The 539,042-nt window shown below is 37.5% G+C and overlaps 36 protein-coding genes and 2 long non-coding RNA genes across 73 annotated transcripts; 21 read left to right on the top strand and 17 right to left on the bottom strand.

Moving 5' to 3' along the window:
* The first annotated feature begins 42,618 nt into the window (after nucleotides 1-42,618).
* Nucleotides 42,619-52,808, top strand: erfl1 (Ets2 repressor factor like 1). Its single transcript, XM_055210091.2, has 5 exons — nucleotides 42,619-42,798; nucleotides 43,360-43,594; nucleotides 45,381-45,567; nucleotides 46,988-47,117; nucleotides 50,263-52,808. Exons 1-5 carry the CDS (start codon nucleotides 42,714-42,716, stop codon nucleotides 51,105-51,107), a joined length of 1,482 nt encoding a protein of 493 aa, XP_055066066.2. The 5' UTR covers nucleotides 42,619-42,713; the 3' UTR covers nucleotides 51,108-52,808.
* A 1,041-nt stretch (nucleotides 52,809-53,849) lies between these two features.
* On the top strand, nucleotides 53,850-110,672 carry arhgef1 (Rho guanine nucleotide exchange factor (GEF) 1). 6 transcript variants are annotated; one of them, XM_055210082.2, is made up of 32 exons: nucleotides 53,850-54,249; nucleotides 67,010-67,074; nucleotides 69,384-69,470; nucleotides 70,598-70,711; nucleotides 73,830-73,928; nucleotides 75,020-75,062; nucleotides 75,210-75,315; nucleotides 76,321-76,461; nucleotides 91,271-91,300; nucleotides 92,654-92,771; nucleotides 92,968-93,013; nucleotides 93,322-93,354; nucleotides 93,850-94,005; nucleotides 95,558-95,681; nucleotides 99,481-99,630; nucleotides 99,917-100,104; nucleotides 100,357-100,503; nucleotides 101,789-101,871; nucleotides 101,965-102,090; nucleotides 102,206-102,320; nucleotides 102,480-102,580; nucleotides 103,721-103,795; nucleotides 104,789-104,864; nucleotides 104,966-105,133; nucleotides 105,262-105,349; nucleotides 105,437-105,547; nucleotides 105,642-105,700; nucleotides 106,766-106,909; nucleotides 106,998-107,117; nucleotides 107,894-108,066; nucleotides 108,324-108,420; nucleotides 109,761-110,672. In XM_055210082.2, the coding sequence occupies exons 2-31, from the start codon at nucleotides 67,048-67,050 to the stop codon at nucleotides 108,393-108,395; spliced, it is 3,120 nt and encodes a 1,039-aa protein (XP_055066057.2). In that variant the 5' UTR covers nucleotides 53,850-54,249; nucleotides 67,010-67,047; the 3' UTR covers nucleotides 108,396-108,420; nucleotides 109,761-110,672. The 6 variants fall into 6 exon arrangements, with proteins under 6 accessions (XP_055066057.2, XP_055066059.2, XP_055066061.2 ...); XM_055210084.2 differs by having other exon boundaries at nucleotides 53,852-54,249; nucleotides 107,897-108,066; XM_055210086.2 differs by lacking the exon at nucleotides 67,010-67,074 and having other exon boundaries at nucleotides 53,852-54,249.
* Nucleotides 80,418-84,523, bottom strand: LOC141367258 (uncharacterized). Its single transcript, XR_012371550.1, has 4 exons — nucleotides 84,180-84,523; nucleotides 83,281-83,497; nucleotides 82,076-82,292; nucleotides 80,418-80,807 (listed from the first exon to the last, which is right to left on the bottom strand). It is a non-coding gene; the product is annotated as an uncharacterized lncRNA (long non-coding RNA).
* Nucleotides 110,673-114,292: 3,620 nt separating the features above from the next.
* On the top strand, nucleotides 114,293-120,513 carry cd79a (CD79a molecule, immunoglobulin-associated alpha). The gene is made up of 5 exons (XM_073872127.1): nucleotides 114,293-114,459; nucleotides 115,617-115,967; nucleotides 117,875-117,993; nucleotides 119,518-119,574; nucleotides 119,787-120,513. The coding sequence occupies exons 1-5, from the start codon at nucleotides 114,420-114,422 to the stop codon at nucleotides 119,901-119,903; spliced, it is 684 nt and encodes a 227-aa protein (XP_073728228.1). The 5' UTR covers nucleotides 114,293-114,419; the 3' UTR covers nucleotides 119,904-120,513.
* A 176-nt stretch (nucleotides 120,514-120,689) lies between these two features.
* lipeb (lipase, hormone-sensitive b) lies at nucleotides 120,690-149,538 on the top strand. Of its 4 annotated transcripts, XM_055210078.2 has the most exons (15): nucleotides 120,712-120,827; nucleotides 123,071-123,112; nucleotides 126,414-126,655; nucleotides 126,930-127,214; nucleotides 128,414-128,504; nucleotides 128,725-128,751; nucleotides 129,453-129,598; nucleotides 130,133-130,318; nucleotides 131,015-131,167; nucleotides 133,479-133,623; nucleotides 135,988-136,215; nucleotides 136,657-136,797; nucleotides 141,132-141,367; nucleotides 143,237-143,497; nucleotides 143,603-149,538. In XM_055210078.2, the coding sequence occupies exons 1-15, from the start codon at nucleotides 120,740-120,742 to the stop codon at nucleotides 144,014-144,016; spliced, it is 2,685 nt and encodes an 894-aa protein (XP_055066053.2). In that variant the 5' UTR covers nucleotides 120,712-120,739; the 3' UTR covers nucleotides 144,017-149,538. The 4 variants fall into 4 exon arrangements, with proteins under 4 accessions (XP_055066055.2, XP_055066056.2, XP_055066053.2 ...); XM_055210080.2 differs by lacking the exon at nucleotides 123,071-123,112 and having other exon boundaries at nucleotides 120,690-120,827; XM_055210079.2 differs by lacking the exon at nucleotides 128,725-128,751.
* A 259-nt stretch (nucleotides 149,539-149,797) lies between these two features.
* On the top strand, nucleotides 149,798-171,525 carry tmem145 (transmembrane protein 145). Its single transcript, XM_073872126.1, has 15 exons — nucleotides 149,798-150,028; nucleotides 156,545-156,619; nucleotides 157,189-157,266; nucleotides 157,964-158,050; nucleotides 160,131-160,232; nucleotides 161,157-161,241; nucleotides 162,507-162,582; nucleotides 162,780-162,844; nucleotides 163,096-163,176; nucleotides 165,494-165,572; nucleotides 165,731-165,824; nucleotides 166,641-166,813; nucleotides 168,316-168,436; nucleotides 168,521-168,706; nucleotides 168,789-171,525. The coding sequence occupies exons 1-15, from the start codon at nucleotides 149,933-149,935 to the stop codon at nucleotides 169,020-169,022; spliced, it is 1,632 nt and encodes a 543-aa protein (XP_073728227.1). The 5' UTR covers nucleotides 149,798-149,932; the 3' UTR covers nucleotides 169,023-171,525.
* Nucleotides 171,526-172,268: 743 nt separating this feature from the next.
* mrpl17 (mitochondrial ribosomal protein L17) lies at nucleotides 172,269-173,758 on the bottom strand. Its single transcript, XM_055210777.2, has 3 exons — nucleotides 173,358-173,758; nucleotides 172,695-172,763; nucleotides 172,269-172,598 (listed from the first exon to the last, which is right to left on the bottom strand). The coding sequence occupies exons 1-3, from the start codon at nucleotides 173,529-173,531 to the stop codon at nucleotides 172,338-172,340; spliced, it is 504 nt and encodes a 167-aa protein (XP_055066752.1). The 5' UTR covers nucleotides 173,532-173,758; the 3' UTR covers nucleotides 172,269-172,337.
* A 2,081-nt stretch (nucleotides 173,759-175,839) lies between these two features.
* On the bottom strand, nucleotides 175,840-185,024 carry LOC129449200 (uncharacterized). Its single transcript, XM_073872729.1, has 14 exons — nucleotides 184,872-185,024; nucleotides 184,620-184,770; nucleotides 184,274-184,524; nucleotides 184,024-184,160; nucleotides 183,824-183,925; nucleotides 183,695-183,736; nucleotides 181,524-181,613; nucleotides 181,205-181,473; nucleotides 177,126-177,199; nucleotides 176,865-177,015; nucleotides 176,522-176,772; nucleotides 176,275-176,411; nucleotides 176,064-176,165; nucleotides 175,840-175,976 (listed from the first exon to the last, which is right to left on the bottom strand). The coding sequence occupies exons 1-14, from the start codon at nucleotides 184,909-184,911 to the stop codon at nucleotides 175,929-175,931; spliced, it is 1,845 nt and encodes a 614-aa protein (XP_073728830.1). The 5' UTR covers nucleotides 184,912-185,024; the 3' UTR covers nucleotides 175,840-175,928.
* Nucleotides 185,025-187,456: 2,432 nt separating this feature from the next.
* Nucleotides 187,457-188,882, bottom strand: LOC129448043 (trypsin-2). The gene is made up of 6 exons (XM_055210077.2): nucleotides 188,734-188,882; nucleotides 188,482-188,632; nucleotides 188,139-188,389; nucleotides 187,889-188,025; nucleotides 187,689-187,790; nucleotides 187,457-187,601 (listed from the first exon to the last, which is right to left on the bottom strand). Exons 1-6 carry the CDS (start codon nucleotides 188,771-188,773, stop codon nucleotides 187,554-187,556), a joined length of 729 nt encoding a protein of 242 aa, XP_055066052.2. The 5' UTR covers nucleotides 188,774-188,882; the 3' UTR covers nucleotides 187,457-187,553.
* A 2,435-nt stretch (nucleotides 188,883-191,317) lies between these two features.
* LOC129449011 (trypsin-1) lies at nucleotides 191,318-192,737 on the bottom strand. Its single transcript, XM_055211753.2, has 6 exons — nucleotides 192,588-192,737; nucleotides 192,335-192,485; nucleotides 192,004-192,254; nucleotides 191,754-191,890; nucleotides 191,553-191,654; nucleotides 191,318-191,465 (listed from the first exon to the last, which is right to left on the bottom strand). The coding sequence occupies exons 1-6, from the start codon at nucleotides 192,625-192,627 to the stop codon at nucleotides 191,418-191,420; spliced, it is 729 nt and encodes a 242-aa protein (XP_055067728.1). The 5' UTR covers nucleotides 192,628-192,737; the 3' UTR covers nucleotides 191,318-191,417.
* Nucleotides 192,738-213,800: 21,063 nt separating this feature from the next.
* On the top strand, nucleotides 213,801-224,585 carry LOC141367383 (uncharacterized). The gene is made up of 4 exons (XM_073872728.1): nucleotides 213,801-213,862; nucleotides 214,002-215,463; nucleotides 222,775-222,848; nucleotides 223,121-224,585. The coding sequence occupies exons 1-4, from the start codon at nucleotides 213,801-213,803 to the stop codon at nucleotides 224,583-224,585; spliced, it is 3,063 nt and encodes a 1,020-aa protein (XP_073728829.1).
* Nucleotides 224,586-246,905: 22,320 nt separating this feature from the next.
* Nucleotides 246,906-256,176, top strand: LOC129448042 (uncharacterized). The gene is made up of 3 exons (XM_073872727.1): nucleotides 246,906-248,289; nucleotides 252,641-254,501; nucleotides 255,393-256,176. Exons 1-2 carry the CDS (start codon nucleotides 246,915-246,917, stop codon nucleotides 253,810-253,812), a joined length of 2,547 nt encoding a protein of 848 aa, XP_073728828.1. The 5' UTR covers nucleotides 246,906-246,914; the 3' UTR covers nucleotides 253,813-254,501; nucleotides 255,393-256,176.
* A 1,144-nt stretch (nucleotides 256,177-257,320) lies between these two features.
* On the top strand, nucleotides 257,321-264,478 carry LOC129448037 (uncharacterized). Of its 4 annotated transcripts, none has more exons than XM_073872125.1 (6): nucleotides 257,321-257,781; nucleotides 259,795-259,865; nucleotides 260,020-260,048; nucleotides 260,480-260,531; nucleotides 260,985-262,167; nucleotides 262,681-264,478. In XM_073872125.1, the coding sequence occupies exons 5-6, from the start codon at nucleotides 260,993-260,995 to the stop codon at nucleotides 263,858-263,860; spliced, it is 2,355 nt and encodes a 784-aa protein (XP_073728226.1). In that variant the 5' UTR covers nucleotides 257,321-257,781; nucleotides 259,795-259,865; nucleotides 260,020-260,048; nucleotides 260,480-260,531; nucleotides 260,985-260,992; the 3' UTR covers nucleotides 263,861-264,478. The 4 variants fall into 4 exon arrangements, with proteins under 4 accessions (XP_073728226.1, XP_073728225.1, XP_055066042.2 ...); XM_073872124.1 differs by having other exon boundaries at nucleotides 259,713-259,865; XM_055210067.2 differs by lacking the exon at nucleotides 260,020-260,048.
* A 375-nt stretch (nucleotides 264,479-264,853) lies between these two features.
* On the bottom strand, nucleotides 264,854-268,286 carry irgq1 (immunity-related GTPase family, q1). The gene is made up of 3 exons (XM_055210074.2): nucleotides 268,188-268,286; nucleotides 266,926-267,660; nucleotides 264,854-266,845 (listed from the first exon to the last, which is right to left on the bottom strand). The coding sequence occupies exons 1-3, from the start codon at nucleotides 268,193-268,195 to the stop codon at nucleotides 266,161-266,163; spliced, it is 1,428 nt and encodes a 475-aa protein (XP_055066049.2). The 5' UTR covers nucleotides 268,196-268,286; the 3' UTR covers nucleotides 264,854-266,160.
* Nucleotides 268,287-269,134: 848 nt separating this feature from the next.
* Nucleotides 269,135-285,671, bottom strand: cblc (Cbl proto-oncogene C, E3 ubiquitin protein ligase). 4 transcript variants are annotated; one of them, XM_055210071.2, is made up of 13 exons: nucleotides 285,380-285,671; nucleotides 284,245-284,827; nucleotides 279,925-280,071; nucleotides 279,670-279,826; nucleotides 279,414-279,535; nucleotides 278,030-278,167; nucleotides 277,862-277,949; nucleotides 277,490-277,621; nucleotides 275,647-275,826; nucleotides 271,541-271,690; nucleotides 269,971-270,032; nucleotides 269,774-269,829; nucleotides 269,135-269,529 (listed from the first exon to the last, which is right to left on the bottom strand). In XM_055210071.2, exons 2-13 carry the CDS (start codon nucleotides 284,628-284,630, stop codon nucleotides 269,390-269,392), a joined length of 1,758 nt encoding a protein of 585 aa, XP_055066046.1. In that variant the 5' UTR covers nucleotides 284,631-284,827; nucleotides 285,380-285,671; the 3' UTR covers nucleotides 269,135-269,389. The 4 variants fall into 4 exon arrangements, with proteins under 4 accessions (XP_055066046.1, XP_055066045.1, XP_055066048.1 ...); XM_055210070.2 differs by having other exon boundaries at nucleotides 285,389-285,671; XM_055210073.2 differs by having other exon boundaries at nucleotides 285,396-285,671.
* A 4,657-nt stretch (nucleotides 285,672-290,328) lies between these two features.
* Nucleotides 290,329-320,796, top strand: ddx61 (DEAD (Asp-Glu-Ala-Asp) box helicase 61). 4 transcript variants are annotated; one of them, XM_073872121.1, is made up of 14 exons: nucleotides 314,163-314,334; nucleotides 315,030-316,005; nucleotides 316,093-316,157; nucleotides 316,275-316,378; nucleotides 316,488-316,617; nucleotides 316,724-316,876; nucleotides 317,464-317,552; nucleotides 317,634-317,756; nucleotides 318,226-318,354; nucleotides 318,553-318,669; nucleotides 318,759-318,822; nucleotides 318,898-318,999; nucleotides 319,093-319,302; nucleotides 319,398-320,796. In XM_073872121.1, the coding sequence occupies exons 2-13, from the start codon at nucleotides 315,830-315,832 to the stop codon at nucleotides 319,290-319,292; spliced, it is 1,452 nt and encodes a 483-aa protein (XP_073728222.1). In that variant the 5' UTR covers nucleotides 314,163-314,334; nucleotides 315,030-315,829; the 3' UTR covers nucleotides 319,293-319,302; nucleotides 319,398-320,796. The 4 variants fall into 4 exon arrangements, 2 of the variants coding, with proteins under 2 accessions (XP_073728222.1, XP_073728223.1); XM_073872122.1 differs by lacking the exon at nucleotides 314,163-314,334 and adding an exon at nucleotides 314,435-314,551; XR_012371546.1 differs by lacking the exons at nucleotides 316,093-316,157; nucleotides 316,275-316,378; nucleotides 316,488-316,617; ... (7 more) ...; nucleotides 319,093-319,302; nucleotides 319,398-320,796 and adding exons at nucleotides 290,329-292,626; nucleotides 294,704-294,851; nucleotides 304,663-304,771; ... (3 more) ...; nucleotides 310,703-310,870; nucleotides 311,509-311,575 and having other exon boundaries at nucleotides 311,658-314,287; nucleotides 315,030-315,428.
* A 1,314-nt stretch (nucleotides 320,797-322,110) lies between these two features.
* Nucleotides 322,111-328,524, top strand: tomm40 (translocase of outer mitochondrial membrane 40 homolog (yeast)). The gene is made up of 10 exons (XM_055210059.2): nucleotides 322,111-322,269; nucleotides 323,260-323,483; nucleotides 323,589-323,656; nucleotides 323,775-323,867; nucleotides 323,954-324,055; nucleotides 324,647-324,752; nucleotides 324,863-324,985; nucleotides 325,121-325,197; nucleotides 327,078-327,180; nucleotides 327,278-328,524. The coding sequence occupies exons 2-10, from the start codon at nucleotides 323,261-323,263 to the stop codon at nucleotides 327,415-327,417; spliced, it is 1,035 nt and encodes a 344-aa protein (XP_055066034.2). The 5' UTR covers nucleotides 322,111-322,269; nucleotide 323,260; the 3' UTR covers nucleotides 327,418-328,524.
* A 917-nt stretch (nucleotides 328,525-329,441) lies between these two features.
* Nucleotides 329,442-331,491, bottom strand: nsmce2 (NSE2 (MMS21) homolog, SMC5-SMC6 complex SUMO ligase). 2 transcript variants are annotated; one of them, XR_012371543.1, is made up of 8 exons: nucleotides 331,332-331,491; nucleotides 331,119-331,235; nucleotides 330,906-331,018; nucleotides 330,618-330,771; nucleotides 330,374-330,468; nucleotides 330,119-330,225; nucleotides 329,608-329,790; nucleotides 329,442-329,535 (listed from the first exon to the last, which is right to left on the bottom strand). XR_012371543.1 is itself a non-coding variant. In XM_055210061.2 (7 exons), the coding sequence occupies exons 2-7, from the start codon at nucleotides 331,231-331,233 to the stop codon at nucleotides 329,679-329,681; spliced, it is 696 nt and encodes a 231-aa protein (XP_055066036.2). In that variant the 5' UTR covers nucleotides 331,234-331,235; nucleotides 331,332-331,491; the 3' UTR covers nucleotides 329,442-329,678. The 2 variants fall into 2 exon arrangements, 1 of the variants encoding a protein (XP_055066036.2); XM_055210061.2 differs by having other exon boundaries at nucleotides 329,442-329,790.
* Nucleotides 331,492-331,816: 325 nt separating this feature from the next.
* On the top strand, nucleotides 331,817-339,881 carry derl1 (derlin 1). Its single transcript, XM_073872120.1, has 8 exons — nucleotides 331,817-332,159; nucleotides 336,270-336,381; nucleotides 336,482-336,546; nucleotides 336,827-336,853; nucleotides 338,453-338,548; nucleotides 338,651-338,703; nucleotides 338,815-338,927; nucleotides 339,101-339,881. The coding sequence occupies exons 1-8, from the start codon at nucleotides 332,007-332,009 to the stop codon at nucleotides 339,241-339,243; spliced, it is 762 nt and encodes a 253-aa protein (XP_073728221.1). The 5' UTR covers nucleotides 331,817-332,006; the 3' UTR covers nucleotides 339,244-339,881.
* Nucleotides 339,882-342,834: 2,953 nt separating this feature from the next.
* Nucleotides 342,835-356,091, bottom strand: zhx2a (zinc fingers and homeoboxes 2a). 4 transcript variants are annotated; one of them, XM_055210055.2, is made up of 3 exons: nucleotides 355,711-356,091; nucleotides 350,284-350,383; nucleotides 342,835-345,414 (listed from the first exon to the last, which is right to left on the bottom strand). In XM_055210055.2, exon 3 carries the CDS (start codon nucleotides 345,260-345,262, stop codon nucleotides 342,845-342,847), a length of 2,418 nt encoding a protein of 805 aa, XP_055066030.2. In that variant the 5' UTR covers nucleotides 345,263-345,414; nucleotides 350,284-350,383; nucleotides 355,711-356,091; the 3' UTR covers nucleotides 342,835-342,844. The 4 variants fall into 4 exon arrangements, with proteins under 4 accessions (XP_055066030.2, XP_055066031.2, XP_055066032.2 ...); XM_055210056.2 differs by having other exon boundaries at nucleotides 342,835-345,410; XM_055210057.2 differs by lacking the exon at nucleotides 355,711-356,091 and adding an exon at nucleotides 355,593-355,616.
* Nucleotides 356,092-357,196: 1,105 nt separating this feature from the next.
* LOC129448028 (protein lifeguard 1) lies at nucleotides 357,197-360,587 on the top strand. The gene is made up of 10 exons (XM_055210054.2): nucleotides 357,197-357,344; nucleotides 358,453-358,682; nucleotides 358,821-358,899; nucleotides 359,124-359,177; nucleotides 359,297-359,387; nucleotides 359,479-359,516; nucleotides 359,625-359,712; nucleotides 359,819-359,908; nucleotides 360,002-360,049; nucleotides 360,229-360,587. Exons 2-10 carry the CDS (start codon nucleotides 358,472-358,474, stop codon nucleotides 360,376-360,378), a joined length of 849 nt encoding a protein of 282 aa, XP_055066029.2. The 5' UTR covers nucleotides 357,197-357,344; nucleotides 358,453-358,471; the 3' UTR covers nucleotides 360,379-360,587.
* Nucleotides 360,588-361,042: 455 nt separating this feature from the next.
* Nucleotides 361,043-364,312, top strand: fam8a1b (family with sequence similarity 8 member A1b). The gene is made up of 5 exons (XM_055211389.2): nucleotides 361,043-361,557; nucleotides 361,926-362,046; nucleotides 362,156-362,279; nucleotides 362,355-362,494; nucleotides 362,612-364,312. Exons 1-5 carry the CDS (start codon nucleotides 361,074-361,076, stop codon nucleotides 362,754-362,756), a joined length of 1,014 nt encoding a protein of 337 aa, XP_055067364.1. The 5' UTR covers nucleotides 361,043-361,073; the 3' UTR covers nucleotides 362,757-364,312.
* Nucleotides 364,313-370,398: 6,086 nt separating this feature from the next.
* On the top strand, nucleotides 370,399-383,571 carry atxn1b (ataxin 1b). Of its 4 annotated transcripts, none has more exons than XM_055210041.2 (3): nucleotides 370,399-370,549; nucleotides 375,963-378,030; nucleotides 378,181-383,571. In XM_055210041.2, exons 2-3 carry the CDS (start codon nucleotides 376,150-376,152, stop codon nucleotides 378,769-378,771), a joined length of 2,472 nt encoding a protein of 823 aa, XP_055066016.2. In that variant the 5' UTR covers nucleotides 370,399-370,549; nucleotides 375,963-376,149; the 3' UTR covers nucleotides 378,772-383,571. The 4 variants fall into 4 exon arrangements, with proteins under 4 accessions (XP_055066016.2, XP_073728220.1, XP_055066017.2 ...); XM_073872119.1 differs by lacking the exon at nucleotides 370,399-370,549 and adding an exon at nucleotides 372,174-372,328; XM_055210042.2 differs by lacking the exon at nucleotides 370,399-370,549 and adding an exon at nucleotides 372,453-373,159.
* Nucleotides 383,572-385,353: 1,782 nt separating this feature from the next.
* mylipb (myosin regulatory light chain interacting protein b) lies at nucleotides 385,354-392,554 on the bottom strand. The gene is made up of 7 exons (XM_055210043.2): nucleotides 392,293-392,554; nucleotides 391,671-391,861; nucleotides 389,051-389,236; nucleotides 388,750-388,947; nucleotides 388,505-388,669; nucleotides 387,853-388,264; nucleotides 385,354-386,878 (listed from the first exon to the last, which is right to left on the bottom strand). The coding sequence occupies exons 1-7, from the start codon at nucleotides 392,377-392,379 to the stop codon at nucleotides 386,744-386,746; spliced, it is 1,374 nt and encodes a 457-aa protein (XP_055066018.2). The 5' UTR covers nucleotides 392,380-392,554; the 3' UTR covers nucleotides 385,354-386,743.
* Nucleotides 392,555-393,259: 705 nt separating this feature from the next.
* On the top strand, nucleotides 393,260-408,568 carry dtnbp1a (dystrobrevin binding protein 1a). 5 transcript variants are annotated; one of them, XM_073872116.1, is made up of 10 exons: nucleotides 393,260-393,723; nucleotides 394,335-394,388; nucleotides 394,489-394,539; nucleotides 394,716-394,776; nucleotides 394,873-395,005; nucleotides 396,982-397,122; nucleotides 398,070-398,084; nucleotides 405,591-405,746; nucleotides 406,915-407,049; nucleotides 407,864-408,568. In XM_073872116.1, the coding sequence occupies exons 1-10, from the start codon at nucleotides 393,668-393,670 to the stop codon at nucleotides 408,157-408,159; spliced, it is 1,098 nt and encodes a 365-aa protein (XP_073728217.1). In that variant the 5' UTR covers nucleotides 393,260-393,667; the 3' UTR covers nucleotides 408,160-408,568. The 5 variants fall into 5 exon arrangements, with proteins under 5 accessions (XP_073728217.1, XP_073728216.1, XP_073728214.1 ...); XM_073872115.1 differs by having other exon boundaries at nucleotides 393,263-393,723; nucleotides 394,492-394,539; nucleotides 406,906-407,049; XM_073872113.1 differs by having other exon boundaries at nucleotides 393,263-393,723; nucleotides 406,906-407,049.
* A 2,133-nt stretch (nucleotides 408,569-410,701) lies between these two features.
* Nucleotides 410,702-456,387, bottom strand: jarid2a (jumonji and AT-rich interaction domain containing 2a). The gene is made up of 18 exons (XM_055210052.2): nucleotides 455,818-456,387; nucleotides 444,110-444,233; nucleotides 441,660-441,810; nucleotides 441,108-441,277; nucleotides 435,077-435,253; nucleotides 429,020-429,189; nucleotides 426,468-427,470; nucleotides 421,869-422,347; nucleotides 421,620-421,712; nucleotides 421,408-421,526; nucleotides 417,977-418,047; nucleotides 417,750-417,864; nucleotides 417,550-417,655; nucleotides 417,250-417,432; nucleotides 416,971-417,095; nucleotides 415,342-415,516; nucleotides 412,655-412,762; nucleotides 410,702-412,477 (listed from the first exon to the last, which is right to left on the bottom strand). Exons 1-18 carry the CDS (start codon nucleotides 455,860-455,862, stop codon nucleotides 412,337-412,339), a joined length of 3,555 nt encoding a protein of 1,184 aa, XP_055066027.2. The 5' UTR covers nucleotides 455,863-456,387; the 3' UTR covers nucleotides 410,702-412,336.
* A 3,081-nt stretch (nucleotides 456,388-459,468) lies between these two features.
* LOC141367255 (uncharacterized) lies at nucleotides 459,469-461,911 on the bottom strand. The gene is made up of 3 exons (XR_012371541.1): nucleotides 461,775-461,911; nucleotides 460,440-460,532; nucleotides 459,469-460,300 (listed from the first exon to the last, which is right to left on the bottom strand). It is a non-coding gene; the product is annotated as an uncharacterized lncRNA (long non-coding RNA).
* Nucleotides 461,568-464,446, top strand: LOC129449199 (glyoxylate/hydroxypyruvate reductase B-like). The gene is made up of 5 exons (XM_073872118.1): nucleotides 461,568-461,942; nucleotides 462,043-462,214; nucleotides 462,431-462,609; nucleotides 463,219-463,315; nucleotides 463,715-464,446. The coding sequence occupies exons 1-5, from the start codon at nucleotides 461,570-461,572 to the stop codon at nucleotides 463,866-463,868; spliced, it is 975 nt and encodes a 324-aa protein (XP_073728219.1). The 5' UTR covers nucleotides 461,568-461,569; the 3' UTR covers nucleotides 463,869-464,446.
* Nucleotides 464,447-464,933: 487 nt separating this feature from the next.
* Nucleotides 464,934-468,287, top strand: LOC129448025 (glyoxylate/hydroxypyruvate reductase B). The gene is made up of 6 exons (XM_055210050.2): nucleotides 464,934-465,182; nucleotides 465,298-465,673; nucleotides 465,772-465,943; nucleotides 466,172-466,350; nucleotides 466,546-466,642; nucleotides 467,873-468,287. The coding sequence occupies exons 2-6, from the start codon at nucleotides 465,301-465,303 to the stop codon at nucleotides 468,024-468,026; spliced, it is 975 nt and encodes a 324-aa protein (XP_055066025.2). The 5' UTR covers nucleotides 464,934-465,182; nucleotides 465,298-465,300; the 3' UTR covers nucleotides 468,027-468,287.
* A 319-nt stretch (nucleotides 468,288-468,606) lies between these two features.
* On the top strand, nucleotides 468,607-472,605 carry pard6ga (par-6 family cell polarity regulator gamma a). Its single transcript, XM_055210044.2, has 3 exons — nucleotides 468,607-468,747; nucleotides 469,089-469,311; nucleotides 470,151-472,605. The coding sequence occupies exons 1-3, from the start codon at nucleotides 468,682-468,684 to the stop codon at nucleotides 471,131-471,133; spliced, it is 1,272 nt and encodes a 423-aa protein (XP_055066019.2). The 5' UTR covers nucleotides 468,607-468,681; the 3' UTR covers nucleotides 471,134-472,605.
* A 455-nt stretch (nucleotides 472,606-473,060) lies between these two features.
* On the top strand, nucleotides 473,061-479,677 carry adnp2a (ADNP homeobox 2a). Of its 2 annotated transcripts, none has more exons than XM_055210806.2 (4): nucleotides 473,061-473,332; nucleotides 473,603-473,720; nucleotides 475,238-475,330; nucleotides 476,373-479,677. In XM_055210806.2, the coding sequence occupies exons 2-4, from the start codon at nucleotides 473,613-473,615 to the stop codon at nucleotides 479,025-479,027; spliced, it is 2,856 nt and encodes a 951-aa protein (XP_055066781.2). In that variant the 5' UTR covers nucleotides 473,061-473,332; nucleotides 473,603-473,612; the 3' UTR covers nucleotides 479,028-479,677. The 2 variants fall into 2 exon arrangements, with proteins under 2 accessions (XP_055066781.2, XP_055066782.2); XM_055210807.2 differs by lacking the exon at nucleotides 473,061-473,332 and adding an exon at nucleotides 473,349-473,474.
* Nucleotides 479,678-481,717: 2,040 nt separating this feature from the next.
* Nucleotides 481,718-484,260, top strand: rbfa (ribosome binding factor A). Its single transcript, XM_055210035.2, has 7 exons — nucleotides 481,718-482,157; nucleotides 482,247-482,277; nucleotides 482,588-482,758; nucleotides 482,851-482,963; nucleotides 483,477-483,561; nucleotides 483,659-483,735; nucleotides 483,824-484,260. Exons 1-7 carry the CDS (start codon nucleotides 482,003-482,005, stop codon nucleotides 484,197-484,199), a joined length of 1,008 nt encoding a protein of 335 aa, XP_055066010.2. The 5' UTR covers nucleotides 481,718-482,002; the 3' UTR covers nucleotides 484,200-484,260.
* Nucleotides 484,261-485,555: 1,295 nt separating this feature from the next.
* On the bottom strand, nucleotides 485,556-496,017 carry zfat (zinc finger and AT hook domain containing). Of its 2 annotated transcripts, none has more exons than XM_055210034.2 (16): nucleotides 495,864-496,017; nucleotides 492,946-493,107; nucleotides 492,109-492,372; nucleotides 491,763-491,939; nucleotides 491,537-491,687; nucleotides 489,401-490,722; nucleotides 489,083-489,315; nucleotides 488,918-489,002; nucleotides 488,691-488,840; nucleotides 487,768-487,941; nucleotides 487,223-487,311; nucleotides 486,984-487,122; nucleotides 486,751-486,875; nucleotides 486,541-486,661; nucleotides 486,309-486,457; nucleotides 485,556-486,159 (listed from the first exon to the last, which is right to left on the bottom strand). In XM_055210034.2, the coding sequence occupies exons 1-16, from the start codon at nucleotides 495,871-495,873 to the stop codon at nucleotides 485,929-485,931; spliced, it is 3,582 nt and encodes a 1,193-aa protein (XP_055066009.2). In that variant the 5' UTR covers nucleotides 495,874-496,017; the 3' UTR covers nucleotides 485,556-485,928. The 2 variants fall into 2 exon arrangements, with proteins under 2 accessions (XP_055066009.2, XP_055066008.2); XM_055210033.2 differs by lacking the exon at nucleotides 495,864-496,017 and adding an exon at nucleotides 494,092-494,704.
* Nucleotides 496,018-496,273: 256 nt separating this feature from the next.
* dync1i1b (dynein cytoplasmic 1 intermediate chain 1b) lies at nucleotides 496,274-505,579 on the bottom strand. Of its 5 annotated transcripts, none has more exons than XM_055210027.2 (17): nucleotides 505,368-505,579; nucleotides 504,592-504,716; nucleotides 504,379-504,493; nucleotides 503,418-503,559; nucleotides 502,891-502,950; nucleotides 502,591-502,706; nucleotides 502,348-502,434; nucleotides 502,091-502,253; nucleotides 501,856-501,955; nucleotides 500,580-500,705; nucleotides 500,082-500,228; nucleotides 499,824-499,937; nucleotides 499,600-499,733; nucleotides 497,846-497,990; nucleotides 497,561-497,701; nucleotides 497,190-497,315; nucleotides 496,274-497,045 (listed from the first exon to the last, which is right to left on the bottom strand). In XM_055210027.2, the coding sequence occupies exons 2-17, from the start codon at nucleotides 504,697-504,699 to the stop codon at nucleotides 496,935-496,937; spliced, it is 1,935 nt and encodes a 644-aa protein (XP_055066002.1). In that variant the 5' UTR covers nucleotides 504,700-504,716; nucleotides 505,368-505,579; the 3' UTR covers nucleotides 496,274-496,934. The 5 variants fall into 5 exon arrangements, with proteins under 5 accessions (XP_055066002.1, XP_055066005.1, XP_055066004.1 ...); XM_055210030.2 differs by having other exon boundaries at nucleotides 503,418-503,475; nucleotides 505,368-505,576; XM_055210029.2 differs by having other exon boundaries at nucleotides 503,418-503,508; nucleotides 505,368-505,575.
* Nucleotides 505,580-506,081: 502 nt separating this feature from the next.
* Nucleotides 506,082-521,042, bottom strand: tbc1d31 (TBC1 domain family, member 31). The gene is made up of 22 exons (XM_055210026.2): nucleotides 520,881-521,042; nucleotides 520,610-520,756; nucleotides 520,392-520,507; nucleotides 520,121-520,299; nucleotides 519,887-520,035; nucleotides 519,649-519,808; nucleotides 518,579-518,779; nucleotides 518,336-518,494; nucleotides 518,172-518,251; nucleotides 517,947-518,093; nucleotides 512,932-513,065; nucleotides 512,728-512,861; nucleotides 512,443-512,622; nucleotides 512,112-512,344; nucleotides 509,831-509,983; nucleotides 509,604-509,739; nucleotides 509,144-509,236; nucleotides 508,910-509,050; nucleotides 508,536-508,730; nucleotides 508,265-508,418; nucleotides 508,019-508,120; nucleotides 506,082-506,615 (listed from the first exon to the last, which is right to left on the bottom strand). Exons 1-22 carry the CDS (start codon nucleotides 520,952-520,954, stop codon nucleotides 506,470-506,472), a joined length of 3,213 nt encoding a protein of 1,070 aa, XP_055066001.2. The 5' UTR covers nucleotides 520,955-521,042; the 3' UTR covers nucleotides 506,082-506,469.
* Nucleotides 521,043-521,630: 588 nt separating this feature from the next.
* On the bottom strand, nucleotides 521,631-527,002 carry LOC129449026 (uncharacterized). 2 transcript variants are annotated; one of them, XM_055211775.2, is made up of 5 exons: nucleotides 526,848-527,002; nucleotides 526,258-526,521; nucleotides 526,099-526,149; nucleotides 523,810-523,947; nucleotides 521,631-523,557 (listed from the first exon to the last, which is right to left on the bottom strand). In XM_055211775.2, exons 1-5 carry the CDS (start codon nucleotides 526,876-526,878, stop codon nucleotides 523,361-523,363), a joined length of 681 nt encoding a protein of 226 aa, XP_055067750.2. In that variant the 5' UTR covers nucleotides 526,879-527,002; the 3' UTR covers nucleotides 521,631-523,360. The 2 variants fall into 2 exon arrangements, with proteins under 2 accessions (XP_055067750.2, XP_073728213.1); XM_073872112.1 differs by having other exon boundaries at nucleotides 521,631-523,554.
* Nucleotides 527,003-527,593: 591 nt separating this feature from the next.
* prelid3a (PRELI domain containing 3A) lies at nucleotides 527,594-530,739 on the top strand. The gene is made up of 7 exons (XM_055210742.2): nucleotides 527,594-527,865; nucleotides 528,659-528,827; nucleotides 528,927-529,016; nucleotides 529,129-529,199; nucleotides 529,424-529,526; nucleotides 529,888-529,994; nucleotides 530,102-530,739. The coding sequence occupies exons 1-6, from the start codon at nucleotides 527,834-527,836 to the stop codon at nucleotides 529,957-529,959; spliced, it is 537 nt and encodes a 178-aa protein (XP_055066717.1). The 5' UTR covers nucleotides 527,594-527,833; the 3' UTR covers nucleotides 529,960-529,994; nucleotides 530,102-530,739.
* A 1,459-nt stretch (nucleotides 530,740-532,198) lies between these two features.
* Nucleotides 532,199-538,837, bottom strand: fbxo32 (F-box protein 32). The gene is made up of 9 exons (XM_055210741.2): nucleotides 538,613-538,837; nucleotides 537,807-537,916; nucleotides 537,522-537,571; nucleotides 537,344-537,436; nucleotides 535,615-535,708; nucleotides 534,833-535,017; nucleotides 533,222-533,404; nucleotides 532,972-533,115; nucleotides 532,199-532,848 (listed from the first exon to the last, which is right to left on the bottom strand). Exons 1-9 carry the CDS (start codon nucleotides 538,732-538,734, stop codon nucleotides 532,759-532,761), a joined length of 1,071 nt encoding a protein of 356 aa, XP_055066716.1. The 5' UTR covers nucleotides 538,735-538,837; the 3' UTR covers nucleotides 532,199-532,758.
* Nucleotides 538,838-539,042: the final 205 nt, after the last annotated feature.

Genomic DNA, 539,042 nt, shown 5'->3' with positions numbered 1-539,042 from the left:
ATCAGGCGACATTACTGCCATGAGGTTTGGATTAGGGCTTCTTTTTAGTAATTCCATGGTATGGTAAAGTTTATTTTAAAAACTGTATATTTAGTAGCTAACTTAATATTTATTTTTAAGACTAGTACTCGGTTGTAAAAAAAAACATTAATGACTGTTCCTTGCTCCCCCTGCCATGCATTTTTATTGGTAGCCTATCTTCATTTCTTTTTCTCCATTTCCAAAATGGTCCACCTGATCGCGCTAAGCGAGGGCGGGGTGCCGTAATAGCGCTAATACCCAGTAACACGGGCCAGATATTATAATCTAAGCGCTGTCACAACGCGTTAGCTGCCGCAGACTGACGTGTCAATGCTACTTGAACGCAGGTGATATGGCGGTGCAGGAAGCGCGGCCCGGTAATCGTCTAACACAGACACGTTTATTTTGAGTCTCTCTCTCTTTCACCCTCTTTCTCTCTCTCTCCCACACACACACTGTAGGCCTGGTGCGCGCGAAGGGCTAACGACCCGTGCGCGCTCCTGTGGTCACGGTGCGGTGCGCGCTTCGTTGGTGATTTATGCGCGTGTGTAATTGAGTGTTAATAAAAGGTTGTCCGTAGCGCGTGTAATTGTGTGTTCAAGACTTTCTGTGTGCGCGCGTGGATGTAATCGGCTGTTATTGATGTTGCTCGAGTTTATGTGAGCAAGAGTAACTTCAGACAGGACGCACGCGCTTACAAGTAGTTTTCTGCAGGTATCGTTCACGTCCCACGTGTCTTAAGCTTCAGTAATTGCCTTTAACAGACCATTGTGTGTACACTAGAGGGCATTCTGTGCGTAGCATGAGGGCCTTGCAGAAGACTCTGTGAATTGTTTGCCAAATGGTTGTACCTTTAGCATCAGAGCATATGTTGAAACTTTGACTGGCTGTGGGTGAAATAAAAACTAGACTGCTGGTCAATATTAAATTTTTAAGGGGCTTTGTAGAGTATGAATGTGTGGAATATGAACACTCCGATTAAGGAGGATGCTAGAAAGGGTTCTTTGCAGCAATGCATTTTTTTTTTTTTTTTTTTTTTGATAGCTATGGGAACCCTTTTCAACTTCAAATTCAAGAGGTTCTTTTGAGAAACAAAACTAGTTATTTTATGGCATTGTTGTGAAGATCCCTTTCTTGCACTTTTTACTAAGTGTATAGGAATGTGTGCATACGTGTTTAAAGTATTTTATAGGCACAGAGAAACAGCATCTGATTGACTAAATCATTTTATCCAGTCTAATAAAATGAAGCGTTTTAAATTGAGGGCCTAGATATTTTTGTCCATCTACGAGTGGATAGGCATATTAAAGACTCCGAACACTTAAAGTGCATAAGGATGCACAAGTGAAGGATAGTTACGTGTGTGTGTTAAAGAGTGTGTATGGTTTGGGCCCTGTTTAATTGATGTGGGCTGAGCATCGATCCCCCCCGCCTAGCCTAATGAAGGCCTGATTGGTTTGTGAGGGCTGGCTGGTTCTGCTCAGCTGCCTGGGCCGCTCGTACTAATCCACAGCACAGCGCATTAACACACACTCAATCCACCATCACTCTCTTCTGCTCCCACCCCATCTTATTTTCTTAAATTCTTTTCGCTCTCTCACCTCTCTTTTTCACTTCACTCTTTTTACCTTTTTACATTGAAGGTGCAAACGTGTTTTTCTCTCCTTAAAAAGTTTTATACCTAAAAAATTGAACAGCATGTTTGACAAACACGTTTAGAGTGATTCTAACATAAGATAAAGACGCCAGTAATATTAGTTGGGGAGAAATGGTGGACCGTGGATGTGACTCTCTCATGTTGGCTACCACATTGACAACACTACTCAGTTTATTTATGTGATTTGGACAATTTCAGTTTCAACATAGATTATTATTCCGTCACAAATGTGCATATGAATAGGTTCAGACATTGTTTGTGTGATTCTGCATGCACATTCACTCTTAAAAATAAAGGTTCTTAAAATGTTTTGTTGCCCTTTCTATTGTACAAAAGGTTATTATTCTAAACACTATAAAATGTAAGAATGTAGTGATTCTTTTAAGAAATTTTGTCCAAAATTATGTTTGGGGGAACCAAAAATAGGTGTTCAGTATAGTTGCTTGCTGTGATGACCCTTTATACCACCTTTAGTTTTTTAAGTTACTTTATGTTGGTTGTTCAATAGCCACTGTCGCACCTCCCAATCATTTTTAAACCAAAATTGACTTAAATCAGATATTTTACTGATGATACAACCTAAGTTTACACAGATGTGAAAAAACTATAAACACCTAAATTATAAGGTACAGATATACATTTGGTTCCAATATTTATGTACCTTTCAGGTAGTAATATGTGTGTAAGGAAATTGTATTAGTTTAGTTGCCAATTATTTATCGATTCTCATAAAAAGCTTTTTTTATAAATAAGAATTATGGTTCAAGATTCATGGCAGTTGTTTTGTTTGGAGTTTACTTCCCGACCACTATAGCATTATTTTTATCTATGAACTTAAACAGTGACACTATAGGGGCACACCACAATTTTTTGCTTAGGTTTGCATATGTGGTGTGTTCTCAAAGACAGCTTTCCTAAAATAATATCCTATTATATATTTCTAAAATAGGAAATAACCCAATATCGCTTTATAGTATCGCAATGTTACGCATCACATTGCACCGCAACCACTGTACTGTGTGTGACATGTGTGTATCAAATTGTGAAATTCTTTCGATACATAACCCTAGTAATATGCTCTCTTTCCGTATAAAGTTGTACATTTTGAAAAGGGTTTTGCCTCAGTGACGGATTTTGTATAATAATAGTAGTTTATGCTGTAACAACATGTAATGTTTTAGATAAAAATGCCCTCCAACGGCTATGTAATCTGCAATATCTATGATTTAGTGCCATATTATTTTATTTGTATTACATTGTACTATTTCTTTATGGGAAATTGAGTTCCTCCTCACTGTTGATATCATAATTTGTTATCACACATAATGCTTTTTGTCAGGTACACATCTGTTCTCATAAATCTCATAGTGGATTCACACTGTTAAAGAAGCTGACAGCCCAGTAACAGAAGATGGTGGCAGATCTTGGGATTGGTAGCCGTGATATGGGTTCCACATCGAAGCGACTCACAAAATTTGTCAAAGCAATCTCCCTGGTGCTTTCCTCTCCAGAGGTGTCTCAGTTTTGCCACTTCACTGGTCAGTAAATTTTGATTCTCCAGCATTTCAGCGAGTTTTTGCTTTTATTCAGCCTTTCATTTGTATTGGTTCTATTTATTTTTGACATTGTCTTTTATCAACTGTCACTTGTAGATATTGGGGCACATATTTGATCTCAACATATTTGACGGTTTACATTGGATAGTATGGCCCGGTACGGTACCATGTGGCTGGGCTCACATGAGTAACGGGTGTTTTTTGGGCGTAACGTGCAATAAACCAATGAGAGTCTTATCTCTCATCCCCTCTAAAGGCCAGTTGCGCTGGCGCTATGTCTAATTCCTATTCAGATGACGGACTTTGTAAACTGAAAAACTAAGCAGAGGAAGAAGATCCCCAGTTTAAGATTAATGTTAAATAATTGTGTTGTTTCTCACTTGTATTGTAATCTCATAAAATAATTTGCAAATATGCAAGAAAAGGTTTGTACTCTAAAAATACAAACAAGAGATAAAGAATTTACAAACGTGCGGAGCCGACGCGTTTCAGCACTCTGAGAGCGGCATGGGTTTTTTAAAAGCATAAGGCTACTTAAAATTGTTCCTTATCTTGCCATATCTACAGGTACAGAGTCATCATATACAAAAATCCGTGGGAAAGCATTTAAAAAACATTTAAAAATAGATGCATTTGTTTAAAGAAAAGCATTTATTTACTTACCAGGCTACAGGTGAAGCAGCTCTTTATGCCTTCTAATGTCTCATAATCTGTCCTCATTTATGTCCAAGAGACTCAATAATAATCTTTTACATTTTAATCCTTTAATTTTTCATATTTAAAAGTGTTTTGTGCTGCTGCGCATCTATGTGTGATAATCAAACCCACATTGTCGTTCCATTTATAGGCGCATATTTCTAACACACTCATTAAATAACAAAAACACTATTGCGCCATAGACTTTAGACCAGGTTTTTGTTGGTCAATGGCGTAGTCTATTTTAGTTGCTTTAAAATAACAACGCGCCAACAATGCACCTGAACACACCTCGTTTTCAGACCAGAACGCCCATACAACGTGGCACTAAACGTGAAAATGATAATTGCGCTGGGTTGGAACTAGCAAAAGACTTTGCGTGGCGCCAGGTGTATGATAGGGCCCTTAGTGCTCTTCCGCTATACAATATAGTTCCCTTTTATTCGCTTAAAAATTTGCCATGTTTTATTTTGTGCCACCATACTTACTCGTGTAACTACTCAAGTAACAAAATCTTTAAATAGGAAAAACATGAAAGTGTTTGGTGGCTTTAAAATTCATCCCTGTTTGGAACCTTAGGAATGAATGGGGCTAGATTAAATGCTAACACATTCACGACACGCCGTACAAAGATTAAATGCACACATTGAAAAAAGATAGGGATGTATTATTTCATCTAAGTTGACGTAAGAACATAGTAAACTATTGAAAAACATTGGTGTTTTCCTTTAAGCATGATCACAATGACCCTTACAGGTTTAAAAGTTACATTCATACTTTTTGGTCGTCTCTGAATACACACTTTTGCACTAAATGTTACTAGCTTTGGTAATGTATTGACTTTCCCAACATTTATCAGTTTAATTGTTTTTCATTTAACCAAGAAAAGCAATTATAAAGAGTTTTATTATTTTTAATAGTAAACTGCCAAGGAGCAGTTTAAGTATTTTGCATTCAATAAAATGAGAGGGGAAGTAAAACAATAACAACTAAAATAAAAACATACATTCACATGCAGGACATATAGTGCCAGTGATATATAGTACACAGATTGGTGTTTATCTGTGGGCGAGAAGAAAATGTAAACAGATCAGGGCTGATTAAATATGTAGATTTAATTGTATTATGAATGCATGTAATAATTTTAACTAATGTAGTTATATGTGAGATGCTCACACTGTCTGTGATTTTAGAAGAGCATGTGATTATCTAATGCATTTGATTTTGTTGAACGTAATGGGAAACAAACCTTTATAAGTGAAAATAGAGATATATTCAGCATCCTGAAATGACAGATATCCTATAAAGTTAATTACACTTAAAGACACATGCATTAGCCGGAGATGTTAATGTGGACATTTAATGCAGGCCTGTGATATAATCTGTGGTCACATTTATATGTTTTTATGCATTATGTAAAAATGTTTTGTCCAGCTTTTTGATAAATATGCTAATTTGTGCTAAGTTGTAGGAAGCATAAGAACAGGATGATTTAATCTTTTTTTTAATATTTGCCTTTGCGTACAGCTCCAGTTAACACATTTTGGTTTTGTTTAAGTAATGTGTTATGACATGTGTTACTCTTAAAATTGCTGGGTTGTTTCAACGTACAGTACAAACCCAATCGTTGTGTTAAATTAACCTAAAAAATCTCCAATATATCCCATCCATGGGTTGAAAAAAGAATTGCATTTTCAACCCAACATTTGGTCAAAAGGGACAAACCCAGTTGTTGGGTTAAATGAACCCAGAAAATGTTTATATATGACCCAACAATAGGTTACCAGGTTGGGTTCATCTCTTTTTGACCCAACGCTGGGTTGAAAATAACCCCAAAAATGTTATAGTATAGTTTCATTTAAATCCCAACATTTGGCCTTGTCTGTATTTTACCTAACCATGCATTAAAACAACCCAGCATTTCTTTTTGACCGCTCATGTCAGGCACTCATTAACTGAACCATCAGTTTAGACTGTTATCAGTCAGAATGACTGACTGAGCATGTGAACTAGCAACTGTGTATACGTGTGCTCACTGTGACAGTTTACTACAAAGACATGCCACCCACATATCTCTCTGCCTTGTATCAGTGCGTATCACATGGCATATCAGCCAGACTGTGCAATGGCCACTTTTGTTATCTATCACTCTCTCATTCAGTTAATAGACTCACAGAAACACCCTAAAGGCTGAACCTGGATCTGTTGGCAACTTGAGTTGTGATATTTAAGATTAGGAATAGGCCACAATGGCAGCTTTAAGGTCATCAGATGTGGAAAACTGCACAGACTGTGATGTGGGTGCTTATTTTAATGGCCTTTATTGTATTTCTGGTTACCTTAAAGGGATCCACATTTTGACAAAAATTAAAATACCAAACCTAATAATCAGAAAATCAGACTTGTGTCAGTCACTAATCATTGACACAGTAAAGATAAATAGTTGTTATTACACCGTGGCGGCTGGTGACCGCTCTTCTGAAGGGCACAAATTCAAAATATGTGTTTGGAGTGTCATGTGTGTTGCTCGCGTTTTCTAAATATGTGTTTGTTGCGTCATGTGCAATGCTTTGAACTGGTTCACAGAACGAAAACCAGAAACTTTTGATGTTTTGCAAGGAACAGAAAGAAACCAGAAACTTTCAAAAAAATATATGTCCTGGAACAGAATTGTTTATTTAAAATAATTGTAACCGGTTAATACCGTTTTTTTTTTGTTCTTTGACAAGATTTCTGTGCAATACTCTGTGAAGTTTACTTCCGGTCGTCGTTGACTCATCAGAGAAATGAGAAGCTTGCCACCAGCAAGTAGCCTAACTCAAGCCCAAGTCTCTAATGCTCAATCATAAGAGGTAAATGAAGAGTTTCTTTGCAAAACGAGTTAAATCCGTTTTTTTAATTTTTCAGAAATCTTGTTTTTTGGTTGTGCATTCCAATTAATATCAATTCAACTGCAGTTGGTTTGTTTTAATTTAAACCTTCATGACTTAAAAATACAGCTAAGTAGCACCATAAAACAAAATAATAACATAATAATAAACATGTTTTGACAAAAATGTTAAAAAACGGATTTATCTTGTTTTGCAACGAAACTCTTCAAATATTGTAGGCTACCAAGTATTTCAAGATGTTTGTTTATTACTAATTAGTGGTGTAATGGATCACAGTTGATCCGTGATCCGTACAGATTATGACCAACAGTTCGGCTCGCATGCAGTTCGTGGATTAATACGCAAATTTAAATAGGGTGAAAGTTGATCATTTGCACGTGTTTCAAAGGCTTGCAAATGTTCACACTTAAGGGATTTTAAACCATTGAATTGCTAAAAGGCGCTAAAGTGAGCAATTTTCTGTACGCACAGACGCACATGCGGTTAAATTTGTGCAGTCCAACTCCAATCAAACGTGATTAACCCTATATCCTTCAAAGATCAGAACTCTTAATGTATAAACTTGAGAGAGAGTTGCGCTACTGTGTCTCATGTAGTCCATTAAAATACATTTGACGAATAAAGCACTGAAAAACAACGTCATTTTCACTTTATGTGGAGCGACAGTTTATGCTGCATCTTCTTCCCAAAGCGCCGTTTGGAATTCGTCCCCCGTCTGTGTGTGTGTGCGCGCGTGTTTAAGTGCACTCAACAAATGTAGGCATGTCAGAATTACAGTTATGCCGCTTACATAACGTAGCCTTTTTTAATGACAAGATAGAGACTTAAGGAAATTATGTAGACTATTAGTTTAAGTTTAAAGAACAAGTTCGGTATTTTACACTTAAAGCCCTGTTTTCAGATTGTTTATGATGAAATAGAACGGTTTTGACTGAAATTTCGACATATGCGGCTGCCCCGAGAATTTTCAGGTTTTTGTTGTTTCACCTTCCACCTCTACAATGTGCTACAGGTGAACTGGAACAATCCTTCCTAAAATGCATTAAACTTTCGACTGGTCGGGGGTGTTCACTGATATGCTCACACAGAGATCGCTGCAAAATACGCATTCCAACAGGTTTTATCGTAGTTTTTGCCAACTCCATTGACTTGTATTAGATGTGCTGTGAGGTACGGTATTACTCCGCGCCGGGAACTTTGTTTGTATTCTTGCAATTGGCAAAGGCGGATTAGTGCCACCACCTGGGCTGGAGTTTCTATTTTTCAAGCTCTCAACGGAAGAATATACGGGTGTGAGGCGTTTGGAAAAATAAGTCCACAAGTGTACAACGAATGCTAAAACACCTGTTGGAAAGCATCTTTTGCAGCGATTTTTGTGTGAGCGTGTCGGTGAGCACCCCTGACCACTCGGTGGGTTTCACGTCTTTGTAAACGAAAGTTTAATGCATTTTAGGAAGGATTGTTCCTGTGCACCTATAGACACATTGTAGAGGTGGGAGGTGAAACAACAAATACCTGAAAATTCTCGGGGCAGTCGCATATGTCGAAATTTCAGTCAAAACCGTTCTATTTCATCATAAACAATCTGAAAACAGGGCTTTAAGTGTAAAATGACGAACTTGGCCTTTAATGGATCAGCCTACTTATGCCTACTTGTATGTCCCACAGCTGACATGAAATGTTTTTAACCGGTGCGGGAACTTTATTTTTTTTTTCTAACGGGTTCAGGAAGGTCAATTTTAGGGTTGAACAGAAAACCGGAAACGTTACAATACTGTTTCTGTTCGGAACAAACCAATTAGGAAAAAATTCTGGTTCAAAGCCCTGGTCATGTGAACCATATGCATCACATGTTTTGTCAAAATAAGTGCCTGTTGCACACAAAAAAGCCGCTCACGTTCACAAAATACACGCACGACACTCCCTTAACAGTAAACTCTGATTACGCATGAGATTATGCGAATACCTGGCAAAAGCGAGTGTCTCTTGTATCATAAACCCTTTAGACGCATCTGCAGCAGGCACTTATTTTGACAAAACACGTGATGTGCATAGGTTCGCTCGACGCGCCAAACACACATTTTTAAATGACGAACCACACACATGACAGGCTACATACATGTTGTGACGAACTTCGCATTGTGTGCCCTCGAAAAAAGCAGTCACCAGCCGCCACTGCTGTTACATTCAGTTTTCCCTCAGCACCTGTTATGTTGTGCTGGTTTACTTTTTAGTCTTTGGAACTTTAACCTTTAATTTTTAAACTTGTTTGCTTTTTGTTGATGCCTACACTCTTAAAAATAAAGCTTTCTAAAACCGTCTGTATGGCTCCTGGCGGTACGGTTCCATAGTGAATCTTCAACATCCACAAAACTGTTGCACAAAAGGTTGTTTGTAGTGTAAAGTATTCTACAGACTATGAAAATCCAAGAAAGATTCAAATAAACTTGGGGTTTTAAGTGCATTAAGTTCATAAATTGTAAAGCTAAACCAGATATGTGCCCACTTGGACTCTCTGTCTTTATCATATCAATATTCTTAGGGAAAGTATTAAAAGAAGCCCTGGTGTTATGTTTAAACGGAGGTGAATGTCATCAAAGCTGTCAGTCATTCAGCAATCAGGTTTGTCATTTTAGCCAGTACTAGTCTCCACAAACCTCTTTTGTACACACACAAACACGCAGACAGATATGCGCTCGCACACACACACATTGCTAAGTGGTGTGTGTTTACAGCTTGTTCATTTCCACTCTGCAACTGTTGGCTAAGGGAGTAGGGGCAAGAGAGGGAGAGAAAAAGAGGGTGATCGGAAGAGAGAGGGAGGGCTGGTGGGCAGTGTTTTTGTCCTGAAGAGAAATAGCCCTCTAGCTTGTAATTGGAGGCAGAGAAAGAGAGAAAGGAGAGGGAGGGAGCGACAGCAGAAATTGCTTGGCTCGGGCTGTGTGGGATGATAGTGTTTTTGACAGGTAAATAAGGCTGTGATTGTCGACAGTTACACTGCACCTTGCTGACCCCCACACACACTGGCCTCCTCCATCTATATTTCACTCTGACACGCATGCTGACTGCCCCTCTCTTCTCTTCCTTCTCTCTGTCCTTTCTGTCTTTTAATCCCTCAATCGCTCTTTCTATCTCTTCCTTTTCTTTCGTCTTTTGTTTGGTGTATCTTACCCTAGGATACATCACACAAATGCTTTCAGCTTGCGTTTAAAAATGTTGTTTTTCAGACAAATCCGCTTTTACACTCAAGTCTACGTTGACATCATTCTATATTTCATAGATCTGTAATTTGCACTACACAAAATCACCAGGGTTAGGTGTCCTACTGAGTTAGAGCAACATTTTTAAGTGTTAATAACTACCTTTCACTTGCTGTTTACCAGGTGCACTTTCTCAAATTGTCTCTTTAACACCTCATGCAAAACTTGAGCTAAAACTTTTTAATATAGCAATATTCAGGTACTGTAGCTATAGCTTCCTGTAACCTTTTGCCTATGTTTGTTTAAACTGTAAATAACAGAAAACTACAATTTATTTTAAAAACATTAAACTAGTGCTATCCGCTTGTTAAGTCTGACATCATGCAGCGTGTCCGGGTCCGACAGATCTCGAAAGCCATAGGGAAATAATTAAAAATCATGCTACTATACACCACCAAATGCAAAACTACCAGAAACACCAGATCCTAATTTTTATCTTCGTAACAAAAACCGAGATGACCAGACGTGGACTCATGGACACACCGTGAGCCTGGAGACTGCTGTGTACACTGTGAGTTTATAAAATTTTGGCTTAAATGTGTAATATGAATAAATAGTGGTCATAAATGGTGATGGTTGATGACAATATTTTTATATAACTATCCCTTTAAAGGTGCAGTGTGTAAATTTTAGCATCATCTAGTGGTCAGGTTGCAAATTGCAACCAACGGCTCAGTCCACTGCTCACCCCTCGCTTTTAAAACGCATAAATAGGCTACAGTAGCCGCCAACGGAAAAACATGTCATCGTCGGAGACAACTTAGTAAAAAAGTTTGTCCGTTAAGGGCTTCTGCAGAAACATGGCGGCACAAAATACGCACAACCGGCGCAACGTCATGGAATGTCTCTGAACAGGTTCACGCCCACTTTTGGGGGAAAACAAACTAGACTCCCCATTGACTTCCATACAAAATAGCGGAACAAAGGAACGTTCACACATCCGGCAGGCGTAAATAACTTAAGAAATCACTCAGATTAAACATGTAGTTATCTGTCCACCATGCCTGCCATAGAGCGCGAAAGATACATTAACACATTTATATTTGGTCAATATAAAAAGATGTCCCTTTCTTTCTCGCAGCGTCAAATTTGTGTAATAACGCCCCATTGGCCAGAGGTGTCTTACCCGAACATTTACTCGTACTTCATCGAGTCAACAAGGAACCAGTGAATGATTTTACTTCGTATTTGAAAGTTACTTCGTATTTATATATTATGTCTTTATATTTAGAGTACTGAGTGCACTTTTTCGTCCATCCTTACAACTAACTGGCTTTGTGATTTTCCAGCAATCACTGGATGGCGTTACAAATTTGACGCTGGGAGAATGAAAGCGACGTGTTTTTTTATTGACCAAATTAAATGTGTTAATGTATCTTTCGCGCTCTATGGCAGGCAGGGTGGACAGATAATTACTCGACATATTTAATTTGTATGATTTTGAAGTTATTTACACCTGCCGGCTGTGTACGAACGTTGCTTTGTTCCGCTATTTTGAATGGAAGTCAATGAGAATGTCAATGGTGACGAAATTTACAGTCAAGTTCCCAGATGTGCCGGTAGTCCGTATGGCCACTTCCACGTAAGGGGACCCTCTGTGTATGTAGATAAAAACGTCTCATTCTAAGTTAATAAAAACATAATGGTTCAGTATAAAAAGGTCTTCCCCTGATAATATAATTTTGTATATTACTTTGCATTCCTGTCAAGAGATCCTTCTAAACATTACACACTGCACCTTTAATATTAATAAACCAAAGACGAACCTTTGACTGAAAAGATGCTTTTTCAATGGCATCGCTGCAAAAATCCTTTCTAGCACCCCAGAGAGGATGGTTCACCCAAAAATTTAAATTCTGTCATCATTAAGTTAGTGAGCCCCCATTCACTTTCATAGTAGGAAAAAGAATACTATGGAAGTGAATGGGACTCAACGGTTTGATTACGAACATTTCTCAAAATATCTTCCTTCATGTTAATCAGAACAAAGAGATTATACAGGTTTGTAACAACATGAAAGTGAGTAAATGATGACAGAATTTTATTTTTGGGTGAACCATCCCTTTAAAGCAATCCGAAATTACAGGCCAATATGTAAAAAAGCAGATGGATGGATGGATGGATGGATGGATGGATGGATGGATGGATGGATGGATGGATGGATGGATGGATGGATGGATAGATAGATAGATAGATAGATAGATAGATAGATAGATAGATAGATAGATAGATAGATAGATAGATAGATAGATAGATAGATAGATAGAACGTTTTCTCTTCTTTAGCACCCCTGTATCTCTTCTATCCCTTTCCCCTCTTCTATCTCTTCCCATCCTCTTTTATCAAGTCAACAACCGTCTCTCCCCCTCCCGCTCTGTTCTGCCCTTGCCTCCCTCCCTCTCTCTCTACCTCTCTCACTTCAATCTCAAGTGTTTTCAATTTTATTCTAGAGTGGAATTAACTACCCCCGATGTCAAATTGCCGACGAAATCGATAATAATATCTTTACAAAAGAGGATATTCCAGTCTCTCGCGTCGGCTTTTGAAAAATGGAAAATTTAGCCGAGATTGATTCATTAGTTGACACGTTATAGGACGGTATAAGTATTGATCGCGGCCTGTCATGTCCCATCTCGGCTAATCGAAGCTGAGGCGCTCTGTCGATGGGCGCATTTTTCATAATTCCAACGCCGGGGAGAGAGAGACCAGCCGACGGAGGCGACTGCAAGGCACTGAGAAAAAGAGAGAGTGTGTGGGGCGAAGGGGGGCAAAAAGAAAGATAGACGGAGCAGATATGGATGTGGGGAAATGGGTAGGGGGCAAAAAGGGGAAGATAGAAGAGAGTGGAAAAGGTATGGGGTAAAAGAAAAGGTTTTATTCAACGTTTACGGAAATAGCCCCACAGCTGACAGGGTAAATGGCTTTAGGGCGAAAAGGGTGTTTTAATAGTGCAGGTATTGGGGCGTAAATAATTAATTCATGAAGTAATTAAACACAAACGATGAGAAAACGAGATAAGGTGGAGGTGGGCGCGACTGAAAAGATAGTGATGAGACTGACGCAGAGAAAAAGACCAAGCTTGGGCACCACTCGGGGAAAAAATGGGGTTTAATAGCTTGGAGGTGTGAAAATGGTTGAAATCGAGTTCGGCAACGAAGTTGTCAGGCGGAAAAACACGTATAAGGAAAGTGAAAAGGCGATGACGTTGATTGAAAAACTTTTGATAGTTGCGCGTTCGACTGAAAAGTTGTTTTAAGGGCACCGTCTTGCTCACACGAACTATCACAGATAGACCACTTCACCGTCGACGCCGATCAATGTAAGGCATTTGCTCCGAGATGACTTTATTCGGTTATAAGTAGGCCTACAGCGTATTTCTCTAAACTTAAAGATGTAATGGATACCTAATGCTTATCTGTTTTGGAGAACAAACTAGTCAAGTCCTCATCACGTTGAAAGAGCTGCTTAAAATGCGTTTGATTTATAGACTAAACAGATATTAGGCCTTGGACTGCACATCTTTGTAATGTTGTCACGACGCTTAAGTCATAGGTTTCGATGCTTATACCACCAGACAGAGAGGGGAAACCTTTCAATTGATCATGCATGTCCACTCTATCCTATTACAGTCCTCCATTATTCAATTAAGCCTGTGATCTGTGGCCAAACTCTGGACTGGAGCAGATGTTGGATGCGGAATGAACTCCTTCATCAAATGCAAGTATTTAGATTTAGTGTCGTTAACACTTCACATTAACAGATTTGTCATATGTGGATATTATAACAGATTATATTTGTTGTTATGGGGAAAACATTTCAGAATGATTGATGGATGAATATGAATATTAAAGAAGAAACATGAGTTGATGTGTTGGGCAGATTAAAAGGACGGATTGCATTGAAAAGAGAGAAGAGAGGGATGGAGAAAGAAGAGAGCGTTTATGTGTGCGTGGAGATGGAGAAATAGAGGAGGGGTGAGCGGGGTCTTGGTACTTGGCAGTCTCTGAGTATCTCAGGTTCTCTCCGGCCGAGGAAAGCGGTCGATATTTAATTGTTATTGCTAGCATGGAACGTACGGAAGCGGTGCCTGTACGAAAATTTCTCATTTATTTGGTATTCTTGTTTTCTCTCTCTTCTTTCTCTCCCTCACCCCATTGTAGAGAACTGGTGATGTGTGTGTGTGAAGTGGATATTTAGACACTTGTGCTACAAGAAAATGGGTCCAAGGGGTAAAAACTATGTTTTTAAAAAATCCTCTTTCACCTACCAAGTTTAGTTGTCTTGCTTAAACGCAGTGCAGTCCGTTCCACCCAAGCAACACGTAGCCTACTTTGACTTGAGTTCACCCATCTACCCAGTCCTCCTTCACCCTAACCTCCACCTACCCCCACCTGTCCAAAATGAAAAATCCGTCATTTTCCATCAAACGTCCAGCCAAATATTATCTATACTCTATTCCAACAGATCGAATCTTATTTGGGCGACGGGACTCGCCATATGTTTTCAAATTTCATTCCTCCGTGAACTTTATTTTCTCCGACTTTGGACAAAATTATAACCCGATCGATCTGCTATCTGCCCACTGTCTACATATATTTTCTGAGGCGGTCTCCAGTTTTGCACTCAGTCGCCGGTCAATTTTCTGACTCGTCAGCACCAGACCAGGTGCAGAGTAGCGAGCACTCCCGATCACAACAGAAAGCAGTTTGCATTAGGGAATATACCACAGACTCTTTACCTCTTTCATCCCCCTTTGACCTATCTTGGTCCTCACTGACATGTCCCATGTCCCCCCTCTCTCCTCCTCTGTTCATCGGTGCGCTTCACTCGCTCCTCGTACACTAGCTAGCGCTCTTCTCGCACGTTGAGCAGCGCTCTTTGCAGTCGGACTCGCGAGGGACTACGGAGACCCACGGGGTGGGCGTTTTCTTTTTAAACCGATCCTAAAGGAAACTCGTCTCTTTTACTATTTCACTTTAGGTTTGTTTATAGTTAAAGTTTTGTCATCTCTCTTCGTGCCTTTACTTTCAGTATCACAATATTTTGGTTTATTGTGAACCATAGTTCGGAGAGATCAACTTAATGCACAGTTTCATTTTTAGCGGTTTCCAGTCGCTTTTACGGTTTGCAGATATTGCTATCCACGGGACCCAGGAAACCCAAGTGTTAAGTCGATGTGAATGCGCGGCGGCAGGTGAGTAAAGCACTCTACTTTTGACTATGTGTCTGAGTCCAAACACTGCATCATAACAACGATCATTTAGGGAAATATAACTTTGAACTTTTATTTTGGGTACCTTGGAGAAACGGGAGCGCATGGCAGGATGCTATCACATTGGGTGTTTGTGAATTTGCCCCGTTGCAGACTGCGTTTACTTTTCATGACAATGATTAGAAAAACGTGTCACATTACACAGCGCGGTGTGTTATAGCTGCGGGCTGCTTAACGGCGCTATGGGAAAGGGTGAGAAAGGAAGGGGAATTGAAAGGTGATGCGCGGTACACCTGTACACTCCCAATTGCTTTAATGGGCTGATGATGATACAACTTGCTTAGGTCGGTGTCCTTTGTTGTAAAGTTTAATGTTTGGGTTAGACTCGTATGTTCAAACATTACTTATTCTTATTTAGGCTACCTCACTGTAAAATAACCAGGAGACCTAGTCGATCAATGGGCTGTGTATTAAGCAGAAATATGTATTTCTGCAGTAACTTTTGTGCCTTAAGTTGGTGGTTACTTAGACAATTCAACTCTTAAAGACAAATAATACACTTTGCCTCAAACTTTTATCCAAAACCACTTCCACACACTCTTTCTGTCTTACTTGGATCACTGGGTCAGGTAGTAAGGCCTTCATTTAAGTTTTTTTGTAATGTGAAAGGTTTTGTTTTCTGTGAAATCTGGTGCACAATAATATAACATAACTACAAAGTGCATGATACTGTGTGATCTGAATGGCAACGCAACAAATAGTATCTTACGGAATGTTGCTGCATACGTAACTGGCATGATAGGAAATGTAGTTTGACATGTCTCACAGAGTTCTTCTCAGACGCACAAGCTTGTCTGCTAAGCTTATAAGCTAAAATTTATTGAGGGTATAACAGGCTCATTACTGTTCCAGTGAATATAAAACCTTCATAAACGCTTTACTTTAATATGACCTTATCCTCCATTCATTTTAGTGATGACAGCAGACTGGACCTACAGTCAATGACTACATCATTCCTCATTCTCTTTATGGCTCTGAGAGACATTTATGGGCTTCCAGAGGGTTTAAGTAAGCGTTAACAAAAAGCAGGATACTGATTTTATTCAGCTGGGTGCTGTAAGTATGACCTGTGCAGTGGCATTAAAATGGTTTGGTGCTGAGGATTGTTAAGTTGAATTTTACACCTGATCAGTTCATACAAATTGGTAATAATGCTAAAGTTGCTTAAGGAAGGACTGATTTAATGTGAGTAGGATTCAATGTGAAATTCTGCTTATATTTCAGTAGGACTTAATATGCTAATTAGATTCCACCAACTTTTTAAAAGGGATTTAATGGGTTAATTTGACATAGGTTCATTGCATTATGTACAACAAGATGTACATACACTTGTTATGCTGCCTTAGCCAAGGGGACAATAGACGCAATGCATTTTATACTGTACAAACTCTATATTCTATTCCCCTAACCTACCCCAGTCCCTAACCCCAACTGTCACAAAAATCTGTGGCAATCTTTAATCTTTGAAAAAGATTAAAGTTCAGCCGTTCAGTTTACAGACTTACATATATTAACATAGTTAAAATAATCGCTTGTGCTGATGCAGTTTAGAGAGTGTTGTGCACTGACTTTACCAACTAACCTTCATTTCTTAAAATTCCAACCGATATTACAACAATTTCCTTACTCTACTCCAACTCACTGCCATTTTCCCACTTAACCCCATATTTCATTGCTAATTTAACCCAAGTTAGCCACACACGGCTCTATCCACTCGAGGAGCATGCCTAATTACCCTCAATTAAATCCCTTATCAAATGAGAAAATGACTTTGATATGACGTAGAGCGACATGGAGGTGTGAGGTAAACATACTCTTGTGGGCTGTTGGATTGAAAGGTTAAGCTGTGTTGAGTGCATATTGAAGGAATTGTAACGGTTTAAAAGGGATATGTGGTCTTGCTTCAGGCCTATGTATTATAGCAAATATCACAAAATGCAATGCTTGAAAGAGTGTTGCTTTGACATTTAGGAAGTGTGAAATTGATTGTGATCCTATGATTTGGTGTAGATTTGATTATACCAGTGCAAACTTTCTTCCATTCAAGTTTAGGAGTGTCAAATTGAAAAGCAGAGAGTACAATCATTTTGGGGCCAAATTTGAGTTCAGTTGCTTGCACAGATCTCACTTTTAACAATTAAGGTTGTTGTTATACTAGTACTATAGCATCCATTGAAAAGAACTATTAGGATTACCACCACACCAATACTTTCACACTGCTTATAAATGTCCAGTTTGCATTATACTCTGTTGCTGGAGAGAGAAACAGACCAGAAAAGGCGATGCAGTTAGAGATAATTGTAAACAGTGGTAGTAATAACACCAGGTCCAACAGTGATAACAATTAGATTTGATTTCATTTGAGGATGCCTCCACAGCTGCTACCCCTGCCCCCCCCCAAACAAGTCCTCCAACCCCACAAACAGACCATGCGTCTGAACCCCACTGCCTAACAACAGCCCCACCCCCAACCCATGGGGCCCGTCTGCCCCTCAGATTAAAGTGGGTGTGTTAATTCGGTGGTGTAGCGATCGAAGAGCTCTGGCAACAATGGGAAATGGGCTATTGATCAGACCTGCTCAGATTAAGACTGGGGACTGGAGCTCTTTTTTGCTCTCTTTTCCTTTCCTTTTCTCTCCATTTTCCAATCTCTCGCTTCTGTCTCTGTAGTTCTCTTACAGCTTGTCTGTTCTTTCTTTCCTGCGCTTTATTTCTTTTTTTCTATTAGTTGTTTCTTCTTCTTCCTTGTTTCTTTCACTGTATCTATTTGTGTCTGTAGATGTGTATGGATGTACAGAGGCCTTTAGCTTTCTTTGCCTCTCCTCTCTCGTTCTCCTCCCATCGCTGTTTGATGTTCTTACAATTTGTTGTATGCAAATCTCACAATTATTGAGATTAATTATTATTTTACAAAAATAACATTTAGTCATTCAGCAGAGGTTTTTATCCAAAGCGACTTACAAATGAATCTGAATTGACAGATTTTCTTTTGCGATTATGCGAAGGGACCTGAATTTTGCATGGTTTTACAAAAACAGTACCATGTCCTTTTCCAGTATTTGAATTGTGAATTGGATCTACATTGAAAAGTAATAAACCATACAGTAGGGAAGTGGACAGTAAATCCATAGTGTGGAAAGTGAGCTTTAAAAATCTTGCTCTACCTATAGGAATAACCTCAATCACTGATAATGGGATAGGTCAGTCTTCCCCCTCCCACCTAATAAATGCACCATTGGTTTTCACCTCAGTCACTGACATTAGAACAAACCACACATCTTGCATTCATAATGCAATCAGAAGGGCAGTGATGCACAGAACATTTATGGTATATTAGTGTATGTACGTATAGATAGAGATAGAAACTGTAGTTTTACGCATTGTAAAACATTTAAGACGTGCAAAAACTATAATGTTACATTTTTGCAGGCCGTACATGATGTATCACTAAGGAATAATTGAACTTATTGTCTAAAAGGCGTCTAGATTTTTAGCTTTGAGAGCTGAATCACGAAAATGGACTTGTGAGTGTGACCCTTGTAATCTGTGTGTTCACTAGGGGGCGATATAGAGTTGTTTGAGGGTATTTGTGTATATGCCTGTATCTGTATCGTATCGTTTGAGACTGGGGAAGCTTTTGTAAACTTTTAGTAGCCACTCCACCTTTCTCATATACCATTCTGTTTACGCACCCACCCTCTCGGTTTCTTTATCGTCTCATTATATGCCTCTTTCCACACACCAGTGAGTTCCACAGGTTTACCTAATGGATTATTAAGTAGTGGATTAAGGATCAATTAACCAATTTAAATTTGTTATATGTGGTCAATGGCTAGAAAAAGACTCTCTGATGTTTTCTGTTCAAAATTCAGAAGTAATTGCTATAACTCTAGCTTGTTTCAAGGAATTTAATGCTCAATAGTTTGACAAGAATATTTGCACTTGGGTTGTGATAACAGAAATCCTTCACAAAAATTCGTTTTTCATCTCATACACCTGTAGGCGGAGGTGCTGAAGTGAAATAAACGTATAGGTCCCCGATCCAGCTTCACTCTGTAGACACTGCATAACTTGGATAAATAGCTAAATGGGCAATGGCAGGAAAATCACAGGAGAGGCAATTGTGTATGCAAGCATGTTAGGAGAGATGCTAGGACTTTTCTGTCGAAAAGAATGAGAGGGAGAGAAAGAGGGAGGGAGGGAGGACAACACACACACATACACACGCACTTCATATACGAGACAGAGGAGCGGAAACGGGTCGAATCCTACTTCAAATTCTCTTTCCTCTCGGCTTGTCGACCGGGGAAAACAAACCGACCCGAGGCACAGCGAATGGGGATTTACTAATTAACTACTTACCGAGAGATGCACACCTCCTCAGCGCCCTCCCTCCCTCTCATTCAGTACCCTCGGTCGCGGTTATTAGTGTAGAGGTGCTTCCACGGTTCCCGGCTCCGCGCGCCCCCGGATCACACACCAAGAGAACGAAAGCGCACGCGGGTTACATAGTTTCTGATTTGGACGTTTGGAAAAACTGAGGTATGTCATTCGCATCATGTTATTAATAATTACCGCTGTATGGATTTTTCACAAAGGGGCATTTTTTTAGAACTTGTTAAATTACATTTCGCAGCTTTTAAAACCTGCACAATTTTCTTCTTGTCATTTATCAAGACTTTAAACCTGCAAATAAAGACTTTCTTAGTTTATTTATGGTGTTTTTAGCAAACAGACTTGACTTTTTAAAACCCGAAGTACTTTTATTTGTAGTTAATAGTAGGTATGACAAATTCTTTAACTGTGCAATTTTGGGAAGTCCGCGCGCGATCATCTTGTGCCGTGCGCTCCGTGCCACGTCGGATTAGCCGTTAAGTGTCTCTATTTGTTAACGCTGTTCGTTGAGCCCTCACCTACACGCCACACTATCAATCAGTCAATTAAACAGTCACTCTCACGGCAACTAGAGACGTTTAATGTGGACTAAGCGCCCGGGTGTGTGTGTATCCCTTCGATCTGCCAAATGACCAAGCTCAATTTACTCTCACGAGTGCATGTAACGCGTGCTGCTCCGTTCATTCATCCTTGTCATGTTGATGGATGTTCAGATGCAAGGGCGAGGGCAAAGTTTACTTGATTTCCTTATTTTAATGAACTTTTTTTTATTGCCGAATTTTTCTGAATATGTGGGATATTTGTTAGAATAGATCAATGACTGTTAAATATCACAACAGTGGACAGAATGGTTGGTGACCTGTTAGGCTTATAACGTTTTGTATCTTTAGGTTTTTGCTGTGCAGAAAAAATACTATGCGACTACAAAAATAAATTTTGCGACTTGGGTTTATGAACTTGAAATTACATCTCACCCATGCGCAATTATTCAGCACAGTGTTTTTTAAAGGAAAAGTTGGGAGAGTCTTTGGAGATGCCTTAACATTTTCCCGTTTCAGAGATTCCATGGCTACATTTACATTTGATTAATAATTCGGTTAGTTTGTTTGTAAAAAGTTGCATCAATAATGACAACCACGGCCAATCTTTGATACATATCCATGTTAGTATTGTGTGTCTCATCAACTACTCATCGAGTGTTTATACATCTGTAAATATATATTTGGCTTTAATAATTTTAGATGTAGTTGCCTCTCAGTTGTTTAAAAAATCAAAAGTTTGGATTGTTAAATCATTCACTAAAAACATACAAGAGAATCTCGAATTCTTACTTAAGTGTTGTTTGGAATTTGTTTTTGTTGTTTTGAAGTTTAATCGGCGTATTTTAAAAGTTTGTTAGGGATTATCAGAAGTTTAAGATACTGAACTAGACCCTGGACGTGTTTCAGATAATAATCCAGAGCCACGAATTTGGAAATTACTTTAGAGTGACATTTTATAATAAGAAAAATAAAACAATGTTTGTAAAATTTATTTGTTTATTTCTAAGCGCATTTAAATAATTTAGGGTTACATAGAAAGCATCATAGCCTATATCAATTTAGTTGCCCTTATTATCGACTGAACAATAATTTAAATACATATTTTGCACGTTTATTACAATCAAGCTTTGATTGTTAATTATTTTTATTACGTTTTAACAAATGTATGGTCGTTTGGGGATTTTGTTCTGTTTGTTAAATTTAAAGTTTGCTTAAGTCTCCATCTGCCTGTTGATGCGGGTTTAACAATTTCTAGATAAAAATGAAATAAGTTTCATTTGCTAAAGTTTTAACTTTATTTTTCGTGAAATATTTAAATAAACACAGCAACAATAATTGTACAATAATTATAGCAGTAATTTGTAATTATTAATGTTTATGATGTGAATGGAAAAGTGAAGTATTAAACAGATTAAGAAATTGTCATGTCGATTTTTACTTTTGTAAAAGTTTCATCAGAATTTTAAGACAATATTCATTTCTTAATTATTTGACACATTAAAGCTATTGCATCTTCCAAGTTCACTGCATTCTTTACGTGTTTTCACATTATTTGATTTCAATCAAAGTAATTAACCGCAGGATGTCAGTCCAAGAATTTGGACAATATCCAGAACATCCATTAATTCAATCACATGCCCACCTGAGCCGTTCCTCTGTGACTCCCTCCTGAGTCTATCTCTCTGTCAATATTTGTTGGAAATATTTCCGACATTAAATGGCATTTGGGGAAATCTCTCCTCTTCACATCACTCAGTTCTTTCCCCTCCTTCTACCCCAACAATGCTCACCTGTCCAGTTATGTTTGAAGTCTCTGGTCAAGATGTCCCTTTACCTGAAAGTAGTAAGATTATAGCTGATAATTATTTTTTGCAAGTAGTAATGTGATATAGTTATTACAATTTAATAACAATAATAATAATATAACGACAACAACGTGGGGCTAATGCCTTGTAATAACGTTTTCAAAATAAATATAAACAATAATTTTGTGGTAAATATTTAAGACGTTTGATAATATTTATATTGATGGCTGTGTACTATTATTCACTTAATTTCATTTATATCGTGAAATTCTGACGCTTCGGTCTGTTCTAGTTCGCAGAATAAACTCAATCCATTTTGTTAGATTTATCTATTTAATATTATAAAATAAAATAATATAAGAAATGCATAATCAATACAAATCAGAAGAGTTTCAATTTAGAAATAACACAATTTACTTTTACTGATTCTCTATTTAGGACTTTCGATTAGGCTAAATAAAAAAAAGTAGTAATGCTAAATATGAATGCTGCTTTTATGAACAAATTAACTACTCGCCAAATTAATTAGGTTTAATACGCATATTTTTATTGAAATCTTTCCGGGAAAATTATTATTTTAAAATTTGATCTTATATTTGATCTTATAGACTTGTTTAATAAATTGAATGCGCGTACTATAAAAGACAATATTCAATATTGCTTAATTGACAGAATGGTATAATGAGTATTTGTGAACCATAGGCTATATGCTACATTGTATTTGTGAATTTAACAGCGTATTCTCTTACACAAAGATTTACTTCCCACATTATCGGAAATGTAATTTGCAATACTTTTTTATATTTTGTTTTTTAAATTTTCTTCCTGAACAGAAAAAGTAGAAAACGTATTTTACCCTGACTTCAAATGTAAAAAAGTTGCTTCTTTCGTTTAGGATGACAAAGTTCATGTGTATTTAGTTGAAAGTAATCATGAAACGATTTTAACATTTCACCTCTCTGGAAAAAATAATTTGAACTCTTTGTCGTAAAGACATAAAAGTATTAGTGCTATAAGGTAAATCTACACTTGCAAAATTCTTTTGTTCATGTAATTGCAGTTATCCACGTGAACGAAATGTTTGTTTAAGAATAATAGCAAAAGAAGGGGAAATAAGTATCATCTCTTTTACTTTGCTTGTTTTCCGTAACAGCGCATCAACAACACTGCGCAGAGGGGCACAACTTTTGCTCTCCGAATTGGATCAGATAAAGCCCAGAGATCTCGGTCCATCTTACGGCCAGCAGCCACGGTGCCGGCTCCGGCCCTTGGTTTCCGTCTGAGACGAGGCCATTCGGGATCGCCGGTAAGTGAAACTCGAGAGACACACAAGGTAGCATATATACTGAATATTAGGCAACACTCGCGTCATTTGCATTTCTAGTTCTGCCTCGTGTGTTGCGCCGTAGCCAATAGTACTGAAGCGAGTAACACGTCGACTTCTTTTCCCTCGCAACATGTTGCCAAGCATAAGGCTTTGATAAGCATCCGTAGTTCTTGACATCTGTTATTCCATGTGTAAGCAATGCAATATACCGTCACCTGTTACAAACTATTTTTGAAATAGTTTCTAATTAGTAGCAAAGAAGTGATTATAAGTAATTCTACTATGAAAAATATTTGTAACAAATTTAAATATAGCTGGACTTGCTTTCCTGTATTTTACCCAATAGTTAAGCATGATGTGCAACCATTGGGATATAACATTTGCGAGCTTTCCAAGCAAGTCATAAACAAATCTTTACTGTCTTTTTTCTTTTTTTCTAAAAAAATTTGATAAAAAAACATTTGGATAGATAAAAAACATAATAATTCTAAAAGTGCAAATAAAATAATGATGAATGCTTTTTGAAGTGTGTAATAAACACACTTATTATCCCTTTATGCTTTACATAACTTTGTTAGGCACAGGAGACTCTTACTCTTTTCACTTTGCACTCTGTCCTCTTTCTTTCTCTCTCTTCCCCTATCTCTTCCACCTCCCGGTGAACACATGGTAACTACAAACTTGTACACAATAATAACACCAATACATATCCATCTATCTCTCTATCTGGCTTGTTGGCGCTGTGGAGAGTGCCTGGGAGCCTGAGAGCAAGGAAAGGTCAGTCAATCGATTGCGCCCAATTTGACAAATCCAAGCAAGTCTTATCATCCACAGCATTTAGGGGCGATAGAGGGCCTCTGAGATAACTGCTTAATCCTGACTGGAACAGCAAGGGGAGAGGAGGAGATAGAAACGTCCGCACCTGAGACAGTTTGGAGTACAAGAAAGTTTGCAGAAAGGTTTAGACAACAGGTTATAGGTTACAAAAAAGTGTACATGGTTACACATAATATTATATCATATTCTCTCATACAAACGACTGTAGACATGTGGCAAACATACACTCTTTACACTTGTTAGCTAAGAGTGGTGCTTAGTCAAGTACACATGCTCTGCGCGTCTCAATACCAGCTCAATGTAATTCGATTGAGATTAGTTGCACTGGCATGACAGGAGATCCCTAGTATTGCCAAAACACTTAGGAGGCAATGACAGTCTCCCATCGACATGTGCTAATACAAGACTCCACGACTGATCATGCATCACGACTACAGCATCCACACACATGCAGTTGGAAGGGTTTGGGTGTGTGTGAACAATGAATAACTAAGCTTATATCTCGAACAGACTGAACTAGATATATAAAGTAGATACACATGGGAAAAAAAGATGCTGTAAGAATACACTCTAAAAACTATTTCTACAAATTATAACTCAACCCGGTGTCGCCCCTATTGTCTTTAATCTTTCTCATGCTCATAACTGATACATCAGTTACCAGCATGAGAAAGATAAACGACAATAGGGGCGACACACCGGGTTGAGTTATAATGTGTAGAAATAGAAATAGTCAGACAGACTACTAAAGGTGATGGGCAGAGAGAAAGACAGACAAGGAGAGTGATGCTGACTGAGTAAGAGTGTGAGAGAGAGAGAAAGAACGAAGAGTAAGTGGTTTGAGACGATGGATGAGTCGTGAGACAGGAAAAAAAGAAAGCACAGTCAAGACAGAGAGCTGCTTTACAAGAGCGGAGATTAAGGCAACATGTCCCTGGTCAGTCATTAATCCGGTTTAAAGGCAATTAAGTTAAGACTCTTTGAGAGAGAGAGAAAGATGAAAAAAGAAAGAGTAAAATCTGCAGAAAATGTACTTTAAAACGAACGGCACCTTTTGTTATTTACTGGGTCAGTACACACAATTTATATAGTTTAGTTTATTTTTTATTTAGCTGTTTGTCCTGCAACATAGATTTGCAATTGGGACTGTTTATTTGGATGTGTTTCAAAAATGTCTCCAGCACACCCTGAGAGTGATTTCGCTAGTAAAAAATACTGGGTAATGCGCAGCGTTGGGTCAAAAAGGGACAAACCTAACCCCTTGGGTTGTAGTTTAATGTATGTTGGACTGTTTCAACCCAAAATGCAGGGTTGTAACCCATTTTTTGTAACCCACGTCTGATTTTACCCATTTTTGACCCAATTTAGAGTGTAAAAGGTAGACAATGTGTGATATTTGAACCAAAATATGTAAACAAACAGAAAATCAATGAAATAGATGATTAGTATGGTGCAAACGTAATTATTGCTTCAGTTCCTCTTTCTAGCACTGCCTTGTTCCACATTTGTATTGTGCATTATGGTCATCGATGTTCTAGATTGGTATCACGGGCTACAGGTCAGCGTAGGGCTTCACCACATGTGTAATGTTTCTGCGTCTACGGGGAGATTGTGGTACAGATAGCACTGCCACTTGACAGATACACAGCAGAACATAAATCACACCTGGAAGCGCTTGCATACACACAGGGACAGTTTTATCATCAGACAGTTATATTCTCAGAAGTAATTAACAACTATGCAAGCAAGGAAAGGTCAAGTTAGAGAGATGTTGAATGAGGTGAGTGCTGAAACGCTCATGGGAAATTCATGATTTCTCATTAATAAATTTACCAGTCATTCTATGGCAACAGGATTATTAAAGGGATAGGTCAGAAAAACGACAAATCTAAAAATCATTTACTCTCATGTTGTTCCAAATCTGTTTTCCTTTATTTTTTCCAATAAACACAAAGGGCTGACAGGTTCAAGTTTATTCACATTCTTTTATACAATGAAAGCAGAATAGTGATCATGTTTTTTAAGCATTCTGCCTAGCATCTTTTTCTTTGCTTTACGGAAGGTAGTCATATGGGTTAATAGCAACAAGAAGGTAAGAATTAAAATTTTTGAGTAAACTATCCCTATTCTTTAACTACTTTAACTTTTCCAAAATTAATTATTATGACTTAATATAAAATATTCCTTTAATATTTAATGGTCTGTCATGGACCCAGTACTACATATGAGATACTGTTTGAAAGCTTAGAATCTCTACTTTCTTTAAGAAAGTTATTTACACTTAATTTACACCATCACCCCAACTATCATTTAATATTCACATATTTCATATTTTTCAAGTATTACAAACATAGGGCAAGTCTTATATAAAATGAAAGCTCTCACTCTCAGGAATAAGGCTATCGTTATTTTTGTTCTATTGTCATCACATATCCAACAATCGTCGAATGAGTAAATCGTCTTTTGTAAACGTATGTGAAACTTGAGTGTGAACTGCCTCAGATAGCACAGATAGCCACAAATGCTACACCATCTTTTATCTTAGGTCTTACTCTAAAAAATGAGTACATTCACAGCATTTTCTTTGGTTGTGTGCATGAATAATCCCTTGCTATTTATTATATGTGCAAAACAAAAGAAAGTTATTTTATATGAAAAATGTATTTTCACACCCTTCAGTAAAATAAGAATAACTTTTGAATTCGACATGCTAAAGAGATCATTCTTTTTTTGGGTGTTTACTCTCTGATGCTGGTAACAACCAGAACTGTGCAGTCTGCTAGAGCACACAGAACCAGAGTTATTCACTTTCAAAGACAGTGTTTACAACACAAAAAAATAATATTTGGTGTTTCATCATATGAAAAACAACATAAATAACAATATTTGTCAAAAACATCAGCTTTTTATGTAACTTCAAAGGGTTTTCTGTAAAATGATATAAAGATATTGCATTTATTCCACTGTATGTGGCTATGGGGACACATCAAATATTTTTAGGCGGAAATTGAATACAAAAAGGGTATTATTCCTCCCTTGAGTGTGAATAGAATAACGTTTGCATAGATTATGATAGAGCATAAAAAAGCTGATATTTGCTGGAATCAAACAAAACTGTCTGCAGGTTGCTGGAGCACCAAGGGCCAGAGTTATACACTTTTAAATACAGACTTTAGAAAAAAAAAACATCAAAAATCGCCTAATTATTTTTGTGTTTATTAGAGGACTGATAACACATGCAGCCATGTTTAGCACTTTCAACAGTGTTTTATGTTATTTCAAAGGGTTTCTTGTAAAATGATACCAAACTTTATGTACACCTCTGCATGTGGGTATGGGAAGCCTTTGAAAGGCCAAATCCAGGCGGAAATCTCCAAAATAGCCTCAGAGTGGTTAGTGCCAATCAGATGATTAAATAGGCTAAATAAGAAAACTGGCAGAAGGTCAGTGTTTTTCAATCCTCCTACAGAAAAGGGGAGACAGAAATCTTATGTTCCAAATGAAGTCCGCCCCATTCTCCACTTTATCCAAAGTGTGATACATTACAAAAGTGTTGACATAGATTTTGTGAAGTGTTTCTCATTGTTGACCAGGATGAAGTGCTATTGACTGGCTCTTCCTCCTGAGGGATCACTGTGCAGCCCTGAGGCCAAACCCACAGTGGCATTTAATACACTACACTAGTGACCATGATGGTGCACCACATGCTATGTGTCTGGCACTTGTTTATTCAGTCACCTACTGTACATATCCTCACTAATATTTAAATACTTGCGTATACACAGACAGCCACCAAGGAAAAAATGAATAAGAGAAAAAAACAAAGATTGAAAAAATATAGTGTGGCCAAAAAGAGAAGCTAAAGAAATACAGTGAACTAGAGTTTTTAAAAGTGTTAAGATATAAATAGGAGCAAAGAAGGAGAAGTCCTCTCCAACATGAGAGAGATGCCACAAGGACAGCCTCTGGGTAGAATCTCATTTGCAAAAAGGGAGGAAGCACAGAAGAAGTTGTTCACTAGGGAGGTGGAAAAGACAAGGGAAAGACAGAGATACACAGATGGGAAGGGGAAGAAGGGGGGGGGGGGTAAAATTTCCATCAGGTTTTCAATTGGGGCGGATCAATAGTGTATTAGAGCTCACCTTGACCCCACGTCTCCCCCCTCTGCTTACAGGCCAAGTCACTTGCACACACAGCAGGGGGCTGCAGAGGGACAGTGAGTGTATTACTGCATCTCTCACAGCAAGTGAAGTGGCAGAAAATGGCAAAATACAAAAGGAGAGAGTTATTGAACGAACACGTTAGAACATATGCGCAAGGTGTATGAGTGGACTAGCAGGCAGAGTAGTTTGTGCACATGATAATTTTTGGAGCCTACTTTCTGGAGGTATCTGAAATCATAGTTCCTTGGTTAAAAGCTTGCTTCACCTTCTTTTGAATGCCTTCATGAGCACATACACATACTGTACGCTTACTGCTGTCTCTGTGTGCAGAAAGACAGTGAACTTCAATCCTCTTCAGAGGCAGAGGTAGGGGCACTGGGCACAAAAGGATGGGGGAGAGGTTGAATGAAAAAAATTGATCTGGGAATTTAGCATTTAGACACAGTTTACAAAGCGATATGGAGGGGAGGCAAAAGAGCACAGGGGACCACAGAGGCCAGACACTTAACTTTACAATTGGTCAGCTTCACCCAGCCGACTCAGCTGTAACTCCCATATGGAAATATGTGCTGGTATCCAAATAGGCCGCTAGAAATTATTAAACAATTTAAAGTTTGTTATTCTAGAAAAGAATGGTTAAAAATATGAATTGTGTTTTTTTGACTACATTATCTTTATAAACTATTTTGTTATTAGTTTGACAATTTGGAGGAGTTCATAGATTTTTTCCATAAACGTGATCCATTACATTACATTTAAAGACATAGGCTACTTATGTCAGTTGTTAAATAAACCCATATTCGGAGAATAAGCGCATTTATTTTGACATTACAACTTGCAGGATGTACATTATCAGGATTATTATTATTGACACAAGTAAACATTAAAAAATATTTAATTTAGCTCCTTTGTAACAAATTTAGTCATGTCCTGACAAAAAATGTGATGCAACAACAAGCATAGAAGTAGTCCCGTTCAAGATGACTCGCAATACCCGGATCAGTTTTAGCGGTTGTTATCGGGAATAGCAAGCCTTGGCATGTCGCAACTAACCAGTTTAAGTAAAGTAGCTATTCCAGAAAGAAACGTAATAAAAAGACATTATTAAGATGTCATCCCTTGTATCATTTTTGGAGGCTGCTGTGCCGCTTAGAGTTTTCTCCAGGCGTTTCCTCAACTATTGTTGGCTTCACTGTTTCGCTCAGTCGCACTTGCACACACAGCGACTAACATCAAAATAGAGGCGCACACGCAGTGTCCCTACTGCTGAAGGGAAAAAAGAAAAAGAAAAAAGGGAGAGAAAAAGAAATCGATCGCCGGGGATAGCGGTGCGCGTCGGAGGATCGTATCTTGTCAAAATAATATATTACCCTCATCCCCGGCTGATCGATGCGGTGGATTAGGGACGGAGGGCTCCCTCACTCCCTCCCCTCCTCTTTCTCTCTCTGCCCGCCATTCCTTGCCGTTTAATATTTACCTCCGTGAAGGAACGGGCGCGACGGCGCTCACTCTTAATTGATTCCGACACTTGGGGCTCTGTGCTCGGGCTGCGGGAAAAGGCGGGAGAGGTGGATGGAATGTAGAAAGTAAAAGAAGGAAGTGAGGAAGAAACGAAGGTGAATAAAATGAGGCGTAAATTTACGAGTTTGAATGTTAAATATTGATTCTTCCGAAAACTGTGTACAGGGAGGACGCAAATTTAATCAAAGGAATTTCTATAGGCTATCATTTTCATTATGTAAGCTATTCGTGGTTCCTCCTTATATTTTAGAATCTTAATGTCAATTTTTTATACATTTCTAATGTATGACTGTGGTGTCAAGCAAAATCAAGAGAATGGAACTTAAAAGTTTAATGTGTTAACATAACGCACTCTTATGTACGTACATAATGTATAAATGAAAATGTAACCAATAGGAATAAACAGAGAAATGACCAGTCAGCGCAGGAAAGGGATAAATAAGGATAAATAGCCAAAAGTAGCATGCATGGCAAGAAACGGAGGGCAACCAATAAAGAAAGCAAAAATGGTTGGGAGGGAAGAGGACAAAATTGTAAGGTGACAGAGCAATATAAAGAAGGACAGAGAACAGAAATGATGGTGGGAGAAGGATAAAAAGAGAGAGGTACCATATTTTCAGTTGAAGGAACTCGGCTGTCATCTTGTTCCGCCAGCACAGAGCGTAGCTATAAAATACAAGAGCCAGGCAGGCCACACTGAATGACTTATGTGTATATCTAGGCTTTGTCAATATTTCTTTCTTGCTCCCCATTCTCTCTTTTTCTCACACATACTTACACAGTTGGCTTTTTATCCCAAACTTTAGAGGACATGAAGAGTGTAGTAGTATGCGCATTGTAATTACAGTAAGGAAATTAGTGGTAAGCAATGTAAATTATACATTTTGACAGGCTTTATGATGCTCAAGTCATTATGTATTTAACAAACATTGTAGTTATGGTGAATCCAGGTAAATAAATTCATGTATTCCTTGGAAACTGAACCAATGCCATGCTCTACAGCTACATGAAGCAAGGATTTGCTTTGCGCCATCTGTCTCACACAACATTATTAATATCAACATGCATCTGCAGCTTATAGAGTTCATTCACACCTAAACAACGTCACTGGTCAAGGTCTAAGTGCATTCACCTAAAGTCCGGCCACACAAAAACGCCATATTAAACTGAACTCCAACTGATGCTACCATCATAAACTCAAGCCAATGGCCTCTCCCCTTGTGCTTTTATTAGTTTTGAAAACAGACGCACGCCATTCTGAAGTATTCCGAAACAAAGCAGATCGCAAACAAAAATGCCATCTTATACATCCATCTACCTGACTAGTTGAGTTTCTTTTTCTCTTTGTCTTTAATTTGCCTTCCATCTCTGTTTAAGCTTACACACATCTATTCCCTTTATCCATTCATCCCCTGCTGCCCCCCTTCTACATTCATTTCTCTCTGTATTTCCTCATCTCTGTTCTGTATTTACCAGCGCTGCGGGTCTGCCTGTGGCAGCTCAGGGAGAGGTAACAGAAGTGTCAGGTGTCATTATTCATCTAATTCGGTAATCCGTCATCGCACACTCACTGTGTATATGACGTATTATACATGGACACAGCGGGTGTAGTAGGCGCTGAGGTGGAGATTCGATTTGACACGCACAGAGGTGGGCTGGCTGGTGGGGGAGATACAAGAGTGGGAATAATGTCCTGAGATTGACTGAAGACAAAAGGTACCAATAGTTATGTGTTTGTGGGCAGCAACCAGTTTAACGATTTTTGAGAACAATTTCTTTTATTTTATAGTAGAACTTTTACAAAATGTTTTAATAAACATATAATATAAGTGCTTAGTGCTGCATCACCAACGCGCATTTCTTTAAACCCACTTGATCAAGGCTATTTCTGATACTTAAATGAAATAGTTTAGATTCTTGTTTAATTGTTATTTCATTGATAATCCCAACAAAGGGATTGAAAATAAACTTTAATTGAAAACACCATTAAGTAAATTGAACTTTTCACCATTTCATTGTGTTTAAGCTTACCCAAACAAAAGTGCACATGTTTTATACTTCACAAGCATTTTGTCACTAGAACTGTGTGGTGTTGTAATCACACCTACTGTACAATCTTGCTTTATTGCCATTTTGCCTTAGCCACAACAGTTGTTACTTTAGTTTCTTAATATGTATTGATCCTCAGATTACATGGGGTAAAAACATATGCCGCAGTGAATTTCCCTTAGCCTACAATCTTGCTAAATTTTTAAGGAGCATTGCAGTCTTCAGTATAGCTGCTGATGAACTTGGCTCTGTGTTTGGACTGGCACATATAGCTCAAATCAGAGGATAAAATCATGTCGTGTAACATAGAAGTCAGTCTACTGCAGTGATATTGAAATTTAGTAAAGATTGATTGTGTCTAAAGAATAAGTCATGTTGGATACATTTTTAGGGGCTTGTTTAAGAGTTATGTGCAGTTGGTGATTCTTTTTCCCAAATTTGTACGTTTTTTGTACAATTTGCCTCCACCCCTGGGTCGTTGGGTTTAGGGCGGGGTTATGGGTATTAAAATTGTTGTTATGAATTCATACGAATTAGCCAACTCTTAAAACACGTGTGAATTCCAGTGAGATCAGATTGTTCAGTTTCTTTAGGAACACAAGAATCACTGGTCCCCTTCATTTTAAGATCTGCAGATTTGTCATTTTCAAATCTTCAAAATACCCTAAAAGTTGTTGAGAGTTTTTTCTAAATGCAAGTGCCAGTAACATAACAGTTTTGATCTAAAACATTTAAACATTTGAAGTCTATACAGGTCATGCAAATTGATATCAAACAAATACCTTATCTTAAGCTGTTATGAAATTCTTTCATTGCTCTTTTAAAAGCCTGAAATGATTTGTATCCCCTGCTGTGTAATTGCTGGACTCATTTCATGCTGATTTTTGACTGAACATGGGGAACTGTTTTCCTGCTTTTAAAATATTCTTATACATGCTCCATTTTCAAAAATACCTGATCATTGACGTGCTGAATAATTTAATGCAACGAATATCCTTGAAAGGTATTAAAAGGAAAATAATATGTGAAAAAATCCTCGTTATAACACGACAACAATTCATATGGCACAATTATATTAATATGAATAAAAAATTATACACGCCAATATCTATAATAATAATAATAATAATAATAATAATAATAATAATAATAATTATTATTATTATTATTATTATTATTATTATTATACTTTTTATATAATTATTAATTAATACTACTACTACTAATAATAATAATAATAATAATAATAATAAACAATTGCTAATGACATGCAAAGAACTTAATATAAGAAAAAAAGAAAACGGATCTCTGAGGAGAGCAATAATAATGCATTTCCTGCATCAGCTTTTCAAAATTTTACAACAACAAACCTTATTTAAAGATTATTATTTATTTTTAACAAACGAAATCCTTGAAGTCATAGCCTATAAACCGAGAAAGCACGGGCGATAGATTAAAAGAAGGGAGTAAAGTAAGACTTTAGCATCACTCTGTAAAGCAGCTGAAAGATTGATAGTGTGCGCTGAGTTTGGGGCAGAGCAGTCACTGTTTTAGCCCTCTGAGTAATCCTACACTTTATCACCATCATAATGACAGAAAACGCCAACGAGAGAGAAGGGCAAAAGGAGAGCAGGGTTAAGTAGGTGTGGATTCGCCCGAGTTATTAGCATATGCTTGAGGACAGGACGCAGAAAAGAGAGCAAGAAAGAGAGTGTGAAAGGGAGAGAAATAATTTCTTTGACTATCCGTTATGGAAAAAGCTAAGGACTGAAAAAGAAAAAGGAATGAGGGAAAGAGCAGGTTGAACATGTGCGCTCAGAAGACAGGTGCATACGGCGGATGATGAAAGCTTGATTAAAGTAAATGAGCTACTTGAGCCCCCGGACTAACCTCTGTGACGCACACTGTCAAGAAGGGCAGAGACGGATGAGGTAGAGGTGGAGCTGAGGAGGAGGAGGAAAGTGCATTGAGTAGAGTTGTGTAAAGGGATGTTCGGAGACGGAGTGACGGTACCGACACAAAAGTGTACTAAAAACTGCAGAGAAAACAAGGGATTTACTTCCTTTCACGTAGCCCAGAAATAGTTATAGAAATAGTTAATAAATGTACGCAGTTAAGCACCTACGCTATACAGAAGTCAAGCATTGCTAGGATTCTCAAAATATTGGCGTTTTCTGAAGCACTATGCAGAATATTGCACATACCTTCTGCGTGTTTCTCAACCTCCTCGTTATCTTGCACGTAAATTAACAAATTAATTTATCACGTGCCCAAGGAAAACTTATTAAATTATGTTAATGCATTTCCAGGAGTATTTCGAGAATTTTAAAAAATCGTCGTTATCAGTTTAAGAAATTATAGATGACCACGTATAACTTTTTATAAGCTTGCTTATAGCATAACTGACGGAATTTTTGGTGATTTGTATTTTATTAATTAATTTCACATGGAGAGATGTGACCCTGTGGTTACACAAGTTATCGCCTCCACATCTACTTCGTTTAATGATTTTAAATGGCAGTTTAATTTACACACTGCAGTTTAAAACCATATTATATCTATAAATAGGACCTAACTGTATACAGATGTTCAGTAGAGCGCTGTTGCCCGTCATTGATTTTGCTCTGTTTGCATCCAACAAAACGAAAAGGCACAACAATCGGTAACTGCAGAGCCCCTTAAACTGATCACATATAATGAGTTAACTCACTAAAATCACTTATTCTGTATGTAGTGTAGTTGTCCGTATTCTAAAAACTCCCTTTCTTTTCATTTTTTTCTATTTATTTAATTTGACAATAAGATGTATACCCGTCAAGTTTTCACATTGCAGCATTTCGCACTGTTTTCGCAATGTTTCCTTGCATGGAACAAATTCCTGGTTTGGCGTTATTTTGGTAAGCTTATAACTCCAGTAATGGTGCACTTCTCCGTTCTGTAGAACGAAAATTCAGTTTTTACAGTAAAAGTAAAAATATTAATGTAAAGGCAAGCAATTATTTGTCTTTGCTTATTGTGCCTTTCTTATTATTTCAGTTAATCACGGGCCCTTTTTATTTATATATTTATTTTTTCTTGCCACCCCTCTTCCTTTTTTCATCTCTTTCTCTCCAACGATTATCCTGCCGTCTAATTAGAAATCGATACTGTGAAGCCGGCGGGTATTTGCGATGTGTTTGTGAATGTTGAAAACAATTCCCCGGACAGAGAATACAACAGGAAGAAAGTAAGCGCGCGCGCACACACCACCTCTGCCGAACAGAGACACACTCACTGCTCAAAGCTATTCGTTTTTTTAAACCGCAGAGAAAGCTCATGCTAAAGAGGCAAATCTTTCATTTTCTTCGTAACTGTACATGCTCAAGGGTCTCAGGCATATTCATTTGGGATTTTAGGAAGTGTAAATAAACAGTACATGGCTTTATAATGCGCTTTAATAAATAGCTTGATAAAATAAAAGCCATAAATAGGCCTGTCCTGCATCACGCAGAGTGTCATGGGCGAGGGGAGGTCACTGAAAAATTCTAAATTATTAATAATGGCATTTATTTAAAAACTCGCTATATCTTTGGCAAAATGTTCATTCAACGTGAGTTAGAGTCATATTAGCCATACTTAAAATAATTGCGTCCTGTTTTCCTGTTCCAAAACACTTTCAAGTTTAACAGAGAAAAGTAACAGCTTAGTTTTTAAAAACGGGAATAAGTGTTGTTTTTAGTGTTTGTTTAAACACGTAAACACTATTATATAAGCAAATTACAATAATAAATATAATGGTTTGTTTTATAACCGTGACATGAAGCGTCTTCCCTTCTGAATGAGATCTGATCTGAAGTCTATACAGTATGGTAGACGGAGGCGACGGTTTAGCACTATTATTGCGCTACCAATCGAAGTTAAACGAATTAGCAGCTCGCGTCGACGATGTGCAGAAAAGAAACCGAGAAAAGAATAGGACTGCGCACATTTATTAGTTTAGCTCGCACCGAATTCGTTTTTCACCGAGGTTTTCTCTTTATTTGCTCTCACCGTAATGTGTTTGTGTCTGTCCTTGCTTGTGATTGCTATGTCTCTGCTACAAAATTGTTCTCTTTCTCCGTGGGGAGATGTCGATTTAGATACTCTACACCACTCTTCTCAAGAGCTGTTTGTTTAAAAGGCGAGCCAGCCATCTACTATTACATTATATTTCATCAACCGACGGGGAAGCCTCATTTCTCCATGTTTCTCTAATTTCTACGTTAGCTTAAATCCGTCCGCGCGCCTTTCCACTTGAGCCTCTCATTAAACGTCGCTCTCTCCATGCTTTGCCATACTCACTCTCTCTCCCTTATTTATACGCGCTTTGCTCTCCCTTTGCCCATGGCTATATGATCGCAAAAATGTGTTTACAAAACTCGCTCTCGCGCAGATCAAACCGCTCCATGGAATCAAAGAGTTTGAAACAGAGACAGAGGGAAAGAGAGGCTGGAGATCAGGGAATATGAGCAGGGGCCTATTCGTGTGTAATCTTCAAATTCTCTCTCTCTCTCTCTCTCTCTCTCTCTCTCTCTCTCTCTCTCTCTCTCTCTCTCTCTCTCTCTCTCTCTCTCTCTCTCGATGAATGTGAGATGATCAGCAAGAGATTGAGGAGTAGGGGTTGTGAGGGCATCCAGTTTAAATTTCCTTTGGCACAAATAAAATTGAAATTGAATACTTAAACAGTTGAAATATTCATTGACTTTTATCTGCCACAATTTTAGCTATTCTAACTGGTAAATTACCATAGTGCCTTTCTAAAGCATCCAGATATCAAACATTTTAAAGATTTGTGGGCACATCTTGAATCAGGCAGCTCTTTACTGCAACACTGGGGTATACATTAACATAGTTTAACCTAAGTCAAAACTGTGCAACTCACCTCCTAGTGTAGAGACTACAGAATGCAGGCGAGAGTGTCAAGTGCATCACAGATGGCACAGTGGAGATGAGGAAGTCCCAAAATGCCATTTCTCTGGAGTGTAGACTGTCTCTGAAAAGGCAAATAACGTATATCGCATTAATTTGCTCATGCAGAACAACACAAAGGTCAAGTTATAGATTGTAGGCAATATTTGTATACAAATAAAAACAGGCAGTTATTAGAAGGAAGCAGTAAGAAAGACAGGGTGAGACGACAGAGGAAATGTGTGAGAGGAAGAATGAAGGGGTAACGATCGAGGGATGGGGGGCAGACAGGCAGGCATGTGGAGCGATTATAGCAGGTTTATGTATGAGCTATTGATTGAGTCGGTGGTGACTTCTTGAGTGGTTAATTCGGGAAGTGAGAGCGATAGAGAGAGTAACTCGCTGACCAGAGGGAGGAGGGATAAAGAGAGAGGGGGATAGAAAGTAGATAGAAATGAGGAGCAATGGCTTTTAAGATCGACGGCTGTATATTCTGTCCTGTAAAACAGTGGCCTACATGTAGGCCTAGTTTATATTTTAAAAGATACTGATATGAAGGACACACATGCCATATAGCCTTAAGTAGGATTCATTTACACCCCAAAACTCTGAGTTTCTTTTTATAGACTGTTTTGATAAAAAACTGCTCTGATGGTGAACTTCACATTTAAATTGCTGTGATCACAAGACCTTGAGCGATCTGCTCCCCTCTTAGCCTACTTCAGGAACACTGTTCTCACTTTTCTCTATCACTCTGCTTCTGTCTCTTTCTCGGCATTTAACATTAAGCAAAACCAAAAGGCTTCCCCACTCCATTTTAACATTATTTTGGAATTTTTCTATTTACTAGCAATACAGCATACATGTCTGTTTATTTTGGTACTCTTAGAAGTAAAAATCAGAAGGAAAAAGACAAATTATATGTAGCCATTTAAAAAAAACCTAGATTTTATCCTGCTGTCGAAGAAGTTCACAACAATCTTTACGTAGGCCCAGAAGGTACACTCTTACAGTAACCTACCGAATTTATATAAAATAAAGCCTATATAAAAGAGAAAATAACAATCATATTCGAAATATATTTTAAGAATTTTGTTTGACAAATGTCGAATTGACTAGCAAATAATATCCTTCACGAATGATCGCAAAGTGGGGTGAAGTCACCTCGCAGGACGACAGCACGTGTTAACGAAGACCGAGCGCTGCGCGAGTGTTTTTGCGAAGTTTAAGGTCCGCGCGCTCTGGCGCATTTTCCTTTTTCTCTTCCCTTCTCTCTTCACCCTCGCTCAGGTTTTGATCTCTCAGCCGCGAGATCAAAGGCACTCTCTGGCTATTAGTCAGCGAGAGCCATTGATCCCACATCGATCCACGCGAGACGCAGCCGCCCCGTGAACACCGTACGAGGCTCCCCAAAGCTCTCCCGCTCGTCGGGAGGGAGAGCGAGCGAGAGGAGAGAGAAAGAGCTTTAAGGGGGGCGATGTGTGTGTATTTTTCACTGGCGCGGGCAGAACCGAGCTCGAGCTTTTTCTTTGCCGCGGGACATGAAACAATGAGGCTCGAGCCGGTTTTAATAAAGCGCGCTTTCCCTCCTTTCAACTCGGGCGCGAGGCGGACGAGCCGGCAACGGAGAGCGATCGATAATTAATGACGATGCATAATTTAACCCTATCGATTGATACTTTTTTTTCGTCTTTTTTTCCGTTCTTTTTCTTGTATCTTAAGTCCGATGTTCTATAAGAAACTGATACCATATTGCATACCCGCTCCTATCATCTCTGTTAAAAGTTGAACAAGTTCTGTTCCACCTTTTTACCAAGTTTCAAGCTCTCTTATTCGTCTGTCGAACTCCGATACTCCGCTTCAACTCTCTCTACCTTATTATCTCAATTATGGGGTTTCGTGTCTAAACCAGCTAGTGTCTGCTGGTTTGAAAGATGGCACATCCCTGGCAGAATACCCAACTGTGGTTGCCTTTTGAACCATTTTGAAGAACCATACAGGGGTGATATAGCACCACTAGCATATATGGTTCTACATAGGTGCTATATGGGACCTAAAATGGTTCCTCTATAATTACGAGCCAGCGAACCACTTTTAGTGCTATTTAGCACAGATTGTTTTTAGAGTGTACAAGAACCTTCAACATCAACAGAACCTTTCTTTAGCACAAAAGTTCTTTGAAGAGGAACAAGATTATAAAGAAAAGACTCTTTTAAGAGCCCAAAACGTTTCTTCTATGGCATCACTACAAAGAACTCTTTTAGAATCTTAATAGATGTGCTGCATATATAACAGGATATATCACATGATATTCTGAAATTTAAATAAATATTTGTATATTTCTCTGCTATATAATTTGTTAGTAGGCCTAACATGGAATTTCTATTATCCAAGTATACCATTTAGTTTATATATAATCCCATTTTTTTAATCTTTTCTTTTAAATGTTCTCAATTTGTCCGACTGAGTACCATCCTGAGTTCACCATCTTGGCTGTCTATACCCCTGCCTTTCTCTGCTCTCACTCTCCTTCTTTTAACAAACACACCAGCCAGTTCCTCTGTTCTTTGACCCTGAGGCTGTGCAGACTGTCAGAGCAGAGTCGAGAGAAACCGAGAGATTGGGAAAAAGTAAAAGAAGGAAAGAGGAAGGAACAGTAGGGGAGAAAGAGAGAGAGAGGGTGTTCAGTAAGTCCCCTTTCAATGGCAGCTCAAACCAGAAAGATGACACAAACTGGGAGGGTTTGTTTCATGTCCAAGGAGAAGAGATTGAGAGGGACTGAAACTCATCCCATTCCCCCAGTGTCTCACACAGAGAACCCTGCTGTCCATCTATCTTTTTCTCAAACTAGAAATAACATCTGCCATCTGTTAATATGATTCTCTTTCTGGTCCTCTTTTACCTCACTCTTGATTAACTTCTGAAGGTCCTCACCTTTTTTATCTGGTGGTTCAAACACACATTTTTTCCCCAAAACATTTAAGAGTAATCAATAGCTTTTTACAATATGTAATGAATCACAGGGGTAAACATGTTAAATCTCTAGGCCTTCACCATAAGAAATACACAATTTTTTTAAATGCAGTAATGCTTGCAATAATATAGATTTATTTTTCACTGTTTTGTAAGGAGATGGGAATTTATTGGGAACATATTTATAAAATTATTTTACAAACACCAAAAAAGTATTATTTTATTTTAAACCATACCAGACCATAATGCCTTTAAATATACACTCACCTAAAGGATTATTAGGAACACCTGTTAAATTTCTCATTAATGCAATGGTATAATGGTGTAGGGGATATTTTCTTGGCACACTTTAGGCGCCTAAGTGCCAATTGGGCATTGTTTAAATGCCACAGCCTACCTGAGCATTGTTTCTGACCATGTCTATCCCTTAATGACCACCATGTACCCATCCTCAGATGGCTACTTCCAGCAGGATAATGCACCATGTCACAAAGCTCGAATCATTTCAAATTGGTTTCTTGAACATGACAATGAGTTCACTGTACTAAAATGGCCCCCACAGTCACCAGATCTCAACCCAATAGAGCATCTTTGGGATGTGGTGGAACGGGAGCTTAGTGCCCTGGATGTGCATCCCACAAATCTCCATCAACTGCAAGATGCTATCCTATCAATATGAGCCAACATTTCTAAAGAATGCTTTCAGCACCTTGTTGAATCAATGCCATGTAGAATTAAGGCAGTTCTGAAGAAAGGGGGTCAAACACAGTATTAGTATGGTGTTCCTAATAATCCTTTAGGTGAGTGTATAAGTTTGCTGTTTTTCTCTATGAACATAACTTGTTTAAAAAAAAATCCCTTTTTTGTGTATGTAGAGCACATGTATGTCCACTCTGCTTTGATGAAATGTACCTGTTACAGAAAACTTGAACTTTTCTTAAGAGTGCTTGGGCTATGTGACACACCCATCCATCTTTTTATCTGAGTTTTTTGTATGTGTGGGGATTTTGCACACCCTGAATCAGTGTCTTCATATCTAGGAGATTGTAAGATGATGTATTCCCTTGGCTGCTAGTTATAATGTTTCTGGGGGTGATGGGGAGAACTTGAAAGCCCTGTGCTGCCCAAATCAAAACTAACAAGGAAATGATGGGGGCTCCTTTATCTCCTCACTGGCCTGGAGGGGAAAAGCAGGGCAAAAGAAGGAGAACGAGAGAAGGGGAGGGGGGCGTCCAGACTTCCTCTTTGATTTGTAAAAAATGCATTACCTCCGAAATCAAACGAAAAATTACTGAGCAGCAGCAAAACATACAGGGGAGAGAAAAAGAGGGAGCGAGTGAAGACGAGTGCACGGGCAGGTAGGAAGGCCAGGTTTCCTTTGAATGGATAGACTGGCAGTGAGTATAGATTTCACAAAAAGGCAGATGATGATAGCGGACTTAATTCTTACTGATCTTTCATTTATACAGATGCATTTTTGCTGTGCTGTATACGAAATTGATAAACTCGTAGCACTTGTAGCACAAACGCAGAATTATACTGTAAAAATAAGTATAAATTTATGTTTACATGCAGCGGTGACATTTACACAATTAGTTTTATAAAAAGCAACCTACATTACATTCAAACTTTCCTTTTTCCCAAAATGCTTTTTGGGAGTCACATCAGACACATGTTTTGAGCTATCGAACCTCAATTTTGCCTTATTTACAAGGGTGTAAATGATCTGAACAGAATTGATATTCACTAGCTTTCGTGATAAGGAAAGGTACTCCAAAAAAGAAATAACAAAAGATGAATGCTTAAAAAAGAGTGAAATATGTAGTTGGTGCTGGAGGTGGCGAGTGGGGGAGAAGTGGACGGTCCAAAGAGTAAAAGTAACAAAGGGAATGTGTGTGCGTGCGTGTGTGTTTGTAAGAGAGAAGTGCCTGGAGTTAGTAATAATAATTTATACAAACACACCTCAATAATTCACGTTCCATTTCAATGCTGGAGGGAAGATCCAAAATTCACAGAGCATAATTAAATAGAGTGAGATAGGAGAGGGGAGAGGGAGAGGCCAGCATTAAAGACACCCTTGTACCGGCTGCTTTTTCTTCCACCCGAGCTTTGTAAAACAACCTTTATGAAATTGTGATGGCTGAAGAGAGATTGAATTTCTCTAGCCATGTATACTGAATTGCTGCATGGAGAGATGGATCTTTACTGAGGCTCCCAGTTGTTTTGATAGCAGATGCAATCTTCAATGATTTTTGATATCCTGCTTTGAAGTTATTTGTGTCAACATAACATCTGAAACAACCAACCAAGACTGTCTTCATTTAAAGTGTATATTTCACATATTTCTCCGTAGTTTAATGTTATCAAATTAATTAATTGTCTAAAACGTAATCCGATAATAATGAGACATGTCGTTACGCTTAACATTTGTTCTGGTTTTAAAACGTAAAGAACTATACATAAAAGGCCGTATGGATTAATGTGTGGATGTTCTGCTCGAGACAGGGTCTTTTTATCGTTGCTCTTTGTGAAAAAATGCTCAGTGATCTTCTGCATGGCTGAAGGGGCGGCCTTCGGCAATCATATTTAAAGAAACCCTTCAAATAAAAAAGGCATTGATTGATTTCAGAGGCCACTGGAATGACATGCCCTCATGGTTTACAACAGAGTACTCTGACACACTGGTGTGTTGTGGTCCGCAAGCACATGACACAAATTTGTTGAGCCAAAGTATAATGCTCTTGTCTTTAGCCTTGCTGTGCTTGTTTTCTGTGGTCTGATATCAAACGGTTCTCACTCGCTTTTTCTGTCCATCTGTGTGAATGCAGGTGTACAGTGGAGGTATGGACTGTAACTGTGTTAGTGACCTGCTGCTCACGCCACCTGTTCCAGCCCTCTGGACACCAGGTGAGACACTCGGAGAGCCGAGTCATGTATGTTGTACCTTAAGAGGTTCATTCAATTCAATGTTAATGACTATGCTACATAATACACAATTACACACACTCTAAAAATGGTTGGGTTATTTTTGACCCATAATGGGTAAATATTGGACAGAACACACCACTTGGTTAAAATTGACCCAATGCTGGGTTGTTTTAACCCAACGGCTGGGTTATTATTACCCAATGGTTGCATAACAACAACCCAACATTGGGTCATTTTTAACTCAGTGGTGCGTTCTGTCCAATATTTACCCATTATGAATAAAACAGCCTTTTTAGAGTGCAATAACCAATTGATTAATGATAAAAACATAATTTTATGGGTACATATACATCCTATGCCAGTTTCAAAGACCCTACTGCCATATTCACCCTTGCTGTTTTTGTATAAGTAACCGTAGCAGTAGACTACTGTTATTTAGTTATTTACTCATCAGTTATTTAGACAGGAATGCTCTTAGCAAGTAACTAAACCAACAGGGCTTATCCGAATCCCTTCGCTTACTTGCCTCTCTTTCCTCAGGCATCGCTTTCCCTGACTGGGCCTATAAGCCGGAGTCAAGCCCAGGCTCCAGGCAGATCCAGCTGTGGCATTTTATCCTGGACCTGCTGCAGAAGGAGGAATACCAGGGGGTGATTGCCTGGCAGGGAGACTATGGTGAATTTGTGATCAAAGACCCAGACGAGGTGGCAAGACTGTGGGGCATTCGGAAGTGCAAACCTCACATGAACTATGACAAGCTCAGTCGAGCACTGAGGTACAGTATGCACGGCGTGTGTGCATTACATATTCAGATGCAGTTTTTTGTGTGAATGCTTAATTGTTGCATTTATTGTTCTTTGAAGTCATACAATATGTTTATTTTAGATGAAGTGCTTTGCTGAGTACAGTGCGATTGTCTGCTTCTTGTGGGGTTGTGTAGGTGCGTTTATCTAGTCCTGCATGGAGAAACATCATTTTTTGGTGGTTCTGTAGTTTAAATGGTAGAGCACTTTTTCAGCAATGCAAAGGTCATGAATTCGATCTAAGTGAATACACCATGCTACCATTAGATGTGTTGTTTTTGCAATTGTATAATGATCATCTATAATTATTTCTCAGTCTCTTTATTAGAATACAACCAGAAAATACAGGAAATGTGCATGTAGTATTAAAAACAGTATAAAAGCATAAGCCGAAGTTTTAAGTATTTAGGGTAAACTTGCCTTCCACTTGAGCAATGGCAGGAAACTGCAGGATCTCTTAAACCTAAATAAAATTAAATCCTCATTTCTCATTCTAACAAATGACTTCAGTCTCCTCAAAAAAGCTCAAGATGTCTTTCATGCCAAGAGAGGTCACACTAAATACTGACCGATGCCTGCGACATTTAGTTCTGAAAATTGTTTTGTTTTTAATTTTGTGTACATATTTCCTGTATTTTCTGTTTGTATCTTAATAAAAAAGTGAAAAATAAATATGGATGGACATTAAAACTTTGCTAAAACAACAAAGCTGCTGGTGGTGGCCTAAGACTTTTGCCCAGTACTGAATATAAAATGATGCCTCCCTTCCAAAAAACAAAACTAAACATCAATATGGTCCACTTTGTAAAATCTTTGAACATCTAAATGGTTTTTGGATGGTCTCTTAAAAGAGGTTCATATAAAGAATACTTGTGAAATTACATCCAAAATTGATACTTACTTTACTTAACTATCAAATCTTCTTTTCAAACCTTAAATGCATAACATAAAATTTTCAAGTTTGCACTTTGGTCCCTTGTTAAAGTAGTATTTGCAAAGACTCACTACTTTGACTTTTCCTATTCATGCAAATAACTTTTATGCTTTTCCATTTCTCATCGCTTTTCCTTTATCGCTCTGGTCCTCCCCCCACCCAGACTTTAATAGATGCTGTCGCTGGCCACTAATTGTTATGAATAGGCACAGGCCATAATTAGCCTCGTTTATTAGCCTTGCTTAATTGCTCAATTAAGGGGCACAATTGCCACATAAAGTAAAAGCGTACAAATTATCGTGCATCATGGTTACTCGTGTAAGCTGCTGGACTGGGTAGGGTGAAGTCAAGCATAAAGTGTGCCGAGATTAAAGAGCCTCCATCTTGTGCACAGGTTAACATCCCCGAAGCTCTGATGCTCATGATGAGCGCAAATGTGTGATGGTCAATGAAAATGACTTAAAAGAGTCTGGATAGATAATCTATCATTCACGTCCAACTGGGTGGGTTCACACCGTAAGAGACACGAAGCCGTGTGTTGTTGAGGGAAATCTAAGCGGTCGGGATTGCTCATCATTGTGTGTAACAGGAAGCTGACATTCCTGAATGAAGCCCATGACCCTGGAATTTGTTTTTAGTGCAGCCTTTACCCCCATTAATTCATGTCACAAGTGATTCATCCGATTAGGATTTTAAAAGATCACGAACATTCTGCATTCAAGACATCAAAGTTTGTAGGATAAACATTTGCAGTTTATTGTAAATCCTCACTTCTTCCTCCTGTTTATTTATTATTCATTTCTTTGTTATTTTCTTCACTGCAGGTATTACTACAATAAACGTATTTTGCACAAAACTAAAGGCAAGCGCTTCACCTACAAATTCAACTTCAGTAAGGTTGTTTTGGTGAATTACCCGCTGTTGGACATGGCCAGTTCTCCGTTCCTGCTGGCCCAGAACCACTTCAATGGAGGGGCCGCCACACCAGACTGCAGCCCTGTCACTCCTGAGGTATACAATACAAGCGTATATCTATACAAGCTTAATAAAATTTGCCTGATAAAACAGAAAAATGAACACAGACAAAAGGATGAAGGGCGAAAATAACTGCTCTATTGCCAGTGTTTAATGATTGATATCGTTTTGATCCGTACTGTGTAAAGCTCTCTGCGTTACCTTTGATGTGAGGGAAGCTATTGATCGTGAAGAGTCAATCAGTATGTTGGTATGTTTCTACATAGACTGCGGATGAAATGTATTTATTTGATTTAATTTTCAATACTTTATTACTGTCTGTAATTGCTCGGTTATTGTTGCCATTATTTGCCTTCAATCAATCCTAAACCTTTACTAAAAATGTTATCTGTTGAATAGCAGAGGTAAAGCATAGATGTATATAAATGTTCTTCTGTAATAGGTGACCTTACTTTATCAATAGAAGTTTAGATCTTTACACCACAATAGTTGAATAGATATTGACAGATTATTTTAGAATAAAAGTCACACTCTTTAAAAGTATAAGTTGTAGTAAATTTAAATTTTTTAGTGGGCTAATCTGTTCCTCACCTTTTCTCAATTTGACCATGAATACAACCAGAGAAATATCTACATGGGTCCTTCTTTGAGAAAGTTATCTGCTCCACGTCCTGACTAGAGGTGACTGAAGGAGACAGATATAAATAAAAAGAGGGGAAAGAAAAAACGAAAGGTGAAGAAGAAAGTAGACAATGTCACAGAGGGCATTAAGGGCCTTAAAACAAAGAAAGACATTATCCCCTTTCTCATCTCGCTCCTGGATGGGGTATTCATCACTGCCATTGATTGAAATGAAAGAAATGTTAGAAATGAAAGGGAAAGTGGCAGTGTCAGATCACTTTCAAGTAATTAAAGCAGTTTTTCTAAGCAATTGAGATTACGTAGCTTGGAAGTACAGTCCTGCCTTTCTCATTCTCACTTGAGAAGAGTGACAGAAATTATTGATCACCTTCCAGGTTTCCTTTATTGAGTTGTATCCCTGACCATGCTTTACTAATCTGCTCCCAAAGTCAAATCTCTTTGTGGCTTGTATATTATGAAGTCTTTTGAATAATATATCTTTATTATTTAATCTTATTCATAATGCCGTTTTTTATACCTGGTGTGAACTCTTGGTTGGTTCAATTCAGACAGATCATTAATTTAATGATTTAACCTAATTATCCTAATGATAGTAAATAAACATTGCAATTACAATTATCACTGTCATGATTATGTTAATTTTATTTATAATGCAAAACTGATTTTATTGGTGGTAGTATTAATATAATTTATTTTTAATATGCCATGTAATTTAAATCATTTAAATTAATTTACCAATCAAATCTTTCTTGTTCCCCCTTTCACTTTTTCACTGTCTACTTCTCTCTACTTTATTAACTATCCTCTTTCTTAGGCCCTTCAGTCTTTATTCCCTCGTTTGCCTGAATCGGGTCGAGGGCCCTCTTTGTTTGAGCGTGGTGCAGGGGCCCCGGGGCCTGATGGGGACAAGCTGAGATTAGACACTTTTCCTTTTCTTGGCTCAGGTGAGACATTTAACAAATATTATGTCTTAGCATCGTAACATAATTAATGGATAATATTAAAAAAAATTCTTCTTTATTTTCTCCTGCACCCCCTCTGCATGTATTTACAATGTGTGTCTATATACAGTATGCATACACTTCTTTGTCGTTCTGAATGTGCAGAATGTACATCGAAACATCAGTGTATCAGAATGTATGAGGGCCTGTGCGCATGTCTATATGACTCACCACCTCACGAGACCCCCTCCTAACTTTGTTTGTCCTGAGGTCCTGTTTCGCCCCCCTCGTCTCCAACCCCTTTCTACTTCCCATGTGTACGCCCTGTCCTAATCCTTTCCCAAGCAGGAAGGCCCTAATTGAGGGTGCAGGCTTCAGTTTGTGGCCTGTGGGCGCCCATTACTGTGTTTTCATAAGCAAGTGAGGCCTGCCTGACTGATTCAATATTCATGTGTCTGCCAGCTACTCCTGGCCCTACATACACACACACACATACACACTCTAGCACTGTCAAATTAGCCCTGCATAGCAAATAACACAGAGAGAGGGTGAGAAGATGAAAAGAGAGGGAGAGAAAGGAATGAAGAGAGTGAGAAGAGGATTAGAGAGAAATGAAAAACCGGAATGGTATCTGGATAAACAAAGTGATTAAAAGTGCTATATTGGATAAGTCTCCTTTGATTTTTACATTTAATATTTTATGATTATTTAGTATGTAAACTTCTGTATTATTATTTACTGTTTATTTTTGTAACTTACATACTTTTTATATGCTTATACTATCCACCTTATTTTCAAATGCAGAATTAATTTATAGGACATATTTCCCTTTTTTTTATATGAGACTTCTGTTTTTAAAATGATAGTGCATTTTCTTAAAAGAAAAATCCAGATAATTTACTCACCACCATGTTATCCAAAATGTCTTTCTTTGTTCAGTCGAGAAGAAATTATGTTTTTTGAGGAAAACATTGCAGGATTTTTCTCATTTTAATGGACTTTAATGGACACTCAACACGTAACAGTTTTTTTTTTTTAGGAGTTTCAAAGGACTACGATCCCAAACGAGGCATAAGGGTCTTATCTAGTGAAACGATTGTCATTTTTGACAATAAAAATAAAAATATGCACTTTTAAACCACAACTTTTCGTCTAGGTCCGGTCCAGCGCGACCTAACGTAAATACGTAGTGACGTAGGGAGGTCACGTTTTACATATATAAAACGCACATTTGCGGACCATTGTAAACAACAAACCGACACAAAGACATTAATTAGTATCATTCCACATACAACAACGTCGGAACGGTCCTCTTTCTCAACACTTGCAAACACTGGGGCAGAGTTTCGCGTTCATCCTCTGTGACCTCTTGACGTCATGACGTATTGCGTGAGGTCACGCTGACGCTTTTAGGACCGGAGGAAGACGAGAAATTGTGGTTTAAAAGTGTATATTTGTTATTTTTTTGTCAAAAATGACAATCGTTTCGCTACATAAGACCCTTATGCCTCGTTTGGGATCGTTTATAGTCCTTTGAAACTCCATTGAAAAAAACTGTTACGTGTTAAGTGTTGGTGTCCATTAAAGTCCATTAAAATGAGAAAAATCCTGCAATGATTTCCTCAAAAAACATAATTTCTTCTGGACTGAACAAAGAAAGACATCAACATTTTGGATCACATGGTGGTGAGTAAATTATCTGGATTTTTCTTTTAAGAAAATGGACTATTCCTTTAATAGCTGGCCGGTAGAAAACAATGTCATGGGAGCACACACAAAACATGTTTAAAAACCATTATGGTAAATATTTACTAAACCCGGCATGTAAAACACAGTGGAAAGATGAAATAAAAAAGTGGCTTGATATATCATATAAAGATATATTAAATTATTTTGTATTGTTACCTAGAATTGACGGGTCTTTAGTGTGTAACTATAAAAGCACAAAGACATACCTGCACAGTGGGAAAGTCAGTCGAGTGTTTTTACATGAAATATACGCCCGAAAATGTTAAAAACACCAATCTGTTTAAAATGTCTCAACTGTCCCCATGTTGAAAGTTTTTAATGGCAATTTTTAATTGACTGTTAAAATGTTTGAGTTTCTGTGGTAACATTTAAAGCTCATCACGTGAATGTGGCGCACTTCCTCTTGACAGTCAGCAGCAGTATCTATCTCATTCAACACATTATAATTATTTGAAAACGAGTGCAAATAATAATGAAGATATTATTAACCAATTACATTTATTTAGTTTTGTTTTAGTTTTTATACAAAATATACATCGCTTTTAGGGAGACATGATCAGGTAATTAGGAAATTATGTGCTTTTTATTTTAAAACATAACGCAAAGCAAAAACATTAAGAACTATTATAAAAAAACATTATAAGCAGTTAATGTCATATATATTCTGTTCTGTAATCTGTTTAAAAAAAACATTTTTGTAAAAATATAATAGCAGAAAAAATAGACCAGCAAAGTCAGCATATTTTTATTAGCGTAAAATTAGTTGTTTTTATACAATTATTGTATTGTTCACTGGCAGTTTCCATGAAAGGTTTTACTGGATGGATGTGTTTGAATACAGATCATGGGTGCATGTGATCCATATCCACATTCAGCTTTAATGTATAAATAAGGTGGATAGAAAAATAGCTACATTTCAATTCATAGCCAATAAGTTTTTAATGATTAGCTCTTAACGATAGTGACCTTTGTTTTATTGATAACATTGTGACCATTAATAATCACATAGATTAAAATACAGTTCCTTTTTGCATTTTAGCTTCCCTTAATTCATTTTAATTCTAAAAATGTAATTCAGTGTTGCTTCACTAAACTCCTCCCTCTCACTTTATCGTGCATAAATCTGCCCTTTCAATTTTCATTAAATATAGTAGACCATCTGGGAATAGAAAAATACAAATTCTAATTTTGAATACTGTTTAGAACAAACATTACACGGATGAAGCATATGATTTTTTTGTTGGAAAAATTCACTAAACACACTTTTCTTTTCAAATGTTTTCCAAAACTAAAACATTAATGCATCGGCATTCACTGTTCTTTAGTCAATCATGTCCTCTAAAAGAACCCTAACATCTGATCTTAACCATTAACACTGGTTTGTCAATTTCTCCCACAGGGGCTCCATGTTACTCCAAACCTCCATCCCTGTTGGGTCCTTATCCACGGAATCCCTCTTTCGACTACCCCTGGGGCTTCAACCCTTACCTCCCTGGGGCCTTTTCTCTGAACAACTGTCCCAAATTGCCCCCGGGCTCCCTTTACTCCTCGCACTTCTACCCCAACCCACTGCAGTCCAGCCTGTCTCAGCTACCACACCCCTTCTCTTCACTCTTACCCCCTGGAGACACAACCGGGGCAGAACGCGCACAGACCGGAGGAACAAATGGCTCAGCAGGTGGTCAGCCTCCCAGACTTTGCATCCCACCATACCCGGGGAGCCTGCCAGTTGGCCGGACAGAGCTGGGAAATGGGGGTACAGGTGTGGGTGACCGGGAAAGAGGAGAGACCAACCTTGGCATCCCCGTAGCAGGTGGAGGTCTTGGCTTGGGCTTGGGTTTAGGCCTTGGCCTGGGTTTGGGAGGAGTTGGAGGCGGAGGAGGAGGTCGTCAGAGCCCTTCTGAGCGGAGAAAGAGTGTAAAGCAGGATCCAGAGTCTGACTCGGAGCTGGAAATCACAGACCTGAGCGACTGCAGCTCCGAGAATGAAAACGAGCCGGACTTCGCTTTGGGGAAGGAGTCGGGGCTAGGTGCTCGCTCACACCTCCTAGAGGCCAAATCTGGGCGCCTAGGTGGAGGCTTGCCCCCTCTGTCTTCTCTTCCTCCACCTGTGTCTCCGCATCCCCTTAAAAGCCTGGTGCCCCTAACTCCTCCACCTTCATCCCTTCCTCCACCACTCTCTCCCTCACTCAGTATGGTTGATCGGCACAGGGAAACAGAGACACTTAAACTTGCTCACAGTTAATATGGTCTGTTGTGTGACTTTTGATGTCTTGAATGTTCTCTCTTTCTCTTTTTCTCTCTGCGTATTCCTGCATTTGTGAAATAGGCTGTATATTCCCATTTTATTTTCTTTCTCAGTTCTGGGGACTCCACTTAAGTGGTCGCTCACACATTTCAAATATTGGAGTTTTTTATTTTATTTCTGTGAACACCGTAGTGTCAAATGATCAGAATTAATGCTCTCAATGCAACCTTAGTCATTCTGAGACTATTGTTCAGAGTGATGGTGCAGCACAAAAAGCAGCATTTTCAGATTATGTTTATCTAAAATATTTCTCATTCTTTGTTAATATATAAAGAGGGGTGATTATACTATTTTTATTCTAAGACAGCACAGTAAAGGAATATGCATATCTTTTATCACAAACTTTAAAATTGCACTGCATTTTTTTCTTGCCCTGAGGAGATAGGCAGTAAGTTCTGCTTGGTGTACTTCACAGACCCTTTCAAAAGTTGTTAATGCTAAGCTCTGCAATACAGTATTCAGTTGAAGAGTGTAACACACGCTTTGATTTGAAGCTGATGTAGGTGTGTTGCAATAAAGCACTTAATTGTGTTTCCAGTGGATTCAGATAAATATATGGTCAAATATTGCCATCTTGTGGTTATATATAGATATCTAAGCGCTCCATAGTTTCTGGAAAGAAACTTTTTCATTTAAGAAAACTATTTATTTATTTATTTTTATTTATTTATTTGTGTTAACGTTTATGTACCATCCATGGTAAATGTCTTTTTTTTTAAATGTCAAAAACTTTATAAGAATGAGAGACATACTCGTACTGCTCATGTCAGTGAATATTTAAAGTTTGTATCTATTTCATTGTATATATTTTATTAATGTGTACATTATGTTCAATTACTGTTGCTATATGGGATAGCTGTATTGGTGTCATTTTACTCTGTACCTAAATTAAGAGTGATTTATAAGACAAGGACATTGATAAGTAGCCTAAATATGTGTAGTGATCCAAAGTTGACAGAGAATGAGCACTGATTTTAGTACATTGCTCATAAAGATAGAGTTTAGACAGGGAGGTGTGCAAATGTTTATCTGCTTTCTCTTAACCCTGCCCCATGATTTTTTTTCTTCTCAGAAACTCCCTAAAAGATGATCTTACTGGATTTTTTTTTCAATAATTCATTGACATAATATAATCACATGCAAATAATAATGAGCAAAACTGTACTTTCTTACACGTAAATGTTTATTATGTTTAACAGGGAAGGATAAATATCCTATTTGAATGTAAAGACAATAAATAGGAGCCAAATGACACGTGTGGTTGGTTTTGAAATAATTTAGAGAGCTAGTCCAGAACAGGTTTGTTACTGAGGCATGTGTTTAAAAAAGAGATTTTACTAACCAGTGCCAACAATATTCTTCTGGGTCATAAGTAAGTTCTTATCTGATTTGAGATAAGATGAGTTGTTATATAATGGCTGGTCTGCTCTGTGGTCCCTGACTTGCCCGTACTAAAGGAGATTGCAGCTGTACATAGACTTTGTGTATTTGTGTGTAGGCTACACACGCAAAAGAAAAAAAACCTTACAGTAAAGTTTTCTTTGTTTTATTGTGAAATTAAAAACAGAAAGGATGACTGGAACAAAAAATTAAAGAGTAATATCTTCAAGAGCAATAAACATTATTCTGGAGATTCAATTGTAAGAGTTTGGGTTTTTCTCTGTAGATATATCTACTTTACAACTATGATTGTGGATAAAATACACCTGACTTGACAACAGAGAGGTCAAAATAATTAAACAACTATAAACAAAAGAATAAATGTTTAATATTTGCTAATTTTTGAACTAGAGAATTGGAAATGCACGACTCTTTTTTTAAGATGATGAAAACTATAAGAAGCCTGCTTTATTTCTTGCACACAACAATAATCTACAAGACAGCACATGCATTAGGCAGTGGTTCTCAAAGGGGTCTGGGCATTCGGGGGGGGGGGATTGGGGGGCAGTATTGTGTCAGGGGGGCCCCAGTTTCATTTATCATATAAATTCTGTGTAATTAAACCTCAGAATTATAAGACTACTGACCAACAGCACTACATTTCATCACTTAAAATGTTTTGTTTAATTTAAATTTTACGTTTTTAAATGCTTTGTCATAAAATTTTCTTTGGAGGGCCACACATAAGGGGGGCCGCATGCTAACAAAAATTGAGAACCACTGCATAAGGAATAATTTACGACGTGCCGTTGAATTTTAAGAAAATAACGTCGTGCCGTTACACCGCGGGTGTGCATTATTAAAAAAAATAATAATAAACGGACCGTAAATTATTCCTCTTATACCACGGTTACAAAAAACATCGTTCTGGTTGCTATTTTTAAGACCTCTGACAGCTTAGGTGCGGTATGCAGAAAAACAATCAACACACATGGAGCATTTCTTAGCCAATCAGAATAAAGCATTCAACAGGCTCGTGGTATAAGTGCATTTTATTTTGTATTATGTATACGTTCCAACTAAAATTCAAAAGGATCAATATATTATAATAAATTGTGCATTATGTGCAGTGACCGAGCACGTGTACACAAACCCCAAGATCTACCGATGAACTGACGGAAATAATTTAATGTAACACTGCGCGGAACTACACGGTCATGCTGTGCATGAAAATTTTAAGACATCTTTCGGCCTCTGGTGGTCGCATTCGCAAGTCATACAGGAAAGAGGCAGTAGACTCCGAAAAGTTACGTTTAATTAACTCATAACGCATACAGTTGTAGTAAAGAGCACACGGACATCATGAAACCTCTTTACGTGACCATCTGCATATTATTAAAAATACAGTCCTATTTGTAAATATGATGTCTATCACGGCGCCCTTCACTTCCGCGTACAATGTTTAGGTGTGTTCGGCTTATGCGATGCTGCGCAGAGCAATCGACAATGACATCAAAGTTCCGCGAGAGCACTTTTTTAATCGCTCTTTGAGTCGCCCTCGCGGTACGTCAATGTCATAGGTCGATCGATCTGCGCAGTGCTGCATGAAGTCATACACATCTTTTTCCAGCGACCTACGACAACTTTAGAACAGGAAGCCTGCACGAGCGCTTGTCACTTCTTTTCATCTTAGAAGAAGGTAAGTTTTAAGCTTAAACGCGTCGATTACATGGTTAAGACGCTGCGGATTTAGGATTTTGTATTGTTTTTTGCAAGTATGCAATGATGTGATTTGCCATCGGAGGGAATTCGCACGCTTCATTAGCATGGTTCGCGAGTTTGTCTGCGCTCAGCGCGAGGAATGTTGTGTTTGGCTACAATATAACCTTTGTTAGTATTTCTGTTATTTTATGTGCCTCTATTTCTTAGTCTTAGTAAACCCATACAGTAACATTTCGCTTCTTAGCGTATTTCATATGCCCGGAATGAGCCAATAAATTCACCACCGCTATTTGACAGATAACACGTTTAGATGAAACGTCTCGAGGAGCTACACAGGCTATATGCAAGCGCAATGTAAACAATTATCATTTGCTTTCTTGTTGATTTTAGCCTTTTGATCATCAGCGAAACCTCATTACCTGACTGACTGAATTTCATTACTTCATACATGTATCATAAAGTGATTATATTGTAGTTTTTCATTGACCTGGAAGACAAAAACCGCTGGGCTTTTATTATAAATAATTATAATTTATTGATATGTTCGAGCAGATGTTAGCCGTAGTGTTTGTTAATACATGAAGTACAGTTTGAATTGCAGGTTCAGTTGTGTGTTTTTGCAATAGTTATGTAAGCGAATGTCAAGGTAAATTGATGCAAGTCATTGTTTACATTTTATGTTTGGCTTCAATGTAATTTGTTGTGTAGAAACCACTGTAGGCCATTACATTTTTTGGACGAGGAGCACTTAAGAAACATCGTTAGTCTTGATGTAGTTCTTAGCTACGACCATCTGACAGGTAGAGTGAACTGGGATTAGATTAGTTTAACCTTCATGGAGTGAGCCTTGTTTATATTTATTGGGTACATTTGAAGAGAAATTACACTCATCAGTTAACCTGCCTGTCCCTTTTCTCATCCCAATGTTGTTGTAAATAAGACGGATATCCCGACTGCTTGTTTTCTCGACACTGTTGCATTTTGGCAGATCCTGACCATTGTACTCCGCATTGAAAAAACTGTGGCGTTTGCTTGCAGCCTGTAGCAATGGAAAGCATTTTTAGAGCCACTTTCTAATCCTTTAAAATGTCATTACTGTTCAGATGAACTTGTTATGTGGTAACTCTGACACACAGAGTTCACAAATAACAGCATTGTTCTACTTGGAGCGATTTTGCGGTGTTGCGATACTGGGGAGCATAATAGAAAAACAGGAAGACGATACAAAGTCACCGAGAACAGGTTTATGTCAACAATGAAGTGCTTCAGGCCATAATGGCCTTAAGTGGTAATGCTCTTTACAAAGAGATTCATAATTACAGTACTTTGCTGGAAAAGCTGGAATGATTTGCCTGTCGCGTAAGGCAGTTAGATAAGTTGTGTAGCTGAGCTGTGCGGTCCACGACTGTTTGTATTAAGGATGCAAAGCACAAAAAGATTTGGATCATCTGGGTCTTTTACTCCGAGATGTCCTAGATGTTATCCAGCCAGTCGCTTAAGATGTTTAGGTTAATGTAAGTCATTGTCAAGTGTTTAGGGCTTTGCTCCCAAATTTGGCACTGGGTTGGATAATAGCTGAAGCAATGGGTGCCTTACCACTTCCTCTTCCGTTCGAAACGTTCGTCTTTCTCTCTCTCTCTCTCTCTCTCTGACTTTCACACACACAGGCAAGTACAATCTTGTCCGGACTAAAGCTAGTGACTCCTTTAAAGGAATGTGGACTATTTTATTTTGTGTCACTCCTCTACCTTCGTTATCTCTTTTTTCACATTAAGTGTCATGTACTGTGTTGTTCCAGACTAATGACTGTCAGCGTTGCCAACTATTTTCAAAGAAAGTAGCTAAAGATGCCTATTTGAAGTTTTGCTAAATGTCATTAGAAGACGTCTGTGTTTTATACGTCACGCTTGTGTTGGCAACACAGCTCTTCAAAAAGTCGCTTTATATTAAAAGATTTACTTAAAGGGTCTGAAGTCGCTAAATCTAGCGACAAATTTGCTATAGGCAGCACTGAGGACTGTGTTTTCTCCTTTATAACAGGAGAAAATAAGGTGTGATGCATATGGTAAATTATTTTATTCTAAAAAAAAAAGTGGTACACAAAAAAACTCTGAAAGGTTATGTGAAATGCAACTTAAAATACTCACTGCATGTGTTATACCGATGTATGTAGCTATGGCAGCCTATTAGGGGTTGTTGCAAATAACTATTGTAATGATGCTAGGCCTGTATATTAGCCACAAGTCACCTAAATTTAAGGACAGTACATACAACAGCAGAGTGACTCTTGTGTTATGTGTCTCCATACAAAGTGACAAAGCTTTCACTGTGTTGGGATACATGTATACGTGTAATGTGATGTTTTTGGCAACTTTGCTAAAGCAACAGAAACTGTTGGTTTTCCTAGACCCATTAAAAATAACTCTTATATCTTGTCATGAGTAATACATTTGGTGTATGGGTTGGAGGTTGGTTTTAGGAAGTGGTCAGTCAGTGGGTTCTGTGTGAATTGTGGTTGGTATTATGAAGCGAGTTGGGTTTGGTCACTTTGCACTCTTACAGATGCAGCCAGGTGTGCCTTCAAAAACAAAAATGGTTGTCAAGGAAAATATGGAGGAAATGCTAAAAGTGAAGCATTATACATTTTTTTTAAAGAAATTTTCTTAGTTGGTCTAAGCCTAAATGTCCTATGTGGAACACATTTAGGGGAAATTTAGAATGTGTCAGTCACTGAGATTGTGCCTATTTTAGTATTAAAATTTTTACTTTATTTACATCACAATTATTTAAACTCATAGATGACTTTTGTTTATTTAAAAGTGAAAAAATTACAGAATTTTAAATTTTTGGTAAGCTATTCCTTTAGGGAAGCGCATGAAAGGGGTAAAGCATCATGTGGCGAAAAAGACTGAGGGACAAAGAGGACATAGTAAACGTAGGGCTGCGCCATTTATCAAAAAACTAATCGATATTACAATTACGAGTGGAACAATTGCATAATCACCAAGAGACTCAATTACAGCTGTACATTTGTGGTCATTTTTGTACATTTGTGGTACATTTTTTACTTCCAACATAACTCCCATAATTATTGGGTATTTACATTATATTATTTAGTTTAGAATTTACCATGCAACTGCTTCACAGAAGGTTATAAAACATTTCTAAACTTCAATGTAAAATCTATTAATTGTCAATAATAATTGCAATTACAATATCAGGTAAAAAAATCAACAATTATGATTTTTGTCATAATCGTGCACCCCTACATAAACGTATTGAAAGTAAAAAAGGACAAAGATTGAGCAAAGTGACTACCGGGAACAGATGTGTTTAAAGAGTGTGTTAATGAGCTGCCAGTGAATGATAGTGGAGTTATGATAGTATAAACAGTGAGAGAGGGCGGATACATAACCTGCCAGTCATACATCTAAAAAAGTCCTACATCAACATGATGAGTTAAAATAATTTACAGTTGAAATAAACTATTTATTGCCAAATTCACGGAGTTGCATTAAAAACAAGGCTTGCATGATAGCTTAGTCTTCTATTATAAAGGCATTACTGTAAACACATTACACATTCAGCTCTAAAATGAACACAGGGATATTTCCAAATTATTTTCCATTATATTTGCATTAAATAATTTATAGGGAGAGTTTATCAACAAATGAAAATTGTGCTATCATTAACTCATGTTGTATTAAGCCTGTTTAACTTTAAAGGGGCTATGGCACAAGACTTTTTTAAGATGTCAAATAAATCTTTGATGTCACCAGAGCTGAAAATACCATATAAATAATTTATTATAGCATGTTAAAATTGCCACTTTGTAGGTGTGTGCAAAAATTTGTAGTTTTGTGTGTCCTTTAAAATGCAAATGAGCTGATGAAATTCAAACACTGATCACAATGATGGTGGTTTGTTGAAATTAAGGCTCAATTGTGCTTTTCTCTGCACTAAAAGGTAGTGCTGTGGTTGGATAGTGCAGATTAAGGGCTGGTATTATTATAATAAGAGCTCCTTATGACATCATAAGAAGAGCCACATATCAACTACCTATTTTTTTTCATGTGCTTACCAAAACTAAGTTACTGGGTTGATCTTTTTCACATTTTTTAGGTTGATAGAAGCACACAATCATAGCACTTAAACATGGAAAAAGTCAGATTTTCATGCCATGGCCCCTTTAAAAAAAGCTAGTAGGGTTGAATGTTAGTGCCTGACAGCCTCGGTCCCCATTGATTCTCAGTGCTGTAGAGACAGCAGTATCATCAGTCTTTATAAAATATTCAAAAAGAGTCACACAGTAAGTAAATGATGGCAGATTTTTAATATCTGTGCCTCAATAATCTTAAATCAGTTGTACCCAGAATATTTTTTTAAATAAATAAATATGTTGTCAATCATTCACCGTTACACACGTTAGAGCTACTTACAATCTAGGCAAAATGAATAGTTAACATAGGTCGAATTATTATTTATTACCATTGCCCTATGTATGATGTATGGGCATATGGCAGAGAATGATTTGCTGTTCCAGAATCCCTCTTTAGATGTCTGCCGGTGAGATGTGATGTAGGCAGGAACCGCTGAGGAGAAGCGAGTTGCAGTCAGGTTGAGTCAGATCGCCCAGGGTGGAGTGATGAACTGACAGAATGATGGATGCCGTGACAGGACCGCAGAGGGAAAAGCGGGCGAGGATGGCGGAGGGCAGGAAAATGATTTGATGCGGTGATGCTGTCTGTTTTCAGATCAGAAGTTGAGCTGTGGAATGTGGAGTGATCACCTGTCGAGTAGACTTGTTTTCATCAGATTCCTCTGGTTTAAATTATGTTGTCTAGCATTTTTTATGTTAGCACATTTTCAGCGGGTACAGATACAGTTTATATTTTAGCATTGCGATTCGGTGACACGGTGATCTGATACCTGAAAACAGTACAATGTTTTTTTATTATGTTTTGTGTTGTTGGCTTAGTAAAAAGGGTGGGTTTATTCTTGGCTGTGGATCACAGTGTTGATGCTTCGTGGCGTTCCCTGTTCTTCAACTCTTAAATGCGACATGATGTAAAGTTACTGACAAACTGTGTTACATTCAAAGATGTCCAATGTGAGAACATGAATGGACACGTGTACACTAAATACCCAGTGTATATACTAAAACACACAGACGCATATTCAGACACTAACTCACAGTCGGCGTGCCAGTGGTGAAGCAGGTTTGTTGGGCAGTTGTACAGGCCAGGTTTGTGTGCAGTCAAAGGGCTCTGTGTTTGAAGCAGCCTGATTACTCTCCATACTCACATTTGGAAACAGTTAGAGGGAGATTGCAGGCTGCCACGGCTTTTCCTACCAATCTGTGCGGCTTTCTTTCCCAGGTCGGACTGTAGTCACAGACAGTGGTTGCTTTTATTTGTATCCACTGGATGGGAGTTAACCCCCTTTAACTGTGTCCTTACTTACCAGTAATGCTGATCAGCCTTAGTGCGGCACCATTCTTCAGTATAAAGCATTTTGCTTATGCACAACATACTTATAGTGTTGATAACACTGTGACCCCTTAACAGTCAGTTGGTATGATATTGGTGATTGATGTTTGCAAGATGTTTGCAGATTTTCTTGGCATAACATTATTAGTTCAATCCAACCCGCCTACTAGGCTTGTGTAATGTTCCAGCATGAATGCATAACACAACAAAATTCACATGGAAAGAAAACGAGATGAAGATGGAAAGAGGTAGGACTGAGGTAGCGATGCAGTCGGAAAATTCACAGGCTTGCCAGCCTCGTCCAACAACGTTTTTTGCTTTCCATCTTTTATGGAAACATATTTGCTTGATTTCATCATTATTCGATTCAGGAGCGTCTAATACTTAAGATGCCTGAATATTAAAAATGGCCTAATAATGTATTTTTAATGGATATTCCTAAAATATGCCCAGTTTTTAAACAGTGTACTGTGAAGAACATGAAGGAATTGATTTTTTGAGTAAACTTTTGAAAGTGAGGTAAGTTGTTGTGTAAGTTGGTAAGTGTTCAGAGCGCATTGCTGCAGGATATTCGGGCAGCGTTTATATCTGGCAGGAAGTTCGAGGTATATAAAACGGCATATAAAAGCGTTTAGCAAAATAAATAAAAACTGTTGAAAATTTGTTTCTTCCTTACTACAATAAGCTTTATTTCCTAATCTTATTTATGCAGTGCGTAATAATAGTGCGCTTGAATAATTTGGCTTTTTTCTCTTTTAAATTAATTCAAAGCTGTACTGAAATAATAAAGCAATTTTAAGCATATCGCAATAGGGCTTATCCGCAAAGACCGGAAGTAGCTATCCTGCCCCTAGCCGCACGTAGATTTGAGTTGAGGGTAGCAGTAGCCTATGGCTTTATCTCGTCGGTATCAAGAGAAGATAAGCTTGATTGGTGTGTGGACCCATATCAAAAAGACCCAATAGCCTTAAGTAGGGATGGGCAATATAAACGATATGCAATATAAACGATATAAAATTGGCATACGATAGAGATTTTAAATCTATTGCACTATCGCGATAATGCGTGTTGATGACTCAATCTACCTGCGAACTTTAGAGCCACGAGCTGCAGCCGAATAAACATGGATGAAAGCATCAGCGAAACAGAGGAGCTCATGAAAAAGACTGATGCAACATCTATTATTTGGATTTAAGGCGTCCAACAAGAAGCAGGAAAATATACTCTGTAGAGCAAGGGGTGTCCAATACGGCAATGCTGGTAGATCGCACATAAGTTAACTGCTGCTCCAATTGGCATTATGGTCTAGTAATTGTCAAACATGCAGTATAGTCCTCTCACAATCATTTAAAGTGTTTAGTGTTATAAAAATAATTTACTGTTTTTTTAGCAGATAGATCTTGTCGGCTTTATCATTTTAAAAGTAGATCACCACACAAAAAAGTCTGGACACCCCTGCTGTAGAGTGTGTCTGGCAAAAGTTCCAGCTAAGAGAGGTAACAAGACTAATCTGGCCATAACGGTTTACTTTTACTTTTCTAAGGGTCTATATAACCTGTTCTGAAATGAGTCTATTAAAATTATTATATCGCAATACATATCGCTATCGCAAGAGGCTGCAATGTATAACGCAATATGGATTTTAGGCCATATCGCCCATCCCTAGCCTTAAGTAAAGATCCGTCCTTATTGCCAGCCGTAACTTATCCAGATATTTGTAACTATATTGTTCTTACAGTATCCGCATACATCATACAAGCACTAAAGCGTCGTTTACATTATAACGATAACGATAACTATATTAGCCTCCACATCACCAAACGATACATTTATGCTAATTCGCTCATGGCACTTGCGCAAATCACTTGCCTTTAATATCGCTTGAAATAAAAACTTTTGCACGTTGCGTTTCACGTAACTCTAAACAGTCATTCTAATAGTTTGTGTAATCTCTTATCTTTTGGCATAACAGTTAGTTAATGTAAGAGAATAAAAAGCATTATGTAGTCAATTTTCACAGCAACTGCAGGTAATGTAATGTTATAGACCTCAACAATGAGCTTCATTGTTATTTTAAGTGCTCGTGCATTTGAAGTTCAAATAGATTTGATTGGCTATCAATGGTTCTTCCTTCATCAGGTGGGAAAAATCGCTCGGAAAGTGATCCCAACGATGTCGTTCATTGTATCTGTATCGTTATAGTTTTGGTGTGAGCTCCGCTGTTCTCTTTAATATAAAATGATTTTCAAAACTATATTTTTTATAGTTATTGTTATAGTGTGAACGGCCCTTAATTCCCTACCTAGTATCAATGACAGACCTATTATGTTCATATAGTTATTAATACTAATTTAATAACTGTCTCAATTTATGGCAGCTTATTTGAAAGAGCAGTTTTAGCAACTGCTTACAGCTAACCATATGTGATCAAATGATGGGGACAGACTTTGCTGTTGGGAGTCTCTCCTTCGCTGGTTCAACTCCTCTGTCTCCTTCCTTTCATGTTTTCTGACAGTCAGTATCGCATAAAAACTAATTCCGGGGTTCTTATTGCTACTGTTAGAACAGCCGTGTATTACACCACACACCATCGCGCTGTTTAAAAAAATTACATCGATAATGCCATGGATAATACCGACTCTGCCTCGCTTGTCAATTGACAGACTGACAGTTGTCGTGGTTTTTATGTCAACAACATGGCCGCCTCGAACATTGATGACATAGATCGAATAACTCCTATAAAGGGACAAGTGATAAAAACATAACATACTGGCTTTCATGTTATCTTGAGTTTTGTCTTAATCAGTTTGCAATTTTGAGTTTTTGTCAAACACTGTATCAATTACTTTTAGTATTGATGTGTGGCCCTGCCCACCATGAAAACTCACTGTTCTAATTGGCTGTGTTTTTTATCATTTCTTGCATCAGATCTGTGTTTATTATTAAGAAACCAATCCCATGTCGCTGGAAACATACGTTTCTCTTTCTTACTGTGGGTTCTCATCAGACACGTTTGAGGCGTCAAATTTGCGTCTACTAGGGCTGTGACGATTAATCGCGTGTCCCATTAAAAAGACCTGTCTAAAATCGATTCTGAATCGCAAGGCTCCGATTCTGTGTTTCATGCACAGTTCGTGCATGTAGTACAGTGTTTGGTCAGTAGGAAGTCCTTATTAATCTAAAATCATTACGAGTCGTGTATAAAGTGCATTTAAAAAGCAAAACTCATTAAACAAAATCATTAAAATATTCTTTATTATAATGAAAATACCTGAAACAATCTGAAGAACAGCGATATAAATATCCCTTAGACATTTCCTGGAATACCGTTTCTAGTGGGCACTTCTTCTGTGGCACAACTAGAGTTTCTGCACAAGAGCGCCCCCTGGCTTTTGGATCTGGCGTCATTTCACCCTAATTCATTCAAATTCATTCATTGAGAAAACGCGCATTTGCACGATTAATCGTCGCAGCCCTAGCGTCTACCGCACGTAGTAGTTCAGATTTTTCAACTCGCGCGTTTCCCGTGGCAACGCGCCATTCGCGCGAACTAGATGCGCGAATGAGGCGAAATTGCGTCTACCGCAACGCGCTAAACGCCTAATTTGCACCGCGAGACGCGCATCAACGCGTCTTTACATTGACTAAACATTGAAATCACTCGCCCCTGATGCCTCTACCGCGGCTGGTGTGAACGCAGCATTAGGATAGTTTCTGGACTCTTGTCCATTTGAGTTGAGAAGTGGGTGTACTTGGGGCTGGGCAGTATATTGAGTTTTGGTATTATATTGGTATTTTTTTCACAGTGGAATACGGGATGAGACAGTTTTGTCTGTATCATTGTGGTCCTCTTTGCAAAAGAAGCTTTTCCAGAAATGTTCACTGTGGTCAGACGTAAGTTTTCCAACCAGCTCGCATGATGGGCAGCTGTATTTTCAAACAGGGAGGAAAAACTTGTCTTTAAATTTATTTTCATCATACGCTGTTTTAATAAAGGTGATTTTTCACATCTCACTTTTGACTTGCATGTGATCATTTAGTTACTTTGTAGAAAATAATTGAGATATCTATCGCATTCATAAAAAAACCGTGAACACTTGCATTTTTCAGAGAATGCCTACGCTCTTAAAAAGGATGTTTTTTTAATTGTGCTATGCTTTTTGACACATTATATGTCATTTTAACACATTATTTGTCTTTTGTGTTAAATTTGTGTTAAAATGAATAAAAGTGACAATACAAGTTGTGTTAAAAGTAACACAGAGATGTGTCAATTTTTGGAAAACACAGTGCGTTGTTTTCACACTTTCATCTTTAAAGAGTAATTTCAAACTACATAGTAGGCAAAAAAAATTTGCCAAAACATGGACACTTTTATGAGGCTGTGTGAACTGAGACAAAAAATAAAAGTGTCATAAAGCTGTGAGCGTGGCTGATCTTTTCGGGTGTTCGTAGTGATATATGTACCAAGACATGTATTTGGACAAAGTCACAATGAACCTGTACAGGAGCACAAAAACATAGCCGAGAGAGACAAAACCAATGTCTGTGACACTTGTTCAAGTGAACAGGTTTGTCTGCCACTTTTATAGGGTACCGAATGTGTGCTGAGAAGATGAGAATTAAAGCTTAGGGAGGAGAAAGTGTCATTTAAGATTAACACTTCTCAGCATCTCTCTTCTTTTCTGTGTTCACATGGTCAGCAAGGTCACAGGCCTGTGTGCCACCCTTCCTCTGCGGTTCGGCAGCTGCTTCAAAGCAGAAGATCTCAAATCTCCTGCAGTATTGAAATACCACATGATCCAGAGAGAAATGGAGAGAGAGAGATAGTCATTTCATAGTCTATGAAGAGATAGCGTTAGACCTCATTAACCCTGACTGTAACACCCCGGTGCAGCAATGTTCTCATTCTCAGTCAGCTCCAGCTTTTCAGACATCGTGGACCAGCACTGTCGCTATCTCTCTCTTTATTGAAGAAAGCCATTGTTTAACACTCGCTGATTGATCTTGACAGCTGTTGAGATGATTTATTGAAAGCTGTGGGTGTATTAAAATGTCTTTTAGGTCGTCATTTATCAAAATGGCATTTTAGCATGTAATTCTCATAAAAGCCTGTTTTCATCCTTTGAATCATACTGAAACTTCATGAATTTTGCTTATGTTGAGAACAGGGTTGCAGGGTTTCCCGGAGAAAATTTGTTAGATAAGGTGATAGGGTTGTGCGGGTGAGCGGGGCCGGGGGCATGGCAATCAAAGTACGCATCATGATGAAAATATTTTTATTTAAAACACTCAAAATAAAACTCAATTTTGAAGAAACTATGACGGGAAATGAACACATACTAGATTATTAATGAATTAAATGTTTTATCAACTGGCTAGTTATCCTCCAGCCAGTGATGGACCATGTCATTTTGGCCATGTGGCGCGCGTGCCCACTGGCGGTGTGAAGCGCGTCCACCTATTCTCCGAGATGCACTTGACAGCCTTTTGCGCAGAAACATGTTTTTTTTGGACGACCTAGTTAAGGTGGTAGGGTTTCCCAGCTTAGGTGGGCCGCCTGAACTGAAAAGTGCTGCGGGAAAACCTGGGTTGCTGCTGCGCCATTTCTGTGCCTAATCTTCACCATTTCTTTCCTTTTTTTGACTTTTTGTCTTGTGTGTCATTTTGAGTATTTGCACACTGCTGTCACAATCTTCTGTGTGATGCACCACTGCCCATGGTCACGCTTTAATGTGTCTCTAACATCGGAGATCACACGCATCAACTTTATTAACAATTGAGCTTAGTGCAGAATTACAGTAAAACTAGTGAAGTTTACTAAACATGAACAACACAAATCGCCGTCCAAATCAGATTTTTCTTAAAGGAGTAGAAGCATTACCGTAAAACCTGAAAAACAAACTATAATGGCAAGTAGGGTTGTGCCGATAGAGAATACTATATAGAAGATATATGGCTGATAGTGGGCCTTGGCATGTTTGCCCATTATAGTTTTAAATTATTATAATAATAATAATAATATTATTATAATCATCATTATAGTTTCACATTAAGATTCACACACTTGTGACATCAATGCACATGCTTCTCCTCGCATGAGAGAGCATGTGAGCTTCTCTTTGCACAAGAGAGCTTGTAATGTGATTTGTATGTTTTCCAACTCAGATTCATTTTCTTAATAATTAATAAAAGTTATTTGTTCTTTTTATTATTTTGTGTTATGAAATCATTACATTTTTTAATAAACTACATTTTGATTTTCATTATTTTGTCATAAAAGACAGAAAAACATAATCGCTTGATGTACTGCACTTTCTCCATAAATCTTCACATTTAACTTTTTTATGTGTCATACACATTAAGTATGTCCCTTCTTTTAACCTTTGTTTTGTGCATTGTTACTCTGAACATGACTTTTACAGTCAGGTTAACAAAAAATGTCTCTGATCATTTCCTGAGGAAATGACACCCATTTCCTCTCCCTCTCTGGGTCTCTCTCTCTTTCTCTCCTCCCTCTTTATGCTTGCCTGCCCTGCACTATAGACGTTGTTCTTTGGAGAGCTTTGAAGATCTGGGCCGATGAAAGCCGCCGATAAACCCCAAACACAAACACGGCTCCATTAACAGTTATTTTAGGCCTGTGCTATCACACTTGCTCCAGTGCAGAGGACAAGGCCATTGTCTCAACGGCTCTATAGGGTAGTCTGGTATGCAAAGATATTTCTGCTATCTGCTTTGTTGTCCCCAAGTGAGCATACTTTTTCTGCAGAGGTCATTGTGTTTTGTTTCAGTCCTTTGCCTAATTCCAATATCGATTCCTATTGAAACAGCTCACCAGACCAAAAGAAGCCTTTGTTTGATTTTAGGGAATGTAGGAATTAAAACTAAGTGGTCAACGAACAAACATTTTCCAATTCTCTCCAGCAGCGAAGATCTGGTGTCCATGATTCCAAATACTGAAGATAATAAAGAGGAGGACATAGCAAATAAACCAAACAATGAATCTTTTGATTGCTGAGAACTAAAGCCCTGTTATCCATTCAGACCCGTCCTCATTGATAGAGCGTATCTGGGTCTAGTTGTTCCACATCAGTCTATCTGTTATTGATTTATTGGGCGGTTCTGAACTCTCTATATTGGTATCTGCTGGCCCCTGGCAGTTGTTTGCTTGTGCTCCATTTGTTTGTATTTCTTTGTTTGGTTATGAACTTTGTTCCAGCCATTCATGATTTCGTGTCTTTGCAGGAGCTCGGTTAACCAGCGTTGGCCCGACATACGAAAGCATGGATTATGAAGACGCCCATAACGGGGTAAAGGCATCCGAGGCTGCTTGTGTTGTTTGTTTCCATTCCACGTTGAAGTGGGCTGCATCCGATTTGCAAACAGGGATGGAGTAATCACAGTTTCCAAGATATCCGAACCAACTTTGTTTCGCGTTAAATTAACTGACTTTATTTTATCAATACTATGTAATATCGTTTTCAACATTAAGTACATAATATTGTGATTGTGTCACCTTCTGGTTCATACTTCATCCATGATTTTGTAAGATTACAAACTTCCTATTACACACAGCACAGGTTGTTGGAAGGTGGTTTTAAAAGTCCCAGGTAAACACACAATGTGGGTCCCAGGTGGAGAAAGTTTCCTTAACCCCTATTTTAAACAAGATTAGGATCTAGTTAAAAACTAAATGCTTGTTTTTAACAGTCCCCAGTCTGTGTGTTTTTGTGTGTTTGAACCATAGACTGTAAAAAAAAGATGGACGTAGTGTCCGTGACGTCACCCATAGGTTTCTGAAGATAGTTTTTGAAGTAGATAGTAGTAGCGGGTGCCTGCCGTCGCCATTTTGGTTGTGAGTGACTGCGCATCACACGCGAATATCTAAAAATAGGTGAAGGGGCGGGATGTGGGTATGACTGAGGTGGTTGGTTGCTGAAACCACGCCCGCCTAGCTTGACTCTAGTGACAGCAGTGGCTGTTCAACCATCACTCAAGTGGCCACGCCCTTAATTATACAGACCTTTAAGATTTAAAGGAACAGTATGTAGGATTGTGGCCAAAAGTGGTATTGCAATCACAAAACTTGTGGCTAAACCTGGTACTGCAATCACACAACTGGTGGTCAATACACAAAATGACAACATAAACATCAGTTGAGGGCTGCAACTCCACTTTTTAAATGACAATATCCTGGCCAGACCACTGTTGTGAGTAATATAAGTATTTGAAATGAAAATGATTTCTTAATGTCTAGTGACATAAAAGAGCCATTTTATTATTAATTGATATAAATTTCTTACATACTGTTCCTTTAAGATAATTTAAACGCCCCCCTCACAGTTGTCATGAAGGGCAAAATTAGCTATACAGACAAAACAAATTTTTTGTCCAGGCTGTAAGCACATTATTTTCTGCTTTAAAGATGGGCATTTTAACATGGGGGTCTATCTGAATTAATTCCCTTTTGGAGCCAGCATCTAGCGGCCAGTCGTTTGCAGTTTAAGTCACTTCCATATTGACTTCATCAGAGAGATCGCAAGGTTGCCCCTCAGGTTTTAAACTTAATATATATATATATATATGAAAGCCCCTCTCAATGCCTCAGACAGAAACTCAACCCCAGCAATAAGCACTTACCATATATAGCCACATGCATTCATTCTAATGCTTACATCTATCCAACCAACCACAGTTATAAGTAGTGACTAGTTATGGCTACGTAATGGTGTCTTGTTTAGCACAGCCTAACTTTAGCTTTCCTTTAGCTTTTCTCATTTATATTTACACAAATTATCAAAACTCCCAACAGTCTAATTAATGGCACATCACTTAACGTGTTAAATGCTGAGTAAAAGCATGTATATTTAATCTGAGTTTAAGGCATTTGTGCACACTGACCATTAGTTTGGTTGGGGTTTGTCACAATTGCTTGCTTGCTTGTACTGGAGAATTCAGTGTTTGTCTTTAGAATTGCTTTAGTTTGACTTGTACAGAGATTTTGAGTTAATATTGTTGCACAACGCTGATGGAGAAAACTTGTTCTCAGCAGCTCTATAACAGTAGAACACTGTTACATTCATAGCCATTGGCTGAATTCATTGGTCAGCGCAATGGAATATTATAAAACAGATGGTTGTGGTCCTTGACGCTGATTGGTCAATCGTTGTGGTTTATTCATGATAAAGCACAGCTGTGATTTCTCAACTGAGGTACTTTTGGTATCACTGCTCAGTTGTTCTGTTACCATTTACATGATGTGAAGAGAAAGAGGGTATTGAATAATTTTACTTAGTATTAATAAACATTTGTGTCCTTAATAGTTGTATTAAATGGAAACTTTGGAAAATGATGGAAATGGTTGATGATGCTTTATTTCTACTGTATTTTGGGATATTGTAGCATTTAATATTTGGGTTTTGTTTGTACAGTCATCTTTCATAGTGTGAGTGACCATTTTTTTTTGGTGGATGGCTACATTACCAAAATTTTGCCCTCTAGAGCGTTTTCTCAATCTGAGATAAGTAACTAATGCAGAAAAAGTCCTCATCTTGCACCTGTTAATACATACGACAGTTTAGTTTAGTGTTTTTCCTCTGTTTTCTCTTCCTCCCTCCAGCGTGGGCTGTGCGGTGCTCAGAGTTCTAATAAAGCCATGAGTATAATTGGAGCAGAGGATGAAGACTTTGAGAATGATGAGCAGCCTGTGAGTGACATGATCCACATCTTAACATTTTCAAGTTTGTTTATTTAAAACATTCAGACAAACATTTACAGTTCTAAAAGATCAGATCAGATTTTTGTCCTATATGGGTGATTCTCACGAAATCCAGACTTAAAAGGGGTCCAGCATCAGAATTTTTAAAAAGTCCTTGAAGCCATTTTTTGTTGCACATATAAGATTAAGGTCTGAACTTACTATAACCATTATTTTTTTAGAGGATTTTTTAAAATATTTCCTATATAAATATTTTTTTTTTAGATTATCATTATCAAAAATTATCATTACCGCAACATGATATTACATTAAATATATGCATCGGTAATGAGAACTAAAAAGTTGTTTAGGTACTATGACAAACAAAATTTCAACTTTTATCTGCAGAGAAAAAATAAAAACGGCTTATCTGGTAGCCATCTTGAGTGTCCCTTCCAACTATTTTTTTATTTGAAAATGTTAGTTCATTGAGGGCTTAAACAATGATTGAAAATTGTTGCGGAGGATGAGAAAATTGTTCTTGGACACATTTATATTTCTTATTATTGTCTCTACATTTACCAATGATTTAAATACCACATGTTTCTTTACTGTAAATCTTTATAGTATAACATGCACTGAAGCTTTTAATTTTTTAGATTTTTTTTATTAAAAATATTTCCATGTCAAAGAAAGAACCCAAATCCAGTCATGGACACGTTGCGGTAATGAAAATTTTCCCCTTAAATGTGGAAAAAACAACAAAATTGGTTTGTGTGATGTCATTTGAAATCATGTGCAAAATAGTGCGCGAAGAGATGTTTGTAACTGTGTGCTTCTTATTTTGATACTCTTACTTTGCATTTACTTTTTTTATCAAAATGTTTCATGACACCTCATAAGTCTAATTTCGCGAGAATCACCTACACCCAAACAACGAGACAGAAGCTTCCAGTTCATAGAAAATACAAACAACAATACACTTTTGTTGTTTCTGTTTTGTTGAGTATTAATAATAATAAATTGGTACTTAAAGCAATACACATTTACATGTACAGGCTATATAGAGTTATGTTCATGCCATGAGGTGGAGTATGTAAAATAAATATAAACACTTCAATTCCTTTTTTTTTCAGATGGTGGATGATCACTGCAGTCACTTTACCAGTATTGAACTGTTAAAGAACAGACCCACCCACTTGCTGGTCTTCCTTCACCATGTCATGTTGCAGTTCGACTGTGCTCCAGTAGTAAGAACCATGTGTTTCTGTTTATTTTAGTCAGCGTGCATGCTAGCTTTTACTTTTGTATGTGAGAATCTGTGAGTTTCTTATATTGCCTCTTGTTCAGCTACCCATGTCTGTTTTCCACACAGTTAATGTGGGGTGTATGTCAAATCTGTGCTTACCTGCATTCAGACAAAGCTTTTTTCCTATGATAACGCATGAGTTTCTCTCCTTTTATTTGGCATGCAGCCAATGTGATCTGCCCCAGGTACCGTCTCCCAAAACCAAGTCCTTTCTCTCTTTCCTCATTTGTGCTGCTGTGTACATGATCTTAATTCATGCAGACATTCATTGTATCCTTCATTGTCATTTTGTGCAAATTGTCCAGTCAAAAATGGATGGCGTCAAGCATATTGTAAAATGGATGTAGAAAATAGCCATAAATGGTAGTTTATACAACATGTGTGCTGTATTTCAAGACAAGTTATCCAAATGTGTGTTGGCTTACCGCGATGGACTCACACAAAGCTTTGACTTCAGGGGTCTTAGAAAATAGTAAACAACATTCCCTATATGGACAGAAGTTTTGGACGCCCACTTATAATGAACAGATTTGAACTCAACCTGTACTTTAAAGGGGACATATCATAAAAATCTGACTTTTGCTATAAGTGCTATAATTGGGTCCCCAGTGCTTGTATCAACCTAGAAATTGTGAAAAAGTTCAACCCAGTAACTTAGTTTTGGTAGATCATTCTCTGCAAGTATGTGAAAAAATAGGCTATTGAAATTTGGCTCCCCTTGTGATGTCAGAAGATAAAGTCCTTTCTGAAACGGTTGGGAAATTTTTTTCTTAGTATTGAATGGTATAACATTAATATTTGTTTTGATAGGAATAACTGGAATAGATAAACATGTTTTCAGCATCCATGGCTATATTTACGGTTGAGAACTGGTTAATCACCAGGTTTAAAAATTAGTTTTTGGACCGAACACCATATACTGTCGTACCCAGAGTAAACCCATGCTGATACAGGGAGAGCATGTACAAAATCCACACAGAAAGTTCTCCTGACCAAGCCAGGGCTAGAACTGGCGACCTTGATCTGTTTGGGTGACCACTGTGTTGCCCCAAACATCTTTATTAGAAGGGGTGTCCCAGTCCTTCTGTCTATAGGGTATGAAGGGCTCTGATGCAAAACCCTCATCTAAATGCATTTGACATTTTTTTTATAAATTAGTATTTTTTTTCTTGTGTTTAGGTTCAATTAGTTCACTTTAAAGCAACACCAAAGAGTTTTTAATAGTTTTTAATTGACGCGCGTCTGAAGGTCTCGTTGCGCGAATTGGCGTTTAGTGCGGCGTTGTACACGCGATTCCGCCTCATTCGCACGTCTAGTTCGCGGGAATGGCGTGAATTGAGCGTTGCCACGGTTGAAAAATGTGAACTTTGGCGGAAAAACGCACACGTTAACCAATCAGGAGTTTGTGACGTGATTACAGAAAGCCAGCGGAGTCGCAGAAGCCCCTCCCATGACGTGAATTTCCACGTGAATCTCTCGAGGACTAGAGTTTCACGCGCGAATAAAGCTAGTAAACTCGAAATGTTCAAGCGGCAAACTAGACGCGGCAGACGTGAATTTGACGCCTCAAACTTGGCTGGTGTGAACCCACGGTAAGTACGTGTACCAAAATACAAAAATCGACACTTCTAAAAAAAGTCCTCAGTCACTCTTCACTGTTCTTTTTTAATTAAAAGGCTTAAAAATGTGTACCTGTATAAATATATTTTGTATTCCTCATTTAACCGGGTAAAAAAACTCTTGCACGTGCGCCGTCGTTCATGCACTTAGAGGGATTTGCAGAAAAATTGTTATGGCGTTTAACGGATTGTGTCATCAAAATGCTATTTCAGGTGCCGTTTAGCGGTTTTTGCACCTGAGCTCTTCATATAGACCAGAGGTGGGCATTCCTGGCCCTGAAGGGCCACTGTCCTACAAAAGCTGTGTCCCAATTCAGGGGCTGCGACCTTCTAAGCATGCGACCTTAAATATGAGCACTCGGTCTTTCAAGGTGGCAGCCTCAGAAGTCCGCAAAGAGAACTGAAATGAGACGGTCTAACCTTCGGACGACCCATAATTGGCGTCACCTGCTGCCCCTGTCAGCAGGACATAGCGGAAACGTTTCTGACTTATTAAAATAAATATGAAATCAGAAAAATATTAATTTAGTTTAGAAAATATGACACGTTGATGTAGATTAAACTATTCAACAGTATATTAGATTAAATTAATCAACCTTAGAAATATATGCATCATAAAAATAATAATATTAACACAAAACATAACTTATAATACTAAAACAGTGACAAACTTTTTTGGATAAATACACACTTTTATTTAATGAAGGTTTTAATTGTTTATTTTAGAATATCCAGCCGCCGTTGCAGGCGCGCAATTAATCTTGGGATATCCTCGGCTGTTAAGGATCCATTCGTTCTATCCTTAACAGCGCGGAGAAATGAGGACGCATTTTGAGGCTTCATTCTAAGCATCCTTCGAATTGGGACGGCCTTACCAGCCTGAAGTCGCGCTGCTGTGTCGCAATCGGTCTTAAAATACGTCCTTAGAAGGTCGCAGCCCCTGAATTGAGACCCTAATCAAACACACCTGAAAAGGCTGCATGATGACTTGGAAATTACTTTCAGGTGTGTTTGATTAGGTTTGAAGCTGAACTTTGCAGGACAGTGGCCCCCCAGGACCGGGAATGCCCACCCCTGATATAGACTATTCAAATGCAGTTTGGACACTTGAAAGTTTCATAGCGTACAAAACTTGCTATGACTGATGATAAGATTTTCAAGTGAACCGTTCCTTTAATATTTCCTTGAGTAAGACAAGTTGTGCTTGGTTTCTCATCCAACAAACAGAATTGGTATGTTTGTCTCTTGCCACCTCAGTGGTCAGCATGTGTTCTGCTACTTTTTACATTTTTTAACATTCGAGTTCCCTTTCCATCAAGTCAGTCATCATACCCAACACAACACATCACTATCCAAGTATCACAACACGCCCAGTTCTCTGTTCTCTATGTCTGAATCCTTTTTGCTCTTCTTTAATCTCCCTCTGTTCCTCTCTCTCAGCTGTGCTACCTTTATGCTGACCTCTTCAAGAACTTCAATGCCAAAGACACCAAGAAACACTTTGGAGAATTCTGGAACACTTTTCTGGAGAAAGGAGCGGTATGTGAACAAGAAGAGTTTTGGACACTTAGCTGTCAGATTTGTTTATCACTGTACAAGTCTTGCTCTTTGTTCTGTCTCACCTCTCAGTCAAAGCCTCTTCATTGTGTAGTTTTTGTGTTAGGCCCCTAAAGGAATGTTTTTTGATGCAGTATTTTATTCATCATCTGGGTGATCTGCTGTCCATCAGTCATTATTTTCAACAACCGTGATACGTGCAACTGTATAGCTCAGTGGTATTCCATTGCATTACTAGTGCAAAAGATGATGGGTTCAAATCAAGGGAACACACTTGCACACTTCAGATAAAAACGTCTGCCACATGCATTAAATGTAAATGTGATGGTGTACTGACTGAGTGAAAAAGCTATATAATGATTATATATGAATGTATAAATGGTTCTTATGCATTACTCGGACAATTGTTTTGACATTGTTAACACATCCAATATGATCATCAGACGTGGACAGTATGTTACCCATGTGGAGAGGTCTACTTTTGCTCAATTTTTCCTAGACTGTGTCACTATTAAGTGTTTGTTTGTCTTTTTCGCTCAGTCTCTATTTATGTTCCCTTTACTTACATGTGACATTTCAGTCTCTGTGTTATTTAACTCTTCTTTTATACATTGTATTTTTCTGTCCTGCAGCTGATAGTTTGTCTGACCTTGACTTCCTGTTTGGGTCATGGGAATAACCTCACTGATGAATCACTTCTTTTTTTCCTCTGTTGTATTTAATGTTTAGTCTTGCTCTTTTTCCTCTTTTTTTATGAGTTGTTATTATGACTGTGACCTGTTTGTGTGATATGAGTTTGAAACTGAAGGGAGTGTACTGTGTAGAAGCTTAATCGTGTTGCTTATTTGTGCTGTTGTGACATCTGGTGGAGATCTTCTGTATTACATGGTACAAATATATTCTCTTAGAATTGTTATATATGTTATCCAAAAAAGGTAAACTTCTCACCTTTATGTATCTGGAATATTCTTCAGACTATATGATTCATTAAAATCATTCTGTGGTCTTTTACATAAAACTACAGATTTTAAAATATACTATGCTGTTTATATAAAAACTCATTTCTTTTACAGATTCTCAGAGTAAACGTGCCAAACCACATAGCCACTGATTTGGGTAAGGCTTTTCCATCACCCTCTCGGTTCTTTGGGTTAAGTTCCTCTCTTGCAGCAAATTCAGTGTGAAATGCATTTCTCTGCTTGTAGTGATGGTGTTGTATTATCTGCCTTACTTAGCTCTTACTCTCTCGCTGTGCTCCTTCAGATCGCACACGGCCAGACACGATCAGTGAAGAGCAACAGAAATATTATGTTTATGAAGTTCAGATGCATCAGGCTCCAGAGGTACTGCGACAGCTGGAGGACTTCAGGTGAGAGTCAGCAAACAACCAGAGTAGCAAAAGTTATCATTAACTACGTCTCATAACTTGTTACATTACAGTACATTTCTTACTATACTGTACAGTATACTGTACTGTACTGTAGCTTTGTGTTGTAACAGTCAAATTTATATTATAGATTATGTGAAAATTTTGGTGAATCCAAAACCCTCTCATGAGAACAGGACTGTGGACTTATGAACCATATGACGACCTCCAAAGATTGTCGCATTAGAGGAGTCTAAGTTTGTTTACTTATAAGCTGTAACTTAAAGTTAACTGCTTTTAAAGAGCCCCTATGGTCCGATTCACGATTTTACATTTTCTTTGGTGTGTGTGTATTAGTACATGTTAAAGATATGCGAAAGGTACAAACCCCAAAAGTAAACGACGAGGCGAGTTATTGTCTCCAACTAAAATCTCTTTTCTTGGACTACAACAAACACACGGATTGTAGGCAACAGTTTACTTCCTGGGATTGGTGATGTAGTAAAGGCCGACATTATCATAATTCCTCCTGCTTGGACTCACAGCCTGTAAGTTAACTCCTGTCAGCATTGCATTGTGACCGAATCCTTCAAACATGGTAAGGAGCGTCACATTTCCGGCTGACGTCAGAGGTATTCAGGCCAATCACAACGTACAGATTAGCTGGCCAATCAGGGACACAGCGCTTTTCAAATCGATGAGTTTTGTTTAAAATCAGCACGTTTTAGGAAGAGAGGGAAATCTGAGCTACAAAATGTACGGTATGTGGAAAATAATGTGTTTTTTAACCATAAACCATGCGAGCACATTGTATTATACCAAATACGCAAAATAAGGTTGTTTTAGCAATGAAATAGGTGCACTTTAAAACACCCTTGTGCTGATTTAGTATAGATTTAGCACCTTTAATGTCGTTAAAAGCATGAAAATATTTTGGGGTAGTAACGGCTTAATGTTAAAACTCAAAAATGAGACTCTCCACTATAATTCCTGTCTTTCCTTTATTAGGCAAAAGAGGATGATGGGAATGACTCCTAATGAGCGCGAGTTAACTGATGTGGAGTCCCATCGCCCCACTGACCGTATCCCTATGGAGATGAAGGAAAAGGCAGTTGCCGAAAGCCTGTTGGAAAGGATGGTTGAGGCAAAGTAAGCATTGCTATTATTATTTTTTTAAGCACTGAAATATTTGTTTTGAACCTCTGCATGTAAGTTACAAAAAGTTACTTACATTGATGACAGGACCTTAACCGTTTCTTTTGGAGCCAGATTTTATAGAGACTGATCTATTTTGTTTCAGGGCAGTAAACAATTACCCAGACCATATCTGTCATCATACAATCCTATTATACTGCGTTTGAATTTTAATTCATGTCATTTTTAATAATATTTGACTGAAATCATTTAAAGCTATATTTTAAGCGGCCAAATGAAATCCAACCAAGGACAAAATGCACTTTTCCTCAATTTCACAAGCTGTCAGTTATGTTGCAGTTGTGTCACATGGTATTTATTGCTGTTGTCTGGACAAGTACAATCACATGATCTGTCGAGCACAGCATCACAATAAAGATACCAGAACTGGGATGTCTATTTTCACTATAAGTGAATTATACATCATTTTTCTCAACACATGGGCAGAACTTTACCTTTGATTCCCTACCCAGTGCCTAGCCTATAATCGAACCCTGTACCAACTCTGACCATCTGCTATGTGTTTTCCTGCTGGGACAATCACCGTCTGCACAGTAGGGAAGAGGACATTTTGATCCAAACACTTTTCTGTCTCGATTCACTTAGACAGAACACAGCTATTGTCAAATCTGCATTCACGGCAGATCAGAACCCCGGAGCCTCTGTCGATATTCACTCACTGGCTGCTAAGTGATAGCTATTGAATGTGTCATACTGCACAGTATCTTCGTGCCGCTGTGAAGTTTGACCCCTTGGAGTGAGTGCTATAATAGTCCTATCAGAATTCAGTCCACTCACTGTTGTGCATCATGTGCAGTTAGACTCTGAGGAGTTGCTGAAGTGTTCATTGAAGTTTCATTTTTGGTTCCTAATAGGTTCTTTGTGACGTTGTGTTTAGGGCCTTCCTGCACTCAGACCTAATGCAGGATTTACATTAATATACATAAGTGAAAACCCTTAAAGGGACAGTCTCCTATTACGCTGCAGAAATTAACTTTCTTATTCAGTATTTTTGTCTCTTTTTTTCAGTACAAATATCTCAAAATTTAAAAATTACGATGCATTTTCTTGATGAGCAAAATGACCCAAGAAAATAAGTGTAAGTTTTTAGGCAAAAAACATAAAATTTTAACTGAATTTGTAAACATTTAATTCAAGAAAAACTTTCTTAGCTTATTTTCTTAGTTTTTTTAAGTAAGAAAGTAATTTTTGCAGTTTATATAGAATTGTATATTCTATATAAATATATTCTATATAATAGGCTATAATATAATATAAGTATATATTATAATATAATAAGATAATATAATGTAATATAAATATAAATATATAGAAGTACATAATAGGGCTGTCACAATTATGAAATTTGGCTGACGGTTAATTGCCTAATAAATTGTGACGATTATACAGACAAATTGTCTGTTTTGTAGCTTTTGTAAGATTAAAATTGAAGGAACTTATTCCTTGGTCACAACTTGGCACAACCCCCTGTGCTGATCAAAGACTATTGTCACAGCTGTTTATCCAATACAGTGGGGGTTAAAGATGGTCTTCTGATTGGTCAGTTTGAATGTATTATGTTGGGTTTGGTCAAGTACAGTGGGGGTTAAAGGTGATCTTCTGATTGGTCAATTTGAATGTATCAAGTTAGGCTTAGTCACATGGTCAAGAGATAGAGGATAAAAGTCAATGTTTTTAGGAGCTCTGGGCCTTTGCATTTTAGCTTTTGCCTTTGCATTGGCCTTTTCCCCTTTCCTTTCTTTCTTCACCTAAGTTCTGGGGTTCGGGCCATCAGGCCTAGATTTCAGTTCTCAAGTGTGAATCTCTTTCTTCTAAACTTTCTTTCTCTGTTCTCTATCTTATCAGGTAATATCTCACATACATTGGAAACAGTCAATTGTTTGTATTATTTACCATTTCATGCATTCATAGTGTAACCACTTCAACTGTAACTTTAAGTCAGTACTGTAATTAAACCTTTTCATTTACAAATCTGTTGTTTAGTTTTGATTTAGTGGTAATACTTAACACTCCATATTACAATACAATATATTCATACTCTAGCAACGCTCTCAGACATATTGTGTCCGAAACCGGGGAACAATTGCAGTTTTGTTCTCCTTCCGAAACCTGAGATCCCTTACACTTTGGCATTTAATTCTCAAACTTTTTTGTTTGTTTATGAAATAATTTTATTATTTCATATTTTTTATTAAATATTATGCAAGGTTTACCTGGCAGTAAATAGAAATACACATTACACATATTTAAAAGTAATTATTTAATGAATATATATTTAAAAAACTGAAAATTCTTTATAAGAAATAAACACAATAATGTTTCTGAAAAATAACTGAAAATTAAGATTAGCATCCTTCATTTCCCTAAATTTGGAATTGCTGTTTTGGAAATGTATGTTTTTCCTGACAGTTCATACTGCTTGTCATAGTTTTGCAGCATTTCTTTAAATGCTGTTTTTTCTACTGTATTAAATGGCTTTGCAATTTATCGCATTATCTGACCCCGTCTCGTTTATACAGGCGCAGCAGCTCCCCCTTGTGTTTTTTAGAGAGATGTGCAATCATTGCGGTGATCTGAAATCATAGCGATGAGGTCAAACAATCGTGATGAGACGACTATCATTGTGACAGCCCTAATTCATAATCACTCTCAAAATCTGTATGACTTTATTATGGCGCTTTTCTATTGCATAGTACCCCACGGTTTGGTTTGGTTTGGGTCGGGTCAGCTTACTTTTTGGAGCTTTTCTATTAGGTGCAGTACGTGGTACCCAATACTTTTTTTCGTACCACCTCGGTTGGGGTTCCAAGCGACCCGAGCTGACATCAAACGTGACGCGAAAACACTAGATTACTGATTGGTCTGAAAGAAACGTCACTAACAGCGTCATCGCTAGCTTTACCTGTGCTAGGCTAGCTTGTATGGAAGGCCATTGGGGCAAAAACGTGTTAAAAATACGCGTTAACACGCACTACGTGTTAACGCGTAAATCACGTGTTAACACGCACTACGTGTTAACGCGTAAATCACGTGTTAACACGTAAATCACGTGTTAACGCGTACCTACACGGTTTTCTTTACCACCACCTACTGGTGTGGAGCTTTGAAAACACAGAAAGAAAGAAGGCTTGGATATCACAGGATGTAATCTAAAATATATTTTGAGCATTTTATAAAAGCATTAGTAGGCTACAACTACATATTTTTAAACAGTTAACTATAATCATTCAACCCTTGAAATTCATGACCACTTTCACACATTTCTCCAAACTATATTTTTAAATACACTTTAACTTATCATGTTTCTAAAGCCTAACTGGTAACTGACAAATGAAAACAGGACATTATGTTTTCACAGGTCAACCCATATGCATTATATTTGTTTGTTAGTCCCTTTGATAACCACCTTAAGTCTTATGAAGCTGCTATTGGTTTAGATAGCTTTATAGTAAATATAGTAGTTTTGCTTTATCCTTCAAAGTATAATTGATCAATTATAATTTTTTTATCATCATTAGACACACACAGGAAAAACAATAAATAACACTGGTGAGGATCATATACGTCCTCCAGATGCTGTGTTGTCTGTGCAAAATGTGTCGCGGTTGTAAAAAGAGGAATACTGTGTGAATGAGTCATTTTTCTTAGGATGTTTTTATCTTTGCTGGAGATGGAGCAAGCAGTACTGTAGACTCCAAATACTCATCCTTTTCAATATTGTAATGAAAACAGAGATGTATACCATAGTTTAATGTTGCATGTGCAAATAAACAGTTGTTTTGATATGATGCTCTCTATTTTCCTTGGCTTTTTTCATAAGGGTTAAAGTGCCTGACACACTACTAGTAGAATACATTAGGAATGAAAAAAGATACATGATGCTTTTAAAATAATATAATATTTAACTTTTATTTATGCCATAAAACAGTAATTACTACATTTAAGACTCAAATTCCACAGGAAGAAATATCTTTGCTTTTACATAGCATTTCTTCATTTAATAATTGATTAGTTCGTAAATTGTTGAGGAGACAGGAGCTTTGCAGTATCCAGATGTGATAAGGAACATGGCCCTTCCATTGTATGGCACATCGCATGGAGTATGAACTACACTATCTTATGTGATTTTGTTAAATGGTTTATGAAGCCTTTAATGGACAGTGGTCCCCTGCTTCAAAAACAGCAGACCTCCAACATCAAGCTTAGCAGAGCCGGGGTTGTTGGTGAGAATCATTTTGTTTGGCTGAAGAAAGATGGTGATGACCTCAGAAGTGCAATGCCTGCAACACATAAATGGTAAAGTTTATTGTGCTGCCCTGGGAAATGGATGACCTAGGAATGTTAGTATATGTAGGCCTAATGCACATCACAGCCTGTAAACTGTTGTAAGATTAAAATTGAAGGAACTTATTCCTTGGTCACAACTTGGCACAACCCCCTGTGCTGATCAAAGACCAATACAGCGGGGGTTAAAGATGGTCTTCTGATTGGTCAGTTTGAATGTATTATGTTGGGTTTGGTCAAGTACAGTGGGGGTTAAAGGTGATCTTCTGATTGGTCAATTTGAATGTATCAAGTTAGGTTTAGTCACATGGTCAAGAGATAGAGGATAAAGGTCAATGTTTTTATGAGCTCTGGGCCTTTGCATTTTAGCTTTTGCCTTTGCATTGGCCTTTTCCCCTTTCCTTTCTTTCTTCACCTAAGTTCTGGGGTTCAGGCCTTTAGGCCTAGATTTCAGTTCTCAAGTGTGTATCTCTTTCTTCTAAACTTTCTTTCTCCATTCTCTATCTTATCAGGTAATATCTCACATACATTGGAAACAGTCAATTGTTTGTATTATTTACCATTTCATGCATTTATAGTGTAACCATTTCAATTGTAACTTTAAGTCAGTACTGTAATTAAACCTTTTCAGTTACAAATCTGTTGTTTAGTTTTGATTTAAGGTTAATACTTAAACGCTCCATATTGCAATACAATATATTCGTACTCTAGCAACGCTCTCAGACATATTGTGTCCGAAACCGGGGAACGATTGCAGTTTTGTTCTCCTTCCGAAACCTGAGATCCCTTACACTGTTAAGTCTTATAACTTCATACAATCAGAATGTACTGTAGTAAAAACATACATGACAAAGAAAAGAGTACTTTATTACATGTACTCTAGTAAGAATTAGGCAAATTATAATAGAATATAAACTCCAAAAGGATTAATTTTTTTGCTCAGTTATAAATGAATCTTATTTAATATTTGATTATTAATAAAACCCATAAACAACAAACACTGGCAACAAAGGCATATCATTGTTTCCAACCAAAAACATTGTAATAGGTAGTTTTGACATAGGAAACAGAAATACAGACTCTCTAAAAAACGCTAGGCCCATCATAAAGACAACTGTGTAACTAGAAATCAATATTAAAAGGTATAAAGTTGAGACCTTACTTACATCACTTGGTCAAAAAAAAGTCACAGACTCAACTGTAGGCACAAAACAGTTTATTGAATGGGCAATGAAAATCTCAATTCCAGAATGCAGAGACTCACCAATCAGCAGGGTGGCACTAAATTGAGTCACTGCTGAGAATGGCACCTTGCAGAAAGAGTCAGAGTGCAAGGCATCAGTCAGGAAATGTTATCAGGGAGAGCAGCGAGGCAGGCAGACGGGATGAAGAGAGCCAAAGAAGAGCCAACCGATGTGAAGCTAGGCATAGAGAGGGAAGATGAGGCTGGGAGAACGGGGCAGATGGCATCAGGGCACAATCTGGAGAGAACAGAGAAGAGTCAGAAAGAAAAAGCACTGACAGCGCATCTCATAATTAATAAGATGATGACTAGACGGAGGGGAGGATATAGCCTGGGATACACTGCATGATTTTTGGCGGTCCCAAACGAAAGATTACCATCGTGAAACATTTGTGGCAATTTCTGTGATCGTGGCTCTTCGGTGGTCCTATGTCGACCAGCATACCAGTATTTGTTTAACACTAGCACATGCTGGTGACATTGCACTTAACTGGAGTCACAGTCGTCACAACATATGAGTCAATAGGTGTCATCATTGTACAGTCTATGCTTGTCGTACCCAAGTTTAAATGATCCATGTCGCACAGTGTGATAAGGTAATGATATTATAGGAGAGCAAAAATCTTGCAGTGTATCCTGGGCTTAAGACAATGACTGGTACGTGCATGGCCACCTGTCAAAACAAACCAATGACAAAACACACAGCGTACAAAACACATAAACAGAAACAACCGATCAGAACAAAGCGGTGACACACTTTTAGCTATAGTATTCAATCAGATACTGGTTGCCCAAATTCATTGATTGTTTCTATCTAATTTAACAGGTTTTGGAATGTTTGGTGTGATGGTTGCTGTATCGGTCAGGTTAACAAGTGAAAACTCTTCTGTAATCAAGTGCTATTTGGGGCTGAATATTTCATTTAGTATGAAAAGTAAAAGTTACACTCTGATTTTGACCTAAAATGCTTAAAAATGTCTAAATTAAGTGCAGGTGCAAAGTCATAGGTATATTCATTTGTGACAGTTCTACTGTTTGCACTTGAAATAAACACAGACATGATGTGTAGATAATAAAAATCTTTAACAAAAATATAATCTGAAAAAGGATAAAGATGTTTTAACAATTTAAAACAAAACTGTTTACTAATAATAAAACAGACAATAGCAGAAAGAATAAGCATGCATGTTTAAGTTAAGAAGAATAATGAGCTTTTTAAAAAGTACCTGTATGTCCAGTTGTGCGGTCTGGAGTACATTGCTTTGCATGTAGTCCTATAAGGATCGCTTGGTCTTCTTGAATATATTAAGTCCTATAACTGCTTCAAGTACGCATTCTCTCATCAGGCACACTCTTACAGCCTCAGGGTGGGTCACAATGTTCATAATTTGGTCATCTAAATAAGCTTCGGTCAATCTTGTGAATAAACACTGGGTGAATAATCTGTGAAAGACAAGCATATAGAAAACCATAAAAAGTTGCTTGCATTAGTAATAACTAGAATCAGATTTGTTTTTATGATTTTTGAAACAATGGTTATTCAAATGTAAAATCATAGTATTAATGTAAAATCAACAAGGAAATTATTTAGACCAACTTACTCTATTAATGCTACACAGTAGGCCTACAAAGGAATATAGTTTCCCTCATATTTGGACAGATCTGTGTTATTAACTCTCTTGCCAGTTTGTCATGAGTCATAACTTTATGTTCATATTTTTAAATGAATAACAAACACAACGCATTCATTTAAACAGCACTAAAATTTTACCTCACAATATTGTCTCCATCTGGGAAAGCCTGACACTGTTTTCCACTAACTTATGTGATTGCAGTTATAAAGACTTTTGCCCAAGGCAAATTTATATAACAAAACTGTTTTCTGTTGTTGTTACTGCTGCTGCTTTTGCGTTTGTATTCCTCAATAGTACTTTTTGGCTCTTCCGTGTGGTTACGTTACCCTTACGTCAGCAAATTTGGCTTATGATGGCTATGAGGTAAGCTTACGGCAAACTCGACGTAATGCTTGGATCACTATATCATTAATTATTCACACAATGACAGTGCCTGTTGTAACGAATTCGCTGCAATATAATTATTCATAAGCTTGTGAGCGAGCACTTACCTAATGCTTACGATGAGCTGACGTTACAATCTTCATCTTCTTCTTTTGGTTTAATGGCGGGTTACGAACCAACTTTAAAGGTGCATACCGCCACCTGCTGTGATGGAGTGTGAAAATAATGATCTGCCTCTTCTATATCCTGTTATATAACACACTTTTCTTAATAAATCTCAAACTGCATTTGACTTCCTGGTTTTGGATCTTCATTTAATAAGTTGGCTATAGTAAAATCATTGCATGCTATTGCTTGTAAATCTTCCTTTAAAATACGACTCAAAATGATAGTGGCGAAGAAGTCATCTGCCATCTTGTGCTCATTAGTGGTAACGACATGCAATGCACAAATGACTAAAACGAGTTTTTTTTCTGTTTTTTTTTATTATTACCATTATGTCAGTAACAATTAACATTTGTATTATACATACAAATAGTATTATACAATAACATAGTATTATAAAGTAATAAGAACAAACATTCTTTTATGAGGGATTTACAGTTATAAAAAATAATAATGAAATAAATAAACAAATAATAATAAAATAAATAAAGAAAATAATTAAAGAAAAAACATACATAGACATAAAATAATTGTTATATTTTTACTCAAGTAGGGGGTAGGAAAGTTCATCTAAATATCATATCTCAAATTACATGTGAATTCAAAACCTTATTTAATATCTGGTATGATTTAACTGCTTTTTTGTTATTCTTTAATTTACAAAGAGATTCAGTTAAACCTTTTAATTCTGAGCAAAATGCAATAAAATTAGGTTTTGAGGCTGTAACTTTACACTTATGAATATGACCTTTTCCAAGCAAGCACAGGATATTAATAGTATTGTTTAAAGGAACAGAACCAGTATTACATGACAAAAACAGGACCAATTCTTCAGTGAAGTCAATAAGATTATTAAAGGATGTAAAAATCAATCTTGAAATTTCATTCCAAAATGGTGTTGTAAAGGGACATTTAACAAACAAATGAATCACTGATTCATTTTCAGTACCACAAAAAGGTGAATATCCATAAATTTAGATAAAAATAACTTGCAGGGGTAAAAAATATGAAGGATTTTAAAGTGGATTTCTTTGAATTTATTTGGTATCACAAACTTATTATGAATAGACCATATGTTAGATAAAGATACAGAAGGATATAACCGTTTCCATGAAGACACTGCTTTAGGAGAAATACTACTTATAGAGAGTAATGTTCTTCTGATATGAATATTATTGCATTTTTATCTAACAAGTCAATACCATCTATCATTATTCGAGGAATGTCTTCCCTTAAAGGAGAGTATTGTAAGGATGATCTGATAAGCTGTAGAAGTTTAGGGGAAATACCCTTAATTATTCTTAGAAAATCTCTTTGAGTAATATTAATACTGTTTTCTTGACTAAATTTTTCATAACTAATTAGAGTCCCGTCAGTGTTTAAAAATTAATGACAATGCATTAATGATCTTATCATTTTAATAATATATTAATAAATCTATGTCCAAAGTTAAGAATATGAACGCAAAACACTAAATGACAAACAAAGTGGTGTTTTCCCGGACAGGGGTTTTCTTAAACCAAGATTAAGCCTAATTAGGAAAGAATAAACAAACATACCTTACTAAAAACATTACTTGTGGGCATTTTAAGGCAAAACAAAGAGCACTGATGTATTTTAAGATATGTCAATGCATTTTTTTTTTTAGTTTGTACAGCTCTTACATTTATTTTAGTCTAGGACTAGTCTAATCCCTGTCCGGGAAACCGCCCCTAAATTGCTCCCAATACTGTGTTCTCTACTGTACATTGATTGTACTGATTATAATCCAAAGGTCAGACTCAGACGGGCCAAGTAATCCCCACGTCATCCATTATAAAGGGAATTTTATTGTGCAGTGTAGCCAATTTCTATACAATTTAGTCCAAGTTTGAAAAACCTTTTGTTTCCATGTCACTCAGAAAGTTAGTGTGATGTCTTAAATTAGTAAGCAAGCAAAAACCATTCAAACGTTTTAGCCTATAAAATGAATTACCTATAAAAATGCAATTAAGAATTTTAATGTAGTTTATTAATCAACATTAATTATCATGATTATCGAGGGCATAATCAAAAATAAATATTTTGTTTTATTCTTGCAGCCCCCTGTAGTGAGTAGCCTATCTGTCTCATATCTGCTTGGAGTTAAAAGGTGCTAAAGGTGAAAACAAGAAAGCACTTTTTTTTAATTCCAATCAAAGCTATAGACATGTGTTTTATTGCCATTCTTCTTTTTTTCCAGTCATCACATATGCATTTATTCATTTAGCATATACATTCATCCAAAGTGTCTTATAGATCAGAAAATACACAGAAAAAAAGCAAAAGTTTATTACATTTGCATAATTGTTCTAGTATCTGCTGCAGAGTAGTTCTAGTTACTATGACAAAGAAACAGTCTGAGCGTGACTAATCCATTGGAAGCCTCAGATTGATCTATGACACATACTTTCTGATATGGAAACTTTGTCTGAGGCAACGCGTGCCAAAAAGTAAAAAAAAAAGCTTAAAAGGTTTGTAGTAGAGAGCCTCCTTCAGACAAAATAAGATTATTAATTAAACTCAAAAAGCATGTTTTAAAGCCTAACTGCTACAATGACATTGATGTTCTCCCATTAGGCCATACATATAGAGTTCCATCTGTTGTTCATATGCTAAATTGGTTGTAATTATATAGTGTGGTATTGCTATACTGTATTATTAAGGATATGTGTATGACACTAGTGAAAAACAAATTTTATAAGGCATTTATAAACTAGTTGAACTAGCTTTAAGTGCAATCAGATCATGATGGCAGGTAGTCCAAAGACTTCATACGTAGAACATCATAATGTGTGTGTGTGTTCAAAAATGATGCAGATGTACCATCTGCTTGAGCATACATTCCATTTACGTTCATAATCTTGCTATTAACCAATTGTTATTAACATAAACTTAATTAGATTACCTGTGGTTAAGTAGTGTTTAAAGAATTTTTTCTTGCAATATTAATCATCCTCTACTGTTTATAAGAATTGTGTAACACTACTGTGTCATCATTTAACACCTCTATTTTTAAGAATATAATTCTTTCCATAGGCAGGTACTAAAAGAACAAGACATTAGACACAAAGTAAATAGAAATTGGGACTATTGCAGAGATGTATAGTAACGAAGTAGAACTACTTCACTACTGTACTTAAGTACTATAAGACAGTATCTGTACTCTACTGAAGTATTATTTTTTTCTCCTACTTCCACTTTTACTTCAGTACATTTTTTCTTTGATTTTAATACTTTTACTCCAATAAATTTTTTATGTGCTGCATAGTTACTCGTTACTCTCAAATGTTACAAATCATGGTCACATGGTGGTTTGAACCAATATTGGAGATAGTGAAGGGCGACCCCTCCCTCTCACTCACAAATATGAGTGGGGTTGTGGACAAATGTGAAGCGAAGAGAGAACCAAAGTGCGCGAGAAAGACAGAGAGAGAGAGAGAGAGAGAGAGAATGTGCAAGAAAGGTCAGGTGTGCGCGAAAGAAGGAAACCTAAATTCAATGAAACACCTTGTACCTTTACCTATTACCATTTTATCGACTAATATTTCATTAATTCTGAATTCTCTATCTCCATATCAGTTAAATTAATCTGAATTATCTGAACATTCATGTCCTTGTACTCCTGCTACAGCCAAAGGAATTGTGAGTGTCATTTAGCTTAAACATTTGAAATAATATAAACAATATTATAACTTTTGACTGTTTTCTTTAATAACTACATTACACAATACTTGTACTTTTACTTTCAGTACTTGAGTAGTATATTTTAAAATAAACTACTTGCAATACTTAAGTACAAAACATGTTTAATACTTTAGTACTTCCACTTAAGTGCTGTGCTCAAAGACTACTTCAACTTCTACTCAAGTCACTTTTTGGATAGAGCACTTGTACTTTTACTCAAGTCTGGGTCCCTAGTACTTTATACATCTATTGGCTAATTCACAAAGCTAACAAAATTATTTATAACAAAATTAAATGATACTATAATTATTATATATAGTCCAAGCTGTAAACTATTTATCATCATTATTCACTGTTAATTACTTTTAAAAATATATATTTAGGATAAAATACTTCAATTTACAATCCTATCTATCTGTCCGTTCTGTGTATTTAGGTCAGATTCGCCACACCACTAGATGGTGGTAAAACTCCATGTCCATGATTTCTAACGCGTTAACACGTGATTTACGTGTTAACACGCACTTACGCGTTAACACGTAGTGCGTGTTAACACGTGATTTACGCGTTAACACGTAGTGCGTGTTAACACGTATTTTTAACACGTTTTTGCCCCAATGGCCTTCCATACGCTTGCGCTGTCTCGAGCAAACATGTTGTCGTCTGTGCTCTGCTATAAGTTCCCAAACTCCCTTTTAGCGACGAAAAACATCCACATGTTGAGAATCAGGGACACCATAACAGTTTTTTCCAGACTTGCAGTTTGTGGCGGAACATTCGCGACGAGCACGTCAGCATTATGTGCTTAAATGCAACTTCAGTGAGACTCAGCGGAGCGCCGTCGGCTGACGCCGCGGGTGTTTGAAACTGTCATGTGATACAGAGTTAGTGATAAACGCGATGTGCAAACATCTATTTGTGGTGGCCAATTTTAATTTTGTGGCGGACTGAGAAATAAATAAATGTTTGGGAATGTACAACAACGCTCTCCTTTCACTTGTATGATGTCACAGCTGTGGGCAGCGCAAATATAATGACACGCCTAAAATCCCTCCCACTACGAAGTGATACTAAACTCGATGGAAAAGCTAACAACGCCAAAGTGAGGTGAGCTGACCCGACCCAAACCAAACCAAACCGTGGGGCACCACGCAACGGAAAAGCGCCTTTAGATTATGAGACTGAAGTCTAAAGACTAATGATATTAGACCATCAAACTTTAATTTTAATCTTTGACATGACCTTACTCCGTCAAAATAAAAGATATCAAGGTTATACATACAAAATTTTCTTAACATTATGTAAGATAATTTTATGTAGAAAACAAAAAAAGACTTCAGCTGGGTTTTCACAGCCAGTGTCACATAAGGTGTTGTTGAATGGCCATTTATGCAAACTTCTTTCTCCTATAAAACTGCATTAAAGGGTGAACATGGGTCTCTGAACATTAATATTACACCCCACTGGAAGTGAGGGACCCCATGCAGGAAGTGAGACTGCTGAGCCTTTTGTCCTCACTTAACACACACTGACAATCTGGATTCAACTCATTATATCTGCACAATGAGAAACAGCAAGGACACCGGCTCTCACGAGTGTACAGTTAAAGAACCATGCGTGTCTGCTATCTGAATAACTAATACTGTATGATGGCCAGACATAACCATCTGCTGAAATGGTTTATCTGCCAGTTCAATTTCGTTCATTAAAATTAAAACCATTTTTGAAGTACATGAGAAGGTATTGTGTTTAAATTATTTTGCAGACTTTTTATATCATCACGTTCAATTTATGCATGCTCATAAATGAGTAAAATGCAGTTTTTCTTTAGTGCAGCACTACATTCGGCTGTGCCACATATGCCAATTTTAAAGAAAGAAATTGAGAGTAACCGAGAGGAAGTGAAAGAGAGGATGGAGTCAGAAGTGCCACGCTGGCAGGAGGTTTCTGCTCTCTGGCTCTTTGCCAAAGAGAGTAAACTGGTGAATGAGGTACTATAGAGGTCAGAGAAAGAAAAAGAGAACCGGTTTACAATTTATCACACATTCAGTCATTGATAAAGTGATGCTATAAAGAGATAATACATTTAAGTATATAAATAAGTGTCTCACTTATTTAGTGTCTGTTTCAACATGCTTACGTAATGTGTCTTCAGACACTTGACATCTTGGCACATCTTTATGTGTGGTTGTCTCAATAAGCCTATTTAGTGTTCATACTGTATGCATTTAGATAATCATCCTCTGTTTTCCTAGACGCTATCCTTTTACTCTCACAGTTTGTTCCTCCATTCATTCTCCTCCCTCAGTATAACTGTGATGACCTCACTTACAGGCTTTCTCATTGGCTGCAGTCTCAATCTCTTAGGACGGATTGAGGTTTGTAAATGGCCAGACTCTGGGGATTCCTTATCACACTCCTCCCCTTTGTATTTTCATAGGAAAACACAGGCATCGGATTTCCATGATCTTGCATGCTTGTTGCATCAGACAAAAACACAGTTAAATAGCGAGTTCCAGTGCCGGTATTCATTGTTTGTTTTCTAGACATCGCCGTAGGACAGCCGTAGTGCCTTGAGAGTGCCAAGAAGAATCTTTGGTGTAGTTTAGGAATCTAATCTTGCAGGAGATTGCTTCACTTAACTGAATTTTTCTAAATTGCATCATTTAGTGCTGATTTGAGTTCAGTTTTTGATGCACCACAATATTTTTTAGATTTTTTTTGTTTTTTATTTTGTTTGCAAGTGACAGAATATGTTCATTAGTTTGAATTCTGAACAACATAATACTGCAGTTAGTGTGATTTTGAATCAGGAAAAACTCGAACACTTCAGATTTCACCGTCCTAAAACAGACTTAAAAATTGGGCGAGACCGAGAGAGAAAAAATGTTACTTACACTCTAAAAAAACAAACGGTTCTATATAGCACCAAAACTGCCGCCCCCAATCGCAACGACAGAAGAACCATTCAGTGCCATACAGCACCGGTGAAGAACCAGTGAAGCACCAGTGAGGAACCAGTGAAGCACCAGCGAAGCACCAGTGCAGAACCACAAAGGGGCCATATAGCACCACATATGGTTCTACATAGCACTATATGGTTCTACACAGGTGCTTCACCGGTGCCCCACTGGTTCCCCACCGGTGCCATATGGCACCAAAAATGGTTCCTCCATCGTTACGATCCAAAGCAACCGCCTTGGTGCCACACAGAACCTTCTTTTTCTTAGAGTGTAACTTTAAGCGGTGAGTTATTAAAACCAGCATTGGATTGCATGTTTTTTGGATGTTTTTCCCTAATTATTGCGTGTTAATATCTTTTTTGCAGCCCCTCAATTGTTGCAGACAAAGACAAAAGGTAAGCTGTGATTTGCATGTCTTTTCTCAGTTTTTTTTGTTTGTGGAAATGACAATATCGTTTTGTTAGATATACTAGCCTAGATTCACTTTCCTGCAGATTTGAAGATTTCAAGTTTTTTTTTTTGTTTAAAGGTCGATTTCATAAAAATGTGTAATGTTTAAGAAGATAGGTCATTTTGAATTTATTTATGAAAAGAAAGCAATGCTTTTTTAAAGAAACAAAAGTCTGAGCTTAGATGTGTTCATGTTGGGTGGTGGCTGGTGGGTGGATATGTGCAGCTGTTGCAGTTGTCCAATTTGTCATGCACAGCTGTGCCACATAATCCATGTGTGTAATTACAGACCATGCACATAGAGACAGAGCGCGGCGCGTCATAACCTGAAAACCACGGCCACCGGGGGGGAAGCAATCCAACCGTCTCCATTGACTTTGTATTGCGAGAGGCCGCCTCCTTGTCATTTCTGGCTTATAACAAAGACTGAGTGGTGCCTAGAAGCTGCTGTGTGACGATATGTGCAGCTAACAAGCCAAAGAACCCAGAAATAAGTTTTTATAAGCTGTCGAGCCGTAAAACCCAGCCTTTAAGTAGAATAAAGTGGATCGCCGACTACGTTTCCCCCTATTGGATGCAGTTTTACTAATAGGAGTACTATGAAAAGTTGCCTGTTTCCATTTCTGTGTCTTTAAACGCTCGTTTTTTAAAGTCGACAGCTTATAAAAACGTATTTGTACACCTTGTCAAACACCAGCTTTTAGGTATTATTCTGTTTTTAAGTTTAATCTGTAAATAAGTTTTTATAAGCTGTCGACCCCAAAAAACGAGCGTTTAAAGACACAAAAATGGATACAGGCAAATTTTCATAGTACTTCTATTAGTAGAACTGCGTCCATTATTGGGAAACGTAGTCGGCGATCCACTTCATTCTCCTTAAAGGCTGGGTTTTACGGCTCGACAGCTTATAAAAACTTATTTCTGAGTTATTTGGCTTGTTAGCTGTACATATTGTCACACAGAAGCTTTTAGGCATTATTCAGTTTTTTGTTATAAGCCAGAAATGACAAGGAGTCGGCTTTTCGCAATACAAAGTCAATGGAGACGGTTGGATTGCTTTCCCCCCCGGTGGGCGTGGTTTTCAAATTTGCATAACTGCGCTCTGTCTCTATATGCACAAGCTCCTCCCCCAGTCCTCCAAACCTCCCCTTTCTTTTGACTCCTCCCCCTTGCTCTTCTTTTTTACTCTCCCTAAAGATCCCCCATTTATTCTTCATGTCATAGTTTATTAGTTTAGCATAAAGTGAAATGATTCTGGTCACATTAAGCAACTTATCGGTTTCTGTTGTCTTTATCAGTCACTCCATCTTTGGAGCAGTGGCCTTCTATATGAAGCACCTTGGAGTCAAGACTAGAGCACTTGACAACAAGAAAACGAGATCTGGATGGCGGCCTTCTGTACCCAATGTGTTGAAGGTTAGTTAACATACCGCATCATACAGTGTACCATGCAGAAATTTCTTATTCAGATTGTCAGTAAATGTTTTTGCAGGCACAATCGTGTATTGGTTGTGTCTAAATAGCATCATAAATAGCATGAAGATCATTGTCTTGCATCAGTTTTTCTACTGTGTGATGTGTAATCTTTTCTTGTTCTGTTTGTCTCCAATAGCCATGGGGAGGTGGAAAACCCAGCAAACCTCCCAAACCCCCTATACGTACGTACTCTATAAAATCCTTTTATGCTCTTCCTCAGACCACACACCCTGCAAAATCACGCAATCACTGACCAATCCTGCAGTATTATTTCACGTCGCATATCAATTTACAATCAACCATTTACACTAATTAGACATAACGCACAATGTGTCTGGCATCAGCAAAACTCTACAGAAAAACTCAGAGGCAGTTTAATAGTTTTGTTCATTTATAATCATTGTATATTGTTCAGTCAGCAAGAACTGCTGTGGAAAGGTAATGGAGAATTAAAAGGGACATGTTTGTGCTATGTTTTTTCCTCTTGCAGCTGATGGTAAGCGATCTAAATTGGACTTAGAAGGTATTATGTCTGTCCTCTTTGTGTAGAAACCTCTTTTCTTAGATGGTACATTCCCTTACTAATTTAACCTAATTGCATGTTTGCATGTTCCACTTCAAACAAAGGGGTTTGTTTGTGTTTTTTGTTTTTCTGTCCATGTGGTTTGGATGTTTTCTTCTTTGCTGAATAAACTATAATGCTTGGTTACAAATCTGCACATAATCACTGGTGTAATTTAATGGTTGCAAAGCAGAAATCATTAAAAGAAATAGGGCCTTGGACTGGTTATGTTTGTGCTTGGTGTTTGATTCCCTTTTACTCAGGACTTGTTGGACCCTTGAAACTCCCACTGAATATCTTAACACCTTTCTGAATGAAACTTTTAGCAACCCTCTTATTACATCCTACTGTTGCAACCACATAATCATCTGTCCTTCCTTTATAATCAATGCAGGTGCTCACAGTCTATGATTGATGTGTTTATCTCTTTCTTTCTCTTTTGCTCTCTCTCTCTAGTTAAGTCCAAACAGATCCCACCTCCACGTATGCCAGAAAATGCAGGAACCAACAATGCCGGCCGAAAGCCCAGTACATTCCCCGTCCCAGAGAGCAACGAATCGCCCCCCATCATTGTTAGTGTGACTCCCAGCCCTGACTCCCAAAATGAGATCGGTGAGGATTATGAAACACAGCATCTCCTACATGTTGTACATGAGAAACCGGTGGGAAAATGATTTTAAAAGAATCTTTGACTTTATCCAGTAACTATCACGACTGTATATATGCCGGATTAAAGAGGAGAAGTTTGAGCTCTAACCGTGGGTTTACACCAGCCGCGTTTGAGGCGTCAAAATCGCGTATAACGCGTCTAGTTTGCCGCTTGAACTTTTTGAATGCATTCACACGTCTAGAGCGAAGTAGACGCATGGAAAACGCGAAATCTACTTCTTGTGGGAGGGGCAAGTGCTATGCGGTTGTCTGTTTGCAGATGGCTGATGTTGATCGTGCATTCATCGAGAGAGTTACCGGTTTGTTTTTGGTAACCTTACTATAGGGGGAAAATTGTTTAACATCTTATGGAACGGCTGAAATTCCACAAGGGGACGTATTTGTTCCTCAGACGTTGCACAATAAACGTGACATCCGAATATATTCATTATAAATCGTGAATGAAAAGTGAGATTCGAACGAATGTCCGTTAGTGAACTAATTGTATACACTATTTATATCGTAATTCAGTCAGAAACGTCAAGATTGTGAGATGAACAAATCGTTTTGGATTAAAAAGGCTTGGATATTCCATTTCCTTGGACTTTTGGGGATTTATGAACAATTTGTTTTGGACAATTTCACCGAAGCGGATAAAGGGAAGATTTTGAAGGTAAGTAAATATTCTAAATCGGGACAACCACATTACAGTTTTATGACTGCTATATCAGGTTAAAAAACGGCGGGAATGCCGCGGGTCGATAAACGTCACGTGACCCTATAGTGAAATGTGTATTTACAACGTAATAGGTTGCCCAATGTCCTCACTGACACTTTTCCAAGTGAGGTCCTTTTTATTCCTGTCTCTATAGAAATAAGAACTTGTGTCGTATAGCTCCGGGTGACTGCTCACGGACAATATCAAGCGTTCCTCCATGTTGAATGAGTGACTTCGGGCGGGGCTGCCGCCACAGCAGCAAGCAGGCTCCTGATTGGTTAACGTGGCGCAAATATCCACAAAAGTTCAAATTTTTCAACTCGGGCGTCAGCCGGAAATTTGCGTCAAACCCAAAATGCACAAAAAGCACCGCGTATCGCTCTAGATGCTCAATTTGCGGCATTCACGCGAACGAGGCGGAATCGCCTCTACTGTGCTAAACGCCTCATTTGCATCGCTACACCTCCAGATGCGCATCAATGCGTCTTCACATTGACTTAACATTGTAATCACTCGCGCTTGACGCATCTACCGCGGCTGGTGTGAACCCAGCATAACGGTACATTCACACGTAAGCGTTAACACTTCTCATTTACTTTTAATGGGTGACGTCATGTGTTGCCGAATTTAATTGTGGGTCCGCCAACGGCGTCACTGCCTTTGCTCGCAGCAGAAGTGGAACATTTCTCAACTTTTCCGTTTTTTAGGTTTTAATAAATGTTTCAAATGGTTGCAGTTAATTCTGAGTGAGTTTCTCCTTTTTCAGTGGTGAAAGATTTTGTGTCTTTACTCCTGTAGGTGAACCCAAACCAGTGTCAGATGGGGGAGATGTGTCTCCTGTCAGCCCTGGTGCAGGTCTCGCCATCAATGAACCTCCCTCTTTGGTCGACAGTCTTGAGGAGGACAATAAGGACAGTGTCAAGTAAGCGTTGGAAAAGTCAATGAGAGAGTATAAAAATAATACTTGGTTCTCTGTTTCAAAACTTAGTGAGGTGCCTCGCTTTATTGAGAAGGTAATGCGTAAATCATTGTGAATAATATAGGTTTTATGAGATATACTGGAGGATGCTGTCTTAGAGGACACCTGCCTATGTGAGCAGTAGGGAGAGAGGCAGCTCACTACATTCTGAAACAGAGTTTGTGTTATAAAATGAACGAGAGAGAGAAAAAGAGCTGACAGCCAATTAAAAAACAAATACAAAACCTAAAATTAAGGAACTTAAATTTCAGGTTAGCATATTCTTTAAATTGTGAAAATATATTTGTGTTATAACTCGGGGAGCGTGGTAAAACTCCCTTGCTGCTTTGACTCAGGGGAGTGTGGTATGCCCCTCTGAGTGCCATCCCGCCTGTGTGCTGCTGCTCCTGCTGCTGCCCGCAAAATTCGCTAGCCTCCTTGTGGACAACAAAGACCTACTCGAGGACACTCCTTTACTGCACATACATGTCTCCTTCCCTCTCCCATCCTAAACTTTTCCCACTTTTCTTCTTTTGTGCATTTTCCTCCATACTTTTCTTTATTATACCTGTATGTCTGTTTATTCTTTGTCCCACCTTATGTTGTGCGAGTTGCTTATAGTTATTTTTTTGGTTAGCCTTTAATTTTCTCGTCCTGCAGCTATCTGTTGCAGTTAGTCAGTGCTGTGTCCCGCAATGTCATGCCAAGGCCTAAAGCTATCAAAATGAACAGTGTATGACGGTTGTATGAAGGAAATGTTTCTGTGTCTGTGTATGTCTGGTTATTTTGTAAGTAGGTAGTCATTAGCAGATATAATTTATCCAAAAGCTGATGGTTTGATCCTGGTGGGGATCGAATCAGCAAATTTTGTGGCACTAACCTTAAGGTTTTAGCCACACCTCACCACCTGATAGCTTACATCTAGGGTTGCAAAACTGAATGAGTCATTGTTATGGTTTGTTTTCTTTATTTTCTGTATGTAAACAGCAAACGGCTAATTCAGTTTTATATTGCTTGTTTCTATGTGGCCTATTCTATGTAAGAAATATGACATGCAGTTGCCCACCACCAAGTTAGTTTTAATGTAAATTCTATAAAGTAAATAATTGCAATAAATATCAAGGGAAATTTACTATTATGATTTTTGGTGCATCCATTCTAGGTTTCATAGAAACAGTTGCTTTTACACATTTTATGTTGAATCAACTTTAAAAATGACTTGATGGCACCTTACTTGAAGGGGTGTTCATAGGACTGACATGGCACCTTCATAGTCATTACATGACACGTGTCATGAACATGAAGTTGATTTTATGCACGTTTAAGAAAATTGTCATTAAGTGTCAATTGTTCAATTGTCATTTTTAATGCAAAGATGACATTGTTTGGGTTGTGTTTGTTGTGACAACTTGACATAAACCAATACAGCATAACTTGTCATAAATCTGTCATAAACATGACATAGCAGAATAATTATCAAACTTATGAAACTACCTAGCTTTATTTGTTAACATTAGATTTAACGGTCATTTAAATGTCATTAAGTGTTAATACTGTCAAATAATTTTAAATACCTTAACAAAATGCAACAGACACGTCAAAATATTATACTTAACTTTATGTATGTGCACAATACTTAAAAAACTGACAACTAACAGAACTTGTTCTCACACACAGGGTTTTGAAATTTTCTGACATAAGAAAAACTTACAAAACATTTTAATCAATTTAATTTAATGTAATTAACTTTGCAGCGATATGGACCCAATGCTTTTCATTTAAATTTAAGGTGAATAGGTCTCCAAATGCAATCAAATATAATTTTCTCAAGTTTAATTATTATTATTATTATTGAAGTATTGATTTTATTTATTAAACACATAGAGAAAACTTAAAAAAAAAACATTATGAACTGAATAATATTCATGATGCTGTTATAAAACTATTATTACTATTATATTATCACTTAATGACATTTTAATGACAAATTATATTTGTACCACTGCATTTGAGGTCAAGAAAAATATTCATGATGTTTGTAAAACTATATGACAGAGTATTAACACTTAAAGACATTTTAATGACAAATTCAATTTTTTATCACTGGTAAAAAGTGGTCAGTTATGTTGTCTTGGTAGTGTCAAGTTGACATGACATATTATGATGTATTGGTTAATGTCAAGTCATAACAAAGACATCTCAAGCAATGTCATCTTTGCATTAAAAATGACATAATTGAACGAATAACAATTATGAAAGTCATAAACATAAATAAAATATGTGTCATTTCATGATTGTGGATGTGTCATGTCAGTAATATGAACACCCTTCAAGTAAAGTGTTACCAATTATTTAAATTGGTATGCCTTAAATCTGAAGTTTTTTCAACTTAAATTTTCTCACTTTAGGTGAAAATTTAGGATGATTTATTTTTCAAAATTACTTCAATTGGTAACACCTAAAATATTTAAACATTTCCAACTAAAATTTTTTAATTAAAGTTTTTTTTAGGCGTTACTAATTGAAGTATTTTTTTTTTTTTGAAAAAGTTGAACCAACTTTTACTTTTTACAGTGCATTGTTGCTTACATAACTGTCCTTCATGTTGGAAGCATTGTTTGCTGCTGTCGTCCGGCGTATTGCTGTAGCCTTGTATGCTTTTTGTTGCGCTTTGTTGTTGGTCTTACGTTTAGGAATCTTGATATTTAGGGTAGTGTAGAGTTTAGCTGGTTCGTAGATTGGTTGAGTTTTGGTTAGGAATGTGCATCCGGTTTGTTCTCAGGTCTGATGTAACTGTGCGTTGTCCTGTGTTTTTACAGAAGGAAGACAAGGTGGGTCTCGTGATTGTCACTGGGATTTTCTGCCAGACTCAACTTGCTACTAATTCACACATGTATCTTACATTTCACTACACTTAATAATGATACTTAATATAAAATTTAGTTTGGAGGCTTTTCAACCCTCAAATATAAATATCCTATATATATATATTTACCCTTGCATGAAAAATTCCCCCCATTCCAGTAAGGGTTCATGGAATCAGTTTTGGTTACTGAATTTTCCTAAGTTATGCAAACTATGCATTATATATTTACATTACTTTCTTTGTCTGCACAAATTTGCCATGCAAGGTGCAAAAACATTTATGTACATACAAAACACAGTTTAGATTTACATACAGGAGATTCACACAGACACTCTCATCCTCACTGCATGGCTAAGTATGATATTTGGTTTCTCTGTGGTCTTTGGGTTTTCTGTAAGTTGGTTATAGGGATTGGGAAAGCAAGTAGCTGCTTTTTTGTGCGCTTTGCACGAATGGAGCTCGGTGCCAGTAAAGTCAAGGACATCTATAACTGTGGTGTTCAAATGATTGTGTAAAGATCTTATTTTAGTAGTTCAGATATTAGAAAGAGCTTTAGAGGTTTGGTGACGTAAAGTCCTACTCAGATTGAGAACTAGTGCTTAAAGATGTTATGTAGTGGCTTTAATGACATTGTCTTCACATTTTACATGTCTTTCTTACTTCATGATGATTTATTCTGTCTAACTTTTCTACCGTCTTTCTGTCTCCTCCCACTGTTTTTTCCAACCCATGCTCTGTAAACCACCTTTGCTATTTCAATACCTCATATCTCCTTTCTTCATCCTTGCCTTTCTCCTCATATTTACTCATTGTCTCCCTCACCCCTCCTCTCTACTTACCTATTGTATCTTCTTAACCCTCCCGACCTCTCCCCTACCATCTCTCTTGGGTGTTCAGGAACGTACGCCGCAGTGAGAGCCTTTGCGTGGAGCGCCGTCACTCTCGCCGTGGTGGCTCCACCCGAGCCAAGCAGTCTCGCTCCCGTAGCGACGTGGACCTGCAGTCAACTGCCACATCCCACCCCCCCTCACCCTCCTCACAGCTCTCGTAAGACAACAACTAACCATCACGCACCTATTGCACATTCAGAAACTCATATTAATCCATCTACAGGAGACAGCAGCACAACGGCTATGAGACTCAAGGAACCATGATTTGCTCTGTTGGAAATGCAGTTGGCTGACAGGAAGGAGCTGTCAGTCATCTAACTAAAGTGTTCTGGATACTGAATAATTAACTGTTGTTAACAGCTGCAAATTGCCACAATCAGCATTACATTTACAAAGCTACGTTTGGTTCTCTCTTAACTTGAACATTGTTATTTTTTTCTTAGTGTGGACAGTGGATTGCCATCTGAAATATCCCTTTCTGACTCCACGTTTGGCCCCACTCAGCAGGAAGAGTTAGAGCCACGCCTTCAGGAGCTGGACCAGGATCCACCCAACTGGAGGGAACTTGCTGACAGTGAAATTTTGAGCAAACTGAGCAAGAAGGAGACCAAAAGACAGGAAATCATTAATGGTAAACAAAGCCAAAATAAAGGAGTAAAGGATTTTGGCTTTCTTATTAATAACCTTACAAATAAGTGCAGGCATGGTATAATACTATGGTAACAGACTGTGGTACAATGTAATCTCATAATACCTTTCCAAATATTTTTTTCTGTTAGTAAGGGCTGATGACACGTCTTGGCACTTGTTTTTTCCTTGCTGTCCTATGTGGCAGCTACAGTGGTGGAAGCTGTAAACATGTGTTTGTCTTTGTGTCTTTCAGAGTTGTTTGGGACAGAGCACGCTCATGTTCGTATGTTGAGCGTATTGCAGACCGTGTTTTATCGTCCACTGGAAAGGGAAGAGATCATGCAGACAGCAGAAGTGGATGCCATCTTCCCTAACCTTGATGAGATCTTCGATATGCACTGTACATTAACATCACTTCACACATGCATTGACGTACAGTACTGTGCAAGTGCTTAGGCTTAGATTAGCTGGTTTTATGGTATGGTATAGTGAAAGTGACCTTAAGATCAATGTCTGGTAACCATTTTAACTGCATTTAACCACACAAGCAGTTATCAGTTTGTTTATTAGAATAAGACCACAAAATATAAAGGAAGTTTGTATGCAGTAATAAGAAACCATACAATTATACGCTAAAGTATTTAATGAGACTTCCTCTTATACTTAAAGAGACACTTTTTTTGAAAATATGCTTATTTTCCAGCTCACCTAAAGTTAAATATTTGATTTTTATGCACAATGATATTACTCTCTGCCAGAAAATAGTCCCCTTGGGAACTTTTATTAGCAGGGGACTATTTTCAGGTGCTGCTTAATATCATTTGCGCCTCCTGCAGCCATGTTACAGCAGCAATGTCATTGATTATTACGCCAGAATGAGAGTATAGTTCCTAGCCAAATCTGCCTAGAAAATCACAACTTTTAATTTTCCGTTGGTCGTAACTACAGAAGAGTCAAGTTTTAAATAGGAAAAATATTGAAACTCTTTGGTTATTTTTTAGCGCAATGCTAATGGTCTAATCAGATTTAAAGGGACACAAGGCAGCATTTTTATGTTAATAAATCATCTTCGTAAGTCGGTATATGGTTAAATGATTCATTACATGACGAATGAAGACGCTCTCGCCCGCCCCTACCATCTGTAGGAAGAATACCCCACTTGCAAGTTCGCTGTATCCGACCCGGTGTCCTTCAGTCTCGTAAAGTCTCAGATATAGAAAGCATTTACTCCCAGACACTAGGGGGAGCTAGTAGAGAAATAATACTCAGACTTGCCTTGTGTCCCTTTAATGGATTATGCTAAGCTATGCTAAAAGTAGTACCGCCAGACCCGAAGATCAGCTGAATGGATTCCAAAACGGTAAAAATCAAATGTTTAAAGGAACAGTATGTAGGATTGTGGCCAAAACTGGTATTGCAATCACAAAACTTATGGATTTTTACATTTTGTTTACATATTTCCTGTATTTTCTGTTTGCATCTTGATAAAGAGATTGAAAAATGCATATGGTCATGAAGACTTGGCTAAAAAGGTAGTGGTGGCCTAAGACCTTTGCACAATACTGTATTTAAAGATGTTTTGCATGAAAGCTGTCTATCAGAGGTTGTCCATTAATGTTTTGTGAATGTAAATCCTTGACTAACCATGAAAACATTTAATATAGCCAGAAATAATTCTTTTTAAGATGCCTTCTTTGAAAACCTGAAAACATTGCGTGAGGAAGACGGTTACATTGTCAAAAACCTTAGCAAACCACTTCTGAATCGGGTAAGTGGCTACAGTAAACACTACTTTCTGTCATTAAGAAGTATGAACTTGACTGTTGCAGTTATGTGATTTAAGATGTCTTGGTCTCTATAGTTCAGTGGCTCAGAAGGAGAGTGGTTTCAAAAGCTCACGGCACGTTTTTGTAGTCATCAATCATGGGCTCTGGATCAGATAAAGAGCAGACAGAAGAAAGATGCCCGTTTTAATGCGTTCATACTGGTACGTTAACATTTAATACACTGCTAGTACTTTTTAGTAGTCCCAATTCTGTTGTTACAGTTAATATGTAACCTAAATCTGTTCTCTGGTGTCTCTGCAATCTTTTGTGTTTTAGGAAGCAGAGAGTAAACCGCAGTGTAGGAGACTACAGCTGAAGGATATCATCCCCATTGAGATGCAAAGACTAACTAAGTATCCTCTACTGCTGGAAAACATTGCCAAGAACACAGGTGTGTGCTTCAAATCTGCCTCACAACGATGACAGATTATGCAAACAATGCAATACACGTTGCTGAACAAGTGCTATATATTATATATATAATATAATTGTAAGTTTATGAAAACACATTGATGCCTTTGGATGTTTAACTGGTGTCGGTTTTTCACAGAGGATGAAGAAGAAAAATCAAACATTACCCAAGCTGCAGAGTGTTGTCGCAGGATCCTCAACCACGTCAATGAAGAAGTTAAACTCATGGAGAACATGCTGGTAGGAAAGGAAAAGAGCTTCTTACAGTACCCACTTTCTGTGAATGTGGGGGTCTAATGCTTGCTGGTGTGATGATGTTATGCAGATGGTATTGTATATAACGATAAAATGCTTCATTGATTATAATGCCGGCATTTATTAGGACACTCAGTGGGGATCTGGTGTAGAAACAGTAGTGTTTTTAAATGCATGCTAAACATATGGCTCATTAATATTGATTTTTAATTAGAATTTGATAAATTGATTATGGTTTTGAGTGTTTTACTGTAGTTTTACACCTTGAGCGCAGCTGTTCGTGCACTAATGTAGGGATGCACCGATACTGGTATTGGGTATCGGCCTCGATACCACATTTTCTAAAGTACTCGTTAAAAGTCCCCCGATATCGGGGATCGATACCACGGTCTGAGAAATGTCTATGTTTGAGTGCCGTGTAAGGGGTTAATGCCTCTTGTTTTGTCCAAAGAGGCAGAGTTTACAACAAACTTGAAAACTAGTCCCTTGTTTTTTGTTAAATTATATGACTAAAGCTGTTACCTGTAAATTTAAATAATGTTTTTTATTAAGTACTCGGTATCAGTATTGGCAAGTACTGAAATGCAAGTACTCGTATTCCAAAAAAGTGGGATCGGTGCATCCCTACACTAATGCTCAACATTAATTCGTGTAAAGATGCACCGATATATAGGCCAATAATCGGTGTCAATCGATAAAAGCAATTTTCACACTATTGGACGATATAGTGTCAATCATTATATGAATGAATAACATTCAGAAAAATTTCATCTTCAGTATTTAGTAAATGCAAGTTAATATAAACACCAAACTATCGGTATAGGCCAATATGAGTCTGAATGATCGGCTATCGGTGTTGGTGGAAATATAATATCGGTGCATCTCTAGTAATGAATAATCTGGCAAAGTCTCTTTCATAAATTCCTTTTTAAGGTGTTTACTTCAGTAAAAATAGGCTGCATGGTTATGTAATACATGAAACAAATCCAAATCTTAATTCGGATTTTGCACCATAAACTACTTTACACTATCACAAATCCCCTTATACTGCCTATAATGACTCATACCATGACTATAGGATTTAAGTAGTATCTCATGCGTTTTTCTTGTAAATGTACATCCTAGATTTTGAAGGAGTATCAGCGCAGACTGGACACCTCGGGTCTGAAGCCAAGCAATGATCTCTACACTGAGTACAAGGTGAGATACATCTTGATGCAATATTAGTGCACACTACATGGGTGATTCTCACGAAAACTTGGTTTTAAAAATGTCAAGCATGAAAATGTAAAAATTGCTTAAATTTACTTTTTTTTCATACCAGACATTGAAAAACAAAGTCTGGAGTAAATGGGAACATTAATTTAAAAACTTTTACTTATTATTTAACACTTTTTGTAACATATTTTGAAAAATTAGTCCTAAAAAATCTCTTTACCGCAACAGTCAGAAAACATCAACACTGACATATTTTCAAAATGACATGACAAACCTGAAAGAAGATAATTTGGAGATTCTGCACATGCATTTAAAATCAAAGTATTATGCTTCTATTAATTAAATTAACATTTAATAAGCATCTGTTGCGGTAATGATAATCAAAATGTCGCGTAAGCATTCTGACAAGACAATATTTCAAATTAACTGTAAAAAAATGATCTTACCTGGTAGCCATCTTAAAGTAACTGGCCCATGTGCTTGGTCACTCAAAATCAAACTTTATTAAAATTCTGTATCCGTGCTTAAACTGTTCTCAAAAAGTGTTGCGGAGGATAAGAACATCAGGCATGGACACACCATTTTCCTAATTTTTCTTCATTATTATTATACATGAATATTCAGTAAATATTTTTTCTGTCATCTAAAGTAGTCTAGCAAAACATCCATTTATTTTTTTTCTTAATATTTTTGTGTTAATTTGATTAAATTACAACATAACGCATGTTCAAACACAGCGGTAATGAGAATTTCAGCAGAAAATGAGATAAAATTTACAATTATAAATTCTTATGTTGAAATCACACATTGTGCAAGGTAGAACACAGTATTGTGTTAATTTTGATGCTTTTTAATGTTACTATATTACACATTTTAAAGCTAAAATCATTAGTGCCGGGGTGTTTCAATGGTTTCGTGAGAATCACCCACCTATTCACATACTCTGAGACTGATATGATTTTCACTCCTCTTCAGAACATTGATCTGTCCACCAGGAAGATGCTTTTTGAAGGACCTTTGACATGGAGGCTGACCAAGGAGAAAGCAATCGGTAATCCTGGTTTTCATGCATGTTCGCTGTCAGTGCATAAGCAGCTGTGTCACAAATCAATAGACGGCTCTTTATCTCATTGTAATTGTGTGTGTTCGTAGATGTTCACTGTGTACTGCTGTCGGACCTGATGGTGTTGCTCCAGAAACAGGATGATAAGATGGTTTTAAAGTGTCAGAGCAAAAGCAACATCGCAGTTCAGGAGGGCAAACAGATGTTGAGTCCGATCATCAAGCTGCAGTCGGTTTTTCTCAGAGATGTGGCCACTGGTCAGTAAAAGTTTGGCGGTGTTAGTGGCGTCAGAAGCACCAGTACTTTGATACCAACCAAATGTTATGTAAATACAGTTTATATGTTGCCTCTTTTGACATTCATTTCTTTCGTTTCTGACTGTCAGACCCAAAGGCTCTCTACGTAATTTTCACCTGGGACAGCGGAGCACAAATCTACGAGCTTGTGGCTCAATCCATTGGGGATAGGAAAAAGTGAGTGTGTTTGAAATTGAGCTTTTGACATGCTTTTGGTTAAAACTCAAAGTTAATTTGATTTGCCTCTTTCATTGTTTGCTTCAGTTGGACAGAGGTGATTAAGTCTACAGTTGATGAGCTGAAGAAGAGAGGAGGGAATAAACTGGACAGAAACAGAGCTGGCAGTGTGCCCAGCAGCGCCATTGGATACGGCCCGTGAGTGTGTTTTTACAGATAGCAAAGCTCTATAGGTCCTGTAAGAGAATGTGTGACTTTTATGGTTCATTCATTACTCTGTTTTTGTTTTTAGCTTATTCCCTCCCCCTCAAAGCCCCACTGAGAACGGTGCAGATTTAAAAAGTCGCAGCGGTGAGAATTTTTCTTAATTTTTTTTCATGTTTATTGGTGGTGGGACAGATTTTTGGATTTACTCTTTGCACTATCAATACTAGTGTCACTATTCAGAGCTATTCACTAAAGCAGAATGTACTTTAGCATTATTTCAGCGCTTACTGAACTGTTTTTATTTTACCTAAATCCAAGCATGTTATAAGCTAAAGAAATATTTCCACACAAGGAAGATCAGTTAGTAAAATATTAAAGGGACACTCCACTTTTTTTGAAAATATGCTAATTTTCCAGCTCCCCTAGAGTTAAACATTTGATTTTTATTGTTTTGGAATCCATTCGGCTGATCTCCGGGTACCACTTTTGGCATGGCTTGGCATAATCCATTGAATCTGATTAGACCATTGGCATTGCGCTAAAAAATGACCAAGGAGTTTCGATATTTTTCCTATTTGGAACTTGACTCTTCTGTAGTTACATTGTGTACTAAGACCGACGGAAAATTAAAAGTTGCGATTTTCTAGGCAGATATGGCTAGGAACTATACTCTTATTCCGGCGTAATAATCAAGAACTTTGCTGCCGTAACATGGCTGCAGCAGGTGTAGATATATTACGCACTGCCCAAAAATAGTCCCCTTGGTAACTTTTAATAGCCATGTTACAGCAGCAAAGTCTTTGATTGTTACGCCAGTTTGACAGTATAGTTCCCAGCCATAACTGCCTGGAAAATCGCAACTTTTGGTTTTCCGTCGGTCTTAGTACACAAGGTAATTACAGAAGAGTAAATTTTTAAGTAGAAAAATATAGAAACTCTTTGGTTCTTTTTGAGTGTGATGGTAATGGTCTAGTCAGATTCAGTTAGTTGTGCTAAGCTATGCTAAAAGTGGTAGTGCCAGACCCGAGGATCAGCTTAATGGATTCCAAAACGGTAAAAATCAAATGTTTAACTCTAGGGGAGCTGGAAAATTAGTGGAGTGTCCCTTTAAAATACAATTCTTTTAATAGCATTACAGACTTTACATCATACACATGATCCCTGTTGATTCCCCCCAATGTTTATTGTGCTTTTCTGTTTTCACTGTAGCCCGATACAAATACCCTGTTACTTATGAGAAGACTAGCAATTCTGAACCTTCACTCATAGACTTCCTAGCTACCAATGGCTTCGACCTGCTCAGCCACAGCCAGACCTCCCAAGAAAAAATAGCTGGCGGGGCTTTGGACGAAGGTCAGCATTTATGACGTTTTATGCCATTCGAACAGATTATAAGAAGCACATAAATATACACAACATCTTGTATTTGCTTCTCCCACAGTCATGTCTTTAAAAAGACTACTGGTCAGCAGCATCAGCCTATCAGATGACTCACAGACTGTTGGAGAGAATGGAGGGGCAGAGCCCGAAAGCCATGAGGCAGATGGCTGTCAATCAACAGGTAATGCACATAGTATTATATGTTGCTTTATTTTTTTTTTTACTCTTTCCCCGCCATTGACGAGTTATCTCGTCAATCCACAATACCGCTATTATCCACCAGGTTTTATTCCGCAACTTATAAAACTTGGAAGTATCGCCCTAGGGCAAACAGCTGTATGTCTGTCTAAGTTTTGAGGATCGCTCTGCATCTGATCTCTAACAAAAGTCCTTTACAAAAATGGAATTATCTCAGCTTTTCGCTCAAAATTTTTAGTTTTTTAAAGGAACAGTATGTAGGATTGTGGCCAAAACTGGTACTGCAATCACAAAACTTGTGGCTAAAACTGGTACTGCAATCACACAACTGGTGGCCAATACAAAACATGACAACATAAACATCAGTTGAGGGCTGCAACTCCACATTTTAAATGACAATATCCTGGCCGGACACTGTTGTCAGTGATATAATTATTTGAAATTAATATGATTTCTTAATGTCTAGTGACATATCAGGGCCATTTTATGATTAATTGATATAAATTTCTTACATTCTGTTCCTTTAAGAAACCTACCCATATTTAAGAGGTGATAAAAAGAGAACTGATGAAGGTAGGGCGAAAGGTTTTTTTTTGAAAGCAGAGGGTCTGTTTTTTCATTTAATATATTGTATGTTTATATATTTAAAGAAGAGCATAATCAAATAAAAATATTCAAGGTAGCTATATAAACAGAAGGGCCAATGAATCTGATGCTGATCATACATAGCAAGACCTTTCATCAATTTTTCTCTTCAAGTAGAGGAATCCAGTATGGATATCAAAACTGAAGGAGAGGAGGGTGGAGGAGATGGAAGCTGTAAAGGAGAAGAAGAAAGAGGGATCAGCACTCCTCTGGTGCTTTCTCATGAGCGCATGGAGGACGTGCAGAGGAGACTGCACGTTCTCGAGGAACAGATAAAGAAACTTCAGGTGAGGAGATGTCTATGATACTGCATAAATGGAGGTGACTATAATAAACAAAATAATCAATTTGAAAGAGGGGCTAAAAAGACCAAAATAGGATCTATAGAACGACAATACAAGGTGGAAAAATGATCTGTGGTAGAAAGCAGTCATGCTGTTTTTAAAAGTGGATGAGTAAAATTAAAGAGTTTGACTTGTGTGAGTAAAATGAGCTGAGAGGGGAGTCCTTACTAATATTGACACTCTTCGTTGTGTGTTTCTAGACAATTGAGGAGGAGCATCATAAATTACATGAAGTCCTTGCCAAGTATTCACTTCAGGGGGGCCATTACTGAGAAACAACACAACCTGCTGTTACAGGTGAAACCACATTTAATAAACATTAACATGTTTCTATTTTTATTTTATTGTAATGTTGTCTTTATTGTCATGTAATACCAAGTACATGTCATAATATTTTGCTTTTATTGCAAAATGAAGCAACATGGATATAACAATGATTTGTATGTGCATTTACATAATCGTCCACCAGATTGTATTTTACTCCATCTATTAAACAATTTGCATGGCTGTTGAAATGACGGTTCATCTCACTGAAAATAAGCTTTTCCTTAAAGGCCATTTCAGAACAAATACATCACCATTGAGATTTAAATTAAGAGTTTGGTTTAAAAACCCAATAAATCCATTTTGACTAATTTCGGTAAAAAAGTGTTTTCTATACGAAGAAAGTGACAAGATGAATACCACTATTTTCTGATACAAACTTTTACATAGCATCTTTATGTTATAAAAACATAAAAAATTCAAATGCATAATTTGATTTTCAAAGATTTATTATAAAAACAATTTTTTCCACAAAATGCAATAAATCCATGATGACAAGTTTTTTTTCCAAAATGCTATAAATCTATTGAATCAATATATAAATGTGCATTCATCTTTGCCATTTTATATTCATTTAGTTGACTAGTGCTATACACTTATTAAAAAAACAATAAATAAACATTAATGGCATTAATCAAAACACTTACTTTGTCATATTAAAAACACTGTCATTGCTGTGGTTATGGGACGTCGTCGCCGAACTTTTTTTCACAGCGATCAGCTATAAAATGTTTTGGTCCTGCTCGATTTTCGTTGGCTTAGAGTAAAATAATGGCAAGTTTTCATAAGATCCCCTGGGGTCAATGTGTTAGCATGACAGAAGCTTGATGCTGTCGGGAGAACAAGCAACAACCGGCATTTTTCCATCTCCCGAGTGCCTCTTACGTACACCACCACAGGTTTATCAATGCCATCAAAGTATTATTTTGTTTTTGTTTGTTTGTTGATCACGAAGTACAAGATGAGGAAAACAAGGATTCCGTGTATATTGCACGCCACCATTGTTGTTTACAATGCGTGGAATGGTGCGCTGTGATTTGTGAAGAGGATTTATTGCATTCTGCAGAAAAGCGGGAGTGGCGTTTATTGAGCTTTGGGGAAAACAGATGACAGAATAACATGGCGGATATTGGATTTTGTGTGAAATTAAGAATTTACTTTTAAATACTGACCTGATACAATACTGATTTTGACAGTAACTCGTTTTTTTGGTGTTTAACGCATTTTGGAACCAAACTCTTCAAATAATATACATGGTATACTTCATTGTATGTGTACTGTATGTTTAATCTGTTTCCATTTTTTGTCCTTAGATCACTGTGTGCTGGACTTTAGTCTTTTGGAGGTTTTGACAATTGACTCATTCTGCCTGAATGTTTCCGCTGTTTTCCCGTCTCAGCTGTCCTTTCAGAAGATTAACAGCAAGCCTCAGGCAGTTGCCGCGTCAATGAGAAATAAAATGGCCCGGGTATTGTGAAATTACAGTGATCCTTGAGCATGAATGCTTGTGTGTGACTCTGTTAAGAGGAATGAGAGTGACAGTCTAGCCAAATGATGCCAAAGAAATGTGCAACATCTAGAGAGAGATCGAAGTAAAAAAAGCTAAACTAAGTTAAACCTGTCAAAGCATGTCAAAAGTAGTTTAGTGCCAAGAGACTGTTTTTAATTAAATATAGTTGCATCTCAATGAATTCAAAGTCTAATGCTGAGACAGTAGTTATTGAGGCAGGTTTTATATCAGGTTATTCAAACAAATATTAGGGTTTTTCCTTCATTGTTGAATTTAACAGTGAGCAGATATGCTGATTACTTTTTTGCCTATATATATATACATATATATTTAAACAAATTTCAAGATACTGTTTGCACATCCAAACATATATTTCCATGCTAAATCTATTTTAAATAACAGATTTTAAAATGGATATGTATACAGTAGACTTCCTAGCAGAGTACTAGTCTGTTGTACAATAATGTGTATTGGCCAAACTGTAGTAAAAAGGAGAGTAAAGACATGCAGTTTTGTTTTAGCCTTTTTATTCATTAAATAGGATTATGTGTCTTCTTACCAGAACTTCTGTTAACTCTCAATAAACAAAAGAAAAGAAAATGTCAAGTAGGACAGTTTGATACATGAATGAAGGAATTGATAGATGTTTTAGGTGAGGGGTGCTGTCTTGAAGGGATGGTTCACCCAAAAATGAAAATTCCGTTTATTACTCAATCTTAGTTGTTACAAACCTGTATAGATGTATTTGTTCTGAGGAACACAAAGAAAGATGTTTAGATATATGTTTGTAACCAAACCGTTCATGAGCCCCATTCACTTCATAGTATTCTTTTTTTCTACTATGGACGTGAATGTCCACAAGTGGTGGTTGCAAACATTTCTCAGAATGTCTTCCTTTGTGTTCATCAGAACAAAAAAATGTATACAGCATGAGATTTAAGTAAAGATGACAGAATTTTCATTTTTGGGTGAACTATCCCTTTAAAACACACCTGACCTTCCGGAGTGAAACTGATATGGCTGTCGCAAGGTTTGATGTTCAGAGATCTAGTTAGACTTCGACATTGAGGATGTGTGGAAATCTTGTATGTAGCACTTCAAATGTAATGCATGCATACAGGCAAGCTCAATGGATGTCCACACGTTTATGTTTAAGCATATGAAGGCATGCACAATGACTCAAATGCGGGTCTTTATTGTATTGGAAGTAAAGCAGATGTATTCTGGTAGTTAGACACAGATCCTATACCTGTAATAATTTTTTATGTATATCTATGCAAATCATGATGTATGTGTCGAATCCATCAATTTGAGGATTGTTGAAGAAAAATTGGGGATCATTTGTTTGGCGTTGTGCTACATTTATCAGTTTGGTGTTTCTGTAATTATGTGTGTCTTAGTTTTGTTTTTTATAAGTAGTTTTATCAGCTTACGCAGGACCAAAGAGTTAAATATATATCATTAGGTAGAGAAACCTCACATTTGCTTGGTAAAACTTGATAGTAAGTCAACTGTAAAGCAGAAAGACTACCTGGGCTGAAAGTGGTGGGAGTTCGATCCATTCGCCTATCCTTCTCCAATCTCTTGAGTGCTTAACCTTACTGCTGGATCAACCCACAAAATAATGAATTGGATTTGCTTGTAAATGTGTTGGTTTATATTCCTATTTAGGCTTGAATGAATTAAATGTTGTCTCAGAACTGAACTGCTGTATCTATTATAGATGAGATGCTGGTCCTCATTACCTGACCATGTTCTTTAGCTTAAAGGACTACATTGTTTTCTCTTCTGCACTCTTTGCCTTGTTAGGTAACCAATCCACAGAACACCAGGTAATTTCAGGGGTTCAAAATTATAACGCATCTCAAGAGTTTGGAGGCAGAAACAGTGAGTTTCTTACCAGTACTGTAATTATCATCTTATGTAACATGCATTCATAATGTTATTCAACCCACTGCCTAGTTATGCAACGTTTAGCTGATTTGTTATTGTAGTGTGATTTTGTATGGATAGATGCAATTTGTCTTGAATTTTGTTTTCAGTGGTCTTAAATTCTTTCTTTTAGCAACTGTTTACAAGTCATCAAAAGAGTTAGCAATGTTGGTCCTGGTAGCTGCAATTCAGACCTTATGTTTTTTTTATATTTTATTCTCTTTTAGAAGTATCTGAAATAATAAAGGTGGCACAAGATGTTCACATCCCACCCAACTGTTTATCTAATCGCACAATTTCTTATTTTTTGTTGTTGTTGCATTTTCTTAAATTTCATGTGTTTGCTTTCTGTGCTGTTTTATTTAACCTGTAATTACATTATGTACTATACATTGCCTATTATAAAAGATGGTGTGAGAGAAAACAACTGACCACTTTTGTCGCTATATGGCAATTGTTGCTCTTCGTTTGTAATAAAGGTTTTGGGTGAGGTGTCGCTCTCACTCCTTTTGATGTGTATCTATATAATTGCATATACATAGTGATATAGCTGTATGTTTAAATCCGTTTTTGTGCACATTTTTTCCAAAGGGCTCTTTTACACCTGCTGTCCCCTTTCTTCCTTCAGAAGTCTTCAGTGGGAAATGCTAAATCTGACATTTGCTTTTGGCAAATCTGATATTTTGTAACCGCCCCCCCCCCCACGTGCAATGAATCTTCCTGCCTACCAAATTATAGTTGCTGTCATAGTACCCACTCTCACATCAGTTTGGTAACATGGTGAAAGATTTGTTGAAATCCATTGACAGAGACATCATGTCTGGCTTTTATAATACTGTGTATAGAGGTTTATTCAATACAGGCATTTTAATGCTGTCTGTTTATATAAACAATTATGCAAGAAGTATTCTGTGTATTTGGGCTTTGATTTTATATGTAAGATACTTAAGAAAAATATAGGTACGTTTTTATTATGTTTTTTTTTTTTTTAATAAATTACGAAAAATGGTTTGAACTTTTGTTGTGTTTATTTGTAGTGGCAGTGGTTTACCAGACAACAAGCATATCGGATATATATACAGTATTGTGCAAAAGTCTTAGGCCACCACCAGACTTGTTGTTTTAGAAGTTTTAATGTCTATCCATATTTATTTTTCAATCTATTTTATTAAGATACAAACGGAAAATACAGGATATATGTACAAAAAAATAATTTTCAGGACTAAATGTCTTCTTTAGGCATTGTCGGTGTTTAGTGTGACCTCTCTTGGCACTAAACACATCTTGAGCGTTTTTGAGCAGAATGGAGTAAAAAAACTCATTTGTTTAAAATTAGAAATTAGGATTTAATTTTAAGGGAAGTTTACCCTAAAAACTTGACACATCAGTTTACATTTTTATACAGCTTATAATATACACACTTCCTGTATTTTCTGGATGTTTTCTATTAAAGAGACTGAGAAACAATTATATATGATCACTAACACTGTAAAAACAACAAATCTAATTGTGGCATGGTGGCCTAAGACAGTGGTTCTCAAACTGGGGGCCATGGCCCCCTGGGGATCCCTGAGATGGTGCCAAGGGGGCCCTGGTTTAATAACATTTTATAAAATTAATTCATTTATCATAAATTCTGTGTAATTAAATGTCAGAAAAATAATTTAAATGTTAAGTTTTGGAATGTTTTATGTCATAAATTTTCTTTGGGGGGGCCTCGAAGTGATGAACCGTATACAAGGGGGTCCGCACGCTGAAAAAGTTTGAGAACCACTGGCCTAAGAATTTTGCACAGTACTGTGTGTATATATACACTATACGGTATATATTTTCATATTTATATATATTTTAAGTAAAAGATTTTTGTTGAGAAACCTTATAATTTAGGGGTTACCGATTAAAATAATTTTTAAAAAGATTACCAAAAAAATGTAACTTAAGTTGATAAAACTTACATTTTTTAAGGATTTCCAATAGAAATGTAAGTATACAGTAATAGCTTTTACAAGTGTATTTACACACATACAAAATTTCTGTGCTGATACTGATATTCAAGTAATGACATCTACCCATCCCAAAAGATACCAATAGTTTTGCTTTATAATCCTTGTTTCAAATTACTATATCATGAAATCCTAAAAGTGCAGAGAATGCAAATGGCAATTCTGTTTTCATTGTCACCAAATTCAAAGTAATAACTCAGGATGTGTTTGTCCAGCCCTATTAATTGCTAAGATATAAATTGCCCTGTTTATTGTCTGTTTTTAGACAATCGGCCGATGTCTAATCTAATGGTCAAAATTTCTTCCATCTGCCAATAGGCTAAAACACATTTATAAAATTTTTATTTGCCTGTAATTGTATTATATATATATATAAAAAGGGGAACAATGGGTGGGTGTGCAGATAATACAGGAAAGGAAGCAGTCACTCAGATGATACATTTGCAGAAGAGTCTACGTTGTTGCCGTTGTTGTTTAGCAGTAGTAAGTTTTGTTTAAACTTTCTAACTTTCTCTGGTTTATAAGAAATGAAGTTCGAATTGGTCCTGTTCTTGTATTTTTGGGCAGGTAAGTACTTTAAGTATTAAAAAACTGTTTCACAAATACTAACATACAAATTTGTGCAGAATTCATATAGATTTGTTTTTCTTTAAGCAGTCATGTTATTTGTAAATACTGTTAAATGTTTTTTAAAGATATTAAGTGTTTCTTTATAATATTAAATGTTTTTATACTAAATTGTTTTATCTAACAACAAAAGAACAAAGTCTCCATCTGCCCATCTGTATGTTCTGCTTCAATGAAGCTCATCTCCTACCCTCACTGCATTCAGTATGAAGATTTTTCTCTAGCTTTAAAATGCCTGTATGGGCATAATTTTTATTTAGAGTGATATAGTTTAATTTAGCTTAAAATAACAGTTTTAATAGTAGTGGTAAGCGGGGCACAATCTAACGCGGGGTTAACTGTAACACGGTTACTTGACATATTTATACATGGCCGAAATTTTTGCTTTTGGTCTTTTTCTCTTACTGTCATAATATGATCTGTTTTCTCGATTTCTGAGTTGGGTGCGTAAGTCACCAAATCCAACCTTATATTATTTTAATCACTGTCTTGTTACCTAAAACATAACTCCAGCTTAAAACAAGTCAGTAACTGATTGCTGGGATTGAAAACATTTTTACACAGCAGGGTTAGTTGTAACACAGTGTTACAATAAAGCCTCAGGTATACAATTGATAGATGTGTGGTTATCTATTATAGTCAGATCTATAAACAATATCCACCTTTAGTAAATAAACATAATTTTATTGAATTATTTGTGTTTAAACAAAACTTTCTAGCATGTGTTACAACAAACCCTCTGTTTGTTACAATGAACCCCACCTATGGGGTAAGTTGTAATGTTTGCACTCCTGTCATTTTCGGTGTAATTGTAAGATAACGGTAGGTTCTACAAACAAACTTTGAGTGTTCATTTGTAGCAGGGATGTGTGTTGATTGTGTAAAAATTAGTAAGCTTAAATATTTTGTTGAATATTTTTGTTGAAAGTCAAAAAGCTTTAGTTTGTGATCCGCTCTCCCCTACAGTTATATGTGTCACCTATAAGTGAATATACTGAAGTAATGGTACAGCTTAACTAATATTCTAGATTTAAACTGAAACTCATACTTTGTTCCGCTGCTACTACCCACTCTGGTATATCATTTTTTTGCATAAGCTGTTGCCAATGGTAATCAGGCGAAGATCCAACTGGAGGCGGACCAGCCATTTCAACGTGTGCCTGTGTCACAACAAGCCTCAATCGAATGCTGCTACCGTTGTGAAGAGAAACTTCATTTCACCTGGATCATGAATGTTCACACCATCAACCGAACCACATCATTACAAATTGTAAATTCGTCAGACAAAGTGACGTTTAAGCCAATACGTGAAGCAAATGGAGTCAAATGCCATGAGTTGGTTCTCCAGAATGTCCAAATCGAAGATACTGGCCTTTACCAGTGTTTCCTTAATCTTACCACTCCTCGCATTGCCATTTTTACACATGGCACCTTCCTTCAAGTCTACAGTGAGTGAGATCACATTTACCTCCAAGCAAATTATATTTCTTGCCATTGGGGTAGAAACATTTTCAGCACTGTCAGAATAAATGGTCAAAAAATGATCCCTAGCTATCACTAAGGCAGTACCCTTTAAAAAGGTAATATGTAGCATTTAGGTACAGATATACATATACATTTGCTACCAGTATGTACCTTTAAGGTACTAATATGCACTTATATGAGGTGCAAATGTGTACATTTTGAAAGGGTACCACCCCAGTAATAGCTACACTGTAAAAAAATTCTGTAGAAATTACAGTATTACTGGGTATTACTGGCAACTAGCTGCCAGTAACTTACTGTAGATTTTACATTTTTGTTATTTACTGGCAACAGTTTGTTCAAAGTTAAATGAACATAAAACATTTTCAGTCTTTATCTTCTACAGCAGTGCTTCCCAATTCTGGTCCTCGAGGCCCCCTTGACAGAAAGTTTTAGATGTCTATTTATTTAAAACACCTGATTCAACTTATCAGCCTACTTCAAAAATGGTAAACATGTCTCCCTAACAAGCTGATAAGTTAAATCAGGTGTGTTAAATAAGGAAACGTCTAAAACTTTCTGGGAGGGGGGCCTCGAGGACCAGGATTGGGAAGCACTGTTCTACAGTAAGTTACTGGCAAACAGCTGCATAATTACAGCACATTTTTTACAGTGTATGGACCATTTTTCTGACAGTAAGACCAAACTTTTAGATTAATAGTCAAAACTATGCAATTATGCAAGTATGCTGTGTCTAAAATCCAAAGTCCAAAATGTTATATTTTAGCATTAAAGTAGCCATTTCTGCATAAACTTTGCAAAATGTACTAATTTTCTTAACCAACTTCTTACGGTCTCAACCTGGGATGAATTTTGAGCCAGTTTTTATGGAGCTCTTATTAGCTGCCTTTATTGCCCGGTGCACTTTTTTGGAATGAGAGATATTAATATTTTGGCACAGTTTTCATTTTTCATAACATAACTAATTTCAAACATTCAGACATAGGTATCACTGTAAAAAAATTCTGTAGAAATTACAACGTTGTTGCAGCTGGTTTACGGTAATTTACCGTAGATTTACATTTATGTTATTTAATGGCAAGAGTTTGTTCAAAGTTAAATAAATTTTAAATATTTACAAGTCTTTATCTTTACAGAATTAATAACAGCCTCATGCAAAGCATTCTGGGAACCAGAAATCATCATCAACCTTTTTCTGTTTTTTGCTTCAGATTTTGTTTCCCAGAATGTTTTGATGCTGTTATTTTAGTTTTACTCCGTAAAGACAAAGACTTGTAAATGTTTAATGTTCATTTAACTTTGAACAAAATGTTTCCAGAAAAAAACATAAATTTAAATGTACGGTAAGTTACCGGCAAGCAACCCAGCTGCAATTTCTATGGAATTTTTTTTAAAGTGTACTATTTACATCAAAAGGCTTTTGCGATCACAAAAAATATATGTGACATTTCAATATAAGCTCTTGTGCTGTAGGCTCGCTGTCTAACATTATACAGCAGTCTATATCACTACAAAAGCCATAAATGTACAACAATGGTCCCACTCAAGCTCACTGAAAGCCATATTGTAAAACCCTCACAATTAAATTACTTGCCTACGTTAGGCGAACAGAAATATCCTCATTGACATTAACCCATTCCTGAATGCTTGTGTTTGTTTTATTTAACTCTCTTTAAATTCACAAGAAACTTGTACTGTCAATTGAAGTACAGCTTGATCTCTTTAAGCTTCTGTTTATTCTGTCTGCATCTTTTTAAAACTGTTCCATGATTGATTTGATTTGCTTCCAATGAATGTCTTTATCATCCATGAAAGACATCAATGTGATAAGACATACAGCAGTCTACTCTATTCTCTTCTTCTCCATTAGAGCCTCTGCAAAAGACCTTGGACCTCAGCGAGAGTGTGAAGAACAGCATCATTACAGCAGAGGGGGTTTTACTGCTACTGTGTGTGTTGATCCCTGGCACCATGCTCCTTTGTAAGTCAGACACACCTCTATGTCATTGATCATGAACTTAAAGGTTTTTATAAAATGCTTAAGGGAAACTTGAAGAAACTTGTATAGGTTTGGAACAACATAAAGGTGAGTAAAAAACTCTGCACCATTAGGCATCATGATGTTAGTGAATTCAGTTGTGTATAGTTTATTTTTAGGAACCCAATAATAATGGATTAAAAATAGTAATTAGACTTAGTCATCTTAGGGGTGGTTTCCCAGACACGGTTCAGCTAAGTTCAGTGAGGACATTTAAAGTCGCCATGAAATGCAAGTAGCAATTGCCTTTTTTTCACGTGGTGACATATATCTGAGTGAAACTGGGCTGCGTTCAGCCCAGACAAAACGTTGCAGAACGTTTATTAAACAGAAATGGTGTTGAACATCCTGTTGTGATGACGCAAGAGTTGCAACTATGGTAGCTGAGAGGCCATTCTTTGTGTTCTTTTTAAATGTTTCTGGAGCCTGATAAAATTATTATAAATACGCGTTTAATACTGTAAAATACGCTTGATGCTAAAGTCACTGCCCTTGCCATCCAGAATGAAAGACAACATTCCAACTGGAAACCATTGTGCGAGCTGTCTCTTTAGTACCACGTCTTTTATTTACATGTTGCTGATTGGACTGCCGTTCTGACACACCCACCAAACAAAAGAAAACGTATCTCAAACCCTGTTGCACATCGGTGCACACAGTTTCCAGGAAACATGTCGTTCAACCCGGAAACTGTAGCAAAATGTTGCTCACACCGTTTTGAACTTGAACGTGCCTCTGGCTTCTGAAATGAAATAAGGCAGGGCTGGATTTGAATTTGTCCATCGAGATCTGATTGGATCATTTGAAGTTGGGTCGTGTTGCTAATTGCTAATCGCAGCGATCTTCTCCCATACCATATTACCGGAAGTAAAGAGAGATGGTTTTGAGGAAAGGAGGAGATTTGCATTTTTGATTAAAGATTATGAGGGCACATGATTTTTTTTCAAATATTGAAGCTCACAGATAAGTCATCTGTAAAAAAAAACACAATATTACAAAACAAATTACAGTTTATCATTTTCATGGTGTCTTTAAATAGTTTTAACAAACATACCTTACAAAAAAAAATGCTGGTGTGCATAAAAAACCTGTTTTGTTGATGACGTCTTTAAATGAAGGCAGCTCAAACATGCATTTTAGTCTGGGGTAAGCACTGTCCAAGAATCCACCACTTAGGGGCGGTTTCCCGGACCAGGATTAGCTTAATCCAGGACTAGGCCTTAGTTTAATTAGGAAATACAACTAGTTTTAACAAACATGCCTTACTAAAAACATTACCTGTGTGCATTTTGAGGTAAAACAAAGGGCACTGATGTATTTTAAGATATGTAAGTGCAAGTTGTTTTCAGTTTGGAGAGATCTTTAAAGTGTTTAAATCTAGGACTAGTCTAATCCCTGTCCGGGAAACCGCCCCATAGAGTTTAATGCAATGTTCTGGCTTCATTTAATACTATACAACTTTATTTCTCCAGTCAAAGAGGTTGAAAGAACTGGACAGGAAGAAAGGAAGGGAGGAAGAAAATATCTATGAGGTATGTCCATTGCATGTTCTATTTAGAATTACTTTATTGTATTGTTCACATGAATGAGATCTTCTCATATTATGTTATGTTATAATATGATGCTAGGAATGCTTAGCTCATGATTCCCATGTAATCCCACATACTGCTAAAGTAATATATTAAAATGTAAATCGCTTTGAATTACAATGTCTGCCAAAACTGTAAATGTTATCCATTAACAGGGTCTTAACTTGGATGACTGCAATTCCACTTACCATCAAATCCAACGCTCCCATGTGCAAGGCCCATATCAAGATGTGGCCAACTGTGGAGATGACATTCAGCTGGAGAAGCCCTAACTGAGATGGAGAGAAAGGGGAACATGATAATATTAAATATGATCTAATACACAGAGAGAAGGGGATAAAGATTAGATGGAAGTCCTATAGAGGGTCATTAGATCATTGTGGTTGAATATATTTAAAGTGGGACACTGATACTTTGTCATAAGTGTTTTTAATACTATACAATTAGCTTCATCAGTGTCATCTCACACTAGTGCAGGATAATAATGCTGATTTGTAGTAGGCTAATGTACTGTAGTACGCATAAAGATGAATAAGTTTGATTTTTAAACAGGCACATTTTTATTTGATAATTGTTATAAGACACACATGTGTAAATTATAAAATAAGTTTTTTTGTTACTAATTATGGGTGTTGTATTTTGATGTCACAATTGAATTGTCCTCCTTAAACTAATTGTTCAAAATATATTAACAAGATGGCTTTTTGCAGACGTTCTATGCAATTGCAATGATTTACATACAACTGTAACACTTATGTTTTTCTATTTTCTATTTTATTTTATTTTTAGTTATTGCTATGATTATTGTTTTGCCTTTTACGTGACACAATGCGTCACTTGACAAAATAAAATGATCGAATTGAATCTGAAAATTCATTAAAATTACGCATTTAAATTAATATCTGTATATTATAATTAAAAATATTAATATATTATAATATATTAAATTGTATCTGAAAAATATTATAAAAATATATGACATAAAAATACATATTTTTTAAAATCCTGCATATTCACTGAGGCGTCATTGGCTATAGTGGGCGTGGCCATTTGAAAGGTACGTTCAGACATAAGAGAAAAGGGGAGGTGATCGTTTTGTTTGAGGAAGATGGCGTCGGCAAAGAAGACAGGGAGCGGTGTTCTTGAAAAAGCAGTTAATAGAAGGCGTTCATCAAAACACAAAGAAGGTCCAATAGGTATATTTTCCCTTCATGTTTGTTTCTGGGGCGAGTTGTCGCTTTTAAAGGACTGTCGCGCTGTTTGCTCGATACCTCATGAAGAACTGTCACACAGAAGATTAAAGCGCGAGCGCCTTTAATATACAGTAAAGCGGTTACATTTGTATCACCCCGTTTAGCGGATTTTGTTATTCATTTGAAACGCATAATGTTACGTTTAAAATATTTACAAGGAAATTTCAAGGTGAGCACTGCCACCGGCTTTATTTGAGCCAAAGGGTTTATAATAAATATTTTAACTGTTATGTTGCATTTTGGCTTCGTACAGTATCTGCATGCTTGTTACATTATTACCTGTGGCGAGACATATGCAGAAATTATAGTGTTAAAACTAGTCAGTGATGACACTATGCTATACTAACTTTATGACTTTTAGGGTACATGACTCGTGACTGTTGTACTATGGCATACTAGACATGGTGTTGATATAGGTACAATCGTTTAGTATGTTGCTCCTAATAAAGTGAGTGCCAAGTACTGTGAAAACAAATCTTAAGGGCTGTCACAGGAAGAAAAATAATCTATAATAGTTTAAAGTTCATATGCTTTTAGGACTAACTGTTATGTTTACGTTCATGTAATTGGCAGATACATTTATTCAAACCGATTTATTCAAGCCATAGTATGTGTGTTCCCAGGGGATCGAACGCATAACCTTTGGACTGTTAACACAATGCTCTCTGAGCAACAGGATCACATCACTGTTTTTGTTCTTTGTGTTGGCTCAGAATGGCTTTAGGATTTCACCATAGACTGCCTTGTACAAATCGGAGGATAAACCTCAGAAAAAACTGCTTTATTCCGCTGTTGGCAAGTGTTGAGTTGAAAACACAGTTGTGTTTTCTTATGCAGTTGAAAGTGAAATGCTTTAGTTAGAGATTTTTAGTCCTCCTGTACATATATTTATTGATTGTATCACACTAATGTCACAGACGGGTTTGTGCCTTAATGAAAAATTCAGAATAATATTCGTAATTTTGACTTTATATAAAACAGATATAACATTGGTGTATGTGTATTTTATATGATATATGCTTATATCTCATTGCATATATATATAAGTTTTGGCCAGGTATCATCATTTAGACCAGTGGTTCTCAAACTTTTTTAGCGTGCGGCCCCCCTTGTGTATGGCGCATTCCTTCGCGGCCCCCCAAGGAAATTTATGACAAGAATCTGTTTTAAAACTCAACTTTAGATTAAACAAAACAAATTTAATGATGTGAAGTAGTGCTGTTGGTAAGTAGTCTAATTTTATTTTAGGTTTAATTGCACAGAATTCATGGTAAATTAATTTATTTTATAAAATGTCATAAAACTGGGGCCCCCCTGGCACCATCTCGCGGCCCGCATTGAGTTTGAGAACCACCCCACTTCTCTTTCTAAAATAATTGTTGTTTAGGACATGATCTTCTAGATAAGAGCTCTAATAATACAAGAATTTATGTATGAACTTTAATTATATTTTTAAGCATGCACTTTTCATTTTATTAATGTGTCATGATAAAAGGTAATTTGCCTAAAAATCTATAGCCATAAAAATGAATGATTCATCTCCTTTGCTTATGTGTAGTATCGACAAAACAACAAAATAAATGTAGTAAATGTCATCAGCTGTGTTTGCCTGGACAGTGGGGCCAGTACTGAATCGTCCAGTTAGGGTGAATGTCACTGGCCACCCCTGTCTGGACCGGCAATAAAAGGAAAGGTTATTTATATAGGACAATTAAGAGTTTACTGTCAGAGAGGAGGACAGAGGTAAAGGCTGGTTGGCCTTATGACACCGTTAGCACAAACAAACGAAAGCTCTCACGACAGCAGCTGTGTGTCTAACGCATGTTGAAGTGAGCAATTTGTTTTCATTGTTCAGTGGGTAAAGAGTCCTCCCACCAGAACAGAGGTAAGAGAGAAAAATAACAAAGCTGTCCTCTCCAGGGAATCTAAGGAATGAGAATATAGGAAAGGGTTCATAGAAAGGAACAATAGAACAGATAAGAGAATGACTTTAGCCAAGAGGAATGAAAGAAAGTGACAGACTCTCACATCGTGATCCAGAGATGAAAGGGTGGGCATGAGTGGGACACAGACACAGTGAGTGTCCAATCAGAACACCCCATCTTACTGTCTTCCCCTTTTTTTTACCTTCCCCTTCCCATGTTTCAACTTCACTGGCTCAATGGCTGTGCTGGTACTGTATTGAGAGGACAAGACGAGCAAGGACTCCAGCATGAGTTCAGATGAGGGTAACGTTCAAAGTCAGGGATCAGTCCCTGTTTGTGTGTTTTGTGTGTATGTGCTCTGTTATGCATGCTGAGATGTTTTTAGTTGGTACATTTTCACACGTCAAGCTCTGCTTAACCCCCCGTGTACTTTAAAAGTGTGTTATTGCTCCTCTGCTATGGGTTGTACTGTGTGCTTTAACAAACTGACATGTTTTATTCATGTGTTTTTAAGCAGCTGTCGCTTACCTGGTTGTGCTGGATACGTTTAAAGCACAGAAACTGATACACTTTGTGTCATATGTTGGCCATTATTAATGTGATAGTATTCAATCAACAATGTTTTTACTTTCAAATGTAGATGGCATAAGGAAGGCCTTATTTGTTTTGTGATATTGTTTATTTTATTATTTGATGCATCGGTTCTCTTAGTCCGTGTGTGTTGGCTCAGCATCGATTGATGAATGTCAAACTCTGCAACTCTTCATCCTCTGTTCAGTACCTTAAATAGTTTAAACTAGTAGCAAAGCTGCTCAAAACAAATTCAGTGAATGTATATGAGGCAACTCCATAGACTTAAATTAAGTGGATTTAAGAATTACTTTCTGTGTGGATGCATATAACTCTAAAACCTAGAGATTCCCATAAGTAATTGGGTAAAGCCCACATACCCGTTTATTTCATTACCAAACTGTCGGACACTTTTCTTAGTCGTCATGATCCTTGAATTCATGACTGGCGCGTTTGTGTGTTTTCAGTGAGGATTAGGTTCTCTTGTTGCACATGACTGTTTCCCTAATGAAAGATTTAGATAATCCACAGATAAAGATAAGTGGACTGAACCTAAACCAAGTGGAAAGAATTTTCTTAAACTGATTGCTGATTGATTCATGCTATTCAGTAAGGGTGCCCTTATTGATCGGGCGCCTATCATTATCGGACGATAACCTTTAAAGGATAAGTTTCATCTACGCTCTCAGAGGCCTTACATGAGGGGCCGATCAGATGATGCAAAAATTCTCGAGAATCGCTGCTAAGCTAGATGTGTTCAACGTCATGCAGCACCGCACAGACCAAAATGTGTATGAGAGCAAAGTTAAGCATGAGTGATGAATGATTTTGTCATTCTCCTGTCTGTCTGCGCAACGCTGCCTGAAGTCGAACCAGTCTACTGACTTGACTACATTCACCGGTCTGCAGGTCAGTTCTACAATGTGCCCCATTTGTGCCAAGGAAATGCCATGATGCGAAAAGCACCCCAACATTTCACAACTTGATCAAATATTTGAAGGTTATTCATGTAAAGAAATATGAGCAATTTTCAATTTTATTGGCAAGCAGGGTCGGAAAGATCTGCACAATGTTTTTAACAAAATATTTAGTTTTAACCTTGCTTGCTGTATTGAGTGCTCATTTTAGATTTATAACATCTCTTTGCTTCCTCATTTGTATAATTTATGCATTAAAATTACAATTATTTTATTATTTCATTAAAAAAACATTTAAAATTACATTTATATTTGTATATAATATAAATTATACACAAATTTACAAATGTATATACACATGTAAACATTTCTTAAATATATACATGCATGTATGTGCATTTATCTATACAAAGTTATTATACACAATTCACACATATTTATATGATGTAAACAAAAACCTTTATTCTACTATAGATTAATCGCAATTAATTGTTATGCATCCCTAAATTGTTGTGCAGATTTATTTTTGGTAGTGCTAGTTGCATTTCTTGACAATGAGATGTGAATTTGCAGTGGTTTGGTTTGTTAGGCCTAATAGGCCTGCACTGAGAAGTGACAGAAGCTGTATTTGTTAATGGTTTAAGTTTTTTCTGTACGAGAGTGAGTGGCATTTTGTTTGCGAATAAATAAACAGTTGTCAAATAATGATAATTTTATTTTTTAATCTTCAATAATTAATAATACTTTGTTTTTAAAACTGAAAAAAGGAGAGTTCGGAAAGTCTGAGAAGAAGCAAATGAGAGCAAGGGGTTGGATGATAGGAGGGGTTATTTAGGGTAAAAGGCAGAAAGTATAAGTCATGGCTGCTCTAAAACCATATGTACAGCAGATGGGAGACTGTCTGGGGAATTCAGCTTGAAATAACAGGAAATGTAATGCAACAAGTAGTTGATCGGTAGGTGTCACACATACTTTGTATGGGCTTGGATATGTGTATTTGCCCAATTCAAATGTGGACAGTTTGGCCCTTTTCAGTCTGTTATTCATTTTAAGTTAAACTTGGCTATTTGAGCAATGTGGACATAATTGAGAAGTTTTAATTTTATGCAAAAAGTGCAGAAAGTGCAGCTGGAGGATGCAGTGACTGCTGATGCGTTTCCTCTTGTGCATTTACATTTATATTACTTATCTGTAGTTCTATTTTGAATGTCAAGCCGGATCAGCTAAATGTGCATGAGCGTGTGTGTGTGTGTGTCAGTACAGTAAATAAATGTGTGCTGGCTAACTTGTCACTGGCTACTCTGTAATATGTCTTGTGAAGTTGGCTTGCAGCGCCTGTGCACAACTGGTCTACAGCTTACTGCACGTCCTGTTTATTTTCCTGTACAGAAAAGTAGCAGTGGCAGGTTTAGCTTTCAGCTTCCTCGGGACAAAAATATACTGTAACGGTGTCCTCCTAGACATTTGTAGTTGTATGCGTCAATGTGATAGGAACTGTCTGTGATGTCAGAGGATGATTTATCTCTCATTGACTTGGTAATTGAGTATATCACATTTGTCTTTTTTTAAGAAAAGGTTTTGTACTAGTTAAGATATAACTATAGTCCACACGAGACTATAGGCTTACTTTAGAGCATCTGTCCTGAGCTTAATCCTTTTGTGTGCTTCAAGCAATAGAGAAAACATATATAATATTGTTATCATTTACCCTAATGTAGTTAATCTGTGTGACACAAAATATGAGCTTGTAAAGAATATCCCTTTTAAATTCAAAAGTAATGAAAGTAAATGCGGTCCAGGACTATCAAGCTCCAAAATGACAAAAAAGCATCATATAAGTTGTTGTAAAAAAGTCATATGACAGTCACAAGATACTAGTAGCACTTTTTATAGAGCTTTTAATCATGTTAGAGCTTGACTGCCACAGTCCATATTCACTTTTTAGTTGGAAAAGGAGTAGCAAAGATATTTATTTTTGTGTTCCAAGCAAGAAAGTCATACAGGTTTGTAACCACATAAGGTAGAGTAAACATAATCAGAATCTTATCCCTCTGAAGATGTTATCAGTGTATGTGCCATTCTCAAGTAATTAATCTGTCGTTATCTGATCTCCTTAGTAATGGACACCAAGGCAGTGTTTAGTACCCTCTATGATGTGTGTGAAGAGAATGCCACCTTCTTCTCCGGGGCCACCAAGGGCCAAGCCGGAGATGCCACTCAGCGCCTGGTGGATTCCATGAGGACCATTCAGGAACATGCACGTGGCCTGGAGCCTGTCATCATTGGATTCGCTGGCATCTACCACCATTTTGACTTTGACCCTCATATTCCTGCCAATGGATATCGTTCTCTTGTTAAGGTGAATGTCTGAATGTGTGTTGTTTTTTAATTTAATGAATTAGCTCAAGAGTGAGAGAAGCCTTTCACATATTTGTAATTTATATTTTTCCCTGCTAAAAGACACTTTTTAAACTGAAAATTGTTTTATTTTGATTAAGCTTTAATCTTATATTTAGATTGAGACTTTAGCCTGAATTTCACTGACATGTCACTTAAAATCAGTGCCTAGCCCATTTTTGAATACACTGCTGCATCATCCTGGTCCTGCACCTCTTTGTCCTCTTCCTTCTCAGGTGGTGCGCTGTTGTATCCTGCACATTATCCACAAAGGCCGGTATATCAGTTCCAACAGACGAAGCATCTTCTTCCGTGCGAGCCACAATGCAGCGGAGATGGAGGCGTACTGCAGCGCTCTCTGTCAGCTAAGGGCGCTTCTCTATCTAGCTCAGAGACTGCTGCATGACAACAGCCATGGCAATCTCTTTTTCCAGGAGGAAAGTGGCCTCAGTCAGAGCTTCCTTAGAGAGTACGCCTCTATGCACAAGGGGTGCTTCTACGGCCGCTGTGTCGGATTTCAGGTGTGCCTGGATCATAGATTACATAGAGATTTGATTGGGAATGTAATTAACAATTTTCACAGTATACAGTTGAAATTTGAATCGTATCTTACACTGTTGCCACGTTGCAGTTGTCATGTGCAAACTAAAGGGTGTACTGTATAGGGCAGTGTTTCCCAACCCTCTTCCTGGAGGCACACCAACCTTTTGCTGGGTACACACCAAAAGATTTTTTACATTTTATACGATTTTTAAAAGTATGATAGACCACAAACATGAGGATAAAAAAATCCTAGATTTAACCGTTTTGCTCCTATAGTGTGTGGTGTGTCAAATACAGCACACAACACACGAACAGATTTTCAACCAGAGTCTCTCAATTGTGAACACAGGAAATCTCGCAAAATCTCGCGAGGCTTCAGAATAAGCATGGCGAACAATATGCAGGAAGAAATTTCAATGATAGTGTTTGGAATGATTTTCACAGAAAATTCAAAGAAAAAATGAAAAAATAGTTTGAGTGAAGTTGTGGAGACAGCGGGAACATGGTCTGTACAAGATCACTTTGCATCAGCTTCACTTTGTACTGCGCCATGACTGCTGCCGTCTTCCATCATCTCGCTTTCTGATTGGATATTGTTTAGTTTCACATGATAATCTCAAGAGCGTGCACGCGTTTGTCTTTGGGGTTTCCCCCACATCAGGATTTCTGATCATAAATATTAAACATGTAATAACCTCTTTGGCTCCGATGTTCTTCTGATCAGGTTCGGACACTCTTAATACACCTCACACCAAGGGAAAATCTGATAAATTAATCTGTAGAACCATCAAGATAATCGGGACATAGCTAGGATTGTCAGAAGGGGGGGAAATCGCACCAAAATCAGCCCAATTATCTTTTGGTGTGTACCCAGCATTACCCATTTTCCATCTTCCTATTCAAACCCACCTGAATCCACTCATAAGCTCATCACTATATACTCCAAGATGATCACTATATACTCCAATATGGGAACTAATGGGGTCAGATGTAGAAGGGATCCAAAATGTTCACTGTCCTGAAATAGGTTTGGGAAATGCTGGTATAAAGCATGCATATGTGAATTAAGTCTTGCATTCTTACAGTCTTACATACAACATTAAGCTGGCATTAAAAATCTTGCCAGTTTTTGTAAATCTGTAATTAATTTTTACTACTTTTCTCTTCTCTCTGATAGTTTACTCCTGCCATTCGTCCATCCCTTCAGTCAATTACTATAGGCCTGGTTGCTTTTGGAGAGAACTACAAGAAGCACCAGTCTGGAATAGGTCAGTTAAAACTATTTTTTGAAATTGAAATTTCATTTGGTTGACACTCTCGGAGCCATATTCACTAGATTTGGGACAAACTACAAGGATCCAACCTAAATGCTTGCATTGACAATTTAAAAAAAAGTGCTCCACAGAGTATTTGTTTAATTAAAGGTCAAATACACTGACCCTCAGAGGCAATCTAATATTGTCTCTTGTACTCAATGCTGCACCCTAGTGGAGGCAGGAGATATTGCACCATATGGTAAGTAGCTCTTACGGAGGACTGTGTGGATGAGATAAACTTGTGTCCTTCCCAAACCTGAACTGAGTTTTGCTGGTAGATTAACTATTGCTGCTTTATAAAGATCAATTTTGTGTAGCTTCAGTGTAAGAATAAAAAAATCAAGACTGAATGCTAATGCAGTTTATGTTTACCACCCTGTCGGATTCTTTTAAGGTTTGTCTATGCATGTAGCTGTTTTTTGAGCTTTTAGTTAATAAGTAATAAACTTTTGTTTCTGACTTTTGATTCTGTATTTTCTGATTCTGTATTCCAAAATGTGCAAAAGCTTTTGTGGCCCAAACTTAACTTCCAGTAGACTTCTGCAAATAATCAATAACAACAGTCATTTTAGAGTAGGTTATGTCTAATAACAAGCAAATTAAATATCCTTAATTCAAATCATAGCTAAAGCATATCAACTACTACACAAACTAATCTATACAATGCTAGCTATAGATCCTTGAATTCATGCCTGGCTGCCAAACCTCTCTTTGCACAGCGGTGACCCATGTTTACCATTTCCCCTCGTCTTTAGAAAACCGAAAATATTTATTTCAGAGGTCAGTTTAGCCACAAGCCAGATTGATTAACAAACACAGACCAGAAGTTAAAAACCGTGACAATATGCATGCATCTGATTTACATACTAATGGCTGTCTATTTGTCTGTCTTTCTCTAAGGGGTAGCAGCCAGTTCGTTCTTCACCTCTGGGAAATATGCTATTGACCCTGAACTCAGAGGTCAGGAGTATGAACGCATCACTCAGAACCTGGACGTTCATTTTTGGAAGACATTCTGGAACATTACAGAGACGGAAGTTCTGTCGGTCAGTTTTATTATCTGTCTCGCTTTGCACTCATAGAAAGACAGCAGAAATATGACACACAATATCCTTGAGCTGACATCTACACTTTGCCCCAGTGGGTTTTGATTTGCTTTTAAAACAGGAGGTGTTTTCCAACCACTCTGTTTATATATATATATACAACCACCACCACCAAGTATGCCTTTAACACCAGACCACTTCCTTTTAAGTCAAATTACACCAGACGTCATTTAGCATATTAAATATTACTGATATCAAGGTTATCACAGTATCTTCTTTACATTATGTAGGATGATTTCATGTATAAATCACAAAAATTGAGTTTTCACAAGCAGGGTCACATTAATATTCCATCTTACTGCTAGATCTGGCCAGATCACACCTCAGCATTTTACTGACAATGTGAAGGCAATAACCTGCCAGCTCTCATATGGAGTTCGCAGACCGTCTTTTAGTAAAGTTCAATTTGCATAGTAATGAAAGCTGAAATTCATCTGCGCTTTATCTCCTCTTCTTTTCTTTCTCCCTCTCAAGAGTCTGGTGTGTATGACGGCCACACAGGTGAAGGTGAATCGAGCTCTTTCTGTCCCTCCTGTGCCCTTCGATCTGCCGTTGGCATCGAATCCCACCCGCACAGTGACTGTGTCTCCTCCCACATCTCACATTGGCTTGGGGCCTGTGCAGATGAGATTGATCTCTCATGAGCTGAGAGAAGGACAGGTACTAACAACAACTTAATTCGCCTTAAAATCATAATAGTCTAACCTGTTCTGCTCACAAACTCAAGTGATGCTTATCATCTGAATTGTAATTAGATTTGTTTTTCTTGACACTTAGTTTTCTTCCCTGCCTGTTTTTATCTCACCTGTAAATAAATAAATACGCTCAGATAGGGAGGAATGAATAACCATGCCACAGGTCGTAAATGAGGTGTAGTTAGCGCTCGAGCTCGCGATAAGTGCCATGTCTCCTTTTATCCTTTACCTAAAGCTCTTTAATTCCTTATATACCTCTCGGTCTCGGGAGAGGGCTTGAATTAGGTGCGATGTAGATGACTAAGATGCAGTAGTCTTTTAAAAAGCTTACATGCCTTTAGTTCACATACTTTGAACTCCTATTGATCAAGCAGCGGCACAAACATGTTTTATTTAAAAGCCACGCTGGATGTGAGATTTAATTACTTGACTCTCTTGTCTAAAAGAGGGTTTGGCTTTTGTGTGGGGTGAGAATGAGTAATCTGCTTGTAAGTTTGCACTGAGAAGTTAACAAAGAACTTGAAATGAAGCATTGTTCAGCAGCTTGTCACAATTAAATAATCTTCACGGTTCTGCAGGCGCACCGCTGTGTCTGTCATTTGTTGTAATTCATGTGCTGTTTATAATCAATTTCATTTCATGTTGGTATTTGTCTCTTTAGGACAGTGAGAAATTACTAGCAATGTGTCGCTCAGAGGGAGGTCCCATCTCAATTTCCTTGAGCCTGAAGACTAAGCGCAGTCCTCCTTCACCCTGGCTGTTGGTGCACTTCCACGGAGGAGGTTTTGTGGCACAAACTTCCAAATCACACGAGGTATCTCCTCCTTACACCTTCATTATCTGACAAGCTGGGCTTTTTGAGCAACCATCCAGACATTCATCCAGAGCATCGTAGCAGTCCCAAAGCAGGGGACTTGTGGTTTTTCCTTCAAGGGTTATAAATAGCATCTGTTCTCTTGCATATGAGAATAGATTCTTTGCATGTGCAATAAGATAATGGTCAGTTGTGTTTAAATGTGCCTCTAAGTCTCGGTTAACACCAGACTCATGCGAAATGTACCTTTTGTGACACACGCGCCAGTGGGAGCTTGCATTCTTGACACAATGCATTAGCTGCTTGAACGCACCACACTTGACAATGGCAGTGGAAAAAAATATAACTGGCAGTAAGAGGAACATGTTGTGATGCGTGTCAGCACACATCATGCCTTTAAACTACAAAACTGAGAGAGAGAGACAGACTCTTTAGTATAGAAACTATTTTTTCTTAGAAAAATTCAATCCCTTAGTGTTTATTCGTTTTACAAAAGATTTAGGTTTGTGAGCTGGAGAAGCAGTTTAGAAAATGTAGATCTTTAGTCAGAAGGTTTGACTTGATAGTCCACTCTGAATTTGTGTTTGGTCCAGTGTGGGTTTTTTAGCGCATCTAGAGGTGAGATTGCGAATTGCAACCAATAGCTAAAGTCCAATTTATAGTTGTACATAAGGTCTATGCCGTAGGTTATCCGTAGCCTCTGTGTAGCCTGACGTGCACTTTGACACATTTTTAACAGCGTGTCAGTTCTACGCGGACCGCAAGCACTGTGATTGGTCCACTAGAACCCCTCTGGTTAGGTTAAATAACTGTGTCAAAGGTATTTCCGTTTGCGACGGTGAGAACAAAGATGGGCCAAGTTGAGGAGTGAGCTGCTGTTTCTTGTTCATTTATGGGTAAACCAAGCTGCTTCTTCATTGACGGTCGCGCCAGAGTCCTGCAATGGGTCAGGTATCCGTGAATACTCGCATAAAAGTGTCTAAAACTGGTGGATTGTGACATGCCTAAAATTCACGGGGCGGGGATGCGGGCGGATAACTAACTCCGTGCCGGCAGGTAGTAGCGCAAATGAAAGTATGTGCAATATTTGTATGTCTACATTACCATTACACGTGCAACTTGAGATGTACGAGATAAAAAATAAACTCTTTCCCCGCCAGCGTTTTTAAAAAAAAGTTGCCAGCCAGCGTTTTTCATGATTTTCACAAAAGTTTAATGCCTTCCAGAAAATGTTCTTCTTCAAATTGATATACATACAATATACCAAATGAAAGAACAGACCCTCTGCTTTCAAACAAAAAAAACTGTTTCATCCTACCTTCAGTAGTTCTTTTGTAATCAGCTTTTTGAGCAAAAAGCAGAGATAATTCCATTTTTGTGACGGACTTTTCATAGAGATCCCATTCAGAGCGAACTTTATAACACGGACATAGGGCAATACTTCCGGGTTTAAAATGTTGCGGAAGGGCGCCACCTAGTGGATAATAGCGGTATTGCGGAAAGAAGGAAATAATCGTCATTGGCGGGGAAGCGTTTTCTCTTGATTGACGAGATATCTCGTCAATGGCGGGGAAAGAGTTAATTGGAATGATTTTAGGGTGTGTGATTTATGCGTGTGCGGGTCAGGTAACGGGCCAAATATTAACGAGTCTGGGTGGGTGCAGATTTCATTTTGATATTATCACGGGTGAAGGGTCGGATCTGGTGTTGAACTTTGCGGGTACGGGCGGGAGCAGATCTCCAAAAATGGACCCGTGCAGGACTCTGGGTCGCGCTGCTACTGTGGTAACATGCATGGATACTGCCTACCAGCGGTTTGCATGTGTGTTTGCATGTTACACGGACGATGACGCAAAAGTATAAATGAAGACCGACGTGTAACCTACGCCGTTGTGGCTATGCCCGTTGGACCTAAACAACTATAATGAGCCCTTAAGTCCACAGCTCACCCCTCAATTTCAAAACACATAGAGAAGCTATGGTAGCCGCCACAGAACAAACATGTCGTCTGAGATAACGTGGTAATTAAACACGCTCTGTAGAAACATGACAGTGACTTCCATGTAAGAGACCTGCGGAATGTGTAGATAAAACTTCTCATTCAAATGTAATACAAAATGTCGGGTCATCGTATAAGGTCTTTATACACTGCTGATAATATAATTATGTATATTATATTGCATTTCTGTCAAGAGATCTTTTTAAAAGTTACACATTGCACCTTTAAATAACGTTTGTGCTTGCCTGCATGGTAGCTGTCATCATGTCTGACTGTTATCATCATGTTTGTTTACTTCTGTTTTTTTTCCAGCCCTATCTGAGGGGCTGGTCTCAAGACCTGAATGCACCCATCCTCTCAGTGGACTACTCGCTGGCTCCTGAGGCTCCATTTCCCCGGGCTTTGGAGGAATGCTTTTATGCCTACTGCTGGGCCATCAAGAACCACAATCTACTGGGTAAGAGGAGTAACCTCTGCTTATATTTGCTTAAAACATGCAGCAAGAGTCAGTCATTGTTATCTCTATGTATCTGTAGTCTTTCCTCCTTAATGAACCGTTAGGAAGACTAATCCATATTATTGAAAGGATACTGCTGATAAATGCCATTTCATCCATCTCCCAGACTGCTTTTAATTAAAGCTGTCAATCAATTTAAAAAAGTAATTAAACAAATTGCATTTTATGTCTATTAATAAATCAAATTCATCACCATTCACTGCATAATATAAATAAATCTTAAATGAGGATAAAGATATTGTACCGAGCCCCTAAGGTGACATTGGAGTAAAAAAAATCTATGATAAAATCTACGATAGTTTCACGTGCACACGCGAAACTTAACTTTATTTAATTTTTGCTCTATGTTCCCTTAGGGGCTCCGTAATATTATATTGTTGTTGCAGATGAAACACTAAATAGACAGAAAGGGTCTTTCAGTGGAATTCAGTATGTTTAAATTATATTTAATTCCAATCAAAAAGCCAATTTCTGGTCATTTTGTAATCCAGTTTGTCTGGTTCATTCTGTCCTTTACACACAATTATTCTATCTGCACTTTTTTGTTGTTTTATCTCTGTTTTTTGACAATACGTAATATATATCAATATTTTTGACTTTGCTTAAAGTAATTCATAAAGGTGATTTTGTTTTGCCACAATATAAAAGGTTGAAAAAATGTTTAGTGCAATACCACGGTAAAAAAAAAAATATGCAGAGTGCATTCTTTTTAGAGACATCTATTCCTCTGTCTTTATCCCTAAAGACTGTAATGCTGCATTCACACCAAACGCGAATAGAGCGTCTGGCACAAATTATTTTTATGTTAAGTCAATGTAAAGATGTGTTTACACGCATCTGGAGGTCTCGCGGCGCGAATGAGGTGTTTAGCGCAGCCCGTCCAGTTTGGGCGAATGACGCAAATCTGCGTCTGATGCCCGAGTTGAAAAAATTTGAACTTTGGCGTCAATTTGTGCCGCATTAACCAATCAGTAGACTGCTTGCTGCTGTGGCGGCAGGCCAGCCCGGAATCACTCCTTGCTCCTCCCACAAGAAGCGGATTTTGCCTCGGACACGTGTCAATTTCGCTTCAAATGCTTGCTTTTTACGCGCATCTATTTCGCTATAGACGCGCAAATGCATTCAAGATGTTCAAGCGACAAACTAGATGTGGTAGATTTGGTGTGAACCCAGCATAAAAAAAGCGTAATGCCTGTAGGATTGTAGGAAAAGCCATCTTCGTAGCATGTTACTCGCGGATAACCAAAAATGGTGGAGGCTGGTGCCTGGTTGCTGCCTGAGACCACGCCTGCCTACCTCAACAGTAGTGACCGCAGTGTCATGTTACCTGTCACTTAAGTGGCCACGTCCTTAATTTACAGAAATTTAAGGCTTCATATAATTTAAACGGATAAGTTCACATTCACTCCCTCATAGTTGTCACGAAGGACAAAATAAGCAACCTAGACCAAACACTTTTTGTACCATAATACATTTCTGCAGTAAAGTTGGGCATTATAACATTGGTGGTGGGGGGGGGTCTATGAGATTGACTTTCTTGTGGTGTTGTTGAATTTCAGTTTAAGTCACTTCTGTGTTGGCTTCACAATAGAGACCGAAAAGTTGCCACACCTGTGATGCTTGCTGTCTGCATTTTAATAATGAGTTTTTGAGCTACACGTGAGATGTAAATGGGAAGTAAAATTGCCCTTATAAGCTTGAATTGCTTACAATTTGCGTACATGTCAGGTGACATGAATTGTTAGTTGACATTAATATTTTTGATCACATTCTTTTTATAATTAGTCATCCCAGATGATTCGCAGAGCTACTCTTTATATTATTAATTTAAATTTCAATAAGTAATTGAATTAGTCCATGGGAAAACTGATTAAGGTACAAGACAATAGAAATCAACCAACTTCATGATCAGTCAAACTGCTGTGCCGTGCTTATTTCGAGATCCCACAGGGAACAAAGGTGTTATGAAGCTTATTGAAACTCAGATCACACTCAAGTCTGACTACAGCAGCGTAAACATATTCATCATTCAATGTTCTCTCACCTCTGCTATCTATCTCAGCATCACACCGTGGATCACATGCTGCTAATAACTCTCTTTGGGTGTCACTGGTGTGAAAAGCAAGGCAGGCAGAGTGTATGAGTGACCTCATTTACAGTCAAGAATATAGAGTTTATTCATCTTCCTGACTCTCTTGTTTCGCTAAATCATTTTTATTTGATCGGTTTATCACTCCTACTTAATTTCCTAATCCGAGTATGTTTCTTCCTAAACCCCTGCTGTTATTCTCTGCCTTTCTTCAGGTTGGACTGGCGAGCGTGTGTGTTTGGCTGGTGACAGCGCAGGGGGAAACCTGTCTCTGACCGTGTCAATGAGGGCCGCTTCTCATGGCGTGCGTATGCCAGATGGTATCGTGGCCGCATACCCTGCCACCCTCCTCACCGCGTATGCCTCGCCCTCCCGTCTTCTCACCCTCATGGACCCTCTGCTGCCCCTCAGTGTGCTCTCACGTTGCCTCAGCGCATATGCAGGTACAGTCTTAAATGGAATTTATGACAAACGGTGTTGTGAGTTGGAACGTCAGGGCTGATGCATAATTTATTGCTGGTAAAAGTTTCGCAGTCCGTTTAGCGAGGGTAGCCACTTTAATGAAGATGAATGATTTTAACAAGTTAAGTTAAGTGAAGCCACGCACATGAGAAATAGATTAATAGGTTTGTATGTCATCGTAAATTATTCGATTAGTACTGTTTTCTATCATAGCTAGGACAAAGTCAAATCAGCGGCCCATGGTACATTCCCAGTGAACTGTATCGGTATTGTTGTAGTTCACTGGCAAATATAAGTACTTAGTACTCAAAGAACAGCGGAGGATGTGTGTTCTCTGTTGTGATTTCAACCAAATGATACAATATTATTACTTTTTCATATACACTGAACATAATCATTATTTGTCTCTGCTGTGTATCTAGGTACAGAGCCACAGGTGGAAAAGCAGGTGGAGACTTTGAGCACTTTGAGTATGGTGCGCAGAGACACTGCCCTGCTTCTCAGAGACTTCAAACAGGGGGCCACCAACTGGATCCATTCCTTGTTAGATAGAGGAAGTGCAGGTATACAAGTGAAACAGTGCTTTCCGTGTTTTCGAACTCTGTGCATTGAGCGTGCCTTCAACAGCATTTATCAAAATGTCTTTTTAATGATCATAATGCCTACCCTCTGATGATGTCTTTGTAATTGTACAGCTGGCTAATTATTTGATCTGTTTTAATTAGGTTTAAATTAACGCACACGAATCCCTCGTAGCACTCTGCTTTGCTTGATATAATTGGCTTCATGGTGATAATTGCCATTTGTTCAGAGCTATATGTGGTAGTTTCCGAACTCACTCTCGGTCTTGTGGTGCGTGACCTACAGATGGTGTTTGGAAAAATTGGATGTCTGAGCATGTGCAGACTGAACTTGCCTAAACATCACCGAAATTAAGCTGCCGTTAACTCTGTCTTTGTTGTCTAAGTTTAATGCATCATTCGTTGAAGGCTAATCTATGCGTACTATACTTTTTTGAAAAGTTGCCCGCCACCATTTTTGTGTTTTTTTACAAAATTTCACAAAATGCATTTCAGGAAAAATTTCTTCTAAAAACAAATATAGATACAAATATATCAAAGAAAAGAACAGACCCTCTGCTTTCAAACAAACAATAAACAAACAAACAAACAAACAAAACGGGGAAAAAAAACGTTTCATACTTAAATATGGGAATTTTCTTCAAAAATATTTTTTTTAGCAAAAAGCTAAAATAATTGCTGAGAGCTGAAAGAATTTTGTTAGAGATCAGATTCAAATTAGTAAATAATTTTTTGCTTCCATTTTTCATAAATTGGGTAAGTGCGGCAATTAGTGAATAGTCGCAGTATTACAAATTAACATAAAACCTCGTCAGAAACACGTTTTTTAATGCAAATGTTTTCTCTTAACTCTTTCACCACCAGCATTTTTTTAAAAAGTTGCCAGCCAGCGCCAGCGTTTTTCATGATTTTCACAAAAGTTTAATGCCTTGCAGAAAATGTTCTTCTTCAAATATATAAACATACAATGTACCAAATGAAAGAACAGACCCTCTGCTTTCAAACAAAAAAAAACGTTTCATCCTACCTTCCGTAGTTCTTTTGTAATCAGCTTTTGAATATGAGTAGGCTTCTGCAAAAACACCACATTTTGAGCAAAAAGCAGAGATAATTCCATTTTTGTGACGGACTTTTCATAGAGATCCCATTCAGAGCGATCTTTAAAACAGACACGGACATGCAGCAGCTTGTCATAGGGCAATACTTCCGGTTTTAAAAAGTTGCGGAAGTTGCCACCTAGTGGATAATAGCGGTATTGCGGAAAGACGGAAATACTCGTCATTGGCGGGGAATCGTTTTCTCTTGATTGACGAGATATCTCGTCAATGGCGGGGAAAGAGTTAAACTTAATCGCACAAGTTCAAGTTGTTAACGCATCCAAACTAAGCTCCAATTGGATCGGAAAAGTATTCTTCAACAGATGGTCGGCACCCCACACATCCCCTTCGCGGCTCTTCATAGGGAATGCATGACTTCTGATTTATCGGCCATCGTTTGTTGTTTACAGTGGAAGTGAAACTTTAAGCATTTGGCAGACGCTATTATTTAAACCGACTTTACAGTGCATTTCAGTTATGCGTTTCTTTTGTATTAGTTTTTTCTGTCTCGGCTCAGTGGAATTTATTTACAATATTCCAGTATTGGTGTTTTAAATTCGCCTCAATGCTTTGATCAGCTCCTGCAGAACTATTTCTTCATTACAAAGGTGATGGTCATCATTAAATGAATATTGTAGGAAAGTCAAAATGAAAAATTCTTATATTGTATTCAAACTGCATTACAGGCTCATAATAGCCATCTCCATCAAAGTTGTCCTTAATAATGGCTTCAAATGCTGTGTTGTGCCAAATGGTTGTTGTTGTTTTTAAGTCAGTGGTTTAAATGGGCTACTATCAACCCAAGATCTCATATCATTTGAGTTCATTAGCTCACACAGAGAGAAAAAGAGATGGGTTGTGCAGGATGTCAATGCAGTGTGGCTAAAAGGCATCATTAGTGTGGTGTGACACACAACATAAACTATTCTAATTGCTTTATGATAGCCCTGAATTCATTATTCACTATACTAACACCGTTTTTGTAGCTGAAAATCGGTTTTCACAAGATTATGGCTGTGGGTGGTAAAGCTACTTTGGGGCTATTGTGTCTGTTTGTGTTGTATGAGTGTGTATTAATTTGTGGCAGTTTAAGTGGCCCTAATATTTTCCTGAGTGTCCTCAGTCTTTATAATGCCACACATACTTCACATCAGCTAGTCACATGCTTTACCTCTCCCTGGCAACTGTTCCCTCGCCAACAGCTTCCACCAATGTCTGTGTGAGGGTCCCCACCCCATTTTAAAAGTCATATCCTTTGATTATTTATTTTTTCTTTCAAGTTATGACTTTTATCGTATTTGTTTTAGGAATTGCTTCTGTGCTCTTCCAGCGATATGAGATTATATGAGGAATTTCTTTTTTCTTCATGAAAAACTTTAGTTTATGGTTCTCGTTTCACCACTATTACTTTTTTTCTGCTGCTAATTTCTAATAAAAGCTATTTTAACAAAACTATAAAACGTGAATTTGTCCTTAAAAAAAATAAAGAGCCACACCGATCCAAAATCGAAAATGACCTGTATTGCAGTGTGCAATGTAGCTCTCCATTAATGTAAACGATGTGCAAAGTAGTTTAACCAAAAAGTGCACGATTAATAAAGTTATTGGCTTCTAATGTAGGGAGTCGACTCTGAATCGTTGAAACGAGTCGTCATATGGATTGAATCTCCTGCCTGACTTTATCCACGTAATAAGAACACTTTGCATAATAATCTCCACCTTATATGAAGACATATGAAGAATCTGTGGTTAAAATTACTTTTTCAAGGAGGGATATGCTTAGGGATTAGACAGTATGAAAATTTCATATCATGATTATAGTGACCAAAGTTATCACAATTATCAATATTATCATGGTTTTGTTAAAATGAAATGTTCAAAAAGAACTGATACACATGCTGAAAACCATTTTAAAAAAGTTTTATTTTTGAAAATCACTATTTATTATTTAATGTCTCTGAAATTATTTCTGTGGTAAAAAAAATTAATCTGTCTAATAAGTTTACTGTGAATGAATACAATACATTAACCCTTAAATGCCGCCTTGTGCAAAAAACTATGTTGCATGTGCGCGCCTGCGTCAAACTGATTCTGGCTGGACAGGATTTACCGCGAGTTTTTAAAATCACGGTAATCAAACCCGGTTTTAATGATAATTACATTTTAAACGATAATACTAACTGCAAGGACATTTTATCGTGGTTAACCGTGAAACCGGTAATCGTCCCATCCCTAGATAATCTAAACATTTGGCTGTGAAGAATCACGGAGGGATTTACCAAACGTTTGGCTGTGAAGAATCAGTGGTTAAAATTACTTTTTCATGGAGGGATTTACTAGACCTTTGGCTGTAAAGAATTAGTGGTTAAAATAATTTTTTCACAGAGGGATTTACTATACGTTTGGCAATGAAAGATGGTTCAGTAGCCACTTTATTTAGAACAACATGCGTCTCCTAACCACAACCTGTAAGTATGACTATAGCTACATAATTAAAATGTTAGTTTCTATCATCGTTTTTATTGCTTTTATTGCTCGTTTTATTGATTATTGATGAATGATGTGTATTGATGTCGATAATGTCTTCTCAATAAATCATGTTAGCACTAGGTCAATACATGTTGCACTATTGTTGGTCTGTGCCACTGATCAGTGGTCTGTGCTGTGACTCTGTTAGTTGACCAATCAGAGCAGAGTAGGCTACTTAAAGGTGGGGTTTAGGCAGACTGAGTCGTTGAACAGCTTCACACGAATCGTTTGGGGATCTCTGAGAAATGGGGTAATTTTAAATATATATTTTGAGAAAATTACAGTGTTTTTTGACCTTGCATGCATTTAAACCTGTTGTCCGGGACTTATAAACAGTGATAAGACACTTAAAATTGGCATCTTACTGGCTCTTTAAAAAACAGCCAAAACCTTTCTACGGTGGCTGATTTAGCTCTTTTCCCAGTCTGCCCAGTTAAAAAGTTCCCATTTAAAACCATCAAACCGACCAGCCATCTTCTTGGCCAGTCTTTAAGACTCACTAACCACTTTAAGCTGCTTTTATCAGCAGGGACATCAGTCAATATCTGTAAATGAGGTATTAAGGCAAATTGACTTGACTTGACCTGACGTGACTTGAATTCAAGACACCCACATCACCAATTGAGTGACATCCAGACCATCTCTCTTCACTCTTTCACTGTTGCCCTTTACTTTGTCACCTCTTTCTAGATTCAGTTAGACAGAGCGTATCAGAGGCATCTCTGACCTCTGCGCATGCAGATCCTCCGGTGCCTGCTGAATCGAAGTACTCTCTGGAGAAAGTCTCTATAAAGAGTCAAACATGCCAAGACTTGGGCATCCACATGAACAGCAACCCCAGTGATGAAAAAAATGCCAATCATCTTTCCGCCAACACGGCCAACCACAGCTCCATCCTTGACATCACCCTGACACCTGAGAGCAAGGTATGAACTCTTTGTGTTGCTTAAATGCTTAAATCTAATTTCTGTTTTTATTGCATCCCCAAAGCTTCTGCGGTCTCGAAGGTCTCTCGCTGTAACAGTGAGTCATATTAATCATTAGGCTGATTTGCATTCTGAAAGGATGCCAATATCTGCTACACCACATCCATCGGCTGCTGTGTTTGCTTTTTTCTAAAAGCATTGTGAGTGTGTGTCAAACATACGCTAATTTTTGCACCGATTAATTTGCTATCCAAGCGAAAATTACCCAGACTGCAACAATTAAACGAGTCCGGCATAATATTCAGGGTTCCCACGGGTCCTTGAAATCTTTGAATGTTGTGCATCTGGGGGGAAAAATTCAAGGCCTTGGAAGTTTTTGAAAATATATACATAGATACAGGTCATTAAGAGTGCTTGAATCTATTTCATGCAAGAAGTTTTCTGAAAAAAAATCCATATTATCCATAATAATTCTAGACTTTTTAAGCACACATGCTAAACTGTTTGGTTTAAATGCTTATATCTTCTGTATGCGAATGTTGATTCATACCAAAATGCTTTTTTGCGTAGTTGTGTTTGACACATAAAACATCTCAGGTTATGTAACTGTTGTTCCCTGAGAAGGGAACGAGACGCTGCGTATCTTTTGCCATACTTCCTGCGTCCCTGTAACGCTGTCTTTGGCAATGTTTTGAATAGCGATATACTTCCTGGCTCCCGCGTCACCTGGCTTTGTCGTTAAGCCTCACCATTAGTTGAATTTGATATACACATTGACGCACTTACCCCTGGAGGCGTCCCCAAAGTGTCACCGCAGTGAGTTGCTTCGAAAGGGAACTGTAATAATGTATCTTAAAAGGTAACACGATGTAACCTTGCACTCACTTGAAATGTGTCCCCACATTAAGTCCTTGAATGTGAGGGTACTGGACCTGGAAAGTCCTTGAAAGGTCCTCGAATTTGAAGTTAACTAAGGTGTGGGAACCCTGAATATTTACAGTAGGTAATAGACAGCCCTATTGTTAGTGAGAATCTTGCACATATGTTCCTAAATAGTATAATATTTCCCTTGTGGCAAACATTGAGTAGAGTTTGATATGTTAAAATTGGACATGTACGGATGGTTGCCCAGACATTGTTTATCCTAGTCAGCATGTTTGAGCTGCCTTAATTTAAGAACATCTTGCACTTACACTTCCTAACATATATTGTGCCATTGTTTTGTCCTGGTGTTTTGCACACCAGTATTGTTTTTTGGAAGATAAGTTTGTAGAAACGAATTAAATGTCCTAATATAAGTCCTGGATTAATCTAAACCCCGTCTGGAAAACTGCCCCGTAGAGTTGAGGTTGTGAGCATAAGCATCCGTCTAATGCACAGAGTGAATTGGCCTTGTAACACAGCTTCATTTTATTAGCTCAAAGTAAATTGTTATTCTCTTTTTGTGAGTACCAAGCGTTAATTCTGGCTTTGAAGCACTGAGAACATGCAGAAAGTTTTGCAGCAATGATCTCACTCTGCGGACTGGATTTGGCATGCAATTGTGCAACCGTGTTTGAAAATCCCCTAGAGAATCCCATGATACGACGACATCAGACGTGTGAATAATTGCATAATACGAAGTGTTAATTTTTACTGCCTGACTCAAATGAGTCATCTCATCCATTCCGTTTCCATCAAAATGGAAATTAGAGATATGGCCAGTGTACCATAATGCTCATTAAGGGAGTAATATTATGGAGAGAGAAAAGAAATTGGATTTAGAACTGCTAAGGTAATGGAGATGCGTCACTGTGTTCATCTGTCGTGGATATAACCTCTACCCATTTGCGTTTTATTAAGTCCCATTTATCTTCACATCTCTTTTAGCCAGGGGACGTGAGTTTCTTCCTCTGTAAAGAAGTGGATCCTGTCGTGTCAGAGTCCTTTTCGTCAGTGGCCATTCCGCCTCCTGGTGGCGAGGAGGACTCTGAGAACCCCCGGGAGTTTCCAGTGGACTTTGAGCCTCTGCGCTCAGAGCAGTTGGCAGAAATGACGGTACAAAATTCGCCTATCGTCAGGAACCCCTACATGTCACCCCTTCTGGCTCCAGACAGCATGCTAAAGGGTCTCCCTCCTGTACACATAGTGGTAAGAGTGAGCAAAGACTCATTGATATGTTTAAGAAGATTGGTGTTAGCTTGTTGTGTTTAATGGTTGCTGTTCTCATCATCATATCTCCTCCTTTTTAATCAGGCCTGTCATCTTGACCCCATGCTGGACGACTCTGTGATGTTTGCCAAACGACTGCGAAATATCGGCCAGCCGGTGACCCTGTGTGTCGTGGATGACCTTCCGCATGGCTTTCTCAGTCTGTCACAGCTTTCAAGAGAGACTCGGGAGGCTACTAACATATGCATGGAGCGGATCAAGGATGTTTTTACCATGAAAGACCCTCCTCCGGAGATGCGTAAGCACCGCAAACTAGAACGGACCGATCAGATGGGTTCTATAAACAAGAGAGACCACGTTCAGCTTTCGCAAGCGGCTGCACAGGAGGGTGAAGAGGAGGGGTTAGTTGTAGGGGGAGGAGCTTTTGGTGTATGTGGGGAGGAGCTTGCTGGGTTTTCCCCTCCTACTAAACCTAAAGCCGAAAAGATTACAGGGTAGAATTTGGGCTTGCAGTCTTTTTATACAGGAGCCAAAGTAAGGTCACATTATTTAATAATGGCAATCAGGGCTGAATAAAGCTGAATTAAGGAATGAGTCATGGCACCAGCTATTAAATTCTTAATTATAAGACACCATTAAGTTTAATAGAGGAAAAAAGAGAAAATTAGAAGTTTAATTACACAATCATGATCGCACCCAGATGCACTGTTTGTATACCTATTTTACCACTTTGCCTTTTGTGTTTTACAGCACCAGCATAGGGCTCGATAATATGGCCTAAATTTCTAATACTATATAATATTTTTGTCTAAATTTCAGGCATTGCGGTATAAATCGTAATAATCAGTCCTTCCAGAAAAACTTTTTTATAAATCGCAATAATCAGACCTTCCAGAAAAAAAGTTTTTTGTGATTGTTGCAGCAAAAATCCTTGAACTTGCGGCACGTTTTCTTAAAGGTGCAGTGTGTATCTTTTAAAAGGATCTCTTGACAGAAATGCAATGTAATATACATAAATATATTATCTGTGGTGTATAAAGACCTTACATTACCTTACAATGAGACGTTTTATCTATATACAACGAGGGTCCCCTTACATGCAAGTCGCCATTTTGTACCGCCATGTTTCTACAGAAGCCCTTAGCAGACAAACTTTGTTAACCATATGCCTCCTTGTGCCTACAGTTGCGTCTCTATTCATTTCAAAAGCGAATGGTGAGCCGTGGACTGAGCCGTTGGTGGCAATTCGCAACCTCACCACTAGATGCTGCTAAAATTTACACACTGCACCTTTAAAGCGTAACTAAACCCCTGTTCAGAGCCTGACTCCACCCACTGGCAATATTTGAAAAATGCGAGAAAAGTGGGCAGATCCCAACAGAGATATAGGGGATGAACTAAGCTCGTACCAAGTGTGTGGTGAGATCGTAACGAGGGTGTGGTGAGCTTGAACCTGCTTACGTCATGAGTTACTTTTTGGACCCAACATCCAATAGGAAAATTCAACTGCAGTGGCCACCGTTCAACCTGAAGAGGGCAGCACTCAGACGTTTTTACACCAGATATTGTAGTATTGAAACACTTTATATCCAAATGTCAAAAACTTACTAAAATCAATGAACAGCACTAATAAAGCATCATTCTTACAGATCAGTAACTAAAAAAAGTTGGTTTAGGGTTTAGTTACTCTTTAAAAAATGCGATGGAATATTCTGGATATTTATGCAATTTTATGCGATGAAATTGTGGGAACTTTCAAAAACTGCAGAAGCTTTTGCAGCTTTTCAATGATGTTCACGTCACATAATCAGGTCACTTCATAACGTTACCATGGCAACAGGGGACATGGCTGCGCTTGTGTGAAGTAAATGCAACATTTTTCAACTTTCTGCTTAGATATGTGATTTTTGCTACGAAAATGCAGGGTTATGAAATCAGGCAAGCCCTGCATATTTTGCGCACGGAAATCTGCAATTTATGCTGCGAAAGTGCGGTGTATTTGAAAAAATGCAACTTTGGCTGATTATGCGTTGAATCATGCGATCCCATAATCTTGTTTTTCTGGAGGGACTGAACAATGGTATGAATGTTAAAATGAATGTTCTCACTCTCTATATGGTGTCACCATTGGAAGCTGTGACTTAAAGGTGCAGTGTGTAAATTTTAGCGGCATCTAGTGGTAAGGTTGTGAATTGCAACCAAACGCTTAAAAAAACGCTTAAAACGCTTAAAAAAAGTTTTTCCGTTAGGGGCTTCTGTGGAAACATGGCGGCACAGAATGGCGACTTCCACGTTGGGGGACCCTCTGTGTGTGTAGATGAGAGCGTCTCATTCTCAGGTAATAAAAACATAACAGTTCATTTAAAAAAAAGGTCTTTATACTCCCCTGAACATATAGTTTTGTATATTATTTTGCATTTCTGTCAAGAGATCCTTCTAAATATTACACACTGCACCTTTAATGCGAACTAACCCCGCACCTCCTTCTCGTACTTCTGAGTGACAGCTCTTCTTTGGGCAAACACTCCAAAGTCCCATGCAGGCAAATAAATCCATCGCATGGTGACATTGATATGATCCGAGGTACAGATAAGCGATTTACATCCTGTAAGGCATTCCATTTTCCATGCCGTCCCGGAGAGTGCGGCTCATGGTTGCTTAGCTATGAAAGACGCCATGGGAGCGCGCTTTGGAAGGAAGAAGCCCCTTGACCCCCTCTTTAACACACCTTTTTAGACGTGACATGTGAATGGCCACTGGATGCTGTAATGTATATCGAAATAACGCAAAATTTGTTTAGAAACCATATCGCTGCAATTGGAAAAATATACAGCTAAATATATTGATATTGAATTATTGTCCAGCCCTACACCAGCACAAAACCAAATTTAGTTTTGTTTGTGCAACAAGGGATGTTGTCACACATCATAGCGAAGACTATCATGATATATTCATCAAATCTAAGAGCTGAGATTCAGCATTAGGTCTAATTATACCTGTCTACTAATATTTATGCTCAGAATGCTCATTGCTGCTAAGCATCCTGGGGCTAACTGACAACAACATTTAATAATGTTTGAATTTTTTTATGTAGTCGCTTATAAATTATTTATCACGCAGAAGTGTATTGTTGTTATCGTGTATGTTAATCACCCTTTATTAATCTACCTGCCTCATGGCTCTTAAAGGGCATCCTGTGAGAGTAGTGTTTAAGCTTCCCAATGCTGCTTCGTCCTCATAGAGCTCAATGGTTATTTGATGCAATCAATACATTGCTAGTGATCAAATTTCACAGAGATTCTGTGGAAGGAAAGTTACACCAACCACAGCGTTATAGTTACCTGTGGTGTCTAGTCTTGTGAGGTTTAGTCTATTTCACTACTGTAATGTATTTAACATTTTTATAACAACTAAAAAGTTGTCATGCATAAACATGCACAAATATTGTCTGTAACTGTTTTGTTTGTTACTTTACCATGTTTTTGAAGCAAAAACAACTGTGTGAAAACTTAAATATGTTCACTCCAAGTATGTTTAGCTTATGTAAGGAGAAACGTGGGCTTATACCTGACTACTTTTCCGCTTGATCTTTCCCTGACATGTCAACACAAGCTTCCATTATTTTCCTCTCTGGATTTCTCCATCTCCCTCGTTCCCTTACTCACTTTGTTTCCTTCTGTTCACATTCATGTCATCTGTCCCTGTTCATGCTGACCCATTTCAAGCACACTTCAGTTCTCACCCACCCCGTCCTAGAGGTATTTTAAGCAGACTCCCTCAACACCCAGCAACCTTGAACCAGTGAATTCGTTCAGCCTGCACATGTGTGATGGCCGACAGCATTAATAGTGTCTTTATTTGAATTAGGTCGTGGCCTTTTCTTTTTGGCACTTAAATTGACTGTACTGGTGCAAAATCTATGAAGCCCCCCAAATTTTTAATTTCATTAATGTTGTATGGAATCATTTCTGCTTTGCAGGCAGAACTTCTAATTTGATTTGGCCGATTTAACAAATAGATTAAACATCATCACTCACAGCAGTGTGTTTACACTGTATACTGCTGTGTACATTTTGTATTTATAGTATTACCTTGTTCTTGAAATGACATATGATAAGGTCTGATTTGAGTATTTGAGGCTGATGTGTCTTTTTTCCAAGAAAGTGGTTTGGCTTTATCTATGTGTCTGTGATTTGGGTTAAGCCTGGCTGAAGAAAAGCTTTAAATATAGAGAGAAAACAACAATATTCTTCTGCTGATTGCAGCGTATGAGAGTGAGTTTATAATAGAGCAGAAGTAAAACTAATTTGCTTGCTCTGTTCAGCGTGTCAAAGCTGCTACTTTCTGTATTTGCTGGTGACAGCCTTGAAATAGCAACTCTTCAGTTTTACTAATGCGCCCGGTCTCTTGTGTCGTTTTTTTTTTGTCAGGTGCTGTCTGTTTTTTAGTCTAGTTGGTTTTTATGGGGTGTATTCTAGTCCCAATGCATGTTAGAGTTGGTTTATTTTAAAAACATCTTGCACTGAAATATCTTACCAAATGGCAGTGTCATCATTTTGTCCTGGAATGCCCACCAGTATTGTTATTATGTAAGATTTGTTTGTGAAAACTATAATGTATAATGCCCTAGTCCTGGATTATTTCAAACCCTGTCTGGGAAACGGCCCCTAAATGTTCACTTATGTGTTACTGTCTCTGAAATGCATGTTTGTTGTGTAGTTTAGAAACCTGTTTGTGTTACTTTATGCTGTTATTATGTCTGCTGTGCATGGAAATGCATATCAGTGCCATTGTGCCTGTAGGTGTAAAGGAAATAGAGGAATGGTAAAATGCTGAGTCCTAAAGTTGTCACCTCTGTAAGCAAGTTTTGATTGGTCATCATGACCTTGAAAGCACCGTTGAGCTTTTTCATCTCGGTGACTGTGTTAAACAGAACAAATATTGTAGGTTTTTCTCATTGCCCAATGTGGGGTCACCTTGTTTTCCACTCAAGTCTCTCCCTTTCTCCAGCATTTCTTTTTTTGTGACTCGTAAGCAGCCGCCACAGGAGCTGGATTACTCATTCATCTCAAGGGTGTTGTATTAAACTAAGAACAGTGTGGTGTTTCTGTATCTCCATCGGTCATGCGTTGTGGAGCAAGGGTTCGATTCCCAGGGAACACATCTCAATGCACTGTACTGTATGGTGCTTTGGAGTAAAGCATCTGCAAAAACACTGTGTTAATTTAGCTTTCTGTTGAAACAGCAATCTATACCCACCTACCCGCATTGGCACAGCAGCCAAAGAGTACACTGTACTGTGTTGTCCTCCTCAGAGGCACATGTAAAACTACTAAACCAACTAGTCAATTTGTCACTGACTTTCGAGTTAATAATAAAGTCATAATCGATGATGTTAGGAACCAGCATCATTGTACTGTCTCATTTTAAGTGGTTATGAAATCGGTCATTTTTAAGTCTGGTAATCGGCCTTAAGTGCAGACTATAATAACCACTGCAGTATAATTTGCAAGGGCGCTGATGTCTGTTCTCCTGCCCTCATTTTCACTGCAAACTTCACTGATCTGAGTAATACAAACCTTGATTGGCACAGCACTATTTTTATCCATATGGTTGTAGTATAGCCTACCTCATGCAATCATTCTCATGTTTAATCAAAAGTTTGTTTTTGTGCTGGAGGACTATTTCAAAAGATATGCACTTTATATTTTAGTGTATTCATCAGCGTGTGGGATGCTAGTATGTGCATTCAAAGACTAAGACTTGGCTTTTTTACTATGACTGATTATATACCACAAGTGCAAACCATGTGTTTTGTTATGTATTATATACTAGTATAAACAACATTTATTGTACAGAGACCATATTTTACTTTAAACTTTTTACTTTTGAATATTTTTGCTTTTAAACCTTTAAAGCCTGGATGTGGAAATGTTGCAATTGAAAAAAATAAAAGTATTTTTCTGCAGTAGATGTATCTCTGTGTTAACTTGTATACATAAATAAATATTTTCTCTGTTCTTTGTTTGTCGTATATTTGTTTGTAAAGGGATGGGATTGAATGCATGTAAAGAAACTTAAAAACGTCAAAAATGACCAAAAAGAACAATTTAATCTACAAAAAGGTATTGGCGTTAAAGCATAAATACAAAATCAATAAAACTGTGATGCCTGTAAGGGATAGCTATTTGAGTAACGTGTCGCAATAAAATGTCGGCAGCGCGCATTTCACGCTTTCCTGTCAGAGTGTGTGTGATACTAGGCGCGCTCCCGACGAGAATACTGGGGATGCATGCATTCGAAAAAAGAACGAGGACGCGCATCTGGCAGCCACGCACACACACAGGCAGATCTCTCCGTATAGTTCGCTGCTGACACAATACTGACGGGAGACGAAGCAGCGCACAGGTAAAAATGGAGAAAGTATTAGGGCTCGCCGTGGTATCCAGTATTTTATGCGTCGGCTCGGTTTTTGGAAAATACGTCAGAGGTATCGTGAATACAAAAGAGGTGAGTATAATATTTTCATTTATATTTATATCAGCTTTGTTTGGCCAGGGTTTGCTGCGCATCTCTTGATGGATATTATTAATGGGCTGTTGTGTGTGCGTGCGGGTGTGTTAACGCATTTGCTCTCATCTGGAAGCTTGATGCTTTAATATCGTTTGTCAAGATCATTACACCCGGCTAATGTGAGCTTAATTCATCCTTAAAGCGACCAAACAATGTGTTTAGTACAATTTAAACAGTGCCAACTTGAACCTACAGTACGTTCGCTATTACTATGTCGTTACAGGTGTGCATCGACCCAATCTTTGATATTGAATGCAAAGCATTTTTGTATATAAGGTTTGCATGCATTGCACGGTGATGCTGGTGTCTAAACAGATTAGAGGCTGATTTGAGGGTGTTATATGTGTGGATGTGAGTCTAATTGAATCTTCACGTCACATATTATGTAGTTTGATTTTAATTTTTTTTAATGCGCCTTGGGAATTATTTTATTGCATTGTGCGGCGAGCTTTCTTAAATGGCTTATTTTAAACACCGGGTTATTGTTTGATCAACTCGTGATGATGCATGAAGTAAATATTGGCCTGAAGCTAAAAGCGAGATTGAGGTGATGTGAAAAGTTGGTAGATGTTTCATCATTTTATTAAACAAAGACGATGCGAGAAGCAAGAGAAATTCAAGAAATATGTTTCAATATTTCCTGTCAATAGAAAGATCCTCCTCATTCATATATTTGACAGGGATGTTATCCCAAAAATGTAACTGCCTCAATTACTTTTCCTCATGCCCTGAATGCTGTCTGTGTATAACAACAACAACAACAACAAAGGAATGTCCAGGCTGACCTTTACCATACAATGGAAGTGGATGGTGACCAGGAGCTCTCAAGCTTCAAAGGGACAAAAAAGAATCAAGTGGTTAGACAACAGCTTCTCGTACACAATATTTCGTGTATATTTTGAACCCATATAATAGCTTTGTTTATCAGAAATTGTTATTCACATTAAATTTTACATTGGTTACCGCACACACACACACACGCACACACACACACACCACACACACCACACACATGGTATGCTGGAGAAAGTCAGACAGGTTTTTTGGCAACAGTAAAAAAAATATTTATTTTAAGCTCACATAACACACGCCGTTTCTGCTTATCTAATGTAAATCTTTAGTGGTGTAGAGTAGTAATACATCCTTCATAGATCCAAAGAGTCTTCAGTTATATCAGATTTATAAAAGACAGATCAGCTGTACTGATTCTTTCTGAATAAGCCAGAGCTCCTGGAGGTGTACTGCGGATCATGAGCAGGTTTGATGAATCATTTGATGCAATTTTACTTACCGTCTGTGACTTCTTATCCGATTGGGACCGCCCCACGTCACACTTCCAACTGCTTTTTTGACACTTAGGGGGCGTGCACAGTGCACACCAAAGCTTTTACGGCATATGTTTTCAATTGTTTCCAATGAAAAACGCCAGCAGGTAGGGTTTTTTTCTACACTGAAAGTCCGTGCTCTGCGTTTTTTCCGTGTTCAGCGCTCACACGGCCATCCAATCACAGTGGAGGGGCGGGACAAATGTCACAACAACCAACCAGCGCATCGTACAGCGACTGATAAACAAAGCAGAAGTATAACAGCACAGCTTAAACCCCCCCCCCCCCTCTTTAAATCGTCTTAAAGGGCACCTATGATCCGATTCATGTTTTTGCAATTCCTTTGGTGTGTAAGTGTTAGGCTTGTTGCGATAGTCGGTGAAACGGTGATTACAGGTGCTTCAGCCTCTCACCGGTTAGATCACTTGCTCTACCATCTTTCACCGTCGTTTTGATATTTTCTTGTAATTAAATCATTTAGTTTCGTTAAAGAGTGCAAACACTTACAACTGAATGTGTCTGCTGCCTGAATTCAGCGGAGAGTATCGGCTGCGGGTGTCAGATTTCATTTATTCCTGTCAGACTGCGGCGAGCAGACGATGGCAGAAGCCGCATGCTTACTCGTTTTTGTTATAATATACATATATGATGTTTAATATAAAGGAGATCGTTTTGTTGTTGTGTTTTTCATTAAGAAAAATAATAAACACATCATTCCAGCAGCGCTTTATGGAGGAACAGCCGGTTGCTCTGCTTGGCGGGTTTCTGTCACAAGTACCTGCGCACATTGACTCAAGCACTTAAACCAGCTGTTGCACTCGCATTTTTACGCAAATTCATACGCGATTTAACGCAGCGTACGCAAGCGCTGGATTTAAACAACAGTTGCATAGAATTCAAAACTGAAAGTAAAATGCGCACGTCTGTATGTGCATTTATAAGCCACTCCCACCCGGTGAAACCGGTATCACCGAGTTTGTCACGCGCTGATTAACCGGTGGGAAAATTCTGTCACCGCAACAACCCTAGTAAGTGTGTATTAGCATAGATATGTATAAAGGCTAGATGTCTCGCCCGCGCTGCTGGCCAATTGAGTGGAACGTCCGCATTTTGGTCGCCATCTTACCACAGGATGCTCGCTCACTCGTAGGATTGAGTTTTAATGGTACAGGTTCTTTTAAATGACCATAACTTGCTTAATTTTTTACAGATTTTCAAACGGTTTGTACCTATGTCACTGCATGCTTATACTAAAAAAATTGAAAAAAATCATGAAACATTTTAAAGCATCCAAAATTATAGCCACATTAATAACGTTTGTAAGAAACCAAACTGTTTGAAAATTGGTAGAAAATTGAGCAAGTTATGGTAATTTAAAAGTACCTGCACCATTAAACTCAATATAGTACGAGTGAGCGAGCTGTCTGGGGTGGGATGGCCGCCAGGTGATGACGTTAGAGACTCCGGCGTAAGACATCTAGCCTTTATACATATCTATGTGTATTAGTACATTAACGATATGCAAGGTAAGCGTATCCAAAGTAAACAATGACGTGAGTTATCTTCTCCAAAGTAAATCTCTTTTCTTGGACTACAACAAACACACGGATTGTAGGCTACAGTTTACTTCCTGGGATTGGTGATGTAGAGAAGACCAACATTATCATAATTCCTCCCACTTTGGACTCACAACCTGTAAGTTAACTCCTGTTAGCATTGCATTGTGCGCAAATCTTTTAAACATGGTAAGGAGCGTCACATTTCTGGCTGATGTCAGAGGTATTCAGGCCAATCACAACATACAGATTAGCTGGCCAATCAGGCGCTTTTCAAATCTATGCGTTTCAGGAGGGTGAAATCTAAAAATGTACAGTATGTGGAAATAATGTGTTTTTTACCATAAACCACGCAAACACATTATATTATACCAAATACACAAAATAACATTTTTAGCAATGAAATAGGTGCTCTGTAATATTGTAGGTGAAAGGTGTCAATGCTATGTAATTCACGTGAGCATTTAAATGGGTTATTTATATGTTTCTTTCTGAAATGGAGTCTTGCCCTTTGTTTGTGTCGAGAATCTGTTTTTGCCTCAGACAGCAGTTTCCCCAAAAGCTGATCCTGTCCTGTTTTGGGGCTCTGTGTGAGATGGTTAAACAGTCCATTAATCTCACTTCTGTTTATTTCCTTACAAGGTCGTTCTGTCACACTGCCATGCACACACTTATATATGCATACAAAGTTTTACCAAGAAAAAACCCATTAATCTAATCTTAGTGCATATAATGATCACACTATACGGTCTGAATATGTCTGCCTTATACAAATAAGCATGTTAAGAGAAAGCCTCAAATGTGTTGTATCTATAAAGTAAGGTGGTTTTATGTTTTGAGACTGTTTAAGGTTTGGTTACCTGAACACTCCATGGCCAGTCAAACAGATATTTCCTTTCCAGTTTTCATTATTGGTCCAGTGTTGCTATTTTGGGCAGGTTGAGATAATCAAACAAACAATATTTTACCACTGCAAGTCTGCAACATTTACACTTTTCAGAGAAATCAACCAACAAATGTTTTATTACACTGCAGGTGTCTATTTTAAGGAAAAAATTGCACGAGCATTTCACCCTTATTGCTCCTGTGGATGTATATATATGAGTCACCCAGAACAGTTTAATTCCAGCACAGCGCCTTTCTTTAAACAGAGTCATTCTGTAAAGTGAAGTTCAGGAACAGACCACATCTATCATGGCTAGAAGGTTGTGCAGTTACCCAGTCTATGCGTAACTAACACTGCCAATGGCATAAGACTCTTTCCTGGGGCGCTCAGGTACACATAAATGGATGTGTGCGAGTGCATTTGAGTGTATTTATGTGTTACTCCATTGTGCAACTTATGTAATGAATCATTTAAAGGCCCAACGGACCTGAAGTGACATGACTAGTTGATTGGTAATTAATTCTTAATGAGGCTTAGCGAGCAAATGCAGATCCAGAAAGACGGAGAAAGGTGAGACCACCACTGATTCGCTGAAGTGACCGGATATACAGCGCGTGGGTATTGTGGTTGATTAATATAGTGTCTGTATGCTCTGTATCTTTGCCTCTTTCTGATTGGTTCAATGACTTTGTATTACAATGCCTTATCTTTTGGGGATGAGGCAGGTGGCAGGTATAAATAGGGATGCTCCTTACGGCCCATTCCACATACATACTATTGCACAGACAATTAAACAAGTAAACAACGTCCAAGTAAACAAATATGCAAATCTTCTCTTAAAAACCAAGTGCAAAGACAACAACAAGGGATTACAAGGTGGGAGGGGAAAAATGATAAGACACAAACTCAAGAGTAGATCATTATGGGGATGCACCCACACATGCAAAATACCTTATGGCAGATGGGAATGCGAACAAGGAACGCACACACAAAGAATGTTGTGGATTATAAAAACATATTAAAGTATAAAGGGCAGTATAGTCCGTGGTATAAGGATGAGTTAAGCGATGTTCAAACCTCTTCTGGTTTCTATAGCAGCTGCAAAGTGCACTAAGGGTCACCATGACAATAGTAAGAAATGAAGATTTTGGGTGGGTGTTTGTTTAACTGGCTGACCGGCCATAGGTAGTGTGTGTGGGTTTGTGTGTGTCCATTCTTATTGAGACAAGGTGGTCTTTCAGATGCTTGGTCACATGGCTCCTCTTAATGGTTGGTTGGGCTCAGTTCTGGGTCAGAGAGTCTTAGGGTTGGTGTCCTATATTGTCAAGGAGACTGGTTGTTATAGAAACCAGCAACAGTGCAGAGGAAGTTAATATGGACATTGGGCAAAGAGCTGGAGCCCACTTCGTGCCTTCTTATGCTTCACTGACTGTGTGTGAGTGTCAGTGTATGTTTGAAAAAGGGGAAAGAATGAGTGTGTGAGATGAGACCCAACCAAACCTATAAATGCAAAACCTTATTAACCCCTTGAACTGTGCAATGTAAAGGCATTCAAATGGCTATCAGTGCATTAAACTACACTTACATTGAATTTACAGTATGAATTTAGGTGAGTGGTGTGATATACTGTAAAGGTTTCTGATTTTATCTGTGCAAGAAATGAGCCATGCACCATTGCTGTACAGTATACCATTTTGTCCTTGATCATGTTTCAGGGGCCATTGTTCTTGTAATAAGTGTTTGGGTGCTTTGGGTAAAATTGTCTCCTAAACCAGGTCATTGTGAACATTGGTTTGTTAAACTAATTTATTATTTTTGCTGCCTACAGCATATGATTTGGGGTAGGGTTACAGTTGTCCGCAATGTACGCAACAAAGTGGATACAGGCTTTTATATGAAGAACTCAGATGCAGAAGCCGCTAATCGCCACCTCTGTTAAAAATGAGATAAAGATATTAACCTTATGCTCTATTATGCGTTCATCAAGTACTTTTGCTTCAAATCTGCTTAATCCCGGCCTCAGGCCATTGGCAGATTTCATTAAAGGGACACTCCACTTTTTTTGAAAATATGCACATTTTCCAGCTCCCCTAGAGTTAAACATTTGATTTTTACCGTTTTGGAATCCATTCAGCTGATCTCCGGGTCTGGCGCTAGCACTTTTAACATAGCTTAGCATAATCCATTGAATCTGATTAGACCATTAGCATCGCACTAAAAATAACCAAAGAGTTGCAATATTTTTTCTATTTAAAACTTGACTCTTCTATAGTTACATCATGTACTAAGACTGATGGAAAATAAAAAATTGTGATTTTCTAGGCCGTTATGGCTAGGAACTATACTCTCTTTTGGCATAATAATCAAGGACTTTGCTGCCGTAACATGGCTGCAGCTGGTGCAATGATATTACTGCGTAATTGTGCCTTGACCCGGAGATGGTTGAATGGATTCCAAAATGGTAAAAAACAAATGTTAAACTCTAGGGGAGCTGGAAAATTAGCATATTTTCAAAAAAAGTAGAGTGTCTCTTTAAGAGCCTGATAAAAAAGCTAATTTACAAGAAAACATGCCGAAAAAAATCATAATGCACTTAGAGTGTTCTGCATCTGAGCTTCTCATATCTTGTGACTGATTAATATTCATTCACTGTACTTTTTGTGTGTTGCATCTCTCCTCTCCATAGGACTGGGTGTTTTTAACAAGGTTTTGCTTCCTAACTGATTTCGGCCGATTGGACTTTAGGTTCCGATACCCCAAGGTAAGATTACAATATCAGTGACTGCATTACTGATATTAACACCCTGATTGCACACATTGACATAAAACACTTTTGTTTTGTTTTTATAAAACACTGTAAATTGTGTAACGCAATGGTGCTGAATCGTGCTCAGTCCTCATTCACTATTCTTTAGGGTTATCTTGCCCAAGTATAATATGCCTAAACCAGCTTATCACGTGTACATGTGTGCATTTGGCAGATACTTTTATCCACAGCTGTGCATTTTATCAGTATGTGTTTTCTTTGCTAATGCAATGCTCTACCAGTTGAGCAACAAAATCACTGTAGAGTTCACTTAAATGTTACAGGCAGGGGTGTTAGCGCCTGATTGGAACCAAAAGGTGAATCTACAGGAGCAGGATTGAGCATTGAGCACCCCTTGTGCAATATAAAGCAATAGAAATTGATTTGTTGTCAGACTTATAACTTTTTTCAGCCATTTAGTACAGTTAATCTCTCTCTCTCTCTCTTTCTCTCTCACTCTCTCGCTCTCTTTTTCTCACTATCTTTCTCTCTTTCTATCTATCTATCTATTATTTCTCTGAAAGTCTCGCTGCTGTCAGAACATATTGCTCTACTTTGATGAAAGCTCTCAGTGGCCAGCTGTGTACAAGAGTACAGACAAGGTGAGATATAGACTGACAAGTTTTATGCCTATGTGTGAAAATACTGAGTGTTCTGACACTGCGTGTGTGTGTGTGTGTGTGCGCGTACATGCGTGTGCTTGTGTGTTTGTATGTGTGTAAGCGAGTGAATGAGCCAGCGAACACACAGGGAGACCAAGTGCTTGAACAGCACATTACTGAGAGCATCAAAAGTGTAAACTATATTTAAGGAGATTAAAGGAGATATGTCAGGACTCAGCAGTGCTTTATGGATTTATTTCAAAATATATGGTGTCAGTGGATGTTTGTGTTTAAATACAGCACAGTTCTCTCTCCATGTGGCTAGATTTGAATGGTGGGGATTTATGAAAATCTGCTAGTGCTTAGTACTTTTAAGGCCGGAGTGTTGACTGTTTTTGTAGGCACAGCCACGGTCGAACTGCGAATCGTCGACTTGAAAAGTATAGTTTATTTGACTTGTACGTGTACACAGACGTTAGACGCATTGCGTATTGCGACAAAGTGCAATGTATCTCCTGGGCTACATACAACATTCCCTGTAGTGTATGCATGCACACTTCTAATGATGAAAATTGCGCCATGCGCACTCGCATACACTTAAAAAATTGACAATACTTCTGCCTTTAGTTGTATAAGTATTTGCTGTAGGGGGTTTTGAGATTAATATTTATTGATGTCTTGTTTATTTGTTTTCCAGGACTGTTATCAAAAAGAATCAGTATTGAGGCCCGAAAATAACCAGGTCATCAACCTGACCACTAGCTACACCTGGTCTGGCTGTGTGGTAAGACACTGTGGTCATGCCTCAAATACCATATACACCCAATTGCTCAAACACGCACATGCACAATATTTACAGTACCGTGCAAAAGTCTTAGGCCACCACCACCGGACTTGTTGTTTTGGAAATTTAATGTCCATCCATTTTTATTTTTAAAATCTATTTTATTAAGAAACAAACTGAAAATATGTACAAAAAATATTAAATTTTCAGGACTAAATCTTCTTTAGGCATTGTCTGTGTTTAGTGTAACCTCTCTTGGCACTGAACACATCTTGAGCGTTTTTGAGCAGAATGAAGTTAAAAGACTTATTTAGGATTAGGATTTAATTTTATTTAGGTTTAAGAGATCCTGCAGTTTCCTGCTATTGGTAAAGTGAAAGGGGAGTTTACCCTAAAAACTTGACACATCAGTTTACATTTTTATGCAGTTTTTAATACTATATACACATTTCCTGTATTTTCTGAATGTATTCTATTAAAAAGACTGAGAAACAATTATAAATGATCACTATAACATTGCAAAAACAACAAATCTGATTCTGGCATGGTGGCCGAATACTTTTGCACAGTACTGTATATTTGAGGCGCTCGGATGCAAAAGCCTCTAAACGCCACCTCTGTCATAAATTAAATCATGATAGTAACCGAATGCTCTCAGCACATATTACACGTTCATCAAATACTTTCGCTTTAAATCTGGTCCCGGCCTCAGGCAATTCAGAAATACCACACTCCTACAACGAATGTGTTAAAACAATACATTAGTATGCGTTAGTATACACTAAATGCGTTGTCCCAGAATCCACCCATCTCTTTGTTATTATTGAAACAACACATTTTGTGTTACTTTTAACACAACTTGTATTATATATTAACACAAATCAACACAAAATGACACATAATATGTTCAAATTACACATAATGTCTTAAAAACTTAACGCACAAAGATGTGTAAAAAATTAACACATCCTTTCTAAGGGTGCAGTTTGTTGGCAGAATCCATTAAAGGAATATTAAATTTTTTAAAAAGAAAAATCCAGATAATTTACTCACCACCATGTCATCCAAAATGTTGATGTCTTTCTTTGTTCGGTCCAGAAGAAGTTATGTTTTTTTTTTGGGGAGAACATTGCAGGATTTTTCTCATTTTAATGGACTTTAATAGACACCAACAATTAACACTTAACACGTAACAGTTTTTTTCAACGGAGTTTCAAGGACTACAAAGGATCCCAAACGAGGCACAAGGGTCATTTTTGGTAAGAAAAATAACAGATATGCACTTCCAAACCACAACTTCTCGTCTAGATCCGGTCCTAACGTAAATGCGTAGTGACGTAGGGAGGTTACGTGTTACATATAAAACGCACATTTGCGGACCATTGTAAACAATAAACTGACACAAAGACATTAATTAGTATCAGTTGACATACAACAACGTAGGAACGGTCCTCTTTCAACACATTGGTAAACACTGGGGCGGAGTTTCGCGTTCGTCTTCTGTGACCTCTTGACGTCATGATGTATTGCGTGGGGTCACGCTGGCGCATCACGACCGGATCTAGATGAGAAGTTGTGCTTTAAAAGTGTATATTTGTTATTTTTATTGTCAAAAATGACAATCGTTTTGCTAGATAAGACCCTTATGCCTCGTTTAGGATTGTTTATAGTCCTTTGAAACTCTGTTGAAAAAAACCGTTACGTGTTGAGTTAAGTGTTAATTGTTGGTGTCTATTAAAGTCCATTAAAATGAGAAAAATCCTGCAATGTTTTCCTCAAAAAAACATAATTTCTTCTCGACTGAACAAAGAAAGACATCAACATTTTGGATGACATGGTGGTGAGTAAATTATCTGGATTTTTCTTTTAAGAAAATGGAATATTCCTTTAAGAGTCTGATAAAAAAATGCTCATTTACAAGAAAACATATCAGATGCACTTAGAGGGGTTTGCATCTGAGCTCTTTAATTGTTTACTATACATGCCTAATAAAAATAAAACTGAAATAATACAAAATACATTAATAATGTGTGCGTTTTCTGTTTGTTTGATCAATGCTATTTTGTGATGATCTTGTAAGGTTGAAAGAGAGGGTAATGAAGACATGCTGAGTTGTGTAGGAGGTCGAAGTTTTCGTTCTGTAAGAGAAAGATGGTGGTACATTGCACTCAGCAAGTGCGGGGTAAGTGCTAACACAATAAACTCTAGCAGCGACAATAAACTCTTCATAATGACCGCATATGCTTCATGGATTGTTTTCTGTTGAAAGTGCTGTAATGGTGTTGTTAGGTGCTATTCTTCGAAGACAGGATGATGAAGAACCAATAACTGATTAAGTAGATAGATGTGAATATCACAATGTAATGTTGGTCGTGCAGATTATCTGTCAATTTCTAAATTATACCACACAGGTATTGATATTCCTGCAGGTTGCATCTTTTTTTATGATTGATTTGTTTGATTACTACTGCAAGCAGCATGAAAAATATGTGCTTTAGATTAGAAGTTTGTACATAATTTAAATGCACTATATAGCCACTTCAATAGGGCTGACTATAAAGGGTTGTTTTTGAACAAAGGCAGGCTGATGGATACAATACTAAATCCTGTTGGACTGAAGTGAAACCTCGTCTCCTTGCATTGAGCTTCTCTCAATTTCTCTTCTGTCTCCCTTATACTTCCTTTCTCTTACATCTGTGAACCTTCAAGCGTGTGTTACAGTCTTTGATTACTCACTTCTGTCATTCAGTTCGTATCTAACATCCTTTCCCTGTACCTCTCCGACTCCGTATCCCTGTCCTGCTCTCTTTCGCCTCTCCATCTCTGGCCACATTGATTTTGTGATAGGGCATGCTTCATGGTCTTCACCCTTTTGATGGAGAGGGAATGGGTTTTTTCTGCCAAGTGAAATCAAAGTGTTTCTCTTTTATTAAGCCGGCCAAAATCCTCTCAACAGCTAGAAACTCTGCTGCTTTGATGTCGTTTACAGCGTAAGATCTATTTGTGCACTCGGTGTTTGTACGGCTCTCTTCTCGCTCTGCGTTTTGCACCGCCTGCTTTTGTCTCATCTAAACTCTGGCGTTTTCTCCTTTGCCATGTTACACAGGGAGATGGACTGCAGTTGGAATATGAAATGACATTAACCAATGGACAGTCGTTTTGGACACAGCATTTCTCTGCGGATGAGTTTGGTGAGAAAAAAATGATGAGGCAGATTTTTTTTTTTTGCCAAATTTACATTTATATAAAATAATATCTTTTCATAACCTTCATCACCGCCAGCACTTAGCTTTATGGATGTATCAAACCGTACAAAACCATAGTAATGCCATTGTAGATTCATTCAGAAATAATTTGACGTGACGTGTCTGTATGGTTCAATTAAATGTAAAAGGGTTAAAAATTCAAAATAAATTTGCAGATTACTTGCATACATTCTCTTTTTTGAGGACCAAGTCTAAAATTTTATTTTATTTTATTTAATTTTGAAATAAATTTGGGGGGTAATTGCAAAAATGGCCATGTGGTGTAACCAGTCTGTGTCAATAGGTGTAAATAGTATTTTTTAAAATGAAAATATAAATATATTCATAAAAATGTGGAATAAAATTAAATCATCTAGTTTAGTGTAATATGATTTTTTTACATTCATTTTTACATAATTTGTCAAAGATTATTTAGAAAACAGAGCTGTTTTCAGCATATATTACAAAAATGCATTAAAATATACATTTAGAAATAACTAATAAAATGATATTTAAAAATTATTTTTTTATGATTACGCTTACATGCCATCAAGGTAGAAAAAATATTTAATATTTTTCATTCTTTACGGCAATTGGCGGTTACACCATTTGACATTTTCAGGTCCATGGTGCAAATGTATTTTTTATTGCATAAAATCAACATAAATACACTATGTGCACCTGATGCATGCTTTTAAAACAAATTTTTAAAAAGATTTTTGGAAAAAGATTAAAAAGATTTCTCATCTTGCCAAACCGTTTTTGTCACTGACCCATATAAATCCGAAAAGGTACACATTTCTGTATAAATTACAGTATTTTTGAGTATTACTGGCAACTAGATGACAGTAACTTACAGTAGAATTTACATTTATGTTATTTATTGGCAACAGTTTGTTCAAAGTTAAATGAACATGAAACATGTTCAGTCTTTATCTTTTACAGTAAGTTACTGGTAACCAGCTGCACAATCACAGCAATTTTTTTACAGTGATCTAATAACATGTCTTATGCATGTAATGTGACTGATCATGTGATCTTATCATGGGTGCCCCCATGAAGTAGTGGACAGTAGATGCTTTTATTCAAAGTAAATTACATTTTTTTTTTTTTTGAGGATCCTGGGAACTTATCAGTTGTGTAGATTACCCTACAGTATGTTGCTGTAATCCATATTTAACCCTCTCATTTCTTTCTTTTATCCGTTTCAGGCATCCTGGAGACCGACATCACATTCCTGGTCATATTTGCTGCTGTGTTTACACTGTCTTGTTACTTTGCTTATAAGTTTCATGTCATACAGTTATAAAAAGTGCATCATTTGCATGGCTTATTATTCAGAGCTAAATTTAAAGTATATATTTATAGCTCTCCACATAAAAAACATGATGGTGTCTCTTTGTTTTTAGTTTCTCAGCATTTAGTAATTCATCTCACCTGATTCTCTCTTGCTCTCTCTCTCTCTCCTTAATTCTTAAAGATAATTTAAAGGGAAGACAGCTGCTCCATACAACCTATAAGATGTTTATGACTGCGGCTGGAGTCGAGGGTGAGAAAGCGCGATGCACACACCTGCTCAGCAGACCCACATATGCTTTATAACACCGCGTTCGCAACTTTGGATGCATAACAATGTCTCTTGTGTCAAACCTTCTCTCTTTCTTCTTTATTTCTTTCTTATCTCCTCCTCACATTCCGCTCCGGTCTCTGCCCTCTTGTTGCTGTTTCCACTGTGACTTATATCTTTACTCTCTCTTATCTCTGTCATCCATGCTTTCCTTTCTGATTTCTTGTTCTCAGTGTTGAGCCTGCTCTTCTTTTGCATTTACTGGGGCCTTTATGCCAGAGACGGTGTTGGGAATGGCAGTCTGAAGATATTAGGTGAGAAAAGCAAGCACTGCAGAAAGTACAGTGAGTACTGCAAAATAAACCCTGACAGAGTAATGGGAATCCTAGCATAAATCTGAAGGGTCTTTTATTATCATGTATGGGTATATATTTTTTTTCTGATAATATAAATGACTAAAAGTAAATAATTCATATATAGATACATAGTAAATAAATGAATGCATTGACCAGATATTATTCATTTAAATGTTTAGATTTCTCTTATTGGTAGAGAGTGGCGGCCGGTGACTTCTTTTTTCGAGGGCGCACAATGCAAAGTTCATCACAACATGTATGTAGCCCGTCATGTGTGTGGTTCCTTATTTCAAAATGTGTGTTCGGCGCGTCAGGTGAATCTGTGTGCATGTCTTGTCAAAATAAGTGCCTGCTGCAGACGCGTCCAAAGGGTCCACGACAAAAGAGACGCCCGCGTTTGCCAGATACTCGCATAATCTCATACGTAATCAGAATTTACTGTTAAATGAGTGTCTTGCGTATTTTGTGAACCTAAGCATCTCTTTTATCATAAATAATTTTGACACGTGATGCACATGGTTCACATGACGCAGTAAACACATATTTTGAAACCACGAGCAACAAACATGACACTTCGGCTCGTGCCTGCTCATCTGAGGGGCGCAAATTCAAAATATGTGTTTGTTGCGTCATGTGAACCATGTGCATCACGTGCTTTGTCAAAATAAGTGCTTGCTGCACACGCGTCAAAACCGTTTATGATAAAAGAGACGCTCACGTTCACAAAATACACGCAAGACACTCCCTTAACAGTAAACTCGCATGAGATTATGTAAGTATCTGGCAGACGCGAGCGTCTCTTTTATCATAAACCCTTTAGACGCGTCTGCAGCAGGCACTTATTTTGACAAGACACGTGATGCACATAGGTTCACTCGACGCGCCGAATATTTTGAACTGACGAACCACACACATGACGGGCTACATACATGTTGTGACGAACTTCGCATCGAGCGCCCTCGAAAAAATAAGTCACCGACCGCCACTGTCCATAACATTGTTTCTTCACTGTAAAAATGATGTGTTAATTTTTTACACATTGTGTGTGTCATGCCATTTAACGCGTTATTTCATGTTAAAATAAATGAAAGGGACAACACAAGTTGTGTTAAAAACAGTGATGGGAGTAACGTGTTACAAAGTAATTCCGTTACTGTAATTCAACTACTTTTAGCGGTAATGAGCATGTAACAAAGTTTTTTTTTTTAAATCAAGTAACGCAGTTTCAATTACTGAAATGTAAATGAGTTTGCCACTTGCGTTATTCTATTTTGTGAAAAATGAACACTTGCAGCCAAGACATTTCTGATCTAACGTGGCAGGACCGTAGTGGGCGGCACAATGACAACACATTAAATGTGTTGTCCCTAAACTAACACACCTTCTGTGTTATTATTAACTGCGTTACTTGATTTAAAAAAAATACTTCGTAACATGCTCGTTACCGCTAAAAGTAGTGAAATTACAGTAACGGAATAACTTTGTAACACGTTACTCCCATCACTGTTTTTAACGCGTTAAATGGCATGACACACACAATGTGTAAAAAATTAACACATCATTTTTTACAGTGTTTCTCTTGAATGCGCATCCCAAACTTAAAATAAAGTCAATATTAAATGTTCTTTGAAGAGACATAATTTCTCTATCATTGCTTCTGGTTTGTGCATTTTAATTTACAGAATTCCTACAAAATTATCTCCCAATATTTTGTATAATTTTAAAAAATAATGTTTCTCTCATTTAAAATAGAAATCACGTAAATATACTGATATGTTTATAATTATTCCACTATCAGGGGTTTAGGAAAATGTAAGCAGGTGGTTTAATATATTGATAATAAATACATTCTCCGAAAAGTTATATTTTAAGTTTTGACTACAAATGTAACATCTATAATGCTGGAATTGCTCATTTATATATTTTAGGGCCTTCTATACATATATTTAAATTTATTGTTAAAAAACCCATAGATGTCTATTTCTCATATAAGCAACTAATTTGGCTTCAGAAGAATCAGCATATAGTGCACAGAGTCACATTGACATTTATTTATATCTTAAATGTGCTTCTGCGCCCGCTTTGCATCTAAAAAGCCTCATTAGCCTCAATCATTGTAATTGCATTGGAGAAAATAACTAGTAAAATTCTGCAAAGCCTGTTTTTTGTGCCTCTGCTTACATGTGTGTGACCTGATTTCAGAGCTAACTATTTCCTATTGTAACCTACTTACGGTCACCTCTCTAACTCCCATCGGGACTTTGCCTTTCACCAGGGAAATTACTCTTCTCTGTGAGCTTCCTGATATTTCTGCTCATGCTGATTCTCTTGGGAAAGGGATTCACAGTCACCAGGTAGGAAGCCTCTTGTCCCATAATATGGCTAATTTACAAGGCGGACTTAATCATGTTAATGCGACCCAGCTGTCAAAACAACGAATCTGACACATACTGTGACATACTGAAGAAAAGCACACAGGCTCATTGCGATGCGTGTACTGTTTGTCACTCAGGGCAAGAATAAGCCACAGTGGATCTGTAAAACTATCCATTTACATGACAGTGTACACCATCACCTACATCATTCTCTTTATTTACGAAGCAGAGGTAAGATTTCATGCCCTTTCCTTTATGGTTTCACAACTGGATTTTAATTAACAATGCTTTCTTATAGTAGTCTACTATACTGTTCATACTATGTACAATATTGCTGCATCCCATGACCAAAAGTACACAATCATTGATTATGGATCAATTAATTTGTATTTGATATACTCAATATAATCTGTAGTGACCAACTACAGTACATATGCTAAGATATGTTGAGTATCTAAATATTGCTTGAGTTTAGCATTTATGAATTTTATTAAAAGCAACTTACATATAAGAATCAAATCTATGGTGTTAGTTCAGAATACTAATACTTTATGTACTTGTGCTTTACAGCCAAATATGTGACCCTGTCTGTAAAACCCACAAAAAATCTGAATTTTGTATAGATAACGAAAAAAAAAAATTATCCTTATAACAGTCTTATAATCTTTGCGCACTCTGTCAACTGCAATGCTGCACCCTACTGCTACTCTATACATAATGCAAGCCTATGAGATGGAGTTACTCGGTTTGAGCATGTCGTTCTGCTGTAATTTAACCCGGCAGATAGACGGAAAGATAAAGAGACAAATACAGAGAATGACTCAGTTGTAGCGATAAAGATGTGCGGTATTACAAAAGAGCTCCTATTGAATCTTGTGTCAATGTCACCTTTTGCTCTAATACAGCTTAGATTTTTAGATTTGAGAAACCCACCGCCAGATTCCACTTATGCAGTCTAACAAATCTTTGTGGTGGTTGGATATGAAACCATCAATCTGATGGGTTGCCAAGTGCAGGTGATTTCACTCTTCTCTGCTGTGTTTGTAGTTCTTTGATCCAGGCGAGGTGCTTTACGCTTATGACAGCCCTGCAGGGTACGGTCTAATGGGTCTGCAGCTTCTCGCATACGTATGGTTTTGCTATGCTGTGCTGGTGTCCCTCAAACACTACCCTGAAAAACAACCTTTCTACATCCCATTCTTCACTGCGTACACTCTGTGGTGAGTTCAGTAAATGTCATTTGCATTGTATTTACATTTATGCATTTGGCAGATGCCAAAGTGACTTTGAGTGCATTCGGGGTTTACAGATTATCGGTGCATGCATTCCCTCAGGATCAAAGCAGCTTGGCATCCTCTCAGCTTATTTTACTTGTTTTAGGCTTGTCTGTTAATTAAAAACATATAGTGATGTCATATATTCATTGTTATAATTGGATTTTAATTCTCTATCCTTTTAAGGAAAAATGTAATATGTGTAAGCTTTATTATTCACTTCAGCAAATCAACACAGTGGATGACACTCAAAAATGAATAAATGCGCAGATACACTCACCTAAAGGATTATTAGGAACACCTGTTAAATTTTTTATTAATGCAATTATCTAATCAACCCATCACATGGCAGTTGCTTCAATGCATTTAGGGGTGTGGTCCTGGTCAAAACGATCTCCTGAACTCCAAACTGAATGTCAGAATGGAAAAGAAAGGTGATTTAAGCAATTTTGAGCGTGGCATGGTTGTTGGTGCCAGATGGGCCAGTCTGAGTATTTTCTGCTCAGTAACTGGGATTTTCACACACAACCATTTCTAGGGTTTAGAAGAATGGTGTGAAAGGGAAAAACATCCAGTATGCGGCAGTCCTGTGGGCGAAAATGCCTTGTTGATGCTAGAGGTCAGAAGAGAATGGGCTGACTGATTCAAGCTGATAGAAGAGCAACTTTGACTGAAATAACCACTCGTTACAGCCAAGGTATGCAGCAAAGCATTTGTGAAGCCACAACACGCACAACCTTGAGGCAGATGGGCTACAACAGCAGAAGACCCCACCAGGTACCGCTCATCTCCACTACAAATAGGAAAAAGAGGCTACAATTTGCATGAGCTCACCAAAATTGGACAGTTGAAGACTGAAATCATTTCAAATTGGTTTCTTGAACATGACAATGAGTTCACTGAATTAAAATGGACCCCACAGTCACCAGATCTCAACCCAATAGAGCATCTTTGGGATGTGGTGGAACGGGAGCTTCATGCCCTGGATGTGCATCCCACAAATCTCCATCAACTGCAAGATGCTATCCTATCAATATGGGCCAACATTTCTAAAGAATGCTTTCAGCACCTTGTTGAATCAATGCCACGTAGAATTAAGGCAGTTCTGAAGGCGAAAAGGGGTCAAACACAGTATTAGTATGGTGTTCCTAATAATCCTTTAGGTGAGTGTGTATTTGAAGAAAATTTTATCTTAAATAGTCTCTTTTGCACATATTCTGTAGTTTTTGTATTTTTTTATAGCTGTATGTTTTTTATTTAATTTTGAGGTCATGATAAATGCATTGATCTTACTGATGGGCATTTGGGGACATCAATTATTCATCTACGGCTACGCTGTTTATCTTCACATCGTGTGAGCTGTAGCTCTCTTCAGCTTTTGTACAGGTCTCAAGACAGATTACAAAGCTATTGTTTATGTTTTCATCGTTTCAATTTTCCCACACAAGGTTTTTCGCTGTACCTGTCATGGCTCTGATTGCCAACTTTGGCATCTCTCGCTGGGCCAGGGAAAAGATTGTGAATGGCATCCAACTTGGCATTCATCTCTATGCTCATGTTGTCTTTCTGGTATGTTTTTTTGTTTGTTTGTTTATTTTAACGTAGATGATTTAATAATATCAACATAGCGTGTAACTAACCGTGTCACTCCAGGCCATTACACGTCCATCAGCAGCCAATAAGAACTTCCCTTACCACGTACGGACGTCTCAGATAGGCATCCTTCTGTCCAGTCCTAAAGCCATGGGGGCAGAGAGCTTCCCGCACCATGCCTATGGGAACAGCTCCTTCCTGGGAGATTCTCAGCCAAACTTTACAGAGCTCTTTTCCATTCATTCAGTGAGTATTGAAATGTTGTAAAAGACTGAACTTGTCAAAAGAACTTACATATGAATGCATTAACTCATGTTTCTCTATTAAGGACCCTGTTAAGACGATAGATGAGTCGGTGACACGGAAAGGACAGGAAGTGCCAAGAAACAGTGAGCAAAAGATAATCACAACAACAGCAGACCTGTCGACCACATTTACCCCTCTTCCTCCTCCCATACCGCCACGTAGCTCCGCCCACTCCCCCCCTCCACCTCGGTTAACGTCCCACTTCACTGAGTATTTTAGTATGCAAGGGGCAACAAGGATGGGATTCAATGCCTAGAGGAGGCTGTAAAGGAATGGGAAAGTAGAGAAGGGACACAACTTATAGGTGGAAAAGAATTTAATATTTCAATAGATTATGTTAAGGCAAGCGTGAAAATGTGAAGCCATTTTCAAAAAGTTACCAAAACATCTGTACCTTTGAATTTGTAAAGAGAAACGTGAGCTGCTTAAATGAATAGACAGAGAGATAGAGAGGGCCGGAACCCGCTCACTCACCGCCTAAAAAATAAGAAGCAATAAATATTTCAGCGAGAGTCCAGAGAGTCATTGGAGAGACAGAGATATAGGCAGTGCAATAGAGTGACAGTAGACAATGGTGAATCTAGAGTATAGTTATTTAAAGCTTAATGTGAATAGGATAGCGATGTGTACAGTAACAGTACAGTACAATGAACATATTTTTAACGCTTTGTTCATTTCAAGTGGTGCCGTTAATGTGTTAATTTACGTTACATTTTACTAAAACAAAAAACAAGTCCTTACCTAATAGTGACACATTTTTTGTTTTTTACGAATTTATTTACATATTTTGTCTGTGAAGTTCAAATACCTTATGATGATTTCTATTTTATTCACATTGAATATAGTAAGATACTTTGCAAACATATTAAACTACAAGTTAACTGTGGACAACTAGGCAGTATTTGTATACCATGCATGTGTGTGCTTTATCTACAGCATCTTCTGATATATTTCATGTAATTTCAGAAATGGCATTCTCAACGGTGTTTGTCTTATGCAGTATTAGCCATAAGTAAGCAATTTGTTGGTTGATACAAGCGTGTAAACACTGTAGCCCTTTCACAAATCACATACAGCATCCACTGAGATTCGGTTCATTCGAATTAGGTACATTCTCTAAGAAGTACATGAATTTACATGCAGCACTTATATGGGTGTCAAGACATCGAAAACAAACATGTAAACTTGACTGATCTATTCACTGTATGAGTGTACCGAGTTTAGATTTAAAGCAACACTAAAGAGTTATGGATCTATGCTACCCCTACAGGTTAGAAGCGGAATTGTCCATTACCACTATCGTAAATAATTTAGCCTACTGCAGCAAAGCTGGCTCTGATTGGATTGTAGGTCTGTCGTAAAGCAAGGTTTTGTAGTTTTCACTCGAATTACAGAACCGTGACCCGACGGTTGGAAATTTAGTCCCTGTCCCAAATGGCGCACTTCATGTGGACTTTCGGTCTCGTGGCCTTAAATTGCACGTGCTCGCTTAGTCTACGAGTCCGTAGGGTGTCCCATCTGTCATTTTTACGCTTTGAAGTCTGCTCATCAGCGCCCCCTTGATGCGGTCTCCGGCGAAGGCCGCACTGCAGCAGGCTTTGCGCACTTTACCAACCCAGAAGTCCTTCCGAAAGAGCAATCAGACCAATCGGACGACGAAAGGGAGGAGTTCACACTTACGGGCAACTCCTCCTCCCAGACTCGGCATGACGCTTGAGTCTGTCCCAAAATACGACTCAGGTGCACCCACGTGGACTCGCATCAAGGGTCCCTAAAGTCTGCACTCTACCACAAGGACCACAAGTCCGGAGTGTGCCATTTGAGACAGGGCCTTCTTTAGTGCGGTTTTGGCCAATAGAGGGCTGCAAAGCGAATGTGAAAGTGCCGTTCACCCTGTTTCGAGTGGATGAACGACTAATGTTGGAAACATTATTTTAAGGTAAAAAAACTCTTTAGTGTTGCTTTAATTTCTGCTACATTTGTTACACATTTTAACACAAATAACAGTTAAATATTTACCCCGAGTTATTTTCAGTGGACGTTGAGTAATGACTTTTATTCTATCAGTGAGTAGAAATAAATGTCACGTAGATTAATTTAGTCCACATGGGGTTGTTGTAAGGTACTCAAGTGTCCTATGACAATATAACCACTCTTACAGATACATTTTGTATTAACTGCATGGAGCACTTTACTGTTTGTACTTATGTCATGACCATTAGTGACCCTTGCAAATGCGGCCATAATGCAGTACAGTGTATTACTCACTGTTTGTTATGTACATATAAAATGTGTCAATTGTTTTATCTGTCAAATCCCAGTTACCATTATTGTATTTATTTTCAATATGCATTTCAGTATATACTACAGAGAGTACATCTGGAATTAACCTGCTTAAATACAACACTATGTACATAATGGCAGATTTAAATTTGTTTAAAAGGTAGAACCATACTTGAAGATTCATTAAATATTATTTTAAACCATTGCCCTTTTATACATGCTGAACTGGAAGCCACCAGAAAAGCAAAGAGGCTTTGGCATGATTTTTTGTATCCATTGAGTGAGTGTGCACACAAAGCAGAGAGAGAGAGCACACCTTTTGAATGTATAGCACAGCACATGGAAAGCACAGAGAGAGCAAGTTAAGCACATTTCTGTTGCACTGTTCATACTGAATGAAATGCATTTCATGAAGTGTCAAATGCCTTGGCAGTACATACTCTTTTGCCAAATTAAAATGTTCTGTTTTACTATAATTGCATATTTGTCTGTTTTGTTTTCCTATAAAATAAGAAACAAATGAAGCAAACTGTAACCTTAAATATATGTGGTGTACATAACCAGCTGTTATCTGCGACTTCATTTGTTTTTGAGCACAAATCAAAAATGCACTATGTCTCAACCCATTCATTTATGACCCGGACAGCAGCAGACTCAGAAACGTAAGCTGCCAAATTGAAGCAGATCCACCCCCGGAGTCTTCTGCTGTCTGGAGATGATCTGGAGCTGTGACTTGAAAGACATTAAATGAAAAAAAATCTCAAAATACAATGAAATGTTTGCAATTTCAAACTATTTTCGAGGGCGCTCGATGTGAAATTCGTCACAACATTTAGTCTAAAGGGTTTATATAAAAGAGACACTCACATAATCTCATGCATATTCAGAGTTTACTGTTAAGTGAGTGTCTTGCGTGTATTTTGTGAACGTGAGCGTCTCTTTTACCATAAATGGTTTTGACACGTGTGCAGCAGGCACTTATTTTGACAAAACACGTGATGCACATGGTTTACATGACGTAACAAACACATATTTTGAAAAAGCAAGCAACACACATGACACTCCGAACACTTATTTTGAATTAGCGCCTCCTTGGATGAGCGGTCACGAGCCGCCACTGCAAATAGAGGTTTTCCTAGAAACTCATAATTCAGGGGGACAGGAAAGTTCCCCTAATTGTAGAATTACATACAAAAAAACACAAACATATCAACTGAGATTATAATCATAATAATGAAAGTTATTAGTTTATTACTAGAATACAATGTACAAATACGGTGCTTAAAGATTATAAGTTATTTTTCTGAGGAAACATTTGACTTTTTTCTTCTCTGTATCCTTTCAGAAGTTGGTTTAGTAAGTTCAGTTCACTGACGCGTTTAACGGGGAACAAGGGAGGAAATGGGTGGCCCTTATACTCCAGGACAGCCATATGCGCTCGATCCAGATTCTCTCTGTTAGGAATGCGGGCCATGCGTGTGTAACCACTCACTTGATTTTCAAATCTTGGTGCAAGGACTTTGAAGAGTTTTGGGATCAGATCTTTTTCCTAAATGAAGCAGACAAGATATACGAAACATTAATGTAATTTTTCTTTATGAATGTTCAAGGTCTTTAAAGTGTAAAATATGTTTAAGAAACCTACCGTAAGCCAGAAATCAGCCATTTTCATTGACTTTTCATTAGTATCTCCCTTTTTTGCGTAATCAATCAACTAAAAAAAAAGTTAAAATACATATTAGACAGCAAATTAGACAAAGCTATTTCATTTACACAAAATAGAAGTTTAAACAACTTATTACAGTGTATTGCTTCCTTAAGCATTACTTTTAAGCAGTAAATGTGTGTAGGTTTTTTTTTTGCAACAGTTTATTTTTAAATCAACAGTTTGATCTTGTGTGATCTTATCTGTGAAATCCAGGCTAAAGTCTCACAATCTAATTGTTTTTTATTCTAATCGTTGATTTCAGGTTGATTTCAGGTTGATTTTAATCTTTGACATGACCGTGATGACTCAGTCAAAGATATCAAAGTTATATTTTCAAAGAATGTTCTTTACATTATGTAAGTTAGGATGATATTACACAGAAAACAGTAAATCACAAAAAATAACTATAACGCAAACTTGCTTTAACGTACTGGCTTGCATATCTGCATTCCAGTTTCGTCGGGGAGGTAACTTACGTTACTAAACATAATTTACAAATTTTACAAACATCATCTCACACTTAAGTGCGTATGTAACGTTATACTAATAAGCAGAACTGTAGCAGTTCAACAGTTTGAATCCATCACCCTGAACACTTGCCTTTTCAGCGTAAAATCGAACCTCATCGGCTCGGACTTTAGTTGTCTCTATTCGCTCGTGTCTAACCAGACCGGTGAGGATATTCCGCAGCATGTTAATTCTGGACTCGGGTCCGAGACCCATCCGACGGGCCACTCGTCCATGGGAAATAAATGTTCGCAAGGTGAGTCGCATTATGAGAAGTAAAGGACACCATACACAATAGGTAAAACACCTCTGTTAAACAACGTTACATATAGTGCAAAATCAATACAATACTGAGAACACCGACCACATCAAATGTAAGATACAACCGCGTTTACTTTAACATAAATATCCTATATACAAGCAAAAACAGTGCGACTTTGCGTTAGACTAGCGTGTGTGACAGTTGGTTCAACGGGCTAAAGAGTCCGGGCTGAAAACAACAATAATAAAAGAGGTTCCGCAAGCACGATTTCTGCTATATTTATGTTTGTCATTTTTTATTATGAGGTTTAAATTGTTATATTAAAATGGCCATAATATAGATATTTCTCCCGTTTCTGTACACGTTTGATAATGTGTTCTTTTAAATGCTTTTATGCAATGTATACGTTTTACCATCATTTGTGTTTCCTACGGATCCTTCCTCAGATGCTCCACCAACTGAGCTACAAGAAAAAAATCTGCAACTTTATATATTCATTCAAAATTAATTATAAATCTATTCCCTCAAAGGCAAAATGTTCGGGATTGACAGATTCGTCTATTTTATTTCATTGTTGCTTTCTTATACTCTGCTTGTCACAGTAATGTCTTGTGTTCCCCTGTCCCGTGCTCTTATTTTGAAGTTCGGTCTTTGCCTTCCATGTCTGTAGTTCTTTGTAGTTCAATTGTGTCATAACAAATGGCCAAAAAAGGTCCTACACAATGCCATAGAACAGTGGTTTTCGGGTGCTGCGAGATGGTGCCAGGGGGCCCCACTTTTCCGACATTTTATGAAATACATTAATTTATCATGAATTCTGTGTAATTAAACCTAAAAAAACAAGGCTACTAACCAAAAGCACTACTTTTTTGTATAATTTAATGTTTTTTTTTTTTTATTAAAATGTTGAGTTTTAGAACATTTGTTTCACAAAAGGTTCTATAGACCAGGGGTTCCCAAACTTTCAATTTCACGACTCACGACCCACTCAAGTGTTTAATCTATCCCAGGACACACCAGCATATTTTGAAATTGAAAAATGGGAAATTCTTTTTTTAAAAAGAGTTTTCTTTTTTATTTTCTTTGTTATTTTATGAATGAAATGTACACTGTTAAAAATTGCAACTTTTTATCAAATCAACATCTATATGTTACTTTAACTTAAAAAAATAAGTTAAACAATTTCAACTTGATTTTATGTCAACTTTGTTTAAGCAAAAACTTAAAATGGTAGCTTAAATTGACTTGCAAAACCAAGTTGTTTTAACTTTATGCTGGATATTTTTTACAGTGTAAGTTTGAATGTTGAAAGGAGGACCGCTGTATTATCCCTGAAAATTTAGCTAAGAAATGTGTAACCCTTAACATGAATTTGTACTGCAGCATTTGACTATACATTTGAGATCGCTGTATCTGATGACCCTTGTATGTTCCTATCTCTATGTATGTTGATATGTGTTTTAAATATGTGTATATGTTTTTTGTTATGTTTTGTCTTTGGTAAGTTTAATTGAAAAATATTATGCTATTACATATCAAAATCATTGTCATTGCTATGGTCTAAACTGTTTTTGTGTCATTCACTACAACAGCAAAGCAACTTTGTGCGACCCACATTATTCTACTGTGCGACCCACAGTTTCAAAACCTCTGCTTTACACCATAAAAAGGTAAAAAAGAAATGTTGAATGTTTTGGGGGGGAACCAAAAATAGTTTTTCTGTAGAATTGCTGTGAAGAACATTTAGTAGCACCTTTATTTTTGAGAGTGCACTGTAAATAATTACAGTATCACTTCCATTTGAAGACACTTGATAGTCCAACTCATAGATATGTATAAAGGCTAGATGTGTTACGGCAGAGTCTCTAACGTCATCACCTGGCGGCCATCTTGCCACAGGCACCTCACTCACTGGTAGCATTGAGTTTTAATGGTGCAGGTACTTTTAAATGACCATAACGTGCTCAATTTTCTACCAATTTTCTTACAAACGTTATTAACATGGCTATAATTCTGGATGCTTTAACGTTTCATGATTTTTTTTTTGTTTAAGTATGCAGTGTCATAGATACATCTTTGACATTTATAACAAACCAAACCGTTTGAAAACTCAATGCTACGAGTGAGCGAGCAAGACATCTAGTCTTTATACATATCTATTGGGTCCAACCCAACCATTATTTACAGTTTTGTTTAGGTTGCTTGTTAAAAGCATTACTGAACAATTACATTTACATGTAGGCTAACTGCTTTCATGAATGACTTAATACAGTATCAATATACTGGTTGTTTATAAACAAGTAAACTTGAAGGTTGTTTTTAAATCTTTTATTTTCACACAGGTTTTTATCTCCAAAACAAAGATTTTTGATGGATTGCAGAATTGGAGGTTATCATCCACTTTAGTATGAATTCATGGTGTTTTCAAGCCACTGGCTGAAAACGCAGACCTTGGAGAAAAGAGAATATGATCATTTAACATTTTTGCCAGTCATATAATTAAAACATTGCTTTAATTGAACGAATCACTGTATTACCTTGGCGTAGACACCAGGATGATTCTTCTCAGCACATCCATAACCCCAGGACACAACACCATGAAGCTGGCCATTGCACACCACAGGGCCACCAGAGTCACCCTGAGAAGAAGAAAAATGAAATTATTATTAGCCAGTAATCTGAGGTAAAACATTTAATGTAGTGTAATTTCTTGTCTGTGTTAATGTTTTAGAAGGTCCAATATTTTACCTGGCAAGAGTCCTTTCCTCCCTCCAGGTATCCAGCACAGAACATGGTGCTTGTGATCATGCCGGGGTAGGAGTTGTTACAGTCACTGTCAGACAAGACTGGGATTTCCAGACACTGGAGCTTGTTTTTATCAGCAGCTATAATAAAATGAATGAAACAACATCAGCATTAAAATGCTATGACAGTGAAACATCTTGGTCATTTATAAAAAAATCTCATACAAGGTAATCACCAAGCCTGTACTTACTGGAGCTCATGGTGTTTCCCCAGCCAGAGACTAAGCACTTGGTGCCAGCAGGGGCGCAGGATGAAGGCAGGGCCACAGGCTGCACGTATGAATTGAGATTAGCAGGGGTGCTAAGCTTGATCAGCATAATGTCACTATCAAGCATCCAGGAGTCATACTGGGGATGGCGGATGACACGTTCGGAGGAGATGAACTGCTCAGTATTCTCGTTGATGCCAATGTGGTGCTCACCAAGACGGACCTCAATACGTCTAAAGAGAAGGTCAAATATGGTTTATGATTAAAGGAATTATTGGTCTTAGACAATGAACGTGAACTGAAGTTGTCTGTTAAGGGCACTTACGACTGGTAGCAGTGAGCAGCAGACACAACCCAATCCTTAGTGACCAGAGAGCCACCGCAGAAGTGGTAGCCAACGTTCAGAGACACCTGCCAGGGCTGGGAATGAGGCTGGCACTCATATCCACCAACGATCTTGTCATCATCCAGAGCAACTGCAAAAATGAGTGAATATCATTATAATGTATGGTTAAAATCACACAAGAAAGAGTAATTACCGTTAAATTTGATGGAAAAGTCTATGTCAGTTGCAGTATCTACTCACAAGCGGCTCCAAGGAGCACAAGGAAAACCAAAGACCTCATGATTGCTGACTGATCCTGTTCGATGATGGTCTCCCTTAACACTCGCAGTATTTATAGGATAAAAAGACCATCAACCTGTACGTCCACGCCCAACAGGTTTGCCATTGACCAATCAAAGGGTTGCAGAAAGTATTGCACTCTTTAGTGGACTTTTACTTAAAAAATGTACTCTTGTGAATATATATTTTTTTATTTTGTTTCTGAATTTAGTTATTACCATATATATATTTTGTTTTGTATATTTTAGGTAAATCATTTTATGTGACAAACTACCAAATGTGTTAGATATTTTTATCACACAGTATTACACAGTTCTATCTGACATTTTTGTCAAAATTTAGCTTTTCAAATATTCTTATTCTGTGACAATTTATGAGAAATTGTGTGTTTTTTTAAAGTTGTGAACATTTTGAGACTTTATTTGTAAAACCAAAAGCTTTGTTCTGCAAAGTTGAATGGAATGCAAAGACTTAAAACCTTAATATCTCAAAAGTGCTCAGAATACAGCTTATAATTACAATTTGGCAAATAATAATATATGAAAAACACATAACAGTGAAAGCCGCCTGCATTACAAAATTATTAACATTCAGATTTGATATTTTCATTAAATAAAAATATGTGTAGGTAAATATAATATATTATGTATTCCTAATAAGGATTACTGAATGTATATATGACAAGTATGGGTCACATATGTATTTTCTGCTGATAGTGTTTAATTTTGGGTTCAGCAAGTGTGTTGAACAGTCATGTTTTAGGCTTGATAACCTTGACAGCAGGTTTTTATTAAACAGATTTTCAGCAGCTGTCTGTCTTCTCACTCAGTTGTTTCATTTGAAGCTTTCACTAAGTGTTTCTAAATACTCACATGGCATGTATCTGAAAAATATTTAATAAAAATGCTTATTAGATTAAAATAAGAGTACTATAAAGAACTAAAGTATATTATAACTAAATCTAAAACCCAAAACATGATGTCACACAAGTTAAAATAGTTTAATCCAACAAATATTATTAATTCCTTTCTTTATTTGCAAGTTGTTTTGCAAATTTATTTACTGATAACCTATTGCAACATATCTGCTAAAATCATATGCAAGTATTATTATTTGTGCAACATTGTGATCTATTGCTGATTCTTTTTTATTACAATATAATTTAAATGAGCATTTAATTTGATTATAATAATAATAGTAATAATAATACTTAATTAATAAATAATAATATTTATAATAATATAATAAATAAAGAGAAAAAAATAAATGAATTGCATCTTTGTAAATGTCAAACTTGTTCACAAATGCATTTACAGGTTATTATAAGACTTTAAGAGATTTTAACACAATATACAATTATATATATTGTGTTATATATATATTGTGTTGCATAACTGATAATTAAAACCAACAGAACATATAGAACTGAGACAGAATTATGACAGTGTAAAACTTTAACATTACAATATCAAAGTTAGCCCACATTCAGACGACATTAACAAGTTCAATGGGGACTAAACCACATGTGCATGGGTTCCCATGATATCTATATCAGAGGTTTGCGAAACACGCTTCATGTAATTTTAGATCTGTGACCTTGCGCTGTTATCTGTAAAGTCAAAACTGAGCTGGATATAAATGACAATGAATTATTTTTTACTTAGTAGACAAAAAACATTTATTAGATAGATGAAGATGAGTCTCTTTATACTTTATTTACTGTAAAATGAATTCTAACATGCATTGCATAACTGATAATTAAATTACCTATGCTTGGCCAGTGGCATAGAAAATATATGTGTGGCATATACAGGCATAGCCCCACCTGCTTTACTGAATAGACCCACCAAGTTATTATCCAAACACTTAATGGTAAGACCTTACATGCATTAGCTAACCTTAACTACTGTACCAAAAAACAATATTGTTTTTTAATATTAATTTATCTTTGCTTAGTTAACAATACAGTTGTTCATGTTATAGACCATTTAAAAAAATGTAAACAACACTGGTCCAGAAGCACTTCCTGTTTCAGTTTTTTCAACACTAGATAAATGTTGGGATAAAATAAAACCAACAGAACATATAGAACTGAATTAAAAAGTTGTTTACATCTTTTGAAAAGGTCTATAGTTCATTGTGCATTATGTTAACAGTTAAAACGTTACATTTTAAAAATGTTTTGGTAAATGCTAAAATTAACATGAATAAAACTTGTGAATTAACAAACACAACTCCTTTTGTAGAGTCTAGCAATTTTATTTAGTAAAGTATTGTTGTATCACCGATTTCAATATAGTTACACACATGAATATAACATCTTAAATCGTAAATAAAAATGTGACGGGCAGTGACGAGAATGAGGAACAGCTGAAGGGAGCGCTAACAGTCTAACAAGCGAGTAAATGAGATCAAAAGAAACCAATATCATGACAGTACCCCCCTCAGAGTGCGCCAGGAGGGCTGGTGAGAGCGATAAAAGTCATCAATGAGCGAGCGGTCCAGGACATCCCAGGCAGGAATCCAGCATCTCTCCTCCAGACCATACCCTTCCCAGTCAACCAGAAACTATCGGCTGCAACCTCGGGGACGGACATCAAGGAGTCTACGTACAAGATAGACAGGGGAACCCTCAATGCGGATAGGGAAAGATACAGGAAGAGGGGGGCGAATGACGGGCTTAAGACAGGAGACATGAAACACCAGATGGATAAATGCAGAAATCGGAGGCAGAAAATAGAGGTGGTTGGTACCCTAGACAGCACTGAAAAGGCGACAACCCGGTAGCAGAAGAGGGGGCGGAATTATAAGCCTATTCTGCCCACGGGAGTTGCTCTGACCAAGAAGTGCGGTTGCGAAAAGCAAGACTGCGTAAAATGTGCCCTATAGTCTGATTAGCCGAGCGGCTTTAGAAAAGGGATCGATTACTGTGAGAATTACCGTTCTACCTCCGGACGGAGGGAGTCCTGTAATGAAATCAAGAGCTATCTGAGCCCACGGTCGTGACGAAATAGGTAAGGGTCTGAGGAAACCAGCGGGGGGCCGGTTACTAGTTTTAGTCTGAGCGCAAACAGAGCAAGACGCGACGAAGCGGCGGACGTCGTGTTCTCAAGTGGGCCACCATAATCTCTGAGAGACAGAGGCAATTGTACCCCTGACTCCCGAATGAGCAAACAATTTGGAGGAAGGCCCCCACTGAAGAACGGCGTGGCGAGCGGAGGGTGGGACAAAAAGTAAGCCCCTAGGGCAGAGACGCGGCGTGACAGAATGTGAATGAGCACGATTAACAAGACGATAGCTGCACCCACCACCATCTGCGGAGAAATAATTCCCTCTTCGGTGGGAACAGAATCTGGGGGAGCAAACTGGTGAGAGAGAGCATCAAGCTTTACATTCTTAGAACCGGGGCGATATAGGAAATGGTGAAATCAAAGCGCGCAAAGAAAAGAGACCAACGGGCCTGATGAGTGTTGAGTCTCTTAGCCGAACAAATGTACTCGAGATTAAGGTGGTCAGTCCAGACAACAAATGGTACCGACGATCCCTCAAGCCAGTGTCGCCATTCCCCTAGCGCAAGACAAATGTCCAGAAGCTCGTAATCCCCCACATCGTATTTGCGCTCGGCCGGTGATAGACGGTGGGAGAAAATGAGAATGGGGGCAGAAGAGAAGAGGGATTTAAGGCGGTCAAAAGGCGGTCTCTGAGAACGTCATTGACCAGGGCTTGAAACACAGAGGGGGCGTTGACTAGGCCAAAGGGAAGGACCCGGTATTCAAAATGACCGAGGGGGGTATAAAAAGCTTCCAATCTTCCATTCGTCCCCCTCCTTGATGCGTACTAGGTGATAGGCGTTACGGAGGGATCAAAGAGGAAGCGCTCACCCGTATCCCTATCTCTGGCTTTTAACGGATAGGAAGAGGCGAAGTGATCATCCGAGCCGCAGTAAAGGCAAAGCCGGTTGATAATGCGGTGATGACGTTCGGCAGCAGATGCAGTTGCATGGGCTCCAAATCAGGAACTGCGGCGGAAGAGGGGCTGACCACAGGAGGAGAAGAGAGTGACGTCTCCGCGGACGAGTTCTCTGACGCTGCTCGAAGCGCTTCTCCACACGAAGCGCCAGATCGATGAGAGGATCGAGGTGGGAGGGAACTACATTACGAACATTACGAGCCAGTACCTCATCCTTGACGTCGGCATTGAGACCCTCGACGAACCACGCTACAAGTGCAGGCTCATTCCAACCACAGGAGGTTGATAAAGTGCGAAACTCCACAGAAAAGTCCACAACCGAGGGTCTCCCTGGCGGAGGCTAAATAACATGCGAGAGGCCTCAGGACCATGAACGGATCGGTCAAAGACCCGCAACATCTCCTCCTTAAACAGGGCATACTGGACCAGACAATCGGCGTCGGAATTCCACACGGCCGTTCCCCACTCTCGAGCCCGTCCCTTGAGAAGAGAGATGATGTAGGCAATCCGGGATCAGACCGGCAGACGGGACGGTCTGAGTATTTCACAATCTGCTCAGTTACTGGGATTTTAACACATAACCATTTCTAGGGTTTACAAAGAATGGTGTGACAAGGGAAAAACATCCGGTATGCGGCAGTCCTGTGGGCGAAAATGCCTTGTTGATGCTAGAGGTCAGAGGAGAATGAGCTGACTGATTCAAGCTGATAGAAGAGCAACTTTGACTGAAATTACCACTCGTTTCAACCGAGGTATGCAGCAAAGCATTTGTGAAGCCACAACACGCACAACCTTGAGGCAGATGGGCTACAACAGCAGAAGACCCCACCGGGTACCACTCATCTCCACTACAAATAGGAAAAAGAGGCTACACTTTGCACGAGATCACCAAAATTGGACAGTTGAAGACTGGAAAAATGTTGCCTGGTCTGATGAGTCTCGATTTCTGTTGAGACATTCAGATGGTAGAGGCAGAATTTGGCCTAAACAGAATGAGAACATGGATCCATCATGCGTTGTTACTACTGTGCAGGCTGGTTGTGGTGGTGTAGTGGTGTGGGGGATGTTTTCTTGGCAAACTTTAGGCCCCTTAGTGCCAATTGCACATTATTTAACTGCTATGGCCTACCTGAGCATTGTTTCTGACCATGTCCATCCCTTTATGACCACCATGTACCCATACTCTGATGGCTACTTCCAGCAGGATAATGCTATTATGTTTCTTGAACATGACAATGAGTTCACTGTACTAAAATGCCCCCCCCCCCCCCAGTCACCAGATCTCAACCCAATAGAGCATCTTTGGGATGTGGTGGAACGGGAGCTTCGTGCCCTGAATGTGCATCCCACAAATCTCCATCAATTGCAAGATGCTATCCTATCAATATGGGCCAACATTTCTAAAGAATGCTTTCAGCACCTTGTTGAATCAATGCCATGTAGAATTAAGGCAGTTCTGAAGGCGAAATGGGGTCAAACACAGTATTAGTATGGTGTTCTAAATAATCCTTTTTTGGGATATATAACCTCCAACTACAGGCATTAACTACAGACTGATGCTGAGTGAATCCTTTATAGTACCTCCTCAACTCTGTCAGGTGTTATATTGCTAGCTGTATGAAAATGAAATCCATTATAATTTAATTAAGAAGCTGTTTTTCTCTTCATACATCAGTTAATCTGTCCCTGCCCTTTTATTATGTTGACTTTTAGTTTTTTTTACTTTCCATTTTGGTCCTGTTTCCCAGTTTTTAAATGTTTCAACCTGTGTCTTGTAAGTTTTATTAAGTGCATTTAAACCCTCCTGTTTGTTGTCAGATAATGTCCATTCTTAAAATCCCCTTTTATGGTGAGTTCATATCAGCTTGGTTTAAAAATATATTTTTGTAATGACATGTGCATATAAGTTTAGACATAGGAAACCCAGATGTTGCATTTGAGTAGCAGGACAAATCCCTGGACAAATAGATTCACCTGCAGTTAATTCCTAGTAGAAATTGTCTTCAAGATATTTTGGATTTGTGAAGTCTATCTATTTTATTTTTACCTTAAAAAATAAGTTGCATTTAAACAACAGACTCATGTTATATATGCGACACTGTATAATGCAGCACAAAGCATTTCTATAGTTTTAACAACTGATAGATCAACAGGACATGTTTGAAACTAGTTTGTTCAGATGTCTTGGGTAGAGCAATATATGCTGCAGGTGTCAGTAAGTCACTTTATAATTTTAAGTGTAGCTTTCAAGTTAAACATTTTTCCAGACATTTCAGCATAATACCAATTCAATGTTCCTACAATTAGTAGTATTACTTTATTCAGTTTTATATAGGCCAATACCTTTAAGTCTAAGGTGCAAAAAGTAATTTACCCAAAAGCTACGAAAATGTGATGCTATTGCCATTTAAAAGACGACACTGTTGGTGTTTGAAATCAACATACTGTACAAAACTACTTTGAGAGGAAATGCTTTTATTGTATCTCCAATAAAACAATTATTGATGGAATGCAGGATTGGAGGCTGACTTTAAAGGTGTGTTTTTGGATCCCCTTTAGTATGAGTTCATGGTGTCTTCAAGCCACTCATTGAAAATGCAAACCTTGGAGAAAGAATAATTTAATCATTTAACATGTTTGCCATTCATATGATTAAAACATTGTTTTAATTGAATGAATCGCTATATTACCTTAGTGTAGACACCAGGATGATTCTTCTCAGCACATCCATAACCCCAGGACACAACACCATGAAGCTGGCCATTGCACACCACAGGTCCACCAGAGTCACCCTGAGAGGAAGAAAAATGAAGTTGATATTATTAGCAAATAATCTGAGGTGGAGTGATTTCTTGTCTGTGGTAATGTTTTAGAAGGTCCATTCTTTTACCTGGCAAGAGTCCTTTCCTCCCTCCAGGTATCCAGCACAGAACATGGATTTTGTGATCATGCCGGGGTAGGAGTTGTTACAGTCACTGTCAGACAAGACTGGGACTTCCACACACTGAAGTTTGTTGGAATCAGCAGCTATAATAAAATTAATGAAACAACAGCAGAATTAAAATGCTATGACAGTAAAACATTTTGGTCATTTAAAAACATCTCATATACTGTAAAGTTATCACCAAGCCTGTACTCAGTAGAGCTCATGGTGTTTCCCCAGCCAGAGACTAAACACTTGGTGCCAGCGGCGGCGCAGGCTGAGGGCAGAGCCACAGGCTGCACGTATGAATTGAGATCAGCTGATGAGCTAAGCTTGATCAACATGATGTCATTATCAATGTTCCATGAGTTATACTGGGGGTGGCGGATGACACGTTCGGAGTAGATGAACTGCTCAGTATTCTCGTTTTTGCCAATGTGGTGCTCACCAAGACGGACCTCGATGCGTCTAAAAAAGAGAAAGTAAAATATGGTTTATGATTAAAGGAATTATTGGTCTTAGACAATGAACGTGAACTGAAGTCATCTCTTAAGGGCACTTACGACTGGTAGCAGTGAGCAGCAGACACAACCCAATTCTTAGTGACCAGAGAGCCACCACAGAAGTGGTAGCCAACGTTCAGAGACACCTGCCAGGGCTGAGAATGAGGCTGGCACTCATATCCACCAACGATCTTGTCATCATCCAGAGCAACTGCAAAAATGAATGAATATCATTATAATGTATGGTTAAAATCACACAAGAGAGGAATTACAGTAAAATTCAATGTAATAATGCTTCTAGTCTCTACTCACAAGCGGCTCCAAGGAGCACAAGGAAAACCAAAGACCTCATGACTGCTGACTGAACCTGTTCGATAATGGTCTCCCTTAACACTTGCAGTATTTATAGGACAAAAAAGACCCTCGGCCTGTACGTCCACGCCCAACAGGTTTGCCATTGACCAATCAACCATCAGTTTGTTATTCTGTATCCTTGAACAGGTGAGATAATAAATCTTGTTTATTTGATTATGTGTCTGGATACTCTTTAGTATATGCCTTTTTGTATGTTTTAAGATTAGAAGTCAGCAACCTTTATCAGGCCAAGGACTCCTTGATGGATAGAAGGAAAAAATTACATTTTATTAAACTGAGCTTTTTAAACCTGGTCTACAATAATATCCATAGATGAACATACAAATGGGTTTAGATACTCTAAGATGATTACATTATAATCATTTTCGGCAAAGTCATGCTGTTAACATACTACAAAACATTTAATTTATTTTTTAAGAGATTTATATGGGAGAATTCTTTGCTCTTTGCATTGCATTTATGTTTGATGACAGATTTATTTTCTTCAAAGAAGTATTAAAAACTAATTTGAGGACACCCTTGTTAAAGACACTTGCTTATCATAGCGATGTACAAATTAAAATGTTGAATATTTAAAGAAAGTTTGGTACTGTGTATTCCAAGTATTGCATGTATATGTGTATTTTGCCTATACACAATCTGCTCAGTTACTGGGATTTTCACGCACAACCATTTCTAGGGTTTACAAAGAATGGTGTGAAAAGGGAAAAACATCCGGTATGCGGCAGTCCTTTGGGCAAAAATCCTTGTTGATGCTAGAGGTCAGAGGAGAATGGGCTGAATTATTCAATCTGATAGAAAAGCAAATTTAACTGAAATAACCACTTGTTACAACCGAGGTATGCAGCAAAGCATTTGTGAAGCCACAACACGCACAACCTTGAGGCGGATGGGCTACAATAGCAGAAGACCCCACGGGGTACCACTCATCTCCACTATAAATAGGAAAAAGAGGCTACAATTTGCACAAGCTCACCAAAATTGGACAGTTGAAACTGGAAAAATGTTGCCTGGTCTGATGAGTCTCGATTTCTGCTAAGGCTGGTGGTGGTGGTGTAATGGTGTGGGGGATGTTTTCTTGGCACACTTTAGGTCCCTTAGTGCCAATTGGGCATTGTTTAAATGCCATGGCCTAGCTGAGCATTGTTTCTGACCATGTCCATCCCTTTATGACCCCCATGTACCCATCCTCTGATGGCTACTTCCAGCAGGATAATGAAACAAAGCTCGAATAATTTCAAATTGGTTTCTTGAACATGACAATGAGTTCACTGTACTAAAATGGCCCCCACAGTCACCAGATCTCAACTTAATAGAGCATCTTTGGGATGTGGTGGAACGGGAGCTTCGTGCCCTGAATGTGCATCCCACAAATCTCCATCAACTGCAAGATGCAATCCTATCAATATGGGCCAACATTTCTAAAGAATGCTTTCAGCACCTTGTTGAATCAATGCCATGTAGAATTAAGGCAGTTCTGAAGGCGAAAGGGTGTCAAACACAGTATTAGTATGGTGTTCTAAATAATCCTTTTTTGGGATATATAACCTCCAACTACAGGCATTAACTACAGACTGATGCTGAGTGAATCCTTTATAGTACCTCCTCAACTCTGTCAGGAGTTATATTGCTAGCTGTATGAAAATGAAATCCATTATAATTTAATTAAGAAGCTGTTTTCTCTTCATACATCCGTTAATCTGTCCCTGCCCTTTTATTATGTTGACTTTTAGTTTTTTTACTTTCCATTTTGGTCCTGTTTCCCAGTTTTTAAATGTTTCAACCTGTGTCTTGTAAGTTTTATTAAGTGCAGTTAAACCCTCCAGTTTGTTGTCAGATAATGTCCATTCTTAAAATCCCCCTTTATAGTGAGTTCATATCAGCTTGGTTTAAAAATATATTTTTGTAATGACATGTGCATATAAGTTTAGACATAGGAAACCCAGATGTTGCATTTGAGTTGCAAGCAAATCCCTGGACAAATAGATTCACCTGCAGTTAATTCCTAGTAGAAATTGTCTTCAAGATATTTTGGATTTGTGAAGTCTATCTATTTTATTTTTACCTTAAAAAATAAGTTGCATTTAAACAACAGACACACATATATATATGCATCAAAGCATTTATATAGTTTTAACAACTGATAGATCAACAGGACAATGTTAGATCTTACTTGTGTTTCCTTTAAAAAGTGATACTGAAGTCTGTAACATATTTTTGTTTTTTTATGTTTGAAACTAGTTTGTTCAGATGTCTTGGGTAGAGCAATATATGCTGCAGGTGTCAGTAAGTCACTTTATAATTTTAAGTGTAAGTTAAAAAAAATTCCAGACATTTCAGCATAATACAAATCCAATGTTCCTACAATTAGTAGTATTACTTTATTCAGTTTTATATAGGCCAATACCTTTAAGTCTAAGGTGCAAAAAGTCATTTACCCAAAAGCTACAAAAATGTGATGCTATTGCCATTTAAAAGATGACACTGTTGGTGTTTGAAATCAACATACTGTACAAAACTACTTTTAGAGGAAATGCTTTTATTGTATCTCCAATAAAACAATTATTGATGGAATGCAGGATTGGAGGCTGACTTTAAAGGTGTGTTTTTGGATCCCCTTTAGTATGAGTTCATGGTGTCTTCAAGCCACTCATTGAAAATGCAAACCTGGGAGAAAGAATAATTTAATAATTTAACATGTTTGCCATTCATATGATTAAAACATTGCTTTAATTGAATGAATCACTGTATTACCTTGGTGTAGACACCAGGATGATTTTTCTCAGCACATCCATAACCCCAGGACACAACACCATGAAGCTGGCCATTGCACACCACAGGTCCACCAGAGTCACCCTGAGAGGAAGAAAAATTAAGTTGATATTATTAGCAAATAATCTGAGGTGGAGTGATTTCTTGTCTGTGGTAATGTTTTAGAAGGTCCATTCTTTTACCTGGCAAGAGTCCTTTCCTCCCTCCAGGTATCCAGCACAGAACATGGATTTTGTGATCATGCCGGGGTAGGAGTTGTTACAGTCACTGTCAGACAAGACTGGGACTTCCACACACTGAAGTTTGTTGGAATCAGCAGCTATAATAAAATTAATGAAACAACAGCAGAATTAAAATGCTATGACAGTAAAACATTTTGGTCATTTAAAAACATCTCATATACTGTAAAGTTATCACCAAGCCTGTACTCACTAGAGCTCATGGTGTTTCCCCAGCCGGAGACTAAACACTTGGTGCCAGCGGCGGCGCAGGCTGAGGGCAGAGCCACAGGCTGCACGTATGAATTGAGATCAGCTGATGAGCTAAGCTTGATCAACATGATGTCATTATCAATGTTCCATGAGTTATACTGGGGGTGGCGGATGACACGTTCGGAGTAGATGAACTGCTCAGTATTCTCGTTTTTGCCAATGTGGTGCTCACCAAGACGGACCTCGATGCGTCTAAAAGAGAAAGTCAAATATGGTTTATGATAAAGGATTTATTGGTCTTAGACAATGAACGTGAACTGAAGTCATCTGTTAAGGGCACTTACGACTGGTAGCAGTGAGCAGCAGACACAACCCAATTCTTAGTGACCAGAGAGCCACCACAGAAGTGGTAGCCAACGTTCAGAGACACCTGCCAGGGCTGAGAATGAGGCTGGCACTCATATCCACCAACGATCTTGTCATCGTCCAGAGCAACTGCAAAAATGAATGAATATCATTATAATGTATGGTTAAAATCACACAAGAGAGGAATTACAGTAAAATTCAATGTAATAATGCTTCTAGTCTCTACTCACAAGCGGCTCCAAGGAGCACAAGGAAAACCAAAGACCTCATGACTGCTGACTGAACCTGTTCGATGATGGTCTCCCTTAACACTCACAGTATTTATAGGACAAAAAAGACCCTCGGCCTGTACGTCCACGCCCAACAGGTTTGCCATTGACCAATCAACTATCAGTTTGTTATTCTGTATCCTTGAACAGGTGAGATAATAAATCTTGTTTATTTGATTATGTGTCCGGATACTCTTTAGTATATGCCTTTTTGTATGTTTTAAGATTAGAAGTCAGCAACCTTTATCAGGCCAAGGACTCCTTGATGGATAGAAGGAAAATATTACATTTTATTAAACTGAGCTTTTTAAACCTGGTCTATAATAACATCCATAGATGAACATACAAATGGGTTTAGAAACTCTAAGATGATTACATTATAATCATTTTCGGCAAAGTCATGCTGTTAACATACTACAAAACATTTAATTTATTTCTTAAGAGATTAATATGGGAGAATTTTTTGCTCTTTGCATTGCATTTATGTTTGATGACGGATTTATTTTCTTCAAAGAACTATTAAAAACTAATTTGAGGACACCCTTGTTAAAGACACTTGCTTATCATAGCGATGTACAAATTAAATTTTTGAAAATTTAAAGAAAGTTTGGTACTGTGTATTCTAAGTATTGCATGTATATGTGTATTTTGCCTATACACAATCTGCTCAGTTACTGGGATTTTCACGCACAACCATTTCTAGGGTTTACAAAGAATGGTGTGAAAAGGGAAAGACATCCAGTATGCGGCAGTCCTGTGGTCGAAAATGCCTTGTTGATGCTAGAGGTCAGAGGAGAATGGGCCGACTGATTCAAGCTGATAGAAGAGCAACTTTGACTGAGATTACCACTCGTTACAACCGAGGTATGCAGCAAAGCATTTGTGAAGCCACAACACGCACAACCTTGAGGCGGATGGGCTACAATAGCAGAAGACCCCACCGAGTACCACTCATCTCCACTATAAATAGGAAAAAGAGGCTACAATTTGCACAAGCTCACCAAAATTGGACAGTTGAAGACTGGAAAAATGTTGCCTGGTCTGATGAGTCTCGATTTCTGCTAAGGCTGGTGGTAGTTGTGTAATGGTGTGGGGGATGTTTTCTTGGCACACTTTAGGTCCCTTAGTGCCAATTGGGCATTGTTTAAATGCCATGGCCTACCTGAGCATTGTTTCTGACCATGTCCATCCCTTTATGACCCCCATGTACCCATCCTCTGATGGCTACTTCCAGCAGGATAATGAAACAAAGCTCGAATAATTTCAAATTGGTTTCTTGAACATGACAATGAGTTCACTGTACTAAAATGGCCCCCACAGTCACCAGATCTCAACTTAATAGAGCATCTTTGGGATGTGGTGGAACGGGAGCTTCGTGCCGTGGATGTGCATCCCACAAATCTCCATCAATTGCAAGATGCTATCCTATCAATATGGGCCAACATTTCTAAAGAATGCTTTCAGCACCTTGTTGAATCAATGACACGTAGAATTAAGGCAGTTCTGAAGGCGAAAAGGGGTTAAACACAGTATTAGTATGGTGTTCCTAATAATACTTTTATGGGATATATAACCTCCAACTACAGGCATTAACTACAGACTGATGCTGAATGAATCCTTCATAGTACCTCCTCAACTCAGTCAGGTGTTATATTGCTAGCTGTATGAAAATGAAATCCATTATAATTTAATTAAGAAGCTCTTCATACATCCGTTAATCTGTCCCTGCCCTTTTATTATGTAGACTTTTAGTTTTTTACTTTCCATTTTGGTCCTGTTTCCCAGTTTTTAAATGTTTCAACCTGTGTCTTGTAAGTTTTATTAAGTGCAGTTAAACCCTCCAGTTTGTTGTCAGATAATGTCCATTCTTAAAATCCCCTTTTATGGTGAGTTCATATCAGCTTGGTTTAAAAATATTTTTTTTTAATGACATGTGCATATAAGTTTAGACATAGGAAACCCAGATGTTGCATTTGAGTAGCAGGACAAATCCCTAGACAAATAGATTCACCTGCAGTTAATTCCTAGTAGGAATTGTCTTCAAGATATTTTGGATTTGTATGGTCTATCTATTTTATTTTTACCTTAAAAAATAAGTTGCATTTAAACAACAGACTATATATTTATATGCAACAAAGCATTTATATAGTTTTAACAACTGATAGATCAACAGGACAATGTTAGATCTTACTTGTGTTTCTTTTAAAAAGTGATACTGAAGTCTGTAACATATTTTGTTTTTTTATGTTTGAAACTAGTTTGTTCAGATGTCTTGGGTAGAGCAATATATGCTGCAGGTGTCAGTAAGTCACTTTATAATTGTGTAAGTGTAGCTTTCAAGTTAAAATTTTTTCCAGACATTTCAGCATAATACAAATCCAATGTTCCTACAATTAGTAGTATTACTTTATTCAGTTTTATATAGGCCAATACCTTTAAGTCTATGGTGCAAAAAGCCATTTACCCAAAAGCTACGAAAATGTGATGCTATTGCCATTTAAAAGAAAACACTGTTGGTGTTTGAAATCAACATACTGTACAAAACTACTTTTAGAGGAAATGCTTTTATTGTATCTCCAATAAAACAATTATTGATGGAATGCAGGATTGGAGGCTGACTTTAAAGGTGTGTTTTTCGATCCCCTTTAGTATGAGTTCATGGTGTCTTCAAGCCACTCATTGAAAATGCAAACCTGGGAGAAAGAATAATTTAATCATTTAACATGTTTGCCATTCATATGATTAAAACATTGTTTTAATTGAATGAATCGCTATATTACCTTGGTGTAGACACCAGGATGATTCTTCTCAGCACATCCATAACCCCAGGACACAACACCATGAAGCTGGCCATTGCACACCACAGGTCCACCAGAGTCACCCTGAAAGGAAGAAAAAATGAAGTTGTTATTATTAGCAAATAATCTGAGGTGGAGTGATTTCTTGTCTGTGGTAATGTTTTAGAAGGTCCATTCTTTTACCTGGCAAGAGTCCTTTCCTCCCTCCAGGTATCCAGCACAGAACATGGATTTTGTGATCATGCCGGGGTAGGAGTTGTTACAGTCACTGTCAGACAAGACTGGGACTTCCACACACTGAAGTTTGTTGGAATCAGCAGCTATAATAAAATGAATGAAACAACATCAGAATTAAAATGCTATGACAGTAAATCATCTTGGTCATTTAAAAACATCTCATATACTGTAAAGTTATCACCAAGCCTGTACTCACTAGAGCTCATGGTGTTTCCCCAGCCAGAGACTAAACACTTGGTGCCAGCGGCGGCGCAGGCTGAGGGCAGAGCCACAGGCTGCACGTATGAATTGAGATCAGCTGATGAGCTAAGCTTGATCAACATGATGTCATTATCAATGTTCCATGAGTTATACTGGGGGTGGCGGATGACACGTTCGGAGTAGATGAACTGCTCAGTATTCTCGTTTTTGCCAATGTGGTGCTCACCAAGACGGACCTCGATGCGTCTAACAGAGAAAGTCAAATAAGGTTTATGATAAAGGATTTATTGGTCTTAGAACTGAAGTCATCTCTTAAGGGCACTTACGACTTGTAGCAGTGAGCAGCAGACACAACCCAATCCTTAGTGACCAGAGAGCCACCGCAGAAGTGGTAGCCAGCGTTCAGAGACACCTGCCAGGGCTGGGAATGGGCCTCGCACTCATATCCACCAACGATCTTGTCATCGTCCAGAGCAACTGCAAAAATGAATGAATATCATTATAATGTATGGTTAAAATCACATAAGAAAGAGTAATTACAGTAAAATTTGATGTAAAAATTTTCTAGTCTCTACTCACAAGCGGCTCCAAGGAGCACAAGGAAAACCAAAGACCTCATGACTGCTGACTGCTGACTGAACCTGTTCGATGATGGTCTCCCTTAACACTCGCAGTATTTATAGGACAAAAAAGACCCTCGGCTTGTACGTCCATGCCCAACAGGTTTGCCATTGACCAATCAACCATCAGTTTGTTATTCTGTATCCTTGAACAGGTGAGATAATAAATCTTGATTATTTGATTATGTGTCCGGATACTCTTTAGTATATGCTTTTTTGTATGTTTTAAGATTAGAAGTCAGCAACCTTTATCAGGCCAAGGACTCCTTGATGGATAGAAGGAAAAAATTACATTTTATTAAACTGAGCTTTTTAAACCTGGTCTATAATAACATCCATAGATGAACATACAAATTGGTTTAGATACTCTAAGATGATGATATTATAATCATTTTCAGCAAAGTCATATGCTGTTAACATACTACAAAACATTTAATTTATTTTTTATGAGATTTATATGTGAGAATTTTATGCCTTCGCATTGCATTGCATTTATGTTTGATGACTGATTTATTTTCTTAAAAAAGTATTAAACACTAATTTGAGGACACCCTTGTTAAAGACACTTGCTTAGATCATAACATGTACAAAAAAATGAATTTTTAAAGAAAGTTTGGTACTGTGTATTCCAAGTATTGCATGTATATGTGTATTATTTGCTGATAGTGTTTTATTTTGGGGCTAACCAGCAAAGTCCAACAGCTGTGTTGTTTAGGCTTCATAACCTTGAAAGTAGGTTTTTCCTTTAAACAGATTTTCAGCAGCTGTCTGTCTTCTCACTCAGCTTTTCCATCTGTAGCTGTCCCTAACCAGTTCTTAGTACTCACATGAAATCTTCCTGGAAAATATTTTTATTGAAACTGCTGATTATTATACTAGTCAATATTTGAAATGGATCAAAAAAGTTTATCAAAGTTGTCCTAAGACAAGAATGGGTATTAGAGATTGGTTTTATGTAAACTTTTTTTTTAATAGTTTTGATCCACTTCGAATGTTGACTAGTGTAGATTAAAATATACAATAGTATTTCTAATAGACTCCCTGTAAAAAACCTTGAATGATCAGTAGTCACTCTTTTTAATGTTTATGTTATTTTAGACTTTATAATTTACTTTAGAGTTATTTTGTTGATTTGTTTTATGTTGATGAACAAGGTCATTTATTGATAAATGTTTGCAACATATTTGCCAAAATTAAGTATTTGTGCTCCATGAAACTATTTTGCATCTGTTGAGTGCTCAATGCAATTATGTATTTAAGTTACATTACAAGTTGCAGAAATATTTCTAGAGTTTAAGCACTGGCTGCCGAATTATTAAACTTAGAAAAAATTATTAATATGAATTTTAAACTTGTTCAAACATGTCTGGTAATAAAATGTAAAGTAAACTAAATGTGCCTAGGTTCCCATGATAACAGTACCATTGAAAAGTTACACTTAATCTTTATTTATATTTTTTACATATGAGAGTAAAAATAAACCCATCAGAACTAATAAGAAATTATGTTGTGACTAAAAACATCTTAAAATGCTATATTTTATTTTCCTTTTCAGCAAAGTTATAGTCTTGGCATGCTATTATTTGTCAAACATGATACTGATGAAAAAAATTAAAAAAGGAAAAAAATTTGGCACAATTATATTTTGTCTACAGAAGTCATTTAAAAAAACATATACAATCAGATTAACACATTTTGTAAGATTATGAGAAACATCTCTGACCTTGCACTGTTCAAAATTCTCTGCTGAGTCAAAAAAACTGGATCCTAATTACCATGTGATTATCGAATACATTTTACGCCTAGAGGAAAACATTTATTATAAGGCCACTTTTTTTCTTTTAAAAATGCACATGCATCAAAAACCCTTATCAAAAATGTATCTCAGAAATATTATACTGGAGAAAATTGGTGAGTGTAAGATATTTTTAAATCATAAATAACTTATGTAGTCCTTTAATTTTCTTTCTTTATGACTAAGTTAAATTTACATATCCTCATATTGTTACTCACACACAAAATTAGTTAAAGTTAGTAATAACTTTACTTTTGTCTGTGTAAAGCATAACATCTGGCCCTGAGGACTACGTTTATATGTTGTTTTCACAGTATAAATATATATTAAATAACTGCTCAAGATCTTTCAAATGAGGAGGCTTTAAGGGAAACATTATTACAGTATATTACATTGCATTTAAGCATTTAGACGATTTCTTATCCAAAGCAAAAGTGAGGAGTACAACAACAAAGAAATATATTTCATTATGCAAAGTCATATTTTAGTATCAGCATATTGATCAAATCAAAGTGATGTTTAAACTTATTGTAAATGTTTTACTGCCCCCCACCACTGAGGGACTGTATATATGGAGAAGAAAACTGCGTTTTTACATTTTTATAAATTCAGTCAATAATTTGTTGAGAATAAAACAACAGTGTACAACAGTGTACATTTAGATAGCTAGGCATTATTAACTATTATCTCATGCCTGCCTGCCAGGTGGCAGTACTGCAATTTTAATGTTCAATGAATGGGTTAAAATACTGCTTATTACCCAGCTTGCTTTTGTCAAGAGACAAATTCTGCACGGAGTCCCATTATTATTCAAGTTAAACTAATTCAGGATCCCATGTAATCTAAAATAATTAGAAATCCATAAATTGTTTTGTGTATTATGCAAGCTGTTTAAATATTTTAATCCTTATCCATATCCAATAATCCATTTTGGAATATTTTTACGCTTTTATTATTCTGTGGATGTTGTCTTATTAAGTAAGTATAATATTAATATACTTTAATCTCCTCAATCATTCAGAATATTGTGAAATCCTTTAAAAGATCACCATCAACTCAAGCATACATTTTCTTTAGGACAATAGGATTGCACTTTATTTATTTTGTGTTGCGATTTCTGGGACTAGGTGGTTCAGATATTAGTGAAACTCATACTGTGGTTTCGCCGAAGGCAAAACCTGATTCTGGGAACAGCACAGATTCTTCCTCTTATGGAATTTCACTTTTTAAAGGTACTTTTCAAAAAGTGAGTTCATATTGGTACCTCAGAGGTACATACTGGTCCCAGAGAGTGCATATTAGTACCTCAAAGGTATATATTGGTACCAGATGTATACATGTTTGTGCCTACATGCTTCATATTATAGTTTTTTTAAGGGTACTGCCTCAGTTGGGACAATTTTCAATTTTTTTAAACTAATTTTGTTAGACAAGCAAACTTCATATAAACTATTTACTGTAGCAAACTTGTGTAGTAATGTTAATCTTTTTAGTTAAGTTTATTGACAATAGAAAAGTTTTGAATCTAAGTGTCACTAACAGACCCTGTGATTCAAAACATGTAAAGTGGTTTTGATGATGTGAATAATTCTGTGGTCATTCATGGAAGTGCATGCATATATTTCATGTTTCTTTTTATGATGCATAACATAATACCTTGCGACCATACAAGCATGCTACCCGGTCACGTAGTCAACTGCCATAAAAACAAATTCTGAACATTCTGCCTTCTCTAAAACATTGGCTGTAACAACGTGATCTCTGGTATTCCTCTTTCTGCATATGGTTTAGTCATTGTGTTGGTTGAGTTTTGTTGAGAAAGGAGCAAGAAAAGCCCAATGCAGAAAGATTTGCAGTCTTGATGGCTTCAGAAATCAAAATACTGTGTGTAAAATCTGTGGAAGCATAGACAGTGTGATTATAAAAGCGCTAAATATCTGTTTACAGTGAAGTCTTTGTGCACTACAGCATGTATATCTGTTACAGTACTACAGATGGGGTTTTTTATAAGCTCATTTGTATCCATAATAATTATGTACCAATCATTTAATATTTTTTCTCCAAAATTAAGTAGGCTCCATATTTATGTCTTTTAAAAAAGTGTCAACCCATTTTTTTATTTTTTGGGCCTTCAGTTGCTTTGTGTGTTTTATGAGTGTTAGGCAACTGCGGAGGACCACAAGAGTCATGCAAAATGTAATAAAGAACTTCAATATTTTATAACTACCTGGACAATAAAAATAGCAATTAATAGATTTATTTAAAAATTCATTAATTAATCTATTAATAAATAGACAAAGTTACAAAAAATCATTATGTAACATTTTATTAGGCAATAAAAAGTGAGATTATAAAACAATGTAGAAATGAAATATTAATCGATTAATAAATAGTTCAAATTAATTTAACAATTTACAAAAACAACATAAAACACTCAATAAGTTCATCATTTTAAATTGCATTTAAATTGGGCATTTAAAAGGGCATTTCCATTAAAACATTTCTGTTTTCATTTTCCAGATGGTTCTCTTTATTCTTTTCGCTATTCGATTTGCTTTTCATTTTAGCCACTCTATTTAGCTTTTCCGTGACTGTTTGGGTCCTCATCCGAGATCTATAAATCTGCGCATGACGTACAATCAGAGCCAATCAGCAGGCTTGTTACATCCACCTGGCCATAGCTACTTTGCATTTCTCATTTGACCTTTTGCAAGGACCCAAAGAGTCACGGAAAAGGCTAAAACGAAAAGCAAATCGAACAGCGAAAAGAACAAGGAGAACCATCGGGAAATGAAAACAGAAATGTTAAACGGAAATGCCCTTTTAAATGCCCAATTCAAACCTCCATTTGCAGCTCAATTCACAAATCCAGCTATTCATTTCTCCCCCCAAACCGCTTTTTGAAATACATTTTGAAATTCCGTTATTTAATTAAGAATTTATAAATGCAATTTAAAATGTTAAAAGTGTTTTATGTTGTTTTTGTAAATTGTTATATTACTTTGAACTATTTAATAATGGATTAATATTTCATTTTTATAATCTCACTTTTTATTTCCTAATAAGATGTTACATAATGATTTTTTTTGTAACTGTCTATATATAGATTAATTAATGAATTTTTAAACAAATCTATTAATTGCTATTTTTATTGTCTAGGAAGTTATTAAATATTGAAGTTCTTTATTACATTTTGCATGACTCTTGTAGTCCTCCATAATAGCGATATTTACATTGAGGAATTCAGCAGATGCTTTTTTCCAAAGCGACTTACAAAAGTGAGCAATATAAATATGTATAAAAATGTTATTTCACTTCAACTATACAGTTAATTGCTTGTACATGATATACCCGATTATATATGTTGAACACGATTATTGTAAGCCTTACTTTCTGGTATTTATATTAAGGTGATATTATGAGAAAAAGCTGACAGAGAACATCCAGGGCTGCGTTTCCCGATAACGTTCTCCCTTAGCGCGCTACGAAGACTCTTAAGTTAAACCTTAACTACAGGTTTACCTTTTCTAGGCGCGTTTCCCGAACTGTACCTTAGCGGGTTTCTTAAGGTATTCTTTCTTACGTACGACGTTACCAGGTGCTGTCCATGGCGATGGTGCTGAATAGGTTGATATCGATTGCTCGACAATCAATTGTTCACTTTATGTAATAGGTACTTCGCTGCGTTATGAGAGAGCGGTGTTATTTATTAAAGAAACATTTCAGAAATAGAAAAAGTTACATTTATTAGGAATATCTGGTAAAAATATTTCAAATTGCAAACAACTAAATATAAACCTTGTATATTTTATTTTCAACCCAGTCTCACGGCATTTCGTGATTTGGTCACGAAATTTAATCTATTTATTCGTGGCAGGAACACGTTTATTTCGTTATTTTCGTAATTCCAGCACGTTTTTTAAACTAATGTATTTCAATTGGAAGGATCTTTCGTGCATATAGCACGATTTTTTCTGCCAGTCGGGCTGCAGTAGGGAAGCTAAACATTTACTCACAAGATCTTATCAAGACTGCAATATATAAGAATAAATAGGAATCGGCAACAATTAACGATCTATACCAGCGCAAGTCAATATTTATCTGGTCATTTTCAACTGGTTTTTAATGTTAAAAGTCCCTCGCAGTCAACAGCTGTTTCCGGTGAGTTCTCAACTGCAGGATCAATAGCATTCAGCAGTGAGTTTAACAACGCTCAAATGTGGGTAAAATAACATTCAGAGAGGAGTTTTATTAAAACAGCGTTCAACTGCATGTAAGACAACCTTTTAGAGGTGAGTTTAACAACGCTCCACGGCGCGTGAGATTAAGTATTTTAAGCGTTTTCTGATCATGTATTGCTTATTAGACGTGATGCATGCTGGGTGTTAAATAATTTTTATCAAATGATCGTTGATGTTAATAAATATAGATCTAAATATACATTTTACTTGTGTTCGATTAATTAATAAGTTGTTTAATTATTAATTTGTTTATTTAAAGTCCTGTAATAACAGTGACGTCATCGAATGAGACGAAGGTCCATGGCTGTTTCAACTCGGAAGTTGAGATGAAGGTAATTCTTACATTTACAAAGCAAAAAAAATTTAATCGTAACAATAAGTTGTGTTTGGAACATTATAATGTATACGGTAGCAATCTTAGGATGGTAAATAATAGAAGTCATTAAAAATAACTTCGTTGCACCACATATGCAGTAGGCTAATAGCAAAATAGCTATAATTCATTCTGTCGCAAATAAGGTAACGAATCATGCAAGATTCAGGGAAATGCAAGATTTCAGTAGTGATATGTTACCTATATTACACTAGCTCGCAACTATAAAGCCAATTTTAGCCAACATGATCAGACGAAGAACAGTGTTGCCAGATTGGTTTGGTTTCCAGCCCAGTAATTATTTAAAATCCACACAAAATTATACAATAAACGGTCAGATATGATCTATAATTAAACAATACAACTTAATTCATAAAAGCACCTATTGTGGCTCATCATGTTTTAATATGAAATAATTAAAGCCAATTTTAGCCAACACGATCAGTATACATTATACAAGTTTAACTGTTTAAAATCAATGTCACATAGATTTGAGCTTAATTTTCAATTTTCCCACACAGATGAAAAGAATACTGATGTAAAATGTATGTGCACACACACGCACACACTTACATTTTACGTCTGTGTCTGTCTTGTTAAACTGTACTTGTCAGTCTTTCTGTAGTGCTCTCTGTCTTGAGTGTTTCTATATGTTTGTGTTTCTGCTCATCACCATGTCCATCCATTCAGAACTCCAAGAACATCTCTTGATCTTGGATAAGTTGGTTGATGGTCAAGAACTAAAGGATGAGCTCCAAAGTCTTGATGACTTTCTTGGTGAACTGCAAGAAAGGCAGCAGCACCAATAAAGACACCTGAGCCGAGGGTGCATTGGAGAAAAAGAGACATTGATGGAAATATTGTCTATGCAAGGCCAAGGTCAAGCAGGAATCAACAAAAGAAAGATAAGCATTGTTTATATTTTAAATATATATTTTTATAAATATATTCATATATTATATGTTATTTACATGTGAAACATAAACACACTGAATGTTATATTGCACACTGTAAACACAATCAAAGCTTCAAAACACAGTAAAAACAAGACATTTAAACAAAGAGCTTGCACCATTTCAGACTGGTAACTAGACTGTGCCGCTAGCCTTGGGACAAGTTGGAATTTTGTATGTATGTATACTTTATTGTATATTACAGATAAATGTTGCTTTGTGATGTTTTAATCCTCTAAAGCTGATCACATTCGGAACACTGATCCTCCCAATGCTCCTGACATTCATTGTGAGGTGGCCTTTGCTCCAGAGACTGTTGGTGTGTACTTCAATGTGTTTAAATTACAGAATATGACAGTGGGTTATAAGGTAAACACGTTTCTTTTCTTAAATTTGATAGAATGCTGGACCTTTTACACTCAAAGCCATTCCATGAAAAACAATTAAATGCTGTAAATATATGAACATAAAGGAAAATATAAAAGTATTGTTTTTGTATACTCTATACTATTTTAACAGAGTGTATTCACTGAACGATTTCTCAAGTAATGACGCATCACCTCCTGGAACCCCAAGAGATCCTCTTCAGGCTTCCTCAAACTGGAGCACACACAAATTCTCTTTTCAGAGAGGTGGAGGGCAGAGAGACCCTGTCTGCTGAACACGGCTGTGGCACAAGAAAATGTCAGAGTGTGGGAGAAGCCCAAGCTGTTATCCAGTGTTGTGACTGACGACCTCGTCCCTTCTTCTGTGCTGAATGTGACGTCATCATGTCCTCCATAGCAGAGATGCCATGACTGCTGGATTCTTCCAGCCATTGCCTCCAACAACTGTTGTGGTGGATAAGGCTCTTTCCCATTGTGGTAAGTTTTGTGTATGTACATATTGTTGTATATACAACATATATCATTTTCAGAATAGTTAAACTACAGTAAAATGCTACTATTTCAATTGTACCTTTTTGTCTCATTGTTTGGTGTTGAATTTATGTGGATACTCCGTTTCACTCAGCATTTTAAGCATATCTCATGTACTTTTTCAGCAATGTGCTACACCACCATTACAATCTTATATTACTCAGTCAAAAAAAAATGATCTTAATTGTCCTCCACTGATGTTTTTCAATGCGGCTTGTACCTGTGAAAATGTCTGACAAAATCTGTGGTTGTTCACCAGAGTCATTAAGGGTCTGTCCAGGAAAGAGTTGCTGTGGTCACAATTAATGGTAAGAATCTGAAGAACTTTGTTTTGTTCTGTTATAGTAGAATCTTAAAAATCTTTTTATAATTGATTTCAACATTTTAGTAATGTATGAAGAGTAGAAAGTAATGTATAAATGGTAAAAAATACCTAAACAGAAATGGCTACTGGCCGGCAACCCTTCATTTTGCCACAACTTATGCAATAGATATCTTGTTTTCATTTGAAGAAATGAAGATGGCGGCACCAGGACTGTCCTTTCAAGCATTTTTAAGAATGCTGGATCAGCGAACTGTCTGCTTTGGTTGTGTGAGTATTTATCCTACAGTATTGATAATATATTAAAATTGTAGGTTGAAATGCTGCTTGGTGCTAATGTATTTATTGCACATTATTAGCTGTTGATTTCCTTATTTTTAATAGACTGGCAAGATCTCAGCAGACAGTTTTCAGAAACGTTTTTTGGCTTTGCGATTCAAGGTGGACAATATATTCAAGTAAGAGACTTCATTTGCATGCACCGCAGATATGCTTGTTGTTTCAGTAGATGGAAACCACAAGTAATATAGTTTAAAGAATGCTGTTAGGTACTCCAAACTTTGTAACAGTGTTTGTATTAAGAAGTAAATAGTAACACTTTACAATTATGTTGTATTAGTAAACATTAGTAAATGCATTAACTAACATAAACAAACAATTAACAGTATCGTTTTTCATCATGTATTAATTGTTAATAAAATTATTGTTAATGTTAGTTTATGTCAGTACAGTTATTAATGTTTGTTCATGGTGCATTAATTCATGTTAACAGTTACCTTTAATTTTATAAATGTATTGTAAATGCAGATATTAACATGAACAAAGATTAATAAATGCTGTAGAAGGATTGTTCATTGTTAGTTCATGTTAGCTAATGCATTAACTAATTGTTAACAAATACAATCTTACTGTATATAGTTACCTTACTTAGCTTTTTAATGTGCATCAAGTAAACCTAGACAATAAGTTATCATAAATTGTTTTGCCCCTTTTTTTTTAGATCTGAGGAACCGGACATCTTTGAAGGCATCTTCATAGCTAAGGATGAGGATATTACCAAACTTGTAAAATTGTAGATGATAATTACACTATAGGACTACAATATCCTCTTATTGAATAGTTTGTGTAGGAAAGTCTTATTTTCACCATTTTCCATATTGTAGGTCAGTGGAAGAGGTGTTTGTGGAGGGGAGTGGTCAGCAGCCAGAGAGACCTCCCAAAAACTGCAAGCAAGATAGACGAGGAGGGATTGGAGTTGTGGTATGTTGGCACGGAGTGCTGCTCTGTGCTTTAAATATGTACAGGGTGGAGATTTTTGCCCATCCCCTATACCTGCAAGAAAAGATTGCCAGAAGACATATGGCTTTTTTATGGATGTAACCTGCAAATATTGGCCCTTCCTTCAAAGAGTTGCAAAAAACTGTTCAGAGCTCCAGCACTTTTTGAAAGGAACACACAGACTTTTGGGGATTTTAGCTTATTCACTGTATCCCCCAGAGTTAGATAAGTCCATACATACCCTTTTCATTTCTGTGCATGCTGTAACTCTGTCTGACGCACCCACCGCTAGCTTAGCTTAGCACAAAGACTGGAAGGAAATGGCTCCAGCTAGCATACTGCTCCCAATAAGTGACAAAATATTGCCAACGTTTTCCTATTTATATGTTGTGATATGTATAGTTACAGCGTGTACAAATAACAAGGTCATATGAGACACAGCGTTCTTTTAACCATATTCATACTGGGAACTATATTCTCAGAAGACGAAGCACTGCTACTTGGGCAAAGTGATTAGCTCAATCTGACTTTACATTCACACAGGGCGTAAGCGTTAACGCTTCCCATTCACTTTTAATGGGTGACGATGCTCGCTGTAGAAGTTGAACATTTCTCAACTTTTCAAGCGGCAAAGTGTGCGTCAGCCAATCAGATTGTCTTATGCAAATATCCTAGGCAGAGCCAGCCAATTAAGTTTATGGTAGACCGGAGCATGTGTTGCGGCCACGGTGATTGTCTTGGCCACTTTCAAACAAGCTTTTCGTCAAGTGTTAACGCTTCTGTCTCGTGTGAATGTATGGTGAGCGAACTCGCTGCTCCTCACCATGGGGCTTCTCAGGTGCTGCAAGCAATCACACCCCCCAAGTTCCTTTAACATGAAGCCATTCCTTTAACATGAAGTATTTCATGCCAAAGCCCATGATTTTAAATGTGAGGTAAGAAATCGTTGCTATGCAATAGAAAACTAATTGAACATCGGCAAACATCTGGATCTTTTTATTTATTTTAACCAGGTGAAATGGAGTATGGCATATCAGGATGGTTGTGGATTAACACTAGGAGAGGAGGTGGAACAGTGCAATGCCTTCCTCTCTAGGATTCCAGTGACCACAAAACACATTTCAAAAGCAGGTAAAACAACTGCACTAGCAGGTGTAATACTCCACTAGTTATATAATAAATAGCGGGAATATGTTGACATCATATTTTCTGTTTGCAGGACGCGCAGACATGCTGACTCTCATGGCCATGCACTGACATCAGCAAACGTTTAACAATTTAGCCATCTCAAATACTCGCCGATATCAGAAGGTAATGACGTCAGTAGAGTTTGTTTTAGATGTTTTAAATTGTGTGTTAGCAGTGTTTGAAGCTGTGCATTAAACATTTGTTTTTTGTTTCTTGCTATCTGTGATTGTCTAATTGATGACAAACAATGACTCTTCTGACCAGCAAACATTTTGTTGTCTTATAGGGGCAGCCCTAATAAATATACTGTACACAACAATGATGTCTGTTTATTAAGTTTCTGATTAAAGTTATTGTGTTCCTCTTTTAAGATTCGCCAAGCAAGAGACTGTTACCTACAAGTTTTGTCGGGAGCCGAGAACATCAACTTCTTGTATAGAAGTTGATGAGTACGACAGTGACTTTGACATTTCTGGTGATGGTCTGTAATCCACAAGACTGTGATACCTTCCATTATTCTGGACAAAGATTTCTAACTGTCAATATAAAGCAATTAATAAAATCTACTTTTCATAACCTTATGTAGCCTCTTTATTCACATAATAGACATGTACTGTATACATGTACAATATGCTTCTACAACTAGTCAGTGGTGGAAATTAAGTGCAACAATTAAAGTGAGCGGGGCACAAACAAACATGGGATTGATTGTAACACAGTTACATATTTTTATACAGGGCCAGACAATCTGTGCTTCTGGTCTTTTTCTAACAGAACATGAATTTGTTTAATATATTGAACAAAGAGTGTTTTGGAGGCATGGAAGTAAGTGTTTTATGGTTTTTCAATTTCTGAGTTGGGTGTGTAAGTCACCAAATCCAACCTTATATTATTTGAATCACTAAAACATTTTAGCAACTCCTAGTAACTGATAGCTGGGATTGAAAACATTTTTACACAGCGGGGTTAGTTGTAACAAAGTCAGGTATACAATGATAATTAAATGAAAACAATGTAAATACTATTAATCAAAGTGATAACTGTTAATACAATATCAGGGGAAATAACTCACAATTATAATTTTTGTCTTAATTGTGCGGCCCTTTTAAAAAAAATCTATTTGCATTGATGCATAATACAATTATGGTTAGATGAAGGATCATGGATGGATAGATATCCACACATTCATCTATTATAGGCATATATATAAACAACATCCACCTTTAGTATATAGACAGAATTGTATTTTATTATTTGTTTAAACTATTTTTAGCAGGTGTTACATCAAACCCTCTGTTTGATAAAATAAACACCACCTATGGGGTAACAAGAGATGTGTGTGTTAAATGTGCAAAGAAATGATTAATCTAACTTTTAATATCTTTTAAATGATAAAGCCAAAAGTGCTTGGATGTCCCCAACTCTCAACCACTGTATTACATTAGAGATTTTAGGTATTTCTTCTCATCCGACTTTCTATTAATATTCCACTGCCATTAAGATTGGGAAAAACTTCACATGCGAAAGCTTATAAAATATTGATATAAACAAAATGCCTCGGAAGAAACTATTTGATTGGGAGAAATAAAGGAATTGACTAATTTGCTGATAATTTAAGTCATCTGCATGCAAAGTCATGTTCAAACATTTATTTTTTTTATAAATAAATATTTATAAAAGAGTTTTCAACTGTTCACAGCTTTTATCAAGGTATATATTTTTGGGTTGTGTGTTTGGGTTGAACTGTAGTGTGCTGTATAAAAATTTCATCCTGAAAATCATTATGATATGGACTCATTATTTTCAAAATTAGAATTAAATTTGCTTTCTGTGTTATTTATTAAATGTATCTTTGTCACATGATGTTACAACAATTCCTATGTTAATGACATTATCAGCAAAAGTTAACACAATCAAGATATGAATTTGGAAAATGTGGGAAATAAAAATATTGTTCAGATAAAAATGTTACTCAGCACAGATTGTTATCCATGATGAAGAGGGTAGATCTGTGTAGGTTTTACTGTCCTCCCTCTCCCAATTTATGCAAATTTCAAATGGCTGTAAAGCAAAGTCTGATTAGTTTATTAAAGAGAAAAGTTGTTAGGACAACTTTTTTTGATATGTTTACTAAATAATGTTGAACAGAGATTCCTGACATGCACGGAAAGCTGTTAAAAAAGCATTTTAAAAAGTAATCACAATAAAATACCAAATTTCATTCTAACTCTTAAATATGCCATAGGGGTTTGTATGATGAACACATTTACATGCCATTTTGTTCATTAAAGATTGTATTTATTTAGTTTCATTACTAAACGTGTTTAAACTACATTGCCCATAAGCCATTGTCATTCTATCGATGGGACGGGGAAACATGGCGCTGTTAATTGTAGTTCATAGAAGGGTGTAGTACACTATAGGGTTAGGGTTGGGATCTCGATAAACGGGTAATCTCTTTTAACATAGCAATACCTAACAACAACTGACAGTATAACTAACGTCATAACCACAGCAAAACAAAGTTTGCAAAACGGATCACTTATTAATTTTGAATTATAGTTAGTCCAATCACAGCGTGTACTGCTAACGCCAATGAAACGTCACACATGTCTATATATGGTAATCACGTGCACGTCCTTCCTGGATGTAATGATCAGCACGGCTGTAAATCACTGTAGGTACGATTATGAATGTGTATATTTATTATACACGCACAAACACACACAACAAAAAGTTTTCTCAGTAATCTAAGCAAATAATTGGTTTCATTGATATAAACCTGAAGGTAAATAATATGATATAATTGTTGCAGATCTATATACTGTATATGAAATAAATAATACAATATTTCAAAATGTTTCACGTTTGTTTAGAAAATAAAATTAAGTTATTGTAGCATGCAGGCTGATATAAAAAAGATGCTTTTTGTATAGCCAAATATAAAATATGTTTGAATATGACTAAATTTTATTATTTTACTCTGAATAAATGTAAGTAAATAACAAATTTTTAATAACAATTATAAATGTTAAAGTTACTCTTATCTAATATTGTAATTGGACATTTCAATCAGGACTACAAAATTTAAGGGGGATTTAAATAGCTTTTTAAAATAGTTTTTGTGGTACTTATTCCTGGCTGGCATATCATAGTTCAAGTAGACTTACCTGTACTAAAACTGCACTCCAAAACTCTTTAAATATAAAGCCTTTGGGAATTTCATTATGACAAACAGCACTAACTCTCTACCTTATGATCTTGCATGGGACACCTCTTGTCTGCTGTGTAGTTCATGACAAATACAGAGTTTTTAAAATACAAAATTCAAAACATAAAAACAAAAAACACTAAAAGAGACTGGGTACTGTGCAAAAACTTTAATAAAGAACAGCAAGCAAAGACAATCAAAAAGAATTGAAAGGTGCTTGATAATAAAAAGGTGTAGGCCGTCATGCTGAAAGCTGGTTGGGATGTGGGACTTGTGTTGGAATTCGCTGGCAGTCTCCCATGTGTCATCCCAGGTTTTGCCACTGTAATATCAAAGTGCAGATAATGTCATAAGAACACATAGTACAAATGTGAGGTACTTGTACTTAACTGGCAGATTTTTCTCCACATTTTCTGGTGTCTGTTGTTAAAGTAGTAGTTACTTTTAATTAAAATATCCATACAGTTCTTTTATATTGAAAGCCATCACTGCTGAAAAAAAAAACAGCATAGACAAGCATCATTTCCATGCTGGTCTATGCTGGTGGTCACCAGCAAACCAGCACCAAAACAAAACATATGTGGGTCTTGCTGGGATGCACCTCCAAATGTAGTGATGACTCCAAAAATGTGGTTGATAACTGAATTATTAAGTTGTCATTAGTGAGTTAAGGATATTATCCTATTTGTTAAGGTAACTAAGCTATTTTATATAAGTGGAGTAAGTTAAACAATTACTGCATGTTTTCATGTGTTCCAGATCTGGCAGTTCGGGATAGTGTCTGCATTTTGATCCTATTAATCACTCCTACTATTGTAATGCATTGGGTGGATGTCCTGCTAGGTTAATAAATAACAAAATGTATGATCAGAATAAATTGTAGTCAGCTGAGGCTTGGACCTGAAAAATGTTATTCCTTACGTCACAAGTTAACAAGCGAAGTACATTTTCATGAATGGAAACTGAAATTTAAAGCAACAAACAAAAATCTCTGATATTCCATGACTGACTTTCAATGTCTGTAAAAGACCTATAAAATTTCATAATATTCCAGAAATTCCATGAACCGTGAGAACCCTGAGTGTATCCACTTCAATCACAAATTCCAAGATGTTAAAAGAATATTCTAAATAGATATAAGGTAGATCAATCTCTCATTTATCTACAAAATTCTGGAATAGTCTTTCAAGCATTCCACATTCCACACTAATCTGCTTTGCAATGGAATAAACGTAACAAGATAATAAAACATAACTTACCACACAGAGCACGGTCACCAGTGAACTTCCAATTCAGCTTTCCCCTACACACACACACACACACACACACACACACACACACACACACACACACACACACACACACACACACACACACACAGAGATTATTTTAACTCTTTAAGCAATTACTGGACATTATCTTTGAAAGGTCAGAATCAGTCACTGAGACAAGCAGCACTCAGCTTAATAAATAATATTTTACCTTATTTATCAATTCCCCAGTTATTTTATCGACAACCTGAAATGATGAAGAGAAAAAGTACATTTTAATAAGACATGAATGCCATGCTTTGTAACAATCACATGAGTCCCTATTTATGTCAAGTGATATACAGTTCTTTCCAGTAGTGTCAAATGAATTTGTGCTTGTTTTTGTCAATCAACCAAAATGTATTGGGTTGGTATTCCCAAAGACCTCTTAGCTTAAGTCAGGAATTTATATTGACCACAGCCCTTGGACAATGGCCTCTAAAACACTGTGAACTGGCTAACAATTACCTGGTTAGGTAAATGAATTCAATATACATGAAGATAGATTTGACTAGGAGCAAATTGTGGAGTAAGATGTAATAGGAAAAAAGTTACCCTTTATTCCAGCCCAGGGTTCCCAAAATCTTACCCTGGAGGGCCGGAGCACTACAGAGTTTAGGTCCAGCCCTAATAAATTTTACCCACCTGTGATTTTCTAGTGATCATGAAGACCTTGATCAGGTCTGTTTGATCAGGGTTGGAGCTAAACTCTGCAGTGCTCCGGCCCTCCAGGGTTAGATTTGGGGCACCCTGCTTTATGGTATAGTTTGAAGCCATGGTATAGTTTGAAAAGGCAAAGACGTGATAGTGAGCATGTCAGAGGAGGTGGGAAAGAAAGTGGAGGAAAATAGTTGTAAAAGTAATAGGAGCAAGAGAGATTGGAGAGAGTCTAGAGGACAGAGTAACAAGATTTAATGCAAATACAGCCTCAGACTCCTTGTTGAGATTCTCCGGCCGTTCCATGACGATGCTCTCTGGCAGCTCCACGGCGAGGCTCTCGGGCAGGTCCTTTTTATCACGTGTCCCAGTAAATACAATTGACTTGTATCCGACAGCCTCAAGTTTCCGCACCTGAAATGAAAAAGTAAATGAGCTGTAACCATAAAAGATTCTTTTATAAAACATATGACTTTTGAACTGTAACCTTATTTTCGAAGTTGTTTTTGAACAATTGTTGTGTTTATTGTTCACTAGCACTATGAAAGGTTTTACTGGATGGATGTGTGGATAAAGATCATGAGTGCACGTGTGCCACATACATACACAACATATTATGTTTTGTAGAGATTTACTGTGTTTGTATCAGCTATTATGGCAACCCCTAACTGTAAAAATTATACCGGTCTTCCTGAATTTCATAATAAACATTAAAAAGACAGTCAAAACAGCACACTCGTGTCCCTTGCAATACGATACCATAAAGATGGTGGCACAAACATTTACATCAAAAATAAGGTGGATACAATCAATGGTTAATTCCAGACTCATTCTCCCATTGACATTATAACTTTCTTAATACTTGACAGCGAACACAACTTATTGATACTCTTCAACACAATTTAGCTAAATATGGATTCTTCCATGTATGAAATAAGCCTATGTTTGTAAAAGCCAGACCATATTGGTTAGGGATGCACCGATACCAATACTGGTATCGGCCTCAATACCACATTTTCTAAAGTACTCGTTAAAAGTCCCCCCATACCATGGATCGATACCACGGTCTGAGAAATGTCTATGTTTGAGCAGCGTGTAAGGGGTTAATGCCTCTTGTGTTGCCCAAAGAGGCAGAGTTTACAACAAACTGTAAAACTAGTCCCTTGTTTTTTTGTTAAAGTATATGACTAAAGCTGTTACCTGTAAATTTAAATCATGTTTTTTTTTATTATTATTATTAAGTACTTGGTATCGGTATCAGCAAGTACTAAAATGCAAATACTCGTACTCATATTCCTAAAAAGTGGTATCGGTGCATCCCTAGTGCTAGTCTTATATTATGTGAAAAACATGCGCACTTCATTTGAAATATGAACACTTTCACTTACTGCAATACAGGCAGAATTAATTATACGCCCAGCATTTCTGCTTTTAAGGACAGATTTCCCCCACTGGCTATCCAGTGACCTGACTTTTTTTGGTGGACAAGCTTGCAAAGCAGACATGGAAAGTTTTCCTGCTTACCAGATATGGGCCTTGTCATGACTAAATATGCACAAATACAAACAGATAGACAAAGATGACCAGACAAAACAAATACAAAGGTAAACATACTAAAAGGACCTGATGAGAGAGAAAAAAACTTTTTAGATTAATACATATTACATTTTCACCAGTATTCTTCATCAGTCTGGTAAAACGGGAAGTTTTGCACCCATTTGGTTGGTTTTGGGTTGTAGGCTACTATGTGCAATAAAAAGGGTTTGGGCAGGTGGAATTTTTAAATTATTAGGGAGAGGACAGAAATGGAAAATAATTTTACAGTTGCAATGTAAATTGTAGGCTCCTATGTAATCTCTGAAAGAGCAATTAAATTATTCATAATTTCATATTAAAACATGATTCCCAATTGGTGCTGTTATGAATTAAGTTGTATTGTTTAATTATAGATCATATCTGACCGTTTATTGTATAATTTTGTGTGGATTTTAAATAATTACTGGGCTGGAAAACAAACCAATCTGGCAACACTGTTCTTCGTCTGATCATGTTGACTAAAATTGGCTTAATAGTTGCGAGCTAGTGTAATATAGGTAACATATCACTACTGAAATCTTGCATTTCCCTGAATCTTGCATGATTAGTTACCTTATTTGCGACAGAATGAATTATAGCTATTTTGCTATTAGCCTACTGCATATGTGGTGCAACGAAGTTATTTTTAATGACTTCTATTATTTACCATCCTAAGATTGCTACCGTATACATTATAATGTTCCAAACACAACTTATTGTTACGATTAAAATTTTTTTGCTCTGTAAATGTAAGAATTACCTTCATCTCAACTTCCGAGTTGAAACAGCCATGGACCTTCGTCTCATTCGATGACGTCACTGTTATTACAGGACTTTAAATAAACAAATTAATAATTAAACAACTTATTAATTAATCGAACACAAGTAAAATGTATATTTAGATCTATATTTATTAACATCAACGATCATTTGATAAAAATTATTTAACACCCAGCATGCATCACGTCTAATAAGCAATACATGATCAGAAAACGCTTAAAATACTTAATCTCACGCGCCGTGGAGCGTTGTTAAACTCACCTCTAAAAGGTTGTCTTACATGCAGTTGAACGCTGTTTTAATAAAACTCCTCTCTGAATGTTATTTTACCCACATTTGAGCGTTGTTAAACTCACTGCTGAATGCTATTGATCCTGCAGTTGAGAACTCGGAACCGGAAACAGCTGTTGACTGCGAGGGACTTTTAACATTAAAAACCAGTTGAAAATGACCAGATAAATATTGACTTGCGCTGGTATAGATCGTTAATTGTTGCCGATTCCTATTTATTCTTATATATTGCAGTCTTGATAAGATCTTGTGAATAAATGTTTAGCTTCCCTACTGCAGCCCGACTGGCAGAAAAAATCGTGCTATATGCACGAAAGATCCTTCCAATTGAAATACATTAGTTTAAAAAACGTGCTGGAATTACGAAAATAACGAAATAAACGTGTTCCTGCCACGAATAAATAGATTAAATTTCGTGACCAAATCACGAAATGCCGTGAGACTGGGTTGTTTATTTTATATCAAACCCATGCAAAACTCGCAACTTCATGTCCAAAAGTATAATGCATAAACTGCTTCAATGCATCCATTATTCCTTCACTTTAAAGGATAATTTATATTAGGGGTTCCCAATAAATGCGTTGCACAGGGAAATAAGGTGGGTCGTGCAAGTCACGTGGCTTGGCATTACACTTAAAATATAGAAAAACAAATTGTTGTTCATTAGTTCACGCGTTTATGTGTTTGGACACTGCGCAAGCAGCGCGTTTACAATGCGGATAACGCTTAATGCAACCCTTAATGGACGCATTTCTGGAGCCGCGCCTGTCTGTTAACCTTAAATATAACATAAAATATATATTATATGATATATAAATATATAGTATGATTGTTTTAGGTTTAAGCTTTGATTAGTTTTAATGTGGAAAATTTGTTGACCTTATACAAGCAATTATCAAGTGGAGCATTTTCTTTTGAATGTTTATAAAGAATATGGCATGCAGTTGCCTCAAAGTTATAAAACATTAAAAAAACTTCGATGCAAAGTCGAATTAACATCAATAATAATATTTAGGAAAATCAACAATTATGATTTCGTGATGAATGTGCTCCCGTGTGGCATGCAATTTTTTTAACTTGATTTGTTTTATTTGCAGCTAAAATAGCCGGTAAACTAAAGATTTAACGGATATGAAATGCACAAATAAAATAGTAAGATTCGCTGTGTAGCTGCCTGCCATAGTTTCACCAACTCCTTCACCCAAAATCTTTTTTTAATAGTTTCTTTAGCCTGTAATAATAGTTCACAGCTGATGTTCCCATGGAAAAAAATATGACAAATCTAACAACCATCAGTGTAATAATGTCTAATTATGTGAATACTTTATTCTTTAAATAAAAAAAATTGCATAATTTAACACGGAGTCTACTTCAACTTTTTTTTAAACAGATATTTAGTTATATAGACTGCAATCTACACAAGCTTTTATCACAGTCATGGCCCCTAGCGGAGTTAAGTGGGATAAGGTATAGCTAAAAGTGCTCCAGACCAACCTTCCGAACGAACGAATTATTGAAGTGATACGTAACTAAGAACGTTTCGGGAAACACGTATTAACGATAAGGTACAGCTTAAGGTACAACTTAAGAACGACGTAGAGCTAAGAAGGTTTCGGGGAACGCAGCCCAGCTCTTTTGTTAATATGTGGGCTATAGAAACATGCAGAAATATTGATACACAATGTGCACAAAACATTTGAAAAAGTTAAAGGAAAGTTGATGAAATGTCTAAAAGTAGGCACTGGGTCATCATGCTTTTAAAAAATGTCACTGTCAGGAGTAAGTACTGTACTTGATGTAGGACACACCCTGTTGTCTATTTAAATCTTAAAGCGCTACTTCAGGCAGTTCATGTAGACTTTTACACAGTTTTGTTATGACTAATTCAAAGGTAAGATCAGTTTGCCTTGCTTGAAATTTTAATGAGTTGACAGTATTATGATTTAATAAATGTATTTGACATAAGTAAATGTAAAACCATCATTATATGTGTGATATTTATGCAAGAATCATCTAATCCTTTTAAATTTTTTGCAAGAATTAAAAATTAAAAAAGCTTTTGATATCGGGTGGAGGATTTCTCAAAAGTATTTTGTGAGGTATTTTCAAAGATGAACAGGTCTAGAAAAACACTTCACTGTAATGCATGCTTTGAAGAAGTTTACTATTTTCTTCCAAAGCAAACATATAGAAACAGCAAAGCAAAAAATGTGAAGTAGCTGGATTTCAAACAAAGCGTTGTGTTTATTTAATGTGTGTGTGTGTCTAGCAGCTCCACTCCATGTTGCAGTGGACTGCACTGAAGCTCCCAGAAGCTGAGCAGAGAATTCTGGACTTGCAGCGGTGAGTTAAATGTTTGTTTTCCCAATTTGACATCTTTACAATCATTTAGAACATTCTTAGGTAGATTAAATTAGTAATTACTGTTTATTACCATTACAATTAAATGTAGTTGTTTTTATTGATAATTTTTTTTTTATAGAACTACCGTGACGGATTCTGACATTTTTTATGAGAACTCTCTGTCTACCCAATCAGAACAATCCTCAAATTCATCAAAGACACTGAGTGAAACAAACAAAGCCGAAAACAGAAGAGCCACGCGCAGCAGGTTTTCAATAATCAGTCCAAGAACAATGCCTAAGAAATTAGAAAAAATAGAGAACAGTACAGTGCAACCTGAGAGTTTATATGAAAGTATAGAAAATTATGATAAGACGCCAGAGGGAGAGGACAAAGCCAAAAATCATTATGTTGGATCTCGAGAGCTTTTGGATAAATGGTCTGAGAACTTAGATGATTCGGACACCATTGATCCTGAAATACAGGATTTGGTTAATTCTCCACCCGCAGAAATGTCAAACAAATTTAAAAATAAACTTAAGGAGTTGGAAAATGTTACGCTTAACATCGCCGTAACTGGGATGACTGGAGCAGGCAAGTCATCTTTTGTCAATTCCCTGAGAGGCCTTCGAAACGATGATTCCAGAGCGGCTCCCACGGGAGTAACTGAGACCACCTTGGAACCAACCATGTACCCACATCCCAGTATGCCTAATGTTAATATATGGGACCTGCCTGGAATTGGTAGTCCAAAATTTAAAGCAAAGAAGTACCTGAAAGATGTTAAGTTCATCACCTATGATTTCTTTCTTATAGTGACCTCTGAAAGATTCAAGGAAAATGATATAGAGCTAGCCAAAGCCATCCAGAAAAATAAGAAGCTATTTTATTTCATTCGCACTAAAATTGACAATGACCTGCAGGCTGAGGGACACAAAAGAGGCTTTATTGAGCAGAGGGTGCTCGACAAAATTCGAGAAGATTGTGAAAAGAACCTGCGGAAAGTCGGAAAACCCAAAGTTTTTTTAATATCCACATTTCATTTGGATAAATTTGACTTTCCGAGGTTGGTTGACACTCTCGAGGAGGAACTTCCTGAAAATAAAAGATTCGCTCTCATTCAGTCTCTGCCAGTTTACTCTATAGAAGCATTGATTAAAAAGAAAACTTATTTCAAGAAAATGATTTGGCTCAATGCCTTTGCAGCAGGTGTCGGGGCAATTCCTCCCATTCCAGGATTGTCTGTGATCTGTGATTATGGCATTATGAAGAACTTCTTCAAACAAGTATTTACAGGATTTAGCTTATCAGATGATGCACTGGAGTCACTTTCAGAAAGGGTCACCAAACCAGTGAACCTTCTTAAAGCAGCCAAGACGTCACGTTTCAAAGATGGAGTCAGTAAGGCTGTTGTGATGGACATGTTGTCTAAACCAGTCATTGCTGTGGCAAAGACACTTGGGACAGTAATGGCTCTTCTGCCAGGGGGAGCGTTACCAGCAGCGGGCACTGCTGTCGCCAGTGTGCACTACCTGCTGAATTTGGGACTAAATGAAATGGCAGAGGACACCAAAAAAATTCTTATTGCAGCAAAACTTGCTGTGCCAGACTAACATGAAGAAAGAAATTATACTTAAGTTCTGATGTTGAAGTAATTGCGATTGTAAATGGTTAACATAATATATGTGAAATAAATAATGGTACTTGTATTAATATGAAATAATATAGAATTATAATAAAACAAATAATGTTATATGTCATGTTTGCTTTGTTGTAGGCTGCTTTAGAGTAAATAACTGCTACATAAATACATGTAAATAGATAAACATAATAAATTATCAATAATAAATTATACATTTTAAATTTTATTAAAAAAGCAGTTTTAGTTTGGACCATCAGATTATGTAACAGTATATTTTTTTAATGTACAATTTTCTTTTAATTAATATTTGTTTGTAACTGTACTGTTTATGTTTGTGCTAGAAATAAAATATTTTGTAAAGGACTTCTCCTGAGGTTAAATTATAAACTTTATAGGATTTATCAACTAAATAAAATACATATTTATTTAAAATAAATAGTATATTTCGTAGATAAGACTCTGGTCAGTTCAAAGACACAAAAATGTATACTAATTTTAATAGTATCTGACTTTCTTTCAAGCCAAATAAAATCTTTACACGAGCTACACTAAAGAAAATGCTGTGCCTGTTTTCTAATGAGGAACAAAATAAAGACAATAACATTATAACTTCTGTATCATACACGGCTCTATAATGAGCCGAGAGACGTAAAGTACTTAAAGTACTGCCATGTAAACCATCATACCATATATAATATAATGAAGAAAATTGACCAAACTTTGTGTTAGCCAAGCACTCTCAAAAAGCTGAAATTTTGAAATTATTTTCTTTATTTATATTGTGTCGGCCCGAGGCATAAGCAAACTAATAAATGAATAATTCAAGACAAGAAATTTCTGATTTGCCACAACTGCTGCTGTGTCTACTAGCATTTTAGTCATGTGCAATTACGCATAGACACCTCATGTGCATTGACAATTCGTGCCAGCGCGCAAGTGCACGTCACTGTAATAAATGATAAGCCATGACACAAAAAAGGATGTATCCTTCTGGTGCCGAAAAGAGAAAGAAGAAAAGGACAGAGGAGGGAAAAAAGAGCAAATCAAATTCTGCTTAGGGCACCCAAGAGGCTTAGGCCAGCACTGATTGTGACCGCAGAGATGTTTACAGTGTGCTTGTTTTACCTAAATGATACCCAAATCCCAAAAGATACCTACCATGATATCCATACATCATCCAAAACAAGAAAATACAAAGATCATTCACAATTATATAACCTGGTATCTGTTATATAACAAACAATATTTTTTTAAATATACAAACATATAACATACAAAATGCGGATGCATTTTGTATGTTATATGTTTGAATATTAGTCTCAAAGAAAGTGGAATGCATTTACTAATTAAACTTTATGGTGCCAGTAAAAAGCCTCCACATTTCCTGCTTAACAGCGTTCTTATGAAAGAATTCATGTTTGAAATAACTACATATTTTTTAGTTTGTGTTTACTGCTTGAATATTTACAGTCTAAAATTAGGACACACCTTTAATACTTTATTATTACTTCCTTATTTTAAAATAGGCTAAACTGAAATTGCTGGGTTGTCTCAAACATGGTCAAAAATATGTTTAAATTTACCTGCTTTGACCTTCCCAAATTTAATGTGTAGGGTTTAGATTATAGTTTTTTACGATGGCTTACACACAAAATCTTTTCATGTCACACGATTTTTGAAACCTCTCACTCAAAGTGCAAAACTACATGCCAAATCTTCAAAGCCATAAGCTATTTCTCAGCCTTTGACTCAATTTTTAATTGCGTAAAACACTTTTTTCAAAAAATGTATATATAAAATGTATATAAAATCTAAGTGGAAAGTTTATATATATATATAGTAGGGGAGAGCGGGGTAAGTTGTCACACGGGTAAGTTGTCACACTGTTAATAACTCCAACACTAGAGGCTCTATCTCAAAAATCAAATAGCCACTTTATGTGACTTCTTCTTCTATAGTGAACTTCCTGTTCACATGTGGTCAAGATCACTGTAATCTGAGGTTAGCACAATTTTCTTATTTTTCTGCTTAAAAAGTAAAAAAAAATCACTTTACATTTTATGCAATACAACTTTGTTAGGTGTGAATGTTTAAAATGATTATTTTGCACAAAATAGAGGAGACCGTAAAGTGTCTTTTGATACTTTAGCTAAAGTGATATGATGAGCTAAACTTGAGATTTAGACAACATTAGCACACAAGTAAGTATGGGGCAAGTTGTCTCAATGACTTTGGGGCAAGTCGTCACATCTGACAACTTGCCCCTGTACAAACAAACACATCGAACATGCTCAGAAAACATGATATAGAAAAGAATAAGCCTCAATCTAGCAAAAAGCTGTTTCAAAAGAAAGGGAAGCAGAAATCTGGACCTATGAAAAACAAGGCAGCTAAAAGAAGAAAAATCATGCAAGAGTCATCATCAGATGATGAAGAGTGCTTCTGCCTCGTCTGTGTAGAGCCATTTTCAAAGAGTCGTCCAAAGGAGACCTGGGTAAAATGTGTAAAATGCAACAATTGGGCCCATGATGCTTGCACCTCAGGCCAGGCAATTTATGTGTGTCAGAATTGTGATTCTGGAGATGAGTCCTATTAGTCATACAGGGCATCTGTTTTGTTCAGAGGTTAAACATGTTAAGTTAAGCAAGTTATCTGCAGCGTTCCATTCAGTTATCTGGTTTTATGTGAAAGCCATAGAACATTTGAACCAAAGTTCAAAGTAAAGTGGTCTTGCCACTTAATTGAAATGTGCATTATTTGGATTGAAATAATTGTTTTTCCAGATTCTCCAGGCACGGATGTTTATATTTCCAGTTTGGTTTGAGTTTAAAAATTAAAATCAATATTCACAATTAAGTAGTTGTGTTCTTATTTTTAGATAATCTAGTGTGACAACTTACCCGCCCTAGTGTGACAACATACCCTCAGATGGGGCAAATTGTCACAAGTGCACAGTCACTATTCAACAGTCTACAACTCTGTAATGAGATAAGATATAAAGATGTTATGAATACAACATATGTGCCCAAGACTTCCTTCTTTCATTTGGTATGAGATTTATACCATTTTGATGTATGGTGCTCAGTAAATGTTAGACAGTGTGAAAAGTGTGACAACATACCCCGCTCTCCCCTACTGTGTAAATATGAAGGAATTTTCCGTATTTATGTTTTACAGGCGTTTATCTGTTTTTTTAATAAAATGTTGCATTATGGGTGCAACAACTCCTGCTCCAATCTTTCACTTTTGCCTCTCTATCACCATCTCTGTTTGAAACCTAAAATTACAACTTGCTTGCAGAGTTCTTTTCTAACATGGATGATGTTTAACTTCTAAACAAATGCTGCCAGAACAAGATACAAGTGTTCAACTATTCCAGCATCCACACATGTGATTTAGTAGACAAATCTTATTTCTGACGTGACGTGTAAGTCAAATGGATATTTACCACAACATTTATCACATTAAATCTAAAGTTTGTGTTTGTTTTGGACTCATTTGAAGTCGCCACTGTGGTGATTGGTGTTCCCTTTGGTTGGGCTTTTGTCCCTTGACCTTCACAGAACTGACTCTGCTCTTTTAGCGTTGCAACAATGTTTTTGCTTGTAGCAGTTACATCTTGTTTGTTGCTTGAAGAAGGAGAATTGTCTATGATGTCATCTAAGCTTGGTTGTTTTTGTGTTGTGCTGCCTAGCATTTAAATGTGAAATGATAAAATAAGAATAAAGAACTGAAATGTATAAGAGTGACACTCTATGCTGAACTAATAAGACACTGTATTGAATTGAAACTGAGATTGCTGCAAATGTGTCAGCTGTGGTTTTTGCTTCAGAGACATCAACATTTTGGATACAAATCTCAACAATGGTGAGAGCAAATGGCAAGAAAGAGTTTTCCACAATCCTGGTACCCAGCATGCATTGCGGCATGAAGCTTTGTTGTTGATTGTCACCATTGTTGCATTTCATAGGCGGATTGAAGTGTCCCTAAAGGCTACGGACAATGTTCTGTAAATCTACAGAGAGTGTTCTATAAATCTACAGAATGTTCAGTTTTTGAATAAACGGAAATGTCTGTAAACATAACGGAAAAGGTGCCGGTAATTTTCTGCCAGGACATTATCCGTTTTTTTACGGATTATTTTTTTAGATTGTATAATATATAGTATTTATATAAAACTTAGATTTTATATATATGAAATAATTGGAATTTATATTTATATGAAATTGCAATCAGCAGTGTTTGAAAGGCACAAGGCTGAAATCAATTGTGTTTTGAATGTGTGGTTCACAGTTTTGACAGCAGTGTGTTAGCATTTGAACAATGTGCTGTAAATCCACAGTGTTGTGCAGGTTGTGGTTAAAGTCATGGGATAAGTGTGTAAAGTTTTGAAAACTGTCTTTAACCAATGAAAAATGAACTAGAGTTTGGTCCATACAGTTTGGAACTAGAGTTTTGCACATGTGACTCAGTTGTGTCCACTGTCGTTTAGCAATCGAAAAAAACTGTAACAATATGCAAAAGGTACATACCCCAGAGTAAACAATGACGCGAGTTATCGTCTCCAACATAACTCTCTAGTTAAGGTTTTATTAAATAAAACATTTCATTTACGATTAAATTAATTACTTTGAATAATAATGCATTTCATTTTAGGCAAATGGTGACGACACTGAATATGCTGAAATATAAGTTTTAAGTTATTTTGGAGTGTTTTAGTCACAACATAACTTATGGTCTCTCTCTTTTCAGTGAAGATTTAGAAAGCTTAAAAATCTTCTTATAATTATTTATTGTAAATCACAGTATTTCAAAATGTGGCTTACAATCACTAGACTGATCTGGGCCACAATCATTAGACTGATCTGGGCCACATAACTCCCACCCACAACTGGCCCAAATGATGTCTGCCATCATGGATCCAGTGCCATCGTTGCCACACCTGGCCTATACTTGGCTGACATGTTGCATGCCAGTGCCGCCAGATTCAGCTTCACTCATGGTCAAAATGACACATTTTGTTTGCAAAAGACTTGCAACAAAAGCAAAAATTGTCTCCAAACAACACAACTTGCATACAAGCTCTTTCAGTCAATCATTACACAGTGTACAACAAAATAAAAAATACTCAGTGCGCCATTGCCTGTCCATGTAGCCTACTGCCAGTGCCATTTGTTGTCTATATTGGCTGTGTCAAATTTGTCTTTTTGCAAATAATTGGATCCAGAATAAGAAATGCTTTGGTACATTTTTTATTGATTCCATTCCATATCTTAAAAACTGAAATAATGTAAATATTACAGAGAATACATGTAAACCAAAATACAGTAAAATGTATTGGATTATAAGACATAGCAACTATTGATACTTATTCAGTCTCTTCACTCTTGATGATGGGGCCACATGGCCTCATCCACATCACATTCAATATCCTCTCTTGTAATGCACCTATAGGTAAAAATCTTCACCTTGACATTCCTCTGCACCTATTTCTTGGGCAGCAGCAGTCATTGCAAGGCATTTGCTCATAGGGATGGTGATCATAAACCTTCCAGCTCCAAGCACTGAAGAACTGAAATGTACCGTACCCCAAACCACTTATTGACAAGGACTTATTGCCTTAAACCTCCTTCATCCATGCTGGCAAAGAACAACACACATGTGGCACCTTTTTTATAAGGTCTGCAGACTGATTGTTATTTGAAGATTTGTGTGAAGGAGTGTCAAACAGGTGCTTCAGTGATCTAGGTAGTTTCTAATAGTTAAGAATAGATGGTTTCTGTTTGGTTACCATAGCTAAAACAATGGAGTTTGAACTGCTTGAATGACATCTGTGTTTACTGTTTTACATTCAATACATCTATTTACATTGGCTGTAACAACGTGATCTCTGGTATTCCTCTTTCTGCATATGGTTTAGTCATTGTGTTGGTTGAGTTTTGTTGAGAAAGGAGCAAGAAAAGCCCAATGCAATAAGATTTGCAGTCTTGATGACTTCAGAAATCACATGTGTGTAAAATCTATATTTTATGTCTATTCTATGTCTTTTAATAAATAGTGTCAAACCATTTTTTATTGTTTTGACCTTCAGTTGTTTTGTGTGTATTATGAGTGCTAGGCAACTGCGATATTTACATTTACATTTAAGCATTCAGCAGATGCTTTTTTCCAAAGCGACTTACAAAAGCGAGCAATATAAATATGTATAAAAATGTTATGTCACAATGTCACTACCATATAGTTAATTGCTTGTATCTATACATGTTATATCACAAACCTAACTTTCTGGTATTCATTAAGGTATATGATGAGAGAAGAAGCTGGCAGTGAACAGCCAGCTCTTGTGTTAACATGTGGGGTATAGAAACAAGCAGAGATATTGATTCACAGTGTGCACACTTGAAAAAGTTAATGAAAAGTTGGAAAGTTAATGGAAAGTCTAAAATTAGGCATTGGGTCATCATGCTTAAAAAATGCTACTGTCAGAAGTAGGTATTGATATGGGACACACCCTGTTGTCTATTTAAATCTTAAAGTGCTCCTTAGGCAGTTCATACAACACTTGGTTTTGTAATGACCGTTTCTTGAACTGTTACTCAAAGGTAAGATTAGTTTGTGGTGCTTAGCATTTTAATGAGTTTACACTTTTATGACTTGATCAATGCGTTTGACATAAAAATATGTAAAGCCTTTTGTGTGTGATATTTATGCAAGAATCATTGAATGCAAGAAACATCTTATACTTTCTTTTACAATAATTAAAAATGTAAAAAGCATTTTGTATGAATCCGGGAGGAGGATTAAAAAGTATTTGTAAGGTATAATGAAAGATGAACAGGTCTACTACTACAAAAAACACTTTAATGCATGCTTTGGAGAAGTTGATTATATTTTTCCAAAGCAAATACATAAAGTGTGTGTGTGTGTGTGTGTGTGTGTGTGTGTGTGTGTGCGTGCGTGCGTGTGTGTGTTTCTGGTAATTATCACGTTGTGGGTACCAATTGTCCCCACAAAGATAGGAATTCCAGTATTTTTGTGACCTTGTGGGGACATTTTGAGGTCCCCATGAGAAAACAAGCTTATAAATCAAACAGAATGATGTTTCTTGAAAATGTGAAGTAGTAGACAGTTTTCTGTGATGGTTGGGGTTATGGTTTGGGTTAGGGGAAGGGAATAGAATATACAGTTACAGTATTAATTTAAAACCATTACGTCTATAGAATGTCCCCACAAAACTTGGAAACCAGAATATGTGTGTGTTTGTGTTTAGCAGCTCCAATCCATGTTGCAGTGGACTGTACTGAAGCTTCCAGAAGCTGAGCAGAAAATTCAAGACTTGCAGCAGTGAGTTAAATGTTTGTTTTTCCCACTGACTTTATTTTAGGTTTTATGCTTTTACATATTTTGCAGTGTACATTACAAAGAAACAACTTCAATTAATATATACTAAAATATGAAAGTACTTAAATATTGATTATTGTGTTGTATTTTTTCAGAAAATATAAAAAAAACATACAATATAATATTCTTATATGAGGTAGATTACTGTCCTTAAGCTTTTAAAATCACTGTTTAAACAATAATATTTAGTTGTTTTTATTTATCTTTTTTTATAGAACTACTATGACAGATTCTGACATTTTTTATGAGAACTCTACCCAATCAGAACAATCCTCAAATTCATCAAAGACACTGGGTGACACTGACGTAGATGAAGGCAGAGGACCACCACGCACCAGATGTTCAATAAACAATCCAAGAACAATGCTGAAGAAATTAGAAAAAAATGAAAACACTGTGCAATCAGAGAGTTTGTATGAAAGTACAGAAAATTACAATAAGACGTTAGAGGGAGAGGTCAAAGCCGAAAATTCTTACATTGTATCTCGAGAGCTTTTTGATGTGTGGTCTAAAAGCTCAGAAGATTCGGACATTATTGATTTTGAAATAAAGGACGTGCTTAAATCTTCACCTGCAGAAATCTCAAGCAAATTTCAAAATAAACTTAAGGAGTTGGAAAATGTTACTCTTAACATCGCCGTAACTGGGATGACTGGCGCTGGCAAGTCATCTTTTGTCAATTCTCTGAGAGGCCTTCAAAGCGATGATTCCAAAGCGGCTGCCACGGGAGCAGTGGAGACCACCTTAAAACCAACCATGTACCCACATCCTACTATGCCTAATGTAAAAATCTGGGACCTGCCTGGAATTGGTAGTCAGAAATTTAAAGCAAAAAAGTACCTGAAAGATGTTAAGTTCAGCACATATGATTTTTTTCTTATAGTGACCTCTGAAAGATTCAAGGAAAATGATATAAAGCTAGCCAAAGCAATCCAGAGATATAAGAAGCTGTTTTTTTTCATTCGCACTAAAATTGACAATGACCTGCGGGCTGAAAAACACAAAAGAGGCTTTATTGAGCAGAGGGTGCTCGAACAAATTCGAGAAGATTGTGAAAAGAACCTGCAGAAAGTTGGAAATCCCAAAGTATTTTTAATATCCTCGTTTCAACTGGAAAAATTCGACTTTCAGAGGTTGGTCGACACTCTTGAGGTGGAACTTCCTGAAAATAAAAGATTTGCTCTCATTCAGTCTCTGCCAGTTTACTCTATAGAAGCATTGATTAAAAAGAAAACTTATTTCAGGAAAATGATTTGGCTCAATGCCTTTGCAGCAGGTGTCGGGGCAATTCCTCCCATTCCAGGATTGTCTGTGATCTGTGATTATGGCATTATGAAGAACTTCTTCAAACAAGTATTTACAGGATTTAGCTTATCAGATGATGCACTGGAGTCACTTTCAGAAAGGGTCAACAAACCAGTGAAACTTCTTAAAGCAGCCAAGACGTCACGTTTCAAAGATGGAGTCAGTGAGGCTATTTTGATGGACATGATGTCTAAACCAGTTATTGCTGTGGCAAAGACACTTGGGACAGTAATGGCTCTTCTGCCAGGGGGAGCGTTACCAGCAGCGGGCATTGATGTTGCCAGTGTGCACTACCTGCTGAATTTGGGACTAAATGAAATGGCAGAGGACACCAAAAATGTTCTTATTAAAGCACAACTTGCTGTGACAGACTAATATGAAAAATTATATTAAAGTTCTGATGTTGTAGTAATTGCAGTTGTAAATGGCTTACATAATATTTGTAAAATAAATCATGTTTTTTGCACTAATATATATGGAATTGTATATAATTATAATAAAACAAATAATGGTATATGTTATGTTGTGGTGATGGCACAGTGGATAAGACACCCGGCTTGGTGTGAGAGACCCGGGTTCGAATCCACTGTGACACTTAACCCCTAGTTGCTCCAGAGGCATGCGACCTCTGACATGTATAGCAATTGTAAGTCGCTTGGATAAAAGCATCAGCTAAATGAATAAGTATGTTTGCTTAGTGGTAATTTTTACACATATTTTTGTGTCAAGCTTTTAACACAAAAGTAACACAAAATGTGTTGCTTCAATAATAACACAGAAATGGGTGGATTCTGGGACAACGCATTAAGTCTGTTGTCCCAGAATCAACAACATGTTATTTTTAACACATCCATTCAAAGAGTGTACATAAATACATGTAAATAGATAAACATAATACATTATCAATAATAAATGACATTTCAAATTGTTTTAAAAAAGTAATTTAGCAGTTTTAGATTGGATCATTGGATTATATATAATAGTATATTTTTTCGGTAACACTTTACAATAAGGTTCATTAGTTAATATTAGTTAATGTATTAACTAACATGAACAAACCATGAGCAATACATTTGTTACAGTATTTATTAATCTTTGTTAACGTTAGTTAATATAAATAAAGCTTTATTTGCTTGTTCATGTTAGTTCACAGTGCATTAACTAACATTAACAAAATTTTAATAAAAGTATTAGTAATTGTTGAAATTAACATTAACAAAGATGAATAAATGCTGTATAAGTGCAGTTCTTTATTAGTTCATGTTAATTAATGTAGTTAACTAATGTTAACTAATGAACCTTATTGTAAAGTGTTACCATTTTTTCAATGTACAATTTTCTTTTAATTAATATTTGTTTGTAACTGTACTGTTTATGTTTCTGCTAGGAATAAAATATTTTATAAAGGACTTGTCATGAGGTTAAATTACAAAGTTTGTAGGATTTATCAAATACTAAAACTATAAAATACATATTTATTTTTAAAATTACTAGTCCAGGGGTGCGTTCTCCGATAACGTTGTCTCTTAGCGCGCTAGGAAGACTCTTAAGTTAAACCTTAACTACAGGCAGAGCACTCCTAAATGACAACGTTAATGCAATATGGAAACCAATGGATTTAGGATGTGTGAATGCACATCCCTCAGTAAGTAGCCTAACCATCAGGAATCAAGTATTGCTCTTATGCATACTATAAACAGTTAGGTATGGCAAGCCATTTAGCTTTAATACATTCACATGATATGGATTTTTGATATCAAGAATTCAGTTTTCACTACTTAAAATATCAATATTAAGAGTGTGATTTATAGTAGTAAGCATCAGTGTTGGGCAAGTTACTTCCAAAGTGTTATACATTATATATCACAAATTATTGTCATTTGAAAGTAATTAGTTACATTACAATATAACTGTCTCTAAACTGTAATGAGTTACACTACTTTTGCATTACTTTTGAGTTACTTTCATCAAAATAACAGAAGTATGACTAGGCATTACAAAATGTTAAAATGTAGTTTATTGCTGCTTATAAATCTAGAAGTTATGTTATGTTGGCCCTCAAGCTTTAATAGGCAGAGTGAAGACTTATGGCAAAATACAGTAAAAATCACTGTCAGAATCATAAACATAGACTAATGATCTGGTAAAAGTCTGGTAAATTATGGTACACATACCAAACACAATAGAGCTAGAGCCCACTATAATGCAACCTATAGCCTAATAACATGGCAAGCCACGCAACCTCTTTTCATTTCTACACTCCAAAAAAACAAACGGTGCTACACAGCACCAAAACAATTGCTCCGGATCACAACGATAGAAGAACCACCCAGTGCCACACAGCACCGGCGAAGAACCAGCGAAGCACCAGCGAAGCACCAGTGAAGCACCAGCGAAGCACCAGCGCAGAACCATACAGGGGCCATATAGCACCACATATGGTTCTACATAGCACTATATGGCTCCACACAGGTGCTTCACTGGTGCTTCACTGGTGCTTCACTGGTTCTTCACCGGTGCTATATGGCACTAAAAATGGTTCTTCTATCGTTACGATCCAAAGCAACTGTTTTGGTGCTATATAGCACCGTTTGTTTTTTAGAGTGTATTCTTAAGTGATCACTTTTAATTCAGATTCACAGCCAACCCAGTCTCACGGCATTTCGTGATTTGGTCACGAAATTTAATCTATTTATTCGTGGCAGGAACACGTTTATTTCGTTATTTTCGTAATTCCAGCACGTTTTTTAAACTAATGTATTTCAATTGGAAGGATCTTTCGTGCATATAGCACGATTTTTTCTGCCAGTCGGGCTGCAGTAGGGAAGCTAAACATTTACTCACAAGATCTTATCAAGACTGCAATATATAAGAATAAATAGGAATCGGCAACAATTAACGATCTATACCAGCGCAAGTCAATATTTATCTGGTCATTTTCAACTGGTTTTTAATGTTAAAAGTCCCTCGCAGTCAACAGCTGTTTCCGGTGAGTTCTCAACTGCAGGATCAATAGCATTCAGCAGTGAGTTTAACAACGCTCAAATGTGGGTAAAATAACATTCAGAGAGGAGTTTTATTAAAACAGCGTTCAACTGCATGTAAGACAACCTTTTAGAGGTGAGTTTAACAACGCTCCACGGCGCGTGAGATTAAGTATTTTAAGCGTTTTCTGATCATGTATTGCTTATTAGACGTGATGCATGCTGGGTGTTAAATAATTTTTATCAAATGATCGTTGATGTTAATAAATATAGATCTAAATATACATTTTACTTGTGTTCGATTAATTAATAAGTTGTTTAATTATTAATTTGTTTATTTAAAGTCCTGTAATAACAGTGACGTCATCGAATGAGACGAAGGTCCATGGCTGTTTCAACTCGGAAGTTGAGATGAAGGTAATTCTTACATTTACAAAGCAAAAAAAATTTAATCGTAACAATAAGTTGTGTTTGGAACATTATAATGTATACGGTAGCAATCTTAGGATGGTAAATAATAGAAGTCATTAAAAATAACTTCGTTGCACCACATATGCAGTAGGCTAATAGCAAAATAGCTATAATTCATTCTGTCGCAAATAAGGTAACGAATCATGCAAGATTCAGGGAAATGCAAGATTTCAGTAGTGATATGTTACCTATATTACACTAGCTCGCAACTATAAAGCCAATTTTAGCCAACATGATCAGACGAAGAACAGTGTTGCCAGATTGGTTTGGTTTCCAGCCCAGTAATTATTTAAAATCCACACAAAATTATACAATAAACGGTCAGATATGATCTATAATTAAACAATACAACTTAATTCATAAAAGCACCTATTGTGGCTCATCATGTTTTAATATGAAATAATTAAAGCCAATTTTAGCCAACACGATCAGTATACATTATACAAGTTTAACTGTTTAAAATCAATGTCACATAGATTTGAGCTTAATTTTCAATTTTCCCACACAGATGAAAAGAATACTGATGTAAAATGTATGTGCACACACACGCACACACTTACATTTTACGTCTGTGTCTGTCTTGTTAAACTGTACTTGTCAGTCTTTCTGTAGTGCTCTCTGTCTTGAGTGTTTCTATATGTTTGTGTTTCTGCTCATCACCATGTCCATCCATTCAGAACTCCAAGAACATCTCTTGATCTTGGATAAGTTGGTTGATGGTCAAGAACTAAAGGATGAGCTCCAAAGTCTTGATGACTTTCTTGGTGAACTGCAAGAAAGGCAGCAGCACCAATAAAGACACCTGAGCCGAGGGTGCATTGGAGAAAAAGAGACATTGATGGAAATATTGTCTATGCAAGGCCAAGGTCAAGCAGGAATCAACAAAAGAAAGGTAAGCATTGTTTATATTTTAAATATATATTTTTATATATATATTCATATATTATATGTTATTTACATGTGAAACATAAACACACTGAATGTTATATTGCACACTGTAAACACAATCAAAGCTTCAAAACACAGTAAAAACAAGACATTTAAACAAAGAGCTTGCACCATTTCAGACTGGTAACTAGACTGTGCCGCTAGCCTTGGGACAAGTTGGAATTTTGTATGTATGTATACTTTATTGTATATTACAGATAAATGTTGCTTTGTGATGTTTTAATCCTCTAAAGCTGATCACATTCGGAACACTGATCCTCCCAATGCTCCTGACACTCATTGTGAGGTGGCCTTTGCTCCAGAGACTGTTGGTGTGTACTTCAATGTGTTTAAATTACAGAATATGACAGTGGGTTATAAGGTAAATACGTTTCTTTTCTTAAATTTGATAGAATGCTGGACCTTTTACACTCAAAGCCATTCCATGAAAAACAATTAAATGCTGTAAATATATGAACATAAAGGAAAATATAAAAGTATTGTTTTTGTATACTCTATACTATTTTAACAGAGTGTATTCACTGAACGATTTCTCAAGTAATGACGCATCACCTCCTGGAACCCCAAGAGATCCTCTTCAGGCTTCCTCAAACTGGAGCACACACAAATTCTCTTTTCAGAGAGGTGGAGGACAGAGAGACCCTGTCTGCTGAACACGGCTGTGGCACAAGAAAATGTCAGAGTGTGGGAGAAGCCCAAGCTGTTATCCAGTGTTGTGACTGACGACCTCGTCCCTTCTTCTGTGCTGAATGTGACGTCATCATGTCCTCCATAGCAGAGATGCCATGACTGCTGGATTCTTCCAGCCATTGCCTCCAACAACTGTTGTGGTGGATAAGGCTCTTTCCCATTGTGGTAAGTTTTGTGTATGTACATATTGTTGTATATACAACATATATCATTTTCAGAATAGTTAAACTACAGTAAAATGCTACTATTTCAATTGTACCTTTTTGTCTCATTGTTTGGTGTTGAATTTATGTGGATACTCCGTTTCACTCAGCATTTTAAGCATATCTCATGTACTTTTTCAGCAATGTGCTACACCACCATTACAATCTTATATTACTCAGTCAAAAAAAAATGATCTTAATTGTCCTCCACTGATGTTTTTCAATGCGGCTTGTACCTGTGAAAATGTCTGACAAAATCTGTGGTTGTTCACCAGAGTCATTAAGGGTCTGTCCAGGAAAGAGTTGCTGTGGTCACAATTAATGGTAAGAATCTGAAGAACTTTGTTTTGTTCTGTTATAGTAGAATCTTAAAAATCTTTTTATAATTGATTTCAACATTTTAGTAATGTATGAAGAGTAGAAAGTAATGTATAAATGGTAAAAAATACCTAAACAGAAATGGCTACTGGCCGGCAACCCTTCATTTTGCCACAACTTATGCAATAGATATCTTGTTTTCATTTGAAGAAATGAAGATGGCGGCACCAGGACTGTCCTTTCAAGCATTTTTAAGAATGCTGGATCAGCGAACTGTCTGCTTTGGTTGTGTGAGTATTTATCCTACAGTATTGATAATATATTAAAATTGTAGGTTGAAATGCTGCTTGGTGCTAATGTATTTATTGCACATTATTAGCTGTTGATTTCCTTATTTTTAATAGACTGGCAAGATCTCAGCAGACAGTTTTCAGAAACGTTTTTTGGCTTTGCGATTCAAGGTGGACAATATATTCAAGTAAGAGACTTCATTTGCATGCACCGCAGATATGCTTGTTGTTTCAGTAGATGGAAACCACAAGTAATATAGTTTAAAGAATGCTGTTAGGTACTCCAAACTTTGTAACAGTGTTTGTATTAAGAAGTAAATAGTAACACTTTACAATTATGTTGTATTAGTAAACATTAGTAAATGCATTAACTAACATAAACAAACAATTAACAGTATCGTTTTTCATCATGTATTAATTGTTAATAAAATTATTGTTAATGTTAGTTTATGTCAGTACAGTTATTAATGTTTGTTCATGGTGCATTAATTCATGTTAACAGTTACCTTTAATTTTATAAATGTATTGTAAATGCAGATATTAACATGAACAAAGATTAATAAATGCTGTAGAAGGATTGTTCATTGTTAGTTCATGTTAGCTAATGCATTAACTAATTGTTAACAAATACAATCTTACTGTATATAGTTACCTTACTTAGCTTTTTAATGTGCATCAAGTAAACCTAGACAATAAGTTATCATAAATTGTTTTGCCCCTTTTTTTTTAGATCTGAGGAACCGGACATCTTTGAAGGCATCTTCATAGCTAAGGATGAGGATATTACCAAACTTGTAAAATTGTAGATGATAATTACACTATAGGACTACAATATCCTCTTATTGAATAGTTTGTGTAGGAAAGTCTTATTTTCACCATTTTCCATATTGTAGGTCAGTGGAAGAGGTGTTTGTGGAGGGGAGTGGTCAGCAGCCAGAGAGACCTCCCAAAAACTGCAAGCAAGATAGACGAGGAGGGATTGGAGTTGTGGTATGTTGGCACGGAGTGCTGCTCTGTGCTTTAAATATGTACAGGGTGGAGATTTTTGCCCATCCCCTATACCTGCAAGAAAAGATTGCCAGAAGACATATGACTTTTTTATGGATGTAACCTGCAAATATTGGCCCTACCTTCAAAGAGTTGCAAAAAACTGTTCAGAGCTCCAGCACTTTTTGAAAGGAACACACAGACTTTTGGGGATTTTAGCTTATTCACTGTATCCCCCAGAGTTAGATAAGTCCATACATACCCTTTTCATTTCTGTGCATGCTGTAACTCTGTCTGACGCACCCACCGCTAGCTTAGCTTAGCACAAAGACTGGAAGGAAATGGCTCCAGCTAGCATACTGCTCCCAATAAGTGACAAAATATTGCCAACGTTTTCCTATTTATATGTTGTGATATGTATAGTTACAGCGTGTACAAATAACAAGGTCATATGAGACACAGCGTTCTTTTAACCATATTCATACTGGGAACTATATTCTCAGAAGACGAAGCACTGCTACTTGGGCAAAGTGATTAGCTCAATCTGACTTTACATTCACACAGGGCGTAAGCGTTAACGCTTCCCATTCACTTTTAATGGGTGACGATGCTCGCTGTAGAAGTTGAACATTTCTCAACTTTTCAAGCGGCAAAGTGTGCGTCAGCCAATCAGATTGTCTTATGCAAATATCCTAGGCAGAGCCAGCCAATTAAGTTTATGGTAGACCGGAGCATGTGTTGCGGCCACGGTGATTGTCTTGGCCACTTTCAAACAAGCTTTTCGTCAAGTGTTAACGCTTCTGTCTCGTGTGAATGTATGGTGAGCGAACTCGCTGCTCCTCACCATGGGGCTTCTCAGGTGCTGCAAGCAATCACACCCCCCAAGTTCCTTTAACATGAAGCCATTCCTTTAACATGAAGTATTTCATGCCAAAGCCCATGATTTTAAATGTGAGGTAAGAAATCGTTGCTATGCAATAGAAAACTAATTGAACATCGGCAAACATCTGGATCTTTTTATTTATTTTAACCAGGTGAAATGGAGTATGGCATATCAGGATGGTTGTGGATTAACACTAGGAGAGGAGGTGGAACAGTGCAATGCCTTCCTCTCTAGGATTCCAGTGACCACAAAACACATTTCAAAAGCAGGTAAAACAACTGCACTAGCAGGTGTAATACTCCACTAGTTATATAATAAATAGCGGGAATATGTTGACATCATATTTTCTGTTTGCAGGACGCGCAGACATGCTGACTCTCATGGCCATGCACTGACATCAGCAAACGTTTAACAATTTAGCCATCTCAAATACTCGCCGATATCAGAAGGTAATGACGTCAGTAGAGTTTGTTTTAGATGTTTTAAATTGTGTGTTAGCAGTGTTTGAAGCTGTGCATTAAACATTTGTTTTTTGTTTCTTGCTATCTGTGATTGTCTAATTGATGACAAACAATGACTCTTCTGACCAGCAAACATTTTGTTGTCTTATAGGGGCAGCCCTAATAAATATACTGTACACAACAATGATGTCTGTTTATTAAGTTTCTGATTAAAGTTATTGTGTTCCTCTTTTAAGATTCGCCAAGCAAGAGACTGTTACCTACAAGTTTTGTCGGGAGCCGAGAACATCAACTTCTTGTATAGAAGTTGATGAGTACGACAGTGACTTTGACATTTCTGGTGATGGTCTGTAATCCACAAGACTGTGATACCTTCCATTATTCTGGACAAAGATTTCTAACTGTCAATATAAAGCAATTAATAAAATCTACTTTTCATAACCTTATGTAGCCTCTTTATTCACATAATAGACATGTACTGTATACATGTACAATATGCTTCTACAACTAGTCAGTGGTGGAAATTAAGTGCAACAATTAAAGTGAGCGGGGCACAAACAAACATGGGATTGATTGTAACACAGTTACATATTTTTATACAGGGCCAGACAATCTGTGCTTCTGGTCTTTTTCTAACAGAACATGAATTTGTTTAATATATTGAACAAAGAGTGTTTTGGAGGCATGGAAGTAAGTGTTTTATGGTTTTTCAATTTCTGAGTTGGGTGTGTAAGTCACCAAATCCAACCTTATATTATTTGAATCACTAAAACATTTTAGCAACTCCTAGTAACTGATAGCTGGGATTGAAAACATTTTTACACAGCGGGGTTAGTTGTAACAAAGTCAGGTATACAATGATAATTAAATGAAAACAATGTAAATACTATTAATCAAAGTGATAACTGTTAATACAATATCAGGGGAAATAACTCACAATTATAATTTTTGTCTTAATTGTGCGGCCCTTTTAAAAAAAATCTATTTGCATTGATGCATAATACAATTATGGTTAGATGAAGGATCATGGATGGATAGATATCCACACATTCATCTATTATAGGCATATATATAAACAACATCCACCTTTAGTATATAGACAGAATTGTATTTTATTATTTGTTTAAACTATTTTTAGCAGGTGTTACATCAAACCCTCTGTTTGATAAAATAAACACCACCTATGGGGTAACAAGAGATGTGTGTGTTAAATGTGCAAAGAAATGATTAATCTAACTTTTAATATCTTTTAAATGATAAAGCCAAAAGTGCTTGGATGTCCCCAACTCTCAACCACTGTATTACATTAGAGATTTTAGGTATTTCTTCTCATCCGACTTTCTATTAATATTCCACTGCCATTAAGATTGGGAAAAACTTCACATGCGAAAGCTTATAAAATATTGATATAAACAAAATGCCTCGGAAGAAACTATTTGATTGGGAGAAATAAAGGAATTGACTAATTTGCTGATAATTTAAGTCATCTGCATGCAAAGTCATGTTCAAACATTTATTTTTTTTATAAATAAATATTTATAAAAGAGTTTTCAACTGTTCACAGCTTTTATCAAGGTATATATTTTTGGGTTGTGTGTTTGGGTTGAACTGTAGTGTGCTGTATAAAAATTTCATCCTGAAAATCATTATGATATGGACTCATTATTTTCAAAATTAGAATTAAATTTGCTTTCTGTGTTATTTATTAAATGTATCTTTGTCACATGATGTTACAACAATTCCTATGTTAATGACATTATCAGCAAAAGTTAACACAATCAAGATATGAATTTGGAAAATGTGGGAAATAAAAATATTGTTCAGATAAAAATGTTACTCAGCACAGATTGTTATCCATGATGAAGAGGGTAGATCTGTGTAGGTTTTACTGTCCTCCCTCTCCCAATTTATGCAAATTTCAAATGGCTGTAAAGCAAAGTCTGATTAGTTTATTAAAGAGAAAAGTTGTTAGGACAACTTTTTTTGATATGTTTACTAAATAATGTTGAACAGAGATTCCTGACATGCACGGAAAGCTGTTAAAAAAGCATTTTAAAAAGTAATCACAATAAAATACCAAATTTCATTCTAACTCTTAAATATGCCATAGGGGTTTGTATGATGAACACATTTACATGCCATTTTGTTCATTAAAGATTGTATTTATTTAGTTTCATTACTAAACGTGTTTAAACTACATTGCCCATAAGCCATTGTCATTCTATCCAATGGAACGTCTAGTGCGATTTCCCCCAAAAGTGGGCGTGAACCTGTTCAGAGACATTCTATGACGTTGCGCCGGTTGTGCGTATGGGACGGGGAAACATGGCGCTGTTAATTGTAGTTCATAGAAGGGTGTAGTACACTATAGGGTTAGGGTTGGGATCTCGATAAACGGGTAATCTCTTTTAACATAGCAATACCTAACAACAACTGACAGTATAACTAACGTCATAACCACAGCAAAACAAAGTTTGCAAAACGGATCACTTATTAATTTTGAATTATAGTTAGTCCAATCACAGCGTGTACTGCTAACGCCAATGAAACGTCACACATGTCTATATATGGTAATCACGTGCACGTCCTTCCTGGATGTAATGATCAGCACGGCTGTAAATCACTGTAGGTACGATTATGAATGTGTATATTTATTATACACGCACAAACACACACAACAAAAAGTTTTCTCAGTAATCTAAGCAAATAATTGGTTTCATTGATATAAACCTGAAGGTAAATAATATGATATAATTGTTGCAGATCTATATACTGTATATGAAATAAATAATACAATATTTCAAAATGTTTCACGTTTGTTTAGAAAATAAAATTAAGTTATTGTAGCATGCAGGCTGATATAAAAAAGATGCTTTTTGTATAGCCAAATATAAAATATGTTTGAATATGACTAAATTTTATTATTTTACTCTGAATAAATGTAAGTAAATAACAAATTTTTAATAACAATTATAAATGTTAAAGTTACTCTTATCTAATATTGTAATTGGACATTTCAATCAGGACTACAAAATTTAAGGGGGATTTAAATAGCTTTTTAAAATAGTTTTTGTGGTACTTATTCCTGGCTGGCATATCATAGTTCAAGTAGACTTACCTTTACTAAAACTGCACTCCAAAACTCTTTAAATATAAAGCCTTTGGGAATTTCATTATGACAAACAGCACTAACTCTCTACCTTATGATCTTGCATGGGACACCTCTTGTCTGCTGTGTAGTTCATGACAAATACAGAGTTTTTAAAATACAAAATTCAAAACATAAAAACAAAAAACACTAAAAGAGACTGGGTACTGTGCAAAAACTTTAATAAAGAACAGCAAGCAAAGACAATCAAAAAGAATTGAAAGGTGCTTGATAATAAAAAGGTGTAGGCCGTCATGCTGAAAGCTGGTTGGGATGTGGGACTTGTGCTGGAATTCGCTGGCAGTCTCCCATGTGTCATCCCAGGTTTTGCCACTGTAATATCAAAGTGCAGATAATGTCATAAGAACACATAGTACAAATGTGAGGTACTTGTACTTAACTGGCAGATTTTTCTCCACATTTTCTGGTGTCTGTTGTTAAAGTAGTAGTTACTTTTAATTAAAATATCCATACAGTTCTTTTATATTGAAAGCCATCACTGCTGAAAAAAAAAACAGCATAGACAAGCATCATTTCCATGCTGGTCTTTGCTGGTGGTCACCAGCAAACCAGCACCAAAACAAAACATATGTGGGTCTTGCTGGGATGCACCTCCAAATGTAGTGATGACTCCAAAAATGTGGTTGATAACTGAATTATTAAGTTGTCATTAGTGAGTTAAGGATATTATCCTATTTGTTAAGGTAACTAAGCTATTTTATATAAGTGGAGTAAGTTAAACAATTACTGCATGTTTTCATGTGTTCCAGATCTGGCAGTTCGGGATAGTGTCTGCATTTTGATCCTATTAATCACTCCTACTATTGTAATGCATTGGGTGGATGTCCTGCTAGGTTAATAAATAACAAAATGTATGATCAGAATAAATTGTAGTCAGCTGAGGCTTGGACCTGAAAAATGTTATTCCTTACGTCACAAGTTAATAAGCGAAGTACATTTTCATGAATGGAAACTGAAATTTAAAGCAACAAACAAAAATCTCTGATATTCCATGACTGACTTTCAATGTCTGTAAAAGACCTATAATATTCCATAATATTCCAGAAATTCCATGAACCGTGAGAACCCTGAGTGTATCCACTTCAATCACAAATTCCAAGATGTTAAAAGAATATTCTAAATAGATATAAGGTAGATCAATCTCTCATTTATCTACAAAATTCTGGAATAGTCTTTCAAGCATTCCACATTCCACACTAATCTGCTTTGCAATGGAATAAACGTAACAAGATAATAAAACATAACTTACCACACAGAGCACGGTCACCAGTGAACTTCCAATTCAGCTTTCCCCTACACACACACACACACACACACACACACACACACACACACACACACACACACACACACACACACACACACACAGAGATTATTTTAACTCTTTAAGCAATTACTGGACATTATCTTTGAAAGGTCAGAATCAGTCACTGAGACAAGCAGCACTCAGCTTAATAAATAATATTTTACCTTATTTATCAATTCCCCAGTTATTTTATCGACAACCTGAAATGATGAAGAGAAAAAGTACATTTTAATAAGACATGAATGCCATGCTTTGTAACAATCACATGAGTCCCTATTTATGTCAAGTGATATACAGTTCTTTCCAGTAGTGTCAAATGAATTTGTGCTTGTTTTTGTCAATCAACCAAAATGTATTGGGTTGGTATTCCCAAAGACCTCTTAGCTTAAGTCAGGAATTTATATTGACCACAGCCCTTGGACAATGGCCTCTAAAACACTGTGAACTGGCTAACAATTACCTGGTTAGGTAAATGAATTCAATATACATGAAGATAGATTTGACTAGGAGCAAATTGTGGAGTAAGATGTAATAGGAAAAAAGTTACCCTTTATTCCAGCCCAGGGTTCCCAAAATCTTACCCTGGAGGGCCGGAGCACTACAGAGTTTAGGTCCAGCCCTAATAAATTTTACCCACCTGTGATTTTCTAGTGATCATGAAGACCTTGATCAGGTCTGTTTGATCAGGGTTGGAGCTAAACTCTGCAGTGCTCCGGCCCTCCAGGGTTAGATTTGGGGCACCCTGCTTTATGGTATAGTTTGAAGCCATGGTATAGTTTGAAAAGGCAAAGACGTGATAGTGAGCATGTCAGAGGAGGTGGGAAAGAAAGTGGAGGAAAATAGTTGTAAAAGTAATAGGAGCAAGAGAGGTTGGAGAGAGTCTAGAGGACAGAGGAACAAGATTTAATGCAAATACAGCCTCAGACTCCTTGTTGAGATTCTCCGGCCGTTCCATGACGATGCTCTCTGGCAGCTCCACGGCGAGGCTCTCGGGCAGGTCCTTTTTATCACGTGTCCCAGTAAATACAATTGACTTGTATCCGACAGCCTCAAGTTTCCGCACCTGAAATGAAAAAGTAAATGAGCTGTAACCATAAAAGATTCTTTTATAAAACATATGACTTTTGAACTGTAACCTTATTTTCGAAGTTGTTTTTGAACAATTGTTGTGTTTATTGTTCACTAGCACTATGAAAGGTTTTACTGGATGGATGTGTGGATAAAGATCATGAGTGCACGTGTGCCACATACATACACAACATATTATGTTTTGTAGAGATTTACTGTGTTTGTATCAGCTATTATGGCAACCCCTAACTGTAAAAATTATACCGGTCTTCCTGAATTTCATAATAAACATTAAAAAGACAGTCAAAACAGCACACTCGTGTCCCTTGCAATACGATACCATAAAGATGGTGGCACAAACATTTACATCAAAAATAAGGTGGATACAATCAATGGTTAATTCCAGGCTCATTCTCCCATTGACATTATAACTTTCTTAATACTTGACAGCGAACACAACTTATTGATACTCTTCAACACAATTTAGCTAAATATGGATTCTTCCATGTATGAAATAAGCCTATGTTTGTAAAAGCCAGACCATATTGGTTAGGGATGCACCGATACCAATACTGGTATCGGCCTCAATACCACATTTTCTAAAGTACTCGTTAAAAGTCCCCCCATACCATGGATCGATACCACGGTCTGAGAAATGTCTATGTTTGAGCAGCGTGTAAGGGGTTAATGCCTCTTGTGTTGCCCAAAGAGGCAGAGTTTACAACAAACTGTAAAACTAGTCCCTTGTTTTTTTGTTAAAGTATATGACTAAAGCTGTTACCTGTAAATTTAAATCATGTTTTTTTTTATTATTATTATTAAGTACTTGGTATCGGTATCAGCAAGTACTAAAATGCAAATACTCGTACTCATATTCCTAAAAAGTGGTATCGGTGCATCCCTAGTGCTAGTCTTATATTATGTGAAAAACATGCGCACTTCATTTGAAATATGAACACTTTCACTTACTGCAATACAGGCAGAATTAATTATACGCCCAGCATTTCTGCTTTTAAGGACAGATTTCCCCCACTGGCTATCCAGTGACCTGACTTTTTTTGGTGGACAAGCTTGCAAAGCAGACATGGAAAGTTTTCCTGCTTACCAGATATGGGCCTTGTCATGACTAAATATGCACAAATACAAACAGATAGACAAAGATGACCAGACAAAACAAATACAAAGGTAAACATACTAAAAGGACCTGATGAGAGAGAAAAAAACTTTTTAGATTAATACATATTACATTTTCACCAGTATTCTTCATCAGTCTGGTAAAACGGGAAGTTTTGCACCCATTTGGTTGGTTTTGGGTTGTAGGCTACTATGTGCAATAAAAAGGGTTTGGGCAGGTGGAATTTTTAAATTATTAGGGAGAGGACAGAAATGGAAAATAATTTTACAGTTGCAATGTAAATTGTAGGCTCCTATGTAATCTCTGAAAGAGCAATTAAATTATTCATAATTTCATATTAAAACATGATTCCCAATTGGTGCTGTTATGAATTAAGTTGTATTGTTTAATTATAGATCATATCTGACCGTTTATTGTATAATTTTGTGTGGATTTTAAATAATTACTGGGCTGGAAAACAAACCAATCTGGCAACACTGTTCTTCGTCTGATCATGTTGACTAAAATTGGCTTAATAGTTGCGAGCTAGTGTAATATAGGTAACATATCACTACTGAAATCTTGCATTTCCCTGAATCTTGCATGATTAGTTACCTTATTTGCGACAGAATGAATTATAGCTATTTTGCTATTAGCCTACTGCATATGTGGTGCAACGAAGTTATTTTTAATGACTTCTATTATTTACCATCCTAAGATTGCTACCGTATACATTATAATGTTCCAAACACAACTTATTGTTACGATTAAAATTTTTTTGCTCTGTAAATGTAAGAATTACCTTCATCTCAACTTCCGAGTTGAAACAGCCATGGACCTTCGTCTCATTCGATGACGTCACTGTTATTACAGGACTTTAAATAAACAAATTAATAATTAAACAACTTATTAATTAATCGAACACAAGTAAAATGTATATTTAGATCTATATTTATTAACATCAACGATCATTTGATAAAAATATTTAACACCCAGCATGCATCACGTCTAATAAGCAATACATGATCAGAAAACGCTTAAAATACTTAATCTCACGCGCCGTGGAGCGTTGTTAAACTCACCTCTAAAAGGTTGTCTTACATGCAGTTGAACGCTGTTTTAATAAAACTCCTCTCTGAATGTTATTTTACCCACATTTGAGCGTTGTTAAACTCACTGCTGAATGCTATTGATCCTGCAGTTGAGAACTCACCGGAAACAGCTGTTGACTGCGAGGGACTTTTAACATTAAAAACCAGTTGAAAATGACCAGATAAATATTGACTTGCGCTGGTATAGATCGTTAATTGTTGCCGATTCCTATTTATTCTTATATATTGCAGTCTTGATAAGATCTTGTGAATAAATGTTTAGCTTCCCTACTGCAGCCCGACTGGCAGAAAAAATCGTGCTATATGCACGAAAGATCCTTCCAATTGAAATACATTAGTTTAAAAAACGTGCTGGAATTACGAAAATAACGAAATAAACGTGTTCCTGCCACGAATAAATAGATTAAATTTCGTGACCAAATCACGAAATGCCGTGAGACTGGGTTGTCACAGCACAAACCTGTCATGGACTGGGTTGACACAACTTATGAAAAAGTGCTATTGGAGGATTAGCCCTCAAGGAATACAGCTCAATTCAGTACAATATAAGGATTACATATAGACTAACATATAAAACACAGACAAACAGAGGAACACTGCTTTTTCCCAAACAATGCATATAGGCTACCATACAAAGGCTGGTAAAAACTTTAAACAGTTATGTTTAAATGTACTAAATTATATTTAGATAACCATGTTTAAGTCTACATTAATGTTACGTTGTAGTTTAGGTTACTGTTTGTAATAAAACTGTAGATAGCATAGGAATAGCCATCTATTATGTATATGGACTGTAACCATAGCAATGTTAGCTTACCTTGTCATTGCTGGTGTTGATATGGATTTTACTGACAAGCTTTCTAAAAGTCTTTTTACTTCTGGGGTTCAAGCAGCATGTGAGACTTTCTGTTGCTTTTACTTAGTGCTCTCATTCGCAGAATTATTTTTTACCCTGCGTGCGTGTGCGGCAGTACTGGACCTGATTGCGGCCTTTTTAGTCAATGCTTATACAGCCGCGGACTTCCCAGAACCGGCTCTTTAAGATACGCGTGTATATTTGACGCACAGTGCATCCAAAACGCAGTTTAAATACAAAATTAAAGAAAAATGAACATGCTGCATACAGCACCGGAAACAGACATACCATTTTACCCACAGCTTTTTCCTGTGTGGATGCTGGTCGCGCGGCATTGGTCAAAAATAAAAAATTTTAATAACACAGTCTAATTTTGAAATGCATTGTTGTAACGTGCGTTACTAAGACTGTAACAAGTACAATATTACCAAAATTTTATTAGTAATGCGTTATATTAATGCGTTACAGCAAAAACTAATATATTACTGTAATATATTATATTTTGTAATGCGTTACTCCCAACACTGGTAACCATATTTTGTATGTAGTGAGAGCAGTGGGGTGTCAAGTGTGAATGTGTGTCAAAGCTCACGGGTCATGGCTTACAGCCCGTGTCAGGTACCATGGCTCACGGGTCAGGTAGGAGGGCCCCTTAGCAGAATTTTGCTTAGGGCCCCAGGGAGGTCAGGATCGGCTCTGACTACAGGTATACCTTTCCTACGTGTGTTCTCCGAACTATACCTTAGGATGTTCCTTAAGGTAAACCTTCTTAAGTTCGACCTTAGTGGGTGCTGTCCATGGTGGAGGTGCTGAATAGGTTGATATCGATTGCTCGACAATCAATTATTCACTTCATGTAATAGGTTTCGCTGCGTTATGAGATAGCGGTGTTCTTTATTAAATAAACATTTTAGAAATAGTTCAAGTTCAATTTATTAGGAATATCTGGTAAAAAATATTTCAAATTGCAAACAACTAAATTCAACCTTCTATGTTTTATATCAAACCCGTGCAAAACCCGCAACTTTATTTCCAAACGTATCATGTTTAAACTGCTCCAATTCATCCGCTATGCCTTGAAAGGATCATTTATATTAGGGGTTCCCAATAAGTGCGTTGCACAGGGGAATAAAGTGGGTTGTGCAAGTACTTGGCTGTGCATTACACTTAAAGTATATAAAAACAAACTGCTGTTGTTCATTAGTTCACGCGTTTATTGTGCTTGGACACTGTATGCACAAGCAGCGCATTAACAATGCGGATAAAGCTTAATGGACGCATTTCTGGAGCATGTCTGTCTAAATATAACATATCAAATATTATATAATAGCCTATAAATATATAGTATGATTGCTTTAGATTTTAGCTTTGATTAGTTTTAATGTGGAAATTTTGTTGACCTTAGACTATACAAGCAGTAATCAAGTGCACAGTTTATTTTGAATATTTATAAAGAATATGGCATGCAGTTGCCTCAAAGTTATAAAACATTAAAAAAAAACTTCAAATTAACATTAATAATCATAATTATTTTTTGTAATTTTACCCGATTTATTTCACCAACTCCATCACCCAAAATATATTTTTTAAATAGTTTCTTAATCCCGTAGCATTTAATAGTTCGCAGTTGATGTCCCTTTGGAAAACATAATTAAAAATCTAACAACCATCAATGTAATGATGTCTAATTATGTAAAATGTTTTATTCTTTATTCCTATTTATTCCTATTTTTTTTTTACAAATATTTAGTTATATAGACTGCAATGTAAGCTTCTATGAAAGTGATGGCCCCTAGTGGAGTCATGTGGGATAAGGTATAGCTAAGAGTGCTCCAGACCAACCTTCCGAACGAACGACTTACAGAAGTGATACGTAACTAAGAACGTTTCGGAAAACACGTATTAGCGATAAGGTACAGCTTAAGGTACAATTTAAGAACGACGTAGTTTCGGAGAACGCAGCCCAGTATTATAAATATATAATATTAGGGCATTATAACTACTGTATCATACACTGCGCTATACTGAGCCGAGAGATGTAAAGTACGTAAAGTAGGCTACTGCCATGTTATCTTGCGAGATGGTATGATAAACCGTCATACCATATATAATATAATGAAGAAAAATTAACCAAACTTTGTGTTGCACTCTAAAAAAGGTAGCATTTGGAACATCAAATACTTTATTTTTAGGAAAAAACATAGTTTTAAAATACAATTATTTTCTTTATTTATATTGTAACCCCAGAGATGTTTAAGGAAATAAAGGTGTGCTTGTTTTACCTAAATAATTACCATGACATCCAAACATCATCCAAAACAAAGATCATTCACATTTATATAACCATGAAATAACTTGGTACCTGTTATACAACAACAAACAATAATTTATTTTAAAACACTGCAGATGCATTTTGTATGTTATATGTTTGAATATTAGTCTCAAAGAAAGTGGAATGCATTTATAATTAAACTTTATGGTGCCAGTAATCAGCCTCCACATCTTCCTGCTTAACAGCATTCTTATGAAAGAATTCATGTTTGAAATAACTACATATTTTTGGTTTGCATTTACTGCTAGAATATTTACAGTCTAAAATTAGGACACACCTTTAATACTTTATTATTAATTCCTTATTTTAAAATAGGCTACACTGAAAATGCTGGGTTGTCTGTCAAAAATATGGACAAAGTCAATTTGTTTCAATTAACCTGCTTTAACCTTCCCAAATTTAATGTGTAGCATTATTAATTCAGGACAAGGCCTTAGATATATTAGTGTCCCCTGTATGTTTTAATAATTTAATATTTAGTTTACATGGTATTCACACCAGAATGATGCTGAAAGTGAGAGAAATTATATTTTCATATGGTGCATATAAACTAAATGTTATATGTGAGTATCATAAAAATATTATACTGGCAAGGCACGTTTATTCAGTGGATTATACCTTTTTCATACACGTGGTAATGCTTTACACAAAAATTATTTATAAAGAGATAAACAGAGCATAATGAAAAACTTTTTTTTAATTAATTTAAATAATTTAAATTGAAATAATGTAACCCTTAAACATCCAATGTGCACCACAAGATACTGTAAATAGGCCTATGCTTTTGTGTCTTGTTTTGGGCATAGAAAATATTTTTTCACCAAATCCTTCATGCTCGGTCTGATTGGAGTATGTGGGTCACATGATTTGCTTGCCTGACCTAAATCCAACATGGTGGTGCACAACAGTCAATTTTTGTGGTAATTAAATATATATTAATCTTACTTTTATTCTGTAAAAAAATAATAATATGGACACGGTTAATATTAATTGTGAACATTGTCTTAAGGTGCTGAAGAAAAAAAATAAGACATGTTGTTCTGGACATATGTGTCTTGCACAGGTATATTTGTAGCAAAAGCAGTGTCAAAATGGCAACTTAACCTAGTCTGGGAAACCACCCCAGAGAGTGAGACTGACAGTTTTGCTGTAAAGGAAGGTACTTTTCCTCATGTCAAACATGCATTCCTCTGAAATGCAGTAGATGAGAGGCATCTGCATTAAAACAAATACAGCTTTAGGGGTAGTTGAGGCAGTATACAAAATAAAAAAAATTGCTAAATAATTCAAATGAAGACATTCAGAACTGCTTGTTCTTAGATAAAAATTTACATTTATTGTAATTTGTAAACATGTTGTTACACTCTTTAAAATGTATGAAAAATACATGTTTTAGAACAAGAGGGGAAGTGTGCATTTGCTGCATATTATTTTGCAAATAAAAAGATATTGATGACTTTGTCCTTTTTATATCATAATAAGGCAACGTATCATGGGAGATACAACGTATAAAATCCTGAATATATCAAATATATATATTTTTTACATTTCATTAAATAGCCTTTTACTTATGTCCAGATGATATAAAAATGATTAAATGATTTTTGCTCATCATTTTCCACTCTTGCCTGTTTAAGGGTTAAATAACAATAGAAATAAAGTTGTTTTTTTAATTGTGTATATTACAAAAAAATATAAAGCTGACGGAAATAAATGTGCAGATAGTGTGAATCAGCACAGTGTTCAGTCAGTAAATGCAAAACATACATGTTTATAAAAGTGATCCTTTTCTGAAATATACTTTCAGCTATTGGTGGCTTCATTGCTAAATTCTGACTCACCATGGTATTTTAATACACAGTTTTACATTCACTCTTCAGATGATCCGAAGAACCTTGCACAAAACCACACCCTGTACCTACACCCACTTCTTCTTAAACATACTGTAAAGTGCTTTCATGCAAAGCAAGTCAATGTAAGTCATGAAAAGATCAATTTCCAAATCATCTGTTCACAGATAAGGTGAGTTTATATTGTAAGGAGTACAAAAGAGAAGTTTTTGTTTTGTTTGAAAATTTCAGTAAAACAGATATTATTAGTCAATTTAAAAATGTTTTATTTTGTGTAAACAACAGGTGGATGTTTATGTGTTTAGGTTACATAATGCTATTTGTAATTAATGTTTTATATACATTGTAAAAAATATAAGTCATTTCAACTTACTATTAGTTATCATGACTAGAGAAGAGTTGTTGTCAGATAAGTTGTTATAACTTATAAAATTGACATCTCATCTTTAGATAAATAATAGTAAGTTAAGTTAACATGACATGTAAATCTGAGTTGCTTCAAAAAAAATACTATATATATATATATATATATATATATATATATATATATATATATATATATATATATATATATATATATATATATATATATATTAATGGCTGGGTTATTTTTGATGGGTTTACAATGGGTAAATATTGGACATAACACACAGCTGGGTTAAAATTGACCCAATGCCGGGGTTTTTTAACCCAACTGTTGGGTTATTATAATCCATGGTTGCATAACAACAACCCCACATTGGGTTATTTTTAACCCAGCATGTGTTCTGTCCAATATTTACCCCTTAAAAATAACCCAGCCAATTTTAGAGTGTATAAATACATTTTTTCACAAATTGACAGACATTTCGCCATAAATTTAGCACTTTGATTTGGCTATTTTTATGGTTACAGCAACCCCTAGCGTAAGAAGCTATTTTTTTCTAAGCACTGACCGAACATCATAAAAGAAAAGGTCTACTATAATAGTTTTAATTAATCATAATTATTAGCCATTTAACAATTCCATTTATTGATCATATCCTCTTACTTTACTTTGTGTCTCTTAATGTAGGCCTATTTAAAGGTTGCTTCAGTAGCATGTAGCATGTCAGATGAAGTCTGTTTTTTTGGAACCTTCCTCAACATCTACTTAAAGGCTGGTGAGATAGCAGTAGCAGATGGACTCACTGAATCATTTCATATTATATTAATATTGTACTGAGAGAGCAACAAAGAAACACAGAATTATTTGAGCCGGTGAGAATCATTCAATCAACACTTTATAAAGCTATGGAAAGAGAAAAACCCAAACAAGCCAATTGTTCTGCACGGGTCATACAATCAAACTTTGGTAATGCGAAGGAAAAGAACAGACAACGAGATGGAAAAAATTATAAAAAAGAAAAGGAAGAAGAGAGAGTGATAAAACATGACAAACCTATAGATGAATCAGAAGAAGCAGACACATATGATGTTACCATATTGCAGAAAGAAAAATGCATGCATAAGCAAAATAACCAAACTGAATCCGGAAATCTGTGTGGAGTGACCACAGTAGCTCACACAGCTCAAAAACATGAGAAAAATATTAATACAAACAAACAAAGAGAACAAAGCATAAATATTTCACATCAGATGAGAAATGAAGAGACTTTGGGTATGTGTAAACCAAAGAGTAACATGCTGATAGAACCTGTAAAAGCAAAAGACACTGAATGTTTGAAGAAGGACATTTTAAAAACGCAACATGATGCTAGATTGGAAAATATGAAATCGAGTGAGCCTAACCCCACTGAGGCCCGACAATTTAATGATACATTGAAGACTATGGAGGACAAGGAGAATATGGAGACAGACCAGCCAAGCAATTCTGAGAAGAAAAATATCAACACAAAGCCTGAAGAACATGAATATGAGGATGTGTATGAAGATCCTGATCTCCTCACTAACTATAGTTCAACTGGATACGTTCATAAAACAGAACCAATTTTGAGGGAGCAATTCAAACGTCTAGACAATGTCACACTTCATATTGCTGTCACAGGATCAACTGGAGCAGGAAAATCCAGCTTTATCAATGCAATAAGAGGTCTTAAATCTGACGACAAAAACGCAGCTCCAACGGGTGTGACCGAAACCACAATGATACCTACTAAGTATGCACATCCAACAATGCCAAATGTAACATTCTGGGACCTGCCAGGAACCGGAAGTCCCAAATTCAAAGCCAAGAAATATCTAAAAGAGGTTAGATTGGAAACGTACGACTTCTTTATCATTATCTCCTCTGAGAGATTTAAAGAAAACGACATCATGCTGGCTAAAGCAATTAAGGAGAGGAAGAAGATTTTTTACTTCCTTCGCTCAAAAATCGACAATGACATCCAAGCGGAATCGCAAAGAAAAGACTTTGATGAGCAAAAGTTGCTTTCACTAATTCGCCAGGACTGCCAGAGAAACCTTAGTGACATAGGTGACCCATATGTTTTTCTTATCTCCTCCTTCGATTTACACAAGTATGACTTTCAGGCCCTGACAGATACATTAGTGAATCAGTTAACTGATCATAAGAGAGATGCTCTGGTTTTGTCCCTGCCAGTTTACTCTTCCAAGATTCTGGAGGAGAAAATTAACACATTTATGAAGCAGACTCGGTCAGCAGCTGTTGCTTCTGGTTCCATTGCAGTAGCCCCAGTGCCCGGCCTTTCATTAGCATGTGATGCTGCCATTTTGCTGGGTTTCTTCACCAAGTGCTACTACGCATTTGGTCTGGATGATGATTCAGTAAAAAAGCTGTCAGAGAGGGTTAACAATCCATGTCTGAAATTTATTAGAATGTCCCCACTGGTGCACGCCATTAGAAAAAAAAAACTAAGCAGCGATGTGCTATCAACATTAACCAGTAAGGAAGCAGCCATCAAATTTGCATGGAGCATGGTGCCTGGTGTAGGCAGTAAAAAAGCAGTTGAAATGTCTTATTCTACAACATTAGGTCTTCTACAAGCAGGACTTCAAGAACTAGCTGACAAAGCCAGACAAATGTTGAAAGCTGCATGTGTGGCTGATGTCTATTGACATAAACAACACCCAAAATAGTTTAAAACATCCCATATTGGTAACAGTTGCCATAAAATTTTAACTGTAATTTAGTTGATTTGAAGTTAACCCTCTTTTTGGCTCTTTTGTAGTTATAATATATATACATGTATATATACATGTATGTATGTATGTATATGTATATATGAAGAGTTTGGTTCCAAAACGCAATAAATCCATTTTGACAAATTTTGGTAAAAACGTATTTTCTATACCAAGAAAGTGACAAGATGAAAACAACTATTTTCTGTTACAAACTTTCACACAGCATCTTTAGGTTATAAAAACATAAAAAAATCAAATCCATAAGTTGATTTTCAAAGATTTATTATAAAAACTGATAATTTTTTCCACAAAATGCAATAAATCCATGACAAGTTTTTATTCAAAATGCTATAAATCTATTGAATCAATAGCCTATATAAATGTGCATTCATCTTTGCCATGTTATATTCATTTAGTTGACTGGTTGTACACACTAATTAAAAATATAAACATTAATGTCATTAATCAAAACACTTACTTTGTCATATTAAGATCACTGTCATTGCGGTTACTTGACGTCCTCGCTTAACGTCTTTCACAGAGATCAGCTGTAAAATGTTTTGGTCCTGCTCGATTTTCGTTGACTTTGAGTAAAATTATGGAAAGTTTTTCATAAGATCCTCTGGGGTCAATGTGTTAGCATGAGAAGCTTGCTGTCGGGAGAACAAGCACCCGTCTCCCGAGTGCCTCTCAGGGAAAATATTAGATGCTGATGGCTTACGTTTCTTTCCCATCACAGAAAACCATCACAGGTTTAGCGATGCAATTAAAGTATTATTTTGTTTTGTTTGTTGATCACGAAGTACAAAGTAGATGAGGAAAACTAGGACTCCGTGGACTCAGCGCGTCCGCCATTGTTTGTTTACATTGCGTGACTGGTGGGCTGTAATATCAGAAATGGATTTATTGCGTTCTGTAAAAAAGGAGCAGTGGCGTTTATCGCATTTTGGGAAAAAAGATGACAGAATAACACGGCGGATATTGGATTTTGCGTAAAATTAAGAATGTATATGTATGTATATGTATATGTATATATATATGTGTGTGTGTGTGTGTGTGTGTGTGTGTGTGTGTGTGTGTGTGTGTGTGTGTGTGTGTGTGTGTGTGTGTGTCTATATATATGTATATATATATGCCTAAATTTGCTTAATAATGAATTAGCATAATGCAAAACGCCTATAGATGCTCATACTGTTGGAATCAACTACATTTAATTGTTTTACTTCTATTAGAATGCTTCATGTTTTTTAAACGTTGACTATCAATGTACCCTTTTAAGCATGAACAACTCCTACTTAATGCATTATCAAGTGCTAACTGTAAAAATAACCTAAATTCTAATAAATGTTTAACACGTTTTTTTTTTAGTACAAATGTATTTAGTTAGAAGCTGAAAACAGTCTGTTACAATAGCTACATTTTCACTGCTGTTCTTCAAATCTGATACAAATGCATATTGTTGTTGACACAATGATTGCATGAACTTTTTTACTGATGCCTTGTTGAGAGAAACAAAATATATACATAAAAATGTTGTTAGATAAACATGACATTGTGTTTTCTTTCCTAATAAAACACTAAAATCAAGAAAAATGGTACATTTAGAGTCATGATTATGTTTTGTCTATAAGAAATACTTTGTTTTTTAATTGTTCACTGGGTTGGAATGCTCTGTTTTCTACAGTTCTTGTTACACTCTCATTATTATTACATTTATACATCTGAAAGACGCTTTAATCTAAAGCGCATTTATTATAGTATGTGTGTTCCCTGCCCCTAATCCATACTTTCAAAAAAAAAGTACAAAAGTTCAAAAGCTCTACTAACTGATCTATAGGAGCTACATGTTTCCTTGATGCTGTTACTTTTAATAATATTTAGAAAATCCATGATACAAAACAGTAATTGTGTATTTGCTTCTCTTTACCGCTAAGTGGCGCTATAACCACATATTAAATTTACCATCCTACCATGGCTGTTTCGTTTTCGTTTCTGCATTAATGGGTATCTGGCAGGCAGTAAACGTCACTTGTCATCGTGTTAAATCCTGGAAACCTTTTTAATGTTGTTCAGGCCTGCGGAGAACAAGAAGTTAGAAATACTTTCAGGATTGCTGTACAAGTACAATCGACTGCATGGTTTAAAAAGTTGAAGGTAAATTTTAAACTTTAAAACCTACGACTAGCCAATATATCACAATATACACTAATCTTTTTCGTATCGTATTTATGTATCGTATTCAGAAAGGATACTCAAAAAAATAATGAAACTGTATTTTTAAAAAAAACTTTATATGCTTACTTTTTTACTAAAATTTAATTTGAAGTCATATGTAGTACTGAAGCGAAATGAAAATCAGGCGGAAGCAGGTAGGGGCATGGCGGAGCCAGGCTAGTTCTTTTACCCAATGACGAAGTATGTAGATTTTTAAAAATGTGTTGTCCTGTCTAATGAAAGTGCAAAGAATAGAAAATAGTTGACTGAGTTTGTTATGGCAAAAAGTTTTCTGTAAAGGTGAAATCTGTATTTTTTTTCTAAAACAAATAATTAAAGAATTATCTGTTCAACATTTGAAAATCAGATATGCAATATTGAAAGTGGCAAAGGTAAACATACAATGACAATACACCAATGCCAAGTTCCCTGGAAAGAGGTTTGGTTAGTTTCTGTGGGTTTAAATGAGCAGTCCGATAGTGGCAATGTTTTCCACTCAGGCTTTGCCATGCTGCTGGGGGGAAAGGAGTCAGGTTTCATTCAACAGCCTTGAACACAAAGTGCTGTGAAATGCTGATCTTCTGGAGCACCGAGAGGATCCAAGCAATCTGGCACACGCAGAGGCTGTCCTGGAGCTGGTGCAGAAGGTCCTTAACAATCTGAAACATGCAGGTGAAGGTCCCTTGAAGATTTGCTCTTCTGAGCTTCACCTTGTTGCAGATGTGGGTCATTGCCTTTCTGGACGAGAAGTTTGGAACATGGTGTGATCCGCTTAGTCTCTGGACACACAGGCCAGAAACTCTGAACTTGGTTTGTTCTATTCCAATCTCTAGCACGCAGGCTGGAGACTCAGAACGATGATCTGGGGGTGTTGCTGTGACAGTCTTTGGGGGAGACTCAGAACTTGGGTGCTCTGTTTCAGTCTCTTATGTCAGGGATCGAATCTCATAAAAAAGAATGTCTAAAAAAGGGTACCTTTATCAATTTCAGATTGGGAAGAGTTTGCATATTTGCGCTTTACTGTTGCAGGACTGTGATTGGCTGTTGATGTCAGAAGGAGCCCACAGAGTGTGGCCCACCTTTCTTTACTGTGAGGAACTAATTTGCATAGCATAAAGTACAGAGTTTAACTTTGTCTTTAGAATTTCATCTATGCATTTTTTACTTACCAAACCACTTCCAAAATACCCATGGTATTGTCCTGAATGTAAAAAGGATAAACATGACACCAAAATGTTACTATATTTTGCAGGCATTCATTCATGTAATAACTGTGATTATAATTAAGAATGCTTGTGTATCTAAGTGAGTATGGAGTCAATAGGTGATGGTTTTGTGTTCACTTTGTGGGTGAAAGAATTTAAAGATTTGTCCTTTGGCTAGCCAATACTTCTGCATAGACATGCTGTTTTCTTAAGAAATGTTTATGATCACCCTGGCCACGGATGAGAGTGAAGTGGGTTTGGATGGAAGATAAGGAAAAAGGCTGTGGACAAACCAAAACGTCCTCTTCTTCTCTGTTTTGGTACTAAGGTCAGCCATAAAAGATATGGCAGTTGTCTTAACAGCCTTATCTGATCGAAATGGCATGTGATTGTGTTAACCCACCAAAATCCTGTCCTGTAGCGGTTGGGGAGGGGCCCAGAATGCTTTGTTATAAGCTATATTGACATATATGATATAATACTAGTTATATATTAAAACACAACATATGGTTCTGGACACAACTAAAAGCAGATCAGTTTCGTCATTTTAATGAGTCACTGAGCAGAGTTTGCAGCAGAGTTGAATATATTTAGTGATTTATGTACTATTTCTACAAAAGGCTTTTATTGACCAACACTCCATATAAGTGTATTTAAAAAATAATAATTATATGAAAATGTGATTTATTTATTTTTGTGATAAATGTTTGTAGGGCAGTTTAACTATACCCCCAATATTTAAATATATATCATCAACATATATCATCAATTGCTATACTATACCACATTTTATCATTTAAAACATGCAATGATTTACACCGTCTAAGCTTTTGTTTGTCTTTACAGTGAAGAATATAATGGCCGATTTTTCTGGTTCCATGGATCTCCCTAAAGCTTTGCAGACCATAGGAGAACAAGACCCAAGTGCAGCTGCTACAAAGGCTAAAGAACAACTTGATGCTCTTGACAATTTGGTTTTAAACATTGCCGTGACTGGAGAAACAGGAACGGGCAAGTCTGCTTTCATTAATGCTTTTCGAGGTCTGGGTGATGATGATGATATGTCTGCACCTACTGGAATCACTGAAACTACAAATGATGTTACCATGTACACCCATCCCACGAAGCCAAATGTGAAACTCTATGACTTGCCGGGGATTGGTGTGCCAAACCTCAAGGCAGACCAATATCTCAATGAAGTCAAATTTGAGATTTATGACTTATTTATTATCATTTCGTCCACAAGGTTTAAGGAAAATGATGTCTTTTTGGCCAAGGAGATTAAAAAAAAGCAGAAGCACTTTTATTTTGTCCGAAGCAAGATTGACAATGACATTTACTCTGCGTCACACAGCAGGAACTTCAATGAGGATCAGGTGCTTTGCACAATCAGAGAAAACTGCTGCAAAAACTTAAAGGATGTTGGAAACTCACGGGTGTTCTTAATATCTTCTTATGACCTGGAAAAATATGACTTCCAAAAGCTAGTAGATACCATAGAGTCAGAGCTTTCAGAACATAAGAGATTTGCTCTTGTTCAGTGTGTGCCGGTGTGTTCACTCGCTATGCTAGAGAAGAAGAAAAAAATGATGGAGAAGTATGTTATGGTTGCAGCATTGGCCTCGGGCCTGGGAGGCCTTATCCATCCTTCACTGTATATGACTTTTGGCAATAAAGGACTTGCAGCTTTCCTCAGCAGTTGCCATTACGCATTTGGGTTGGATGAGGAATCACTCATGAAGCTTTCAGAGAAAGTAAACAAACCTGTCTCTCTGTTAAAATCAAAAATAAAGTCTCCCTTTGTTTTAGCACTGAAAGACAGATTGAGTGTTACGCCTCATCTTTCAATGACAAATCCAGTTACTAGCTTAGATGACTTGCTTGATCCTAGATTTATTTTAAAAAGGAGTCAAAATGCTTATATGGCATTTAACAAAACATATGCTGTCCTAAATGATGCTCTAAATGAAATGATAGAAGATATGACGGAAGTTCTCAGAGTGGCAGGTTTGGAATAGTTAAAGCAAACTGGTTCGACAAACAGATGGACTACATGTCAGAAAGTACTAATAAAAAAATATTCTACTCCAGGTCACAACAAACACTGAATAAAATGTAAAAAATGGTTTTAAACAGAAAGTTATAGTGTTATACACTATTCATATACTAATATAATGTTAGTATTGTGCTTCATATCTTACCTGTTTGTTACATGTAATGTAATAAATAATGTATATTAATAAAATGTGATAATATCTGCATCTCTGTACTGTTTAAAGGTATTTGGGAATTAATTTATGTTGCTGGTTTGTGCAAGAATTTTCTAATTTTATAGTTCAATTATTTAATGGTAAAGTTGTAAAATTGTCCCTGTAATTTTTGAAAGAAGTGGCTTTTAGCTGCTTTTGCATCTGAACCCTTCAAATTGTCATTGTGATTGCTATGATACATTTGCCATGCAACTGAATGTTTACAATAAACTGACGTTCATTAGACTGTTAACCTCGTTTTGTTTAAACCACCAATGGCTTTCTTTGGTCTTTAGTACCAAAACACAGAAGTATTGTTTTGGGTTTTCCGGGAGTGGATTGTGACAGCCTTTCCAGGCTTTAAAATCTGTTGAATCATTTCATGAGGGCATTATTCTGAGAGCAATAGAGAAACATGATGGAGTTGCTGAAAGTCATTGAATCAAATCTTATTAAAGGTAGGGTAACACATTTTGAAAAATGCTAACGGTAGCCGCCTAGCAATGAAATCCCGATCCCACCCTCAAGTCAAACCGCCATCCAAAGTCACGCCTCTTCCAAAACACATGAACACGCACAGATCAGACGGTCACATCTCATGTCTCATTCAGCAGTGAGACAGCTTTGCAGTACAAAGTGAATAACACTGCCAAAATAACCAAACAACTGGTTTACATCAGAATTAGTTAAAGCACACGTTCGGTTGTGTAGACGTAGTAACTATATCGTTACGCTAATCCGTAAACGAACACAGATTTCATAAGCGGCACAATGTTTCATCGGGGTAGAATATCTGAATCCATCTCAATACAAACATATCGCGTACCTACCTTACCAAAATAAACAGTGCAACGACTCTTTCAGACCCTTTGCGTCCTGCAGCTGTTTGCATCTCGTGGTAAAGCAGTAAAGTTACCGATGTTCATTTGGGTTTTTGCTCTTGCTGATCCAGGCAGTTTTTGCTGTTGTTGTTATAAAAAATGCCTTTAGTTTTGTGCCTCCTGTGTAGGTTGTCAATTTAGCAGAAAAGTTTGCTGTTCTCACTTTTTACAGGCAGGAGGTGAGCGCACGTGAGCGCGCCGATGACGTATGGTGTCTGCGTGGACTCGTTGCGCGGTGGGCATTCAAATTATGCTTACGTATGAGGGACAAAAATGGAAACGTCCGTTCGGACCGAAATCTATGATTTGTTGAACATTTTTTGGTCCTACGCCTTTCACAGATGACATAAATTTCTACAAATACATTTAAACAACTTAACACAGTGATTGCTATCAGGATGTAAGGAGACTTTTAACCAGCATAACAAAAAATGTTTCAGGATCAAATCTGTTACCCTACCTTTAAAGCTATGGAAAAGAGTCAGATTGGAATTCTTCATATTTGATCCAGCCATGGGATGATGGGGGCAGAATAGCTCATTAGGTAGCACTGTTGCCTCACACAAAGAAGGTCTCCGGCCAGGATGAGCCAGGAGGTCTTTCGGTATGGGGCCTGCCGCTTCCCCCAGGTACTCTGGTTTCCAATTAGATGCAAGTGTATGAGAAAATTAACTGGTTCTCACCATGAATATAGCCAGATGCTGCAACCTAGCATTTCATAGAGTGTACTTTTCAGTGGGTTGAAAACCTCTGCATAAACAAACAACTGTGTTTTTAACCTATACTGGGTAAATATTGGACAGACCAACACATGTTGGGTAAAAATGACCCAATTTTAACCCAGTGCTGTGTTCTGTCCAATAATTTACCCAGTGTAGGAGCCATCTGGTCTTATGTTTTATTGTTTGTTTTTAATTGGGACAATAGATGTCGCTCTAACCTAACCGGGATCACGTAATAGGAACGCTCATGTGGTTACCAGGTGTTGCTTGACGGAAGGGGAGCACAAATAGCTTTTGACCGCTTTTGATGTATTACTGAAAGTGTGTTACATTGGGTAACCTCGTCACCTATTGTATGTTTGGACATTATTAAACGGATGTATGTGTACTTTTATGGATTATTGCAACAATATAATGAGAATAAACAGTGAACTTCTCTTCGTATGTATGGACAACAAATGCGCGTCCACAAAGTGCCCAGTCTAGCAATCCCCACGGGGCTGTAAGTAAATATTTAGCCCCCTACACCCAGCATGGGTTAAAAACAACCCAGCCATTTTTAGAGTGTTCCAGAAGACTATGTACAGTATTTGTGTCTCTTGTTCACACAGAGGGTTTTCCATGTATCTGACTAGGTCCTCTTTCCGGCAACGATCCCAGAAGACATACGGGACGTGTTTGTGTTCCCACAGACGCTTGTCTAGCAATTTTACGGGTATTTTCTGGGACCAAAGGTCAGTGTGAATGGGGTTTAACTCAAGATTATTAGTTTTTTACAAAAACTGCAACGAAACGTTAAATTCTTTATTTATTCAATTGCTTTGAATACAGTTTTGCAGATTCCCCACACTACTTTATTACCTCACTCTTGGCTGGTACAGTACCAAAGACAGGGAAGTACTCTGGATTTAGGCCCAATTCTAAACCAAATCCCTCCCTCCAACAGCACTCAAAAAATGCATTCATTATCTCTGATTACATATGTTAATGCAAATTCGTAAATTATGAATGCAAAACAGTGTAAACTGTTTTTGGTTGCAGTTAATTTTATTAATTTACATTTACATTTCAATTTGCTGTTAAAGATTAAAATTGTGTGAATGTATAAAACTGGTGACTGTTTTGGGTGTCCCTGTAGTCTGCTTACCCTCACCTGATGCCTTGCTCTCTCTTAGCCACCTTTTGAATGAAATAAGTTTATATATTCATCTGGATAAAAAAATAAGGTTAAAGAGTATAAATCCTTGCAAACAGAACAGCCTAACACATTTTAACAAGCTATTCTAGGTGTGAACCGTTCGAATTCATGCGGTACCACACTGAACCGTCAGGCGGATGACGGCAAGGTATCGCGGGAGTTATTCGAAAAATCAGTCAGCCGAAGAGGTCTCGTGGTGTTTTGACGCCATCCGCTTGATGCCTGCAGCCGGAAGTCGCATTTCAAGACTGTCTTATTTCAGAATATTAACAATTATAAAGGTGACTATTATTCTTAGTTAATCGTAAATTGTTGTATTGCTTATGACTTGCGAATGTAATGCTCATTTAACTTAAATAAACCAGGCTTGATGACGTATGCAGCCAGCATATGCGACCTTCGCAGACTGCAGTCTTCAGTTTGAGAAGCCTTCTTGTTCTTGTGTCTCCAGCGGAAGTGACCGTGATTTGTTAGTTCACAAACTCCATCTCCCACAGGCCACAGCTCCTGAAAGCTTTCAAACTACAATAAAATATTTGCATACCCGCATACAGTTTATGCATACTATTTATGGAAGTAGACCATGTCTGGAATTAAATTTTATCACGTCGTTGCTGCCGTAATTATTTATGGCGCTTTAAACACGCACTTTTATTACTATGTCAACTAAACGCGCATTCTGTCGGTTTCGGTTTCATTTTTCCGGAAGAATATTGAATCCACAAGTTACTTAACTAGCAAAATGTAGGAACTGCCTGCCGCTTTCCTCCAATGAAACAGACGCAATCCTGAAAACCATAGATTTCTACTCTTGTCCAAAGTCAGTAAAACCAAGGAAGTCGCAGAGAAAACTGAGGAAGTCGCAGCAGAGATCAAGAAGGCTTTGCATCTGGATTCCTTTACAAGCGCAATTACTGTATTATTTATAAAGCTCAAGGTAAGTTCAAAATTTAAAAACTATGACTATCGTATGAAATAGCATTTTATCAAAAACTCATTCACACGTGCTCACTTACACACCTGCTTATGTTTACTTTGTACCAATTTTGTATATTAATGCCATGTTATTGTTTATGTTTCATGTTAATTTTTGTATGTCAGACTACTGCTAACGTTACATAAGTCTGTTTGTGTTTGATCTATTCCACCCAGGCTTTAGATCATTCTGATGATCATATATGTGCATGGAAAAATACTGTAATAAATCAAAATATTAAGAACATTTAAAGTATATTCCACATTCCTCTATTTAATTTGATCTTTTACAAAATGTCCTAATGACAAAGTATAAAATTCTTTGCATTCTAGTGTAGGGCTGTGCAATTAATCGTTTTTCGATTTCAATTTCGATTTTTGCACATTTCGATTGCAAAAACAAGATAATCGAGGGAGATCGATTAGTGTGCCGCATTTCTGTTATTTCGTTTTGAGTCATTAATACGACGCGTCATAAGCAGCTGCGCCTCGCACACAAAGTAGAAATCCTCATGTATTTGTTCAGTTTTATGCTTTTCAAGCGAGCGGAAACTATCCCTCACGTTTAAAATATCAGCTGGATCGTGGCGCCGCTTTCCGTGCAGAGAGCTGCGCGCTCAGTCATCTGTTTAAAGTCAGGTCACTATAATCCTGTTTATGTTTGTAAAGTTATATGCATTTCAAGCGATCGTGTTTAAAATGTGAATCACGTTCTGCTGGCACTTAAACTACTGCTTTGACACGTGTAGCCTTCTGCAGCAACACTAAACAATGCATTGAATGTATGCAGGGCTTGACATTAACAACACCCGCCAAATGCGGGTATATTTCGGCTGCGACCGTTTGTGGAGACGCGCGCGCGTTCAGCGGAGCGTTGCGGACCAAAGCGCCACCTCCCAGAGAGCGCGCGAGAGGTGATGGATTTGCGAATGCACAAGAGGACGCAGTCTGAGCGCATACACACTTCGGGAAAGATATAACAATTGCATGGAAGTGATTGGAGAGATATATATTGCGTGCACATTCTCAGGGCAAGAGCGGAGAGAAATTCAGCGCATTCCTGAATGAACACGAAATCAAATGAAACCCGCCAGCTGAGAGGTTCGCGCATCATTTTAATGTAAGCTACTTTGGGCAACAATAATGCCCTCTCGACAGTTGCCATTAAAAGTCTTAAATCACTTTTAACAGAAAACATGATCAAGCATATAAAATACAATCTGCATAAACAAGTTGAAAGTAAAATTCATGTACATTTCTTGACTGCTGTTGTTAATAAATATTTAAAGTGGTTGTCGAGGGGCTTTGTGTATATCTTTTCAGTTAATCTTCTACACCCCTGCTCCAATTTTAATATATTCATTCAATGTAAATCTATTTATGCCTTACTAGACTGTTTTTATGCACCTAAATATATGATATGATGTATACTGATATACCTGGTATACCAGCTAATGTTGTCCTAATTTGGGTGGTCAGACTGCATTTGAAATTCAATCTGCATCTAATTTAGCTAAACCAAGTAAATTTGCTCAAATTAAAGTCATTTTAGGATGCCAAAGTCAAGTTTAATCATATAAAATTTATTTTACCAGCAACAAAATTGTGGCCTGTGAAAATGCTGAGTGGCTAGTAACTTTGGAAAACAACTAGCCACTTTGGCTGGTGAGCAAAAACGTTAATGTCAAGCCCATGTTTAAATGCATGTTTTTACAGTCATTTAAGTAATCGTGTTAAATAATCGAGATTAAGATTTTTATCAAAACAATCGGGATTATGATTTTTCCCATAATCGAGCAGCCCTATTCTAGTGTAAATACATTTTTATCTGGAAGAACCATCTTCCAGATAAAAAATGTATGTGCCTGTTAAATCCTTAAATCACTTATCTAGCGGGATTTAGCTGCCTGCTATCTGCCAGTGAAACAACACACACCCTGATAAATCTTGGAAACCATTTTACATTTGTCCAAAGTCACAGAGATCAAGAAGGCTTTGTATCTGGATTACTGTAGTGCAGTCGACTGTGATTCAAAAAAGCTCAAGGTAAATTTTAAACTTTAAGAACTTTGTCTAGATAATATATCAGTATAGCATTTTGTCAAAAACTTGTTTCACATGTGGGCTAAGCAAACCTTCGTGTTCTTTATATTTAAATTTGCTGTTACAACTTTGTATGTTCATTTTTTTAATGTTTCAGATGGATTTCTCTTTTTTCAGATAGCTTTAGTGAGTCTTTATTTTACATTATGACATTATCTGAATCATTTTAATACTTGTTTGTTAAATGTGAAAACAAACATAAATTAAAATATTAAATACGATTATCGAATATTGAATTTACACATTTCTTTATGACACCAACGTGTACAGTCATGTTTAAGTCAGGTAGTTAAAAAGTATACGATCAAGTAAGTGATAAGTCTGTTTGTGTTTTAAAGATCTACTCCACCCAGGCTTTAGATCATTCTGCTTACCAAATTGCATGTATTATTCATGTATATTTCTCTATTTAATTTGATCTCATATAAAATTTGACAAAGTATAAAGGATTGTTTTAAAAAATTGTGTCCCCTTCTGCTTTATGCAGCTGCTGTATATTGACACTAATTGCACATGTTGTTTGTTTTATGAATTGTGGTTCTGTTTTCTCCTGACAGGGCAGAAGAGAACACAGGAAAACAAGAAGTTAAAAGGTTTTCACAAAAAAAGGTCAGCATAAATGATTATATTACAGCTTAGGCGTTTACCAATACATATACTGTCCTAAATTAAGCTTTAAACGAAATGATATGACAGAAGTTATGACAGAAGTTCTCAGAGTCGCAGATTTGCATTAAATTTGCATTAAATCTGTATTTGAAAGTGGATGACAATTCTGTCCAATAATGTGATAGATTGTTAAGTTTCAAAGTTGCTAGAAATGGCGTCTATGTTTGAAATGCTTCAATATCTTTTACTATAGACACTTGACTGTGTTTGCCAAAAACTAAACCATAGTATTGCAGACATTTTCAAGTAGAGCCGAATTTGCTGCCTACCAGCTGCAGTATTAATCGAAGCAGCAAATTCATGATAGCTGCTATTACTGATTTTACTGTTTTATTTGTAAAAATAGAGATTTCAGTACATGAAAATGTTAAAGTACTTCTGTAACTTTTGCAGCTTAAAACATGGAAACTCAAGACTCTGATGTTACCGAGGCAGTAAAAGCATCGGGAGAGTCAACACTGGAAAAAGCTAAAGCAAAAGCTTTGGAAGAATTCGACCAGATGTTTAATGTTTCACTAAACATTGCCATAACAGGAAATACAGGATCTGGCAAATCTTCCTTTGTAAATGCACTTAGAGGTCTATGCGATGATGATGAGGGTTCAGCCCCTACTGGAGTTACAGAAACTACAATGGAGGCCACCATGTATGAGCAACCTGGAATGCCAAATGTGAAAATCTGGGATCTGCCTGGAATAGGAAGCCCAAACTTTAAAGCAAATAAATATCTTATAGATGTCAAATTTGACACTTATGATTTCTTCATTATCCTCAGCTCAGAGAGGTTCCATCAGAACGACATCATGCTAGCCAAAGAAATAAAGAAGAAGAAGAAAAACTTCTACTTTGTTCGTTCCAAGATTGACAATGACATCTCTGCAGAGCAAATAAAGAAAGGATTCGATGAGCACAAGGTTCTTTCCAAAATAAGGGAAGACTGTAAGAACAATCTTAAAGAAATAGGAAACCCCAACGTTTTCTTGATATCATCTTTTGAATTGGAGAAATATGATTTTGAAAAGCTCAGAAACACACTAGAAAAAGAGCTACCGAAACATAAGAGATCTGCTCTCCTACAAGCCTGGCCAGTATGCTCTGCTGAATCTCTTGAAGAGAAGATCAAGTTTTTTAAAGGGCTGATCTGGGCTGCATCTCTTGCCTCTGCAGGAATAGCAGTGGTCCCTGTGCCCGGCCTATCAGTGACATGTGATACAGCCATTGTGTTATCGTTCCTTGTGAGGTGCTACTACGCGTTTGGCTTGGACGATCGTTCACTCATCAGACTTTCAGAAAAAGTGAAAGTTTCACTGATAAATTATTTGGGCAAATCAAAGATTGTTGCTGCAATCCGAGAGAAAACACTGACCAGGATACAAGTCTCCTCGGCGTTAGCAGCGATGGCTACCACTGAATATGTACTGAGTCTTTTTCCAGGTGTGGGCAGTGTTGCAGCTGCAGGATTGTCTTTTGCTACCACAATGTATGTTTTGAGAGAGGGATTAAATGAACTGGCAAATACTGCTCGTGAAATCAGAAAAGTAGCTGGACTGGATGCAGTTTGCGATAACTTTTACAGGTAGTTGGCCTGAGCTTGTGTTTCTTTTCGCTGTAAGCATTTCTCTGTCTTGGGATAAATGGTATAGGGTGTTGTTTGTTCAATTGTTTACTGGCATTTGTGTGGAAGGAAAAAGAATGTCTCAGCTGGAGTTAGAAGAGACTACCAAAAATTATTGTGGGCTACTAGATTTAGACTTTTACTCCATTAGTGATTATCCTGTCTACCACATCTTTCTTATAATTTTACAATAATTTTACAATTGCTTTTTTTACCATTGTTGGTTTTCATTCATCTGTTCATTTTCTTGGCTGAAATCTGCAACTTTTTGACAATTCTACATAAAGTATTTGTTGTAACATAATAATTTGTCACACACTTTATGAAAATAAAAATGTGATTTTTTTTACTTCTATTGTCTTTTTGTGATTAATGTTTATGTATGCAGTTTACAAGAACCAATTACTATACCACATAATATAATTTGAACCATGCATTGATTTGTAACTTCAAAAGTTTTGTCTGTCTTTACAGTGAAAAATCAGACATAATGGCCGATTGTTCTGCCTACATGGATTTCTCTAAAGCGTTGCAGACAGTAGGAGAACAAGACCCAAGTGCAGCTGCTACAAAGGCTAAAGAACAACTTGATGCTTTTGAAAATGTGGTTCTGAACATTGCTGTGACTGGAGAAACAGGAACGGGCAAGTCTGCTTTCATTAATGCTTTTCGAGGTCTGGGTGATGATGAAGATATGTCTGCGCCTACTGGAATCACCGAAACCACAAATGATGTTACCATGTACACCCATCCCACAAAGCCAAATGTGAAACTCTATGACTTGCCGGGGATTGGTGTGCCAAACCTCAAGGCAGACCAATATCTGAAAAAAGTCAAATTTGAGGTTTATGACTTATTTATTATCATTTCGTCCACAAGGTTTAAGGAAAATGATGTCTTTTTGGCCAAGGAGATTAAAAAAAAGCAGAAGCACTTTTATTTTGTCCGAAGCAAGATTGACAATGACATTCACTCTGCGTCACACAGCAGGAACTTCAATGAGGATCATGTGCTTTGCACAATCAGAGAAAACTGCTGCAAAAACTTAAAGGATGTTGGAAACCCACAGGTGTTCTTAATAGCTTCTTATGACCTGGAAAAATATGACTTCCAAAAGCTGGTAGATACCATAGAGTCAGAGCTTTCAGAACATAAGCAATTTGCTCTTGTACAGTGTGTGCCGGTGTGTTCACTCGCCATGCTAGAGAAGAAGAAAAAAATGATGGAGAATATTGTTATTCTTGCATCTTTGGCCTCAGGCATTGGTGGGTATTTGTCTATGCCTTTACTGTCTGTGGTTGTTGACAAGGCAGTTCTTGCTGCCTTTTTTATGAGTTGCCGTTATGCATTTGGGATGAGTGACCAATCACTTGAGAAGCTTTCAGAAAAAGTGAACAAACCTGTCTCACTGTTGAAATCTCCAATAAAGTCTCCTTTTGGGTTGGCACTGGTAGACAGATTGAGTGTTATGCCTCATGTCTCTATGTCAAAACCAGTTACAAGCTTAGATGACTTGCTTGATGCAAAATTTATTGTGAAAAGGAGTCAAAATGCTGCTCTGGCATTTAACAATACATATAGTGGTCTAAATAAAGCTCTAAATGAAATGATGGAAGATATGACGGAAGTTCTCAAAGTGGCAGGTTTGGATTAATGAAAGCAAACTGGCAGAACAAAGGGATGCACCAAGTTATTTCCTTGGTCCGGGTCTAAGTTACTGAAAGTACTCTCCAAAATGTAATTTTTATTGTTTTACATTGCATATAAATAATGCGTATTGAAACAAATATGTGTAACACTGTACTGTTTAAGAGGATTTGGTAATGCTTATTTAAGTTGAACTGTAGTACTAATATTATACAGTAACTGTAAGTTGCATTGTTTACTTTTTCAAAATGCACAAAAAGGGTTCAGGCCGCTATGTTTCACATTAACGACTGGATTTTAAAATCTACTTGACTTTTTCTGTATTCTGTAAATGTGTGTGTTTGTTTATGGTGTATAATATCAACAAATGTATTTGGATTGTCAGTGTGATTGCTACGAGTAGTGCTACTCTACTTGTGGATTTTTACAGGAAATGTAATGCGGACTAGAGTTTTGTATGGGTATGTGAATAATTATAAAAAAAACATATTAGAGAAAAAAATTATATTTTGTTGTGTTGTATTAATGGTGAGTTACAGAACAGAATATTTCTGGAAAATGGCTCAACATATCATTGTAAACTTTAACATATTGTGCATTACTTATTAAATTATTGTGCAACACACTCCAGCACTTTGTTGACTAGTTTTTAAAAGGCTTTATTTCCCATTTACAATGTACAAAGCAGCAGAGGTTCTGTAAAAGGTCATTAACAAAGGCATGAAGGTGTGTGTCAGCAGTATAGTCACATTCTTATCACTGATTCATGATATGGAGAATGTATTTGTATATTGTTGCCTATGACAGCATGACGCATGTTAGTCACCAACTGCTAACTTGCACGTTCACATATGCAGTTCCACACTACCATACGACTGTTATTTACATACTAAATCTGATTCTTCTGTTAACAAAATTTATATTCACAAATAAATTATTTCTGGAAAAATGGTTTCTGGTTTCATCTCCTTTAAAAAAAGAAATGAACTCTTCAAAGGAAAAGGCTCTGAAAATCTGTACTTTATTTAATATTTTATTGCATATTTCCATTCTAGCATATTTTTTGTCTTTGTTATAATATTGTTACTGTTAAGTTTTTGATTGATGATTGTTGTCAATTCAATAAAAATGCAGTTCCACAAAATAACTTCGGTTCAATTTCTGGTGCTTTAAAATAACAGTAGATACCATTTTAAGAAAGAATGTGGAAAATATTTGTAGTCCAACCAGAAAAAAATTTACAAATTTATTACACACATTATTCACAGTTTGCTAATGTTTAGACCCTTTTACTGTTTGTACACAATGATGGCATGACAACGTATGCGCGCGCAGTTTGGCAACAGAAGTATGGCAAGAATCAGAAGTGAAGCAACACAGACAAGAGAAAGTTATTTTAAAAAGTTAATTTTATCAACTTTTTTAACACAGCAGCTACCAGATCCATGTACTATAGTCGAGTGGTGGAAAGACACTAGCAGATGGCCAAATATAAAGTGGCCAGATACATATAAACGTATATTAGTATATTATATTAGTGCAACCAAATGCAACAACCAGACATTTTGAGGCGGGAAACCATTTTGATAAACTTTCTGAGTTGCTAACACATTAAAACCATGGGGAACAACACCACTTTTGTTGCAAAATTTGCGTGCAGGCTATTTGATCACATGGGCTGTAAAAGGGTCTATAAGCATAGCTTTTGCAATGATTTAGCAAGGTTAGCAAAACTAGAACAAGAATTACAACTGCTAGTTGGATGCTCAAATCTTAAATATGGAAAATGCAACCAGTGACATTATACAGTATAATTAACTATCTAACTTTTTTGTTTAAAAATAGTACAATGTAAATATGAGATATGAGGTAATGTACCTGATCAGTGCTACTGTAACTCTGTCATAAATACTGTCCTCTACCTGTACCCTATTTCACTTTGTGATATCCTTATCACTAATATAGTTGTTATTTACATTTCACATAATTGCTTCATTGTGGAGCAACTCTGTCAATGTTGAACTTGTTTATCCATCTAAGGGAAAGGGTTTGTGCCTGCACAGACCAAAAGCTTTTGAACAGATCAACCACACACTTTTACCTCGGATTGAACATATAACAGAAAGGAAAGGTCTTGTGGAAAAATATGCAAACATTTCATCTTGTAGTAATAAAAATACAACGGTGGCAAAGAGTGATCAATTTTATAAAGTGCTCTAAGAATTATTCAAGGCAGTTCGTGTGGCAATCCTCTTCGGTCTAAAAAGAAATCGAATCCGCTTCATCACTTAAGGATGTTTCTTATTTTCATTGTCTCAGTACTTTTGCTACATAATGTGCAAAAGCAATATTTCTGGTCGTGTTGAGTTCCATGGTCAGTGCACTCTCCAAAACAGCAAAGTCCAATTTACTTTTGTCTAGGCTGTTGATGAGAAAAATTTGAAGTTCAGGTATTCTTGCCCTCTGAAGTTCTCTGATATATTTTGCCCGGAGTTCATCGAGTATTTCGGTGTTATCACAGCCAAAATCACCTTGAGCCTGTAGATAACAATCTACTTTGGTCTGGACCAAGAAGAAATGCCTCTTTAAGTCAATGATAGCATTGGCTAGTTGTATATGCCGTGCGCTCTCCAAGTCAGATACGATGATGATGCAGAAGTCATAACCGCGCAGAACTTGTTTCATCTCATACATAGAGTAATCCATGATTCCTTCTATGCCAGACATGCCCCAGAAGCGGACACCAGGGTATCCAGAACTCATGGCTGCACCATACACCTCCTTCTTCAGCCCAGTTAAGGCATTTACCAGAGAAGATGCTCCAGACCCCGCCTCACCCAAAACTGCCACATCAGTGCGAAAGTGATTCAGGGCCTCCAGTATAGCTTTGACTTTCACAGCTCCAAAACCTGTCTCTTTGTGCATATTGTGTAACTTTGTGATGTCCTCAGCTGGTATTTTTTCAGTCTTTCGGACCTCCTGTGTAGCATACCTGAAGTAGTAAAAAAATTGAGTCATAATTAGATTTTAGATTGAAGATAAACATGCATTAATACACCATTATATACTTACCTTGCTGTTAACCATCCTCCATGAAGAATCTTTTCTAGAAAATTCGAAAATAGCTCTGCCCTAACCTGAGGAAGCTCATTCCTAAAAGTATCTAGGAGCTTCGGCATCTCATAATTAAGCGGTTCATGGGCTGAAATTAAGAACACGGGATTGTCCACATTCTTCTCTTTCAGATATTTTTCACCGTCTTCTTTCATTTGATTCAATGCACTTTCTTCAGAGAAGCCACGTTTCCTTCTCTGGGACCGCATTTCATTATCAATTTTTGATCTGATTGCATAAAATGGCTTCTTTTGTTCAATAATGGCATCAATCAAGATCATGTTGTTTTCTCTGACTCGCTCAGACATCACCACCATGAACATGTCATATAAGTGAAGGTTCATTGTCTTTGTGTAACTCTTTGATGTAAATGTAGGAGTGCCCATGCCTGGAAGATCCCACATTCTGACATGTGGTAAGTTGGGAAGCAGATACAGAGTTGCTTGCATTGTGGTTTCTACAACTCCAGTTGGAGCCGCGCTATCATCATCAGGACGCACTCCTTGAAATGCATTGATGAGCGACGATTTTCCTGCTCCAGACTCTCCGGTCACAGCGATATCTATCTTATAGCGGTCATACACTTCCAAAAGATTGATAAGCTTTTTGGGAATTTCTCCAGGGCTTTCAGAGGCAAACGTATCCTTGATTTTGTCAATAAGATCTTCTGGAAGTTTTTCTGTCGAGTAAGGGCTAAAGGAAGCACACAGATATCCTGTCAATATTACATGCTGTAACATTTTAAATTAATAACAATCTTTGTTTTAATCACTGTGATTCGTTTCAGTTGCTTGTTGTTTAAAGCTTAAAGTTAAAAAAATTAAATGTGGTAAATACAGTAAATGCATCAATATTGTTGTGGTTGTAGTCCAGATCATGACGTCACCATAGTGTAGCGATCATAAGAGGGCAGATCTAAATCAAACAAATTTGATGGAAAATATCGATGTTTAAAGTCTAAATTCCATGTAAGTGTGCATCATTTAAGTTATATTTTAAAATATTTTAATGGTCATATGTTTTGATAAAATCTTTTGTAAATATAACAAGTGCACCCATGAGACGATCGCTAGAAAGCGGATACTGTCATTTGTGACATTTACAGGCTATAATTAAGTCTGTGTGCTCAGATAAGCGCTTCTGAATTCAGAAACTTCAGCGGTGTGTCGATAACACTTACAAATGTGTGCTATACGTTAAATATATACAATTTTACTCACCCATCCATTGTGATACCTTCTGATCCGTTTCAGTTGCAAATTCACGAAAGTGAAAGAAAGCGAGTTGCCAAAAAAAAAAAAACACTATTGACGCAGGCGCAGAAAAGGAGGAGGGGCGATAAATTACTTATTGGTTATTGTATTATAGACTCACATTGTTAAAAAGTGAATTAATAATACTTTTATATTATTTTATATTTTCCTATGTGATAAGTTTGTGGTGATTATTTTTGTTTCAAAGATGAGTAGTTTGCTGATGTTTCAAAAGACACAAATTCCCCAGTGTACAATTATACCACCCAAGTATAAAGGAGAAACAATTTATTAAAATGTATATGCAAATTTCTTAGGCACATTATATGCTTATACTACGTACAGAAAAGGCAAAAAATCAGATCTTTAATCTTTAACCTGTCAGTAGTAAAACAATATAGATTTCCATTTTTACCTTACCAAGTTTGGCTATGATTTTGTAACTCCGACTTTAGCACATCAGGGCTAAAGTAGGTTATTCTCAACAGGGCATGAAGTTGTATGACTTGAAATTCAGGTTTAAACTTAGCAACAGTATGTGTGTGGTGGTACTTACAGAGATTCACATTCTTTTCATTATATGAACGGTAGCCCATGTATCTAAACTGTTTCATAAAGTGTTTTGAAGTGGGAAACAGTGTTTAAGGCAGTTTTGGTTACTTCTTACAAAGATTTTAATAAAGTTTGAATATATTAGTCTTGAAATCATGATATATTCTTATACACTAATATGATTTCCCACAAAAAAGCAAAATAATAGGTCATTTTTATTAATAGATTGGATGTAGAACTGGCTACAGATGAGCAGGCTTGTTAACACTGCATATGTTGCTTTTAACTGTATTCTCTGGCATCAATTTTATCTTGACCTGTCCAAGCTATTTTTATAACCCTAAATAAGAACAATAAAAAACTACACAAATCATAATTTTAATGACCTGTCTTAAAAGCTATAGAAAAATACTTTTCATTGTGCAGTCTTTCAAACAAAACAAACAAAAACAAGGTGATTTTCTCTAAAGATTTAGTAGATATGAGGTAGAATTAAAGTGTGTTAAAAATGTAAAATGTACTCTTCCAACAAAATCTTGTTACAATATATTTTATATAAAGTTTCTGATATACACAATCACATTTTTTGCCATTATATTTTACACTCCTGTCTGATGTCAGGAAAAATCTCTCTCTGGCTGTGTTGCTGAAAGAGATAATGAATCCACCCCACTATTATCCTCTTCTTTTTTCTCCTTTCTTTTCGGTTTCATCCTCCTTTTAACATTTTCTGAAGGACCTTCCCAGGATACCCTATCTGAGAGAAAAAGGGAATGATTTGAGTAATGAGCCTTCTTCACTATAGTGAATACACAGCTTTGTCTTCGTGTAATTCAAACGCTTGCCGCTAGATGGCAGTACAACAAAGTCTAACGTGTTTAGCGTTTCGAACTGTCTCAGGATAGAGAAATGTCAACATAATGTCACTGGAATATTAATTCAGTAATAATTCGCATATGGATTGGCACTCCATAGTTTAGGACGACAGTTTTGATACTTACTGTGTGTTATCGACGGTAAAGACGAAGGACAGGTTTGTTCAGACAACTCCTCACTTCTGAAGGTAAGGTGGCAAAAAAGGAACATGCTTAAGTTAACGTTAGTCAGTTATTGTCAAACATTGAACTATATGCGGGTGAAAACAGTGTGAATTGCCACCGTACTGGTAAAAAGCTTATTATATCACATTATAATTTACCTGTCTGTGGAGGAGGTAGATTGATTTGGCGGGTTTTCTGCCCTGAAACCATGTGTGGTTTTCTGGGAAGCAAACAAAACGATGTTATCAGAACACAGCTAGACACTGCAGACAAGCAAAATCAAAGTGTCTTTAATCTGTAAACGGTTAGCCATTGAGGACCATGTTCTAAACAAAAGGGCTGGGTTATTATAAACCCTGGGTTACAGAATCCTGGGTTATCTGTTTAACGTTTCACACTATTCAGACTTAACCCGGGGGTTAAAAGATAACCCCCCTGGGTATTCATAAGCTGAGGTTTCACACTGTATTCTTAAACCCTAGGTTAACGCTTTAATTGCATATTTGTGGTGTCAACATTAATGATTGTATAAAAGCCCTTACGAAAATTAACTATGGTTTTATTGTGGTAAAAGTGTAGTAACCAGTTTTTTCTGGTGTATTGATTACTATGAGCAAAACCATGGTTTTTCTACACTAACCATGGTTTAACTATGGTTTTTGAAAACCATGGTTGTCAAAACCAAGGGTATTTTGTGGTTACCATGGTTTTACTACAGAACCATGTTTTGTTTTGTTTTGTTTAAACTGTAGTAAAACCATGGTTAATTTTCATAAGGGAGCAATGTCAAACTGACTGAATTAAAATAGAGCGCTACCTTTTTTAATAACAGCTTGTATCACGTTTCTGAATCACAGACAAAACAGGTCGCAATGTAAATCTCTCTTGGCTTTTTTAGGTCTCCTGGCTGGGACATCATTTTTACTCCAATTCAATTGTTTTCATTGCACGGATTATGATATGAGATACGTTCTCTTTCGTTTCTGATTTTAGTTTCTTAGTAGCTGTCCGTTGCTAAGTAGGGCTGGGTATCGATTCAGATGTTCCAGATCGATTCGATTTCGATTCGCAAGCTATCACATCGATTCAATTTCGATTCTCGATTCAATTTTCGGTTCTGGTTCTCGGGTCTGTTTTTATCTATGAATATACAAATACTATATTAATAAAAAAGAACAGTGAACAGCAGTTTACAAGTGGGTAATTAATAAAAAGAAATTAAAAGCCACAACACTATCGTCGTCGTCTTGCTTGCGAAATCTAAAATGCTTCCATACCTCTGACTTTTTATGTGAGGGTGGCATCAACATCGATGAAGCACCTGAAACCGCCATTTTAAGCACTAAATTAATGAATGACAGGCTCGCCTTTCGCTCCTTGGTAACATCGCGCAAGGCAAAAAAGAGGGTGACATCTAGTGAAGAAGCCTAGGTATTAGATTAACGTTAATCTTACGTTCAATGTTTGTGGAAATAAATACGAAAAAATTTATTCTGCTCTTTAAGAATCGATTTAAAAAAAAAAATTAATCAAAAAATCGACACAACATTCTATACCCCTTGCTTTCACACTGCATACGTTTGGCACCACAATGCAGGGTTAACCCTGCAACCCTACTTTAACCCTGGGTTAATTTCGGGAAAAACCCTGCTTCTAAATTACAAGTGTGAAACGCTCCTTAACCTAGGGTTAGTTTGTATTGTAATTATTATATAGCCACAGACCCACCGAACTAGACTGAGCCATGACCAGAGCGCCTGACTCTAAGGATTTGGAGCGTGGTTTGGGAGAATTACAGGATGAAAGGATGTTGTGTTTTGGAGGAAGGGGAGGAGGTGAAAGGCTGGAGCTGGGAACCTGGTACTCGTCCTGTGACATCTGTAAAAGTGACAGAGAAAAAAAATGAGATTGCATAGAACAAAGCATGTTAGTCTTTGGTCATGATGATGTCATATTTCATTTGAAAAAGAGTTCAGTAGGGTTCAGAACAGTAAGTATGGTCTGTTCAATCAATTGTACTGTTCATGACCATTTAACCAGTCCTGCTCTAATTGGCGTTCAGTCTGGAAAGGAAGTCAAGCACTTTAAAGCTAGATACACAAACCAAGCTGATTCTCGGCCATTGGGCAGGTTTCAAGCGTCATCTTGCTCAGTTTTTCGCACCGTTCCACACGTCCTTTAAATTAATGCTGCATCTGAAATGGCCTACATCACACTATATAGTATGTGAACAGCAGTAGACGAGTAGTATGTCCAAATTCATAGTATTTGAAAAACACTTGCCGAAAGTACCCAGTTGACCTACACAGATGTGTTAAAAACAACACATTAGTGTTGATTCTGGGACAACACGCTAAATGCGTTGTCTCAGAAACCACCCATCTCTGTGTTATTATTAAAACAACACATTTTGTGTTACTTTTAACACAATTGTGCTTTATTTGAACACAAAATGACACATAATGGTAAAAAAAATAACACAAAAAGATGTGTAAAAAATTAACACATCCTTTCTAACTGTGGGTTTAGACCAGATGCGAGTTCAACGTTTTGCGCGAGTAGATTACATACAAAGTCAATGCAAAGACACGAGATCAGATGCGTCCTCGCGTGGGGTGATGCGAATGACGTGATAGCCTCAAACGTGTCTTCGCCCATGTTGAAAATAACTCGAGCTAAAAATTCGCATGACACAAAGTTAAATCCTGCGAGTAATCTAGAGCGGGCAACGCGATGCGATTGCACGCTTCGCGTTTGGTGTAAATCCACAGTAAGAGTGTACTACTTCCGGCAAGATATTAAAGTGTGCATTCGATGAGCCCTCGGGAGAGAAGACACCCAATGAAGAAGATCCGTCGTCATATAAAAAATGTCAATAAAAGGTAAATAAAGGTAAATAAAGAAAAAAGTTAACGGCTCACTTGTTGTTAAGACAATGTATGCCACGTGATATATCAACATGGCGGAGGTAATATTTCAGAATTTCATTCACACTGCGCATATTCATACTATATAAAGCATAGTGGTCGATGATTAGCTAATTTACCTAATTCAGTACGTACTTCCACAGTATGCAGTTTCGGACGCAGGGTAACGGTGCATTCACACGGGGCGAAAGCGTTAACGCTTCTTATTTATGGTGTTTTCACATATAGTTAATTTTAAAAGAACCAAACCCAGTTCACTTACAGTAAAGTGAACCAGAAAAGGAACCAGCTGAATGTGACCTCAGTCCTTTTGGTGTTCACAATATAGTGGACTCAAAAGAGGACCCAGTTCTTTTTTTGATCCTCTTCAGAACTGAAGTGATCTCAGACCCTTTCTTGTTCACATCACAACTTCATAAGAACTCAGACCCCAGCTTTCTGTGCAGCAGTTTATTTTGATACAATGTCCAAACAACACTTTTGGGTCCTTTTAGGGGGGTCTGAGATCACTTGGTTTGTTCACATATACACCCTGAACTGCTCCGAGAGCGTTTGGAGGGCTCAAACATACTAGGTATGAAAACACCCTTACTTTTAATGGATGATGATGTCATGCGTTGCCGAACTGAATTCTGGATCTGTCAACATTGCATCACTGCCGCTGAAAATTTCTAAACTTTTCAAGCACCAACACGTGCGTCAGCCAATCAGATTGCTTTATGCAAATAACCTAGTGCGAGATGGCAAGTAACGTTTATGCAAGATCGCAGCATGTGTTGCGGCCACTGTGATTGGCTGTTGGCCATGCTTCAAACAAGCCTTCCGTCAAGCATTAATGCTTTCGCCCCGTGTGAATCTACCGTAAGTCTCCGGCACCTTTTATTGGCTGATTCAGCATGGTGCTTGTCTGGGAGTTAGGTCATTCTGATTGGCTATTTGGCATAGCCAACCAGTGCACAAGAAGAGAAACTTAAGTGACGAAGCAAGCGTCTCTTATTCCATTATGTAAATATTTTAAAACAATATGGCTCATAAGACATTACAGATATATCACAAGTTTATTTGTGGTGTTGATTGAGATTTGCGTGAAACTGGTAAGCGATTAGTGCTTTGTTTGGGCGATTTCCAAACAAAAGTGAGCATTTCTATACCCTACTTTCTTAAGGGGGCAGAGCCTCTAAAGTCAGCTCTTTAAAGGGTGTAGGGGATTTATGATCCCATGTATGGGATCACTAAGGCTAGTTGTATGGCTGGATGGAAAAGTGCACTCAGTGCTCTAAATATAAAGACATAATATATAAATATGAAGTAACTTTCAAATACGAAGTAAAATCACTGGTAAATTCACTGGCTTCCCCATTGACTCGATGAGGTACGAGTAAATGTCCGGGTAAGACACCTATGGCCAATGGGGAGCGTTGTGAGAATGAAAGAGACATGTTTTATATTGACCAAATTAAATGTGTTAATGTATCTTTGGCTTTATGGCAGGCAGGGTTGACAGATGTTTAATCTGAGCGATTTCTTAAGTTATTTACGCCTGCCGGGTGTGTACGAACATTGCTTTGTTCCGCTAATTTGTATGGAAACAATGGGAAGTCTAGTTTGTTTTCCCCCAAAAGTGGGCGTGAACCTGTTCAGAGACATTCTATGACGTTGCGCCAGTTGTGCGCATTGTAAGAACTTGTTAACTAAGATCAGGTTATCACAAACGGAACTTACTTAAAGTTGCCCTGGCATGTATACTTCCATAACAAACTTCTGGAAGGGCGCTTCCCAAAGCGATTCAGGTATTCACTTTCATTTAGACACCCTAACGAATGGTGTCCCCTATATGAAGGGCACTTCAAGGGTGCATAAATGGTCTTTGGAAAATGCCCTTTATGTTTTTATCCCAGCAGTCACTAGCCTTTCCGGATTCACTTTTAATTACCAACTACTGTTACCTGCTGGTATACGGAAAGTTATCTCATCACACGCAGGCACAAAACGGACATGCTACTTGACCCCCATCCGTTTGGTGTGTCAGGGCAACTTTGGACCCAGACGCAGCCAGCACGCAGGCAATGTGAGCCGATCTCTCAGTCTGCGATACTTTATTGGCATTGGTTAGTGAACATTTACTTTGTGTAGTAAATTCCGCTCCATTGCGAAGTCGATTTAATACTTATCAAGGAACCAACCGGCTTTACTGACAAGATGCGCGTGACAATCACATACGATTAATCGTGCAGCCCTTTTCAGCACAGCTTTTACACACTTGCTGGTATTCGTTACACATGCAAGCCTTGTTTTGAAATGTGAAGTTACCTCACACAGAAAATCAAGCATAAGTTGTGTGTGTGGTTTGATATTTTCAATGAATTTCACATGTTTTTAAATGTGACTTACTGTTTTTGGGGCCACTCTCTTACATATAAACTAGGGATGCACGATATATCGGCCGACATATCGTTATCGGCCAATAACTGCTTATTTTTAATATTATCGGTTAACGGTCTGATAGCAAAATTAGGCAAATAAATGGAAGCCGATAAATGATGGATTATTTTGGTTTGTTGAACCACTTCACTTGATTATTGGTGGCCATGTGGAGTTTTGATTGGTGCTTTCTGTGACATAGCACGAAGATGACACGTGTTGCGGGCTTAAGAAGAGTATGCTAGTCTAGCGCAAAGACAAGATGTCCGCGGTCTGGGAGTTTTTCATTGTGAAAATAATATGAATGTTTATCGGCCTATATATATAAAGAGTTAGCGGTTATCGGTATCGGCCAAAATTTCCATATCGGTGCATCCGTAATATAAACGTACATAAACAAACAAAGTGTCACTTTAGAGCTTCGGAGTTTGTATACATTTATAAAACCAAAGTTTAATAAAGATTTAATAAGTCAACAGTATTCACCTTTTTCATAGCAGCCAGTTTTTTCATCACTAGCCCTACGTCCTCATGATCATCATCTTCTTCCTCTTCCTCACTTTGCTCCGCCTTCCCGTCTGTCGCTGGTGTGTAGGGCTCAATAAATATAGACTTTGTACCTCTGATGTCACAGCGGCAGTAAGGGCATGTGTGTCCATCAGACTTCTGTTAGTGAGAGTGAGTGACACAAATTTTAACATGCCTGTAATTATGCAACAAGGTAGCTGTGCTATATTCTTAATATAGTCATATATGGTGCATGTATAATTATTATTTTAAAACACCATAAAATCATTCAAAACTTTCCTTAGAGAAATGTTTCCTGTAAACTTTAACACAATTTTGGTAAGCAGCAAAACCGTGGGTGTGGTGCAGTAATATTAATAGCAGCTCAGTGATGAGATCGCCATATTAACCAATAAGCATCAAGGACCAGGACTAGACATTTTTATACATTCACAGAATAGCAATGCAAAAAGAAACCGTAAACTGTAATACTTTCACACCACAAAGCTTATCTCTTATCAAACCAGCATTGCTTTTTGTCTGTTCATGCGTTAAACAAGACATACATTCATTTACCACTTCAGCTGTCGAAATGGACCATGTCCTCATTTTGTACCTGTTATCGTTACATGCAATCAAGTGTGACTGTGAGCTTGAGTGAAGTGGAAAAACTGTCACACACATTTGATCAGACACAGGAAGCCTGAGCCATAATGTGAGGTCATGCAGCTTTGAACTGTGGCAAACACTTAATTTCACACAATGCTGGGTCACGGCTATATGAATGACTGGGGAAAGTTTGATTACCATATTATGTTCAAGTTTTTTTGCTTTTACATTTAGATTCTAAGAAATTTCAAATATGTTGTTCAAATATTATTTTCACACGAAAGGCAAAACATAAATAATCATGTAATTTGTACAGTGTATTTTCCGGCAGGTTTTTGGGTGTAACCTCATCATCATTTCACCATAAAACACCAAAGTGACCAAAGAGAGAGATCTGCTGGTTTACGCATAATATGAAATTAAGGCCTGGGTGATATATCAATTATTAAATATTTTAAAGATAATGGTGGGAATAATAAAAGTGAATAATGACTATTAATTGAACATTTAGTTTTTATGTGCCAAAGACTGCACCAAAAGACAGCTTCACTCCCTCTCAAGCGCAAAACATAACTTAAACATATAATATAACACCAAGCGACAAGTGTGGAAAAAGACATAGGAGTAGATTATGATTTAGACTTCAAAAAGGATGCATAATCTGTAATATGGGGATATTCATTTTCAGGAAACAGATTTTGAGCAAAAAAAAAAAACATCATTTGCAAGCTGCGCAAGTAGACAGAGGGTGGTAATGCAGCTTTTAGCACTTCAAGCAGCTGTTGCATGCGCTAATTTTAAAGGAAGTAGTGTTTTCTGTGTTCACTAAACTTGTTCAAACCACGCTTTTTAAATTGTGGCAAAATAGCATCAACTTTTAAAATTATATTAGAGAAAAATGAAAAGATAATGAAATATAACATTTTAGGTACACTCTCAGAAAAGAAGGTAAAAACTTGTCACTGGGGCGGTACCTTTTAAAAAGGTCCTTATATGTACCATTTCGGTACAGATGTACCTTTGAGGAACCAGTATGTACCTGCAAGGTACCAATGTGTACCTTTTGAGGTACCATTATGCACCTTTTAGGTACAAAAATGTACTTTTTAAAAAAAGATACCACCCTAGTGACAATTTTTGTAACTTCTTGTACCTTTTTCCAGAGGGTGTATTTCGCCCAGTCCTTATGACTAATAATAAGAATGTACTATACCAGCCATCCGGTCAGGCAAGGCTGGCAAAGCAGATGTCCACATGGTTGAATGCATATGTCTTTGTCCCGTTCTGTACAGATTTTGCATAGCTGAAAGGTGCTGCCAATCTCACAGTATAACTCATACTGTTCCTGCAGAGAGAACAAATACATGAATGAGGGAAAATCTAATTGCATTACAGGGCAAAAAAAATAAAATAATAATGTTTGCCTTCAAAAAATGTGCATGTAAACCAGAAATAAAATGATCACAGCCTCCATAAAGTTAAAAGCTCCGCAAAGGAAGTCAGGTCTTGTATAACCATAAAGCACTTTGTTTTCTCATAACAATCAGAAACCTAAATGTTCTTGTTTTTGATGATAAATTCTTACCTCTGTAACTTTGACTCGACCCTTTTGAACTGGACTGCACAGGCTGGTAAGGTCAGGGTTCACATCACGCCCATCAGGGTATAAGTAGCTAGAAATAGTATTTTTACATTTTTATAACAGATTGCATTTTATATTTCTTTTAAAAATAATATTAGATTGTGAACATACCAGCCTTCCCTAAAACCTTTTATAAGTGCCTGGAACAGAGGTGTGTTCTGAGGAATGGTTTGAACAATGTTGCCATCATGGGTCACATGACCTATCGCCCACTGACCCATTTGTGTGCAACTGAGACGAAAAATGTAGCTGTGGACACACATAAAAAGCCAATAAGACAGGGGTTCTCAAACGCTTTCAATTCAAACCCCCCCATTGTCCACTATAAAATGTAAAGGTCATCCCACTCATATTTCTACCCAATAAAATAAACTAAGAAATATCTAGATTTTTTATTGCTTTAGGTTAGTTAAATGTTTGTTTTGTCTTAAACTGATTAATTTTAGGTCATCTTGAGGCCCCCTTGGACCTATATTGTAAAAAACTGTAAATGTTGCGCTTTTCAATTTCATATTACCCCCCAGTTTTGTGTGGGTCGGGTCAGTTTACTTTTGGGGGCTTTTCCACTGGGTGCAGTACGTGATGCGAAAACACTGTAGATCACTGATTGGTCTGAGATAATCATCACTACCAGCTTCATCGCTATAATGTAAAGGATAAGCTTTATCTTCATGCTAGATTGCTCTGTCTCGAGCAAACATGTTGTCATCTGTGCTCTGCTATAAGTTTCCAAACTCCCTTTTAGCTATGAAAAACATCCACAGGTTGAGAATCAGGAACACCATACCAGTTTTTTTCCAGACTTGCAGTTTGTGGCAGCACATTCGCAACGCAAATCCGCATATATGCTTAAATGCAACTTAAATGAGGCTCAGCAGAGCACGTCCACTGTGACGCCACCAGTGTTTACAGAAACTGTCATATGAGACAGAGGTAGTGATAAACGTGTAGTGATAATCTCTTTGTGGTGGTCTGAGAAATAACGTTAAATAAATGTATGGGAATGTATAGCATTCCAACAAAGCTCTCACTTGTATGATGTCACAGCAGTAGGCAGCCTAAATATAACGACACACGTATAATCCCTCCCACTCTGAAGTGTTACTAAACTCGATGGAAAATCTAACCAAGCCAAAGTGAGGTGAGCTGACCCGACCTGACCCAAACCAAAGCGTGGGGTACTATGCAATGGAAAGCGTCTTATTGGTAAAGCTAATCTTTTACATTATAGCTATGATGCTGGTAGTGACGATTCCCTCAGACCAATCAGTGATCTACTACAGTTTTCGCGTCACGTTTTGGTATCAGCTCGGGTTGGAATGCCAACTGAAGTGGTACTAAAAAAAGTACCGGGTACTACGTGCTGCACCCGGTGGAGGGCCCCCAGGGGTGGGCTGAACCAAACCATGGGGTACTATGCAATGGAAAGGCACCATTATTTAGTCTTAATCACAATATTTTCTTTGGCACAATCATCCCTTGCTGGCTGTCTTACCTGCCAGGACGATGTCTGTAGTGCTCTAGTCGAGCCCTGACTTGATCATAGGTGAGAAATGCCATGTATCCAGGGTGAGTTACCGCTAGCTGATTCCAGTTCTTTAGCAAAGTTGGCCAGGGCTATATGAAGGATATAAACACTGGAGATTAACTTACTTTATGTGAAGTGATCACAACAAAACCGGGAACATAGAAGTGACAAAGAAATAAGACGTTTGTTTATAGTTAATAACAATGTATCAGATCATTTCTACCTGGAAAAGCCTGGTGAAAATATCAAACTCAAAGATGGATATGTGATCGTTACAAGTGAGATCAAGTGTGGACTTCAAAGCCATAGCCTCCATTCCCTCTTCAAAGTAGTGAACCTTCTTTAGCTCCAGTTTAAAAATGTTCCACTGCACTATACACCTAAGAAACCGAGAGAGATGATTACGCAGAAGATTAAAGTTTCGTTTTTCAATGCACATTTTGTAAACATTTCCATAATACAGTCATTTCTGACATACTTATGTCCAAAGGCGTTCATCCAGAAATCTTTGGCCTCTGTCTTTGTAAGTCTAAAGTTATCACCCTGAAAACGCCCCCCAGGAAACAATGATCTCAGCTCAGTCAACATGTGGCTGAAGAGGAGTGACAGCTTAGTAAGATTTCTCCTGAAACAAAAATTACATTTATGTGAGGTTTTTGTAGTAGATTTAACCAAAAAATGTCAGAATTTGTATCACAAATAATAAACGGGTGAAAATTTTATAGTTAAACACAACTGTCTTTGTGGATATACCATAATGAAAATGTATCATTTGGGCCATTGTAAGTGCACGTGAGATTTGTGATGCTTATTTGTTAAATTGTGCATTTTCTGCACGATTATTTGAAGATATGTGATGCGTACGTATTATTACATGCACAATCATACATCAATAAACAAAGGATTGACATCAGCACAATGCGTGATAACTACTATAGGCAGGAAGTAGCACTTTGTAGCATCCTGTCCTGGGTCTTTGTGGCGTAGTTGACAGAATTTTCCATTGCTATCTGACCGAAAGGGTTGCCGTGGTAACAAAAGCATCCTCAACACAATAGCACAAATCTGTTGTCTGCTGTAATGCCCTTTGTGCTAACAAAGACATCTGCAAATTTTCTATATTAAACTGACTTTTGTAATATAATGATGACTTGCATAGCAATGCAAACTCTATAAAGAAAAATGTAATTGCGCTGTTCTGTAGTATCAGTTTAAATTAGACCATGCCCATTAAGAGTTTAAACAAGATATGCAATGTTTAGCATAAAGTATATGCATAACGTTTCTGAGTTATCTTTGGGTAGTTTTTTTTTTTGCAGCAGAGTTTTTCACTTTATACTTTTCTTCTACTTTGTGTCTCAGTGAAGGCCTCTAGTAGCTTCGCCACAAAGACTTCATTTTGTCTTTTACTTTTATCTGTGTAGCCGATGGAAAGTACACTGCTTCTGTGGCCTGAAGTTTCCTTTAGTCACGTTTTTAATTTTCCAACCCACAAATACACTGTCCATTGACCTGAGTCAAGCTAAATTTACCCACATGTACTGTATTAGGCAGGTTTGTGTGATTTATTTATTTCTCTTTAATAATCTGCATATCCTGATTTGTGTTTTTTTCTTTATTTTAAAAAAATACAGTGTTTAAAAAAATGACAACTTTTAGGAATTTGGTGTGAATTACTAGCTTTATGATCCATAGAAGAACCATTTCTGGCTAAATGGTACCATAAAGAACCTTTCTGGTTCTTTGTATTGAAAAAAAGTTCTTTATATAACCATTCCTTTCCTACTTTTTTTTTACAGTCTAAAGAATGTTTGCCTGAATGTTCTTTGTGGAACCAAAAATGATCTGTGACATGTGAAGAACGTGTAGAATGTAGGCACACTTTTTTATTAAGTATAAATGCACACATACTGCTTCCTGTTATCTGTTTCCCAAACTAAATATCCAATTGTGAAGTGATAATTTGTTGTGGCAGTTTTGCTTGGTTTATTAAAAAGCATTAGGTATTAGTTCAGGATTTTAACACGAGTGGCCTTGCATGCAAAACAAAGACTACCACTTGCATATCTTCACATTTACTAAAAGCTGTTGTTTTGTCTTTGGTGATGTCTCATCTAGGGCGGCGTTCACGCCAATCTTGAAGTGAAGAGAAGACCGTTTAAAGCACTTTAAACAAGTATTTAATGTTACTCTATTAACTAAAGGAATAAATGACCAAACAGTTTATGTGGAATCTATCTACAAAGATTTTATTCTTGAATTAGGTATTGATGCATAGACATCCGTTTTTTTCTCTCTCTAACATGCATAAATAAAAAAGGTTTAATTGTGTAATCAGGAGCTAGAATCAAACTTCTCATGAAACATAAAATTAAGATGCTGGGTTGCATTGCTAGAGGGAAATTTCCTCCATTTCCATGATAATGGCACACTATAAACACTGGTCATTAGTAGGCACGGCAGACCAGGAGACTTGGTCACGCTTTACAATGAGGACTAAAGAGAAACTTCTATCTTTGGTTTATAACATTCGAAATATTTTGTTGATGAGGCGGCCTTTCTTCTCATGCAAATCGATGCAAATTTTGCAGACAGTTGCAAATTTTCTTCATTGTATAAGTTTAAGGAAACACATTCATGCATATTTTTAATCTTTTGGCACGCACTGTGTTGCAAGCCATCTTCGCGCCACAAATATATTTTTTAAGTTTGCATATGGTGGTGTGTTTTCCTAAAATGATATTCTATTATATTGCTAAAATAGGAAATATCCCAATATACCGCACCGCTTTATTGTAACGTATCGAAAAATATTGCACCGCAACCTTTGTATCGGGATATGTATCGCATCCTGAAATTCTTGTCGATACACGACCCTACTTCTGATCACGTGGACAGAGATAGATTAGATAGGAAATAGAAAAATGAGGAATGATAGGCATTTTTGATTAAAGGCTTTTTAACATTTATCAGGAGTGTCTCGTTTTTCTATTTAGGCTCTTTTTTGAAGAGCACCCTGGATTGTTTATACATTACTTATATATATTTTTCTGAGCCAGAGAAGCATTCCTTTTTCTTTTTTCTATAGATTAGATAGATTTTGCATAGTCATTTGAACTGATGAGCTATTTAAACTCCTGATTAAATTCAATCTTTTAATACTTTAATAATAATAAAACTTTAATACTAGTTTCAATCTCTGCTTCTTCTGTCTGTTTAAAACGAGAATGATCTTAAGAACCAAAGAGTCTTGCTCTTTCTTTGAGTTCTGAAAAGAAAATAGTGAAGTCCAGCACTAAAGTTATAACACGTCTACTGAAAAAATGATCAGCCATCAATATGACAAAAAGTGTTTTGGGTAAGATGTAATCATTCTACACACACAAAAAAATGCTGGGTTATTTCAACTTAGTATTGGTTCAGAAAGGGACGAACCTAACCCATTGGGTAAAATTAACCCAAAAAATTATATTCGACCCAGCAATAGGGTTAAACTCAAGCATTTTGAGTTGAAACAACTTAGATAAAACTTAGAGCTTAAAACAACTATAGTCACAAGTTCTGTGTCGTTACCAAAGAGTTCAATGGTAACAACGAACATAGTGACTGACCATAGTTAGCTAACGATGCTTTTGGAAACAAACCCCAACATAGGTTAAATTACAACCTATGGCTTGGGTTCGGCTTTTTTCTGACCTATATTTACCCAGCTATTGGGCTAAAAATAACCTGATTTGGTTTGCTTTAAACCCAGTGTTTTATAGAGTGCAGGGCTAAACGCAAATAATTTTTTATACTGGCCCAGGCGGGCTAGTGGTTCAGGTTTTCACTTGCCCTGCCAAAATGTTCACTGGCCCCAATAAAAAAATATATGTCACATATTAAAAAAAAATAATTCAGAAGTCAAATATTATTGTATACAACAGACCAACGAAAAAAAGGCTTCCAACTTTTCTGCTTTATTTGTAAACTGACAGCAAATTGCGCAAAATATTGCATTGTTTCTTTCGTCGTGTTTTACCCAAGTAAATGTCTGCTTCCAAGATGTTAAATAATATACATTAATGAAAATATATTTTAGTGACTGAGGTAAAGCACTGGCCGATCGGGCAAGTGACAATACTTTTTACTGTTCTGAACGTCCCTCACACTTGCCCCGGACCACCGGGCAGTCCTTTATGTTGAGCCCTGGAGTGTAGGAAACATGTTAAGTGTTGTTTTGACCGTATTTAATGGGCCATTTTAGATTTATTGTTTACATCAGTAACTGCAAATGGTTGACCATAGCTGACTTGTAAAATATACATTTCAATTTAATTTTGGAGCCTAACATTAAATTTGAGCAAATTTTATGTATATTTTTTATTATTTAACAATCCAATTGTAATAATCCCCAGAATCCACTGTTTTTCTAAATCTAGTGAGTATTTCTCCCCTTTATTTGAATGGCAAAATATCTTTAGCTAATGAACTACCGCAAATGTAATATCTACCTGACATTTTAATCCAACAATGATATGGCTAAATTATAACCTACCCAGCCATGTTTTACTAACCAGTTTGCATGCAGTATAATGATCTGCGTTACAGTTCATTGACAAATTACATGACTTCCGTGCTAACTAAACTAACAGAAGTCATTGGATTTTTAATCTTTCATCTTTGACAGTTTTCAGCACTTTAATTATCATCCAATCCATTGTTAATCAATCAATGTTGATCAACGGTGAGATTTTTATATTTAGGAATCTTTTATAAAGAGACACATATTTGTAACAACTTTGTGCACAAGACTTACCTGTAGCTTGAAGTTTCTTCATACATCTTCTCCCTGCCATTCTTGAAAAGCAGCACGGCTCTCTCCGCCTTGTCCAGCAAGTGTCTAATATGGATCCGTAGATATTCTCCCTCATCCCCTCGTGGCACGGCCATCATGGGTCCCCTGTAGTGCGCCCATAACTCTGTTAGGTGGCTTGCGGTCTCTGACACTAGCTCAGGGAGGTATGGCGGGCTATTTTTAAGACCCAATCTCGGGTCAGTGCACAATTTATGGAGCTTCTCCAATCTCTTAAGAACTTTATCCAGCAGTTTGCGGTCGCCGCTTGTGGGGGACTGGGATGCAGAATTGGAAGAGTCAGGAATTAAGATACGGCCTGTGGTCCCTGAACTTCTAGCTGTTGCCATTATTGATGTTCGACACAAAAAGCGTAGTCAGTGCATAGACCAGCCTCATGTATCCAGTGAGCCACACGTGGAGCCAGTCTGGCTCAAATGTGTCTGAATCGTCTTTAAGTCAAGTTTAGATGGCGTTGATGTTACTCATTTCCTTCACACAGCTACAGAAGTGTAGGTCATGCGGATGTTCATGATAAACCAGATTTCTGTTTTTATCAGAAATGACACAGAAGGATGAAAGCACTTTAGAGCTATTATTTATAAAAAAGCGAGATACAATCATGAGTGGTTACTCTTTGTCTCCATTACTCTGCGAAAAGAGGTCAGTTTTAGGTAGCGTAATTAATCTGAAACCACTACTTTAACTTGTTATCTCTAATGATCTAGATTAAAAAAAGTATGCCCATAATTGTGAACATTTCGAAATTAATCATCTTACCCCCAAAATGCTGTTGAATAATGAAATAAAAAAAAAAATCTTGTGCAGTCCATGTTAAGTTCCACAAGTCAGATCAGGTGCTATGAAGCGATGATACACTTTTGTCACCATTGCCAGTCAAAAAACAAATTTTTCACCGGCAAAGCAAGAAAAGAAAACCATACCATCCTATTCTTGTAACACGGTACACTTTACAAAAACTACACCGTTTGGCTCCAGAACCAAAATAAAGATCTAGTGTTCTTTAAAAACGTTATTTTTACACACATACGATATGAAGGGTACAAGCAGTAACATGAGTCTGAATGTTTGAAAATACTTGAAATACCAGTCACCCGGTCCCACGATCTCTCCACCCATTCTGACACTTAGTGGTCTTTCTCAGGCATTATCTCTCCCATCCGCACGGCTTCTGTCAGTCTGTTTAATTATATCTCGGTTGTAAATGTTGAAGAGCCACTCATACTAAGTTGGTTAAGGGCAGGAACTCAGCTGCAGACATTCTCTCTCTTTTTCTTAGATGAGTTTCCGGGTAGGTAACAGTCAGACAAACAGGTTTGTTTTCTTTGTGTTTGGCAAGTAGAGACTGAGTGAGTTGGGACGCTGCTCGAGTTGTGGGGTATTGGACAGACCATGTGTGTACAACTTCCTGATTACGTAACAGAAGACTAAAGAAAGCAAAAGACGGGGAGGAAGAGTTTCTGAAGTGTAGTAGTCCTCGCCTTCTATGTGGCAAGAAAAGTATGTAAACCCCTAGGAATAAACTGGTTTTCTAGTGATTTGCCATAAAATCATATTTGATATAATAATTTTAGTTTCTTGTGTCTTTTTTGAAAACACCAATTAAACATTCACAGTGCTGGAGGAAAATGTGAGTGAATCCATTGAATTTAATTGTCAGAAGCTGGCAAACTGGAGTCCAATTACAAAAATGAGTTTAAATGTGTGGTTTAATGCAACTTTGATTGATTAAAAGACACTCAAACATTTTAAGAATGCTGTCCTTAAGAAGCATCAGCTCTCATGAACCATACCTCTTTAAAGATATCTGATCAAGTGTTGTTGCACTTCATAAGGCTGAAAAGGGATACAAAACAATCTAAAACATTTTAGACATCCTTCAGAGGAAAGTTTTTTTCAAATTTTCTATAAATGAAGACTTTGGTTCCAAAACGAGATAACTCCGTTTTTATTTATCTTTTCTCAAAACATGTTTATTATTATGTTATCATGTTTTTATTGTGCTACTTAGCTGTATTTCTTTAGTTATGAAGGCTTAAATCAAAACAAACCAACTGCAGTTTGATTGATATTAATTGGAATGCACAATCAAAAAATTAGATTAGACTATAACCTGCACCGGAATATAAGCCGCATCATTCAAAAATGTGTCATTAAGACAAAATAACATAATATAAGTCACAGTGGACTATACGTACAAACATCTATTCAGCCTGCTGTTCTGTCTGCTATTGTTTAGTTGAATAACTTGCCTCTCCAGATGAAATGTGTGTTTTTTGGCGCAGATTTTGTGAAATAATTTTATAAATAAATGCCACTTATAGTCCACTGCGACTTATATATGTTATATGATATATATATGTGCGACTTATACTCCGGTGCGACTTATGGTCCGGAAAATACGGTAAACAACAGCAGACAGAACAGTAGGCTGAATAGATGTCTGTACGTTAAAGTAATATTATCAGTTATTTAAACGATAAACCATTGCATACAGAACTAACCTGGAAGGTTGAATAGGCTAAATTATCCGAACAAGCCAACTAGCGTGAAGTTCACATACTCGTCATTCCACATTACTGTATCCATTGAATTACATAAATACAGAAGCAGCATGTGGTGGAATCTCGCGGCTGTTGACGGTAATGTTGTCTCTTGCCTCGTAAATGTCAAAATTAATTCAAACTGACTTACAAGGCGCACCTGACTATAAGACGCAGCACCAGCCAAGTTATTAAAAAAATGCGGCTTATAGACCGAAAAATACGGTATCTCATTTCGGAACCAAGCTCTTCAAATACCTTTCCTAGAAGTAGGCGCACAGCCAAGATGACTCCCAAGGCACAACGCAGAATACTCAATGAAGTAAAGAAGAACCCATGAGTAACAGCTAAAGGCTTGAAGACACACACATCTGGCACACATCTCTGTTCATGAGTCACTGCGTTTATGGCAAAACATCACGGAGGAAGCCGCTGCTCTTCCGAAATACATTGCTGTGAGCCAAAAGTTTGCAAAAGAGCACCTTGGCTACTGGGAAAATATTTTATGGACTGATGAAACAAAAGTTGAATTGTTCTGGAAAAGTACTATGGCACAAAAAGGGCACAGCTTACCAACATCAAAGCATCATCCCAACAGTGACGTATGGTGGAGGGAACATCATGATTTGGGCATGCTTTGCTGCTTCAGGGCCTGGACCACTTACCATCATCGAGGGGAAAATTAATTCCCAAGTTTAATAAAATGTCCTACAGGATAATGCCAGGGTGGCTTTCCGCCAGTTGAAGCTCAGTGGAAGTTGGTTGATGCAGCAGGACTACGACATTAAGCATCAAATCCACCACAGACTGGCTTAAGAAAAAGAAAATGTGCCATTTCATTTTCCTCCAGCACTTTGTTAATGTTTAACTTGTGTTTTGAAAAAACCCCACAAGAAACTAGAATTATTTGTGTGTTGTCAGCTTATGCACATTGTGTTTGTCTATTGTTGTGACCTAGATGAGGATCTGGGGGTGTATTACAGAAACTTTATATCTTAGGTCTTAACTCACCAAATCTTATCTCATCTCTCGTTAGGAAATCTTATATTGCATAATCATATCCGTCTATCAACTCTTAGGCCTATTACCAAGCAACCAGCAATGCATGAGCTGCTGCTAAAGTAAACAAAAGAATTGCCCTTTTATTTCAATGGGGCAGAAAAATAAATTTGATTAAATTCATTGTAATCATAGTCTGTATTTTTTATTGTTGTTTTAGCATCAATGCACTGCACATCATCTGTGAGTTACCATTAAATTTAAGCATTAGCAAATGTGACTTACAAAAATGAGAAAACAGATTCATGTTTGTACTGAATTTATTATATGATTTTTTAAATAGTGAGCACTCTAAAAATGGCTGGGTTATTTTTGACCCATAATGGGTAAATATTGGACATTGACCCAATGCTGGGTTTTTTTAACCCAGCATGGGGTAAATTTTAACCCAGCATGTGTTCTGTCCAATATTTACCAATTATGGGTCAAAAATAACCCTGCCATTTTTAGAGTGAGGGATGACAGGGATTGAAAAATTGCTCCACTAGTAAGAAACATTATGATTGTGTGAATAATGGGAGTAATGTAGTGCAGGTAAAAATAGTCAAAGGGTAATCCAAAAACAAACATTGCTGTTTATCATCCTGCACTTTGTTAAAAATGCAATGTCATTCTCCCACAGGTCCATTATAATGATTGTTTCAGCTGGCTTTCATTAAAGTTTTAAGTTAGGACACCTGTGAGGTAACCCTAAAGTTAAGATTGTTTTTAGGATTGAATGCTTCTGTAATACCACTTTCCTATTTGCAATTAAGATAATTAAGATAATTAAGATACCATGATTCCCAAACAGTTAAGATAAGATTTTAAAGTTAAAAGTTTTCTGTAATACGCACCCTGATCATCATGTGTATTTAAATATATGTTATTAATGTTATATTTATATAATCAATGCCTTTAAAATAGTTAAGAGTAGGGAAAACTTTTAAAAAAGCATCACAAATGCTAAATACATTTAGATTATGTAGATTAGGTTATGGTCGATATATCAAATATCCATGGAAACATATATCAAAATGGCAAGTTCACATATAAAGGCACATCAATAATGTGTCACAGATAATAATAAATAATCTCATTGTTTCTTGCGTGTCTCGTGACAAATCTAACATGGTGGCATTTATATGTAAAATTAAGCACGAAAGTCATATACATCTTGAATAGCATGAGTGTTTGTAAATTATAGGAGAAGTTTCATATTTAAGTGAACTATTTCTGCCTTCGACAAAACTATGTTATTTGGCTTTACTTTTAATTGATAGTAAGCACTTTGTATCCCTCTAATGGTCAAACATTGATATAGCATTTGCTTTTGCAATGACCAATGGATATAATAAACAACATATTTTATGCTGCGTAAATAAAACAAATATAGGCTAACTTTACAAGTTAATATATTCGTAGATATTCCATTTTATTTATCCATTTTATCTTGTTTCTTTTGTGAATGTTTGTTTGCGATTAAGAATCTATATTGAACAATCACTGCTTTAAAGCAGCTCCTGTTTGTGCAGTCATGCAATACTATGACACACTTTTTATCATACCAATGAAGAGATGCTCTACTGGCAACCAAATTTAAAGTTGTGAGTCAGTGTGATTTGATCTGATTTTAATGTTAAAACTTTTTTATTACCAGTAGAGGGCGCTGCTTAATAATCTTTTAATGTCAGTCATTTAAAACATCGTCTCAGACAAGAAAAATAAATCTGCCTTTGAATTGAATGAAAGACCCTTCAGTGACTGAATCTGTAACTTTGATGATTTTGAGGTATCTACTACCATTTAATACTCACATGTCCATCTGGTATAATAGAAATAGATTCAATTATAGATTATACAGTTGCTTTGTTACTGAAAGTTGTATAAATAAGTAAATTAAAATTAACTTTATTGCATGGCATTGTTTATATTAGACATACACTACTATGCAAAAGTCTTAGGCCACCACCAGACTTGTTGTTTTAGAAGTTTTAATGTCCATACATATTTATTTTTCAATCTATTTTATTAAGAAAATACAGGAAATATGTACCAAAAAAAAATTATTGACTAAATGTCATCTTTAGGTATCGTCAGTGTTGAGTGTGATCTCTCTTGGCACTAAACACATCTTGAGCGTTTTTGAGCAGAATGAAGTTAAAAGACTAATTTCTTTTAAATTAGAAATTAAGATTTAATTTTATTTAGATTTAAGATATCCTGCTGCTATTGCTCAAGTGAAAGGGGAGTTTACTCTAAAACTTGACAAATCAGTTTACATTTTTATACAGTTTTTAATACTACATACACATTTCCTGTATTTTCTGGATGTATTATCTCTTAAAGAGACTGAGAAACAATTATAAATGATCACTATAACATTGCAAAAACAACTAATCTAATTCTGGCATGGTGACCTAAGACTTTTGCACAGTACTATATTCAATAGCAATAGGCCTAATTTAATTATGTAATCATTACAACCTTAAAACAATTTAGTCATTTTATCACATGACCTTTATACTGTATGTACAGTACAGTGTGTTGTCAAATGTTTTTATCACTAAAACTCTAAATGTCAAATTCTTATTTGTTTTTTTTTACCGTGAAATATCAAATGTATTTTATGCAACCAAAACTGTCGTTTTGTGGTTATATTAAGCGGTTTATCTGCAGTTAGTGGTATCTTGTAGATCCTCAGTTGGCCCATGGGAATAGGGTGTGCAGAAAATTTGTATTGTATTGAGTTTCATTAACTGACCCACCAAAGACTCTTAAAGTTTTAGGGACTTTATACAACTATTTTTTTCCGTTTGCATCATATACATCATATGATAAAGGAAAGTCCCAAACTGGCCCAGGTAATTCAAGCCTCAGGAGGAACTGAGGCTATGGGGTGTAGGTAGAGAGGGGTATGAAGGAGTGTCCAATACAGTTACATAATCTGGTAATATCTCACATTTTGCATTATCTGTGAGGTTTCTCGACATTACATAAGAACGTTTTCATAAACCTGAATCTGAAGCCAAACCTGAGAATAACTGATACTGATATCAATCTAAACTTATGGGATCTGATCAAAGTAGATATAGGGGTGTTTCCAGACAAGGTGCTGAGATAGCATTTGAAAGTCTTTTTTGTTGTCAATGAAATGACTCACAAATGTAACCAACCTACCGCAAGAACAGTGCCTCTCTTATCAGTTGCTAATAACCTGCAAACATGACCCTTTGTGAATTTGCTAAAATACTGAGGGTAAAGACTTGCAGGTTTCCCGACAACTACTAAGGGAGATCCCCAGTGGAGATCCAGCCGGTTTCCTACCGGGCAACAGGTTGAAAAAGATAAGAATGCAACTAAAAAAGAAAGCAAAACTAGACACCTGTTGTTCGACGTGTTATTATTCGCGTCGCCCCCTGATAAATTCGCCGCGATATAAAAAACAGAATGTTAACGTGAGTGCGGTGACACGCGACACAAAAATCATCGTACAAGCGAAACGAAACCGCATTTTTTTTTGTCCCAGCTCTTCAAATCTCTTGCAAAAAATGTATTATTGGTAGCCTATTTAAAGTGCTCATAAATTTGAGTCGCCCTTAAAGCACATAGGGTGCCTCGTAACTGCATAATCCTGAAGCAATGCTATCACAGTCGTGTCGCAAATGGGAGGTAACTGAAAGGCTTTCGAGTTAGTTCAACGGGGAAACCCCATCTATTACACTACTTCCTAATTTGACTGAATGACAGACAGAGACGCTGTAAAATTAGTTCAGATGAATCGGGTCGTAGAGACAGCACGCAGTAGCCTACAGTCCCGTCGTGAAGGACAACAATGTGTCATATTGGCATATTGACATTGCACTAAAACTTAACTACTCGCATCATTAACATAATCAGGACAGCCAAGTGCATGCGTGCAACATTTTATTCTGCGTTTTAAGAAATTATTTTCCTTGAAGGCTTTGAGCATAAAGCGTTGATATATAAGCGGATAACCTAACTATGATCTTAAGTGCTTCAGTAAGCTGTGCTAAAACATCCTGAACAAAGCATATGTAAGTATTGCCAAATTGAGGCAAATTGGAATGGTTGCAATTTTAGGAGCCAAATAAGTGTTTTAAAAGACGTCAAAATGTTGACAAAGGGATTTATCTAGAAAAAGGACCTATAGACCTGAGGACAATGACCATGAGCGGCAGTAATCACACAGTTCCGTCTGCTCCGCTGGACCTGACCAACAAATCTAGAGAGCGTGGGAGCTGCAGTCAGGGACCAACAGGCGACCAAAGTCCCCCAACACATAGCTCAGACAGGCACAAGTGCAGCACTGGACAAACAGTTCATGCCCTCGCACCACGGGACAGTTGCAATGGCTCTTCTTCGACTCCAACAGACGATGCTAATGGCATGGGAAACAGAACGACTGATGATCTCGGACAAACTCGACCTGTCACCCCCAACACGAAGTGCAATCTGACGGACACTGCAGGAATATCGAAGGATTCCTCGTTCTCCAAACTTCCGATCAGGAAGCGTCCTTTTCCTCTTGATCATGACCAAAGCGGTCCAAGGAATTTTCGTGACGAACAGCACAACGAACCTAAAAGGAGACATAGCCCCAGTCCAAAAACGTACCCTGACCGGACTCACTTAAACACAGATGTACAAAGGACAGTGAATGAAGCTCGTGATCATCAGAGACACAAGGACTCCCAGTTCATGCCACCCGTGACCACATACTGTAAGTTTACGACAAGTTTTTCTTAATTGTCATTCACGTTATGTTTCAGAGCAAACGTAATTGAATTACTGATTGAAAAGGGCGATTTATAGTCGTGCGTAGGTTCTACGCCGTAGCTACGGCGTAGGCTATCCGTAGCCTGTGCGTAGCTCTGCGTAGCCTGACGCGCACCTCACAAAAAATTTAACAGCGCGTCAGATCTATGCGGACCGCAAGCGCTGTGATTGGTCCACCAGAACCCCTCCCGTCAGGTAAAAAAACTGCGTCATAGGTATTTCCGTTTGTGACGGTGAAAACAAAGATGAGCCAAGTTGAGGAGTGATTTAACTCAAACTGCATCAAAAGTCGCTGTTTATTTACTTCCATCATTGCTGGTCTTCTCAAATTATACACAACAAGTTGCTGTTTCTTCTTCGTTTGTGGGTTAACTTGCTAAGCTTCTTCTTCTTTCACGTTTGTGTTGCTACTGTGGTTACACGCGTGGATACTGCCTACCAGCGGCCACGCGTGTGCTTGCACGTCCACGCGGACGACGACGCAAAAGTATAAATGAAAACCGATGCGGAACCTACGCCGTCGCTGCTACGCCGTAGGACCAACGCACGACTATAACGAGCCCTTAAGTGTGTGTCCACGCGCGTGCAAGAGTGCGCGTCTGCAATTTGATAGCGCAGTCGAAACATACATAAAAGAAATGTTTAGATTGAGTGCACTGTAAATCGATTTGTATTAAAGCACCTGCCAAATGCGCTAATGTTATGTAAAGTATGCAAATTTAGAGTTTCTCAAACTTCATAGGGGAAAATTTTGTGTATATATATTGGTCATATGGTATATATGATGGATATAGGCTATTTAGTATTGGTAATACAGAAATTAAAATAATGTAAATATATATAAGGTAAAGTTGATTGTTTCTGTTAACATTTATTACATTATTATGTACACTGCCATTAAATTAAGATGTGTACATTTTTCAAAATATTGTAACTGCATGTTATATACATATGATATGACATGATATCAATGTGTATGACAGAAGCTACATAGTTGATTACTCTATTATAATGAATGTTCTGCAGGGCCAAGTTCACTATGGAGTGGTTTCCCAAACAGAGATTATCTTAAACCAGGACTGGGCCTTAGTTTAATTAGGAAATATAACTAGTTTTAACAAACATGCCTTACTAAAAACATTACTTGTGTGCATTTTGAGGCAAAACAAAGGGTACTGATGTATTTTAAGATATTATGTCAGTGCAAGTTTTGTCAGTTTGGACAGCCCTTACATTTTTTTTGTCTAGGATTAGTCTAATCCCTGTCCGGGAAACCGCCCCTAAATGTTTTTAATAAAATAATAAATATTAACCTCGGCCCACATTTTGGTTAGGACTGTTGCTTACCAAAGCCATTAAACCGTGATTATATTTAAAAGAACTGTGAAACTAGTGAATGGGGTTTTTTTGAGGGGGGGGGGGGGTTATATCCCTACTGAAAAATCCAGCTAAAAACCTGGTTTAAGCTGGTCTCCCAGCTTTGTTTTAGCTGGTATTGCTAGTGTAGCAAGCTGGTCTAGTTGTGTTTTGGTCACCTTTTGAGCTGGTCTAGCTGGACTTCGCTATTCAGACTGGAAGACCAGCTGACTAGGCATGGGTCAGTTACCGGTTTCAAGGTATACCAAGGTTTTTAACAGTCAAGGTTTCAAAACCACTAATATGTTCTGTGATACCGTCTCCAAGGTAAGCATATTATAATTTAAAGGCTTTACCTGGCATTTGAAAATAACACATTTTAGTGATGCAATGGCAATAACGCAACATAATGAATCCGTGGTATTTTTGCTAAAGGTTATCATACCGCCAGAATTTTACACCGGCCCATGCCTACAGCTGACCCACCAGCTTTGCCAGTGTGGGAGGACCAGCTTAAACCAGCTACTGCCACCTAAAACCAGCTACCAGCTCTTGGCTGGATTTTTCAGTAGGGATGCAATGTTTAATTTATAATCTGCTTTATTGCTGAAGGTTTGTGATGATTGTTGTGGTTTACGAGTGCTAATATTCATTTTCTTCTGAAGTGATTGCAGGGTGTCCATATTACCAATGGCCTCAGCAGTACACCAGTCCACGAAAACCCATTGCCATACAGACTCCTCTGCTGGAAAGTGCAGATCGACCACTAGCTGATATTGCTGCGGCAACACATCAAGATGAGGATGGTGACACGTGAGTCATTTACCAGTTTTTGAGTCATTTCATACATATTGTCATTCAAGAGTTGATTATATGGTGAAGCATGTGGTGTCGCAATGGCAGCACGGTCCATGTGATTGTTTTTGACTAAATACACGAGATCAGATACATAAAAGTTGAGTTTTTGTAAGAATGCCAGGATCGTGGGAACAGGGAACACAAACAGATATATCTGATATATCTGCTTTGAATTACCTACTGCCATATACAGACATGTAAATGATTTACTGATAAACTGCACGAGAGTTCATTAATAGTATCAGTCACGTGTGTTTCGACCTGGCATCATCTAGGTTAATATGTACTTTTTGTTTGATTTTTGGGAATTCCAGATTATCCTAGAAATATCATTTTGACTCTTGCTTAGTCAGAAGTATTTTTATAGACCCTGTGTATTTTCAACAAAATCAAGTTTTTTTGGTTTGTTGTGGTCCTAACTGAAACACATGCCACAAGTTATTTTTTACACATTATATTTCTTGCTGTCGTTTCACTTCCTGTTCACTGAGCCCACCAAGATGAATAAATATCATCTTATCTGGTGATACACAGTGTCTCTCAGTGACACAGTGGGAAATCATTTTTGTGAGCATGTCAGCATGTTCTGCTGCTTCATCTTTAAGAGTAATTGTGGAATTGTGGGTATGAGTAAGAGTACGTGAGTAAGAAGTACTTACCTTTCATGCATGGCTGGTTGCTGGTTTTTGGTTATGGTAGTATGAGTGTGGCAGATCATAGAGCTGCCAGAGATGAGGACATTCTTGCCTGCTCATCTAACACAGCACAGATACAGTGTTGCTGTAATATCTGAACCTTTACTCGGTATAAAAATTACTTGTCATATAAGTGAAACTTTTCTAAAAATGACACCTGCCTTTATGTAATACTAATATCAATATTTAGTCAGCAGTAGCAAAACATTGCTTTAGCATTTAATGTTTAGTAACCACCAGACAAGACAGATTCTGTCCAGGGGAATTGTGATAATACATAGACTGTTTCCCTGAACTGACGTGGAGGTAATAATTGGGTAGCACTTTATTTTACAGTACGTGTTCTTATAGGGACAGTTTCATGGACAGACTTTAGATATTAATCCAGGACCAACCCTTAGTTATATTAGAACGTTAAAGCCCCCTATCCTAGTTGACTGCATGTCTATATCCGGTTGTTAAGTCTGACGTCATGCGCCCCTTCTGGGTCCAAACGCTCACAGATGTCAAAAAATCTCGGCTATAATACACTCGTATCATAATGAAAAGCTTCCAAAAAGACACGAGAAATACGTAACGAGTTCTGATTGTGTACTTGGTTTAGTGTGTTGTGATTCGACAGCAGCTTAGCTAAGCTGTCAACTGGCATATTCCTGCGGGCGGTGGTTAGTCAAAAACTCATATCAGGGAAGTAAAGGACTGCAGCCAAACTGTCCGTTCTCTGTAGCCCTTGAAAAGCGAATTTTTTAAAGAGCCCCAATGGTCTGATTTTACACTTCCTTTGGTGTGTAGGTGTGTATTAGTACATGTTAACGATATGCAAAAGGTACAAACCCCAAAGTAAACGATGACGCGAGTTATCGTCTCCAATGTAAATCTCTTTTCTTGGACAATAACAAAACAAACACACGGATTGTAGGCAACAATTTACTTCCTGGGATTGGTGATGTAGACAAGACCGACATTATCATAATTCTTTGGACTTAGCCTGTAAATTAACTTCTGTTAGCAACCGAATCTTTCAAACATGGTAAAGAGCATCACATTTACGTCTGACATCAGAGTGAAATCTGGAGCTACAAAAATTTACAGTATGTGGAAAATAATGTGTTTTTTTACCATATATCACGCAAACACATTGTTCATCACGAAAGATGAATTAGATTGACAACGATGTGCAAAACGGCCGTAAATCATTTCAAACTTGAGTCCCTTTTGAGTATTTGGTGGCAGTCACAGGTATGGATCACAGCAACTAATGTGTGGTTTCTTCATTTTTACATTTTGACTTTCATTATTTGCAATGTTTCTAATTGCATTTTTAGTGATTTTGCAACTGTTTACTGTCTTTTCCAAAGAAGTGGATTTTTTAAAAAGTGGAAGTTTATGCCACAAAAGCTTGCATGCACTTAGAGGGTTTTGCAGCTAAAGGCAAATTTGACATTTGTGAAAATAAGGCATTTCAATTAATGACTAATAACTTTTTCATTGCCATTAAAGTGAAATTACTGAACCTAAACATGATAAAAAATGCTCATATACAAGAAGACATGTCAGGCGCACTTAGAGGGTTTAGCATCTTTATTTGTAAATAATACATTTTTTGCAATTGATTTCACATAACCACTCAGGTAAACATTACATGCAAACACGCACATAGACACCTTTCTTTCTTTTTTTCTATCTATCTGTCTCTCTCACAAACATCCACCACTCTCCTCCCCCCTCTGGCTTTTACGTCAATGGGCGTCTCGTGCTCTCACCTTGTTTTCTTCTTAGCGCTTCATAGACCCTCACTTTCGGGAAAGCCTGGTATCAGTGCGAGCCTGTTGTGTGACTGCGGTTTTCTCAGGTGTCTTTTTCTCTCTCTCTCTCACTCTCTTTGATCTTTTTTCACTGCCTTGTGTGTTTAAAATGAATGGGCTCAAAAACCCAAACATCCGCTTCTCACTTCCTCCTTTACCGCTTTTTCTCTTTTGCTTACCAGTCTCCCCCTTTCTCAATGTGCTGAATGCTTACACTGTATATTTATGAGACATTTCTGCAGTTACTGTAATTTCCTAGTTCAGACTTTATCCCCTTTCCTTGTTTTTAACCATATAGCACATACTGTACATGCTTTAAAAAAAGCAAACATAGGCAATTTCTTTTACTATTAAAACTATTTAACATTTTAGCTAGGTATGCCAATTAAACTCACTCCACTTCTGAACTGATTATTTTACAGATTTTACATAAGGTGCCAACCCAACACACGGCTCACCTCAAAAATATCTCAAACTTTCTAAATGTGTGTCAAAATGGAATTTAGCATTGTTTTTCCTGCTGTCTACTACTGTATTGAGTTGCAGTTGACTTCTTGAGAATTGCAAGATAACCAAGATAAATTTATTTAAAGGTGCCGTAGAGTGTAAAACTGTATTTACCTAGGCATAGATGAGTGATACGAGCTGTGTACATGGTAATGACATATCGTGAGCCTCAAACACGATTGTTTCCTCATTCTTATGTAAATCTCGCGCACGCCAAAGACAGCTGGAAAACAGGCCAATCTCAACATAACACCGTCTGTGACGTAACAGTCGAGATGTACGCCCCAACATTAAATTACACATTAAATTAATTACAAAGTTGTTACAAAAACAAAGTTATGACTTCTGAGTTAGCGCTATATGCTAGTTAATGCTATGCTAACGTTTATGCTGAAGTTCTACTTCTCTATTGAGGTTACAGTTACGTTTCCAGGTCCATACTGAAAAAAACACAAACTTACCACTCAGAAATGTCCATTAACAATCTCCAAACAACTGATTTTTCCTCAATTTACGTATCTTCGTCTGATACAGGCTCAAACATAAGGTCTGTTTACACACAGCTATTCTAAAGACCTGCTCTGATAAACAGCTAGGGCTGTCACGATTCAGAAATTTTTAATAAATTGTGCCGATTATGACGATTAAAGGCGGAGTGCACAATGTTTGAAAGCCAATGTTGATATTTGAAATCACCTAAACAAACACGGCCCTACCCCAATAGAATCTGGACCTTCTTTTAAAAGACCCACCCCACACATACGCAACCCGGCAAGGATGTCGGTTAGTGGACACGCTCCTTACTGCTGATTGGCTATAAGTGTGTTTTGTTAGTCAGCCCGTGTCCTTTTACAAAGCGTTTTTCAAACATTGTGCACTCCGCCTTTAATTGTCTATTTTTTTGTGACATTTAATTGTCATACATTTTTTGTTTATTCATGAAATATTTTTTACACGTTGTTGTGATTATTTAAATTAAATCTTTAGCTAGGTTTACCTGGCAGTAAATATCACTGCACACAACACATAATTAAAAGTAATTATTTAAAGAATATATCTTTCAAAAACTGAAAATTCTAAGTTTTGCAGCATTTCTTTATATGCTGTTTTGTCCACTGTATTTACTGGCTTTGCAATATATCAGTTAAGGAGCGCCATCTAATACGTTCTCGTTTATACAAGCGCTGCAGCTCCCCCTTGTGTTTTTTAAAGAGAAGCGCAATCATTGTGGTGATGTGAAATCATCGCGATGAGGTCAAACAATTGCGATGAGACGATTATTTATTCATTGTGACAGCCCTACAAACAGCCAATCAGAGTCGAGCTTTACATTATTATTCATGACCATTTCACGTAAGGTTATAATAAACCATTTCATTCTAAGGGCAAATCCTAGGGTTGTAAATTTATATTTAAAACTGTCTCTGGATAATTTTTGCACTTAATAAAGCCACATACCTTCTACGTATATTTCAAAGAACAATTTAAAGGGGACATATTATGAAAATCAGACTTTTTCTATGTTTAAGTGCTAATGTTGGTTCCCAGTGCTTCTATCAATCTAGAAAATGTGAAAAGGAACAACCCAGTAACTTAGTTTGGGTAAACCATTATCTACAAGCATGTGAAAAAATAGGTAATTGAAATTTGGCCCCCCTTGTGACATCAGAAAGGGATAATACCACCCCTTAATTTGAGATCAGCTCATTTGCATTTTAAAGGACACACCCAAAACGGCACATTTTTGCTCACACCTACAAAGTGGCAATTTTAACATGCTATAATAAATTATATGTATAGTATTTTGAGCTAGAACTCTACCTGCGTACCCTGGGGCCACCAAAGATTTATTTGACATCTTAAAGTCTTGTGAAATGTCCCCTTTAACATATTATTTCAATGCATTCTTTGGCACCTTTAAATGGATCATAATATAGCATCATTGAGTGCAGAATGCAGATGCAACTTCTATATATTGTAAAGGCTTTTCTCAGTTATGAGACTTAAAGGGGTCCCTATACAGAGATTACGTTCACTCTTATCTTAACCTTGTTTTGAAAGGTCTCTGCTATATTTTGCTTGAATGTTTGTCTGCGTCAGGCTCCTCGTCGTGTTTGTTTGCTGCGGCAGCAGGCTTGTGCTAGAGGGGATGTTAGAGGTTTGCTTTTTTGGGCTACACAGGATGCCACACATGCGCCACTGCCCTACCAAGAGCCCTTCATCTCATTCTGAAGAGTTACAGGTTCCTGCGTCAGTCTCAGCTAAGGCCTTATCTGGGGCTGCGGTCTAACTAACACTCTGTCACTTCCAGGAACCCAGAGAGTTTCATCTTTAGAAAAGAAAGAGAGAGTGAATGAGAAACCTTATTCTAACCTGCAGGGACAGTAAAGTCGATGACAGATAAGAAAACTGAGTTTTCATTCGATTTGATTGGATTACATCCAATCAAACGTTCTCTTATTAGCCCTGTGGGTTTTGTTTATCTAAAGCGTAGAAATATATAATTTCGACTTTACGTGTCAATGTGTTATCGACTATATCTGAAGCGTTTACTTGAGTTCCAGACCCTGATAATTGTTACTCAATGTGACAGATTTTTAATCTTGTTGACGCAAGTTCACACATTGATGTGTTCACAGAGTTTGATTAGCATCTACAATAACAGGACCACAGAGCAGACAGACTAGCTCTGTATAAATACACAACCCTTTAACTTTGATAAAGAATGAGTAAATGACGCATGGTCATGCATACAGTACAGATTTCCTGGAGTACTTTGAGCATTGAGTTCATTTACAGGAATGGAGGAGAATAAGGACTGAATTATGCTACTAATAATCTCTTCTGCTTTTTAAACCCTGAAGCAAGGAACAGAGAAACTGTGACTTGGCAATTCATTTTCTTCTTGCGGGTCAAAGCATGAGTCAGGTCGGCTTGTTTTTGATTTGACGAAATTGGTATTCTCTTCCTCTTTTGTTTTGGTTTTTCATGGAGGACTTTACGTCTTTATGTAGATTATTAAAGGTCAAATTTTTAAAAGTGCGTTATGACTTTTGTCTAAAGTATGTAAAGTGTTTGATTAAACCAACTGAAAAACATACAGCCAATCTTGCACAGACTGTACTTTAAATAGATCTCTCAACATATTTTCATGGATGGTTAGTTTATCTTCAGCTTGGTCATAGGCTTATGGAAACTGAACGGGATGGACAAAACTGTTTGAATGGCACTTTTGTCATTCTCATTGTTAAATATGCATTAAGTTCAATTTTAGACCTCTCGCAATATGCAATTGCAACAGCCCACACACTATAAGACGGTATTTATTTACTATTATAAATCTTAACCATTTGCTGTCCCACTCACTGTGTACATCCCACAATAACTCATAAACAATGAGCAACGTCCAATATGACTTCCCATCAGATCATATTTACATTATTTAGCACATTCCCTAAATCTGTGATAGTCCCTATAAGGCAAAATGACATTTAACACTGATGACAGCATTGATAGCAGATGGTGATCTTCTGCATTTCTCTGTGCTCATAGATGTTTAGATACTTCAAAACAGCACTACATTATGTAAAAGTTATGTAAGGGGATGGAGAATGTTGGACAATTCAAACAGGTTATGTAAGGCTATGGCTTTCTTGTTCATGAATATACTGTTATGTGCTTCAAGCCTTTGCATGTTTCTTCTCTGTAGAATTTTCTCAGACTTTCATGGGAAGTTCTGAAAGAGGACTCTTAAAAACACAGAAAGCCCCTAATGCAACAGTAAATATAATGATAATTAGTATTCAAAACAGAAAGAACGATGCCATTGTCCCTGAAGGCAGGAAGTGACCTCAAACCAAAGTAGCTGTTACTGGAAGTAGATATAGAAAAAACATCACTTAAAAAATTTTGTGACGAGTTCTCACTCTTGCGCTCTTTTCTTCCTGTTCCCAAACTTTAGCTTCGAAGCTCTCACCTCATGTAAAGTGAGGTGTTCTGTGAAATGATAGGGAGATAAGCATTTCCCTGTACTTACAGCAATTGGTTAGAGGTTGCAATTAGAGCCACTGTGTTCAAGATGAGTCATACACATAGTTGTTTTGCAAACCTTTAGTCACTCAATCAGGTGATGGGACAACCAGTGAACTTTTTCACCCCTGGGTAGATCTGTACGTGCCATTTAAGGGAATTAGAATCACCTTTAGTGCCAGGTCTCGTAGTTTTTGCAATGACTGTTCAATAAAAGACTAAAATGACCGTGTTGATGTATGAACATTGTTATTTTATTTTGTGTTTTAGTTTTGAGTTAGCTTTTACTTTATATTTTTAGCGATGAGCTTTGTCAGTTTATAAGTTTTTAATTACTTCAAGTTTTTCAAGATTATAACCCGTCCTTAAATTGTTTTCTTAAGGTATTTATATAACATCCAACAGTTTATTTGCCTAATATAGCCCTTTCACACAAAGATTACGGAAAATACACGGAAAATGCATCCGGGATTTTTTCGGTTTGATTTTTGGTTGATTCACACTGCCAATGATTTTCCGGAATCTGTGTGTGCATTCACACACATATCGCAAAGATCCCATGACGTATTTTTTTCCCCAGCGTCTAAAGTTTGCCAATTATCCGTGATTTCTCTCTCGAGAAACCACACGCATGCATTTTAGTTTAAGAAAAGATCATAAGGAGCGCGTGAAGTAGGGTTGCACGAGAAATCGCATGTGATTGTCATGCGCATCTCGTCCGTAAAGCCAATTCCTTGATTAGTAGTAAATTGCCATCACCTGCTTTCAGATGGAGCAGCATTTACTACACAAAGTCGTAGTTCACTGACAATCAGGGCAATTTCACATTAATTGGGGTGGCAGTGGCTCAGTGGTTCATGTAGGTTGTCTCCAAACCAGAAGGTTGGTGGTTCAATCCCCGGCTCCACCTGACCAAGTGTTGAGGTGTCCTTGAGCAAGACACCTAACCCCAGCTGCTCCCGACGAGCTGGATGTCGCCTTGCATGGCTGACACCGCCGTCGGTGTATGAATTAGTGAATGGGTGAATGTGAGGCAACTTGTAAAGCACTTTGGATGGCCATAGATCTGTTAAAAGCACTGTATAAATGCAGTCCATTTACCATTAATTATTACTGACGTTTCGCGTGTGATATGTATACGATACGGCCCAGCTTGCCAAGGAACTATGGCTTTGTGTAGTAAATGCTGCTCCATTTGAAAGGAGGTGATGATTTATTTGATTCCAATTAACAGATTTATTTAATAGTTTTAAGTAGTTTTAGTTAACAATTATAACCCTGCCTTAAACCATTTTTTTAAGGTATTTATATAACATTCAATAGTTTAATTTCCTAATATAGCCCTTTCACACAAAGATTACGGAAAATACACGGAAAAAAGCATCCGGGATTTTTCGGGATTGTGTAATTTTTGGTTGATTCACACTTCCAATGATTTTCCAAAATCTTTGTGTGCATTCACACACATACCGTAAAAATCGTCTAAGCGTCTAAAGTTTGATAATTATCCGTGATTTCTCTCTCAAGAAACCACACTCGTGCATTTTTTTTTATGACAAAATCATAAGGAGCCCGTGAACAAGAAAGCGCATTTGATTGTCATGCGCATCTTGTCCGTAAAGCCGTGATTGCCAGGCGATTTACTTGCCGACTTTACGGACAAGATCTGCATGACTATAGCATGCGACATATCGTGTAGCCCTAGCATGAAGCACTGTTCTCTCATGCTGGTGAAGGATCTCAAGTTCAACGCGAATAGTGACGAGCTCCCTGATCTCTGCTTCAGTCCAGTTTGCCGACATTTCTCAACGTAAATGTTGATCTGCGTTTAAATCCCTGTGCCAAAGAGCTGAACCATAACTTGTGATTGTGATGACACCCGCATCCTCACTACGACACGCCCCTTACGGCATTGTTTATGCATCTTGTTCACGCAAAATGCTTTCCGTGTATGTTACTAGGTCCTCTTTGCAGGAGCGATCAAAAGACACAGAAGCCTTTTTGCCAATTTTACAAAAATTATCTGGGATCAAAATGTGTTGTGTGAATGGGGTTCTAGATTGGGACAGGATAGTGGAGAGTTGACAGGAAAGCTTTGGGTGGAGATACTGGAACAGGATAGGAAAAGGACAGGATAGGAGATGGGAATTGAACTCGGGTCGCTATGAAGACACTGACGCTATATGCTGGCGCACTATCCATGGCGACGAATTAAATTTTTTGACTGTAACTTCCGGTAGACTTCTGCTAAGAATCAATAAGAGTTCATCTAGAGTAGATTACTTCTGGTAACAAGCAAAATAAATAACAAATTACATTAATTTAAATCATCGCTAAACTATTACACAGAACTAGCATTACTGTGTAAAATTATACAATGTTAGCTACAGATCCTTGAATTCTTGCATGGCTGCCAAACCGTTCTTCACATCCATGTTCGCGTCTCCCCTTGTGTTTAGAAAACCGAAACATTTTTATACATTTTATAAGATATTTGTTCCAAAGGTCAGTTTTAGCCAAACTGATAAACCCAGACTGGAAGTTAACTTTGGGCCAAGAGCTCAATCACGGCACCACACATGCATCCGATAAAATCTACAGTCTACTGAATTGTTTGAAAAAAGCAAGGATTTTTTGTTTGGTGGGCTTTGTATATACTATATTTAGTATGTAGCAGTTATTTATAAAGCATTGTGTTTAAGTGCTGTGTCTGTGTGCATGTATTTACAGGCCTCTTCACATTGCTGTGGTTAAGGAGAATGGTGCACTGGTCACATGGCTTATTGAAATATTTCGAAGGGCCCACAAAGACCTGGACATTTTCAATAACCTACGACAGGTGAGCGTATACAAACACAAACCTAAACAAATTTTCAATAGAAGTGCCTGTTTTCACAAGAAGTGCCACTTCACTAGCATATGCACTTGAACTCCTTTAGAAGTGACTGGTCAGCCCACATGCTCACCATGACACACGCAGCCTCCGTCATTCGCCTGGCCTGCTCTCGTGTGTCAGAGGCATTATGAATGCACAGACCCGCCAGACTGTTCCCAGGCTTTCACGTCCTGTTCTTCTCCATTTGTGGTTGCGTTAACACACACTTCCACCATTCTCACCCGTCCGCATTATCAGTTACCGCCAATGCGTGTCTAACTTAACCTCAAAAATCACCTCAAATTCATGTTTAGGTTTCAGTCGGCGAACAGGCAGTTTTCACACACACTTGCATGCGCACATGCTCGCATGCAAAAGGCAGTTACCAGAAGCTGTGCGTATGTCTTTCAGCTGTGGCCTGAAACTTTTTTGCTGTCAGATTGTTGAGGTTAACTCTTGTGTTATATCCTGTGTTCAATTGTTATTTCCCCAGAAATGTGAACTACAAATTAGCATGTCTTTGAAACTTGGATAGTAACATTAAATCTGCAGCATTCGTTGAGGTGTTTGCTTCTCTTTAAAGGCATTTCAACGAGCATGCTAAATAAGGGCAGCTGCGTGGTGCAGTACTGTAGAAAGTGTTACTACAGTTATCATTATTAATACGTCACTCAAACTGATACGTGCCAAAAAACTTGTATCACTGACTCTGCATCTACGCTCGATACTTTTCATGTCCACAAGAAGAACATCTTGCCCACCCACTTGTCTTTACTACGACCAGCACTGGCATTGACATTTGGATATGCAGATGAGAAGCAATGCACTATTATATATGATGTGTGTGTGTGCGTGCGTGTGCATGTGCGTGTGTGTATGCAAATCAGATTAATATAATAGGTGTCAGCCAAATCTGTGAACACGACCAAAACAACTAAAGTGTGCATGACCTGAAGCATGTGTAATGTTTGTAAGTGATTATGTACTGTATAAATATGTGTGCAAGGAGATGTAAAGCAGCCGCTGTATGTGTATAAACCTTGTATCCTCGTTCCGAGAAGTCACATGACACACTCACACTCAGGGTTGTTTCTCAACATACCTTGTGTTGAGGTTTACAGGGTATTAAAAGGGACTTTCCCTCTCTCTCTCTCTCTCTCTCTCTCTCTCTCTCTCTCTCTCTCTCTCTCTCTCTCTCTCTCTCTCTCTCTCTCTCTCTCTCTCTCACTCTCTCGCTCTCATTCTGCCTATCTGCAGCTCCCATAGACAAGTAGCACTTTTGACAGTAAGACCCTTCTGTAATGCACTTAACTGTGCCATTAACATTTAGTTGGGTCAAACCACCTGTGCACTGTTAATTTTTCCTGTCTTTTCTGGTCCACAACATTTGATGCAGGCCAATAAATGATTTCACTTCACTAACATGCATTCTTGGCTCTGTTTCATGAGTTTCTCATTCTGGGCTTGTACAGTATTAGGCCAACATTCCCTTTTTTATTTTTTTCTGTGTTTACACTCTGGAATGTGATTCTAAGGTCACACTGCAGGGGAGAGGAAAGGGATTTTCCCTTTCTGATCCATGTCTTTCCTTCATCACTCCTTTGTCACTCCCTCGACTCATTTCCGATTCCTCCTCTGCCCCCCTTCTTGCTCCCTCTCTGTTGCTCCTTCTCCTTTTCGAGCACTTATGGTTTCGATTTAAAACTTTTATTGGAAGGTTATTCTGGGTTCATTTAATTTTAGCAATAGAAAAGCTCTATTTCAATAACACTTTAAAATGTAATATCCTCTCTTGCGCAATTTCCTATTTTAAGTGTTTCTTACAAATGACGCTTGTTTCATCCATTATTGTTCCTGATTCCTCGCGGCTTCGATTTTTATATGATTGACATGAGCACAGAGAAAAACCCGAAAAGTTTTATTTATGTGGTAACATGTCTTCTAGCATGTACACATCAGCAAGTGTGTGATGGTCGGTGAGTCAGACAGGATTCAGGGAAATAAAAGCGATGTTTTCATAGGAAGGGAGGGCCACGGGCATTGTGACACCAGAGGAATTTCTGTCTTCCGTCTCTGTGTACTTTTTCATCTATGCCTTACTGGAAAATCATCTTTCCTGTGCCAAATCACACCCGCAGTCCCATTTGCCAGACTAGAGCCGACTTTACCTGCTATCAACTGATGATAATCTGTAGTTTGTATTATTATTAACCAAAGTCCTCGTTCTGTTTCTCTCTCAGTATTTTAAAGTGCAGTTAAACAGCACACACTTTAAATTTTTCTCTGTTTATTTATCAAGATTGTAGAGCTTGCATTTATTAAAAAAACAATATTTACTTCCTATATAAGCTAAAAATGTATTTTCCAGTATTTTGTATCTGCTGTACTGATGTATATCCGTGCAGCAGTGGATTTTTTTACATTTTATTTTTAACTTGTCAATTACGGTTCAATTTAAACAAAGTTTTTTGTTTGTTTGTCATGCAAAACTTAAAAGCAAGCCTTTGCCTCAAGTGAAGGAAGCCAAATAAAAAAGTTTTATGCTTCATTGGACATCTATCACATGTTAGAAAAATTCCAGGCATTCACTTTTGCATGCATGCTATGATGAAGCGGACTCATAAACAACCGCTGGGCGTGTGTGTGGCAAAAACTACCCAGTCTCCTGAAGATGCGTATAAATAGCACGAAGTGTAAAACTCGTGCAATACATACGCCAACTTCCACTTTGGGTGCATATGATACGCCAGTCCTTCCCATTCACTTAAACGGTGCATCTTTTTTTGTCATTTTATTTATTGGTTTCTCAATTTTTTCTGTTTTTTTTTAAACCATTTTCGCTTGGGTTTAGGGTTCGATTTTAGATTTGCTTAATGAGGTTATTTAATATACAGGTTTCTCCATGTTTTTGTCCATATTTAAGTCATGGTCGCTTGGAGTTGGGGTAAGAGTTTGGGTTTGGGTTAGGATGTCATTTTTATATAACAAAAAGTTGTTCTAACCCTAAACCCAAGCGAAAATGGTAAAAAATAGCAAAAACAATTGAGAAACCAATAAATAAAACGACAAAAAAGATGCACTGTTTAAGTGAATGGGAAGGACTGGCGTCGTCATGTGCACGCCAAAGTGAAATTTGGCGTATGTATTGCACGAGTTTTACAGTTCGTGCGATTTATACGCATCTGCCAAAAATCACTTTTTTTTTGCACACTTTATTGTTGGTGCATTATTGTTTGTGTGGTAAATAAGTTGCTTCGTGGTTGTTTATAGCCACAACAGTATAACCTTGTTATCTTTAGAACTGCACAATTGACCTTTAACCTGTTAGACGAGTTCCAGGTTAGCAGATGCAGTTACAGGAATCAGCACCAGGATATGACTCAACCTATCAGACCAAATAAACCTGTACATCTTATCAGACATCATATTGATAGATTATCCTGATACGCTTCAGAAATATTGCCACGTAATTGAAAGCGTGGGAATTTCTTAATGTAGTTGGCGCTTGCATCTATTGTGGATCCTCATCATTGACTAAATCAATCAACGTATTGTTTGTTTGTTTGTTTTCACGCAGACACCATTGCACTTGGCTGTAATCACCCATCAGCCAAGTCTGGTCAAAACTCTCTTAGATGCAGGTGCCGACGCTGGAGCTTTGGACCGTCACGGACAAACAGCACTGCATCTGTGTTGTGAGCATGGAGAGGCTGAATGCCTGGCTGTAATCCTCAGACACTACGCACACAACCCTTCACCCCATCTGGAGGTCAGGAATTATGAGGGTGAGTGGTGGGACCCATCGAGATGGGTATATAGTCGTGATAAATATAAACAGAAAACGTATTTTTGTATACACACCTTGTGCAAGATACAACATAATAAATACATTTTTTTTATAGAAATTACAGTATTACTGGCAGCTGGTTGCCAGTAACTTACTCTAGATTTTACATTTATGTTATTTGCTGGAAACAGTTTTTTCAAAGTCTTTATCTTCTACAGTAAGTTACTGGCAACCAGCCACATAATTACAGCAAATTTTTTACCGTGCCATATTAAATACCAAGTTACATTTCACACAGAATAGGCATTGTGGGTATGGGTTTTGTTCCACTAGGGGGCAGGAAATAGTACAGGAGTCACAAGTTATAGATATTCCTGAATGTAAGGGATAGTTTATCCAAAAATGAAAATTCTGTTTACAGGGTTCCCACGGGTCCTTGAAATCCTTGAAAATTTATGAATCTGGGGGAAAAAATTCAAGGCCATGGGAAGTTTTTGAAAATATATATACATACAGGTCATTCAAAGTTCTTGAATCTATTTTATGCAAGAAGTTTTCTGGAAAAAAATCCATATTATTCCCTGTGTAGTGTAGGATAAAAATAATTCTAGACTTTTTAAGCACATGTGCTAAACTGTTTGCTTTAAATGCTTAATATCTTCTGTATGCGAATGTTGATTCATACCAAGAAAATTGTGTTTGACACATGAAAACGTCTCGGGTTACGTATGTAACTGTTGTTCCCTGAGAAGGGAACGAGATGCTGCGTCTTCCTTGCCATACTTCCTGTATCCCTGTAATATTTCGGAGAGCGATATACTTCCTGGCTCCCGCGTCACCCTGTCTTTGTCATTAAGCCTCACCATTGGTTGAATTTGATACACATTCAGACGCACTTACCCCTGAAGGCGTCCCCAAAGTGTCACCGCAGTGACGCAGCGCGAGTTCCCTCGAAAGGGAACTGTAACAATGTATCTTTAAAAGAAACGCGATGTAACCTTGCTTTCACTTGAAATGTGTCCTCACATTTAGTCCTTGAATTTAAGGGTATTAGACCTGGAAAGTCCTTGAAAGGTCCTTACATTTGAAGTTAGCTAAGGTGTGGGAACGCTGTGTTTATTTATTCCAGTAAACGCAAAAAAGGATATTTTGATAAATGGTGCTAAGCACATCGTTCACGACACCCATTGACTTCCATAATATTTATTTATCCTGCTATGAAAGTCATTCAATGGGTATCCTCAACTGTGTGCTTACCTTTTAAATCAGTGTAGCACCCAACCATTTTTGGAGTGTAGTTGGTATTAAGTTTATTCATGGGTATGAAATGTAAGATGAGGCGTTTCCTGTTCACTGCACACGAGAGAAATACGTCCTTTTAATGTCACCTTTCAGAAAGCCCCTAGAAACACAGAGTGGAGGATGTGTTGTGTATTTATTTTTGTAACATTTGAGTGTGATTCAATGAAACTTGTTTAAGCCTGTTCAGTGGATCATTCTGAAATCATTCATTATTTTTGTCTAATTTCAGGTCTGACTCCCCTTCACCTGGCAGTGCAGAACAGAGATATAAAGGTGACAAGAATCTTATTAGACAGTGGAGCTGAGATCAATGCTGGGGTCAGTGAATTTCTCATCATTTCTCAAGGGTTACTCATTTGATTTGATGTTTTCCCCATCCGTGCATGTATTGTTCACATGCTTTCTGTCTATATTATCATCTTAGTAGATTATTAAAGACGTATTTTTTGTGTGTTTAACAGGATAACAAGAGCGGCCGCAGTCCACTGATGCATGCTGTCGAAAATGACTGTATTGACATGGTCAAGTTACTGATCGAGGTTTGTGCATGATGTATATATTTTCAGTTGCATGCGGTCTGCATACTCATACTCTGAGTCAGCTACTCTGCAAAGCCAGTTTTCAGTTGAAGTCACCTTTGTGCTGATTAACACTTATGCGAAAATGTGTTCTTTTTTATTATTATGTACGTCACTATTAGTAGGCACAGGAGACATGCAGCTATGTTTATTGCTGTGCATCTCTCTTAAAAAAGTAGTTCATTTACTTTTAATGTTCACAGTCTTTCTGTGTGATGTGTCTTTCAGAGTAGGTGTGATGTGAATGCACAGTCTTATAGTGGGAACACAGCCTTACACAGCGCCTGTGGCAGGGGTCGAATAGAGATTGTGAGAGTGTTGCTGAAGAATGGAGCTGACAGTAGTCTAAAAAACAACCATAATGATACTGCCATCATGGTAGCAAAAAACAAAAAGGTAAGGAAGATGGTTTGTTTGATAAGAGTTGTGCATTAAAAGGAAATATTTTTACAAAAAGTGTCTAAAATGGTGATGTTTATATTTTCATTTATATGTGAAGTGATGTTTATCAGCTTCATTGCCTGGTGAAAGTTATAGAAATTAAACTCATCATCAAATTATTTTTATTAAAGGGATAGTTCACCCAAAAAACATGCATAAATTTCTTTGTTTGATGAACACAAGGGAAGATATTTTAAGAAATGTTTGTAACCAAACCATTTGTGGACCCCATTTACTTTCATAGTATTCTTTTATCCTACTATGGAAGTGAATGGCGTCCATAAACGGTTTTGTTACAAACATTTCTCAAAATATATTCCTTTGTGTTCCTCAGAACAACGAAATTTATACAGATTTGTAACAACACAAGAGTCAGTAAATGATGACACAATTTTCGTTTTTGGGTGAACTATCCCTTTAAAACAGTCAATAGGTTCAATAGAGCATGTATAAAGTATAAACAGTGCCAACAAGTGGCAGCTCTAAAATGTTCATAGACCAGTCTTATTTCAAATTAAACATGTATCTTAATAAGCAGTCAAAACTTAACCACAACTTTAAAAAGTCAAGTAATTTTATGCTTATATTTTAAGGTGTCTGATGTGCTGCGTGGGAAAGGCACCCGTAACTACACCGTGAAAGGGCTATCAAGCAGTACCGGTAAGAGTTGAACTCACAAGACTTATCACTTACTAATATTATTTTTATAATATTAAAATAATTATTTTATTTTATTTTTTAGGCTCTCTGTCTCCGGGCAGCTCAAATCATTCTCCACGGGTAACTCCCACCCATCAGAGCAGCACATCACTTTCCCCTGGTGCTCCAGTTTCACATTTGCCCAGGAGTCAGTCAGTAGAGAGCATTTCAGAACGTCACTCGCCAGTCAATGGCAATGAAAGAATACCAAGGACTTTGCATAACATAGCGGACAACAGAGTAAATCTCGGAATGACGCCTTATCAATTCCGGTGTTTTTCACCACCTGGGTATGATCAAATGAACCCGTCACACATCCAGAGGACGTTAATCGCGAGTCCTCCATTTTACTATGCATCTGGTATTCAAAAGTCACCATTTTACACCGACGCACCGTTTATCCTCCTTCCTGCTATTTCTGTGCCGGTCACATATGGCTCTCCTTCTTTACAGTGTACTGTTAGCCAATCACGACCGTCCAGTCAAAGCAGTGACCAATCAGACATGTCCACTATGAGTATAAACAGTGAAGAAAGAGGTGTTAGTTGATAATTGCTAAACATTTAACCACTTTGGCATAGCCAACCTGAATTGTTGTAAATGGTTGAACACAATGACTGAATTATATAAATAATTTTGTTGATTGAGGCATTTTTCTGAACTGTGGTATATCTAATGAGATACTGTATGATGTGGCTTGCTGTGTAATTTAATTGATTTTAGCGTTTTTGTTAACTGCATAGTGTATTGCAAAGAGCTATAATATTTATACTTTTATAGCAAGTCAGCAGAATCAAATTTTTTATGTTCTATAGTTTAACCTCACAACATTGTGTGAAATTATGTCTATTTTTATTGATGGCATATGTGGAGAAACAGGAAAGCTTTCCATTAGAGTTTGGTCCGATTCTGTGTTTAAAAATCTAAATTGCTTGATTTTCTTTTTTGATTATAATAATGATTTATTATCGTTTTAATGTTTTGAGTTTGACAAACACACTGCATTTCATACAAAGAAGTGTATTTTTATAATGCACACATGACACACAATATTAATTAGCCTACCTTTGTACCACGGGTCTGTTGAGTGCTGTGTTCTGATTGGTTGAGAGATGTTCCATGGGCATGCATTGTTTTTCGATGGCTGCACACCTAGCTTTTTAGGCGTCTTGGAAATGGGCACCAGAGCAATGTTTGTGGTGGCCGTGGTAGGAAGTGGTTGACGACGGGCCATTGAATTGTAAGAAAATAATGCGAACCCAATGTGGTAATGCGGCACGACACAAAGCGGAGCGCTGTTGCACCGCGGGTGTGCATTGTTTTCAAATAATTCAGGGGACCGGAGTCAATTATTCCTCTTATACCACGGTTGCCACGGGCATTGCTCTGGTGCCTATTTTTGGGACATTTGACAGGTTAGGTGTGCGGTTATCAGAGATGAGTGCATGCCCACGGAACATTTCTCGGCCAGTCAGAGTACAGCATTCAACAGACCGGTGTTATAAAAGTGGAATGATTTACTCCGGTCCTTTGAATTATTTGAAAATAAGGCACACCCACGGTGTAACGGCACTCCGCTTCGTGTCATGCCGCATTACCACCTTGGGTGTGCATTATTTTCTTATAATTCAACGGCCCGTTGTCATTTATTCCTTAAAGGGGCCATGGCACAAGACTTTTTTAAGACGCCAAATAAATCTTTGGTGTCCTCAGAGCCATATAAATAATTTATTATAGCATAGTAAAATTGCCACTTTGTAGGTGGCAGTGCTGTGGTTGTATAGTGCAGATTAAGGGCTGGTATTATTATAATGAGAGCTCCTTATGACATCATAAGGAGAGCCAAATTTCAACGACCTATTTTTTGATGTGCTTGTAGAGAATGGTTTACCAAAACTAAGTTACTGGGTTGATCTTTTTCACATTTTCTAGGTTGATAGAAGCACTGGGGACCCAATCGTAGCACTTAAACATGGAAAAAGTCAGATTTTCATGCCATGGCCCCTTTAAAATATTTAGTAAGAAAAAGTTTACAAAAATTAAAGCACACAGAATCCCTCTAAAATTGTGACTGTACACCAGTTTAATGTTTGTGGACCAAATTTTGAATGGCAGTCCCTGTCTGATAGAGTTCTGTGACAGATTTTGATATAATAACAAGCAAGCATAGTGATAAAACTGACTTATTGAAACGTGTGTTATGTAAAGTCATTGTAGAAGAAGAAGGGTAAGAGACGGGTATAAACCATTTCCAAACCAAAATCTTGTGGCAGTTAAACCTTATTATTACAAATAATACCTACAGGTCCTTTAATATAATTTTTTCTTTGTACTTTTGGTGACGTGGCTTGAAGTGATGTGAATGTATGATTGTTTTTTTCCATATGAATATGTCGCTATAAATGCAGCAGTGTATAGTAACCTAATTTACTAAGTTAAAAAATAAATATTTTTTTAAATAAGCGTGTCAATATTTGTGTATTGAAATGTGGGGGAAGGTTTTTTTAACATAGGTACATCCCCTCAAATTCAAACTCTGACATTTGATTGGTCGGTTGAGATTCATGCGTTTACGTCCTCTGAGATCGAGCTAGCGTACGGCCATGTTAAATCTTTAGTCGGAAGAGACAAAGCCAACAGCAAAAAAAGAATTTCTCAAGAAACGATTGAAGAGTTAAGTGTATTATATCCACAAAGAATCAAACACTTCAAATTAGAAGGTAACATGCTCGGCCATAAGCTTAATTTGAATTAGACAGTTATTTTTCCTACGCTGTACGGTCTTGTTAACGTCTAGCTAGGCTAACATGTCCTAACAATGTAACCACTGGCAGGTTGAGTTAGCATGCTGTTTAATAGTATCAGAAATGTGTTTAATCGATCTCTCAGAATCCATTAAACTAAGATTTAAGGCTTCTGAATAGTGTATTAAGACGTGTGAGTCTATTTTTAAGTTTAAAACAAGTTTTTAACTAACTATTGTGTTGAAACTGAGAAAAGTTTAACGATAAACCACTATTGTGGTGCCTCGTTAGCACGGTTAGCTTAGCGCCGCAAGCACACACATTTAGCAACAAATCTGATTGTTAAAACCGTTAGATACTTAGTGAAGGTCATCACAGTCGACCAGAAATAAATCAGTTTTTCATTCGAATCTAAATAATAAGATTGATGATGACAGATTAGCCTTGTTTATAGTATGAATTACGTGTGTTTGTATACTTTAACAAGTGACAGAAACTGTTAGCTAAACGTGGGTCATGTTAGCTAACGTTAGTTGTGTTGTTGTCTTAATGTTGTGCACTCTTTAGTTTTTGTATTTTTAATTAACTTACAGTAATTTCTGTTGTTTTGTAAAACAGAGGAACTTACTTTTTTTTGTAAAACGTACATTTATTGCTTTTATGTTTGGCAGGTGGTACTTCCCAGAGTCCAGTATTTCCTCAACTGAAGTGTTCAGGAACTTTGAAGTGAAGCGAAGAAAAGCAAGACATTGTGAAGCCAAGAGGAGTCATCTATGGACTGTCAGTCTAGTTTTGGACAGTTCATCCTACATTGACTTTTGGACTGTAATTTCTCAGCGTCCTTGTGCCTCAGGATTTGTCAGATGCTTAAATTGGTGCAAGTGACATTCGTCAAACATTGAAATTCCTCATACAGACGTGAATACCAGAATTTTAGAAGCACATTAAGAACCATTACCTGAGCCTTGTGCTTTTGAATGTAAAGACTTTTGCAAATTTTGGATACCAAAAGGAATACAAGAGGGTACTACGGAACTTATGCAATCTGATAAGTAAAAAAAAAGGAAAAACATAAAAAAGTGAAGTGAATACTTTGTAAAAAAAAAACTAAAAAAAATTCAGGGATAGTATAAGCGTTTTTGAACAGCATTATTCGATTTTTTTGATCACTTGCAATTTGAAATCCTTGTGCAAGACTTGAATTTGCACATACCTGTTTGCTAGTTATTTTGTACTTTGGCTCTAGGCTTTTGAAATATTTATTGATATAAATATAATTTTCTCCGATTTTAGGAGAGTCTTCTTATTCTAAACATTTTTATACGCCAGGCCCTCTTCTTTTTAAGAGGTCTGTACGTACCAGATATAGAAACTGTTTACAAAAGCGTGCATTGAGCAAAACAGTTTAAGAAAAGCTAAGTAGCAGCAGAAAAGATTTCATTGAGACTATATTGAGGAATAGATCGAATCAATGGCTACAGCAAGAACAGAGATCCCTGCTCCACTCATGGCAATGACCAAACAAAATGGACAGTCTAAGGCCATGTCCCTCCAATCAGGATCACATACTTCCTCAACACAATCAGGAAAAACACCTGTTGTGCCCCAGAAAGGAAGCAGTATACCCCAAAGCAGTGGTGGGATCAGGTAGGTTCTGTCATCTCGACCACATTCAATTCGGCTTGTGATAACTGGACGATTTTGTCTATACATTTCATGGATAATTGTGTTTAGGTTTGGAGATGACTGGAAGAAGTGCCTGCAGCTTCCACCGAAAGACACGAGAGTGAGAACCACAGTAAGTTTAAAACCGGTGTAAAGTTTACAGTTTTTGTATGATGTTGTAACATATCATAATGCAATACAATCCTTTTTATATCTCCCAGTTGAAAATTTAACTTCCTCTTCTCTAACAGATGTAACTGCAACCAAGGGGAATGAGTTTGAAGATTACTGCCTTAAACGGGAACTGCTAATGGGTATTTTTGAGATGGGCTGGGAGAAGCCATCCCCTATCCAGGTAGTACACATTTCCACCTTTCTCCCAATGTAGATCTCCATTTGCCATTTGTGGCTTCATGGTTTGTGTCTTGAGTATTGTCCCTTGACTGTATTGCCTGTTATTTTAGGAGGAGAGCATTCCCATTGCCTTGTCAGGTAGGGACATTCTCGCCCGAGCTAAAAATGGCACAGGGAAAAGCGGAGCCTACCTCATCCCCCTCTTGGAGAGGATTGATCTGAAGAAGGACTACGTTCAAGGTTCATTTCACAAATTCTAAAGTGCTTTGTGTTGTTTTTCTGTTTGATAAATCCATCACTGATCGAACATGCTGTTGTAGTCAATTCTTTATTTGTTGTTTTTTAGCCATGGTGTTGGTGCCAACTCGTGAGCTGGCACTGCAGATGAGCCAGATATGTATCAACATGAGCAAGCACCTTGGTGGCGTCAAGGTTATGGCTACAACAGGTGGCACTAACCTGAGGGATGACATCATGCGTCTTGATGAGATTGTTCATGGAATTTCCTTGTGTGTGTGTTTGTCCCAGGCTTGTAGTTTTTGGGTGTCAGAATTTAGGCTTGCTCTGCATTCAAAAATATAATGTCACAAATGTTTAAAACTGTGTGACCATCATTTTAAACATGTTTATTACTGTAAACACGTTTTCCCAAAATGAAGAACAAGTTAAACTTGTCTGTTGTAATCAACAGGAGGCCATACATTCCTTTAACAGAGCTGTAGTCTTCAACTCAACTGAGTATTTATTAATAACTTACTAATAAAACCATATTGCATTTGCATTGTGGGAATAATCTTCTATGTACTACATAGAAGTACACTGCCCACCTACTTCAAAGTACCCGTTGAGCAATTTGTAAAGTTGTTTCCTTGTTCCACCTCTTTCTGTCTAGCTTGCAAAATTTTCTTATGTTTGCGACAAATTTTATGAGCTAATCTAACGGCCGTTACATTAAGATTGGTGTTTCTTAACTTTCTCTAGACTTCAGTAAAATTATTTTACATATGGGATGGGAGTTATTAATTGTGATAATGCTATTGTTTTATATTGCCAACCATTTGAATTGTTTCTCCTCTTCAGTTCATGTTATAATAGCTACCCCAGGCAGGATCCTTGACCTGATAAAGAAAGGTGTTGCCAAAGTTGACAGAGCTCAGATGATTGTGATGGATGAGGTAAAACTAAATGAGGCACATAAAGCATCCCCTCCAAATTACTTATCAATAATTTTTTTAAATCGTACTACTTCTTCACAGGCTGACAAGTTGCTTTCCCAAGACTTTGTGGTGCTCATTGAGGACATCATCAGCTTCCTTCCCAAAAACCGTCAAGTTCTTCTCTATTCTGCCACTTTTCCTATTAGTGTGCAGAAGTTCATGGTGAGAATTTGTAATTTGTCTTTAATTTGGGAATGAATGCCGACACATATCGTGGTATTTTCTAACAAGTGAAATAAATGTTTACATGCAAGTCAACGCCTTGTGTGAGATGTCAGTCACCTTTATTAAAAGTGTATGAGGAAAATAAAATCTGACCTTGTTAAAGGTCTCAGTGTACTTGAGGGTGGCTCATTTCAGGCAATTCCGTTGTAGGTGGTATTTTCTCTCTTCCCATATCCCACTGGTTAAAAATAAAGATATATTATCAAAACTCTATATGCCGCCCAGCACTAAATACAGAAGATTTCTTATGCTTGCCTACATGTTTTTAAATGAATGAAATTCAAACGGTAACTTTTTAAAGTAAATGTCTTTGACTGATTTAATCCTGGATACAGTGAGAAAATCCTGCATGTTTTGTGTATACGTCTGATTTGGCTATGTTACTATTTATGCTTTTCTTTCCTAGAGCAAGCATCTTCAAAAGCCATATGAAATCAATCTTATGGATGAGCTGACACTGAAAGGCATCACTCAATACTATGCCTATGTTACAGAAAGACAAAAAGTACACTGTCTCAACACCCTTTTCTCCAGGGTATGAAACACTCCTAAATCATATTTTCCCTACGTTTATTAGTTGTTTTTTTATGGGAGGGCGTGATTTTTATATTTTTGTTATTTTCAGGATTATCTGGAATGCTTTAAATCATAATTTTGTGTTGTGTAGTATACAGGAATAAATAAATAATTTATTTTCTCCTATTTAATATTAATATTTCTCTTTCTTTCCTAGCTCCAAATCAACCAATCAATCATCTTCTGTAACTCCACCCAAAGGGTGGAACTCCTTGCCAAGAAGATTACACAGCTTGGTTATTCCTGCTTTTACATCCATGCCAAGATGATGCAGGTCAGCTTCAAAGTGCCTTTTAATAATGCGTGGTAGTTTCAGGTAGTTGTTTGTCTTTTCTTATATTGGTATTTATCAAAATATCACAGGAATACAGAAACCGGGTGTTCCATGACTTCAGAAACGGGCTGTGTAGGAACCTGGTCTGCACAGGTATGTTTACAGCACATTTTATGTTTAAATTATTTTTATGATCATTTCTGAAACTTTTATGTGTTTCCACCTCAGATCTTTTCACAAGAGGAATTGACATCCAGGCTGTCAATGTAGTTATCAACTTTGACTTCCCCAAAAATGCGGAAACGTACTTGCACCGCATTGGCAGATCAGGTAAAGCAAAGCAATGCTAATCTTTGAGGGGTTTGCATTATAATGGTGCTTTGCATTCTTTATGACATTATATGTTTCATTCAATGTATTCAGGCAGGTATGGTCACCTGGGTCTGGCCATTAACCTGATCACCTCCGAAGATCGTTTCAACCTGAAGGGCATTGAGGACCAGCTGATGACTGACATTAAGCCCATTCCCAGCAGCATTGACAAGAGCCTGTATGTGGCAGAATTCCACTCCCTTAACCCTGACGAGGAGGAGGCTGCCCAAAAAGCAGCAGAGCTGATTTAACCCCTGACTGGTAAGAAGGCAAGATTATACGTGATTGATTTAACATCCATGTCTAATCCTTACCTCAATTGTGACTAAATTGTATTTGAAATCTTTTCCTTTCAGGAGAATAAGTGGACCGATGCTTGGCATTCTGCACATTTTCTACTGAAGACAGGCGCAAAGATGTTTTGTTCGTTTGTTTTGTTTTTTTAGTTTTAATTGTCATCAGCTAAATGATCCAGTGGTCTAGGACTGTCATGGTTAAATATGATCAACTGCTGGAAGTTAAGGGGCCAGTATAAAGTCATTTAGGTCATGCCAGGATTTTTACCCTTAGCACAATAAGCCACTGTTCTTTGAACCTAGACCATTCAGTGTCCACAACTGCTGTTAATTTAGCTGATCAGAAGAAATTTAATTTTTCAGAAGAGGAGAGGGTGCCAACAAAATTAATGCCATGGCAAGACCCAGTGCTTGTTGTGACAACAGTTAATGTCCTAATGTGAAAGGTCTTTTTGCGCATTATTAATAAATGAATTCTTACTCTTGAGGAAAGTTCTCATTTATTATAAATGCCTTAGTTCATCAGGAAAAAGGAAAACCCAGGAAAGAGGTAAAAAGTGTCGAATGATCTTCTGTTGGTTGTTTACAGCCTTGTTGTACATATAATTTCTGGAGAAGGTGAAACCTGGTTCTTTGCCAGCGGACATTATTTCAAGTTTAACTGTTTTCATTGGCTTGCTGTTGACCCTCAGCACCATGTCGTCTTTCTTTTAAAAACTCTGCAGCACTCAAACATCAAGACCTTTCATTATCTATGTTGCGCCACTCTCACAACTGTCTCTGTCCCCGTAAGTGCCTTAATCTATTATATACTTCCTCTGGATAGGAGGGATGTTCCAGGTATGTGGTGCAAAAGGCTGTGTCAGGGGAAAAATTGTTACATGATAGATTTTAATTCCTGTAATACCTCAAACCCATACGTCACTTCTCGATTTGGTTTATTGGTAGTAAACATTTTCTATATTGGGTGAGCAATAGAATTGCTTGTTAAAACTCCATGCACTCAGATGATTTTTAATTGAAGTATGATTTTCAGTAGTTTGGACTTTAAGTTTGAAAAAAAAAGTTAGGTATCTTTTTTCCTGCTGAAACACACGTGAATAGCAGTATGGGGTTTGGCATATTTCATAAAACAAGGTTATGCGATTTGATTGAATTTAGTCTTTTCCTCTGTCTAATGCACAAAGCGAGTGATGTCTTTTACAACATATCAGCACACATGCTATGATGAAATGGCAGCTGTAATAAAGTTGGTATCTCTCAATGTAAACTTGTGTCCCATGTCCACTGTTGTATGTGTTGAATTGTGCTCTCTTTGCCATGTGTTGTATAAAGTAGAAGCTGATTGTTTTACTGTGAGGATTAATGGGAGATTGGCCAAAGCTTTTGCTCCAAATGTTAATGCCAGCCTATCCTGTCCCTTCTCTTATAAGCAAAATAAAGTCCAGCATATTCTCCATGTGTGTGTGGTTTTTGTTTTCTGTACTTTATACTTAATTATACTAGAATAAATGTGAATACATTAGAATAATTGATGGAGAAATGCATGCTTCTGAACATCTGATTTATATTGATTTTTTTAGAAAGTCTGTGTTCTCTTGTGGTTTGATTCCTGGTACAACAACAGGCCAGTTCATTGTAAATTATGCTTGAAAAAAAATCAAAGCATATTTAAATCAAGGCCAAATTTCATAAATGGCCAGTTACAATAGCACTAATGGTGCTGAGTGGGAGGGCATTTCCATACATCAACTTTTTTAGCACTTCAGCTTCTTTGGAAAAGCAGTTCCTCAGAAAAAATATTTTAGGACATGCCTCGGGTCATGGAACAATCTGAAACCCTTTAAAAGAGATTTTTGTGGTCTGGTTTTAATAAAGCTCTTGTTAGCCTGAAAATGCTGTTTGGTTTTGAATTAAATGTCACTCAACATCAGCAGCATCACATGGTTCCCTTTAAGCAGGGGAAAGCTGGCAGCAAAACCACAACAACAAAAAACAGGCTTGACTTTGTGACATTTTACTTTTATCAGTGGGAGAAAGTAATGCTTAAAGGTGCAGTGTGTAAATTTTAGCGGCATCCAGTGGTGAGGTTGTGAATTACAACCAACGGCTCAGTCTACTGCTCACCCCTCGCTTTTGAAAAGCATAGAGAAGCTACAGTAGCCACCACCAGAAAAACATGTCATTGACTGAGACAACCTAGTAAAAAAAAGTTTGTCCGTTAAGGGCTTCTGTAGAAACATGGCGGCACAAAATGGCGACTTTCACATAAGGGGACCCCTCCGTGTATGTAGATAAAAAGTCTCATTCTATGATATTAAAAACAACGGTTCATTATAAAAGGCCTTTATACACCCCTGATAATATAGTTTTGTATATTATTTTGCATTTCTGTCAAAAGATCCTTCTAAAAATTACACATTGCACCTTTAACATACGGACTTTATTACTTAAAAAGAGAAGAACATTGTGCATACTTTAAAAGGGATTGTGTGTCACTAAACTAAAAATAAATGTTATAAAGCTGTTGATAATCCAAATAAATAACTGTTTTAAAAACGACTGAATGCTCACTCACTGCATATTTTAAATAATTGTAAGCAACAATATAACAATTTCTTTGTTTTTAATACAGGATGCTGAATTTATAATAAAAAAGTTAGTTTGTTTTTAACGCATGCTACCAGGCAGTCATACCCTTGAAGCGTAACTTTGAAGAATTCACGTCATACACCATCGTATTTCCTTTTTCTGATGACCTCAGTCAGAAGGACGGCATACTCAGTAGCCAATCATCACACAGCTCTGGTGCCCTGTATCCAATCATATTCTAAAAACGCCGGAATGGGCGGGCCAAAACCACGATTACGTATGTTGTCCCGTACAGCCTACCGGTGCCTCTCAGCCGTATAACTGGACTGCATTGCTAAGCGTAAGTATAACACGAGGCCTGCAAATAGTTACATACATTGTATTCATGCATTTATTATGAATTACTGCCGCATATATTAATGCATATAGTTGAGTAGCCATACAGTGCTGTTGCCCGTCTCACTAAGATATTTGCACCTTGTTCATGCCTTATAATCATGTTAGCTAGTTGCTAGCATCAACCTTAGCCTACCTGCTATTTAGCCAGTGAGGCATGAATGAAGCTCCACATGCTAGTGGGCTGCTCCTGTCTAGTGTGTATCTATTTAGTTGTTGCTAAGCTTAGACCAGTGTGTATCGTAACTAGAGAGTCGCAGCTAAACTGCTTGTCAACTAAACGGGCTAAAGGTTTAAAATGCTTTTGGCAGTTTGAAGCAGAAATCCGCAGTGTCGATGTGTGTAGTGTTCAGTCAGTGAAGTGTTTGGTCTATTGAATCAGTGGGTATTTTGGTCACAGCATGGGCATTGTTGGCAGGGTAGTGTGGCATCTTTCACCAATCTGTTTTTATTCTTTGAATTGTTCTGTCACTGCCAGATTATTTAATAAGACATCATGATATGAGGGATTTTTTGTGCTGTGCAAATGCACATTAAGTTTATATTTAGTAGAAGTTCAATTACTGTTAAACAGGATGAATGCATTAGTCATATGACTTGCTTAATTAAAACTCTTTTTAAACAGAACCGGTGCCCTATAATAAAATCTTCCTAAATACACCCCCTTTACTGGACATTCTCAACCTTGGTATAAATTAGTCATGTGATGGCAGACTGTAAATAGGGCATTTTACAATAGCACTGGTAACTAAAAACCATAGACACTGTGTGACTGTGCATCCATGCTTCTATGTCAAGTAATTAAAGATGCATCTTTGTTCAGGTAGTAACCAGGACATCAAAAAATACTGAATCCATCCTTTATTCCTAAATTGTTGGTATTGGACTTCAATCACTTTTCTCATTTTTATTGCACTGTTGAATTTTTCTTCAGCATGGGCAGTGTGTTGGCTGCCAGCTCCCCAAACCCACCCCCAACCACAGGGGGTGGCAGTGCCCCAGGGGGGGCAGGTCTAGTGACGGTACCTCCAGGTTTCACCATGCCCCCGGTATCTTCAGTCCCACCCTCCTCAGGCACACAGGGACAGGCTGGGGCAGACACGGAGGGCTCTCTCGCCAACCCTGGCACATTTGAGGAGTGTCATCGCAAATGCAAAGGTTAGAATAAGACTTGTATTCTTTCCTTGAATCAGTTTTATTATTTTATGATCAAGAGCTGCAACTCAACATTGACTATGTATAATATTTGTGTCTGCTTTTCAGAGGTCTTCCCTGTACAAATGGAAGGGGTACGGTTGGTTGTCAACAAGGGCTTGAGTAATCACTTCCAGGTTAGCATGCATGTCAGCTTCCACTTGATGGGAGTATAAAGTTTTATTTTAGTAATGACTTTGATGTATGCTTTGGGGTCAAAGGCCAGGAAAATATGTTCTCTCATATCTTTTTCAGGTTAGTCACACAGTTACTCTAAGCACCTTGGGTGACTCCGGATACAGATTTGGAACCACATATGTGGGTAGCAAGCAAACCGGTCCTGGAGAGGTGAGGCGCTCTGTCGCTTTTTTGCAGTATTGTTGCAGAAATATAAGGTCAGCAAGTGACAAATGTTTTTGTTTGGTCTCTTTCAGTCATTTCCTGTCTTGGTAGGTGACATTGACAACACTGGCAGTGTCAATGCACAGATCATCCATCAGCTTACCGGTCGTATACGCTCTAAAGTGGCCATGCAGGTATGTACCAAGAATCAGGTTAAGTGACTTAAATCATAATGGAAAAATATGAAATGACAACATTGATTTTTAATCCTTGAAAATAAATAATTTATTAAATTAAAGGCGGGGTGCATGATCTCTGAAAGCCAATGTTGACATTTGAAATCACCTAAACCAGGGGTGTCCAAAGTCGGTCCTGGAGGGCCTGTGTCCTGCAGCTAAAACTTCCCTCAACACACCTGCCTCAAACTAGTCTGCATAGTAATAACTTAAATAGCTGGATCAGGTGTGTTTTATTAGGGTTGGAATAAAACTCTGCAGAGACACCGGCCCTCCAGGAGCAGGAGTGGACACCCCTGACCTAAACAAACACGCCCCTACCCCACTTGAATCTGCACCTTCTTTTGATAGACCCGTTACACACATATGCAACCCAGGCAGCGATGTCGGTTAGTAGACACGCCCCTTACTGCTGATTGGCTACAAGTGTGTTAGTACTCGGCCCGACTCTCTTTTCCAAAGTGTTTTTCAAAAATCATGCACCCCGCCTTTAATAAAGGACACCCACAAATTGTATGAAATTGTACACAATGTTTTACCTGATTATAGACACAGCAGCAAAAGTTTGTAAACTGGCAGTGTGATGCAGAATATCGTGGTGATGACTTCACCGCTTCCGTTACCCTCGGCAACCCAGACATTCTCGTTGGATCGGGTATTATTCTTTGCAATTGCCATTTTAAAAGGGCTGACCAAGCATTTGTTTTGAAATTAAGGTGTTATATGCACAAAAGAAGTTGACTGTGATCATGTTTTATCTGTTAGGTATAATAGTAGCGCATTACCTCCAGTCTTTGTCGTCGTCTTTGGTATTGGGGGGTGAGCTGGTGTATCACAGGAGACCAGGAGAGGAGGGCACGGTCACGTCGTTAGTTGGCAGATACACAGGTACAAATTTTTTTTTTTTTACAGCTATATGGAATTACTCGTGTATCACACCACATTGTATACCTTATTAAAAGTGTGGCAGAAATTATTAATTATTTAATGTGTAATTATTTAGTGTTACCTTATCATCCTCAGGTAGTAATTATGTTGCCACGTTGACTGTTGGAGGAGCTGGAGCACACGCATCATACTACCACAAAGCCAATGACCAGGTAATTCATACATGCCTGTTTAACTTAAGAACATTATGTAAAACTTTTGTTTATGAAATGTTTTTAACTCTTTCCCCGCCAGCATTTTTTAAAAAGTTGCCAGCGCCAGCATTTTTTCATGATTCTCATAAAACTTTAATGCCTTCCAGAAAATGTTCTTCTTTAAATATATAAACATACAATACATCAAATAAAATATCAGACCATCTGCTTAAAAAAAACTTTAATCCTAGCTTGATTAGTTCTCTTCTTTTCACCTCTCAAATATGGGTAGGTTTCTTCAAAAACACCAAATTTTGAGCAAAAAGCAGAGATAATTCAATTTTTGTGAAGGACCTTTGATAAAGATCCCATTCAGAGCAATCCTGAAAACATACACAGAGTTCCTCCTCTTACACATGAGGCATTACTTCCGGAAAAGTGCATCCTGGTGGATAATAGCGGAATTGTTGAAAGACGGAAGTACTCGTCATGGAAAGTGTTAAAATATGAGAAGCTCAGATGCATAAGTCTCTGAATGCCACATCCATCAAAAATTAGATAATGATAAGCAAATACAAATACTTAGGCTTTATGTCTGCGACCTCAGGCTTTTCAAAAATATCACTTTGTTGGTAGAACCCAAGCATGCCGCACAAGCTCTGAAAAGTGAAGCGAAAACGTTTCAATGGGCCCCCAGTGACTGGTCCCAGTATAGGTCATAAACCCCGCCTCCCCATGTTATTCAATGGGACTTGAGACCAACTAAACAATTTTATTACACTTCAATTATCTTTTTTCCGAAGCTGGTTTCTGTCATTTACTGTAGATTTTATAACGCTGATGTTAATTCAAGTTTTTGTTTTTATAATAAGTTGGTTTTTAGTTAGTTATTTAATGCTATAAAAACATTGGTGTCACGTCATGATTGACAGCTTTCTTGCTCACTACTGCGCAGGACTGGTCCCGAAATCGCTACTGCGCAGACTCAAGACCCAAGATGTCAGCGCCGTATCGGGACACTGACGGCTTCACTTTTCACCAATGAAAGAGAGCGAACGGGCGTCGTCCATCTTTTTTTATAGTCTATGGTAGAACCCCTTAAAGTCTCCCTATAGTCAAGAATTTAATCATTTAAAATGGATCTTTGAGCATCATAATAGTGCATATAAAATTTTTATCTGTCACAGTAATTTCTTCATGGTTTAAAACTGCTTGAATGTAACGCTACACCCTTGCCTCATTTAGTATACGCAGATCTATGAATATGCAGATTAGTCCCCGCCTCTATTCAATCACACATCTCGGACCATAGATATGAATATGCAAATTAGTCCCCACCTCCACTGTTTCACACCACCTCAGACCATAGATATATATGCAAATAGATGCTACATTTGGCAGTTTCAGACACTTAACTGCTAAGTTCGGTTTCACACAATGCATATGTGAATTGTGCGTTTGCTGCACTAATTTTTAGGCGCTGATGTTAACAGGTTACAGCACCCACCCTGTACGTGTGAGCAGCACAAAAGCAAAGCTGAGGCAGTTGTGCTGCAATCTTTTCAGGATCGATCTATCTGGCATGCATACATAATAACTAAAACTACTGATCCACACATTCAACTGTGTTAGTATGATTGGTTAAAAGTTTGTGACTATGGAAACAACTGCAGTAATGAGACTTGGCAATGGTGTTAAATTATGAATTTTCCTTGTCCTAAAACACATTTAAAAACCTCTCATAGACATATAAACAACAACAAAAACTAATTTTAAGAACCTTGCTTTTAAAAGTCTGCTAATTTACAAGAAAACATGTCAGACGCACTTAGAGGGTTTCGGATCTGAGCTCTTCATCTGTCTTTCAAGCTCTCATGAATTTAAACGTCTTTTTACAGCTGCAAGTCGGGGTGGAGTTTGAGGCTAGCACACGGATGCAAGACACAAGTGTGTCATTCGGTTATCAGTTGGATGTACCTAAAGCAAATCTGCTCTTTAGAGGTACAACATTATTACTCTATATACAAAATTACATGCAAATGTAAAAATTCATACAATATTTCTCATCCTCTCTGTCCTCTTCATTCACCTTCCTCAGGTTCTTTAGATAGCAACTGGGTGGTAGGGGCAACGCTGGAAAAAAAGCTGCTTCCCCTTCCTCTATCGTTAGCTCTTGGCGCCTTCCTTAACCACCGCAAGAACAAGTTTCAATGTGGTTTTGGCGTCACCATCGGATAGAGCAGAAACGGCTGCGATAAAGAATCTCAACAGATACAACCCTCCACCATGCTTGGACTGGTGCAAAGAGACACGAGGACAGAAACCAACACTGAAATAGACTCACAGACTCCCAATATTACTGCGGTTAACCTTCACAAGGATGGACCAGGACAAAGAGCTCTGAGGACTATATAGGTCCAAAAGAGTTCTCATCAGTTTAAATGTTTATAGTAACCAGGCTTACCAGACAGATTTAAACAGATGGTCATATAAGGTTTGTTTTTAAATGCACATCATGTGAAAGAAATATAGGTGTTACATTAAGGTGTTTTGGAAGGAAGTACATATCTGTTTCATAATATGATGTGTTCAAATACAGTCTGTAATTGTGGAGATGCCTTTGCTGTTTTTTATACCTTGTGTTGACAAAATTATTTCTCTTTTATTAAGAGTAAAATAAATGTCTCAATTTGTTTTGCCACTGCTATAAACATGAATCACAGCACACGTTCTGTCTATATAAATGTATTTGAGTGGGATGAGTGCTCAAATGTGTTCATATTTAGCATGTAAAATTATTTTAGTAATTTTAACAATTCATCCCCCATTGGCTAAAATATGACAACTGGGAAGCTCTGTGTTTGGACGATTGGTTATTTAAGTGAAGTTTACACCCGTGTCCCTTTGTCTTATTTTAACTAGTCGCACTGAACTGAGAGATTTCACAGAGGTCCTTGTCCTGTAAATGTCTGTTAAGGTCTTAGGACCAAATTTGGAATGTTGGTTTCATACCGACGAGTGTACCAATCAGACTGTCCGTTATATGTGTCTCAAAAAATCAACTGCATCACTGAATTTTACATGTGGAAGAATTTCCAAAGTTTGTATTATTTTAATTAGCTGTTGTACACAAAGGTTTTAGGGCAGTCAATGGGTTGGTGCAAATACTGTAATAAACCTGTAAAATTTCAGGCAGCTTTATTGCCCAGTGAAGTTTTTCCATGTCTTATACTGTCTTCGTGTCTTTGTGACATGGAGAGGTACTGTAAGGCAGGCTTTTGGCCTGATTATAATGGATTATTTTACAGTGCAATTATGCTGAATAAACATTTGGTTGAAAAGTAAGTTTTGCAATGAAGCAGATTTGTTTCATCTTTGAAAAAGTGTATTTTCCCCCTGACAAAATGATAAATCCAAACAGAATATCTTGTCAATTAAATAGAAAAAGATAGACATATTGACCTAGATCAATCCAAATAAAGACGGGAGCAGGATTTGGAGATAACGCTAGATGATGACATGTGGGGTCACCACAACTTTGAAATCCAGATATAGATTAATCTAGTTTAATTTCTTACACCAGCTGTATTATACTCCATCCAGATTGCATACATTTAAAATAGCATTTCACCCCTTTGCTTTAGATGTGGTACACAAGAAGGAACATTTTTGCATTCTACCTGGCTGTGCCCTAAAGTGAATGTATTTTGGGTACAAGTATGTGATATTATATCACAAATCCTTGGAAGTGATTTTCCATTGGATCCAGAGATATGTTTATTAGGTAATTTTGCTAACTCCAATATCCAAAATAATCAAGCTATTAAGCTTACTGAAATCTTGTTGATAATAGCAAAAAAATTATTGTTTTGAAATGGAAAGCAAATTTTGATGTCCCAATTGGTTTGTGGTTGTCGGAAATTTGCAACTGTGTCCATTAAAAAAGATTACATATACCTTGAGGGGGAGAAGTGAATTATTTTATAAAACTTGGAATTCATTTTTGAATTATATAAAAACAGTACCATCGGATTTGATTTGTTAAAATTGAATTCCTAATTGTTTCAACTGTATCTCTATTTTTTTTTCCTTTTTATATATTTTGTTATTTTATTATTTACTTTAGTTTTATATTTTATGCGCGTCTATGTGTAATGTTGTGTTCTGTGTGATGTTTGTTTTAATTGTTATATTGAAAAAAAGTAAAATAAAATCTTTAAAAAAAAATAAATAGACATATTAAAAAAAAAACTTAACAAGCATACTGCAAAATAATGTTTTACTTCTAACATCAACCAAAATAATGTAATTTGTATGAACGTACAACACAACCAAAATAATGTAATTTGTATGAACGTACAACACAACCAAAATAATGTAATTTGTATGAATGTACAACACAACTAAAATAATGTAATTTGTATGAAGGTATAACACAACCAAAATAATGTAATTTGTATGAACGTATAACACAAACTGCTTCAAAACATTTGACAAATTTATGTTTTTCCACCCTGTCTCTTCTGGTTCTGGATCTTTCTCTTCATTACAAGGTCCAACTCAAGGTCTGACTCCTGAACATCTGCGTTTCCACAGCCAACCTTAGGACAGCTGTGACGAATGACAAAAACATAATGGAAAAAGTGTTACACAATTGCAGCATGTTTGGCCTTTAGAGGAAATAATAGACATTTAAAGTAACTTAAGAGAGGCTTAAGTGTTTAACATTAAAATAAAAGTGTAAGCTTCTTAATGCATGCGTGAAAGGCAGAACTTTATACCTCAGAAAAATAAAGCTACCAACCAACAGCACTACATTGTACTATTTAATGTTTTGTTTAATTCCAAATCTTAGTTTGAGATTGTTTTATTTCATAAATTTTCTTTGAGGAGAGGGGCGCGAAAGGATGCACCCTACACAAGGGGGCGGTCAACATACCGACATCTCTTTTTATTTCTGTGCCTGGCCTTAATCATTTCAAGTATAGCGTCTTTGTCATAGTAATGCTGGCATTTCTTGTTTTTCACTGGATTGACCATCACATCCTGTTAGAGAAAGGAATGTTTTAAAAAAATAAGACAAATGTGAATCATTTAGGATATCTATACCATCCATATTCAGATGATGATGCAACATCAATAACACTAAAAAAATGTACTTATTTAAAACATTTAACTCAAACATGATGTATACCTGGGTGAGAGAGCAGGTGAAGTTTGGTTGACTCTGTGTTACAGCAATGTCATCATCCAGCTCCTCCTCTGTGTTCTCGGTAGTTGTTTGACTAGCTACAAATAAACACAAACACATATATACATTAAAGAATCTCTTCACATATTGTACTTGGGAAAATGGCAATAGTTCTAATATTTTGATCTCAATATGGTCTTCTGAAATTTATTTAAAAGACCACTTTTAAGAAGTGTAGATGTCCCACCTTGGATTGCGTATTTCTTGATACTGTCTTTGAAGGCTTTCACCTTGCTGTGCCTTTGCAGGTCTCTATCCGAAACTTCAGCCATAAGCTCAGTGAACCGATCCTTTACAGATGCTCTTAGATTAAACATTGCATCTGGAGGTGCGTGTCTGGCCTGCAAAATGTAAGACAAAGCCAGTGTCAGTCAGGAAGTAACTTGATATAAACAGTTATAATTTGGCAACAAGAACTTGACAAGTAGTGTGGACTACTAGACTGCAAAGACATATTCTGTTTGAATTGGCAAACCTGAGCAGTAATGTCCTCCACTGATCCCACAAAACAATTTATTTCTTTGTCTAGTTTTGAACATTGCAGCATCATCTCCTCCAAATTCCTCAGAGCCGGGTTGTCAGCCGTTCCTTAAAAAATCAGAGGATGATATAGTTTGAAAAGTGAATATAAAATGATGTGTTCCTGAAGCTCACCTGGTACAGCATGTCAAGAGCAATTGTTTCTCACCTTCAGCTTCTACTATTCCAAGCGCAACGTCTGATACCATGTCCATACACGCGTCAATATCATTTTTGCACAACTTTAGAGACGACAACGTGGGCTGCACTGAACTTAGAGACATTTCTTGCTCGAAAAAACAACAGAAATCAGCATACATGTACATTCATAATTAACTTTCTTCTAGTTTGAACTAAAGCGACTTGAAATTGTTTAACTTACCTGGTATTTATTCACAATATAGCTAATGACAATATCTATGTTAGTTGACGTTTAAGTTCCTTTTTATAAAACTGATGTGAACCTACATTTCACCAAAAGAAGCGCCACTAAACGCCGTTTCCGGTTTCGAAGAGCTTTAGATGAGATGTTAATAGACGCTGTGCAGTTAGATCGGTCTATGACATTGAAGTTACGCGAGGGCGATACTTAAGCTGTGATTTACAATTGCTCTCGCGGTACTGTGATGTCATCTTTGATCGGTCTGCTTGGCGCTTTGCAGAAATTCGAACACACCTCCAAATTACAACATACGATGCTTTTAAGTAAATTAAAACTATAGAAAAAATGATTACAATTACAAGTATAACCGTCAATAAATGTAATATTATTTAATACAATATTTTGTATTTTTTTTTAAATAATCCTCATATTTCTTTGCATGACTGTTAATTTGACAGTCAAATTTAACTGAAATCCAGGACGCGTCTGTACGCAGCCACGTCATGTAAACGAAACGGGGAAGGAGTACGCGCATCAGGGTAACCAAAATAGAAGACTGGACCAGCATTTCTGCATAGTGATCAATTTTTCGTTTGCTGCACCTGCAATTTCACCAGAACCAGCACCGGCGGAGAACAGACAGATAATTTCCCGGGTGTCAAATCATATGGCAAGATGTCAGATATCGGGGACTGGTTTAAAAACATCCCTTTTGTCACTCGTTACTGGTTTGCGGGCTCAATAGCCCTGCCGCTAATAGGAAGGCTGGGATTAATCAGTCCTATGTATCTTGTGTTATGGCCGGAGGCTTTCTTTTATAAATTTCAGGTACGTTCACACTGACATTTCGCAACACAGAAACTTCGTAAAACAACAGCGGTGATGACTAAGGCCTTGTAGGCCTCATACATGAGAAACGTTACTCCAGTGCGACACATGATGGACTACATTTAGTAGAGCTGTGTTGTTGCTTTTGGCATTTGGTAGTGGTAGTAGTAGTGGTGGTGGTGGTTTGCTGAGTCCAGAGATTTGTTGTGTTAAATATCTATCATAATGTAAACCTAAACATGATCACTGCTTATGATTTCGCGTAGTGCTAAAGAAATCTGAACGTTAGTACAGTACACATGTTATGTACTTACAATCGTTTTTCACCTTAACGTCACTACTCAATAGGAAGGATGCTATAGTAGTAAAATATTATCTTTTAGCTTGGACAATCTGCTACTTAAATAATTTTCTCCCCACACTTCTCTCATTTTGAATAATGGCAATAAAACAAAGAATTGGTTTAACAGAGACATAAATCCTCTTTTAAATATGTTTGAAATTATTAATTCTTAATCTTATGAACAATTTATGCAAATCTACAGGTTCCCTTTACAATTTAAGGGTCTTCATTCGGTTATTAAAGCTATTCCTTTAACCTTTGCTCAGCTGGTTAAATGTCATATTTGTTATAACTCTACAATAAGGTCCAAACCAAAATTAGCATTGAACTGTATTAGGTTCATTGATAAAAATGACTTCTATTATTGATAATATCAACTGGAGGAATGCTTGGTTAATACCCTTTAAATATTGTATTACCAATAACACAAAAGCAGTATACTTTAAAATTGGACATACTATCTACCCTGTTAAATCATTCATTTCAAAATGCTCTGATATTCATGATTTATGTTCTTTTTGCAAAAGTGAGACAGAGATGCTGACTCATTTGTGTTTTGATTGCAAAATTGTCCAAAATTTTTGTTTTTTAATTTGTTAAAGTCAAATATTCTTTAACATTAAAGGATGTTATTATGTATTATGAAAACAATGTTAACAAAGATCTTGAATACATTGTTAATTTACAAATATTGCTGCCAAAATATTATATACATAAGCAAAAAAAAATTAATCCCCAATGTTTATGTTGTTTATTGTGGAACTCGACAGCTTTATATTGTCTCTGAAATGTTAAATAACAAAAAAATCATTGATGTGCTTAAAACACTACAATAGAATTTGGATCCCCAAATTAATGGAATATTTGTCAATAAAAAATGACCCACCACACCTAATAATTTTTTTTAAAAACGAGTAAAATATTATACTGTTGCTAGTTATCAAACCTGCCATTTAAATTAAAACTAATTTACCCACAAATAAAAGGGTGATATTAAATGCATACATTTTTTATGCATCCAATCGGTTTTTGACCTTTTATAGTTAATTACGCATCTGGGGTTACTTCTGGCTACTTCCAATTTTGCTAAGTACTTTAGCATAGGGCTGTCACAATTATTAAATAATTGTCTCCTCACGATTGTTTGACCTCATCGCAATGATTTCAGATCACCGCAATGATTGCACATCTCTCTAAAAAACACAAGGGGGAGCTGCAGCGCCTGTATAAACGAGATCGTATCTAATGCCGCGTGTTGACTGATAGTGTAATGCGATGCATTCCAAGCCATTTAATACAGTGGAAAAACAGCATTTAAAGAAATGCTGCAAAACTTTGTTAAGCAGTATGAATTGCCAGGTAAAACACACATTGCCTAAACAGCAGTTCCAAATTTTGGGAAGTGAAAGATGCTTCTCTATAGGATCTGTAAGGAATAGATTTTTTTGCAGCCACTACAGACACGTGGTCCAAAACTAATATGACCTTAGTAGGATTGGCTATAGTCAGTTTATTTTGATTGCATTTTTATTTTCAGTTATTTTTCAGACACTTCATTGTGTTTATTTCTTATGAAGAATTTTCAGTTTTTAAAAGATATATTTATTAAATAATTATTTTATAAATATGTGTTATGTGTAATATTTACTGCCAGGTAAACCTTTCAAAAGATTGAATTTAAATAATTACAACAATTTGTGAAAATGATTTCATGAACAAACAAAAAAATCTATGACAATTAAACGTCAAAGACCTAAAACATGCAATTAATCCTCACAATTATTTAATCTTCACAATTTATTAGACAATTAACCGTCAGTCACATTTCATAATTATGACAAGTTTAAGAAGTATGCTAAAGTAAGCTATGATATTTAATATCTAGTTTGTGCACTTAATTAGAGACATTTATGTTTTACAAAATATCAACTTCCATCTATTTTCCTGCATAGCTTCCTAATTTTGTTAAAATTTGAAAACCGTCATTCATTAAAGGGTTATTTCACTTTAAAATGAAAATTCTGTTATCATTTACTCATCCTCGTCTTGTTCTAAACCTGTATGAATTTTTTTTTTTTTTTTTTTTGATGAACACAAAAGAAGATATTTTGAGAAATTATGGTAAACACACAGCAGCAAGCGACCATAGACCTCCACAGTAGGAATAAAAAATGCTAGAATTTAATGGGTACCGTCAACTGTGTGCTTACCATCATTTATCAAAATATTTTCTTCATCATTTATCACAATACTTCCAAAACATTTTTTTTCCCCACTATGGAAGTCAATGGTCACCTACTGCTGTGTGTTTACTATAATTTCTCAAAATATCTTCTTTTGTGTTCATCAGAAAAAGAAATTCATACAGGTTTGGAACGACACGATGATGAGTGAGTGGTGAAAGAATTTTCATTTTGGAGTGAACTATCCCTTTAAATTGACACCAGATTGTTTTCTGTTCTTTCCATTTCCACAAGGTGGCGCAAATCTACCTTTCTGGGCTTAAAATTGCAAAAAAAAAACTTGATGAATGTTATTTGTATCAAACACCAACTTCAGTATCCATTATTTCCAGGTAGCTAAATAGTAGCGTATACAGTAACAAAACTATATAAACAGTAAACTATATATTAATAACAAAAATATAAGAAATATAATCACATTTTCTTTCAGAACTTCTGCTAGAAATAGAAAAGAAAGCTGGAAACACCCCATTTACCAAAATCCAAATATCTCCCAGTCATTTTTAGACCTAACTGTTGTGTATTTTTTATAAATTACTTTTAAGATTGATTTATTTATTACATGTGTTTAAGAGTGATTTTGCGTGGAATACAAAGAGAGAGAGAGTATTGTAAAGTCTGTGTTGATATGTTGCTCTGTCCACTTTTATGTAAGGATGCATTAGTCTTCTATAGGTTTTGTTTTGATTATAGTGTAGTCAGTAAATACTATGCTTCCACTATATCTAATAGGTGAAAAAGCCTGGAGTAATGCCAGACAAAAACAAAGCATCTCAGGCCATGGCACCGTTCTCTTGTGAAGGAACCATTTAACTCTTGAGAGGCAGCCAAATAAACCTCTCCCTTATCCTCTCACACTGGCTTACCAATCCTGCTGTGCTTTTAACCCACTTTCCTCTGTGCTGCAGTCCACAGAGGTCACCTCTCCACACAAGTGAGCTGGCGTGATTTATGCTGCAATGCGCGAGGGGGCCGCTGGACTGGCGGGCTACCGCAGAGCTGCTTCAGACGCCAAAATCAAAGCGTCTCTGCTCAGCGGATTCACGGTCCCTTAGACCAAAAACCCTGCTAGCTCAGAGTTTCTGTGTGTGCCAGAGGGAGGAAAGCAATAACTAGAAGGGAGGGGGGGATACACGGAGGGGGCGAGGAGAACAGAGAAGAGACATTCAGAGCCCATAGTGAGCGATAAGGTGTGCAGAGCAAATTAAACACTGGAGAGAGTGTCAGATTTATGCGGGAGGGCATGCGTGTCGGTTACTGACCCAGTTTCTTACCCAATAGATCTGGATGAGAGACCAGATGAGGGTCTGAGTTTTTCTGTCAGAGGGCAATGTTTGCTCAACTGCTGCAGTCGTGCGGGCACAATGTTCTGGTGATGAAAATCGAATCTGCCAACTACATTCATAGAGTTTACCTGCAGATATTGAACTCTATAGGAATGAATGTAGATCTTCAGAAGCAGGATTGAGCACTAGTTTATCAGCATCTGTATTAATATATGATTTTTTTGCACTCTCTCGACAGATATGGAGACCGATAACCGCAACATTGTATTTCCCAGTCGGCCCAGGAACAGGATTTCTTTACCTGGTTAATTTGTATTTCCTTTACCAGTACTCCACTAGGCTCGAAACAGGTAGGTCACGTGCCATAAGAATAACTGAATCTGAAACATGCTGAACGCATGGTGTGAATTCAAATCCCATGCTAACCATCATCTATTTCCTCTTTCATAGGAGTGTTTGATGGAAGACCAGCAGATTACATTTTCATGCTTCTGTTTAACTGGATTTGCATTGTTGTATCCTTTCTGCACTGTAAGATTAAATGTGTCATTCAGTGCAATGCAAACAAGTGATTATTTAGTGCCATCAAATTATATTTGTGCATCACATCCTCGCAATAACTGCAAATGAGTTCAGTTATTAAATGTGACATGCTGAAATCAGCAGTTTAGTGTATTGCATTAAGTGATTTTAATATTCACTGGCAAGTACTCCATGTTTATTTCCATTCGACATAACCATTCACTAAATTGAGATGTGTGTACATGTATCATTCCTTTACATTCGTGAATTCAGATAACGGGTTTAATGATGGATATGCAGGTTAGTCATTTTATCTGTTTCTTTCCTTTATTATAATTGTATGAGACTTTAGCCTATTTCAGAGACAAAGTCACATTTGTCTAGTCTTATTACTTTATAAAGTCTGACACAACCTTATTTATATAACCTTATCAACAGTGGCGGCAGGTGTCTTCTTTTTTCGAGGGTGCTCGATGCAAAGTTCACAACATGTATGTAGCCTGTAATGTGTGTGGTTCATAATTTCAAAATATGTGTTCTGCGCGTCGAGTGATCCTGTGTGCGGCACGTGTCTTGTTAAAATAAGTGCCTGCTGCAGACGCGTTTAAAAGATTTATGATGAAAGAGGCGCGCGTGTTTGCCAGATACTCGCATAATCTCATGTGTAATCAGAGTTTACTGTTAAAGGTGCAGTGTGTAAATTTTAGCGGCATCTAGTGGTGAGGTTGCAAATTGCAATCAACAGCTCAGTCCACTGCTAACCCCTCACTTTTGAAACACATAGAGAAGCTACGGTAGCTGCCACCGGAAAAACATGCCATTGTCGGAGAAAACTTTGTCCGTTAAGGGCTTCTGTATAAACATGGCGGCACAAAATGGCGACTTCCACATAATGGACTCTCAGTGTATGTAGATAAAAAAGTCTCATTCTAAGGTAATAAAAACATAATGGTTCATTATAAAAAGGTCTTTATACACACCGAATGATATAGTTTTGTATATTATTTTGCATTTCTGTTAAGAGAGCCTTCCAAAAAAATTACACACTGCCCCTTTAAGTGAGTGTCTTGCGTGTATTCTGTGAACGTGAGCGTCTCTTTTATCATAATTATCACATTGATGTGTGTGTAGCAGGCACTTATTTTGACAAAACACGTGATGCACATGGTTCGCATGAAGCAACAAACACATATTGTGAAAACACAAGCAACACACATGACACTTCAAACTAGGGCTGCACGATTTGGGTAAATTTTCCCATTGCGGTTATTGGTACTAAAATTGCGATGTGCGATTATACTAAATGGTATCATGAGTCAACTTGATGGGTCTTAAGGAAAATCCACACACAGTTTAGCTAAAATGTGTATTTGTAAAACTAGAAATGTTTTCGTATTGCCACGTGATGTAGCAACTGCTCAGTGTCAGTAATCCTAAATCCGAAATACTGCCATACAACAGACATAGTTTTTTTTTAGCTACCAGATCACTGTCAACCTTCTCTGCATCCATCTTCGCTCTGGTATAAGTGACGACGCACACCACACACGTTGCCACACGTGCACTGCCTTTTTTGTTTGTTTTTCTTTCTTTTTTAAACAGCAAGGAAAATCATCAAACTGTTATCAGAAAGTTTGTGTTGACAAGTCCACACATTTATTTATTTAATATAATTGCAACATTTTGCTGTCATATAATCGCACAGGCTGACATCGCGATTGCTATGCGATTAATTGTGCAGCACTACTCCAAACACATATTTTGAATTAGCGCCCCTCGGATGAGCAGTCACAAGCCGCCACTGCTTATCAACATATTCAATTTTTTATATTTTGATCATTAAAATCCTATAACAATTTCATTTTTTGTTGATAAATATGCCTTTGTTTGTATTTGCAGCTCCTGATGATCCCTTTGATAATGTCTGTTCTGTACGTCTGGGCTCAGCTAAATCGAGACACGATTGTGTCTTTCTGGTTTGGCACTAGATTCAAGGTGTAATATTAATGCCCTATATTTACTGTAAAATATGAGTCATTTGTGTTTTAAAACCCACAAAAACTAAACCTGGAACCTGTAATGTTCCCACTCACACAGGCTTGTTATCTCCCTTGGGTTATTCTTGGATTCAACTACATCATCGGTGGCTCGTAAGAATATTTTTCCCTCACACAGTTTTGTGGTCAATCACTGTAATTTCTTAACTCAATGATGTGTAACAATGATTTGTCTCGGTATGACTTGTGCTCTTTCTTTGTCAGTATTGTCAACGAGCTGATCGGGAACTTAGTGGGCCACCTTTACTACTTTTTGATGTTCAAATACCCCATGGATCTGGGTGGCAGGTCATTTCTTTCCACCCCTCAGTTCCTGTGAGTTCAGTTTTCACAGCTGTTCACTGCTTTCTGTATTCAGTTAAGCAATACTCATGTGCATGAAATGTCAGCTTATTAACACACATATATGTGGATGAATGAAAGCTATATGATTCAGATTCATGATTTAGAAATTTGCATTGTGTTTGCTTCATTGTCGTATTCTTCCTGTACAATTGGTTTCCCAGTCGACGAGGTGGAGTTTCTGGATTTGGTGTCCCCCCAAGCAGGAGACCTGCGCCTCAGGAACAGGCTGGAGGTGGTGGTGGTGGACGGCATAACTGGGGTCAAGGGTTTCGTCTGGGGGACGACTGACCCTTTTATCTCGCGCCTGTGGATAAACACTGAAACTTCTAACATCAATGCTGCAAAATATGGATTTTATATGTTTTGGAAATGATTTGTATTTGTTGTTTTTCTTCTGACTTAAAAGGAGAAGAAGAATGTGAGAGAGATTTTTTTCCCCAGCGTTATGTCTTGTTTTTTGTTTTACTCGTGATGTAATGTCACTCTTTAATTTCAGTGTGTGCAGAAACTAGGAAATTCAGAGGACTGGCGTTGATTGTCTTTCCCACAATACAACAGCGTATCAGTATATGTAGGCTTCATATTACTTGCTCACAGTTGAAATCTTATCCATTTCATTTCTCTGTTTACATTCAATGTAAAATGTCTGCATATTTGTTTCAGAACAGTCATGGCCATTTTTTTTAATAATCTTAATTTTCGCTTTAATTCATTGTTTAAATCTTTTTTCCTGAACAGTACACATGCTTTACATTTGTGAATGAACTGAATTATCAATCAGATACTTGCAGATGAAAATGCTGTGCATGTTTCAGTCTGTTTTATATACATATTTAGTTGCAGGCCTTGCGAAAAGGCTATCAGTCAGTCTGGTTACAGAATAACTGGCTTGCACTTTTCACACATTAAACTATAAATAAAAATGACATTGTAATAATATGTATATAAATACACACTAGACATTTACTCAATCTGGCATTGATTAGCAAACTGAATCGAAGTTAATTTTATAATGAATAGTTTATACCTTAGTGTTAAATAGTATCAATAGTGCACTATGGTATTTGGTTGAATGTATACTTTAATGTATGACACAATGTGTTATAGTGATATCCCACAACACACGGCTTTGGTAAATAGGAAGAAAACCATTTGAATCCAGTTTCCTTGATATGTTAATAACATGGTATGATCATGGCAAAATTCCCTTTCAAAAAGTACTACTGTACTAAATATATTTAGTTTACAGTTCTACTGCTTCATTTTCAAGTGCTCTTTAAATGACTGATGAATACACTGTAAAGACCAACAGTGCTCACTATTTTGAGTACATTTGACTATGTATTAAAGGGATTGTTTATCCAAAAATAAAAATTCTGCCATTTACTCACATTCAGGTCTTATAAACCTGTATACATTTCATAGTTCTGCTGAACGCAAAGATATTTTGAGCAATGTTTGTAATCCAACAGTTATTGAGCACCATTGGGTTCCATATTGACGAATTAGTCAATTTTCTTAAAAAGACAAAAAAAACAAATCCAGATCATTTACTCACCACCATGTCATCCAAAATGTTGATGTCTTTCTTTGTTCAGTCGAGAAGAAATTATGTTTTTTGAGGAAAACATTCCAGGATTTTTCTCATTTTAATGGACTTTGATTGACCCCAATACGTAGCAGTTTTAATGTAGTTTAATTTTGCGGTTTCGGGGGACTCTGGACGATCTCAGGCGGGGCATGGGGGTCTTATCTAGCGAAATGATTGTCATTTTCGTCAAGAAAAATGAGGGATGTGCACTTTACACCACGGCTTCTCGTTTTTCTCCGGTCGTGTGACGCGCCAGCGCGACCTTCCGTATTACGTCATCACGTCAAGAGGTCACGGATGACATATCGAAATTACCCCAGTGTGTACAAGTGTGGAGAAAGAGGACCGTTCCGACTTTGTATGTCGAATGATACCAATTAATGTCTTTGTGTCAGTTTATTGTTTAAAATGGTCCCCAAATGTGCGTTTCATATATGTAACACGTGACCTTTCCATGTCATTGCGCAATTGCGTGAGGTCGCGCTGGCGCGTCACAGGAACGGAGATGGACGAGAGGTTGTGGTTTAAAGGTGCATATTTTTTATTTTACTTGCCATTTTGCTGGATGGGACCCTTGTGCCTCGTTTGGGATCGTTTGGAGTCCTTTGAAGCTGCGTCTAAACTGCTATTTTGAACTGCATTAGAGCTGTTGAGTGTTGGGGTCCAATAAAGTCCATTAAAATCAAAAAACATAATTTCCTCACTGAACGGGGACAGACATCAACATTTTGGATGACATGGTGGTGAGTAAATATCTGGATTTTTTTTTGAAGAAAATGACTAATACTTTAATGTTTTTTTATTATTATGGAAGTAAGTGGCACTCCGGCTAGATTACATTTCTCTTGCCTTCAGCAAAATATAAAAATGCATACAGGTTTTGTATAACATAAGGTCTGAATTGTAATTTTTGGGCAAACTCAATCCTTTTAGGGATTAGATTCAATATACAGGCACCTCAAGGTTACTGAAATCCTGCAGTACTTTTGCTGAACCGCAACTTATTCCAAGAACATTATGAGGTCTTAATGAAAATATGCTCCGTGTGATGATGTTTTGCTTTGGCATTGGGCGATGTTGGCATTTCTGTAAACATCAAGTCACAATACAGGCTTTCAATCAGTTGTGTTTTATTGAGTTACAGCAGACTGGTTCTTATAAAGAGCAAGCAGGATTCTTGGTAGCAGTACAGTTTTCCTGATACATGTCTGAACGTGACACTAATGCAGCTGCAGGAAAAGAAATACACAGAAGCTAGTCGAAGCGGTTCACAGCCGAGTAGTGGAAATGGAACTACGCCTTGGATACCAGAAAAGCCAACATGAGAAAGATAATTTTGCTGTTACTGTAATATTGCCAAAAATTAGCCTATAACAACAAATAAACGTGCTGTGCATCACTGTATTGTATTAGTTTCAGTATTGATTATGTCCACCATGTGGCGCTGTCCCCTTGGCGAGAAAGTAGAATGTGAGACTGCAGACAATGTGTTCACAGTCCAAACAAGTCCATAATATCACCTCGTTTTTGGAATGAGATGGATTTTATAGAAGCACCACTTTTACGTGTCCACTCGAAAACATTAAGTGCCATCACATTGTGTTCTCTTACATTTTTAACTATGCCAGCTTTACCAGGCAGCAGGTGGATTGGTTTTGTCTCTTCTCACAAAAATGATTAAACATTCCATTATAAGGGTTAGGGGAAATGTCTTGGGACTCCTATTATAAATGTAACAAAAGTCTTATCTTCAAAAAATTTTACAAATCTGTCAAAGTACAGAAAAAAATATTTACAAGGGCCCTTTAAAAAAATCAAACACTGAATAACAGCAGTCAAACTTTGGCACTCCATGGTCACTCTCCGGACAGTGTTTCATTGAAGCTCCCAGTCCACTTTTTCCACTGATAGCGTCAGAGATCATTGGTTCCATGTGCAACAACATTCCTTAAACATTAGGCCCATCTAGTTCAGTCATAGCAGCCTGTTTTCTTCTGCAACAGAACAAGCAACAAATACCACTTGACTCATACATTATGGATGGAGGTCTGAAAGAAAAATTAAAAATCGACATGCTGTCCCCCCTTCTAACACACACACAAAACGTGGGTTCTGCCCTCTTTCACTGCCAAGTTGTTTTCTAAAAGGCTAAATTACAGACTGCCGACATCCCGGGTGTCTTACTGCCACAGCTGCTACGTTATTATAAGAGGCAACTCTCTCTCTCACTCTTTTATTTAAAATATCACCCAGTAATGTTCAAGTAAGAAAGCAAAAAAATACTATACCTTTATCACTTCATCCCGTCACTCTGTGCTCAGCAGACAAGACTTCAAGGTCTCGTGCTACCTTCTGTCCATCAAAGTCCTTGCTGTCAGTGTCAGGTGCCAAGGAACCCCACCTCCTACTGTCTACACTTGCTTGTCCATGTTGGTCCTTGTTCTTGCTGATGTCCGGCACGTTGTGGCCCAGCTTGCTGGTGAACCATTCAACTATGTCCTGGTTGGTTAGTTTTGACTGCTCTGCTAGCTTCTCAACACCCTCCCCCTTTTGTAGCTTCGCCTCCTGAAAATGCCTTTGCAGAACACTCTGGGCTTGTTCTGAGATCACCGTGCTATTCTGCCCATTCTGTCTTTTGTTGCTAAGGTTTTGAAATTGCTCCATCCAATCCAAGGTTCCGTTCTTTAGAGCAGATCTGTTGTCCTTGAACCAGCGAACGATTTCTGTACGAGCTAGCCCTGTTTGGATTTCTAGTTGGATGTACTCCTCTGGTGAGGGCCACTGGGTTTGTGCAAACATATCTTTAAGAAGGCCGAGAGACTTGCCGTCAATTGCCTCTGGACACAGGGGTGACGTGAGAATGGGAAGAGGCGAGTCCCTGACTCGGTTGTCCTGTTCATGGGCTCCGTTCAGGGTGCCCCTTTGAAGATGATGCTCGAGTCTTTTTGATCCCATCGAGTTGAGCAGAGCTTGCTCCAGGTTGTCGCGTAGTGCACGTCGATCCGTAAACCAGCAATCTATTTCGGTTTTGGAGAGCCTGGTGTCAGCCACAAGGTGGTCAATCTCAGCCTGTGTTGGAAAGCTAGTCCTTTGGAAACTTTCTTCTAACTTTTTCATTTGCTCGGAAGATTTGCCTTTTACTCTCTCTAGAAGTGGAAACTGTGTGGCGACAGGCTTGTGAGGTTGGTTCTCCCTCGACGAGATGTCTGTTTTAATCTGTTGCACTGCCTTAAGGTTTCCATGACGCTGATCACTGAACCATTTTTTGATCTCTCCCCAGGAGAGGCCAGTCATCTCAATGAGACGATACACTTCTTCATCATCAGGAAACTGGCACCGAGCATAGCTGCCGGTCAGTTCTCTGATCTGATCGGGGGTTTTCTCGCAATCCGAAGAAAGGCTTGGTGTTGGAGACACAGACTTGGGAGTGCTCTGAACGGACTGGATTATTGAAGGCCTCTTGACCTCCGAGGCAACCATTGGTGCTGTGTGGGGTCTCTTGACACCCTGTGCTATTTGATTTGTAACTGTTAGTGCAAGAGAAGTAGCAGTTGCAGTGGAGCCATTGGCAACGGGTGCCAAAACTAGGCTGGATTGTCCAAGAACATGGCAAGGGACAGTCTGGATAAGGGACTGTGAAACTTTAGTCGACTGAGTTAAGTGAGCAGGCAAGACAGTGAACGCCTGTTGAACAGGCTGAATTGTCCCATTGAACATTTTCTTTCGTGCTTCCTCAACTTCCTCTGGAGACCAGCTGATCCCTTGTTTTAGCCTTTGGGTAGTGAACCACACTTTAATTTGTTCTTCTGGATGTTTAGAGGCTGCAGTGAGCCATGAAAGCTCAGCTTGGGTAGGGTAGGGAAACTTGTTGAAGGAGGTGATGAGGGTCAGGTTGCCATCCAATGATGGGTTGTATTTTGAAGTGTTCAGGGGGACTGCAATTTTTGGTACAAAATTATAGTTAGGTGGTCGTTGCAGGGATGGCATGATATGAGAAAGGCCGTCTTTAAGAGTTGCATCTGGGATTATCACGGTCCCGTTCACATTCACTGCGGTAATTTGCTTTTTAGGTAGCTCTGGAGTGAGTCTGTCCAACTGACCCTCTCCTGGCAACCGAATACTGTCTGCTTTTGGCTTGCCCATTTTAACCGTTGTGGATTTGCTTAGAGGAAAAGAACTCAAGTCCTCTCCTTGCTGAAGGCTGGTGGCATCGTAGATGATTGCACAGTTTGAACCTTCGATTGTCTGTTCCAGAATGGTCTGATTGTTGAGTTTAATCCTCTTAAACTTGAAGTTGCTCTCCCCAGGATGGCATTTCTCATTATGTTCGGTCAAAGAATCAAACTTTTTTGTGTTGAAGTTGCACACCGCACACAAGTACAGTGGGTTAAGTATAACATTTGGATGATTGGAATCAACATGCTCTTTGAACTCGTTGAGATTTTGTGTGGAAAACGGACAGTATTTGCACTCGTAGCCACCCTGGATTTTCTTTTGAGGTTGAGTTTTCGCCTCTGGTTTCTCCAGCTCTGTTGTGTCCTGCATAGAGTTCACAGAACTCTTCCTGTCTGTCCATTCCTCAGTAGAAGACACATGACATGATCCATTCTCCTCTGTACTGTCCACACAGGAGTCCATGTCATCTGCATCGTCTGCTGCAACCAAGTCATCTGGTCGGATCATGCAGGGCGTTGACGACTTTCTTCGACTAGCCATGGTCAGGAAGTAGGACGGTGCAGTGCAGGGGGGCTTTGTTAATGGGCAATGCGCAGGTCTTAAACGGGTGGATCAGTAAATGATGATTTTGCTGACTGTGAATGTCAGCTCCAATGGAAGGCTTCATGAGACTTCATCCCAGACCACACTGTCTAACCAAAGACAAAAACAAAGCATCACTGAGTAATAATACCTTAATTAGATACTGATGAAAGTAATATGAACAGTAATGTCAAGATAATATGAAATTAATGGGATGCCTAGACACATGTGAAAATGCAGACTACTCCAAAACAGCTGAACTGTAAGTGTATCCTCTGTGATGGATTTTCATTTTTCAATGTTATAAAGTGCTTGTCAACACAGGTTTCATAAAACCGTACTCATTGCAGAGTAAGTTCACACAACACAACTTGATTTAGTATCAGAAACATCACAGCCGACTACAGAACTTTATTAAAAAGCATCCAATTGCTATGCTGTAGTTATGGCTACTGCATGAAAGCATTCAGATGGCTTTGTGCTGTGTATTAAAAGCACTTTTACATGCTTTAATTAGAGGCATCAGCTATATGGTGGACAGTCTAGATGGGAGGGGCAAAAACATCATGTGCCAGGCCCAACTAGTCCAGTCCAATAATAGCCTTCCTCGGGCTTGTGGTGCCCTCGGCAGATCTCAGTACATTGGAGACTGATTAAATATGGATGGGACCCTGAGCATCTCATATCACAGCCTCAACTCAATGTGATAGCACAAGTCTAATGTAGCCCTGGGTATTTTCGTTCTATGTGCTGTGAAATAAAGTTTATATGCAGTAGATTTGAAAGTGTTTCTAGCAGTAGCTGCCTATATTTTTATACAGTATTGTTCAAAGGTTTTTAAATATTTTTATGATCATGATCTTGAAAATATTTTATTTTAAAGGTATATGTTAAAATGTATAAAATTACTTATGTAGACAAAACATAATTTTCGCAAAATACATTTTTTATTAGAAAACTAAAATTCCATTTTTAAGATATTTTTAAAAATGATGACTTGGACCAAATGTGACCCTGGCTGTGAAATCCACGCTGAAGTGTCATAAATCTAAATAATATTTGGAGCGTCAAATTCTCAGATTTTGCATTAATTTCAATCATTAACATGGCTTTACTCAGTCAATATTAAAGTTATCAAGGTTATTCTTTCACAGATTGTTCTTTACATCATGTAGGATGATTTTATTTTGAAAACAGTAAATCCCCAAAATGACTTAAAGGATTAGTCCATTTTCTTTTTACAAAAAAATCCAGATAATTTACTCACCAAAATGTTGATGTCTTTCTTTGTTCAGTCGAGCAGAAATTATGTTTTTTAGGCAAAACATTCCATGATTTTTTTCTCATTTTAATGGACTTTAATGGACACCAACACGTAACAGTTTTAATGCAGTTTAAAATTGGAGTTTCAAAGGACTCTAAATGATCCCAAATGAGGCATAAGGGTCTTATCTAGCGAAATGATTGTCATTTTTGGCAAGAAAAATAAAAAATATGCACTTTTAAACCACAACCTCTCGTCTTCCTCCGGTCCTCCTCACATAATTGCGTAATGCCATGAAAAGGTCACGTGTTATATATATGAAACGCACATTTGGGGACCATTTTAAACAATAAACTGACACAAAGACATTAATTAGTATCATTCCACATACAACAACGTCGGAACGGTCCTCTTTCTCCACACTTGTAAACACTGGGACGTAGTTTTGCATACGTCATCCGTGACCTCTTGACGTGATGATGTATTACATGAGGTCGCACTGGCGTGTCACACGACCGGAGAAAGACAAGAAGTTGTGGTTTAAAAGTGCATATTTTTATTTTTCTTGCCAAAAATGACAAATCGTTTCGCTAGATAAGACCCTTATGCCTCATTTGGGATAGTTTAGAGTCCTTTGAATCTGCAATTTTAAACTGCATTAAAGCTGTTAAGTGTTGGGGTCCATTAAAGTCCATTAAAATTAGAAAAATTCTGGAATGTTTTCCTCAAAAAACACAATTTCCTTTCGACTGAACAAAGAAAGACATCAACAATTTGGATGACATGGTGGATTTTTTTTAAGAAAATGGACTAATCCTTTAAGCTTGGTTTTCACAGACAGGGTCACAAATAATTAAGAAAAGAAGCCAATAAAAGCCCACAATAGATGAAAATGCCTATTATACTATTTTAAGCACTTCCCAAGGTGAGAAGCTGCTTGATAAAATACCAAGTGTATCTTTTTACGAATTCCAGGCAAAGGTTTCAAATTTTGATTTATTTTGGATGATTTTAGTTACAACAATAGTAATTTAATAGTTGTAATAAGTTCACAAAATTTTAAAATGTGGAAAAATATAAAGAAAGAAAGAATGAATAAGTGATCTCCTATTAAGCATTTGAAAAAACATGCAGCTAAGATATTAGCAGCTTTACAATTATTAGGAAGGTTGCTTCAACACATCATCGCACTTAAAAAACTCATAAAAAACCATTAAGGAAAGGGGAAAAATCATGAAAGGAATGCGCTTACATGCACACTCTGAATAGTGAGTGTTTGCCAAAGGCTTACGGCTATTAAATGAAAAACAATGAGACACAAGTTGTAAGCACATACATAAAATCTAAAGCCATTCAAAAAGACATTCTTGGCCTCAGGTTCCAATAGCTGTACTGACAGAAAGTAAAAAATGACTGTGGTGTACTATTGGCTAAGGCTCTGTTTAAAGCAAATGTCAAAACAAACAGAAAGAGAACAAAAAACCTGTCAGTAAATAAATAAATGTGAAAGTCCAAATGGCAACTAAAAAGAAACAACTATAAAAGCGACAAAAAACCAAATAACACCCGGTAAGTAAAATAGTTTCTGTACAATTACTACTGAATGAGCCATTTAAACAAATATAAATTTGCAAATAAACATAAGCGAGTGACACACATGTATATCAATTTCTAATATATAATAAAAACAGTGTGACAGAGAACAGCAAAACAGATATCGCCTGGCCCATCTGCTTTCGCATGCATTGACATGCATTTTTCCAGTAGAGGATGTTACTGCGGAGCTGCTGTGAAGGGGTGGAGACAGAGCTCAGTTAATTCTGTGGAGCACAGTGGGTGGGGGGCTGAATTTGGGATCGGGCGGAATTAATTTAAATCTCATCAAATGGCGCTCTAGAAGCCTCCAGCACAGCACAAAATCTACACGGAGTGCTTTTTTTCATAAGCATACTTTCACCAATTTATGGACTAAAAATGTGACCATCACTGACTCTATTTGTATCAGAATAGGGTGCAGCATCTCTACATGAAGAGTGATACCTGATACTCAAAAATGTATTCATCAATATCTTCCTGGCAAAAGGTTACAGCAACAGAGAACCAGATGTCGCTGTTAGAAAAATAGTTTCGGTGTAAATGAAGAGCCAAAAGAGGAGTCGAGGCTCATAGTGATTTGGGGTACTCGGGAACAGGCCTCGAAAAATCTGGACTCATGCGTTGCCATGGAAACGGCCTAGCAGCAGGTGGGAGGGATTTTCTCCACAGAGATCCAGATGAGGAACGTTCCGCATTCCTATTTTTGGCAGAGCCCGTTCTTTAGGGGTGAAACCCACACCGAGAGATGGATGCGAATAATATTTTATTCTTCCCCATCTACTGACAAAAGACTCTTGGTGTACTGTACGCACTAGCACATTTTTCATCAGCCACAATGAACAAAAAACTGTGCATGTTGTTGATACGGCACACGAGGAAACAAATGTAAATACACAAGGACACTTTCTATCAGCTAAAAGGCCAAAAAAAGTATAAATCATGACGAAACGTTTGAATCTACAGAGGAATCATCTCGCCACTGTTAAGCACGAAAAACATGCCCTGTAACACATTTTGACTCAGTAACTCAAGAGAGAGGACATCACGTGTCTGTCGGTGAAGGCCTAGCTGCTCAGCTGTGTACATTATCTTCAAAAGAAACCAAATCCCTGTTGCCAGCCGCAAACTTCTATGGCTGCTGTCCCAGAGAGTTATGAAATACTGAAAAAGGTCACACTGGGATCTAAAGCAATGCTTTTCTGAACCTCAGAAGTACTTTGTGTAATAAAGTACTAAGCTGGTAACACCAGTTTGTTGACATGCTTTAGTGGTTATCATTTGAACAGAATAAAGCTTTAACATTTATGCATTTAGGGCCAGTTCAAAACCTAATGACCACTTTAGTCTTCTTTATTTCATAAGTTTAGCCTCAAATATTCCAATACAATAAAAAACAAATCTTCAGCTGCTTCAAGTCAGTCTCTGGCACATTTAACACTTTTTAACAAATCAGAGTCATACAACTGGGCAGCGATCACTGCTGACATCCATCTGCAAGTTTGAGTCACGGCACACAAGAGGGCTGAATCATAGAGATCACACTAAGATCTAAAGCTCAACCCGACCTTTTGAGGAAAACTAGGGAGGTAGAAATTGAATATGGATAAACTAAGTTTGTTTGTTTTATACCCTTTCTATCTGGTCTAATGCATTGCAATCTGATGGGAATTAAATCAGCATTGTTTCGTCATGCAATGATTTCATAACTGACGTGAAGTAAACAACAGCCTGTCTATATTTAGCTAATATAGCAGAAACTGAAACATTAGTTTGTAACTGTGCTGCCTGAGACAAAATAAAGTGTGGAAATTCCTTAACTCGGCTCAGGCTGGGACGAAGTTTGGAAAAAATATGACTTTTCCTATTTTTGCATTCATAGGTGCAAGAACATCGGTCTCCATGTCTGGAATCATCTTCACAATGAAACCTTTTTTTTTAAACACAATCTGATTTCACATTAAATTATTGGTTATTTAGGATCACAATAAGACAACACAAGCATACTATGCTTGCTGAGAGGGTTGGTCTGGCTCTGATGTACAAACAAAGCTGTTTTTTTATCTAAGTCATGCTCAGTTTGGACTCCATACCATTGTTTTGCTATCACAAATAAACGTACCTGTCAGAGATGGTCTCCTTCTCGGGCATACAATGTCTGTGACGTCCAGGTCCTGTGTGGAAAGTATTCCTATTCTCATTCACTGGTTGTTTTTCTTCACCTAGGAAAAAAAGTTGGATTATTATCTTGGAAGTTTATCTAAATGTTTCAATCATTTCTGATGAGGGCTCAAAGGCACCATTTCAAAGATAATACGTTTCCTCTCCAAACTAGAAACAGACACTCCTCATGGCAGAGAATACTGACTTAAAGGAATAGTCTACTCATTTTCAATATTAAAATATGTTATTACCTTAACTAAGAATTGTTGATACATCCCTCTATCATCTGTGTGCGTGCACGTAAGCGCTGGAGCGCGCTGCGACGCTTCAATAGCATTTAGCTTAGCCCCATTCATTCAATGGTACCATTTAGAGATGGGGTTGGAAGTGACCAAACACATCGGCGTTTTTCCTATTTAAGACGAGTGGTTGTACGGGCAAGTTTGGTGGTACAAAATAAAACGTAGCGCTTTTCTAAGCGGATTTAAAAGAGGAACTATATTTTATGGCGTAATAGCACTTTTGGGAGTACTTCGACTCGCCTGAAAAGTCCGCCCCCCTTCTCCCTCTCATAATGGGAGAGGGAGGGTGTTACTGCGCCGAGTCGAAGTACTCCCATAAATGCCACCACGCCATACAATACAGTTCCTCTTTTAACCAAAATAATTTAACAGCGTTATGTTTTGCAATAAACCTCCTTCTTGGCATTGTACGCATTTGTGAGGCTGCCCCACAGCGCGCTGTCTTGCAGTGTTGCCAGGTCCTCGTCTTTTTTTTGTACTCACATACCGTTTTGGCGCTTAACCACTTATGGTTTTTGGCTCATGAAGCGATCAAGTTTTTGGTGTTATTAAAGTGTGAAGATTCCGGTCCCAATATTTAAGGTTAAGCATTTGGATTTATTTTGGTTTATTATTTGACTTCTATTGTTCGCTGTTTTTTTGTGCAAGATATGGCAACACTAGTTAGCAAACACTTGTCACATTTTCTGCACCGTGCATACAGAAGACTTTTTCCCCTTCTAGGACTCTATTTTTTTAGAAGAAAGACCTGTCATGTCCATGAGGCACGTTTAAACACTTTATTAATTACTTGTTGTTCTGTTCGGTTATGTACACACTATGCAGAGTTTCTGTAAATGCGGTTGTCACTACCTGCATTTTGCGGGAGTTAGTTTGGTTGTAGAATGTGGTTGTAAGTCCCGTATATAACTAAACTGTGTGTGTACAGAACAGGATTAAGCACTAAAAGGTGAAATGACAACCAAATTAATATTTCTGGGTAGGGGACCACACATTCCTCAAAATAAACTATCTTCCATTAGGTTCATCATAAAAAATTTTATACAGGTTTGTAACAACATGAGAGTGAGAAAATATGACAGAAGTTCCATTTTTGGGTGAACTATCCCTTTAATAGGTTATTCAAAAATACGGCTTTGTTCGATGTTTGAACAAAGTCCTCTAATGCTGCGTTCAGACCAGCCGCGGTAGAGCGTCAAGCACGAGTGATTTCAATGTTAAGTCAATGTGAAGACGTGTTGACGTGCGTTTAGCGCGAATTGAGCATTGCGCGGGAGTTGAAGCATTTTCAAAGCGGGAGTTGAAAAATTTTAACTTTGGCGAAAAAACGCACCGCGTTAACTAATCAGGAGCTTGCTCTAGTAGTGACGTAATTACAGAAACTGAGCAGAGTCGCAGAAGCCCCTCCCATGACGCGAATTTCCGTGTGAATCTCTCGATGACTAGAATTTCACGCGCGAATGAAGCAAGCGAGTAAACTCAAAATGTTCAAGCTGCAAACTAGACGCGGTACACGCAAATTTGACGCCTCAAACGCGGCTGGTGTGAACCCACGGTAAGTGCATGAATGATGGATTGGATGAACGACAGCACGCAAAATGACCGGTGGATCCTATTAAAACTTGGGTCCCTTGTGATACTCAAAGCTGAATACAACCCGAATGTGGAGGTGACATGGATCACAGCACTCCCTAATGTGTAGTTCAGGTTCTTAATTTTCACATTCTGACTTTCATCATTTGCATTGTTTCAAGTTGCATCTTTAGTGATTCTGCAACGGTTTACGGTCTTGTCCAAAGTGATGGCCCATGTACACATAGAGGGATTTGCAGCGAAATAGTCCAATTTGTTTTCATTGCCATTAAAGTAAAATGACTGAACCTAAACATAAAATCCTGTAAAAGATGCTAATTTTACAAGAAAACATGTCAGACGCACTTAGAGGGTTTTGCATCTGAACTAGCCTAAGCTAATAACTCTATAGCTTGAAAAACAAATCAACCCAAAAACCCAGAAAAAAAACATCATTATCACTATAAATAAATCAACAAGTATATTGTTCATTGTTCAATAATTAGGTTTTACTATTTTAAGTCAGTAAACAATTTATATTAAATTATAGAGGCGACTTAAACAGGACAACAAAGGAACTGCAACACGTAATTTTATCATCCTGTTTAACATTTGTGGTACTTTTGCTCTGCCTCTTAGGAACAGGTGCACCTAACAGGCAACCGCTCTTCAACATTTATCCCATGTTACATAAATACTACTATGAAAAAGTGACAAATCAGAGCCGTGTGAAGGAAATGCTTGTGCGAGGCTGATACTTAAAGAGCTATTTGGTCTCTCATTCATAGACATAATCTAGAATAAAAATAATATGCAAGTTCATCAGGCTGTTAATCTATGCTTGCTAGCTCACCAGTACTATACACGAAAATGCACAATTAACCAAGAGAGACATTGTGATCACTGTAAAAAAATATGATTAACTGTGCAGCTTTACTTAATCTTTCTGAATCATCAGCATTATTATCATTTGTGCATAATCATCATTATACTTCTCAATATTATGATCTGTGCAGTTACATGCAGTCTCCCTGTGCATAGAGCTGGGCCGCGACTGAAAGAAAGTAGGGCAGAATATTGGCAACAGTGAGCCAGTTCAACACAGTGACGGCAAATGTTGCACATTTTCCCCTTCTATAAAAACAACCTTTTTAACCGGTGTTCTTTTTCTTTTTGGGACATCTGTAACTCAGAAGAAGTGCGGATTAATTGACAAGAATCTACACCACCATGACCCATCTGCATAAGAGCCCAGCTGTTTATATCACCACTATTCAGCCAGGACAACATGCTTCAACAGATATTATCAAGATAATAATTAGATATAGCATGTGTAATGAATATAACCTAGAACAGTGATGTAACACGACTTGTTGCGCGCACATTACACGGTAAACACTGCAGAGAGGAGCTCAGGGCAGTTTGCCACACTAACCAAAACTTAGTAGTAGCGCACATCTTTTCCAGAACATGAACACAGAGGGATGACTAACAAATAACCGGGCTCCGATGCGAGGCCAGGCTCCCTGACAAAGAAGCTCTGCTTTCAGAGTCATGACCACCACCAGCGAGAGAGAAAACACAGCTTTCATGGTAGCCCAGCCCACGGCTGTGACATAAGCGACTGTCGGCTTAGTCACCAACAGCCCGAGCTATGAGGCACAGGCAGCAACAACCACCTCCTCAAAGACGTCAGCTCCTCATGAACGCAGGCAGCCATTTTGAATCCAGCCAGTCACCTGGCACAAACCACATTTTGTGCCAAAGCTAGTCAGGCATAGTTGTGGTCTTGAGTTTTACTTCTGACATTGTGTCACTACTTCGTATCAGTTACCTCCGTCTTGACTACTCCATGCAGAAAACCATTGTAACAACTAACAAGACAAGTCTGCCTATCCTGATACACATTTTTAAGGTGAACGTTAAGGATCGTCAATTATATGTTTGCCAGGCTGAGCATGAATAGTTTTTTCAAAATGGCATTAGTCCCAAATCAACTCAAAACTGTATCCAAATGCCAGTGTGGTTTGGTTCAAATTCAGTGAGGACGACACTTGTTAAACACTTAAAAAAAGCATGATTTTGTATTTAAATCTAACTAAACCTTTCTACATATCAGTTAAGCCAAATATCTGCTATGTTTAATAAACACTATAATGTATTGTTGTTCTGCTTGGTCACTGGGTAAACAAACTTGTTTAAGATTGGAGATATATATATAAGCGTTTTGGACAGGCACAATCAAATGTGCTTTCCTGTCCTTTGACCATATGCTATGATTTAACAAACAAAACCTCTTATTATGCAGGCTGAACATGACATGCTAGGAGCATTGGGTGAAAATACAAATGGACCATATTAAACTGTACAGATAAATGCATATTATCTAAGTATGCTGATATGAGAAGATGAAAAAAATCTAAAAGAATAATGTTTTGGATTTGACTTAAATCAAACTCAAGAAATCCTTCTGTTTCTGTGAAACTGCTCTGCAATATCCAATCAAAGCTCACAGGGGAAATATTCCCAAACGGAGTTGCCAGTAACCTGTTCATAGGAAATCTGATCTAAAATCAGTTCTGCACATACTTAGAGACAGCATTTGGTGTTTAAAGAATGAATGTGAATGACGGATAACAAACATAAAGTGTATGCTGTTAGTTTTGCACATCTGAATCACCTGAGATGTCCTAGAAAAAAATCACTACTGTTAAGACTGAGTGGTTTATGCTACTATACGATTTTAACAACTCAAATGCAATTCTTATGTTATGTTAAATAAGTAATTTTAATAATTTACATTACATTACATTCAGGAAGAGGTCTAGAGGTAAATGCTGCAGTGATTCTCTCATAGTGTGGATGCGACAATTTTGGTAACTATAACACAGATGTGAACACAGTGCTGCAATGTGGCTCGCGTCTGATGCGTGTGCATGCAGTATGGTCGTGGAAGGCGTCACCACTGCCTACATCATACGACACCAACCCGAAATCAAAGTAGTTGCGTGCCATGCTCACTTCATACAACTGCATGCATTAATATATCGTGGTTAGAATTGCAATAACGATTGTTGTATACATTGAAAGGGAGGGTTTCACTGAGACGAAACAGAGTCCAATAAAATTACTTGGACCGACGTAACGCCATGTCGACATTGGTAGCCATATTTTGCTGGTTATTTCGACATCAGAGAAGTAGACATGTTCTCGCGCCTATTCCCCCTTAACTTTACCAATTCCGAAAAACTTTCCCCAAGCCAAACAAAATCACGGCATTGGTAACAATAAACCCGAGGTTATCGGGTCAGGTTATTGCGGTTATTCAAGTGATTCGCTTTGCACAATACGCTTAAGACAAACAAAGTTCAGCGAAAACAATAACTGAACTCACAATCACTTTATAGCACGTTCCAGTCAACAACTTAGCGTATATCCAAACAACGTCTGTAACTTGGAGGCTTGTTTGCTCATTATCTAACCGAGGCCGTTTTTAATTCAGCCATTCTTACCTGCCAACCACCAACGGAAAACCTTGTGATGTGAGGGTATTGACAGCTAAGGTCCAAATTTGCTTACTTTTCCACGTGTGAAGCGCGCGATCGTAAAGATTCAACCGAATCCTAAAGACAACAGCCGAAAAAAAATCGCGTTCACAGGGGGATCTACGCCAAAACCCACATGATCAACTACGTCAGCAGACGTATTTGCATACGATACAAGACGCCGGTCCATCCTGACTGTGGAAATAAAATCCTAAAAGTAAAAGTTTCTTAATGGCCGAGGCTGAGCTATAGCTTTGAGTGCAAGTGCGGCAGTTCACTTCACCCCTGTGCTTCCCTCTTTGAGATAAAAGCACTGTTGTTTTGACGTCCCCTGCGTTAGTTTGGATCATAGGTCATTGAATATTAAGCACTGTATGGAAGACCAGTGGCTGAACGGATCTTTAGTTCTTTCTCTCTTTTTACTCCCCTCCCATCCTCGCCTCTGTCCCCCATCTCCCTCCCTCTTCTCATCCCCTCCCACATTTGCCTGTATCTTTGGTTGAGCATCAAAACAGGGCAACTTGTAAAACGAGACATTAATGTATGTGGAAAGGTAAGGTAAACGTATATACTGTTAAAAGTATTTAACAGTCATATCGAGAAACAAATCAGGTTCTATAATGGCTGTATGTTAAAACACACAATAAAATGTAATGCTGTGCACGCAAAAAAAAAACTTTAAATGCCAGCAACAGAGAAACAGGTAACATTTCATGGCACAAGTTTCTTTCATTTCTTTTGTAAATTCTCAAATGCTTGTTTCTCTTTGCGCATGCAGCAATGGGGTATGAATACTGCTGCAGAAGCTAATGAATTATTCATTAATCAGCACTGATCCACCAGCGTTTGGATATATTTACATACAAATAAGAATCTAATGAATTATTAATATACATTAACTTGATCTTGACCTTTTTTCTTTTTTTGTCGTTCAGTTTAACTTAAATGCAGATGTTTTATTCATCACTAAAGTATCACCTGTACATTTGCTTGTTGCTATTGCGTTTAGCGCCATCTACAGGATATATTATGTAATGTGCTAAAATAATTATTTGTGGCTGTTTCCTGCTTACAGAATGTGATAATGTAATGGGTAAAATCAACAGGTTGATGTAGTTACTCAAATTTGCCATAGAACACATTACAAAACATAACAAAATAATAAATAAAACATTTCCATTAAATGATACATAATTTATTTGTTTTTAATTAATTACACCATTTGTTTATTAATTACGACACAAGCTGCTACTGTAATAAAACACATATTCATTCAATTTTAGTGTAATTTAGTTAACTTTGTGATTTTTGTTAAAGTCATACACTTTACATAACAAATAAACAACATAGAAATAGTTGCACAGATACAACAGGATTGATCAGTAAAAGTAGGCCTCCTATAAATAATATCATTAAAGATTATATTTCATTGTGTAATATGAAACACACTGATACACACACAGAGTCGAACCTGACCTTCATGAATGTGTATTGATTTGGTGGGCTAGGCAAAGTCCTGTATCCCTGGAGACAAACTGATTGAGAGTAGACTTTGCCCTGCACAGATCATAATAGGAAGCAAATTGGTGCCAGGCTAAAAGGTAAGTGCCAGATCTAATCTAAATTAAATTCAACGATATTATCACTTTACAAATTACATTATAAAGGAAAATTAGATCTCGATCAACTGTTATTACATTTGTGAAAAAGATTGTGAGTCTAATAACATTTGTTTGTTAATTACGTGTATAACAGCAGCATCAGTATTGTTAAAAGATCTGTGTGGTTGACGATGACTGTCGATTTAACAGACACAGATAGATGATTATCAGTTTCTAGATTTGTTTTGTTAGTTTTTTCACAAACATTTTTATTTATTAAATATTTTCACTTTTTTAGTATAAACTGTTCAATTTTTCATTATAACTAAATAAACAAAAAATGAATAGGAAATAATAATAAATATAAATCTTACAGAGTTAAATACAAGGAAAGCACCTTATCAAGGAAAAAACATACAGTGATATCCCACTTGTCTATAAACTCTCAATGTCCATCAGTTCCACAAAAGCATCGCCATCTAGATTATCCAGGAAATCGTAGGACATTTTTCAAATTGACCAAAATATATGGATTTTATTTAAAAAAAAAAAGTAATCTTTAAAGCAAAACATGAGGTCATCCGCTTTGTCCAATGAGAAACAGTAGGACTTTCTTCTTTTTTTCCAATAACATACAATTACACGTTTAGCTTCCAGTAAACAAAAAATTGGGGCAGATATGTACACAATCTATGATCCAAGGGATATCTTTACCAATGATTTGACTTGTAATATTTAATATTTTAACCCAGAAACAATTAACTCTAGTACATTCCCACATACAATAAAATAAAGTTCCCTTCTCCTTGTTTACATTTGTAGCAAATATCAAGAATATTCGGGTTGAAGTGATGAAGTTTAACTGGAGTGATATATTGTCTGCTTGACCATTTATACTGCAACAGTCTCAAGTGGGTGTTCGCTGTCTGAGTTTGGGCTTTTAAGCATGCCGTTTGCACTCTTCCACTGTTATATCAGACCGCCATGCTTGAGTCTGTCATTAAATGATTCTTTGGATTTGGCCACAAGTTGTTTATATAACAAAGAAACCTGACCTCTACCTGTTTTGTTAGTTCTTATCTAATATTTTCATATTTTGCTTTATTAGGTTTGTTGATAGAGACAATATGAGCAGTGTGCAGCCTCCCCCATCATACAACCCCTATTATGCCCCGCAACATCCAAATGAAATGCAGGGAAAAGTTGGGGAGGCACCTGTTGGAATGATGCCCCCAGCTGATGAACAAATCGATATGGGATTTCCAGACAGCAGTCCCCCAGAGTATAACACAGGCTTTGAAGATGTGAACTGCTTTTCAGATGCCTCCATAAGACGAGGTCAGTTGTGATTTCTTGAAGCTTTACTTTAATCACTTTATGTCATTAGTAAAAAATATATCTTTTTTTTAATAATAAAAGTGTTTTACTGTAATAGATGTTTTTTTTTGTTGTGATTTTTGTATGTGCTGCACACAGGTTTCATAAGAAAAGTGTACCTGACGCTTACGGTTCAGTTACTACTAACAGTTGGAATTATTTGTGCTTTTCTCTATTGGTGAGTAGGCCGGCGGTGTTTAACCTGCCACACCTGCTTTAAATCATTTTACACAAATTATATAATAATGTGTACTGAGTTATATTGACTTTATTGCTTTTAGCACCTGTTTTATTGATAAGAACTTCTTTTATGTAACATATCATAAATTTAGTGAAAAACATAGTACTGGTTGGTAAAGAGGAAATGTATAAATTTATGTCCTTATTTATTTACTTTTGTAGGGTGACACTCAAAGACTGGGTGAGAAGCGCATCATGGTTTCCCTACACTATGATGTGAGCATTTAGTTATTCTTCTTAATGTCTTCTGCATGCTTAAAAGATGAAGTGTGCAGTTCATGCGCAACTAATACAAAGTGGTATAACCTTTTTCATCTTTGCTTAAAATTTACAAGGTGTGCAACATTTGTTCTAATCATTGTGCTCGCCTGTTGTGGTGAAATACGCCGAAAGGTTCCCTTAAACTTCATCTTTCTAGGGCTGTTTGTAAGTAAAAGCAAAGTGCAACTATAGTGTTAAAATGTTTTGAGCCACTGTGACAATTGTGTAATTGCTAAGTATTTCTGTACTAATATAGACGATTGCTGAAGGTTTGCTCCTTGGATCAGTAACAGTGTAAGTGAAATGCATCATTCTAACAGATTGACATATACATTGATTAATAGTCATTACAGCCTATTGGTGATATAAAAATGTAAATAAACTTTATTTATTACTATGCAGGTTCTATTCAGCAGAAGCAGTGCTTTGGGCAGCTGGTGCAACTGCCTTAGTGTCCCTTGCAATGAGTTTGTTTGCATTCCAGTCTAAAGTAAGTACTTCCAGTGATCTGAACATATGTATGAATAAACATAATTGATGACTGCAAAATGTAAACTGTATTAGTAATAATTTATTGAGGCCTTGCTTGTTTACAGTGGGACTTCACGCTTGCTTCTGGAAGTATGTGGGCAATATGCTGGACACTGTTATCTTTTGGATTACTTTGTGCCATTTTGAGATCGCAGGTAAGACATGTAGTTAACATATACTTCCTCCACTTATCAAAACTGTTCACTTGTTTTGTTTATATACATGTATGTTTCCTTTTTGTTCCAAAGTACCTGTACATCGTTTATGCATCGCTGGGAACATTGGTCTTTTCTGTGGTAGGTGCACTTTTAAAAAACAGAAATTATTTGTTACATCATGCTTTGTGTAAATGTAAATAGCCTATGCATAATTTAGGATGAGTTCATGTGGATCATGAGTCTACGACATTATTGCTAAATAGCACTCATCTACTACATCCGTAACCCCACTGTCTTCTTTCATTCTCTATTTGCAGTACTTGGTGATGGACACTCAGTTAATCCTAGGTGGAAAGCACAAATACAGCATCAACCCAGAAGAATACATTTATGCTGCGCTCAACTTGTACCTTGACATTGTTACAATTTTCTTATTGTTACTTCAACTCATTGGATATTGCCGTTGATGTGATTTATAAGAGGATTTCATGATGCCCGACTTATTCAAGCACTTGTCTTATGTAGGTCCATGTGGTCATTGTTTACTCCATTGTGACTGTAATATATTGCGCTAAATCCTCATACTACTGTATTTTTTGTAAGTTAAATTTATTAAAGGGTACTGTTATTCACTTTCTGTCATTTTGAATAAATTAAGGACGCTGAAAACCAAAAATGCAATAGACTTATGATGATTTTCACCTAAAACTCTACAAGCTGATGTTCATAGAAATTAATGTACTTATTTTATTTGGCTAGATGCATTGTATATAGGATGCATTGTTAACAACAACTGCCAATTGTTTTCTATAAGGGGTTTTCTCTAGTCAATATAAACAAGCCTTTTAACATTTTACATATTTCTTTTTGTATCAAATGCAAATCACAGGTACAGTCCACATAGACAGAAAATTATCAATAGAGCTGGAGTCCACTAGGGGACCTTAACAAACTTCTCAAGGGGCCTCAAGTTGCATTAAAATGAGCTAAACATTCAATAAAATCCAGATGTATTTTACTAAAGCAGAAATCCTATCCTTCCAGCTAAGATTTCAAAATTGCTTAGAAGAAATATACCTTGTGATCTTACATCAACCAACTTTTATTATGCACTATAAAATATCGCCGGAAGTTGATTACGTCGTCGCATTACAAAAGTGTCATGGCGGAGTTAGACGAAAACACTCGCGATAAGGATAAATCGCTGGTGGAAACGAGCAGGACAGCAAACGGCGAAATAATGAAAACGCAGATTCACAAGCCCCGTTCTCAGGGTAAACAAGACGCAACTACCGCTGTCAGCACGACTGAATACTGTGAGAAATTACAGGAATGGATGTGGCAGTATTACTACAGCTATATGAACTGGCAAAGCTGGATAGCCATGTCTTCGTTTTCCTTCCCACCGTGTTTTCCGACACAAGGATCAAATGAAACCCCTGGAACAACGACATGGGCTGCTGACATGCCCAACGGAGACCTTCGTAACTGGTTAAGCAACCCGTTTGGCTTTCCTGTACCATCCTTTCCTGCTGCAGCCGCGGGTAACGGAGCAGGTCAGGCTGGGCACGCGAGCAGCTATCGAGCAACAGCTCCTGCGCCGTTGCCACAACAACGACAAGCAAACGGGAATGCTCAGCAGCCAGGTAATGATAAAAAATCTTTTAAAAAATGTATTTATTGTTGTTAAGCGCAATATGATAGCGATCGTTACAAAGCAGGGAATCTGGTGGCGTTTTCGGCTGTATGCGGCGCTGCGCAGATCGTTCGGCGTATGACACAAAAAACTGCGAGAGCGAGTAGAATGCGCAACTCTCGCGGTGCTTAGATGTCATATGCAGGAATGTCTGCGCAGCGCCTAAAGATTTCACAGTTGACGCTTCAACATGCACCACGTGATCGAGCTTTAAACTTCAGTATGCTTGTCCACTACAAATGATTTATTATTATCTTAGTGATCTGCATCATGTCAATGTTTTGGAAAAGTAGTTAATATCTGTAATATATTGTTTAGGTAGAGAATATTCTATACCATCACCTCTTCAACGGTTCTTGGCGGAAATGGTGGATTTCTTTATTCTTTTCTTTATTAAAGCAACTATAATCCTCAGTATTGTCCACTTGAGTGGAATGAAGTGAGTTTATGTTTTATATGTATTCATTTTATTTCCTAACATATTTCATGTCAGCAAAAATGGGACTGAGATGATTTAACCCCCTTGTCTTTTCGAAATCCCTTTTTAGAGATATCTCAAAGTTTGCAATGCACTTCATTGTAGAGGAAATAGATGAGGACACATCTATGGAGGAACTACAGAAGATGATGCTCGTGGCTTTGGTGTACAGGATATTAGTTTGCTTTTATGAGGTTTGTACATGCGCAAAAATTAACATTAACGCTCAATGTGATCAGACTTGTATAACGATTCTTGATTGATTTCAGATCATATGTATATGGGGAGCCGGTGGGGCCACACCAGGGAAGTTCCTAGTTGGCTTACGAGTGGTGACATGTGACAGCTCTGTCCTTGTACAACCAAACCGAGTTCTTGTGGTACCGGCAACAAACGTCACACTTTCTGCGTTAGTAACGTTATTAAATATGTATAAATTCTATGTAGTTCCTAATTCTCACTACATGTTTAAGGATTATATGTAGAATAATACTGAAAGAAATGACTATCATTCTTCTTCTTTTAGGTCAACCGTCAGAGCTTTAAACAAGAACTTCTCCATCGCATTCTTCTTTCCAGCATTCATCACGCTGCTTTTCTTTCAACATAACAGGACTGTATATGACATAGTGGCCGGCACTATTGTGGTCAAAAGAAACCGGCTTAGATGACTTTGTTAGCAACCTAACATTGTAACGCAAGCATCTAGAGAAAGGAGAAAGAACCAGCTAAAGTGACATGTACTGAACTGAACAAATGCTCTTAGCTTTTGGGATAGCTGTCACTTTAAACAGCTGAACATGGTACATCCAGTACTTCTCGCTTCACTTCTTCTGGACACACTCTTTTAAGCATGAATTGCTTTCTAAGAAGTATTTTTAATGATCTCTGTTTAAACATCTTTGAATATTCTCTGCGTGCCAAAGTAAGTTAATTTATAAATGAGCTGCTTCACAACACTTGAACTTTCTCTGGTACATCACGCGTCCATACCCCCACCTCCTTGTGTGGACGGTTTACGGAAACTATTACTTGGGACATTATGTGTGTAACTTCTTGAATCTGAGATGATGTTCTTTGTGAAGAACATATTTATCCACATGCAGTTTTAGTTATAGGCCTGGTCTACTGCATTTGTATTTCAAATTAATGTTTTGTACTTAATTATTAATCTGTTTCATGGCCTTTAGAAGCTAGAAGTGCATTTTTAGTGCTGTAATTTTCACTGCATGCCTTCTTCAGCTCTCTACACAGAGATGCAGAGATGTTCAGGTCTAAAGTTGCCTCATTCATTTTAGAGGTCTTCTGGTATATTCTTTCATTGGATTGTTTAGAAATGGCCAAACTGGAAGAACTCAAATATTTCCTAGAAGGTAGGTCAGTTTATTTATATTTAAGTTCTTCTTACAATCTTCTTACATTGTTTCGAAGCAGCTTTTCAAACTAAAGTTGCAGGACTGGAGTCTAAATTTTATGAGATTCTCATGTGCAGTTAAATTTTAAGTAACCTTCAGAAAGGCTTCTATGTTGTTCCTGTTATCAATTATTTATGCGGTTACAAGTTAATGAGTAACGATATATTTACTAATATATCTGTATAAAGATGGACAAAATAATTAAAGCACATAAGGAGATTCAGCTTATAAACCAGTTACATAATTTCATTTCCAAGTAACATTGAATGTGAGCTATCATATTTAATAATTTTAGGTGTATAAATATCATAAAATCTGCAAAAGTATTTAAATGGACATGCTGAACAATCTCACAAATAATCGTTATGCATTTGGTTAATCTATGTTAGCAAGCTGGAGCATTAAATACTTCACCACAATTTTCACTTTTTATACAAATGGCTATAGTGTTTTGCTATGTGATGACAGGACAGGTCCACAAAATGAATGCAGCGTTTACAGAGCAGAGTGCAGTTTTTGGAGTAAATATGTAGGCAAAAAGAAAAGTTCTGCCATACCATTGAAGTTTTGAAGAATGGTATTCATAGCCAGTGTCATGATCAATTCACACGAGTCACCAGTAGATGGAGTAAGAGCTCTGCATGCTTGTACTTTCTGAGGAGTATGAAAAACTAAGAATAGCTCAGGTGTAACCCTATTCACTGTCAACACTTGTGTGCATTGATGAAATTCAAAAATGAGACAAAGGCCTTGTGAAATATAATATCCAAAAACATAGATGACAAAATATCCTTAATAAATGGTAATGTTGATGAATTTGTTGTTTCAAATATGAATATTTAGTAATTATCCATTATATCATATTGCTTGGCTTATCCTTGCTATCTCCATTTCATTATATAGCTTAATAAGCTGACAGCCTTTTTGTAAGTGATGATGAAAGGTTGACTGTGTTTGGCCTTAAAGGGGACATATCATGAAAATCCACCATTTTCCCTGTTTAAGTGCTATAATTTGATCCCTGGTGCTTGTATAAACCTAGAAAATGTGAAAAAGAACAACCCAGTAACCAAGTTTTGATAAACCATTCTCTGCAAGCATGTGAAAAATAGGGAATTGAGATTTGGCTGGCTCCCCTTGTGATGTCAGAAGGGGATAATACCGCCCCTTAATCTGCACTGTCCAACCACAGCACCCCATTTAGTGCAAAGATCATCTCATTTGCATATAAAAGGCCACCCCAAACGGTACATTTTTGCTCACACCTACAAAGTGGCAATTTTAACCCACTTTTTAACGTATGATCTATATGGTATTTTGAGCTAAAACTTCACATATGTACTCTGGGACAGCAAAGATTTATTTGACTTCTTTAAACGTCTTGTGAAATGTCCCCTTTAAAGCTGATGGATGGATTTCTCTCCACACAGATCCTTTTGCTCTGTCCCTCACTTTGACCTGTCTTAACTCTTCCCACTATCAGCCCTTTGCCACTGATGTTTCATTGCAGTTATCAGCGAGCAGTGCCCAGCCATGCTCGACGTGACTTTGTTTATCTTACAAGTCAGACCGAGCGTGCTGTGTTACGTCACGTCAGTGCGAGTGGAAACACCGGGCGGCCTTCTCTCCTCATATTATTGTCGTGGTATTTGCATATATTATTTTCTTAATATGCCCGATCCAAAGAAAATCATTACATTTTTATGGAATAAATGTCTGGCCTTCATCAGGCATACATCCTCATCTGTTTGTGCCTAAATTGTCAGCGAATGAATATATGATGTCTGGTGCTAAGGTATGTAAGCAAATGTATATGTTTTTTTTTTTTTTAGTCGATTTAGTTGAGTGGTCATAAGGGAAAGAGAAAAGACACCGTCAGCCTCCTTGGCATGTCTTCAGGGGCATTTAAACTGTAACCTTATTGGCTGACTGGGCAGCACTCGCTCATTAATTGGTCATGTGTCTTACTTTCTGTAGTAATGATGTCATCAGCAGCCAGTCAGAGGCCATGGTGACTGTGATTGGTGTTATCTGATTGGCTGTTCAGTTAAAATAAGGGGTTAGGTTCTTATCAGCCACGACTGATGTTCACTTTACAAAACGACTCTCATACTGATTATCAATATAGACAACAGCAATAAAACCTTCATCCTTTGTATGTTTTTCAGTGATATGTTTTGTTACACTGAGCAACGTGGGTAATTGTATCTTCTGGTGCTGATCTTGTGTTTTGTGAGGAAATTTCTCATTGATTGTGACTAAAACAGGCACATGTATCATGTTTAAACCTCTAAACAAATTCAGTATTTTATTGCCATACAAAATATTTAATTTTCTATTCATAAGTTTTAATTTTATTTAGAATTTCATATATAATGCTTCTTTTTTCAAAACTATAAAAGCAATCACTGCTACAAGATTTCACCATGTATATAATCTTAACCCCTTCTCCTGATTTCCTTTGTATTAATTTTGCTCTTCTATGTCATTTATTGTTATCATGACAGAGTTTATTCCACAGTTTTCTCTGGAGAAAAGACTTCAGGGACTAGATTTTCAAGCTCCGAAACCAGATGCATTGTAAGAGCAATAAATGTACATTTTATATATATATATATATATATATATATATATATATATATGAAGCACTACCTAATATGTGCCAACAGCATTCGGTTAATATAATTATCTTATTTTTGATGAAGGTGGCCGTTTAGAGGCTTTAGCATTAGAGATCCTCATATAATATACATATACTGAAAAATATACAACAAGGTTAAGATGGCAGAATAAGTCTTGAGATTTTCTTTCCTTTAGTAAAAAGCCTCGCTCAATTTTCAGGCCCAGTCATGCTTAGAATTTAGTGAACACTGTTATCACAGTTCAAAAGTGCTGAGCAACCTTATCAATGTCCCAGTGTCTGTCTGTAAGCCGATTAATGTTTAACACCTGCTTGTATATGTTACTAACGCCTCTCTGGCAGACATTTTAATTAGTGATCCAGCTGCAAGAGAATTAAAACTATAATGTCCATCATAAGAGAAAGGTGAAGGGATGGAAATGGATAGAGGTTCGATGAAAGTGATTTGTAAAGTAGTATGCAGCTTAATAAGCCTATTTTCCATGTTTATAACCTGCTAGTATGTGATGATTAGGTGTAGACCAGTAATTCATTATTAATAAGAAGATTTTGAGTGGGGGCTCCATTCAGTAGCATCTGTCGGTTTATCAGAGGACTTACAGTGTGCCTGAGCTACAGTATTGTAAAAGATAGGATGCATGATGATAGTAGATAGAGATTCAGTGCTCAATTTAATAGAATATATTGTATCTTACTATTTTTGTAAACTGAACAAATTCCCATCAAGGCCTTTTACTGAATGACATTTCTTATTTACATTTAATCATTTAGCAGACGCTTTTGTCCAGAGACTTACAAATGAGGTAACAGTAGAAGCAAAGAAAGGGGTCAGTTTAACTAACAACTCTCTTTTGACATTTGCATATGGTTTGCACACTGTTAAAAAGTTTTTAAAATGTACCCCAATTGATCCCTTTCTTTCTTTATTATTCACGCCACTCAGCTGACCCCTTTAAAAAGTCCAAATATCCTAGTGAAAAATCCAGCTAAGACCACCATAAGCTGGTGAGCTGGTTTTAGCTGGTCTCCCAGCTTGGTTTTAGCTAGTGTAGCAAACTGGTCTAGCTGTGTTTTGTTCACTTTTTAAGCTGGTCAGGCTGGAAGACCAGCTGACTCACCAGATTCAGATTGACCAGCTTTGCCAGGCTTGGATGAACAGCTTTGCCAGGCTGGGAGGACCAGCTTCCCTGCTGAAAAAAACAGCATCAAACCAGCATGGACCATCATGGGAATTATGCTGGTCTATGCTGGTTTGATGCTGGTTTAGCTGGTAAACCAGCATTAGCACCAGCATACCAGCACCAAAACACAACATATGCTGGTGTTGCTGGTATGACCAGCATGGGATGCTGGTGCTAATGCTGGTTTGGTGCTGGTTTAGCTGGTGCTAATGCGGTTTGGTGCTGGTTTAGCTGGTGCTAATGCTGGTTTAGCTGGTGCTGATGCTGGTTTGGTGCTGGTTTAGCTGGTCTTCACTAACAAACCAGCACCAAAACACAACATATGCTGGTCTTGCTGGTATGCTGTTTTTAGCAGGGTTTGCCAGGCTGGGAGGACCAGCTTAGACTAGCTACTGCCACCTTAAACCAGCTACCATCTTATGCTGGTCTTAGCTGGATTTTTCACTAGGGTATATACAATTGGGTATAGATACATATAGATTTGGTACCAATATGTACCTCTGAGATACTACTATGAACTCTTTGGGTGCAAAGCTATACTTTTTGAAAGGGTACAGCCCCAGTGGCAGATGGTGGTAAATATTTTGACATTTTTTTCTGACAGTGGAAAAGAAATTCTCAAGAATTCCCAATGGCCAAGCTATTGACTTGAGGCACGGCACAGTGACAGTGATTAGAGATGGATGGCCTGGGAATGGTTTCGCTTTTATAATTGCTGTTTGTGTGTTTCTCTATGTTTGGCTTTCTGTTAGGCTGCCAAACCACTATTGAGGCTAAAGTGCCCCTCCCTTGTGCCAGTATTAAGTCTTGCTTGTTGCTGCTTGAGTTTCTGATAAAGAGAGTGTTATTGCATTCCTCACAGGAAGCCTCAAATCTCTAGTGACCGGTCTGGGTTTTCAGTTTTATTAAGCTTCGACACTTTTGTCCATTGCTCTTGATCGCCATCCCCGCCGACCCCTTGGCAACAGTTAAAGAAAACAAATGTAACGTTCTTCACGTCTGCGCTTGTAAAGCGCTTGAGTTGCTTCTTCAGCCGCTCTCGTCCTCACTTCTTGAGTTGTGCTCTTGGCTAAAGTGTGTAGGCCTGAGCTATTTTTGGTTTATTGCTTGAAATACTGGTTCTCAAAGACATGGAAAAACAATTTCCTTTCAGAGAGAGAGATTTGGCTGTCTATTTCTGTGGTCAGCCCTGTAGGGGAAGCTAATAGAGTACATATGCACACACATACACTCCAGCAAACGTTATGGTGTTGGGTATGAGTTAGAGCAGGGGTGGGCATTCCTGGTCCTGGAGGGGCACTGTCCTGCAAAGTTTAGCTCCAACCCTGTGTTTGATTAGGGTGGAAGCTAAACTTTGCAGAACAGTGGACCTCCAGGACCAGGAATGCCCACCCATGAGCTAGAGGGACACAGTGTGGCCTATGGTTGCCAAATCTTGGTTAATCCAAATCCTTTCTTTGGTGTCTCTTTATTTACTTGATAGATGTTTCACTTGCAAGGCGAATACTCCCAAAAGTATGCTCCATATTATACAATCAAACAGAAGACAAAGAAAGTTAATGGACATATTGCCTATTAAGCCCAAGATACACTGCACGATTATTAGCTGTCCCAGATGAAAGAAAGATTGCCATTGTGAAACAATCGTCGCAATTTCTGTGATTGTGGGTCTTCATTGGTGGTCCTATGTCATACAGTGAGAGAGGTTCCAAGATGGCCGTTTTCCCAGTCTTGCATCCAAAGATAGCCTACGATAGTTTTCTGACAATGTCAGAAATTTAGCATGATCACTGCACAGTGTGTTTGCTGCTACGACCTGCGTACTGGTATATATTTATCACGAGCACATGCTGGTTACGTTGCGCTAACGTGTGACGCAGCCGCCGAAACTTCCGTGTCATCATTGTACAGTCTACCTGAGTTTAACCAATCCACGTTGCACATTTTGATAAGGTATTGATCTTATAGGAGTGCAACAATCCTGCAGTGCATTTCGGGGTTTACCATATGCTACTTTTCCACACGTACATAAAAAGATATTTTTAGATCGTGCTTGTAAATCTTACATACATTTTATTGTTTTCAAACAAGTTCTAAGAACTACATCTTTCATTGGTCAGACAAACAAATGAAGAGTTGGTTCCAGAACGAGATAACTCTGTTTCTTAAATTTCGTTTTGATTTAATATCAATCAGACTGCAGTTGGTTTGTTTTGATTTAAGCCTTCATAATAAAAAATACAGCCAAGTAGCACAATAAAACACAATAAACATGTTTTGAGAAAATTTTTTAAAAACTGAGTTAACTTGTTTCAAATAGTCCCACCTCTGGCTAAGCCAGCTGCAGTTCCATTTGGTGCTGCTGTAGTTTGAAAGAACTTTAACAATGTATAAATGATCAAAATAATTTTTGTTTACATGCATGCAAAGTCACACACGCACATAACACAAAACTCCCAATAGCCTTGAGACATATGTAGATTCTGTCCTTGTTACCTCGGCAACCCGGGCTCTTACGCAATCTTCCCACATGCTCGAGTGAATGTAGAACTTAAATCAAGGGGCTTTCCGATTCAATGTGCGTACAGTATCACGCTCGAAAGGGCACTGGCCTGGACACTTTCCATGAGTAAAGACACTTTCAATCAAGGCAAGTCAAGTCCAAAATCATGGCTAATTTTCCAACCAATGGGCAAACATCTGGTAAATATTAAGGAGTAAAGTTCAACCAGTTCTTCTGAACTGATGACACTGTGAGGTATTCCAAACCACTGCACTGCAATCACCTGTTTGTGATTCCTGTTGTCTTATTCCCCCCAGAAACAAAACTACAATGGCGTGATGTTTTTCAGGAACAGGGTATAAAAGCGACTATTTTGAAAGTGAACTTTCTTTCATGCATGATATGCAAATATGCATCACAATCTTCAACCCCATCTTTTCATACCTAATATATGTTTGTGTCCACTGCACTGTTTACATCTCGGCACATGGCATGGCCTCCTGTCCTCTTTAGACATGTTTGGACATGTTTTGGACATGTCTCACTATCTCTGTGAAGCTTGAGGAAAGCTTACAGTATCACCAGTGTGAAGAGGGAACAGGTGCTGTGTGTTTACTACAGCTCACTAAAGTCATTATAGATTTGTGCTATATTTGTCACCCCGGTGTTTTGGAAATGTGATTTGGAGAGTGCGAGAAGAAAGTGGACCTGATGATCGATCTTCGTGAGTCTATTTTCATTGTCAATAGATGATTATTGCAGAGTAATTTAAGTCTTTGTGGGTATACAATGGTGACGCTGAATTGATTTTGTGACTTTGTAGAAGATACAACTGTTTTTACTTTGTAGTATGGTGCTTCCCGGTCTAATCCGAGTTTTTTATGAAAGCTGAGAGTAAAACATAAGCTACAAGAAAAAACAGAAAAGCTAAGACTAGCAGGCAGCCAATATAGAACTTAACACAGTTCTTTCATCTCATCTCTCTAGTGGCTGATTAATGCAATACCTCAATACACAGTTACATAGCAACCCACCCAAAATCTTCCGCTATCATGAGGAATGAAAATATCAAAGAGTGTCTCTCTGCAGGGCTTTGTATGGTTTAGATATTAAGCCATTCAGAGTGAAAGCTGTACAGGTAACCATCCCAGCTGAAATTGTCAGACACAGGCATGAAAATCAGTTGGTACTGCATTGTATTAGCTGTGCTTAAGGTTGTGGGTTTGAGTCCAGGGAACACATACTGATAAAGAGGGGGTTTTCCAGACAGAGTGTATCCTAGTCCCAGACTAAAATGCATGTTTGAGCTGCCTTAATTTTAAAACATCTGACGTATCTTAAGAAGCAACTATGGTCCGATTCACAATTTTACATTTCCTTTGGTGTGTATTAGTACATGCTAATGATATGCAAAAGGTAAAAACCCCAAAGGAAACAATCACGCAAGTTATCGTCTCCAACGTAAATCTCTTTTCTTGGACTACAACAAACACACGGATTGTAGGCAACAGTTTACTTCCTGGGATTGGTGATGTAGACAAGACTGACATTTCAGCATCAGCCTGTAAGTTATCTCCTGTTAGCATTGCATTGTGAGCGAATCTTTCAAACATGGTAAGGGGCGTCACATTTCCGGCTGACATCAGAGATTTTTCATGCCAATCACAACGTACAGATTAACTGGCCAATCAGGGACACAGCGCTTTTCAAATCGATGAGTTTTATACAAAATCAAGCATTTGAGGAAGAGAGTAAAATCTGGAGCTACAAAAATGTGGAAAATAATGTGTTATTTTTAACCATAAACCATGTGAACACATTGTATTATAACACATACACAAAATGACGCTTTAAGCAATGAAATAGGTGCACTTTAACATATATCAGTGCCATTGTTTTTGTCTCACAAGTTGTTTTTTTATGTAAGGGATGATTGCAAAAACAACCTAAATGTTCTAATATAACTTAGGCCTGGACTAATCTAAACCATGTCCAGGAAACCGCCCCAAAATTTTTAGCTGGAATACACATATATGCATAAATATAAATGTATAAATGATTCTAAATCCCAGATATTACCACCACCAATAAATAAGAATTCAGAAACTATTTTATACTCATAGCGTATCATTCAGTTAAAAATATATGAGTCGTCTTTGCTTTAGTTACCTTATAGCATTTAAATCTGCTGAGCTTTCTAAAATTTAGATTTTCCCTTTCATATACTCTATGGTGGTTTGCTATCGGTCTGTGGCTTGGCAAACACACTGAATTCAGTGCAGGGATCTGCTCAGAGAGAATAAACCATGCCAGGCTAATATTAGAGGTTACACATGCTGATGGAGTTTTCATCTTCCCAGCATTTCTCCTTGTTGACAGCGTGTGTTTTGAACACGGTGCTTTTAGATCTCCCCAAGGCTGTGCACGCCGATAACATTTAGTATGCTCGTGTTAAAATGAGTGCAAGTGTGATTTGTCTGTTTATATGCCTGTGTCCCTGAGGGTGAGTAACAACTGCTTTGCATGCGTAATCTAGCATGTATTTACCGTTTGTGTTTATGTGGTTTTAAAAATCTGAATGCATCTATGATTTTTATAAAACGGAACATGCAGAGGGTCTTACATGCCCGTAGTTTTGGGGAATGGGAGATAGTAGAGGAGGTTATTTGAGGGAAGGCTTGTAGAGACCTATGCAAATGTGCTTACTCTTGCATCGCACATAATGGTGGTGAGGCAGACATGGCAGTCCTTGACGGAGAGAAAATTCACAGCACTCATATGTGGTATACGAGTGTGTTGTGGTAAATGTGAGGCGGTGCTTGTATTGTGCTACGTGTTTCTTAGTCGCTTGCTCACAATTTTTCTTCTCCCCCCTTTCTCTCTCTCCTTCTCTATTTCTCTCTCTCTCTCTCCGTGTGTGTGTAGTCTGGGCACCCTGCCAAGTGGAGTGTGTTTTTTGAATGAATACCTGATGAGGCTGCTGAGGCTGTGACTGGGGGGGAGGAGCCGTGTTCTCCACAGCACTGTGTGTATGTGTGTGTGTATGAAGAGCAGAAGAGGGTGGGAGAGAGAGAAAGAGAGAGAGAGAGAGCTGGCAGTCTGTTTGCCTTGCATAACATACGCTGTAGCTCTCACACATAGGGCTAGTGAAACAGCGCAGACAAGGGGACTTCCTTTACCCTCCGAGCCCTTAGAGCGATTGTCGAAGGAAGTGGAGGAGAGTCGAGATCAAGGGGGAATAGTGGACATGGAAGAAAGCACAAATGAAAGGACTGCATGTGTGACCTGATAGCAGAGCTAAACCTGGACAAAGGACAGCTTGCCAGTGGATAGAGTGAGTTACACTTATAGTGCAGAGAGAGGGAGAGAGAGTTGTTAAAGAAAGGTAAGGCTGATTTTAAAGATAATTTTTTTGTGCAATTTTTTGCTTATAAATACTGTAATATTCTCTTATATTGCTTAAAAAATATAAACGCCAGGGGGGAAGGAAATGTTTAGTGAATGTTATTTTGCAATTATTATATCTGTTGCTGATGCCAATCATTATGTTTTGCAGAAATCGTTGCACGCCACATCCAGTGATGTGCAAATGTGATTTCTGTATATTATATGTGTCTCTATGTGCTCTTTTGCTTATAGGAAGAGAGAGTGAGACAGCAGAGAAACAGGCTTTAGTCATTGTAAAGGCAGCAACAGCTCTGTTTGGATTCATGTCTAGCTTAGGACTCCCTAGACTGCCTCTTAAAGGGACAGGCACCCATATTAAAGGTCGTCAAGTGCGGCGAAGAACTGCTCGCAGGCACTACAGCGACAAATAAATATTATTGTTTTTTAAGCTGTCAATACCAGCGTTTAATTTTAGAGCGGCTATGTTTGTATCCGTGTACGTAATCGTCAATTTCCTCTGCTTCAGTCATTTCTGAGATGACATCATTGAAAAGGTGTCACAGCACCCTTAACAGCCACTATCGTATTCCTGGAGATATTACTTAGATATGCTCTATATGGAATTAACTTTGATTTACATATTTATTAACATTACTTAATTTGTACATTTGCAAAACATGCTTATGAAGTCATCGTTTTGTGTCAGCTAGTAGCGAGACATCTTGTTTTTATTGTGGGTGGGTGTTTATTGGCGTGAATATGTTGTATATTGATGCCATATAAACTGCAGCAGGCCTGCAGAGTATTAGTTTTACTGTAAAAAGAGCTAGAAGGGTACTGCAGGTTGTTAATCTTTCAGGCTCTTTGGCTACTCACGCTATGAGTGAGTGTATACGTGTTGGGGGGGGGGGGGGGTGTCTTGCAATAGAAAATCCATCTGTGGCTGACATGGACTATAGCTCTATGACACTGGATAGGTCACTAACAGAAATAAAGCAGTGCTATTGTATATTGGCTTGCAGGAGTACTTTTGTATTGCTTGTGTATTTGACCAGGCAAATATAGCACCTATAAGATATTCTCAAAATCTGCTTTATGTTATGTAAATTTTACATTTCCTATTTTACCCACTACTATTCTGACTCTGCAAGCGCTTCTATTTCCTAATAGCAAGCTGTAGCGCACATTAAAAACCCAAATACCAATGCACATAATACATTCAGGGGGTTTATAATCTCTCTATGGAGAATTCGGCTTGCTATCTCATTAAAGCAATTGTACGATTGCAGGAATGAGGATATTTGTAAACAATATTGCCTATCGCAGTTGTCAATGTTTATGTTTATCATCCAGTTTCAAAACATCATATTGCATCGCAACATTGCACCTTGCATTGCATTTTTTCATGGATCCTTTTGAATACATTAAATTATATAGACGAATGCAACAATGTGAATGTACAGCATGCTGTGTGTTGAGTGCTTTCCAGCACTGTGATCTATGCACTGTGTTTCTATTGTTCTCTTATATGTGAGCACTCTGCACCAAATCACATATGCATAAGTGCGTGTCAGTCCAAGGGATATGCTGATGGTGTACGCGTGTGTATTGTGCTCTGTGTACAATAGACTGAAGCGTTTAATGGATGTGTGTGGGGTTATAAGCTGTAGCAGAGGAAAGTAGGACAGTGATTGGTGCAGATCTACTGTGGTGAAGAGATCTCTCCCTCCCTCCCTTCCTCTCTCTCATGCTCTTCTCTCTTTTCTTCTCCACTATTCTACTCTAACTAAATAACCACGCTTGCTTGCAGGCAGAGCTCAATGTGGGTCAGGAGAGCCAGTGTTTTCTATCTTTCTCTCTCTGTCTGTCTCTCTCTTTCTCTTTTTTCATTGTCCTTTTTGTGTCCCTACAGTCTCACTAACTGTATTTATGTGCAAACAAGCTTGATGCATGTGGAGGTTTTAGGATTCACAATGTGATGTAGACTTGATCATTGTGCATGAGTAACCTCACCTGTTCCAACACATGTATCCCATGAATCAAAAGGTGTTAGCATGAGCTTCACAAAAATGCTCACGTTAGAGTTAAAACGGAAAGCATATTTTATTTTGGAGATGCAACAGATGTTTCTTCAAGTTAATGCATGAATTATGGTTTACAGTACATTCCCTATACATTGAGAAAGGCAGTTCTGCTTTTTTCAATCAGAGGGGTCACTTATTGGTCGGGTTATCGTGGGCAAGTTGGCCCCTGCTGGTGGATATTGTAATTACACCATTCTGTTGTCGAAAAGCATTTTACTCCAGTGATGGACATTAGCCATTTATTCTGATGAAATAAAAATGCAATGCAGATATTTTATTGGCAGCTGTTTTGCCAGAGACGGATATTTCAGAGGCCATTTAAAAACATAAAACTGACTGAAAATGACTTTCCTTTCCAACTGCAAAAAAAATGGTCCCAAGCTGTCACTTGGACAGTACCCTTTTAAAGGTACTAATATGTACCATTTAGGTACTGATATACATTTGGTACCAATATATCTTTCTGGTACTAATATGCAGTCTTTAGGTGCAAAAGTGTACGTTTTCAAAGGGTAATGTCCAAGGGACAGTGTCAATTTTTTGGAAATGCATACAAAGCATAGGCTATTTCATTATGTTTCCTTATCTGGCACTGATGTATGTTGATATAAGAATATAATTTGTTGTCTAAAATTAATTTCTTGTGTTTCTGTGTGTCCCATGAAGGTTAAAACCAATAACAGAGAAAGATGATTCCACATGAAGCTCATGAACACCTTTATGAGAAAAGACATGACAACGGCCAGGACTACAGTAAAAAAAGAATTGTAGGACAATGAAAACCTCGACAACTGACTTCTAAAACATCCTGAGTAAGACTTGTAGGTAAAAATACGGAAAACGCTCCAAGACCATGAAGTCGAACCAGGAACGCAGTAATGAGTGCCTTCCGCCAAAGAAGCGGGAGATCTTAGCTCTAGAAGAGAAGCAGGTGCTGGTGTCAGCTGCTGTTAGTGAAAGCCAGAGCGGAGAGAATTTGGCTTGGCTAGCTAGTGTTGCTACCATGGCTAGCATGGCCCACATCCCCAACAATGCAGGCAGAAACAGTGCCGAGCTTGACAGTTCTCCACCGTCAAATAAGGCTCTCACTGTGGTGACAGAATATTCCCCACCGACGACTACATCTGCTGGGTTTTCATTCTCTTCCAATAGTTCCACATACAGAGGAGTCTTCTCTGGGCCTACGGTGCTAACAGCTAATCCTACTGTTCTCTCCACTAGCCTTCCTCAAACCATAGGCTCGGTTCAGTATACACACCTTTCCCCCAACCTCCAGCTTATAGGCCCCTATACAAGTTACATTTCTTCTCAGATTGTGCCATCAACAACCAGTCCAACACAGCCACGGAGGACACCACAAGAGGTCTTGGCCACTACAGCTGTCATCTCCCAAGCTTCCAGCATCGATTCCCATAGTCAACATGTGATTTCTGCAGTACCAAATGTTTCTCACAGTCAATGCATCCAGGTAGAGAGTGCCCCCTTGGGTTTGACAGTTTCTTCCCCTACTGCTCAGTTGCCCCTTCAAATTCATCCACACTCGGCTGTTCAACTCGCCCCTCATGGCTTGGCTCTCACCCCCTCCCAAGTGGTGCTGCACTACACTGATGGCTTTATTGCAAAACATCCAGACTCCAGAGATATGCCTAACGGTGCCCTAGGAGAAGTTACAGTGGTCAAAAACAGTACTTCTGTGGTAAGGGGAATCTCCAGCCAAGCAGAAGGTGACCAGAGCCACAAACAAAATCACAACCTGGGCCTCCAGACCCAAGCTCAGGTTCTGCTCCCGGCAGACTACAGCTCTCATGACCGAACAGGCCTGCAAACATCGCTGATGTTGGTATCCAGTGGCCACCTTGCAAATAGTAACGCAGAGCTCCAAAGTATCTTGGGTAAAGACCATTCATCTTTGCATCTTAATGAGAGAGGAGGCATCTGCCTAGGTAAGCCAATGTCCAGAGTGTGCACCCTTGTCTCCTCAGATAACCAGGTGCCTCCAGCCTCCACAATCTCCCCCCACACACTACTGCAGGCTCCTCACAACACTCCTCAACAGGAGCTCCCCACTAACCTTTACTCTGCCACACAGCTGCCAATAATTGGCTACATCACCGGTGCTGCTAGTGGACCCCAGCAAGCTGGTTACCAGAGCAACCTTCCACAGCACGTGGTGATCTCAGGCAGCCCCTCCCTGCTCATTCCAGTGAGTGCCACCAACATCAATCCATCCACTGCTGAGCCAGAGGTTACCCGCTGTTCTTTCACCCCCAGGATAACCAATGCATCAACAGCTCTGCATCAGTCCTTCATTAATGCAGCCCCACCTGCAGCTGCAGCTTCAGTCCTACCCAATGGTAAAGACATCACAGGGTCCGATGCAGGTCATGCCCCTTGTGTCATTCAAAGTCCGGCCCAAATACAGCTGCCTGTTCTTACAACAAGTGTAGTGGAATCTCCAGCTCCTGTAACACCTCCAGCATCCACAAGCCCCCACAGCTCATCACCAACATCACCATCAGCAGGCCTACCACCTTTTTTCATGAAGGGCTCTATTATCCAATTGGCAGATGGTGAGCTGAAGCGTGTGGAGGATCTGCGGACAGAGGACTTCGTACAGAGTGCCGAAGTGAGCGGAGAACTGAAAATAGACTCCAGCACTGTGGAACGTATAGAGTGCAGCCGAAGTCCTAATGCTGTCATCATACAGTTCTCAGTGGGTGAAAATAAGGCACAGGTGAGTCAATATCTTTAGAATAAAGATGTTTTTTGAGGTGCAATATTCCTGTAGTTAAAATTGTGGAGCACAGCACAAGCAATGCTAAGGTAATAGGTTTGATTCCACTGGAAATGTATCAAATATTTTTCTTGTTATTTTCTATTTTAGGTATGTGTAGAAGTTTTGGTGGAATATCCTTTCTTTGTGTTTGGTCAAGGTTGGTCGTCCTGCTGCCCTGACCGCACCACCCAGTTGCTAGCGCTATCTTGTGCCAAACTCTCTGTGGGTGATGTTTGTATCTCCCTCACCCTTAAAAGCTTGAAAAACAGCATTCAAAAGAAAGATTACTTTTCGGACTCTGTGGTGAGAAACAACAGTCCTCATCTGAAAGCAGCCAAAAGCAATGGGCCCACTGATGACAGACCAAACCAGATGGATAATCATAAAAGGGGATTTAAAATTACTTCAAGGGAGGAGGGCAGTTTTGTAGACACACTGGCTGAGACCTCCAATACCAGAAATGTTTTGACCCACTCAAACAATGGTGGCATAAGCCCTATGGCGAACCACCAGGACCAGTCAGAAAAAACATACACAACTGGTGCTGAAAGAGCAGTTAGCCGCAAGAGGAGATGGTCTGCTCCAGAGAAAGGGGAAATTATAAGGTCAAAGGAGGACACTCCGGTTTTACCCAAGTTTTCCTATCTCCCACACCAGCTGAAGGTCAGCATTGAGGGCCGCTCCAGCACAGGTTCCTGAGGGGCCCCATAGAGCAGTGGTGGGAAGTCCTCGTGCAAATGGGTCACTTTTCCAACCAAGAATTACATTTACTAGCCTTACTCTACCAATTCAGACTCCAAGAGATGACAAACTTGATTTACTGAATAAAATATGTTTTTGCTTGGTGTCCAAGAAGATGCTTTGCTTCAACTACACAGAAACTCGAAACAAAACATTCCCCATCACTGCCATGGACCCACAGTCAAAGTGGGACTAGGAACTCGGATTTACATTTTACTACTTTGTTGCTTTCCTGTGACATTCATATCCAGGTTACTGTAATGTCAGTTTATTTTACACAAGTATGTGTGTGTGATTGTGGGTTGTGTGTCATATTAATTCTCAAACCTTTTATTACTTAGCTGTACCATTTTAGGGTTGTACATTGAAAGGTTTTTACCAGTTCAGTTTTCTTCAGCCTGCTGTTTTGTGTTTAATTTAGTCTTCTGTTACGTGTACAGAATTCATTCATAATCAGGGCCTTTACCGGATGAGGACTGTTACAAGGATTGATGGCAAAAGGTTAACAGTGAGATAAGTGATTTTTGTATGATTACGAGTGCATTTTGGTGAGCTGTGAGTATGAAGCCACGTTCCAATCATTACTGCTCCCAATAAGCCCTTGCTTACACAATGTTGTCTGTGAGCGATAAACCCTGCTTCAGTAAGACTTTTAAATCAGAACTAGTTTAAGTATACCATCAATATTCAACAATGAATGTAAATTGATTTCAGTTTGTTTTAATTCAGTTGTTGATAGTCTTCTACATATGCAATACTGAGCTTTCACATACCTCATATGTGCATTTAACAGATAACCCAATCAGATGGCCTGATCAAATCTGTGATTTCTGTGGTTTTGAGTGAGAAAGCAAAATATAGAGAAATCTCCGCATAGTCAAACTATGGCCATGTGTAGAGAAGTTTCCACTCAAGTCAGAATATTAGCACTTTAAAGAAAGGTTAAGGGAAGTTGAATGAATGGATGGAAACATTCCCACCTCTGTTTTGTTACTACAGCAACAGACAGTTATGAGTGCTGTTAGTCACTTTGTGCATTACTACCAATTTTAGGTGCGAAGCACTGCTCATTTAGTATTTTTTAATAACAATGTCCTTTCACCATTTTAAGTATTTTGGGCCTTATCTAGTCCAGCTGCAATAATTACATTTCTCTTTAAGACACAATGGGGCGGTTTCCCGGACAGGGATTAGACTAGTCCTAGACTAAAATAAATCTAAGAGCTGTCCAAACTGAAAACAACTTGCACTGACATATCTTAAAATACATCAGTACCCTTTGTTTTGCCTCAAAATCACAGACTGTAAAAAAAGATGGACGTAATGTCCGTGACGTCACCCATAGGTTTCTAAAGATCGTTTTGAAGCTTAAAGTAGGCGTTGCCTGCCGTCACCATCTTGGCCGCGCGTCACCGCGCATCACTCGCGGATATCCGAAAATGGGTAAAGAGGCGGGACGTGGGGGAAGCTTAGGTGACTGTAACTGTAACTTAAAGGAACAGTATGTAAGAAATTTATATAAATTAATTATAAAATGGCCCTGATATATCACTAGACATTAAGAAATCATTTTCATTTCAAATACTTATATCACTGACAACAGTGGTCTGGCCAGGATATTGTCATTTAAAAAGTGGAGTTGCAGCCCTCAACTGATGTTTATGTTGTCATTTTGTGTATTGGCCACCAGTTGTGTGATTGCAGTACCAGTTTTGGCCACAATCCTACATACTGTTCCTTTAAGTGGCCACGCATTATGCAGAACTTTTGATGCTTAATATAATTTAAACGGATGAGTTACAAAAAAATTCCCCCCTCCTCACAGTTGTCATGAATGACATCCACTTAGACTGAAATGGTAAACATTTGACTAACCTGTACAATGATGAAAGAAAGACAAACACAAAACGTAATTGGCTGGCTCTGCCTAGGTTATTTGCATAAGGCGATCTGATTGGCTGAAGCACGCGTTGCCGCTTGAAAATTTGAGAAATGTTCAACTTCTGCCACGAGCAGCGGCGCTGACGGATCCACAATTCAGTTCGGCAACGCATGACGTCACCCATTGTGTGAATGCATTGTGACGCTTACGTCCCGTGTGAATGCACCGTTATGGCGTGCAACACGGCAGACTTGTAACCATACACCACACTCACATAGCGCCCTCTAGCGGTCTGGAAGTACCATCACTCCCTTCACTGTGTTTTTACATACAAGAAATATGTTAAATACAACAATCTGTGAAGAACAATCAATTGGGACGTCACACAAAATTAGCTATAGACCAAAACATTTTTTTGTACCAGGCTGTAAACATATTATTTTCTACTGTAAAGTTGGCCATTTTAACATGGAGGTCTATGGGAATGACTCCCTTTTGGAGCCTGCCTCTAGTGGCCAGTCGATGAATTACAGTTTAAATCACTTCCGTATTGGCTTCATCAGACAGATCGGAAGGTTGCCCCGTGCTCAAAATGCACACAGGTAATGTTTTAGTAAGGCATGTTTGTTAAAACTAGTTATATTTCGTAATTAAACTAAGACCTAGTCCTGGCTTAAACTAATCTCTGTCTGGGAAACCACCCCAATATGATCACCATATATAAACAAAATATTTTTGGTAGCATCCCTTTGTAACAAAACGTTCCTGTATAAGAAACTGAATGAATCTATTGGGGTTCACATAAATTATATAGATCAAAAATCAGATTTAAATTTAACAATGAGTATATTTAATTTGCTAGAGTCAAAGGAAGTTTAAGGGCAACAACGTATAGTTTTCACAGTTATAACTTATGTTGAAACACTGTATCCTGTGTCATGGTATGTAAACCTGTTGATGGCCGTTTTTTGACTTCTCTCAGTGTAGACAATATATTTACTTCAATGTCAAAATACATATTTCTAAAACATTTTTGTGGATGAAACAAACAGCACAATTAGATCTACAATTTGAACAAAATATAGTTCAATCCCTTGCAGCCTAATTATGTTTAAAGGTAAAAATACAAATTTTTAGGTTATTTTAAATGGTGAATATAATTGCTATCTTTCACAAATAAAATCAGAAGCCTTATGGAAATGTTTTCAGATGCTATCAAAAGATACGGACAACTTCACTGATTGTTTAAAACATGTGTTGTTACGAATTCATAAATAATATTTTGCCATTTGCACAAGTAGAAATATTAAAGTAGAAGTATATGTAAAGAGTCTTATCCTTCCTATTCCCAGCTCTGTATTCTGATAAGTTTAGACATCAGTATGAGTTGTCAACAGATGACATTGTGTTGACTGATGTTAGAAACTAAGGCGTCGTTGTGTCTCAAATGTAACATTTAAATGGAATCACAATAGACCTCATATTGTTGAAATAATGCTTGATTGCACATTCAGTCCTTTTTGGATAGATTTATGCACTTTTGAAGAGAGAGGACAATGAAAGAGAGACATTACAAGGAAAGTTGATCAGTAGCCATGCATAGCACTATGTCAATGCAGTCTATTGTAACAGTGATACTGGTAAGGCAGTAGAAGGCTCAACTCTATGATACAATAGACTAGAAACCATTATGAAATGTCTATGTGTCTGAATTGTTCTTTACTTCATATGTATAATTGTTCTCTCTCTCTCTTTTCCTTTGTAGCTATGTAAGTACTCAGTGTGAGAAGAACTTCATTCAGTATAGTCAGGTTCAACACTGGTAGTCTTTTATCCAGTGTGTGCTTTTTAGTTTCGACCTGACAATGGTGATTTTATTATATCAAATATTCTTAAAAAGGCGACACTGAATAAATAGCGAATTAAAACGTTAGTCAAACTGCATTCTCAGGTTGAGAAACCGGCCCGATGACTGTTTTCGTTCCTGTTTAATGTTTTGCAAATACATTCAGAGTTACAAATGAAACCAAGCTGGTCCCAGTCCCGTGATTCATGGGAACTAACTGGTTGACTATTGCTCCCTCTACAGCCCATCACTGTACATGCACCCGATATATAAAAAAGCATGACAAGTTGTGAATGTAGCTTGCTTTGAAGACGTGTTGATATGGAAAATGCAACATTCTGTTGTATGTACAATGCTGGGCATCAACGATATGGCTTTTTTATGATATATCCAAAGACAGTCAGAACTTTGCTGTATGCATATGCCTCAATGATGTATAGCCAGGAATAGTTTTAGCAATAGCACAAGGCCTCATTATGGGTTGGGAGACCAAACTTGACGTCTAGAGATCAACCTATACAGAACACATGCAGTCACGGATCTCACTGGTTTTTGTTTTGAATATTGTTGTAAAGGGAGATCTGGTGTGGATCTTTTACCTCCCGTTAAACCTCAATCGCTGGAGTGACACCTTAAAAAATAGCACATAACTGATTTCTCGTTTATATATTCAGTGTAAATTACTATATTTGTGTGATTCGTTGTATCTGTGATATTTTTCTCACTCTTTGAAAAGCTCCTTTTCTACAAACTGACAAAGCAATGAAGACAAAAGGCAACCTCAACTTTTCTAACTGTGGCGTGTTTGTGTGAACAGAGCAGACAGAAATGCTCAGTGAAGTCAGTGACCTTTTTTTTTTTTTGGTGGTGCTTGCAAGTTTTTGTAGTTAGAGTTGTTTTGATTTTTTTTTAAACGGAAAGGAAAGTCAGACTTGACTTTTGGCAAATATGTCCAGTTTGATGACTTCTTGTATAGTAAAAATATATTGTATCTGTATAATCTCTCAAATAAAAAACTGCGTCAATTTTAGTTGCCTCCTTTATTTGATGCACAATGAGTTCATTTGGAGCGATACACCTGTAATTCGAAAAAAGGCATTTATTCATATTTTTTTTGAGAAACAGATAAGGTTGTGCTTGGACTCTGACATTCTGATTAGACAACACATAGCAACCATTTATGCATGCACACAAAGGCAAAGATGCCTTAAGATTGACAGTGACTCTTAAAAAATATTGTCCCATGTCATAGAACTGTTGAGCAAAAAGATAAGAAATCTCCTGAGACACTAACCTACTGGCAGACGTATCATATGCATTACGTAAAACCCCAGCCACCCCTCTATGACATAACCACTGAACAAACAATCTCTAAATCAATGTGCTGCCTGAGGTGTTAAACTAAAGCTTTAGATGAAAATGCATGAGAACAAGAGTAATGACCTTTAGGCTGTACATTTTGTACATTGTTCCAGTATCCCACACTCTCACAAAAGTTATACTTTTTTTGTCACTGGGATGATACCTTTTAAAAAAGTCCTAATATAGGAACAATTTAGGTACAGATATGTACCTTTGTGGTACCATGCACCTGTAAGTACCAGTGTGTACCTAGAGGTACATATACTCACCTAAAGGATTATTAGGAACACCTGTTCAATTTCTCATTAATGCAATGCTGTAATGGTGTGGGGGATGTTTTCTTGGCACACTTTAGGCCCTTTAGTGCCAATTGGGCATCGTTTAAATGCCACAGCCTACCTGAGCATTGTTTCTGACCATGTCCATCCCTTTATGACCACCATGTACCTATCCTCTGATGGCTACTTCCAGCAGGATAATGCACCATGTCACAAAGATCGAATAATTTCAAATTGGTTTCTTGAACATGACAATGAGTTCACTGTACTAAAATGCCCCCCCCCAGTCACCAGATTGTGCCTTAATGTGCATCCCACAAATCTCCATTAACTGCATTAAGATGCTATCCTATCAATATGGGCCAACATTTCTAAAGAATGCTTTCAGCACCTGAATTAAGGCAGTTCTGAAGGCGAAACCGGGTCAAACACAGTATTAGTATGGTCTTCCTAATAATCCTTTAGGTGAGTGTATGTACCACTCCATGTACCTTTATGTAACCATTCATGCTTAACAGACCCACTACTGGCATTGAGGAATATTAAAATATATGCATGTATTATTTATAAATGTATATAATTAAAAATGCATCTAAATGTATGTATTTGAGGTGTATGATATAAGTTGTTTATTTTGTACATTTAAGCAGCATATTAATAAAAATTGGATCTGTAATAAGCAATTCACTGTTAGGTGTGTGCTGTATGTAGGTACTGTGTTTTTACAGTACTTTTTCTACCCTGTCCAAAGTCTTGATACATTTTATTTGTGTATAACCTTTGCCACTAACACGTCAGACACTGTACATGCCTGTACAGTAAGCATATCAGTGCGATTACATCAGTACAATACGTGCAAAAACTTGTCTCTATATTGCATTCAATAGGAGTGAACTGTACAGCCCAGTAATATACTGTGTATAGTGTGGACTTGGTACATGTTAGGTAACAACAACTTTATAGCTATCTGTGTCATACTAATAATGCCTTCATATTATTTATGATTTTTTCTTTAAACAGTTGAATGCCATTTTAAATATAAAAATGGACCATGACAAAGAGGGTGTGTATGACTTTGTATGAATTAGGGTGTTAATAAAAAGAATGGAATGGTGTGTGTGACAGTAGATTTTAAACAATGACACAAGACATTACAACCCCAGGACAAGACATTCCTGGTCTTTAAAAGATTTTTATTTCATACCAAAACTGATGAAATACATGACAGTAATAAAAAACATCATTTAAAAAGTATTTTGTGATAGAAATGGTTCCATACAGAGCTTATAACATCCACTGAACATTTCAATTAAATCCCGATGGATGGTGGTCCATTCTTGCATAATCAATGCCTGGAGTTTGTCAGAATTTGTGGGTTTTTGTGTGTCCCACCTCTTGAGGATTGGCCAGTTCTTAATGAGATTAGGGTCTGGAGAGTTTCCTGGCCATGGACCCAAAATTTCAATGTTCTGTCCCCAGAGCCGCTTAGTTCTCACTTTTGCCTTATGGTTATGCTTGAAAATGCATTGAACCTTTTTGGGCACCCTGAAGCGGTATCCGATAAATAGTTGGTTTAGGTGCAATCTTACTAGCAGCAATATCCTTGCCTGTGAATCCCTTTTTGTGCAATGATGACTGCACGTGTTTCCTTACAGGTAACCACAATAAACTGAGGATATTTTAATGTACAACCCTTATTTGAAAGCTACCAGTCTGTTATTCTAGCTTTATTTACATGACTTCGTCAACACACTCACCTGTTTTAACAAGAGAACCACTGACTTGATCTCAGATGTCACAGCAAATTGTAAGGGGGGTTCATATTCATGGCAAAGAGGGACTTTGCAATTGATTGCAATTCATCTGATCACTCTTTATAACATTTTGGAGTATATGCAAATTACCATCTACTAAGACAGCAGACTTTGTGAAAAATTAACATTTGTGTAATTCTCAAACGTTTTGATCACGGCTGTAAACACTCACAGACAAATGTAAAACAATTCTCTTTTTGCTGAAAGATACGGTTGTTGTGGAGTGTTTGCAATGCATTTGTATTTACATTTATATTTAGTTGCAGAATGTACCACATAATCAACTTATAAATGTCTGAAAATATAAATTAAATATGAAATAAATCCTTGATTTGAAAAATACTCAAATTCTGGTTCACAGTATAAATAAAAGTAGTACATTTATAGGTATTTGCCGTATTTGAACACTATATACTCCCTGACTGTTTTTGCAAACATCTGTTTCATTTATTTCCTCATGAATAAATGTTTGTTAATGCATTTTTATGCCTTTCTGCACATTGTATAAAATACCACAATGCTTAGCAGTTCAATAAGAAGAATGCACAAACCAAAATATTTTTAGATGCTGTCATACATTTTTTCAGTTGTTTGGAGAATGTTGCAGTACTGACAGTTGAGTCATTATTCTCAAGGTACTGAGAGCCAGATTCACTCACTATTTCTAAAGTCTTTGTCCAACAGTGTATCGGTCCATGTGCAGTGTGCATAGTTTTTTTCTTACATTTGGCAGGTCTTTGACTTATAGCTAATCCTCTGTGGCAGAAGTCCCTCTGGATACAGCGCAGGTAGTTTTTCCCTCTGCCAGGGTAAGTAGACTGGCACAGGTGGGTAAATAGACGTGCTGAACATGGTCCACCCCTGAGCGGCACACTGGGCAATACTAACAAAAAAAAAAACAAAGTTAAACATTCCATATATTAACCTACATACATATCTGATATTACATTATATTATGTCTTGCATAGTCACACTATTCAATGTGCTATTTTAACTATTAAGTATAGCTGACTATATATTCACGTATATACACTCACCTAAAGGATTATTAGGAACACCATACTAATACTGTGTTTGACCCCGGTTCACCTTCAGAACTGCCTTAATTCTACGTAGCATTGATTCAACAAGGTGCTGAAATTGCAATTGACGGAGATTTGTTGGATGAACATTTAGGGCACAAAGCTCCCGTTCCACCACATCCCAAAGAGGCTCTATTGAGTTGAGATCTGTTGACAGTAGGGGCCATTTTAGTACAGTGAACTCATTGTCATGTCCAAGAAACCAATTTGAAATGATTCGAGCTTTGTGACATGGTGCATTATCCTGCTTGTAGTAGCCATTAGAGGATGGGTACATGGTGGTCATAAAGGGATGGACATGGTCGGAAACAATGCTCTGGTAGGCTGTGGCATTTAAAAGATGCCCAATTGGCACTAAGGGGCCTAAAGTGTGCCAAAACAACATCCCCCACACCATTACACCATTGCATTAATGCGAAATTGAACAGGTGTTCCTAATAATCCTTTAGGTGAGTGTATTCTGATCATTTATGTCAGAATATATATCTGTGTACGGAAACTTTGGGACTATGAAAATCTTTAGCAATTATTGTTGAGAACACATCAAGGAATATTTCAGGAAGGTTACTATGGGGTAACCCCTGCAAAATCTTTCATTTTATAATTAAAGAGACAAAGTATCCTCAATCTCAGTATCTTGATCTCAATCCAGTTCCTTTTGCAGTGATGTTATGAATTGTGTTTAACATGGAGGCAATATTTTGTTTACAATATCTAGTATTTTTATATATGGTTCTAAGCAGCACTGATCTTGTAATAGTTACACAATAATCACCTGGAGTTGGCCGGCACAGTTGTAACAGCAGAACATATGTCCACAAGGACAAAATGCAGCACTGATTTCCTGTTCACAGCACAGAGCGCAGGTCAGGGCATCTCGTAGCCTTTGGAGTTTCTCCTTCAGTACAAGAGTTTCTATGCAGCCGACACACGTCCTCTCTTCTGTCTCAGCCTGCGGTGAGGGACATGGAGCGCAAATGTCTCTCGGACCCCCACATCCAGTCACAGCCATCCTTGCATTGAACAGGGCACGCTGGGCACGGTCGTACACTTCCTTGGATGTGCGCTGGATATCGAAGATGTACCTTTTACCAAGATCAATGCTTTCGTTGAGGAAGAGGGAAGCCAGGTGACCCTTGAAGTCACGACTATATTGCATCTTCACTGTGCTCATTACCGTATCACACCTGAGGAAAATTGTATTCAATAAAAAATTTGAAAGACATATTCATTAAACTTTGTAAAACATGCTATACATGGGAGGACATTCTTACAGAACAAGCTACAAACAATGTTTGTGCATATATGCTTTTTCAGAAATTTTGGGAATGGATGATCTACAAATTATGGTTTTGGGTTAAAAACTAGAGCATATTCTGGGTAAAAATCCTCTACCAGGTAAGACTAATAAATCCAGTAAAACACACCTGTAAAATGCGTGGATCTCTGTGATAGCACGGTATAATCCATTGGCAGCATTAGGACTGATGAATTTAAATAGGAGTACCACACTGTCCCCATTGTCTTTTGTTATGGTGACATATACGTTCCTTCCTGACTGAGTGGCCATTTGTATGACCGGATATATGATTCTAAAAGAACAAAGAGAGCATGTTATGCATTGAGGCTTTAAAACGTATTTCTGAATGAGCCACTTGTAAAATGTCTGTACCTTTCAACAGGAATAAAATCTGTTTTGCAGACAAACAGGCCTTCTGGCCCAACACCAATGACAAGCTCCTTTCCTTCAGAGTCACGGGCGGAGTGCCACTCCACTCCATAGTAGCTGAGGGAGGAAACCATCTGCAGGGCTTGATATTCTGCTGAAGGCTGACTAACACCCTCCAATTCTTTATGCCTCATATAAATGCTATGAAAAACAATGGCAGCTGTTAGTTCACAAAACAAACAAAATTAAGAGGCTTGTTATTCTGAAAGAGCATTAACTGTATACAAATTCCCAGTTTTCTTACTTGTTAATGGTGTCATGGCTTGGGTCTTGACCATAAATCTGGGAGTAGCAGTACTTGGCTGTGTTATGGTTGTAATCTCCAAACTCTGCCTGAGCTAATAACGCACAGAGCACTATTGCCTGCTCTCTGTCCAACCGCAAACTTCCTTTAAAAAGTTCCTCCTTCACATGCAACAGAAACAAATGTCTGCAAGAAAACAAAAGATACAAGGCTTGTTATAAACATTGCATCAATCCAACCGCTCCAGGCAGAGCATTGAATTTTTTTACCATCAAAATATTTTAGCACACATAACACAATTCCTGCATCACAATTCGCCGACTTATACCATGCCCTAAAAGTACTGCTGCTTCTGTTATACCTCGGTATACCTTGAAACCAGTAACCGGCCCATTCCTATTATGGGAAAGTATAGACATTTGAGTGCATTGAAACAGATTTGACACACTAAATCTAATTTCGTCCACTATTTAGTAATCATAGTATGCAAATTGGGAGGGATGCAGGAAGTATTTTAACATTGTTAACAATGTTCACATTATAAAACAATGCAATCTTATATTATTCAAATCAATGCAATGTAACATTTTTTCCATAACATGTTTTAAAGCAACACTAAAGAGTTTTTGCTCTTTGCTCCCCCTACAGGTTGGAAGCGGAATTACCGCAGCCAAGCTGGCTCGGATTAGATTGTAGGTCTGCCGTAAAGCAAGTTTTTGTAGTTTTCACTCGAAATACAGGGCCGCGACCCGACGGTTGGAAACTTCTTTAGTAGGGCTCCAAAGCGAATGTGAAAGTGCCGTTCACCCTGTTTCGAGTAGATGAACTACTGAAACTTTTTTGAAAAAGTTTTTTGAAGGTAAAAAAACTCTTTGGTGTTGCTTTAAAGGACAAATTGACAATTAATGGAATGTAGCAAATTAATAAGCAAAAAGTGAAAAAATAAGCCAAAAATTTGAAATGTCAAAACTTTTACAAAGCAAACTCAACTCGACCCAATAAGAGCTAACTATCCCAGACAGCAGATGACTGCGGATCCAGAGTCGTTTCGGCCCAGAGTCGATCATATCATATGATCAAATCAACTCCACAATTGCTGAAAACAGGGATGACACAAATCAAAAGTAATTTTTTATTTGACCCTGGGGCTGATGAAAGGATTGTTCCAAAACTGTTCTCATTCATCATAAAAATTATATTATTATTTAAGTAAGGAATAATTGATGACGGGCCATTGAATTATAAAAAATAATGCACACCCAAGGAGACACAAACGGAGTGCCGTTACACCGCGGGTGTGCATTATTTTCAAATAATTCAAAGGACCGGGAGTCAATTATTCCGCTTATACCACCACGGTTACCACAGACATTGCTCTGGTGCCTATTTTTAAGACATTTGAAAAGTTAGGTGTGCGGTTATCGAAAGATAATGTATACTAATGGAACATTTCTCAACCAATCAGAATACAGCATTTAACAGACCCGTGCTATAAAACAAATTTATTGTGATGCAACCTGAAGCTCGTTGTCTAAAATCACATTGTATATATGCAGAGCCCCAGTTTCGTCTCACGTGTCTCATGTACAGTCACCATATCTACAGAATTTTCAAAAATAAGTTGGCTTGAAGCCAGGTTTACTTTAGGGTACTAAACTCGATGAACTTTAGTAACAGAAGCACACTTTTGACATCTGGCACACATTTCTATACCTCAACATAAATCACTTGTACAAGGCATACTAAATTCATACATTATAAAACAATATGGATCAAACCTATTTATAAAAGACAAACAAATCACAAAGAACTTTCAACAATTTGTCTATTTAATGAAAACCAGGAAGTATTTTAACATTGTTAACAATGTCTCAGCCTTCACAATCATCTTTTATTTGCACAATTTAAAGATAATTCATTTTAAAGGAATAACAAAGGCTGAATAACAAGGGTCTGGATCTTGTTTCATTATTGTATAATATTATGTAACAGGCAGAATCACATTACAATGTGTTTTCAACTTACAAACAGCCAAGCATAATGACACCTCCCACCCCCACCCTACAAACCAACAGCACTCATCTGACGTGACCGAACAGTTCCACAAGTCAACTAGACTGGAACACACTCGAACAAACGGGTTACTTTTATGTGATTTGAGAAACTCAATTACACAGATCCTGACATGCAAATACACTCATGTACCACATGTGAACATTTACACATTCCAAAAATTGCCTTTTTTTACCTCATGACATGACAATACAAGAAACACTCCTTATCTGAAAGTACGCCAGTTTCAAGAACCAACATGTAGCACATGTAGTTAACTCACTGCCACTAAAGCAAAAGAGAGACATTATATGAAAGATGCATGGAGATGTGGGTTAAAGGTGAAAACACAAAACAACCCAGCAGCTACTTCCTGTTTGCACAGGAATACAGTATGAGAAAAACAAAGCAGAGCAATTATTCATGTGCCTCATGTTTTCAGAGTAAGCAAAAATAAAGAAGAACTAAGCAGACACTGGGCATGTTGTTCCCATTATCATACTAATAGGGCAACTTGTATTGGGAATAATACAATGTATTTTTACTCAATTTTTGTATATTGATTTACCTTGTTTGCTCTTGCAGAATTAGATGGGGCTCAACAAAGAACTTGACTCGCAACCTCAGTTTGCAGGGAGACAGGGTGTCTACTTGTTGAGATATCCGGTTTCTAAGATTTAACCACAAAATTTCTCCCTTTGTACCCGTGAACTGGAGTCCAAAATAATCCACCTCTATGATTCCCATCTTCTGACAAACCTTTAAAATATAAACAAACTAATTATTTAGAAAATTAACAAAAACAATTTCATCTGAGTTACCTGAATAATATTTGGCCAATTTAGAAAGATGAGATGTAACCTATATAAGAGGGACGTTGAAAGTCAAGTGGCAATGTGGTAAAGCACATAACCATCTTTCATACTAAACCGGTGGTATACAGTATGGAAATGCAGAGGAAAAACTAAAAAAGTTTGGTCATTTAACTTTAACACATTTGGGTGCAGCTTTTCTAAAAACGTGTTCTTCTTGCAGATACAGTTATAAAGGCAAAAATGCACATGTTCTTTAAAAAAATATATATATAAGTTTTGTTCTATAAAATTAAACTGATACTGTATGTGTACTGTACTGTAATGTTTTATTGTAATACTTTCAAAACCATAAACTGCTGAATTCATGTTGCTCACCTTATTGAGAATTTCTTCTCCGTTCGCTTTTGCATCCACGTTCACTTCCAGGACAACAGAGTCCGGACGAGTAATGTGGCATAACATGATAAATGCAGTTTTTGTTTCATAAAGTGTCCAAGATAGCGGAGAGAAGGACCTGTAGCTCTCTGTAAAACTTCGCTAACTTGATCCCCATTGGAAAAAGCAGCTGGAGGAGGTTTTGAAGCCCTGTGGTTCTACAGGATCCGCCTCGTCGTTACAGTGATTCGATTTGACTCATGAACGGCTCGCGGTTTTGAACCGGTTCATATTAGTGTTTCATTCAAAATGATTCGCACGCTGCAGATCATTTGGCTGCGCAGGCCGACCAGGGTATGACATCAGGTACCGCGAAAGCGACTTGAGAGCAGTCTACTCTACGTATGCTTTCGAATCGCTCTCGCGGTACTTTGACGTCATACGCCGCAATAAGTCACACACACATCTGTTTTATTCGTTCAATTTTACGATGAATCTTATGATTTTATTTGGAATATTTAATATTCATAAAAGTAAAATAAATAATTCAAAACCCTGTTTGAAGGTTTTTATGATTGATTTTCATGTATATATTGAATCTCTCCAATATATTGATAGCAAAAATGTAGAGATACATTTAATACGCCAAAAATTGAACTGGTATATGCTGTCTCTCCTTTTTTATTTACATTTTATTTAATTTTTATTTGTCTATATTTATAATTTATTTATTTTATTTAAAACTTCTTTGTGTAATGTAAATCCATTAAATATGTTATCTTTTTGGATGTATTGTTAAAAATGTAAATGTTGTATGTTATGTTCAATATCTAATAAACATATCTGCTTTATTCGTAAAAATCTGTTATATTCGTGTCATTAGTAATTGAGCAATGACTCAAAGAATCAATTAATTGGATTTTGAACCGTTCATTAAAACGAATCATTTGAACGGGCTTGCTTGCTTTGCGAAGTGCGAACAGCAGAACAGACCACCAATAGAATCACTTATTTGCTATTTTGTTAGTGGGTGTGTTTAATTTAAGTTGTACAGGAAGGACTCGCAATAATCTGAGTGATCACGAGGATCGAAGATGATTCACAAATTTTAACAAAAGGCACAGTGAAGGTGATAATAAGATGGTGACCCAGATATATTGTCGAGGTAAAACAGTAGCTGGATAAAAACAAGTACCCCGGCGGAGCAAAACCCATCACCTGACTGACTGACAGCTTACAACGGGACAGTAGGACATTGTCCTCGTAATAATGACTAAAAACTCCGCGAGAGACTATAAACACAGAGAGATATAACCAGTAGTGGCTAAATGTTATCCGTAAAGGCTGTGCTGAGGAATTAAAGGAGGTCAAGGACATGTTTGAGAATTTTAGAGAGAAGTTGCAAACGGTGCAGCAGGATTTCACATCAGGGTATGTATTGATTGTCTGGTTGCTTTCACATTCACCATGATGTTAATAAGGGGTTGGGATTGCAAAATATTATGACATTTAAATCCCGAACTCGTCGAGAATTGCACAATATTGACACAACGTCTTCACAAATTTGTCCAAGAGTTGGGAAGTGAATGTTAGCTAATTAGCTGGCCAATGATCTCACTTAAAACAACGTGTTCATGTCATTTTGATGGTAACGTTATATGTTATTTACAAAACACAGAACGTTGTGTATTAACATAAAAAATGGCTATTTAATATTCTTCCTTGTATTTGCGAGTAGGGGCACATCCGGGGTATAGTGCTGTGGAGTTAGCGCAGTGCTAACAACTGCATTCTGTATCATAATAACTTGCAGCTGACTGTCATGTGAAACCGCGCCTGTGAATCAAAGTGTATTTAACGAGTAACGTTACTAGCTTTATAGCATTTATGGGCATCTATCTAACAAGCCACTCTGCATGTTCAGCGTCAAATCACGGGACCTCTAAATCTTAACCATAAAGAAACCCAACACATTAATCAAACATAGCTAGTTTGGCTATATTGTTTGGATTATGGCACTCATATTTCAAAAACCTTTTCAGAATTAAAACCCTGAGTGACAAATCCAAGGAGGCTAAAGTAAAGAAAAAACAAAGGTAAGGTATAAATATGTTTATTAAAAAAAGTTAATTAAAAAAATCATTGTAATAATAATGAAAAGAAAACAATTTAAGGTTACGTGGCATGTTTCCTCAGAAGAGATGAACACCTTCCCCAGTATTCTGCTGGAGTGGAGCTACTCAGTCGGTATGTTGCTTTGATGCATAAACTAATCTGACTTAATGTTACATCAAATAGCACAAAAGCGTAGATGTAAATGCACCCATTCTTCTACAACTAATAGAAATATATTTTAGTAAACATATATATGAGTGATAAATGGTTTATAACTTGATTCTAAATTGTGTGATGTTGTACACCAGGTATGAAGACACCTGGGTCACTCTTCATAAAGGAGCTAAAGAATGCGCTAAAACCGGGGAGGTAGGTTTACTTCAAATAAATAAATAAATAAATAATTTAGTTATATGGTACAGGTATCATGATTACTTACTTTTATGGCTGTGTGGCTCTTGTCAGACTGTGGATGGGGAGATAGTGATGCTGTGTGCGCACTGGGAGAGGAGACAAGCAGCTGTGCTGGAGCTGCAGGAACAACTACAGCAGATTCCTGCTTTCCTGTCCGACCTGGAGACTATCACCTCACGTGTTGGTAAGACTTTTACAGTCATCATACCTATGAATTATAATTAATCTAAACATGTTTAGATATTTATTATTTCAGCAGTGAAAAAGATATTACACAAATGTTAGAAATCAAATTATTCTTCAGGCCTTGTTTATAGACAAAAACAAGCTAATTTCATTCAGAATTTTTGTAATATGCAGATTTCCCTGCCATTTGTTTTGGGACTGTGTTAAGCCATAATAGAAAACCTTGCATTTTGATTGCATTTTCAATTTCAAAGTGATCAATACAATTGTATTAAAAAATAGGATGTTCTCCAAAGCGACATACAAATAAAGGAGTATTCAACATTTTCTCTGAAGCTGGGAGTGAACAAAGTATAGTTTAATAATAGTAATATCTGTAATACCTCAGTGTTGCTATTCTGTTTCCTGCTTCCTCTATAAATACTCAGCATGGCTTACGGGAAGAGCGTGTACTGTCAGAGACAGACAGATGTGACATTAGGTGTGACACCAAATTTGATATGAAATGGCATTCTATAAAAATGTCTTATCCAAGATGTAAATACAGGTATAAAGTAGAATTTATATCAGCTATCTTTATGATGAATTTCAATTATGAATAGCAAAATGTACATTTCATGTTGCCTAATTGTAGCTTTATTGTAACATTAGGGAGATTAAATCACCTTGACTGCCTTTGCAAAGCATCTGTCTTCATGTTCTGTATTATTAAGATACATGGCAATGTTGAGAGTGACTCCTGTGGTGCTCCATCTGCTGATGTTAGTTGCCGTTGTCCATGTTGGAGCGTTGTATTAAGATCTTTAGGAATTCGTATTTAGACTTAAATAATGTGTGTTACTGTATGTAGACCTAACCAGGTATGGTCTGGGTAATTGCTTGTTTGCTAAAAGCTGTTTTGGTTGTAGGAATCATTTTCAGTCGTTAGATAAAATTATCTATAATGTCATTTTTATCTAGAAGGTTTTTTGTCTTTAAATTAAAGTTACTTATACATATGTTTGTCATCTTAGAGTAAGGTTATATACCATTAAATAATCAACTGCTAAGTAGGGTGTTGCTTTTCCAGTTAGAAACTATAAAGAACAGCAATATAAATGATATCAGGGAATGGTTATGCGTCAGTATTTGGGAGTTTTATTGAGCAATATTGTTCTTTAGAGGGAATGTTATTAGTATGAAATTCAGATGACTAAATTAAGGCTGGCTAAATTAAGATTACATTAACAAAGTCAATACCATGCAAAAATGTAACTTTTTTGTTTAGATTGTATGCTCTTCTGCATGTTCAATTAAATGATTGTGATGTGTAGTGTTAAACATAATGCATCTCTTTACAGATTTGATAGATTTTTATGTAATCTGAAGTGTTAAAAGATTGTTATGCCAAAAAATACCAAAAGGAGACCATCTGTTTTCTAATGTATGCAGAGATTAAACAAGGCATTTTACATTCTTTAATTTAGGTTACAAAACTTAAATAAATAAGAGAGAACTATACATTCTCATGAATTAATATAATAGGCACTTTTTAGTGTTGCCACTTGGTAATGTTATATAGCTACAGTATGTCAGGTCCTGCATCTGTGATACTAAACAAATAGTTTGTAGCATGTAGCATGTTTTACCACTTTTACTAAGATATCTGAACTTTCATAATTGAACTTTCCATAATTGAAAAGCTGTACCATCATTTATTTTGTGAAGCACTGTTGATTTCACTGGCTAGTTACAAATGAATTTACATTTATGCATTTGGCAGATGCTTTTGTGCAAAGCGACTTACAGTGCATTACAAGGTATACATTTGAGCAGTATGTGTGTTCCCTGGGTTTAAACCCATCACGTTTTGCAATGCTAATGCTATACAGGAGCATTCAGTTTGCTAGTATAGGCACATTCATAGGATGCTTGGGCACCTTCTATAAAGGTATTTTGTAAACCTCTTAAGTCATGTTTTCTTCACTTGCACAGCTCACCTGGAGGCTGACTTTGAGGAGATGGAGGCTCGTCTGACCTACCTGGAGGATTTGTGTGGTCAGTGTGACCATCAGCGCTACAAGCACTTCCAGATCCTACAGCTGGAAAACTATAAGATGAAGAAAAGGAAAGAACAAAAATCTTCTCTTATTTTAGGTCGCCCTATATCCCAGAAACTTTTCATTTGGGAGTTCTGTAGGAAAGATAGTATTGGATTTAGCTTGTACTTGTTTTTGGGGCATTAAAGGTGTGGTTATCATCAGAGATCAGATGACAATTGCATTTTCACATATAAACATCAGCAGCACATGCACTGTGCACTGGAGAGAGCCTGATAAAATTATCATGAAATGCAATCACTATACATGTAAAATCAAAGAGTTCATATATAAAGGGTCTGTCCTTTTATTTCCATGTATTCTACATTGAAGAGCATATTTGTAGTACAGTACCTGGCAGCTAGACAAAAACTGTTCATATGTTGTTGCCTATTTGCTATACATTTCGACATTTATTTATTTATAAGTCATTTTGACAGGATGCTGACAATAGTAAGCCGACATACAGCAACCAAATTTAATAAGGCTCTGTGATATAAGCTATGTAGCACCTGCACTTTAAATTGCTTATTATTATAAAGAAACTACACAGTGTACACACATTATGCAGGTTTACATAATGACAGTGAATAGCTACACACATAAAAAATCACCTTAATGGAAATTGCATGAAAAGCATAACCAACATGGGCAAATGTGGAGCATGTATGTATGTTGTGAAACTATATTGTCATCAGGGATGCTTTTGAGGCTAAAATGCTTTTATGGTTTGAGCCTGTAGATAAAGCATACATCTCTGATCTTTGCCCGGTGAACTGGAAAGCAGCTGGGCTCAGTTCTGCATGTGGGTATTCATTAGTACAAACACACTGATGCAAAAGTTGTCGGGGCCAATGAAAGCAGCAGGTTCTATCTTGGGAGTCTGTGCCCATTTTATACGGAGCAGACTTAATGTGACATCTGGTAATTTCTTGTTCGCATACTGTAATTTGACTCCAATTTATTTCTTTTTCAGGAAAGAACTTGAGGCTTTCAAAGGTAAGAATAATCAACTTCTTTTCATTCGCAGAGAGCATAGCCGCACAACTCCATAGCAAATGCACTAGTTGAAAATACACCTTTTGTCATTATTTATTCACCCTCATGTCATTCCAAACCAATATAACGGTCTTCTTTTTGTGAAACAGAAGAGTTTAGTATGATCACAGTCAAAATTTGATACCCATTGACTTTTATTGAATGGAAAAATTAAGGTTGTTTTAAGCATCTTGGAGATAGGTCTTATGGATTTTAAACTTGCTGTCCCAGTTGTATCTGCCTCTTTATGCAAAGGGCCAGGTGGTGCTAAAGCTGAGGAGGAAATGAAAAGTACCCCTCCTACGGGAAAAGTTATTTAATTATTATATAACAAGAAATGATTTCTGATTGATAAAATTCACTGTCCAGTCAATTTACATTACAATTTGCGACATTACTTTGGCATTTTGTGTAGACCAGTGTTGGGAGTGACGCATTACAAGTAACGTGCATTACGTAATAATGACTTTTCTGAAGTAATGTATTACTTTATAAATGTACACATTAAAAGTTGAGTTACTTTTTTAAAAAAGTAATGCAAGTTACTTTTCAGTTTAATTAATTAGATGTAAAAAACAATGTACTGCATTAAACTGAACATATAGCGTAGAATTACACACTCTATGCATGAACAGTTTTAGTCAAAAACGCAATAAGTTACTTTTTTGGGGAGTAACTTAATATTGTAATGCATTACTTTTAAAAGTAATAAAAACTTTTAAAATTTATAAAACCAACAATCGCACACATCACAGCTCTTCCTCACATTAATTTTCCTCTTCATAGATTTATTTATTATTTTCCTTTTATCAATGTATTAATTCAGTATAGCGTCAGTAACCTCTCCCTTTCACGATAAGTTGTGAGTAATATCAGCTGTTACTGTTAGTGTGCATTGAATCTTCACAGGAAATAGTAGACATCCTCATTTTAACATATTATGATTTAAAGAATACTACTATAATTGTAATTTTGAGTAGCATTTAGGACAGATTTTATATGTGATATAGACATTGTGTAATGTGGCACTATAAAGGGAGCTCTTGTGGTTGCTGTGAAGAGCCCTTGTTTGGTGAAGTGTATAATATGACCTTTTGCACATTACTGTATTTAATCCAGCACTCTAAAAATGGCTGGGTTATTTTTGACCCATAATGGGTAAGTATTGGACAGAACACAGGCTGGATTATAAATTACCCCATGTTGGGTTGTTGTTATGGAACCATGGGGTATAAAAACCCAGCAGTTGGGTTAAAACAACCCAGCATTGGGTCAATTTTTTTTTTACCCATTATGGGTCAAGATTAGCCCAGACATTTTTAGAGTGAGGAATTTGGTTATTGGAAATATGAACATTACAGTGTAGTAGTCGCTAATGTATTCATTTTATTCTTATACTTTACATCATCAACCTTATATAGTGCTCAACAGTAAGAAAAACTGCAGTAATTATTGATCTTACAGTAATTCACCTCAGATGAGGACAGAATTGGTCTAGTGAGTGGACTCTTTTGTCTTTTTTGGACTTATAATGCCACTGACCTCCAAGGGGTGCTGCCTGCTCCATCTGTTTCTGCCTACAGTTGGTAAAAATAACATTCAGTTTCACAAACACAGCTCCATATCGTATCGGCTATAGAATCGGCTTTTGTTATACGGACAGGCAAGAGACTTCAATCTGTTGTTGGATGACATCATAAAACATATTAAGTCATTCAGTGCTGCCCTTTAAAGTCGTTGAACTAAACACAAATTACCTTAAGGCTGATGTGCATCATTGTTCGCCTTTCTATGCTATTTCATCTAGAGAAAATTCAGGTCGTCTGAGTCCTGCAGTTATATCTGAAAGTAATCTCTGAGATTCTGTAACTGTTGAAAGAGTACATCAGCAGCTGTCAGAACTGACAGATATGTTTTTTTTTTTTATTTGCATCCTCCAAGTGTCATTGTTACAGCAGAAAGAGTTTAGGTTATAACACTTTTCTTGGCTTGTGGGTGGTGTTGCTTGAGCTGGGCTTCTCTTTTATGTGGGCAGTGTTTCAAGACTTCGCAGCTCAGGCTTGATTATTTATTTATTTATTTATGTTTTAAAATGATTATTTATTTACCCCATCTGTGAGCAAAGGAGCTATGATATAGTTTTGTGATTTTGACGATATGCAGCTATGTATAGCTAAATTGGTTGAACATCAAGTTCATCCATTTGATTCCCAAGTAACACACAAACAGAGAACACACTGTCAGTCTCTCTCTAAATTAAAGCATCTGCTAAACGCGTAAAAATTTTACCCTTTGATTTAAATGAAACTGACCTTGCATTGTAGTAATACTGATGTAATAATCTAGCTAAATGTATGATCAGCTAAGTAGTCTCAAGTTACATAGCTACAAAGGCACGTATTTCACGTAACACTCAGATTCCAACTTTAAACAGACCCTCACCCCTATATCAGGCATGTGAATGGTACGTTCCCTGCTTGCATCTCCTCACTCCAGCTGCATCCGTAGCTCTGTGTCCCTGAGCAGGCAATGCATCAGCATTACTGGCCATAGGAGAAATAGTAAGGTTTCTGAATATAAGATGTTCATTTAGTTCTTCAACCTAACTGCAGTCTCTGGATTTACCAACTCTGCCTTCTGCTCATCTACACATCACGGGGGGAATACAAAATGTCCACGTCGCGAACTCTGGACAGCATCGTGAGAGATTCCTGTGGGTTTTTTGGCTTTCTTTTATTAAATTCACTATTCTGCGTTGATGCTCTAGAGGTTTATTTAATGAAGTGATGATGTATTAAAGTTCTATATAGATCTCGTGGCATTTCAAAGATTGTGAATTGGTGGTTTGCAGTCATTACTTGTCATCTGCAGTGCTATTTTAGCACAGATTTGGATGTCCACTGTGGTTATTTTGTCTGAGACTCATGCAGGTTTATTTACAGTAAAATCTTGGTGTCTTCTGCAACCTGTTAAATTATCTTCAGTTTATCTTTAGTTACAATGATCATGTTAGACACATTACATGATGTTACACATTGCGTTACTATGACTACTTACTGTATAAGTTACTATAGCTAATAACACTGAATACATGCAGTTAGTATTTCCACTTAATAATTATGTAAATAGTACAAAATCTGTAACATACATTAAGCGCTCTAAAATAATGCATAACCTTGACCAATTCATATACGTTCATATACTTATGTACCTGACCGCTATATAAAAGACTCAATTTTGTTAAATGTTTTTAAATGGATGATGTCGACCTCAGAACCACATAGAAACTCATGCGTCGCAACATCTCAAACATCTATACAATATTAGTTCATAATTCTACATCATGACACCAGAAATGTGTCTCTTTGTGGCTTTGCAATTTCATGTCATTAATCTAGCATTTATATGTTCATTCTGTATTTTTATTGGGCTGTTAATTCTAAGCAAATTTACTTAGCAATTTATTGTAAATCAGACATTATTACAGAAACATAGCAAGACCCTAATGTAAATTATATAAGCAACAGTATAAAGCAATTGCACAGATTTGCCACTTCGGGGCTTACGGCCGGCAGGCTGCAACTGTGGTGCCCTCGAGCAAGGCACCTTACCCTACTTGCTCCCTGGGCACTGGGATAGCTGTCCACTGCTCCGGGTGTGCGTGTGTTTACTACTCAATAGGATGGGTTCCATGCAGAGGTCACATTTCAAATATGCGTTGCATACTTGACAAGCGTGTCACTTTCTTTAGGGTTCCCAAGGGGCCTTGAAATCCTTGAAAGTTTGTGAATCTGGGGGAAATAATTCAAGGCGAGATTCGTACCAAAATGCTTTTTTGCATAGTTGTTTTTGACACATGAAAACGTCTCGGGTTACGTATGTAACTGTTGTTCCCTGAGAAGGGAATGAGACGCTGCGTCTCCCTTGCCATACTTCCTGCTTCCCTGTAACGCCATCTTTGGCAATATTTCAGATAGCGATATACTTCCTGGCTCCCGCGTCACCCTATCTTTGTTGTTAAGCCTCACCATTGGTTGAATTTGGTATACATATTCAGACGCACATACCCCTGGAAGCGTCCCCAAAATGTCACCGCAGTGATGCAGCGTGAGTTCCCTTGAAAGGAAACTGTAACAATGTATCTTTAAAGGTAACACAATGTAACCTTGCTCTCACTTAAAATGTGTTCCCACATGTAGGTGTGGGGACCCTGTTTCTTTCATAAAAGCATTGTAGTATAGAGGCCCTGCTGTATGAAGTTAGTGAGCATTTTAGACATATACTGTTTCATCTTGAGGTGGTTGTGTTGATTATTTATTCAAGAGAAAGGACAAGACTGTAGTTTGTGACAGTGATGCACATACACAATTTGAACCTAATGTTGCTTTAGAGACACTTTCATCACCACATCATCTCGTTTGGCCTTCTAAAACATCCATATGTTGAATAAATAGTCCATGAAGAGAGTATTTATATTCTTGTTGCTGGATATTGGTTCTCTGTGCAGGGATGCCGTGGTCACCTCATTAGAAAGACACATTAACCTGTCTGGCCCATATAAGCTGAACCTGCATTATCATCCACTGCCAGATGCTCTTACGATTAGCTTCAAATCATCCGTCTCATTCACAGCAGGCTCTTATCAACACAATTATGTGTGTATTTCTATCGGCTTAATAGATGCCAGAGAGAATACATTATTATGTAAATCATCATTAATATTAAACTCACTTTATGTTTTAGCATTGAAGCAGGTGGTTATTTGTATGCAGTGACCATGTTATGGCATCTAAGATGAGAATCTCTTTACATTGGTCTTCAAGAACATTCTTAATGTGTTTTTTCTCCCTTCTGAGGAAGATGTGACAAGTGTGATCACAGAGCCTGAGGCTCATCCTGTGCCATCATCTATCATTAGCTGTCACATGCCTACGAAGAAAGATGTGATGAGAAGCGTATCTTTGGGGGTTTTATTCTTTTATGGCGCATTTAGTTGCCCCTGTAAATGGGGAATCTTTGCACTGACCCACAACTGATGGTCATTGACATGCTTTGGCAGTATCATCCTTCATGCTTGTGAAGTTAATAGGAAGTGATGGGTATTTTCATGTTAACAGGTAAAATACATTTAACCTATACTCTCATCGTGAAGTCCCAGCATTAAATGTGTGTACTCCATGTAAAATGAGCTTTAATATTGAAAGCATCCATGTTTGACTTTACAATACTGAATATTTTATAGTACTTACTGAGTAGTTGATATTAAATTTAAAGCAGTGCCTCTGTAGTGTGGGAGGATTTCATCGTAAGCTGAATAAAATAGTGTCATTATAAATGCAGTGTTATATTAAATGAGATAATATATGGATGAGTTGTCCTATAAATTTATAGTCACATTCAGGTCTGAAAGAGGCAATGAAATATACAGCATAGTGAATAATGAGTCATAGCTCCTAAAATACACACATTCCCAAAATCTAGATGTTTAAAAATGCCATAAATAATTACTCTTCTAATTCCCTCCTGCATGCATTGTATTACATTACATTCACATGATAGACAGTCAAATCCTTATATTAGATGAGATTTTCTTTTATTGGCTCCATAAACAGACAGTTTTTATTGTAGTGAATAGGAGAGATTAGATGATAATGATCCTGCTGTGAAATATTGATTAGACATGCAGGAGGGATTCACTCAGATCTTACAGTCTGAAAAGTCATGAAAATACAGATACAAGGCATTTCAGGGCTAATATTGTGCTGAAACGGGTAACAATGCTTTATTAGCAGTTTTGTAGCGTGCGCGCTTGCATTCAATACGGTCTGTTTAACAAGTGTATGTGACAGGACTGTGGTTAAGATCGCAACTTAATAACAGAGGCGCATTGAACTCTCTGCTCACTCAGCTTCTTCAAAAGACTCCTCTTTTTTGCACAATGCACATGAGGATTACAGCAGACAAAGTCTGTTTGCTGAAAATGTCTATTTTGCTGTGCTTGCATGCATTTGCATGTAATAAAATGGTCCAGCAATGATGCATTAAGAACTACAGTACTGTGCAAAAGTCTTAGACCACTATGCCAGAATTAGATTATTTGTTTTTGCAATATATAGTGATCATATATAATCGTCTCTTAATACATCCAGAAAATATAGGAAATGTGTATATAGTATTAAAACTGTATAAAAGTGTACACTGAAGTGTCAAGTATTTAGGGTAAACTCCCCTTCCACTTGAGCAATAGCAGGAAACTGCAGGATCTCTTAAACCTAAATAAAATTCAATCAAATATTTTGTAAATTAAATAAAGACTTCTTTATTCTGCTTAAAAATGCTTAGTGCCAAGAGAGGTCACACTAAACACTGATGATGCCTAAAGAAGACATTTAGTCCTGAAAATTTTCTTTTTAATTTTTTGTACAAATTTTTTCTGAATTTTCTGTTTGTATCTTAATAAAATAGATTGAAAAATAAATATGGATGGACATTAAAAATTCTAAAACAACAAGTCTGGTGGTGGCCTAAGACTCAGGTGGTGCACAGTACTGTAAATTCAAGCATTTTTTGTGATTACTGTTTTTTAACATAAAATCATTTTACATAACGTAAAGAACATTCTGTGAAAATATAACCTTGATAGTTTTAATATTGACCGATTAAGGCCAAACATACAGTGTTAAAATGTCACACCCTCATTTTTTTGACGAGATGTTTGTACCGCACCTTTTTTTAGGTACACATGCACATGAACACACAGTAAGTGACATTCTGACTTCCTGCTGTTTAGAGAAGAGTATGCACTTCCTGTGAGAGATTATTTCTTTATGCAGTTTATATCAATCACACCCATACATGCAAACACAAAGATGCATTGCATTCCCTATCATCTCTAAGAAAACAAGCAAACTCCAACTCTGGTAAGCATGTTTGAAAAATCCTAATGTAATCTTAACATTACAGTCATTTTTGGGTTATTGACTTATAATGCAAATGTCTCTGGAAATGCAAACAGGTTTTATGACACTAATGTCAAATGTATGATTGTCTCACCGTTGTGTAACACAACATTGTGTAGCACAAATCCACATTTCAAGCAACGTTTATTTACACAAAAGTAATAGATATATTGATATTTTATCATCCAATGAAATAAAATGTGCGCATTTAAAGTGTGATTTACTATCGTTTGTTGTGGTCATTGTCAGGCAGGTGTTTGGGATGTCCTGTCTGTTTAATATCAGACATGCAGAAGATGTGGGTCATAGTCTTCATTGCTTCATAGTGAAAGTAGCTTTCTTTAGGGTTTGTGGTGTGTGGTGTGGTCGGATATTTTAACTTTGAATCCTCTTCAGTTTCACTCAATTCTCTCTCTCTCTCTCACCCCCTCCATCTCAATCCCTCCCTCTCTCTCTCTCTCCCTCATCTTGTCAAGTTATAACGTACTTGGTGTGTTTTCTCCTTCAGCGGAGCTCGATGCAGAACATACCCAGAAAGTGTTGGAATTGGAGCATGCGCAGCAGGTCAAGCTAAAGGAGCGGCAGAAGTACTTTGAAGAGGCATTTCAGCAGGACATGGAGCAGTACCTGTCTACAGGATACCTACAGATCACCGACCGGAGAGGTCAGTTACTTATGTTCTTCACATAGCTGTTGAAACGCCTGCTGTTTATATTTACACCATCTCATATTGCGTCATAAATGACAGTTAGCCAGTAGTGTCAATTATTTACTTTGAGTAAAAAAAATTGTTTTTTGCATAGTAATAAACTAAGTAGTTTTAATCTTAGCTTGTATTGTGCAGTATATACGATCTGTTCCTAAAGGCTGTGCCCTTCCCTTCATTAATATTTGAACGTACACTTGCTCTGTTAAATGGGAGGGTAAAGAGCTAATGCAAGGATGTTGATGCTAAACTGATAGGCTTCTGTTTCCTCTCTTCTGCTTTTTAATGCTGTCCTGATGTGTGAGGTATGCTTCCCCTGCATCACCCTTTCTTTGGAGCGTCCTCTCTGCCCTGACCTGCTCCGTTTATGTGTCAGTCCATCATTTGTGCAATATAGAGAATTTTGCATATAGTATATTTAATCTGGGGCCATATTGCAAAATTTGTGTTGCATTGCATTATCAGGACAAAGGTTATGAGTTTGATCCCCACCCAGATAGCAATTACATTTGGCCCGGATCCGTTTTAAGCCCCTTGCCTCCGTTTCTATCTTAGAGACGTTTTCTGATTGGGAACCAGATCCGTGCCAGATAGAGGTTTCAGCTTAAACCATCAGTTCAGTATTTATATAATTTTACAGATCTGGCCCAGATCACTTTTCCCAAAGGTAACTGAAAGACATTAGCTGTGTCTGACACAATACGAATCTGAGCCGATCCTGATGATCAGGCGGTGCTGGATCGGCGCTGGCATATATACGCAACAACCCCGAAAAACAGACCAAAAACGGCTTCGGCCTGATGTGCGTTTGGACTCAGGAACGAGTCCGGCTCCATCGTTTTGCGGTTGCGGTCCTGTTCCGTTACAGTGTCCAGTGGCTATCTGGGCAGGGAATACACACACTGATACCTTGTATCAGCCAAATGTATAAACATAATGAAATTAAAGTTTAATGTTATAGAATCAAGACTTTGGTTAACACACATGATAGGATTCTGTGTGAGGATGTTTTTTTGTAATACAGTCCCAGAATTAGATATACTAAAGTGAAGATGTTTATTAGTGGCATCTGCTTGTTTGTTGTTGGTCATTTCATGGTGTTGCTTTTATGGTGTAGATCCATTAGGCAGTATGTCCTCGATGGAGGTGAATGTTGACCTGCTGGAACAAATGGATCTTACGGACGTGTCTGACCACGAAGCCCTGGATGTTTTTCTCGGCTCAGTCGGAGAAGAGAGCAGCGCTCAGTCTCCTGATGCAGGTTTGGCTTTACTAATCTTGCTTTTGGTGAAACCTGCTTTAGTCTCAGGACAAATCAGATTTGTAGCTATATCTGACTCAAACCACATTTGTAAATTTGATTAAGATTGGATTTGTCTGAACTTATAAGAATTAGAGTAAGGTTCTTTCACCTTTCAGGACATGGTGCATATACTATAGGCTACATCATACATGATTCAGTAGTATCTAGATATGGATACAGCCTTTTTATTGCTCGTGTTCTCATCATGCGCCTCATGAGAAAACACATAATGGAAAAGAGGACATATGTGACCATGAACACACAGATAATGTCATGATTTATAGTTTTTTTCCCCATAAAATAATCCTACATAATGTCAAGAACATGCTGTAAAACAACTTGATATCTTGATTCTTTAATATTGACTGAGTAAAGCTCATATAAAAATAAAGGAAATCTTTTATTGAAATCAAACTTTGATGCTTCAAGTGTCATAATTAGATTGAGATTTTAACCTGAATTTCACAGACAAGGTCACATACTCTCATAAAATAACTTAAAATCATAGTGGCTTATTGCTATAGTAACCAGTTTAGTTTGTAATAATGGTTTAAATGCTTTCAAAATTCAGCTGATTTTCTTCCAAATTAGTGCAAAATTCAATTAAAGTGCTGATTTTTGTGATCTATACTGTAATGAGTGGTGTGTGTTTAGGTGCACACATTAGACTCCCTTTGTCTCTCATCATATGTATAATTTCAGGGTCATTATTGCACTCTTAGAGCTAATTAATATTCTGAAATAGATGGCATAACATGTTAACCTTGTTTAGCAGGTGGCCCAGCTTTGGAAACTGGCTCATCCCCATCAGAGATCACCCTGAAGGTGCCCTCTCAGACAGCGCTACGACAGACAGTCTCCTCCATCTCCTCATGCACCGACAGTGCCAGTGGGATCACTGAGGGTCCGGATGATGAAGAGGATGTCAGCGAGGAGAGCTGCCCTGGAGATTCCCCACTGGTCCAGTCAGACGAGGAGGAGGTCCATGCCGACACGGCCCTCGTGAGCCTCCCAGAAGCAGAAGAGCCGCTCAAGAGCTCAGACGACAGCGACACACAGGCCCCCTAGTGGCTGCGTAGTAGAACTACACTCGAGTCAAATTGGTTTCTTTAGATGAAACCATTTTACATCAGGGCCCAGACTGGTATAACGTGAGGAAGACTAGCCATAAACTGAACATTTCTTCACGGTGTAGTAGCGTGGCACAAGATTTCGGAGCAGTGTAGTATGCTGTTTGTGCTCCGCCTAGAGAGCAGCTCTTTCAGACTGGTAGCACTGTGATTTCCGTTTCATTCTTTCAGACAAAAAAATCAGTACAATGTATAATACGATTCTTCCGATTCTACTGCTTCAGACATATCTCTAAAGTCAAATATTTTACAGTGTTCCTGCTAATATCACAAATACATGTTGCATGAGTTTGTAATGCAGTCCGTTTTGCATAAGACATACTGAAATAAAAAATACCTTGACATAGGATGAGCCTCAAGTCTTAGCGTAGGACTGTTGAATAAAGTCATATTTTAGTCATCTAGGAAAAAATATCTTTTGCTGTGTAAGATTTTACACAGCTTCACACCTCTGGAGAAAATTAGGGATTTAAAGTAAGATATTAAACGTGTTCTCAGGTTGTCACACCACAGGAAAAATGTGTTATTAAAAACCTAGACAAATTTTTAATGTTTTAAAAAACCACCAACAAATGGGCAACATTCAGGTATCTATCATGATGCCAACACAGAAGTGACTTAAATTTGCCATTCATCGACTAGCCACTAGAGGCTTGCTTCAAAAGGAAGTCAATCCCCACATAGACCCTCCATGTCAAAATGTCCATCTTTACAGCAGAATGTGTTTACAGCCTGGTACAAAAAGTGTTTTTGGTCTATATAGCTAATTTTCCCTTCATGACAACTGTGAGGAGGATGAATTTTTTTATAACTTATCTGTTTAAGTTATATTAAGCCTCTAAATTCTGCATAATCTAGGGGCGTGGCCACTTGATTGACAGGTGAACTGCCACTGCTGTCACTACCGTTGAGCTAGGCAGGCGTCGTTTCAGCAACCAGCCACCTTAGCTTCACCCACATCCCGCCTTTTTACCCATTTTCGGTTATCCACAGGTGATGCGCGTGCAAGATGGCGAAGGTAGGCTCAAAAAACCTCTTCACAAACCTATGGATGACATCACGGACACTAGGTCCATATTTTTTTAACAGTCTATGCTCAATAACACGATGCCAAGAGGGTGACGTCACCGACACTACATCCAGATTTTTTTGCAGTCTATGGTTATCAGAATCTTGGAAAAAAAGGCAGGATGTTATTCCTGTCGTGACACTGTCAGCGGCCGCTTTATTCATGCCCACTCACAGAACGTGGCTAGAAGGGATACAGCTACGGCCAAAATCTTGTCAAATCTCATCAAAGTGCTGTTTTCATCCTAAACCCAACATTTCACAGGATTTAGGCTGTAGCTGTATCCTATCTAGCCAGAACAGCTGTTTTATCCTACCCCCAAACTAACCTAATGCTGCGTTCACACCAGCCGCGGGAGAGGCGTCAAGTGCGAGGGATTTCAATGTCAATGTAAAGACGTGTTGACGCGCGTCTGGAGGTCTTGCAGGGCAAATGAGGCGTTTAGCGCGGCGTGGTAGACGCAATTCCGCCTCATTCCTGCTATTAGTTTGCGGATAACTATCAAAAATCTGTTTATTATAAAAACAGTTTTCATGCGTTTAAATGAAAATCAATAAACCGGATAAGCAGACAACTGCGTTTACATGGGACTTGGAGATTTGTCAGGTGTCTCGCAGGTAGTGACGTCATCGCCTATAGTACATAATTGTCGATTCAAAAAGCAGACGGCATATCGTTCTTAAGCTATATTGTTTTATCTCTTTTTGTGTCTCCAGAACCTGTAAATATAACATCAGTTTTTATTTTCCCAATTTTTCTGCCCAACTGCTTAAGTAGAGGAGAGACTTTTAATGCGTTACTTTGCGCTTACTTCCGCGTCTGACGTTTATCTTTCATACGAAGACATGCGCACATGGACAAAACCGTGAGAAAGCCGGTTAAGGTGTTTACATGGCACGCGAAATCGGGGTAATGAGCAAAAAACTACCTGTGCCGATCCGTTTTTGGGCTTTCCCTGATTACAGAAAACCATTTTACGCGTTTACATGACCCCACGTGTTATCAGTATATTAAGCATAATCAGCGTAAGACTGTGCCCTAAACCTAACATCTCGCAAGATTTGGCCATAGCTGTATCCCTTCTATCCAAAACCAAGAACACTGCCGCCTCACTCTACAACCTTGCGATTGTTTTAGGGGCAGGGCCATGCACAGTAGCTCCGGTGCTTCATTGAGCCACCCTTAACCCCCCCCCCCCCCAATAATCCTGAACTCAGAAATGAGGAAAAACTGTTTAACGGTGTTACTCCACAATTCGGTAATATATAGTTCACAAACCTAATAACGTGTTTCAGCAATACATTTCTAACATTTAATATAATGACTTGACATGATCTTTAAGAGGAACTGAGCTGTAAATGTTAAACATAGCTGCCTTGCATCGATGATTGAAAAATCTGAAGCCAATTGATTTCTGGAAGGATTGACAAGTGATTTATTAAAACAATAAAATATATAAACCTGAAAAGTAAAAAACAAAACTACAAGTAATCAAAAAGATCTCCACTGGACTGGAGGACTGAGATAACAGTGCATATAAATAAACAGTAGGAGGATTACAGTATAAAGTAGGGTGACAGGGGATAACAAACAAAAACATTTTAAGGCCATAAAAAGTATACAACATTTCTGAAAACACTGTTTATTTTTACCTTAAATACATGTCAGTCATTTGGAAAGGGGCAACTAGCATGTCTGATTACAGGACTTTGAGACAGTCAGTGCAATGGGTAGCTAGGCCTACTACATATTTGACTTTTGGGTAAAGATTTTGTCTTCTTTAATAAAAAAGTAAAGCTAAAAAACTAGGGATCGCCACTTGACATACTTATTCAGTGATTTAAGCAGCACTTATTTTTGTATGTTTTTGTAGCAACCCTGTTAACATCTAATTTAACTTGATAAGTAAGGCTTTTTCCTCATCTCGACTATCTCATCCAAACCCCTATAGACCCAAACACAAAGGCTTTATTTTTAAGATAAACATATTTATTTATTTTTGGGGGGGCTTTTTTAGATATAAGTATTTTGTGATAATCTATGTAAACAAATGAATGTATATTTAAAAATTTGATTCTTAATAGCAGAACAGGAGTATTGGGAACCAATTACAAATATAAAGTCCGGGGATAAACGTTTATGGATGACAGGGAAAGTGCATTTCTTTATGTTTAAAATCACTTTAAAAATGCAAGTACAAATTGCCCTCTGCATCAAACCTTCTGTATCTATGTTTGTACTCCAAAAAGTTTAGTAAAAGGCATCGCAATGTGCTTTAAAAAACCAAGTGTACTCGCGCAAGGCCTTCAGATCTCCACGTGAAATGTATAAAGAAGAAAATCTATGATTTCAGTACTGATATAAATGAGATCACAGGCTCCTTCATACATCAGGTAAAACTGTAAATAGTGTCAAAAGCGGCAGACTTTTCATATTTGTAGCTTGCTTACATGCCAGCAGCTGCATGTCCTTTACACATACTGCTTGACATGAGAGGGCTGACATGTTTCTTATTTATCCTGATAGCATGTTAAGACTTTACAGGTGAGCCCAAGAGACAAAGGGGCTATACGGGTCATGGAAAAAAGTGTCACTACAGCACCAGTTAAACACAAATGACAGGAATAGAATAGGATATATTTATATCTATGTATACGCATTTCTATACTCGATCGATTTAATGCTAAAACAACCCAAAAATACTCATCTAAAAACCAATATCTCAATACTAGTGCAAACGATTTCGTGCTTGTCGGATGAGGCCCAACAGTCTTATCTCAGGTGCCCCAAAAAGTTGTGTATTTGCTTCCTGCACCCAGTGTAACACTTAGTCCCCTCCATACATTCAATAAACTGAAACTAACCAGCCAGTAACTACATGTATTTGTAATACAAAAGTGCAATAACGGTTTGTATTGATACTATACACTAGGTACAAAGAGAATCGAAGAGTTTTGTACACAAATATTAGGAACACCTGATATAAAAGGAGACGCTATGGCCTAACATATGTAATGCTGGAAGAGGAATGTTGCTGAGAGTCTGGTTAGGAGCGGGCGTTGCGGGCGGAGCTCTTGTTTCTGGGACTTCGTTTTGCTGGTGTCTTGCTGACGGCTTTCTGTTTGTCTCCACCACCCTTCTCCAGTGCTTTTCCACACACACGATTTTCCACACTGTTGATTTGCTCCTGTGCAAAATAAGAGACTTGTGTTGAAGGTATAGAGATGATTGGTATAGTGTACAACTCATACTATGTATTCAAATTCACTCTAGGGGTGTAATACAATGTATATCCCGCTGTAAAGATCTGAACTCTGTAATAAGGGTACAAGAAACCCCTGCTGTAGGCTGTAAACTGCTGTACCTCAGTGTAACGAAACATCATTTTGAGGCCACGAGGGGACCTTCGTTTCTGGATATATCGAAGAGCACATTCCAGACAGAAAACCACATTATCACTCTCATGAACCACCTGTTGAAATAGTTCAAGTCAATTATTGCAGCACAGGTTAAGCAACCAGCCAGTGAGGAAAATAAGTATTTGAACACCCTGCTATTTTGCAAGTTCTTCCACTTGGAAGTCGTGGGGGGGTCTGGGATTGTCATCGTTTGTGCGTGTCCGCTGTGAGAGACATAATAAAAAAAATCCAGAAATCACAATATGATTTTTTGAACTGTTTATTTGTGTGATGCAGCTGCGAATAAGTATTTGAACACCTGTCTATATCAGATAGAATTCTGACCCTCAAAGACCTGTTAGTCTGCCTTTAAAATGTCCACCTCTACTCCATTTATTATCCTAAATTAGATGCACCTGTTTGAGGTTGTTAGCTGCATAAAGACACCTGTCCACTCCATACAATCAGTCAGAATCCAACTACTAACATGACCAAAACGGTCCAAAGACACTAGAGACAAAATTGTACACCTCCACAAGGCTGGAAAGGGCTACGGGGAAATTGCCAAGCAGCTTGGTGAAAAAAGGTCCACTGTTGGATCAATCATTAGAAAATGGAAGAAGCTAAACATGACTGTCAGTCTCCCTCGGACTGGGGCTCCATGCAAGATCTCAACTCGTGGGGTCTCACTGATCCTAATAATGGTGAGAAATCAGCCCAGAACTACACAGCAGGAGCTGGTCAATGACCTGAAAAGAGCTGGGACCACCGTTTCCAAGGTTACTGTTGGTAATACACTAAGACGTAATGGTTTGAAATCATGCATGGCACGGAAGGTTCCCCTGCTTAAACCAGCACATGTCCAGGCCTGTCTTAAGTTTGCCAATGATCATTTGGATGATCCAGAGAGTCATGGGAGAAAGTCATGTGGTCAGATAAGACCAAAATAAAACTTTTTGGTCATAATTCCACTAAACATGTTTGGAGAAAAAAGAATGATGAGTACCAGCCCAAGCACACCATCCCTACTGTGAAGCATGGGGGTGGTAGCATCATGCTTTGGGGGCGACTGCACTGTATTAAGGGGAGGATGACCGGGGCCATGTATTGCAAGATTTTGGGGAACAACCTCCTTCCCTCTGTTAGAGCATTGGAGATGGGTCAAGGCTGGGTCTTCCAACATGACAATGACCCGAAGCACAGAGCCAGGATAACCAAGGAGTGGCTGTGTAAGAAGCATATCAAAGTTCTGGCGTGGCCTAGCCAGTCTCCAGATCTAAACCCAATAGAGAATCTTTGGAGGGAGCTCAAACTCCGTGTTTCAAAGCGACAGGTCAGAAACCTGACTGATCTAGAGAAGATCTGTGTGGAGGAGTGGGCCAAAATCCCTCCTGCAGTGTGTGCAAACCTGGTGACAAACTACAGGAAACGTTTGACTTCTGTAATTGCAAACAAAGGCTACTGTACCAAATATTAGCATTGATTTTCTCAGGTGTTCAAATACTTATTTACAGCTGTATCTTACAAATAAATAGTTAAAAAAACATCATACTTTTTTTTGATTATGTCTCTCACAGTGGACATGCACCTACGATGACAATTTCAGACTCCTCTATGATTTTTAAGTGGGAGAATTTGCACAATAGCAGGGTGTTCAAATACTTATTTTCCTCACTGTATATCTCAGTATACGTAATGACGCTCTCAGTTAAGTTTTAAACAGGATCTGTTTTTGTTTTAGATATTTCTTAAGAACCAACAAATGACAAAATAAATAACACACAGTACGAAATATGAAGTTATCAAATTATTGTGATATTCCTGGATAGGGCTTATTCTAGTCCCAGACTAAAATGCATATTTGAGCTGCCTTATTTAAAAAAAAAATCTTGCACTAACATATCTTAAACGTATATCAGTGCCATTGTTTTGTCTCAAGATGCACACCAGTATTGTTTATTGTAAGGTATGTTTGTAAAAACTATTTAAATGTCCTAATATAACTAAGGCCTAGTTCTGGATTAATGTAAACCCTGTTTGGGAAACTGCCCCTATAACGCAGATCACTTGACTGCAGACTTAGAAAATCTGAGCATAGTGATTTCTGTACCTTAACATAAGACACTCTGTGAGACTGTGACACACTACAAGGCTGTGTCTGAAATTCTTCCCTATAGCCTTAAATAGTGCGCTATTTGAGGGGACAGCCATTTTGTAGTGGTGTCTGAAAATTGTTGTGGACATTATTGCGTGCACAATCCCGGTGTACACAACTGATGTACTCAATGGCAAGCTGTTACCCTTCACTGTGAGGTGCGTGCCAGATTAAGTCCCGCGTCTCGACACAAGATGGCGCAGCGTTTCTGAAGCTTGATGTCGGAATTCACTCATTTCATTCACTCAATAAAATGGACTGTATTACTTGACTAATGTGAGGAATAGTGAAAAAGGGTATATAGGGGGATATTTCGGACATAGCCTGATACATACTGTGAGATCTCATTTGTAATTTTTTTTTAAACTGTTCCATTTTATAAAATTCAATGGGTGGACAAGTTTTTCTGAGTTATAAATAAATTATACAAATGGATATTGTGGTATACAATTAAATGCAAAACATAAGGAGAATATTAAAATTTTCTCCTAAATTTACCATGGAGAGGTAACACAGATGCTGACACACTTGGCAGCGCCTGTCAGCTGTGTCTTCTGTAAACCTCGAGCGTTGCTGCTTCTTGTCTACAGAAGATTCGCAGTGTGTGCCATAGCGCGCAGACAGACGGAGCCCGGCCTCGAACAGATCCCTGCGCTGTCTTATCTCTGCATCCCTGAAAAACATCCAAAAGGCATTTTACTTAAGATTTATAGAGTGTTTCTAAGGTCCTGTAGCTCAGAAATCAGCTCAAAAGAGACAGCCCACTTTTTCAAGAACCTGTTATTCAGTTCCCTAAACAGTTTTAACATTTTTAAATAAAAGAGTTCTGAGCTATAAACCAAACCAGCCGGCTCTGAGATAAGCAAAAACAGGTGTTAAAGCAAAAAAGGTGCTAAAGGATATTTAAAGGAGTGGTTCAATGGTATTTCATGCATTCTGACTTATTAACACAGTTATAGAGTTGTTTCCTCATGCTAAATGTAGGCAAAGTGTCAAAAAAGCAGTTGGGCGTGTTACAGAGTATATCTGTGCTGAATGCACTTCGCCAGGGTTCGTACAAGTTTCTGAAAGTTTTTTTCGATTACGGCTCCAGCTGACGTTTCAGGGGTTTCTATACGTATCACTTCTTTGTATGGGCACTTCCCCCGGAAAACCCCAACCACCCATCAATCAGCGGGAGACGCTAGAACTTGCAAATATCTTATCACGCGACACAGCTTTGTTTAATTTCAAAACTCAACAATGGCACGAATGAAGAAGTGTGTTTTTGGATGTAAGGAGAAGAAATCCAGCCTTATGACAACAATGGATATAGTTTATTATCCTGGGTAGCAGCGGAGTTTTGCGTGTGTGTTTGATGCGCTAGATTTCATTGAAAAGTCCCAACCGGGTCATGAGTTGCATGCGGTAAAAGAGACTCTGATTAAACTAAATACTCTTCGGAGATATAAAGCATGTAATACTACTCTAAAGGTACTTCAGATTAACATCAGAAATGCAGAAACAGCGTGTGTTATGTGAGCTTTAAAGGTGCAGTGTGTAGATTTTAGCGGCATCTAGTGGTGAGGTTACATATTGCACAATTCCCTTTCGAAGCACAGAGAAGCTACGATAGCCATCACTGGACAAACATGTTATCATCTGAGACAACATAGTGACAAACACACTCTGTAGAGCAGTTTGTCCATTTAGGGCTATGTAGAAACATGATGGTGCAAAATGGCGGCTTCCATGTAAGGGGACCCGCGGTGTATGTAGATAAAAATGTCTCATTCTAAGGTAATAAAAACAATGCAATTTATTTTGTAAGGTCTTTATACACCACTAAAAACATAGTTATCTATATTATATTGTCAAAAGATCCTTATAAAATGTCCACACTTCACCTTTAAATGAACTAGACATTCCATGATGCACTGCGTCCAATGTAATAAAAGAATAATGGTACAATATAGGCTTGTATAAAAAGGTTTATATGCTAAGATTAAAATGCACAATGAGTGTAAAAATAAACTGCAAGGAAAAGTACAAAAAATGAATGTTTCATGGGAGACTTTGCCAACCGGTGTTCAATAAAATAGACCAAACAAGCCGTTGAGTGTGTTTTAAAGTGATAGTAAAGCCCACCTGAGATCTTTAAAGAGAACGGAGACTGCATTCAAAAGCTGTTTGTTTCCGCGCTCAGATGTAGCAATCTGATAGATGAGTTTCTCTGTGGAGAAAGGCTCCTCTATTCGACGCCTTTTAAGATCCTGCAAGGTAAATGCGACACACAATTGTGAAAGTTAGAGGCAGAGGCGAACTCACGCAGGGCAGAGGAAAAACCTCACTTACAAAAATAAAACTCTGAGCTAAACCAAGCCAAGCTCCGGCTGACTTTGTCCGTCCCTGCGTCGAGTCTCTCACCTTAGCTGCCTCGTAGCCCAGTTTCATCCACTGGGGGTTGGCGAAGTGCACTGTCTCAGAGACACTGTAGCCACAACACACCTTAGACACAAAGGTCCCTGGGAAACATACCATAAACTGACCGCTCTGTTGCACTGTCCGGTACACTTTCACCCCCTTTTGACGGAGCACCTCTGGAGAAATCTGTTGTAGAAGTAAAACAATGAATGAGATGAAACGAAGGCAACATTTGGGAGAACTTTTTGCTTGCAGTTTATTGATTTTCAGTGAATTTCATAGTGCACAACATCTCTCTTTTACCATAATGTTCCTCTCTAACATCTCCAGCCCGGGCGTCCCATTAGCCTGCAGCAGTGTGTGTACTATTTTGTCAAGTTTCGATTGCTCTTCAGCTGGAATACAGTACCTAAAGGAAAGAGACATTATTTATTCTGTAACTTCCCTCTAGTTTATATACAACAAATGTCTTCAGTTAATATTAGGTATTTAACAACTCTTACCAAATGCAGTCAGCACCAGTGTGTAGGTAATCTATATAAGGAAGGCTGTTTTGGTCCCGGCACCAGCATGAGGTAGAAAAAACCATGCCTATGTTCAGCCAGGGGATGGTCACTCCTGCACAAAACAAAGATTGGGATGTTACTTACACTACTGAACTATAGTGTACATAATAAGTTTGTATTTTATGCAAGAAAGTTCAGTTTTTGTAAGGCAACGTTGATGTTACCTGGCACAGCACCAAGATGACGTAAGATGGATCCTGAGTTATTGGAAAGGACAGTAAGATTCCATCCATGCCTTCAGTATGAGACAAACACATTAGAGGTATGCAAACAATTAAACCAAAGATAAACAACAGAAAATAGATTTATAGATTTCTTCATGTTTTTGTGCGTAACAGTTTACAATAAGATTGTATATGTTAGCATAGGTTAATGTTTTTATAAACATTTATATACCTTGTGACCCAGCGTGTGAACTCCAGGCTAAAGTCTAGTATAATCGAATTATGAGTTATGAGCATCAACGTTTGATTCCCATCATAGACTTTACTTTAATTTCATTCTTTGACGTCTTAGTCAATATTAAAAATATCAAGGTTATATTTACACAAAATGTTCTTTAGATTATGTTAATGTTTCTGAAACTGGGGGGTGTGTTACATGGTGCCAGACGGCCCCAGTTTTATGACATTTTATGACAATTCTGTGTAATTAAACATCAGAAAAATACAGATACCAACCTACAGCACTACACAATTTAAATGTTTTGTTTAATTCAAATTCTAAATTTGAAAGAGAATCTAAGCGAATCTGTGTGACGTCACTTTTTGTTGATGTTTGAACTGTTTTCAAACAAACGGAGCATAGCTAACTCCTCCCCCTCCCTTCCGTGCTTTCATGAACGTGCCTAACCCCCACCCTCAAATCCTTCTTGTCGTTCATTGGCTGGAACACTTTGTAATGGTTTCTGTTTGTAGGTTTGGCCAATTTGTTTTTATTGCAGTTTGTGAAGCCTGGGCTGTCTACAGAGATCGCGTTTTTTTAACAGTTTGATCAGCGGAAAGGCAGCAAGCAGATAGTGAGGAGATGTTTGCTGTATGTAACAAAAAAATGTGTTATGGTCTAAAACGCGTGAATTCGCTTAGAGCACCTTTAAGTAACATGAACAAACAAAACAATTTTTAAAGTAAATTTCACATGGAGTTTTAAGCAATTTATGCAATTGCTTAAAATTCCATGTAAAATGTACTTAAAAAGTGGGATGCACTATATTTTTAAGTTAAGTGTATTATTTTTACTGATTAGTTTTCAGCATTTATTAATTCTTGTTAATGTTAGTTAATGTCAACACAGTTATTTATGTTAGTCCATGCTGCATTAGTTGTTGTTAGCAGTTACAACGCTTGATTTTATATATTAGTTAGACTTGCACCGATATATCGGCCAATAATACTTGCTATGCTTCTTAATGAATTATGATGAAATGCCGCTACGTCCAAAAGCCAGAGGGCGCTCTCGTGCGCTGCAGACGAGTACCTATACGCACACAGCTATGACACGCAGCTCCAGGAAATGGCTTAAAGTGTATGTTGCAGGTTAACCACCACTGTCGATTAATGGGTACATAAATCACTCAAGATATGTGTATAATTTTTAAAATGTCTCAAAAATGGTCTTAAAGACCACTTTTTTTTACGTTTTTGGTATTAACGGTTTTTTTTAACGCAATTCTGCGATGACGTCACGTTGGGGAGAAGTGGAGACAGACTCAGCCAGAGCAATAGAGATAGATGAGACATTTATTGCTGTTTAATACTTACGTATATAATTGGAAATCATATATACATCGTAGGAAATATATAATGTGTTATACTGCAAAGTTACCTTGCTAATTATTATTTATGATATATGTGGAGATAAATAAAACTTCGCAAATCTGCTGATTTGATCCATTCATGTCCTGACCACCAGGCTAGAGATTTTTAAACATCCTTAATCCACACTTACTAGTCTATCAAATAATATCTCAAATATATTGTTTTGTGAAATAAAAGGATGCTTTGTTATATTGTTTATGCGATTATAACGAATCACACGATCATTTTATACGCAGCAGCAGTCAGCAGCTGCAGCACACTCGGATCCGACCGCATACATACTGTAATAAACAGGCGTTCGGCGGCTTTTTACATCACGACAGGCTAAGCCATTTGAGGAGGAACCGCTCATTGATCACCGTATTTTTATAAATCCTGTACATGTTTGGACCTGCCGAACAGGTTGAGCACTTTTATATACTTTATTGAGCAGAGAGGCTGCCTGCACAGTTTGACCAGCGGGCTGCGGGAACCGGCGCACATCACGCCGCCAGACGGTGTTGCTAATATAACTCGAAATGTATAACTATTATCAGATCGGCCCGGGAAAGTCCCGACTCTCTCGATTGCCATTCCGCTAGAAAGTGAGTGCGTTTGGGTCTCTGGTCCCCGCGAACAGACGTGACGTGCTTCACTCACCTTCCAGGATTAGAGACATGCTGCCAAAACCGTTTGTGCTGAAGATCGCATAAAGTTACACCCATTTCAGGCAGGATCATGGACCCCCTCAAGCCAGCATGCACGAGTATGTTAATTGTTTGTTTACTTTCTACACGAAGATATGCTAACCTTATGCTATCTGGCTGTCTGCCTATCTCTCTATACTAGCCTATCCATCTGTCTGTCTGTCTATCTTATCTATCTTATCTATCTATCTATCTATCTATCTATCTATCTATCTATCTATCTATCTATCTATCTATCTATCTATCTATCTATCTATCTATCTATCTATCTATCTATCTATCTATCTATCTATCTATCTATCTATCTATCTATCTATCTATCTATGTATGTATCTATCTATCTATCTATCTATCTATGTATGTATGTATGTATGTATGTATGTATGTATGTATGTATTTATCTATTATCTGCGCTATCAGAACTGTACTTTACTCGTCTTTCTATAGTCATTCTCAATGGTGTCAAGGCGGCTTTGGTAAATTCTCTCCCCAGCGTGACGTCATACAGTGCGTTGTGGGGGAAAGGAGAATCATTGCAAACCACTGTACTTTTTCATACTTTTTCGGGTTTTGTGATACCCAACAACATAAAATACAATGGATAACAGTCTAAATGTTTATTATCAACAAGCAAATTGCACAAATTCGTTGAAAAATTTTACCTGCAAAACGCCCTTTAAGGATATATTTATATTGCTGTTCTTCAAACCTTTTCAGGTATTTTCATGATAATAAAGAATATGTATGATTATGTTTGACGAGTGTTGTTTTTTCAAATGCATGTTATAAACGACTCAAACTAACAGTGATTTCTGATTAAGGACTTACAGATCAAAAGCCGTAGTACATGAAATAGCTGTGAATATTATCGCCTTTGCGATTTAGCATAGTTATCGGCCACGTATTATTAGTGTATATCGGCATTTATCGGTGCACCCCTAATATTAGTAAATGCTGAAATTTAACATGAACTAAGATGAATACAAGTACTGTTTATTGTGAGTTTATGTTGACTAATGCATGAACTAATTGTAAACAAATACAACCTTATTGTAAAGTTCCTATTTTATTATCCTCAGCTTAAGCCCTTACTTTGAAAATGGCTCAGACTTTCCCACAGGAAATCCACTCCCATGAGTCTTCGTGTCAACTCTCCCACAATGGACAGCAACATGGCATTCTTTCTCCTCAACCAATCTCCAATACTCCTTCTCTAAGTGGACATAAAATAAGCACTGGTAAACATCTGCGTTTACTCTTTAAAGAAATCTTTTTGACGACAGCTTGTTAATATAAATATGTACCTCTATTTCCGCAGTGTCGGGCTCTTTGCTGAAGCACATGTTCATGGTGTTCCTGGCTGCTCTGTAAAATGTTGTAAGAGAGAACGATTTCCCCTGTGAAACATAACAGCACATACCGAACAAGCAGTTAGATAAAGTGAGTATATAAAATTCTATATATATATACTATTTCCCTTTTAAATACAAAAGTGAAAAGATTGCTCTACCGAGTAATTAAAAAACGGGTGTAAACCAATAAAACGAGCATACCCTATATGTGCACTTGGATTGATCACTTAAAACGGCCTCTTCACCCCCTTTCTTCTCTAGTCTTCTCAGCCGCCCGCTCTTCCCCATAGGGTCCAACTCTCTGAGATGTTCACGCGGTCCGCTCCTGTGCAACGCCCCATTCACCAAGCCGTTTTTTGGCTCGCAGCGTGGAAGCAGCAGAGCGGCATGCTGGGATATATCTCCCTGACCTTCCAGGGGTCCGCTTCTTCTCTCCAGACTCTGCTTCTCTGCCAGCACCTCCTTCTCCAAATGAGCCCTCTGGGCTGGTGATAGGGAGTCGTATGAAAGCAGGTACTGGCAGTAAGCCTCTTGTATCTTAGCCAGACGATCTTGTGCGGAGCGTGGGATGCCCAGCAGATCGGCAATCCGGCCCCATGTTTTTAAGTCTGTCACCTGCTGCATGCCTCCCATTTCATTTAGAAGCTGGAAGAATCGGGCGAGATCTAACTCACACCCACCTAACAGGACGCAAAAAGATGATTTCAGTGACAATTTCAGATTAGGCATAGTCCATAATATTGACCATCTGATACGTATTGCTCCCAAAGCTATCATTTCTTGATCTGGTAAGTTTTAATTTGGCAGGGCCACAATTATTATCAAAACTACAAGAGAAGAAAATGAGAGTGTGTAAAGCGTGAATAAAAAATACTCACAAACCATCATGAATTCAACAACCTAATTAATATAAAAGACACTCAAGTTATTACAGTTTTGCTTCATTTTTCTCTCTAAATGTGTATACACATGGCTCCATTATTCACAGCTCATATTAAAGCCCGTCTGGTCTTGACAGGAGACAACATGGTCACTGTTTGAGCGGCACACAGAAAGAACGTATTGAAGTTGGCAGAAAGAAGGCACTGCTGTCTGGCACCGGCAAATTTATTTTCCCACTCGGACAACAAGAGACGGGAGTAAGCTGCCTATTTGAGTTCTGGCTGTGTGACAGACAGTCAGCGTGATCTTTTTAAGGGAAGCTGTTCATTTTGGCACGGGCTGGAAATCAATCCACACTGGAGAGGTCAGATACTAAATGACCAATAGATGTGCACTTAAAATAGAGCCGTGCAGATCATAAGCAATATGAGAGTATGCAGTTGGATGTTATTACAGCACAAAAATGCCATTTATTGTCTGAGCAAGCACACTAATCGGATTTACTTTGCCAATTTCAGGCTGTTGTGCTCTACGTTGATGTACTGTAATAGAGGTATAAATAAAATTCAAGAGCTCTATGTAATGCGCATACAACTACACTGCTTAAATCATTTTCAATATCTGCATTCCAGTAAAAACATCATTAAAACAATATAAATAAACTTGACAAGCAGGTCTCAAGATGTTATCATGAAAATTTCCTGATAATTTACTCTCACTCCCTCAGTCACTCCCTCAGTTTTTCTCCATATAGTGGACTTTAATTGAACCCAGTGGTTTAAAGCACAACTTCTCATCTTGCACCAGCCCTGGGATGCGCGTGCGCGACCTATCACGTCGAAAGGTCTCATATTATGTATGCGAAATTACCACTCCAGTGTGGAGAAGGAAGTTGTTTTATGTGGAATGACACTAATTAATGTATTTGTGTCACTTTACGGTTTAAAATGGTTCGTTGTGACCTTTTAACATGATTATGCAAGGTCGCGCATGCGCATCCCAGGGCCAGTGCAAGACGAAAAGAAAATGTTTATTTATTTTTTGGCAAAACTTATGATCGTTTTTACTAGATAAGACCCTTAGGTAGCGTGCACACCAAAGCTTTTAAACGCGTCTAAAAATGCCATGCGGACGCAAACTGCTAGCTTTTTTCAGCCGACCGCCAGCTTTCTTTATAGATATATACACTAGATGTCGCCCTGGGGTTCTAAGCATGCGTCAAAACCGCCGCCATCCTGGAACAGGGGTCTTGTCATCGGAAGTAGCTAGGTAAAGCTGCTATCTCCGCCTGTACTTCATGGACGATGCCGGACTTTTGTGCTGCGTATGGATGTTAGGCCTACTAGCGCTATGCATTATAGTTAAAAAAGAATAAGTAGATTTTAATAATATCAAAACTTTATTTTTTTTCTGGACTCAATGCTAAATACATGTCTGACTTTTGAAACGAGAATCAAGAAAATCGCATTCATGACGATTTATGGTGATTTTATTTCCGTTACACTATTGCCTACAATGACGCTGATGCGGGGCTACGCTGTTTCAAGATGGCAGCTCTATTTGACGCATTCATTCCAATGAACCGCCGTAACCAAGGCGACATCTAGTGTACATATCTATGAGCTTTTTTCAGCTGAGCGCTTTGGTTCCTATGATACTTCTGTTTTGTTTATCAGTCATTGTACGATGCGCAAGTTGGTTGTTGTGATGTTTATCCCGCCCCTCCTCCATTGTGATTGGATGGCCGTGTGAGTACCGACATTGACGAGCTGAGCGCCAGCTTTCAGAGCCTTTTGAATTTGCATTGAAACTGCAATTTGGACCTTCGAACCATTGGGTTCAATTGAAGCGTACTGGCAAGAATAAACAGCGGTGGGTTTAAATAGGCGGTATCAGGAGTTGATTGGTGGATCGACGACTGACGTCACACAGGATCATTAAGATTGACAGGAAAGGTGTCCAATGGCCGGGATCTGAGAAGACAGACAGCGGAGAAGAGAAAGAGAGAACAAAAAAACACAGAAAACCAACAAACAACAGAGCACGTAACATCCACTATAATGGAGAAAAATCCTGGAATGTTTTCCTCAAAAAAAGTCATTTCTTTACGACTAAATAAAGAAAGACATAAGCATCTTAGATGACATGGGGGTGAGTAAATTATCAGGAAATTTTCTTATGAAGGTGGAGTAATCCTTTAATTAAAAAATATCTAGCCTCAATAACAGAAACCTCAATATCTCATTTAAAATAGTTTTTTTTGTTGCCGCACATCAATAACTTATTGGTGCTAGTCACTGGAGAGTCGATAATTTATCAACATGTCGCCATATTTGAATTTACCTCTCAGATCGATACATTTTAGAATGATACATGACATATTGATTATTAAAGGTCACGTTCTTCCTGATCCCATTTTTCAAACTTTAGTTAGTGTGTAATGTTGCTGTTAGAGCATAAATAATACCTGCAAAATGATAAAGCTCAAAGTTCACTGCCAGGCGATATATTTCCTTTAACAGAATTTGCCTTTCAAAGCCTACAGCGAACGGCTGGTTTGGACTACAGCCCTCTACTTCCTGCTTTAATGACGTCACTAGAACAGTTTTCTGACTAAACTCCGCCCACAGGAATACGTCAGTCGGCAGCTAAGCTAACGGCAAGCTAAGCTGCTATCGAATCACAAAACACTACCCAAACTACACAATCTCGATATGTATTTCTGAAGGAGGGACTTTATAGAACAATGAAGACATCAGCCTGGTTTGAGTACAGTGAAAACAGCGCTATACAGATAAGTAAATTGTGTGAAAAATAATGTGTTTTTTTACACGTGAAAAATGAACACATGTTATATTGCACACTGTAAACACAATTAAAGCTTCAAAAACACAGAAAGAACGGGACCTTTAAACAACCCAAATCTATGAATAGTTTTCTCTCACAAAATATGGTTTAACTTTAGACGCATATTAACCCGGTGAGGTCATTTGAATTACTTAAATGATGAATGAATGTGCTTTTTAAAGCTTCATCATTTAAATACAAAATTATTTGTATGTGTTAACCAAAAAGAAAGGAAGTCATGTAGATCCGGGATTGCATAATGAACTATTCCTTTAAGATTTAGGGTGCGTCTCATTTCTCTGTCTTACCCCTTCCCCTTACCCCTTCACCTCGGTTTTGCGCGTTCATGTGAGGCGAAGTGGTGTCTCAATTCTCAGTTTGATCAAGGGCTAGGGCCAAGGCGTAGGGATACATAGCCCTTGAAACGAAGTGTGATAAGGAGCACACTTGAAAGAGAGGGGTAAACGTTAACGTAGGAATATCTCAGGAGAGCCGGCATCAAGACGTTTTATTGATGAACGTCGAACTGTCAAGGAGTCGCACAAAAGAAAGTAACGTTATTTTCTGCATTTTAATTGAGATTATATTATGACACTCATGTTTTATGATACTTTTAATAAAATGTTCAAGCGGTTTTAATTGTAATGTTTTTGTTTTGAATCACTAGTTAAGGCGCTAGCTAGCAGCTTAGTTATGCGCTATTTGTGGAGCTCCGCTCAGGCAATCGATACCACAACCTGAGACAACGGCATCTTCTTTGTTTGTCAACGCTTGTCTGTTTACATAGCAGCCAGTTAGCGGCAAGGGAAGGTGACGCAAACGGTAATCGAGTGGTGTCTCATTTTTTAGACGAACGATCTGTCTTACCCCTTTCCCCTTTACTCGGTTTCGAGGGGCAAGGGGAAGACGAAGACAAAGGGGAAGGGGTAAGACAGAGAAATGAGATTGGCCCTTAGTGCAGTGTAAACTTTTATGCCTTTGGCAAACTGCTAAATATACCAAATTGACTAAATACTTTCCTTTATACCGACTGTAGTACGATACAGTACAGTACATGCAAGTTGACCATACCTATTAGTGGAGGCTCCTCCATATTAATGCCTTGTGTCCTCAGATGTTTCCGGATGCAAGACAGTTGCTGTACATTTGGGCCCCAGCGTCTGCCCAGCTTGTGCACGTGCTGCACGTACGAGACAAACCGCATCTCCTCTTTAAGTTTACACTCGGGACGCCAGCCTGCTGGCGGAACAACCCGGTACAACCCGAACGGTTCTGCTTGTTCCCGCACAAACTCCATGAAAGCCAGAGGGTCCTGAAATTCCCTTGCACCAGGATAGAAAACGGGAACCTCTGTCATCTCCGTCGCCTCCGCAACAGTACCACGCCTACCTCGCTCTTTGTCTGTGGCACTTTTAGGCTCAACTGTGTCGAGGGGTTCGGTTTTATTAGTAGGATTGACTTGTTTTACAGAATTGTTTGTTTTTGGGGGGTTGGCTGGTTTCAAAATGTCTTGAGTTGAGGTAGCGGGGCTGTTCTTGGCCAGAACTGTGGCTTTACAGTGTGTCTGTTTGGTGAGCAGAAGCTTTTCCGCAACGGTCCGTTTGGGTCTTTGCGATCCTGACGTTTGCGGTTCCACCTTTTTAGCATGGCTACGGGGCACCGGTCTCTTCTGAGCTGCTTTTCGACTCCGGGTCTCCAAGGGAAGGACTTCCACTTTGACCTTTTTAACCTCAACCTCTGCTCCCATCTCCAGCTGCCTTTTCGACGGTCTCAGTCCATTTCGTCTGGGTGGGAACGCACCGGTTCCACACAGCCTCCCGGCGGTGGCTGGCGATAGCACCTGTTTTTGCATCTTGGCGTGGCTGGTTTGAGCTTTTCCTGAGTTGGAGCGTTGAGAGCTGAGCTGCCGTGTTTGTGCGCTCAGGCTGAGTTTGGCCTCTTTGAGCAGTCTGGCTTTGGTGTAAGTCACATGGCCCTTGGGGTATTTCACAGCTTTGGTCAGGGGGGTGCGGAGTTCTCTCGTCTTTCTGGAGTTGACAGCCGAGGTTCCCGATGTTCCGTTCATTTTGGAGGACTGAGAGATGAAACAAAATCAATACTTTTGTAATGTTTTTCATTTACAGTATCATTTAAAATGTACTGTTTGAGTCAAAATGCAATACTGCATAAGGCCTGTTAGTAACATGGATCGACAATAAATAAGTATCACAGACAAAATACAAGTACCATCTGCCAGCTAAAGATTTGAATTTTTGTTGTATTATTTCTACAGATGCACAGCTTCTCTAACATCATTTTAAAATTATAAATTGTTTGATTAAACAATTTGTAGTGTGATAAAATAGACAGATGATAGCTAAATTTCACCAGTTGGACATACTGTTGTTGTCACAGCTGTGATGCAACTGCAAACTGGGTGCTAAAATCTATCCTAATGTAATAAGGGCCCAGATTTAATTCTGCATTTACATTTAGCATATTTCAACTGAAAGACGTGTGATTTTGATTTTGGTCTGCTTGTAATACAATTTAATACTGAAATAGTGTATCTAATTGATAGACAGATAATCACTAAATGCTGTTTTTCCGCAGTGTCAGTTTAAACAGCCAGGCACTGCATGAAAATCTTAAGTTACTTAACTATTGGCATAGAAGTTACACACCATCTGCACAAAACCTTTATTTTCTCTAAAAGTGAGCATATTCCTCCGCTAGGGGGCTCAGTGGAGCCGTTCTTTCATCGGGAGCTCGTGCACGTGACCTGGGCCATGTACTATTATTGTTCCGTCTACATGCAGTTGGGGGGATGGGAGGACATGAATTGGTCCAAAGCCAAACTTCTTGTTAGAAATCACAAGATATCTACGAAATGGCCACCAATCGGAGACACAGTTCGTGTTTATAAAAACTGGACCTAATCCCGAATATGTGGCACTCCCACAATCTACTGGATGTGAGTTTACGTGTGGAGAGGGGGTTTGGTTGGAGGAGGAATGACATCATGTGTTGCTATAGGCCGGCTGCAGGATGGTAAGGGTAAACCAAACGCCATGCTGCACTGCACGACCATAGACAGCTTGGCAGGAGGGGAGGAAATTTAGGTGAGCATTTACAAACGGGTCTATATAGTCTCCATTATCTCACCGCTCTGTACCGACTAAATGGACAGACATGGATGAAAGACACAGTAATACACGGACAAATCGAATGGCGCATTTTTAACATTATTTATTATTGACTCATAATAAGCATTATTCTAAAAGCAATATTTGTAGTCTGTAAGGCAAACAAAAAGCAGCACAGAAATAAAATACATAAAGCTAATTCTTATAATGAATGTCTTAAAACCTGGGATCTTTCAATCCATGGTTGGGTCAAATATGACATTTTGTATGTTAATTTAATGCAACAGTTGGGTTTACCCTAACCATGGACAAACCAACATTTTTACTTAAAAGAGATTTTGGATTATAAAGCCATAGCATACTGTAAAGTGACTCGGTAGCTCTTTGGAACAACACCAGGGTTGGATAAATTATGACACTTATGCGTTTTCATTTTTGGGCATACCCCAGGGCAATGCTAACACGTAGTTTAGAGCATAAAGAAAAAACAAGACATACCTGTTGTTTTTGTTCCTGAACAGACCTGCAGGGCCGTAAATTGTGTGTAGAGGAACTTCTAGCTAATGTTATAGAGTTTTTCTCCTTCCCCTGGATTCCCTCTTTCCCTTTGGCCCTCAAACTGCTCCCGTGTTCCTCGGCAGCTCGCAATCGCATTTGTCCATTAAACACTATTAGAAGACAGAACAAAGTACTAAGTGTTAAAACAGTAAGCACATTTTGTTTTAACTGCAAACTTAACCAACAAGAAAAATATTAAATATCCAGCAGTGGCGGCAAGTGACTTCCCATCTGAGGGGCGCAAATTAAAAATGTGTTCGGAGTATCATGTGTGTTGCTCATGTTTTCAAAATATGTGTTTGTTGTGTCATGTGGACCATGTGCATTACGTGTTTTGTCAGGATGGGTGCCTTCTGCACACGCTTCAAAACGGTTTATGATAAAAGAAACGCTCACATTCACAAAATACACACAAAACACTCCCTTAACAGTAAACTCTTGATTGTGCATGAGATTATGCGAGTATCTGGCAAACGCGAGTGTCTCTTTTATCATAAACCCTTTAGACGCATCTGCAGCAGGAACTTATTTTGACAAGAAACGTGGCACATACAGATTCACTCAATGTGCCGAACACATATTTTATACACAAATTACGAACCACACACATGACGGGTTACATACATGTTGTGACAATCGTATCATGCGCCCTTGAAAAAAGAAGTCACTGGCCGCCACTGGTATCCAGCCGGATATTATCACATAATAAACTTGGACAGGATCATTAGGATCCTGACTGTGCAGAAGGATCTTTATTTATTTTCTAAAACAACTGTCTGGATGTACAATACTTATTACATAGCTACTACCAGATGAGTAAATAATTGGACACAAAATATTGATTTGAAATACCTTATTAGCTCTTTTGTAATACGAAGACGTTCGAACAAGCAAATTAGTTTAATAAATGTTTAAACATAGTCTCATATAAATTATTAATAACATACCTGTCAAGTATCCCGTTTTGGCCGGGAAAGTCCCGTATTTTACCCTTCTTTCCCGCCGTCCTCCCGTATTAGTATTTTCCCGTAAATCTCCCGTATTTTAACCTGCGTTATTACAAAAATAATAATGCCCGGGAGGAGTAATAAAAAAACATTCCCAATCCCAGATCGCTAAAGGTCCACTGATTCCGCTAATCCACTTCGTGTTTTCCCACCCGCTCCGCAGCATCTCTGTGTGCACTCTCTGCCTGGAGAGCGAAGACGACAGTTTCTGTCTGAAGTTTGTTGCATTAACAGGTAGATTTATTACATTATATCAGTTGTTAAACTGCAGAATTACTAATTTGGAAGTTTGTTTATGTATTTCTTCGGTTAATGATTTGCTGTCGGTGTTCTAAAAGTGCTAACAAGTTAGCAAGCAAACAGCAACAAAATATCCACATTATTATCGTCACAATGCTTGTCTAATGAATTAAATGTTCCCGGTCAGATCTAAGTTAACATAAACACTAAATATGCTGTTGTTGGCACACTTTGTAGACAAAAAATACAAAAAACACCAATGGCTTCACAAAATAAAGACAGAGAACGGAAAGGGAGGCTGGTAAAGGCAGTTCAACATTGCAAACATGGATTCAAAGCTCCATCAAGCCAGCAGGTAAATCATATTGAATATCTAGTGTCACACTTTAATTCTTGTTATTATATTTTCCCATTATAATCACTTGTAATCACTTGTCTAAGTTTATGCTAGTTATAGTAACAGGTGTTCAGGGAGGGCATTCCATAATCTCGGAGCAGCCGATGAGAAGGCCCTACCACCCAATCTGCAGAGCTTGGTTCTAGGGATGTTGAGAGTGTTTGTATTTGCTGATCGGAGGGTGCGTGAAGTGGTGTGATGGTTGAGGAGTTCCTGTAGGTAAAGAGGGGCATGTCCGTGAATGCACTGGTGGGTCAGAAGGGAAACCTTATATTCAATCCTGAATGAGACAGGGAGCCAGTGGAGAGATTTAAGAATGGGGGTGATGTGATCATACTTACGCACCCTCATCAGGATTCTGGCAGCGCTGTTCTGGATGTACTGTAGTCGCTGGATGCTTTTGCCGGAGATCCCGATGAGGAGTGCATTACAGTAGTCCAGCCTGGAGGAGACAAAGGCATGGACGAGCTTCTCTGCATCTGCCAGGTTGAGTAATGGGCGGAGTTTGGCAATGTTCTTGAGGTGGTAGAATGATGTCTTGCAGAGGTGTTTGATGTGGGTGTCAAAGGTGAGTTGAGAGTCCATTTTAACACCCAAATTGGTGACAGATGTGGAAAGGGTGATGTTTTGGCCAGAGAAAGTGATACTGTTAATAGTTGAAAAGCGGAGCTGATGTGGTGTGCCAATTAAGATGGCCTCCGTCTTTGAGCTATTCAACTGAAGGAAGTTGAGCTACTTCCATGTCTCTATCTCCTCCAGGCATGTGGTCAGTAAGGATGCTGGCAAGGGAGAAAACTGGAGTACCCGGGGTTAACCTACACTGACACTGTAAACCCAAAACTCTACGCAGAAAGACCTTCTCACTGTGAGGCAACAGTGCTACTCACTGAGCCACCAAAATTGTAGTATTAGGACGGCATGCACCCGAGTTCAGAAGACAGCGTTCACATCATCCAAATGTACCGAACTCTGACGTCATTCGAACCCGGGTGTGCACCAAAAGTGCTAATGTGAAAACGCCCTTAAACTGCAAAAGTATTAAAGTGGTGGTTCAATGGTATTTCATGCATTCTGACTTAAAAACACAGTTATAGAGTTGTTTCCTCATGCTAAACGTAGGCAAAGTGTCAAAAAAGCAGTTGGGTGTGTTACAGAGTATTTCTATGCAGAATGCACTTTGCCAGGGTTTGTACAAGTTTCGGAAAGTTTTTAAGATTACGGATCCAGCTGATGTTTCGGGGGTTTCTATACGTATCACTTCTTTTAATGGGCACTTCCCCCGGTAAAACCTCCGCCCACCTGTCAATCAGCCGGAGACGCTAGAACTTACAAACATCACATCATGCGACAGATTTGTTTAATTTCAAAACTCAACAATGGCACGAAAGAAAAAGTGTGTTTTTGGATGTAAGGAGAAGAAAGCCAGCCTTATGGAAACAATGGATATAGTTTATTATCCGGGGTAGCAGCAGAGTTTTGCGGGTGTTTGATGCGCTGCATGAGTTGCATGCGGTAAGACAGACTTCTGACTTATGTTGGAAATAGGCGCGTGCATATTATATAAATGACACGGACATGTAGTGAATCATAAGTTAAACAGTGTTGTATAGTGTTGCATGACTTGTACTCGCTCCTCCCGCTGTAGTAACTCCTCCTTCTTTTTTCATACGTTATCCGAAAAAATCGGTAAAGCTAATCTTTCTTTTATAAATCTGATTAAACTAAAGACTCTTTGGAGATATAAAGGATGTAATAATAGTCTATAGGTACTCCAAATTAACATCAGAAATGCAGAAACAGTCGAGATGACTCATAGACGGTTTCATCGAACGCACGTGCGGTGACGCAATACGTGTCTGGTCGGAACTTTACTTCCGGTTTCAGTATTTTAATGATCTGACTAGTTGCTAAACTGAACTCTTGAACAAAGACCTAGTCGAAAATATTTATTCTTAGCGGATTTTACCGGAAGTTACGTGTTGACCACGAAAGCCTTTTATGTTGTTACTGCTGAAACCGTCTAAACTCTCAGAAAAAAGGTACTAAAGTTGTCACTGGGACGGTACTTTTTAAAGAGGTCCTAATATGCACCTTTTAGGTACAAAAGTGTACCTAAGTGAACTTGCTACAGTGACAACTTTGTACCTTTGTGTACCTTTTACTCTGACGGTATGTTCACACAGGGTGAAAGCGTAAACCCTTCCCATTCACTTTCAATTGGGTGTCGTCATGCTTTGCCGAACTGAATCGTGGATCCGTCTGCTCTGCGTCACTGCCGTTGCTCATGGCAGAAGTTGAACATTTCTCAACTTTTCAAGGAGCAAAGCATGCGGCAGCCAATCAGATCGCCTTATGCAAATGACCTAGGCAGAGTCAGCCAATTACATTTATGTAAGACCGGAGCATGTGTTGTGGCCACTGTGATTGGCCGTTGGCCACGCTTCAGACAAGCCTTCCGTTAAGCGTTAACGCTTCCGTCCCGTGTGAATGTACCATGAGGGTATTCCCGGATGAGGCTGTGTTATCAGTTTCAGGCGAATGTTATCTCGTAATAACAGACCAGAAAATTTTGTAACTGCTCAATCAGAACTGAGCATTCCAGAAAGCCACAAAATTATTCAATAAGCTTTGGGCAGTTTTCTTTATAACATATCTATCTATCTTAAGATGTGGAAAATAAACTTAGGCCTTGAGGTTTGCTGCTGAATAGTTGAGCTCAGCCTGTCTTTTCTGCTTTCCACTTTCTTTGCACTTGACTTGAATTATTGCACTTATAAAAGAAAACTGCCAAGCAGCTACAGCAACACAGTCTGCACACTGTACAAGCCTTGTGCATAAAGTATATGGGATTTAAAAGCTCAAATATCGTAAAAGCAAAGCTGCTCATAGGTCTCAAACAAGCATCAATAAATCCAACATAAAAACTGAAATACGCAAACACAAAATAACGCCGTGTTAAAGATTAATCTCCTGCTTTGACTTAAAGATCAATATAATATTACATAAAAAAGCATTTCACATACACACATACAACCACCCACCCACACTGCAGTTCAACAAAAGTTTCAAGTTTTGAGACTTTTAAAGTAAGTGATTGAAAAAAACATATGGTGAGCCAAACAAAGTCTCTAATGTTGGCAGTGAAAAAAACAAAACAAGTATTGAAAAGCTTGCTGGGTCACTCTACTAAATGAAGGTAAAGTCTGTTGCTTCTACTGGGATCAACTTATCATTTAAACTGTTTGGAGCTCGTCCAACGACGCACATAAAAGTGTCATATTTAGCTTGTGGCTTTGTACGATGTATAAGGAGAAGTGGCTCTGGTTTCGTTATAAAGTATGAATGCACAACATGAAGCCAGTTTTATACGGCTTCACACAGAGTTTCCTTTCAGCATGCTAACCAGCACACAGCCATGCAGGACGCTCTGCAGATGCACAGATTCAGCGGCAGAACTTAAGTGAGGTCATTTCAAACCATCACACAGTTTTTTAGGAATGCTTAAAAGACAGAAATCAATCGAGTGCAAGAATAAAAACACCAGAAAGATGTAGTTTGAGCATCATTACACGTGTTTATCCTAAAGGTTTAGTTCGCACTGGAATTGTCCTGAGAACATGTGGAGCAATATTATGTGACCGTGGTGTCCGATTGCACCGCAGATTTTGCTGAGTGAGCAACAGGGTCTGGTTACCAACTTAAAGGGAGAAAAAACGAGACAACGACTCCAGTGTAGTGTTTACCTCCAATCTTTGCATAAAGTCTTCCTGCCCTGATTTAATCTGTCAGCTATAATTAGGGTTGAAAACAAGCGTCAAGTGTCGCTATTAATATGCAGTGATAAAATTTAATGTGAAAATAATCAACATGCATACAAATAAGGCATAAATATTCAACACGTTGCCTATTCGAGACCTCTTTCCATTAAATTGTTACCCGTTTTCAATTATTTTAATTAAAACATTTTACTTGCCCATATACAATGTGTTTACTTTGTGGAATGCACACATGGTCGTATTCAGACATGAATACCTTGTTGTATATGGATGGCATACAGCAAATGTAGGCAATCTGACAGAGTGCCGTGTATAGACACGGCTCATTAACTGTACGGTGTGGAAAGACGCAGGACCATAACTTACCTCACCGGGTTCCAAAAATGGAAACCAAATGTCTATCCTGTCTGCTACTGCTGGCAGGGCAGTAATACACTGCACATTACACAGACTACACAGTAAAACAGACTTTAAAGCACTATTTATGTGAAAAAGGACTGTAAAAACAGAAGCAAGATAAAGTTTATGAGAATAAGCATTTAAGCGTAGGTGTATGGTTGTTGTTGCGTGTAGGTACCATGACCGTTGGCAATGCATTTGCTGGGTCCTCTGCTCTTTCGTGGAGTAGACTGGCAGGATGCAGAAGCATTGCGAGCACTGTCTTCTTCCTCTTCCTCATCCTCTTCCTCGTCTACATCTTCATCATCTTTAGCACTACCAAAGTATGCCATGTTGCTGGGCAACGCAGCAGAGCCTGGACCAATAAGAAAGGGAATAAAGACAAAATAAGGGAGTGTCAGGCAGAGAGAGAGAGAGAGAGAGAGTAAGAGGGAGAAAGATAAAGAGAAGGTAGGAATGACTACTGCTTCAATCTACAATTCCACTGCTATCTCTTTATTAAAGAAATTAAGATTGATCTTAAAGAAACAGTTCAACCAAAAACAAAAAATCTGATGATGTTGTTTACTTAAATATTTTGCATGTAAAATTTAATTTTATGTAATAAAGATATAGTTTATTGCATTTTTTATTTATTACAATAAATGTAATCTGCTGTAACACTTTTCTTAATATTTTCACCTTCAGATATTCCGTGAAAACTTAAAGGGACACTCCACTTTTTTTTTAAAATATACTCATTGTCCAGCTCCCCATATAGTTAAACATTTGATTCTTACCGTTTCGGAATCCATTCAGCAGATCTCCGGGTCTGGTGCTAGCACTTTTAGCATAGCTTAGCATAATCGCGCTAAAAATAACCAAAGAGTTTCAATATTTTTCTTATTTAAATCTTGACTATAATCAAGGACTTTGCTGCCGTAACATGGCTGGAGCAGGCACAATGATATTACGCAGTGCCCGAAAATAGTCCCCTTGGTAACTTTCAATAGCAGGGGACTATTTTCGGGCAATGCGTAATATCACTGCGCCTGCTGCAGCCATGGTACGGCAACAAAGTCCTTGATTATTACGCCGAAAGGAGAGTATAGTTCCTAGCAAATCACAACTTTTAATTTTCAATCGGTCTTAGTACACGATGTAACTACAGAAGAGTCGAATTTTATATAGAAAAAATATAAAAACTCTTTGGTCATTTTTGAGCGCAATGCTAACGGTCTAATCAGATTCAATGGATTATGCTAAGCTATGCTAAAAGTGGTACCAGACCCAAAGATCGTCTGAATGCATTCCAAAATGGTAAAAATCAAATGTTTAACTCTAGGGAAGCTGGAAAATAAGCCTATTTTCAAAAAAAGTGGAGTGTCCCTTTATAAGGCCTCTAGACCAAAAAAAAAAGCCAGAGTTATATTAATTTGAAGGTGTACATCACCTTTTTAGAAGTTGAGAAAAGTTTTTGAACTTTATGCAAATCATGAGATACTTTTGGGAGCGACTACCAATGAGAGTGAAGCTCACATTATTCATCTCTCATCAGTTACTGCAGTGGACAACCAGAATTAGGAATGCCTCCCAATGACCTCATTCAAAAGACCAACCAACCGGTGCACTATACATTATTGAAGAATGGATAGGCAGAAGATAGGAAATTATTTGTAAAATATGACTCAAATTTAGGTTTGTTTGTCAAACACAGATACCTTGTGGTTTCAGAAAATATGGGTTCGTAACATCACGTAAAAATTTGAAAATAATATCCTAATTTTCTAAAAGATGTATCCATTGCATCAGCTTAAAAAGTTTCATATCCTAATTAATTTCACTGTCCCAGTACTGCATGAGAGAGCAGTTAATAGTTGTAATGGCAAAGTGGCTCAGTGCAGTGCTCATCTAGACTGCTATTGATCCTTACTGAAGGGTTCAGTGCTCACAATGGAGTGCCTGTTCAGAAGCTTTATTCAACATTCCCTCAATAGCCATTAATCTGCAGTCACTGGGTCCATGGTGTTTGCATGTGCTGTAGCATGTGATCGTGCACATGCCTGCACGACAGACGGCCTGTGTACGCCAACGCTTGGGAAGGGGGTAGGGAACAGGGACACCTAGAGCAATATGAAGGCTGTACGTCTCTTTTAGTATCGATCCAGTTCTCCTTAAACCATTTTGTACATCTGAGGAGACCACAGTAACCAACAGTGTGTGAAATGTATATTGATACCTGATCATATTTGCTATTATACAGATTCATGTGAAATGTCATTAGCATCTGATTGTAGATGGAGTACTATAATTTTCAGGCGAAATGAGAGCTAAGAAAGAAACTCTGGGCCCAAGATTACTAGGCAAGGCTTTTTAGGCCAACCCTCTATCATCGAGTACTTTAATAAGGGCTCCTGGGGGCTTTGAGCTTCTGACTATTATTCACAGCTCAAGAGGTAACTGAACAGTTCTTCTATGTTTTCTGATAATGGCACAGATCTAGGATTTTGAAGAGCATGGAAATGCGAAAAATAATGCTGTTTTTCATGCTACAACACAACAGTAGCAAGGTTAAATTTTTTCATCAATAAGCAATCATGCAAAAAATCGAACATGATGTGGAAATTACGTTATGAAGGAAGGATTTTTATTATTTTTGGAAGAGGTAGAAATGTTATGACACATGATTTGGATTTAAATTCTTCCTGGAAGCACAGTGTGACTTTGCTTGAGGAGCTTTGTGCTTTTCTGTCTGTCCCTCATGAGCTTATGGAGAGAGAAGGAGAGAAAGCGTTGTTTTGGTCACAGTCTTGATGGGCAGCCAAGGGGACCATTCATACATTCAAAATCTACTGCTTTCATACTATGTAGTAGGCAAAAATCACTTTTTGTTGATATTTGAACTGTTTTCAAACAAACGGAGCGTAGCTAACTCCTCCCCCTCCCTTCGGTGCTTTCATGAACGCGCCCAACCCCCACCCCCAAATCCTTCTTTTCGTTTATTGGCTGGAACACTTTGTTATGTTTTCCGGTGGTAGGTTTGGCCACTGTGTTTTTATTGCAGTTTGTGGAGCCTGGGCTGTCTACAGAGATTGCGGTTTTTTACAGTTTGATCAGCGGACAGGCAGAAAGCAGATAGTTAGGAGATGTTTCCTGTATGTAACAAACAAATGTTATGGTCTAAAACACATGAATTCGCTTAGAGCACTTTTAAAGAAGAACATTTTCTGGAAGGCATTAAACTTTTGTGAAAATTATGAAAAATGCTGGCAACTTTAAAAAAAATGCTGGCAGCGAAAGAGTTAATGGTACATATTAGTAGCTTAAATGCACATACAGTACCAAATGTACATGTATCTGTACTTAAATGGTATATATTAGGACCTTCATAATATTTTTGACCTTTTCTAAATGTCAGATGACAATGAAAACAATGTATGTGTACTGTACCCACACATACTACAGTATATAGCACTTCATCAAATTCACTACATAATGTCACTGTCTGTGATTTCAGACACAGGGTTAAGCTTCAATCACTTACGAGTCATGTCATGTCATGACTTTTAAAAATGCAATAAACTGACACACGTTCCTGCTCTTAATACCAACCCAATAATGAAAAGAGGTTCGATATTATCACAGGGATGAATGAGACTCAGAAAAGATGTTCTCATTTACATTTTTTATGTCTGGAAATCCATTAACCCACTTTGCCCTCAGCCAAAAGTCCATGGCAAAACTAATCAGTCTGCTCTGTGTCTTTACACAGCCGTGTGGGGGAGAAAAAAGAGAGAGACAAAGTTAACCATTTACCAAAACGGAAATGTGTGAGGAAGTGCGAGAGAGAAGAAATAAGAGGATAAGAGATGATATGAAGTTAACTCAATTCATGTCTGATAGGTTTCTTTAGCTTTAGACTGGCAGTGAAATATCTGATAAGGGACTGCAGCAGCAGAACGGCACATCACTTACAGCTGTCACCGAGCCAGACTGAGATTATATTATCACTGCTGCAGAAATCTCACAGTAAATTGAACCTAGTTAAGATTAAACTGACCTGATTCAGCAAACATGCTATTTTCTTAACAGATGTTTGGATCGACTTGTTAATGTGCTCTGATGTCCCTGAAATGTTTTTCATTTTTGTGCACCTCACTTAAAGGGATAGTTCACCTAAAAATGAAAATTCTGTCATCATTTGCTCACCCTCAGGTTGTTACAAATGTGTATACATTTCTTTGTTCTGATGAACACAAAGGAAGATATTTTGAGAAATGTTTGTAACCAAATCGTTTGTGGACCCCATTTGCTTCCATAGTATATTTTTTTCCCACTATGGAAGTAAATAGGGTCCACGAACAGTTTGTTTACAAACATTCCTCAAAATATCTTCCCTTATTTTTTCATTTTTGGGTGAGCTATTCCTTTAAGTAACAACAAGCAACCTGCATTTATGTAGCAAAATCTCAATTTAATTTCTGATTTTATTAATTTTTTTAGGGCTGCATAACAATTAATTGCGACTAACCGTTTGCATAACAAAAGTTTTTTTTTTACATCATATATGTGTGTGTACTGTGTATGATAGTGGTGTGTGTATAAAAACACACACATGTATGTATAATTTTAAGAAAAAAATATATTTAAAGATTAAGGGCCAATCCCATTTCTCTGTCTTACCCCTTCCCCTTCCCCTACCACTTCGTCTTACCCCTAGCCCTTGTCCCTCAAAACCAAGTGTTAAGCGCTAGGGGTGAAAACATACCCCTATGAAATGAGACACCGCTATATTTACGGTTACGTCATCAGTGAATCAGCCGCCGAGTTTCTTCTGGCGTCCCTGTGTGATACAGGACGGTATACGTAAAGCACGTACCGATGTCTCCAAAGCAAGTAGTGTTTTGCACTGATATCAAACGAAATTCGCTGCTAACGTTAATGGAATTTAGTTAAAACTGTAGACAAGCATGCAGTCCATTCATGGCTAGTTAGAGAAATACGGGAATGTTGTGCAAATCAGCAAATACGGGAATGTTGTGCAAATCAGCAACGTAACGTTAGCGTAGCAAACTAGCGAAATTTTAAAACATTTAAATTAAGAACATAATTCAAATATATATGAACAGGACTGTGTAGAGCACAAAACAAGACGTTAGTAATTTTGGCGGAATGATACGAAAGGTAAAGCGGTTACTGTGCCGTTATCAGTACAATATCGCATACCTCTTAGCCAATCAGATTCAAGAACCAGAAAGAACTGTTGTATAATTAATGTTAAACTATGTAAGTGGCGCTCTGTGGCGCGACAGGGATTTAAGCAACTTCCTGAGTCGTAGTTGGGGGCCGCGGACAGGCATTAAAGCAGTATAGTAACCATATAACAAAACTCTCTGGAATAATTCATTCTGATTGGTCAATATTTCTGTATAATGACTACTAAACTGTGTAACTGACAAAAGTAACACGCAATCAGTAATTTTTTACATACATTTTTTTCATCAAGAGTGTCTCATCACTCCACAGTCTCTTTATTCTCACATAAGAAAATTATTTCAACTAAAATCTATGCTTTATGTCCATTTATTTACGTATTCTATAAGTAGCCATAACTATCAGATTCTTATTCAACCTCCAAGGGCTTATTTTATGAAACCCACCAGGGCACAGAACATTATCCCCTCATATTACCTCCATTAATAATGCATCACCAATAATAAGGTAATAAATTATAATGCAATGGGTGAAACTGGCTCTTCAGTGGCAAGGCATATCTTCAAGACGCGCAAAATCAGAAAAGCCTCAAAAACTAAGTCATGGTCAAAGCAAATCTTGCTTAAAGGTGATTATATGTTCGTGTGTACAAAAGAAGAAGGATTGGGGTTGGAGTAACCACAGCTTTTGGGTTTGAGGTAAAAGGTTAGCCTTAACTAGAGCACTGAGAGGCAGGCTTTCATTTTGAATTGTAACACTAGGCCATTTCCCAAACACAAACAATGTAAATAACACCACAAGGGATGAACAATCATGACATTTTTTAACAGCTCTATATATAGCTTTACTGCTGAGATAAAGAACCTAAGCTATGCTATCCACGCTCATTTTATTGGTACAAGCAATAACGGAGACTCCCAAGTGAAATTATGGAGCCTGTTTACATTATCATTTTATAATGTTGTATGAGTGTGAAAATGAAGAAATTAAAAAAGAAAGAGATCGAGCTGACCCACCTCTGAGGCAGAGGAAGGTGAGGAAGTCTTCAGTTTTGGGTTTGCGTTTTGTGAGGTGGTTGAGCAGGGCAGTGGGGCTTGGGGGCATGACCTCCAGCATCTTCAGTGGGGTGGACGTGGGAGAACAGGGATGAGACTGAGCAAACTTCCTCTGGGCCTGTAGTCTTGGCCTGATGTGACAAACAGAGAGAGATGGGGAATTAGCAAGAGACATGGACTGTACACGGTTAAAAAGACTGTATTGTGTTAATACTGTTTACAACACAATGATTTGTTTTATGAATATAAAGGACGGTTAAACAAGCACTTATCAACATAAACCAGCCAAGACCAGAATGGAAATGTTTGTCTTTCCAGTTTGTCATTTTTATTGTTCAATGATACATAGAATGTAATTATGAATAACATCTAATTTAAGTAATCTGATATATCCCACCAAATTAAACTTGATCCCATAATAATTTCCCTTAATTTAACCAACACATTTTCTAATTGGGGATCTTAAAGAGAAAATAAGTTGGGTAAGGACAGTGAAGATCTCAGTAAACTTACCTCTTTCTGACAGGCCCCTCGATTGAATATTCACGACTGCAGTCTTTGCTTTGGGCTCCATGCTGTGTCCTGTCTGACTTACAGTTTCCAGCATACAGCCCAGCTTTAGCTTTAGCTCCCGAACCATTCAAATGACCATTTGCGAATGAGCCTGGGAAAGGAGGTAAAGTTGTATGCTTAAAATAAAGATATAAGAGGAAAACTATTTCCTTCACCCTTTATTTTCGAATATTTCTAAGGCAATATGTAAAAATTAATGAATGCAGTGTAAACAAATCCTCAAATATGCACCATTGTGCAGCACTTTAAAAATGGAAGAGATACAGTACAGTGTCCTGCCAAAATACATTTGTCCAGGGGTTTCAGTCATGTCAAATGGCCAAACATGAGTCTGTTAACTACAAATACAAAATGTTATTAAAAAGTTATTGCTATTTGTAATTCTCCTGCCAAGTCGTACAGTAAATGTGTCATTTTATATAATAGGACCCAATAAAAACATCAGTTAGCCAAACACAAACAGCAGGGTTAATGCGTCACATATTGCAGTAAAAGATTTTTATATTTGGACTGTATTTAATGCTAGGGAAATGTCTTGAAAATTTCTGATTTTGACAAATCCCTCGTTGTTGGCTGCTGAAGAAGACAGAAAAAAGCTCACAGTTCTGTTCATGCCCTTGACATTTACTGTTAGATGATGCAGTGCACCATACACAGACGGGCAGGTCATTAAGTTCACACCATTACAGTGCAGTGTTTTAGGCAGTGAGAACACAGCACAGCTCCGGCGAATGAAATCCGTACAGAGATGGTATTATTCAAGGCGTAATTTACTTTGCTCACACATTTTCTGTGCAATAATGGCAGAACAATAATAATCCTAGTGGATCATTGAGGGCCTGATGGAATAAAGAAAAGTCCCACAATGCCGTGCCTGCTCTAGGAGTGTCGCAACTGGATGCAACGACATGAGTTGAAATATCTAAGGTAAAAAAAATCAAATATTATGCCAGTGCAAAGTCACTTTAAAAACAGCTTATGATAAGCTTACTTACATTAAAGTGGACATTTCACAAGACTTTTTTAAGATCTTTGGTGTCCCCAGAGTATATGTGAAGATTTAGCATAAAATATCATATAGATCATTATAACATGTTAAAATTGTCACTTTGTAGGTGTGTGCAAAAATTTGCTGTTTTGGGTGTGTCCTTTAACATGCAAATGAGCTGATCTCTGCACTAAATAGCAGTGCCATGGTTGGATAGTGCAGGTTAAGGGGCAGTATTATCCCCTTCTGAAATCACCAGGGGGGCAAATTTCAATGACCTATTTTTTCACATGCTTGCAGAGAATGGTTTCCAAAACTAAGTTACTGGGTTGATCTTATTCACATTTTCTAGGTTGATAGAAGCACTGGGGACCCAATTATATCACTTAAACATGGAAAAAGTCAAATTTTCATGGTATGCCCCCTTTAATAAGTACACATTAGATAAAACTATTCTGGGTAATAAATAGTTTTTAAAAAATTCTACGAAATGTTTGGGGACACCCAGAACTTCATAGAGCACCATGGCATGGACTACAGCACCATAAAACATCAAGCTTGTCGGAGCCGATGGTGTAGTGAGCAGCGCTCCGACATGTGGTGCTTTCCCACTTTCGGCGATCCGAGTTCGATTGCCGGCTCAAGGTCATTTGAAGTTTTAAAATGGTCCTCTCTCCTCCCTGTACTTTCCTGTCCTCTCCTAACCTCACTATTGAATAAAGGCAAAAAGTGGCCAAAAAACTTAAAAAAAAAAAACCATTAAGCTCATTTTACAGCAATCTACTATTAAAATCTAAAATCTGTGGATGATAAAGGCATTTAAGCATTTGTACCATTATTAAAGGTCACGTTCTTTCTGAACCCCTTTCTTAAAACCCTAGTTATTGTGTAATGTTGCTATAATAGCATAAATAATACCTGTAAAATGATAAAGCTCAAATTTCACTGCCCGGCGATATATTTTCTTTAACAGACTTTGCCTTTCAAAGCCAGAGAACAGCCGTTTTGGACTACAGCCCTCTACTTCCTGCTTTAATGACGTCACTAGAACAGTTTTTTGACTAAGCTCCGCCCACATGAATACGCCAGTCGCCAGCTAAGCTAACGGCAAGCTACGCTGCTATCGAATCACAACACACTAAACAAGCTACACAATCAGAACTCGATACGTATTTCTGAAGGAAATACTTCATAGAACAAGGAGGACATCAACCCGTTTTGAGGACAGTGAAAACAGGGGTTTACAGATAAGTAAATTGTGTGAAAAATACCGTGTTGTTTTACAAGTGAAACATGAACACATGTTATATTGCACACTGTAAACAGCTTCAAAAACACAGAAAGATCAGGACCTTTAAATTCACATCTGAAACCAACAAGAAAAAATCATCATTAAACTTACCATTAACTAATCCAGTAGTGTTCTCCATTTTCCTCTTCTGAGCTCTCTTGAACTCTTTAAGGGAGAGGTAGAGCACCCTGCGCACCACCCTCTCTTCTGACCAAGGGATTCCATCATTATCATCCTGCAGAAATCAAATACAGTTCATATAAAAGACCTAAAATAAAAACAATGCCCAAAAACTTTTAAAACTTCAAGATGTATGTATAACTAAAACTGGCAAAAACGACTGTATCATGAAAGCTTTAAAAACTGATGTTTGCGCTATAAATATTTAACTTGGCTGCAGCTTTATAATCTTTGAACAATCTGCCAGCATTATGTCAAAAATGGCTTTTATTACCGAATGTTCCAAAAGCAATCCCACACTTTTATTGTTAACAAAACACTCCTCCAAAGATGTAACGCAGAATGCTGTAGTAACACATCTTCTGCACAAGGTCCGCAAGAGATCCTCGCTTTTGCTGTCAACAATGTCAAAACAAGACTTTTATCCAATAATGATCTCTAATACACTGTTAAATCTCACCACTGTTAGTTGCCTCAGCCTGTCAACAGCACTATAAGCAAAGTAAACTGTTAGGAATATGCAGGCAAACTGTTTTGCCATGTCTGCTGTAATCTAGGACTGCCACTTTATTATTCAGCAATGGGCTATTTATAAGGGGGACCACAGTACAGATAGCTCAATAGATTTTCAAGAATACCAGATTAGTAACATGCACCTATTTACACAGTTTTCTACATTCAAGTGAAATGAGGTAAATGCATTAAGCCCTTTAACAAAGGCTATATAGCACCAGCCAAGGGTAAAACACCGAAATGCTGCTGAATCCTCAGTACATTGTGCAAATACACTATAAGCATAAAAGCACGGCTTCAATGAAGCCTGTTCAAATTTTACACATATTATACACGAGGAATTTTTTCCACTTACAGACTTACTTTTTAGCAAAGAACAAGACAAGTTATAAGCCCGATACCCCCGCGACAGCAATGTGAAACGCTTGAGATGATTAGGACGATGTGAAGTGCTTGACCCCGGCCTAGGGCCCCCACGTGGCACACAAAGAAAGTGGCACTCTCTAGGGAAGTTCAAGTCGCCATGGAGACAGATTTACAGGGCGGTCTCTCTGAAAGTCTCTATCAGAGTTAAGTCAAAACGATATGACATTTCACAAGCCAGAGGCAAGCTATATTATTTATGAGATTACACAAGCAGGGCAGCAAAAAAAGTAGAAGCCACAATCAACGCATTGCCAGACAGGAAACAAATTCCTTCTCTAATAATAGATACAACAGCACAAAACAACTCTATATTGCTCTATATTCTATTTTTAAACTTACAACGCACAAAGCAGTTATCTGGAGATGTTTAGTTAGTAGTTTATAAATCTATATTTGATCATGAATCATCCTGATTCTTACAAAAGGTTGTGTGTGTGATAAAGCAGGTTTATATTACACTAGTGTTAAAGTGGCTTCTCAAAGCCTGTGCATTACTGGAGTACAGCCACATAGTCAATCTGTGGCCAAATTCACCATCCTTATGCCAGCATGAGGTCCTCTGCCAAATCCAAAATGAAATTTTCTTGCTTGACGATTGGAAAATGACAGTTAATGGGGGTCATATGATGCGATTTTATGTTTTCCTTTGTCTTTGATTTGACAAAGTGTTGCTTGTGTTGTCACACTTTAATGTTTTAGATCATCAAACAAATATTAATATTTATCAAAGATAACACAAGTAAACACAACATGCAGTTTTTAAATGAAAGCTTTTATTATGAAGGGACCCCCCAAAACATAACTTAAAGGGTCCATGTCACAAGACTTTTTTAAGATGTTAAATAAATCTTTGGTGTCCCCAGAGCACATATGTGAAGTTTTAGCTCAAAATATCATATAAATAATTTATTATAACATGTTAAAATTGTCACTTTGTAGGTGTGAGCAAAAATGTGCCGTTTTGGGTCCTTTGGGTTTTTGTGTCCTTTAAAATGCAAATGAGCGGATGAAGTGCAAACACTGATCACAATGATGGTGGTTTGTTGAAATTGAATTCAATTGTGCTGTGAATTATTTTCTCTCTTTCACTTTCTCTCTGCAAAAATTGCAGTGCTGTGGTGTGGTTGGATTGTGCAGATTAAGGGGTGGTATTATTATAATAAGAGCTCCTTATGACATCATAAGGAGAGACAAATTTCAACGACCTATTTTTTCATGTGCTTGCAGAGAATTGTTTACCAAAATTAAGTTAATGGGTTGATCTTTTTCACATTTTCTAGGTTGATAGAAGCACTGGGGACTCAATCATAGCACTTAAACATGGAAAAAGTCCGATTTTCATGCTATGGCCCCTTTAACGTTTATTACACCCGAGTTCAGTTTCCCTAGCCACACCCAGGCCTGATTACTGCCACACCTGTTCATACTCAAAAAATTAATAAATGGGACCTGTCTGACAAAGTAAAGTAGATCCTCAAAAGCTACAAATCGTGTTGAGATCCAAAGAAGTTCAGGAACAAATGTGAAAGAAAGTAATTGAGATCTATCAGTCTGGAGAAGGTTATAAAGCCATTTCTAAAGCTTTGGGACTCCAATGAACCACAGTGAAAGCCATTATCTACAAATGGCAAAAACATGGAACAGTGGTAAACCTTCCCAGGAGTGGCCGGCCGACCAAAATTGTCCCTAGAGCGCAGCTACGACTCATCAAAGAGGTCATCCAAGACCTTACAACAACATCCAAAGAATTGCAGGCCTCACATGCCTCAGTTAATGTCAGTGTTCATGATGGCAAAAAAATGGCCTGCATGGCAGAGTTCCAAGACGAAAAACACTGCTGAGCTTAAAGAATATAAAGGTTCATCTCAGTTTTGCCAGAAACCATCTTGATGATCCCAAAGACTTTTGGGAACATACTCTGTAGACTGACAAGGGAAAAATTTTATTTTTTGGAAGGTGTGGGTCCCATTATGTCTGGCGTAAAAGTAACACAGCATTTCAGTAAAGGAAATCAAACCAACAGTAAATTATGGTGGTAGTAGTGTGATGGTCTTTGGCTGTTTTGCTGCATCAGGACCTGGAAGACTTGCTGTGATAAATGGAACCATGAATTCTGCCGTCCGGCCATCTGTGACCTCAAGTTGAAACGAATGATCCAAAACACACCAGCAAGTCCACCTCTGAATGGCTGAAGAAAAACAATATTAAAGATTTTGGAGAAGCCTAGTCAAAGTCCTGACCTGAATCCTATTGAGATGCTGTGGCATGACCTTAAAAAGGCGATTCATGCTCAAAAACTCTTCAGTGTGACTGAATAAAAACAATTCTGCAAAGATGAGTGGGCCAATTCCTCCACAAAGCTGTAACAAACTCATTGGAAGTTATCGCAAACGCTTGATTGCAGTTGTTCCTGCTAAGGGTGGCAAAACCAGTTAATAAGTTTAGGGGGCAATCACTTTTTCACACAGTGCCATGTGGGTTTGGATTTTGTATTGTATTTGTATTTTTTATAATAAAAAACTTAGAAACTTCATGCATATTGTGTTATCTTTGGTTAATATTTAAATTTGTTTGATGATCTCAAACATTAAAGTGTGACAAACATGCAAAATATAATCAGGAAGGGGGCCAACATTTTTTCACACCACTGTGTGTGTGTGTGTGTGTGTGTGTGTGTGTGTGTGTGTGTGTGTGTGTGTGTGTGTGTGTGTGTGTGTGTGTGTGTGTGTGTGCGTGCGTGCGTGCGTGCGTGTTAAAATAAAATGTATGGGTTAAATATCACAAATTCCTTAAAATAAAATCTACTTCATATCCTCATACATGATTTTTATATTTGTGTCAGTGTCTCCAGTTCAAAGGGTAGCAGCTCTCACAATTGCACCAGCAAAGGTTTCTGAGCAGTGAGCTACTTTTTATTACACTGCCAGTAGCTCTGTCTATTATTGATAAAGGTGTATTGTGTCTGAATACATGAGGATAAGTCTATCACAGTATACACAAAGCAACTATTTTAGAACGGCAAACTAAAACCGTAAAATTTAAAGATTTTATTCTGACAAGACGTTTCTTTATTATTAGTATAGGCATTAGAAGTGGGCGTGCAAAAATGACTCAATAGCGCTACTTGCAAAATTTTAAGAGAACAGCTCTCCCGCTACGAAAAACATACAGATACAAAATTTGCTAGGGTCATCTATGATAAATTGCAAAGATCTTGACTTTTTGTTGAAGGGCGTGTCCATGGCGGCCTGGCAAATTATGATGTTTGACCATGAAACTGGAAGTTGTTGTAATTCAGGCATACAATGTCCGACCTGCCCCATACTTCACACGGTTACTAAGGGTCCCAGCCTGAACACATCAACATAGCAAGATACAGTCATAGCGCCACCTAGAGGCAGCAGGAAACACTATGGTTCACTGCTCTTAGAGATTTAACAATATCAACATCATATTTGGTCAGTCTAATTAGAATTTTCACATATATTTAGACACTAAAATTCCTATCCCTAGTGTTCACTGTTTTTCCTAAGGCCATCGGGTGGCGGTGCACATGCGTGCGAGGGCCCTTCCATCGCTGCTTGCAGCTTTAATTAGTCTATGGGTTCACTTACATTTTCCTCCAGAACTGTGAATGTTTAATGGATGTTTTCAAAAAAGACACAAGAAAGTAGAATTATTTGTGTGTTGTCAGCTTATGCACATTGTGTTTGTCTATTGTTGTGACCTAGATGAGGATCAGATCACATTTTATGGCAAATCACTGTAAAAAAACAGTCCCTTTCTTGGGGTTCACATAGTTTTTCTTGCTACTGTACCTTAACTAAAAATGTAAATTATGTCATCATTTACTCAAACACAATATGATAAATGGTGGTTTCTTTTTATTTGGACAACATGCCAGCTTCTTTCTCTTTTATCCCACTGTGGAAGTCAATGGGTACCGTCAACTGTCTGCTTAGTACCATCATTTATCAAAATATCTCCTTTTGTGTTTAACAGAAGAGAGAAACTCATACAGGTTTAGAACAACATGAGGGCATGCAAATGATGAAGAATTTTTGTTTTTTAAGTGAACTAACCCTTTAACTTTTACATAACAAGAATGTAAGGCAACAAGAAATATAGAAGAGTGCAACTGGGAACTGGAAATGATCCAAGCCAGATTTAATCCCACTTCACATACCCAGTCAACAGAGACCAACTAATGTGTGATTAGTCAATAACAGCCTGCTGTTTACCCACTCCATGAGTGATGTACAAGACAATCCATCATGTCTTGGTAAAATGTTTACATTCATTTTCTTCAATTCAGAGAGAGATCAAGACACTGAAACACGATCCAAGAGCAAGCAAGTTGACGCTGCAACCAATCAAAAGTCAGAGAAATAATAGAGGAATAATAGGATGCAGGCCTGCTGCGCAGATTGAATATTAGTCTCTGGGTTTAATTTACAAACTTCTCATACCTTTATTAAAAATGATGGCTAAGTAAATTTGTCCCTTATAGATTGCAAAAACTTCCATCTCTACCTAAAGTTTTGCAAACGAGTTAAGTCTAAAACCAGTTCTCCACACAGATCAAATTTAAACAGGTCTGCATGAACAGCGGGGCTCTGAGCCAACCTGCCAACAGATCACATCTGACCTTGCTTCCCATCTGTCTCTCACACACACAGCTGATACTACTAACGTTAAAAGAAGCAAGCTTGCATGAAAGAAAAATAGATCTGTTATTTACAAAAGGCAAACAAGCTGACATTAACATCACATTGGCTGGACTATCAGCACAGTACACACGGGCAGCTGATTGTAAATGATGTGGCTGCCTGCACTTAAGAAAGTTTAATGTGCATATATGCTGTTGCTAAAAGCCATTCAATTCAAGTCTCAATGTCACATATCTTCTGCATTCCCAAAAGTGACAAATAACCTGCAATGGGTAATTTCTCCACTTCTAAAGAGCTACACAATCCCAAAACCAATACAGATCTGCTTGCTTATACTTGATGTTACCAAAGAATGACAGCTAACAAATTGTGAATGGCACCAAAACATGACATGCTGTATTCTGTTGAAAAACATAAAAAAATAAGAGCACATTAATCCGTATATGCAAAGATCTGTGCAAAAACGCAGTTGCCTTCTACACTACCAATGTACTTTAGTGGGCATGCCTTTAAAACAAGAGACCCAGTACTCAATGGACTCCCCACAAGCCTATGTGCAGCACCACATCCTATATGTATGCCTATCAAGGACACTTTGTTTCCAGTGACAGCAGCCTCCACACATTTACCTGGTTGTGGAGACAAATTGCTGCAGACAGAGCCAAGAAAGCACAGACCCACCCAATGATAATCCCCCTCTCTTGCCATGACAATAGCTGAATGCCAGTGGAAAACCTTACGGTTACATCATATGCACAATCTTCTCTTTCTCTCTTTTCATACTTACTGTATTATCAGACAGATACATTTCAAACACCTTGATGCCATAGGTGACAGTGGCATTTAGTGAATTGGGAGACAATAGCTGCAAATGGAGTCACCTTGCATTAATCTGCATCCAATGTTTTTGATTTATTTAGTGACAAGAGGAGCGAAGCTCTCGGTTATACGCTTGAAATGTTGTAGGAAGTCTGCTAACTTTGTCAGACGAGCAAGCTGGGGAAATCAGACAGAAGCTCTATTTAGTGTGCTGTTGGTGAAGCGCAGCAGAACTGTGGTTCATACTGTAACCTACTGCAAGCCAAATGCAGCAATGCCTATCATAGGCGTTCAAACCTTTCAATACTTAAAAAAGCTACTTATGACAGTTAACAGCTTTATCTGTCAAGAAAACTAATTATAGAGCCGTTTAATCAATTGACAAAAAATCCAAACACGTCTTTTCATAATAACAATCTCTTGACAATAACATTGGCATAATAATCACACCCTGTTCAGTGGGTCCATTCGAATACAGTCTGTCTCTATGGAGTTTGAGATGACTGCATCAATTACAGCACAGCTGGACATGTCTGAGATGGAGGGATGAAGCAGCCATTACAAGCTGCCTGCAGTTTTTACATCATCCTTTGTTTTATTTCAGAACTGTAACATCGTCACAAAATTTCATTGCATGGATAAAGTGCAATGAGGCTATACAGTAGTAGCCTATGAGATTTTAGGGGTTAGTTTCTTGACTCATTTATCACCACAACTGAATAATACTCAATGATCTATTCGTTGTTTAGAGTATTAGAAAGATTTATACATACGTCAGAAAAAAAGTGTCAAAAACCTAAAAATCACATTAGTACATTTAGTATTGGTACTAAAGAGTGTATATTCGTACCTCACAGATATATTATTACCTCAAAGACATATATTAGTACCTCAAAGGTACCAAATGTATACATATCTGTTATATTATTGGCCGATATTAGGCATTTTCCAAACTATCGGTATGGCATTCATAATGGCCGATAAATAAATATAAAAATTAAAAAACAGAAGAAATAGTCTTCAACCATGTCATGAGTGTTGCTGTTGTATAGTTTGTCCACCAGAGGGCTCTCTACAACCTCCCTGTTGGCAACACTTGTGTATAACGCGTCACACATCCTGCAACCTGCTGATCCAGCCAGAATCAGGGCAGAGAGAACAACGGTTAAGTGAGTTCATGGTGAGTTGGTCATGACACAATAAAAGAAACAAGTTTCTTTTTAAAATGCATTATCATATTATTTTAGTAAAAACTCATAAATAACTACAAATAACTAAAGTTAGGGAAATCTGTTAATGTTTTGTTGCGCCTTTCTGAAATAAAAAAAATAATATCAGCCGATATATCGGAATATCGGATTTTAAAATCAACAAACATTTGTATCGGCCTTCAAAATCGGCCTCTACCCCAGTGAGAGCTTGGGATCATTTTTGAAATAAAAATGTATATATATTGAATCCACCCTTTTGTACTGTGCAATGTTTTTAAGAAATTCTATAGATCTAAACACTTCCAATTTGTATAAAATAATTTTGATCATCTAATAGATGAAAAATTATAAAAAATAATGTATATAATATGAGTTATAACCGAGGGGCAACCTTCCGATCTCTCAGATGAGCCCAATACGGAAGTGATTTAAACTGCAAATCATCAACTGGCCACTAGAGGCAGGCTCCAAAAGGGAGTCAATTCCCACAGACCCCTATGCTAAAATGGCCAACTTTACAGTAGAAAATAATATGTTTACAGCCTGGTACAAAAATTGTTTTTGGTCTGTATAGCTACTTTTGCCATTCATGACAACTGTGAGGGGGTGAATTTTTTTGTAACTCATCCATTTAAATAATATTAAGCCTTAAAGTTCGGCATAATTAAGGGCATGGCCACTTGAGTGACGGTTGAACAGCCACTGCTGTCATTAGATTCGAGCTAGGTGGGCATGGTTTAAGCAACCAGTCAGCTTCTCCAATGTCCCGCCTTTTTACCCATTTACGGATATCCGCGAGTGATCCGCGGCCAAGATGGGGACGGCATACACCGCCTACTTTAAGCTTCAACAACGATCTTCAGAAACCTATGGGTGACGTCATGAACACTACATCCATCTTTTTTTACAGTCTATGGTTATAACATTATAGACTATTATAATTTTTGGGGAGTTTTCCAGACTATGGCAATACTAGACAACATACACTTATTATATTATAATATTAGTAAATAACACTAATGGCAGAGAAGCCGTTGGAGTCAATCTATGCTCTAGGAACACAATAAAACAAGCTAAAATTATGATCACACTCTTATTTGGGATGAAACCTGCTAATTTTTAGTTAACAGCCAGGTTTCCTAACCATTAGACTTTCAGACTGTCAGTATTAAAGCTGTCACCCTTTCAATGAGTACACCGTTGTACCCAAAGAGCGCATAGTAGTACTTAAAGGTACATATATTGTATACATATGTACCCTAATGGGACATAGTATGACATTTTTACTATGTGACAGCTTTTGTACCATTTTTTCCTGAGTGTGCACACTAACCCTTCACAATTTTTTATTTTCTAGCCTGGCTAAAACATTTAAAATGAACACTTGTATTGTCCAGACTTTCTAGTGATTGTAAACGCAGCTCTATACTAAACTGGGTCAGTGTTGCCCCAGCTTTAGTTCTCCATTACTGTCGCCAAGGATGAGTTTGAGGGAGCTATACATATCAAATATCTCCGACTACTGAAGCCAAAGAAAATGAGTAGAACATAAGCCCACAGTTTAGATGATCATCTCTGGCATGTGCAGCAGGCCTGTGGTCATTGTAAACACTGTGATATATATCTGCCAGTTTTTACTGTGTCGTCACATTAAATAGATTTGTTTTCATATTGCTGGGCTTGAAAACATGACTTCTTGTAGCCTTGTGGATTTATACAGCCTATTTGATCAATTTACACAACACATTAACATTACATCCACAATGTGAAGCATGTTAACTGTGACCTACAATGACTGACAAACTCCGACATAGAACATTTCAGGAACAGAGGACATAAGGGGAACGACATTTAGTAAATACAGGCCACTTTACCTATTCAACTGTGGCCTATTCGTTAAGTCGTAATCTGAAATCTTTTAATCCCTGTGTTGATATAATATTCAAGAACATCCTGTTTGGCAAGACAGCAGAAAGAATGTAAAATATTTTCAGTCTCAATATGCAGAATGTGCTATTTATATTCAATGCCCTAGTCTTTTCCTAATCTATCTTCACATCGAACCCTTGTTGATCTCAGCATTAACTGTTGTGTTTGTGCTGGTGCATAAAATGACTGAAGTGGGCTTGTGTGCTGATAAAACCGAGCTTGTCACCTCCTTCATGTGTCTTTGCAACAGCTGTATATGATCCACAGCACTGCATTGAATTACAGTGAATGCCAACTAAATTCAGAACTTAAAGCTCTATACAGAAAAGCCATCATTTACAAAGTCAAAATCTTCATTTACAGCCTCATTTTCAGAGATTGTACTTTTAGCTATGTGGGATATCAAAATCATTGTCAAAAATCATAGTACAACTGGCAAAATATATATGCAAACAATGCAAAATAAAAGTCAGATTTCAGATGAAAAGCATGTTAGCCTTGTAAGAAAATTTGATCTTACATTTAAATACAGGTTTTTTCAGTTGTTATTAAAGGGGACATTTCACAAGACTTTTTTAAAGATGTCAAATAAATCCTTGATGTCCCCAGAGTACATATGTAAAGTACATATGTAAACATATCATTTATTATAACATGATAAAATTTCTAGGTGTGAGCAAAAATGTGCCAATTTTGGGTGTGTCTTTTAAAATGCAAATGAGTTGATCTCTGCACTAAATGGCAGTGCTGTGGTTGGATAGTGCAGATTAAGAGGCGGTATTATCCCCTGCTGACATCACAAGGGGAGACAAATTTCAATGACCTATTTTTTCACATGCTTGCAGAGAATGGTTTACCAAAACGAAGTTACTGGGTTGATCTTTTTCACATTTTCGAGGTAGAAAAAAGCACTGGGATTTATTATAGCACTTAAACATGGAAAAAGTCAGATTTTCATGATATGTCCTCTTTAAAACAAGCTGCTACATATTAAACAAAAACTGCTTGGGTCCACACTGTTTTATATATCTAATGGGGTAACATTACATAAATGTGAGTTTGTGAGACAATCATTTTTTTTATCGAAAATCATGCGTTTATCTTAACCCAAAAGGTTTTGCACTTTCCTTTAATTTTTATAAATAAGCCTTATTTCTGCCATTTTTTATCTGCTTTATATGATTTTAAAGCAAAGTATGACCTAATTTCCCAACGTACACTGAGATAGCTGCACTCTACTCAAATATGCCTAAGTGCATACAAGGTAGGTGTTTATAGGCCTTATTTGGCTAAAAATAAAGGTTTCTGAAAAGTTTTTGTCAGGCGATATGAAACGGTCCTCATTTACCGAACCTTTCTGTTCCACAAAATATTCTACAGACTATAAAGGGTACAGAAGAAATGTTCAATTGATTTAGAAAGTCTTTGGAAACCAAAAATGGTTCTTCAAAATGGTTCTGGCACTGTGGCAAAGAGCACTTTCATCACTCTCTTAAAATGTATCTAACTAAAGTACTGGTAAACGAATATTAACGCTATCCAACCAATCGGAGGTAAGATTTAGTTTTCATCTGCCTTTACTACAAAACAAACATCCGCCACGATTAAATCGAGTTAAAGCAAGTTACTGTGTTATTGAAAGGCAGCCGCATAGTGACACGGCAAACACGCACACGTCCACAAAGTGAGCACGAGCAGCAGTCGACTCGACACGTATCGACCAAAGCAATCTGACAAAACTGATAGTAAATATCAACATAACATGACACAGACACCGGAAATGCGAAATGTATCATGGGACACCTCACAAACCTAAACCATTATTCAGGTCAAGATTTATATCGGTCAGTCTGTCCTTAACCCCAAATTCAAAGTCGACCACATAAGCTTCCTATAGTGGTCATTTTTAACATTTGACCCAATTCTGTCATCAAACCTGATGCCAACTCTGCACGGGGACAATGAAGATGTGATTAATGCAGTTTAAACTGGTCTACTGAAGCAGCTCGCGCTGAATGCCATGCGCACGCAGCGTATTATTAACACGATCAAATGTCAAATTTTCACTTACAAATTTCTTTTGAATGATATTTCTCTTCGGCCTTTCCCTACTCATTTTGCTCTCCAGCTTGAATTCATTAAATGTCAGACGGCCACATCAATTCAGCTTTAAGATATCCGTTGTTGTAGCACGTGATTATTTAAATCCCTGGTAGCAATATGTCGAGGTAGGCAGAGAATGTGTTATCCTGGTCGGCGTATAGCTTTTCGTTTTCACGCCCCAACAAACGAAGAAGGAAACAATCCCAATCTAAAGATCCAGGTCGATTAAAAAGAGTATATGCAAAAAACACAACGGCAACATATCCGCTGAAATGAGCTGGGGCGATCTTCCACTGGAAAGCTGAAACGGCGTATTGTCAGTTCTCCCCGCACGACGATCATTCTCGCAGTCAAAATAAAAGCCAGCATTTGGCTTCTATCGTCGTAGGTTGTAACGTGTTGGTTGTTGTTACATTATGCGGGTGCTGAAAAGTCAGACAAGCCGAATTGTAAAATCTAGAGTTGGGGTTTGGCTGCCGCTGTGCTCCTTCATATTGTGTGTGAACTCAATTGCACCGATGTCAATGCGACCTAGTGGCGTCTTTCATAGGAGGGTCCGTCCTATCATTCACGGTGAGCAAGTTTAGCGGTACATTTGAAAAGGCTGCCACGACTCTTTCCACAAATCTTTCTTCAGTGCCTTTTCATCTTTTTTTCCAAATACCTTAAATGATTTATTATGAATCTAATTTAATAAATTAATCTAATTAATAACTTAGATATTATAATGTAATATGCTTTGATAGTAGATAGTAGTTTAATGACCTGCTTTTAGCTGAGATATTAATGACAAAACAGATTAAATTAGGTGAATTGGTTATTTATTGGTTAATGTTATGAATTCAGATAAAATATAAAATTCTAAAAATACATTACACAAATTTATTACATAAAAACTCATATATGATTATATGTCTGATTTGCTGATTATGTTAAATACGTTCAAAATAATAAGAATAACAATCAAAGTTGCTAACAATTGTTTAAACCCATGTCCCAGAATGCATTGTTCTGTGCCAATGTTGGTAAAATGAAATCAATGAGTCTTTAAGGATTATAGCAAACCCCACTCTGTGATAATCCACAGATTATTTCTAAAAATAAACATCCTCATCAGCAATGTCAGTAGGCTATATGGAAATGAAACCTATTAGGTCCTTTCCTGTCTATTGTAAGTTGAGCTATAATGATTGTAATTCATTTATATGAGATGACGAAAACATTTTTAAAAGTAATCATTTGTGTTACCTTAAAGGTGCAATGTGTAACTTTTAGAAGGATATCTTGACAGAAATGCAATATTAAATACAAAACTATATTATCAGTGGTGTAATAATGAAATACATAATGAAATGTATTGTTTTTAGTACCTTAGAATGAGACGTTTTTATCTACATACAGTGCGGGTCATATGTGGAAGTTGCCGACTCACTGTCATTTTGATGATGTGATGAATTGCAATTCTAGTGAGAAATTAGTATTGTACTTTTCAAATATGGGATTAGGTATTACAAAGGCATTATCTGTTTATATTTCAAACTGAATTTTATTACTTTGCCTATGAAGACTGTTGAAAGTATTTCCCAGAGCTGCCTTCATGCAGCAGAAGTTTTTGCCTCATGAGGCAGCGAGGCAACAAGTCAGACGAAGCCTCAGACGACTATATGCGTTTTGAAATTGAGGGCTGACCTGTTTATTGCAAATCGCAATCTCAACCACTAGATGCCGCTAAAATTTAAACACACCACCTTTAAAGGGGATATTTCATGAAAATCAGACTTTTTCCATGTTTAAGTGCTATAATCGGGTCCCCAGTGCTTCTACCAGCCCAGAAAACATGAAAAATAGCAACCCTGTAACTTTGTTTTGGTAAGGCTCTCTCTGCATGTGAATAAATAGGTCATTCGGATTTGCCCCCCCATGACGTATTAAGGGGATCTTATTATAATGATACCACCCCTTCATCTATTCTACGCTATCCAACCATGACGCAGCCTCACGAGTGCGAGAGACAGAGAGAAAGAATGACTGACAGCACGACGCGTTTGTATTCCCTCAAACACAAACAGTAGCCTACAATCTTATAACTTGTAGTTTTAATGGTCTTTGAAAGGTTGAATTAACGTTCCAAAGGATTAACGTTACCTTAGTGCAAGAGAGAGAGAGTGAGTGAGAGAGAGCGAGTGAGTGAACGAATGAGAGAGAGAGAGAGAGAGAGAGAGAGAGAGAGCAATGCGACGGTTCACTTTCATCAATACAAGTATGTTGTTTAAGGGCGTTTTCACATTAGCACTTTTGGTGCGCACCCGGGTTCGATTGACATCAGAGTTCGGTACATTTGGATGATGTGAACGCTGTCTTCGGAACTCGGGTGTGCACCCGCGAAACGTACTCGAGTCTGCTTAAAAAGGGTGGTCTGGGGTCCGGTTCATGTGAACTGCTGATGTAAGCGCAATCGTACCAAATCGCGGAAGTGAACCGCTGTTAATTACGTATTATATGGAATGTCCCACCAAAACAGATGTGTGTGTTTGTGTGTGTGCACTTACCTTGACAACAAAATGCATAGAATGCTTGCTTGTCTTTTGTTCTTATTTTTTAAACCTTTGGTTTTGTTTTGAAAGAAATAATACAGAAACGCACTTGCGTGCGTAATTTGAAATTTCAAATTAATCCGAGGAGTCACAAGAGAGACTGACAGAAACGCAAATGTGTTCAATCATACACAATAAACTTAAACATGTCATTTGATCTGTTTCTCTAAAGTTTAAGCATTAAACGTGTTGTTTTATTACAGATCATTTAAATGTGCTCGTGTGGTTTGGTCAAAAAGTAAACTTCTAAGTGTTTGTGGACGTGCATTTTATTGTAACATGCTGAAAATCATTGTGCCTGTTTAAAACACTGGCAGCATGAGACCTAAAAGTCTTTATTTTTATTCCACAATGTTCCCCATCTGCTGATAAACATGTATTTAGTATGCATAAAACAGATGATTGACTTTTTAAACTTGTTCAAATATATAATGCTGAATATCGCTTACTAACTTCTTTCGTGAGAGAATCTCCCTCTTGATGCTCTGTCTTGTCTACAGCAGGAGCGCTTGAGACACCCCCCACCTGAGCAGCTCATTTGGATTTAAAGGGATACACACAAAAATGGTGCATTTTTTGCTCAGCTTCATAAAGTGCCTATTGTAACATGACACAATAAATTACCTATATGGTATTTTGAGCTAAAACTTCACATATGTACTCTGGGGACATCAAAGATTTATTTAATACCTTAAAAACGTCTTGTGGAATGTCCCCTTTAAGTTTACAGATCTCTCTGTTGTATTTGTTTTTTTTTTTAAATAAATGTAGGCTAATAAAGACTGGGGGCACTTGAGGCAAATCTTAAGAGAGTCGGGCTTGTAACCTGAAGGTCACTGGTTTGACTCTCATGGTCGCCACATTGCGACTGAGGTGCCCTTGAGCAATGTACATTTCCCCAAATTGTTTCCCAGGTGCTGCAGTGATCGTTGCCTACTTCTCTGGGTGTGTGTGTGTTCACAACTCAATGTAATGGGTTAAATGCTGAGGTCAATTTTCGAGTATGGGCTACCTTACTTGACAATCATGTCAGTAGAAAAAAGGAAGATGGGAATATGGGATATATTGGTGGTTTTGCTGCAAGATCTGCTGCAAACATCTGCTCTTGGTCTTTCTACCAGGAAACACACAAGAAATGTTATCATTCAGTCAGTGCCTGGGGTCAGATAGGCCTCTTTAATTGGAACGGGTTTAAAAATAACCACAAGAGGTATCAGGGGTATATCAGAGCACAAGTGCTTATTTCATTACAGCAGAAACGTTGGGTCAGATATGTAAATGGGAAGGACAGGAAAACTGAGCTAAAGGCATGCCTTGCTAATATGTAAATAGTTATTTTGATATAACTCTAAAAAAAGCTGTTAGAGATGAATGAAAACATTTTTTAGATACATTTTTAACAAAATGTTACACTTTATTACTATTTACACTTGAATGCTTAATACAGCATGAGTTTGAAAAAGAGGAACAAGTGAGTTTTTACTACCCTTTGTTTTGCTAAATCACACAAGAATGTAAATCTCCAAATAAGAAATTGTCCTGAATATTCTTATGGTTAGTACTGGAAAAACATGGTTTTAAGTAGACTTTGAAGGCTGTAATTCACTCATAATGGGCCACCCTGCTGGCAGAGGAATCAATTCATCACTTTAAAACATGCCTGTCCCTGGAGCCAGTGTTAGAGATGTAGGCTAATTGTGAAGCACTAGACATCGAAGGGAAGTGCTTAGCAGAACCAAAGATTTTGGTTGATTGCCAAGCAAAGCAAACTCTCAGGGAAGTAGTTTTTATATACAAAAGACAGGACACAATTAAAGTTGCTAGAGATTGTTCTCCTTTTGTAGATGTCTGATTGAACTGCAAGTTAAAAAAAAAGTGTGGGTGAGCAACAATGTTGAAATACATTCTGCTAAATCCTTACATCAATTAAAAAATTTAATTTTACTTAAATGTTCGAAAAAATGCTAAAAATCATGCTGAAATTGTTGTTTTAGACCTTTACTCTAGCAATCCTTTGCCAGCTATAGCAGATGGACTTTGAGTATTGAGTGTGAATGCAGTGAGCATCCTCAGGTTAGAGAAGCCAATCCTGAAAACACAGATTTGGAACAATGTATGCCATCTTTGCCAGTTAATTCTAGCATTTTATACTGGTATTGAATGTATAATTATGTAAATGCGCATGTGACAAATATTCAGTCAATACACAATAAATTAAATAAATAGGTTGGTTGATTTCTGAAGCTAAACCTCTACACATAGATTTCAGAACAGATGGAGGCCACGGGAAAGCTGGAAGGCTGCTGGAGCCAACAATAACCAACTACTAACTGTATTGGAATTAATGCAATGCATCTTATTACTGCCAAAGCCTGCAATATAGTTTGTGGCCTTAAATGCAATTGTTCTGCTATCCAACCACGGTCATGTAGTGCAGAGATCGGCTCATTTGCATTTAAAAGAACACATCCACCACGGCACATTTCTGCTCACACTTATAAACTGGCAATTTTATCATGTTATAATAAACGATCTATATGATATTTTGAGATAGAACTTCACATATGTACTCTGAGGACACCAAAGATTTATTTGACATCTTAAAAAGTTTTGTGAAATGTCCCTTTACCCCAGTTCGAGTCCCTGCATGTTCTCCCTGTGTCAGCGTGGGTTTACTCCGGCCAACAGGCCCAAAACATGCAAGTTAGGCAAATTGGTGATGTCAAATTGTCCCTCCCCCAACCTGTGTCTGAATAAACTTGTGTATGAATTAACTAGTTCTCTCTAGCCATGAATATAGGTATAGATGCTTGAATTACGTAAAGAATTAACGAAATGTCCCCTTTAAATTCCTTTTTTTTAAATGTTGGATATAATTTCTGGGCTTCTAACGCCCCCTTCTGCTTATTTAAGAGACTGCGCCATTAATGGAAACGAAAGGGGAACGTCAGTTTTTTTTTTTTTTTTAATGACTGAACTGTAACACTGTTAAGGACTGGACTGTAACACAAGAGGTGAGAAAGAAAAACGTAACGTATTACTTTTAATATATTCTCATTAAAATGTATTCGTTTTGTTTACGCGAAAAACAACTTTTATTTACGTTGGTTATTTTTTTCAAAAGCTATGGAGAAACCATGCATTTTGGCCACCATGCCCGGAGAAAATGGAAGCATCGATCGGTGTTTTGCACCTTTCATTGAGAAACACTTCACTATAGTCCCATATGACAAATTTGTTTTGAGGAAAGAGGACTTCGCTGACAAAATCCAGGCACTGTTTGTTTGGGGTGTAAAAATAAATGTTGATCGTAATCTGTTACAGTCCTTACCTAACCTCAAAGTTGTAGTTAACGGTGGGGTTGGAGTAGATCATCTTGATATTTCTCTTATCAATAGCTTTGGAGTCAAAGTTTCCAACACTCCTCATGTGGTGGACAATGCCACTGCAGATATTGGCATGGGTTTAATGTTAGCGTCTGCACGAAAGATTGTTGAGGGTGAGAGCTGTATTTTTCTTTATTGTTTATGATATATTTCCTAATTCTGGTATCATTGTGAAATATAATTTTCCATTGTGATATTATTTTATCTATACAGGACACATTTTTAGTAGGTTTCGGGAATCTGATGATTTGACAACAGTATCCTTGGGCACTGACGTTAGTGGAGCCACCCTTGGCATAGTTGGCATGGGTAAAATTGGATACAAAGTAGCTAGGAGAGCTCAAGGGTTTGAGATGAAAATCCTTTACCACAATAGGAATCAAAGGTCTATCGGCTGGACTTTAATTCACTTGGTCACTAGTTTTTTTTTATTTAATAGGGAAACTAATCATTTTTACCTTCTTAGACATAACATGGGTTGCTCTCTCAAAAGACTTAAGAACTATATGGAGAGCATATTCAAGAATTATACTGATAGTTGCAAAAATTAAATCAAAAGTGTACAATAATTAACCATGTGTTTTTTTCTCTATTTATTCAGGACAGAGAGTGAAGAAAGAGCAGTTGGGGCCACATATTGTAAAAGTATGGAGGAGTTGCTGCGGAGGTCAGACTTTGTCATGGTGGTAGTCGATCTAAACCCTCAGACACAAAAGCTGATTGGTGCCAAAGAGCTTGCATGGATGAAACCCAGCGCAACCCTTATCAACATTAGCAGAGGTAAAATAATTGGCTCTAGCAATGCCATGTAGTCCAATTAAAGAAAGCCCTGTTTAAAAATGTAAGTGATTCTGATTTTTGCTTTAAATAGTTAACAGGACATATTAATATTCAAGCAATTAGACATGCCTTTAAAGGAAAACTACACCGTTTTCAGTATTTTACTATGTTCTTACCTCAACATAAATGAATGAATACATACCTATCTTTTTTCAATGCGTGCACTTTCAATCTTTGTACAGCGGCTCGTGAATGTGTTAGCATTTAGCCTAGCCCCATTCATTCCTATGGCTCCAAACAGGGATGAATTTAGAAGCCACCAAACACTTCTGGGTTTTCCCTATTTAAAGACTTGTAAATATGGGGGCACAAAATAAAACTTTAGTTTGGAACCATATGAATGAATGGGGCTAGGCTAAATGCTAACACATTCACGAAGTGCTGTACAAAGATTAAAAGTGCACGCATTGAAAAAAGATAGGTATAGGTATGTATTAATTCATCTAAGTTGAGGTAAGAACATAGTAAAATATTGAAAGACAGTGTAGTTTTCCTTTAACAATATGAACGTATTTCTGACCAGTTTATTAATTTATTTTACTGTTTTAGGTTTGGTCGTGGACCAAGATGCTTTAGTGGATGCTCTGCAAAAGAAAGCGATACGAGCCGCAGCTTTAGATGTTACTTATCCTGAGCCACTGCCCAGGTTTGCTTTCATTTAATTACACTTAGTATAAAGTATACAGGACTGTATAATTGCAAGCCATCCTGCATTAAGTGCATCAACTGTTGTATTATTGATATATATGCACCACTATAAAACTTTTCCAATAATAGTCGATTATTCAGACTGATATCTGCTGAGACCGATTAACTAATTTCTGAAAATTACATTTTCTGTATGTTATTTTTTATATAATAATATAACCATTAATATTGAATGTAGTGATGTTTCTTTACAGTTTCTATACAGACAGCTGAAAATGTTTGCATATTCCTGTTCTCTTTTGAGTGTGAAAATTTGCTTTTATCGTTCAATACGATTATTGGCCGATATATCGGTGCATTTTTAATGATTAAAGATACTATTCTATGCATCATACAGGGACCATCCCCTGCTGTCCATCCCAAATGTCATCGTCATGCCCCACTTTGGAACCCACACTATGGAAACAAGACAGGTTATGGTGGAGAGGATGGTGACCAATGCCTTGGCTGCTCTCAATGGAGAACAGCTTCCTGACGAAGTCAAGGCCTAGCGCCAGATCACAGAGCCATCTGTCTATTTTTATTTAAAGCAAAACAAAAAACACTACTGATTTTATTTTAACATTATAAAAATGAAAATATTTATATATATATATATATATAATATATTTGAGTATTCTGTGCATGATTCAACTGTTAATTGTTAACTTAAATGATATTTTCATATTAAAAGTTGGTGGTTTGTAAAACTGAGCAGTATATATTTCTCACTGTTAGGCTACTTTTCTTGGTAAAATCATAAAATGTATACTGATCCTGCTGTAAAAAAATTACTCTAAAAATAAACTTAACCCTTCAGTAAAGAAAATACAGAGTTTTTTCTTTAAATTTCAGCTTGTTTATTATGCCTATTGTGAATATTAGTCTACATTTTAATTATTTGTTTGATACTTTGTGACCTTTTTCATTGCTTGTCAATCTTTCTGGTTTCATAACGTTTTTATTTCCTCTTGCCAATATTTTCGTCACTTTTTTGTTGTCAACCAGCGCAAGATTGGACTTCGAAAATGCTTAGTGATGTTTTTGAAAAACGATGGACAATAAATAAATGGTCAGTCTAAGTGTATAATGTTGCTTTCGTTCTTTTTTGCATTGTAACCATAAGTCTGAGTGGACATCCATGACATGTGGAGTCCCACAGGGCTTAATTCTTGCACCGCTTCTGTTTAATCTGTATACTACCACTTGGTCAAATAAAAAAAAAAAAAAAATTGCTTACTACAGCTATGCAGATGACACCCATATATAGTTAGCCCTGTCACCAATGACTACAGCCCCCTTGACTCTCTATGTAAATGCATTGATGAAATTAACAGTTGGATGCTTCAAAACTTCCTCCAGTTAAACAAGGACAAAACTGAAGTTTACACACACCTTGACTCTAGGGGTCAAATAAAGTCAGAAATCTTGGTGTAATTTTAGAGTCTGACCTTAGTTTCAGTAGTCACATGAAAGCGATAAGCAAATCAGCTTACTACAATCTCAGAAATATTGCCAGAATTAGACGTTTTGTCTCAAATAAAAAACATCGTTGGATATAATTTCTGGGCTTCTAACGCCCCCTTCTGGTTATTTATGAGACTGCGACTTTAATGGAAACGAAAGGGAGTGTCGGTGTTTGTTTGTTTGTTTGTTAATTATTAAGAGTCTGTATCCTACTTGTCGTTGATTTACAGAATGCCACATTTGATCTTAATTGGTGAATTTGTGATTGGCGATTAACCGAATTAATAAAAGAATAGTAGAATAGTAAGTTGGACTGCCCTTAGCAGCAATAGCTACTGGACTGGACTGTAACACAAGAGGTGAGAGAAAAGCGTAACGTATTCCTTTTCATTTATTATCATTAGAAAGGAATTTGTTTTGTTTAACTGTTACGCGAAAAACAACTTTTATTTACGTTGGTTATTTTTTTCAAAGGCTATGGAGAAACCATGCATTTTGGCCACCACGCTCGGAGAAAATGGGGGCATCGATCGGTGTTTTGCGCCTTGTATTGAGAAACACTTCACTATAGTCCCATACGAGAAATTTGTTATGAGGAAAGAGGACTTCGCTGACAAAATCCAGGCACTGTTTGTTTGGAATGCAACAATAAATGTTGATCGTAATCTGTTACAGTCCTTACCTAACCTCAAAGTTGTAGTTAACGGTGGGGTTGGAGTAGATCATCTTGATATTCCTCTTATCAATAGCTTTGGAGTCAAAGTTTCCAACACTCCTCATGTGGTGGACAATGCCACTGCAGATATTGGCATGGGTTTAATGTTAGCGTCTGCACGAAAGATTGTTGAGGGTGAGAGCTGTATTTTTCTTCATTGTCTGCTATATTTCCTCATTCTGGCATCATTGTGAAATAAATGTTTTCATTGTGATATTATTTTATCCCTGCAGGACACATTTTTAGTAGGTCTCGGGAATCTGATGATTTGACAACGGTATCCTGGGGCACTGACGTTAGTGGAGCCACCCTTGGCATAGTTGGCATGGGTAAAATTGGATACAAACTAGCTAAGAGAGCTCAAGCGTTTGAGATGAAAATCCTTTACCACAATAGGAATCGAAGGTCTATCGGCTGTACTTTAATTTACTTGTCACTAGTTTTTTTAATTCATTTATTTAATAGAGAAACTAATCATTTTTACTTTCTTGGACATAACATGGGCTGCTCTCTTAAAAGACTTTAAGAAATATGAACTATATGGAGAGCATATCCAAGAATTATACTGATAGTTGCAAATAGTTAATCAAAAGTGTACAATAATTAATCATGTGTTTTTTTCTATTTATTCAGGACAGAGAGTGACGAAAGAGCAGTTGGGGCCACATATTGTAAAAGTATGGAGGAGTTGCTGCGGAGGTCAGACTTTGTCATGGTGGTAGTCGATCTAAACCCTCAGACACACAAGCTGATTGGGGCCAAAGAGCTTGCATTGATGAAACCCAGCGCAACCCTTATCAACATTAGCAGAGGTAACATAATTGGCTCTAGCAATGCCATGCAGTCCAATTAAAAAAAAGCCCTGTTTAAAAATGTAACAAATGCAGAAGTGATTCTGATTCTTTAAATATTTAACAGGACATATTAATATTCAAGCTCAATTAGACATGCATGTAACAATATGAACGTACTTCTGACGAGTTTATTAATTTATTTTACTGTTTTAGGTTTAGTTGTGGACCAAGATGCTTTAGTGGATGCTCTGCAAAAGAAAGCGATACGAGCCGCAGCTTTAGATGTTACTTATCCTGAGCCACTGCCCAGGTTTGCTTTCATTTAATTACACTTAGCATAAAGTCATCACTGTTGTATTATTGATATATATGCACCACTATAAAACTTTTCCACTGAAAGATGATTATTTAGACTGATATCTGCTGAGACCGATAACAGTGGCAGCCGATGACTTGTTTTTCGAGGGCGCACGATGTGAAGTTTGTCACAACATGTATGTAGCTCGTCATGTGTGTGGTTCTTCATTTCAAAATATGTCTTCTGCCCATCGAGAGATCCTGTGTGTATCACGTTTCTTGTTAAAATAAATGCATGCTGCAGACACATCTAAAGGGTTTATGATAAAAGAGACGCTAGCGTTTGCCAGATACTCATGCGTAATCAGAGTTTACAGTTAAGGGAGTGTCATGCGTGTATTTTGTGAACGTGAGCGTCTGTTTCATCATAAACTGTTTTGACGCGTGTGCAGCAGGCACTTATTTTGACAAAACACGTGATGCACATGGTTCACATGACGCAACAAAGACATATTTTGAAAACACAAGCAACACACATGACACTCCAAAAACTTATTTTAAATTTGCGCCCCTCGGATGAGCAGTCATGAGCTGCCACTGACCGATAGTTTGGTGGTAACCCATGTGAAAAAGTAGTACACTTAGTGCACTTAAAGTGCTTTATTTTCGCACACTAATTTTGTACTTAATATACTAAAAATTCATCTTTAGTACTCTTTAAGATGTTCTTAAGATTATCTAAGTGTAAAATGCACTTTTAACATACTATCTCTGTTTTAAAAAATGTATTTAGTTAACACTTGTATTGAACTTGAACCCAACTTTCATACAAAGATGGGTTCAAGTTTACTACAAGTGGTACGTAAATACATATTTTAAATAAATTTTTAGCACATTTTAGTTCATATCCATGGCGTCCCAAAATAGCACAGTGAAGTACACCCAGATGATCTTCAGAAGTACCAAAGTTGAATTTTTAGTATATTAAGTACAAAATTGGTGTGCGAAAATAACGCACTTTAAGTACACTATGGAAGTGTACTACTTTTTCATAAAACAACCCTTAATATTAAACGTTAAAAGTGATGCTTCTTTACATTTTCTATACACACATTTCAAAATCTTTGCATATTCCTGTTGTCTTTTGAGTGTAAAAAATTGCTTTTATCTGGAAATACCGATTATTGGCCGATATATCGGTGCATTTCTATTGAATAAAGATACTATTCTATGCATCATACAGGGACCATCCCCTGCTGTCCTTCCCAAATGTCATCGTTCTGCCCCACCTTGGAACCCACACTATGGAAACGACACAGGTTATGGTGGAAAGGATGGTGACCAATGCCTTGGCTGCTCTCAATGGAGACCAGCTTCCTGACGAAGTCAAGGCATAGCGCCAAGATCACAGAGCCATCTGTTCATTCTTTCTGTAAAGCAAAAGAAAAACAGATTTTATTTTATCATTATAATACTGAAAAAAAATGTTTGTGAGTATTCTGTGCATGATTTTATATATTTAAAGTTGGTGGTTTGTAAAACTGAGCAGTAGTTTATATTTCTCACTGTTACATTTCTTGGTAAAGTCATAAAATGTATACTGATCCTGCTATGAAAAAAATACTCTAAAAATAAACTTAACCCTTCAGTAAAGAAAATACAGAGTTTTTTTCTTTATATTTCTTTTCTTTATTATTTCCATTGTTAATATAGCCTACATTTTAATTATTTGTTTGATACTTTGTGACCTTTTGCATCGCTTGTCAATCTTTCTGGTTTCATAACGTTCTTATTTCCTCTTGACAATATTTTTGTCACTTTTTTGGTGCCAAAATGCTTAGTGATGTTTTTGAAAAGCGATGGACAATAAATAAATGGTCAGTCTCGGTGTATAATGTTGCTTTCGTTCGTTTTTGCCTTTGACAGAAGACACGTCCCGCTTTTCCGTTTATTCACTGATGCGTAACGCTATTTGGCCATGCAGAGCTAAACAAAACAAAACGCGAGTGGTTTGGGAAAAGTGGCCAGTTGAGTCGAAGCTGATCGGAGATCATGAACAAGACGTTGAAAAAGGCGCAGTTTCTGCCCTGCTGCTCTGTCCTGGAGGTGAAGAGTAAAGTAAGTATTTACATTTTTCTGATGTTTGTGCTTTGTGGTTCACCAAAGGTCTGAGCGTGCGCGGGACAACAAGTTAATTGACAGAATTCCTTTAATATGCCAATTCTATCTCAGATCGTCGCTTTTGATTCAGTATTTTAAAAGTATTCTATATCTGAAGGGAAATACCTTTTGTAAACAAAGACCTATTACTAAACCAAAACCTACACAAAAACGTTCACTTCCAAAATATGTCCATTGTTTTAGGTGGTTGAAGACCTCAAGTTAATACTTACTTCTTTTTTCAATTGCCTGAACAGTTTCATACAATTTAATTCATGTTCTTCTTCTGTCTCTTACAGTATGGTGCAGAGTTTAGGAGGTTTTCCCTTGATCGATCAGAGCCTGGGAAATACAAAGATTTCCACAGGCTCCTTGTGCATTTACATCACTTGTGGAAAATTGATGTCCTTATTGGCTATGCAGATGTTCATGGAGAACTGTTGCCCATCAATAATGATGACAATTTCGGCAAAGCTGTGACCTCCTCACGATCTTTATTGCGCATCTTCATTCAGCTAAAAGGTACAGAAAGGGTAGAAGTTAAATATATATCATATTCTTTCAACTCACAATACCAAAATCACACTATTGATGTATGTGTACGCTGTAAAAAGTGAAGAAAAAATACTAAATTGGTAAAACCCAAACAAATTTTAAATGTTTAAGTGAAAAATACACTTCAAGTTGAAAAAAGGTGTTACCAATTGATCCAACTTTTCACTTTTTGCAGTGTATGTAACATGGGTAATATCTCCAGACGTGTATGTATGCATTGTGTACAATATTTCTTTTCTTTATATAAGTAAATTGTGGATATTTCAGATAACTTTGACAATAAGTTGCTATAGGCCATTATCCAGTGTCTTTTAACTTCTTGACCAGAAAAGGAAGAAATTATCTAGTCAGGCATCATGTACTTGAGCATAATTGCTTTCTATTCCCAAATGATTTGCTTGTTTGGGAAGCAAATTATCTTGTTGCTTTCCGTCCAAGTTTATTTAATTTCTACCGATGTTTTTCTACACTGTAAAAAATATGCAGCATGAAGTTAAAACAACTTGGTTTTGCAAGTCAATTCAACCTACTATTTTAAGTTTTGGCTTAAAAAGTTGATATAACTTATAAAATCAAGTTGAAATTGTTTAACTTCATTTTTTGAGTTAAAGTAACATAAAATAATGTGTTGATTTGACAAAAATGCTGCACATTTTTGGTTCCTTATAACGTTTAGCATGTCAAAAGAACTAAATAAATTACAAAAATGACTCAAGACACTTAGTAAAATGATTAAAGAGGTTAAAAAGAAGTCAGAATGTCAGAAAATGAGCTTTGTTTAACCTACGTCATGCACTGTTTTACAGAGGATGCTGACCAGGGTAACATAGGTGCTGGAAGCATGATAAAACGCAAGAAATCTCCGGCAGCATCGCGTGGCGATGTCAGCCACAGAAAATCTCAGTTTCATATCAGCATGCCGCACAACTTCCGCCCTGTTTCCTCCATCATTGACGCTGACATCGTGCCAGAATGCCACCGAAGAGTCCGTCTGTACCCCCAGGGCTCGGACAGACCTCTGGGATTTTATGTCCGTGATGGTACTACAGTTCGAGTTACTCCCTATGGTTTGGAAAAATTGCCAGGCATTTTTATCTCACGCATAATTCCTGGTGGACTGGCCGAGAGCACGGGACTTCTGGCCATCAATGATCAGGTCCTGGAGGTAAATGGTATTGAAGTTATGGGGAAGTCTTTGGACCAAGTGACTGACATGATGATTGCCAACAGTCACAACCTTATCATCACAGTAAAACCTGCAAACCAGCATAACAACATAAGAAGAAAAAGCTGCGTTTCTTCAAGCTCGAGGCTCTGTCTTAATAGCATGGACTCCGTAAGCTACCCAGGTCTACCGATGATAATGAAAGCTTATGGCTTGACAGGTAATGGGTCTGAGAGTGAAGATGATGCAGATGTGATTGTAGAGAGGCCCATTAAATGCACATCCCGCCACTCCAGTGCTTCTAAACCCTCTTATATCTCTCATCCAAATGTTTATGCCTTTTCCAAGCCTCAAGTTTCTGCTAGACAGCGCAGCTCGTTAATTTCCGCATCTTCCTATCGCTCTCAGCCTTGCCTCAACTCTACAGCTTACGCTGAACAAGACCTTTCACTTCGCAGGCACCTGATCTCTCAGCAGCATTATGGCTATTATCCAACCATCAGGCAGGGAAGGTCAAGTGCCAGCACCCATGACATTCTAGACACATGGCACATAGATCTAAGTCAACATTTGATTTTGCCCCAGGGGGCAATGGAAGAAGATGGAATTGTTGTCATTTTGTGAAGACCTTGTGTAAACTACACCACCCATGTTTGTGCACTTTACACTTTTGAAATGACTCTGAGTAACATATACAGCACGTTATTTATTTATATCTTGCATTTTATTTGTAAAAAAATTGTGCTTAATAGCTTGAAAAGCTTGTTATCATGGGGAACCATTTTAGTGCTATAGCACCTATATGAAGAACCTGATATAGCAGCACATATGGTTCTACATAGTAAAATATGGTTCTACATAGGTGCTACATGGCACTTAACCCTTTAACCGGCGCAGCCCTTTTTGAGTGGGGGGGTTGGTGAAAAGGTGATATACACCTTTAAATTAATATAACTCTGGCATTTATTTATTTTTTGGTCTAGAAGCCTAATTTTGGTTTTTATTTTGGTAATTTTTGGTTTTAAAGAAGACACTTTTTAGGGAAGTGTCTAGAGGTGAAAATATTAATTTTATTTAAAGCAGTTTACATTTATTTGTAATAAATAAAAATGCAATATAGTATAATTTTTAATACATAAAATTGTCAAAAAACTGAGGTTTGTGCTGGTTTGCTTTGAGGTTTGCTGCATACTTTTGTCACAAATGAATAAATTACAGTTACTGCATTATTATTACTGCTAAAAGGTTTTGAAATATGAAAATTACATTCTTACACCTTTCCAACAATATATAGTTTGTTGTGATAGATTAACATTTACATAGAAAATATTGAAATAAACCTAGGTGTCCCGCTTACGGGACAGCGCCAATTAACGGGTTAAAAAGGTTCCCCTGTGATTACAAGCTAGTGAACCAGTTTTAGTGCTATTTTGACAAGTGAATTTACTTTTTCAGTGATTTTGATAATTTGATAAAAATGTAGTTTAACAGAGATCACATTTTTACAAACAATTATCAGCCAATGAAGTATTTAGAGCTAAGCATGAATATAAAAATGTATTTAAAAATATAAGAATGTTGATTACTTTTAAAGATTTTTTTATTAATTTACATGACTTCTGGGTTTGGAAATTACAGTTTTAATACTCCATAATGTTGTACGGTATGTTGAAACTACTGTTTGCTTGTCTGGTTTTACCTATATTTTAACCATTACTTATATATTAAAAACTGAAGCCATAGAAGAACCTTTTTTTACCTGTATGGTGTCATAAAGAACCTATTAACATTTGAACAACCAGTCTGTCTCACTTTCTAGTAAAAGAATGTATGTCTTTGATGAAAGATTTTTTGGGGAACCAAAAAGGGTTCTTCTATCGCAGTGAAAAAACTTTTGTAACACCTTGATTTTTAAGAGTATAATACTTTAAAGATTATTGTAGATTCAAAATGTGTTATATAGGTAAAAAAAGTGTGTTTGATACATACATGTGCTAATAAGATGAGTCACTTTATGAAAAATGATTATCTCGCATCTAAATATCAACAACAACATTTATAATCTGCATTGTTACCATCAAAATAAAGTCAGTTTAATACGTATGCATGAAGTGATGTCTGAGTTTGTAAATGTACAGTTAATTCCTAAGCACTGTCTGAACTGATTTATCACATACTAATGCTTTAAATTGCATTGACTGTTTTTGCATGCTCCACTTTTAATCTTGGGCAATTCATACATGCTATACGTGACAAATGTCATCAACCACCTGAACTGCAACAAGTATCCATTGTATAACACATAAATCCAGACAAGCAGCACACAGTTATCTGTCATAATTTATCAGGAAGTGTAATAGCATGCTTCAATCCATCAATCTACCTTGCCATTGACTAAGTGTTGTGCCACAGGTGGGTCTACAACATCCACAGGTAAGGACCACAGCCATGGTCCATGATTAATTCCTATGACTATCAGATTGATCAACTTTGCAAGATCAGCCCACTCTTCATTCATTGGAGGAGCTGCACTATGCAATATGTAAATTAGACAACGTCACTTCCTGTCTTCCTGTGCGCCATGTTTTTCAGCAGGAGTGGGGTGATGTTTTAGTGAGGTACAATTAAAAGTGGCGAAATGTTGCGCGTGGCTTGAATTTCAGCAGACGATCGCAGATGCGATAGAGAAGGCGGATTGAGCGAAACTCAGACGCCGCGGACTATGAAGTAGCCGATTCAATAGCGCGCGCCTTTCAGTGACGCCGGAAGAAACCGACGGACATCCATCCACTCAAACGGCAGCTTTGTGCCTGAATATTAAAGGTAGACACAGGTTTATAATAGACGTCATTGTTAGCGTGACTTACAGATGACACATATAGGTCTCCCCCTATGAATTGCACTTAAGGTCAGGGCTTGTTTTAAAAGAACAATAAGGATGTGTCAGAAAGCGCATCACAGACTGGTACATAGTTACAACAAACAGAATACATTATAACCATGTTATATACATTAATCATTTACGATTATCTAATGGTGGTTTGTTGTGTGTGATAATTTCATTTTATTTGTATATTAAAATTTCACTTGCAGGATCGTCAAAATGTATCAGGTTCCAGTAAAGAACCTGACAGAACTCAGACGACCGAGAAAACGCGTCAAAAGTATTTTGAGTGACATTGGGATGCAGCAGTGTCAAGAACTGATAGAGGTAAATAATGTAACCAATACGATCTGCTGAATATCGTAAGTCACGGTTAAAAACTCCTTCAAGTAGGATAATTTATTGTTTTTATAAAACAGTACAATACCACACAATACAAAATTTAAAGAAAATTTAACTTTAATAAACTAAGTGTGTAAACAGCAACAGAATGTTTCACATTGTTTACAACATGGCTAAGGTTGGTTGCTAAGGGTGCTGCGCACTGATACACAAAATCGATGGGGGTGCAGGTGTGTTTCATAGTAGAATTTAAAGGGGACTTTTCACAAGATTTTTTTAGGATGTCAAATAAATCGTTGGTGTCTCCAGAGTATGTATTTGAAGTTTTAGCTCAAAATACCATATAGATCATTTATTATAACATGTTAAAATTGCCACTTTGTAGGTGTGCCATTTTGGGTGTGTCATTTAACATGCAAATGAGCTGATCTCTGCACTAAAAGGCAGTGTCGTGGTTGGATAGTGCAGATTAAGGGGCGGTATTATCCCCTTCTGAAATCACAGGGGAGCCAAATTTCAATTACCTAATTTTTCACATGCTTGCAGAGAATGGTTTATCAAAACTAAGTTACTGGTAGGGATGCTCCGATCAATGCCGATCTCCACTAATAATACGTGGCCGAACGCTATTCTGAATCGGGACAGCCGATCTTATTACAGCTATTTCATGTACTGCGGCTTTTGATTAGTAAGTCCTTATCGATCTAAAATCACTGTTAGTTTGAGTCGTTTATAACATGCATTTGAAAAAGCAACACTCGTCAAACATAATAATTATAGATATTCTTTATTATCATGAAAATACCTGAAAGGTTTGAAGAACAGTAATATAAATATATCCTTTAGCCATTTCATGGAGCTGTGTGTCATCACAGCTGCGTGTGTATTGTTCTTCGTCTACAGCGCATTTTGAGTTTCTCACGAGAGTGCCCCCTGGCTTTTGGATGTAACGGCATTTCACCGTAATTCATTGAGAAACATAGCAAGCATTATCGGCCAATCGATCGGAGCATCCCTAGTTACTGGGTTGATCTATTTCACATTTTCTAGATTAATAGAAGCACTGGGGACCCAATTATAGCACTTAAAGGAACAGTATGTAAGAAATTTATATCAATTAATCATAAAATGGCCCTGACATGTCACTAGACATTAAGAAATAATTTTCATTTTAAATACTTATATCACTGACAACAGTGGTCTGGCCAGGATATTGTCAATTAAAAAGTGGAGTTGCAGCCCTCAACTGATGTTTATGTTGTCATGTTGTGTATTGGCCACCAGTTGTGTGGTTGCAGTACCAGTTTTAGCCACAAGTTTTGTGATTGCAGTACCAGTTTTGGCCACAATCCTACATACTGTTCCTTTAAACATGGAGAAATAAAAATTTTCATTATATGTCCCCTTTAAGGACTTGACCTAACTGTTTTATAATCAGAATTTTGATTCACTTGACCATCATGATGTTATTTCCGCTAATGTCTCAATTAATTTTTCAACAGACATACAAAGACTTTGATACTGGGGATGCAAGTTTCAACGGCACAGAATGGGATGATTTTACTGATGGTCATGTTGGCAAGAAAAGAAAAAAGGTGATTTTGTTTAAAGCCAATAATCTCTTTTCACATTTTGTTTTCTTTCCCAAATGGAAAATACTCTAGTATTTACTATAGTCAACTCAACTGTAGTAAAATTCCTAGATTTTACAATGTTTTTAAACTTGACTATAGTAAATATTAGGGATGGGACGGTTAGAAAATTTCATATCATGATCATATCATGGTTTTCGTAAATTGAGATGGAAATGTTCAAAAATAACTGATACACACACTGAAGCATTTTTTAATTTAAGTTTTATTTTTGAAAATCAGCAAACAACAAATACAAATAGCAGCTATATGCACTTTTTTAAGCATAAAAATTAAATCAGGGGTGTCCAGCCTTTTTTGTGTGGCAATCACTTTTAAAATGATAAAGCCGACAAGACCTACCTGTTAAAAACATTTTTTAACAACACTTTAAATGTGTGTTAGGAGGACTATCTCTACATTGAATTTAGGGCTGTCACCATTACTCCATTCCGCGGAGATGCGGTTTTGATGAAATAAACTAGAAAATGACAATATTATCAGAAGCACCTGTCTCTCTCTCTCTCTCTCTCTTTCTCTCTCTCTCTCTCTCTCTCTCTCTCTCTCTCTCGTTCGGTCGGTCGATCAATCGCGCGCACATACACTGTCCGCGCTGCCCAGCAACGACTCAGGAAGTTGCTCAAATCCCTGTCGCGCCACTCACATAATTTAACATTAAATAACATCATATTTGTCCTAAATCATTAACGATTAACATTGGCTGCTAACGTATATTTTGCATATTGAAGTAGATGCTATCTGACAAAGCTCGCGCTATTTAATGCGCACTTCGGTTTACGATGACTCAGAGTTTTCCTAGACGTGACTCGACACTGAGCTGCGCGGCTGGTGTGCGACCCCCTTTAGAGTTTACCATATACTTACTTTATTAAATAATAAATTATACTACTGTATTCTTAATGTGTCTTCATTTGTTCCCCAAAGATATCTGTTTTAAATAACATTTTGAAGAAATATTGATTGTAAAATTATTTTTGTCCTGCAGCATCCATACCGGAGCCAGGCATTGTGTTGCAATCTGTGTCGGTATGGCAGCGAGTCTGTAACTAGATTCAGAACTCATCTTTTTCGCTGCCACGAACACATGCTGGACCTTGCCTGTCTGTTACTGTGTCCCCACTGCCCATTTGTTGACACTCCAAAAGTCACAGACCAACACATGAAGTTATTTCACGGCATTCCATCAAAAGGCCAAGCCATTGCTGTTCAAAACAGCCCTAGACCCTCTTTGGCCCACACATCAAGAACTGTGTCAGTTACAATCTCTGCTGATGCAGCTGATGACCGATATATATGCGCAACATGTGGCTATCATGACTCTTTACTTTATGTGATGAAGAAACATGTCTTGGTAAACCACTATGCTATGAAGTTGGACCATTACTTTGGCCTTGGCCCGGATCGCACACAAAAGAAAGAGGGTGAGCAAAAACGTGATGGTACTGTAAAATATCACTGTAAAGTGTGCAAACTGCCAGCGGAGACCATTGAGCATCTACTCTATCACATTTTGAGTTCGGAGAAACACAAAGACCTCAACAGGCAGATAATGCCTTCCATAATCGAAAAGAACTGCTCGAATCAAATCGCCAGACAACCGAATCTGCTAAGCCTCAAACCGAAAGCGATGCAGCAGGTAACACTGGTTGCGAGATCGAACTACATGCAACAACAGATGCAACAAACGAATGGAAATGGTATATCCAAGTCTAATGGCACCGTACTCATGGCTGGACCAAGCAACACGGCCGCTTTGTTTTGCTCTCCTGGTGGAGGGCAAATGTTTCTTTCCCCACAAACACAAGCCTTATATTCAGGCGCAACCGTGACTACACTTCAGAACAGGCAGCAGCAGCCCTCTGCTGGATTGCCACAAGTGTTGCCAAGCTCACAGATAGTAAAGCCGATTAATATGATGATGCCAAACATGTCACAAAGCACACACAACACAGTACCCATTACTATGACCATGCCCAGGTTACCACAACCTCAGCAAGCACAGAAGGTCGTTTTTCCACCTGGTCTACAGGTCAACCTTCCAGCCGAAATGGGTGTGCGTCCGCCCATTCTTGTTACTCCAGGTCTTCAACTGAATCATTCAGTTCCCAGATCTCCTCTCATAACCTCTCAATCCGTGCGTCTCATTCCCACAGGCAACCAGGTCAATGGCGTTCCAACCTACACTTTAGCACCGGTGCAGGTCACAGTGCCTGTCCAGGGCAACCCTGCCCAAATGCTTTTGACACACAACACTCCTCACGTCAACCAGCCTCCAAATTCAGCTGTGGTGCCCGCTGGTCTTATGCCTACCATTCAGAGGGCAATCAATAGAAATGCTGTACCGAACGAGTTGGCTGTGCTCGCTCCATTTTTGAAAAAACATAACGATTGCACCGTCAAGTGTCTAAGGTGCAAAATTTTGCTGACAGAGCAGGGGATTTTTCAACATTTGTTGCATGGCTTGAAGTGTCTGTTCTGTCCTCAGATGTTTTACTCGTTCAAACAAATAATGCATCACTCAACGAAAGAGCACAGCCTCACAATCAAGCAGAATCGAGATTTCATAAAAGAGCAGTTTAGTCTTGACTGTGACGAAAAGGGCAACCTGATGTTTACTACCTTTAATCTAAACACAGATGTGCCCAAAGACCTGCTCGATAACAGAGAGCTCAACCTGGCACTGATCACGAGCTTTCAGGAGAAAATATACATTAAAATGTATCCAGATAAGGCAGAATACCCAACCACATTGAAGGCAACACCTACCAACTGTCAATTCTGTCCGGTGAAGTTCGAGACTTCTGAAGAATACGAGCAGCATCTTCAATCAGAGCACCACGTCGTTCCCACCGTTCATGCAATACTGAAAACTCCTGCTTTCAAATGCATATATTGTTATGGAGTATACACTGAAAAATCAACACCAAAAACCATTTCCATTCACGTGCAGCGCTGTCGTTGTGCTCCCAAAGCAGTCAAAGAGGCGGAGAGGAAACTTAACCCAGATACGATGGGACGCCTTGATGTGGATTTATGTAGTCCTGTTCAGACTGGAAACTCTTCAGAAGTAATCTCTGAGAATAAAGTGGATTGTGTCAAGCCAAAGAGAGAGTCTACTGGAGAGAAGAGGACCAGAAGGAAAGTTTCCAAAAATAGAGCATCAGTTTTCAAAAATACAGCGTCAGTTTCAAAAAATACAGCCACAGTTTCAAAAAATACAGTGGCAGTTTCCAAAAACACAGCATCAGTTTCAAAAAATACTGCTTCAGAAGACCCTCCAGCTCCAGTTGAACTTGTCTTGGACCCAACAGGAATGGAAATGACATCCTTTGAAGACAGAAAAGAGTTCCTTTCAAGATACTTCCATCGCAAACCATACGTGACAAAGACTGAAATGGAATTGCTTGCTTCCCGTTTGTACATAAACAAGGGTGATGTAAAGGCTCACTTTAATACCAAGCTTACAAAGTGCTTGAAAGCGATCCAAAAGAAAAAGACTTACGTACTGCTCGGGTTCAAAATGAACGACGTGAACAGGTTGCAACACAATCTGTATATTCCAGTGGTGCAGCCTGTGAAAAGACTGAAAACTGAAATAACTAAACAGGGGACATGTTTGTATAGAGCGTATTCAAACTAGGATGCGAGCATTGCAAGATGTTTATTTATAAAATGACTTGATATACACATTTATGAAATGATTTGCCTCTTGGCTGTGGTCTTTGTTGTTTTGGTGGAAAAAAACTTTTGATCACAGACTCTCCCCACCATACCATTTTTGTATTTGTGATGTATATAGTTCATAGGATGATGGTGTTAAACTGTAAAAAAAATTTTTTTACACATCAATACTCTAAGATTAAAACACTCAATTTAGCTTATTTTATATTGAAGTTGTTTTTGTACGCTTGCACAATATATTTAGGGTGTTATGTAGTAAAACAGTTCTGCATCTAACATTTTGTATTACAGTTTTAAAAAGTGAAGGCCTGGTAACTTCATACTAACTGGGAAAAAGTAGAATTTAAAAGCTGTATCACTGAGAGGGACACTTTGTTTTATGTACGTTTTGTTTCCATATAATACACTGTAATTATTTTTGAGATGTAAAAATAAGTGCCTCCGTGTCCTCTTTAAGGTTTGCAGTTGTATTTGCATCTCGAAATAAATGTGACTAAATGTTTCACAAAGTAAATGATTGCAATTTTATTAACAGACTTCTAATTTTATTAATTTGTATGTAAGATGACAATTTGTGACATTTTACAAATAAAATAATTGACCAATTCACCTACTAATAATATGCTTAAAAATATATATACTGTTTGATATTGGAAAGTATATGAATTGTAGTGTGCAGCTAAAGATATAGGGACATATGGTGGCGTCCAAAAGCTCTAAAATGCATCAAGGCACGTCCAATGTTTGCTTTTATTCCTGTCTCCTGTGATACCTTCATTTTCCTGTCCCATAACTGTATGCGTAGGTATGCACAGGTAATGTGATTGGTTGAGCCTGGTCGAGTTTGAAAAAATAAAATGGCAGCCAAGAAGCGGCTGGAGCACCACTTTATTGTAGATAGTTATATTTTCACTTTTTACACATCTTAATTGCATTTTTAGTGAGAAGTTAGTATTGTAGTTTTCAAATATGTGATTAGTTATTACAAAGGTGCTCTCTGATTATACTTAGAACAGAATTCCTATGCTGCCTATGAAGTCCGTCCGAACGCGTTTCTCGGAGTTGCCTCCGAAGTTATTCAATATGTCTAAATCCGTTCCCAAGCCCCGAGGTGGTAAATCAGTATATCGTGTACGCAGGTGCAGGCAGTGGTACGGACTCACTTTATATTGGGACACTGTTCACTTATTTTCCTGTGATGTGGCTGTTTAAGCTTGTTGTGATAATTCACAGCTGTTATTCATCAACAACCGGCAAATCCAACATCTCTCTGACCTAATTTTTAAACACTTGTTAAAGTATATTATGAAAAACACATATTATTTTCTTAAATAAATGACAGGGATACCCTACGACTAAACGAGTATGCGCAATTTAAGGCCATGAGACTGAAAGTCCACATGAAGTGCGCCCCCCTTGCACCCTTGATGTGGTCTTTGGCAAAGCCCACACTGCTGCAGGCTCCATGCCCTTTACCTACCCAGAAGTCCTTGCGAAAGAGCAATCAGACAAAGGATGGGAGGAGTTCACACTGATGGGCAACTTCTCTTCCTATTTCCGGCAGGACGCTTGAGTCTGTCCCAAAATATGACTCCGGTGCACCCTCATGGAGTTGCGTCAAGGGTCTCCAAGTGGACTCTGAGGAAGTCCACAAGTCCGGAGTGTGCAATTTGGGACAGGGCCATTAAGCACGATTTTCAGTTGGAGAGCTTCAGAAAAGGTCACATGATTTCCGGGAAGGGAACATACTGTAGGGACCATCAATGCTCACTGGTTTTGCATTGCAGGAATTTTTAGGGAACAAACATTTCAGTGCTCTGGAAGGATTTTGCGATGGAGGCCCTGTCCCAAATGGCACACTCCGGTCCACACTTTGATGACATCATGTATTGCAGACCTTATGGATCTTTGATGGGAGTCCATGAGGGCGCACCGGAGTCGAATTTTGGAACAGATTCGAGCGTTATGCCGGAAATAGGAAGAGAAGTTGCCCATCAGTGTGAACTTCTTCCATCCATCTGCCCTTTTGCAAGGACTTCTGGGCTGGTAAAGTGTGTGGAGTCTGCAGCAGTGCAGGCTTTGCATCAAAGGTGCAAAGGGGGTGCTGATGAGCACACTTTGGAGGGTAAAAATGACAAATGGGACACCCTATGGACTCATAGACTAAGCGAGTCCGCGAAATTTAAGGTCATTGAAGTGCCCATTTGGGACAGGGCCTGAGACAGCCCTTAAAATGTCCGACTGCCTGATCAGTGCCCTGACTACTGAACAAGGGAGCTGATTGAGACACAGCCATTGCTTCATGAGGCAGCGAGGTAACTCAGCTGCCTAAGCTTTCGGACGCCGCCACCGAAAACAGAAGAAAAAATGCTAAAAATTTACAGTTTAGCCATTTTTTAAAGTTTGGAAACAATATACTGTTTTATATCACAAATTATTATTCTATCAATTTAAATATTTCTTCATACAAAAATGGATATAATGAAAAGAGTACCTCGCTAAAGGATGATTCCCTTTAGTAAAACTTAGTAAAACACATCAAAGTAAAATTCCTTACATTTCAGCTTTTTATGTATTGTTAACTTTAACCAAATTAAGTTAATTAATTTAATGACGCATTACAAAACTCCGCAATGAACTGTGGGTAAATGGTTGCGTTGCATGGTGTATGGGGAAATGCACTTTACATTTTCGAAAGTAGACCATCTGATTACTTTATGGTTAACGTTACTTATTTTAATACAATAACAGTTAATGTCAAATACTTTTGAGCACAGATAGTATGCGAATTGGACTGGCATGAATCTCAGTCACCCCGATCGGTTTAATCTGCTTTCAACTACTTCTGCATTAGCAGTGCATTCAGACGAGTGCTGTCGATATTGAGTTACTCTCCAGGTCAACGCGCGTGCAGAACAAACTAATTTAGTGAATATGTTGGCTGTAAATAGAATCCCAAAAATGATCTGTAAAATAACAGCCCGACACGAATTACTCTCGTGGTTTATAACGTTTAAAGACAGGAGTATTCACAGCTCAGCCTGTCTATCTGGTGCTAATAAACTTATGAAGATGCTGGCCAATAAGAAGTAAGTCGTTTTGTACACTGCTAACGAAACAGCTGGTTCTGGACTGGTCATAACGTTGCTAAATGAAGATATATGTTTGTTTTTTACAGGAAAAAGCATTGGTATGTCACTCATATACAGGTAAGCGATAAGCCTTGAATATTTGAGAAATTATCATAATTATTAATGTATTTATCAGACGCTTATCCCCAGCGATTACTTTATAAGTAATATTATGCCTGTTCCTTGATTATCTACAAAATGATTGTCTAGGCTCTTATGTGAATTAACCATGGTGTAACAATAGTTTTATGTGTAGTGAAACAATATTACTCACAATTTTACTTTTGTCTCGTCACATAGAGTAACCATAATTTCTAGTGAAATTTAAATTATAAATCAATTCGCCAATCTTAAGATGTATACACATTCAGTCATTTTATCTGTTCAGTCTACACCTCTAGGCCAGCCCGACTTTCTGAAACCATCAAAGAAGAAAAAACAAGAGGATAGTGTTCGTGTAAGAACATTAAACAACATTCTGCTCAAAGCAGTGACTGACTTGCTGACCTCATATGAAGTCAACTCAGAGATCCCTGCCTACAACGTACAAATATCCAAAGTAAGATTGTTTGCATCTAAATAATCACATACCCCATATATGCATTATGCTTCTTAGTATTGCTCCTAACTGTCTGTCCATGTCTATGGAAGGTTTCGCTCCCACCAGATTTCTCTTCTTGTCGAATATACTGGAAGACAAGTTTGTCTGCTGAACAAGACCGTCAAATTCAACAGGCTTTAGACAAATGTGCTCCTCGTATACGGTATACGTCTTTCAATTTACACTAATATTTGGTATTAAAGGGGTCATTTCACAAGACTTTTTCTAGATGTAAAATAAATCTTTGGTGTGCCCAGACTACATACAGTATGTGAAGTTTTAGCTCAAAATACCATATAGATAATTTTTTTATAACATGATAAAATTGCCACTTTGTAGGTGTGAGCAAAAATGTGCTGTTTTGTGTGTGTCTTTTAAAATGCAATGAGCTGATCTCTGCGCTACATGTGTCGTGGTTGGACAGTGCAGATTACAAGGCGCTATTATCCCCTTCTGACATCACAAGGGGAGACAAATTTCAATGACCTATTTTTCACATGCTTGCAGAGAATGGTTTACCAAAATTAAGTTACTGGGTTGAACTTTTCACATTTTATAGGTTGATAGAAGCATCGGGTACCCAATTATAGCAGTTAAAAATGGAAAAAGTCAGGTTTTCATGATCTGTCCCCTTTAAGAGATGAACGTCATTACAACATTTGTTGTATTGTTTCAGATACCTTCTCATATCGCACCAAATCCTTGGCAGTGTTCCTCCTGTGGTATTTATTAGAGATAAACAATATGCTGCAATGATGGAGGTAACAGACCACGTTATCCCTTTATAGAGTTTTTAGTGGTTCATTCAATTATTGTATTATTTTTACATATAAAGGATATTTCACTGTTCTTAATTAGGTTGAAAACCTTCTCAAGATCGCAGATTATGGTTCAGGTGAAGATGAAATGGACAATTTATCCATCAATGATGTTGGGTAAGACAGGAGTTAACAAAACAGAATACAGTTCTTGTATTTAGTTTTTTTTTAAATCATTTTAAAACTCTGTAATAATCTCCCAAAGGGCCAGACTGCATCCAGTGGACTCTGGGGTAAAGAAAAGACCCGTGTTGTTTGGGGTTGATCACGAGGCACTCCACAAACAGATTGAAGCTTATAAACGGGACAAGGGGTCGAGAGACTCTTATACACCGATCTCTGAAGCAGGAGGGCTAACTCAAGAGCAGCTGAATACACTGGCGGACATCAGAAAGCAGAAACTCGTAGAGAAAAAGAAACTTAAATCCAGATCGATGAAGGATGATGACATCACTCCAAAAGACTACCTGCTAGCCAGGAGTCTTCAGAAAGAGGAAAAAGAGGAACTGGACAATAGTGAAGAAAGCCTGCTGGATAGCCAGATCTCACAGCTGATGGCAGAAGACAACAGAAGGGACTAAAATAAATCGATAATTTGGTGATTTGCACTGTTTAGTGGATTTAATAAATTGTGGGCATGTGTATGTGTGTATATGACATATAAATCGGACATATGATGGATTAATAGACTGTTTTAGTGTGAGACTCACTGATGAATTAGTATAACATTCACAAAGACAGAACATACTCACCTAAAGGATTATTAGGAACACCAAACTAATACTGTGTTTGACCCCCTTTCGCCTTCAGACCTGCTTTAATTCTACATAGCATTGATTCAACAAGGTGCTGAAAGCATTCTTTAGAAATGTTGGCCCATATTGATAGGATAGCATCTTGCAGTTGATGGAGATTTGTGGGATGCACATCCAGGGCACGAAGCTCCCGTTCCACCACATCCCAAAGATGCTCTATTTGGTTGAGATCTGATGACTGTGGGGGGCCATTTTAGTACAGTGAACTCATTGTCATGTTCAAAAAACCCAATTTGAAATGATTCGAGCTTTGTTTCATTATCCTGCTGGAAGTAGCTATCAGAGGATGGGTACATGGTGGTCATAAAGGGATGGACACGGTCAGAAACAATGCTCAGGTAGGCCGTGGCATTTAAACGATGCCCAGTTGGCACCAAGGGGCCTAAAGTGTGCAAATAAAACATCCCCCACACCATTACACCACCAGCAGCAGCCTGCACAGTGATAACAAGGCTTGATGGATCTATGTTCTCATTCTGTTTACGCCAAATTCTGACTCTACCATCTGAATGTCTCAACAGAAATCGAGACGCATCAGACCAGCCTTTAACTGTCCAATTTTGGTGAGCTTGTGCAAATTGTAGCCTCTTTTTCCTATTTGTAGTGGAGATGAGTGGTACCTGGTTGGGAGTGTTGTGGCTTCACAAATGCTTTGTTGCATACCTCGGTTGTAACGATTGGTTATTTCAGTCAAAGTTGCTCTTCTATCAGCTTGAATCAGTCGGCCCATTCTCCTCTGACCTCTAGCATCAACAAGGCATTTTCGCCCACATGACTGCTGCATACTGGATGTTTTTCCCTTTTCACACCATTCTTTGTAAACCCTAGAAATGGTTGTACGTGAAAATCCCAGTAACTGAGCAGACTGTGAAATACTTAGACCGGCCCGTCTGGCACCAACAACCATGCCATGTTCAAAATTGCTTAAATCACCTTTCTTTCCCATTCTGACATTCAGTTTGAAGTTCAGGAGATTGTCTTGACCAGGACCACACCCCTAAATTGAAGCAACTGCCATGTGATTGGTTGATTAGATAATTGCATTGAGAAATTGAACAGGTGTTCCTAATAATCCTTTAGGTGAGTGTATATAAGGTTTCTTAATAATAGTCAACACAGCCATTAAATAACTCTGTTTATTATTATGGATAGCCATACACTGTATGGGAGTTTAATATAAAAACTACAAAGGTTGATAGGCAGAGTGACACAGTAACTCTGTTAGGAGCATACATGCTTATAAATCACACAAAACGATTATACAGTTAAAATATATCTTAAGGCTACAACTTCTGCGTCTTGTTTACAAGGCTGTGGGTTGACTAAAATGCTTAATAAGGGCCATCCTTTGGCGGTTAATATTAAGCCATATCCAGTCACTGCTCCTGTTGGGTCCCTACAATACTGTATATTGGTACAGTATGACTGTTATATATACCTTAAATTATTTGAGTAAGCAGTTTGTATAATCCTATGAATTTTACCAGTACACCCACTACTCTGTGGTGGTCTCCTCAGATTGTACGGCCTCCTGAACTGCTTCTTGAACGTAGACTATAAACTGGGAAGCATCTTCACCCTGTGTATACACAGTGACTGTTTTGATGCCCTCCATGTCATCTGAAGACACCACTAGATGGTGCTCTTCTCCAAGTCCAACAGACGCCTGCTGCAGTGCATCCTGGATCATCATGGCATGGTTGGTCTGCTGATCCTCCTCCGCCACCTCAAATGCCAAGACAAATAATATACAATTTTCGTTAAGTTTTAGAGCCAAAACAGTTATTATATTTAAAACATTTTGTAAATTGCAGAAGTTAAACCTTGTGTAGCAAAATACGAAGGTATCAATAAATGACATAAGGGAAGTTTCACCTGCTCGACAACAGTAACTGTACCAGGAGCCATGGCAACCACAGATGCCACCGTAGCATCAGTGGTTTCCGAGCCCAGTTCAATGATCTGCTGGAGGATGTTGACAGATGCTGGGTCTAATCTCTCTCCTGCTGTGCCAGACACAACAGCTGAACACACAAGACAAGGATTCAGTTTAAATAGGAGTTTTACAGATATTAGGTAACTAATTCCTTTAGGTGTATGTTCTGACCATTCTGCATGTTGAAGCGTAGGTCCTGCAGAGCTGATACAGCAGTCTCTGTTCCCTGTGGATCCTCAGTCTCAGCTATATGAAGATACTGCATGGCTGGCTCCTCCACTGACTCCACTACCTGAATAAACACATTGACAATAAACACATCAGCGTTAAAATTCGGGTTAACGCTTAAAATTATTTGGCTAAATTTATCAAGACATTCACCTCCCACTGATTCAGACTCAGACTGTCACAGTCCACAACTTTGAGACCGTGTTTGCTCTTCAGGTGTCTGTTCATTTCCCATTTAGTGCCATAGACGTAATTGCACACCGGACATTTCACTCCACCTGACAACAAACATACACATCAGCTGTGCTTATCTTCAACCTAACATGTATTATATTTATCAAGCCTCCTGTTTTGATATAGTCTAGTGATTAAAAAAGAAAGCTCGCCTTGCTCTATGGCAGTCTCCGAAGAGGCCACCCCTGTTCCAGCATTGGTGTACTGCATGTTGGGGTGCTTCTTGTTGTAGTGTCTTTTCAGGGAGCCCGATATGTTGCATGAATAGTGGCAGTGTGCACAACGGAAAGGCTGTAACGGTGAAAACATTTTGTCTTGGTGTTACTTGCAGGACACAATAAATGTTATGATAGGCATTACTAGAATAGAAATGGGTATTTTCTGTTGCTACTTTGAATGAGGCATGTTGCTCCATGTGACGGAGAAGATGTGGTCTCTGTGCAGCAGTGAAGTCGCATTCGGTGCATTTGAACTGTTTTCCTACAACATTATAGATTTTAATTAGCTGTGTATTTTTGATTTCTTAAAGAAGTTGCCAAAGCTTATCAATAGACACATTTCCATCCATTGTTTTGTTATCGACAAAGTGAATATGAAGCAGAATTTGACAACTCTAGTGTACGTCCATCAAATTAATGTAACGAATGACATCATGAATGACGAAAATTAATTGTTGCTGAAGTTTTGGTGTATCACAAAAGAAATCAGATTTTTAGTCATTTCCATACATATTTTTGCCTGGTTTTCATCCATAATCTCAATCTAATTTGAGATAATGTGCCACAAAGTTCAATTTTTAACATGGGCTGGTTACGGTTCAGGGTACGGTTACTTTAAACCATACTGCCAAAAGTAAAACTGAAGATGAAAGATTTTATATTTGTTTATTTCACTGCAAATACAGCAGTAGCCCAACAACCCTGCTAGGTCACTTACCATCTGCCGTGTGCATAAGTTTATGGCTTTTCAGAGTGCATTTAGACTTGAACTTTTTCCCACAGAGGTCACAGAGATGTGTTTTCTCAGTGCTGTGTCTGTTCATGTGAGCCTTGAGGTTACTTTTACTTCTTGAGGCATAATCACACAGTGAACATTTGTATGGTTTTAATCCTGGAGATATGAACAGAGCACAATTATTATTTATTTACACGATCCTTACAGCAGATTCAGGTTTAAGAGGCCACATGCTAAATCCTCTTCAACAAGGTGTCTGGACATAAACATGTGTTGGCAGTGTGTAAACACTACAACCCTTTAATGAAAAAAAAATCCACCCTCCCCTTCTCTTTAATCCCAATTAAACCAAAGCAGTCTCATTAGACGTGCTAATTTGATTCTCTTGTTAATGTGACATCACACTGATAAAGCCCCGCCCATGGTCACTGACTCTACTTAATTTTACCCAAAAGCTTTGTTAAATGTGTTTGTTAGCACGTTGTAGCGCTAATGCGGCTATAGATACTATTGTCTTAGACTGTATTCACAGAAATCAGATCTATTTTTAACCAAAAGCGCTCACTGTAACGAAGTGAGGGCAGTTGCTTATTTGCAATTAAAGGTACAGCGTTTTTTGCTCCGGCACAAATAGGGGCACTTTGGACATGCTATAACAAATGATTTGTGGGGTATTTTGAGCTGAAATTTCACAGACACATTCTAGGCACACCTGAGACTTATATTACATCTTGTAAAAATGGGCATAATATGTGTCTTTAATTGTTTATCAATGTACATCTTTCCTTGGAGTTTAAACCCATGAGCTTGGTGTTGCTATTGCTCTACCGGCTGAGGTATAGGTAAGCAATCCTCAAATACTCTTAGGTATCAGAATTATTTAGATGTTTAATAAAGAAACGCACCTTCATGAGCCCATATGTGCTGCTGAAGATCTGAACCATTCCTTGTGAAGAAGCAGTCACAGTATGGACACTTGGAAGCTCTTTTCCCAATCACTCCCTTCACGTGTACACGTATTCCCAGCGCTTCTGACACGTGGTTCATCGACACATCTACACAGCAAGGACACCTCCATAAATTATTTGTCGTTTTTGAGTAACATTGCAGTGTGCTTCATTGCCCCTCTTACCTGGATGGTTATTTTTGATATGGGATCTAACTTTATCCTCCGGAACAGATTCCTGGCATACTGGGCACGTAAAACTTTTTTTGACCTAAGGATGAAAAATATGATTTAATAAAGAAGGCACATTTCTGTCAGTGTTTAAAAAAAGTATAGATTGTCAGGACTCACAATCTCCGAGTGTGTTTTGAGATGAGCCTGAAGCTTATATTTGTCAGGGGTACAGTACTGGCATCCTTCAAAAGGACACTTGAGCAAAATGTCAGAATGTCTCTGTATAACATGTCGCTTCAGACAGTTTTTGGTGATGGAAGAATAACTGCACTGGGAACAGTAATGAAGGTGTTCCCTTGTGTGTGTTCGCACATGCATGTTATAGTGCACCTGATACCAGAAAAGCTTACCTGTTGAGAGAAGTTCATACAGAGATTATAGAGAGAATAAAGTACATAAAGTTAAAATAAAGTAGTTGCATTGGGAATTTCATACCGCAGTATTCACATTCAAGATCTCCATAGACTTTCCGAATCCTTTCGAACACTTCCATGTTGAGCGGCCTGTTTTGCATTTGCTCTACAATTTGCTTGAATGCCGATTTTTCTTCTTGCTCTGAACTGAAGTCTTCTTCGCCATTAACACCAGTGGTAGTTTGTTGAACATTTGTAGTTTGAAGAACTGAAACGGGTGCTGCATTTGATATAAACTGATTAGTTTGCATTTGTGCTTTTTCGGTCACAAAGCTACTTTCTGAAGGCATAGTTCCCTTTGCAGGATCCTGATCTTCTGCCACACGACAATCTATTTTAAGTGCATCTTCTTGGAGTGTCTGTTTATTTACATCTTCACAGGGTATCTCTTGTGTTTGTGTTATTCCAGATGTCTCACTGGCCGGGTTAATACTGTCTGTAGGTGGAAAACCTTCTTGTTGGTTCTGTATGAGTAAAGTATCTGAGCTTTCTGACTCAGGTTCCTCTTGTCCCACGACACTCCCTTCAGTAGTTAACAACTCCTGGGCATTGAGTTGAGAAAGCTCTTCGGTGATCTCCAGCTCATCCTGGTTCAGCATGTCCTTTTGGATATCATCACCTGGTTTAAGTAGGCAAAAGCTGGAGTTGATGGAGTCCGCAAAAGCTGTTGACTCATCCATCTCCGGGTGTAACTCTCGGAGATGTGCTCTCAGTTGCACCGAGCTGACAAATTTCTGCTGGCAAATAGCGCACACGTAGATGAAGGGGTGCTTTCGGATATGGGCTTGCAGGGCCTGAAACTTGGTCGATCCGTGATCGCACAGCTCACAGCCAAAGGGTCTTTTGCTGCCGTGCACCACCATGTGACGATCGCGCTCAAGCTTGTTCTTGAACTTGCGGTCGCATATTTCACAGTTGTAAAGAAGCTGTCTTTTGCCTGCCCTGGTCTGGAGCGAGTACTCATCGTAAGACTCCTTTACTTTCTCATCAGTCATGTCGTGAGTCTCACGGATATGTTTGAGGAGGTTCTTCACATCCGAATATTTCTTCTTGCAGAAACGACAGTGTTGCTTGATTTTCTGGTGCACTCGCTCCACGTGCACTTTGAGGTGTCCTTTACTGAGGCAATTGAATGAGCACAGGTCACAGCTGAATTTCTCCCCGCTGTGTTTTCGCATATGGACGCTAAGGTTGGCCTTTATGGCGCTGGCGTAGTCGCACTGCGTGCACTTGAAAGGTTTCTCGTTGGTGTGGATTCTTAGGTGGGCCTGTAGCGAATGTCTGAATTTGAAGACTTTATTGCAGTATTCACAGGTGAAGATTTTAAGCTGTGTTTGTCCTAACCTGTGTCAAGATATCATAGGGAATCATCAATGTACTAAATAATTCCTCAAGATGACTAAAAATGCAACAAGAAGATTTTACTGCTCATGCAATATATATAGAATGCATTGAAATAATGTTAAATTGTTCTCTGATATCTACATAGATGGTATGTGGCTTTATTAAGTGTAAAAATTATCCAAAAACATTGTGTACAACCCTAGGATTTGCCTGTAGAATGAAATAGTCGATTATAACCTTATTTAAAAGAGTCTCGTTGTAGGCTTTTAAAGAGGAATTCTATTGAAGAAAATATATTGCCTGGCAGTGAACTTTGAGCTTTATCATTTTACAGGTATTATTTATGCTATTATAGCAACATTACACACTAACTAGGGTTTTAAAAAAATGATATCAGGAAGAACGTGACCTTTAATGTATAATTTAATGTTGGGGCGTTGACTTTAATATTAATTAAAGGCCTATACGTGGATCATGTGCAACTCTGAAAACCGAATGAACATGTGTAATACTAAAATAAGAAGTTAAAAAATGAATAATTAATCTGATTCGTATTAAAAGCAGCGAGATTTTATCTTTGGAGTCAGATAAAACTACCTAAATTACATAATGTCAGTAAATGCCAGAAAAGACAGAAGAATCCTTCGACATGCTGTTTGGATTCTGCCATTTGGGCCAAACGGAAGGATTATTCCTCTTACAATAATGCAGTAGCACTATGGTAACATGTCCTACTACATCTTTCATCAAATTCTGTAAATGCTTCAATTTTTTAAGTTAGTGAAACTGAAAGTCAAACACTTGGAATTGGTACCTGGATTTTAGGGGCACTTCATAAGCAGCTTGCTGAATAGCATATTCTTGGTATCCCCTTTTCAATGATGCCTCCTGGGAAACCTCAGGTGGATCTGTCTGGGTGGACGGCTCAGCTGGAGTGGCTTCAATAGGAACTATTTTAGAGGCACCTGCATTACAGCAACACCTACAGTTAGTTTAAACAGATTACCCAGCCATTAGTGCACCTGACATAAATATCTCACCTGGAATGGCCTCGTGGCTGGTAAGGACGACACTAATAATAGGGTTTTTGCTGGCGTTTGCTGACTCGGGGTCCTTTGCGCTTGACACCTTTTCCATCCGCATTGCTCGAGCTTTCTTTGGTGTCCGCTCTTTGTCTTCTTCGTCATCATCCATTTTATTGCCATCAGAATTATCACCTAGTCAACAGAGTTGACAGGTGGGTAAATTAGTATAGAATGGTATAGAGTAGCCTACAGTATTTTCTTTGTGTTTCAAGAACACAAAAATGTGTTAAAATGTGAGACATTTATATGACAGTTCAGACTGTAAAAAGAGCTGAAACATTAACTGAATTATTTTTTTTACCATTGTTCTCGTCCTCTTCAGCAGGGTCTTTGAGTCCAACAAAGCAAATGTGTTTGGAAATTTGTCGTTTGTTGCTAAACTTGCGATTGCATTTCTTACACTCCAGATCACTGCCATCCTCACACTGCTCTTCAACTACACTAACTGACTGAATGTTAGTGGAGTCTTTCTTCTGCCGATCAGGTGATTTCTCCAAGATAACATCTTCTGGTCGGACTTTCTTTGTGGAGCCTTTCGGTCTTCCACGTTTTCTTTTTACAACATCTGCATGATAAAAAACTAAATAAAAAATTTCTTCTAAAATACAAACATGCTTTGATAATTACTTTAAAATGAAGAAGACAGTATAGATCATCGAGAAGCTATGAATTAAAGTTAAAGGTGCAGTGTGTAATTTTTAGAAGGATCTCTTGACAGAAATACACAATCATATACAAAACTTTATTATCAGGGGTGTATAATGACCTTTCATAAAGAACCGTTATATGTTTATTACCTTAGAATGAGATGTTTTTATCTACATACACCGAGGGTCCCCTTACATGAAGGTCGCCATTTTGTGCCACCATGTTTCTACAGAAGCCCTTAAAGGACAAAGTGTTTGTACTAAGTTGTCTCCGACGATGGCATGTTTGTCCGGTGGCGGCTACCGTAGCTTCTCTATGTGTTTCAAAAGCGAGGGGTGAGCAGTGGACTGAGCCGTTGATTGCAATTCACCACTAGATGGCGCTCAAATTTACACACTGCACCTTTAAATCATCTTGGATGTCCCATGTGGCCTGTTTGGCCTAGTGTAGGTACACTACACCTGTATTTTTTGTGTTTAAAGTTGCTTACCTGAGTTCTGTGGTTGCGGAGTTGTTAAAGGCTTGAGTGCTACAATAAAAGTATCAGGGTCACCACCTTCACTGGTGTGGGTCTCAGTAACATGAGACAGCAGGAGTGATTTACTGGGTGAGAATAAGTTGCATATTTTGCACATGAAGACTGTAGCATTTTCTGTAAATACAAAAAGTGGCTTGAATTTTTTATGAATGTAAATGCTTTATATAAGAAAAAATAAACTTTAAGTGATTTCAAATTAAAGTTATTTCTCTTAAGCTAGTGATTTACTTCTTAAAAGTCTCCTTATTTAATCATACCAAATAGTATCTTATAAATATTATGTAAGAAGTATGATGACATACAGTATTGGATACTTGGAAAAAATGTCTACATAGCTATTTTATTTAAAAATTTGGATTTTTAATCCAAATAGTTAATTATGTGTCTTAACTAAGTTTAAAATCTTGGTAGGGTTTTAATAGATTTTTTTCTTTTTGCAACCCGTACTCTGAGATTGACTGGGACCTTCGTGACGTGACATCACGGACGCCTTTCAAAATAAGAGGACCTATGTTTTATACATATTAAATTTAAAATTGGGCATTGAAAAATAAAGAATTTTTTCACCAGCATTGAGATGACACAAATAATAAGAAGTTTGTCCTATTTATAGTTTAATAAAAAAGCAGTGTCTTAGTACATTAAAATTAATGTATTTGTTTTGATATAACAATACATTTGATAATCTCGTTACTAAAGTTTGCATGGGGCAGATTCAGTTGTTGAAAACAATCTGGTGATTTTTTATGACTTTAGTTGCACAATATATGCCGTCCATACCCATGGAAAGCAACGATAAAGTTATTTAGTATAACATACTTCCAGTATAGCTACTGGAGTTTTATAAAGTCAAGGCTAGTTTCGTGTTTTTCTCTAAGGTAACTTAACGGTCACGGAGTTAGCCTTCACGGAAACGTCCTGAAAGTTAAACCCAGATATCTGTAACAGATCTTTCTCCCTAGCATTTTAATCAACCCTTCTCGAAGTTGCTGGTGTACGTTGCTAGGTTTACCTAACTTATTCGATTCCTTATCGGATCATCCGAACTAGCCGTTTCTTTGGAGCAGTGCAAACCAAAAAAATCATCTTCACACTCACCTGCATGCACGGGATCCATTATTTTTAAATTAATAATCAGTAAAAACACAGCGAAAATGATTTCGATCTTTGTTTTTATATCTAGATCTCAACCTAAACGAATTCATTATACTAGAATTAGTACTGCGAGGTTTCTGTCGAATCTGCGTTAACAAATATGGCGGATGGATCTTCGTCCTCAAGCATAAACGTGCCTTTGTGCAAGCGCGCGCCATCTGCTGCACGGAGTCCGGTGATTTTAGAGGTTAAAGTCAATGGTGTGTTCTTGCAACCAGTAATGTGACATTCAGACATAAATATGACATTAAAACCACAAAATAAACATTAGTTAAACCTAAATTTTAATTAAGATCTAGGTAAAAATCATTTAAAGGCTCTCACATGTGTATCAACACACAAAAAAAATCTATTCATAAGGGATTAAGAAATACTTTCAATTATTTTAAATAGACATAAAAACATGAATAATAACGCACATTACTCTGATTAGAAATAAATTGTAGTTTATTAAGTACAATAGAAACAAAAAGACATTACCAAGCAATTTATTTTATCATCAGCATTGTTTCCTTTATAACATCATTTTATTACATTCATTAAAATAATTTCATCACAGAGATTCTCCAGTCAGTCACAGCAAACACCCTCCCCCCAGCCTTTTTTGCAGATTACAGCTGAGTGTAGGATGTTTACAGTGACTACACTGGAATATTACCAAGTTTACTACAGCAAAACGTTTAGAGATCTTAATAAATCCAGATAAAAACACCAGGCAACTCTTTAAAAAATGCATTAACATAATTAAAAAACAATTAATTTATTAAGATACATATAAGATGTGGTATTGTTTGTAACAAGCGTTTAAGTGTTGCAACTGGATCACAGACGCAAGAACTGGACGATGACAGCAAACATCCAACTGAAAGCCTTTAACGTATAGCACAGCTTCCAGTCGGGGATGTTTACAATCACAAACAACCAGTTTTTAAGCATACAAATAAACAAATATAACTTATAATCATTCTAATAAATAAATACCAAATAAATTTGATTAAACCAAACTGGGGAAAATGTGGCGAGTGTGCTGCCCCCTACAGTCCATATGAGAACTGAAAAAACAGCAAAAGCGGAGTTGAAAGTTAAAGGTCCTCTCCTTCACGTCAATGACAAAGGGAGCGCAATGAGGATGAAGACCTTGCACATTTTAACACCGTCATTGTCCAAATCAAAGACGTTAAATACAAACAATCACACACACGAGTACTTTGACAAAGGTAAAATTTCACCATAAAACTCAAGTTATTCAAGAACAACAACTGGAAGTGCAATGTCCACAAGCATCACCACAAATAACATATGCGACCGGAGTTTGAGCCAGCAAAATAAAAATGCAAAACGTTGGTTCACCCCCGTTTCTTACTTCATGATCAAGAAAATCACCGAACAGCACATTTAAAGTGTTGTAATAACGAAAAGCAACTTGAACCAAATAAGCCTATGCTGCTACCAGCTACCAAGTTGGGTGAAGAGGAAGCAAGCAGTCAAGCCATAGCAGTATTGCACGGCGAAACTGCCTTTAACCCCAACAAAAGCAATCAAAAGCCTTTCAGTCGTTCGGTTTGTTTCTAACACAGAAATGATAGCGAGCAAAAGTCATAATGCTTCTAAACGGTGAAACAAACCACGGCTAACTAACGGTAGCTATGCTCTACAGCTTTGCTCTAATTTACAGACAAAACTAGCATGGGCTGTCCTTTCCGACGCTCCAGTACCTCGTAACATATGAGTATCCTGTTCAGTTTATACAAAGCACCGCCATTCACGCGATTAAGTCACGGTTTATTACAGTGATATCCTCCGGCTTTTGCTGCAAAAAAATCTTTAGTCTCCGCCATTCCGAGCCTGTTTCCTTCCGTCTCTGGCTTGTCTTTAGTTTGACCTTTAGTTACCCGACACTAATATTGACGTAATTGTCATGGTAACAGGATCCCGCCTTCTACGTGCGGCCGTGTGCGTTCATGAAAGTTGCTGATGATGGAGGAAAAAACCGTGGATAACAAGGAATATGCATTATGATAAATAAAGATAAAAATGGTTGAAACATTGTGAAATTATATCATATTTATATTTAAACTTTTGATTATTTGCAATTCTGCACAAATAACGGAAGATTAAAACAAAATGAGAGACACGATGACCTTTATTGAGGACGCAACGCTTTACAGTAGCATTATTATGCACTTATTTCCGTGTTGGTGTCATTTATACACACATACAAAATTAAAAGGTAAAATGCTTAGTAGTATGCACATTCATGACAGCATAAATAAGCTGTGATGTAATACTTTTTTACATAATGGCATATACTGAGTATCCATTTACACATTTACATTTATGCATTTGGCAGAGAAGGTATACATTTTATATCAGAATGTGTGTTCCCAGGATTCGAACCCATGACCTTCTCTATTGCTAATGCAACGCTCTGAGTTGTACCATCCGGGAGTATCCAAATATAAATGTGTCCATTTACTAATTTAAAGTAAGTTAAAATATCAAATGAGGTTACGATTCTGCTGTTACAGTAAGATCACACAGGCTCATTCTTATACAATCATTTCAAGCCTTTAATTTACATTAGCTTAAGCTTTTTTCCACCTGTGTGTTATTGCTAATTAACACCCATGCTATAAATAGACTTTGTAGGCAAAAAAGATCTGCAATCACAGCAGCGTGGATGTGTGATTCAGTTTATTTCTGGCATCTGTTCTGGCAAATCTTTACTTGTCTCACTGAATGTAAACGTGAGTGCGTGTATGTGTTAAGGTATGCGTGTGTGGCTCTCAGGCAGTCAGTTCCACAATTCGTTCCTCCTCTCCATCTCGGTTTGCCCGGATCTCCATAAGAGTATGGGCAAATTTGCTCCAGTCTTCCGTATGGGGCGCAGCTAACTTCTGAAATAGAGATTTCATATAACCAACCTCAGTCAAAGGTAGACGAGAAAAAGGTCAATGATTTGAAATGTATCCTTGACTAGCGCAGTGCTTTGAGCTGTCTGTATATTCATCCAAATGTTAAAGTTATTTCTGTACTATTACCTCTCCTACGTCATAGATCCAAACACGGCCTTCTGAATCACCCACTGCTACCTCTCTGCCCCCTGATGCCCATCTGACCCGGTTTAGAGCACATCCCCCCTCCACTGTCACACTTGCAGATGGCACCTGGTACACACAGAAAATATTGATATAATAACATTGTGTTGGTGAAATATACAATTTAACTGCCATCTGTATTTAACTCAAGCACACACCTGCAAAGGATGTGTCAACAAGGAAGGGCATACAAGTGTGATATTAGTGCATAATGAAATTTTGCAGTATGGGATAGGCTTTCAAATTATTTATCACAGAAGATAGAATGAATGTTAACTAAAAATATAACAAATGTTTAATCTAGTCCTTCTGACCTCTGTGTAGTTGTTGAGGTTCCAAAGGTCCAGGCGACCCATGCCATCTACTGTAGCAAAGACGGCTGGATGTACAGGAGACCACATCACATCATACACATAGTCTGCGTTGTCTTCAAAGGAATAGAGGGGCTTGTTATGCTATGCAAGTGAAGAGAAGAAAAGAAATGGCATAGTTACATGTAATATACATAGACTTTTAACAGGGTATTATAAAATGATAAAAATGTGTGCATTTGCAATACATTCACAAGCTCGCATGACACAAGCCAAAGCAGCTCTTACTTTGGTCGACCACAGTTTGACCGTCCAGTCAAAAGAGGAAGTGGCAAAGAGATGGGAGAAGTCGACTGGACCCACAGCGTTATGGCAGCTGATTCCAGTCACAGGACCCTGATGCCCATCATACATTTCACCAATACCAGCCTTACTGCATAAGACAAAACAAGCAGGAGCTGGGAATTAGTGAATTGCTATTTTGTGCCTGTACAGACGTAGATGTGTATATACTTGATTTAATTAGTTTTGCACTATAAATTTGCCCTGCCTTCAATTCTGTGTCTTTTGTCTCTCAACACCTCCTAGGCTGAGTGACGCATGTAGTGTAATTGTTTTACACTGAGCCTGATGTAACATTAAGGTAGGCATAGCAGCTGTGTTCATCATGCGGGCTACAACAGGTACCTTTGTACTGCATGATTGTTTTCGGTCTCCTGTTCTCCTAAAGTTAGTTTATGCTTTTATTCAGATTCATGTTTATACCGCGAAAAGGCCTAAAGTGTTTTTTAATCTTACACCAAACCCTAGACTGAGTATTTCACTCATAGGAGCGGTTTAACGGACAGGGCTTATCCTAGTATAAGACTAAAATGCATGTTTGAGCTGCCGTAATTTCAAAACACCTTGCACTGGCACCCCTTAACATATATAAATAGTCCTATTGTTTTATCTCAATATGGCACAAGTATTGTTTTTTGTAAAGTTTGTTTGTAAAAACTACTTAAATGTCCTTATTTTACTAACAGGATTCCCACACCTTGGTTAACTTCAAATTCAAGGACTTTTCAAGGACTTTCCAGGTCCAATACCCTCAAATTCAAGTACTAAATGTGGGGGCACACATTTCAAGTGAGAGCAAGGTTACATCGGCTACCTTTTAAGATATATTGTTACAGTTCCCTTTCGGGGGAACTTGCGCTGCGTCACTGCGGTGACACTTTGGGGATGCCTCCAGGGGTAAGTGCGTCTGAATGTTTATATCAAATTCAACCAATGGTGAGGCTTTACAACAAAGACAGGGTGACGCGGAAGCCAGGAAGTATATCGCTATCTGAAATATTGCCAAAGATGGCGTTACAGGGACGCAGGAAGTATGGCAAGGGAGACGCAGCGTCTCGTTCCCTTCTCAGGGAACAACAGTTACATACGTAACCCGAGAGATTTTCATGTGCCAAACACAACTACGCAAAAAGGCATTTGGATATGAATCAACATTGGCATACAGAAGATATAAACATTTAAAGCGAACAGTTTAACATGTGTGCGTAAAAGGCTAGACATTTTATATTATTATCCTACACTACACAGGGAATAATATGAATTTTTTTCCAGATAACTTCTTGCATAAAATAGATTCAAGCACTTTCAATGACCTGTTTCTATGTATGTATATTTTCAAAAACTTCCCAGGGCCTTGAATTTTTCCCCCTAGATTCACAAACTTTCAAGGACCCGTGGGAACCCCGAACTAAGGCCTAGTCCTGGAATAATCTAAACCCTGCCTTGGAAACTGCCCCAAAATGTTATGATCCCACCTGGGTATACACCGATCAGATTATTTCCCCCTTACATCAACTTTTTTGACACACAATCCTTGAGAAAACTCAAATACGGATGTCACCCAAACTGGGAAGGTTTAATAATTGAGAGAAAAGGTATGGCAGGACAACACTAGACGTATTAGTATGATGTTCATGGGCGTGTCCGTGGGAGTTTTTAATGAAGACTTTATTAAATGTTCTCTTCCTGAAACAACTGACCTTCCATGGCGGGATGCTGTGTAAACTGTGCCCTCCTCACTTCCTACCACAAAGTTATTGACATCACCTGCAGGGAAGGCCATACAGGTGACTGCTACAGGCTTTGACTTGTTGTAGATCAGCTCCATACTCTCCTGTTATTCACAACAGACATGATAAACTGTTTAATATCAGTCGAAGAATAAGTTAATCTGTCTAAATGTATTTGTGGTTTATAGGTGCACCTGAGGCTGTGACAGCATGTCCAGACTCCAGGAACACATCTTGCCATCTGTGGATACTGTGATCAGGTTGTTAGCATTTTGTGTACCGACAACATTCACACAGTATATGGGATGCTGTAGAAATATGAAAAGTAACACTTGAAATTTAAATGTAAGAAATAAAATTCATCTTCAGCTGTACCTAATGTTTTTTTGTCATCTAGAGTTATTTTCTAAAGGAACATGATATTATTGATATCATTGTTGTGTGGTTCTTACAGTATGTGCACTAGCGGACAGTGGTGACCTTTGCACTGGCGTCCTTCTGTGGCTTCGATTGTCCCACAGTGCTATCTGCCCTGAGTAGGTCCCTCCTATCACCAGGTTAGGATGAAACTGAGCAAAGCCCACTGACATCACAGAGGACTATTAGGAAAAGCCAAATAACATGCTGTTGATCATAATTAACAGTGATTATGTTAATGGTTCATGTTAATGAAAAGATGACTTCAGCTTGCTCTCCAACAAGTATCTCAAGGTCAATAAACAGAAAATGCAGACAACACGCTGAACAACAACAAAAGTGATTTTATCAATGTTCTTACTATCTGTACATTTTAACTATTCAGGACTTTTTATTAAAAATGTATGTTAATCACATTCTGTGTAATAATAACTTAAGACTTATATAGCGCCTTTCATGGTACACAAGGTTGCTTAAAGATGTTATATTCTAAAAATGTAGCATTTTTAAATAAAAACAACTAGATTTCAAACCTGACAATGAAATATGTACTCTGGGGTCGTCCTTTTAAATTTTATGTTCCAGACGAGCACAACTCCATCCGGCTCATGAGGTGCATCCTCATTAGTGTTGTATGAGGCCACTAACAATTCAGGATACTGCAAAAACAACAAGCAACATAAATAATCTTGGTATTATCTCCCTTTTTGTGGTTGTATCAAACATGTGATGAACATATAGTATATTCTTTACAATTAAAGAGCTCCGATGCAAAAGCCTGTAAGTGCGTCTGACACGTTTTCTTATAAATAAGCACTGCCAACAAACCGGTATTAATAAATGACCTGAGGCTGGGATTTGAAGCAAAAGTATTTAATGAACGTTTAATGGGTGCATTCAGTTAATATAATTATCTCGCTTTTGGCGTTTAGAGGCTTTTGCAACTAACCTCCTCAATTGACATATGGACCTAACACTAAATAATGTCTGGATTGGTGGTCATTATGCTCTGTCTAATGTGTATAGGGACTATGTATGCCTACATTTAAAAAAGTACGAAAGAATTTAATTTAACAATTAACATTGGACAGGGCATTTTGAACACATAAATGAACAACACATTTGTGAGTTTTTGTTTTTGGAATATCCAGTACTGCGCAAAAGTCTTAGGCCACCACCACCAGCTTTGTTGTTTTAGCAAAGTTTTAATATCATCCATATTTATTTTTCACTCTTTTTATAAAAATACAAACAGAAATTACAGGACATATCTGTACACAAAATTAAAAACAAAACCATTTTCAGAACTAAATGTCTTCTTTAGGTATCATTCAGTATTTAGTGTGACCTCTCTTGGCACAAAACACATCTTGAGCTTTTTTGAGGAGACTGAATTCCTGAAGTCATTCGATTAGAAATTAGGATTTAATTTTTATTTAGGTGTAAGAGATCCTGCAGTTTCCTGCTATTGCTCAAGTGAAAGCGGAGTTTACCCTAAAAACTTGACACTTCAGCTTATACTTTTATACTGTTTTATATACTACAAAAACATTTCATGTATTTTCTGGTTGTATTTTAATAAAGAGACTGAGAAATAATTATATATGATCACTATACAATTGCAAAAACAACAAATCTAATAGTAGCATGGTGGCCTAAGACTTTTGCACAGTACTGTATATATATATAGATAGGTGTTCCTCTGACATCAAAGCTAACAGACATGAATCAAAAGCCACACAGTTAATTGGGTCTATACTGCAATTTCCACCTTTTGTTAGTAATGTTGTTATGAACAATGTAATGTACCTGTGGCGACCAATCGAGGGATGTGACAACTCGATGTTTGGACCAATGTTCATCATAGAAATGTCGATTAAAGGAGAGGTTTGATCCAGCTTGCATGTCCCTAATAATATATAACAAAACAAAATTTTGCATCATGATACGATGTCATATAATGAATGACAACATTATTATTGCTGTACTGTATTTGACTGGGATTCTTTTTGACTGTTAAGCTGTGTTAAGACTCTGTTCTGACCCTTCTTTGTCCTCCATATCACGCCCACTGTAGTCAAAGAAAATGTCTGTGTCCTCAGCCAGGGCTCTCTCTACTACACGGATGCTTCGATCAAAGAAAAACAGGAAGTCTTCTGAATGAGTAATCTGCTCTTTCTCCTCACTGGTCAGTTCTCTGGGATGAACTAAGACACACAAACAAGTTCTGTGTGATGTCCCGTTGTAACACTTCTGTTAAAACATAATTGATTTTAAACAAATCATTTGAATTATTCTTGCCTTTCTCAGTCTCCCGAGAGATCTCCTCCTCTGGATGTTGTGGCACCGGCTCAGGTTTGGTCACTGATAGCTCCTCATCTTCTTCCTCTGTGGTAAATACAGGTAATTTTGTGTATGAGGCCAGTATAATAGCATGTGTTTTATAAGGTCATATTCATATGTAATTTAATTTGTATGGATAGATAAAAAATTCTATATTATCCTCTTCATTTTTAACAAAATGTTTATCTTTTTCACGTTTACCTTCAGACTGATCAGGTGCGACAGGCGTTTGTGTCTCTTTAGAGTATGTCACCAGTTCTTTTGGCATGAAGTCAATCTGAACAATTTTTGATGCTCCAAGCCTTTGCATCCTGCACCTAGGAAAGCAAGTAAAGATGTGACAATTTGAGTGTGTTGTTTTTTTTGAGTTACTTAGGTCCTTTCTTTCAATGACTGCATTTCATACACATAATTTTCTGATTCCCATATTTCAATTTTGAACACTACATAATCTAAAGATACTGTGGGGACAGTATCATCTTGTAAAGAAAGCAGTCTCACCCATGCATAGAATCTGCAAGAAGCTGAAGAGCTGAAGGGTCAGTATCCCATTGTAATGTCCTATAGAATTCACAAGAGTATATGACATAATGGTTAGGAGAGATAACAGCCAACAATAACCATCTTTTTTTAGTTTGATAAAATCACAGTAAAAACCAAATCATGGTAAAAACATAACCTCAAACACTGATGAGTGATTCATCAACGAATGCCAAGTCCTTACAACAATGATAACATTAACATTTCTCCTTACCGATATCTGATGTCCCCATCAAAAGATGTAGGGAAAGGAAAAACATACTTAGAACCAATTGAAATGCCACATGGGCAAAAATAATAACTGTTCAAAAAAAGACATAAATCGATAAGCAAAAAAGAAAATATTGCATTGTCTGTCATCACCTTCATGTCAACGTTTTTAGATAATTCCAGAACAGATATCAAACACAATCTTACTCCCATATACATCCATAGATAAAAGAAATATCAAGATATTGTATAAACAATTACACTTGCATATGTCATACCTTTCCACTGTCCCTCCATCTATGGACTCCTGACTTCCAGTTTCACTGGGCGGACTCACTGATAGCGAAGAGGGAGACATAGGGGTTGGGACTAAATAATGAAAATAACAGGTATCCCATGTTAAAAGCTGCAGCGGCTGCACTGATGATCAGCAGTGGCAGACACAAGCAAATCAAAACAAACAGAATTAATTGAAATGGTTAAATTATAAAGAAATAAAATACAAAAGGAAAAACAACAGGAGAAATAGTCAAATGAAGTTTAGTTCTCTTCAAAGCTGTATAAGCTACATATAAAATTATTCTCAATTCTAATAAATTCATCTTTAGAGTTAACATATTATTGCAATCTCACATAGCAGTTGTTACATTAACATTAATCGTCAATTTGTCATCTTAAAAATCTGTTTTTGTTTGCCAAGTTATGGTAGTAAACAGGCCAGCCAAGCTGTAAATATCAGGAGTTTACGAACTGTAATGTGACATTTTTATATTCATAAAATAAAACTGTACTCTTGTTTTGGAGATGAAAAATTAAATGCAAATATGAATTCATGATGACATTCAAGCGAAACATATTTAGATCGAGCAAAGCCTTATAGATAAAACAAGCCATTCTTGCACAAATAATCAAAAACAATGCACATAAACACAAAACAAAATGCTAAGTACTTTAAATTGGTAAAACCCAGCAATATCACATTTAGTGCTATAAATGCAGTGCGCAACTGAATAAAGCATTAACCCCCTTTTAAATTAAATCCCTTCTTTATTTTCAACAACCAGTTATGCACAAATAAAGCATTGAGCTCTAAGGGTGCTAAATAAAATAAATGTTCTGCTTTGCATGATAACAACTCCTAAGAAAATCATTTTATCCAAGCAGGTGGCATGCACAATCGAAGAATGTGACTCAAACATGTGCATGCACAGACACAGGTGTAAGTTTTGTATCAGGTACCTAAAGGTGGTTCTGGTGAAATTCCAATACTCTGCAACAAAGCTTCTGTTTCTCGTCTCTTTCTGTCTAGATCTGAGTCTTCTGACACATTCTCTGCTCTCTGTAGCATCTCGGACTGCATCACAGGTCAACGATTGACTTTCAAGCACATAATGATTGAAAAATTTATTTGCAGATATAATGATGAATACATTGCAGGAAAATAGCACTTACTTCTTTCTTTTTTCTCTCTTCCTCCTTTTTCTTCTTTTCCTCTCGAATCTGGGCTAAGCGCTGTTTTTTGCGCTCAAGCTCTGCTTTCAGGTCACTTCTGTCAGACATCTTCAATGTGATTTAATCTATGTGTAATACAGAGAGTTTTTGTTTAATGTTACCAGTCAAGCATGAATGTTGTTATTCTTTAAAATACAACACATCTAATCCCAAACAAGTCAGGTTTCCTTGGATAGGGTCACAAAGGTCATATTTTAAGGCCCTCTTTAATGTGTGTTGTACAGTGGTGTAATATTTCTTTATCAAATGCATAACTGACCTGAATTAGACATGGGATCATATAGCCTATATGGTGAATCAAATCTTCTGTTGGAATGTAAAGATCTACATATTTGGCTTAAAATCAATGAATAAAATTGTACATCTAACTTGATCCAATAATCTAATTGACACATCTAATGGATGATATTACAACTGCAACTTCATGAACACATAATATCATAAAAAACAGAAGCGTTTATTTTAAAGCACACTATGCAACAATATTTATTTTGTGAAATAACAAAAAGCGAAGAGATTATAAAGGCTTAAATCTAAATGCCTATTATTTTTTTCTTAAGATGTTTTACTGTCATTTTAAACAATAACAAAGGTCACACAACAGACAGTGCAACTAAAATATAATCCAGTTGAGTAACATTTTATTAATGAATGCATCAATCCTGTTCGCAACAAAGACTGTTTGATGCTTATATAATTTAACAGTTTTACTATACCGTAGTCTGTTTATCTCGAACCCAGTCAGACTCAGGACTGTCTCCTATATTGTCTTGCGTAAATGCAGAAATCGGTGGCTATAAATCTAAACAAAAGCATTAAAATCTAAAGGAAAACACAAAGCATCACCGGTTCACTTCTCCAATCTCATCAGCACCCGAAGCCGGAAGTGCCCGATTCTGATACGTCATCATCGCCTCCCAGCAACAGCAGGAAAAGCGACACACGCTAACACGACAGCTGTGGTTAAAACTTGGCCATGATCTTTTTTGAGAAACATTATGAAAATTTTACAATCCCTGTAATGTAATTTTTTTGGCTGCGAAGTATTTTATATACAAATGCAAGACTGAGTTACTCCCCATTTTCGAGATATTTTAATTTACACCAAATTATTATTAGTTACTTCCAGTAACAAAAATGCTACTGTGCTCACTTTTTCGTGTTTACATAATATTTTTTTCATGAATTCAGTTATATACTGTTTCTGGCTCTTCCTTTCTATTTTTGTTGATTTGTTGTTGTCTTCACATTTGTATTCTTTAAGTAACTATCTAATAAAAACGTAATAAACGGTCTACGTTTGTTCAAACCTATAATGGCCATAATATTATTTAGGTAGGCGGTTTGCTTGATTTGGGATAAACATACTTGTATGGATTTAGCAAATATTTTTATTCAAAGCGACTCACTGGTGATCAAATCAATCAACACATCAATTTAAATACTCATGAACAGTTAAAATATTTTTATTCTGAAATTGTCAACACATTTTTACTGTTACATACAAAACCTAAATGAAAATACAAACGACAGCGTGCTTTAACAAAATATCCATTTAGAAATTTATGAATTTAATTTCACAAAAATACATCACACAAAATAAAAATAATTTAAACACTTAAAAAACAACATATAAATAACAACTTTACACTGATAGTGGCACTTGAAAGGTCTTAAAGCTAAAACACTTTGCTTTTACAACCAGCAAAGAATTAGTGTCATTATAAAAAAGAAAAACATTATCATCTAAAAACAATTTCATAAAAATCCTCTTTAATGTTTATGGATCCACTCGTACTAGTCCTGTACTGCTGGTGGTCAGTGAGATTGTATGGAGCTGTTTGAGGGTGAGGTGAAGTCAGTCGCTCTGGCCCTGTTAGCCAATTTCTTCCTCAGTTCTCTGATTTCTTGCATTAACTCCCGCTCCTTACAGTCAAGCTCTCCTCTGCCACGATCCAAAGAAACTAAAAAGAAAGTTAAAGTGTGTAATTGCCTTCAGAAAGCATACAAAAGCTTAGTGTGAAGAATAAGATAATAATTTGTGACCCTGCCCCTAAAAACTTTAAAGGCGGGCCGGTGTCTTCTTTTTTTTTGAGGGCGCACAATGCGAAGTTCGTCACAACATGTATATAGCCCGTCATGTTTGTGGTTAGTAATTTCAAAATATGTGTTCGGCGCGTCGAGTGAACCTGTGTGCATCACGTGTCTTGTCAAAATAAGTGCCTGCTGCAGATTCGTCTAAAGGGTTTATGATAAAAGAGACGATCGCATTTGCCCGATACTTGCATAATCTCATGCGTAATCAGAGTTTACTGTTAAAGGAATAGTCTACTCATTTTCAATATTAAAATATGTTATTACCTTAACTAAGAATTGTTGATACATTTAAAAGAGGAACTATATTTTATGGCGTAATAGCACTTTTGGGAGTACTTCGACTCGCCTGAAAAGTCCGCTTCCCTTCTCAATCTTATAATGGGAGAGAGAGGGTGTTACTGCGCCGAGTCGAAGTACTCCCAAAAGTGCTATTACGCCATAAAATATAGTTCCTCTTTTAAATCCGCTTAGAAAAGCGCTACGTTTTATTTTGTACCCCCAAACTTGCTCGTATAACTACTCGTCTTAAATAGGAAAAACGTTGATGTGTTTGGTCACTTCTAACTTTATCTCTAAATGGTACAATTGAATGAATGGGGCTAAGCTAAATGCTATCGAAGCGTTGCAGCGCGCTCCAGCGTTTACGTGCACGCACACAGATGATAGAGGGATGTATCAACAATTCTTAGTTAAGGTAATAACATATATTAATATTGAAAATGAGTAGACTATTGCTTTAAGGAAGTGTCTACCGTGTATTTTGGGAACGTGAGCGTCTCTTTTTATCATAAACGCTTTAGACGTGTCTGCAACAGGCACTTATTTTGACAAAACACGTGATGCACATGGTTCACATGAGGCAAAAAAAAAACACATGTTTTGAAAACACAAGCAACACACATAACACTCATATTTTGAATTTGCGCCCCTCGGAAGAGCAGTTACGAGCCGTCCACCACTGAAAAACGTACTGATTTATTATTTTCTACATAAAATAATCATACCAAAACATTGTTAAAATATAACCTTGATATCTTATTAATATTGAAGGAGTAAAAGTAAAAAAATTGAAATCATAGTGCAATTAATGATTTAAATCAAACTTGGATGTTCCTAATCTCATAATCAGATTGAGACTTTAGCCTGAATTTCACAGATAGGGTCACATTTAACTTCTATACTAAAAAAATCTTGACACATGCCCATGCTATTTTTTGGGTGAACTATTTCTTCAAGATGCAAGTAAAAACAAATCCCTCATAACACTCACAGCATGAAGAATCATTGGAGACAGGGTGATAGTTCATGGTGGTGGTGTGCAGCAGCCCTCTGGATGAGCGAGGAGATCTGAGCCTCTTTTCCTTCTGATGATCTACAAGCACAAAAACTTCATGTCAACACCTTACAACTGAAGAGCTTGAAACCGCCACCAGATAAGTTTATTATGAAATGTTAGCATGTATAAGAAATTCTTTATTAGACCAAGTATTTTTTTGTGCAAATCATTTAAACTCACACAGTGAATCCACAAGATCCTTTTGTAATTTGTTGTAATGTTGCTTAGCCTCTTCTGTTTCCTGAAAGATAAGTGACCTCCGTTGGGCATTTACAGCGGCGGCCACCAATCTTTCCTCTTCCAGTTCAGCTCGTTTTGCTACCACATCATCCCACTGAGACCGAAGGCAGAGTTTTAATAATGTTTCCAATGTGAATGATATTATCAATTAACCATCTATATCTACTTGTAACATAACAGAAAACTAACACTTAGCGAGGTTATAACGTACCTGCTTTCCCTCCACTTCCTGCATTAGCCGGACTACATCTTCTTCCTTAGCACGTGTTTGCTTGCTGAGGTTCACCAGCTGCTCTTTTTGCTTTTCTTGCTTCTCCTCCGCTCTGTCGAATCGCTTGATCATCTCAGCCTGCCAAGCAACATCCACCTTTATCTGTCCAGCCTCCGCCAAAGACTCCTCCAGTATCTGACAAAGTATAAGTGTCATCAAAACTTGATTCAACCATCAACTACACCAACAAGTCAGCTTTCAAGGAGAAAGCAAGGAAAAGGGAACAGGGTGGAGTGAGATGTTTGAAAGAGATAATAATCTACATTTATTCAAAAAAGTGTCATCGTCAACCAAAGGTAACTAGTAGGACATACATTTTTGTTTGTCTGATTAAGATCGGCATCTGTCTGAATGAGGCTTTGAAATGTGGAATCTTCCATCTCAGCCTTGCGTCTCCGTGTTTCCAACTCTGCTCTCACCTCCTGACTCACACGCTCTTGCTCCATGACCATTTCCTAGTAGACAAAACATGATAATGATCAGACAGGATATGTACATTCTGGATAAACTGTCAAAAAAATAAGATCATGGTTTCTCTCTTAGCCAACCTGTTCAAACAGCTGTTTCTGTGCATTCAGCTCCATCTGTCTCACTTCTATATCATGAACAGCGGCAACCGTCTCTTGATCTCTGAGGGCCATCTAAATTAAACAAAAATCACACAAAATATCTCCAATAAATCTTCACAAATGACCCTTTTCCACCTTCCTAAATAGTGCTCAAAATCTGACAAAAGATCTGTCTTTTTAGTCCTGTACTACATGTACATACTATGTACTTATTATTTATTACTATATTAGGGACCTGCTTATTTTATTATTTTGTACTATTATTTGTGTGTACTATTCATTAATGGCAATAAATAATAAAATTATGGAATAAGACATATGGGCAGGATAATGTAATGTATGCTGTCTTTGACCAATCAAAAAATGACAGTTCCACGGTGCTGTCCAATAAAGTTTCATTACATAATAGTAAAATTCAAAACAAAAAGAAATACAAAACCTTTCTCTGAATCTCATCATCAAGTCTTTGCAGCTGTATTGTGCGCTGATCTTGCTGGTGCTTAAGAAAACGTCTTCTTGTAGAGTCGATCAGGTTGTGTTCCTTCACCTTCAGCTCACGCTTCATAGCAGCTAATCTGAAGAAAGGAAATCAAGTCAGGTGAATTGATCATGAACTTGCAAAACTGAACTTAATCTGAAAAGTCTCAAATATGGAGACAGACAGACCTGGCTCTTTGCTGTGCAAGTTTATTCTCCTCCTCTTGTAGGATCCTTCGACGTTGTTCCTCTCCTTGCAGTAGCAGCTCCTGCTGTTTGTACCAGGCCTCAAACTCAGCCTGCTGTCTGACTGCCTCAGCATGCAGCTCCTGAACCTCCTGTCTGTATAGACAAACATAAAGTTAAACATTTTTACAAAAGGTGCCCAGGTGTTTTCCATTTCCCAAGGACATAAAATTTTCTTTCAAAATGTTTAAATCATGCCATGCCATGGCTGCAAGATTTTATTAGATTATCTGCCAAAAAAAACAACTATACTTTCAGACACAAAAACCGGAATGAGTATATACAGGGTTTTTTAATTGGCATCAGTATTCAGAAACGTTTACATCATGTTGCATCCGCACTGATAGATGTCAATATAAAGTTACAGGTTTCCTAAGATGATAAACTTGAGGCAAAATATGTAATTTAAGCCCATTAAGCCTGGAATACACTGCAGGATCTTTGCAGGACATAACCACATCACACTGTGCGACATGGATCGTTGTGTACAACAAGCATGTAGACTGTACGATGATAACACAATGCTTTGACGGCTGCATCACACGTTAGCGCAACGTTAACAGCATGCGCTACTGGTAAACAAATACCAGTATGCAGGTCGTAGTAGCAAACGCATTGTACATTGATCATAAAACTATCAAAAAACTATCGTAGACTGTCTTTGGATGCAAGACCGGGAAAAACTGCCTTTTTTGAACCTCTCTCACTGTACGACACAGACGAAATCGCGACGATTATTTCATGATGCCATCTTTCGTCTGTGACAGCCAAAAATCGTGCCATGTATCCCGGGCTTTAGAGGTAGACAACAGCGTAGCTTGATGATGCTGTGAAAAAATGTGGAGCGATACGAGTTGTAGTCTTCAACTTCGCTGTCAATAGCAATCGACCTGACAGGACTGACAAATCATGCCCACAATATGGTTTCATAATGTACCGGTACATCATGGCTTAATAGTACTTTTACTAAATGTATTGTAGTTGTTTTGTTGTTAGTTAAATATGTACTTTTATCTTCTTTTATGGTGACTATTACCATCTGTCTAGGGACTACAGGTGAAAAATAGCCATATATACATTAAATGACATATTTGTCCTAAGGTTGTCATTTTATTTTAACCCCCACTCTAGCCTAAACCAAAACTTTTACTACTTTTACTAAAATGGTTGTTTTTACTAAAATGGTTGTTTTTACTAAACCATTTAGAGTATAAGCATAACTATGGTATCACTAGAGAGAAGACACTTCATTTTCCAGGTTTCAAAATTATTTTAAGTAAAAAATTAAAAAAACTTAGAGAGGCTAAAGTACTTTGGAATAAAACTTGTTTTGCATAACATCTTTTTTATTACTAAAAAAACTTAATGATAAATATGTGTGGGAAATCTAGAAATGCAATGATCCAAAAGCCACAAGTCTAAAGAAGTTATGTTTCACGTTTGAGGTCAATAGCCCCAAAGATAAGGTTCTTGCAAGGGTTTTTGGAAGACTAGTGCCTTTTCTAGGTGCCAGTCAGCCCCAAAATAAGTCTTTTGTTTACATGCAAACACGTTCGTTCTTATTATTATTTATCATTATGTTAGTATATAAAATGCAGTTTCTACACCAAGAAATAAAACGTCACACAAAGATCGTTGGATTCGTTATCTAATTGTCATTGGAGGAACGAGCGAGTCAGATGATGTCACGATATTTGACAGCGCTGTTTGGATATTATGTATTATACTACCACCTACCTTTTAAAACAAAGTTTGAACGCGGGTATGGAGGCAAGCGTAATCTCATATACAGTGTTACGACGTAAATAGTCCTCAGACTGTATATTCTATTCTATTACAAGACGTTCATTCATGCGAAATCTGATGTAAACAATGGACAATATATCTATATTTAATGGATTTGTGGACAAAAATAGTCATTGGATGTATTCTATAAGACGGTTTTCATGAGTTATTCACACATCTAAAACAGACTGGAATCGATTCGCGATCGTTATATCAACACAAAGGTAAGCAGTCCCATAGAGCATCTTGTAACTCAAAACAGAGACTGTACACTGATGCTAAACCCGTAGACCTTTTAAATGATGTATAGTAATGTTAATATTATTAATTTTTGTAGACAGTAGGCTATATAGATATTGTTAGCAGCATGACGTGATCCCGCCCCCAAGCTAGTGTGCGTCGAGAGGTTTAAGGTGTACAAATGAATAAAAGTTTGCACCTTTCCCTCAGATATTCCACTTCTTGCTGACGGATCCTCTCACGTTCTTGGGACTGATACTCCACTATGAAGGTGGGGTATTTGTTGAAGATGGGGTACTGCCCGTGTGTCAGGGGTTGAAAGTCACTCAACACAGAGCTGGGATGAACGTCTGCAGGTGTGCTCTCCATCAGCCGATAGGTTTCCTTCAGCATGGCAACAATGTCCAAGCTATTCCGATGATGGAAAAAGTACTACATTGGGAACATTTTCAATAAACAAAAAGATGAAAATCAGAAAGACTCGTCGACATTTTTAATACAAATACAAAACCACATATCTAAAGTAATACCTCAAAGTCCTTCTTGTCAGTACAGAGCAGTAATGGTGCTCTGCAGCAGATTACATAAGCCACCACAGCCATTAGAAGGAAAGATGGGTGATTAGAAAAAACATTGTCAAATAGTTTCAGCCACTCTTCTCTCATTAATACTTCAGAGAACAGCGTTTCCAAAAGTGGCCATGCATACATCTGCAGAAAACATACCATGTGTAAGGCTTTTCATATTATTTGCTTTAAGATACAATCAATAGGGAGATGTTATGTATACATAAATACTTGTGTGAGGTCTTTTACCTGTGAGGTAACGCCACAGGTGACAAAATGCTGAAGTAGCTCTTTATCATGATGTGCCAGCACATTCTCAGCCAAGCTCAGCACATTAAGGGGAGGATTGGGAAAGTATTCGAACCAGTGCTGGCACCAGTTTACTGTAGAAGAACCAGATAGGATTATTTGATGGAATTATTGCTAAAGAGACACACAGTTTTCTTCACCTACCGATGACACTGGACACTACTTCAAAGCAGATGAGAGGATTGTTCTGGAACAACTTGACAAATGGAAAGGCCAGCAGGGGGAGATAATCAGTCTCACCAAAGATGGCCGCCCAGTGAGCAAGAGCAGACAAAACCCTGTCAGGTTACAAGTGAACAGACATGTCATGTGTGATTCTGTAGTCATAAAGGAAAAATAAATTTGAACTATTTCTATTGACATAAATTTAAAGGTGCAGTGTGTAATTTTTAGAAGGATCTCTTGACAGAAATGCAAAATAATATACAAAACAATATTATCAGGGGTGTATAAAGACCTTTCATAATGAACCGTTATGTGTTTATTACCTAAGAACGAGAACTTTTTATCTACATACAAAGAGGGTCCCCTTACATGGAAGTGACCATTTTGTGCCGCCATTATTCTACAGAAGCCCTTAACGGACATTTTTTTTACTAAGTTGTCTCCAACGATGACAGCTTCTCTATGTGCTTCAAAAGCAAGGGGTAAGCAGTGGACTAAAGGGCTCGTTATAGTCGTGCGTAGGTCCTACGGCGTAGCCGCGACAGCGTAGGTTCCGCGTCGATTTTCATTTATACTTTTGCGACGTCCTCCGCATCGACGTGCAAACACACGCGCAAACCACTGGTAGGCAGTATCCACGCGTGTAACCACAGTAGCAGCGCGACCGTCAGAGAAGAAGAAGCTTGACAAGTTAACCCACAAATGAAGAAGAAACAGCAACTTGTTGTGTATGATTTGAGAAGACCAGCAGTGATGGAAGTAAATAAACAGTGACTTTTATTGCAGTTTGAGTTAAATCACTCCTCAACTTGGCTCATCTTTGTTTTCACCATCGCAAACGGAAATACCTATGACTAGGGATGCTCACATTGACCGTTTAACCGTTAACCGAAGGTACGAATGTATGACCGATTAACATTATCAGTTAAAATAAAAAAATATTTGTTAATACATGGTGCGTGTCGTCATGAGCCGACAGACATTTCGCCACTTTTCTATCTTTAATTTGTGAATGTCCTGTAAATGACTGCCCTGACGGTCTGATCATTTGTATGCGTGTTTGGAAGCTGAACGGAGACGCACGCGTGTCCCGGACCATAACACCATATCCCCTAAATATTCCGCTCTACTGTTCAAGCGCTCCACTCAGTCGCTCACCGCCCAAGCAAGCGCTCCGTTAACTTTCCGCTCACGCTAGCAAATAAACCAATTCCCATTCAGATCCCGCTCCGACATAAAAAAAAGTTTTGTAAGCCTAATTGTTTTCTGTACTGACGTTCTTGGATAATTGCATTTAATTAAAGTATTAGCTGATAAATCGCAGTTATGTACAGTTGTGTGTTGGCTATTAGACCTAGTTTAACTGATATGGTGCTCCGGATATAATTCAAATTAACAAATTGTTTCCACGACATCCACGTTTTACTAATTCACAATTTTAAGTAATAATAAATGTAATAAGTAATTACGAAATATTATAATAATTCGTTCCCCAACGAACTATACTATTATATAAATATATTATTTGAAAAAACTAAAATAAATTGAAGAACAATTTCAAGTGCAAAGTGCAAATTTACAGTGCATCAGTAAATACAGAACACAGCTGTGTCTTAAAGAAATTAAAATTAGACAATATTTATGAACCTGTAAATGTACAAAACGAATGCAATACAGAAGGCCATGAGTATTTATTTATGGCATTTTCAATAGTATATTAGTAGCTAAGTTAACGTGTATCTAATATAGTATGAAAACGAATAAATCATTATTTTGGCTAAATTCATCTGGATAGATCTTTTTAGTCAGACTGATTTGTCAACATTTCAGAAGCTTAAATGCTATCTAAAACAACTTACATTTTATCCCGAGTGTTACTTGGTCGAAAATATGTAGTGTAGCAAATGGCTCGGAGTCAGATTGAGGCCATTTGGCATCTGGATCGTAAACAGCCCTAAAATTGTGACTTTAGATAACCCTGTGTCCTGATAACACAATCACCCAGATATCTACCACCTATCAAGGCTGTAAAGTGGGCGACAATTAAAACAAATGCAGTCTTCAAAGGAGGTTCAAAGGGATCCCACCAGAGAAACCTGAGAGCCGTTCGTTCGACGATTGCCAGAGACACAGCTGGGGGCACAGACTATATGTCTGTGATGAAACCACATTTAAAAATCACAATGAGCTGTTTTAATGTATATATATGTTATATCCCTTTACTGCATGATCATGTATGTGTGATGTAACTGTGTGTTAACACTTTAGTTAGATTTTGTTCACTGTAGCATGGTTCATATCTTAGGTATGAAATTATTATTCAACGTGATCTTAAACCCATGTCTTGTCTAGTATCAAATTAATCTACTCTTTATTTCCCAATCATTTCTATGTATCATATTACCATAAGCCGCATCAATGTCATTTAGTATCGATTTGAAGAGTTATGGAAACAAACTTTTATCATAATGCAAATGTGATGTCTGAAAGAACAAAGGCTTGTTTCCCCGCGCACACATTGGTCATACACCCAAAATGGGCTGGGCGTGTGAAAGGTCAAAACGGCCTATCGCCCAAGCCATCAAAGCTTTTTAGCTCATTGCTCATTGAGTTCGCTCAATAGCTCAATTCGAACGATTCGCTCAGTATCTCAGTCAGTGGCTTAGTTCACTCATGAGCGCCCAGTCGCCCGGTTACCCAGGTAACCCGTCAGCGCAGTTTGGAAACTCGCTGAGACTCACCCAGAGTCCCTGGGATTTATCATCTTTTCTCTGAGCCCTGTCCTACTCTTCGGGACAGTCTTCCTGGCTTGCACTTTGCGCTAGAGTTCGGAAAACCACGCGGACCAATCCGCCCTACGAAACAACTTACGGACTTCCATCTTAAACGAACACACCTGGATTCTCTCTCTCTCTCCTTGCTCGCATCGCGAGCATAAGAAACTTCGCACCGCATCACAAAGAGCCAAAGCAAGTATAAACTCGTTTTACTCGCTCATGTTTAAGCTTTACCCCTTATGAAAATTAAGGCGATCCTTAGAGATTATCCGATGGTTTGTGCAGATGTTAAGCAATAGTGCTTTGCCAATCTTTTACTCTCTCTCTCTAGCTCTTTCAATCTTTTCTTTCTCATCTATATTTTATGTTATTGTATGTGTGTATCTTTAGTTATGTCTACTTCATTTTATAGTTAATAAACCGGTTTGCATTTTCATAATTGAATTGTTTCTGTGTTCAATGCTCATGAAAATAAAGTCACTATCTCTGCCTTTTGATCCAGCTACACGCTGCGAGTAGCACTGAATATCAGTGAGAAGGTTAATTTTAAAGGCCATGAAATTAACATTTCTTAGACGTTAATATACGATTATGGATATATGTCTTCGGTGGACGAACATATTAATTAATTGTTATTATTAATTCTGCTACGCCAGGTAAAACCTGATAAACTTGTATAATTAATTACAGTTAATTATACATATTCCCTTTTGAGCTAAAATCTAAGATTCCCTTGGGAATCCCCGTAGTGTTTCGGTCGGAGGTTCATAGTGTTTCAAATAACGTTATTTCCCTCCTCCCGCAAATTCGCTACAGTAGAAATATAGCCTACGCGAGAGCAAATTACAGAACAAAAATGTTTAGCTCACGCGGACCGAACGAAAAGCCGTTAATTAAGCGGACTCTGTAAAATAGAGGACGTGCTGAATCAGTCGAGTCGGCAGATTATCATCAATGTTTATAATGTTCATCGCATGCTGTTGATGAAAAAAATTAATATCTAAATGTCCATGGAAGAGTCAAGTGTTCAGTCAGTTAATACTAAAGGCACCGGCGTTTTTGGCTGAAGCTTCCTCATCCACGGAGCGGAGAACTAGGTTTTTATTTAAAGTGGTTTTAATGCTGGTAAGCAATCAGTTATATTATGGCGCTTTGTATTTGTGTTTATCAGTTAGATTAAAGTAATTTTCATCTTTAAAACTGCATCTAGATGCAGACGACGCTACAGTTATTCTGTCATCTTAGTTTCATTTCTTTCATTTCTATATAAGGCTGGCGACTTCATTAAAACAATATTTGAACTCATTAACTTATTGCTATAGCTTCTCGAACTATCAAATTACCAAAGGGCATACTGGGATGAGCGAGCGTTGCTGCGTATTGAGCGAGCGGAGCGGAAACTTCGGAAATGCGCACTGCGCTCTGATGGAAATATTACCACTCCGCTCCGCTCACATGCTCCGTTCCATAAACATCTTTTTTTTTGCACAAACGGAGAAAAATGACGCAAAAACAAAACTTTCTGAAAAGCATCCTGCTTTAGAAATGACCACTTTGGTAGATGAAACGGAGACAATCTGCCCTTTTTGGATATAATCCTCTGGACTGATCGCGTGCTTTTTAATAAGGTGAATATATTGCGTGAATATCTGATAATGTATGAATCCTGGTTCTGTTGTTGACCTGTCGCTGCTGTTTGCACGTTCAAATTAAATCTTTTGTTTTTACTAGTTCACAGACAACCATCAACTGTATTTTTACTGAATGACAATTTCATATTAAAATCTTATCAGTTAACGGTTAATGTTCGGTTTAGAAGCTACGGTTGTCGGTCGGGAAAATTAACTGATATGAGCATCCCTACGTATGACGCAGTTTTTTACCTGACGGGAGGGTTTCTGGTGTACCAATCACAGCGCTTGCGGTCCGTGTAGAACTGACACGCTGTTAAAATTTTTGCGAGGTGCACGTCAGGCTACACAGAGCTACGGATAGCGTAGAACTTATGCACGACTATAAATTGGCTTAAGCCGTTGGTTGCAATTTGCAACATCACCACTAGATGCCGCTAAAATTTACACACTGCACCTTTAAGGCACGCAAATTTATACACACCGCACCAATATTTGTTTGATACACCTGGGCCTGGTTTCACAGACAAGCATTAAATTCAGCAAGCTTTTATGACATATAAGTAACTTGTTATGTTGTGTCTACCTCTGTAGGCCTCTCTGCAGTTTTTGGCTTTTGATGGGATACCGCTCCTGAAGGCACAGGTAAGCTGAATGCAGGCCTTTGTCGGTCAGACTACTGAAAGCTGCATGATTCTCGGGCAGATGCAACAGAGAGCGCCAAATAAACATCCTGATCGAAAACAGATACATCTTCATAAAGCTGAACACATAAAATCAACTTAATATCAATGTTTCACCACAATGGTACCTGTACTTGGCTGGGTATTCTCCAAATGCTCTCAATAAAGCTTGTAGTCTTTTCTTGTTTAGTCCATTGGGCAAACCATTCTGGAAAAAAACATAATTATAATCAGATTATAGTTTATGATCCAATTTCATTGAAATTATGATCATATGGGGAAAAACCCAAACCTCCTTGTCATCCAGTGCAGAAATAGCAGCCATTGATTGGTTTCTGCGTCCTGATGTTTTGATGGGGTGCTGACCTGCTCCAGTATGTACCTTTACTTTCACTGATGATCCCTCACTGATGTTGCTTTTAGTTACCAGTTTCAACAAAGGCTGGGGAGGCTACAAACACACTTGTAATTATTTTTTTGAAAAGGAAAAACTTAAACATTATGAAAAAAATAGCAGGTTAAAAACAGAATTTACTTTACTGATATCTGGGGCTAGACTTCGCACATCATACACTTTAAGAGCCCCACTGTCCATCACAGCAACAATATGGTGGCCCTTAGGACAAAAGGTTGTTGAGGTGATGGCATCCTCTAGAGATCCTATTTCGAAGAGCTGCTTGCAGGTGTGAATGCAGAGAAAGCGCATAATGCCATCTTGACTTAAAACACCAAGAATCTGACAAGAGATCAAGTAAAGTAGTTAGGTACGCATAGGTTGGCGATCGCCTCATGCGTCTCTTTATAGAGCCCCTCTATAAAAGAAACAGGTTCTTTTAACAGGAAGACGCGACTACCATAGCCATGTTGAGCGTTGAATTTTCCCCATTTTTTATGAGCTGAATTCAAAGATCTGTGACCGGACGTGTCACAAATCGATCATGTTTGGGATGCTTTGGATTGGCGTATACGACAGCGTATTCCAGTTCCTGCCAATATTCGGCAACTTCGCACAGCCATTGAAGAGGACCAACATTCCACAGGCCACAATCAACAATCTGATCATCTCTATGCGAAGAAGATGTGTTGCACTAGGTGAGGAAATAGTGGTCACACCAGATAGGGGCTGGTTTTCAGACCCCCTAATACAGTAAAACTGCACATTTTACAGTAGCCTTTTATTGTGGAAGGCCTAAGGCACACCTGTGCAATAATCATGCTGTCTAATCAGCATCTTGATATACCACACCTGTGAGGTGGATGGATTATCTTGGCAAAGGAAAAGTGCTCACTAACACCGATTTGTGAACAATATTTCAGAGAAGTAGGCCTTGTGTGTACATAGAAAAAGTCTTAGATCTTTGAGTTCAGCTCATGAAAAATGGGGGCATAAACGAAAAGTGTTGAATTTATAATTTTGGTCCATGCAGTGATATATATTGTTATATTCAATATTTTTGGTATTACACAACTCATCTGATATGAATATGAAAACTGACAAAAAAATAACTTAGTCATCATAGCATAATGCATTAGCATTTATGGCCATCTTTAATGACAAAATTAGGCAAGAAGATGTTTTCAATGTTGCAGGCAACTTATGCATACCTGGTTGGATCCACCATCAAAACTATCAGGCAGGAAATCCACATGTCTTACAGTCTTAACTTTAGGAGGCATCTGAATTACTCTCAAGAGCTGTTGGCTCTCCAGGCACCACAAATGCAGTAAGCTGGAACGACCGGCCGCAGCAAGCGTTTTCCCATCTCTATGAAGAAACTACTTGTTAACGTACACATCAGTAGCTGGTGGACCAATTGTTGTGGCGATATCGCAATATTCTTACTTTGTGATGGCAAATGTCCTGTAATGTATCCTGGTCCCGTCTGGAACAGGCAGCTGATACTTGCAAAAAAGTGTGTCGCTCTCCCAAGCAAAAATGGAGTCGTCGCTAAAGCAGCTGAGAATGATGCTGCTGTGTGGTATAAAGAACACCTATAAAACAGCAAAAAACACAAGAATAAGACCCTGATGTAAGTACATATTTGATTAGAGATCAGATTGTTTGGTGCCATCTAACCTTTTGTATGCCAACTGACTGACGAACATTGAGCTTTCTTTTTCGCTGGAAGGTGTCAAGGTTCCAGAGCTGAGCTGTGTCGGAAGAAGTGCTGATGGCGAAGCGGCCTGAACTGTGGACAGACAAGGACGAAATGGCACCCTCGTGACCCCGCATCCAGCTTACTAGTTGTCTGGTATCTGTTATAGAGACAGAGAACAATTATGGGGTATGACAGACAAAAGCCAGGTAAACATTAACATATCACATATGTCAAATCTTCTTTTATTACCTTTATCAAAGCACTTAAGGGAGTAATCGGCAAGAGCAACCAGGAACTCTGATGATCTTCTCAAGTTGAAAGCTAAGGCGGTACATGCTTGACCGGTTTTCTGCACCAGTTTAAATCTGTCCAATGATAGCGTGCAAGTAACAAAACAAATATTTACTTAAAATGGCAAATCAACAGATCAAAATGCTAACAAAGAAAATAAAAACTTCATAATATACCTGTTTCTGCTAATGTCAAACACATAGATATTGCCATGGTGATCACCAGCAAGAAACGACTCTCCTGTTGTGTCAAAAACAACTTGCAGGAATCGCACCGTTTTAGTTTGACGAGCAGACGTGCTTCGGATCACAGTTACCAAAACGCTAGAAATTTATAACAGACATTTAAAAATAAAATCATTCTGAAGTTACTGTAGTGTAACGTTAGTACTAACAGGTGTGATTGAACAAACTCTTCATTAAATGCATTAGTTTTCTGCAAACTTACCCATGTTTTGATGATACTAGTTTTCGGTGCCATATTTTTCCATCTTCTCTGGATCCGATATCTATAACTTGCATTTTGAACGACCCTCTCTGTTTCAAATAAACACCGCGGACTGGCCAGGAACAGCCTCGCGCCCGCCTTACACATGCACTGCAGCGGGAAATTCAGTGATAGCAAGCAATATTCATATATCGATTTAGCATTGATCCACTGTCATACTCGTTATTTAATATTAATCTCATATCATGGTTCACCCCATTAATGGCACAAAATTCGTTTGTGGTAGTATTTGTTCACAGATTGAAACGGAGAATCAAACAGCTACAGGTCGCAGTTACAGGAAGTGACGCATGTAAACAATGTCGGCATTGTGGGTAATGGAGTCAGTTTTTTTTAAATGAACAGAACAAATCAGGTACGATATAAAATCTTGCTACGACCCTACAGTGCATATCTAAAAAAAAAAAACATACATAAAGAACAGAAGAACATGGGGCATGATATACATGGCAGAATAAATAAATAAAAATTACATATTCAAAAGAAACTAAATCAAAAGGGCAATTATTCAATAAGAATGTTTATAAAAGAAGCCAGTTTCACTGCATTCTTATTTTTAAACAGTAATACAGACTTATAAGAAAGTGTTTTTTTTTTCTTATAAAAAGTTTCAACTCATTCCTCCAATGAGTAAGGATTTATCTTGAAGGTACTGGAGTCAGTTGTTCAAGGAAAGTCATGAGGCCTAGATTAAAAAGTTAAATAATCGTTCTTTATTTTGATAAAAGACACTTTAACAAACACTTAAAAGAGGTAATATACATTTTTTATAAATACATTTTTATAAAAAAAATATTTACAAAGTGACAAGATAAATAAAAAAGTAAACAATCAAGTGATAAAGTAGCCTATAAACATTTGGCCTGAGGCATAGTTTAAGATTACCCCAGCATTCACAAGAGAAAAGTATTAATTTTCTCTCTAGAGACCCAATTCACAGACATATAATCATATCACAGATTTACACATTAAAAACGTCCTACAGCAAAGATTTGGAATGAGATGTCTGAACACAAAAAAATCTAATTCAAAATCACCAGATATTAGGATTACAAATGCTTTGAAGTGATTACGAAAAACAGGAAATATCTATATACTATTAAAAATGCTTATTGAGAAATTGCAAATAGTTGCAATGTCAGTTGTGTAATGGTTCAAACACTTCTGTTGAACCCAAATAAAATTCAAACACAAAGATGCCATTTTGACGCTATCATGGCACAAGTTTAGAAAGATCTGAGATGCTAAATAATGTTTCAATGTGACCATGTTTGGCAGCACCTTCCAAGAACCTGAGCATGGCTTAATTGAAAAGGGTCATATTATGTCTTTTTCTGAAATCTGATTCTGTTTCTGGGGTGTACTTGAATACTTTCATGGTTGATTGTTCAAAAAACACATTATTTTTCATATATTTTACATATTTGTTACGTCTTTATTACCAGTCTGTCCCAAACACTCTGATTGGTCAAGTAGGCACAGTCTGTTGTGATTGGTCTTTTGCTAAGAGCATGTGTTGAAAAATACACAGGTCGTGATATGCAAGGAAATTAAGTGTGTGAAAGCTGTACAATTTGTGTAGATTTCAGTCATGTTAGAGCATTTGACTCTCAAGGAGCATTTACTGGCGCTGCTCGACACCACTTCGGGATATTGGGTAACATAAGCACGACTCTATGTTTCACAGGTATTTTCATTCTGTAATTGTCTTATACATATGAGATGCAACCATTTAATATTAAATACATGCACACAACATCTGTGTATTACACACGATAGCATTTACACTGAATGATAATGTCTTTAAATGGAATATAAGGGCATAGTGGTGATTGCTACAGAATAAAATGCACTGTTAGTTATCTTGACATAGAACGGGTGAAGCTGAATTTTTATCGATAAGGGTAAACAGAAACCTATAAAAGTGAAATAAATGAGACCGCAGCTAAATACTACATCAACATTCATCCGTATTAGGAAGGCAAGACAAAGTGGGTTTAAAATCAGTGTAAAATAAATAGCGTCTCTTTGACATGATGACAACACACCACTAAAGCAACTGCAGTTCTTTGTCATCTTCTTCTAAATCAGCCTAACAAGGCCTTGCTCCCTTTTTTGTGAATTTGTTTGAATTCAAGGGTTTATGATGTCACAAACCCAGGAAGAAGTTTGTTATATTCCTTTATAAGCTGTTCGTTGTAGGTCTTAAAAAGTGATATTTGTTAAATAGATTAGCTTTGAAACTTCAAACATCAATGTTACACACTAAGTTGAAAAAAATGAAAAAGCATAATATGACCCTTTTATAGCATGAATGATTCATCCATTGAAGAATCACAGGTCAAGTCCAGTGAGAAGAGGATACAACCTGTGTCTTCCCAAACATGTGAATCTTCTCTCCTACCCTCATTTCACATCTTTTAACCGTTCACATCTGAATCAATTTCTGTGTTCTCCTCAACATCTGAGTTCAAGGTTTCCGTGACTGTCATGCTGTTTTGGTCTCCTATAATGACATATTCTATGTGGGAGCTCTCCATGTGAATGCCACTGCCACTTACTGGGTCCTGTGCTGGTATTAGCTGGTCATGACTCTGATTGTCCTCCATTTCATCTACTGTTTGAAAAAACAAGTATTTGTCAAACAAATCATGCTCAAAATGCTCTTTTGTTGCTTTTAATTTTGACATAACAATGACAATAAAAATACAGAATAACAAATAATTGTCAAAATAACTGTATTAAGCGTTTTCATTCATTGTACATTTTTCTATATAATGTGTAAAATTCTGTGAACTGGTCAGATATGATGCAGTAGCCATATATGAATCAATACTAACAGAGTTGACCTATATTTCACAGCTCTTACCATTTATTGCACCATTCTGAGAGAGAAGAGGTTCCTGGTGACAGGTAATGCATTGATGATTGTTATTCCCAATAATACAGTGTTGCAGAGAAGAGTTATGTATGTTTATAATACAGGTTGTAATTGAGGCTTGTTTTTCTATAAAACAGAGAACAAGAAAAAACACAGGTATAAGCAACAACATGACACATTACATCGTAAACCTGAAAAACATATCACTTTGTCACTAGTACTTTAAGGAAGTGAGAAAGGATGTGGTTTTCCATTATAATACTTTTTATAGTAGAAGTCTGTGAGGTAATAATTTTTGAAGCATGCATGAAGTAACAACAGGAAGTGTGATCGATTACTCATGCAACACCAATGGAAAATGTATCACTACCTACAGCCTTCACATAATACAAACCTGCCACTAAAACAATGGGGGACCAAAAATGTCCCTGGTTACTATCAAAACCTCAATTCCCTGAGAGACGGGAACAAGACGTTGCGTCAGGATGGCACTGTAAGGGGGTAAGAGCATAGATATGTATAAAGGCTAGATATCCAATTGAGTGGAACGTCTGCATTTGGCAGCCATCTTACCACAGGCACTCGCTCACTCGTAGCTTGAGTTTAAATAGTGCCTGTACTTTTAAATGACCATAATTAATTTTTTACAGATTTTCAAACGGTTTGGTTTGTTATAAACGTCAAAGATGTACCTATGACACTGCATACTTAAACTAAAAAGATATTTTTCATGAAACATGTTGTAGCATCCAGAATTATAGCCACGTTAATAACGTTTGTACGAAACCAAACCATTTGAAAATTGGTAGAAAATAGAGCAAGTTATGGTCATTTAAAAGTACCTGCACCATTAAACACAATGCTACGAGTGAGCGAGTGCCCTGTGGTAAGATGGCCGCCAGGTGATGACATGAGAGACTCCCCCGTAACACATCTAGCCTTTATACATATCTATTGGTAAGAGCATCTGAGCTTCCCCGTACCTCTGCACCTGATACACAGACCATGTCTGCCTACCAAGCGCCCATTAATATTTGTGTGAAACGCTGTAATGGCTGTGGAAGGCATGTCACCGCCATTCTTGTAGTAAAAAGAAGGCGAGAACATGTACAGAGGAACCAGGACCATAAAGATGCAGCGGAAATGAACTGCCGCCAAGCACAGGGGCTTGAGTGACATCAGACACACTAAGATGCTGAAACCTGATGTGTTTGAGTCTGCTGACGGGCAGGGAGCTGGATGCAGGATTCAAGTAAAGAGAAATTCCCAAATAGAGCAAACTTTGCACTTGCATCTGCATATGCATTATGTATGCAGCTCACATGACTGACGCGTGACCGGATGCTTTCACTGAGCGGGAAGACATCACATGGCCGAGGTGAAGATAGATATGTATAAAGGCTAGATGTCTCGCCGTCGCTGCTGGCCAATTGAGTGGAAAGTCCGCATTTGGCGGCCATCTAACCACAGGCAGCTCGCTCACTCGTAGCATTGAGTTTAATGATGCATGTACTTTTAAATGACCATAACTTGCTTAATTTTATCCCGATTTTCAAACGGTTTGGTTTGTTATAAACGTCAAAGATGTACCTATGACACTGCATACTTATACAATATTTTTTTTTCATGAAACATGTTAAAGCATCCAATTGAGCAAGTTATGGTCATTTAAAAGGACCTGCACTATTAAAACTCAATCCCACGAGCGAGGGAGCTGCCTGTGGCAAGATGGCCGCCAGGTGATGACGTTAGAGACTCCGCCGTAACACATCTAGCCTTTATACATATCTATGAAGGTGAAGGCCCAGAGTATGTGCTTTGCAAGGCAACTTGCCATATAGAATTGGGCCTGCTCATGCTACTAAAATGCAATGCGCTTGCACAAAGCAGAACCTATGAAAGGGGTCATACAATGCTCATACAGGGCAAACATCTATGTAACATGAAGAGCGGCCAAGGTACACTGCGCTTGTACCAGACAGACACCAATGGATGGGGTCTGCTCATTCACTGTCTTGATCGGCATTGACCATTGCAATTGTTTATGGGCACTGGCGTTATGCAATGTGGCTTCAGGAAGGAGCGAAAGTAGGATAACCCTATAGCGTCAACTACTTCTGACGCAATATCGAGTTAACTGTTCTCGAAAGGGGAAAGCTGGTCATAGAAGTCCATTTTCCAATGCCTCTTAAGCAAATCACAAGTCAATCTTGCATCACAACAGAAGGAAGTACTGACAGTCTGAATCAGTAAGGGAAAGTATGCAAAAAAGTCTACCTGAGAATGAGATGTCCTTTGAGTGATGATGGTCCTCATGACTTAATGGTGCTAAATAACAGTAAATGCATGAAAGAAATAAAGACAGAGGATTATAACAAAACGCATATAAATAACAAAAAAACACAGTTGTACTTGTATATCATATAGTATATCAACCTGGAGATCCCGTGACACTCTCGTACAACTTTGGGTGACAGATGCCAAGGCATCCAAAGAATGCGCTGCACGCGCTGCGGCCTTTTTTAATGACGATCTCCATCAGCTTTGAGGCTTTTTGCATGTCTGTGACCTGAGAACTGACAACCTGAGCTTCATACTCCGTGATTGTGCGTGAATGACACAAGCAGCTGGACATAGTCTCAACCAAATCCCATGTCAAACGCTTGCTTAGAAGCTTTAAATTTCGCTGTAATCGTTTTTCTGTAGGGAAAGACATGGGTGTTTAAAATACAGGACAGTACAAAAGCAACAGATGGGTACATTTCAATGGCTGTACTTCATTTTACTGCATGTGTACAAATACTAAATAATATCATGCATGTATTTATTTAAGGTATGAATTATAGGTTTAGGTTCAGGGCTGGTAAACGGGACTGTGAAATAAAGCGCTATCCACATAATGTAAAGCAAATTACAAGATCATTATCAGATAATAACATTTGTTCAGCTTCCGTGTTCTCAAATGTTGTATTTCCCTTAAAAACTATGATACCAATTTAAGCAGTTGGCTGAGTTTTGTGACTTACCAGTCGAGTCAAAAACAACGGTCCCGGCCATCTATTAGTATTCACAAACAATGCCAAACACCCCAAAGTAATGTGTTACTTAAACCGAGTGAATGTGAAAACGAAACGACGCGGGGGCCGTCCATATAGTTGCGACTGCGCATGCGCTTGGGATTTCCAGAGACGAATTCCCCTGCAACATATCAACCCGCATAACCGCAGATTTTAAATGTCAAGTTCTGAACAACAACAACAACACGACAAATAATTTGTGTTTCTTGTTAAATAAATGTAAGTTCTGCCACAAACTATGCGTGTTACCAGAAAATGACCCATGGTTTTACTACAGTTAAAAAAACATGCGTTACTGTAGTAAAACCATGGTTATCACAAAATAACCATGGTTTTAACAACCATGGTTTTCAAAAACCATAGTTACACCATGGTTTTCAAAAACCATAGTTACACCATGGTTACTGTAGTAAAACCATGGTTTTGCTAGTAATCAATAAACAAAAAAAACATGTTTACACTTTTACCACAAAAAAACCACATTAATTTTCGTAAGTGTAACCGCAACTAATGTCAACTGAATAAAATGTCAACTGAATAATACGACAAATAATTTGTGTTTCTTCTTAAATAAATGTGTTTTAGCCACATAATTGTCCGTATGTCTATCACTGATCAGTAAAGGGAAAATCGATAAATGAAATTATTTATGTATGTATGTAATAAAGCACGCAGCTTCCGTTAAATACATTGACCGAATGTGCACTACGGTTAACATTTGCACGTTTGTAGCGCAACTCTGATCTACATCAAGTCATAGCGTCAGTGTCGGGCTTGATCTCTATTGGTAGATGCCGTTATCAGCTAACAGCAGGCAGGGTTGTTGCAATTGCATTAAATGAGGAGCATCTTAAGCCGGTGTCATTGGAGCGGAGCGTGAAAATATGAATTTATGAGATCAGTTCATCGTCGTATGGAGCCATACTGTTGCAGAAATGAAGATCTGGAGCACGGAACACATATTCAGGTAAGTAACATAAGGCGAGTGCAGCGCTCGTGAGCACAGATTTCAGCATCATCTGAATCATCTTTAGCATCCGGAATCGCTTAGTATGTATAGCGTTGGGATCAGAAAACAGAACTAACATTTATCCTAGATTTATTTTTAAAGAAACATGTACTCATTGCATAGCAAATAACACAAATTTCAGCGTTAATGCATTAATGCAATTGTCATTCATTCGGTCCTATCCGGTAGCCCTTAGTCATTTAGGCCTGCAATATTCTTACTGCACTATTGATACAGGCTACCTGGTGTGACTAGAAAAGCACATGAATATAGAAATTACGTTATTACGTTAAGATTGTATATTGAATGTGATGAAAATTATTTTTATAGGCTAACAGTCATACTATAACATAACAATCAATCAGAAATGAAGACTGATAGTGTATTTTAGAATTGCATAAAACCAGTATATTCCCTAGTTTCTCTTTTTAAACACTCACCAGTTTCACTTGAAAATAAGAGGTTATTAAGATGATATATATGATGATATTGAACAAACCTCTATATTAAGGTCCTCTCTTGATATGGACGTGATGTTCATTTTTGATATTAAGATGCACTGCAGAAGGGCATTGCAGGAATAGTTGTCAATAACTACTCTGACAAATGCTTGACTCATATTTATACCAGAGCAGCATTGCCAAAAATATATATGTGATGATGTAATTTCCATTACAGGTAAGCTGTGGTCAATAAACTTCCCTACTAGCTATAATGTGTTCTCTTTGTGTATTATAATGTATTTACACAGCTACCCTTGGGAAACTGTAATCAAAGCAGCTATGAGGAAATATCCCAATCCAATGAATCCTAGTGTTGTTGGAGTGGATGTCCTCGATAGAAATCTGGATACAAATGGACGTCTACACAGTCATCGGCTACTGAGCACAGAGTGGGGCCTTCCAGGGATTGTCAGAGCGGTTAGCAATTATTTAAAAAAGTTTTAAAAATGTGCTAATTTTTTATATTTATGATGTCAGATGAACAGAAAATATTTTGTATTAATCTGAACACTGTAGATTTTAGGGTCAAATCGAACAATCACATATGTAAAAGAACATTCCATCGTGGACCCAAAACAAAAGAAAATGGAACTTTGCTCAACAAATGTAAGATTTTGTTTATTGTAGAAACAAATCAACAGATCATTGAATAAATACCCTATTTATATGATTATGAATTTATAAGTTGAGCTAAAGACTGGCATCTCTCTCTCTTTAGATAACCCTAACAAATTTTATATCTGTTGATGAAAGGCTCGTCTACACACCTCATCCAGAAAATTCAGAAATGTAAGTTAAATATCTTATTTCAGGAGTAAGTATCATATTTCATTTATTTGTCTCTTTAATAACTGCATGCATATTTAAACACATAAACAATACAAATACAAAGTCTTGTAAGATTCTGCTGACTTTACTGAAAGTTGTTTTTTTATAATTTTACCTTTTTTGTATCAGTGATAAAGCTTTATTAACTTTACCATCGCAAAGATGACTTCTGTTTTTTTCCACAGTACTGTATTAACCCAAGAGGCGATTATCACCGTTAAAGGCGTCAGCCTTAGCAGCTACTTGGAAGGGTTAATGGCTTTAACCATGTCAGCTAATGCAAGGAAGGTAGATGCATACAATGTCTTATGTGCTCAGTAAAATACAGACTAATGTGACAAAAGATCTCTTGGAATATTCCCTTTATCATCATACTGTATCATGTGTTGATTAAAAAAATCCATGATGAAAGTTTGCTATCTACTGTGGATAAATGGGAACTTATGCAGTAGCTGTAGTTCCTGTTTTTGTAATGCAATCAGAGAAGTGCCGTGAACAAGTGATTTTAAATACAAATGCTGTGTTTTTGTCCCCGGCATGCAAAAGTTATTTTTGTGGATTCTTTTTTTCATGAAGTTTTATCTTTAAGCAATTATGAAAAGTCGTCACAGATGATACCCAAAGGTAAACATAACACTGTTTATCATAGGGATGGGATGCCATTGAGTGGATCATTCAAAACTCTGAAAGAGAAAATTTGCCCTTGTGTGACCTCTGTTGAACAGTGATGACGTTTTATCCAGCATCTGTTTTTTGGTTGGTATAAACCAGAACATGAATGCATGCCTTCCCTTATATAATTAATGTGTAATCAGTATAACCACCTTAAAAATGATCTAGGTTTGCTTTACTTCTGCTCTTAGAGCCCATGAATGATGACCACATGATGTGGAATGACAACAGCACACCAGCTCTGAAACCACAGCCTGACGTTAACCCAGTTTTTGTTGTGTTAAAGGCTGTCAAGGTAGTGCTCTTTTATGCACTTGCTGTGAAAAGGGGTTAAAATCTCATTAAAATTGCACTATTACAGAAAAATACTGTATAGAGTTAAAAACGTTGCTACAAAATATGTGTTAACTGCACTGACTACCTCTCGTTGAGTTATTTTCATGTGATAACAGGAGACTCTGTATCAATTGGATTTTAAATTATAATGAAACTACTTATAAACTACTAAGAATGCTATTTAATTGACTTTAATATGTTCTAAATCTGTATAGTTTGAATGAGAGGTCAACTTGTTGAATTGATTGATTTTATTTAAGTTTGTTTTAGAAATGTCAGATTTGCATGAATAGTCTTAAAGTAAAATTAAATAAATTTTAGCAAAAACTTGTAGGATGTGTACTGTCAATAGATTTTGTAGTAAATATTTATATTTAAAGTTTATGCGACATCATAATTCCTTGTTATGAGACAAAAACTTTACATGTAACAAATTTGCATTAATTTATGTTCAAATAAATTGTCAAGGCCTTACAGAGCCCCCTACTGTTGAGTGAGTGTAAAGAACAATTTTTCACAAAGAGTTATTTAAATTGCACTTTTGAAGAAAGTCTGCATAAGGTGCAACTTTGTCATCTTGTAAGAGTAACAGTGTAAAAATTTTATTTATTAAAATGTATTAAAATGATTATGGCCTTATTAAGGGTCAATATTTGCCCTCACCGGCTATTTTTGAAGAATTTAAACACACAGCATTCCATTTGGCACACATTTCAAACCTGTATTATACTAAACTGACTGAGAAAACAATATAGATGTATATAAAAGGTTAGATAACCAATTTAAATAATGTTTTGCTGTAACTTGTTAGGCATTTAGGGCATTTGTAAGGCATTTCCCATGACATTTAACCTCAAGGCCTGGTTAATGACACCCTCCATAACAAATATTAATGGGAACCAATTATTTATTCTACATCCATGCCCCATTATTTTTTACTTGACCTAAAGCATACATTTTTATTTCATGCAGTATCTTTGATGCATTTATTTTCCAAATGTTGAATTTAGGGTAGTACCATTTACTATGTCATACAACTGAATTGTTTCAATGATATTAAATTAACTCAAACGGGTCAGCATCTTTTCCCTAATGATCTAACTTTAGACAAGCAGAACAAAACTAAACTGCGGGTTCGTAATTGAGTCGCCTTGCCGAGATGCTTTAAAAAATGTGTGTGGTTTTTAGACATAAAGATAGATAAATAGTATTATGTATTCAACTTTGATATTAAGAAACAGCAATTTAATGTCTTTAATGCCATAATGCCCCATATTTCCATGTGATTGTGGCATTTTATTGCATATCTGCTTTATCTTGTTAAGGGGGTATATAAATGTGACATAATAAATATGCTTAATGCCTCATAAAAAAAAAAAACAATTCAACTGTAGTTGATTTGTTTATATCTTCCTATGAAGAGGAAGACTTTTTGTTTCTAAAGAAATAAAACTATATTTTTAAGAAAATTGTGACTTTTAACCTTGTATTTGCAAACAGCTACACATTGTGTTAATACACAGTACATCAGTATGTACAATAGAAACACATTCAAAAAGTAAATCTCAAATATCAAACATATCTTAGTGTGATTTAACGTCATGCAGGTTTCATTGCAAAGCTAAAGTAAAACTGTAATGAACAAATAGTGCAGAATTGTACAGTGCATTGCAAATTCGGCAAATAACCTTTGAATGGATTTCTTCAGGTAACAACAAAAACCTATTATACATATTTTAAACCACATCTGTTCCAAATCTTATGAATTTCAAACCCATTTAATGACAGTAAGGGTCTCAGATGATGTGATTTTGGGTTATTTCATCTATAGGATAAGTGTACTAGTAGGTTTAACATGTTTTTTTTTAAACTGGACCTGACTTTTTTTTGTATGAAGGTATGAAATTTGGTTACAATAAGGCGGCACATAAGAGGAGTCTGTTCTTTAGAACTGCTTATTAATGTACTCATGTATTTATTGTGTTTAGAAAAAAACAAGCATGTTTAAAACACAAACTACCGAAAATATCAAATGTATAAAAGTGGAAAAAAAACTGGAAAAGTATTGCACACCAGTGTTAAGGCCATTTTGGTAAACATATCCACTTCATGCACTTTTTGCTTTAAGCAAAAATATCTTCAAACAACAGTACAATAATGTCTGCGTTGCCAAAATCAAACATATATTACATTCACAGAAGTGACCAGGACATCCTGGCAGCATACAGGCAACTTTTTATGCGAATAAATATTCTAATCCTCAAATGTCTTTCAGTAAACAAGATCCATGCTAAATAAATAGACATATCCCTTATAAATAAACATTGCCTTTTGAATATTTCCCTCAACACAACATAACTTTCACTTATTGACTCTTCCTCTTGTACATGTAATTTTCATTATTTAACATTATTTGCCTTCTAAATCATTCGCATCTTTTCCCTGCCTCAAGTCATCCAGGAATCCTTTGCGCTATTGACACTATATACACATGGCAGCAATGCAGCGCCCCCTAGAACTTAAACAGGTTAATAAACCCCTGTGGAGACACTGGCTTGCAGCACGTCTCTGGGTTATTGGCTGTGCAAGGGTGATCTGTATCCTGTGGTAAACAAACCAAAAAACACGGTCATTGACCTAACAGTTATAAATCTTTCTAGACTTAAATGTTTAAATCTATACATTTAGGTACTCAAATATTTCAAGTGCTTTCATTTCATCTTACCTTCCAGAAAAGAATGTGGCAATGTGTGCAGAACTGTAATGTGTCACTGTACTGCTCCTTATGCGGGTAGCACCGGCACAGCTTAAAGTACATCTTTTTCCATTCCAATTGGCCTTTATCTGACACCATTATACGCTTGCGGATCTGTTGTGCAAATTTAGTGTTAGTACACAAAATAACAGAACTCATGAGTAATGAATGAAACTATTCCTTAATAAATTTAACACTGTATTTATATACAAACTTTTACCTGTCTGTCTGTAAAGTGATACTGGCAAAGTCTCTTCCACAGCAGGCGATCTTCTGCCAGTACACATAGGTCCGGGCATACTTGACCCAGACTGACCAGATCTCGTCCATCTGACAGACGGTGCATGATATTCAAATGTAGACTAGCTGGAAGGTCAAGGAATGTCATTCCTGTGTTTGTGGGCTGGACAGATTAAAAATCTGTTTAAATTTGACCTCCGGACAGTCTCAAGATAGTAGTTTAGTAAAGTTTCACATATTTCTGGGTCAACATCATTTTTGTCCTGGAACAGCCAATAGGGTATATGTTGAACGCCACGTGACCAAACTGGAAAACAGGGTCGATCGCCTCCGGTTGCCGGTATGTGCTATCGTAGCTTGTTTTTGTTATTTATAGTATTATTATTTGTGTTTTTTTATTCTAATATCTGAATGTATGCGAGAAGAAACTCCTTTTGTCAAAAGCTATAAAGTATTAAAAACTTAGCAAATTTTCTTTTACTTAGGTTTAATGAGCATATCCACTGGACATCGGTTATTAAAAAAAAAAAAAACATAACACAAATAATCAGTGTTGGGGGTAACCCATTACTAGTAACGTGCATTACGTAATAATATTACTTTTCTGAAGTAACAAGTAAAGTAACGCATTACTTTTTAAATGTACACATTAATATTTGAGATACTTTTTTTCAAAAGTAATGCAAGTTACTTTCCAGTTTAATTAATTTGATAAAAAAATAATGTACTGAATTAAACTGAAGGTAGTCACATAGAATTATGCACTCTTATGCGTGCGTGCCTTAGCGAAAACAGTTTGAATCAGAAACGGCCAGGGCTTGACATTTTTGTGATGGAAATTTGTGAATGCAGAACTTCTCAGTCATAAAAAACACCTGCAAGGCTTGAAAGAGATCAAGCCTCAGCCAAGTAAGAAAAAGTAACGCAAGTATTACTTTCCATAAAAAGTAACTAAGTAACACAGTTACTTTTTTGGGTAATAACTTAATATTGTATTGCATTACTTTAAAAAGTTACTTTCCCCAACACTGCAAATAATAATAATACGAATAACACATACCGGCAACTAGGGCTGCATAACGATTAATCACGACTAATAATTTGCAAAATAAAAGTTTTTGTTTATATAAAATATATGTGTGTACTGTGTACAATAATTATATATAAATAAATACACACGCATGTAGATATCAAAGAAGTATTGACATGTGTATATACATTTTTATATTTAACTATAATTTATATTATATAATATATATATATATATATATATATATATATATATATATATATATATATATATATTTTTTTTTTTTTTCCTAAACTTATAAATGCATGTGTGTGTATTTATATATAAATTATTATTATACATAATACACACACATATATGATGTAAACAAAAACTTTTATTCTGCAAACGGTTAGTCACGATTAATTGTTATGCAGCCCTACCGGCAACCGGAAGTGATCGACCCGATTTTCCGGTTTGGTCACGTGAAGTTGGACATATATTACCCTATTCTAACCTCTATAGATCAGTAAAGGGTCATTTATTTTTACATCAAACTTTAATATATCTTTGATCTCTCACCCTGTTGATTTGAATGTTGTCAAGCTGCTGTTGCCACTGCAGTATGTTCTCCATGCGGTGCACCCAGATGTTGATGTTGCCCACCAGCACAGACTTCCCCATGTCCTGAACCAGACTGCACAATGATGTATATAGTGTCTGCAATAGTTCTTTAATCGGTCGAACGTTTTGCTGATCATCTAGAACTGAGAAAGCAACAAGACAGCGTAAACAATAGTTTAAATAAACCTCAAGGACATTACATTATGGGGCTGTATCTGCTGTTTATTATATGAAGCCAAATGCTTTCATAAAGCGCACACACACAAACGTTTGCTATCTAAAAAAGGACATAACATGGACCTCTATTGTTTTGTAAGCCTTTTCAAAAAATTTGTAATGCACTGATTTACGAAGGAGCATTTTGTCGGATATAGCTTACTTCTAGAGACAAATGGATCCTCTAAAGATGCATGCATGCATACACACTGTACTGTAAATAATTAAGTTTACCATAACAACCTGAAACTTTTCTTAAACTGAGAGGACTTAAGGTTTAGAGTATTCATGAGGTTTCTGTTTGCGCTCAAAAGGTGTTGTCACACTTTCCAGAGTAGGCAATTATAAAATTTCCATTAAGCTGTATCCTATTAGTCAAAAATTTGGCCCTATTAACCAAAATAGAATTTCAATATAAGGCGAATTTCACAGATGTATAGTAAACACACAACAAATATTGTTGATGCTTCATAATGACTTATAGGTTTGCAAATATAAGGAATGAGGTGAGAGCGAGAGCTTACCTTTTTGTACGACCCTTTCCAAAATGTTCATGTAGTTTTTCTGTGCCACTCCACTAAGAGAAGGCAGCTGGGACTTGGCGATGAGCTCCAGCAGCTGAAATGTTAAACATAAATTCGAGAGGTCAGACTAAGAGCCTCTGTGTTCCAGACAGTTACATTCAATTCTCTCTGGCCTTGGCAAAAACAATGACTCAGAAATGAGACGCTCTATCCCATCAAACATGCTGGCTCTCTGGCTAATGTCTGCCTCAGTCAGCAGTGTTGTTTTGAAGTCAAGATTAAATCAGGAAACACCATTCTTTCAAACCATACCAAACAGGAATGGACCGAACCTCCTTCATTAATAAACAATACCTAAAAAATTTGCATTTCTGAGAGAACAATGAAAGGAAATTTGGGCATTTTTGATGGAAGTGAAGCATGTGTGTCACGTGAACGCTTTGCACGTGTGTTTTCCAACACCAAGTTCATTTGAAGATGTTAGGACAGCCAAGAGCAGATAGTGAAAGCCAAGTTGTGCTCTTAAACAACTGCTGGGTGGAATGATGGGCATGTAAGAGCTGTACAATCCACATCATGGGGCAACACTGACCCACACTCGACCCAAAAGCATGTGAGCATTGTTATTCCCCTCACCCCGGCCCATTAGAACAGCTTTAAGTGCTTTTATGTGGACTATGATCGGACGTAATGTCTCCACCTTAAGTTCTGGAAACTCTCAGAGTTCATTGTGTGTCAAGTTTATAACACAGATTAAACATGTTTAAAAATGACTTTTTGACATACAGCCTTATCACTTAAAACATGATGGGGCAATGTTTAGGCATGCAAACAGCTATGTGTTTTGACACCATTACACAGTGTAACATCAGAGGTAAATTCATGATGATAATTACAGACTAAGATATTATACCCGTCTTTGTTAAGCTGCATTTTAAGTAGTCTAATAGGACTGTTTTTCCATTCCTGCTAAACCTGATCTCTGTAACTGAGCTCTGACACAACACCAGCACAAGGCCAGACAACCAAACTGCAAGATAAACCTGACACTACTGTGTCTCAATAGTGCTGTGACCATTCTGGAAATGTCTGGATAAGCAAAGGCATCAAATTAAATGCAGATACCATAAAAATGAAATAAATAAACCAAAAACCAACAAATAAACCATAATAAATGCATAAATGATCCAATTAATGACCACCATCATAGTTTATACAAGATCACAGTGAAATCAAGTGATCAGATCAGTATTCAGTGTCACAATGAGGGGGGGGGGGTAAACAGGCACTCAAGTCACTTGATTTTCCGTTTTGGTTTCATAAGCTCCAGCCCTCCTATTTTTCAGCTCAGCTGTCTGTTAGGACACTGTGAGCAGAACATCACACCAACCTATGTTTATCTGCTCTTTGCCAATGACCTTAAATTTTATTACTGGAACACTGAAGAACATCAACTCATTTAGCGAACCTAAAGCCTAAGTACAGACTAGACCGGTACAGGACCATGGCTGTAAGGCCATGTTTTAGCCATGGCTGTAAGGCCATGTTTTAGCCCAGCTGGTTAAACACACACAAAGTAGAAAAAATTGTGCCTTTCATCTGCTGCGAACAAACTTGTCTGGTTTGCTTTGATAAGAGTAAAGACAGTGGCAAACACCCAGATGTCAAGGCTTAACTCCTTCTTCTCAAAAGCTTGCCTATTGTCACAAAGTACATTAAGGGCACTCACCCTAACAACATAATTGAATCGCCTGGTGTCCTTGATGGCACTGCAGAAGTCCAAGCGATTAAACGCTTCTCCCAAAGTACAATATCCATGCCGCTGGGTGAAATGATCAGAGAGGAAATAGTTAACTCATTTCTTGTATTCAAACAAGCATACTGTAAAAGATCATTTACAGGCTTACCTCTTTGGTACTACCTTTGTGGACGTATATCCATTTATCTCTGTGAAAATCTGCAAAGAAACCAAACAGGAGTTTTGCAACTTAATTGTTTATTTGATAAGTATACCACGGTTTCACAGACAAGGCTTAAGAGTAGTCCTAGACTAAGACACATGTTAACACCAGTATCGTCTTTTTCTAAGGCGTGTTTATAAAAGATGCTTAAACATCTTAATTTAGTCCTGGCTTAAAGCCTTGTCTGTGAAACCAGGCCTTCATGTTGCAAAGCATAGGCTTACTGCTTACAAGGAATTTTGGTGTTGTTGTTCATCAAGTCCTTCTTCCGCTTCTTGGCAGCAACGTCATAATTTATGCTGAGCATCAAATTCTCCTTTTCATATTCATCCTTGCAGTAACTGAAAGTAGAATTGAAAGCATTAATGCATGCTTACTCTGAGTTACTGATTGTTTACATACATCTGTTTGTATATTATTATGCATAAAATATGGAAATATTTAGGATTGTAATAAGCTCTATGCATCACATATTGATTCCCACATGCAAAACACTGTAGTATACTTTAGTATTTACTATAGTAAATCGTAGTAAAATACTGCAGTAGTATTTTTATTATTATATTGTTATTGACTGCCACAGTATTAACAATTTTACAAGGTATTTTACTACAGTTACCTTTACTAAATGCTGAAGTATATAGGATTTTTCTAGAAACAGTAAATAGTTCCGGCATATGACCTACACTACGGTATTCCACTGTGGATGTATTAATAGCAAAGGCGATTAACAGCTGATGAGTAAACAAAGGCATATGACAGCTATTTACTGCAGTGCTGTAACTCGAGCTGCGCATCCCCATCATCTTTTCAAGTTCATTATGCGTATTCATTCTGCTTTACAAAATAAATAAACGATTGTGAGTGTGATGTGAACCTGCTGTCAAAAGTTTTCCGATTTAAGGAGCCCATTTTTGTGAGAAACTGCGTCTGCAGTAAAGCTGCGCCATTTGTTTGATATTGTTATTCGCGCTCGGTAAAGGAAAACAGTCAGTTTAACGTCTTGACATGACAATTTTATACGACTGTAAACTGACCTTCTCCTCTCTGAAACATTGTTATTCTTCTCGTTCTCATCTGTCGTGGATTTTTTCCAACCATCCTCCGTTTTTATCCAGCTTTGACCAGGTGAGCGCCAGTCTTGACCAAGAAATGGCATTTTAACAATATACAAAATTTAAATTAAGAGAAATTTTAATTGTTGAAGTGATTTTCTAGCGTGTTTGCAAATCATGCTATGATCGCGTCTCTGATGATAAAAGTGCGCAGTTGTATTTATATTGTAAGAGGAGAAACCGGAAGTATTGCTGGCTCCGCCCCCTTGGACAGATTCTTCAACACGTGGCTTTGTTTATCATCTTCCTTGATGTTGCAAAACCTCAGTAGAAACATAATCAGACTTAAGAGTTGACGCTTCATATCACCTGTCATCGTGATCTTATGATCATCATCAACAGTAAAGGTAAT

This window comes from Misgurnus anguillicaudatus, chromosome 10 (genome assembly GCF_027580225.2).
Source record: "Misgurnus anguillicaudatus chromosome 10, ASM2758022v2, whole genome shotgun sequence".
Classification (NCBI taxonomy): domain Eukaryota; kingdom Metazoa; phylum Chordata; class Actinopteri; order Cypriniformes; family Cobitidae; genus Misgurnus; species Misgurnus anguillicaudatus.
This window is presented reverse-complemented; position numbering and strand designations above follow the sequence as displayed.

Excerpts from the sequence above, each read along its gene's own strand:
- erfl1 (XM_055210091.2), top strand. The coding sequence starts at position 42,714 with ATGCAGGTGTACAGTGGAGGTATGGACTGTAACTGTGTTAGTGACCTG. Across the intron at positions 43,595-45,380 it reads AAGCTCAGTCGAGCACTGAG|GTATTACTACAATAAACGTA; the intron begins GTACAGTATGCA and ends TCTTCACTGCAG. Across the intron at positions 45,568-46,987 it reads GCAGCCCTGTCACTCCTGAG|GCCCTTCAGTCTTTATTCCC; the intron begins GTATACAATACA and ends CCTCTTTCTTAG.
- arhgef1 (XM_055210082.2), top strand. The coding sequence starts at position 67,048 with ATGGATTATGAAGACGCCCATAACGGG. Across the intron at positions 75,316-76,320 it reads CGACAGCTGGAGGACTTCAG|GCAAAAGAGGATGATGGGAA; the intron begins GTGAGAGTCAGC and ends TTCCTTTATTAG. Across the intron at positions 99,631-99,916 it reads TCACCCTCCTCACAGCTCTC|TGTGGACAGTGGATTGCCAT; the intron begins GTAAGACAACAA and ends TTTTTTTCTTAG.
- cd79a (XM_073872127.1), top strand. The coding sequence starts at position 114,420 with ATGAAGTTCGAATTGGTCCTGTTCTTGTATTTTTGGGCAG. Across the intron at positions 114,460-115,616 it reads GTTCTTGTATTTTTGGGCAG|CTGTTGCCAATGGTAATCAG; the intron begins GTAAGTACTTTA and ends TTTTTGCATAAG. Across the intron at positions 117,994-119,517 it reads CCATGCTCCTTTGTAAGTCA|AAGAGGTTGAAAGAACTGGA; the intron begins GACACACCTCTA and ends TTTCTCCAGTCA.
- lipeb (XM_055210078.2), top strand. The coding sequence starts at position 120,740 with ATGGCGTCGGCAAAGAAGACAGGGAGCGGTGTTCTTGAAAAAGCAGTT. Across the intron at positions 123,113-126,413 it reads CAGCATGAGTTCAGATGAGG|TAATGGACACCAAGGCAGTG; the intron begins GTAACGTTCAAA and ends TGATCTCCTTAG. Across the intron at positions 131,168-133,478 it reads AAACTTCCAAATCACACGAG|CCCTATCTGAGGGGCTGGTC; the intron begins GTATCTCCTCCT and ends TTTTTTTTCCAG.
- tmem145 (XM_073872126.1), top strand. The coding sequence starts at position 149,933 with ATGGAGAAAGTATTAGGGCTCGCCGTGGTATCCAGTATTTTATGCGTC. Across the intron at positions 156,620-157,188 it reads TTAGGTTCCGATACCCCAAG|TCTCGCTGCTGTCAGAACAT; the intron begins GTAAGATTACAA and ends TTTCTCTGAAAG. Across the intron at positions 163,177-165,493 it reads TGGCAGTCTGAAGATATTAG|GGAAATTACTCTTCTCTGTG; the intron begins GTGAGAAAAGCA and ends GCCTTTCACCAG.
- mrpl17 (XM_055210777.2), bottom strand. The coding sequence starts at position 173,531 with ATGCGACTCACCTTGCGAACATTTATTTCCCATGGACGAGTGGCCCGT. Across the intron at positions 172,764-173,357 it reads TTCGATTTTACGCTGAAAAG|TTGATTGATTACGCAAAAAA; the intron begins GCAAGTGTTCAG and ends CTTTTTTTTTAG. Across the intron at positions 172,599-172,694 it reads TGGCTGATTTCTGGCTTACG|GAAAAAGATCTGATCCCAAA; the intron begins GTAGGTTTCTTA and ends TGCTTCATTTAG.
- LOC129449200 (XM_073872729.1), bottom strand. The coding sequence starts at position 184,911 with ATGAGGTCTTTGGTTTTCCTTGTGCTCCTTGGAGCCGCTT. Across the intron at positions 184,525-184,619 it reads GCTGCTCACTGCTACCAGTC|ACGCATCGAGGTCCGTCTTG; the intron begins GTAAGTGCCCTT and ends TCTCTTTTTTAG. Across the intron at positions 176,166-176,274 it reads GAGGAAAGGACTCTTGCCAG|GGTGACTCTGGTGGCCCTGT; the intron begins GTAAAATATTGG and ends TCTTCTTCTCAG.
- LOC129448043 (XM_055210077.2), bottom strand. The coding sequence starts at position 188,773 with ATGAGGTCTTTGGTTTTCCTTGTGCTCCTTGGAGCCGCTT. Across the intron at positions 187,791-187,888 it reads GAGGAAAGGACTCTTGCCAG|GGTGACTCTGGTGGACCTGT; the intron begins GTAAAAGAATGG and ends TCTTCCTCTCAG. Across the intron at positions 187,602-187,688 it reads ATCCTGGTGTCTACACCAAG|GTTTGCATTTTCAATGAGTG; the intron begins GTAATACAGTGA and ends TCTTTCTCCCAG.
- LOC129449011 (XM_055211753.2), bottom strand. The coding sequence starts at position 192,627 with ATGAGGTCTTTGGTTTTCCTTGTGCTCCTTGGAGCCGCTT. Across the intron at positions 191,891-192,003 it reads GGGAAACACCATGAGCTCTA|CTGCTGATTCCAACAAACTT; the intron begins GTGAGTACAGGC and ends ATTTTATTATAG. Across the intron at positions 191,655-191,753 it reads GAGGAAAGGACTCTTGCCAG|GGTGACTCTGGTGGACCTGT; the intron begins GTAAAAGAATGG and ends TCTTCCTTTCAG.
- LOC141367383 (XM_073872728.1), top strand. The coding sequence starts at position 213,801 with ATGTTGCAGTGGACTGCACTGAAGCTCCCAGAAGCTGAGCAGAGAATT. Across the intron at positions 215,464-222,774 it reads TTATTGCAGCAAAACTTGCT|CAGCTCCAATCCATGTTGCA; the intron begins GTGCCAGACTAA and ends GTTTGTGTTTAG. Across the intron at positions 222,849-223,120 it reads AAAATTCAAGACTTGCAGCA|AACTACTATGACAGATTCTG; the intron begins GTGAGTTAAATG and ends CTTTTTTTATAG.
- LOC129448042 (XM_073872727.1), top strand. The coding sequence starts at position 246,915 with ATGCTGATAGAACCTGTAAAAGCAAAAGACACTGAATGTTTGAAGAAG. Across the intron at positions 248,290-252,640 it reads ACAAATGTTGAAAGCTGCAT|TGAAGAATATAATGGCCGAT; the intron begins GTGTGGCTGATG and ends TTGTCTTTACAG.
- LOC129448037 (XM_055210067.2), top strand. The coding sequence starts at position 260,993 with ATGGAAACTCAAGACTCTGATGTTACCGAGGCAGTAAAAGCATCGGGA. Across the intron at positions 262,168-262,680 it reads GTTTGCGATAACTTTTACAG|TGAAAAATCAGACATAATGG; the intron begins GTAGTTGGCCTG and ends CTGTCTTTACAG.
- irgq1 (XM_055210074.2), bottom strand. Across the intron at positions 266,846-266,925 it reads GGAGGATGGTTAACAGCAAG|GTATGCTACACAGGAGGTCC; the intron begins GTAAGTATATAA and ends TTACTACTTCAG.
- cblc (XM_055210071.2), bottom strand. The coding sequence starts at position 284,630 with ATGGCAACAGCTAGAAGTTCAGGGACCACAGGCCGTATCTTAATTCCT. Across the intron at positions 279,827-279,924 it reads ATGAACGCCTTTGGACATAA|GTGTATAGTGCAGTGGAACA; the intron begins GTATGTCAGAAA and ends TCGGTTTCTTAG. Across the intron at positions 269,530-269,773 it reads TTTACCGTCGATAACACACA|ATAGGGTATCCTGGGAAGGT; the intron begins GTAAGTATCAAA and ends TTTTTCTCTCAG.
- ddx61 (XM_073872121.1), top strand. The coding sequence starts at position 315,830 with ATGGCTACAGCAAGAACAGAGATCCCTGCTCCACTCATGGCAATGACC. Across the intron at positions 316,379-316,487 it reads AGAAGCCATCCCCTATCCAG|GAGGAGAGCATTCCCATTGC; the intron begins GTAGTACACATT and ends CTGTTATTTTAG. Across the intron at positions 316,618-316,723 it reads GAAGAAGGACTACGTTCAAG|CCATGGTGTTGGTGCCAACT; the intron begins GTTCATTTCACA and ends GTTGTTTTTTAG.
- tomm40 (XM_055210059.2), top strand. The coding sequence starts at position 323,261 with ATGGGCAGTGTGTTGGCTGCCAGCTCCCCAAACCCACCCCCAACCACA. Across the intron at positions 323,657-323,774 it reads GCTTGAGTAATCACTTCCAG|GTTAGTCACACAGTTACTCT; the intron begins GTTAGCATGCAT and ends TATCTTTTTCAG. Across the intron at positions 324,753-324,862 it reads AGACATTCTCGTTGGATCGG|GTATAATAGTAGCGCATTAC; the intron begins GTATTATTCTTT and ends TTTATCTGTTAG.
- nsmce2 (XM_055210061.2), bottom strand. The coding sequence starts at position 331,233 with ATGTCTCTAAGTTCAGTGCAGCCCACGTTGTCGTCTCTAAAGTTGTGC. Across the intron at positions 330,226-330,373 it reads TCACCTGCTCTCTCACCCAG|GATGTGATGGTCAATCCAGT; the intron begins GTATACATCATG and ends TTTCTCTAACAG. Across the intron at positions 329,791-330,118 it reads AGAAATAAAAAGAGATGTCG|CTGTCCTAAGGTTGGCTGTG; the intron begins GTATGTTGACCG and ends CATTCGTCACAG.
- derl1 (XM_073872120.1), top strand. The coding sequence starts at position 332,007 with ATGTCAGATATCGGGGACTGGTTTAAAAACATCCCTTTTGTCACTCGT. Across the intron at positions 336,547-336,826 it reads TTAACTGGATTTGCATTGTT|ATAACGGGTTTAATGATGGA; the intron begins GTATCCTTTCTG and ends TCGTGAATTCAG. Across the intron at positions 338,928-339,100 it reads TTCCACCCCTCAGTTCCTGT|ACAATTGGTTTCCCAGTCGA; the intron begins GAGTTCAGTTTT and ends TATTCTTCCTGT.
- zhx2a (XM_055210055.2), bottom strand. The coding sequence starts at position 345,262 with ATGGCTAGTCGAAGAAAGTCGTCAACGCCCTGCATGATCCGACCAGAT.
- LOC129448028 (XM_055210054.2), top strand. The coding sequence starts at position 358,472 with ATGAGCAGTGTGCAGCCTCCCCCATCATACAACCCCTATTATGCCCCG. Across the intron at positions 359,388-359,478 it reads TCATCTTTCTAGGGCTGTTT|ACGATTGCTGAAGGTTTGCT; the intron begins GTAAGTAAAAGC and ends GTACTAATATAG. Across the intron at positions 359,517-359,624 it reads CTCCTTGGATCAGTAACAGT|GTTCTATTCAGCAGAAGCAG; the intron begins GTAAGTGAAATG and ends ATTACTATGCAG.
- fam8a1b (XM_055211389.2), top strand. The coding sequence starts at position 361,074 with ATGGCGGAGTTAGACGAAAACACTCGCGATAAGGATAAATCGCTGGTG. Across the intron at positions 362,047-362,155 it reads GTCCACTTGAGTGGAATGAA|AGATATCTCAAAGTTTGCAA; the intron begins GTGAGTTTATGT and ends ATCCCTTTTTAG. Across the intron at positions 362,280-362,354 it reads TATTAGTTTGCTTTTATGAG|ATCATATGTATATGGGGAGC; the intron begins GTTTGTACATGC and ends GATTGATTTCAG.
- atxn1b (XM_055210041.2), top strand. The coding sequence starts at position 376,150 with ATGAAGTCGAACCAGGAACGCAGTAATGAGTGCCTTCCGCCAAAGAAG. Across the intron at positions 378,031-378,180 it reads TGGGTGAAAATAAGGCACAG|GTATGTGTAGAAGTTTTGGT; the intron begins GTGAGTCAATAT and ends TTTCTATTTTAG.
- mylipb (XM_055210043.2), bottom strand. The coding sequence starts at position 392,379 with ATGTTATGCCACATTACTCGTCCGGACTCTGTTGTCCTGGAAGTGAAC. Across the intron at positions 391,862-392,292 it reads GAGAAGAAATTCTCAATAAG|GTTTGTCAGAAGATGGGAAT; the intron begins GTGAGCAACATG and ends TATATTTTAAAG. Across the intron at positions 388,670-388,749 it reads GATTTTATTCCTGTTGAAAG|AATCATATATCCGGTCATAC; the intron begins GTACAGACATTT and ends TTGTTCTTTTAG.
- dtnbp1a (XM_073872113.1), top strand. The coding sequence starts at position 393,668 with ATGTTTGAGAATTTTAGAGAGAAGTTGCAAACGGTGCAGCAGGATTTC. Across the intron at positions 394,777-394,872 it reads AATGCGCTAAAACCGGGGAG|ACTGTGGATGGGGAGATAGT; the intron begins GTAGGTTTACTT and ends GGCTCTTGTCAG. Across the intron at positions 405,747-406,905 it reads ACAGATCACCGACCGGAGAG|ATCCATTAGGCAGTATGTCC; the intron begins GTCAGTTACTTA and ends TTTATGGTGTAG.
- jarid2a (XM_055210052.2), bottom strand. The coding sequence starts at position 455,862 with ATGAGTAGGGAAAGGCCGAAGAGAAATATCATTCAAAAGAAATTT. Across the intron at positions 427,471-429,019 it reads TTCAGGAACAAAAACAACAG|TCCTCCAAAATGAACGGAAC; the intron begins GTATGTCTTGTT and ends TTCATCTCTCAG. Across the intron at positions 417,433-417,549 it reads TGTTAGAGAGGAACATTATG|ATTTCTCCAGAGGTGCTCCG; the intron begins GTAAAAGAGAGA and ends CTTCTACAACAG.
- LOC129449199 (XM_073872118.1), top strand. The coding sequence starts at position 461,570 with ATGGAGAAACCATGCATTTTGGCCACCATGCCCGGAGAAAATGGAAGC. Across the intron at positions 461,943-462,042 it reads TGCACGAAAGATTGTTGAGG|GACACATTTTTAGTAGGTTT; the intron begins GTGAGAGCTGTA and ends TTATCTATACAG. Across the intron at positions 462,215-462,430 it reads TACCACAATAGGAATCAAAG|GACAGAGAGTGAAGAAAGAG; the intron begins GTCTATCGGCTG and ends CTATTTATTCAG.
- LOC129448025 (XM_055210050.2), top strand. The coding sequence starts at position 465,301 with ATGGAGAAACCATGCATTTTGGCCACCACGCTCGGAGAAAATGGGGGC. Across the intron at positions 465,674-465,771 it reads TGCACGAAAGATTGTTGAGG|GACACATTTTTAGTAGGTCT; the intron begins GTGAGAGCTGTA and ends TTATCCCTGCAG. Across the intron at positions 466,643-467,872 it reads TATCCTGAGCCACTGCCCAG|GGACCATCCCCTGCTGTCCT; the intron begins GTTTGCTTTCAT and ends TGCATCATACAG.
- pard6ga (XM_055210044.2), top strand. The coding sequence starts at position 468,682 with ATGAACAAGACGTTGAAAAAGGCGCAGTTTCTGCCCTGCTGCTCTGTC. Across the intron at positions 468,748-469,088 it reads TCCTGGAGGTGAAGAGTAAA|TATGGTGCAGAGTTTAGGAG; the intron begins GTAAGTATTTAC and ends TGTCTCTTACAG. Across the intron at positions 469,312-470,150 it reads CATCTTCATTCAGCTAAAAG|AGGATGCTGACCAGGGTAAC; the intron begins GTACAGAAAGGG and ends ACTGTTTTACAG.
- adnp2a (XM_055210806.2), top strand. The coding sequence starts at position 473,613 with ATGTATCAGGTTCCAGTAAAGAACCTGACAGAACTCAGACGACCGAGA. Across the intron at positions 473,721-475,237 it reads AGTGTCAAGAACTGATAGAG|ACATACAAAGACTTTGATAC; the intron begins GTAAATAATGTA and ends ATTTTTCAACAG. Across the intron at positions 475,331-476,372 it reads TTGGCAAGAAAAGAAAAAAG|CATCCATACCGGAGCCAGGC; the intron begins GTGATTTTGTTT and ends TTTGTCCTGCAG.
- rbfa (XM_055210035.2), top strand. The coding sequence starts at position 482,003 with ATGTTGGCTGTAAATAGAATCCCAAAAATGATCTGTAAAATAACAGCC. Across the intron at positions 482,158-482,246 it reads AAGATGCTGGCCAATAAGAA|GAAAAAGCATTGGTATGTCA; the intron begins GTAAGTCGTTTT and ends TGTTTTTTACAG. Across the intron at positions 483,562-483,658 it reads AATATGCTGCAATGATGGAG|GTTGAAAACCTTCTCAAGAT; the intron begins GTAACAGACCAC and ends GTTCTTAATTAG.
- zfat (XM_055210033.2), bottom strand. Across the intron at positions 491,688-491,762 it reads CAGCCACGAGGCCATTCCAG|GTGCCTCTAAAATAGTTCCT; the intron begins GTGAGATATTTA and ends GCTGTAATGCAG. Across the intron at positions 486,662-486,750 it reads TGAGTCTGAATCAGTGGGAG|GTAGTGGAGTCAGTGGAGGA; the intron begins GTGAATGTCTTG and ends GTGTTTATTCAG.
- dync1i1b (XM_055210027.2), bottom strand. The coding sequence starts at position 504,699 with ATGTCTGACAGAAGTGACCTGAAAGCAGAGCTTGAGCGCAAAAAACAG. Across the intron at positions 502,951-503,417 it reads GATGGAGGGACAGTGGAAAG|GACATTACAATGGGATACTG; the intron begins GTATGACATATG and ends TGAATTCTATAG. Across the intron at positions 497,316-497,560 it reads ACCTCAACAACTACACAGAG|GTGCCATCTGCAAGTGTGAC; the intron begins GTCAGAAGGACT and ends TGTGTGTACCAG.
- tbc1d31 (XM_055210026.2), bottom strand. The coding sequence starts at position 520,954 with ATGCAAGTTATAGATATCGGATCCAGAGAAGATGGAAAAATATGGCAC. Across the intron at positions 520,508-520,609 it reads TTTGACATTAGCAGAAACAG|ATTTAAACTGGTGCAGAAAA; the intron begins GTATATTATGAA and ends ATCATTGGACAG. Across the intron at positions 518,094-518,171 it reads GAATACCCAGCCAAGTACAG|GATGTTTATTTGGCGCTCTC; the intron begins GTACCATTGTGG and ends GTTTTCGATCAG.
- LOC129449026 (XM_055211775.2), bottom strand. The coding sequence starts at position 526,878 with ATGGCCGGGACCGTTGTTTTTGACTCGACTG. Across the intron at positions 526,150-526,257 it reads GAGTGTCACGGGATCTCCAG|CACCATTAAGTCATGAGGAC; the intron begins GTTGATATACTA and ends ACTGTTATTTAG. Across the intron at positions 523,558-523,809 it reads TCAGAATGGTGCAATAAATG|TAGATGAAATGGAGGACAAT; the intron begins GTAAGAGCTGTG and ends TTTTTCAAACAG.
- prelid3a (XM_055210742.2), top strand. The coding sequence starts at position 527,834 with ATGAAGATCTGGAGCACGGAACACATATTCAG. Across the intron at positions 528,828-528,926 it reads TTCCAGGGATTGTCAGAGCG|ATTTTAGGGTCAAATCGAAC; the intron begins GTTAGCAATTAT and ends TGAACACTGTAG. Across the intron at positions 529,200-529,423 it reads CATCCAGAAAATTCAGAAAT|TACTGTATTAACCCAAGAGG; the intron begins GTAAGTTAAATA and ends TTTTTTCCACAG.
- fbxo32 (XM_055210741.2), bottom strand. The coding sequence starts at position 538,734 with ATGCCATTTCTTGGTCAAGACTGGCGCTCACCTGGTCAAAGCTGGATA. Across the intron at positions 537,917-538,612 it reads AATGTTTCAGAGAGGAGAAG|TTACTGCAAGGATGAATATG; the intron begins GTCAGTTTACAG and ends TTCTACTTTCAG. Across the intron at positions 533,116-533,221 it reads ATCACTTTACAGACAGACAG|ATCCGCAAGCGTATAATGGT; the intron begins GTAAAAGTTTGT and ends TTTGCACAACAG.